This window comes from Thunnus albacares, chromosome 2 (assembly GCF_914725855.1).
Source record: "Thunnus albacares chromosome 2, fThuAlb1.1, whole genome shotgun sequence".
NCBI lineage: Eukaryota > Metazoa > Chordata > Actinopteri > Scombriformes > Scombridae > Thunnus > Thunnus albacares.
The window spans coordinates 34,305,516-34,823,999 of NC_058107.1; the positions used below are offsets into that span (position 1 = coordinate 34,305,516).

Here is a 518,484-nt window from a genome sequence, read left to right on the forward strand (position 1 = left end):
CCATCCACCTGCCCCTCCTCCTCCTATATAGAAAAGATCAACTCATATAGATCACATGTGAACTACGTCACTTTAGAAATGTTGATATGCTACGTATTTCACATGCTGAAATGTAGATATTCAACAGTGCCGACGTTTTATTCTGACAACCAGGCTGCTTTATAAAACAACATGTATCGACACTCTGTATCGACTGCTATTCTCTGCAACCTGCAAACTAAATTTCGGCTAATGGAAACTCCACTGACACTGACATAAGTGGCTGGATGCCAGTGATAGGTTTGAACAAGATCAGACATTCCTCCCAAGAAAAATGGCTGGAAAAAAAGGTAATGTCAGAATGACTAATGGAGTGGTGAAATACGGGCCACTGAGTCTGAATAGTAGGCTGCCAATGTACTACTGTAGGGCCCAATAAATCCTCCAAATTAAACGACCAAATACGTGGTTTGACCATGTGCACTCCAGAACGACACATTAGGAGTTTTTTTTTCCTAATCTGGCGCCTCTATCAGCAGTAATTGGCAGGACAACATTGTTTTTCTGTGCTTCTGAAAACCATTAAACATCACTGTTAAAAAATAATTATGTTGACAACGCTGCGGTTAAAGGTCTGGTTAGGTTTAGGCACATAAACCACATGGTTTAGGTTTAGGGGGGTTGGGGTTGATGCTTCCATCCACCCCTCCTCCTTCAAATAAGGAAATCTGTTGACACACACACACACACACACACACACGCACACATATATATATATATATATGTCATCTCAACTGCTCCGGGTCATAATAACTACGGCTGCTAGATGGCATCTGTCACTCAAATGTAATTATATGTCATTTCTGGGCGACTGACATTACAACCTATTGTGTTGTTTTTTCTTGCAAGGACAGTATCCTAGAGCAATGTCAGTTCCTTTGAGGTGAAAAATATTTTACTCTCTTTTGAACTTGTTTAAATATCTTATCAAAGCACTTACACAGATATACCAGCACAATGAAATGCTCCTCAGAGAGACACTTCTGTTTAAAACTTTCATTTAATCCACTAAACTAATCATTTTCTCCTCTTTTTTTGCAGGATAAATGAATACAAGTGTGACTTCAGCTCCTGGAGCCCAACCTGTGTTTTCAGAATTACCCAGAAGGCCTTCAGTATCTTTTAGCCAATCAGAGAGAAATAGAGGAGGTAATGAGCCTTCACATCAAAAACCTTTTTACCCAGGAGTCTTTGCCACGACGCAGCCCGACCACGCTTGGCTGCCGTACAGTCCGGTCAAATGGAGAATGAGAGCTGAGGATTTTTTTCCTCCCCTCTTTCCTCCCTCCCTTCATCCTGTTAGACCCTTTAAAAAAAAAACAACTCTTCTGAGAAAATGGAAGTGATTCATTTGGCAAGAAAATGAAGTTAATGAGATAAAATTTTCAGTATCCTAAGGAGACCGTTTTATGATCTGTGTAAGGCAGATTTAATGATTTTGGTCTCTGATGCATGAGAGAGAAAGAGAGAAGGACACAATCTACTGTACAGTATAATAACTGATGAGGGTAACAAATATACAGTTTGTTTATCCATTTATAGAAATATTTGTTTCACGACTTGCCTGAAGATCCAGTAAAAAAGTTTTTCTATGATTAATCCACTCAAACTCAACCATACTTTGCCGTATCAAGTCAAAGTTCTGTCATTTCACAGAATCTGATGCTTGAATGTTTTGAAAATCCAGTACACTGGCTTACTGGCTGTCTATGTGATTGGAGCTAAAGCTTTGTTTGCCCCAGATACAGTAGTCTATGTTTATCCAGGGTTGGACGATGCAGAATCTCTCTCTTCATGCATTTATTCTGATTTAATAAATGCAGATGATTCTATATTTGGAGCTATACAGTTGAAAAAAAAAAGGTGAAAAATTTAAATTTCCTTGAGGAGTGACGAACTTTTGTTTTGTGAATGCCATCTAACTTCAGTTTGGATGATTTGCTTCTGCTACTAAATTCCTCTATGAGTTGGCTGCTGAAATTTCATATTGTACATAATAATCATGCATATTTTCTCCACTTTGAGCATCTGACTGGAGCTAATGGTGAGCTAATGGGAAGTCACTTAGATCTATAGGTTCATATAGCGGATAGACTGTTGATGCTTGTGAGCTAAAAAGGTGGGGTGGATTGACCTGCATAATCCACACTCAAGGTCACACCGCTTCTATCTTTAGCTATTAGAACAACCATAAAGCCATTAGCGGTAGTCCGACGACATTCACCAGCACGGGCTGAGCTTTATTGCTCATCGAGGGGATAAAATGATTGTGACCATAGGCTGTGAAAGCCTATCATTAATATTTTGTGTGTGTGTGTGTGTGTGTGTATATGTGTGTCTATATTTACTGTGGCAACGTGCACAGATTAAACTTGATTTGTGACACTATGTGACAATAAGTGAAGTGCTCATAATCCCAGTGACGAACATGGATTTAATAACAGAAGTAATCAACTCATGTTTATTCTCTGAAAAGTTTTATGCATGCAGAGCAAACTGTATAAGCAAGTTTAGAAAGCAAGATTAGAGAAAGAACCTATTGCAGCACAAGAATTAATATTAAAAAAAAAACTAATCAGCCCTCTGAGAAAGTGTCAGATTGTTTGGCAACCTGATTTAATTTAATTTATTCATATAACATGTTTCTCAACAAATATATGCAAATACAATGTGCTTCATAAAATAAGAGAAAAACTATATAGAAGACAGATGCAAGTAATATGATTAAAAACATAAAGGATTAAAGAAGAGACTAATAAAAAGAGATTTATGAATGAATAAAATGAATAGTAAATAAAATGACAGTTAATTCTGTTGGTGAGATTAGTAACATAGTAAAAGTTTCTCGTACATGCAGTTTTGAAAAGATGAGTTGTGAGGCTCACATCCTCAACTCTTTACAGGGAGACCGTTCCAGAGTCTGGCGGCGAATTAATTTAATACATCACCATCCTGGACCATCATTAATGTTGAGAGAGTCAGCAGAACGCGGTGATCTGTTAGTAACATAAACTATGAGGAGGTCACTGATGTCGTCTGGAGCGAGGTCATGAAGTGGAAACGATGAGAAGCGCCATAAAGTCAATCCTATATATTTTGCAGACAGCCGGTGGAGAGATTGTGCTTCGTAAGACAAAATTGTATGGAAGTGACTGTCTTGTTTACTTAAAAGGATATGGCTGGTGAATTAATTAAAAAACACATCAATGAGCCACAACACTGCACTGGGTGACATATTCCTTCATCATTAAGATTATAGTCACGTTAGTTTGTTTAGAAACGGCTCCAAAGACTAATAACAGCGATCATGTTTTCAGTCTCCGGAGAGTAGTTCTTTGTAAGGCAGATGACCATGCACAGGAACGTTTATAGTGCTTCACTAACTTGTTGTACCACATATCACAACCTCTTGACTCTATACTAAAATCATTAATAATGTACAATGTAGTAAGTTAAGGGATCAAGAAAGTCAAGAGATTATGATACGCAGTGCGCAGTGACGTCTGTTGTACACAAAACTACTCTGGAGACTGAGAATGTGCTGTTATTAGTCTTTGAAGCTGTTTCTGAACAAACTGTTCGGGGTGAAGGAAGATATAGTATTTACATCATATTTTTTTCTACGGCACAGAGGAATAAGATATATCAGGCTTTGGATGCAACACACACACACACAATACTTGTTAGTAAGATCAATTCATTGTTAGTTTGTTGACAATAAGAAAAATATAGAAAATCACCAGCTTTTTCCTTTAATGACTGACGATAGATGAGAGCAGTTAAGTGAGTTTAATATAGATTCAAAAGAGCTCTGTGTGTGTTTTGTGTCAGATGTCAGGTTCTTGTTAATTTGTCTAAAAAGGACAACAGTTATTATTCCACCCTCAGATATGAAATACACATATGTTGGTGTTATCAAGTACTTTTCTTTTTACTGTCAAATCAAGTATGTGAACACCTGACATCATTGGTTGTATGATTTAAAATATTATAAAAGACAGAGATCAAAACACAAGATGATTACTCTTGTAAAAGTAGTGTCTGTTATTATTAAAAGAAAAAAGTTGCTTTAGGATACATTTATCCTGTCCTCCTTTCCTCTCTTGTACCTTCTCTCGGTCCTTCTTCTCATTCCCTCGGCCTTTTCTCTCCTCGTTTCCCTTCTCTCCATTCCTCCACTATCTTTGTTTTCTTCCCTTCCCACCATATTTAATCTTCTCCTCTCCTCTCTTTGTTTCCTCTCCTCTTTTCTCCTCTTTTGCGTTCCTCTTTCCTCGTTTCTCCACTCCCCTCTCCTTTCCTCTTCGTTTCCTCTCATCTCCTGTCTCCTCATCACCCATCTTCTCCTCTCCTGGTTTCCTCTTCCCATTTCTCTCCAAAAGTGGGTCACCATCACATTGACTCCAATTCCAATCTATCATCGGTGGAGTAGCTTGTAATTGCTCTTTAATCTCGACACCACTCAAGTAGCTGAGAAGCAGCTGTGGACTTCCATGTGTGTGTGTGTGTTTGTAGTATGTAAAAGGCCAAACCATTTGAGACAGGCACATTTAATGGAAGGTAAATCCCCGACAGACAATATCCAGGCCTTCCTCTCTTTCCTCTAGATAGATAAGACGTGATCATCCAGAGGGCGAGGGCCAGCCGGTGAACAGGCTGTAGAAAGGGCAACGACAGTAGGGTAAGACAGGATCAGCACAGAGGATGTTATCATTAAAGAGCATCAGGGGGGAAAGGGTTTTAGTGTCGTGCAGAGTGACTGTTTGTGGCGCTCTTGAAGTGCGAGAGGCTAAGCTAAGAGGATAGGCCTACATTTGATGTCTAGGTTTAGATATGATTACTGTTGCGAACGTGTTTTGTTTTGTTGTTGAGGAGAAGCAGACACTTTGCTTCACTTTTTCACAGTTTCATGAATCCCAGGAGCGTATACAAGTCAGATTATACATAACATTTCCGGCTTCATTGATCTGTTAAAGTGACTTTTGTTATTAAGACGCAGGTGTCCGTTTCATAAATGTTCCTTACAGCTTCATTCAGACATAACACATTTATACCGTCTGAAAGCACAAGTCAAACATTGGTTCTGACAAAGGCTTTGGGAAAATAATAACATTAAAGGGGACTTTCTGTGATTTTTCTGTTATTTTTATACTGTTATGATGTTGGATATCTGTGCTAAACATGGTCAAAGTTCCAAAACTTGAGGTTAATGTAGAAATGCTCCCTGCAAGTCAAAAGCCAGGGCTTCAACCTGCCCTTAACGCTTCTTTTGTGCCGTTTCTTTCTACCTTTCAGCACGAACATGTACGGATGTTTTTGTGACGTTTACATTTCGAGTAAAGGTTGTGAAAAAGTAGTGAAATCCTGCTACTTTAGTTTGTTGAAAGGCCTACGGAGCTGGTGGAAATCTCCTGAGGGGGAAACCTTAAAGAGAATGAACTGTTTCAGACAGAGCCTGTCAGTATGAGTTAAATAAGGAGTTTTTCAGTAAATCAGGGCAAAGATATTCCGGTAGGGTCCCAGATTTAAAATATAGACCTATAAGTGAGGTGCAACTGCAGTATCGGCAATTTGTCTACTTTTGCCTACAATCTGGATAGCATCAGGTGTGTCATTTTGAATATTCAAATTGAATTAAAAAGATGGCTTATGTGTTCATTTATGATTTGCAATGCCTTTCAGCTGCAAATATCTGCATGTATGGTAGGAATTCTCCTTTCATGCAGCTGTTTTCTGTGAGTCTATGAGCTGTTTGATGACAAGTAGTCTGTTGTCAAAACAGCCAATGACAGTCAACAAGAATCTTCTGAATCAGGTGAAATTAAATTGTCATTTTGAGACACAGCAGGTTCATAACTTTGCTCAAGTTCATTTCAGGTGACGGTTACGAACATAAAAAACAGTATGAATCACCTCCACTCTCCCCCAGACACCCCGGAGGAAGAACTGAGCTGTCAATTTAGGATAGAGTCTGGTTCTTGACGTCTCTGTTTTAATAGTCCCCTCTTTCAACTGGGGCTTCTGTCATATAAACCTGCCTAGTGTAGCTTTTAGGTAGATTGTACTGATTTAATGACCCTCGAGTCTTAAATCCTGAAACTGTTCTGACTCCCTGACATTGACGTGAAACTTGTTTAAAAGTGAGTGGACCCCCTGTAGGAAATAAACTCTCACAGAGTTCATAAGAGAAGCTGCTGGTTGATTTATTATCAACAGGATATAAACAGAGCGTGAGGTAGTGAGTGTCAAATAAGAGAGTTAATTGGCTGGCTGTCTTCAAAGTAGAACTGACAGCGTGAATGGAAAGGATATAAAAGTGATGAGAGAACGGACAGACAGCGCCAGGCAATCACTGGAGACTGAGAGGAGTGAATGTGTGCAGAGTCCAGAAACATAATGGAAATGTTTTTTTTTTTTCCAATATCTTCCATTAATACCCCTGTTTTAAAGTGTTTTTGAATCATGTACAGTATATTGGAAATATTCGTCTTCTCAGATGCTCTTGTGACCTCTGTTCTGAGATTCAACGGCCACGACTGACTTGTGTCATCCGCAGCGTTTTATTTGTTGTGTAGAAAAAAAAAAAAAAAAAAAAAAAAAAAATCACAGATGTGTCATGCCTCATGACGCCGGGCGGTCAAATGTGATTGAACTTCCTGTCGTTTTAAAAACTCCCTCCGGGGAGGACGGAACAAGATGAAGGCATGATGGGAAGTCATTATGCACGAGACAGCTCACTGCATCTTTATTTACCCTTTTCAATTAGATTCTGTCTCATTCTCTCTTTCATTCATTCACCTCAGGGTTCCTGTGTGTGTGTGTGTGTGTGTGTGTGTGTGTGTGTGTGTGTGTGTGTGTGTGTGTGTGTGTGTGTGTGTAACATGGTGATTGATAGTAGATTGGCAAATGAAGGTAATGAAGCTTAGAGGGAGATGAAGTGTAACAAATTGCTATGGATGGGAAAAGAGAAAGAAAGACTCATGAGATTTGTCCACTTGTAAATAATAAATCTAATAAGAACTGGTTACTTCACAATAAACAGTGTTGATTGTTTGATAACTTAAATGAGAAACAACTATGTTTTTTTTTTGTCACCACCTCTTTTTGTTATGCCCATAGTGGTCCTCTATCCCTTCTTAGACAACTTGTAACGAAAAGTGAGACAAAAAAAAAAAAGAAAGAAGAGACAGGATGGAAGGAGAGGAAGAAAACCAGCTGGTTTGTTTAATACAAAATAGAATGAAAATTAGATTTTCTGTAGCATAATATGACAATATTATATATTCATGAAATTACCATAAAAGGCAAAAATGCCACTGTAATTTTGGAAAAGTAATGAACGATGCAAAACAATAATATTACGAGAAGTAAATGCAAATTGTTTTTACAGCTGTCATATGAAATATTGTGAATGACTAACAAACAGCCTGTTCTGTTGTTTATGTACAAAGAATAGTTGTGTTTTTTAGTCCTACTTCTTAATATCACACATAATAAAATAATAAAACTTCATACTAGAGGATGAAGGGTGACCAGGGACAGGGGAGTTGGGGGTGTCAACGAACTATAAATCACATGAAAGTCAAAACTCAATGCTAAAATTTGTTATTTTTGTTCATGAAGTCAACTATCTGTCATTAGGAAACACAAAAAAAGAAACACAATGACTATGTGTTGTGTGTAAATCATTATCAGTTACATAAAAGTCATTTATTTTATACATTTCATCAGTGTGGTGCCTATCACATCTGTTTGCATGATGTATATGTCAGATCACTCGTTCTCCGTGGCTGCCTGCAGCTACACTTCCCCTGTGCTCTCGACTGCGACTTCTGCCATCTTCATCTACACTAGAAAACAAAAAAGGGGAAAAGAGCACAAACGTGTGTTACTTGTGAGTGGCTACAGCAATGCTTAGCCTGCCTCATAGTAAGATTGGATTGCAGAGGGCTGCTGGCATATTTGGCAGAGGATTTCACTGCTGCCAGGACTTTCTTCCTCAGCACTTTATAAAGCTTTTTATCTTATGTGTCGGTCAACTAATAAAAGTCGTTCCTCATACTACAAGTGTTCTCATCTCTCTAGACTTCTTTCCCTTCTCCGTGCACCTTGGAAGTAGGTGAAGTTGTGCCAGAGACCCTTACTCTGCATCTAGGACTTTCTTCTTTCCCCAGGCACCTTTCATGACGGAGAACACCCACACAGAGTAAGCATCGCTCACAGGAACGCTCAAGACAAAAGGACAGCAGCTTGACATACGGAGGGAAAGCAGACCTGCTCTTCAGGACTTGTGCCCAAAGCTCCCCTACAGAGTGATTGTGTGGCTCCAGGTGAGGTAAGACCTCTTTCAGAATACAGGTCTCATTGTAGAGCTCATCTATGTCAAGAGCGTCTTCCATTTGAAGGGTGGATACAACTGTGGTCATGTGCTGGTAGTTGATTTATTGGTTTTCCTTGAGGTTGAAATACTGGACATTGTACAGGTGTCGAGTTTCAGAGAAGCTGAACCATTTCCAAGGTACTGCTCTGCGGGAAGTCTTTCCAGAGCCCGTCGATGTTGAAAGCAGTGGAGGAGGAGGCGAAAACACATTTAACTTTTGCCCTGAAGAAAGCATCTGTTTTGTGCTGCTGGAGTTTGGGTCGATTGGCTGTTCAACAGTGAATACACTTGTGAGACTCTCACTCTCAAGACTGAACACAGCATCAGAGAACATCTTCAGAGTGTTTTGCAAGAAAAGGAGAGAGCGGCCTCCAGCTCGCTGCATTTCCCCTCTTCACCATGCTTGTTGCCTGTGAGCACATCTCAGATGACTCGGGCATAGAGATGTGCAAAGAGCCAAGTATTTGTATTTATATTTGTTGGAGCAGCAAAATTATTTATATATTTGTATTTGAATAAAAGTGGAAATAGGTGTGAAGTACAGGTTTTGTTTGTATTACGCTTTTAATTTTAGGGTATTAAAGTGTTTATGAATAAACTATCTTACGCAGGAGGTCCCAACTCCTACACACCGGGTCTCGAACTGGAGTCTCCCAGATCATAGACGACTGTGTGTCCCAAATGCACAGCCAGACCTCTACTTATATATACACACCCATAACACAGGCAGCACAGCATGTAACGTGTAGGGAAGAACTTCAAAGGTGATTCTTGCTTTGTACTTTTAATTTATTGCCTATTTTTAACAACCTAACTTTGTGGAAAGGAGAAGGGGAACAACAGGTTATGGAGAGCCCTCAAATGCACTTTGCTTGTGTCAGAAATTCAGCTTTATCTCTGGGGAACATCCCCAACTCCAGGAGTGATGTCCAAATAAGGAAATGTGCGTCATGCAGCAGGTGGATGTGACTCCCCTCGTTGAGATCTGCTGATAGACGTAACAGCGGAGCAGAGGAGAGACACTGAGATAGCGATGTAACCGACCTGCATGCTGGTATTTCATAAAAAATCCACAGTTTGTGCTTTGCCGAATAAGATATTTGTATTCGGGCACACCCCCTCGCGTCCCAGCGACAAGAAGTAGTTCCGCACAGCTGGCCAGATGATGACAAGTCTGTTTATCACAGGAAGTAGACCCAACCAACGTGTCGGAATGTGGTGCAACAAGGTAAGGTACTCCACGTCAACAGATTCAAACATTTCTTTGACGGTGGCAACTCTCTTGGCAGAACAATTGAAATGATTGAATGATTTGATCACCACAGTCTCCACATCCATTTCCAGTGCATTGCTGGCACGTTTTACTGCGTTGTGGATTATGTGGGCAGGATCTTGCTGTTGTGTTGATTTAGGTGTCGGTAAATAGAGTGCCTTTTGCCATAATTCACAGGCACATCGTCAGCCGAGAAGGCCGAGACATCATGAATGCTGAGTTAGCTTCTGCAAACAGGACAGGATTTGGGATTTGGGACAACTTCTCATAATTTGGGACTGTCCCAAAGTTTTCGGGACGTCCGATCACCCTATGAGGAGGGATTGATCTTAAACCTGCATTAACTGATTAACCTAATGAATGTACGTCCATTATTCACTCTTTTAGCTCTGTTTTTAACTCTCTACCAACTCCTGAGGGAAATATCTGGCTCTTTAGCTGCTTAATGCTCCACTATGTTCACCAGCTAGTCGCTAACTGATTCTGTTTGCCGTTTGGTGCTGAGCAGGTAGTGTACAGTAGGTTTTTTAGCTTTTTCTCTGAAAACAGCTGCCTGCTGCGTCCAAAAATGCCGCAATGAAAGCGCTGATAGTCAACCAAAGTGGTAAAGTTGCAGCTGGACAGCTAAACGACTCACTGAAACTCGCTATAAAGCTCTGTAAAGCCGAGAGGAGCTGCAGAGTTGATGATAATCCTCTGTAGGTTGATCATTACGAGCCACAACCAACACTACATATTGCCATTTGATACACTATATTATGAAAAATAGCCGCGTATTAATTTAAAACATATACTCACTGTTTGTTATATTGCATTCCTATTATTTAGTCATTCATCTACTAATTTATCTATTTAATTGATTTTATTCTGAATATTCCAGCATCAGGACATACTAATAATGATCCAGTGACTTGTTGGTTGAGGGATATTTGAGGTGTGTGTTGCAGTTGCACTAATTTCTATTGACTGTGTAAAATGCCAGAGATAGCCTAATACATGAAGAAAAAAAAACAAATTCTGCAGTGGCTACCTCCGTATCTGACATTTTCATTTCTCTGGAGATTTCCGTTTTGACGGGAGATAGCTGCGAGCGTAAATCTCACATCGGATGTGTGTGTCGGTAGATAAACCTTGTGTGTGTCTAATAATAGTTCTCTCGTATCCAGCAAAATATGATAACATTTGGTTTGACATATTTTATGTGTGTTTTATGTATTTTATGTGTGTGTGTGTGTGTCACTCAGCAGGCCAGCGGGGAACAGGATGGAGTGGAGGATCCATCTGGTTTCAGTCGATGCATGGAATGAATCAAAATTCACATCATTACCCGAAATATTGCCTGTATCTCACATACAGGGGACACCATCCCAGGATTGGAATTTTTAAATCAAGTCTCGAGCTCCCCTCGATGAAAATTTCATGGAAAGGGAAATTATGTATGTAGGTGTGTGTGTGTGTGTTGTAGAGTTTGTGAGCTTAACTGTCTCTTTGATGTTGGGAATGATTTCACCTCCCACAACACATCTGAGGTCTTGATCAGCCTTTCAGTCTTTTATTTTCTTCTCTTTTGTCACAAACAGATATCAAAAGATGTCACGTTGTACATGACATACAGTAACAACAAGAATCAAACGCGACAGCATCACAGACGGGGGGGCGGGGGGGCTTCCCTTCAGTACTCGGATGACAATTTCATACATTTTTAAGCAGAAGTAACTCCTTGTGGTGTGATCTCCTTCTGCTGTAAAGCTTGTTCTTCGCCACTTCCCTTGTCATTGTAAACCAGCATTTATGTCCTCTGTCTCTGAATAAATTAATTTGAACCAAACTCACCAATCGGTCCAGTAAGGCTGAGAATGTTATGCTGAATGTAACTGATGTTTTCTTTTAGTTGTGTTGTTTAATTTATGAATTACAATGTCCAGTGCATAGACTATATATAAAGATGGATGTAGCGATGTGTGATGTCACCCGCTGGTTGCACTGGTCCAGTGTCTCGTGCATGGATGTTGTGACAGGCTGTGTGGCTGTTTCACAGATCAAACATACAACCTGTCATATATTGCAGAGTTTCTCAACCTTTTTTGGTCCATAATTCTGTTTGGAGGTCCCTAAATTCTCATGAACTCAACCGTTAGAGAGCTGTCAGCTTGATAAGACCATAAAGGAGGCCCCAAAGCGATTATGTAGAGGTTGTGATGTATTTTAGATGTTGGTTTAAAATATATTGAACACATCATTATTTCAATCTTCAGAATGTCATAATTCTGACGGCAGATCAAGCCACCTGTAAGAAACTGAGTTATAGCAAAGTCTCTCCAGCTGCTTCATTTTGTCATTTTTGCTTTAGGAGAGCCTATGTTGGTTTACACTGGGATCATTCCTTAAGATCCTCAGATCAGGTTGAATGAAGATGCTCATGAGTGCCCTCAGTCTTTTTTTTTAACCCCAATTTAAGTGTGAATTATAATATTATAAACAAGACTGAAAGTGTGTCATTAGTAATGTGCTAAAATGTACACAAAATAGCATAAAATTAATTTAATCTAGGCAAGAATATTAATGATTTTTCTCCCAAAAACAATTAAAAAAAAAAAAAAATCACTCTCAGAAAATAAACTAACCTTGTAAATCCCAAACATCAGAGGACAGACTTCAGGGAAACTATATTTCTCTTACCTGCCTTCTGCCTTGAGTACATTATTAATAGTGAGAAGCTTCCAGCCACAAATCCTTCCTCATAAATAATTTACCAAACCGAATATATTTCTGCAGTTGCAAGGGGAAAAACATAACAGCAGTTTAGTGGTTTTGTTTTTTGGTTGAATATAAAAGTTAAATAATTTAAGCACTGAACTCTGGGCTTACGGTGCTTGTTCTAAACCCCAGTTTCCGAAAACACAACTGAGACCTTTTACAGTTGCAGAGTTTTCAACTGTTACAGTAAACTGTATGTAGATGGTGCATGTGTTTTGGGTTTCATGAATATTGATGCTGTTTTCCTTCTCCTGCAGCACTCTTTCACATTGCTAAGGTTATGGTTAATGTCTCTGGATGCGCCACACACAATAAAGAGAACAACACTCGCATGAAACTGTCCGCCATTGTTATTGTTTCTCTTCTTCCTCTTCCAGTGAAATGCCTCACTACTGTCACCATCTGTTAACTCACCAATCTATAAAGCTCCATTTTGTCCATACGCACGACAACGCCAAGCCGATTTACAGCCTGGAGGTTGTTTTGGAAAAGCTCCATTTACAGGAAAGAAAAACACAGTTTTAGTCTGGACGAAGGGCCAAAACATTGAGATGCGTTTGCAAATTTTGCCGGATTAGTGTGGACATGGTTGCCTTTCACTAGCAAGGACCACACCATCAACAAGATGCGTTTGGATGATTTATTAAGGAAAATGATAGATATGCATAGTTCTTCCGGTCACTGGCTGCGTTGCAGGGGAAGCTTACGGAGAATCTACCGAGGCACCCGGGCAACAGTGGACCCCCTCAGGACCCTACGAAGGAGAGGAGAATCATGAAGAAACAGGGAGAGAGAAATAGGGTGGGGGCGGAAGAAGAGGAGAGGGTTAGGTGGTATATATAGGAATGTCGGAAGTGGCGTGGTTGACGTGTGGTCCTGCTCCTGGACCTTTGCTGAATAGCTTCAATATGGGACATGTAGGATCAAGTGTTTGAGGTTGAACCACACTACGACTCATGGTTTCTGTTGCATTATGTTTGACCTTTTTCCTTTCTCAAATTTGTCTGTAATATCTGCCACAACTTTATGGAAGTACAATATTAAATGCTGTGCTCTCCAAGCTGCAGTCAGACCGAAATCCACCTGGTGAAATTTACTTCTGTGGTGTGGTCAAAAGCAGCGGGGACAGGAAATAGCGTGGGAAGGGTTGTAAACATAATCTGCAGGAGCTAGCATGGCTAGCAGGCTAACAACAGTCCACAAAGTTGTGAATGATACAGCTTTTAATACAACACTTTACTGTCATTAACCTCTCACTGTCCTCACACTCACTACAGACAACCAGCATCTCTTCTTCTTTGGTATTATTTCATCACACAGTTATAAAAACAAGAATATAAACAAACTATATTTCCTGAACGAGTGGTCAATCCCTCCTTTCTCTCAAACCAGCCGGACATCGGAGAGCCCCATGATTTTGCGAGTCAATAAGATTGAACTCTTCGTGAAACGAGAGGGGCACGTCAATTCGCGATTGGAGGTGAACATGTCCCATCCCTGTTGAACATAGACATAGTACCTGCACCCATTGTTTGATATCAACATATGCCACTGTCCTATTTACCTCGTCGTTTGGATCAACATTTCCCCACTACTGTACTCTGACAACTACTTCTGTCTGCATGGCACGTCTGGTATATGCTACAGGCGTAGCATTTGACACAAATCACATGACCTACACATGACCAGCTGGTGTTTTTGACACTTTATAATATATCCCTCAAATGCATATAGCAGCAGGAACTAAATGTATTTGTTGTTGTGACTTTTTGGGTCAGTTTTTGGATGAGCGTCCAGAATTTTAACTGAACAGTTTTTTCCCTCCAAAAAATACATTTTTGGAGGGAAATAATATAATAAGTGCTTCCAAGAAGATATTATTCATCTGGACTTTGTTTTTCTTCACAGTAAGTCTGCACAAAACAACTTCAGTAATAAGTGGTCACTTTTACACTTTGGTGTAAGATCATTTTAAAACAGCTAAGCTCTGGTGTGGTTTGTGGTGTGAATGCAGTATGGACCAGACACAGGACTGTAATTATGGATGTGTATTCATTTAAGAGTAACTAAAAAAAAAAAAGACTGCATTGTTGTGTTGATCACGGTGACCTTTTCGCCATCATATAGCACTAAAGGACACATTTTTTTCTGGTGTTTTTATCAATCCATCATTTTGACAGATTAACTTTAACTTCAGTCTTAATGTGACAAGAGGATGGCCGACCCGTTAACTGTAATAACTTACAGTGAACTGCAACGACTGTTCATTTTCTGCTCTAGTTCAGACTGAGGAAAGTGAACTACAGGTGTGAAAACAGCCTCAAAAGAGAAGCAGCTTCCTGAGCAGCATTGGCACTTGGCCCTGGGCTGTGAGTCAAGAACTAAGAGACTAGAGGAAGTGTGTTCTCTGCTGTCTCGGTGAATTAGGGCTCATTTGCTAATGGTGAAACCCGGTTTGCCCCCCCAGCCAACTGATGGATAAATCACAGTCTCCGTTGTGCTGCAGTGCAGAGAGACTGCAGCCGGTCACAGTGGCTGGTCTCTTCTGTCTCTTTTCTTTTCTTTTTTTTTTTTTTTTTTTAAATTTCCTCTCGTTCCTGATCATACTCTCTTCCTCTCTTGCACTCTCAGGAGCTGTGTGATGGTTTATAGGGTTCATGATGGAGCAGCAGGCTTGGCACGTGGCATTAACGCTGTGAAGATCCATCAGAGACACAGAGCGGGTGATGAAAAGGAAAAAAAAAAAAAAAAAAAAAAAAACCTCTCCATCACAGGCTTAGCTGTGAACGGCTGGGTCTTTGATGCAACATTAGGCAGCTGCTGCAGTGAACAGAGGGAGGGTTGTGTGAGAAAGTAACGGCAGTGTCAGTGTGTCAGGGTGTGTGTGTGGTAGGGTTATGTGATTGTTAGATCTATATTGTACTTTTATTAAAAGGAAAATTTACAACAAGATTATTTTTTTATTGCATTATTCCTACCTGCTAGACTGTATGATACTATTTCACACATTCAGTGCTTTGTAGAAACAGGGACATCGCATGATATAATTAAATAAAAAGGATTCAATCACAAATGATCAGTTTTTGGTTCGCCCCAATTATCTAAACCAACAAGATAAATGTGTATCCAAACCGTCCATTTTCATTGCCCAGTGCATTATAAAACTGCATGTGAATAGCTCCGCAGTGCGACAAACATTTACGATAGTCTGGGTAATAATTATAATGTTCAATTTAAATTTCACTCCTATTCTCTTTGGGTATCAGAGGTTCCTTTATCTTCAAAGGAGTAGTTTTGGAAGTACACTTATTCCCTTTCTGGCAGAGTTAGATATCATTAAAATATAAGTTTGTAGCTGGTTAGCTTAGCTTAGCTTGGCATTGAGCTAAGTTACTAAGCAGTAACTTGCTGGAATCACTGCTGGTTGCCTGGCAACTGTTAATAAATAGTCCGTTCAACGGCGAATTGTCGTTTTTATAATTTGATTTTTGTACGGCTTAAACAGACAAGGTACAATGTTTTAACTAGTGAGATTTAGAGGTGCTGATAAGCTAGGTAGGTGGATAGGTGTTAGGTGGCGTTCAGACTGTCTTGTGTTAAAGCAGTACAAGGGGCTGCGGTGGCGGGGAGGTGATGTTTAAGGTACCAGTGAGACGATGAAATACAGTCCAGACGGAGCTACAGATCAATGCATTTCAAGGTTCAGCAGCCAAAATACTGCACAATGGTTTGCAATACTCACAGGTAATACACAGACAGGATTTTACAACTCTGGAAAGGTATCAACTGTTCTATCTTTTGTTGCGACGATCGCCAGGTAAAACAGGCAAATACTCCGTTCACATTACAAAGTAATCCACCAGGAATGTGCGCTTGCATGTATGTAATCAGCTAACGCACTGCCCATATTCAAATGAATGGGAGGGATGTGTTTTTTCATGCAGAGCTGATGTTGGTCTGAACGCCTCCTTATGGTCGGGCAGAGGAGGTCTAGCTGTTTCCAATCTTCATGCTAAGCTAAGCCAACTTGCTGCTGGCTGCATGTTCATATTTAATGGACAGATATGAGATTGCTATGAATCCTCTCATCTAACTCTCCAACAGAGAGCGAATTCCCAAAATGTCAATTTCTTTTAAAGTCTGTAAAGCTCTGCAATCAAATTCTGTATTATTACAAACATGTTTTCATCTAACTGCACCATTGTGTTTTCTAAAAGAGCCGCTGAAATACTGAATTAAAAGGCACTTGGTATAAAATAAATCTGTTTAAAGATGTACCTACTGTACAAAAATACCACTGTTGGCATTAACCTTTGAAAAATCAGCACTGTTGGAGCGCTTCGCACAGCTTCATGTTCAAATTTGAGACATTGTTTTCATTAAAAGGTACATTTAGGAGCAATGAGTAAAATAAGCAACAAGCTTGGATACTAATATACATAAAAAATGCAAGACAATTTAATTGTAATTATAGAACAAACTGATAACCAGACAAAAAAGAAAATGGTTTTTGGGGGTTGGGAGGGCAGTTGAATGCACAATTTAATAAGTATACAGCATGTGAGATAAATGAGAGCTTTATTCTACTTTGTGTTTATCTGTAGAGTCGCATCAGGCTATAATGAGGAATCCTGTGTCTTTGTTCTTATTTGCACAGTGTGGCCACTGCAGGGCTGTAAAACCACACGCACAGCAGTATCAACACATTTCGCATGTAATTAACACACGTGAATATTAAGACACATCTCATACGAGAACACCGAGTTGTTTGGCTCAGCGGGCATTAAAAGAGAATGATTTCATGATTAGTGTTAACAGGGCAAATCTGATTCTGAAATAGCTCTGGTTATTTCCCCCCTGAGGAGTAGCAGCAAAGCTGGATTCACATTCACGTTTTATATATTATTGTATTTAAACAAGAATAAAAGTCTAAATGCATGCTAGCTTCCGTGTAAGGTGCATTACCACAAATCAAAAATGAAAAAAAAAAAAAAAAAACAACGGAGAAAATTACAGATTGTTACTACTAGTGGGGAAACATTTAGACTGAGGACGGCACCAGAGATGACAATCCTTTTGATGACATACATCGTTTTTATTGTTTGAGTTTTAGGTTTGATTTTCTAAAAAGTTTGCAAATGTCTGCTGTACCATACTAGCACATGAAGGAACCACACACACACACACACACACTCACTCAGAATCTTAAAGGGGATGTTATCATGCACATTTCTAGGTCTTTTATTTATATCTTTGCATGATTTCCTTATTTATCTGAAAGTGGCTCTGCAGCCCCTCAGTTCAGTTTCTGTATGAAACAGGCCGTTTCAGCTCCTGTTTCCTGACGAGCCCCCTTCTGCTCTGATTGGCCAGCTTGTGGAAGCTGCACCTCTGCAGACTTTCGGCTACATAAACATACAGTACAAACAGGATTTCACTTCTTTTTCCTCATTCTCTTCACTTCTCAAATACATCCGTACATGTTCGAGCCTGAAACTAATCTGAGTGGACAACACAAACAACTCCTTAGCAACAAAGGCTACAGAACAGATGGCCGTTTGTGGGCATGCTTGAACAATCTGATGTCATCATGAGGAGGAAGTAAAATGTAACTTTGCAAACTAAGCATTCAGAGCAGGTTGAAGCCCTGGATTTTGGCTTGCAGGGAGCATTTTTACGTGTGTTCACCTCAAGGTTTGGAACTTTGACTGTGTTTAACATAGATATCCAAAACTCTCTTTTTCCTGAACACTATTTAAATACTGTAGTTTGGTCCCTGCTTCTGGATCTGATGCGAGAGCACCAAAGACGGATAAAAGGAGAATTTTACTACACATTTTGTGCAATAAATCAGAACGATCATATGTAATAGAAACACTTGCTTTGAACTGTATTTTCCTTTTCAGCACAGATGCACCCACAAGCAAATAAAGGAGGAAAACAGTAGATGAACGCTCTAGAGGGCCATGTCTAGTGTATTGTCAGTCACACACACACACACACACACACACACACACACAAACATGTAAAGCCTAGCAGGGTGCCATGGTCTGAAGCTGTGTGGATCATGTAGACTCCCGGCACCCTACAGCTGCAACAACATATGGAGCCGCATTTGCCAGCCAACACGGAGAATGTCATTAAACAGCATTATTAAAACCACGTACAACAGCGGGGTGTCAATGAGAGCTTTGCTGGTGCTGGCTGATTGCTTCATTAATTATGTTTTTTATTATTTTTTTTTGTCAACAATTTGTTTCATGGGAAGTGCATGCTGTCAGTTTGCTGTTTTAGTACTGGGGGTTAGATGATAAATATGGTTTATTCATCTCAAAATTGACTAATTAGGTTTTGGGTTGTGGGTGGTTTTTGTATGTGTGTGTTTTTGTTTGGTAATGTGGTTTGATGGGGGCAGCAGGTGAAACAGCAGGCAGTCACATCAAAGTCATTTGTGTCACAGTAATACAAACATGCCAAACCTAGAGAGTGCTCTAATGGTTTGAGAGAATAATAGTAAGGTGAAAAGTTGCAGGTTTGATTTCACACAACAACTACAGGAAACTGTCCATCCATGTTGTCATAAGTACAGACAGACAGACTCACTCACTCTAGCTGTACACGTGTTTGTTACGATGAATAAAAAATGCTCCTTGAAAACAGAGAGAGCTTTTAAAAACCAGGATAGTTGAACATGGAAGCTGTGTTTGTCACGTGGAGCAGCAGGAATGGACACAAATGCAGAGACCGACATGCAGGGTTGACAAAAACCTTCTTTATTCTTGCGATAGTCAGGACAGAACAGGGCAAAACAGAACAAATGATCCAACAAGATTCAACTGAAAACCAGACCTTAAATACAAATTAAACTAATCAGACAATGAGGAACAGGTGACAAGACACAGAGGCAGGCTGGGAGCTGATAGACCGGGAAGACACCGAGAGCGGGGCAGGGCTGACGAGATTGATACAGGGCAGGTGTGAAGGTGACAGCAGACTGGGGAAGAACGCCGAGACAAGGGCAGGGCTAACGAGAATGAATGCAGGGCAGGTGCAAGGAGGAGTACATGAACACACAAGGGAAACACAGAGTAACAGAAAACCAGAACCCAGAAAACACAATACTCTAAATCACAACCCAGCATAAATCAAACCATCACAGATTTACATAAACTTAAGCACACAACACTACAAGCTAATTAATAATGCAGTCCTCTAAACCCACCACCCAAATCATAACAAGCAAAACCATATGACCTGAGGGGTGTACTACGAAGCTAGTTCAACATACCCAGGCTTTCTTTGTGTGAGCTGGGTCAACAAACCTTAAACTCGTGATCAGAGATAAGTGGTATCATGACGGTGGATATGAACTTTCTTTGTTAACTCAGGCTTTCTGCTTCAGAGTCTATGCGCATCCCCATGAAAGGACAACAGAAGTGTAGCACAGGAAACCCCAAAGAACACAAAAACAACACAAAGAGTGCAAAAAACAAACAGAAAGTCCAGGCAGGATGTGACAGTGTTTGTACCCAGGACTAAGCATGTTAGATCTCCAAGAAGAGGATGTGATATGAGTTATTTTTGATATGTTAATGTATAATCTTTGTACTTGTACTCTTTGAGATGTGTCTTTTTTAAAGTTTTGAATAATTGTTGTTTGATTTTTGGTGTTTATCACCCTGGGCGCGTTGGATGATAAACCACACCTGCCACCGTAGAGCCTGCCAGTCTATGGGGCTGTGTATATATCTGTGAGTACGGGATTCATTCTTAAAAACATTTTGACCTGATGAAGCGTGTATCATTGAAAGGCGTTGATCCTGATAAAACTGATGTATAATATGTAGGGACTCTGTCAACCCAGTTCCAAGAAATAATGCTGAGAAGATGAATAATGCTCCTAATGCCTCACACAGCGACATTAAGGGTAACAGGTAGAGAAAGAGTTTAAGAAAGGAAAAGGAACCAGAGAGGTGGGGAAAGAGGAAAGTAGTGGTTTACAGTTCAAGTGGTGAAGCAGGTCAGCTGTTATTTGTGAGGTTACTGGTTTTATCCCAGACTTACAGTATAAGTAAAATGGAAAGTTAGTGGTTTGGAAATGGATCCAAGATAAACATACTGGTATCGACTTCTTTGAAAGTCTCAGGATTAACATTAAATATTGCCTCTCTTGACTTTATTCAACGAAATGAACTGAGCCTTTCATGTAAGAAGAGTCCTTTTGTCTGAAAATAATGTATATGTTGCACAGATTAAACCAGGATAGAGTGAACCTGATAACCTGCACAGTACGTATGTGTAGAGTGGGTAATGATCTATGTTGAAATGTCTGTTGGAGTAATTTGGCTCAGCCTCCACAGTTCTTTAATGGGTGGAAGAGATTCCCTGTAGATACGTGTGATAGATGGAGGATATTACTGGTTCACCAATTACTACTGGCTTAGGCGGAAACACAATGCATAAGGTGTAAAGAAAGTAGGGATGAGGTGAGATAGAAATCGTGTTCACGGTCACTTCAATTGAACAAATGGTTACAAGAACTGAAATGCAATATTAGTCAAGTAAGACCTCGACACAGATGAAAATAGCAGGATCTCATTACTCTAAAAGGTGGTATTACATGAGAAACAAGTGGCCTTGCACACTGCACTGAGGAAGTATTTTACAATATGGAAAGAGTGGTTTAAGACTAGTTGTACTTGTATGGAATGATGCTAATAGGATAAAGCAGACACATGCGATAAATGAGAAATGGAGGACAGTTTACAGAAAGTAATGCTTTGTTTGATTATTAGTAGGAACTCAAGACTAATTTCTTGCAGGCAAAAAATTAAATAGCCGACACTGGCTCACAGAGAAGACGGAGCAGTCTTTGATAATATAATCCCTCAGTGTTTAGCCAAAAATCAGCGATGCAGACATTGTATGTCGCTCAGAGATTAGTTTTAATCTGGCAGTAGTGTGCGGAGAGTTGATGTCACTAGCAAGCTAGCTTTAGCATTAGCATTGGGCCTTGCATATCACTGAGAGATTGGTTTTAAACTGGCAGTGGTGTTCGGAGTGTTGATATCACTAGCAAGCTAGCTTTAGCATTAGCATTGGGCCTTGCATATTGCTCAGAGATTAGTTTAGATTTAGTTTTTTCCATTTTATATTTACACTTCAAATTTTTCTGTCCTAAATGTTACTCAACATAGAAACACAGGACTCCCCTGGACAACGTAACAACCTTATAGGTGTATATTATGGCCACTAAAAATATGACAATACTCCTTAGCCTCGTTTGTAGTTTTTATGGAGAGGCTAGTCAGAGGCTTGAATTGGAGTGGTGATGGGTCGTTGTTGCTGAATTCTCTAAAAAGTAACCTAGAAATGAAAAATCAGTTTTCCCAACATCGTAATCTTTAGCTTCCGCCTGCCATTAGCGGCACATGTGGCAGAATTTTAAGCTCTGGGATTGGATGTTTCTTGTTGAAATGTGCCTTGGGAGTCGTAGTTAACCTCTAACCCTAACGTTTTTATGTACACAATCTTGTACCCTTGACTTTTCATCAAATAACCAGATATTTTTTAAAGCAGTTGCTCATCTTCTGTACTGATGATAGATGGAAGAAGAGTTTCATGCTGATCCAAGCCACTGAAGCGTTCCAGCTGTTAGTTACATAACGTTCTTTGTGGGAAGAATGAATGGGATTTTGACTTTTCTGGAACCAGAAGCGCCTGAAAAAGCTCCAATCACTTTGCAACTTGCTCACAAAGTAATATTCCTTGATAGGAATTTACTTTTGCCGATACTTTCCTTCTCCAGACTTCATGACCACTCATCCAGCTCCTCCACCCTTTGTCAAAACAACTGCATTCACTGTCCTTTCTGGTGCAAGAACACAAGAGAGGTGACAGTGATTCATTCACTTACATCTATTCAGGTTGACAGCGTTGTGCAGCTTGACCTCTGACCTCTTTCCCTCCTAACAGGAAACATGTATGAATCCCACATCGCAGAGGAGACAAACTGATAATCCTTGACAGATATGAGAGAGAAAGAAGAAAGGGTGGTGGTGGTGGGTGGGGGTTAGAGGGAGTAAAGATGTTTGACAGAATAAGAGCATACCTAGGGAGTACAAGCAGCTTATGAACAGACGCCTGCTGAATTTTAGAGTTGGTGCTGCGTCCTGAAAGATGAGGAGTAAATCGCAAAAGCAGGTCAGAGGAGGTGATGGTTATGAGGAAGCAGAATTGAAATTTAACTTGATCTTTTGCTTTTTTTTTTTACCTAAATTTTGCACATCTTATCTTGAAATGAAAAAACTTCCTGTGGTCTTGTCTCATAAATCGTCTGAGTGGTTTTGGCACTTAATATCTGATTTTCTGTTTGTAGCCTCCTGACTTACCGCACTGCTCCTAACCTCTTGCTGAAGGCATAAACGTGAAAAATGTTACATTTTGAACCAAATAATATTCAGACTTTTAAATTAATTCTTGCAAGAATCATAGAAGCTGTAAATATTAATTTCAAAAAGGATGATTTTGCATTTAATGAACCCTAACAAAAATCCTCTCATCGACCTCCTCAGGGGTTTTGAGTCTGACCCTGGGACAAAAACTAAAGCTGTAAATGAATTATGAGTTTTTGATGAACATTTAAAAAAAAAAAAAAAGACTATAATTTAACAACACGAGACAAACATTTGCATCACTGACTATCATGATAAGTCTGATTATGAGAAATAACAATCAAATAAGATGCAAACAGGCAAAAGGAATATTAAAAACCCTCCTCATGCTCACAGCAGTACCTCCTGATCCTCCAGCCAGGTGTCCTGCGAGTCCATGAATATTCAATAAATACAACTCAACCCAGAAACCTCAAGTGACAGTTTAATTTGCTCACTGTTGATGCTGGATAGACTGCTTATGGCATTACAAGAGAAGCTGTGGAATTTAAAATAAAGGGTGTTAAAATATCCCCTCACTTGATAGATAAAAGACACAAAGAATTACACTCTTTCAGATGGTTTTTATTGTTTTTTCATGGTTAGATTAGCAGTATTCTGGTACAATGTGCAATACTAGTGCAGTATTATTTTACTGCTTTAATAAGCTGTGGTGGTTTTATCGCTTTCATTTGTCTTATTGTGTTATTTTTTCTGTATAAATGATGTAAGGTATAAGCCTGTACATGTAAAGTATGTATTTAAGTATGTTTGGAAAATGTTTTGTGATGCAACTATGCTGAGGTCAAGAAAAAAATTCCCTAAGGCGACAATAAAGTATAGCCTATCTTATCTTAATTAAATCCAAATGTCATGAACATGGCATTCCAAAATTATAGGCATTGATATGCTAATATAAATGGTAGGTCACACCAATTTATTTCAGCAGAAACACCATGATTAATTGATTTGCTCGCAGGGGTAAATCCATGAAAATCTTTATGTCAGTTCAACTTTGGTGAACTTTGACACATAAATTTGCAGTGTTGCCCATAATGGAGAGTCATATCGCCAGTTATAGCTGACCTTTGAGGGATCAGAGAGCCAAAATAGCAGAAGCTATCGTAGCTCATTAGTCATGTTGCACCACCCACTTTTATTTAACTCTCCTTTATCCACAATAGAGGAACGATTTGCAGACAGTTATGAGACAAGAGTTGATGGTACAAATACTCTATTTATCAATTCTTCTCCTGTGCAATGTGGGTTTCATATGTTTCCTATTGAAGGGGAAGAGGTCAGAGGTCATTCCAGTTCATCCCAAAGGTGTTAACATGGGGTTGAGGTCAGGACTTTGTGCAGGCCAGTCAAGTTCTTCCACACCAAACTGGAAAATCATTTTTTATATTGACCTGGTTTGTACATCAGGGCGTTGGCAAGGGCCTTCCCCAAATTGTTGCCACAATGCAAGAAGCACAACATGATTGCCTAAAATATCATTGTTAAGGTTTCCCTTCAACAGAACCAATAGGCCAAACCCAAACTATGAAAATTGGCCCCAGACTGAAAGAACACAAAACACATAATGTTGGTCATACATTGTATCAGCCAGTCATGTGGTTCAGATGGTGTTACTCACTGACCAGATATCAATAGTCAGTAAAATCTCTTTAAATTACCAAATTATTCTGTTATATATATATATATTTTTTTATGACAATACCATGTAGACTACATAATAGTTTTCCTCCCAGTTTTCCTACTGATGTTCCTAAACGTGTCGGACATTGTACAAACAATCAGGAAATAACATTTTGGTGGGGAAATATTAAAATATATGTTTATATTCAGCTATATAATATGTATATTTGGATATGTCAAACTTGAGGATATTGAGTGTAAAAATATTGGTTTCTAAAATTCATAAAACATGAATGATGTTTAATCATGAGTCCATGTACAAGTTTACCAGGAAATAAAACTTTGCTGGAGAATTTATATATCAATATTTATATATTTATATCTATGTATATCTATATCTATTTATATGATGGTCAAACTTAAAATTGAGTCTAAAATATTGGTCTCATTTTTCAAAAACCCACAGCTCAAATGAATTTGGATCCAGATCTCATCTCTGAACGGGGGGGGAAACTTGGTCGATGAAAACCACCTGATAGCTAGTTGGCCCGCCTACACCCCCTCAGCCCCGGCCCCTCCTGCTGACTCCACACCGCTGCTGATGGTGAGCCCATTCACCGACAGAGGATTTTGGAGGCGAGAGCCACAGGCTATAAGCTCCCTCATCCCTTCCAGCGGCTGACCTGCGCTGAACCCAGTGGCATCTTGCACCTCTCATCCAGCGGCACACCTCAGTCTCCGCTCCGGGGTTAATTTTTTTGGGCAGTCGGAGGGAAAAATAAGGGATGCGCGCAGGGTCCTTGAACGCCACAAAGAAGTTCACGAGGCTGACTGAAAGAAGAGGACTCTCCTCCTGTTGATTCAGCTCCTCTTTTCACATTTCAGGAATATTGCAGGAGCACACTTCTCACCTCTATATGGCAAAGTTCCTGGCTGAATTACTGGGATGCACACTTCCAGACAAGGGAACTCCTCCTTTGTTCGAGGTAAAGATGCTTTAAAATACACCGTAACAGATCTCCAATGTTTTACTGCATTAATATATGATCTGATGCTCTAATACAAACACTGAGTTTTTATTCATGGATAAAAAGTTGCAGTCTGCCTGTTCATCTCGTGAGTTCTCTATGGCAACAGGAGGCTGAGGCTTTGTTCATCAATATGATTGGCAGTCGCTGTGCTGAAAAGCACTTCATTGACAGTGATCCCTGCAGGTTCAGGGTTTTTTTTTTTAAAACGCTGCTGCTACGGTGCTCTGCCCTGCACACACTCACCGATGCATACAGTGACGAGATGTTTATCCAGCATATTGCTGCGGGCTGCAGATTATAATGCGCATTATTTGCGTCTTTACGCGCACGAAAAAGCACTGTAATAATCCTAAAATGTTCCCGCAGCAGCTCTGTGGTTTATCTCTTGACTCTGGTGCTCAGTAATGAGTTTGTTATGACCTCGTCACACTTTGTGGCGTTTTTGTATCTCCTTTCCTGCCACTGTTTTGTTGCCATAGCGGGGGATTTTCTGTGATTTGCACAGAATCCTTCCAAATTTTATTTTAGGGTGATTATAGACGCCCTGGTGATTTTCGCTGTAAGTCGTGCTGCGTGCGGCGCCAACATACGGTGTCTCAAGAAGAAACGTCTAAAGACTCAAATGCTGCTAGTATTTGGGTCAGTGTGCCACACACTGTGCCACACACTGTGCCACACGCTATGCCACACACACACACACACATATGTAGGTATAGCTATCTTACTGAGGACATTCATTGACATAATGCATTCCCTAAACCTAACCCTAACCTTAACCATCACAACTAAATGCCCACCCCAACCCCCCTAAACTAAACTCTAACATTGACCCTCAAACCAAGTCTGAACCCTTAAACAGCCGTTTGAAGGTGCGTCAGAAAGTGAAGACTTGCCAAAATGTCCTCACTTCCCAGGTCTAAAACTCACTTGGTTCTCACATTTATAGCCATTCAAACACACACACACACACACAAACACACACACACACACACACACACACACACACACACACAGACACACACACACACACACACCCTGCACCTGTACTTTCGTGGCTTCGCCTGAGGACTGTTCACTTTCAACTCTACTATGAATGATGGATAAATCTGAAGTGACGTAGCTGTTTTTTTTTTAGCTGAACTTTGTTGTTTCTCTGCCAGAGAGGTTCTGATCTTTGTTGGATTGTTGCTGTGTTTTATAATTGTACAGTGAAGAAGTGCTGCAGTGATCAGTCAACTAATTGATTAGTTAATTGACTGTGAATTAGTCAAAGTATTTTGATAGGTGATTATTCAGTGAGTCAAGGAAACATACAAAGCTCCTTTGGGGTTTTTTGACAGTTGATAAGTGCTGGATATTTGTCATTATTTTAGACCAAATTATTAACTGATTGATTAAACCAATCAATATATAGTTGATTCTGGAGATAATCCTTAATGACAGCCCCACAGAACCTTCATGAAAGCATAAAATATCCCTGTTGCACATCCTTAAATCCCATTTTCTTTCTTATTAATTAACGTGACCTTTCAGTCATTGTTGTGCTGTAATATAATGGTTTCCAATTTGGGGGTTAGGTCCCACCAAGGGGTCACAAGATAAAACCGAGCGGTCCCTGAGATGACATATCAAATAGGACAGGGGATTGCCAATTATTTTCTTTTTCTAATGAAATTATGAAGCACAGTCACCAAGTTTAGTGACCAGCTGCTGGCACGTTGGTCTGAACAGCAAGAAATGGAGTGTATTATTTTGAATATTGCAAATATTGCAACTCATGCTGTACCCTGAGTAACCACAAATGCATAGAAATTCATATTAAACACTTCCTTCATACACTATAGATTCAACACTAGACCTGGGCTGTGGGTTATGTTGAAACTGTGTAGATCCATTGTTAAAAAACTCAGAATACTGAGCTCTACAGTCATTTAGTCCCAAAACCAAAGGATCTGTTAAGTGTAGTGTCTTTTTTTAACATCTCTGGTGAGTTTTTTCATCATTTTCTATACATTATTAGCTCAACATCTCTCCGTCAAATCAAGGAAGGTATGTCTGAATATCAGTATGCTTCACAGTCATTTTTGTATGAATTTACAGGAAAGGAAAGTCACATGGATCAACGAGGAGGACAGGACACAGAAATAAACAGATTTGGTGTGCTGGATAATGTTGTGTAATAATGGTTTATGTCCAACTCCAGTGATGAAAATGTTCTCAAAAGGAAACACATTTTTTCATCTTTGCATCTGTAATTTCATCTTACGTTAGAATTGGACCTGACGGGCATTGTGCAACATCGGCCCTCTGAATGAAAAAAAAAAAAAACTGTTTCAGATTTATTTTCATCACATATGCAGACTCCACAACAACCACGGGATTGTTTAATCCACCGGGCATCATCTCAATCTGCCTAACACATAGCGTGTGTGAGTCAAGTATTAAAATCATCTCAGGAAATGTGTTAGAGAGGATCATCATAGTAACTTCTGGGAAAATGAAATGATGACCTGCTCCGCTCTGTCCGGCTTTACAGGGGACGAAGATTAGATTCACGGCAGCAGTTATATAAAGCTTTATGTCCCATTCCACCTTAAACTGTTGTATTGAGAAGGTACTGAAAGCACATAACAGACCTTTTTGATTTAGCAACAATGTCTGTTTATAACAGTGGCAGTTATATATCAATCAATCAATCAATCTTTATTTATATAGCGCCAAATCACAACAAAAAGTCATCTCAGGGTACTTTTCACATAGAGCAGGTCTAGACCGTACTCTTTAATTTACAGAGACCCAACAATTCCCCCCATGAGCAAGCACTTGGCGACAGCGGTAAGGAAAAACTCCCCTTTAACGGGTAGAAACCTCAAGCAGAACCAGGCTCTTGGTGGGCGGCCATCTGCCTTGACCGGTTGGGTTGAGAGAGAGAAAGAAAGAAGGGGGGAGGGAGAGGAGGGGGAGGAGGAGGAGGAGGAGGAGAGGGTGGGACAGAATAACAACAATCATAACAATAACAGCAGCAATAGCAATAGTTGTGAAGGCTCGGCCTGCAACTCAGGGTTTCCTGCGAGATGAGAAAGCATAAAAAAATCCGGGAGAAGAAGCCAAGTTAGTAACATGCATTAATGGTACCTGGTACATAGTGTTTTTTTGGTTATTAAGAGAGCTATAACTCATAATATTTGCTTCCTCCTTAAGCCCATTTGACTTTTTTATGGGTATTTAATCTTATTTAGCTCCACCCATCAAGGTTCAACCCAACTTTACCAGTTTATCAAGACCAACAGAAGTTACAGTCACTACAGCTTTACCCAAAAGGCTGAGATGAGATATGTCTATGAATACCACAAGCTCATAGAATTCAATCTGCACATTCAACAAAACAGTAGCAGTTTCACATGATGAATTATAAAATGACTGAAGCAAAGAATACTTTTTTGTAGGAGAGAAGATGAACCAGTGTTGAGGACGATCCAGTAGTTGGATTTTTAGGAGGCCTTGGAGTGTTTCAGTGCAGCAAAATGAGTAATATGTGAACTCACTTTTTGTTTAAAGGGGCGTGCAGATTTCTACATGAAGATGAGTTTATGGTTAGTTACTCCTCAGCCTGTGAAAGCGGTTTTATAGTTTCTCCTGTGGCTCTGGAAGATTTTTTAAAGTCTTAGAAAATAATCTTGTAGATGTCATGATGGTTATCTCAGATTGGATTTAAAAGTTGTAGGTTTTTTTATTCATTTATTGAGAACATAGAATTTGAAAGGAATTTATCAGGCAGCAGACGTCTAATGACAGACTATTGAGTTGCATTATAGGTGAAGTAGGATTGAGCGTTTTCTGGATATTGATTCCTACTAGCGACTAAAAGTCAGGATATCTCAGCCTCCGTTGCTTCGATTTTGACCATTCATTGTCTAATTTGTCTCTTTTGAGTTCCTGTAATATGAAAGTGAAATACTAAATCAATGGAGTACCCATTTAACTACATGTATATTTGAAGATCAAGACTTTTTTCTTTTTGTTTTCCATTTAGCCAGTTACATATCTGTTTATAAGGTTGTTGCAGTATTTTTGGGATTATAAAGATCTAAGATGCATAATTCTAAGTGCAGATGTTGCAAATAATGCAGGTATTTTCAAAGTAGGAGTTATAACTATACTGTCATCACTCATGTAAACGTGAGACAAATCTAACGGCAGTTAGAAGTGTTACATAGCTCATTTGTGTTTTACAGTATATCATACAAGTATCTTTTCCTTAACTTGCATCAAATTTCCATTTATGATAGTCAACACTTGTGAAATCATGTTTTTTTATTCACAAATTAGGTTCGACTTTAATTTGAACGACTACAGAATCAAGCTGCAGCTGTTACAGGATAAAGATGTGTTGTTTAAGATGACTTACTGTGCTGTTTTGCTGTTTAAATGCAAGAGCACAACAGCAAATGTGTCCCATGGGAAGCACCTTTTTCCTCCTCATCTCAGAAGGAGAACATCAGTAACAGTTTATTTGCATTTTCCTCTTATTTTATCAACAGAATCAAAGCTGTAACACCTTGGCTTATACATTTTTCTTATGACGACAACTCTCAACTGGAAGCTTTTTTCTTTAAATGCACAAAGTGTCTTGTATTATAAAAGTGAAGCTTCATCAAAGTATTTTTTCTTAAATTCCTTTTCTTTTTACCGACTTCGCCCGGCATCACTCTGCCTCTGCATTTCTTTGTCTTGTTCCTACTCTCATCCTTGCACTTTGCCACATTTCTTCTTTCTGTCTCTTTTACCAACTCGTCATTCACTCACGTACTGTCTGCTCCTGCTGCCAGGCCTCCTCTCGCTTTATTCTCTCTGTAGCCTTTAAGCGAGGCTTTATTCGTGGTCGGGAGCTTGTTTTTCAAGTGGTATGCTGTTTTCAATCACTGTACACTCATGGACTGTCTGTCGGTTTGAAAAGATTCTGAGAATCCCAAGGTTTTCAGAGGAAGAACATCTGAGAAAAAAAATATCTAAAATCTGAGGAGCTGGATTGTGACATCAGAGAATAAGTTATACTGCAAGAATGATGCACGCCTGCAGTATGCTCAGTGTGTTTTCATGGACAGGCAGCGTGTGTGTATATGATGTGTGACATCACCCGTCGGTGGTTTGCATTGGAGCTGGTTTGAAGCCCAGAGTTGCAGCTCTTGGTCGGCGCCATCTTTTCCGTTTGGAGACAGGACCTTCCAGATAAGCAGTGTGAGGTGTTGACTTTCACGCTCTGGAAACACGCCCCGCTATCTCAGGCTGAAGCTAACGCTAGCTTACTGGGAACACGGAGCACTGCACAGTTGAGCTAACTACTTTAGATGACTTGTGCTAACAGGACGGCTGTCTTAATCAACTAACATTAAAATTACTGAAATATTGTGACAATAGTCCGACTGAGTGTGAGTCCCGGAGTGTGAGTCAATCACAGCTGTCAATCAACGCCCAAACGGCAAACATCAAAGCTACTATAAGTCTTCAAATCTTATTAATGGAGCAATAATTTCCAAAATGACCACCAGCAAACTTATTACAGGGCCCGTATTTAATGATTCAGACTATAATGACTTGTTGCAGAAACTTATTGACTTCTAGAGAGACGTTTATGTTTTTTGAATGTGAGCCAGTTGGAACCAGCATCTAGTGGCCATTGGTGGAATTACACTTTAAGGTACTTTGTTGTCTTCATACACACAGCAGTTAAACACACAAAACACCCCTCCACAACAGATTACACACTTCTGTCATTCACCAACACTAAACTATGCAACACATAAAATCATATGCAAGATGATTTTTTTCTTAACTGTCTGTGTGGGTCCAGAGGGGGGATTTTTACTGTGTGTGTGTGTGTGTGTGTGTGTGTGTGTGTGTGTGTGTATGAACATGCATGTGTTAATATATGCAGAAGACAAGGACATCCAGTGCAACAGGGCATCATGTTCCCTATAATTAAATTCTAATGCTTCATCTGTTGAGAATAATTTGTGTGGATTTGTTTTATAATGTTTATGCCAATAAATGTGTTTTTGTAATTATTTGTGACAAGTCAAGGCTACAAACGCGTGCTCCTGAATATCAACCAAGTAGTTATGGGTAGAAAATAAGGGACAGATACTAGAATATCAATTGAACATTAAACAAAAGACTTTGTACCACAAATTTCATTAGTTGTTTTCGTTTCCTCATATTCTTAACGCGTGATCAGAATGATGAAGAACTTAAGAACTTCCATGTTGCCATGACGATAATCAATATTTTATGTATTGAAAGGAAACAAAACATATAAAACAGAACACTTTTTGTAATCCATTACATGACGCATATTCTGATTTGACTTTGCTGAAAGAAGACTTTGCTTGAACACAAGGTTAACTTGATCCATCATTTAAAACAAATTCAGATATTTTTTTCCAGTGAAAATTGGTAAAAACAACAAAAAAGCCTCACATATACACAATCACAGATGTTTGAGAGAACACATTCACACAAAAATAAAAAAAATCCTGAGAAATTGATGAAAACTGCAACATTACGAGACAGTAAAACGGCGTGTTGTTGGTTTAGAGGCAACATGTATGTGTCTGTGAAGCCAGTGATATCTCACTGCAGCACAAGTTCGTACATCGTACATCATCGGCTAGAGGAGACACGTTAGATTACAACAAATACTTTGGTGAATCAGCTCTTATGTTGCTGCAGCTCTTCCTGCTTCCCTTTGATTGCTGGTAATGTTGGTGAGCTGGTATTTAAACCTGTCTTCAGTAATAAACCTCAGTATAAAAACTGTTGTAATGTTGTTGTATTTGACTTCATTATAAAGTGGAGCTCCACTGATTTAACACATAAAAGTCTGATAACAGGTGTTGGGGAGCATTGTGAATATGATAAAAAAAACAACAACATATTTTTGGGTCCAGAGGGAGCTGTGTGAAATCTGATAAATTGCCTTAAGTGATGTCACTTGAGTCAGCGTTGGTCAGGGCTGAAGACAAGTTTACCACACCTCTGTAGCTCCTCATCTCTGCTCGAGGCTAGCAGCTCCAGGCTACATTAACCACTACTAGCATAACACACATCAATCTCTGACCGAACTGTGGACGGTCAAGTTGCATTGTGGGTAATGTAGGTGCCAAGTTTTGACAAGGAAGAAGAATAAAAGACACTTTATATCTCTGGTTCTGCTGCATCAATTTTGATACTTTTTTTTTTTACAATGTTAGAGAAGTGCAATGCTAAATTGGTGGAGTACTTTTTAAAATATTTTGTCCATCTCATTTACAGACAATATATGAAGCGCAAAATAGAATCTAATACAGCAACACCACAAACTGCAAGTTCAAGTTGTGACAAAATCTCTCTGATAAGGTATCAACAGTTACTAAAATTGATAAGAGTTTATACTATTGTATTGGATTGTTTACAGTGTGCAGAGATTTCTATTTTTGTGGTCACTTGGTGTAGTTTGTTCAATCATCTTCTTCTTTTGCCTGCCTTGTGAACACTGCATTGATGATTGAAGTTCAGCCTGAATGAGCTGCTAACTAGCTGGTTGAGAGACACGACGCCTTTTCTTGACAATATATTAGTTTACTTAAGGAGAGTCTACGGATGGCGAGTGGGATGCAATACTGTACAATCAGGCTTTTATGTGACTTAGGAGCCCAGCACATGTAGCATGGAACATGAAGGTTAAATTACAGTTGTGTTTGTGAGGAGGAGTGCTACACAAAGATGCTTTTCTGCCTTCTTTTTTTAAAAGATATTTTATGCCTTTGTTATGGAGACAGTGAAGAGATGACAGGAATTGAAGGTAGAGAGTGATGGGGGGGGGGGTGACAGGCAACAAAGGTTCACAGCTGGATGTGAACCACAGACGATGCAGTTACATGGTGTGCATCTTGATGAATGATACTCTATTGATCTCAGTGCCACTCGGCTTGATCATTAATATTTGTAATTTAGGAGTTAAACAGCTTGTAAAAATATCTTTTTTTCAATAAATTTTGCAGCTGCTTCTTGTGTTATGATTGTCATTAACTTGAATGCAGCTGTTCTTCTTCACATCTGCACAGTAATGAGAACTGCTTGTTTTGTTTCTTTTTTAAGCTTAAGTGAATCATCTAAGCTTAACATTGATCACAAACAAATGTAAATGGAAAAAGAAAAAGGTTGAAACCAGAAGTTCCTACTGTGTTTGTAATCTGGAAGAAACATATTGTCTCATGCCTGCTGACTGTGTACACAAGTCTGTGTAAGAGTGTGCACAGTATATGCTTTCATGATGAGATGGGAGCATACGTCTGAGGTTTGCACACTGACTCTGTGTGTGTGTGTGTCTGTGTAGAGACAGCATTCAACCTTCCTCTTATGTCAATTGTATTTGAGAAAAAAAAAAGGCCAAAACACTGCTATGTGCAAATCTTAGCAAGTATTCAAGTCATCAAGTTTTTAATCTCACTCGCAAGTCAAATTGTGTGTGCGCGTGTGATAGAGAAAGAAAGTATTTTCAAGCAGCAAAAGAAATCCAAAGAACAGCGAGAGCCAAGGTAATGCTGGATTTAAAAAGCCTCCGTCACTATGACAACCACTGAAATCACTGGATGAAGCAAAGACAAGCACAGCTTCCACTGAGTCCATGCTTTTTCATCAAATGAATGATTTTACATTTAAACTTCACAAATGTTAACCATTCAGCCGGAGCTTGTCTCCTTTTCGTACCTTGACCTGACCTGTACGCTGATAAAAGTTTCAGTAACCTTTTCTCAATTTGTCGTAATTTCATGGCCGAGATTAAGGTTTACAAGCACAACATGGACTCATGGAGCTTTTTATTTGTGCTGATTTCTCATTATATTCAAGAGGAGATTAAATAGATCTCTGTTTATTTGATCTTAGAAGTGGTAATTGAACTGAATGAGATGAAAACTGACAAAATATCTTCAGTTCCCGGTTCTAATAGAGCTTTTTTACTGTGTCACAATATCACATTTGTGGAAATGTCGTGCTCATTTTGATTCACGTTGAACTTTGCCTCCTCCTAAATGTCAGTGTCTCTATGAAATACAAACGCTGGGAAAGTGTCTCCATGTCCAAAAAGAAAGAAACCAAACCTGTGAATACCTGTCAAGTTTTACAGTTTGGATCAGATCATCTTACCTGAGGTGGGGTATTTTTTTTTTTCTTCGGTCCAATAAAAATCCTCAATATTCCCCTCAAGGACAAGGACATAGGTGGAGTTTTTGGACTGATAGATGATGATTGTGAGATGCTCAGCCATGTGATATTTTTATTTATATACTATAATAATCATTGTATGTTACGGTACAATGTCACCTTAAAATAGTAAAATCTGAATTACAATATACAACCAACAGCTGCAAATAGAAACGGGAAAAAAACAAAACAAGAACAACAAATAATCATGTGAAATGAAGAAATTTTACTGTAAAATGAGGCTGATCATCCTGTATAGACATCATGTGAAATAGTACACATCACTTCAGATGACACGTGTTGAATTGGTTGTATTTTCAAGTGCTACAGAGTAAAAAAAAAGAGTCACAGTTGTAAATCATCATCATGAACAGACGCTCCGGTACAAAGTGAAGCAGAGATCATGTTTTACTGCAGTGCTGTGTTACTGAGAGGGAGATGATCCCAGGAAGTCCGTCCATCACACTGACAGCTCCATACGTACAAAGACTCATAACTCATATATGTCATATTGACGGGAAGAGGAACACAACAGTGTGTGTTTGTTGTTGATATGGTGAGCAGCAAACAGTTGCTTATTTCCACATCCAGCAGTAACATTATCATTCATTGGAAGTTGTGTTTTTGTCCACCTGGTCAATTTAAGTCCAATATTCACTCTTTTAGCTCTGTTTTTGCTCTCTACTGACTCCTGAGGGAAATATCTGGCTCTTTAGCTGCTAAATGCTCCACTATGTTCGCCAGCTAGTCTACAGATAACTGTGTTTGTTTGCTGTTTGTTGCTGAGCAGGTAGTGTACAGTGGCTTTTTAGAGCTTGTTCTCAGAAAACAGCTGCCTGCAACGCTATGAGAGCGCTGAGAGTGAAGCAAAACAGTACAGCTGCAAAACAAAGTGATGCAAATAACGATCCCATAAATATATAAAAGTGAGCCCGTAGACACATTCACAAGGGCCGCTTTTGGACAAATTACACTGCTTTGAATGTAACAAGCTGCCTGCTTTTACTACATCAAATATGTAAATTTGCTGCATTTTTGATTGGCTGATTGATGATGCACCTTGTGTTGATGATATCAGACCATTCATATGCCCTCTCAGGTCCTGTTTGGTTCAAACTAAAGTTTGTGGAAACCCACTAACTCTTTAAGGAAGTTTTCACACTAGGGTTCATTTGTTTTAGTCTCGATCAGAGTTTGCTTCAATTGTAGATGCAGATGATGTTTAGAAATCTCGAATTAATCATGAGGTAGTCATCAGCTGCTGTGTACTCTGTGCTCCTTCCATTCTGACGTTTGTTAGGTGTTTTTCTTTTAAACTGTTACTTAAATCTTTCTACATATTTGACGGTTGAGGTGCTGTGCGTCATGAGTAACCACCTCCTCAAAATAACGTTGGAGGGAGTGAGAATGTCTGATTTTGTGAATAAAATTTCTTTGTCCATCGCTCACTCACATCCCCGCAGGAGGAGTTGAAAGGTGAGCAGCCACAATAGCCAAATGAAAAAGCACCCTATGTGTTCATTGTGTTCTGTGTTTAAATGTGAACATAAAAGTGTGTGTGTGTGTGTGTGTGAGAGAGAGAGAGAGAGACATGGTTCATGGTTCATTTTACAGCTGCACCTGTCTTGCTTGTCAGGAAACGTGTCAAAAGAAAAAGATGAGGCTGTGGGTTTTTGATCAGGAGATCTGAGTCAGAAAGAGAATCCAAAAGAGCCACCGTGTAATGACATATACAGACGTCCACACGCACACACATCAGAAATACACTCAGAATACACTGAAGGCACCCGCACGCATGAACTCTCAGAAAATATTTTAAAGGCACTAACAAGGGTTGTAGTATCTAAACGGATTTAGATTGTGACTGTATGGCTGCCAGTTTGAATCATCTGAGCAGAGAAAATCAATAAGAAACTGTCTGTTCTTGCTGAAAACTGATGTGACCACGAGCAAAGCGCAGCAGACCCTGGGTGTGGCATGAAGTGGAGTTGCTAAATCTAAAAAAAAAAAAGAGGAAAATGAGGGAACGGATAAAACACAATGTTTCTCATGAGTGTGCGTGACATATATTTCTGTGGTAGATGGCTTGTGTAACTCTATGTGTGTGTGTGTGTGAGCCTTGGTCTTTGCCATGCTAGTTACAGAGGAGAATTATTCAGCGGAAGGTCCCTTTAGATCGAGCCTGTCAGTCAAAACCTAACTGCTAATCTGGGAGGTTTTTTTTCCGGCCTGGCAGAGAAATGACTGTGTTGATGAACACTGTTATCAATGCATTTTCTGCCTTCATGACAAACAGCTGTGCTTCCTATAAATGTGCCAAACACAAGAGCGACCAGCTTTCCCATTATCCACAGCAGTTTGTCATCAAGTACCGACCACCATGGCTGAATGATGAAGCCCGCCCGGACGATGCAGCTCCTCTAATCGTTGCTACAAGCTCCAAGAACATGTATTGAGATCCATAAAACCCTAGAAGATCAATATCCCAGAAGAAGTGAATTTTCTCCAAACGCTAAGCTATTTGACCTCTTTACTTCTTTGAGTTAATTTGGAAAATTATTGTTCCATTAAAGAGCTGTTAAAGACTTAAAGGGAAATATATTTTGGGACATGTTTGCCTTGAATGACTCTCAGGCTGTCACATTCAGTTTTATTGCTGTATGTTGCCTAAAATTGTATTTTCAGGCTGAAAAAAGTGACAAAGGTGGTACAGTGTAGTTAACTCAAATCCAAATATGAAATAAACATCCCTTTAAACCTAAAGGTTTCATGTATGGAAGCCCATTTGGACCATTTGTAAAAAAAATAAAATAAAATAAACAAAACTGAACAGAAAGACCTCTTAATAATAATGTTTTTTTTTAATGATTATACTAGTTATTATTTTTCATTATCAAATAATTCACCATTCATTTTCTCAATTAATTGATTGATTGTTCTTTAAAATGTTTGGTAGTGAATAATAATAATAATAAATAGTGAAAAACGCCTGTTACAATTTTCTAAAGCCCAAGATAATGTCTTCAAATTGCTTGTTTTGCCCAGCCTACAATCCAAAGCCCAAAGACTTTCATTTTTCAATTACAGAAAAGTATTTTGAGGATTTCCAGCCTTAATCAAATCGCTCAAATGATTAATCAATTAGCAAAATTGTTCCTAATTAATGTCCCATCACTGTCAGCTCCAGATAAAACATGACGTGCGTATTCTGATGTACAAAAATAACCGAGGAGTCTTGAGTCTGTTACTTTCTATATCAGGATGCCTGTGAGTGTATTATCACATTCATACTACAGCCACTTACTGAAGATAAACAAGGTAGGTTGTGTTTAACTTGTGGTTAGATTCGTTTATGTGACAGATATCTTGCAACACAGCATCAAGCAGTGTTTTTACAACAATATGGCTTAAGAGTATTCTGAAGAAGAAGAATGGTTTAGCTGTAGACTAGATCTGTCTTTGAATTCTCCTTGTTATACAGTTTTAACAGACATCTAACAGTCAATAAGAGACAAGTATTTTCCATGGCATATAAGAGTTTCTCATGTCACTAAATCCATATTAAGTTTCTATTTCTTATAACTCAGTTTCTCATCATACAAGAAGTCAAAATTGATGTGACAGTTGAACCTGCATGCTGCTCTCATCATTTTGACATGTTATAATTATGGAAAAAAAAAAACCCCACAACTGACTGTATACATGCGTTTACCCTCTGGTGGTTGAACCACAAGGGGGTGATGTGTTACACATAACCAATTGCAGCTCACTGGTTGACTGACGTCAGCTTGTGGTCCAGAGAGAGAGAGAGAGAGAGAGAGAGAGAGAGAGAGAGAGGAGGGATGCTGACTCACAAAGGAAACAAACATTAAAACTACTATTGTATTACTTTATTATTGATCCTGCTCGGAAAACAGGAAAAGAAACAACCCCTCACACAGCAGGGGGAAAAAGAAGTGAATTGTTGTGCTGCAGCTTGTGACGGTAAAAATATTGAGTGAAAAGTTGTGAAGCTGGATCATCTGCTGCATGAAGGACAAAATGATTACTGTGAATGCTGAATTATACATTTATATGTCATATGTGTTACTGTATGTTTATACAGAAGGAAAAATATTAACTTTTTTGCCTTGTGACCCCTTAAAAAGAAGCAACATCTGCTCATACGTCTATACCAGTTCTGACCATTAATCCTGGTTTTATTTGAATACATTTTAGAGTCCTGAAGAAGGAAAATTATCCATTAATTTACAAGAACTTAGTAAAGATTAGAGAAAAAAATCGGTTTTATCTTGGGACCCCTTGAAAGTGTCTCGACCTCCAGGTTAGGAACCACTGCAGTGCACTTTCTCATTCAAGGGATTGGGAAGGTGTATCCAAACATTTTACTGGTACTATATATTAACGTAATGTATCCCAATATGACAACTGGTTATAACTTAAATATATGTAACACACAGTAGATAAAATAGACATGTGTAAGATTGTAATATTATATGTACCCTCTCGCTTTTCTTTGTTCCTATATTTAGAAAGTATACCTTTACTGGTAGTTATCTATCACGTGGTTATGAAAAGACAATGTGGTCCAACCAGGTCAGGACTATTCTGTAGTATGATTTAAATTATGTACAAACATATTAACATTATTTTTGCACTTGCAAACAATAAAAAACTTAGTAGTGTGTATGTTGCATGTTCTATTTTGTCCATAATATTATAATGTCTAAATATTATAAGTGACAAAATGATGATTTAGGATGATTTTAAGAACATCATAGTAACAACAGGCAGCTGTGTTGAAAAGTTATACTGTTCTGTTGAAGATTGTTCTGTTTGTATTCTGGATTTTGAAGTTGTTTTTTTTGAAGCCGCTCTTTGATTCAGTACTGTTGCTTTCAATATTTTATATCACTCTTTGAGCGAAATGTGTAAAAAATCCTCTGCATTGCTGGTTTAAACAGATATAGGTACATAACACACATAGTCAGCTCCCCTTGTAGAGCTTGCAAAAAAAAACAGAATTATCAGTGTGAACATGACAGGAGAGAGGATAAGGAGAGGAGGAAAGGAAGGGAAGGGCAGAGGGAAGGAAACACTGGGAGTCAAGTCTTCGCAGGGTGCTGCAGGGAACGGGATGACGAGGAGTTTCACACGGCGGTTTGTGGCGTCATTGACTGTCAGTCATTGTACGAGCGGTCTGTTACTGCTGCTGGTAACTGGTTAGCTGTGTTTAGGATCAGTGTCCCCATGCAGGACATCCTAAAAGAGGGAACACAGTGTTTAATTAATTTGACCTCTCTGACCTCTCTTACTGTTGGACTTTTATGTGTGAGAACTTTTGAGTTTTAGACATTAATATTTTTGGAGAATAAGGACATTTTAAGGTTACAGTATTTGTGGTAATTTTTTATGTATTTATTGTATCTTAGATATAGCAATATAAGGGTTGGGGGGGTAATGGGTGTTGATAAGTTAAAAATGTTTAAGAAATGTTTATCTCTGTTGTAATAAAATGCTTGATATATATAAAAAAAGGTTACAGTAAAGTTTTGGATTAGACATGTAGTTGTGATAGTTATAGTTAAGATGAGGGGCAAGAGGAAGCATTATGTCATCACACCCACTTTCCCATTTTCTCTTTCTGCAGCGCATTTATTAATCTCTTCAAGTGTAAACACTAACAACAGATACATTTGACCCTCAGGTGTACCATTTTAAGGCTATTCTACTTGAAATATAACAGCAATCCTCGACCAAAAAAAGGGAATTGGTGAATTCTAGTAATAAACAGTAGCATCTTTAGGTAAGTCAGGTATGTCTGTATTGCTAATTTATGAGTTGTATAACAGTAATACTTCACAGTATACCCAGATCACGAAAAGTTTTTACATTTTGTTATAATACACCTATAATATGAGTTAAAAATGCAACAAAATACTACTGTATTCTACTGGAACTAGCTAGTTAGCATTAGCAGTCATAGCTGCCAGGAACAGAAAACACACAAAGAGACAATAAGATCCAAGATCCACCTTTAAAAACGTTAACTTCACCAACTGACCTCTAAAAAGTGCAGTACAAAATCACTAAACTTTTCACCAGAATCAAAGAAAATGTATGATTACATTCACCAAGGAGCCAGTAGCTTGTTTTAGTGTCTGTCAAGAGAAACTTTTGAACAGATTTTCATGAACACCCTCACTAGTCAACTTTTTTTTTGTAAAAGCTGGACTTCAATCCATCAAAACTATTTTCTGAGTCTTTGAGAAGTTTTCAGAGTTGGTAGAAATATATGCTTCAAGTTAGCTTTGATGTTTTCAATCAATTCTGTAGCTCAAGTTTAATAGAGAAAAGGAAAGTTGGCGGAATGAAAAAGCCAGACAGATGAAGGGCTGCATGCTAAAAAAAATACTATTTAAAGATCGAGGGGACATTTCTCTACATTGTTCTTGTTACGCCGTAAACATGAGGTGACTTGATGGAGCGAGGCAGATTTCATTTTGGAGGAAACTATCTAAAGAAAATCTACTAGATTTCTGTTCCAGTACCGCATGCATTTGAACTCTGTGCAAATATGCTTTTGGGTGCTGTTTGATTCCAGGACAGTCATTCACATGAATAGCAATGAGATATTCTGGATGCGCTCTGAATTCAGGAAGAGGATACCCCCTGCCATTCATATGCACACAACAGTGTCTCAAACACACAGGCTCATTGACAGTCACACATACACAACCGTTTTCCCATAAAACTACTGCAAACATTATGCGCACATACATTTCTACAATAACAGAGGGGGGTCCCTTGTCAATATGTGCATGTTAATGAATGAATGAATGAATTTGATTTAAAAAAAAACACATATAACACTGCACTGCAGTCATTAAATACACAAAATCACAGAGGATGAAAACACAATAAAAGCCCAAAGGCCTATTTCCATTGCAGTCCTCTAGTAAAACACTTAACAAACCACAAGATAAAAGCAAAACAACAACAAGGCAGCAAGCAAAGACAATGCAATCACATATAAATAGCAGGCGGTGGGGTAGCTATGTCAACATGTTCATGTTTTCTTGGTTGTAAAAAATAGCAGCACAAGTCTCTGCAGACCATCAGGATATTTGCACACTGAATGTTGAGATTCAAGGCTGTGAAGAGTGCAAAACAACAAAACATATGTTTTCTTGTGGCCAAGCACTGTGGCACCAACTGTAACAGACCTTAACTCATACCTGTTGACATTCAGGAGTGTAGACAAAGTCTATTTCCTGATATTTACAAAAGCTCCCAGGTGTAGATGAGTTAGACTGTCTGAAGGAAAAAGAATATGGAGATCCATCAACTTTCCTGGAGTAAGAAAACCAGGGAACTTGCAGGGAACTTGTGGAGGAAGCAAGTTGTGGTACAGTTATTCCATGTGTGCTGGAGAACAGCTCACATATCTGTCTTAGATCATAGTGTATGGAAGATATGCAGCCACCTTATGCAATATTTACAAAAAGAAAAAAGAAGTCCATTCAGTAAAATAAACATTTCTCTGTGGCTCCAGAAAGAAAACAATTTATTTCACAGGGGGAAATTTCTCTGGAATATTCCACATTAGTAGTTTTTTCCCCCTCAATTATGGTTAGAAACCAATTTCAAGGGATAATTGTGGAGACAGTTGACATTTCCACAAAAGCCCACATTTCCCTGGCTCAAACATGCAATCAGGTGTAGTAAGTGTCCGTGTTGATGATTTAATTATTGTTTTTTTCGTACACCGTGTGTAATGATGCCTTTACTGAGAAAATGCATCTTCACCATTTATAGAGGTCGTGAAGTTCGTAAAAATGGACTTTTTCCCATTTATTTCGTCTGGAGATGTAAAGATTTGTTTAACAGTTTGACTTTAATAGTGGCTGATGTCACCTGTTGGTTTTCATTGGAGCTGCTTTTGGTTGGCGCCATCTTTTCCAATTTTTTTGGAAGCCAGCACCTTCCAAATAAGGAGTACAGGATGTTGCCTTTCATGCTTTGGAACACCGAGTGGTGCACACTTTAATGTTAGCTACTTTAGCTAAATTGTGCTAACAGGGCAGGTATCGCAATCACGTAACATTAAACCTACTAAAATACTGCGTGACAGCATCTTGTGAGGGTCTTGTTAGTGTAACTGCGTATCTGAAGAAAAATCACTGTTTATCCTTTAAACAGAAGCTCCAAAAGTCAGAAACAGTGCGAGTCGATCACTATCAATCACAGCTGTCAATCACATATCTTACTAATGGAGCAATAATTTACAAAATGACCCTCCAGCACACTTATTAGAGGGCCTGAATTTAGCGATTGAGACCATAATGACTCATTCAAAAGAAGTTGAGGCTTTTTGAATGGAGTCAAGTGGACCATCTAGTGGCTGTCAGTGGTATTGCACTTTAAGGTATTTCCACATTGGCCTCAGCCTCGAGCTGTTGTAGTTGCCACTGGGTTCACATACACAACAACACTTTGTCTAATTGTGTCCGTGAAGCCATGTGACTGAACCGCATCAGCGCTGACGTTAATGCTTTTAGTCAACACTGTTAAAAAGCCATGACTTGACCTTGACCTGTGAGAAAGGTGACTCCCCACACAGGACCGCCGTGACCCCGCTGACGCCTCACACCTCATTACTACAGGATGACTGATGCACTGAGGTCCCATGTGACCTTTATACACACGTACACACACTCACTTTCTCTCTCACACTCACGCATATCTACTTCTGACCTTCCACAGCAGACGAGCCCATTTCCTGATGAGTGTGGTTGACCCAATGAACCGGTTCACCTTCAGGGATCGGGGGTTCAGCACTGAGGGGTCACCGGGGTTGCTGCCTCCTGGGAAAAGAGTAACAGATTAGATTGGTTGATGCAAGATGATGGACACTAACTTCATTTTATCAATACTGTAGTTGTCCCAGGCAAACTGCTGAAGTGAACTAAATGTGTTTATTTTCCATTAGTCCAGTTAGATTTAATGGAACCAGTGCAGTAGTGCGTAGTCTTACCATATCTACACTGTAAGACACTTGGAAAAACAAAAATACATGACAGAAAACTGGAAACACAAAATGCAAAATTTCCATCCCCTCGTTTTCAAGCTATTTGACCTGCCAAACCACACTCAAAGGTTGAATTCATTAATCTAAAATAATCGTGGAAATTACTGTTCCCATTCTACAGTAATCAAACAATTTCAATAACCAAACACAAGATATAAATACCCCGAAGATAAAATAAATTAAGATATGAATATAAACTCAGAGAACATACAAATGTATTCCATTAAGTGATATAAACAAAAGACTAAAATAAAACTAAAATGAAAGTTTATGCAATCCTTAAAAATGTCTTGTGCTGTCCAATCCCCTGAGAGATAACATAGAGAGAGTACAAAGGAAAAAGGAAGATACAGTTTGCTTTCACCTTTGTCCATTGGTTGTTTGTCTGTGACTAACATATATCAAAAAAACTAAGGGCACATTCAAGCTCCCGTGAGAAAGAAACCAATTGATTAAAGTGACGCTGTGACCTTCACTCCACTCTTCACTTTTGTAATGAGTGTTCCTCCTGAGCCAATAGTCATAGAAACAAAACAAAACAAAACAAAAAAACCCGACGTGGACATTCACAGTCCAAAGAGAAAGAAAATTAATTGGTTTTGGTGACATTGTGAACTTTTCTCTAGCGTCACCATCAGGCCAAACTTGAGATTTATTGGGTTTGGCAGAGGTCTTTTCTCTGTGTGTCTGAGTGTTTGTGTTTTCTCAATACTGCAGTTTGCTTCAATATCAAATAGTCTCTGCTTCCCAGGAACATCATCGACTTTGTGCAGGCAATTATCGGATTGATTTTTGTATTTTTCTAAATCTCATACCCTAGACACGAGAGACGCAGTGCAATTTAAGGGTTTTATTTACCCCGATTTAATGTCCATGAGGAAAAAAAGCTATTTTTACCTGAATATGAACACATTTAATAGTTAAAGTAATGCAGCTTTATGAAAACTGTTCAAATGAGGTTCAAATCAGAAACTGAGCTACATGAGATGACTGATAAAAGGAGACATTTATACCTGTGTAGCCAACACAAAAAGGTAAAAGGGGGAACATACATTAAAATTTACTGTAGATATTTTCCAGTTTAATCCATGTTATTGCTTTTATTCTGCCACCAGTTGGTTTCAGTTGAATATTGTGTTGCTATAGCAACCTCTACTGGCACACAGCCTTGTTACTTCAACCATTTTGTCAGATCTGTGGAAAAGCAAATATTGTATTTTATCTACTCTACAAATTCCCTGTTTGAACATTATCTACACTTCTTATTGCAGCTGTATTATGACTATTAATGTGATTTAGCAGAATTTAGTTTTTCTATGGTTACATTACTGCTAACCAAACTTTAGGCTACTAGCTGTCTGGAGCTAATGTGTTGCTAACTGTTGAATTACTGTTGGGATGACTGTTATGTAAAGTTATTGAACACAACAGAGTAACAAGGAAACTGTGATCCGGTGCCTTTTTATTCTTTAGGCTCTTAAGAATCTCATTTTCTGATTTGTAATCACTCACTGAAATTGTTGTTCAATACTGTTCACAGTTTGCTAGTGGAAGTATGATTACGTGTAAAGTGTGGGTGGAAGAGCTCTGGATTATTTAAATAAAAAATGTATATAAAACACATTAAGTTACAGGTTATATTTTTGAACTCCCCCATATATTGATGAGTTGGTTTTGATCATTCAAGGCCTGGTCACACCAGAACCTTAATGAAATATGTGGTTAGCTTGATAAAGAGGACTACTCACAACTAGCGTTAGTTGGTAAAGTACTGTAGCGAGGCTAATACACCAACTACTATGTAGCATGGTCAGCTAAATGTTAACTAGCCAGTCGGGCGAGTGTTAGTGTTATACACAGTAGCTCTCCAAACATTTTTTTCTCCCCTTACATTTTGTTTTCAGGAGGAAACACTATTTCAGTCAATAAAGAATTATTGAAGGGGTAAAAAAAAGCTCTCTGAACTAGCAAACTTGCTAACTGTCAGTTAGGAAGCTCAGCTTGTTTGCTAACAGAACAATAAGTTCACATAATTTGTTTCTCTAACTGTCTGCAAACCGTGCCTTATCTTTTACTCACAACTAGTATTAGTTGGTACTTTAGCGAGGCTAATACACCAACTACTATGTAGCATGGTCAGCTAACCCTAAACTAGCCAGTCGGGCTAGTGTTAGTGTTATACACAGTAGCTCTCCAAGCATTTTTTCTCCCCTTACATTTTGTTTTCAGGAGGAAACACTATTTCAGTCGATAAAAAGTTAATGAAGGGGTAAAGAAAGCTCTCTGAACCAGCAAACTTGCTAACTGTCAGTTAGGAAGCTCAGCTCGTTTGCTAATGGAACAATAAGTTCACGCAATTTGTTTCTCTAACTGTCCACAAACCGTGCCTTATCTTTTGTTGGGCAGTTACACCACACAGAGGAGGTTTATATAAAAGTGGATGTTGCAAACACAGCTAAACTACTCTGTTGCTATCTGTTCCCTCAAAAGTCTGGAAAGCCAAGATGGTTTGCTATTTTTGTCAAAGTTGATGATGTTTTAAATGCTGGTGTAGGAGTATTTACTGCCAACAGAGTCAATGCCTGCTTTCCCAATTGTTCTGAAAGAATGTCATATCAGGACAGAAACTTGAGGCAGCTCAGGGACCTCAACTCTTAAAATAAAGCTAGTATGATATATGAAACAATGTATGACTGTAAAACTTATAAATTACTACTTAAAACATCACCTAATGACAAAATAGAGGCTAAATGAAAAGATTTATGAAGGCTGTAGGTTGTGGACCATATAATTTGTTATGATCTGGCTGTTTGTGATAAGCTTTTAAAACTGGATGTTTTTAATGTGTGTCTGTTTAGTGATACTTTTTCCATCTTTTTTTTTTTTGTTTGTGTGTGTATTGACGCAGTGAGATGTCAAGGCTATTTACCATCTTGTTTTACATGAATCTTCCAAAACCAACTGCTGTCAACAGATAACAAAAACCCAAATGGATGGATGAGATGTCTGAAACTAAAATGTCAGAAGCAAAATGTCCCGCTGTGCTTGTGATCAGATGGAGAAGGCGATTCTCTCTCTCCGTCTCATCCCCCAGTTCTCATTTTCCTCGCCCTTCCGTCTCCTCACCTCGTCTCTCTCCTCCTATCAAAGATACGTTCAATCATAGCAATTGTGACACTCTCCTCTCCGCCTTGTAATATTCCTCTAAAGGTCACAGCAATTGTCTGCTGGAGTAAAACAAAAAGAGAAAAAAAAAAAAAAACTGTCAGGCAGCTGAAAACCAAGGGTTGTTTCAGCTGCAGGACAAACTGATCGTGTCTGTCAGATGTGAAAACATCGACTTTTTGTCTGTTGCTCAAAAATGCAGATATCAAACTGGCTTGAAAGGATCATAGGTAAAATCAAGGTGTGGAATAGATCCAGGGTGCTTGGACTAATGGATGGATGTTTACTCTTTGTCAGAGCTTAAACAAGATAATTGAAAAAGCTAAAAGTCAATAGAGGTTAGAAAATTGAGTTTGCGATAGATAATAAACTTTCCTGGAAGAAAATTTATCGCTTATAGAGAATTTTAAATGAAAATTTCAAATATTGTCTTACTAAATTAAGACATACATAAGACATAAGCTGTCACTTCTTTCCTGCGGTTCTCTACTCTTTTGCTATTGTTTCTGTACATTATTGAAGAAGAGTCATACAACTCAGGATCAGCATTTTGAGCTTGAGCAGATGCATCTTTGTGCCAACTAGAGCAAATCTTCTCTGTTCTGTTTCTTTCCATTTACTTTTCCTGCATTTTTTTTTTTACAAACATTTTGTACACAAGTTTAATATCAACAAAAAGTTGGGAGAACATTTTGGTATTTGGGGTTGTAACGTGGCTCTAAAACAAAATCTAGGATCTTTAATGAGTAACTTAAAAAGGATATTGCTGCTCTTGAACCTCTGACCTCTGACACCTAGCTGTGATATTTCGTGGTACTATAGTGCTATGGTATTTCTGCACAGGGTGTTAAAAAAGCATGTTATCAACACTAGTTTACAGGGCAAGCTGGATTAGTAGACTGGGTGAAGTTACTCTTCATCACCAGGCTGAAAAGCAGTGTTTCTCTGTCCTTTATGGTTGAAGGTTTCAAGCCTGTTTGATTTCTGACTACAGCCAGCATCACTGACGGGTTTGGTTAGAAATGTGCTCTGTTGCACCTGTAACCACACCCAACAGTGATGTCATGGGGTCCTGTAGTGCACCTGTACATCACTATAGCAAGGTGAGAAGCAAAACAAAGATTTTCAAAAGGTGTTTAGTTTAATCTTTACAATTCAACTGAAATCATATAGCTTTTTGTCATCACTTGTCCTGTGTTCTCCTTTGAGAAACAAATCAGAAACCAAAAAGGAGAAATTTATATTTTAAATTATTTGGTTTCGTGATGGTGTCCCCCTTGCTTTGAATTCATTTGATGAAATACTGTTATCCATCTATGTAGCTGAAGTCCTTATTTTGATACAGCAAATCAAACCATGAATAAAGTGATCACATGTCATTCTATCATGGGCAGAGCAGACGGTCACACTGAGCCTGATAGCATCCTGCTACACAACACATCTAACTTACAGGAACACACATCTTGTGCTGCACCTTAGCTTGTTTTCCCCTTTCAACACTCACTGGGTAAAAGTGAGCCGCTAATGTCAGTTAGCAAGTTAGATGACTATATTATATATACTATAAATGTCATTTCGGACCATTATGTATGAAGAGAACTGGACACAGCGTTGGAGGGGCTCTGTCCATTCCTATGAAAGTTGCTCAGTGGTGCATGAAGCCAAAAAGCAACTTCCAGCTGTAATGAAATTACCCGGATGTTGGTCATGCTTCCTGATTGTTGGGCCCATAGAACATGTGCACCAAAGACTTCCGCTGGCTGAACCGGCTAACATCCGGTTTAGTCCTCTGCTAACTTGAATGGGGAGAAAATAATTTAATTGTGTGACTCTTCTAGACTTTCCAAATGTTATTGAACTGAATGGATCACATTCTGATTGTGAAACAAGTCGTTGCATGGGGGTTATGACACTCAACAAAATTTATTCACCATTATACAGCTGCTCCTTTTCCTATGATTGTGTGTGGGAAAAATGCTTTTTAGGCCCAAGGCAGACCCAGAAGTTGGAATTCCACGGTTGCCTCAAAGTCCGGCTTACTGGGGGCTCGCTCCGGACTCGTTAGATGCTGGTTTGGTCGTTGCTCTTTAAAATCCCTGTTAGCAACACTTGCAGCTACAGCAGTTTGCTTACTTTGTCTCTGTTCTGTACAGTTAATAATTCAGATCTATTACTAGTACATTAAAAAACATGTTGACATTTTTTTCTGCAAAGAGGGATGATTAAATATGATTTCAGTCGGACTTTAATGTCTTTAACGTCTTCAGTACTGAGGAGGTAGAGAGGATGATGAGATTTGATGTTATGTTATGTGGTGTACAGCAGGTGTGTGTGCCTGCATGAATGTGAATGTACGTAACTAATGTGTGTTAATGTCAGTGGGTTGAGTCCAGGCAGAGCATGAAGTCCAGGGTGTCTGTGTGTGTGTTGTATGTTTTGATCAGCTTGATCACCTGAAGTGTGTCTTATATGGTTCAACACAGACCTTCGCTCTCAGTAGATTAACTGCTTAACATGAGGGTTGACTCAGGATTCATCAGGGTGTAAATAGGTGTGTTTTATTTAACCATTATTCCCCTTTTTCAGTTATTTATTGCCTGATTGTCAGCCGAATTACACATTTTCATTATTTTACATAAAGAACAAAGTCATCATAAAGATAAAAAAGGGTGATAATAAACATGCTCCTGTCCACCGTCCCTGGGTGAGTCAATAATAAATGTGTCACCATTTCTATTTTTAACCATTATTTAATCAGACTAGTTTCATTTCTTCTTTTCTTTCTTTTTCTTCTTCTTTTTTTATAATCTCCCCTCATCGGTTTATTCATGAAAATGCAAAGTAGAAATGTATAGTTTCCCAACATTTCTGGTGAACAAACAAATATGAGAAACAATGCAATAAACTTGCATATATCAATAATTTACCAGATTTTTACTGGAGTGAAATTATGCATGTGTTGCAAAAATAAAAATTCCCCACAAACACGAACATGAAACTAAATATTTAACTACTCATGGGTGTCAGTGCTTCATTAATTGCATAAAATAGTACATCCTTCATTGAAAGAGTGAAAATTACACAGCAAAGAACAGTGTAATGATGATCTTTAAAACTTAACTCAAACCAATTACTTGTAGATCAACACTTTTTTAAAGATGAGAGAAACTTTAAATAAAACAACTGCAACTCTCACTATGCTTATAAAATACACATTTTGAAATCTTGTGTGAAAATGACAAGATGTTAAAATGTTTCTGTCCAGTATCCCCGAGAATATGTTTCAGCTTTTCATGAACAAAAATATCCCAGAAAAAATCCCCTGAGTAACAGAAGTCAATCAATCAATCAATCAATTTTTATTTATATAGCGCCATATCACAACAGAAGTCATCTCAAGGCACTTTTCACGTAGAGCAGGTCAAGACCGTACTCTTTAATTTACAGAGACCCAACAATTCCCCCCATGAGCAAGCACTTGGCGACAGCGGTAAAGAAAAACTCCCCTTTAACGGGTAGAAACCTCAAGCAGACCCCGGCTCTTGGTGGGCGGCCATCTGCTTTGACCGGTTGGGTTGAGAGAGAGAAAGAGAGAGGGAAAGGGGGAGGGAGGACAGAAGAAAAACAATCACAACAACAACAATAAGCACAAGCAGCAATAGCCAGGGAAGGATGCCATCAGGACTGTGAAGGACCGCGGAGGTTCGGCCCAGGACTCAGGTTTTCCTGTGAGATGAGAAAGCACAAAAAAAAAAAAAAAAAAAGTGAGTGAGTAGTGGCTCTCTGTATCACAGGTAAATGGATTTTTCTCCCAGTTTCCATCAGTCACTTAATAAATAAATCACCTCCATCCAGCTATCGACCGCTCAGCTGAAACTTGCTGTATCGGTGTACATTAGAAATGTGGGCAGCATATGATCACCTGCTAAACTGTCACCTTTTCCTCCGCCGTTATACCCTCCCTTACTCCAATCTCACACCTCTTCCTCCTCCACTTGGACCCCCCAAAAAATCCGCAGATGGTGCAGCTCATAAAATAAAAGCCTGCTTCCTTCTAAAAGGTTTTAAGGGTTTACAGCTGCTTCCTGGTCTTTTTCTTTTAAGAACAAATAATATCTTTGTTGCGGCGGAAGGTGTGTGTGAGTGTGTTTTTGTGGGTTGTGGGTGCGAAGGAAAAGGTCTTTACGTCAAATCATCTGTCAGAGGAAAATGTTGGAGTGTTAAGGGTGTGTTTTTGTGTGTGTGTGTGTAAGAAAAAAAAGCGCAAAATTACATCAAACAATATCTTTGCTACAAGGGAAGACGTGCCATGTGTGTTTGAATGTGTGCATGCACAGTATGTGGTTGTATGTGCGGGTCTGTATATATGTATGTGTGTGTGCTGCAAGTAAAATTCTCTATGATCAAATAATGTCTTTGTCAGTGTTCAAAGACTGTGTGTGTGTGTGTGTGTGTGTGTGTGCATGTGTGTGTGTGTGTTCCCCATGTGGGAATTCATTACCATTCTGCCGAGTTTTCTTCTTTGTAAATAACTCCTTTGGGAGCTTCACGTCGAGCCTTTTAAAGACTCATTAGGATTCGTTGTTCTGTCGTCTCCTCTGTGGAAAAAACGCTAACATGTTCGTCTTTAAATACCACTAATGGCTCCGTCTTAATGCCCGCAGTTTAAATGCAGCCATTTACATTTTGCATCTGCAGCATTTAGGTGACACTAATGCAACAGAATATCTTGCAACCAGGAGGGAATCAAGCTCAATTATCTAATGTTAAAGAAGAACTTGCAGGTTGACAACCCCAGTGAATTAATAGGGGTGGGGGTGGGGATTATGTATGAAATATAAAAAATATATAACTATATAAACACTACCAAGACATGGTAAGGACATTTTCATATTTGCCTCAAAACAAGATATTGGACATATGACATAAGGGAGAGCTGGGTCAAGGTTAACAATAAGAAATATAGACCCCGATACTAGTTTTGACACTGATGAGGTTGAAAATATACAATTATATCAACATGACGGTCCACAACCTTATAATGTTGAGCCTGCTAGGCATTCAAGGGATCAGGAACAGGCAAGGATTAGGAGAAATAATGACCAGTAATGGCCTTGGTGAGTGACTGGCGTTAGATAACAACACCTAGTAGTGATTGTCTGTTTCTTGCAAGATCCCTGTACTTACCCACAAGAGAAATGAAAGCACAAAGATCAACTTGTTAGATCAGTCGTATCTTGCATTGCCTGATATCCAAACTACGTTTACGGTAGATGAGTGAGATGGAGAAGAGAAGTTACCTGATTATCATTTTGTTTGATAGGTCCTCATGTGGGGAATGCCAGTCCATGGAGAACCTCACCTCTAGACCCGACATCACAGGCCATTGCCAACCATTGAGACTAAAATCACAAATTTCAAAACAGAATGATTATTTTTTGTTTTAAATACTCATAATCTATGTTCAAGCTTCATGTAAAAAAAAGATTTGTAAACTGTATTCTACAAGTGGGTTCACTGCATTCTTGTAAATGCTGTTAAATATTGTATTTAGGTGATATGAAATAAATATCTCTGATTACTTTTCTTGATATTCACTCAAATATTTTTGTCTCCCCTCCCTTCCTGTAGTGTCGGAGCCAACCTCATCTCAGACTGAGGCCTTCTTCTCAACAGCGGGTGGGTAAACACTCAAAACTCTTAAAACCTTAAATGACTTCTTGTTTCTGTTTTGAATCTCAGTGTCTTCTACACTGAAAGAACAGGACGTTCACACACACACACACACACACACAGACACACACACACAGCCGACTGTACAAAACATGCCGCAGAGTTGGCTCACTGTACATAAAACACTGCATGCTGATAGCTTGGCTCAAAACATCACATGATAACAACCATGAAGCAGACTGTCTGAGGGAGTCTGAGTGCTGTTGCAACATTTGAGAGGATTCACATGGCGCTAATGCTGTGTATTCAGATGTGATGTGATGCTTCATTATGTATGATAATGAAGACCTCTGTTCAGGTCAAAGTTAGATTGAAATCTGCTCAAACTAAACCCAATAAGAGTGATAAAGGTGTAATACTGTGTTTATTTCATATCAGAGTTACTGTAATTACTAGTTTCCAAATCGTAAATACAGTTTGTAAATACTCTGAGTCATTATTATGACTGGGAAAGAAACATCTGATATATCTGGCTTGGCATATATCCTAATCCTATATGGATGTGCCTGGAAACCTGAACAACTTGAATTTAATAGATATAATGTAATTTTGTCAATGCACAGTATTTCAATCTCTCATACAACCAACTCCTTTATCATACAACCTTCCTGAGTTGTCCGATGACGTGAACACTCGCAAGTCCTAAACACGGGAATCTTTCCAATCATTCCCGTTCATCCGACATAGCGTGAATGCAGCGTTTTTTTGTTCCACCAAATTGTTCCACCTTAACAGGTATTCAAGCACAGTCTAAACACACACACACACACATACACACAGAGTAGCTGTGTCCGAAATCATTTATTATTTAGTGTCCACCGTTTTATCTGAATGTCTGAATTCTGAGTATATAGGTTATGCAACAACACCTGTCAAAAATGTGTTACTATACTATTGATTAAACTATTGAATGTCAGTAATACTGGGAGTACTGAATGAGTGAATGACTCTTGAAAGAAAAGAGAAAAGTCTAATCAAGCAGCATAATTGAAAACACCTGGTTGGGGTGAACTAATGTTGCTTTGTAGATCAGTTAATTTGCTCAGCACCAAGTAAAAATAGTTAGTTCTGCTCCATTTCATGTTCATACTGACATGCAAACAAACAAAGAGTTGTAACTACCAGAGTTGTAATTGTGAAATCATATTGACACACGTGACTCATTTTTTTGTTGAGTGTCAGTCAATATGTCAATTACAATTTTAGTCACTGCCATTCTGCATCATCAACACTACATGGACCCACATATTTTTATTTATGTTCTATGGTGAATGCAACTGGACCTCATATGTCATAAATAATGAAAAAGGATAGCAAAAGGACAAAATAGAGGCATTTTGTATATTAATATTACTTAATATTACAGAAGGGTAGTTACTGTGTGGCTGCTATGTCTTACTAATAACTTTTTATTGCTGAACCAAAACCAAAACACACCACAAACTTTCTTCTCTTTCACACCGCAAACGAACCGCACCAGAGTCGTCTTGGAACTGGACAGAGGCCACTTGAACAGATTGTTGACTCTGCTGCTCAGGCTAACAGTCTAGTGTCACCAGGTGCTGAGCTAGCATTTTAGCATAAACTGTGATAGGATAGGTTCACAAATTTTCAAGTCTGTCTTTAAACAGTGGTTAAGTGCCTTTATGTACACCGAAACAGGTTTTGCTTCCTAAAATTTCTCCCCATGTTCATGCTGGCAATTAAAAAATTCCTTCCTAAAGCACTTACAGTGTAAGTGATGGAGGACAAATTCACAGTCTTTGTTTTGTGCAAAAAGATATTCAAACATTTATCTGAAGCTAATATGAGACTTAAGCCGTCCTAATTTGTCAAATAAAGTTGGTATCTTCTAAAGTTGCAGCCGTTCAGTACCAAATTCCTTCTTTTTGTTGATATCCTTCCACTGCAGCTTAACAAGGAAACACTGTCCAGGGGAACAAAAAGAGGGAACTTTACACTAAAAAGACTTAATTTTGACTAACTCAGACAGCTGAAGCCTCATATTAACTTAAGGAGGGCTGCAGATTTTGCCCTCCATTGCTTATATTGACAGTATGAACAGGAGGAATGATTAAAGCGAGCAAAAACTGTTTCAATGTTCATATGGGGTCCTGACTTGAAAACACCTATCCTTTAACACTTAGCATTTTAGCACTTTAGCATACAATGTTGAGTGATAATTTGAATCTGTAACTGAATACTACATATTACATAATAATGTGTACTAATACTATTCAATTTACACGAAAAATGCAGTGTGCACCACATACTTGATGCATGACTTTCTAGTGTGTAGTTACCATCTTTTAGTTAAAATACATTTTTGCTTATGTAGCATTTTAGCATGTGGCACTGGAGCTAAATATCTACCAGTGACAAATGATTTTGGTGTGTATTCGTCAGGTAAGTTTGCAGAATTTGCTGAAACTTGTTTAAAAAACCTTAAAAATCCATATTTTATGTTTGCATTTATTAAAGTTTTTCTTGTCAGACTGATACACAGCCCAAACCTGATCAAAACAGAAGAGTATCAGCAAAGACACACCTGATATGTACCACAAAGTCACCACAACAATCAGAAAGTGTGTGTCTATATGTGTGTGTGTGTGTGTAGGCTGCTAGTAAACTGCTGAGCGTCTTTGAAGATGGAATAACACACTTACACACACTTCTTCACTCAGGACTGAAGACTGGAGGCCACTGCTTTGATCTTGTCTGTCTGTATGACTGCCATCCTCTCCCCTATTTCTCTCTCTTCTTACCCTTTCTTGTTCAATGTCTTTGTCTTTCTTATTTAACCAAAGGGAAAAAAAAAAAAACTTCTATAGCACAAAAAGATAATCCTTGGACCAAAACAGTCAACAGATGATCTGTACAACCTGTAAATATTAACTATGCCACACTTGAGCATGTTAATTGGCTTATTCTCTTTCTTTTCCTCTGTTTCTCAGATAATCACAGGCTGTCTGAGAATGCAGCCAAACACATCTTTCATCTCACACTCTCTTCTAATTCCCTTTGTCAGTCTAGTGAGTGTTAAACAAACCTGAATGAGTCTGTAATCCGGTGGTTTGGGTTTCACCGAGCGGCTCTGTGAGGTGTGCTGGGCATTGAGAGTTTAGAGGTGTTCACTTGCACTTATCTCATCCAGGATCAAAGCAGGGGAAAGACACCCTGCATTGATCATTTGAGAAGCATGAGGTCAGTGCTGTTTTTTTTTTTCTTTTTCCTATCTGGCCAGGCCTGCAGAAACCCCAGGAGTGTTACTGACATAGGGAGGCAGGAGATGATTCTTTAATGTTGGTTTTCCTGTGCCAAGAAAACCTTGATTCTGATAGGGAAGCCTGGCCTGAACCTGCTCGTATGTAGCGCTGCTACTGTGCCAAACGCTTAAGGGAGAAGTCTGGTGATATTCTGTGTTTTTTCTTATTGTCAAGAATCCCACGAAAAGTCCAAAACTAAACATGAATTATTGTGCGTGTATCCAAATTCCTCTGCACTGTTGTCCAAAAACTATTAAAAATACATCAATGAGACACAATGTTGAGTGACATGTTCCCTCATTAACATGAACACACAAACTGTAGTTTATTTTGACTCAATCCCACACACACACCGTCCTGCTGCCAGAAATACTCACAATAGAACATCAAATGTGTATTAATCCTCCTCTGAAAATAGTCCCCAACAAATGCCTTAATTACTCCTGTTTGGATACTGTTTGATAAAAACTACAGTGACCAGTTGGTTTAGGAAATAATTTAGCCTTTTATTTAGCCTAGTAATCCAAAAACATGGCTCATTCGTATTTACTTATGGACTCTTCTACAACTCTAAAACGTCACAGGGGTCATTATTTTCAGGTTTTACTGATTTTCACAAATATTAGCTTGAGGAACAGTTCCATTTAAACTGATTTTGACATAGATTTTATGTGTCAATGCATCCAAAAGTTGTTCAAATCATTGCATCCTGTATGAAAAAGTTGTGTGGTCTTCTTTGTCTAAGAAATGTGATAGGTATATGTATTTATTTATCTACAAGTTATCTATCTGCTAGCTATATGCTAGATTGCTCCTCTGGACCACATCAGACTCGGTCTAATGACTGGTTTTCACTGTAAGTCCCTTGAGTTTGTGCTGAGCTTGGAAGATCTGCTTTTGGTTTCTATGCTCCGACCACCTGGAACTCTTTACGAAGCACCCTAAAAATGAATACTGTGGTAACCTTTGGTCAATTTAAATCTATGATCACAAAAAATTCAGATTCTTTTTGTACCTGTTTTAATTGATTTATTTTTTATTACGCCTGGATGAGATCATGTGATTGGTCATGTGTGTCCATGAATGTATCTGTCCGCAGCTATTCTCACATACTAATATACCCATCAGCCTAATATTTTTTGTGCATGTTTATAACTGTTTGCTGAAGGACCTCTCATGGTTGCAGTGATTCACAATTGTTGAAAAACCGCCATTGACTGCTGACTCCTCACTCCACTTAACTGGTTGGTAGGGGCCACAAGTGATCAACAACTGCAGCAAGAAGTATCTCCGGCAATCACATAAGCTAAAAACAAGTCTGTTGCAGGCCACATTTTGGCCTTTGTCATGGTTCAGAAACTGACATCCATAGAAAAGTTTGGTCTCATCTTGAACCGGAGCATTTGCAGATTAATTTCATACCCGATATGTTATGATCCACTAAAGTTAAGCACTCTTGTATCTTTTATTAACTTTACTTGTTTTAATTTATTGTTTTATGTTTCATCTTTTACAATTTTGTATCTTTTTAGGTCATTTTAAACTGTTACTCAACATCATTGTAAATGATGGCCAGCCTCAGAGTTCAAATAAAGGCAATAATAATAATAATAATAACAACAATAATTTACAATAAATTAGATTATACAAGATCTGATCAATGTAAATCACAAGAAATCTTGCAAGAAATGTGTTCGAACTTAAATAGAAGCACAGATCAAACAGCATCATCTTGTATGCATGAAATAGACTTTGCAGAGCTTAAATGTCTGCATTTGCATACTTTCAGTACATGTTCTACTTCAGGCCTTTAGTTCATAAGCCATACAACCGATAATTGAGCTGAAAGGAATGAGAACTTCAAAAGAGAAAAATACGAGCTCTAGAGATGATGCAAAGAAACCTGATGTGCTTCTCTGAAATCAAATCAGGAATAGTAAAAAAAATAAATGTAGGCCTACTGTACCAAATGATATCAAGTCAACAAGTATATCAGCAGAATGAGAAGTGAGAGCAGAGAAAGTTCCAGGAAAAGTAGATAATCAGAATATTCTGTAGATAATAAAAAAGATAGTTCAAGCAAAGGCCTTAGTGGTTTGATAGCATTTTTCTACATTATGACATCAGGACCTGGAAATCTTTGATACCTGCTTGAAATGGTTTCCAAAACTGTTTCAAATCATTAAAAAAATATGTACTGTATATATATTTTTACCTGCACAGATGTTACACTCAGTAATTCTCTGTTTGTAATTATTGCTAGAATACTCGCAGAAAATGTGTATTTGTAGCCGTCCCACATACAGAACTTACAGCAGGCAGCCAGAAAATACTACCTGGAAAAAGAATAAACAAAATCATCGTTTGGTCTCTCACTAGTTTGTGTGTTAGTGGGTCACAAGTGAATATCGTTTCATTTTTGGAGTTGGTGATCTAAAAAAATCGGCTGGATGGTGTGTGTGAGTTTGTTTTGGAGGAGAGGATAAACTAGAGTCCAGGTGTGACATTTCAACAGTTATGTAATGTTTAGAGCTCATCCTTTCCATGATAGACGGAGGCGATAGCAGTGGATACAGACCCGCTACTGTTCAGCTCTGCAGACTGATGGTTTCACGGCTGTTAGGAAATTCTCCAGGCGTTTAACAGGAACCTGCGGAGGAGGATGAACTGCTACGAACCCACAGACCTCAAGTCAGCAGAGACAGAAAATATTTCATGAGAATAGACCATTCTTCACACAAACATCCTGAGTTGATATCACAAGACACCTTCTCTGGTTCAGGCAGGAGTGTTTATCAGAAAGGGACACGTGTAAAAGAACATTAAAACATTTACAGTAATGGTTAGTGTTTCTCTTGTAGTAACTAATCTTTACTACATCATCCACAGAAACTATTTTATTCCTTTTCATATTTTATTATGACTGCTGGACAACATCTTTGGATTATATTGTAACTAAAAGACTCATTCCTTTCTGTTTTTGTAAAAAATCTCAATATAAAAAATGCATATGCTGCATAAATGTTCTGTAGTTTCTACATTTAGTGTTTTCTGTTTATTTGGTGGGACATATCTGCTCTCTAGATCACTTGTCCTGTGTTCTCCTTTGAGAAGAAATTCAGAAACCAAAAAGAAGATACATTTATATTTTAAATTTTTTGATTTCATGGTTGTGCCCCTAGTTTTACATTATTTTGATTTAATATGTTTCTGACATCCACTTATGTAGCCGGAGTCCTTACTTTGATACGGCAAATCAAATCTTGCGTGATAACAAGTGATAACATGGTGTTTTATCATCGGCGGAGCTGACGGTCACACTGAGCCTGATTGCATCCTGCTCCGCATCACAAGAGCCACAGAGTCTGAACAACAACCCACATTAGTTTCCCTGCTGAAGTCTCCTTCTTATCAAACTTACAAACATGAACACGTCTTGTCCTGCACCTTTGTTTGTTGAACGAGCCACCATATAAACATTCACGCTAGATAGCTAATTAGCTGCTCGACTGCGGCACATAAACAGCATGTAAACATACTGTCGCTTCAGACCCGTTAGATGCTGGTTTGATCGTTGCTCTTCAAAATCCCTGTTAGTGACACGCTGTCTGTCCATGACTTGTAGCTACAGCAGTTTGTTTACTTTGTCTCTGTTCTGTGTGGTGTAACACCAGTAGCCTGCCAGCTAATGTCAATCAAACACAGACGCAGACACACTCCCACGTCCACCGCCTCCTCACCCAGCCAGCTGAGACAAAAAGGAGCATTTCTGATTTCCCCAAAGACTTCTCATTCTAATAATACACTCAGCTATTAGCAATGCATTTTAGGACATCATGACATTATTTATTTACTGCAGAGAGGGATGATTAAATGTGATTTCAGGTGAACAAAAAAATGTCTTCACACATATAGTTACCTCCACACAGGTGTTTTCACTTATCCTGCCTGATTAAACCTCTTCTCAGGACCATGTAGCTGTATGCAGATTGTTCTTAGGACAAGTCCCCAGTTTTATTAACCTGCAAAATATCAGGAGACTCGCTGGCCAATCTGAAAGAGATGGTGGGACTGACCTGTCATTTAGGAGGTATTGATTGTTTAAGGAATGTTGCATGGCTGCAGTGATCACTGGAGCAAAATTATAAAATAACTTTTTACATGATCTCAAATGAAGAGATCATGTAGACTGTGATGATTGTGTTTTGCACTTGATGAGCAACATATTTTTTGCTACTATTTCAAGCTTTTGCATCCTTTTATTGTCTTCCAGCAGAGTTTTGTGTCTTGATGATAACGGCTGAGATGATTTATTTTAGTTTTTAATCATTATTTGTCATTTTTAATGTCTACTGTTTTATCTGTATTGATTTCCTCTTTCAGAGGCCACTAACATTTCTTTATCAGTAAAGCTGATTATTGTTTTAGAGACAATAGCCGTAGCTGACATGAAAGCATTTCAATAATATTGTTTTGATTACATGAAGAAATTATCTTAATCTGCTCATGTCTGAAAGATGGCGAGTGAGCTGTGAGGGGATTAAAGCTATTCCCCCCGCACATTTTGATGAATAATATTCCATCTTTTGATTCAGATTTACAACACTTGTCATTCAAAGCTGTTTCAATAATTAGAATAAAGTCTGAGAGCTAAAGATAAAAGGGGATTGAAACATATGGTAGTCAATCTCTTACCAATATCAAAATAACACAACCAGCTATAAATACACAATCACTCAGCTGCACTTTGCCCTGATTCACTCATGACCTCGTTCATGATGAATGACAGGCGGAGTCACATGCTCCACAAGTTATTTCAAACCGGGGCAGGGGCAGCTGTCCAGAAATTACATAAACTTTGACCAGGTTTTGTAACAACATCACATGTCAGCCTCTCAAGGCTTGTGGCCAACATATTGTACAGATGGGATGAGAGTTACAGGACATCTCAGTTTTTTTCATTCACTGTAGGAAATATTAGTCATAACAGGGTCAGTTAAAGTTCAGAGAAACTGTGAACTGAATTTACTTTGGGATAAAACGAGGATTGAGATGATTTCAGCGTATAAATAACAGATATAAAGATGGAGATTTTTTTTGCGGTGTGTACACTTGACCTAATCTCTTCTGGCAGAGGCTGCCCACTTCTTTTGGAGATGGTTGTTGTTACGTAAGTTCCTTTCTAGTGAAATGTCCTCCAGATAGCTGTCTACATCTGTTCTGAACTGGCTCTGCTCAACCTCCAAACGTTCTATACAACACCTGTCTGAGTGCGGCTGCTTTTCTTATTTTATGAAGCACAAAGCTGGATTCGGACAAGGTAGACAAGGTTCAGTTGGATAGACTGCTCAAACTGTAGGAGGTTGTGGGGGGGGCAATTAAATGGGAGTCAAAAAAACAAGAGCTTTTTAGTCTTATTACACTTAATTTTTTTCACTTTTTCCAGTGTGAACACACTATGAACATAATCAAAACCCACTTAGAATTAGTCCATAGTATTTATTTGGGAAAAGGGTGCAGTGATGCCAACTATTTTCAGTGGAAACCTCCTTGAAAAGTTGATCGATGACATCATGCGCTAATTTAAATATTTGTGATGACACAACTTAACCACACATACATGACTTTTAAAAAATGAAAGTAAAGAAAATGAAGGAGGAGAAGAAACTTTACTGACTAACTAGCTGTATCATATGCTACTGTATATCAGCCTGCATCATTTTTATGCAGACTGTTGTACAGACACAAAGTTAATGGAGGAGCTGTCTCTCTGTGGAGTTTAATTGGCAGTGAAAGCTAACACAGAAAAACAAAGATCACTAATTAGACAATGTGTATGTGCACAGCAAAATGCAACTTGACTTTTCAGAGATAATCGTTTATAGCAGGATGAAGAGGGGGAGTCAGACTGGTCAAAGAGCCCAGGTTTCCGTTGTTGTAAACACGGAACTTCACTGCGTTATCTCTAGTTCAGGCCAGCCTCTGTCATCATGATAATAACCCAGTTTTCCTCAGATGTCACAGGCCAGTAGTCTCCCTGTGGTCATCCTTTATCACCAGTGTTGCGGTTGTGGGATGTGACAGGTCAGAGGTCAAAGGTAGGAGCACTGCTTTGAGGTCCAAGTCCCCAAAGCAATTATCTTATGACTGGAGAGGAAAGTGCTGAGTGGCACAGCGGATGTTCTAATGTTCCCCAATAGACGTGTGCACGTTTATTGCTTTCTTCACCGTGCCATCCTTCCTTTGTTTCTCCTTCCTCTCTCTCTCTAAATCTTGGACACCTTTCATAGTGGACAGCAGGCATCAGTCATTTTAATGTTGAAACTTTATGTTTGCTCCATTGCAACTTTTACCAGTCCTGGTTATGATGTTTTTAGGCATTATACTAGTCACTAACTTTGTCTGCTGTTTGGTGCTGAGCAGGTAGCATCCAGTGAGTTTACCAACCTAATCTGCATTTACTAATTAAGTGCTGTTCTGAGATGGAGCATCAACAGTCTTTTGCAGGTGTTTAGCCTGTTTTACACTTTGAAATTTTTGTGCGAGCAAATTCTCCGTCATCTGCTGCGATGACCGGATTTGTGATGCAGCTGTAGATCTCAACCCCCTCAGAGTAGAATTCATTCAAACCAAGCACCTGCTTCACTGCTCAAATGTGTACAAAATACTGGGGGGAAAAAAGAAAAAAATTGTAACAAGGACACATCAACTGAGCTAATTTGTGCAGTTTAACGTGATGTTCTGAAGACAGACAGAGACGCTGTGTCCTCATTGGCACAGAAACTCAACACTTTTCTCTAAAACTGTGTTAATGGATTTGACATTCAAATAGGATTACTTCAAACTCAGACTGTTTGCAGAAGGCCTGCCAGTCGCTGCAGCCTGATTTAAAAAACAAAACAAACAAAAAAAAAACTCTTGTGGCTTTTCTTTTAATAGCTTTCACTGCTTCTCCCTCATAATTCCAAAAAAAAAAAAAGCAGACTGAGCGGACGACCTTTACCACAATCTGTTCTTTCTTTTCAATTAGTCTCTGCACTACCCCATAAATGATTCATACAACTTGGCCTGAGCCTGTATTAATAACTAATAAGGATAAGTGATATGAGGGAACAGAGCTAGCTTGCTGGCGCAGCAGAGGGGTCAAAAAGGTCTGAGATTACAACGGTCACACCGAAACAAAAATGTCCACTCCCGAAGCCGAGGGCCGTCTGATCGAGAGCAAAAGTCGACTAGTTCTGCTGGTATTATCCAAGCGGGTTGGAAATTATATTGGTTATTACTTGCGTTTTAGTTTTAGGAATTATTCATGCACGGGATGGTCTGCTGCAGCCCTATATAATGACTCTTGTAGCTGCAGTGAAAAGAGGTTGTATTTGGAAATATGAGTTGATCTCTTGATCCTCTGGCTAGATAATGTAAACTGCTTGCAACCTCCAGGATTTAATCGGTCAAATCCCTCTTTTCACTAATATGGCTTAAGAGGATTTCCTCTATACGTTATTATTGCATCAGACAGGGTCATTTCCTGAGAAGAGATCATTTCCGTTTTTTCATCCAAGCATCATATGTTTGACTATTCAGTTCAAAAATATCTTCAAGATTTCTTCCTTCCCCCCCATCGCTGACACATAAAGATACGCACACACCCACACTAAATCGAACACACGCCACCTCGACCGAAAGGAGAACAAATACAACAGCTAGCGTGGCGGCATCAAAGTGGCCTTTCCCATTGATTTCCTGTTTCTGTGTCAGAGAGAAACAGGTTGGCTAATAGGGCTGAGTTATGCAACAGCATGCAGCTGTAGGCTTTTACCCATAAATCCCTGCCAGTGCTCAACTTGAGGAGATTAAAGTTGAGTGAATGCCCACCCTGACAGCAGTACATGGAAGTGGGCGCTGCAGGGTCAGTTATTTTTCACTCCGCTTGATAAGAGAGAGGAGATTTTGAAAATTTACTTCTGAGTTTGGACTTTTTTCTTCAGATGCAGGGAGATACAGATACAAAATAATAGGAATAACCAATGGAAGAATGCACCTTTTCATTTCTCTGGCTGCAGTTTTGTCTGTGATTAATTTGTAAAAGAGTTGTGGATGCTAATCATGAGGGAGCCGAACCAACAGTCTGTAAAATCACTTTCGTTTGCTCTCCTAATTTCTCACAGCAAACAGAAAATAAATATGTTTATTGTTTCATCTCCATTCTCCATGAATGCCGCGACAAACACTGTTGATAATATGCTTTACTAGAGCTCTAATCTGGTTATTTCTCAGCATGTAGAGACTATATAACTGCATAGAGGAACACCCTGAGATCTGGCTCTTTGTTCAGCGTTGGGTCATCATCTGACTTGCAAAGGGAAGCACTTTATTCTGCTCCGTTGGCTCTTCTTGTATTCTGAGCTTCAACATTAATTAGCCCGTACGTGCCGCCAACATTCAGGTCCACATTAAATGCAGATGACTACCATTACTCTCAGCAAAGGCACCTGTCCCGCTGTAATAAATTTGGATTTTTTATTAGCGTCATTATTTTACCCCCGTGCAGCCAGTTTGCTCAAGCTTCAATGCCTTCGGCTCAGCAGGTTTGTGCTTGGCTGCTGCTTTGTGCTTAGAAGATTGATTTGTTTTACCTCGGTTGAATTGGTTGTGTCTGACAGACTAATGATCAGTATAGGGACAATAATTTTAGTTAGTTTGTAGAATTGAAATGGCCTCATCACAGGTCATTTAGTATTACCACAGTCAATCATACTTATCAAACTGAGCTGCAGCTAAATCTCAGGTGACGTGAAGATGAAGTCCAAATTCCTGCAGCCAAGTAAATCAAACCACCATAAACAAAATGTTTTTTGGCCTAAAATAGTTCAAAGACTATTTAAATTGCAACTTAAAGACATTAAGACTAACAAATATATTGAAATGAGGTAATGATAATAAAGAGGTGATACTGAGTTGTTATCAAAGAACCAGTAAAGACACAAATAAAAAGAGACTTGATAATTGATAAATTGCAAATAAATAGTTCTTAAATAGTAGATAAAAGTTATTTGAGAACAGACTTTGATAAACAATGTTAATAAAAAAGATTCCTCTCCTTCAAAAGTTACCGCTGGTGCACCCTTGAGCAAAGCATTCAGCCAGCTGTGGTTGAGAGTAAATGCAGAATTTGTTTTGTTGATTATGTTAAGCTTGGTTGACAGGTGTCTCAGGCTATCTGAGTAAGCCTGGGTGGTTGCTGATTTCCTTGTCGGCTTTTGGCTCCACCACATTCCACCTTGTTGCCTGAATTTAAATCTTCTTGCCCCCCCAAAAACCTAATAAGATCTGTCTGTTGAAGGGGGATATATCATGCTTTTTTGTGATTTTCTGTTTATTTTTATACCTTTATAATGTCAGATGTTAAACATGGTTGAAGTTCCAAAATTTGAGGTGAACATATATAAAAACGCTCCCTGCAAGCCAAAGGCCAGGGCTTCAACCTGCTCTGAATGCTTTGTTTGAAAAGTTACCTCTACTTCCTCCTCGTGATGACATCAGATTGTTCGCACATGCCCACAAACAGCCGTCTGTTGGTAGTCGGGATGTGCAGAGATCCCAGTATTTGTATTTGTATCTGTATTTGTTGAGGCAGCAAAATTCTTTGTATTTGTATTCAAATAAAAGTGGAAAGAGGCTTAAAAATCCTGTTTTTGTATTTATTACACTTTTAATTTTAGAAAATTAAAGTGTTACAATAAGTGTTCATGAATAAACTACCTTACGAAGGAGGTCCCCACACCAGGTCTTGAACAGGAGTCTCCCAGATCATAGACGACTGAGCTAAAACTTTACTCATCACCTCATTGCAGACAGACCTCTACCTATTTATACACCTATAATACAGAGACAGCACACCATGTAACATGTAGAAGAACTTCAAAGGTGATTATTGCTTTGCACTTTTCATATATTGCTTATTTTTTACAACCTAACTTTGTGGAAAGGAGAAGGGGAACAACAGGTTATGGAGAGTCCCTTGGGACTTACCCCTGATAGATGTAACAGTGGAGCAGAGAGACTGAGATAACAATGTAACCGACCTGTGAACTGGTATACTGGTATTTGATATGGGGTTTTTTTTTCCTCCCAAAAACAAAATAATTTTCAAAATATTTGTATGAAACAAATATTCGTATAAAACCTACTATTCGTGCTATTTCATGGTCTTTGTAGCAAAGGTTGTTCCACGGGTTGTTCATGTTGTCCGCTCATATTTCGGATCAGATTTGGGCTCGAACATGTACGCAAGTATTTGAGAAGTTTCAATTTTGAATAAAAGAAGTGAAATCTTACTGCTATTGTTTATTTAAGTAGTCTCCGGAGCCGGCCAATCAGAACAGAGTGGGATCTTCGGGGGGGGGGGCCCCCTTAAAGAGACAGGAACTGAAGCAGCCTGTTGTAGAGAGAGGCTGAACTGAGGGGCTATATAAAGAGCCAGTATAAGATAAATAAAGAGTTTTCTTGAACTTTAAATCATGCAAATATATTCCAGTAGAGCCCCGGAATAAAAACATAGACTTGGAAATGTGCTTGTGTCCCGTTTTAAGGTTCATAGTCATCCATATCAAGGTGTATCTGGTTTACATAATTCAAGGTGTACTTGGATTTGCTGTATTTTCCCTCTCAGTCACAAAGCCTCATTTCTTCTGTGGCGTGATGGGTATTTCCCAGGATGTAACCAGAAAGCTAAAAAAGTCCCTTCAGAAACCTTCAGTATGTGTTGTGTAACAGACCTCACGTCCAGGGTTTGTTACTGTTAATTGATTTGAGGCTGGTATTGACAAGGAAAAAGCATGCACAATCAACTTTCCCTTGAAAATAAATAACCATATAATTTTCCTTCCCAGTTACATAAAATGGGCCCAGTATAATCTAATCTAAACCTGCTGATCGAAACCAACGATTAATTATTTCTTACTATGTTTTGGTGTTTGCATGAAAGTTAACAAAACCTTTCTTTCCTCTCTTCAGCCAGCTATTTTTGGAACATTAAGCAATGACAGAGCGCCGTTTGACAACAGACTGGTGAGTCACCTCTATAAGAAACTTGTTATGACTTGATAATGATGCTTGCAAAGTCAGGACATTTGTGTTTTGGGGGCGTAAGGGTGAAGTTGTTTTTTTAATTGAAAAGCAGAACATTTTAATTAACCCAAAATTCCTGAGGATAAAAATTCACAAAAGCAGCAACAGATCTGTGTGTGTGTGTGTGTTTGTTTGTGTGTAATATTACTGTGAGTGTGTTTCTTATTGTTTTCAGAGCTGAGTCTACCCTCTAAATATGTTGGAGTTTTTTTCACATTAATACATTGTTTTAAATAATGTCCTCTTCCAGCACCATTCATACATTCTCCTGCATGACAGATGGCAAAAATCTTGTCTCTTTGTTGATGATGCCATGCTTTGATGGAACATAAAGAGTTCCTCGGTCTCTCTGTTGTTGTGAAATGCAAATGGTCGATGGCAGACGCCACAGAAAGCCAATTAACCAGCAACAAAGGAAATTATTAAGCTGCCCGGTTGTTTGCCTGGCTAGATCTATCGGAGGAGGGGAGTCTGTGGTGAGCCTGTGCCAACTGGCACATGACTTATTTAATTACTTAGCCCAGCAGCACTGAAAGAAACCAGCAGATTTATGGATTCATCCATTTCCCATTTATCAGAAAACAATAAAAGCTTCCCTTTATGCCTCATCTCCAAAGCACCCTTGGGCCCCGTGACCATTAAGCAGAATCTTCCTCTGCTTTTTCTCAGAGTCTAAGTAATAGACTGCAGCAGGTGGGTGGGCAGTCCAGTGTTGATTCACAGGTACAATACGTGTTGGAAGAGCCTAATCATTAAAGACTGTTTAAACCCTTTGAGACTGTGAAGAGTCAAACCTGGTCCAAAGCCAGACTGGATTATTGATGTTTGGTGGCATTAGTTTAGATGGAACTTGTCCAAGTTTTTCAGCTGTTCTGGGGAACAAAGTCTGGAACTTCAGTCTTCATTAAGGTTTGGATCGTTGATGTCGGGAAAGATGGAAAGCCTAAAACCTCTTTTATACAAGTTCATACAAAAAGAGTCCTTTTATCAGGTTAAACCAATATGTGAGACCTATAAGGGCTTTTTGATAGAAATCGTGTATTTGACTGTCAGTGTTACATCACCAAGGAGAGAATAAACAACAGTTAAAATATGGTTTAGATGGAAATCAGCATTTTGTGTGTTTCTCAACTGGTGGTAACTGAATATACAGCCGGTTTTAAACATAATGATGTAAACAAGCCTTGAACAGCAACAGAAAACATTACTAACTTCTATTCAGCTGTTGTCATGTATTAGTCCATGTTTTGAAAGACCTGTCAATCAATTTGTGAGTGATGGCAGGTTCAAGTCCTGTTTCACTGGAAAATACATCACGTTACGGAAGCTAAAGATGCTGTAACTGACATTTTAATGGGCCATTATCCGGTCGTTGTCTTGTGTAATTGAAGACTTGTCAATCAATGTTTGAGAGATAACAAGGTCCAGTGCTGTGTTTTGGGAACTGAAATGATTAAGCAGACTGTATGTAACTTCTGTGAGGAATGATTGTGCCCTTATGTTATCGTGCTCTTTTCTATCATGTAGAAAAAATCAGGAGGAATCAGTAAACTTGTATTTTGGAGCTAAATCCATTGTAAAAATTACATACTAAGACCTCAAAATATTGTTAAAAAAAAATCCTAAATATTGACTTCAATGCCATTGGTAATAATGATGTCTGAATCCCAATTTCCACTATACATATACAGTAGATTCCTATTTAACCTGGTTGTCAAGGACCAAAAACCAAGTGAACCCTAATAATTTAATAATTTACCTTGTGGGCACCAGTTTGTAGCTGTGTGAAAAGATTTTGCTATGATTTTTAAGAAGCCAGAAGGTTATTTATGAAGGGAAACAAATCAATTTATTTTTAACCTAATTCTTTGCAGTAAAAGGTGGCCTTTTTGTGAAGTGGTAAAAACAAATCTGAACAGATTCAAACTCATTAGATGAAAAAGCTTAAAATAAGCTATAAAATCTCTGTCACACATAACCTCACTGCAACCCATCAGCAGGTCACAAATCAAACTTTTTAGGGTTCATGATACCCGGCTTTCTTTCTAGCTAGTTTGCAGATAATCCACTCAAGGTTCATCTCCTTTTTCCTGGAGAACTGAGAGTCTAGGTGCATTTTTCTCTTCCTCTCTGACTGAAATCTCCTGGATTTCACCTCGGCCTCAGAAGTGTGAAGGCACAGGTGGAACGGGGGCAGGCACTGGCCCGAGGATTATGCTAACATTATGCATGCTGAACAATAGCGCTCTCAGTGGGACGGGCAGCCAGAGAAGACAGCCGCCATGGTATCACCACAGACAGCTTAACTCTCATGCATCGGAGGCTTTGTGGGATTAATCCAATAATAAAGCCAGAATTGTGACTAAATCCTAATTGATTTTTTTTCACCCTTATGGACATTGTACTCATCGTGGTATAGTGGATAAACCCAACATGCAGCTGCGTCTCACTCTGATCATGAACCTTTTCATATAAATGAACCAGGAAGTGAAACCAAAACTGTTGTTCTCTACGTTTTGTACAGCAGAGTGAAGGCAGATGAGACTGTATTGAGAATTTGTTTAATGATCATTAGAACATCTTTTTTCTTGGCGCAGTCATGTTAAGCATATCAGATTTTTTATCAAAAAGTATTATATACTTAATGTGTACAGTGCCTTTGTACTGGCTGTAATATTAAAGAAATAGTTTAACTTTCTGAGAAATACGCTCCTTCACTTTCTTTCCTAAAGTGTGATGAGAAGATCTCTCATGTCTGTGTTCAGCCCCTGTTATGCTAGAAAATAACTAGTTTGTACTACATGATATACTCGAAGGCGGAGTGAAAAACCTTTGAGAGTGTCAGTTTGTCTGTAAGAGGGGGGAAATGCGATCCTCGTAAAATATGAAGATGACGGTGCACATTTTCAGACAGGTCTCTCCTGGAAGACATTCATATTGTTGCACTTTATCTTCTCATCTGACTCTTGGAGCAAAAGTAAATAAGCAAATTTCCCAAAATACCCATTCCTTTATGATGAAAACAACTAAAAAACAAAAGCAGAAATGTTTCTTCTACAAAGTACACAGTAATTTTTGACATTTTATTCACCAAAAGTTGTTTAGATTTCTCTAAATCCATCTTTCCTTGCAGCCCAGGAAGCTATTTTCATAAAATCAACATTTATAATAACCATCTTCTCCGATTGGCTGGAGGTGTGGCCACTACCTTCACTCCCAGCCGACTGGAATACGACCTAATGAATAATGATATATTATATTCCTTAAACTGAGTAACAGACAGAAACAATGTTTACAAGTGCGCTTGTTTTAAAACTTCACCCGAAGATTGAAGATGGAAAAAGTAGAAAATCCAGCAGTGCATTGAGTCTCGTTAAGCAGACAGTCAGCTTGCAGACTTGCTGATAACAGAAGGCAAGTTTATTTGTATAACACATTTCAACAGTAAGGCAATTCAAAGTGCTTTACATAGAGCATAAAAGGCATCAAAACAGAATATAAAAGCAACACAAGTAAAAAGACATATAAAAACAATCAAAAAGTGTTAAATTTGGAAATAAAAAGAAGCTAAAAGGGAATAAGACAGATAAAACAAGAGAATAAAAGTAACAGTGAAGTGTAAAATATTAACCCTCAAATTTGGTTTAATCAAAGGCAAACAGAAAAGTCTTCAGCTGTGATTTAAAAGAACTGAGAGTTGCAGCAGATCTGCAGTTTTCTGGGAGTTTGTTCCAGATATGTGAAGCATAAAAACTGAACGCTGCTTCTCCATGTTTAGTTTTTACTCTGGAGACAGAAAGAAGACCTGATCCCAGACCACCTGAGAGGTCTGGATGGTTCATAATGTAGCAGCAGATCAGAAATGTATTTTGGTCCTAAACCATTCAGTACTTTATAAACCAACAGCAGTATTTTAAAATCAATTCTTTGACAGACAGGAAGCCAGTGTAAAGATCTGAGAACTGGAGTTATATGATCCACCTTCTTGGTCTTAGTGAGGACTCGAGCAGCAGCGTCTGAATCAGCTGCAGCTGTCTGATCGATTTTTAGGGAGACCTGTGAAGACAGCGTTACAGTAGTCAAGTCTACTGAAGATAAATGGATGGACAAGTTTTCCAAATCCTGCTGAGACAGAAGTCCTTTAATCCTTGATATATTCTTCAGGTGATAGTTGGCTGACTTTATAATTGTCTTAATGTGGATGATAGAAGGACGATGGTCTCCAAAAATGAATTCCAGCCATTCCTCACATAAATTTCCATCCTCTGGAAGGCTGTTAAGCCTTTTTAGCTGCTGAACAACTAGCAACACTTCCAGTGTCCTGCTTTGCTCATCATCTAGCTGCAATGCAAACTCCCGACTACAGAAGTTACGTACGCACTCAGCATAGCGGCATTGGGCTTATGCTAAAGCTTCCTGCAGAGTTAATTTAACTATCTGGTGTGATGTAGTAACGGGTTCCACTTCAACAACTCTTGAGCTGCAAATTTCAAAATTTCAAAGACAGAGGAGATAGAATTAATTTTACAGCACAGGATTGCTCCCACCACCATCACCCTAATCCATCCCAAAGCTCATTTTTCTTGTCTTCCAACAATACCAACCCTTTAAGATATTCAATTTACTGTCATATGACAAAGAAAATTAAAAAAAAATCACATTTGAGAAGCTAGAAACATCAAATACTGGGCATTTTTGCTATATACATGTCAAAATAGTTGCCAATTACGAATCAATTGACTAATCATTGCAGCTCTACAATATACAACATTGCCATTGAATCCAGCAACAATCAGTATGTATGGTACATCAAGACCTTACAACACGTAGCTGCAAAGTAGGAACCCAAATAGTGTTAAAAACCAGTCGGAAGATCTCAGACAAGTAAAGTTGCTTAAATGTCTGCATCAGCTGTATGTGGCACATGTGAGATGTACAGACAGCATTTTAGACTAACGAGGATATACAGACACAGCGGTTCTAGGCAGATTTAAATTTCTATTCAAAGCGAATCAAACTCAAACACCAAGATCAGAAGTGTCTTTACATGTCTGTTGCAACCAGCCTGCTGAATTTCATGTTATTGAGATTACAACCAGTGATTTTCTGAAAATTGTGTTGAATCTCAAGATGCACATAAAAGCCAAATCGATGGGAGCAACATCTGATATGCAGCCTGAGACGAATAAGCCTTTGATGCTGCTGCTATTAACTTGATGGCTGCTTTAATTTAATGACAGATAATTTACTGCAGTCATTTGTCAACAGTCATGTAGCTCTTTGATTTTAATTAAAGATGAATAAACAGATGAATAAAACAGCACCAAATGGCTTGTAATGGATCAGGAGCCTTTGACTGTTAATAGGGTTGGGTTTCCCATGGCAACGCAAGGCGGATGCTGACTGAGAAAGCAAATACTGTGAATCTAAATGAAGGCTGGGTCTTTGGTAGTGAGGAGAGTGGAATTGTGAATGTTCAGATTTATTTTTTTCTGAGTGTTTCAAAGGACTTCTTGTCCACATTTACTTAAAAGTTGAGATTGAAAGTTCATTCTTGACCTTGGAAACAGCAGATGATACAATGGAAAGCTCCAGAACAGCCACTAAATGGATCTTGTCGTGAAATTGTTTTGTCAATTACTGTTTTCAAGGTAAAAAAAAATAACTTTCAATCTCAAACAATTACTTGTTTGGTCTGTAGAATGTCAGAAAATGGAAACATACAGAGTTCACAGAGCCTCAGTGGCATTTTCAAATTGCGTATGTGTGCGTATTTTGTTCAATCAACAATCCAAATATACTCAATTTACAGTGATAACACAGGGACAAGTAGCAAATCCTCACATCTAAGAAGCTAGAAGTAGTGAATATTTGGCATCTTTGATAAAGAAATAAACTGACATGATTCGCTGAATTCCTGAGAGTTGAATGATACCACTCTCATGTTTCAGCATTAACGTACAAAGCTAGCATCAGGTAGCAATTAGACTAGCTTAGCATACAGACAAACATGCCTACCAGCACCTCTAAAGCTCACTTGTTAAAAATCAAATCTCATGTAGTTAATTAGTGAGCTTTAGAGGTGTTGACAGTCCTATTTCTTAACTTTTGAGAGAGCCAGGCTAGCTGTTTCCCTCTGTTTCAGGTCTTTATGCTAAGCTAAACTAGGCTAATCACCTCCTGGCTCAAGCTACCTATTTAATGCACGGACTTGACAGTTGTATTGATCTTCTCATCCAACTCTCAGACAGAAAGTGAATAAGTACATTTCCCAAAATGTGGGATGTGTCTGATCAACTCATCATTTCAGCACTAATAAGAATTGTTTATTGTTTGTGATTGTTTTCATTGAAATCCAGCCATTTAGCCGATTCTGTTGTTTAGCATTTTGCTGAAAGGCACTTGAACAGATACACAACAATGTCTGTTTAGAGGAAATGAACTTGTGTCTGACCATAAGGCCACTCTGCTGTCAAAATATACAATATGTTCTTACCCTCAGTTCATTTATGAATTTGGTCTCTTCACCCTTTTCTAAGGTCAAAGACCCAGAGCATCCATTACGTAACCATGCGGAGAAAGGTATGACCAGTATGTGGCACATGAACGATTTGTGTTTAACTCTAAAATCCAGGACGGTTGCATAAGCCTGATAGAAGAGCACCGGTTATGTAAACGTGTTTCTCAAAAGAAATCAGAGGCCGAAGTGCACTCTTCTAGATGCCTGATCCTCCTCCAACATCAGCAACCCGCTGCTGTGAAGGTGGACGTGGGCCAAAAACCGGAGCGCCGCAGCATTCTTCCTCCTCGTCCATTTGTGTCTGTGTAACAAAGTTGGCAGGCAGGAATCGACCGACAGCACTCAGCGAGCGTATTAAACAGCGGTAACTGCCAAATAAAGCGATGCACACAAGATACTGAACCTCCGCATCGGTCGAGAAGTCATGGTTACGACATGCAAACACACTTTGAAGTTACAAGCAACCTAATAAACCAGTAATTGGGTTAAGTGAAGGCTGATTCAAATGTCATGACTTCATATTAACTCCTTGGCAGGATTGGTGTTGTTAAACTGGATCCAGTCTGACTGAACGGTGTCTGAATTTCCCTTTATGGATGTTAATTTTACTATTGAACACCCTATTTAACTTCATTAAAAATTAATTTAAAGGGTCATACCTGCTTTCCTTGATATTTTTTCTGACCATTTTTGATGCTGTACTGTACAGTAAAATCAGTTAGCAGCTCAAAAACACTTCAAGCAGTTTAAAGGTGCATCAAATGATTTGTTTTTTGGCCACTTGAGGGCAATCTGCAGTGTTGGGTAATAATGCTCTGTGAGTGTGTCACTACAGATATGAATTAGACAGATATACTTAATCATTGTTATAATAAAAAATATACAATTTAGAGCAGTTTTAAGTGTCAATTCATTTGAAAAAAAGTCTAAACTGTGATATCACAGCAATGGACTCAAGAAAAATGAATAAAGACATGATGCATTACATAACTCAAACAACTTCATAACACAGAAAAAAAAGGAAACCAAGGATTTAATTTTCTAAATATGAGTATCCCTCCTGTTTATCTTTCTGTTTATCATCGTTCTCTTCTGTTGGACTGCCAAAGCTGACGAGCAGCTTGTTGGAAGGCAGCTGTCTGCACAATACTTTAGAGAATGAAAACTGTTGTCACTCCGCTGACATTTTAGTCAGGTCGGACGTGTAATCCTGTTAGAGCCCACATGTCATAAGCACCATTTGGAGGGACAGATTATTCCAAAAGCACCGTACAGTACCAACGACATTTTAACACGGGTGGCCCCCGGTGGGAATTAAACTCCTGACCCAGGCTGTGTTGGTGACGGGGCTCCGCTTGGCACTTAGCTTCCCTCTGTTGAATTAATAATATTAAAGGCAGATGTTCATAAAGTCAGTTGACGTCATTTATTATGCTCAAAATCTGAGTGCAGTTATCCCACAGTGCAGTGTGCAGACATGTTATTATTATCGCCCACTCTTGTCAATTAAAAAAAGAACCAAACCAGAACTTGTCCAAAGATAAATAATCTTTTACAGTGTACAGTGTTGCAAAAGTTCAATCAGAAACATCGTTACTGTAGAAGAAGAAAGCAGTAAATTCTAACATGTGATGGTTGTTTGTTAAAAAATGTTTGTGTTTTTGTGCAGCTGTTGTTTTGTACTTGCCTCCGTGCTCTTCTGATCTTTATTAATACTTTAATAAATTATCTGATTACTGGTGTGTTTTGGATGGAGGCGGAAGAGGAAGTGAATGATCGACTAATGAGGGAGCCGCATGACGGCTGCAAATATGAAAACGCAGAGGTTTGCATGCGGCTGAGCCTTTTGCTTGACAGACATACAAAGAGCCACATTCTTCCTCATGACTTTCGGCTTTTATCTGGTTTTATCTTGTTGTTCTGCTAAACAGCTGATGAGGAAATCCAAATAAATGAACATAAAGCTACAAAACAAATCTGTTCGGCTGATTTTAAATCTTCGCTGTACATATTTTTCTATTGCTTCTTATACTATTTGACTTTTCTTTTTGTCATTCAAACAGTTGATCCAGTGTTTATGTATTACACTAGGTGCAAACATCTCTGTATTTCACTTGATTGTCAAAAACACCACTGTGTTTTATTTCATCGTGGGTGATGATGCAACACAGGAAACGAAGATGTTATAATTTGCCAATCACGAGCAGAAACACGAGCTAAAGCAGCTAAGCTTTGCAAGGCAAAACTTTTACCCTGAACTTGTTTGATTTGAATTTCAATGTCAATGACAGTTGGCAGTTTTCAGTGCTTAGCTACAGATGTATAAGCACATTCAGTTATGCTGTGCATCATAGTTTCCTAGCTTATATACATGAAAGAGTCACGTTGTTAAAAATCAAGCTTGTTCTCTCGTCTCTTGCATGTTGACAGTGTCTTTAACATGATCAATGCCTCCATGTTTAAAAAAAAAAAGGTTAAAAAGATGGAAGTTCAGTCTTTATGAAAGCTTTGTGTTTTGTTTCTGTTTTCTGACAATCTGCCATCAATCAAATCAAGACTGAAAACAGACCAGTTGCACAACGTCCTCCTTCTGCTGCTGCTGCCCTGAGCCTCGTGTGTGTGTGTGATCTCTGCTAACCTTCTGTTGTCATCAGACCGGACAGTGTCTCACACACACGCACACACACACACACATGCGCACGCACATGCCTTCAGATGTTATGTAACCTTGTCATAGCGGGATGCTTGTCTCTTAACACGGACATACACACATAAATAAACACTGCGCCAGAGGGATGAAATTAGCTCGCTGGCTTAGCAGTGGGAATATCGTGTGGATGTGTTTGGATGTGTTTACATTGAGCGGTTAGCTACTTGTGAGCGTGTCTCAGGGCCTGCTGGTCTTGTGATTATTAGTCATGGCCTGGGCATTGGCCTTGAGCTCATCTTGTACTCTATTTGATGTGTGTGTGTGTGTGTGTGTGTGTGTGTGTGTGTGTGCGTGTGTTCCTGCTGTGCTCATTTAATACCTGGTATTCAATGATATGCTGTTTAATCCTCCACATGCCTGTGCTTTGAACTAAGAAAAGGAAGTGTATGTCCTACATTTTATGGACACAAATACACACACACACACATGCATGCAAGCGTGCTAACACACACACGCATACAGTACATGTGCATCTCTTAAGTACTGACTGTTCCCTCTCTAAAGGGAGTGATGACCTATTATGTCAAAATAGCATCGACTCTTCTCTTTGTCTTGCTGAATGTGGTGATTTATTTCTCCTGGAGGTTTTAATTCAGTTTGCTGGTGACACTATAGTTTTGTTATCAGTTAATGAGGAAAAAGAAAAATGCATGACAAAATGTCTCAGTTTGAAGTTATCTTCATAATCAGCAAATATAAGCTTTATCCACTAATTCCAGGTATAAGAATAAGAATCCATATTTCTTCTTCGTTGTTTATCTCGCTGCAGGTTTGTGGCCACAAAACTACAGGAAATTTCTTTAAAAAAACAAAACAGAACATCTTTAATAATCTGGTGTGTTGTGCATATTTGTATGTTGCACACCTTGCATGGAAAAAAAATGCACTAAAGTATGTCAGGGAAAAAGCTTAAGAGGTTAAAAAGTGACTTATCTCCCTCTTCTCTGATAAACAACATTCACTGCAGACCCGGTGTGAGCGCAGAGATCTTCCTCTGTAAATGTTTGTTTTGTGACCCGAAGTGTTGGTTCCTTTGATGAAAAGTTGAAGATGGATGTTTTGGCCTTGACACCTCTGCACCAAATCCTTCCACTGAACTTCCTGGTTTTTGGGACAACAAAGACCGAGTTACATTCTGACTCCTGACCTTTAGAGTCTTATCTTTGACCGAACATCTGCAGACGGCAAACCGTGACACCGATGAGGATGTACTCAAATGCAGAGGTTATAACGGGTGTTGATTAAAAATGGACTGACATCATTTATAGTGCAGCTATTACGTGATCTATATCTGGATGTGCACCCTCTCGTCACACCGTCACATGTATGCATCGTTGTTGACTCTAAATTCTGCCTGCAATATGATTCGCTTTTTGTATTGACGATGACAGTTTCATCCAGTGAGTGAACTTTCGAATTGTGGAACGATTACAAGCATCTAATCATGCAGATGTTTCCTCTCCTGTGTGTGACAGAGCGGCGATCAGAGGGGAGTCGTCCTCTCTGATCGCCGTTCTGCAGGATTTTTCCATAAAGGCTGAATGACACACCTCTCGCACTCGGCCAATAGTAATTTGTCTGCCTTTCTGTTGACTTCCTGCACAACAGAGGGTCCAAATTACTACCTTGGCTAATATTCTGATTTGCACCCCTCTGCCCGCCCCCCCTCCTTCTCTCCAAATCCAGTAATCCAAGAGGAAATGAAATTGGCTTAGTGACTCTCCGACCTGTCTGTGGAAGGAACGCCGCTCAGGACTGCACTGAACAGTTTAAGCAATTTAACCCCAATAAGAAGGGTTATCTTTATTAAAGCTTGACTTCAGGTTGGCTGTATGAATATGACTGAACATAGCAAGTTCATTATTAAATGTTAGCTCTAAAAAAGCTTATGTAACTTGTGTTTCAAGCTCAGGCCAAATCTAGAAACATCCAACATGATTTTTCAGCTTATATCAGTTATTTATACCGGCCAGCTGACAAAGAATTATTTCACACATCTGCATAAGCAAACAGCTGCCCGTGACACACTTTGTAGAAATGCAAATGTTTTAAAGTTGTATTAAGCATTAAAATTGTACTAAAAATGTAAAATTTACGCAGCTTTTTGTTGTAAGTCACAAAGTGGGCCTGCAGCAGAGAGTCCCTTCTGATTGAGACGCCACACACATCATAGTCTGGTATAGAGATGTCTTCACCAGTATGAGATAATACAGTGAATTTTTTAAAAGAAATGTGAAAAAAACGTGAAAGTTTCCTCGATTGTGAGTTCTGCATCAGTAGAAAGCTGGACTGCTCTGTCTCATGAAGCACGATCACAAAATTATCTTGATAAATTTGCTCAGTAGAAGCTAGAGCAGTGTTTTACCTCATTCAGTCCCAAATTTAAGGAGGTTCTACGTTTTTCTCCCCGACCAGACACTGGCAAAAGCAGTTTTGATGCTTGAATAGAGGGATGAACCTCATAGACCATCAGCAACATAAGGCTTGTGATATACTTGCTTTTCAATAATGTGTCTATGTAGATAAACAGCTTCCATGCTCGCAGCGTTGTTTTCATACGTGCTTGTGTAGTTTGTGTGCAGAATAACCAGAATATCTGTCAAATCTGCAGGTAGTGTAAAGTGGGTTTTTAGAGCTTTTTCTCTGAAAACAGGCTGCAAACTGCCTGCTGCGGCCAAAAACTAACCATGTCTGTTTGCTGTTTGGTGTTGAGCAGGTAGTGAAAACAAAACGAAAACGACGCTATGAGAGCGCTGAGAGTGAATCTAAACAGTAAAGTTGCAGCTGGACAGATAAACAACGAGCTGAAACTCATCATAAAGCTTTGTAAAGCCGAGAGGAGCTGCAGAGTCGCTGATAATGCTCTGCAGGTTCATCACTACGAGTCATGCCTCCCACATTACACATCGTCAATTGATACACTGATATATGAAAAATATAAATTGTAGCCACTTTAACTTAAATGTGGACATGTAGCATTAATTTGTGAGGAAACAACTAATGCTCTGGAGAAATGCAGGATATCATGGAACAGCGTAGATAAAAGCAAGCAGCACTGCTAATCTATGCTTTCCAAAAGTTAAAAAATAAAATAGTAAAATGTTATGAAAGTTGTATTTTGAGCATACAATACTACACTGTATGAGTTGCTGTGATACCACACTTTATGTACTTCGATCATGATGCCAGCATCAGACGTCTTTAATTACGAGCAGTCAGCAGTTAGTGTGGTGGGAACAGTGAAGGTAATGAGTTTAGGCAGTGATCCGTAAGCTCAAACTCAACATTAGTCAGCTGACATTATGAGAGGAACCACCAAGCTTCACCTCCTGGTTCGGATGGGAAAAAACAATCAAAACAATGCTGTGAAATGTGTGTGTTTTATCGGAATCCGCACCGTTTGTGATATTATGCAAAAGAAGAATTTCAAAAGCAGTTTTGTGGCTTTGAAACGGGGACTGTTTGTTCGCTGTATTTCTACAGTGCTTTTATGATGAAAGTCTGGCACAAGTGATGATAACACAGGAAGTGGGAGACAAAAGAAGTACAGAGTGTAACAGCAAAGAAAAAAGAAAGAAAGAGCCCTAAGAAATGTATTTATGAGCAAAAAACTATTGAGATTATTGTAGGTTTCTGCTGCCAATGTACCAAATTCTCTAATTTTAACAAGATCCTTGTTAAATCCTTTTATTATTATATTTTTTCTCATTTTTACCTGAGGCCAAATTAGAAAGAAATGTATTTTAAGTTTATCTTGTTATACCATGAAACTTTGTCATTATTACACAAAATAAACACATCTCTTACATAATTAACTTTTTTTTGTAATAACAAAAGTTGGTTTGTTGTTATAACATGAAACCTTCATATGTGGTTATAATGACAGAAAGATAGAATCATTTAATATGCAGTAATAATAAAAAATATCATCATCAATCAACACAAAATATAAAATATATTTTTATAATGTGAAAAGTAGTTAAAGGAGAAAAAATTCTCATTAAAACATTTTAACGTGAACATTTTAGGACATTTTTCGTTATAACTGAGCACATACAATTAAAGATATAAATGAAAAGAAAAGGAAACAAGAAGGAAAATGGTTCTAAAGCAGCAATGAAACATGAAAACATGATATTATATATTCAATAAGTCTGCTTCTCTACTGCGTTTGACCAGATTTGAGTTGTTAGGAGCTTTTAAATGGTGCCTGAAACTTGTGAGATAAACAAAACGCTTTCAGCCATAAAACATTTGAGTATTATGAGTATTGTTGTAATGGTGGCAAATAACATTTACTGTTAGAGGACGGTTGAGGACATGCAGACACATCACTTCACATATATGCAAAAATGCATTTTACTTTAGTTTGTGTTGTCTCGCGGCCCTGCAGTCAGCACGTCTTTATTTCTTTCTGTCCAAACTGTCCTTTAATATCAAAAGCTGTAAAAATCACATCTGAAGCCTCGAGGTGAGAAAAAAAAAAAAAATCTCTTATCACGTCCGAACACAAAGCCTCGTAAAATCTGTTTTAAATTTATGCATTTAAGATGCTCCGGGCTGCACGATGCATACATTAGTTATTTAATAAATGGGACTCCAGATCAAATAATAAGCAGCTGGTCTTTGTGTGCCGTTGTACTGTACGGAGACACAAATCATAAATGTTAGCCTCAAAGAGGGGGATTTTCTCTCTTAATATTTAGGGGGCGGAGGGTTTGACTCATGTTTTATTCATGATCAATTCTGGCCTGTGGCGAGCAAAAGGCTTTTTATTCAGTTAAGTGAGATTACATTTGTTAAGTCATTTGTTAAATTGTACAACAGGATAAGGTTGTGTAACTTCGCACGCACTGTCTGGCACAACTGGCTGTTGGCTCATTTGTCACATGACAGCAGCTGCAAATACCGGACGAAATGAGTGTTATATTCCTGTCGATATGTTTGTATGACATTAAACCACCAAACTACTGTTATTTTCAATCAAACTTTATTTGTATAGCATCTTTCGTACATGTTGGTGCAATCCAAAGTGCTTCACAGATGACTGACAAGCTGATAATAAGACAGAACGAACGCAAACAATAAAACAATTTTAGATTAATGAACTTGATTCTTACTCAGCCGTTTATATATTTAAGCACTGCACACATGTTTTATGTTTTTGTGTCATGTGACATGTTTTCTTCTTTTTTTTAAATTTCATTTATTTTCTTATTATTAATACTGGGACCTCAATATCTACATTATCTAAATAAATGATAGAAAATACATAAATAAATAAAATAAAAATGATAAAAAATGTAATGACGAAACCAATAAAATTGATTTAAAATACAATTAAATAAAAAATAGATAAAAGACATTGACATATAGGATAGATAAGAGGGAATAAAACATTTTAAAACATGAACACAGTAAAATTAATAACATTTTAATATTAAACAATGTATCTAACAGCTGGATCCTCCTCAGTAGACATACTGTATGTACATACATGATCTGAACCTCTCGAATGTTTTTCATCCCGTTTGCTTCAACAACGAATCATCTCACAGCTGCCAAATCGTTTCGCTCGGAGCTCCCGGAGGTGTGAGCTGTTTTTTTTTTTTTTCCTTGTTTTTTTTTTTTGGCAGCTCTGTAAAATGCCAAGCGCGCTGCTTTCATTGATTTCAAAAGGTCAAGTGTGCAGTTGTTTGCAGAGGCGTAATAAGAGCGACTGTTTTCACTTCTCTGATCCAGAGGGCCGTATTGTAAAGCTGCCAGATAATTAATGACTGTGTAATTAGCAGTTTCATTGTTTGTGTTCATCCATTATGTCACTGAAGGTTGACTGTTCCTTTTTCAGTGTGGTTTGATTGACAGGGCAGTTTTTTTTTTGTTTTATTACAGGGAGGTTGGATTATGTATGTGTGTGTGTGTGTGTGTGTGTGTGTGTATGTGTGTGTGTGTGTGGGTGGGTGTGTATGTGTGTGTGTGTGTGTGGGTCGGTGGGTGAGGGGCATCATTTGCAAACCAAATCCTCCAAACCTGCGAGACCTAATGAGAAGGGGTTGATACAGTTATTTGTGATGGTGTTAGACATGATCTGTGATTCAAATATTAAAAAAGGGTTTATAAACTATATCATTTTGGAGTCGTGACCTCAGGATTTCCTGCTACAGCAGCGCAGGGCAACATATGAGATAAAATGCCCCATATTTTGTGCCGGGCAGATGCTGTATTTTTTTTTTATTAATCTTGTACATTGTGTCAACTCACTACATGTTTTAAACACCCTTTTCTCAGCCAAAATGTACAATTTTTATGCTCATACTGTCTGGTTTGACTGGACGAGACCTGAGTGCTCACACTTGACGTAAGCATTTTTAAGTTCTCCAATACAAGCACAAAGGGAAAAAACATGCACAGATGTTTCTGCTATGCCTTCTTCAGTCTGTGCTTGTATTGGACAATTTAAACGATTAAATTGTTTAAAACAACAACAACAACAACAACGATGACCACAGCCTCAAAAATTTTGCAAAAAAAAGGAAAATGGTCGTGTTACTTCAATGGAAAGCAAGAAGAGAAAAATAATAAGCTGCAGGTGGCTCAGAAGATGTGACAACATCACAGCAGTTTCTATCACTACAGTTTCCACAACATGTAAAGTACTACGCTAATAATATTAAAACAAGCCCACTGTAGATTATTATTATTATGTCATTATTTATCATGACTGAAATTAATCGAGTGTCGTCAGCCCTCCTAAACTGAACATCCAACAACATCTGTCCAGTTGGGGGTCGAGGTTAAAATCAGGTTTATTGCGTATTATAATAATAGCGTCTGGCTGACATCATCCTGCATCGCTGGTTATTGATGCCACAGGGTCCTGCTACATTCAATACCTTCATGTCCAAGTACTTAGTTGAAGTCTTTAAAATGTGAACCTGTTGACTGATCACTACTTTATCACTAACTGATACAGAACTTTAGATATCAACTCTAATATTTGCCGTTAAAATAAATGAAGACAGTATTTTTTCAGTATTTTACATTTGATTCAGAGTTTAGACTCAACACAAGTGGAACAGCTCAAATACAAGTCACAGTCAGAATTTTTATTTATTTATTTGGTTTTATTGACTTTTCATAAACTTGTGCCCCAAATAGTCCTCTCAAGTGTCAAAGTCTTTGGTGTGTTTGGACTCCTTCCTCTTCCTCTTTCTCTTCCTCTTCTTCTTTGAATACAGTTTCTGAATTTGAAGATTATTTTGTTTTGTTTTGGAGCTTCTCCCCAGAGTTTCTTCTGGCAGCTCGACATTGTGAATACCGTGGAGGTTTTTTTCCCGGCTGTCCACCTCGTCCTTCCACTTCCGTTTGGATCTGGATCTCCTCTTCCATCCGTCCGAGCCAGGTGTCCTTCTCAGCCCTCGGCTGCTTTATGAGCTCTGGATCTTTTAACATTCTTTTAGCTTGAGACTGAACGTCTCTCTGGAGGATATCTGTCTTCTCTCTTTCAGCCTTGAGCTCGGTTTCATACTTTGGGCTGGTCTGATATAAAACTTTCAGTTGCTTGAGTTCTCGCTGCAGAGCCTTGTTTTTCTCTCTTTCAGCTCGGAGCTCTGCTGAGAACTTTTCTCGGCTGGTAACGTGTGCCACTTTAAGCTCCTCGAATTCTTTTTGAAGCACCTTCTTCTTTTTCTTCTTTATGTTATTTCCAATTTCAGCGGCGATCCTCACGGCGTCGATGGTCTCCTTGTCACTGAGCCTCTTCAGCCTCTCCAGCTCGTTGCGCGCTTCCTTCTCTTTTTTGATAAACATTTCTTTCAGGTACTTCTGATGAGCCAGCTGTTCCTTTGTCTCCTCCAGTTGTTTGCGGAGCTGCAGCCTTATCGTCTGCTCCTGCACCAACAGATGATTGAGCTCCATGTCTTGTATCATCTGATCTTCCAGTTTGGTGGCGAACTCCTCCATCTTCTCCACCTGTTTTTTCAAGAGCCTCCTTTTCCAGCTCACAGTCTCTCAAACCGTCGGGCCGGCCTGAACGTCTGCTGCATCTGCTCCGTTTTTAGATGATCCTCTAAATCTCCTTCTGTAGATGCAGTCTGTCTCTGATGAACAGCTTCTGTCTCTGGTCTCTTTTGAAATATTGTTTAGTTTTGATCGAAGAAGAATGTATGTGTAAAATTCCACGGTTACTGTTTGTTTCTGAATATTTGTTTGTTTTATACTCATTTGTCTCGAAGCATAACTACACACTCGAAATGCATGTGTATGTGTGTGTGTGATGTCGGGGGGGTTATCGGCGAGTCCATGTGTTGCGTTTACTGCCACATAAAAGGAATAAATCTCTCATTCATGTATGACGTCGTCTCTCCAGCTCCCCAGCAGCTGTATGTGAGAGAGTCTAAGGTTAATCTGCTATTTATACTCACTATTTATAAGCTAATTTGGAGCAGAAAAAGCATTTTTTTTACACACAATATGGATGTTGTTGGAAAAATCACCTGTATTAATATCATATGCTAACATATGTGATTAATTGTGCAGCGTTAAAGAAAAAGATTTTGTGTGTACTTACACTTTATAAAGGCCAACACAATAACATTTCCGTGGAATGATTAAAATCATGGCAATATAACTTATAATACAGCAGCAGTTGGAGTTGGAGGGAGCTCAGTATTAGTGCAGAAGCCAATCATATCATTATTATCCTCTTTAACCTGAGACAGACAATCTGTCCCATCAACAGTCGATGTCGGTTTCAATTAAGTATCATGTTTGTCTGTTAGAAACGGTTCTTCTCTTGGAGGCAAAAATACACAATACTCCAAAGATTAATATACCACAGATTTGTGGCAGTATATTAATATCTGTAATAATATTCTGAACTTCAACTAGTAGATTTTGTTGTTTAGGTAGAAGGTAGGAGGATTTGTTGGTCAATATTTTGTCCCGTATTTTAAAATGTGGCAGAAGAAACAGAGAGAATTTAGTATTTCCCTCAGAATTTTATATTTATTTTGTTTCATATTTATATATCATATAGGTTTTATATATAAACTGGAAGAAGTCCTGAAAAATTATGAAACTCTAAAAGTCTCAAGCCAGCTACATTGGCAATCAATAAAAAAGTGGTCTCACACACAGGGCCGCTGCTAACCATTTGGGGGCCCTAAGCATAATTGGTCATGGGGGCGGGGCTAAGGGGCATTGTGTCAATTGACTTCCAATTCAATTAACTGGAATTTTGTTGACTTGAGATCATATAAGGTGCCCAATATCTACAGTGACTATCCCCAAGTTTCAACTATTTGCAAAGACATGCATTATGAAATCTAGATTATGTAACTTAGAGCTACATCAAATCCAAATGCTCGGGTTGCTGACGTTAGCTATGAGCAATATCACTGAGTGTTAGCAAACCAATTAGACCTATTTCAGAATGATAAAACATGGACTTACCAGCAAGGGATGCACAGGCTTCATCTCTCAGTTTCGTCTTGTTCCGTTTTTCAGCACCAGATTCATGTTGTCTCTTACTTGCCATTATGCCTCATTCAAAAACAGCTTGTTAAAGCAGGCTGATATGGCAAACTTCAGGCGAGAGGCAGGTAGTAGGCTACAAGCGAACCGAAGCAAACTCCGAAGCGAACAGACGAGGGCTTTGAAGGTTGTACCATTTCGAGGAAGGGGCGGCTCTTTTTATATATTAGATAAGAACATCTAATTTGCCTGAACTGAGTGATAGGATACATACAATGAAAAAACCAACAGTGGGCCTGTCCATAACGAATTTATATATTTTTTCAATTTGTGTTAAAATGTAATAATGTGATAATTATCATGACATTTTTATCATGATGATAGTGAATGAAAGGCAAATATAAACTTCTGTGTACTTCTAACTCTTGTGATTGGACAGGTTCTTGTGATTGAAAGGCGTAAGAACTTAAAAAAAAGAGCTTAAAAGAGTCAAATTTGTATGTTTTGACCCAACAAACAAGTCGTTTTCTTCTTCAGTGTCAAAGAAGAAAAGACACTACTGTCTCTTGGGGTCGGGATACGTTTAACAGTAGCAGGAGATACGTGTATCCTGTATATCCTCTTTTACTGCACAAATATCATATTTATTCATACTGAGACCCATTAATGGTGATCCAGATGTTTTTTGCATCCGACTCCATCAATATTCATACGACCTCCAGTTGAACTGCTATTCGTTTTAAATATTGCAACTCAAGAAAAAGATATTTATTTGCGGTTTTTGGTGGGTAACTCTTCAACGACATTAAAGACAACTCCCTGTCGAACCGCAGGACGGTTCGACACCATGATGGGACTGATATATTTCTTCTCACTGCAATTACTCAAAGGAGCTTAATGTTTTTGGCAGAGACTTGAAAGGGTCGAAGCCACAGAGATGAAGCGAAGTCAAACCTGCGAAAGAAAGCAGCGGGAAAACACATTAAAGATGAACTTATGAACTTTTACATGATTCCCATATGAGTTCTATGATCTAAGAGGACGTATCAATGAAATCATTCATCAAAGGTATTTTTAAAAAAAACAAAACACATGACTAGCAGCTGTTTAAATGAAATATAAATAAATATGTTTAATTAAAGTGAATGATAATCACTAACAAGCTCCCTAGTTACTATAAAAAGTTGGCACTCCCAGTACTCCCAGTAATCTTACCACAGATGAAATGTGTTTTCAGCCACATCCAGGCAGGATGTGAAGCACCTGGGGACTCCCGGTTATTTAGAATAATTGATGTTATTTCGGGTGAAGAGGTCTACTGATAATACGACTCTCTCTCATTAGCGGTTTCGTTTCATTTTCATCTCGTAGAGACGCAATTTGTTTTAATTTGTTCATCGTGAAAAATAAATGTTCTGGTAGAATCTGCAGAAGGTTTTTAAATGCAGTTTTTTAGCACAACTAGCAAGTTTTTCTTGGCTAAAATGAGAAGAAATGAGTGGATGAATAATTATATAAGTAAAAGTCTTGAGTGCAGAGGATGAGATTTGGTATAAATTAAACATGTGAATAACATTTAATAACAAACTGGTTTCTAACCAACGACTTGATGTCATTTTGCATGACGGTAAACAATTAGTAAGAAAACTAATATAATGCATGTAGGGCTGCAAATGACATCACACTGAATATTTACCTTATTACACAATAGATTTTATCATCTTAACCAGTAAAAATCTTGTGATGTTTAAAGTCTGTTCATACATCTTTAATGTGGTAAAACTGGAAGCAACCACTTGATTTAGGGGGAGACCAGTGTGACAAGATCACTCCTTTTTCCTTTTTTTGTATTCTTATGCACCATATTACCGCCCTCAACACTATGCTTCCTTTTCTATTGAAACTATTATTTCAGTAAACTATTTATTTCTCAATTCAAACTAACTATTGTTAATAAATTTGACAATTAAGTTCAACAGGCTGCAGATTCATCATCAGTGAACAAGGCCGTTAACAGCAAGACATCACAGTTATAGTGCCTATAAACAATATTTCTTATTATTACAGTGTACAAAATGTAATGTAATGTGTGTAATGTGTTGGTTGTGGTTCATAGTGATGAACCTACATAGAATTATCAGCGACTCTGCAGCTCCTCTCAGCTTTACGGAGCTTAATAACGAGTTTCAGCTCACTGTTTTATCTGTCCAGCTGCAACTTTACTGTTTCGGTTCACTCTCAGCGCTCTCATAGCATTGTTTTCGGCCACAACTGGCAGCTGTTTTCAGAGAATAAGCTCTAAAAAGTCACTGTACACTACCTGCTCAGCACCAAACAGCAAACAGACACAGTTAGCAATTAGCTGGTGAACATAGTGGAGCATTTAGCAGCTAAAGAGCCAGATAGTTCCCTCAGGAGTTGGTAGAGAGCAAAAACAGAGCTAAAAGAGAGTGAATATTGATCAGGTGGACAGAAACATGACACCACGACTCCTGTCTTCCTGTTCAGTTCAGCACTAAACTAGGTAGTGTAGAGCACTATTTGTAAGGTTAACAGCTTAGCAGCCGCTTATTTGTGACAGTAATTATCACATTATGATCGTATCTGTGGGTTTTGCAGTCTTTTAATAAGCTTTTAATGAGGAAGTAACATACTGTGAATCATGGCTGAGCTGACAACTGATTTGTTTGAACATGTACCGAACGCCTCTAATTGGCACTAACTGGCACACTCGCATAACAATACATACAGCTAGCATCAGTCAGCACAGTCGGTACAAATAAACGCAAACTGCACAACAGTAGTCCAGTGTACAAATTTACGGAAATATGAAATGATACAGTTAACTTGTATGACACCGACAAATTCTCATGTTTTTAAATGATACTAAACCAATCTCAAACTTTTTTTTCCCTTGCTGTTGAGTGAACCTTGTTATTCTATAAACAGTAAATTGTCACTTTCCTCATTTAAATAGTGTGATAGTGGGAGGAAGGTGTGACATTATCGATGACCTGACAAAAAAAACGAAAACTTGGTTGATTGGAAGCTCGTCTTGTTTCTGTCTGATTATTCTGTAATTTTTTCACCTTTCTTGGATGAGCCCCAGGTGTTTACGGTTCTCTCTGCCACCTAATTGGTCAATTATCATTATTGTGTGGCGGGTTGCAGACACACACACACACACACACACACACACACACACATACACAAACCTCTCCATTATTCATTCTGCTGTGGAAGCAGACGGTGCACTTTTCTCGCCACAGCCCACCTAAGGGAGTTATTATGGGTTTGGGAAATGACTAAATCCCTTCCTGCTCTCTCTCTCTCTCTCTTTCTCTGTGTTTTGCTTTTCCTCTTTCTCTCACACTCATGCACAGAATATGAACATGACAACTTGATAAAATTGTGAACCTTCTCATTTTATCAACCAACCTCGGTGTTTAACAGCTGCGAGTGCATTCCAACGACTAACACTGAGCTTCAGTTATCTTTTAATTTGGGTTTTTACTGAGGACATTCTGGTAGTTGACGGGGTCAGGAATGTTATTTTTTTTTCTCTAAATATGACCGAGAACAAGACAAAACTCAAAGCAGCTGATGTTTACAGAAGAAAATACAGATATTTGCTGCTCCTTGAGAGGAAAATCTAATCTGATGTTCTTCACCGATGAAATATCTTTGTTGACACTCAGCGTCCTTCATCAGATGTAATTTCAGAGATATATATACAGATTATACTGATGCATGTCTGATGTGTGTGCGTGTGTGTTGCATAAGACTCCCCTTTCATGACCTTATTGTAGATAGAGTAAACAAGGATTATACACAACTGGAAAGTGACACACATTATATGTTTTGTACCCTTTAACCTACAAAATGATCACTGCTTGAAGGTGCAGCAGTGGACGCACTTGACTGAAAACTGTTCTGATAATGTTTGAGGCTAGTGTCTGCACATGTGTTCTCATTTAATGTGTTTCTATTGTGATGTTGTTGTCCCTTTATCCGAGACAGTTCTCTCCTGAGGGAGACAATAAAAGTGACCTTGAGTCACTTTTCGAGCAAAAACCGCCAAATGTTTGCTTGTGTCAGCTTCTGAAATGTGTTTATTATTTCTGTTTTATATCACTGGAAACTGAAGTTTTTTGGTTTTGGTCAGATGAAATAAGGTGTGAATATATCATCTTGTGCTCTGGGAAACTGTGATGAGCATTTCCCCCAATTTTCTGACATAATATAGAAAAAAAAAACAAGAAAATAATCATCAGAAACCATAATTTGAAGCCCTGCACTCTATGATGAACTTTTATGATGAACTTGTTTTTGACTTTAGGCTATCTTGCTTGATAATTTGTTCAAAGTTACTGTGAATATTTCTGAAGACTGAAAAAAAATGCTTTTATTCATTGTTTATTGAACAGATACAATAATGCATAATGCATCCACCACACACTCCACCAGATAACTTTCATCTATTTCCCTTGGCAGAGGCTGCAAGTATGAATCCAGGTTTATTTTGAGCCAATCACACATACACCATCCTGCTGCTGTACTAAATACTGACCAGCGAACTAAAATTAGTATAAATCCACGGCTGAAACTAGTGCTGAGAAGCAGTGTTTCTGTATATTTCCATGTACGGGACACAATGGCTTATATTACCTCACTCCACCTTTACTGATGGCACGTCAGAACAGAGTGGACTCGTTGCATAAAGGATTTAATCCTGAGGCCAAAGTGCAGCTATCAGTGGTATGTAAGCATCCGCTGGCACGTAAACTTCAGCTGCTGTCAAATGCTCTGCTGATGAAATACAGAGAAAGGATTTAGCAAGCGTCACGTCTGAAATAGTGATGATCGTCCATGCCAGAAATGTTCAGTTGTTTACAGATGTTGCGAATGTTGACGATTTGTCAGAGTACAATATGTCAGATGGAGTCCAAAATGGGATTTTTATTCAATTCATCAGTTCAGCGAGGGGTATGCAGACGCTCAATTGCAAAAAAAGAGCAAGTATTTAATTACGTAATTATATTTTAATGGAGCCATTAGGGGGACATTAGCATTTTTACCCAGTATCCGGTGCACACCACAAAATATAGTTTAGGGACTGTATTATCACGAGCCAGGAGCTGTTATCACACAGTATCTTTATGTTTAACACAATGAAACCTGCCGTCTTGAGACATTAGAAACTGTTTACAGCTTTGTGTTTTCATGATATTGTTGTCCGACATTCTTCCATTTGCTGGCAGACCCACCCTCTTTTTACATAAGGGCTTTCATCATCACATTTCATCACGTGACCTCATATTTGGCTCTTGCAACTCTTCAAATTGCAGGATATGTCGACACATGACCTTTACTTATTTTCAGCAGAAACAAGACGTGAACACAACACTGGCATATCATCAGCTTTCAAGTTGATATGTTGAACTTGTTAGCAAACTGTTGCTTATTTACACATCCAACGGTGACGGAGTGACATCATCATCCATTTGGAGTCGTATTTCTGTCCACATGATGAATGTAAGTCCAATATTCACTCTCTTTAATCTCTGTTTTTGCTCTCTATCAACTCCTGAGGGAAATATCTGGCTCTTTAGTTGCTAAACAGTCCATTATGTTCACCAGCTAGTTGCTAACTGTATTTGTTTGCCGTTTGGTGCTGAGCAGATAGCGTACAGTGACTGCAGTGACTTTTAACTAACTACACATTCAGTGACCTCAAATCTTAATTTACAAATCACAAACCACAGCCATCCTGACAAAATTACACCCTCTGGATTAGAGAGCTTGACTTTGTGATTGTCCAATCAGGATCTTTACGATGGCAGCCAGGAAGAGAGTGGGGTGGGGTTGGCTCAGCATCAGGACCACACATCTTACTCTGCACACATACAAAACACTGGGAAAGATTAGCCTCATGTGGTGGGCGCCAGCTGAGTCTGTAACATCTACGGTACAGTGAGACAGTCCTCATCAACTCATAAAGTCAAACATTTCTAAGTTTGTCACCAAAAAGGATTTTGACAATTAATCCCAGTATACTAGAGTTTACAGTAGTACACATGCTGAAGGGCTGGCGGTGTACCAATTTAAGGACAATTACACCCACTTATAACTACTAATAAGAGCGCACACCTGGATATCAATATTTACATCCAGTAATGGTTTTATAATTGGTTCAGATCATGTGATGCATGCAAAATACTGATGCAAAATATCTAGTAAATGTAACATTACCAAATGATTATGAATCGAAGAAAAGCAGCACTACACAACTGATGAGGCTACAATGGTTTACAGAGATGCTGAAGGCAGCATTTCTCAGGAGCATTTGGCAGAGCTGCTGAAATGAGATATGAGCCTGTTGTGACAAATCAGTTTCGAAATGTTGATGAGTTCATCATTTGGATGCAGCAGGTTTATTGGAAATGTGTTGTTATATTTCGATGGCCGAAGAGCAAAACCTCCTATCTGAAAAATGCACTTTTTTGTTGTTGTTTTCTTGCAGAATGCTTTTTGTTAAGGATACTTAATACATAACACACTGTTTTTGGACTATATTAGTATATTATGTGGTATTGTTTACAGTATGTTTGTATGGTTATTACAGTATTGTTAACACATAATATAGTAATATAGTCCAAACACAGGGTATTATATATTGGGTATCCTTAACAAATAGCATTCTGCAAGAAAACAACAACAAAAAAGTGCATTTTTCAGATAGAAGGTTTTGCTCTTCAGCCATCGATTTGACAGATATGAGTATTAACAATACTACTTGTGTTAAACAGTAGCCAACAATCATCTCAGTCATTTTGACATTTTAGAAAGAAACATTTCTTGCCTTTAGTGCATACGGAGTTCACTGTTGGCCACCGGAGCAGTTAATGATGAAATGCCTTGCTCAAAGGCACAAGCACAGCGATAGTTAATACCAGAGAAGGAGAATGTTTGTCGTTCACTTTCTCTCTCGCTGGTTTCAGCTGGTCAGGGATTTAAAGTGGTGACCTTCCATCCGTCAGTCATGAATAAAGCAAAACCTGTTTTCCAAAACCAGAATGTCTGTGGCACTTCTGCCTGAGTGTTTTTTATTAATAGTCTGGGGCAGGTACGGTATGCACTCCAGGCTGTGTGGTATTGTGTGTTTGTACATTTTTACCTCATTCTTCATACTTTTTGGCATATCTAGTACTTAAAGAAATGCACAAAACATAACATGTAATTTTCATTCTGAGTATCTGAGCAGCAAGAGGTCTATTGTAGTGCATCTGACATACAGATTGTATATTTTTCTATTGATAATATTTCTTTACAATCGTGACAAGAATGCATAATATAAAAAAGGATTAGATGTATAAATTGGAATTATAGAATCGGCCACAGCACATAATTCAGTTGTTAACACATTACATTTATATCTGAGTGTGATCCTGCAGCTTGGTAACATGTATCTGTGCTAGAATATCCTAAAGTTAAGATTCAAATCAAATCAAATTTATTTATAAAGCACATTTAAAAACAACCACAGTTGACCAAAATGCTGTACAATAAGATATCAGGAATAAATTAAAACAACACGACAGGGTAACAGCAAACAAGAAACAAGAACAAATAGAAAACAAATAATAGTGGAACACTGGGTTTTAATGACAGTCAAAGGCCCGAGCGAACAAGTGAGTCTTTAGTTTGGCCTTAAAAGTGTCTCGGGAAGGGGAACACTTAATTCCAAGAGGTAAGCTGTTCCAAAGTTTTGAGGCAGCAGCTCACCCCTCAGCCGCAATCGAGGGACAGTGAGCAACAGATGGCCAGAGGATCTAAGAGATCTGGTGTTGTGAAGGGGGCGGATGAGCTCCGAGATGTACTGGGTCGCCAGGCCATGTAGAGCCTTAAAAACAAATAAAAGTACATTAAACTCAGTCCTATACTTGACTGGTAACCAATGCAGGGAGGCCAGTATAGGTGTGATGCTGTCTCTCTTCCTTGTGCAAGTTATTAGCCGAGCAGCAGCGTTCTGCACTAGTTGCAAGCGAGACAGGGAAGACTGGCTAACACCCAAATAAAGGGCGTCGCAGTAGTCCAGACCGGAGGAAATCAGAGCGATTTTGACAGTCAAGTAGTTGAATGAGGAGGAGGTTTCAATTTGGCAATGTTTCGTAGGTGGAAATAACAACCTTTGACAACAGAATTAATTTGTTTATCAAATTAATTCACTTATCTTTCCACCATATCCTTCACAGATCATAACCAGCATATAAAGGGTTACAGACATATACGATCACATGGCAGAAGTTGCGTACTTGTGTTGTGTAATGACACTTGAGATTAAATGATTAAATGCCCTGGATAAAACTATTACATGAACATTTACTTTAGTGTGCTTTATAACAGATATGTAGTTCTTTTTGTTTCACATTGAAACAACCGAACTTAACAGAACTTTCTCAGAAGAGGATACAGACATCAGACGCCTTGGTTTGGAAGTTGGATGCCATCTGAGCTTAACTGGCATTCTTGTCACAAACTAAACAAACTAAACAAAAGTGGCAAAACAATCAGAATCTAAAAAAAAAAACAAACATCAAATATGTTCACAATAGTCAAGTTATCCATATAAATTTAATGCAAATTTTAAAGGAATTTCCAGAAAATCGGAGAATAAAAAGTGAATTAATACTGCACTTTTTTGTCTCTGCAGTGTATGTTTAAGTCACATGCGTCATGCGCGTCATCATAATTTGCTAAGTCTGTTTCTGCACTTTGTTGCATTTTGCTTTTATTGATAAACCACATTTTCCACCTCAGCCAAGCATAAAAACTTTCCTATGTATGGATGGGAAACTTTTGAAGGGCGTGTAAAGAAATATCATATCTATATTAGGCCTGTAAACAAATGGAAAAAACAAATCTAACAGGTCAGTAAAGTGTTTTGAAGACCAGGCTTGATCTGAACCTATACTCGGAAACAGTACTATACTCCTGTTCTATTGTAGAGCTAAACAGTGAGACAGATATCTGCCTGATGACCATCCATCATGCTGTGACCCACTGTGGAATGCAAACATGTCACCTAGATGCGAAGTCCCAATTCATAACTCTGGCCTGGAAAAAGGGTTACATAAGCAGTTCTGGGTCACACTGTGCAGGTTCAAGATATTTGGTTATGTAATATGCCTTTAATGGCAGCCATTGGTGACTGACAGCCTGAGGCACTTCCCCCCCCACCCGAGACCTTCATAACTCTGCTCCTCACATCTACAGATATAGTGTTTGATACAGGATGTGAAGATGTCAGATCATGTTTGATAGACATCAGTTATGCAACGAAAGGAGGATGAATAGAGGTCGTTGTATATGAGAAACAGAGCTGAACTTGTGTAAAATGTAACTGCTGTCAGACACTTTGAGTTTGTTGTAAGTGAGGCCCCGTCATGTACCGACTCTCCAAACCACATGAGGACACTTAGAGTAGATCCCACTAAGTGGTGACACTGAAAGAACATGGTGGTTACCTAACTGGTGATCTGCTCGCTCCATGATGCTGGTAATAGAGCCATTTAGACAAACTTTCCTTCCTCAGTCTGCCCTTTATAGACATATGTATGTTTTTAAAAATTCTGACATATTTTTTACTTTGTCTTTACTGGAAGTCAGACTGAAAGCAGTAAATAAAAATGCTGATACATAAAAAAATCTGTAAGAAATCATGTTATGTTTTATTTATTATAGATATTCTCCTTAAAGGACACTAGAATTGAGCATCTATTATGGATAATGCCATAACAACAGCACACAATGTCATAATAGCATTAGTGTATTAATAACTTTCTGAAACCAAACCAGTTGTCAGGTTGGGGAAGCATGAGTGGACCCAAACACGGAGGCCAGAATGCAGATTTGATGAAAAAAATCTCCTTTAATTGTGGATGTTCAAGAACAGGCAAACAGCGTTAAACAGAGCTGACCAGAACTAGCAGACGAAACAAAATGTATGATCCAACAAAGACTCAACTCAAAACCAGACCTTAAATACAGACTAAACTAATCAGGGAATGGGGAACAGGTGACGAGACACAAGGGCAGGCTGGGAGTGACTGGCTGAGGGAAACACAAGAAGCAGGGCAGGGCTGACGAGACTGATACAGGGCAGGTGTGGGGAAGACACAACGCAGAGCAGGGCTAACGAGGGTGAAGCAGGGCAGGTGAGGAGGAGTACATGAACACACACAAGGGAAACACAGTAACAAAACCAAAACCCAGAAAACACAATACTCTAAATGCAACCCACACCAACCTGTCCAAGAACCATCATGAACCTAAACTAAAGTATACAACACACCAGGCTAAACAACAAAAGGAGGTCCAAACCCAACACCCAAATATAACAAGAAAACCCATATGAACCGAAGGACTAAACAGAAGTGCAAACCAGGAGACCCCAAAGAACACAAGAACATAAAAAAACCAAAAAACACACAAAGTCCAGGCAGGGTGTGAAGCCAGTGCCTTGATTATGAGTCCAGGCAGAGGCTATCCAATCCAAAATGCTCTTAAACAAAGACTATAGCTGACAGTCAGCTGACCACTTACTGCAAACCCCTAAAAACAACTGTCTGTACGTTCAAGTGACGCCGCCCTCCACCCCGGCTCTCGTCTGTCAGGAGGGACGTCAGCTGAGGGAGGAGGTCGGGGTGGATGATCGAATCAAATTTCAGAAAAACGCTGAACATGAGATCAATGTTCATTTCCTTGACAGTCAACGTTAGTTTATTTTAAGCATGACCATGATCATGATCCCTAACCTTAAGTGGTTATTACTGTCACCATGACAACGAAGGTCCCCTAACCTTAAACTTGTCATTTTTAACCGAAACAATTTGCCGAAACCTAACCAAACCTGAACCCAAACATTTAGGCACTGACAAACAATGTCATAGTGTCAATAGTGGCATCAGAACGCTTATATGTTTAATTCTTAAGGGCATGGACAACTTTTTTTAATTTTTATTTGGAGGACTTTTTGGTTAAATAACTATCAGTTTGTATTTGTAAGCCAAAGAATATCACAGATAGAAAAAAACAAAACGAGTTAACCAACCATCTTCAAGCAATCACAACTGTGTACAATCTTGTTTCCATCTTTGACACAAAGCACTTATTTCCATGAGATGATGATACCTCTCTATCCTCTTGGAATAAAGTTTGGGTTTCTGCAAGTGTCTTTTCTCTTTAGTCCAAAAAACCAGCTGTTGCGCTTCTGCCAAAAATGTAAAATGTGTTATTAACGTCTACTGGAGCATAGAAAAATCCCAGCATTGCAAATGTTGGATTTCATCACGGTTGTGTTTTATCACTCAGCAATAAAGAGTAGCAAAACCGATCTTTATTCTTATGAAAGGAATGTGACTTTAAAAATTGTACTCATCCACAGAAGGTTGCTTGAGCATATCTGGCTTTCATGCACCATCCGTTCTCGTATTAAATGTTTCCTACTGAGCTCACAGCTGGAAACCGCTGAGTACAATTACTAAAGTCGCCGTAGGCCAATAGGGGATTTAGTACCTTGCTCAAGGGCAACGTAACAGCAGTGCTGAGGGAGGAGCGGGAATTTCATAATTTTCTCTACCCAGTTAGATTTGCCTGGCAGGTCTGGGACTCAGAGTGACAACCTTCCAGTCAACAGCCCGCCTCTCTGACTTTAGGCTACCATTGCCCCTTGCACAGCCAACCCCCCCTCCATCCTATTTTATTTTACCCACATTGGAAGTGGAGTACTTTTTTTATTACAAACTCACGGCTACATATTCATGCCTTACTGTGCAGCCTCAAAATGCCACGGTTCAGTGTGCCTGGGCCTTCGATGCCTGGAGGCGACGGTAGCCGTTTGATCTGTAAAGGCCACATTTGAACCTCCTGCTGTCGGCTTTAAGCACAATCATTCCACGATGCGGCTTTTGAAGAGTTGACCACAGCTGCTGCCCTGCCAGAGGATCAGCCCTCACTGTATGTGATGTTTAGTATGCATAAGATCCAGTCTGGTTCAGGGATGAAGGTGGAAATATTGATCCTGCAAAAGCTTCACTAGAATCATTCTTAATTCTTAACTTCTTGATGCTTTTCTAAGGTTAAAAATGTAATTAATATTACATTTTTGTAATATTACTATTGCAAGGACTAATATGGCGTCTATGCAGAGAGAAGAAGACAAACAATTTCTTTAAAATTTTAAATATGCAAACCAAATAGAGTCAGCAAAGGTTTTGGGGAGGTGCAAATGAGTAAAACCTATTTATATGTGAGGAGGAAAAAGCAAGCAACAGTCTCTTTGGTCTTAATAATCTGGCAGGAGTTTAAATAATATATTTTAGGAGATCTGCTGTATATTTCTCTGACCCAAATGGTGAGAAGATACATGCAGTAACCCCATTCTGTCTGTCTGTGGAAGTTTTCTCACTTGCTGAAAGCTGAAATTTTGAACTCTATGAAAATATATACAGTAAGTTGAATGACGGTTTATTTCATTTTAAACCATTAATAGCGCATGTATACATAAGGCCATAAAAATGAAATAAATAACTGATCAATGATGGGGAATTAGATAAGTTTATCAACTAAAGAAGAAGGATTCATGAGTGAGAGAACTGAATCTAAGCACCCTAATAGACTGTAATCGACCATGAACTGCAACATCCCAGATTCACATCTGTTCGGGGACCTTTGCTGCATGTTGTCGCTCATTTCCTGTCATCTCTCTACTGTCATCTGTCTGATAAAGACATGAGATGCCCAAAAATACCTCAACACAGTGTGATGAGTGTATGGGTGTATAGTAGAACCATAGACCGTATATCGATGGCCAAAGTGCAAAACCTCCTATCTGCAGAATTTTCTGGTTGGCGGATTTCACTTTGAATGATGAGAACCAGGAAGGCTGCTCATATTCAGTCTTTCTGCAAGATAATCCCGCCCTTCGTTGTGACAGAAAAGTTACACAACAAAACAAAAACACAATGCAGAGTCCTTGGGTGTGGAGAGAGGCTACAGCACGAGTGGGTTACACAATCACTGAACATTCATTTCCAGTGGACCAGGAAGCAAATACACTGAATTTAAGGAATTTCCCACTTAAGAAGTTCTGACCCTAGTATACTGCAATGTAGTAACTATTACATTTACTACATCTTTTTACCTGAAAACAAACTTAATTTTATTTTTAATTTAATTTTAATTATTAACTTAATTTAGAGCAGTGTTTTGTAGAAACGCTTCCAACTTGCACTAAGTGCAAAAGCTCTTATCTGCACTTTGCGAGGCATTAATATCTAGTCGATATTGTTAACACATAATATGATAATATAGTCCAAAAACAGTGTATTATGTATTGGGTATCCTTAACAAATAGCATTCTGCAAGAAAACAAGTTTTTTTAGTTTTCTCAAAAAAACGCATTTTTCAGATAGGAGGTTTTGCTCGTCAGCCATCGATATAAAGATGGACGTAGCGAGCAATCACAGCTGTCAATCAATGCCCACACGGCAGACATCAAAGCTACTATAAGTCTTCAAAACTTATCAACGGAGCAATGATTTCAAAAATGACCACCAGAACACTTCTTAGGGGAATTTAGCAATTGAGGAAAAAATGATTGACTTAGTATTTCTAGAAAGAAGTTGACACTTTTTAAATACTTTTTTTTCCGAGATGGCGCCCACTGTGGCAGACGTCTCTCTGTGTCTTGATGGTAGGGATTTACAGAGAGCCCAGTATTTGTATTTGTTGAGGCAGCAAAACTATCCTGTTTTTGTTTTTATGACACTTTTAATTTTAGAAAATTAAAGTGTTATAATAAGAATTCATGAATAAACTACCTTATGAAGGAGGTCCCCACATCGGGTCTTGAACTGGAGTCTCTCAGATCATAGGCGACTACGCTGACTACTGAGCTAAAACTTTATTCATCACCTCATTGCAGACAGACCTCTACCTATTTATACACCCATAACACAGAGACAGCACACCATGTAACATGTAGAAGAACCTCAAAGGTGATTCTTGCTTTGCACTTTTCATATATTGCCTATTTTTTACAACCTAACTTTGTGGAAAGGAGAAGGGGAACAACAGGTTATGGAGAGTCCCTTGGGACTTACCCCTGATAGATGTAACAGTGGAGCAGAGGAGAGACTGAGATAACAATGTAACCGACCTGTGAACTGGTATTTGACATGGGGTTTTTTTGTCTTCCCAAAAACAAATAATTTTTAAAATGTTTGTATGAAACAAATATTCGTTTGAAACCCACTATTTGTGCTTTGTCGAATAATCTATTTGTATTCAGGCACACCCCTACTTGATGGCATCAAGTAGAGACATAGCAAACTAAGAATTTCATTGCATTGATAACTTGTTTATTTCAAGCCTTTGAATCCTTTGAATCCTTGATGTCCATCGGAACCAGCATCTAGTGGCCGTCGGTGGCATTGCACTTTAAAGTACTTCCTCATTGGCTTCAGAGCCGTGTTAGTTGCCGCTTGAGTGGAACACAGAAATACATTTTTCATAATTTGAATATACACTGCATTGTCTGTATTTCCACACTCGTCATCCACCCAAACACATTGCTGGCGCCAACAGCAAATGTGACCTCAGTGCTGTTATTCCTATACGTGTAAACCTGAGATGAACCTTTATCCGCCTGGTTGCGTTTATTTAAAATAACACCCTGTCTTCACTGACCCTGAAACTGTCTTTTCCCTCAGATATCCGCCTGTGCTGACCGTCGGCTCGGTCCTCTGCACACATTTGTCTATTTCATCTTCTATCTATCCAGGTGATGTTGACTGCATGTTTGCACTTCTCAGCAACAGCCTGCTTCACATTCTTACATGAGGTGTTCAGTCTTCTACACCACTGAACAGCTCTTCAGTGGAAAAGTGCCACTGAGGAAAAGACCCGTACGAATATGTAAGGGTGTAACAATATATCAGAGAATGATGCTTTGTGATACAAAACATGATGATATACACATGTGAAACTGCTTTCAATGAGCATATGAGAGCAGAAAAGAAAAGATTTTAGGAGAAGAATGTGAAAATGTTCTTGCATGAGGCCCAGTGTTTGTGGATTATTTTTCTAAACATGTGAAATCTGCTCAAAGATCTTCCTAACCAGTATTTGAACAGTCAGTCCTGTCTGCTCTAACTTCCCAGCTACTTTCACAGTATGATTACTTCTAAGAACTGTTGGTTTTCTTTGAGGATGACATTGAGGAGGCTGGAAAACTGGGGCGCGGTGGCGTGTGACTCCCTCGCAGAACAAAAGCCGAACTCTTCGTTATGCAGGCGAGGCATGGATGAGTTTTCTAACAGAGGAACCCATTCACACTGAGGTAGAAAGTAGCTAATTTACACACATGGCCACAGGCATGAAAGAGGGTGTGAAGGAGACAGAGAACAGAAGAAGATAAGGCTAATTATTTTCCCCGCAGAGGGGCAGGAACATCCCCTGGCTTCCTACAGGGGGGCTTGTCAGGATATGATTCCCTGGTGAGCAAAGAAGAGACCCTGAGAAGATGAGGATCGAGAGAGGAGAGATATGACAAATAAAACAGAAACTAGAGTACAGATTCTCAGTTAGAGGCCTGTCATCGCACCTTTGGAGACTGGTATCCAGTGGTTATGAGTGGCATATGCCGCCATGTTGGAAGAGTGGCAGTAAAATGAAAAACTTTATTATATCTTCTTCTAAAACTAAAAGTAGTGCCTCACTATTACTGTCAAATGATGTTTTTCATCTTTAATATTGTTGTGGCGGGTTGTCTGCTAATTGGAAGATCAGCGGTTTGATTCCCGGCTCCTCCAGTCTGCATGTCAATGTGTCCTTGGGCAAGATACTTAACCCCATATTGCTCCTGATGGCTGTGCAATCACTGTGTGAATGATTAGATTTCCTCTAATGGGCAGGTTGGGACCTTGCATGGTAGCCCCTGTACCCATTCAGCGTATGAATGTGTGTGAATGGGTGAATGTGATTCGTTGTGTAAAAGCGCTTTGAGTGGTCAGAAGACAAGTACAGTCCATTTACCATTTGTGAGCAGCCTGCAACAACACAGACTTCACTTCATTTGTTTGTTCTTTCCTCTTTGTCAGAGATGAACAGCTGTGATCAGAGCTGTTTCTTCTCAAAGCTGTGTTGATACTGTTTATTTTATTTTGCGGTACACTGACAGTAAATTAAAATAAATCTTTCAGCTTTTTCAGTGCAAATGCCTAATAAGTAGATTTTGAATGCCTGTCTGTCACTGTGTAGACTGAAATTTATAGGTTTTTGCTTTAGTCTAACGTAAAGAGCTAACATGTTTTCACCTCATTTTGTGTCCATTTGTGTATTTCCGTTGGCCTGGTATGCAATGTCATATGTTATTATGTCATTGAAAATGGAGCCTCGTGATAGTTCAGGCAAGAACGGAGGTCAGTTTATAGTAACATGCTCCATACAGCCTCTAATCATGTATGTCCACGACCTACTTCTCTTAATAGCTTGTCTATATAATTCTTTGGCGTTCATTCAGTCTGCCTACAACAAAGCTGAGTTCTGCCTTCGCTGCTGCCTTCGCTGCTGCCTTTTTCTAGAGCATCACATGTGCAGAGCCGCACAAAATACAGGTTGTTACAATAAATGTTTAAAACCTTTACGTGACGTGAGCATCCTGACTGTTGACCCAGGCGGCCAATTTAGTCAGAACATCTGCGGCTGAGCGTTGGTCCACTAGACTTTATAAAGAGTCTGGTATGTTTTAGATGGATTTAGGTTGCAGTTTGGCAACCTGGGAAATGTTACAATGCTTGTTTTGTGGCGTGTCCGCTCTGATGATGATAATAAAGTACCTGCTGTCTGTTTCTGTAACAGCCTTTGTTCTTGCATCTGTATTTAAAGATAAGTTATAAAGCCTTTTAAAGTTAAATAGCGCAGTGCCTATTCAAAACGTGGCTGTTCATAACGGGCCGATTGCTTGGCCTAGTACTCTAATTGTAAATAAATGTTCTTTTGTCATTTAAAGTACAATGAGGGCTGCATCTTAAAATAAAATACATAACAGTGAGCTTCAGAAAAAATGTGCACCCTAAGAAGAAGTGGATCAATCATATTGGGCTCTTAGATTGTTTATTTTCTGTGGTTTCAGTTTGTCAGTCCAGTAACATCTGTGATTGGCTGCTAAACCAGTGCCATAAAGGCTAGAAAAGCTGCTCCTAAAAGTAATAATAAAGTAATAATTCTCATTAATTTATCAGTTATAATGAGTATAATGAGCTCACACTCTACACTGCACTTCCTCTGGTCCCCAGCAATACACCCACCAAGTGTGAAGTTAATGAGATGACAGACAGACAGAGGGAGATACAGAGAGTCCTTCCTTTATAGTTAGATATTCATACATCAAGGCTGGAAATACAATCCCCATGGTGGCTCTGTGTGCTGCCAGTCATCTAGAACGCACCAGTGAGATCCACGTTAGTCAAAGGGTCATTTGAAGGGCATCGACAGTCATATACAGTTGAGGTTCTTAACTCATCAGTGCTTTGGTGGAGCTGCTCAGTTTGAATCTCAGATGACTGTATTTTATTCTCTTTGAACCAATATCTAATAAAACCAGATACTTTTAAAGATTGTGTACATTAGAAGGGGACATCTTTGTCTTTTTAATCAGCAAATAACATCCAAATATCATCATTACTTTGTGTTCTATGTTAATTTGCTCAACAAATGTTAAACTTTTCTTCATGTCAGCTGAAAATTCGGGCTGATAAATTCATTATGAGACTTCAGCTTTTGCTCATTTTTCTTCAGGGCGCAGCTGGATCTCAGTTGGAAGTTTTTTGAAGAAAAAGAAGTGTCCTTACCAAATATAAGTGTACAAGGAGTTTATGTAACGTCCAACCAATCATGAATTCAATCATCTATGACAGAAAAAGATCTTTTTATGAAAGGAAAATGGCATCAAGTGGAGACTTCATAATGAATGTGAAGCCCTGAAGTTCTCTGCAACAACAATGCATCATCATGTCTGAGTAGCACCGAGCCGATTAAAAGACCAACAAGTGCGTCTCAATTGATGTGCACAACAGTCCCTCTCAGACTGTAAAGAAGCTTCTCTTTGTTTCCTTTCATGAGAAGTTTGTTCTCTTTGAGACGACTTCATACTAACTGTCTCCACAGGGCCCAAGTATCGACTGGGCTTTCTTGGATGTGTTAATAAGCCCGAGAGTTCACTCGGCTAAACGAGGTGAATGAATCTCTCAGTTAAGGATGCTTCCCTTTACAGCGCTTTGTAATTCAGGTTAAATCTCTTTACATTAAATCTCACACAGAGTTCTTTATGTGTGGTGGTCTTTGAGAGGGGAGTAATCCACATTGATCATCTTCACCGGTCTTTCTTTAAAGTGCTCCAGCTGATGGTTATATAACTTACCAGTGATTAACCTACTGCAGAGAACATCTCCTCATATTCATTGTGTCTTATATCAAGATCATGCTTGATGTGTCGAACACGTTTGTCCTTTAATGGAAGTTTATTTATTTCAATGACAGTTGTTCTTGATGCATGACTGCATTTTAATGTGACTAACATGTATAGATTAACAGAATCTTGGATGTTGCTACCATTTATGACAATGAGATTGTGTCCTTAGTATTTTCAGTGATAATTTGAGGTTTTACATAGAAAAGTGTCTGATAACGATCCACCAATATAAACAATGTGCTGTTGATTTATTATTGACCCACGAAAACAAGATAAAAACATTAATTATCCATAAAATCTGCAAGCAGACATCGCTGATTTAAGCTCTGTGAGTTTTATTATTCCAATTCATGCTTTTCTAATTTGATGATTAGGTTAATTGTTTTCAACTCCAGTTCATTTATTTCCCATCTGACTCAGCTGATCCAAAGCTACTTTATGAGGCTCAGTTCAGTGGTTTAAATACTTTTCTATTAACCTGTTTTATGAGCATTTTATATTTGTGCCTAAAAACCTGGAGAGGAAACACACAGAAATAAAAAAGACAATAAGAGGAAATATTAAAAAAGTCTTTGCACTGAGGTGGAAGAGTGACATATCCAAATGGAGAAGATGTGGTACCTGCTTCTGCTTCTTCTACTGTAGACAAAAAAAATTGATGTTACTCTACCACCCACCATTACAGACCTCCACCCCACCACGAAGACTAGAAAATAAAGACCACAATGTCCTTGGTTGATAAAAAAAAACAGTAACTGACACATGAATCAGAAGAAGACAAAATGTTTCAGTAAAACACATTTTAGGTGGGAAGCAGCACTGAAAATCTTCATGTATCAGAGTTACTGGTGCGTGATTATTTATGTGATCTTTCAGTGAACAGTGATCTTTATGTGAAGTTTCAGAAATTCGCTTAAAGTTTGCACATTTTAAATTAATAGTTTTTATATTTTGGGACATATTTTCATTTGATTGATAGCACTCTCATGTCTGTGTGTTCAATATAAAGGTACAGCCAACAACCGGTTAGCTTAGCCGGTTAGCTTAGCTTAGCACAAAGACTGGAAACAGCTAACCTGGCTCTGTCTGAAGTTTACAAAATTCATTTCTAATTAAGACGTTATATGTCTTTGTTTAATCAGTACAAGTTTATATGTGGGACTACAATATTTCTCCACTGGTTGCCTGGCAACCTCACAGTGACAAAAAGATTCCAGGAAGTGACTATTTACTGTATAACATGATTATTACATTGCATTAATCATCTCATCTAACTCTCAGGCAAGAAAGTGAATATGCAGATTTCTCAAATTGCAGAACTTTTCCTTTAATGAAAATATAACTGTTTGGCCTGAAAACTGGATTTTGATACAACCTTCCTGAGTGATTGTTCGCCCTCAAATTGCAATGACATCAATGTTATATTTCATCTTTAACAGTAATTCTGCAGGGGGAGGAGGTGGGGTGAATGCAAATTTTGACAGGGTAGCGTTGTCTCAAATCAAACACAGCCGTTGTGCACTTACCGGAAATGACAATCACAAATTAGCATTAGCTAGCGTTAGCATTCGCGCCATCAAATCATTACAGACTGCTAAATTAACCCAAAAAACATACTGATGACTTATATCCGACAACAGTATAGTGGTGCTTAGTGCTAAAAAACACATGTATAACTTAACTTTGTATAATGTGTCGATGTTCACCGTAGTTACAACGTACCTGGCCACCATTCCCAGTTTGAAAAGTGGTCCCTTCACTTCCGCTAGCCAAGATGGCGACCATTGAGGGCGAGAAGTGTCCATAGTTCCACACTCAACTTTTTGATCGTTTTGAGTGCACTCACAGTGCACTGCATTTTCCCATACTTCTCAGTGTGAACGCACTTATACACTCAAAATGTTAAGTGTAAGTACAGAAGTATGCGATTTGAGACACAGTGCAAGACTTCAGTATTTTATCTGTGCTTTTTGTGTGAGAATTATGCAAAGTTTTTTAAAATATATTTATCATCCAATCAGAGATTTTGCAGTAAAATAATAAGTTGCCGTACATTATCTCAGGTGTACAATTCTCTACCTAGTTTGAAGTAACATAATTTGATCCGGATTGTAATGTTTTGCTATCTGAAGGCAGTAGAGGTTTCCAGGAAGGTTTGTAGCTGAAATATGAGAAGGAAATACTTTAACTTCACAACTTACATTATCTTAAACAACCTCTTCACCTCCAATTCTCTGCTCCTATCAGTAAAGAAAATGTGTTTTTCTAAAATTGTCCACCAGCCCTGAAAATGATGCAAATTGTTTTTAACTCGTCTTTTGTGCTTTTTCATTCATGTTGATTTTTTTTTTTTTTAAACTGGTTGTCACAGCTTGCTGTTGCCTCCCACAGAGTCTTTTGTGCGGTGAAAACAACAACGGTACATCTGCGGCGAGCCTGTTTTAAAGTGGAACTTTAGGTTGGATGAGTGCCAGCGTGCAGAGTGGATATCAAGCCACGTGTGACGAGGTGTGTGTTTTTGTTATGAGCGAATAAAACACTAAACAGGCAGATTTCAGCGTGCAGTTTGGCATGAAAAGATTCTTCCCTACAAAGAGAAATAATAGAAGAACAAACAAAGTGTGAATTTGTTTTTCGCACAAAGCACAAATACCGGACGCCTGATGGTGTTTGCAGGTTTATGTGTTGATCTCTGGTGTTTTTTTCTTTGTGCAGGATTTAGTCTTTGTATGCAAGGTTTCAACGTAATGCGTCATGTCAATGAATCAAGCAGTAAATCACATCTTTCCACTAATAAGGAGCACATTTGCTTTTGGAATACTGATGCTTGCTTCAAACGTCAGCTCTCCTGACACCCTGACAGTCCACAGTGGTAATTACCTGCAAAAAATGTACAAACTTGAATAATCAGTCCATCATTTTGGTCAAAACGTATCAATTTTTCAAAGGTTGTTAATGTTTTTAATAACCTAAAGGTGTCCGATCCTCCTGAGATGGACACCTCACTCATAATATCCCTGCAGGTGCTCTTGGTCCAATTTCTTTACACACGTTATCAAGACGGTTTTAAGGGCTTAAAATAGCATTTCAAATATGTGAACCTTGCATCATAAGTGTCTGGTTATACTGTCCCATTATCCACATCTTCCAGCCAATCGGATCGAGAATTCTCAGTAGCCGCTGTATAATAGTATACAAATGTTATCTCTGGGGGACATAGCTGCACAGAGATGATCGCTGTATCCACCATCTCAACAATTGTTAAGTTAAAGAGGAAGTGTTATGCACATTTCCAGGTCTATTTTTATATTCTGGAGCTCTACTGGAATATCTTTGCATGATTTATAGTTAAAAAAAAACTCCTTATTTATCTTATACTGGCTTTTTATGCAGCAACTCAGTTCAGCCTCTGTCTGAAACAGGCTGTTTTGGATCCTGTCTCCGGGTGAGGCAATTCTGCTCTGATTCCGCCGATTCTGATTGATGAGTTCCCAGAGGCTTCCTCCGTCTCCAGAGGCTATGTAAAACAAACAGTAGGATTACTCTAAATGTCAACTTCTAAATGAATCCGTACGCGGTCAAGCCAAACTCTGATCCGAAACATGTGAGCGGATGACGCGAACAACACATGGAGTAACCTCGGCAACAAAGGCAACAGAACGCTGGCATTTTGTGGGCATACGCAAATAATCTGATGTCATCACGACGAGGAAGTAGAGGTAACGTTCAGATCAGGATGACGCCCCGGCTTTCGACTTTCAGGGAGCATTTTTGGAACTTTGACCATGTTTTAACTTAGACAAAAAGCATGATACGTCCCCTTTAGCTGTAGAATTATGGTTTTTACGTTTCAAGGTAGCTACAAAAGTTGAGCTAGGTGTAATGTTGTTGTTGGATTATCCTGCATCTTCAGCATATTCATATTTTGGCATAAAAATCGTCAAAACCAAATAAACTATGTATCTAAGTATCAGCTCTTGGTAGCTCATTTTATATATGTCCGAGTGGAGTATTAGGTTTGGCATTTAAGTACACAAAACCTATTGTGTGAGTGTGTGAATGTATATGTAATATACGTGTGTCCTTACTCTTGTCAGGCTTCCTTTTCACTCCACAACATGACCGACACACACTGGCTGAGAACAGTTACATTACAGATGGGTTTGCACACACACACACACACTCAAACACACACACGCAAACAGGGTTGAAACAGGATGCAGAGGAAGAGGAGGCAGCGCATAACAGTACGGTCGGGTACATTATGATACAGTACAGCATGTTCTTCTACTGAGACAGACTACACAACATTCCACCTTAAAACTCCCAGCAGCCTCCAGACTCCGTGCTGGAATGTGTCCTAGTTATGCCTCATCTGTGAGGAATACTACTGCAGCTTAATAATTTATGGCTTATTCAATGTGGTCTAGTTTCTGTACAAGCTCAAACCTCTCCAGAACACAGCTGCCAGAGAAGTGAGAGTGATGCCTTTTAAGATGTGCAAATCCGGAGCCGCTACTGTACGTGGGGAGAAAAAAAAAAACAGAAGAAATATATACTGTATAGAGCGATTTTGACTTTTTAAATCGGAGGGGTCGTTCCCAGTTCATCTTCCGTAGAGATGCTCCAGATTTGACACCTGATGATATCGCAGGTTGGATTCTTAGGAAAAGCAAGGAGTCATGCTTACACAATGTCTTTCCCAAAGTAAGGGTGGGAAATTTGGGAATCTTACGGTTCGATTCAGAATTATTCTCCACAGGATAAGTAGAAAAGTGCAGCGCTGTGTTTTGGCTTGTACTCGTGCACCAAATGGTTCACTTGTATCCTGTTACAGGTTCAAGCTAAATGGTCATGATTAAGGCCGCTAACAGAAAAAAAGTGTGGGAGTCTGCAGCTTTTTGATTTAGAAAACTGCATTAATTTGGAAACATCTTACAGTCTTCTGCCTGTATGAGAATAATTAAATGAATGTTTAATTTACTGACCAAAATCACTGGGTGAAAGTTGGCGTGTGTGTTTCTGGAGTAGAGAGAGAGAGGGGGGGGGCAACTATGTTCTCCAGCATGAAGAGCAGCCTCTCTACTGCATCAGTACCAGGGAAAGACATCATTATTAAGTTATTACATTAAAAATGTATCCAAACACTTGCCTTTTTTGAAGATGAACTACAAGATAACCGTGTGTGTGTGTGTGTGTGTGTGTGTGTGTGTTGTGCTGGCTGCACATCATCCAGGTGCTGGTACTGCGGTTGCTCGAGAAATCGACTTCCATGAATCCATGAATTGATTCGTGAAAAATGAGAATCATTAATCTTATATGAATTGATTTTTTTCACCCGCCCCTTCCTCAAATGTGCGTTTTCCACCTATGTGTTTAAAGGATAGATAGATTCGCATTTTTTCAATTCTATCTTAATAAAACAGTCACATACCCATAAACCTACAATGAAAGAGTTTTTGATCGCTGCAACTGGTCCTCGCTTAGTCTTAAAATGCTCGAGGTGTAAAACCTTTACTCACACATGTTCAGGTTCTTTCTCCTGCCACCCTTTACTGCATGCCCTCAGAATAGATATTTATTTGTAATTATACTTACTTAGATTACTATGGACAGTCTGCACCGATAGATGCTAATTGCAAGGGAATAGCTTATCTAAGAATAGAATAAGCTGCTCTATTTTTCCTCCCAGGGAATGTGAAGTAATTTGTGAATGGTCATTAGAGAGCAGCGGGTTTCCCTCCTCAAACAAAAGGAGCAAAGTAACCTTTAAGACATTGAGCTGTTTTTTCAAAGGTTGCGCAACGTTAAACGTCAACACTGGACAGATGTCCCTCACAGAGTCTTCCCTCGCAGAGGTATTTGGATGAAAAATGAGCCAATATTTTCTGCTGCGTGCTGTTATCATTTGAAATTCCTGCTGAAACCATAATATCCTCGCATTTCACGTTTGCCCTTGATACGCGAGCTCAAAGGTCGCCACAGGTGAAGTTCAAGGCTATTTGACTCTTTCCTGTGGGTTTTAAATTTAAGGACACTGAAGCTGGTATAAGACTTCTCTTGTCAAAAAATGGGGATTTCTTTCGAGTAATTTCCTGCTGAAGAAAATATTTTCTTCGCACTCCGTTCCCAATGAAGCCTTTATCCCCTCCGGACGCTGCCTCGATGGGTGATCTGTGAAATAACACTCAATCACTCACAGCCTTCGGACAATTATATTTCACAATAAGCATGAGACGGACTTGCTTTCATTTTCTCAAAGGAGTAATTTTCCCTCCTGCCCACGCTCTGTAAATGCTGCAGGCTTCTCAGGTTTGAACTGCAAGCAGCTATCAGAGGTCTTATCTGGGTGAAATGGAAATGAGCATCAAGGAAAGGGCAAGCGACACTTCTTCTGTTTCTGGAAATTAATTTGGACTTGCACATGCTCCTATATTTTTAATTAGTTTTATACACATACAGAGAAATTCTCCAGTATCTCCACAGAAACATTGTGGCGTTTACCAGCCCTAGGTGTCACACTGTGGGGCCTATGAAACATGCAACCCTCCGTCTACTACAGAATATGCTTATATAACATAATTGCTGCCTGGATAATATTCATTGTCAACATTTTTTCTAAACCAGGAAGTGTGTTTTTATATTGCGCAGAGTCATGGTGAATGTTTGGCTGCTACAATGCTTGGTTATAGGGAAAGATGGTGGTTTCGGTTAAAAAAGAGAAAAAGTCAGCACATCTTGTGTTATGCTTCAAGCCGGCAAAACCGTGATCTTTCTCTATTCTCAACCGAGTGCTGCTGCCAAAGTGTAAGATGCCAAAACATAACCATTAAAACCTTTTTAGCATGCTTTAGCTGCCAGGACTTGATATTAATGGAAAACAAACATGTCAACATTGACATTGTGTACATAGGTTAGATATGAACACTTTGTGTTGGGAGTAAACAGTTTGCCGACCTGATTCTGGCTATTCTAGGGTCCTTTTTGGACCAGAACTATCTTGAGGTATCTTTTGGACTGGGTCTCTTTTTTTTTCTTTTGAAAATGAGTTTATGCATGTTAGGTTTGGGCAGGTTTTCCGCGAGTCTGTTTCAGATCAGAGTCCTAATCTGGGCAGCATACCCTCCTTACATAATGTATTTTATTAATGCAGATTAGCCATATAATATGAACTGAGTCACAAAAATTAGCCTGAAATATGACAAACAACGAATCAGGACATCAAGAGTTTAGCTGATATATATATATATATATATATGAGTTCGATTCCACTCTGAAGCTGAGAGCATAGAGGCCATTTAAAGGTCCAGCTGGTAGATTTCTTTGAGTGCGAAACACAAAAGTGGGCAGATGGAAAGTTAGCATGATCAATTAGTTCATCTTGTTGCCTATTCACACTCTCACTTTTGTCTCTCTGTTTATTTGCACTTCTGTCTCTCTCGCTGTTTATTCGCCATCTATTCAAAGGCAAAAAATAAAACTGAGAGCCTGAGTCCATCTGGACCTGTTGTGGCATGCCATTTGGTACCCTGAACGCCGGCCTGCCCTGGGCCGCCATCTGTGCCACTCTTTGTCACAGAGGTACCGCTCTGGGGCATTGCCAGTGGCACACAATCCATCCGTCTATCCATCCGTCCACCCATCCATCCATCCGTCTTCTCCTAAAAGGAAATAGCGAGACTGTCAGACACAGAAAAGAGCCCTAAAAAGGCCTGTTCCAGCTGACTGACTCGCCCTTTCTGTTACATAAAGCCTCCAAATTATGTAATCTTGGACATCTTGTCCAGTCTTCTTTTTCCTTTGTGTGGGTGGTTCCATTTCTCCGGGCGGAATAGCGGGATGAAAAGAGGTGTAGAGAGTGTGTATCCATCCAAGCACAGAGTTTGGAGGCAGATTAGTGGGTGCTTGTTTTTCAGACAGTACAGTTCTTCTGCAGCTGGAGCTTTCAGTGGAAGCTTCAAGTCTCAATGTGGCACTTTACAGAAGAGCCTCGACCACAGGCTCCCCTCCAGATCAACAAATGAGCGCCAGTGGGTGATGAAGTGGCTCGGGTGACGGCATGTGTTTATGTGTGTGTGTGTATGTGTATGTATGTGTGAGAATTCAAGCATGCATGTTTGTGTGTTTGTTGGAGAGTGTGTTGGAATTGCAACCTGCTGGGTTTGACGCTCATTAATTGTGATGCCGATACTCGCCTGCTAGGCTGCACGCACACACACAGACTGGAGACGTGACCATGCTGAGAATCCCTGTGTCTGACTGTTTACCCATTGTTTCTCCTTGTGCGTCACCACATTAGTGATTCAAAGGCAAAGGATGTTCTACCAGGGAGGCGTCTGATAACTCTGTCATGCTTTTTAGTTTACATCATGATATTTATCAGTCTGGTGATGCAGCACACTGGATTTGAAAGTCTTTCTTACTTTTTCTGTTCTTTCTTTATGTATATAAAGAATGTGACCCACTTTATCCACATCTGGCCATCAGTAAATACTCACGAAATTACATGTACCATGTCCACCTTTTCACATAATGTTATGCATGGCTGCTGCGCCAAGAAATATAAACTGATTTCCCAAACAGTCCCTGGAGACCGTGGGTGTGGTTGCACTCTTACAACTTGATCACTAGTGTAACATTTTTAAAGGGCCATGCCAGAGGTTTAGTGTTGCACCTCTACCATCGATTTGGGGTACAAAAGACATAAAGTTAAAAGTCAGAAAATAAGTGCAAAACACATCAGCTGCATGATCTAGAGCTGCTATTTGGTTTCAACACAGTATTCGTAGGGAGGTCATCAGGGTGGACGGCGTACAAAGTGCAGGACTTTGGTACCGGAGACACCAGAGATGAGGACTGCATCAAATTCGTAGTGTATAAATCTCATTTCTAGGAGACAACTGGGAGGGCTCAGTGATGTGCAGATGCAGTGATAAAAGTGTTGCTTCTCTAGAGAGCTGATACACATCAGTGCTGGGAAACAGGACGGTGTTGTATCCTGACAAGTTCATGCGCTCACCAAGAATTTACCTAGAAAACAGTGGGCGCGGGTGTTACGACATGCGTCACACATGTCGTTTTTTTTTTTTTTGTCCCTTGTATGTAACTCTGTATCCTGCACTTTCCATAATGCAACTCAATAGCATCTTTTAATAACTAGGGATGTGCAGAGATCCCAGTATTTGTATTTGTATCTGTATTTGTTGAGGCAGCAAAACTATCCTGTTTTTGTTTTTATTATACTTTTAATTTTAGAAAATTAAAGTGTTATAATAAGAATTCATGAATAAACTACCTTACGAAGTTGGTCCCCACACCGGGTTTTGAACTGGAGTCTCCCAGATCATAGACGACTGCGCTGATTACTGAGCTAAAACTTTACTCATCGCCTTTCTGCAGGCAGACCTCTACCTATTTATACACCCATAACACAGTGACAGCACAGTGTGTAACGTGTAGGGGAGGAACTTCAAAGGCAATTATTGCTTTGCAATTTCATTTATTGCCTATTTTTTACAACCTAACTTTGTGGAAAGAGGAAGGGGAATAACAGGTTATGGAGAGTCCCTTTGGAGCACTTTGCATGTAGCTCAGCTTTATCTCTGGGGAACACCCCCAACAAATAACTTTTAAAATATTTGTATGAAACAAATATTTGTATAAAACTCACTGTTTGTGCTTTGCCGAATAAGGTATTTGTATTCCCTATTAATTACACCCTTTGCATGTCTTTCACACTCCATACTTCAGATACATACGTAAACCCAACCTTAAAGATATTAAACAATTTTTCTCAGAGGTTGAGTAGTACTACACATCAACAGCAAACTGAACTTGAGGTGTAAAATTGGAGTGTCACTTTAATTGATGGCTGTATCATGATAAAAAGTGCGAGCTTTCTCCTAAGATGTGTATCATCTACTGCATTTATGGTTAAATGCTGTATGAACGTCTGTTATATGTTATTACTCTCAGCTCAAATGTATAAAATCTGCTCATGAAAACAAATATTGGTAGACTTTATTGATCGGCTGTCCTTTCACTCAGAGGTCAGAGCGCCAGGTCGGATACATGACGGAGCCCTCTTGACGTTTGTTCCATCTCAGAGAAAAATGCAGCCTTCGAAAACTCTGATAAACTGGACGACTTCAGATTCATTTAACAAGAAAATTGGAAAAGCCATCCTTGTAATAGCAGTCAACTCTGATTGAAGGTCTGGGTAATGGAACAGAAGCACCCTCATCATCTATCATTTACCAAAAACACTTTTATCAAGAAAAACCTGCTGTCACCCTCTCCCACTAAAGATCACATCTTCTCACTCGCTGTATATTTTTCTTCTTCTTCTCGTTCTATTTTCTGTCATGTTTGTTTTGTCTCCGCTTCTCTCCTCTATGATCACTTTAGTGTCACAAGGTCACTGTGGCTCTGACTCTTGCACAACCTGCTCTAACCTATTAGACCACAGGTATCCAAAATGGGTTGAAACAACAGTGGCCGAAATCTGGCACACTGGGTCACCACACTACAATGCTAGACCCGACTGACTCTCTTGTTGCATTCGAGAAATGTCCAAAAACTCAGCTCTTCCATGACTTCCATCACTTTCTTGTTATTTATAGTATCTCTCATGCACTTATCTATTTCCAGTTGTTTCTTACTTTATAATAATAATTTTAAAAAATGCAAAACACACAAAACCAATTCTCATTGCATTTGTACCTGGTCAGCTGCTTGAGCGTCTGCCAAATGACAAAATGTAAATAAATGTAAATAAATGATGCACCAGAATCAGTACATTGGTCCACTTCTGGGAGCCAATGCTGGCCCGCAGCCGTCTGGTTTGCTGACAACTGTTTGAACAATTGTTAGTTTAAATTGACATAAATCCACGCTCCACAACAGAGCTAAATCTGGCAACACCTGTATATACTGTACATGGGTCAGAGGCCAGCTGATATTTGCTTCTGTGTTGCCAGAACACAGCGGAGTCTTGCCAACATTCAGCTGTAATCATCTTGACTCGGCTCACAGCTTTTGGCTTCTTGTGATGCTGGCAGCCTAAGAAAACAAAATACTGCAACATTTTCTAGGTACCCCAAATGATCTGGCCAAACAGCAGCCTAAACCTAGCGCACCTGCTTACTGGTCTCATGCCAGACTTGTGAGGGAAGGCATGAATTGGCACACCGGATCCCGATGTTGGCCCAACTAATGCTAATAGTGATTACAGAAGCAATCCAATCCCAAAAACCTGCCCAAGTCTGCCAGACATACTGTGTATGAGGCTCACATTTGGTCCTCTGGTGTCAAAACACTGGGAACCAAAAGTTGCCAGCAGAATCCGGCAACTTTTGGTGTCTTGTAACGCTATTAATCTTTCAAATATAACTTTTTCTGAGCTTGAGACTTTGGATAAAAAAAACATGAACTTTCTTCCTTTCTTTCTTTCTTTTGTAGGCGGCACTTGTGCTTGTATATTGTACACATAATGTTGTTAAAAACATCAAAAATGGCAGTTTTTAAGCATTAATGAATATATACTATGCTATATTGCATAATTTGTGTAATACACAACATTTATTTTCCATGGAAAAGACCTGACAGAGGTTTTAGATCAGAAAATGTAGCATAGGAGAGAAATCTCATACACAGATTTTACAGTAACCAGTCTATTTCCTTAGATCTCCCATTTCTCGTGTGCATGTACTGTAACTGACTCTTATTGATCCAGGGTGGGGCAACCTCTCACCCTGCTGTGCTGTCCTTGGAAGGGAGGAGGGCAACAGAGAAGTAAAGGAAAAGGGTGGAGGAGGGGTTTTGGGTGGGGCAATTTGTGTTGGCGGTGCCTCATTGTTTCCCTGGTTTCCGTAAGTCATTTCCCCTACTACGCAAACATATTAAATAAACAGCAAGAGACACAGACGGAGTCAGAGCATCCTTGAATCTCTGCAGAGCAAACTGAATGGAAAATAGTTTAACTGTTGTCTAGATAAGATGATATCAGAAGGATGATGTATTTTGTTGCAAATGTTTGTCATCTTAAAGTCTAGACTTCACATGTATACACCATCTTTTTCCATTAATATTGTAGTGGGAAATTATTGGGAAGAACATTCTGGCCACACTGCTGAGATGATATGAGAGTGAGCATCTCTTTCAAGTGTCTTTAAATCAATAAATGTATAATTCTGGGATATATTACTAACTGATAACTTTTTCTGAAATTTTCCTTGTAAAATATTAACTTTTTAATATTTAAGGGTGTGGTAGTTGAATCCTACAGGATGTAAAAAGCCTTTAACTTAACATAAGATCATTTAGAAAACAAAGAAAACACTACAAACAAAACAAGATGCACAGTGACAGTAAAATTGTAATTTATGAATCTACTGGCTTATTTTTCTGTAATTGTGGTAATGTGTTCATATTTGAATTGTAACAGGCATCAAAAGTAATATGATATTCTTCATAACAAAAGATAAATAATGACTTATTTCATTCTTCGGTGAATAATTCATTCATCACCTTCTGCTCTGACGTTGTATTGTATCGTTGTGTCAAACCAATAAAGCCCTCAGTGAATTAAATTGAACTCAGATGAGCTAAAATGATAAAAAGGGAGAGAACACACACACACACACATACACACACACACACACACACACACACACACACACACACCTCAGCCTCCCAGCTGCTCTGACTAATTACAAGCGTTCCCAGACCAGTAACCCCTCGGCCCTCCAGCAGAGCTCCTCTGTGTTTTTATGCAGTTAATGATATTATTATTTAGTGAAGCTGCTGGGTCTTCACCATTCCTCTTAATGTCACTGCACCTGCTTCCTCTAACACTGCTAACGGCGGATGAAAAAAAAAAAAAAAAGAGTCTGGCAATGATTTATTATTGGCAGAGCAATCAGGAGCAGAACTGAATGTTTTATTCTTGTTCAGACGAGGAGACGCAGGAGTTGTTTTACTGCGGGAACCTACGAATGTTTCTTTACTTACAAACAAACCACATGTGAAATTTATGAAATATGGAAATATCCTAAAACCACATGTGAGAAAGCTGAAACGATGAGCAACAACTGGCTGATGGTCAAAAATGATAAATTAGCATGTGTGGAACGATGACATTGTTTTGTTCAGATATTAAACTCTTAAAACACAATCTGAGTCTAATCTGTACAAACAAGTGTTTTCTGGGTGGGATAAATGTTGTTTATGACAGTTTAGAAAGACTGTCTGTGCACTTTGTGAGTCCAGACGGGAGCGAGGGCAGCTGGAGAAACACAGACAGGCCAGTTTGGGACCAGATTTGGTTCACAGACTGTCTCTTTCCCTTTGTTTTTGTAATCACTGTGAATGAAAACGATTTGCTCCCGTCGGTTTCATTGGCCATTAAAAACACAAAACTGTTGCATAAGAAAAAACTTTACATAATAATTTAAACGCTGACATCAGGAATTTATTTCATTTTGAGCTTGAATGTAAAGGAGTACATATAAGGAGAAGTACGTTTGCTGAAAGGCAGTGAAGTCACATATGACTCAACTGGTGACTGTGTGTCCATCTTGTCTGGCTCAGTTCCAGTTAAAACCTGCAGAGAATATCGTGTCAGTGCTGCAGACCTGCTGATGGTGATTCAGTGTAAAGGCACCAGAAGTGTACTCCGTCAGAAGTGCTTGTCGGATGGTAGAATAGCTTCGGAAACCTCCCTCCTCCCCACACCTTTCTGATGTATCACTAAACCAACCCTAAAGACACTTTACTAAAGAATCAGCTTTCTCTCAATAAGTAATTTTTGACTTTCTGTAAACACACTCGGAGGTTACGAGATATTTTCAAGTATGACTGATAAGACCGTATCCATGCTAGTAGCCCCGTCAAACAGCACAAAGCAAAGGCAGCATGGATTGATGCTAAGACGAGGAGTGTAAGCACTGAAACATTGTCAACTAAAGCGAAAAAACGTTACCTATCTTAGCTAGCTAGAGCTAACATCTGTGCGGTTGATGTATCAGTTGTTTTTGGTAAATAATAAATGGGCTTCAAAACACTCAAGCAGTTAAATTTGCGCAGGTAAAACGAGCCAAAAATGTGCTCTTCGTTCATTTTGAATGCACCTTTAGATTCCTTATCACTAGTGGTGCAGTAAATTGTAGTTTTATCCTGTGAGTGGCAGAAAGGAAAAGCCATGTAACCCTAAATCAAGGAGATGTATTCGCTGTATTGTCGGCTCTATTAGGACGTCTCAGACTCAGCTTCTCAGAATTGACTCCGCTTTCATCAGACTAAACTGAACTTTGCCAGCCTTTGTCTTAATCAGCCCAGTTGTTCTTTGAGAGACAGAGAGAGAAGCAGACTAACAAGTTGAGGGAGACGAGGGGAGTGATCGAGAACAATTGAAAGTCATGTTTGTTGTGGGTGTTATCTAACTGCACAGTTTTAGATAGATTTGTCTTCTCCAGGTCTGCTCTGATTTGACGTATGATAGGATTGTTTAAGAAAATTGAGAAACACGGGGGGAAGAGTAATCAGTTTTAACTCAGTGGTCCTGTGAGATAAAGTCTTGTTTGAACACTAGTTCAGGCTGCTGAAATCCAACTGCTTTGATAAAATATTCACAGTATGCCCTGTTCACAGAGACACATAAACTTAGATTCAAAGATAGCTGAAAAATGAACAAAGCCTTGGTAATTATATTGCAGAGATACACATGGTCTGATGCAACTGACTCTTGTGGTATTAAGCGCTAGAAACTCAGATTGGATGTGAGCTTATCGATGTTCCCTTTCCACAAAAATGTTATTGTTTTGGTCCAGTAACTCCTCCAAAAGGCTTAAGGGTATGTAGAATCATGGAATAACCCGATGTAACACTTGATCTTGAACCGTCTCGCCCAAATATGTATTTATTCTTCCATGATATTATTTAATTTCCTCTTTATCACATCTTTCAGCTCACTTACAGCGTTGAGTGACACATCAAAACAGAGGGTCAAGTGTTTGTGCAGGGCTCATCTCTTTCTGTGATGTTGGAAACGGCACTGAAGATGTGTCGCCGAGAGGTCAGTGACTCTCGGCCGAGGGGTTGAGACCCCCCTGGAGACCACAAGAATATTTGGGGGGGGCGCTGAGATAATTTATGGCGTTTAAACTTCAATGTACAAATATCTTATTTTTGAGTCTCAGGATAAAAGCTGCATCTTGTAAGAAAAAAATATGCATAAATATCATTATACTGTATGTGTACTGTTTATCATTTAGCTTGTTAATGTTGGCAGGGTTTTCAAAGGGCTGCAGATTGCAGAAGTTGAGGACTTTTACTTACTGCTTCATGTTACTTCATGCTTGGCCTTTCCTTGGTCTTTGATCTGTCTGCTTCTTATACGTTCAAAGCTATAGGAATACTACTCCCACAGCCATGGAAATGCCCTAGTTCTCTACTGTTATATAAGCACATTCTTGGTTCAATTGGAACCAGCAGTTCCTCCACGTGGTTTCGATCAGCTGTGTTGGGAGCATTAGGTGTTGATTGACGGTAGTAGGGGGTTCGATGCGGGGGAGAGGTGGCTGTAGAGGGAGGTGTTGGGGGAGGCTCCTCTTGTGTGGTCGGGATCAGTTTACCAGAAGAAATGTGGACACTTGTCTGCACACTGAGAAAACAGTCCGAGTAGTGAAACGCCGGGCATTCCTCGGCCACCCAAAAGGGGGTTGCCTTGGTGACTTAGGTGGGACGCATTCCTGGCAATCCCTGGGATCCCAAAACAACAGGAGGTGGTGGGGTCTGGTGTTGGAATCTACAGCACCGAATTCAAGAAGTTTGAGGTTCTCACAATAGAAAACCAACAGTAAGCACTCATTTGGAGGTTTGCAGGATTACATTCATTAACAAGATGCTTCTATCCAAAGCTTGCCTATGAGGGTCCAAGTGACAGAAATTTTGGCATCTACCCATGACCACGAAGACTGTACGTGCTGACAAACATGCGTGAAACCATCCATGTATGAAGACACCCGATGCAGTATAAACACAACTGCGTCCTCTGTCTTTGTCTGTTTTGGAGTATATCAGGTCCTTTATATTTTCCCCACACATACACACATGGAGAGTACATTAAGGTTCACTGTCTAGCTCAAAAACACTACATCAACTGACAACGAAATATCTCAATATGAAGCAGGTCCTGACTACTAATGTTGAAATATATTACCTGAACAGCTGTTAACAACGGTTACATGTACCTAGATATCAGAAAGTCTAAAAACCTTTTACTTTTCCAGTGTTGGAGGACGATTTCAGATCTTAAAGGTGTCAATACCACAATATAAAGATACATGATTACAAGTAAAAGGCATTCAAAATGTAAAAGTATTATTTGCAAAATGTACCTAAGTATCAGAAGTAAAAGCACTCATTATGCAGAACGACCCCTTTCAGAGTGTTATATTATTATAGTGCATATGTGTTATTACTGATGAATTAATGTCTAAGCAACATTTTTATCTTGTAGGTGGTTAAGCCTATCTATATATACTGTTAGATGGTTTAATTTATAACAACACATCATATTTAATCAGCAGATCATGTTTTATATGTCAAACATTATTTTGTAAAGTAACTTGTAACTACAGCTATCAAATACGTGTCACCTAGTGGCAAAAAAAAGTGCAATATTTCCTTCTGAAATGTTTCGGAGTAGAAGTTTAAAGTGGCATGAAAAGGTGACTCTCAGGTTAAGTAAGTGAAGTACATTAAAATTGTTTTTAAGTACAGTATCTGAGTAAATGTCCTTATTTATTTATTTGTCCACCACTGCATTTTTCAAGGTCATTTTTAATAGTTTAACCTCAGTATCTAGATGTCTTTTGACCTGCAAATTATCAAATTACTGCTAACTAGGTCATGGAAAATATCCAAGACATTCTTACACTCTCAGTCTTGCGGACAATGACCGGTTACATTGTGAAATGCAGGCCACAGTGAAGTGTTCCTGATTCCTAACAAGGACACTTCAAATATCATTAACCGCATTGGATGTTCCTTTTTCAGCCACAGACCACCATGGCAGGTCGACAGTGTAAAAGCACGACAAGGGAATCATTCATTCAGCTGTTTACTTATTCAGTTCTTTAGTGGGTCTCGTCTGCGCAGCACAGTGTCACGCCAACCAACCCTGTGATATAACCGGCGAGATCTCTCTCTCTCTCTCTCAGGCTTCTGGACAAACAGTGGACAGTTTCTCAGAGTGCTGACCGACATTTACCATATATGTAAACAATCACTGCCGTCCTCACATAAGAAATTTCCTACCTTTTTTGGTAAAAAAACAACCTTGTGGACTGTGACTTTTTGTCTACGAGGGCAAATATGTGCAACAACAAAGAGTGATATATTTAGGAGTCTTTTAATTCTTTGTTCCAGTTTTAGCTTCACAGTTCCTGTTTAAAGCTGCTGTTCATGCAAACAAAGGAAGAAGGAATTCAAGGTGGAAGTGCCTGTAGAGTTACACGGAATTGCAGATGACTGTGACTCAATTAAGACGTAGGGGAAGTTTTGGCTGTGTTGTCTGACTGAAGACATATTTAGCTTTACATGCTGGCAGTGGCGTCATGCCCATTCAACTTGAGGCTCCCTCAAATATTTGAGATTGGATGGTTTTAGAAATTGTAAAATTCTATTTTCACAATAAGTGTTTTTAAATAGCCTTAAAGTTGCAGTGTGTAGAAATTAGTGGTATCAAGCAGAACGGACTTGGCAGAAATGGAATATAATAATTCATATGTATGTTTTAATTAGTTTATAAGCACCTGAAAATCGTTACCTTAGTATGAGCGCTTTATGTCTATGTAGGGAGTACGTCTTCTTCCAGGGAGACCATCATTATGCATGTTCTATAATAGCCCAGAACAGACAAACCAAACATTTACTATAGAGGGGGCCTTTTGCATTTTTTGCACCATATATTTTCCTTCACGCTTGGAGGGGGATGCGGAGGGGGGGGGGGGGGGGGGGGTATTCAGTTGGTTGCAATCTGCTGCTTCACCACTAGATGCCACTAAATCCTACACACTGGTCCTTTAATAATATGGTATATAGATAAAAGTTGCTTTTCTGTATGTTTTATTCATATTCAAGTCTGCCTGGAACACACAGTACCCTGCTCTCTGTTTAGGCTACTTGCTTTCTTCCAGCTGGAAGCTAAAGCTAGTAGAGTCGCTCAGCTGTGTCATGTAAAATCGTTCCAAATTGTGGTTGTGTTTTTATGAATAATGAATCTCAGCTCACGCCATAAAAAAAGTTTGACTTGAATGAATTGGTAAACGACTTACAGCTTCAGAAGTGACTTTAACTATAACCCACAAGTAATTAACATTAACATTACCTTGTTGTCTTTTGCTATTAGAAGCTAAATTATTGTTTTTGTCAAAAATAATTTGCAGCTCTGAAATGTGGGGATGGACATAAGGAGATTTTTACAAAGAGTCAAGAGCTAAATAGTGCCAATAAAAAAAGCAGCTACATGTTTGTGAACTTTAACTTAGTGTTAAATAATTACCGGCGCTAATGAACTAAAGTTAGCCCTGAGTTTAAAGCCTTTTAGCTAAACATTTACTTGTTCAATATTGCTATCAAATGCAATTTAGTGTTAAAAGGTGTCATTCAATCATATTTCTAATAATAGGCAGGCAGTTTGATCATAAACATAGAATCCAAAACATAGAATAATTACTGGTAGGTGTAAACATTGATATATTGTGTTGTGTTATGAAACTGTGCCCCCTCAAAGACATTGACTGCATGACGTCCCTGCATGCTGGTGCATAGAAAGGTGCCCTGATGTCAAATGTAATTGAATAGGATCTTAACAGTGTAGCTCTGAGGAAATCACATGTGTTTCTCCCAAAGCCAAACCTTTACCACACACTGCCCCAGATGGTCTCTTGCAGTTCATCTCAAATTGATCTGTGTTGTTGAATACATTAGAGTCAATGTGATGTTTTTCTCATATAGGCATCTGGTGCTCATAGGAAATGTTTTGAAGCACAGATGCTCTGCCATAAGTTTGCTGTTGGTCAAAGTGGCCTCTGCAAATTGGTGGCTACTATAAAAATGCAAGCAAATTAGAGGGCGTCCAGGCATGGGACCAAGAGTTCTGTAATTCATTTGAGAGACCGGAGTGAAGCTTTTGAAAGAGGAGTTCACAACTCCACATCACAACAGCCCTGAAGCCCACTTTTATGGCTGATAAATGACCTACTGTGGTTCCTCCATGTGTGTTTTGAAATTCAGTGGTTTGTCATCCCACCCTGGTGCAGAGGCATATGCTCTGCAGCTGCAAATCACAGCTATAGGGGAACATTATCTGGATGAGTTGCTGTAATATCAACAAGCAATGATGAGTGTATGATTACCAACCGAAAACACATTCGCTTTCTGTAGAAAATGTCAGCAAATGAGAGCACATATAACATATATGGCTATCAACATGGACTGAACTGAACAGTAAAAGTCTCTGTTGGTGGGAGTGTGTTGCTACAGGTTCCAGTAAGAAGACGAAATACAACTGATAAAGCAGAGTTTAAGTAAACAAACATGGAAACACTTCACAGCAGTTTATAATACTATCAGACAGGATTGTACAAGTTTGGAAAGTTCAGTCTCCATCTCAACAATTGTGAGTTTTCACAATACAAAGAACTGTATTGTAATTATGGTGTGCTTACATGTACTGAATTGGCCAACAGGGATGGTATTGCAGCAAAATTATCCACAAATGTTTTTTTTCCCAAGGACTCTGAGCCTGGACCCCTACTGTGCCAAAGCAGTGGTCTCATTGAAATGAATGAGGAGGCTTTTTTTTTGCTGCAAATGTAGAATGTGGACATTGGGATTATTCTAATACATAATTAATTTTTAAAGAGAAAAATACAAGTGAAATAAATTTCATGGTTTACTGCAGAGTTTGACAGTCTGCAGGAACACTTGGAGCAATCACTTTGATTCTTAGGCGTCCAAAAGCTGAAAAAAATAATAAAAACGCAGATTCCATGAATTACTGCACTGCTCCCATGTTGAGTCTTTGTTTGTGTCTGGTGTGAAAGCTTGTGAACCGCTGATCTAAACAACACTGCCGCTACTGCTGCTGGTTGTCAGGAGACATGAAAGGGGGGGTAAATGGAGCCACGCCAAAGAGCAGCAGGCAGGAATCCTGAGCCTCCACAGTGGGATGCCTCAGTTCTCCTCCAGCCTCAGCTGACATAACCATCTCCAGCGTATGAGCCGTCTGTACCTCATCTTACCTCGCTGTGTGCTCGCTGACCTGGTTTTCTGCACTACAAATCACACTGGGAGAAGATCTACAACATATCTCTCCCCTTCGAGGACAGGAAATACGACAATCCAGAGGAGGAGACAGTTCAGGCTCTGCGGTTAGTTATTTATTGCGGCCATATATCAAAAGGCTGGCCCTTTCTTTTGGGTGTACAGGCTCCTTTGCAAATTGTCCATCCCCTAGAGTCCAACAGAACATAGACTAGTGACACATACAAGAAAGATCACAGGCTTTTACCTTGCAGCACCACATTTTTCCTGCAAAATTGATAGGACCACCAGGAGTACTCCCTTTATCATTTTCCTACCTGCACTTTGTAGGTTGCCAAGGGGTCAGCCAATGGTCTATGTTGTAAAAAAAAATATGCAAGAATCTAACATGTAATTCCCAGCCATGCTGTACCGCACACACGCCGTCTCTAAACGAGTATTCATTAAAAATATTCGTCCAGTTGCTGTTATTAGTGATGTAGCTCGGAAATATGCATTAAGCTCTTGACCCTGACAGTCCAGGTGGGTGTTGTGTGCGTGTGTTTCAGAGACTATTTGCATGTGTGTATGTGTGCGCGTGTGAATGCCTGCAAGCAACTTTGTGAGATGTTTCCAGCAGGCCAGCGGGGGAACAGCCTGGAGGCATGCGTGAGTAATGAGATGAATGTCCAGTCGACTGTCTCGGCTCCCCTCTTCCTCTGTAATTACCTATGCTGTGGCGGGCTCATCATTTGTGAGTGCTGCATGCTCATAAAGAACAACCCTTATCTCAAACTGCCTATAGCTCTATAGCTATTTCCTATATAGAGAACTGAAACTACAAAATTACACTTTTTCAGGCCCTTTGCACAAGAATTCCCTAACATATTGGTAGAGAGTGCATTGTTGATCAGTACTTGTACAGAGATGTCTAGTTTCAAAATCTTATCTATCTATCTATCTATCTAATCTTTTTGGCAATTTTTGGCCAAAAATTGCTCCAGGAAACAAGAAGCTTAAGGGGCTAAACTCAAGAACCAATTCAGAACCTTGAAAACCTCATTGTGCATTCTTATTCATGTTTCCAGGGTATCTAAAGAAACACTGGGTGAAGGAAAAGAGACCAATAGTGGATTACAAAGCTTTGTTTGAACCACAATTTTTGAATATGATGAGAAAATGGCAGAAAGTCATTGCATTAGTCTTTATGATTTACTGGAAGGGAGAGATGTGTAAAGAGAGACTTTAAAACGCCAGAGAAGCATTTTTTTTTTCCAAACTACTCCTGTACTACTGATTATTTTCCGGGTACTTTTCTGGTTTAGTATATGATGTAACTACAGGAGCTACATTGCTGCTTTAAATGTCAATATCATTAAAATAAATTTCCATGCCAAGGCATAACATTGCCCAATACAAACACCGCCCTGGTAGTTCCTGGAACACTGGAAAGTCCTGCCACAGAAGCGGGGACTTTCTATAGGCCAGAAACTATAACCCCAAAACCAAAACCGAAACTTGGTTCCTGTGGTTGAAACACTGGTAAAATTCCTACCTAAATGATTCCTGGAAAAAGTCTCTGCAGTGGAATCATCCATTGTGACAATTTGACACTTACAGGAAAAGTGTCTCCCCTAGGAGGACAAACAAAAACACGTCACCTTGCAAAATTTGACTCATCTATTGTCATTTAGGCTGTCTCTGTAAAATGGGACAGCAGGCAAGATTTGACACTGCATGCAAAGCTTAAATGTTAAAAGAATACTAATTGAGATCAATAGCAGTTCCAACCAGAGGGCAACAACAAGTTTTAAAGACACACCTATAATTACTCTTATTTACATGCTGCTGGTAAGCTAATAAGCTGGTCACCAATACATCCAACAGCTGGGCTTTGTTCAGAGTTACTACTGTGAACAAAGCCTGACTGTGAGGACAGCATCAACATCAACAACATAACATGTTAAACAGAAAGGTGGCACTTTTTGCTAATTGTTAATTACACACATTTAATGTGTGAATAAGACTTCTTTGGATTTGCTAGAAGCTACCTTTGACAGAGCTAGCAGAGGCTGCCACCAGAGAATAGCAGCAGTTTCCTCTTTGCTTATTACTCTTTGGGCTATATTAGTGCTAAATTAAGCTAAGTTAGGTTAAACACATCTCACAGATACTGGTGTATTAAACACACAATTTCATGTTATGCATTGCAGTATGATACAGAGATGTAAACTGATTATAGAAAGGTGAAAATGGTCTATAATACACCATAAAGGATCCTGGTATTCTCTTTTAAGATTACTGTTAAACTCATTCCAAGTCACTGTATAACACAACAAAGGCTGAAGGCTCCGAATGCTAATCTAACGGCAGGAGAGCAGACTGAATCTGCATTAGCAGCACTTAAGAATTCCTTCCTCCTAATTGTTGTGCATGTGGATGAAAGAGTAAGGAGCTGAACCAGTGAAATAGAAGGAGGGATGACAGAGCTTAATGCTCTCAGCAGACATCCAGGGAATGCACAAGACGACCCATTAACACCTCACAGCCTCTGTGTTTCCTCTGGATGGTTCCCTCTTGTTATTTAGATGAATCTGTGGTCCCTGGGGCTGTGTTCACACTCGAGGTGATCTGATTGCATGCGGACAGCTGTATATACAGGTGTGATTGCGCCTAATATGCACTGAGGAAGATTTAGGATTTGATTGCTTAGTCCACATCTAGAGGCTGTCTGGGTTACATTATCATATTAATGTAGGTTACTGTGTGTAGTGTCTGTACTGAAGGACTGACTGGTTAACTTGGTTTACTGAAAGCAGATGTACAGTATGTGGTCACTCTGTTGACGAGGTGTCTCGCTCTTCATGGCTTATATCTTTAGCACAGGTCTTGTTCTGTAGGAAGTTTGCATATTAAGACAGAAAATGATCATAAGTTGTCACTTGAGAGGTTTAAACTGTAGACTCTTAATTTGATGTAAATGTACATTTTGGACATACTATAACTGGATACAAGAGGGTGGCAGACAGAAAAAAGTGTTGAGGTACAGTACTCAGAATGTGCTGATCTGGGGCGCAATTGTGACCAAGTTGCTGCTTTTCTAATTTATTTCAATAAACCTGTTAAAACACCCAAACAGAAATTAACTGTAAGATTTAAATATGGACTGAATGGTGGTAAGATGAGCTTTTATCTCCTGTATCCTGTATCTATGTACCTGTATTTTGTAGTACAATATCCCTAATAGGAAAGCATCATGAGTCTATGCATTGTCCTCATTCTCTGCACATGGTATGCCAACTCTTGCTCATATGCTACTATAAATATATCATATACAGCAAACTCATCACATGATTCCTCCACACTATAGCCCTGTCAAGTGTTGCACATTATTGCCAAAACCTCATGGTGCACTTGTTTAAATGAATATTGTACAACACACAACATATGATATATTTGCACAGTATATTCAAACAGAGGGACCGTGTGATGTTCGACTCATTGTAACGTTCTTACACAATAACATAAAACTTTAATGATCCCAGAGGATATATGAAAAAATAACAGCATGTGTGAACATAAAATATAGGCCACATGGGAACACCAAACATATGAGCATTACATATATTAACAACTGAGAAAGATAATAAATTTTTATACAATTTTCGAATGGGACTTATGAAGAAAATATAGTTTAGAGCGTTGTTTTGCTGTGCAAAATAACAGCAGTAGGATTTACAGAGACAAACAAGAAGTTTATTTCAGGATCTATAGTTATTTGTCATAATTTTCACTATACATTTGTATTTCCTGTATTAATTTCACCTTTTTGAAATGCTGTAATCCAAAACTTGCCATAATCATTCCTCCTGTTCATACTGACCATTAGGAGATCCCTTCATAATGCACTTACAATGTAAGTGATGGGGAAAAAATGTATTTAAAAGTTCATCTGATGCTAATATGATGCTTCAGCGTCCAAATGAGTCAAATCATGTAGATATCTTTCAACGTTACAGTCTTTTTAGTGCCAAAGTCCCTCTTTTTGTTACTACCACCGCAGCTCAACAGGGAAACACTGTCTGAGGAAACACAAAGAGGGAATTTAATGCTAAAAAGACTGTAAATGTGTCAGATATCCACTTGATATGATTAACTCAGACTGATGAAGCCTCATATAAGCTTCAGCTTAAAGGTACAGTGTGGTGTTATATATATATATGTTGTTACGTTAGAATGAGCCCTTTATATCTACGTAGGGAGCGGGTCCTCTTCCACAGAGCCTGCGATTATGCACCACCATGTTTCTGCAGCAGCCTAGAACAGACAAACCAAACACTGGCTCTAGATAGGGCCATAGGTTCTCCTGCACGCTTGGAAGGGCAGTGGGAGGGAGCGAGGGGGGGTATTCAGTTGAGTGCAATCTGCATCCTCATTGCTAGATGCCACTTAATGCTATCCACTGCACTTTTAACTTTTAAATGCATTTTTGCACAAAGTGACTGTGTGGACACACTGTGGATTTTTGCCTCCATCACTTACATTGAAAGCACATTTGAAGAGGAACTTTTAATAGTCAGTATGAACAGGAGGAATGATTTCAGCGAGGAAAACCTCTTTCACTGTTCATATGGACACCTGACTGTTGTTTTAAGACACACTTGAATAAGAGTGAACCTATCCTTTAACAGTGACGTTCTCTTGCCTGCATCCGCGCTGTGACGTCACGCATTGAACTTTGTCACCCGGAAGAGAGGAGGGTCGATGTGTGGATTGTTTACATTTGCTGGAGCTCGTCAAAAATGAATCCTCCGATGATCAACTCGACCAACTCCGTTTCAACAACAAAAAGTAAGAGTCCCTGAAGCATGCGACATGTTTTATTGGTGCTGTATCAGTCAGCAGAGAGTCAGACAGTCAGTCATGTAGCTAGTGTCAGCTAGCCAGCTGTTAGCCGCTAACGTTGGCTGTGTTGATACTGAGAGCAGAAACAGCTTTCTAGTTTGGTTTCACGCTGTTTTTAAGCTGTTGAAACTCTCGTTGCTAATTGTCCTGCTTGCACAAAGTCACTCTGAACCTTCTTAATAAAAGTAAGTGTTATAAGGCTGTTATTACACTGTATGCATCTGAATTAGCTTGCTGGCTCAACTTTTCAGCTGGTAGCTGACTTGTAACATCCAGTGTTAGCTGTAACAACTTGTTATCTATCAAATAGCAAGGTTAGCAAGCAAGGTTAATGTGAGGACATAATTTATGTTAAAGGTGGACAATAATCTAAATTTCTGAACGTGAAATATGTTAATAAATGCAATTGGTAGTTTGTGTCACTGTTCTTAAAGAACTCACTACAACAGGACCTAGCCTAGTTATTAGTAATTAAATAGATTAGTTATCTTATAATTTACTGCTTGTTATCTGTCATGGAGAGTACTGAATATGCAATACTAAAGGTTGTAAATCACACTCTCCTCCTTAGACTGTACTGTGTAGGATGACCTCTATTGTCCTCTGTTATTTGGCACTGAGCCAAGATCTGCAGGTTTATGTGTCAGTCATTACACCAGCTGATTCTAGGCTGCAACTAATGATTATTTTCATTATAGATCAATCTGTTCATTGTTTTGATTAATCAATTAGTTGTACTGATATTTTGCTTGTTACTATCTTGTTTCTTTTATATGTAATACTTTTTATGTGAGGCACTTTGTAACTTTTGTTTTTAAAAAGTGCTATATAAATAAATCTTTAGTTAGTTATTTGCACTCAGTTGCCAGTTTATTACCCTAGTAAAGCATAATAATACAACATCCCTGCTATAAATCCTACCTTCATGAAGGTTAAAGTAGTGAGGTGCTGTTGTATAACACCAAACTGGAAGGTGTGTCTAATATTTGTCCACCATTTTTAGCCTTTCTACCTCCAAAATGACCATAAAGTTGAATCAGTGTTAGTTTTAATCTTGTGAAATAAATAAACTGACGACTAAATGTAGTTTTGTACCAGTGAAAAAGTAACACCTGCACACTTTTCCAAAATTTGTTAAATAGACAACAGTTTGATTCTGATTAGATTCATTTGGATTTGATTGAATTCATGGTTTGGAGTCAATTTTTCCACTAACCTTGAACCTTCATGTGATATGTTTATTTATTTAGCTCCCTGTTCTATACTTTTGTCGCTTCAACTTGCAGCTAGGACCTTTCTAAAATCAAATCAAGGATCAGTCGTCAAGTGCATTTCCAATAAATGATGCTTGTATGTTTCTGTATGTGCAGGGAAACGAGAGGCCGAGCGCTCCGTGAACTGGACGGTGGAGGAGACTCAGGTGCTGCTGTGCGCCTGGAGCGACGAACGCGTCCAGAAGAGTTTGGCAGAAAACCTCCGCAACCGCCATGTCTTCAAACACCTCTCGGCCCGGATGAGTGAAATGGGTTTCTCTCGGAGTCCGCACCAGTGCCGGCTCCGGGTCAAAACTCTGAAAGCTAACTACGTGAGAGCCAAGCTACAGAGGAGCGTTGACAGCTCACAGCCATGTAGTTTTAAATATTTTGCAGAGATGGATGCCGTGTTGGGCAGGAGGTCAGCAGGAGTGGAAGGAGGGCCCTATTTTGTTTCTCCAGAAAGGGTGGAAGGGCTTCACGTTGACTCCGTTGACAGGACAGGAAGTATCCCTCCGGATTTAAACTCTAACACGGAGATCGGTGGTCACAGTTTCGGTTCTTTGGGGAGAACCGGAAGAAGCTGCCAGTCGTGGCAGCTCAACTCTGAAGTCAAGTTGGAGAACAGAGAAGATTCAACGGATGAGTTTGAGTTCAGTGATGCAGGATTCACACAACATCCCACAGACAGACGACATGAAGTTTATTTAGAGTCATCCATCCATCCTGAACCTGCCGGTAAGTTAAACAGTAACCATAAGTCAGGTTCCTGTCATCTCCACACTGGCTATGAAGTTTTAGTTGTTTTACATTTTTAATCTTTACTTTGTTGCACCTGACAATCAGTTGCAAACCTTGTGTGCTACATAAGCATGTGAGCATAATTTAAATTAATGCACAGCACCTGATTCTTTACACAAAATAGCAAAAATAACATTCTATGAGATGAAAAATATTGTGTCTAGTATTTTCCTGGCAGGTATTTTATTTTAGCTTAGCTTTTAGCTAATGATGAATACATGACTTGACATGTACCAGTGTTCCCCACATATTTGTGTATGTGCATGTTTCATCCCTCAGTGATTAAATTGGCTGAGATGAGATGTTAATAATTAGGATTTTCTTAGGCTGAATAATTATTTTAATATGTTAATATAGTGTTGATGAAATAAACAACACTAGAGTACTGCTATATTTCTCTATTTTGTGAAAGGTGAATAGAAAAATAATTTTGGGACTCACACAGACACACGCAACACAGAATAATAATCAGCTTTGTTTTTATCTTGAAATTTCATTTATCAATGTCAACATTTACAATTACTTGTGCAGTGTGTTTTGTATGTACATACAAGCTCCTGACTTGACTCTGTATCACCTTTTGCACGTCAGAGTTCATGGTGACGTCTTTAAATTGCTTGTTTTGTCTGACCGGCTGTCAAGAACTTTAAGATATTGTGTTTACTGTCACATAAGGTGAAGAAAAGCAGCAAATCCTCATATTTTAGAACCTGGGGGACAGAGAATGTTTGGCATTTTTGGTTGAAAAGAGACTTAATTAATCATTTAATTAGTCAATTATCAACATAGCTGCAGTATGCATTCATTTTAATTTTCTCTTGGTTAAGTAATCCTCCAATGCCTTACTATTCTTTTGTATCCTGTATCGTAGGTACACCAGTAGAAAACAGCCTGAGCACTCCTTCCCCACATGTAGCACCACTTCCACCGGTTCCTCCTCCTCTTCCTCAGCCCGACGCCTCCCCTCTCCCTACACCGCCAGATCCCAGTCCCGGCCCCCTCCCCACCTCCGGCCACCAACACCCCGAGTCCTCCTGCCTGGAACCAGTCCTCAAACACCTGTCGGAGTGCTTCCAGCGGCTGGTGTCGGAGACCCGCGGCCTGCTGGTGCAGCTGGAGAGCCAGAGGCAGGAGCAGGCTCGCTGGCATCGGGACCTCCTCGCCGATTGGCTACAGAGGGAGGAGCGCCGGCAGAGGGAGACGGCTGAGAGGGAAGAGAGGAGGGAGAAAGCTCGCATGGAGCATGAGATCAGGGTGCTGGAGCTCCTTACTAGCCTAGCGAGAGAACAAGGGTGTCGGTGCGGAGGCGGCCAGACTGTAGCGGTGACACCGACCGGTCCAAATCACACCATCACCAAGGACGGACATTAGCATACGCTGCGAAGGATTTTCGCAAACTGGAACAAGCTCAGGTGGAACAAAATAACAGCAGTTATAATGCAAATAGCTGCGTTCAAGGAGGGCTTCGGTTTGGATTGCAGTGAGATTTATAATGAACCAAATACAGGAAAAGACTTGAAATCCAGGGATTTATAAGTAGAAGAATGTTGACAGCCATCGATTACTCGTTCTCAGAAAGCCTTGTAGAAGAAAATCAGTCTGGAATGATGCACATTGTTCATTTTTAATGTCTTTTATTAGAGAGAAGCACAATATAATCGCACACCGAGCTAAGCCGCTTGAGTCATCGTGTGAATTTTCTTTAGATTCTCTTTGTCACTTGTAATTAAGCATCGTGACCCTAAATTAAACAGATTTAAAAAAAAAAAAAAAAAAAAAGACTATCGTATTTCCACTCGGCTTCAGACCAAAGAAAACAAACAGTTGAGATGTTCTCTAAATAGATGCAGGCTTTGGAAGGAAGAGCAGTGGCCCCGATGAAGATGACCCAGCTGGATGTGTTCTTCCTCTCTCTTCTTCCTAACAACGCCTACAAGGAAATTTCTCAAGTGTGACTTGATTGTACCAGATGTAATGATATTGTTTTATGCACTTTTATATAAATTAAAGATCAGACATTTTCAACCAACCTTCCATGTTCCTTTGGGATCTTTTTTATCTGTGTGGCCTTTATCAGCACTAATGGAAAACGTGTTAATCTGTGTTGATACTTGGCAGTTAATGTCTCAATAAGCGGATGTGAGGAATTCTTCACTTCTGTTAAAGCGTCACTGACATCTCGGCTCTTCGCCTTCATAACCTTTGCTTTTTGATTTTGACATAATTCTTCCTGTTACAGCAACAGAATAGTCTCCAGCTTCCTTGCAGCTGCCCGACTAACAAAACTCACCATACAATTACAAATGATATCAGAAAAAATGTTTGATCATGTGCTTTATGTGTTATGAAAATCTGCTGACTTTCTGAAACCTTGAAACTAATTAAAACTGACTTCACTTGAAATGCACAGCTGTCAAGCTGAACACAAAATCTTTACTTTGTTCATATTCCTCACAGAACCTTCTGATACAACATTTTTTAATTTAATTCAAAATATATAATAAATGGGGGAACTATGAATCTTTTATATATATATTGTCATTTTCCCATAAGAATATATTGATTCATATGTTCAGATTTGGTAATGAAATTGAAAAGGTATTTCATTAACAAACATAATGCCAAGTTAGCACAAAAAACACGACTTTACACTTTCAAATTGCGTGCAGCGTGTACGCCAAAGTCCAATTTTGCATGCAGGTGATACACTAATCCTTCCCAGTGAAGTGAAGTCAATATAATGTGACTTTTATTTATTTTATAAGGTGATTTGTGGCTTATTAGGAGGAGGCAGGTTGAGTGGATGTCTAGATAATTTGTTGACAAAAAGTTGCAAAGGAGAGCAACGTCATCCCGGAGATTTTCAGCCTCACATCTGGACGTTGTTACCACCTTTTACAGTTTCAAACCCAAACCATGATCTTACTCCTAACTCCTAACTAAGTGTTTTATGTGCCTAAACTTAATTAATGGCGTTAAATGAAAGGCGAAAAGGTTCAAATGCGGCATTAAATTGGTGAATCACCTGCACGTGAAATTGGACTTTGGCATATGCACTGCACGCAGTTTGAAAGTGTGAAGTCGTGTTATTCATACGCAGATTGTGAGATGCATGAAATACAGTATAACAACAGCATGGAGAGCTGATCTGTCACAGTCATTACATGCACATGAAGTATAATATATATATACTGCATCTTGATTATAATATATGTATTTTGACTATAAGAAGTATTGCTTTGTCATCAGTGTAGATGCAGCTAGAAAATCTGGCCTTCAACCAGAGAGTTTGTTTTCCTTATCACTGTGTCTTGACATTGTCAAACAAGTGTCTGCGAGCGAGTCACTGGACCGTGACCGGGCTGCTACAAGGTTGCCACAAATGGGAGGGGGGACGAGGGGGAAATCTTACTGTAAATTCCTGATGCCTGACTTCCCTCGTCTATGCTGAAGCTCTGTGGAATGTATCACCGACATAAAGTCTGTGTTTATTTATTTCCCTGCAGGAACATTTCGGCTTAGATGTCACGCTCGCATATAAAAGAGCTTTTAACACAGTTCTTACACTCCAGTCAGGCTCTTCTTCCACGAGAGTAAACATCTGACGTCCTCAGTCACAGCTTGTTAATGAAGCTGTGGACATATTGTACCTTTTTTTCTTCTTTTTACAGTAAAGTACAGTACTGATCTGTGGTGTATTCTACACATTAGTGGAGGCCGTGAAAGCAGAAGTGGTGAGCTAAGAATATCCTGTAAAAGTTGGGACTTTTTTTTTTTCTTCCTGCAATGTCCTGCTTTACACTTACAGGAATCTCGTTCCATTAAACCCCCCCAGGCTCTAGCTTCCACATCCCGATTGTTACCTGAACAGACAAACTGGAAACTTTTCACTTGGCCGTTTACCACAAGCTTCCCTGAAGGCTCAGGGTGTGAACGAGCGCAAATCGGAAAGCCCCATTTCCTTTAGACATTGAAATGCTGATAGCAGATTGTAATCAACACCGCTAAAGCTGATATTCTGACACTGGAAAGGATACAGCTGGTGATATTCTATAGTTTTCTTATTGTCATTAAATCCAATGAGGAAATTGGACTCACCAGAGCATCAAATGTAATCCACCACTGCAAATAGTCCACAACAAATGTATTTCTTCCTCCTGTTTGAGTAATGTTTGATACAAGCTACAGTGCCAAGCTGGTTTATTGGTCTTTTAAAAGACGAAACTATCCATTTGTGAGACGTTTTTTAAAAGTTATGGACCAACTAGCTTGGACAGACAAGGAAAGGAAGACAGAAAGTATTGAGAGATGGACACATATTGTTGGTTTTGGTCTTTTAATGGGATTTGTTGACATTAAGAAGCATATAGACTAAAGCCTTGGTTGTGTTGTTTTTGTTCTAATATAGTTTCTTTTAATTCTGCTTTTCTGGGAATTGAAACCTTTTGTCACATTCACTGTTAGTTGATGTAATAACAATGAAAACCACAAAAGTTCCAAACTGAAATGAAACTGAAACACTTTCTAAATATAAAAAAAAACACTGTTTCTTGATCAGCTCTAATCCTAAATTTAAGATTTTCCTCATCATTTCTGTAGTAGTACACATAAAGCAAAGACGAACGGCTAAAGATTCTACTTCAAGTGTCCGCCTGGTTCAGATCTGACAGCTGTTTGTAGCGTCTGCAGGCGTATATATATTGTGTTTGTGTCCCATGATGCCCAATATAACAACCGCAATCCTCATCTTTGTGGTCAAACTATGTGAAGTCATTTAAGCGAGAGAAAAGCCGGATTAGTGCATATACGTAAATCTGCACTAATCCCAGATTACGTAATACCTCGGGATGTTGATGAGATTTAGGACGATTTGTTGTCATTTTACCATGGCTTATTACTCTTCTCGGAAATGTAGAGAAAGTCAGACAAGCACAAAAGATTCTGCAGCTAAACAAACATCCAGTGTAAGTCACGTTTACTGCTTGAAAAACACTGGACTACAATTAGATTTGGCTTAAAGAAGAAGGGAAAAAAATCTAGTGTTGCTCTGTTTTCTATTGTTGGAAGATAAAAGGAAAGGTCAAGGAAACTGTCAAGAAAACAAATTGGACTTTTGTGTCACAATATGACATTTTATTTCTTATTTCCCTTCATTTTGCCAGACTTTTGTTACACGATTTGTTCCCAATTGACCTGTCTGAATAAGAAAAAAAGAAAGCAAAATAAGTAACTACTAGTATTGTCACACAATAGCCCTGTATAACTCAGAAACTAGAGCACGGTGACAATGCCAAGATTAGGGTTTGCCAAAAAAACACTTGCATCAAGGGATTTAATACAGTTGTCATTTAAATACGATTATGGTTTACATGTTTATTTCATTTAAACCCTACACATTTCTTTTCTTTTTTAGAAATCCAATGATTCAGCCCCATTTCGGACCTTCATATAACGCCAGCCAACGTTTTTCATTTCTCTACAAAAGCCAGTTTCCTTTTTATGCGTCGCCCACTTAGAAACAGTTGTCCCCCCACTTTTTTTTTTTTTTTTTTTCTTGGACAAACAATGACCATCAAGGGCCGGTTGGAAGAACTAAACGGGAAATTTTTGTTGCGTTGGGAACAGAGAAAGAGACGGAGCTGCTCGGTTTTTATTTTATGCTGTTGCTTTTTTTACTGATGTAATGTGTATAATTCCAGTTTGTTTGTTTGTTTCTGTGGTCACAAAGGCTCCAATGAATTGACCTGACCTTAGAGAGCAAGAGAGAGTGGGGGAGGGACGGAAAAAAGGGAGAGAAAAGGAGAGAAGATGGGGGTGAAACGGGCGGAGAAAGCAAGAGAGTGAGGCAAAGGTGAACAGGATAAACTGATAATACTGATGGGTGGATGTGAAGCTGCCAAACATATATTTACTTTATTAATTACATGTATATCTGTAAATAATCACTTAAAACACAGTTGAAATATATAACACTGAATATAGATTCACCCTGTCTATCAGCTGGAACCAGTCTGGCCGTTCTCCTCTGACCTCGGCCACCAACGAGGCATTTTTTCCCAGAGAACCGCCGCTCACTGGATATTTTCTCTTTTTTGGACCATTCTCTGTAAAACCCTAAAGACGGTTGTGTGTGTGAAAATCCCAGTAGATCAGCAGTTCCCGAAATACTCAAACCAGCCCGTCTGGCACCAACAACCGTGCCACGTTCAAAGTCACTTAAATCACCTTTTTCTTCTCCATTCTGATGCTCGGTTTGAACTTCAGCAGAAAATCTTGACCATGTCTAGTTGCTGCCACATGATTGGCTGATTAGATATTTGCGTTAATGAGCAGTTGGACAGGTGTACCTAATTAAGTGGCCAGTGAGTGTACACAGTAGGACCCATTTACGGTTATGTATTTTGGCTGGGTTTGACGCACTAGCACCATTACACCAATGACGTCAATGTCTGAAATATCTCAACAACTACTGGATGGATTGCCATGAAATTTTGTACAAACATTCGTAATTCCCAGATGACGAATTTTAATGACTCTGGTGATCCACCATGACGTTGATGTTTGTGTTTCTGGGTGAAATATCTCAAACAACATTGGATGGATTCCCATGAAATTTGGCACACGCATTTGTCTCCCAATTCAATTAATTCAGTACTTAAAGGGGACATATCATGCACATTTCCAGGTCTATATTTCTATTCTGGGGCTCTACTGGAATTTCTTTGCATAATTTACACTTAGAAAATCTCCTTATTTATCTTTTTATGACCCTTTATGCAGCCCCTCAGTTCAGCCTCTGTCTGAAACAGGCTGTTTTAGCTCCTGCCTCTTTAAAGCCCCTCCTCCCAATAAGCCCACTCTGTTCTGATTGGTTGGCTTCCAGAAACTGACAGACTTCTGTCGCTCTGGAGGCTACGTTAAACAACAGAACAGAAACAGAAAATCACAAAATAAATTCATAAACAATTACCAGCAAAACTAATGTGTTTAGTGCTATTTAGCACTTGTTAGCATGCTAATACACTAAACTAAGATGGTGAACATCATACTAGCTAAACATAAGCATGTTAGCATGACATTAGCATTTGGCTCAAAGCATCATTGTGTCTGTTTACAGTCAGCCCATGTATTAGCTCTCTTTATATATCCATGAGTCAGCCTCACAACTGCTAGCATGGTCGTAGACTCAGTGTAACCAGTGGTATCTAGCGTTGTGTTGTGACGAAGAGGTTCAGACCAAGATATCTTTGGAGTCGATCTCCGTTTATTCTGACAACAGAAGTAAACAACAAAATCCTCCGGTCAACTGTGACATCTCACTTGAGCTCCTACACAAATTAAATGACATAAAAATGTGTTAGCATACTGCACAATATGTTTAAACTTACAAATAAACTTTACAACCATAATTTAACAGGAAGACCACAATGTCGCTTACCTCTCCCATGGAGTACAACAAAAAAAAGGGGAGCGGTAAAGGCGGGAGACATCATTTATAGGGGGGGGGACCCACAGAGGTAAACGTTGGGGTACAGAAACTGAGACTCAAACGTTCCACATATTGATCCTAGGGGAGTAGCATGTCAGCTTATAACTATTTACAGACTTTATGTAATTATAATACTACATATTACTGCTGTATAATTGACTCTGTTACATCTGGTCATAAATTCTAGAAAGGACGATATAGCTATAGGCTATAATATAGCTAATTTAACTAAAAGGAAACTCATTCTGTTTTACATTAAACACAACAACAATAACAAAAGCAAAAGAATACAATAAACAAAAAACACTCCACCAATGACTTTAAGCAACCCCACATCCTTCTCACAGACATAAATCACTTATATATCCTACATATAGATAAACAGTCATATAGAAACTATATCCGCCTGACAAAATAGAAAAGTTTTGCTAAATTGTGCTTCAAATGAACAAATTAAAAATGGTCACACGCTAAGTGTCACACGCTTCTATATTTTTAGGCTATTTTATTTTTTGCTTGGGAATTTCTGACCTGTGACATTCATTTCAAAGAATTGAAACATTTAAGAGGAAGGACGAGAGAAAACGTCATCGATGGAGAGTGAGAGAAAGGGAGAAAGGGAGAAGGGAAAAGAGAAATGAAAATGAAAACGAGAAAAGAGGGAGGGGATGATGAGAGAGGGAGAGAGGGAGGGAGGAGGGAGGGAGAGAGGACGGGGGGAGGGGGAGGCGCGGTGGAAGGAGTTCTGTCCTCTGATTGGCTGCTGAGTCCCCTCTCACAATAAAGTCTTGAGCCTGCTCGCAGCTCCGGAGCTCAAAACACAAGAGAAGGCGGCAGCGGAGCGACACAGCCGGAGCTCTCATTCATTCATGCGGATTCTTCGGCGAACTATCCCGCCGCTGCTGTTGTTGCTGCTGCTTCTGTGAAACGAGGAATACACGTTTACTCTTTTGCATTACGACTGAATAATGTTGCACTGAACTGACCGGAGCTGGAAGGGACTGCTCGGGTTTTCACCGTATCGGTTTATTCACATGTAAAAGGAGAAAGTCTCGGCTGTTTGAAGGGCTGTTTTCGCACATTTTGGGAAAGGATACGAGGGATTTCTCACCTGGATTACTTCTACTTGAGGTGAGCTATTAGGTTGTTGTTGTTTTTTTGCGGGAATCTTTGTATTTGAGCATCTTTTTGTTTATTGAATGTTATATTGTTTGTGCGTATTGGAGAGCCGGTGGAGCGTCTCCAAAATGCGCGCAGGTGGTGGAAAAAGCGCACTTTGTTTCCAGCCAAAGAGGACAGAGACAGCGTTTCTTAAATGAACTTAACTTTTCTCCAAATTTGACTGTAAAGACAAAGATTAAACCTTCAATTTCTAGTGTTTAAACCCTACTTTTACCGCAGTAGGAGTGCTGGCAGTGCGCCTGTATTGACTTTATCCACATCTTTATCCACCAGAATCAAAACAAACATGCGTAATGATATCTTAATTGGCTGGCAACAATAACAAGCCTTTTCAGTCTTGTTATTGTCCCTTAGTGATCCCCCAAATGTGCCCCAATAATGGGATTTTTTTCAAATCAGTATCAATAGACTATTTTTAACCCTCACTACCTTCTGGCTAAGAGGATTCCCCCCTCTCTCCCCGGCTCTCCTCTCCTGTAAGACAGTGAGGGATCAGAGAAGTTAATCCCACATCTCCTGAATAACTCCTGCTTGGCGTTCCGTGCCACTGCTCTGTATTACAAGCATGCATTCGGGTTTTTCTTAATGTGCTGACAAGTTAAATCCGTTTATTGGTGATTTGGCAGGACTCTGACTGGCAGACAATGTGGATGAGTTATTGTGGATTGCGGATTACATGATTGCTACTGTAGGTGGTGTGTAGCCTTGTAGTTGTGGTGGGATGTGTTTGTACAAATGCAGACAAACGGAGGCTTCAGGGAAACGGGAAGTTATGAATATTTGAAGTCACCGGATTATGATATAGAAGATTCTGCAGTGCTGTTCCCTCAGCTACCAGTCACCTAAGTTTGAACCCAATAAGCATTGATTTGGATGTTTAGAGGTCAGTTTATTGACTATATTTCAGTGTTGTGGTTACATGTCATTTAAAATATGTCAAGAAAGCACTTGTATACAACCCAGAAGTGCTACAAACCCAAACTTTTCAACCAAATGTTGCCCATTTTGAACTATGCCTACATATTTTTTTGCATGCAGAGAAATCTGTTATGGTCCTTCTCTAGAGGCATCTTGCATTCACTGGATCCCCTTTATCCACAAGCAGCCTTAAAACATGAGTTGATATGTGGCTGTTGGATGTTTCTAGTGAGCAATTGTCCTTGAATCTTGAGTCCTGTTTTGATTCAGGAGGCGAATCATAAGTCATAAAGGTGTTTTTCCTGCTGCGGTGTCCCTCTGTGCAGGATGTTTTGGTGCCTGCAGGAGGGATCCGTGTAGCTGTCAAGAACTGATGACGCCAGGTGACAGAATCCTATATGGGAGCTGTGACTTTTTACCACTCTGTGCAACAGCTGCAAACGTTCCCCCCCCCCCCAAGTCAAAACACTGCTGGCGCTGCAGCACTCATCACTGGTGTGGATGTATTGAGGAAGGGTGGAAGGAGCTGTGAGTGGCTGCATTTGATGTACTCATGTACTGTGGTTTTTTTGGCATCTTTGGGAACTTTGACTTGAATTTGAAATATGTGTGTCTGAATTAGAGTTGCAACGATTAGTCAATTAATCAATTTTGATAATCGTTTAAGTGAAATTTTAAAGGAAAAATGGCAAAAATTCACTGGTTCCAGCTTCCCAAATGGGAATATTTCCTGGTTTTCATACTGTTATGTAATAATAATGCAATAATAATGTTTTTGAACTATTTGATGATGGAAAAACAAAGAATCAATTGTTGCTGTCCTAGTTCTCTCTGTGAGTTTGTGCTGACTGACCCCACCAGCTATGTCTTTGGTGACATTCTTGTCGCTGGAGTCTTTACTGTAAATCTTGTGATTTGTCATTTCTCCCTAGATGTACTGATGCATAGTTCTTCTGTTATCCAGCCTCGCTTTATGATATCAAAACACTGACACCGGTGTATTTTTCACTTTAAAACTATTTAGCCTCGTTCAGTTTTAAGCACTTCTGACCACACACCAACTTGAAACAACACTTCCAACCGGCCGCCTTTATTTAGACTACTTCCACTATTCCGCTGTGGCCTCTTCGCCCTCCTGTGCAGCCACTCAGCTATCTCTCACCCTCATTTCCTCAAGCCATGGATGAGTGAGATTCCTCATGCCTTTCAGAGTGTTTACGCAGTGGAGGAGGAGGAGGAGGAGGAGGGGGGTCTGTTGATTTACTGCTGGTCCTTCCAAGTGTGTGACTGCCTGAATCACATTCCCCCCGTTGCCGTACTCTAGTCTTCCTTCACTAGTCTTGCTTAAAGAAACACCTTTTTTTTTATGAAGCTTTCATTTTTGTTGCTACTACTTATCAAGCGTGCTGCTGCTATACATGTTAGGACTGCAAATCATGTTTCATTGCATCACAAATCTCAGCGCTTTACTGCTTTGACCTGTTACTCCTCAGCGGTTGTGAGAATAGTTAGTGTGTCATTAGGATAAGAGCATCAGCTTAAACAGTAAACGCGGGTATCTGGCTGCTTGTGTATGTCTCTTGAACCATGGGAACGATTTCCTGTGTGTGTTGAGGCTTTTTTTTTCCTTTACAGCCTCTGAACTGCTGATGGCTGCTCATCATGAGCGGCCGTTAACACTGCGGGCAGGGCGGGAAGAGACTCCGTTGGCTCTTTGATAGCTCGCATTTTGAGCAAGACTCTGTCATTCTCCTTCTAGTGAAGCAGCCCCAACCACGCGTTTGGAGGCAAAATTACCTGCAAGCTTGTGTCATTGACAGCCCTGCAGCCTAAAGGTAATTTCACGAGAACAGCAGGGTTTTTTACTCCTAATATGACATTTGCTACAGGGAGGATTGGTGCTTTTAAAGCCGCTGCCCTCTTCTCTGTTTCAAATTTTCCCCACAGGGCAAAAAAAAAAGGGAAATATTTTGACATTTCTGTAACCTTTCAGTGAATCGTAGCCTGAAACAAAAAAACCCCTCTTCCCCTTCTCTATGTATATATCTCTACCACACATGACCACACCAGGGTCACAATGATATTTTGTCACATTAACATCAGTGCATTTTTGTATTAAGTACTTTTTATTGTAGAATATCTAATAAGTAAGAGTGCAAGTTAAATGCCTGAAGTGTAAAGCATAAAAATCCATAAGTTTCGTTTCTGAGTTGTTTGTTTCAGTGCTTCCTTGTGTAAACACTCATAAGGAGGAGAGAAAGTCCCAGACATTAAAACAACCACGAGACATCCCTGAACCAGGTCTCGAGCCAAGCAATCATAAGAGAAACTCCCCGTCATGTGATAAACAGCGAGCCGAGTCTCCAGCCAATAAAAGAAGCAGAGACAGCGTGCGCGTAGTTTGAATATCTAGAGAATATCATGCTTGAAAGACTGTGGCCAAGAAAACTATGTGACCGTCATCTGTTTATAACTGATTTAGAGGATAAGAATGTCTCAGTTGTTACAAATACGCTAAAGTTTTCCACCCAAAATCAGTTCACAGCTTTGATACAAAAACATCTTTAAACATCATGACAAAAACAGACAGAAATCTGAATATCATCTGTCTTTTTAAATCCAATTTAAGTCAGACTTCTTTTTACACACTGAGGCAGATGGCTACACACACACACAAGCAGCAAGGCTATAATTAAAACCACCCATCCTACCTAAACAAACCCCCCCCCCCCCCTTATAGTGGAGAGGCGAGCGCTGGCATTTTGTTTGTTTACCTTCAGCTGCCACCCAGCCAGCAGCCACGCTAAACCAACAGCAACTCGCTAAGAGTTTGCTTTTGTCAGGCCCGAGGACTCGACATGTGGTCCCCCCCCCCCCCCCCCCTCTCCACCACCACTACTACCACCACCACCACTACTACTACTACACACGACACCTGGGAGCCAAATGTAAATCAGTGTGTCTCAGATGTCGTCGCTTGTAGCATCCCGCGCTTTGTTTTTTAGGATTATGGTGAAGGCTGCAGCTGGTGTGGAGCAAAGAAGAATAGACAGAAAGAGACGATGGCAGAAGTACAAAACAGAGCTGCAACTATGTTGATAAGCGATTCGTCATTTTTGAGTCATTTTACAAGGAGAAATGCTAAAATTCTCTGGTTTTGGATTCTTAAATGTGGATATTTTCTGGTTTTCTTTGATGGTAAATTGAATATCTTTGGGTTGTGAACTGTTGGTCAGGACAAAACAACATTTTCTGACATTTTACAGATCAAACAACTAACTGATTAATCGAGAAAATACTCGTTTATTGCAGCCCTAACACAAAACTGAACTAATTTGCTTTTTTTGACCTAGTCTTAATTATTGCCAAGAGTGTTTGTCATAAGACAAATCAGTGTCTTAAAGAATGAATTGCATTTGCTGGTAGGCAGAAACGCTGCTCTGATAAGAGAGACAGTAGAGGACAAAGGGCAACATCTGATCTGATGGTGTCCTCTATCCAAAGATTTCTTTTGTATTAGAGACATGGCTTTTATCTTCAAAGAACCCCACCTGCCCCTTGGCAGCATGAGATTCCTCCAAATTGTTTGCCTTTTCAAAGACATCGGAGAAACAGAGTGATGTCACAATACTGAAGCTTCAATACGACTTTGAGGCTGTTTACGCCTGCTTTTAAAATGAGTTTCGGTGATCCGAACACAAGTGGACAGCCAAGACGCATCGCTTCACACCTGTGTGTCTATCATACGTCTGAAAGGTGTCCTGCTGACCACTTGTGTTCAGATTTCATAACTGCCTACGTCACTTCTGCTAGAAGGTCCAAGGGCCTAGACGTATATTCCTGTCACGTCCTTGTTGGGGACGCATCAGGATGCATTAGTGTTTACACTACTAAAGATATGCGGTCAAATGCGTCCCAGACTACCTCGGCAAGTGGTTTTAGTGATTGGATCACAATGCATCTTGGTGCATCTTGTATTTAGAGCTGTCCACTTGTGATTGAATTGCCCAAGACGCATTTTAAAACCAAGTGTAAACTTGTCTTTTTTGCAACTTTATGTTTTTAGAAACTTAATTCTGTCACTTTGTGTGTCCTGCAAGCTGAGGTTCATTTCAGTTTCACTTCAAAAAGGTGTGTATGTGTGAAAGTTGGTCTACAGATCCAACATGTCTTGAAATGAATCCCAGTTCAACCAGGCATCCAATCAGGGATGCACCAATCCGACCTCTTGTATCATTTTTATATTCAGTAACATGAGCTGTGGCCTGCTTTGACTTAATCAATATACATGATAGCAGAAATACTGAATTTTATAATGACTTTTACAAAGAAACTGTATTGAAAGTAGCGTTCGCACCTGGCTGATAGCTGGTCAGTTTTTTAGCTCCAGTGGATTGGTGCATCCTCTATCTGCAACTAATTATTTTCCTCATTATTGAGTAATGTCTGAAGTTTTTTTTTTTGCCATATCAATTAATTGTTTAGTCTACAAAATGTCAAAATAAGGAGGAATATCCATTGCAGTTTCCCACAGCCCAAGATGTCTTCTTTCAGTTTCTTATTTTGTCTGAACAACGGGTTTAAAAACCCAGCAGGGTTCAGTTTGCAATGCTATGAGATAGAGAAAGGCTGCAAATCCTCATGTTAGCGAAGCCGTGACCTACAAATCTCTGGCATTTTTCTTTGATTTTCTTAATGAAGTGAATCAAAGTCAAATTAAATAGTAAATTACTTAACGAAGGATTGTCTAAAATTTTCAGCGCTACATCCAATCAAAACAAACACCCCCTTGATGGTAAGAAAAGCGAGCGTGGGATCAGGGAGTTCCAGCTGGGAACAGTGAATGGGTCATGTTCTCAGCCACTGATCACCTGCTGCTGTTGATGTGCTCTAAATCTTAACAGTAGTGGTGTGTTTGGGTGTAGAACAGTAGGTCTGTATTTATACTAAACTAGTACAAAGTCTGCGGTTAAAAAACACAGCTAAGAGCACTAAAGGTCAGCAAAAAACCCTCAGTGGAGTAAACAGAAATCCCAATAACACTTGACTTTTATCAGGGTTTCCCTCCTCTCTCCCTCCATCAGACTCGTGAGCTCTCTCTCTCTCTCTCTCTCTGTCTCTGCGGGGAAGCCACATGGTGCAGCAGATGCTTGGGCCGCTGTGCTCTGACTCTTCGCACTCTCATTCTCATGGAAATGGCCATGGTTGTCTGGCTGAATAATAGCGATGGTCGGTGTGTGCACGCGTGCATTATGGGGCGGCATGCGTGTGAAAGTGGAAGGATGGGTGGTTTGCTCCGTGTGGGTGGAGGCTTTATGTGAACTCATGAATAAACAGGGTTTGTTTTGGTATCTATACCGAGCTGTTAGTCTCTGCAAAGGCAAACAGGGCTGTGTCTTGTGATTTTTTTAAAGGTTAAGCTCAAGACTTGTACCATGTTAGATCATGAAGTGCTTCTAAATATCCTTTAGTTCCCTCTTTTGGTCTGGTCTGAGTTGATGTTGTGGTTCTTTTTTACTGTTGTAGGCCTCCCATGAAACCCATATACACATCACAGGACAATGAAACCCCAAATTTATTTGAACTATTTGTGCCAGTGTGTGGGCAGATGCAGTGTATACCTCCTGGTATCCCTGTATCCGTCCCTGGCAGCACTACAGTGCATCAGCCTTTAAGGCTTCCTGACTCGGCAAGCAGCCATAGAGCGGCATATTGTCAGGTGGTGTGGGTGTGTAGAGGGTTGTGTGATGGTGTGGGATGGGGGTGTTGAACCCTGATTCAACTCCCCCCCCAGTGTGAAAAGGCCCTTTGTGTTTCCCCAACCATAAGTCTGCCTGGCATGGGATTCAACCAAAGTGCCAGGTTCAGAGGTCAGGAGGCTGGTAGACTGGCAGAGGAGTGTTTGTGAGCTTGTTGTTCTATTTTTGTGAGGACCAGTTTGGGTTTTACACTTGATGGCTGATCTTCATTTCTACAATGAGTTGTTTGTGGGTTAAAGTGAGACTATATAACGTTTTGAAAGAAGAAAAAACATGTATTTCCTATTAAGATTCTTATCTTAAGACTGGTATTAACTGACATTATTGAATCTGTTAGCCTGAAAGATGGCTGAAAAGCTAATAGCTCGCTCCATCACTGAGGACAGTTTTTCCATATAAGTACTGATATGATACCTGAGTTTCACTACTGACATCAAACACTAAATTACAGGAAATCTTACTTTGAAAAATATAACCTTTTTTCTACAAACCCCCTTTTTGTCTGAACTCAAGCAGGTTTGTTGATTAAAATATGGTCTAAAACTGGAAACTGTCTGATCAAAGAATACATAAACAGGATTATGAATCTATTGAGACATTGGAATATTCAGTACATGGCAATTTTTCAGTATTACCAAAAAATGTGTTTAGGTTGATACCCAACCCAACCCTGCTATCACCTCCTCATAGCTTCTAAGCAGCGTATAAGTGATTTATTGACAAAGCAATGATAGGTTGGAACATATGGATCAATAAAGGAGATGTTGATTGTGCTGCAGCAGTGGTGTACACAGGAGAGCACACGTGCTCCGCCACTAGTCATGTTGTACACGGCATGCTCATTTGTTCTCTGCCTCTTTGACAGACACACACTCCTCTTCGCTTTGCATCATGCACACACACACACACACACATTCCTGCAGTGGAAGTAAACAGGCAATGTTGAGCATACAGTGTGTTTTCAGCATAAAACAAGTGTCATGACATCCAGCAGTGTTACAGTTTGGCCTGCAGTGGTGGTTTGTGGTGTCTCTTCCATTTTTGTGTGTGTGTGTGGGTGTTAAAGCAAATATACAGAGCTTTCTTTATAATCTCTGTCACTAAATACCAACTTTTTGTGAGTTAGAAGACCCTTTGAATGAATCGATTGTCCCGCTAAAGATTTATAGCAACGTGTCTGAAATCTTAAACCCTCATCTGTCTTGTCTTATGAGAATTGGGTCATTTCCAGCAGTCAAAGGTTGCTGCATTTGGGGACATAAACACTATTGGCCTACAGTTATGTTTTGGCTATGTTGGATGTCATAGTTGTGTAGAGCAAGGGTTACACTGCGAGGGTTCAAATCCCTGTAAAACTCAGTGGGGTCAAAGCTGAACAAATCGCCTGCAAGCTGTCTATTCTAGTGTGTTTCCTTGTGATGGAGATGACTCATAGGACGCTTGCCTTTATCCTTTTTGTGCCTCAACCACAGTTTGTATTTTCAGTCATCACATTTGTACGTCCAAATAAACTTAAACCAAACCCAGAAACCTTAAAATGGACAGCAGGGATCCAGAGGAGGAAGGATGTTGACTGTGCCCAAACCATTTCCCAAGCAAACCTTTGACGTCTGTGTTTGTGTCTGAGAGCTATTCTGGATTTGTTTGGCCATCCTGCATCAGCGTCTGTGGTGGAATATCTATCAGGGAAGTAGTTACAGTCCCGACTGATTGCTGCTGTGTTTGTCATCTTTTTCTTTGTAGGACAACATGCCTCAGACACCACCGTTTTCAGGGCAGCTGGGCACCGGCAGCTACAACAAGAACCTGTACCAGACCAAGGAGGAAGGCTACCCCGGCCTCTATTATCATGACAACAACCTTGTGTCTGGCTCCTTGGAGGCCCTCATTCACCACTTGGTCCCAAATGTAGACTATTATCCAGATGTGAGTATGATTTTTTTTTACATTTTCCTTTTCTTTGTATCTCTGGTGGTTTCTTTTCCTTCGCAGTTTCATCTAGTTAGGAGGTAAAGCCTGTTGTAGGTATAATTTCCCCATACTGGTGTTTGATTTCAAGCTATTTTCTTGCCCAGTTTGCACTCTCATGATTATGGTTTTGCTTTTGTGGTAAACTTATTTTCTTTTCTCTCCACAGAGGACGTACATCTTCACCTTCCTGCTCAGCTCTCGACTCTTCATCCACCCGTACGAGCTCATGTCCAAGGTGTGTCACCTGTGCATGGAGCAACAGCGACTCAGCGATCCCCAAGCTGACAAGGTGGGAATAACAAACAAAGCTCTATCAAACTTTCTGTGATCATTTTAGGAATCAGAGAAATATCATGTTCTACTTTGGCTATACTCTTAAATGTAGTGAATCACCTACTAAATTTTATCTTGCATTTTCAGATGAGAGTTAGGAAGATTGCGCCAAAGATCCTCCAGCTATTGACAGAATGGACGGAAACCTTCCCATATGACTTCAGGGACGAGAGGATGATGCGTAGCCTGAAGGAGCTGACCCACCGGCTGGCCAGTGGAGACGAAGTCAGTCCTTTTCACTTTTTTATTACTTCATGCTGCCCACAGTATAACTTATTCATAATTGGTTAAGTGACAAAAGACTAGGCTGATAAGATAATGTTTAGTTTGGATGTTATCACCAACAGTAAAGTGCTGTTTTGTAGCCCGCACGTGCAGCAAAGCTACAGGCACAGGCAGATTTTTGCAGATAGCAGTGGAGGGAAGTGGAGGGGGGTATCTCTGGCAACAAAGCAGTTTTTGAGGCTGGCTGAGCTGAGAGAAAAGCCCCATTGTTCACGGGCTAGGTGGCTTTTTTGCTGCCTCTGGGGTGCTCCATACTAGGCAGCATTTGAATTGTTCCACCGCTGCAGAGTTGAATGTCACTGGCTTAGCGCGCTATTAGCCTCCGCAGCGCTGTTTGGATAAAAGTTTTTTTAGTAGGGTAGAACAGTTTTTGTCCAGTACCCTCTGTTATCTTTGGTGCACATGCAGACCCTCCACTGTTTGACATTTAGATATAGAAAAGTTTGTTTTGACAAGCAGTGACTCATGCTATGTACGCCATGAAAGGAAATGCTAACATAAGCTATTAGTGACTCTAAAAATAAAATGGACTGTGTGCATGTTTTTTTAATATAAAGGAATAGTTAAATATGTTGGTAAATACAATAAATCACATTCTTTATGAGACTTAGGTCAATTTCATGGCTCTAGAGCCGGAAGGCAAGCTGTTTTACCCTGCTTTCAGTCTTTATGCTAAGCTAACAGGATCATCTTCTGGCTCAAGCTACATATTTAATGAATCTTCTCATCTAACTCTCAGGATGAGCATATTTTCCCAAAATTTCAAGAAATTTTTAACTGGATGTTCTGTATGCCCTTCATCTTTTCTTGTCCTGTTTTTATATCAAACTATGTATTTTTTACACCACCCTCTTGGCTAGGATTCTTGAAAAAGATGTGAAATCTCAAACAATCTTACCTGGTTAAAAAAAATAAAAGTAAAATAAAAGTAAAAAAGAGAAAAATTACCCTTCAAACAGCCATCTTAGTTGGAGTTTTTCTTTTCAGTAGTATTCACAGGTTTCAGTCTTGACCTTTTCTTGCTCCAGTTGGGTTAGCATAGCAGTTTATATCAAATGTACTTTTCTCTCAATGATAACATTCCTACTTCAGTTTTCTCCAGTCTGAACAAATAATGTGGTTAGTCATCATGAATCAGGGTTCTTTCAGCGCATGTCCTGATGGTCTCACATGTGTTCCGATGTGCTCTATTTGCAAACCAGTTGCGTGTCCCAGTTTGTGTGTATTTTTGGGGGATTGGTGCTAACAATAAAGGCAGCAGGAGCTTGTTAGGAACAGACAGTGATGGAGGACATAAACTGTCCTGATGGAAGACATCCCTCCTTCATCACTCAACATGAGAAACAAAACAACCCACCCACCACTGTAGGTTTCACATGACTCATCAATAGTACAAGCACGAATATTGACCCAGATTTAATCTAGAAATCAATATGCGTCTCACATGACACATCCACAGCTCCCTTGCTCTCCTTGTGCAACCCCTGAACATAAAAACTCACTTGACATCATCTGAACACCAGTAACACACACTCGCTCAGTCACGCTTATAGACACGGAGGCTGTGTTTTGATGGTCATAAACATCTTTTGATTTCACAGTAGATTGGCTGCAGTTGGCATTAACACCATCCCTCCAAAGATATTTTTGATAGTTGAAATTGATTCTGGCCTGGAGGCAACAGAAAGCTATTTAACACACAATTCCCTGTTAGTTTCCTTTGAGGTGATATCATACTCAGTACATTTAACAAAATAAGAAAACACATTACTTGTGACTCATCTTTTAAGTGTAGCCAAATAATTGAAAGCCACGGACGTTGCTTTTTCTAGTGTATCAGTATCTACGTTAAAAGGTAATAGAGTAGCCTTGCCCTATTTTTAAAAAAACGTTTTTAATTTTAGCCACCATTTCCATTGAAGACAGCGTCAGACATTTCAACTACAGATGGGGAGAAAATTATAAGAAATAAGTGTCTTATGGTTGGCCAAACACCTTCCTAACACCAAAAGTGATCACTCAGAATAACTTAATTAGTTAATTTGCAGTACCTCCTCCCTCTAAGTGGACAATTGGATCCAAATTATGGCAGGAAAATGTCTCAGCAGCCTCAGCAATGAATCTAATTAGTGAAGATTTCTCCAAAACTCTTGAGTTTTCCTTTAAAATCATGGACTGGCCTGTAGAATCTATGTGGGCAAGCAGACTGAGCTAGATAGCGCCTTACTTGACTCTGTATCAACATCATTATGACATTTGAGATTAACAAAAAAAAAAAAAAGCCCTTACAGCAGATAGATAAAGGTTACGAACGCTAGATGTATGTACTTTATTGACAAAGCAACCTTTTACAATACTCTTAACACCCTGCAGATGTGCTGTGATAACATGTAGGCCATGGGCTCGTGTGCTCATGATTCTCACAGCGTGACAAAGAATGTTTTTTCAAATGAATGGAGAGCTTTGGTGCCTCGGGTTCACAAATCGCCACAAGCAAATGTTAAGGAAGTAATCCTGTGATACTGTTCATTCATTTATCCGCAGATGATAACCCATGATAATAAAACATGATTTGCCATGGGATATTTCTTAGAAAGGCCAGCTTGTAAAGTTTAAGGAAGTGGTTTGCTGACAAAAGCAGAGGTTTGATCAGATCTGATTTGCATTTATGTTTCTCACAGATTCTCCAAATCATGTTTTGAAAACAAACACAAATGTCTAACCATAAGCAGGTCTAGAGTTGAGAGTGAGATGCTGAATCTTCAGAGCGTCGACCGCAGCGCTCTGGGAAAGGGTTCGAGTCCAGAATAGATGTACCGAACATCTGGTCAATGTCGTGTCCAGACCACACTCCAAACATTCCAGGACCTTGATCTCCGTAGTAAGACTGTCATTATGGATGTGGTTGGATATATAGGGAAGCAACAGCCGAGGAGAAAACAAGCACTGTGATCTTCATCTGACCTCATTCGGTGGAACGGAGTTCTTGCCTTCCCTCAAAATGTGCAGTTATTTTTCACAAAGTGCTTTTTTTTTTTTTTGCTTTATTATGATGTTATGTTTGGTTGATTTAACGGATCCCACATTATATATATTCAGTTTGGATGTGTGTTAAATTTCATACAAGGCCGACTTACCTTTGAATGGCAGGTGTCACTACGTTATACACTCACTGGCCACTTTATTAGGAACACCTGTGCAATCTGATGCAATCCAATACAACAGCTCTGCCATACATTCTACATTTACAAAGCTTATACCCTTTCAGTTTTTGTTGACATGTTGCTAAATGCAATTGCATCTCAGGTACAGTAGGTGGTCGAGAGAGACATAGCAACACGGGTCTGTTTTTAGATAAAAATCCTGCTCGGGGCACCTTTTTTAACTATCTGTTCATTAGTGCTGCCTGGCTAACCTGCTAAAAATGGTCAGGCCTTTTTTGTGGTTCAGGTGGTGCTCCACAGGAAGTAACACCACTCAGCCAAGAAAAACAGGACCTCTAGTGATGTGATGGCGTGGACCGACCACGCCACTCAGCCGTGGGGACTTGTACTGAGCGTCCGTCTGCCACCTCAGGATCACTGCCAGGGTCGATAGCGTAGGCAACAGTGTGTGCCCCTGTTAGGATCCTCATTGGTAATGCCAATAGTTGTGATGAGCAAATGTGACTCCCTCTGCTTAAAAATGTCAGGCAAGCTGTTTTCTCCGAGATCTGTGACTATATTTATCCGACCCTGGCCCGTCCTCTGTTTGTAGTGGGGACAGAAGCTACAGCAGATGGTTGACTTTGAAGTGGCAACTGGAGCGATTTTCACTGGTGGCGTGTCTCACTGTTGTCCAACTGTGCAAGAGAGTGTGGTCAAGCATCAGCTTAATGCATACAGTGTTGACAATGATACTACAATGTCTGAATTAAGGTATATTATGTAGGGCGGCAATTAAATCTATTTTATTAATCTCATTGATTACATAATTGTCTGCAAAAAGCCAAAAGAAATACTATCGCAAGTTCTGAGAGTTGGAGTTACTTAAATGAATAATCAGTTATCAAATACCAAAACGTTAACTGATTACTTGATTAGTCTATTTTGCCCTGAAGTTGCCGCCTGTTGCGTCTAGCAGCTGAGTACCGAGACATTTAGTTGATTGTCAGAAAATAATCAGCAGCGATGCCAAAGATTGTTTAAGCTTCTCAAATGTGAGTTTGCTGTTTTTTTTCTGTTTTAAACTGAACATTTCTGGGCATATAAAACAAGCGTTTTTTTTGATTTGTCACATTTGGCACTTGTGATGGGTATTTTTCTCTCATTTTTGACATTTTAAAGACTAAACCGTCAATTGATTAAGTGGAAAAAATACAGAAATCGTTGTTAGTTGCAGCCCTAACAGGCTCGTCGGTGGCTGAGGAGCAGAGATCATATACAGTTTTCTCTCTAATCTCCAGTCCTCCAAAACTGTAATATCCAGAGAGCCACAGTTCATCGTCTGACATGTGAATATGTCTGTTCATGCCATCGCACCTATACAGCCATATCACCTGACAGATGCATTAGTCACGCTCTGGGAAACGAATTTCAGAAGAAAAGTTCTCTCCCTGGCTGTTTCCAGCAGAGCAATGAGAGTCCGTTCATTTTTTTCCCCCCAGTTTGCCTCTGTACCGCACCGACTCCTCACACTTGATTGCTGTCTAGGCACCGGGCCTCCACATCCATTATAAGGCGAGCTGTGTTCCTTCCCACACTGTTGAACTCGAGTCTTGTTTGTAGAACCCAGATTTTGGAGGCTGAATTGGCAGAAAGTCCAGGGAGGAGGGATGTGGTCGTGAGAAAAGGGGCCTCGTCACCCCAGATTTTTTTGGGTAGCTCATACCGGTGGTACGGAAAGAGGCCACAAACAGGATCCCAACGCACAGTCGGTCTCCTCCATATACACTAAATCAAACACACATGTCCTTCCTCCCCCTATAGACCCTCTTATGCAACTTCTGTGCTAAAGTGTGTCAGAGACGAGACGATTATCTAATCATGGCTTGTTTTGAGTCCAGGGGAAGGTTCAGAACAGGATGACCTCTCAACCCCTGAGGACATGGAGCCAAAAGTCCTCTGCTCTGCCCCTCCAGAGCTGAGAGGCCTTAATGAGCCCGGCAGGACAGAGCTTGCATAACGTTGTGAGTGACCCTCCCAGTGCGTGACCAAAAAGGGATGCTTTTCTGCAAAATAAATACTGGAGGCGTCACATTGTGAAGGGTCGTTTTGTGGGTTGGGCTGAGAACTGGCATCAGTTTGCAGTGAGTTCTGCTGACATACAGTCAACATGAGTGTTGTAAATTCCACTGAGGTTGTTATCATTCTCTGCCACAGAACAGCGGTAGGGGATTAACCCAAAACACCTACAGCTGAGTCAAACAAAGAGGGTGCATGCATGCTACTAGAGATTCTGGTCAAATTTAAATCACATTCAGCTCTCTTGTTTGTTTTTATCTCTGCTGTAGCGTCTCTTTCCTGTGCTCCGGGTAACCAGACATTGCGAAAAAGTGATGGATCTGTATTTAATAGCCGTGCCGCCATTGCATCTAGTACTGAACCGGAGAACAGGAAATCAAAGCCATAGCTCATGGTTAAGAGAGATCTAGGGTTCCTCAATGATCCAAAGAAAGTCTGTTATGTGAAAAAATGCTTATAAAAGGATTGTTAAAAGAACCTTTATGTCACCAAACCCTTCTGAAGGTGTTCATCGAGGAACTTTGTCAGATTCCCAAGTGATTGCAGACTAAAATAAATCTCTTTTTTTCCTCCATCCTTTCCACCAGGTTTACAGAAAGGCAGTCAGCCAGATGAGCCAGGGCCTGATCAGGAGGTTGACGGTGCTCAGTCAGTACGAGGAGGCGCTGATCAAGATCAACGCAACGGCGGCCGAACGGCTGACGGCTCTTAAAGCGAAGCCCCAGGCGGCCATCCAGAGAGACATGCTGTCCATCTGCAACGACCCCTTCACCGTCGCCCAGCAGCTCACGCACATAGAACTGGTGAGAACGAAATCCAGAGACTGTAACTTGTGAAACATGTGCCACATCTGTCACATGGGCTGCTCCCACTGCAAATATTTCTGTAAAATTTGGCTTCCAGACACCTTGAGGACGGCTCAACGTCATTTTTATTATTATTTTTTTATTTAGTGTCTATTTCTATCTTGCTTAATTTGTCAAGGACATTGCCCGTTGATAATCAGAAAACTGTAATTGAGCCAGACTCAGCCAGACCTTTTTAAAAATCAGTTTTAATCAATACTTTATATTCATCATTCGTTCTGAGACGTCAAACCTAATTAAGACGTAAACGTTATCTCCCAAAGAAACAATCAGAAAGCCTGCCAATGACTCACGCTCGTATTGGCACATGACCCCAAAGAGAGTAAGACCGAATCAATCCCGGAGTGGAGAACATGTGAGAGAGGGCAGAGCTGACACATATGATGGATTAGAAATCAGTGCGCCGGTTGAGGCGATCCGAAACACCGCGGCTCCTCCCACATCCAACCGACCGATGCATTGATTTTAAACAGTGGTGTTTTTCACTGCCACTTTGTATCCATTATATGTCAGTGTGTCATTGAAAAACAAATGAGTCACTTGAAAAACAGGGTTTAATCAAAGGTTCCTATGGTATCTGAAAAGGAGAGAATAACATCAGGGTTTTACCATATAAGTACCATCAGGCTTAAACTAAGTAACTTCAGGGCAACCCTCTGGCAGCCCTGAAGAACCTATAAAGATTTCTTAAAACTATTTTAAGACCCTGGGAGATGCAAACCAAAGATGGATTAATGATGGTGATTTTCCTTTTGCCCTCATCTTTCAGGAGAGACTTAGTTACATCGGACCTGAAGAATTCGTCCAAGCCTTTGTCCAGAAAGACCCACTGGACAACGATAAGGTAACGTCTGGATGCTTTTCTAAGAATAAATCACCAGATAAGAGCAAGTATATACAGTTGTTATGCAATCCTCCTGGCGGAAACCTTGTGCGCAGACCCGATTTGTCTCCGTCTGGTGCTGGTTTGAAGTGAGACGGCCTAGTTTCTTCCCCAGACGGATATTAAGTTTACACAACACAGTGACTGGCTGCCATACAGGTCAAAGCGAGGGCAGGTGGTGATATCCAGACTGTAGCGGCAGACCAAATATCCGCTCCTCACACACACACACACTCAGACACATACACTCAGACACACCTCACCGGCAATTTCCTCAAATCATCCAAGTGTCTGGATTAGATGGGCATGCATGCACCTCATCTCCTAGCAACCACAGCTGCCAGAGGTTTGTTTTAGGAAGGGGTGTGAGTGTGTGTGTGTGTGTGTGTGGCTGGCAGTGGGCTCTCTTGTCTGGCGTTCGGCTGCTAGGCAACAGGCTTTTTTGGATGCAAGGTGATGGGGGTGATGGGGGGGGGGGGGGGGGTTAAGGCTGCTTTTGTGCCTCAGGCTATCCCGCCTCGTACCCCCAACAAACCACTTGGAAAAGACGGGAATAACTCTGTGTGTGTGTGTGTGTGTGTGTGTGTGTGTGTGTGTGTGTGTATGTTAAAATGTGTCCACTGGTGGAAAACCTCCATGGGGGCGAGTGGCGTAAGGCCAAAGGAATGTGTGGAATTAGATCAAGAGGAATCCACACAAAGGACCAGCCTGCATAAAGTGAATAACATTGGCCACTATTGTGCATATAGAAGCAGAGTGAAGTTGAGCGTGATGCGCTACACAGGTCCACTTAGCCGAGGGTTTATTTTTTTTACGCTCAGCGATGCATCGACTGGAAGAGCAAGAAAAAAAGAAAAAAAAAAAGCAAATATCAGTTTTATTTTACTGGTTCAGCACTATTTTTGCAAAGCAATTAGCTTAAATGCTAATTGGAAGTCTGTTTTTGTTGTTGTTGCAGAGTTGCTTCAGTGATCACAAGAAGGCCAGCAATCTGGAAGCTTACGTTGAATGGTTCAACAGACTCAGTTATCTGGTGGCCACAGAGATCTGCATGGTGAGTAATGAACACGGAGCCAAGAAATCTCACTGCTCTGCTTAAAGAAAAAGGAAGATGTGGCTGCAGCTGCTGATTATTTAGATTATCAATTAATCTGACAGTTTTTTAAGTTGCTAGAGCCCAAGGTGATGTCTTCAAATTGCTTATCTTGTCCGACTAAAAGCCCTAAACCCGAAGATGTTAGAAAATCAGCAACTTGTCACATTTATGAACCTGGAACCAGAGAATGTTTTGTTTTTTTGCTTGATAAATGGCTTAAATTTACTAATCCGCTCACCAAAAGGAAATGAAAAGCAACAGTAAGCTCAGTGCTGTGTTCAGTCACATAGTGTCAAATAATATGTGGTTCAACAAGGCCTCAATATGTGGTAATCACCAAAATGAGCAAAACCAAAGTGACACATACAAAAAAAAAACAAAAGTTTCGCATAAAGTTTAAGTACTGAGCTACTTTCTACAAACTGCTTTTCTTCCTCGATAATGAAAAAGCTCCCTTTGAGCAAACAACTCGATTTCCAAACACATTTACCAGACAGTGCGGTTACTCCAGAAGGCTAATGCTGTTTTTAAAACGTTTCCCATTTTGTTAACAGCCTGTGAAGAAGAAGCATCGAGCAAGAGTCATCGAGTTCTTCATCGACGTGGCGCGAGAATGCTTCAACATCGGCAACTTTAACTCCCTCATGGCCATCATATGTGAGTCGGTGTTGTTTTTTCCTTCTCTTATTTTATTGTCAGCTACTTTTAATCTGAAGGGATTCTTTCCAAAACTCTGTATATTAATTTAAGGGGGATGAAGCTGTGATTCAGTCCCGTAAAATGCTGCTGATTTGAAAGCAAAGATAACGTTCAACAGCCAGCAGTTCATTTGCACAGATGAGTGTCACATTTTTAAAATTGCTGCTGTCTCATTTGGACTCTGCACTTGTTCCTGCACACAGAGCTTTTTTTATTTTTTTTTTTGCTCATCAGTAAATCCGATCAGCGTAGTAAATGCAATGTGTTGTTCAGTTTAGACTTTCGTGCCGTGATGTAATCTCTCCCCCTGTAGCTGTAACCTCTCATGACTTTGTCCCAGTTCGTTTCTAGCTTGCGTAATTTTATTTCAGTCTAATGATATCAGTGAGATTCAGCAGCAGCAGCAGCAGCGGAGAGGAAGCTCATGCAGATAATTGTCTCAAATTTTGTTCTTTGGTCAGAGGAGAGAAAAACACTTGGTGACAGTGTTTCTCGTGGCTCTCTGGCGTTTGGTGTTTGACATCTTGTATTTGTTGAAACATCTGTCACTGCAGAGCATCATTTCCTCCCTTAAAACTTACAGTAAAGATAAAGCGTCGCACTTCTTACTCCACAAACACTTGCATTGCATTCTGGTCTATTGAAGCTACTGCAAATGGACTTCTGAATGATTCCTCCCAACATGTTGGCTGAATATCAGTGCAAAGCAACGGCTGCAGAAAGAAACCCCTAACTCTTTGATTCTGAGGGAAACCTGAAGCACATTTTAGGCAACTGAACAATTTATATATCATAAAATTCATTGATGATTCATTGATGGTTTCTGGTTAAGTTTGGGAAGCAGAAAAAGGAGTTTTTCTCATTTCGCCAACATGCCTTTGGGTGAGCCGCTTAACCTCAAACCGGTCCTGTGGAGCTGCTCAACAGATTGTACTGTGAATGCACTGGGCAGCTTCCAGGTGTGAATGTGTTTAATGTGTTTGTGAAAAAAAAAAAAGAAGAAATGACTGCACTCTGAGCAAAACTACCCAGGCTGAATAAAGGATAGAAAGACACACATAGAGTCTCAAAGCAGCTCGAACATTTTAGAGACCTCGCTTTAGGTGTTGTAGAGGATGAGCCAATGGGCTCGGAGATGTCTAAGCGTTTAGAGGAGAGAGGGCATCTGGTCAGCCTCACAGGCCTGAGGGGGGGAGATGTAGGGGGACAGGATTTGTGTGTCCAGAGCAGAGAGAGCGGGGGAAGGCAGCTGGAAGAGGACACAGAATAAACCATCCAGGCAGATGGTCAGCACTGACCAGAGAGAGTGTGAGCACACAGGGGAGGAGGGAGGGAGAGAGGGAGGATGGGAGGATGAGGGGGTCGAGCAGAGTAGAGGATATTGGAGTGCCAGCTGTCCTCCGTCGTTCTCCCCTGAGAGAGAGAGAGAGAGAGAGAGAGAGAGGGAGCACCACAGGCAAATCTCGTCTCCACCAGCCTCCTCGTCTCCTGGGAACCACACAGTTTATTAGTGATGTGATTAAAGGGTTGATTCACCAACCAAATTACAAAGAAAAATATTTCCTCACTTACCTCTAGAGGTGTCAAGCCATGCAGATAGTACTGCTTTTGTTTGCTCAGGAGTCCATCTGAGATTTTTTGCCCATCCAAGTCAGACCTGATCCTAAAAGGGAGCTGAGGACAGTCCGAACTGGTGCGAATTGAACATCCGATCATAATTAGACTTGATAAGGACCGAAATAGAAAGAGAACACAACACTATCAAGCAGCGGACAACCAAAAGAGTAGCATTAAACATGATGAGAATGAACAATTCTCTCCAGCAAATCGCAGATAAATTTGGAAAGACCTGCAGAGTTCTCGAGATCCTGCACGGGTCACAAGTATGGAGTTTGTTTTTTAAAGTGAAACGAATCACGTGGAAGGCAAAAAACACTGTTGTTATCATAAAAGGGAGTGTTTGTCCCAACGGGGCCACTACCACAGTCAACACCTGTCCTTACACACACACACACACACACATACTGGCGTCTTTGTGAGTCGATGGAGTCGTTTCCTAGGCGAGACATGTCCTGACACACTGTGGTCGGACATTCATTCATTTTGGCCCTGCAGCACTAAAGTGTCACATAAAACCGAAACTGTTTCCCCCCGGCAAGTGAAGTGAGTTCAGGAAGTTTTATATTTCATCACGTATCTGAGCTCTTTTGTTTACTGAAGGGTTGTTTTGTGTTGTGCTCCGACGGTGACCCTCGGCGCCTGAACCTGCAGCGTTGCACACAAACACACAGAGGATTACCATATGGGAAGCAGAGTGCTGGGAGGGGAAACGAGGCGTGTGTTAACTCCATTGTTCCTGCAGCCTTTTGCCTCGCTGCATCAGAAGGAACAACAGTATAAAGAAAGAAAAAGGGAGGGAGGAGGTGGAGGAGGGGGGGATGTTAAAGGATGACTGCCATGTGGGGGGGGGGGGGGGTATGCGTCTGTCTGGCTGAATTGGGGGGGAAAATGCCATGTGTTAATGCAGGCATGTTTGGGTGTTTGCCTGGATGTGTGATATCTCTCTCATTTTTTTTTTTTGTTGTCCGTCTTGCAGCTGGGATGAACATGAGTCCCGTGTCTCGGTTGAAGAAGACCTGGAGCAAAGTCAAGACGGCCAAGTTTGACATCTTAGAAGTAAGTTCGCCCGAAGCTCGTCGTATCCTTGCTGAACGACGCTCCTGTGACATGAAATCAATTCAATGTGGGTGCAGTTTTTTTGACATCCAGTGAGAGAGCTGAGGTTTAAGAAATGTCCGGGGGGGGACAGACGGAGATCTGTCACTACTTAAAATCTGCAGTTGTGAACATTTTTTATTCCTTTTTATCTTCAGTTTTTATTGCCCTCTCCTATTCAGTTTTAATCGTCCGACTCCAGCGCTAAATTTGTGTTTTCCCACACACGTTAGCAGCTCTGTGCTTTTGTTGTGTCCTTCACTGATGACTAGCCTCGACGTGGGCGTGCGGGGGGGGGGGGGGGAGCTTTGTCTTATGAAAAAGATAAACACAGTCGTGCTTAAAGCTCCTATCAAAACGGATCTGAGTGGGAGAGCAGAGATTTTCTGTGACTCATGCAGTGTTTCTTTAGTGCAGCATAATTTAACATTAACAGACATTAAACATGTGGTCATACTGAAGCATTTTATAGGACGAAAACGCCAAAAAGTTTTTCCCAGTTTTGTTTGATTGCACAGTAAAACAAAATCACATTCCAACTGTTTTAAACTGATGTTATATGTATGATGTGCACAATAACATGTAGATAGTTGCCGGAGAAACAAAAAAAAACATCATCTCAACTCTTTTGTGATGAATATTTTCCTTTGTTTTCTCAACTTTTTCAAAGATGCCGCACACAAAAGCAAATTATCTCCCTTGTCCTGCCGCCATCGTCTATACATGCACATAGAAAAACTAGGTTAAAATATCTTCTCAGCTGTCGTTTTAACCTAAATATTCAGTATCTAGTCATTGCTAAAGGTTTGCTAGATTTAAATCTGGGGTATAAAGCTGGGGTTCAGATCACACAGCTCTGCCCCCCCTCCTCATGGAGCCTGTAGAAACCCCTGGATACAGCAGGGAGGAGGCTCACTGAGCCTCACAGGCCATCAGTGCACCGTTTGATAGAGGAGATCTGAGATGGAGATGAGTCGGGCTGGGACTTCAGTGTTCAGGGAGTCAGTTCTCTTCGTCTCTCTGGATCTCGTCTCCTTCTCTCTGTCAGTCACACGTCTCCTCGCCTTTTTATTCTGTTTCCTCTTTCTCATGATTTCCTTTTACCTTCCTGTTTTTTTTTTTCCCTTTGTGCCTTATTTTGTCTTTGACAAAGGATCACATGACTTTGACAAGCTAATGTCAAAACACTAAGAGTTTGAGTTGCTAAATGATGGTGTGATTAAAAGTATTGGTCCGTTTGTGTCGAGGATTTAATTATATATATGCTGTTGAACTGACACCTCAGATCCACCTCAGGCCTTTCCAGCTGCTCTCTCTAACCTTTTTTGCTTTTTCTTTTCACTCCGTAGCATCAAATGGATCCTTCGAGCAATTTCTACAACTACAGAACGGCGCTCAGAGGAGCCACGCAGAGGTCGATCACGGCCAACAGCAGCAGAGAGAAGGTGAGGCCTCAACACAAGCTGTAGCCGTGATACTTTCATTTCTCTCTGAGAGAGAGAGACTATACGACTCAGCTGTATGAATTTTTGCTTCTCAGTGCAGCATATGACTCTAAGCAGATCTTTTTCAAATTAGCAGTGCTGACATATAAAGTGCTGCTTGTTAAATTAAAGCAGTAATTTGACGAAAGAGGGTTTTTTCATTTAAAAATCAGACTGGTAACGTCAGTTCAGGTCGGCGATTCAGTCGAATCTGCCAAATAAGTGTCCGATCATTTACAGTGGCTGCTGGATGTGTGAGTGCAAAAATAAATTCTTAAAAGTTTAAACATCTGCACTCGATACTTGTGTTTACATTTCACTCATCCAGAGCCAGTTCCAGTGAATAACCGAGAGGTTTTTGGTGTCTTGCTAAAGACCACTTCACAGCTGCTGCAGGGATCAGAAGTGACCTTTCAGTTTGTGAATAAGCAGTCCGGGCCGACGGACTGCCCTCAACAAAGTGTTTAGTGACGCATGTTTTCAGCGGAGATGCAGTTATGTAAAAAGCTGAGATGGTTATCACGATGCCTTTATCTTCATGAACTGTGACATCAATCTTGAAGGAAATATTTGATGTGGAGGCAAAAAAAAAAAAAAAGAAAGAAAAAAGGCAGAAAAACAAACCAGGGTGCAGCTGCTCGTTACTCCTTGTTATCGTCTGGACTCTGCGTTCCCATCGTGTTTGTGCCATCGACAGCCACTTGAGCGGACTTGGACAGCGGACAGAGGTTGCATAACAGCGCAGCTCAGAGGGAACACACACAGGTCAAGTTATAAGTGGGCCACGATGTGAGGACGGTCTCGGTTTCCTCCTCATCAAACATGTTGTGCTCTCTCTTCAACAAGGAAAGGAAGAAAAAAAAAAAAAAAAAGAAAAAAGAAAGCATGGCCGCCTGCCAGATCACATAGTGTTCTCTGCTGCTTCTTGAGTTGCCCGCCCTGACCGAGTTTGAACCGCTGCAGTGCTTGTGCGTTGCCAGGCGTTAGTGGTTAGCCTCTCCTCACGTCATGACAAGTTTAAAAAAAAAAAGTGTTTTCTTTAAGGAGACAGAGTGTACTGTCAATATGTATCTGGCTCCCCGAGGTTCGTGAGGGATGTTTTTTTCGGAGCTCAAATATGCAAACAAACCCGGACAAGAGGTCAGGGTCATGAAATGGAAAGTTCCCGAGAAGTCTGGTATGTTCTTGCTCTTGTGACCTCTCCTTTTTAGGGAGGGGGTCGGAGGGGGGGGGGCTTGTTTATGATCTCCTGCAGGCATCCACAGCCCTGTTGAATTTGTCGGAGGATCAACAAAGCCACAATCATCATTTCGATATTGTTTTGCCGGAATTATGTTCTTTACTCCTGTTGCTGCGAGGACAGAAAGACTTAATAGATCCAACGTTTGTTGCTATGTTGATTTATTTGCTTGAAATAACATTTTAACTAAATGCCAGACAGCTGATCTGAAGCAGACTTGATGAATCACATGTTTTGGTTGTGAAGCAACAGCTCAGTAAGATATTTTACAAGAAGAATGCAGGAAATACTCCATCTTACATCAGGTCGGACCGCATGATCGGCTCCTGTTGCTTTTTATCAAAGCACTGCAAAGTCAGAGTGTCAAACAGAGATCTGAAATCTCTCTGAGACTCCGGAGCAGCAGGTAGCGTCTATGTTAACACATCATGACATCCAGAATCTTATTGTTCCTAAACAGTAGAAGAAGTTAATAGATGTCAGCAGCTTTTGATAGATATAGTACATCCTCTATAGCAGATCTCATTTTTCACCACAAATCCAGACTTGGCGCCCTCCTGGCTCCAGACCCTAAACATCCTCTGTGTGTCCAGCTGTGAAAATGACTTCCTCTCTGGTACCACTGGACCACTTTTATCACTCAACATAGAACATGTGTGTGCAGACGTGTGTGCGCGCACATGACAACAGTGTTCGGTGCATACAGATGAGTGTCAACATCCCTGTTCAGCACATCCTGCTCCTGCAGAGCCCTCGCTGTGTGTGCAGACTCTCCGACGTCCACTGTGAAGTAATCATGTTAGTTGCAAAACACTTTTTTTTTTTGGCGGGATTTCTTGTAAACAAGCTCACGACGAAAGCGAACGGAGTTGAAGAAGAACATATGAAATTAATCGACTAGTTTGGCAACAACAGTTTATTCAAGTGTGACCTCTGACACAGAATTATCTCAGCTAAATACTAAGCAACAAAAATCAATATTTGCTTTAAGGAAAAGTCAGATGTGAATATGCGGTGTTGGCGTTTCTCTGTAAAGTTCCTCTGTCATGGACGTTTGATGTTTTTTGGGTGGGGAATGTGTTAGGATGGTCAGGGAAGAAGTGACAGAGTTTTTTTCTATGTGCCAATGTGTGATATTGCAGCATCATCTCTCAACACTGAGCAACATAAGAGATATTTTGTGTTTATCAGCCATAGCAACTGATAAATACCAGATTGAATAAGCCAGCATTTTTACCAGTATTTGAACGGAGACTGGTGCACCTTCTCCATACTGCTCTCCATCAAGATCTATTAGTGCCCAGACACGCAGTGACCTGAATCATTGTATGGGGGTGGCGATGAATTATTCAGGGGACTTTGAAGGGGAATTTTTCTCTTTTTTTTTTCCTCTGAAAAACACACTTTCATCTTCAGTCTCACTTCTCAATTTTTTTGTTTTAAGGAATTCATCCTGGGAATTTTATAGGTTAACATACATGCTGCAACAAGCCTGTGGGTCTGTTTTCCCTACAAGTGTTGTAACAAATCCTCTTTTGTCAAGAGTGATCCTTTGATTGATGTTTATATAAAGCCAACATGCCCGTGAATCATATGGAAGTCCCCCCTCGCATCTTCTCAGTGAAATTAAATCCCTTTCTCTTTCTGTTGTCTTGCAGATTGTCATCCCTTTCTTCAGCCTGCTCATAAAAGACATCTACTTCCTCAACGAGGGCTGTGCCAACAGGCTGCAGAGCGGACACATCAACTTTGAGGTAAAAACGAATTTCAAATTCCCCCTGAGGGGAGTTTCCCCTGCGACAGACTACAGCAGGTTTTCTCCTTTTTTTCCCACAGCTGACTTCTCAGCTGACTTGTCGCAAAAACGTCACTGTATTTACTACACATGGCCACGGATTGGGCCGCTATTTATGTCGACTTCCCTACAGAGTGTTAGAGAATGAAGAAGTAAGAACTTGAGTGTGTAAAGTTCAGCTGTGTTTCCATGGAGCAATCACACTGACCACTGGCCGCAGACTCATCAGTGTTTCCACTGGTCTTCAGTCACAGTTAATCTGAATCAGACACTATTTTAAGGTTGAATTCTATCCTGGGAAACTGTGCTGAGTCCTTTTTGACATCCTGTCATGGGTACACAATCGCACCACAGAGCTGCCCACTGTAACCACAGTGTAGTGCTGTGCGTCACTGGGCAGAGCCATTGGATCCCTGGTTACATAATTGACTCAAATATCACAATATTAAAGAGATGAGAAGCAACAGCTTCATATGCACGCATTGCTGCATGTAGGCTCCTCAACATGTTGATACCTGTTAACTTCTATTCATCTTCTTTTTGTTTCATTTTTAGAAATTCTGGGAACTCGCCAAACAAGTTAGCGAGTTCATGACTTGGAAGAAGGTGGAGTGTCCCTTCGAGAAGGATCGGAAGATCCTGCAGTACCTGCTGACTGCTCCAGTGTTCACTGAAGATGGTGAGTTCACCAGAGCCTCATGAAGGAGTAGTTTGACATTTTGTAAAATATGCGTATACGCTTTCTCGCCAAGAGTTAGACGGGAAGGTCGATACCACTCATGCCCGTATGCTAAACATGAAGCAGCAGCTTAGCTTAGCTTAGCTTAGCATTCAGACTCCTCACAAAAGTTCAAAAATACGCCTATAAAAGTATGCACCCTAATGAACATATGTAAAAAAAAAACAAGTTATGTTTGGATCATGTATTTTTATTTACATTGAAAGCAACACAGCAGATACAGAGCTATTATCAAATGATGAAACATGATGTGATGAGTCCTCTGAGTCATCATCTTTGATAAAAATATAGTAGACCAGAGAAAAACATACTGTTTTTACCACTAAGACTCAAATCCACACACACACACCTTGTTATCACCTCTCCTACTCCAGCAGCGCCGATAGTTACGCTCTCCTTTAATCCACATCAAAGTCCTGTCATCTCACTGGCTCCGGCTCTTATCACCGTCTTATCAGAGAGAGACAGGAAAGTCTGTAAAATCCTCCTGACACTGAAGTGCTCTGCCTGAACTGACCAATCACCTGCGAGCGCTCCGTATCACCCCCTATACTCTTCTTCAGCCATATAGATAGACGACACTATCATCCATGGGTGACAGTGTCGGGTGATAGTAAACATCCTCCTGTCATCCACAGACAGTGACAGTAAATGTGAATAAAAGTGATGTTTTTCACTTTTTAGTGTGACTATGTAGATCAGCTGAACTACTCAGGCAACAGGAAGTAGTGGTAACAACATAAACAAACCCAGAGGACGACTCAGGGACACTCCATCCAGCTATTTTTAGACTCCAGATGAATTTTTGAACATCAGCTTTTTTTTTGTCCCTGCACTTTCGATACTTCTCACTGTAGATTACATGTGTTTCTAACAATCAGTATTGAAGGCACAATTCAGAAATTAACTGCAAACTACCCTCAAACTAGAGTTTTAATACCCCTTGGAGATTTAAAAACTTTACTATCTGATGTTTTTTTATGACTCTTGTAAGTGTTTTTATGAATTCTTTGTTGATTGTGACTGACTGGCCTCAGCTGTGTTGCTTCTGGCTAATAATATTTCTTTTTCTTGTGTCTCTGAGAGATTAAAGATTAAATAAAAGTGAGAATGCAGAGAATAAGACTGACTGTCCTGTTAGAAAAAAACAACTATAAGAGAACTAAAATAAATTCTACTGGAGCTTCTTTGTGTTTGACAGCTACATCATGTAAATCTTACGCTGCTAAACTGTAGCAACACACTATATATTCTGTTTTTCACATCTGCCACTGCTGAAACAAAGTGCAGAAACCAGTAACTCCATTTTAAAACGTTTACTGTAGCCTAGTGAGATCTATCATCTCTGTCAAAAAGCTCTCTCTTCATGGACTACCTGACATAACAAGTGCAATTGGCCGTTATGTCTTCAGCAGAGGTAACGGAGCATCTCAGTGACAGAAACATTATAACTAACATTAATGGAAGTAATAACAAATACTCATTACTACTAATATAAATACCTGTATCTGAATATTTTCTTTTTTATGAATTTTTTGTTTTTAACAAATTTTTATTGAAATTAACCAGATAAAAAAAGATAGTAGCAGTTTAAACTGATTTTTATCTGCATTTTTATGTCACCGCCCATCCAAATTGAGTTTTTCCTAAAGCAAAAAGACAGCGTGTACCACTGAAAATGCTTTTTGTGATAGAAAATCCAATGAAAAATGGGGATAAAATATAGGTCAGAGTCCTGAATATCATGAGTCCTGACTATAAGTCTAGCAAATCAGGGTAGACTATTAAAGTTACATGTCACACAGAGTTACACGCCACCCCAGGAATCAATCAATCAGAGTGAATGTCATGTTTTCCGATAATAATTTAAAAAGCTAATAATGTTTCTCTGTTTTGTTTTTTTTCTCTGCAGCTTTATATCTGGCGTCGTACGAGAGCGAAGGTCCTGAGAACAACATGGAGAAAGACAGATGGAAGTCTCTGAGGTGTGTATGATCCCCCCTCCACCCCCGCCCCTCCCCGTCCCCCTCCCCGTCCCCCTCCCACGTTACATCTCTCTCTTCACACACACACACACCCTCAGGGGTTTCGAGTCTTTCAATCACGGCTGTCACCCGCATCCCCTCCTGCCTCCCCACTGACCAGGCAGACCCAGAGGGATGTAGGTCACACACTGATGCTGACCTGCACGCTGTTCAATAAACGCATTAAACACACACACGCGCGCGAACGCTCATCATTCTTCTCGGTCACACCATCACTCGCGTACACGCATGCAAAAGGACATCCGTCATTTTCACACAATTACATCCTCTGCGCACACATAACATACCCTCTGATCACACAGGGCTCTGGATGTGTGTGTGTTTGTGTGTTTGTGTGTGTGTGAGAAGATGGATGAGAGAAAATCGTCTTTGTTCGGTCGGCTCTAACTGGTTGAAGAAAGCCCCAGAGAGCTGACAGAGGGATATTTCCTCTTGCTTCAGCATCACTGAAGTTTAATTGACACAAACTGAGTCGGGGATGTTTGGTTCCTCCGTAGAGACAAAGAGGCGTCGTTCAGCACTTCAGACATTTGTCGGGTGTCTCGCTGCCATTATAGTTTTTAGTTTTTTTTTAAACTTGAAGGAATAAAATGATTGAAAACCTGTTTAAAAGCCTTTAGAAATAGCAAATATGTGTAGAAGTGTGGGGTTACAGCCACATACAGTAGATGCAGACTTTAGACTTAAAAGATGATGACATAATGAGTAAACATATTTGGCTGATAAATAAAAACAGTAAAGTCTTTATTTGGATCTGCATGAACGTCAACGTAGTGACTTCCTGTTTTCCACAATTAGAACAAGAATATAGTTCAACTGAGTAATAACTTCCCACTTTCAAGACACTAAATGTGTTATTCTCCTCTTTATGATGCCATTAGATCAATTATAACAGTAATTTTACCAGTTAGTCAAGGCTTTTATTTTCTAAATCCTCTGTGTCTGGCAGCTCTTTCCTGTTGCGTTTTACATTTCTGATTTGTTTAGAAGAAATAGTTGTCAGAAACTCATATAATATTTAATATGTTGAAAAAGAAAAGAGAAACCTAGTAGCTAGAGAGCCAGATATTTTTCTTAGGCGCTGGTGGAGACCAAAACAGAGCTAAAAGAGTAAAATAATGGACTTAAGTTCATCAGGTGGACACAAAATAAGCAAAATAAATAAGAAAGTTTACTGTTATTTCAGACGTTACAACTTTAAAGGTCATGTCAGGGCTGTCAGCTTCCTATTCCTAAAGCAGCTTAAAACATATTTTTGAAAACATTAAAAACAGTAATGAAATATCTGCAACCTACTTCTGTAATAAACCTCCTAAAAGCAAAACTGCCAGTAAAAGTCACTCATCTAAACAGTTTCTTCATAGTTTTTACTTACACAACAGCTCTTGCACATATTTAGAAAAACACAAATCTTACAAAGAACAACAACAACAAAAAAAAGACACGAAACTTGAAATGTGACAATACATGAGGCAGACATGTAAAAATAAAGCCAGTATTTAAAGGACAGTGAGCACATGATTTAAAGCTGACAGTCATGCTGCAGGTTGCCAAAAATTGACCCCATACACACCCAACTATCCAAACGCAGATGTATGAATCAGATCTGCTGGCAAGGGTCAAAGGTGAGAGCAGGTTTTGGATCCAGAGCTCAGTGATTGTTGGGTTAAACCCAGTCAGGGTGGATCCAGTTGGCTGTGTGTGAGAGAGGTCACGTTTCCTGACTGCCTGCCAACCCTCCCTGCGTCCCTCCCAAGCTTTGCCTCCGCTGCGACACGATCTGTCACTTTATTCCAGCCGAGCCGCGTCAGCAGAACGTGCCGCTCGGCTGTTCAGGCCGTCTCTCCGCACACTTCATCACCTCCCTCCCTCCCTCCACCCACCCCCGAAATCTAACAAAGATAAGACGAACTGTTGCTGTGACTGAGAATTTGTAACTGTTTTGACCATTTTGAAGACAGGAGGGTTGTGTTTTTGTTTTTCTGTTTGTATGTTTGCTGGATATCTCAAAGCCTGAACAGATTTCAATTAAATTTGGTGGAAAATTAAACCGAAGGGCCAAAAACCACATGATTCGTTTTTGTTGGTTGTCCAACGTCAAGACGGCTCACTAAACGAGTTTCAAACCCAATTTAAGCAACAGTTTTGAGCAAAGCTTAGCCAACTTCAACTAACAGTTTGTGTTTCTTTCTCTTTTCTTCCACAGATCCACTCTGCTAAGCAGGGTCTAAACCTCTAAGCTAAAGATACCAGAATGAAGACAAACCCCCCCCCTACACCCCCCGACAAGTGAGCTGTTCTCAGTCAACGTCGCTGTTGTTGTCCAAACGAAGTATCCCCATGTTGGAAGGGAAACGACAATCTCTACTTTGGCTGGCGAGGACCCTTTTGTGTTCCCCCCCAGCTTCAGATTTCTATTAAGCTCGGCTTTTCCTTATCCTCTCGCTCTATGTGCTGTATATTTCAGGACAGCTGTTTTTTTCATCTCTTTGTATGACTTTGTAGTCTTTTTTTAAAAAAAAGAAACTCTACAAACCTTCACTGTAAAAGCCAAGGGATGTGCTTTTCTCTTGTCCGAAGCATTTTGCCCTGATAAACCTTCTGTGAGCGTTATACGGAGTCGTTGGGGTTGTTTGTTCCCCCCTCGGCAGTTTTCAACATGTTTTTTTCCACTGAAGCTACAAGTTAGCTGCTGGTTAGCTAACTCAACAGACACGCTACTCTATCTATCTCTCTCTCTCTGGTTCCATAAGCCAGCATTCTCTGTATGGAGAACTTCAAAAAAAAAAAAAAAAAAAACGTACCTGCAACACTGTTGTTTATCATGAAGCTAGCCATTATTTGTAGTTTTTCGTTATGTTCGTCTCCTTCCTTTTTGTACGATACCTGTGTATCTCTTCAGCTTCATGCTTCTAAAGGTTTTTGATGTGTAAGAGAAAAAAAAAATGCGCTGGCTGCATTTTAAAAGAAGATGTAATTGGTTTTGTTTTGTTTGTGTTGTATATCGTTTTGTGATTCGCTAAACCCAGAAAGCACCACTTCCTCGCGGTTTATCGATGGCACACTCAAGGTCACAGTACGCTTCAGTCACTAAGGGCTCGTCGGATGATCCAACAGCGTCTGAAAGCTCTTTTCCTCTTGGAATTGAGGTTTGAGACGATCTGACGCTCGCTTGGTTTGAAGCGTACTGAGGCCTTCTGCTCTGAGCTTAAATACAAGGTGTGATGATCGTATGTTTCCTCTTGTTCCTGATAATCAGTGTTAAAACAGCCCATCCTGCTGCGGAGATGGTGAACCAGGCTGTGTGTGGGCTGCTTTTTGGGTTAACATGCATCCATTCCCCCCTTTTTGTTTCTGTTCTAGTGTAGAAAATCAGTGTGGTTGTGCTGCCCCCTGGTGGTTTGGTCAGAAAAGTGAATGGATTTTGTGTGGTTGAATAATGTGAACTGAGGATTTCTGTTTTAAACCCCCCCCCCCCAAAACACACACACATGCTGAATAATATCCTTTTTTATTTTTCATATTATTAAAAGTAAAAGTTTCCTCCATATCTTTTTATTTATAAATCTATTTGTGTAGTCATTATGTCCTCATGCCAATATCTACTATTGTTTTTATTGTTATTTAATTTTGTACTCGGTACATAACATGCTTAAGTAGTCCTCAGATATTGGCTTAACTATTTTTTTTATACACGTTTGTATGAGACACTTATTTTTCAAGGTACTAGCTCAGAGTATGAAGTTAAATATTTTTTGACTGACGTCTGCTTTGCCTTGACAGCTTCTCCCTCAACACAGAGTGCTGTTGTGGTTTTATTGTGTACATACTGTATGTTTTGCTTTCCTTCCTGTGTTCATCCATTTGTATTTGGACTGTTAAAATGGAATAGAGGAACAGTTTATAAATGAGTTAGTTGTGTTTTAAAAGAGAAAGTTAATAAAAGAATGTTTAAAATGACTGGTTGACTGTGTATGTTTGTTAAAGAGTTTTCAATTTAACAGCAGAGAATCACATCAGGTAATACAGTGGAAATTACTTGTGCATAATAATTAGTTATGTACAATTATAATTCCAAGCACTTAACTTAAGCTTTTGTTTTGGGCTCATTTAGTTACCAACAAAGTATTACAGGTCTAAATTGTAAATGCTTCATTTTACGGATCAATCATTTCTGAATAATTTCCCAGGAAGTCCCCTGGAAAGAACCTGATCCAGTTATCAAGACAACAGAAACAGTGTTCAGATGAACACTTCCAATTAATGCAAGTAGTGTAACCATGACACAGAACACAGCAGGTCAGCTGAACATGCAAAAATGTGTCATTTGTCTGCAAACATGCAAACAATTTAACTTTCCAGAATTAAATTATGAATAAATATTAACTTGGGTTTAAACCATACTTGTCTTTCAAGGAAAAATCTCTTTGTCCTGTAAGAAGTAACCAATTATAAAATTATTTCCTTGAAACTTCCCGGGACATTACGGACCTGTAAAATCAAACTTTACCTAAAATACAAGATATGTTAAACATTGAAAGCAACTTAAATATTCTTTATATGATTAATTGTCAAAGATTTTCAGATTGTGCATGAAAAAAATTATCAAAAGCAACTTTTTAAATACAACTATGTTATTTTTCTATATATGGGTATGTTTAATGTCTGGGAAGAGGACTTGATGCAAACTACACAGTGCTCTAATATTGTTAAAGCTCCCAAAAATGATCAAATTTCACCATTGAAGTCTGAAAACTTAACATAGCTCACTAATATTAACACTGAGCAGGTGGATATTTTGGGATTTGGGGGCATAATTACAAAGGGATCAAACCTCAGATTCTCTCTGTGTTGACATTTTCATGGTCAAATATGAACTTATTGGTGTTTTAATTGAATCATTAGTGTTTTTAAGGCCCTTTAGTATTACCAGTTCTCTCCAGAGTGCTGCGATTATACAAAGTTTCCACCAGGAGCTTTAAGTGCCACTTTATAAATAATGTAAAATTCCTTAACAGAGACACTGTAGGTCTGTCCCGCCTGCCCACATGAGTTCTGGAGGCAGCTAAGGCCGATTCACCTTTATCAAGCGATGAATCAAAGAGTCAAGAGCAAAGAAATGAAGGAGCACTTCATGCAGAGGGAGGTGGACTCACCACACAGCGCTATGGTAGCTTGTTTTGCCTCACCAAAGCATCGTGGATTGGCTGGACTGTGGCTGTTTACAACATCTAGGAGCAAACTATGTGAAAAGAAAGAAAGAAAGAAGGATAAGTGTATTAAAATCTCCATGTAATCCTGTAATTATTCCCTGACATTAACAAGAAGCATGAACTAAAAGAAGAAAACCATCTTAAAAAAGGCTCTGCCCTCAACCTCCATCATCAAATCAGAACAAATCTTTAACAGAACAACCTCTGATGTGACATACAAACCTAATCAAGATGGATCAGGGGAAAATTCTAGTACATGAAACAGTTTTTCCTTTCTCTTGACTTTCTAATAAACGCCAAAAATATTGAAATACATCAATAAAAAGGCACTTTAAGCTTCTTTTTAATAAATTTGCTGCAGGATACCACCATGAAATGCTGTGTCAGACAAAATAAAAACTTTATGATCAATATTTGAGGGAGTTAGTGAGAAGAAACAGATATAACAGATATAATATGTTTTCTGAATGGACACAGAAAAACAAACACACATATTTGGCTCCACCAAGTGACCGAATTTAGTTAGTGCAGCTGATCAGTCTGCTGCTGAATTCATCTGATAAATACACAAAGATATCCTGCTAACATACCACATACTGTGGTTTTAAACTGACACCTGCATGACCTCCACATGTTGCTGTAAAATCATTTCAATATGAGTCACCGTAAATGTGAATATTTTTGTCTTCTTCTCTAGTGATGTGTGATCTCGGAGACAGAAATCAGCGTCCTACATTAACATTTATAATGCTTTTCTAAATTTGGCAGCTGCTCTAACTGCCGCCTCTGAAATGAATCACACATGTCAAACAATAAAGGAATAAAACAGATGATATTTTGGGAGGCAGTAAAAACATAAAGTGTTTTTGGTATGTGTCTTATGTCAATGATTAGACTGATCCAGATGCACCGTAATTTAAAACAGGTTAGATTTATTAATTAAAACATCATTTGAGACGATGTTATTAAAAGAAAGAAGCGGAGAAAAATGAGAATTATTAAGGAATATGAAATAAATTCACGTTACATTTGAGCAGTGTGTAGGTGATGAATTTGCAGGTACATCATAGAAAAAATGAAATGAAATGTTCATAATGTGACAATGTTAAATAGGGAGAGTGTGCATGTGTTCACTTGTGTGCATGATTATATTTTTATTTACTTGAGAGAATAAAAGTAGGATGATTGCTCAGAAATAGCGTGGGAGTATTTTTTTTTTTTTTTTGGTCTCTATCTTTTCTGTTGTTTGTTGAGTGTCTGGTTTTATTTGCTTTATGTGGAGCTTAAATGTGTTTAATTGTGCTTTTGGTTTTGTATCAAACACGAAAACAAACCATAAATTGTGTAAAATCCAGCACATAGAATGACATATTATACAAACAATAATATGACTGTACAGCATTAGAATGATGTTATATTCAATGGCATGTAAAATTTAATGTCCTGCTTCATGATGTTCAAAATGAATACACTATGTCTTGTAAAAATGTTGATATCATAAGATGAAGAGTGATGCAAACAACATATTGCATCCTGTTGTTTAAATGTCTCCACACTAATTCACAGGTCATGCTTGGTGTAGAAGTCAAACATATGATGCATCATGTAATACACTATAATTTACAACACTATGTTGTCCACACAGTGACACTGTGATGCTTTAATGTCATCATCCTACACTGGACAAGAAGAAATTTGGACATTTCTGACTTTGGCAACTGGATAATTTTGTATTTTCATATCTCTTAAAATCATTCAGATAAAACAGGCGAGGTCTTTGGTTGAACCTGTAGACATGTACAGCTGGTGACAGGAGGTCACTGACACTGCAGAGGTTGGCAGCCACTGCACTAAACTATTGAGCCAAAAAAGAAAAGTCAGACTTTCCGAGACCTTTAAAGGACGACAAGCAATAACATTTAGAGACGTTACAAATATGGAAACTGCAGCTACTGTCATCTATCTGGTCAGATAACAATCACTGTACAGCTGTAAACACACTAAACATCCAGATGAGCCCACACAGATAGACAGCATATATGTGTCAAGTGAGGGGTGACAGTGTTAAAAACTGAGCCACCATGCAGCCAAAACAATCAATGCTTCCAATCTGAACACGCGTTCTGCCAGAGTGCCCTTAAGCAAGTGACTGGCACCCTACTCAGACAACAAGAATAAAGAAAAGACATCTTCAGATCATGTGTCAGCCTCTCAGACTCCTCTCAGGTTCAGGTTGGGAGTCACTGAGCAGGGACCAGATGCATAAAACTGTGTGTAGATTCATGACTAAAGCTGTGTGCACGCACAAAGCCAGAAACATGCAAACACCAGATTTATAAAGCTGTGCGTACACATGGTTCTGTTTTTTTAAAAAAAAATAAATCTCAGTAATTGTAGAACTGTGGGCGCACGTGCAAGAGCCTCATTTCCACTCCCACAATTATAATGATGATCATATCAATCCGCCGCGTGCTCCACCAGTCTGGTCACCTGTCAATGAAACAAACGGGAAAGAAGAGGTGCTGCACCCGCGAGGTTCTCCAGCCAGAACAGCCATTACGCGCGACCATTACGCACGGCTGTGCGGCTCTTTATAGCGTGTGTATCATAAATCCATCACACGGATAGTAAACCATCAGCAGCAGTCATATCTCAGAAATGTAACCAATGTTTAGATTGTAACTCTTATATCTAAATAGACTTTACAATCTGTGCCATATGAAAGAGAGGAGAAGAATATTAACAGGAAAATAAAACGTTGTAAATACAAAGAAAGATAAACTGAATCACACAAAAACCATTCATCAATATTACGTGTGTGAAATGCGTCTTTGACCGGCATTTTACAAATCTGTGTCAACACAAAAAAAACCCCATCAAACAATCAGTGCAGCTGGTTGTCAACCAAAACAATGTTTTACTAAAAGATTCCGTCTCTCATCGTATATTTCATCTCCACCTCATCACATCACTTTAGAAGAACATGTGCAGGCCTGGTTTGAAGAATGCGTGAGGTGTTCACATTCTGTGTTTATGGGCCAAATAGCAGTTTATATGCGGAGAATGGCGTAAGCAGGGGTTTTTTGTGTGTACGCATCGTTTATGCATCTGGTCCCCTGGATTATTACTTTGTTGTGGTTCCGAGTCCTGCAGATGAATCAGCTTTGGCCACCTGCCATTATTGTTCTGTGTGCCTGTCGATGGAATCCGCTGCAGGCCAAGCTGCTCAGAACGGCGTCACTGGGAAAACCAATTAATCATTTCGGGATGCAAAGGACTGCAGCTTCGGGTAGACTTTCAGCTCAGTCAGAAAAAAAAAAGTGAAATGCATGATAAGAAACATGACATATGGTCACATGGAGTCAAAGAGAGGATTAATGAGATGAATTATCTGCTTAAAAGACATATTGGACTCTGCACTTTTTAATATTGTATTGATCTATCTCAGCTTTTAAACAATGTCTATCCTTTTTTATTCTCATGTTGGTACCACCTTGTGTTAATGGGGGTTTAATATGTTGCTAATAGCTTTATTAATGGTTTGTAGGTAATTTGCTTATGCTTTATAGATCACTTATAACCTATTACTAAAGCAACAGGTTGTGGAAAAGTCTCCTCCAGCAGGATTCTGGCTTATCTCTCAAATGAATCAGGACTGTTTGTTCACGTACTCCTGGAAAAGAGCTGCAGGACATCTCAACCCGAATCCATTTATTAGACAACGTATTAACATTTATATCAACTCCAGACTCAAGGGATTACTGCGAGAATAAACATTTATAATAGAAGACTTTCTAACTTTTCCTGCTGGCGTATTAGAGAGTGTGAAGCTCATCTTTATCACTTAATCAGTTCATAATGTTACTAGATGAATAATGGAGGGTTTATTAGAGAGTGAGAAACCCATTTGTTATGACTTACAACTTGTATCATTAATATATTCGGTGGTTGTTAGTTATGATCTCTCAAATCTGGAGATAATACAAATGTTTGGAAGTTGTTAATCAAAGATGTCCTGCAGCTCTTCTCCAAAAGTAAAGAAGCAAAGCAAGTGACCAGCTGGAGGAGGAATTTCAACAACCTGGCAACTCAAGTTGTTCTTATTAATGACTTATATCTGATCTATAAAACATTACAAATAACCAGTAATGTAGTAACAGATTATAGTCCCTTTATAAAGGGTGCTTTGTTAGAAAGTGGTGTCTATCTCTTATTTAGCTGTTTCTTTTTCTTTTTTTTAACTTTTTATTTCTTTAAAAAATGTGTCATGTATCATCCTAATTTGTATTTATTACAATGCATTTCCTGTATAATGCTTGTAATTGGCTTTGTATATGAAATGTGCCATAAAAGTACACTTGTCCAGTTCTTTCCTGCTGAAAAGAACAAATACATTCATTTATTTAATTATTTCTTTAATTATTGGACAAACCGATAATAAAACTACAGCCAAATATTTTACACAAGCAGAGAACTGAGAGGTGAAGCAAACATGCCTCATTTCTTTACAGAAATAGATTAATTACTGACATCTGTTAAACCTCTGGATTCATATAGCTTCATATATATATATATATAGCTATGTGCTATTTTTTCTCCTCTTACTGCTATTTTTAAGTTTTACTATTTTATTGTCTGTTTTATTTTTGTTTGTATGCTTGTCTTTATAGTTATATTTGGACCAACACTTATAATTTTGCTCATAATTTTGCTTTTGTGCCTCTTGATTCATGCAGTGTTGAAGCTTTTATCTCCCTGTAAGTTTGTGCAACTGTTTTGTGCCTATGTTGCAATAAAAATAAAGAAATATGCCTAAATTTAAAAAAAATAAAAATAAAACACACAGCCTACAAACCCTAATCTCAGTTTCTTCTCAACCAATAGAAAAATGTTTATCCTAAAAGTTTATTTGGACGTAAAGTGAAGAGTTTCTCAGTCGACGACTTTTCTTCTTCTTCTCCTTCTTTTTTTTTTTTTTTTGTAGATTAGGCTCCACGTCGTGTACACCTGACCTGGCAATCATACCCGGTTGCCGCGCACGCGAGCGAGAACGCGCTCAGCCGAGGAGGAGAGAGACCGAGAGCGCGCGACACAGGGAGAGAAAGAGAGAGAGACAGAGAGGGAGGAGAGGATGCGAGCAGTGCTGTAGATAGACCCCGTCTCTCTGTACTGATGCTAACACATCATTTCTGCTCTTAAACAGTCTTCAACGACCGTCTGAAGGCTCGGAGCTCTGATCAGGTGAGAACTGAAATCTGCTCCAAACTAGACTCATCTCAGGGGGGGAAGAATGACGAGGCATCGGGAAGTTACAGGTGCACGAGATGTAGTTGTTATTTTGTAAACGGAATTCATTTTCACAGCCTTCACGAGATATATGTTATGGGGGGGTATTAATACAGCTGGATATTATATATTACCTGTAAATCTTTTTTTATTTCAAAAGAGTTGAAGCATCAAAACAAAAGAAAAATATTTAAAGATCTTCCCAAAAAGATTCATAGATGATGGCAGAATAGTCCGAGCTTACATCCACTCACTATCCCAGCAGGAATGTGATGAATGAAGTCTACTGTATGTGTGAGTGGGAGACAGTCCCACACGACAAAAACAGGATTGTTCTCTGGCATTTTCCCCTCATGTACTCTCTCAGTATGTGGACAGAAACATGCTTTAAAGATGATTTTTTTTAGAATGTAATTACACTGTTAGAGTTGTATTTTTTTTTTTATTATGATAAGCTTCCCAAACAGCTTTTCCTTTCTCTGCTGCAATCTGAGCAGATAGGGAGTGACTGTTGATGTAATGTAATACTTCCTGCCTTCTGAATAATAAATGGGGGAGACACATTCATTGACCATTATATACTGATCCGCTCTCTCTCCAGTTTTCTATCCTCGCAGCGTCAGCTCTTTTGTTTGAAACCTCACTCCCAGCTTCTACAAACAGACCTTTTCCTGCTAAATGTCACAGTACTGTTGAAAAAACTCACTTCCCCTCGATATCTTTTCAATCATTTCAACAAATACTGACTTTGAATCTGTCTTGTCTCCTCAGGTGATAAGAAGATGGGGAACGGCTCGATGAAATCGAAGCGTTACAAACACACAGAGGGCTCCGGTGCTTCTTCTAATGGTCGATCTCACAAAGATGGCGGTGGGTTCAAAAACACGTCCATGGATTCCCTGAGGGCCCGAGTGGAGGAACTAGAGCGAGAAGGCAAGAGGAAGGATGAGGAGCTCTGTGCCAAAGATCAACAGATCAAAGTTCTCCAGGAACAGCTGGCCAAGCAGACGCGATCTCTCGCCGAGCTGAGCGAGGAGCTGCAGAACAAGTGCATCCAGCTCAACAAGCTGCAAGACGTGATGAGGAACCAGAGCGGAGCCTCGGCGGGTCTGGCATCACGGCAGCCTTCGATCAAAGCCAGCGGCAAGAGCAGCCCCAACCTCAGCGTCCGCATCAAGGAAAACCTCAACAGGAGGAAAGGGGCCAAAGCCGGGGTGTCAGCCGAACCCACATCCAGCAGCCTGCCGAAGTTCTCCTTCGACAAGGCCCGGGTACCGAAGGATGCGAGGTGAGATGTTTCTCTTCAGGAAGCTTTAAAACACAAAAGGAGTCCAGACAGGAGCCTTTTAAAGGTTCATGAAGGTACCCTCAGGCTCAGTCCATCTCAGCCTGGTAGGTGATTTTTAAAAATGCAAGCAGCAGAAGGAGTGGGTGGTAAGTGGAAGATGGGCAAGAGACAAAAAAATTTGAATGTGATGAGCAAAAAAACTCTGGTCAGTGACTGTAAACTAGGACTGACTGTGAAACAGAAGTATTTGACATAGAATACTGTCAATATGATGTCCAGGATTAATGCATTTCATTCAAAAAATGGCTTTAAAATGGATTAATAGCTCAAAAAAGTGACTGAAAGTGGTTTGATAAAATTTTGCAGGCCACAATATCCATTTTACAATACATGGATGAAAATGTGTCCAATATAGTTAATTATTTCAGTGATTTCCTACAAAATATGTGACTAGAAGAGAACAGAATAAGATATTTCTTTATAAGCAGGTATAAACAGGCATAAATCCAAATTTCCTCCAATGAAACAAAAGCTCCAACAACCGCCTGTCAAATAAAATTATCTTTCCTCTAACTGTTATTGATTTATAGTACCCGTCTGTGTTACAGTATGTCCCGCCCCGACAGGAAATATAACAAATTTAGGAAGTAAGTTGATCTCAAAATGCTGCCTCATGGAGACTTTAATAGTTCAAGCCGTAAGAGAGAGAGGATGTTCAGAACCTGAGATGATGATGAGAAAATCAAGACGGTGCAAAAAAAGCAACAAATAACAACCGAAGAGGCAGAGATCTGTCTTACTGAAGTGTTTGACAAGCGTTGACATGCGAATAGATGAAGACAGTAATTGATTTATTAATTTAGACATCACACAGTAAGTCTGCCCCCTACTGGCTGTTAGCAGGCACTGAAACATCTACAGATAACGCAATGCATCAGACCTTCCGCCTGTATTACTGTAACTTCTGTAGGTTGGCTGTTAAGACACATTGTGTGTCTTTGCTCAGACTATTATAGGACATCCAGCAGGTGACTTAAAGCTCCTGTTCTACTCTAAAAACCTTCTAACTTAAGCCCGTTGCACCAGTATACCTCGCTTTATTCCAAAAAGGTTTTCAGACAACTATTTTTCTTGCAATTCTTGCATGTATTCTTATAAACCTTTTGTTATTTATTAAGAGCAAGTACTGTAATTTATGATGGTTGTAATGTTGTTTTGTATGCCTTGTATTTATGGTGATTTATAAGTCACATGACTAATTGCTGACTGTCTTTATCATATAAAACTCAAGAAAAAAACGCAGGTGCTCTTGAAGAAAAGGGTCATCACATGGAAGGAAAATAAAACTTCAGGCACTCATGTGTGAAACAGGAACAAAAACACTCAGATTAAGTTAAAAAGACAATAAAAAACTGACCGGTTTTGACCTTAAGGGTCTTCATCAGGGTACAAAAAGGTGAACAAACATCAAGCAAACATTTTATAAAGACGAGACATCATAAACATGGCTTCTCATTGTGGTCTGTTGCTTTCACCCACCTGTATTCACTCATCAATCAGGAAGTTTATAGAATGTTTGATTGATGTTTGTTCACCGTTTTGTACCCTGATGAAGACCGTTAAGGTCAAAACTGAACCGGTCGGGTTTATATTGTGAGTAGCCATGTTTTGAATAAAGGCTTTTTGATTTAATCCTAGTGTTTTTGTTCCTGCTCCACGCATGAGTGCCTGAAGTCTTGTTTTTCCCCTCTATATATAGATATATTGGAAACAACTTCAGATTAAGGCGAGCCAGCTGAAAACGTTCACGGCATATCAGAACAACTTAAGTGTATTTGTGAGAAGTACTGAAACTCAGAGTTAGAAACTACTCTACAATAAACTCGCCTATGTTTTACTCATTTCTACTTTTCATATCAGCTTTTCGGAGCTTTCAACCGTTTTCATCCAGTGAGTTGAGAAAGATGAGAACTCCCACAACACTTGTAGTATGAGGAACAACTTTATTAGTTGACCGACGCGTTTCGGCTTGTGGCCTTCATCAGGGTCATCTCATCTCATCTTTCTAGACTTATTTCCCTTCTCCGTGCACCTTGGAAGTAGGTGCCAGAGACCCTCACTCTGCATCCAGTGAGTTGACTCAGGTTATCATGTGATGGTCACATGATAACAAGTGAATATATACGGTCATAAATGTTCAGAAAAGCTGAATATTCAGGTCTGACCATATTTAGAAGTAACAAACTCTGGACTTGCTGTTTGGTGTTGAAGATGTTTCAAGAAGTTTCAGTATAAGAACCTTTATCTCTTTAACTGTCAAGTCAGTTTTACAATATTTATATGCTCCAAATCACAAACTCGTCTTAAAGAGCTTTGCAATGTGCACAACATACAGCATCGACTATCCTTAGATCCTCCACCTCACAATGTGTCTAAAGATTAAAGGATTTTTGTCTTAGATCAGACTGATTTCAGCTTTCACTGAGACATTTTAGAAACCCGAAAATCTCCTCACCGGATCAGGGATGAGAGTTTGTGAAGAATCCAGGCAGATGGAAACAAACACAACATCATCATCATCATCATCATTATCATCACGGCTTTTTCATTTACATTGAACACTCCAATCAACACATGCTGCCCACATCTCCTCGACTATTGTCTCCTTTGATTTGGCGATTGAGTGCTTTGTTCCTTCAGCGTTGAGAGTTGAGTGTGTTTGTCATCTTTGCATTTTAACATGATGAATAAGATGTTTTACATTTGTTAAACAGAGTGTATAGAGAGATCCTTCTCCATCAAATCTAAGTAACAGATCTTGAATGTGTGGCTCCTCATGTCATGTCACATCATTCACTGTTTACACAACTACAAGCTTCACAACAAGGTTGTTTCATGAGAGCAGTAAGTCTTGTTAGATTTCCCAACATGAAAGCCAAATTGCCTTTTGTCACAGCAAGTGTTCATCAGATTATACAACATGAATACAGCCCAGGCAGTGAATAAGTCTCCCTGCTCCTCATGTTTAAAACATATGTCGCTAATAAGCCCAGAATGTATTATATAACCAAAACTAATGTAAATGAGGCTGTCTGGTACCCTCATGCAGACTGGCCCTTTGAAACTGAATACTCATCTTGAATGTGAATGACAGCGTAACACATTGCAGACTCTGGCGGAGTAATGACACAGCAAGGTGGGAGGAAAAGACGTGGGCTGAAAAATAAAGGACTGAATGTCATCTGCTCTCATTTTATGAAGCCCAAAGTGATAATTTATTACACACGATAAGGTGGATAAACAGACCACCCACCACCTGCACCGGTCACCTCCCCGAGCAGCGACCGGGTCTCATGATCTATAGTTTGCATTCAACCTCGGTTCTTAACCTTTTCGGTTTACAACTCCCCGAAGGAAGTGATGTCTTCTTCTTACGGCCCCTCACTCTGCAGCTGTTAAAATCCACAACGGTGAACTTTGACAGCTCATCATGATTTTATGTTTTCGCTGTTTTACTTGATTCATTGTCGGAATGAGCCCAGAGGCTGCAAATAGTCATCATTTCACAGGAGACAAAATATTTATCACGCAGACTAAAAAACGTGGTGAGTAATGTGGATGTGGGCGTCGCGGTGGCTCAGCGGGCTCAGGAACGTACCATAAACCTGCGATTAGTGGAGGGAGAAGTGCCTGAAGTATTTCATTTACAGAAAACAAGTGTCGAAACTACAATGAAAACATACTCCACCCGTAATGGTCCATTAGCGAATACTCCGCTTTAAAAGTTTGACCTCAATAAATGTGAAAAAAAATCGAAAAAGCAAAGTAAAAGTACACATAGTGAAGAGGACTGTTCTCCTGTTGTGTGAAAGAATGAGGGGAAGAAGAATAATAGGAAAGAAATAAGAGAAGAAGGAAGAAAAGATGGAAATAAAGAGATAAAGAGGGAATGACAGAGGGAAGCAAAGTAGTAAAAGGTAAAAAAGAAAGAAAGAGAAAGGTTTGAAGGAAAAAAGAAATAGCAGAATGAAGGAAGGAAGAAATTCAAAGAAAAAGAAAAGAAAGACAAACGGAAAAATAGAGGATGGAAGAGAAGAAAAAAGGAAAAAATGTAAAGATGTAAAGACTGAAAGAAGTCAGAAGGAAAAAAGGAAAGATAGATGGAAGAAACGAAAGAGAAAAAAGAAGGGACAGAAAGAAGTAAGGCCGCAAACTAAAGGTTATTTTCATTATTGATCAATTGGGTTATAAAATATCAGAAAATATTGAAAAATATCCATCAGTTGATGTGTTCAAACTGCTCGTTTTCCTCGATCATCAGTCCAAAACCCAAAGATTTCAATTCACTGTCATAAAAGAAAAAGAAAACCAGCAAATATTCACAAATGAAAAGCTGGAAGTAGAGACATTTCTGCTTTAACCCTCCTGTTGTCTTCCAGTCGACCATGCAACTTTTGTCCTCCCGGGTCAATTTTGACTCGAGAGGACAAAAGTCCACAGATGCTCTAAAATTTTAATAAAACACCCAAAATTCAATGAAAGTAGTGATCATTACTTTTACTTACAAAGTGTGTGGATTTTCAGGCAATTAGATGAAAGAAATCCATATTTCTGATATAAAAACATTTGAAAATGGGTCAAATTTGATCCGAGGACAACAGGAGGGTTAAAAAATTATAGAAACAAGAAATCGATTATCAAAATTATTGGACTTCATTAAATGTCCTGAGTTTGAATCTGCCCAAATATCTCTCTGCTCTCCTCACTGACAAAAACAAGCTAAAACCACAAAGATAAACCTACAAACATCTCCACTTCATAAAAAAAGGCACCCACTTCTTTCTGTGAATTTACATTTTCTAACTCTTCTCCTGTTTGTGACAGTGTGAAGAAACTGCTGGCTGATGCTCTGAACAAGAACCAGTACCTGAAGAGGCTGGAGCTGCAGCAGATCAAAGACATGGTGGAGTGCATGTATGAGCGCACCTATCAGCAGGGAGAGTACGTCATCGAGCAGGGAGAGCCTGGATACCATCTGTTCGTCCTGGCAGGTAGCAACAGTCCTGTTTGATCATCTTCTGCTTAGTCTGGAATTTAATTAGGAGAAGATCTGGAAATGAACTTTTTACATTGGCTGATAAACCTGAAGTCTCTGAAGATTAGTCTTGTTGCATAAGCAGTGTTCGGCATCGCATACTCAGTATGACGTCAATTTGAGTATGTAGTACTTTCCAACTGCATTGTATGTGGATTTTGTATATGTGAGAAATGCCCAGACGTATACTAGATTAGCAAGAATTTCTAAGTACCATACTCAACTGCCCCAAAATATGCCCCAGAATGGAGATTTTGAGTCAGGCTAAAAGGCTTTATTAAGTTTTAATACTTTGTTCAAGCAAGAAAGTAACCATTTAGATTTCCAATATGTGATTCATTTATCCAAATAACGCCTTTTTGGAAATTTGCTGCAATCAGTCATGTGCTACAGTCATGTGACTGCATCACATGACTGTCTTCCTTGAGTAAACTGCAGTGTGAACAGTCTTCTGGCAACAACATACTTAATTATTCATTTAGTAGGCAGTATGCAGTACTGATTGAGTATTTTATTATTTTGAACACAGCCATTTGACCATTTTGGTCAAACATGACGTGACGCTCAATAAGAAGCAGTAATGGCATGACGTTCTAGAGCACTGAGCAGGTTTTCACTCCATCCAGTCACCTCAGCACGTGATTTCACTGATCAGTTCCTCTAATCAATGGGAGGAGTCTTTGATTGGAATGAAAACCTGCAGATTATATCAGAGTTACCATTATTACAAGTTTCCAACCTCAAAATAGTGTTAATGTCAACCTCCAAGTTGTAATAATTACTGGGAAACTGGGATTTTTTCTGACAGATCTGATACATCCAACTTCTAATAATTTAGAAGTAAACAAGTAGCTCCGGGTCTGAAAAGTGAAGCCAATGCAGAAGTGCCTTAAACCTGCACTCTTTCTAATGACCATCAGGGGGCGACTCCACTGGTTCCAAAAAGAAGTCCGATTGTATAGAAGTCTATGAGAAAAGGACCCTACTTCTCACTTGATTTATTACCTCACTAAACAGTTTCCTAATGAGTTTATGGTCTCAGTCGCTTGTTTTAAGTCTTCTTCAATACAGCATGATGTTCATTTTGTAAATTATGGTCTTATTTAGAGTAGAATAGATGATAAAGCAGGGTTTGCGTTAGGGTGTGGCTACCTTGTGATTGACAAGTTGCTATCAACGTTGGCAACGTAACGACAACGTTGGTTATGTACGTTACAGTGTAGCTATAGCGTCACTATTTTAGTGTGTTCAGTTCACGAAAGTTAACCGTAACATTTTGGTTGCTTAAAAAAGTCTAGTTCAGCCTTCGGTTGTTCTGAAAGACTCAAGGAGTCAGCTGCTCAGTTTTTCTGGTAAGTACATTTTATCTTAAGCTAGTTTTTCTCTGGCCAAAACTAGCATTAGCATTACCATTATCACAGTTAACCATAGACGATAAACGTAAAATGCTGCCAAGCTAGCAGCTAGCATTAGGGTCAGCTCCACCCTCTTGTCCAAATATGGTCATTTCTGGCTCCAAAATCCAAGATGGCGACAGTCAAAATGTTTAATGATTGATTAAATGATTAAGTGCCTGAAAAACAAGCACACAATGTAAACAGGAAGTAACTACAGCATTACTGGCAGTAATTTAACTTCTGAAAAATACTTCAAACTATAGCTTTAGGGGTCAAACAATAATTAATTAATGTATTTTTAAATAAGTTTATTGTGATATGTCTATCAAGTTAAAACACTTTAAAGTTTGTATATATACTTTATTAAACAGCATTTTAATCAGGTGTATGGTCAGATGATTTGATCGTATTACCTCTTTAAAGGCCAGTTCAGATTAATGATTCACAACGAGACTGGATATAATTTGCAAAAAGAACCTCAAGACGCCTGATCGTATATTGTAATATTTACCATTATATATTTAGAGGTGTAGAGTGGAGAAGAAAACATTATGAAAAAATAATTTAATTAATAATAATTTAAATATAGCCTACAGTATATTTATTTGTTACATTAATCACAATACCTAGCACACCTTCCTAGGAGAGAACATCATTTAGTAACATTTTAATAACTAAATGACATTTAGACAGACTTTAATAAGCTCCGGATCTATATGCTTGTGCTCTTATTATTGGAGGTGTTCTGCCTTTGATATAAAATAAACACGTGCAAACAATATACTTACTTACCTGCAATTCCCACAATGTATATAGCAGTATGTGCATCGGTGTGCATACAACAGCCATTATAGCAAGATTTGTGTCAGCTTATTTTACAGCATCATAGAGGAGTAGAAACTTCTACCATAAACTAATGCTGCAAGTACTTTTCCACACACTCTCTGCGAGAAAATGTGTCCTTTCTTGGTAAACTTAACCTTAGAACCCTGAATAAATGGCTGCGGTCCATTCGGTTGCTGGCAAAACAAGAGAGCTTCAGAGGTGTTGCAGACCGGTTTGACATGTCAAAAGGAACCCTGCATTATGTTTTCTCAGACATTCGCAAGGTCCTGTGTGAATAGACGCGAGCCTGCCAACCTGGCAAATGGCTCTCAAGACAAAACTGGCTTCCCTGGAGTCATTGGAGCGATCGATGGTGCACACATTCCCATCCCAGCACCCGCACTCCATAGAAACAGTTAGATTAACAGGGAAAGACATGCAAGTATTCAACTCCAGGCAGTGTGTGCATTAGAGATGATGTTCCTTGATGTGTACACTGGTTGGCTGGGGTCTGTGCATGATGCCAGGGTGTTTTGGAAGTGCTCATTATATTGCCACCTCTAGGATGTAATGGGAAGTGACTACCACCTGTGCAGAGACTCTGCATACCCACTTAGCATGTCTCATCACACCAAAAAAGAGATAATGGACACTTATCTTAGAGGCAAATGAAATTCAACACACTCCACAGCTCAGTTGTGATTGAAAAGGATTGGAGGCATTTGAAGGGGAAATGGAGACAACTGAAATAAAAGGGCACCAAATGGAGGATTGTGAAGATGTGGATAGCAATGAATGTCAAGCAGTAGACCCTGAAAATACTATAGGTGAAAGAAAAAGATATGAACTTGCTTTACTTTGGGTTTAGGATGATTTAAGCTCTGTTTAACTACTTCTGTGTGCTTCATCTAAACGTTCAGAAGTTTTTGTTTCATAAAAGAATGGAAAGAAAACAAATCCTGAATAAAAAGACACCAAGGTAGATATATCATACCATTAAACAAACAAAATAGACCCAAAGCCATCAGCAGAACATGGTAATAACTTCCTATTATTTCGTTAAAGCAGTAACAAATTGTTTTAAGATGTCATTCCTTTCACTCGCCACTTCCATTGCTTGTTTTTGCAGGACCATTACTTCCAACATCTGCCTCCTCTGCTCAGTGACATGCTGCTCAAACCACTGGGGTGTTTCAGACTGTGGACTTTGTGTTTTCTCTTTTTGCCACGTTCTGCTGATGGCTTAGGTTGTGAACTGGGTCTGATGAAGATCCTGGTTGGAAAGAAAATCAAAATGGTAGTGATCAAGGCATCAAACATCACTTTCCTTCGACAAATACCTTTTGCTGTTTTCACATGGACTCAAACATGTCTGCATCTACTGTAAACAAGAGCCATGTACAAACAAAGCTACTTCAAACATCCAGTTAACCAAGCTTCTAGTTACCTGATCAAATAAAGCTGTTAGCAACACCACCAAGCTACCCAGTAAACGTAGATGGCAACATTGGAGCAGAGATCCAATATATAATATTATAAGATATATAAGATTTTAGAAATGCATGAAGGTAATATTCTATTTTTGATCAACAAACTGCACTCAACTCATCTGTTGTGCTAATTCATGTTGATGTGGCACTAAAAAAATTTCCACAATTAAAAATATCAAATGACATGGAAATGATTATCACCAGCAAATGATGACACAGTCTGGACCGGCTCCACACTGGGATCATCAGCCAGGAGGTCCTCTATTGAGGAGAAGAAGATCCAGCTGCTGGCGCCACTCCCAGTCTTCTTCTTGTTATTCACTATTGTTTTGTATCTAAGAATAGAAAACCAGACATAGCAAATATCCTCAAGTTGCCTCATTACCAAAAAAACTTCTGCTCCAAAGTCGTATCCAGCATTTCTACTGCTACCTTTTTTCCACACTTCTATTTTCTTTATAGATTGAAAGTCATTTGCTTCATTAGACGGATTAGAAGCAAGGTTGCTTCATGTGTCCATGGCTTTGTATCTGCATCATAATACAGTATATCAATGCTAAAATTGTATTAGGGAAGAGGAATCAACTTAAAATGTACCTTTATGCCTTTGTTGGTGGTTTGAGACTGGTGCAGATTCTGTCCAGAAATCTGCTGTATTTTACGTCCTTATGTTCTAAAACTGCACCTGGCGATATGACAAGGTCGGCCTTTTGAGACCTCAGGCAACGGTTTCAGACGCTCTGCAACTAACAAGTTCAGCGTGCTGCAATTTTCACTGCAACGCTCCAAAACCGTCCTGTTCTAAGGAGACAAAACAAGCAGATCATGTAGAAACCTTGGGAAATGATGAGTATCTATTCTTCTGTGCTGATTTCAACTTGAGGATTTATATTTGTCCTTTTATTTTCCTGTGTAGCTTAGATTTGGCAACATTTGATGAGTGATCAATGATGTAGGAGAGTTAATTATGAAGAGATTGTGGTACGAAGAGTGACTGCTGACTGTAGGTTTAACAGAAAAAATATGAATTTGGCAGAAAAGTCACACCCACCTGCCACACCGACCTGTAGTGTTTTGAGATGTCTATATTTGGTCCTTGTGTGCTCTCAAACTTTGCCTTACTGGCTACTTTACAACTGCTCTGACCAAGAGCCAATCAAATCAAAGAACTCCTGATTGGTTACACTCTTCAACACATATCAATACCATCCAAAAGTTTTTGTGAACCTTTGTACCTATTTCCCTGTTGTTTGGATGGTTAACTAGCTTAATGTTATTCTATGAAAAATGTAGATTATAATTATTTTGGCCTGTGAAAAGTATTCTTGGCAGGTGTATACAGAATACATTCCTCTGGTTTACCAGCTCTTGGCAGGAGAGTGAAGAAGTTAATTTTGGATACAAATGTATTCATCCAGGCACCCAGACACAGTGTACAAGCAACCGACCTAAAGGGCACCATAACCCTGCTCTGTATTACATATTTATTTATCAATTTATTCATTTTTGTACTTATTTAATTACTTACCTATTCATTTACACACTTATTTACTTGTTCTCTGTAGGAGGTACCTCCAAACCTCACCAGCAACTTTCTCAAAATTATAAGGCAACTAAATTTTTTTAGATGACCACATGGCTTCTAAACAATGGTGGGTCATAGGCCAGTGTGGCTGGTGGTGAAGTGAAATTTGACAATCACAGACAAAATGTCCCAGTATTTGTTCTGCTGTCTGGTGTTAAAGTGATGATTTCCCACCCTGCCTGGATGGGAAAATGTAACAGGTCAGAAATGTAGTGCCTCCAGTAGAGCGGTCACTTTGGACAGTCAGATGAGTCCGAATATGACTGAATACCTCCCTAAAGTATTAAAAAATATTTGTAAGATGTTTAAGGATGAATTTGTAAGATATATTTTTAAACAATACATTAAAAAAAGCAGGTAATTGTGATGTAAAACTGAGAAGGAGCAATGACTCTGTGATATTTTACCACTAAAACTGAATCCAACACAGCTTTTGCTTTTGTCATATGCGTATAGTTACTAAGGCATTAAAACCGCTCGTGATTATTATTCACAAATGAAACCCCTTGAAATAATCGCACAGACGTCAGGAGCCAACGATTGTAATCTCATTAATGAAGTCTTTGACTCATAATTTGTGCTGCAAATGATTTCATTTCAGGGTCATTGGCAGACCAAAAGCCTAAAAATACATGTCACATCTTGCATTACGCTAACAGTTGGAGGGTACAGATGGTAGGAGAGAGGGGAAAAGGAAGAAGGGAGAGGGATTTTATTTTTCATTTTCTTATGTAAAGGCTTAAGCATTTTAGTGGAGGTATTGTGTTCTGTTTTTTAAGCAGATAGCATACATTTTTGGCAGAGATGGCCCCAGGAGGAGTTATTATTTTTGTGATACCTTCCAGAATCAATACTGTAAAGAGGCTATTAAAACTATAAAACTGTCTGTTCTTATTTCTGTATCTGTCTTTGTAACAGGATCCATACGCCTGCTTGTTTGCAAGGAGGCATCTTGTATTTTACAAAAGTCTGACCATATCTACCAGCTGGTCCAATTTTGTGATGTACTAATCAAAGGATCTTTTCCTGTCTTAAATGAATAGAATGAAATTTAAATGTCATTAGATTGTGCCTGTAGCCAGTGTCTGTCTTTTCTCCTGTGTCCCAAATGTAAGTAGGTTTCAAAAAGCTATTGATTTTCCTTGCTTCATATTTACAGATGGGAAGCTGGATGTGTTTCAACATAACAAACTGCTCACATCGATCACGGTGTGGACCACGTTTGGAGAATTAGCCATTCTGTACAACTGCACACGGACTGCATCAGTTCGAGGTAAAAGACTTTTTCATCTGTGCACTGAAGGCAGAACTGAAGTTCTCCTTATCAGATTGTTCTTTTATATTTCAGGCATCAGGCTGGCGCTTTGATCCAGACTGACTGCACATGACTGAGTGGTCAGCATCAGTGGTCAGTGTGTCCATGTTGTTGGCTGACGATGGACACACTGACTGCTGCAGGGATTGAATCTGTGACCTTGTGGCAGAGATGATCACACGTCACGTAACACAAGTCTAATCCCGTGTCCCATTTCTTCTCCTCAGTGCGAATACACACAGATGCATCATGCTATTACCAAATTCAAAACTTTGCTCAATAAAGTTTGGCACCCTACACATGATCAGAAATTTAAAAAATGCAAAATATATAAATATATATATTTTTCCATTAGATACAAAAGAAGGCTCTGGCTATTATTCTCCTCCACAGAAGATGTCAGCCAAGAATTCAACATGAGACAAGAACCAGGAGCAGTGACTTCCTAGTGTCTTGTCACCTTTGAGGCCAGCTGCTTTCCCTTTTATCAGTATTTATGCTAAGCTAGGCTAAACACGTCCTGACTCTTGCTCCATATATTACCTAATGCACGGACATGAAAGTGGTGTAGATCTTTATATCTAACTCTCTCATATTTCTCAGAATGTTTGAGTTTGGACAAGGGTACGCCTAAAAGTAGATAACTGTCATCTCAATAAGTTTAATAAGATGACAGTTGTCTATTTTTCAGCATACACCTCCCCCTCAAAAAACTCATTTTTCACCACTCCTGTATTTGTGGGTTAGTCATAAACCCAAGCAAACAGCTCAAAGTAAGTAATGAAATATTTAACAGGCTGTCGATAGTTCGATTGATCGGAGGCTGCACTCCAACAAATGTGACATGATGTGTTTTCTAGTTGGGAAGCCAGTGAGGGTTTCTTGTCTTCGTTATTGCACTGGAGGCTTCTACTGGTGAGAAAACAAGGGCAGAGAAGGGCAAAATTTATATTTGTGTAGATGATGTGGATTACTTTGATTTCTCACAGCTGCATTTTCTAAACTTCATGTTAAGGTAAATTAAAAAGAGCTACCACCTACTGAATTTTGATTGTTCCCATTGGTAAAAGATACTAAAGTCATTTTTGTTTCCCACCCTCTCCAGTACTTAATAAACATATTCTTTTATATGCCCCCCCAAAACATTGTGGACTGAATGTAATCTGACACTTCTCTGACCTTCATCTTAGTTGTAGTGAATTCTCAAAAGCTGAGGAATCACCTGATAGTGAGAGACGGAGCATCAGATAAGTCATTAGACCGAAGTAAACAAGCTTTTGCATGGGTGTGTTGACAAAGGCTTTACATGATATCCACAGCTTTGCATTCTGATTGGTTTTCACCTCCTCGGCATTTGGAGAGCGCATACCATGTATGTGAGTGCTCTTTGTCCAGGTTTGTATATTTAACCAAGTAATTGACTGGTTGCCCTTTGGGGGGGAGGGACACCGAGTTGACCTCAATATTCAGGGTGAACTGGAAAAACTGATAGTTTGACAAGTTTCTCTTAGTGGGTTTTACATGATAACAGATGAAGTGGATAAAGGGAAACTCTCTTGTTAGCTGTTATCTGGCTTTGCTACCGCTTCATGTCAAACTTTCACAACCACTTCCTCCTTGTACCAACAAAGGCCTGTCTCCTAATTTCTGTCGATTTAATATGACTCACCACCAAGTTAGCAGACAGATTACATGTTTTTCTCGCCGTCTTTGTCCATCTGTCTAAACAGAAGGACGTTATTTCTTTGCAGTGATAAAGGGCTTGAGTTAAGATAGAAAACTGGGAGGAAGATTAGGGAGGGATAAGAGAAAATGTTCATCTGTTGTTTTGTCTCTGACACGGTAATCAGTCTACAAGTTTTTAGACATTCTGCTATTGAAAACATCTGTGGCCACTTTAGTATTTACTAATCAGGGGCACAGGTCAAGTAGTATTTCATTTAAAGGTCAGAACCTGTAGAAGTATTGATGGATGTCATGTTGTTTTTTCAGCGGTGAACAAAGTCCGGACGTGGGCTTTGGACCGTGAGGTGTTTCAGAACATCATGAGGAGGACTGCTGAGACGCGACACGAACAGTACCGCAACTTCCTCCGAAGGTTAGCCTCAAGCTGTAGCCAAGAAGCTAGCATAATCTTACTGCTATGATTCTTGTAAGCAACAATGCACCACAAGTTTTTTCCCCTGATATAAAAAAAGTAATGGGCGATATAAAGGCAAAGAATGACATGTGTGTTGTTGATGTTCTATTTTGGGACTTTGCCAATTAGGAACAAGTGTTTTTCTGAAGATATGGCAGAAATATGGTTACCAAACATCTACATCAAACTATGTCATGGTTATTGTGGGAAATGACCACCACCTGGCATCCAAAAGCTGGAAAATGGGACTCAATTCACAAGTTACTTTGGCAGTTCATCACTGTACAAATCTTGATACTGATAGAATATAGATAGTAGTAAAGGTCCAATTTCAGATTTAGCTATTTGGCCAAATAGTCCAAAAACAAAAAACTAGTCCAGATAATTAATATTTGGGGATGTTGTTGGGTAAAATAACAGAATTAAGGATCCTGTATAGTAATGTAGATTGTTAATTTTGTATTTAGTAATATTTAGTCAAACAAGGTCATTTTCTTGTGATATTTAAAGATGAGAGAAATTAGTCATTATAGCAAAATGACGATGATACTTACCTTTAATGCTGCATTAAGCAATGTTGGACCACTAAAGGGCGAAGAGATTTACAGATAAACTCACAGCAACAAGGCCATGATATTAGGGATGTGCAGAGATCCCATTATTTGTATTTGTATCTGTATTTGTTGAGGCAGCAAAATTATTTGTATTTGTATTCGAATGAAAGTTACTGATTACTGAGCTAAAACTTTACTCATCGCCTCATTGCAGACAGACCTCTTCCTATTTATACACCCATAACACAGAGACAGCACACTGTGTAACGAGTAGAAGGAACTTCAAAGGCAATTATTGCTTTGTATTTTTCATTTATTGCCTATTTTTTACAACCTAACTTTGTTAGGAGAAGGGGAACAACAGGTTATGGAGAGTCCCTTGGGAGCACTTTACTTGTGTCAGTAGCTCATTTTATCTCAACAAATAATTTTTAAAATATTTGTATGAAACAAATATTCGTATAAAACCCACTATTTGTGCTTTGCCGAATAATGTATTTGTATTCGGGCACACCCCGACATGATATACTATTGGTTTAGCAAGTTATTATCACTCCTGCTTCTTCAACCAACTGCTTATTTACACATCCAGCAGACGCAGAGCAACATTATCATCCCACTGGAGACATATTTGTATCCACCTGATGAATCTAAATCCATTATTTTCCCTCTTTTTAGCTCTTTTTTTAGTCTGGTTTGGATGATTTCCACCTCCTACAGTAGAAAGTCAAAAGTTTGGACACACAAGTGAATGGGAAGATGTGTCCAAACTTTTGACTGGTACTGTTTATATTTGGCTTTTAGCTGCTAAATATGTTCATTATTTGTGAGCTTGTTGGCTAAAAGAGGCTAAAAGTGGTACTGCCCAGACCTCTACTTGTAGATCTTAATAGTAGTAAATCTTTATTAATATGTTTACTGTCATAAAAAAGGCAATCCAAGTCCAGATCATACTGTATAACTACACCAAATGCACAATGTTTCAGTTACACTGTCTAAAGCCGGGGCATTACTTGATTACTGTGACACAGGAGATGTAGTTCTACATAAAAAGGCCTTGCCATCCAGTTTATAGTAATTTGTATTACAATGTATACTCAGAAATTAATGTTCATCATCTGTGTTTTGTCTTTCCTGTCAGTGTGTCACTCCTGGCTAATCTACCAGACGACAAGCTAAGCAAAATAGTGGACTGCCTCGAGGTGGTAAGTTATTCTGTCAAACTATCTTTTTTTTTCCTTACTTGGGGGGGTGGGGGGGACAATTTGACTTTTCATTGTATTGCCTCAGTATTGCACAACCCTCTGGAAGCTCATGGGAGCTCCAGCGTTGCAGATAGCTGCTGTCAAAATATCATTACCATTTGGCCATATACCATTACTGCATGTCAGCATATTCTTTCTACCTCCAGTCGGCAAGACCTCACAAATTACCTTGTTGATGAACAGAGCCGATATTATTCCTGTCATCGCCGGGCGCTGTATATTGTTACCATAATTATTTGACCAAGGCCCCAGAAAGTGTTTATTCAAATGGGGAACGAGTGATTTCTTAAAGATGTGCGAGTGACAGGCTTTTGGTGTGAGAACATACGAGTGTGTTAAAGTGTGTGTATGTTGAAACACGCTTGAGAATGCTTTACTACATCTCTCCTCCGTAAGCATTGTGTTTCAACGGAGAATAAGAGAAAACGGAGCGGTGCTTGTCGGCTTCGGGTGAAAAAAACAGCCCTCCTCAGCATCTCGTCACAATGGAAACTTCAAGGACGTTCCTCACACAATCGTTGGTCGTCCTGCTAGTTTCCAAATGAGAGAACATTCTTATTCAGTCATTTCTAATGGAGCTGATTCTGTTGCGTCTCAGGGGGGGCGGATGTAACCTAATAGCGGTGCAGATGTTCGTAGAGAATCCGCCAGATAATATTGAAGCTTCTTGTCAAACAGTGGGGAAATGGAATTTGGTTTGTTCTGGTGTGTGTGTGTGTGTGTGTTTCTTTCCTGTATAATATGTCTGTGTGTGTGTCTGTGTGTGTGTGTGTGTGTGTGTGTGTGTGTGTGAGAGAGAGAGAGAGAGAGAGAGAGAGAAAGAGAGAGTATGAGGGGATTCAAGTACCTTTTTTTTTTTTACGGTTCTCTGTCAGGTTTTCAGTCAGATAGGAATTTGAAGTGGAAAGTTTCAATGGCAAAGAAGGAGGAAGGAGGAAAATATAGATGGTTATAACTTCAGATTGTCATCACACAATCTAACAAGCAACAACCCAAGAGCTGCTGCCTACAATGAATAGTCTGTACTTGGAAGCTTAGCTAAGCTAACAACTATATAGTAGGGAGATTAGCTTGCTGCTTTGTGACTCCTCTTCTTTCATCTTTAACCATCTGCCTTTACTAGTTCAGAAAATTTAGATCCAGTAACCTGCTTCAGCTAAAAAAAAGATTTTTGTCTCATGAGTTAGAATAACTCAAAGTTAAAGGGGAACTGTTTATAGGTGTTGGGGAGCACTACTGCATATGTGAAAAAAAAAAAGTTTTATAAAGCTTTTTTTGGCAGCAGAGGACGCTGCGCAAAAGCTTTGTGCAACGAACCGTTAGACTTTTTGTGGCAGTAAAATATCACACTACTTCTACCTTTGCTACTTATCAAGGACAGTCATTATTTGCATGACTGCAGGTCGTTTTAAGAGTGTGTACAAATCATGAATGCTTTATTTTTCTGGTCTTAAATGTGCACAAAACGCAGACACTTAACTGGATCGTGGACCATGTAGATTACATGTTGTTGTATAAACATGTATAAAATAATAATAGTCCAAAATGTAAAAATTCAACTGAAAAAAATCACTTCTCTACAGGTTGGGGATGTCACTTGTCATATTTTAGCTCTTTTTAAATCATTCATACACGCTCATGTCATGACTCTCGATATTTCATCAGCTCCTCGAAGGCAGCATGATGCTTTCAAGGAGCCAGCCCACCTGGGGCTGCTGAAGACTGCTGGGGTTGTCTGTCACCTTATTTTTTTTTTTTTTTTTTTTAGTGTTTCTGCCACTAGTAGTAGAGAGACACATGTAGTTTGAGTATGTGCTGCGACTGGTCGATTGACAGTCGCCGAAAATAGGACAACTGCAGCCAAACTCAACACACACAGCGGTGCATAAGTGGCACTTTTCCAACACTGACATGAGCAGAGCAATCAGAGTAAACTGATGGTAGAGATAAGTCAGAAGGGGATGTATGTGATTGTTGGGGTCAGGGTACTTGAAGTATTTTATGGAGAGAGATGTGCTTTTTAAGCTTTTTTAATGAAAATGTCCCGTTTACTTCCCCTGAAAAGGTAAATGTTTGGCTCAGGTTCAGGATTCAACCTCATCGGCCGGGTATAACAAACCCGAGACACCATTCAAATGCTGTCGCTCCCCTGTATCATCCAGACAGTCTTTATAAACACAACCTTGGCATGTTGTCTCCGCTGTCACGGACGGGTGTTAAACTAGGCTCTCCTGAAGCGTAAACCGGGCGTAAACAAGCTCGGACGCTCAAGGAAAATGCCACTTGTGTCAAGAGTTTTGACAGTAAACACAGCAGGGATGTTTACGCGTGGTTGCTCTGATTTGTTTGTTCGCTTTCGCCAAGATCCTCTATAGTCAAATGGATTACAGCCGTGGACAGTTGTCTCAGCTGCGGGAATTAGGCATCTGTCCCAGAGAACATTTCATCCTGGTTAACTTCATTCTTTGCACTTTCCCCCGTCTTCGCCTAAAAGCTTTAAAATGGAAGGAGATCTGGCAAGCTCTGGCCACTTGGCTTTAGTGCTGTGGTTGGGATGGTGTGTTAGGTTTGGTATGGAGAGAGAGAGAGAGAGTGACTGACAGCATGAAGTAGAGGCATCTGTCTCTGAATGGCACTTCACCGGATAGAGAGAACATACTGTGCCTCAGTGTTTAATTCAGGAATATTTCAAAGTGTTGTTCAGGTTAATGTCAGCTGTCAGGCTGAACTAAACATTGAAAGAGACTTTCTTAACGGAGAAAGACTCTCTCGTTTCATTTCCGTAACTGGATTGTGTTGTGGTGTGCAAATGAGCAGCACCTCTACTTTCCCATAGAATATACTGGCTTCTTCTGATTGGCTGATAGGTGTCTGTTATAATCGCAGGAAACCTCAGCAGGTTTAACCACTGCTCTAAATCATTGCTCAGAGAATATTAAAGCTTCCCTCAACATGCCGAATGCATTTTTCACTTTCATTCTTCTTCACTGCCTTTGTAAGCACATGATGCTACGTTTGTTGGCTCATTACTACCACCAACCTTTGTTCAGTGGAATAACATAAAATCAACAGCAGGATGTGAATTGTGTTGTGTGCATTTGCATCCTTTTGCACATGCACAATACAAACAAAACAGGCAACCACTCCTAACAACATAGGTCCATGGTGCTACTAGTGGTAAAAACAAACACAATAGGGTACCTTTAAAGGACCAGTGTGTAGGATTTAGTGGCATCTAGAGGTGAGGTTGCAGATTGAAACCAACTGAATACCAGTTTATTAATTATTGATTAATAATAAACAAACAAACAAACAAAAAAAACGTGATAAAGGAAGTAATTATAGCAGCTCTGGTAGTTATAAAATGAATCCAAATGATGAAAAGTCCACATGACAAACTTTAAAAACATCATAAGTAGCACAAACTATTGACCTGTATTTCATGTTTGATTAAGCCCATTGACCCCTCATAATGCCCCCCACCCCCCCCGGGTCAGCAGTTTGAGAAGCTGTGAATGACAGAGCATCACTGATGTCTGAACTTCAGCTCTCATCCCGCAGGGGACCGGCTACCAGGAATCAGACCGGCAGGGTCGATGGTTAAATCAATGTAATGCTTCAATTCTGACTGTTGCCCCCTTCCCCCCCTTTCCCACCCTACTCCCTCTCCTCCTCCTCCTCCCTCTCCCCCTCTGCACATTAGGAATACTATGACAAAGGAGAGTACGTCATCCGGGAGGGAGAGGAGGGCAGCACCTTCTACATCATCGCACAGGGAAAGGTAACGTGTTTAACAAGTTCTAACAGGTAACATGAACAAGCTGCACAAACACACACACAAGCACATAATGTAACTCATGAGAGAAGTACTCAGATCCTTTAATTAAGTAAAAGTACCAATACAACAATGTAAAAGTCCTGCATGAAAAATCCTACCACAGTAAAAGTACATAAGTATTATGAGCTTGATGTAGTTAAAGTATTGCAGTAAAATTAGTGGTTTGGTCCCTCTGACTGATATATTATTATATATGACATCATTAGATTATTAATAGTGAAGCATCAGTGTTAGAGCAGCATGTAACTGTTGTAGCTGCTGGAGGTGGAGCTAGTTTCAACTACTTTATATACAGTTAGCTAGTTTAGTCCAGTGGTTCCCAACCTAGGGGTTGGGCCCCTCCAAAGGATCACTAAATAAATCTTAGGAGTGGTGAGATGATTAATGGGAGAGGAAAGAAGAAAAAACAAAGTTCTGATACACAAGTCTGTTTTCAATTTTTGGACTTTTTCTCTAATCTTTGATTTTTGGTAAAATATTGGATCATTTATTGAAATGAAAGCATGTGAGAAGTTTAGAGGGAAAAATCACTATTTGGTGGAGCTGTTAACAACTCATAGACATCTGAAATGTGACCCCGACTACACACTGCTTTTTGTAAGACGTCAAAAGCCAAAAAGGTTGGAAACCACTGGTTTCATCTTTAACAATGTGTTGTATTTTAAAAGCTTGTTATATTATCCATTGTGTCAAATCTTCATCTGAAAAGTCACTAAAGCTGTCAAATAAATGTAGTGGAGTAGAAAGTACAATATTTCCCTCTGAAATGCAGAAAGTAGCATCAAATGGAAATACTCAAGTAAAGTACAAGTACCTCAAAATTGTACTTAAGTACAGTACCTGAGTATCTTAGTTACTTTCCTCCACTGACTAATTCCAACTTCAATCCTAAACATAAAACCAGATTAAACAATGAAGAAGTGAGGATGAACCAAAAATGTCCTCACTCCTAAATTTTAGACTTAAATTTTTCATTTCTAAAACTTAATTTATCTCTTAACAAGAGATTGCAGTGTAGGCACAAAGTTTGACTAATATCCAATACTAAAATTGATAATTTAATTAATTTAAATAATATTTGGTGCTGATCACTGTTTTTTTTTACATTCAAAAATTAGTAAAAGTGTTAATAAAAACATTTAGACCATCATGGGACATTATAGTTAGCAGCTCTTGGTGGGAAGTGACCTCCATCAAGATATATAATTTCACTGCCTTAGAGAGGACTAATTTTTTAAAAAATGAATAAAAACAGCAGAGTAAAGTTTACATTACAGTCAACAACATTTCAACATTTCAACACTTAAAGGAAAATTCATTATTCTCATTGGTTATGATAACATGTTACACACAGGCTGCACTGCAGAGATTTCTTAGACGTTTTCAGGTTTTGTAACAATGACACTCATGAGGGTCAGATAACCTTAATCCCGTCCTTACAACAACAAAATAAATCCTCCGGTGCTTCGCTTAGACAATATTCTATAACGTCTCCATCGCACTAACGAGGATGCTGCTTCGGTCTTTTGGCTTTTCTCATCCGTCAGCGTGAGTGTTGAATGGCTGCAGGAATAACACTGGTCTCCCACAGTCTTGTAGGGAACACCACATGTTGCCTCTCCGCAAAACTTTAAAGAAAACCGGATACGACAGTGAACATAGCAGGTAGGTCGTCCTGCAAGTCAAGTAGGATGGAAAGTAGGAATTTCCTGGTGGTAACCCTGAACTGTTTCCACATATAAAAGTACTTTATATAATTTAGAGGTTTTTGTTTTCTTATATTTGAATCCCTAATGGATCTAGTTGTATACTTGACTGATGAACTACATTTCTGCCGTTCATTAGAAGGGTTCATAACCAATATGAGTGATACTTTCCTCCAAAATAAAAACAATATTTTCCCAGAATAAAAGCCCATTTTGGCCAATTCATCAGCAAAACAACATGTTGGTCAAACTGTATGTGAGTCTGGGAGGTGTGGGTCTATGACTCACCCGCCCGTCTGTCTGATAAGTCAGCAACCTGACACCGGGGAGCGAGGGGAGATGGAGAGGGGGGCCAAAGCTGTCCACAGGGGACTTTCAAAATGCCATTATGAGCCGACGTGCTCCTCGGTGCTAAGCTAACCAAACCAGAGAGAGAGAGACACATGTTGTTTGGGAGGAGTGGGGCTAATACAGGAAATGGCTTCACTACCCCCCCTCTTGCACCCCCCTGAGCAGGGAGAGAATAAACTCTGAGAGCGCCTGCCACCAGGAAAAACAAGGGAAGTGAAGGTCACAAGAGGTCGAACGGGACACTTAGCTAAAACACACGCTGGTCGTTACGGCTGTGATGTCACTGCGGCATGCATGATGGTTCCATGAGTGGGATGTTTGACCTCGACCGGGGTGGGCCACTGGTTTTTAAAGCCTCACAAATTATGGAGAAAGTTCCGCCTACGACGTCCAGGCTGCCGCTGTGTTTTTGTTGAAAACTGTTTGAGTAGCAGTTTGAGGAACAACAAAGCGGCACAAAAACGGAGGCGTGTGAATAAAACTGTCTCGCAATTAATGTGTCTATTTTGACAGCATGTCAAGAAAACATAAAGTGCATCAACGCCACTGAATCACTCATCCTGTTTCAATTACTATAATTGAATATGTCAATTATTTCAATTTCTTTCGAATTTGAACTTTTTTACAATGCATGTAAAAATATTTGGAGAAAATTGGAAGCACCTGTGAAAGCTGCGGCGGCGAAACCCGACACTCGACTGTGAACGGACGAAAAGTGCTTTTAAATGTTCAGCTAACTAACTGTGTTGTGCAGGTGAAGGTGACGCAGACCACCGAGGCCCACAAACAGCCCCAGATCATCAACACGCTGCAGAAGGGAGACTACTTTGGAGAGAAGGCGCTCGTAAGGTAAGGGCAAAGACCGAGTCGGACCACGGATTCTGGTTTCCACAGGGGCTGCTTAGACTTTATTCTAAGCTCCTGTTGTTACAAAAGGTACCTTCAAGTCAAATCTGAGAGGGCTACAACCAACTGAGTAACTTTCTGAAACCTACAAGCCGACAATCACAGCCACTTTTAATGCAGAAGCTCTCTTTTTTCATTCTTTACAAAACTATTCCCATCATTTTTCTTGTGTGTAAATTTGAGTGCAACATCATGAACGCCTCAGAGGAGAGGCTGTCCGAAAGTGAGCGCCGATATCTCCCATTTGTGCGCTTTTGAGTGCGGCCGTTTGCAACAGGTGTCCACAAAATTTGATTTCAGATGTGGTCGGACAACACTGTGTATGAACTAGTTTGTTTCAAGCTTACCCCAGCTTTAAGTCAAGTAAAACACCAGAATTAATGCTAAAGCCACAAGCATAACAAGATGGGGCTTCTGGTAAATATGACACTTTTCAAAATAAATGCATTTTAGACTTTTAAACTGTAATAATATAACTGCAGACTCATGTTATCTGTGACTCTCTGACCCTGTTAATCATGACTTTTTGAATGTTTGTGAATGCACTAACACAGTGGGACGAGTGGTTTGATGAGTATGATGTACTGCACGCCTCTCTGTCTCTTTCAGTGATGATGTCAGGTCCGCTAATATCATCGCTGATGAGAACGGGGTGGAGTGCCTCATCATTGACAGAGAGTGAGTATTTTTGAATTTGAAAGTATAGTTAGAGATTTATAGAGATTAATCCTAAACTCCCACAAAAAATATTGGGTTGGGTTTAGATGCTGCTGGAAGATGTTTTTAACCATGAAAAGTGCTCATGACAGACAAGTTTGTCCTGTATCTAGGAGAACATTAGATTTGCAGTTATTAGTACAACCAGAGCATTTTAGGAGGTGGACTTCACTGTTTCCTAAACTGATCCGCCCATCCTATGTTGTAATCGAATGAAGTTGTGACAGGAAATCTGATTTAAAAGAACGATGAAAATGTTTTTTTTTATCCTTTTTTAATTCCGTGAATCATCATACAAAACATTGTTGAATAAATGATCAGTATGAAACAAATACTGAGTGAGATTTCTTCCAGAATCACTTCTGAAAAATGTGCGAATGCCAGCTGAAAATGACATCTGCTGTGTGACCTCTTAATACCCTGCAGTCTGATGTGATTAACAAGAACTACACAACATGATGTGATCCTCCGTAGCAAACATACAAAGGTGTATTTTGGTGTCTATCTGCTGCTGTCAGAGTGTGAAAAATTTCCTTTTACCTGATTTTCTCCTGTTAAAAGTCATTCTTCATCTCAGTGTGACAAGTCAGTTAAATCAACGTTGAGGGTTTTGAAGACTATCAGCCAACATTCCAGCGGTTCCACTGCTGACGTGCAGTTGTTGTTTTTCTAGGACATTTGATCAGACAGTGGGCACCTTCAATGAGCTGCAGAGGTACCTCCAAGGCTACGTGGCAACACTCGATCGTGACGACAAGAAGAGACATGCCAGGTGCAGTGCTGCGTACTCGGGCCAAAAATATGAAGACGGCTGTGTTAAACTTCTGTTTGTCAGGAAAATGACTTAATGGGTCACATAACAAAATGATCTGTGGGAGCAGAGAGATACTGGGTGGTAGGGGTAGAATAAAGTAGACAAAAAAATAACAATAATCCTTATTAGGCATATTTTTGAGCATTTCTTGAATAATATATGTCTTGTGAAGCAGCTTTACTGGACACTTTTACGACCGGAGGGATAAAGGGACACGTGATGGTTTTATTGGTTGTAGTTTCAGTTAAAGCTTCTACTTTTTCTAGTAAAAAGTGAGAGTGAAAACTGAGGCATGACATTGCTTTGTTCTATTTGGAACTCAATCTTTCCATCATTGGTTGGATCCTCCCTCTGTCTGTATCTCCGTCCAGGAGGTCGGTGTCACGCCACCAGAGTCAGCCGCTGTCTCCAGACATCATTCAGCTGAAGGACATGGTGTCGGCGTTTTCTTCGTCCAGGCCCTTCGACCACCTGGAGATCATCTCAACTCTCGGGGTCGGTGGTTTTGGACGAGTAGAACTGGTAAGACCGAGTGACACTGCAGTTCACATCAGTCTACACCAGGGCTGCATCTACTCTAAATCCATTATATTCGGCTGTGAATGGTATGACTGGAATGTAGTCACATAAAATTCAATTTAACACCAGCAAATATTTTGAATAAATGTGTATAATCTGGCCAGAATATACAATATTAATCTGAAATAATAACATTTCTGAAATTTAGAACCAGATACTCTTTCTTCAAAGTTCTTCAAAGTCACCAATAGAAATGAATGCATGGATGACGTTGCTAAATGATACTTTGTGCCACTTTGTCATGGTCCTGGTTTGTTCTCAACCCTCTTTGGTTTTGACTATGACTCAAACTATACCATACAAATGATCTTAATCCATTTTTAGCACAGCATAAGAGAATTCAAATATGCACAAACTTATTTTGCAGTCACAGGAGATTCAGTGGGGAAAATGTAGGCTACGTCATTATGACCAACCACATATTTTCTGGTTATTCCCTTCATAAGTAGAAAAGCAGCAACTGGTTATTATATGAAACTTAGCACTCTTGTTAGTAACACATAAAATGGATTATAGCCATGTAATCTCATTAGCAAGTTAGCTTAGATGACCTCCTTGTTTAAGAAACCTCCCACAAAAAACACATTAGCATTAGTCTCACAATACCAGACAATTGGAGATCTCCGCCTACTGAAGTCTGGGGATTCCTAAATGCACTGTAGTTGTATAAATGGCAGCGAGAGCAGCTGTTAATAAACTTACGCCCCTTACATTTTGTAAAAGGAGAGGCCTCACTGGAAATGATGCTCTCGACCCATTCTCCTCCTTAACGAACTGCATGTCACTGTCCCGGTATGAAGGGCTGCCCTAAAGACTTTGGATTGGTTCTGGGTTTTTTTTAAACTAAATTGTTTCCACCCAGTGTTTACAATGAAACCTGGGAGATTGTCCTCAGTCTCTATGAGCGAAGCGTTTAGAGACTGATCTGTGAGTCTACATTAGCGTAGCCTAATGCTATCTAAGTAAGCTAGTTAGTTGCTCTGCAGGCTAACTAACTACTTTGCTTTTCTAGTTAGCAAATAAATGAATGCAAAAAAGTCTTATTTGCATTTATATTTCTTAAAATATTATATATATTATACCAATTATGTTTTTGTCATTCTAGTAAGCTAACTTAGTTTTAAAAAGGTCAGTTAGCTCTGTCTATTTACTTTACTTTATTGGTTTATTTGTCAGGGACGATGCAAAAAAAAGGTTAAAATAACATGAAACAGATGTATTGCATATAGGATTTCTAGCCAAGGCTAATTTGCGACCCCTGTCTCTGGTTAGGCTTTTCTACTTAAAATAATCATAACATATCACTACCAGAAAAACATTAATTAAATAAAGCTCATAATAAATAGTGACATTCTCAATAACAACAGTATTTACATCACATAACAATCATTTTACATGTGTTGCATATGTGTGCAGATGTGTATGTTCCCTAATTCATAGCAATGATGTATTTATGTACATAATATTTATCGGTGTATGTGTCCGTGTACATACATGCATAATCTGTATCAGTGCATGTATGTTTATCTGTATGTATCTGTTCGTCTATCTATGTGTACATGTCACAGGTTTATTAGTGTTTATGTTAGTGTTTAAGTTAGCTAAAGTTCAATTTCACAAGTTGTAGCGTTAAATACTAGCATCAGTATTTAATCTTAGCATTAAAATGGTCACTATGAATTGCAATTTTTTTATTTTTCTGAAAGCTCTGATATTTTGGACTTTGCAGTAAATAAAATGAAAAATGAAACAAGACAATGATGGAATATCTCATGTCAAATTAATGAATATGAATCTCAAAATTAGGACACTGTCTTTCCTACAACCATGCTTACATGCTAACTATTTGTTCACTACGAAAATTGCAATTGTTGTTATAACAACCTTGAGTTGCCCATTGAGGTGAAGGCAATTAATTGGCATTTATTTTGATAATTGATTAATTATGTATATAGCAAAAATATAATTCTTTGGTTCCAGCCTCTCAAACGTGAGAATTTTTTTGGTTTTATATAATTGTAAACTGAATATCTTTGGGTTTTGAACTGATGGTTAACCAAAATAAGACATGTGAAGACATCACACATATACCCATATATATTAATGAATAATGACAATAATCTAAATTTGCAGGCCTAGTAAGTCAAACAACTTACATTTCTTTCTGAGCAACTCTGACAAAACTCTCCAGTCCTGTGACATCACATCCTGTCGTTATTACCTGCAGGTAAGGGTGAAAGGCAAGGACATCACCTTTGCACTAAAGGTCATCAAGAAGAAGCACATTGTTGACAACAGGCAGGAAGAACACATCCACTCGGAGAGGAAGATCCTCGCTGAGGCTCGCTCATCTTTCGTTGTCAAGTCAGTCCTCCTGCTCAGCCTTTGAAGCCATTCCCATTTTTTTTATCCTCCATGATGAAGCTCTGCTCCATTACTCTGAGAAAACAGTGTGGCGCTTATTAGTTTTTGATGAGATCACAGTCGAGGCTGCAAACAGATTACATCTTCTCAGTGGGGGAGAATGGCAGGGGATATTGAGATGTCTGCTATGAAAATGTAGTTATTTATTATGAAATATTGCCGCTGCAGCTTTTCTTTGCCTTTTGTGAGATTACGATGATCCAATTTCGCCGTGCGCAGCAGAACAAGCTGAGATATTAAAGCCATTCTTCACCTTCTGAAACGCTCCTCCTGCTGACCTCCTCTTTATGCGCTCTTATGTATTTATTTCACCTTTTTTCACATGTTTAAACTATTATCTTTTCATGTTTCTGATCTGTTTTCAAGGTGATCTAATATTTAAGACTATGAAGTGACAGTGTGGCAGAGCAGTCAACATCCGCTCTGTAGTCTCAAGTGTCTTTGAGCATGATAAACTGTACATGTGCCTGGTTTTTATTCACTGTTTACTCTGTAAATATCACCGCCATCAGGTTCAATTAACACATTAGTTACACAATATAAGCTGTAATTTTCACAGTAATGTCTTTTAAATCAACTGCAGTAAAGTGTCATTACAAACAAAAATTATGATCTGTTTGCATCATTAGCACCCTCCCTGCTGCTTTGTTTTATATCTAGTCCATCAGTTTACTGTTTAATAGTAGGAAAGTTTGCTGGGAAATCAAGCCTGAGTAATGTTGTATTTTCCCAAATGAAAGCTAATGTGGATTATTTAGGCAACTAAGTCTACTAAGTGATCATTAAAGTAATAAGAAAATAATTGGAGACAAAAACCCTGCACAATAAATAAAATAAAAAAGTCTTATGTTAGATGAGACCGTACCAATTTTGGTTTTAATTGGAAAAAAAATAAAATAACAGTACAAATATATATTAATAACAGGACAAAGTGCAGTATTGCTATTGTTCTATTTACATGAAGGTTAACAAAAGAATAAAAAACAATCAAATATTACACTTATTGTAAGTCTTTTTGAACAAAAGCTTCAGACAAACTAATGTACGATATTGTAATGTACAAGATATGCAGACTGTGCATCGACTTAATTGTTTCATTAATCATCAGCTTGAATGTTAATGCAGACTGTTAATTCTTAATTCCTTTTCTATGATATTGATGCTTTCAGGGCCAGGGCTTTTACTTATAAAGTTGAACTTGTCTGTGCTTCTCTTTCTTCAGACTGTATCGCACGTTCAAGGATGACAAATACGTGTACATGCTGCTGGAGGCCTGTTTGGGTGGAGAAATTTGGAGTCTGCTCAGAGACAGGTAGGACTGATGCAACTGATGCCGTTTCATTTTTGAAAACTAGACATTTAACTCACTGTCACGGCTGCCTGTTAGTTGGTTCAGGTGCGTTTGTGCCATCCAACCAATTCTCTGGCTTCTCTTCCTCCTGAGCTGCGTTAACACCTGACCCTGCTTTCCACCAAAAAGTTTAAATTGGGCTTTCTTTACTTTAGGGGAAGTTTTGATGAGCACACTGCCAAATTCTGCGTGGGTTGTGTCACAGAAGCTTTTGATTACCTACATCGCAAAGGTGTCCTCTACAGAGACCTGAAGCCTGAGAATCTCATGCTGGATTCTGATGGATACATCAAACTAGTGAGTGTACTGCCAGAGATTAAACAAATTCATCTTTTGAAAACATGAAACGTCTGTGGAGGGAGGATGGAGGATGTTTTTCTAAAATGTATCTTTTACCTGTAAAACGCTCTTCCCTTTCCCAAAAAGGCCTTCAAAATGATGTGTCATGAATGGATATTTCATAAAAGTTGTGGACATTTCTCAACTAATTTGCCCTGCCAGGTTGACTTTGGCTTTGCCAAGAAGATCAAATGCGGCCAGAAGACCTGGACTTTCTGCGGGACACCAGAGTACGTAGCCCCAGAGATCATCCTCAACAAAGGCCACAACTTCAGTGTGGACTTCTGGTCGTTGGGCATCCTGGTGTTTGAGCTGCTTACTGGCAGGTTTGTACATCATTTGTTTCATAGATGTATAGCAGTTAACCTCGTCATCACTTTAGTGTTCTTGCCGAGTGATTTTCATGGAATATTGTTTGCTGACTTAAACAGAGTATTGCTGAAAAAGGTTTGCTTCGACAGGCAAAATGAAATTGCTGCCCTTTTTTCCATCTCCATCCCACAGTCCTCCGTTCTCAGGAAGTGACCAGATGATGACGTACACTTTCATCTTGAAAGGAATCGAGAAAATGGACTTCCCCAAGAAGATCACCAAGAGACCTGATGACCTCATACGCAAGCTATGCAGGTACAAAAATCACACAAGCAAAGCAACCGGCGTTTAGCAAATTCTAGTAGATAATAAAATCAACCACTTTAGAGACATTACTACCCACCAGATTTCTCAGATTGATCCTTGAAGAAAAAGTTAAGCCTTGTGAAACAGATCTGACGGGTCTGAGCAATGATAATGTGCTACAAAGTGTTTCAAATCAGAGTTTCATTGGATGTCAGATATGCAACAAAAAACGAAGGGCGGCTAGAGCTAAGCACTTGGAATTTACCTGAACAACAAAAATGGCAAACAGAAAAAATGACGTCCATTATTTGTATCATGCAGGCAAGATTACAGATCATCATCCCAAAACAAAATGTACTAGCTTTTTGTTTGTGTCTAGCAGTAATTTCCTATTACGTTGGTGAACTTTGCAGGCGAAATCCCTCAGAGCGACTGGGCAACCTCAAAAATGGAATAATTGACATCAAGAAGCACAGGTAAGAAGGAGCTGACTCATTTTGTTGCTGATCTCAATGAGGAGATTAGCCGTGCAAATTAGCACTGATTGAACATTATGAATGTGGGCCAGTAGTTTATGACCTCAGCAATTAGATAATTACTGAACACACTGTACGAGAGCAGTGGGATGTGAAACATATTCAATAAGCTTATTACATTATTAGATTTACCACAGTCTTTCTTCAAGTAATGTTATTTTCTTCACTTTGATTTTCGAAAGTAAGAGTCAAGTTTTCATATATATATAAAAGGAAACCTAGTAACATGAGGTCAGGGGGTTAAAAATTATGTTATTTCATGTTATTTTTAAATGTTTTGCTGGCCTCGGGTCATTGAAGTGATAAGGGCTCCTTCCTTTCATACTGGGTATCCTTTTAGCCAAGCATACTTCCAAGGAATAAGGGTTAAAGTTCAAGGAAAACACTGACAAAGGTTCCTTGTTACAGAATCAGTCACATTGTAACATCCAAGGGGCTACTTGGACTGGGAAAGTACCAGTATCAAGCTTTGAATTTGTCTTTTTGAAAAATAGAAAGAGATAGGGAATTACTTAAGGGTTTTTATGTGCTCTCTATAATGTGTATGAAGGTGGTTTAATGGCTTTAACTGGGAGGGACTGAAGGCGAGGACTTTACCATCTCCACTGAAAAGAGAAGTAAGTAAAGATATTTATCTACACCACTAAAATCTAATGATAGCAAAGCACATTTTAAATTCAGTTGCTCCAAAAATGTTCTTCTACTTCTATTGGATTCTGAGAAAGTAATTCAGGAGGCATCTTAAAAAATTTCTTTCCCCCTTTCTCGTCTTCTCTTCAACAACAGCTTTCAGGACCGACAGATCACAGCTACTTTGACAGTTATCCTCCAGATGAGGACAATCCTCCTGATGAGCTTTCTGGTTGGGACATGGACTTCTGAGACCTTCTTCTCCATCTTTTTTCCCATTTTCCCTCCATTATACACCATGACAACAAAAACTTACTGGGCAGGTGACCTCACATCACCTCTGGCAGGTGTGTTGGAGGTCCTCAGGTCCTGGGTAACAATAGCTGCAATGAAAAGCTAGTTACTTTATGATCGTCTGATTGGCGGTCTCAACACAAATTAACAGATATGAACACAATCCTCTTTTGAGTTTGGCTTTGAAGAGAGGTCAGCTTATTATATAACCATCACTATCTTTTCGTTTACAAACAAACACACATTAGCTAATGTATCCAGTAGAATGTTGTGCTAATAGTGGTAATTGTGTTATGTTAGCATTAAAACTAAAATCCTTAATGTTTCAAAAAGCGCATCAGCTGAGGTCGGACCTACAGAGACTGTCTACAGTCTGCTGCTGAGAAACTTTGCACCCAAGTGGTGCAGGGGATAGACACTAAATTAAATGCAGGTGACAGTGTTTGTGGGTGGGAAGCCAGTGAGGGATCAAGTCCTTGTTGCTGCATTACTGATCATTTCTGGTTGGTTGGGCCACCCCATGCGAAGTGAGTTGGGCATAGCAAAACAAAACATCTGTGTGTGTTACTCTGCTTTCAAACTGGTTCCAAAATAATAACAACCAGTAATTCAGTAAGAAACTTTTTTTCCAATTCCCAAAAACATGACCAGTTATTCATGCATCAGTGCACAAACTGTATGTAGAGTTTACAAAATGGTTCCCAAGATATTGTATAAAATGGTAAAAAGAGCACAGATTTACTGATCAATTAATGACCTGATACCGTACCAACAACAGCAGAGTGAATCAATTTCAAAAATTTGATGTCTAGTTATCTTTCTGTAGTTGACGACTACCAGCTCTGCTTTGCTAAATTAGCCTGCAGGCAAATTACTCAGAAAACGACAAACAACCATGTGTTCAGGATAACTAAGCTGACCTTTTTAGGCTACATCTCATATTATTTTGGGGCAGAAGGACTTAAAACAGGTCACAGTCTACAGTCTTAGTATTATGTTTTTACATTACTTATCTACATTCTATCTAATTATCGTCTTCAGATACCTCCAAAATATTCTTCCCCGAGTGTTCTTGATGGCTCCAGATGTGTTTGGTGGAGAAAGTGAAATTTTCTTCACATCTTAGGCAATCTGTGATTGTATATGCAGTTTGTTTACAGCTGTAGAGGAATGGAGGTGTGTGGAGACAAGATGATACCGCAAACAGCCAAGCAACTTGAGAACAAGCACACACTTGGGCGAAGGAATTCTACTTAACCGTTCAGATAGTAAAAGTATCTAACCACCATGTTCTAAACAAGTTTTAGGATGAAACATTTGTGCTAAGAAGCATCAAGAGTTCCTTGTTCCAACAGTGTTATCCTCACAGTCTCCCCACTGCCCAAACTAGGCAAACAAAAACACAAACACCTTCTCCACTTAAGTTATAGAGTGTGAGCATCCCCACGGCAGGGTGCCCGAACTGCAGAAATATTTACCTTTTTGAAGCTGAGTCAACTCTGCGGTTTTGAGCTTCTTAAGAAGAAAGGAAGTTCTGCTTGGTCTGAGGCGTTGATGATATGAGGAGAAACAGCCGAGAGGCCAAACTGAGCAGAAAACCTTCAGGGTTTACTATGAAGGAATTTTTAAACACCCGAGGTTCACAGTAGATCGACTGTGCACCAAGTGTGTATGTATATAGTGTACATTGTAAAGCACAAGCATTAAAAATACACAATTTGTATGATCTAAGCCACTTATTCCTTAATGTAAACTTAAAGGACCAGTGTGTAGGATCTTGTGGCACCTAGTGGTGAGGTTACAGATTGTAACTAACTGAAGACCCCTCTATCTCGCCTTCCAAGCATTTAGGACAACCTATTGTGGCCAATGTTTGGTTTGTCCGTTCTGGGCTACTGTAGAAACATGGCGGTCAAACATGGCATGCTCCATGGAAGAAGACCAGCCTCCTATGTAGATATAAAGAGCTCATTCTAAGGTAACGAAAACACAATGATTCTTATTTTCACGTGATTATACACTAATTAAAATACACTTTATTATATTCCATTTCTGCCAAGTCTGTTCCGCAAGATGCCACTAAATTCTACACACTGCACCTTTAAAAAAACTGGCCGAGGGAATTTTGTATATCACATGTATGTATACACTGACTGGTGAATGTGTGTGTGTACAGTATATGATAATGTCTATGTGAGAAAGCACCTAAAATTCTTGGAGAAGCTGTGGCCTTAACATAATGACGACTGAGTTCACGATACAGCTGTTTGTTAATATTTCAGTTAGAGATACATTTCTTCTTGTTTTTAATTCAATGGAACAGTCTTTGGCCTATTTAAATTTTGTTTTATACACCAATAGATTATTATTATCACTTCTAGTTTTAGCAATATGTGCAGACCTTTCTCACTGAGGATTTTGTGTTGTCCAACACAGGGGTATGTAATAACATTAATAATGGCTGCATTTTATTTAGTTGTTCCAGTGCCAGGCCTAGACCTAGACTAGCAGTTAATCTTTTCAATTATCATTTCATTGAACTTCATTCAGTCATCCTGACATCGGCTTCACGTCAGACAATTTCTGCTTGGGTTATGTCTTGTTTTGTTTCACCTGAACCAAACAGTCATGCGTGACATATCCATCCTGTCCATGTCATTTTCACTTTGGAGCTGTTAACTTAACAGCTTTCACAAAAATCTAAGAAATTCACCAATTTAAGAACTCAAATTACAACAACTTGCACAGCTGCATCAGTGTCGTCCACTCTTGTCACTATTTTTGCTAAATGTAGCTACCTAGCTAGCTCTGTTGAAAGATGAAGGCCATGGTTCTTAACCCTGCCAACAAAACTATGATTGACTGACTGTTTTTGCGATCAGTGAAACAGATGCCAATGAGCACAACCACTGAAGAAAACAGGGATGTGGGCAGTGATTCAGAGGTCTGGAATGAGGCTAACCATGGCCCTGTTATTCCACATACTGGCTTGTTGGGACACCAAATTAAAACATCCATCAGTAATGTCCTTAGTTACACTTGCTTTACCACTATGACAAGTCAAAATGTCTGTCACCAGAATGGCCTGTTGATCCATTTGTGTGGACTCATGGCCTTAAAATAAAGTTTTCAAAAAACAGAAATGTAACAAAAACTGTTCAAAGCTTCAGAATGTATTTACAGTCATTGTTCTAGTAAAGGTATCAAATGTCTCTAAGCCTATATTTTGGCACTGGGGTTAAAATCTAACAAACACTCACAAGAGATTAATAACATAATTTTAAAAGAGGGAAAACATTCATAAAATGCAGTAGATCCTATAATTTTATGTACAGATTTCACGTTCATACACACAAACTGTACCATCTACAACTGCCTCTGTCTAGTACAATCCTACAAACCATACTGTACCTGTATATAAAATGTAAATACTGACTTTTTTGGGCAGTAAATGAATGATACTGTACATAGATGTATGCTTCTAAGTTTTGCTATTGAATTCCAGAAATACTGATCTTGTATTTTATGCAAAATGGTACCAAGGGAGAGATGAAGGAAATAAATTTTGAATATTTTGCTTTGCTTGTGTGTTTTGTGCCACTATCCTCTCAAAACCTCTAAAACCCAAAAACCATTGATAGACCTGAGTCTTGCATACTTTTATTCATTTCTTTGAATGCTTTGTAAGGAGGGTCAGTGCTTGGAGGGGGGAGACCTTTAAACAGTTCACCACACTTTCACATCAGTAGAGACAAATGTCCATCACAGATATAAAGACCATCAACATGTCCAAGCTTCGGTCCCCCTTTCCCAGACCACACCTCTACAAGATATGCAACATAGAGAAAATAAATAGATGCATGTTAAAAGTCATTTCCATATACAAATATATTTTATGAAGCTTATTGTACAAGCATTTCTTTTTTACCTACAGCGTAACATTTACAAGATAGGATTGAACAGTGTAGTAGAGTAAGCTCTTATAAACCGCTGATATACTGTACTGTATATTTTACTTAAGTGTCTTTGATACTTGCACTCTGAAAGGTGTTAGTGAAGTTTAACAGTAAAGACCTGGGTCGAGTCTCAAATGCAGCAAAAGCAAAGTCCGCAAACACGACTTGCCAGCAGTCCTCACGTCTGCAGTGTTGTACTGGCACAAACAGAGGAGGCCACTCCGTTCTACAGCATGCACTGCTAAAATCTGTACTGGCACAAGATGAGGAAGCACATACTGGAAAAAAGTGTCAATACAAAATATATAAAGTTAAACAATCTGCCTTTAGCTATTGACACAAAATAAATGTCTCTGAAATATCAAAATAGTGAATTATTTGAAATACATTTTAGAATAAACTCCACTGGTGATCATACTTATCAAAAGAATATGCACTATGTTCACGCATTGTATACTGTACCATATAAAAACTATTCTCAGCTGCTTGCTTTTGACTTCAGCTTCATTGCAAACTGAGCTCAGTTCTGTGAACGACCAAGCCTTTCTGAACAGGTGATGAATCAAATCAAACTGTTTTAAAAAAACAGAAATCCACCCATTGAAAAGGCACTTCTATCCCAACGAGACATTAGAATGTCATCGACATATAGTGAGCTATATACAAAAACAATGTACAAGTGTATAGGGAAAGTTTGCTGCTATATTTCAGTCTATTTGCTCTGAATAAATATTTGGTTTTATGAGCTTTGACAAGAGAAAGCACAACCTGAGGCAACATTACGACATGTTAACTTCTCCTCCAGGTGTGCCTTTTGTTCCATGTTGACCTGACGCAAAGTACATGTGATCAAATAACATAATAACCCCATAATGATTCATGTAAAATCCATACAGTAATATTAAAGGGTTATGTGACCTAGGGAAAACAGATCAGTTCTCCCTGATCATTCAATATATTATATGTATTGCTCATCATTTTTGGTTTTTTAGTTTAAAATATGGGGATTTGTCTGTTAATTGAAATTGTAAGGTCTAGGTGAAAACTGGGTTTTTTAATTACTTTGAGGGATTTTTCTCAGCTGATCTCGCCACCAGAGGATCCCATTTACAGTAAACTACTTGTCACAGTTTTTTTTTTTCCTGGAGCTTTTAGCTTTTAGATGCATAAGGATATAAAATCCACGGGAACGTCAGATTTTCAACCCATCTCAACCTTTAAAAAAAATCCAAGTATCTTTTAATGAAAATTGTTAAAAACCAAAAATGATGAACTTAAATGATATGTAAAGCAAAACTGATTCCAGACCAGTAGTGTATATTGACATGATACTTATTACTTACTTTATATCTGAGTTGACAAAAACAGATTTCTAGAAGCATTCTGGCAGTTTATAATAGTTTTTCTTCATAAATGTCACTCTATGCTGTAAATAAGATACATAACTTTGAACATTATGTAATGGCACCATGTTCTGAACTTAATGCCAAAAACAAATAAGTTCAGCCTGATATCAGTCTCCACCGCAAGTATTAATCCTTGATGCCTGCCAAGTCCCAGAAGTTATTTGATTTCTTTCTGAGCTAATAAAGTCCAACAAGGGTTTCAAAATTCCACACAAGCATCAAATGGCTTTTAGAGTCCTGTGGTTTTACACAGCCCTTGTTCAATGTAGTAGTTTCTCCTTTTGATATGCTTTATCCCTTTATCTTTCAAAATGAAATCTCTGAGGTTAACTCGTACATCTTGAACATTTTCTTGGTGAAACACTGGTATAATGGGTCTCCTCAAAACTCCCTATTCCGACTGTTAATGAAGACCACAAATGAAAAGTAGCTTACTCTTTAGCATATAATATACTCTTAAAATGTGGGTTCTGTACAACAAAAGGAGCAGTGATCTAAACACAAATATGTAAGGCTATCTACTGTCTAAGTCACAATTCTGGCTTTGGAATCTAATATATATCTCTATAGCAGCCAAGCCAATAATTATACAATAACTTTTCATATAGTGAATAACACAGTGATAGTACAGACATAAATACATACACATAGTAACAAAAACCATGCAAGTGCGAGCAGAGGTGACTTTGTGGTAATGATCAAAGACAACTTTAAGCTATGAAGGAGAGAAAGATGAGAATGACCCCCCTCAGAGGCATCAGTTCAAACTGAGAGGAAAAGAAAGAGATCATTTTTTCCTGAAAAAAGAGTTTTTTCCTTCGGTTTTTTTTGTCTCTTTTATGCCTCAATCGGTATTTTGTATATCTAGAAAGTGAGTTTATGATTGTGTTCACCCTGCTACCGTCTAATGGATAACCGAGCAGCGATGATAAAGACGTGAAGATAAACAGTGGTGCTGGTGGTGAAGTTGGAGCATGGAGATTTGAATTTCCATTCCAGTTATCTTCCTTGAGGATAACCCGTATGATCCATTCCTTCCCATGAACAGACCAGTCTCCTCTTCACCTGGAACAACAGGCAGTTCTCTCCTCCAGTGCAAAGGGGGAAGTTGTGTTCAATTGGTGTTTTGTATGTGAATGAGTGTTTGACTGAAGAAACAGGAGGAGAGAGTATCTTCTTGGCTGCATGTGTTGAATTTTTTTTTTTCCATTTCTGTACAATATCAGGTGTGTGTGTGTATGTGTGTGTGTGTGAATGGGCATAGAAGGAAAAAAAAAACAAAACTATCTACAGGCGCAGGAATCTACAGTCATGTTGGGGTAGACTTTCAGCACCACGTTCTTGTCCTCGTCAAAGAAGAGGATGCTGAGGGAAGACATCTTCTCTGGGACGCAGCATGGCTCGGGGATTCCCGGGACGACGCCCACCGCCCGCACTATGCTCTGGATAGTGGCATGATTAGAGGGCTTCAGAGCCTACAGCAAAGGGACAAAATGGATTATTAAACAGCTGGAATTATCAAGGATTTACTTTTAAAAATGTGACCAAAAATGTATGTATATTGTTGCATAAGTTACTTTTTAGATATACTTAAAGGCAGGGACTTCTTTCATATTTTTTTGCAGTCCGTCCTCTTGGTAATAATCATTCAACAATCAAGCTTAAAAAAATTTTTTTTACCTAAAGCTCAACTTCGACCTACTGTACCTGCCATAGCTGTGCACGCATGAAATGAGGGATTATTACACACAAATGAAGATGGGCTCATTTTTAGTTTTACCTCAAATAAAGTGGTTTAAATAATCTGGATTAACTGTTGGCTTGTTTCCAACATGTTTGATTGTCTGATCATTTGTAATTCTTGCCCTGCTTGACTTTGTTGCAGTGATGTTTTCATCTGAGCAGTTATTTTGGTGAGTACAGTGTTATCATAACCAATAGAAATAATGGCAAAATCTATGAAAATAAAACCAAAGTTATAATACATCAGAATTTTCAAGTCCTGGAGAGCATCTTTTACTGAGCATTTTCCTACAACCTCTAGCTTTTGGATCACACAGAAACCAATTTTCATGGTTAATTCGTCAAGTTACCGTTAAGTCATAAAACGCACAACTAACTGAATCAAAGTCTGAAAGTGGTAGCTCTATCCTCAGCGGTTCACAAACATGCATCACCTGATCAGCTGCTTCATATCTTAACAGGATCCAACAAGTGACAGGACTCTTCTCACACATCACAATGAACTAGGCAGAGCACCTTTTAATAGTAGCTATTAAGCAGTTTCTAAAGCTTCAGCCTGACAAAGAAGAAGCAACATCACAGGATCACAGGCTTGTCTGACTAAGCAGCAAACCTGCAGGAGAGGGAGGGGGTTGCCTTAGGGCTCTAGTCCCTACTTCTGGGACTAATTACATCCGACTACAAAGGCCGGCGACTCCGAGGTAATGAATTAAGTGGATGAGACTCGTGCATTCCGGCCATGTTTAAAATACCTGTGATGTTATCTTGTCACTGGGGCCACAAGCTATGGACAGAGCTGATGTTTAACATCAGTTGAAGCGCAAGTTTTCTTTGTTTCTCTCACTTTTCTGTATGCGATCTATCAAATGTGTAAAACCATGCGATGTGTCGCCTGCATCCGGGGAGAAACTTTCACGAACGGCATGAATTACTCAAAGATGCTTCCCTCAACGTTCTTCATTGATTTTTGATGTTCAAGTCAGCCACCTGCTCTTCAGGAAGTTTATCTGAGCAGGACTTCTTATCACTTTTTTGTTAGAAAGCTATTTAGATTACATAATCTGCAGTTTGGCCACTTTTACTTAATGTTTAGTACAGCAGGACTTCACTTAAACCTATTTTTTTTATTAAAATACATAAAGCTAGCTCTGATGCTTATCTTCAAAGATGTAATGATTTTATTTCAGAAGATAAAAGCATGAAGGAGAACTTGTAGCGGCGCTGCCACTGTAAGTAGTTTATCCTGGCAGTTGAAGATTGAAGCAGATGGCATACATTTCTGTCAGTTTCTTTGGCATTACTGTATATAATATAAGACAGACAGGCTTCAGGGATCTCTGAAGTCAACATAGTTGACGTAAAACAAGTTAACATAAAACAAAACAGTAACAGTAAACAAGGGACTGAAATCTTAATGCCTAGATGCACTGATAGCTCACCATAGCCTGTTGTATTTACATAATGTGTACCACACTGTCAGAAAAAAACACTATGTTTGAATGTTGAACGTAGAGTAGAGACTGATGTGTAGTCTCTACAATATATTGTGCCAGAACATAAATGAGTTTTGGTGTCATATGATGTCTGTTAGTTCATCAGCTGTTAATGTGTCAATACCAGTGATTCTAAAACATATTTACTGGTATGAACATTAAATATAGTTTAAGACGCTGATAAAAAACTGAAATGTTGGATCACAAGATGGAACTGAGATTCAAATTAAAATCTGATCTTTTGGTCTCCACAACGTTGCCTAAAATTTGTAATTTATTGGTGGTGATGAAATAAAACCAGGTTACAAGAGGTGTGGGACCGAGGCCGTAAACATAACCCAGTAGCGCAGTGGTTCCCAACACTTCAGGCTCATGAAGCCTAAGAGCGAAGCGATGTTTTCTTGTAACAATGTTTTTTCACTGTCACAAGTTGCATATGTCTATTGGTTGTGACCAGGTCAACCTCTTTTATTTGAATAAGATGTATTATCCAATAATTCCCAAGAAAAAAAGCCACTATTGGAGGAACATCTGGAGAAATTAATCTAATTTTGTGTAGCATTAATGTTTTGTTGATTTCCTCTTATCTTGCTACTCCTAAGATCCCAAACACCAGGTTGGGAACCATTGCCATAGTGCACTACAAATCTCACCTTTGGCATGGGGAACTGGCAGGACCCTGAGCAGTAGTAGGCGTCAAAGGACTTAGGTGATATAATCCATTCGCTCCATCCAATGTCAGCAAAGTCCACTTTCAGGTACCTCCGTGCGCAGTTCCTGGGCTCGTTCCACTGCTTCTTTCGCGCTTTTTTGATCGTCTGCTCGTCGAACTGCAGCAGGGGCATCTTGTGCCTCTGATTCTTGCGTGTCTTTTTACGTGGCCGACGGGCCTGCTTGTTGTCAAAAGGTTCGTACGGACTTGTCTCATCCCAACCGGTCGTCTCGTACGGGTATTCAGGCCCAGGAAGTTCATTGTTTTGCAAAGGGAGCAGAACGTTCACCGAGCGCTTGTGCCTGGGCTGCTGTTGTTCTTGTTCAGTGTTGTTTCGTTCACGCTGTCCCAGTTTATGAATGCTGTGTGAAACGGAGTCCTCCCCTCCCACCGAGGGGTGTCTCTGGAGGGTGGCTACCACGCTTTCAGGTTCCGAAATGGCAGAGTCATTGGCGTAGACCAGGATGTAGGGTGAGCGGTCCGACAGGAGCTTCTTCCACGGCTGGGGCCCTTGCGAGGCCACATCAATCCCAATAAGTAGCTCGTCATGGTGTTTGGCCTGGTTCACCACGCGAGTTATGTCCTTCCACTGCCAAGATATGAAGTCCCTGTACAGAGTGGACACATTGATCCGAAATTGTCCTAGAGTCCTCATCTTGTTATCCACAGAGGCAAAACTCCAGATCACCATGTGGATGTGGCTGTGCCTGCGAGGCCCGTGGCGGCTGCAGCTTTTGGACCTGGAACAGCCCTGGGTGCTGTTCTGAAGGTCTCCGATGTAGTAATGAAGAGTGGCTGACAGCACGTCTTCTGACTTGGTGAGGGAGGTGAGGTTGAAAATCTGCAGCTGCTTCTTGTTTAGAGTACCTGTGTATATAATGAGTAGTATTATTTACAAAGAAAAGCAGTTGTCCAGTATTTCATATTCTAACCATGGCCTTCTCTGGATGAATTAAATACATAATAATATTAACAATAATAATATATATGTCTAGACTGATCCAACAGTTTCAATAACTAAAGGGTCAATCCACAAATTACAAAACAAAAATTATGAGGTGTCTGTCTCCAAGATTTCAGCCTCCACCCCAACACAGTGGAGGTGAATGTAATTTGGTCTGTGGTTCTAAGGGCATTTGGAAATTATGTTGAAAAAAAAATCAATAGAAACATCTCCTTCCAGAAACAGTGCCTCCATTACACTGGACAATCTACATATCACACTTTTAACAGTTTTAAAAGAGACTCTTCGGAGGAGCTAGATAGTAGTTTCTGGAAAGAGATGTTGCTTTAAATGTAATCTTTCAGTGCTTTAAGTAACACTCATCTCAGTCGTACTGGGGTGGAAGCAGAAGTCTCAAGATATCGCAAAACCTGAGCAAATACAACCAAAACCATCTGCATGGCTAGATACCATTGAGGGCAAGTGAGAAAATGTGTTTGTAATTTGGGTGAATTTACCTTTTATATATCTTATGACATACAACTACCAGACGATAGGAGGCAGTATAATCTAACAAACTTTGACCCTAAGTGGGAACTGGTTGTCTTTAATAGCACCCACGTTCAAGTGATAATAACATAAAGTTGCCAAGTTAGCAATTTAGAGTTTATGAGATTAAAGTTACTGCAACAGTTCCTGGTAAAACACTAATAAAAGCATCTTAAATGCAGAAGCTCTATGCATTGAAAACCTTCCAATCCTGCTTCAATACACGCAGGCTGGGCAGCTGCCAGATGCTGGCTTGAGGGAAAATCTTAAGACTATCTGACACTAAAATCTTAAGGTGTGAAAGCAATTGTGTCCTCAAACGACGTTGAGTTTCATACAGAGATCTGATGTGGAATCTCTGTTCCTGGCACTGGGAAGGGTAACAGGTTGATCACATTTCCAAGACTGGATCAACAGGTGTATTTCAGTTTCAGCTCCGCAAACCCAACATGAATGTCAGCAATTTTTACTAATTTTTGATTTTTTTTTGTTTTAAAGCCTGAAAAAGCAGATAAAAAACGCTTCTCTACTTAAAGATGATACGTCTAAATTGCGCACATATCCTGTGAACACAGCTCTGTACACTTTTAATGTGCGAATAATTCCAACTGACAAAGACAGAAGGAGACTTTACCAGATCCAGTTTACATTTCCAAAATTCATACGATAAGGCATGCATGTGTGGTCTTTCTAGACTGGTAGAAGTCAGTATTGTTAACATGCGTAAAACTTTGGATACATACCCCAGTGCGCTTTGAAACTGCGGACAGTGTTGCCATCCTTGAAGGGAAAACCAGCCCGGTTGTACTTCGCGTAAAGCATCTGCATGTGCTCCGTCATTGTATCCTGTAAAAGCAGATCCCGGTCTTCCTTCGTAGGTTGCTTTTTATCCACCGAATGCGTAAAATCCACCTTTCGTCCCGTGGGGAAATTGTCTGTTTTCAGCATCGCGCAGTATCCAACGCACAGATAACTCCATCCGTAAAGCAGTACGACCACAAACCGAGAGTAGAGAGCCATGCTTGAGCAAAAGCGAGGGTGCAAATAGAAAAAATAATAGTTTTGGAAAACCTAGCACGTTTCCAAAAGTTGTCCCTATCTCCAAAAGGACATACCATCACCTGAGGAGGAGTCCTCTGTAAGAAAATGATACCATCACCTTTGACACCAGTCACAGCAAGAGAAGAAGGAAGGAAGGAAAAATAAGAGCGTTATCCAAGTTGTCTGTCTGCTTTTGATAAGGTCTTAACGTGCTACAGTCAGTTAAAAAAAAAAGCAGAAGGTGTAATAAAGCAGATGCAGGAGAACTAAGCTACTAAAACACCGACGCTCTTGGTTTTGTATCCAAGTTCTGAGCTGATTTCAGGACCAGCAGTCAACCGTCCCCCCGTCTCAGCTTTCATTGAAGGTAAAGCATGTTGTGCTTGGTATTATAGGGCTTGTGGGACCAGCTGGGTATTCCTCACACACATACACACTCAGAGAGAGAGAGAGAGAGAGGGAGAGAGAGAGAGAGAGAGAGAGGGAGAGAGAGGGAGAGAGAGAGAGTTTCCTGTTCGAGATACTTTTACGCACATTCAGCCTGGGGACAAATTATCTCATGTTATCAAGAGCTGAAGGAGGCTGTTTTGTCAGTTGATTCGAGACGGATTTTTTTTTTTTTTTTTTTTTTATTTCACGAAAAGGACATTCCACCGATTTATTGAACTGATTTCAATACCTAAACTGCTGCCACAGAACAGCCCCTCCGTGCGTAATTTCTACTCCGCAGAGCTGTGCGTCTGGGCCGCGCTGCTGAATGAAGCGGCTTATTGTCGGCATTAAAGGCTCTCTCCCCTATTTAGTTTAGTTCAATGGAGTTAAGCACACACATCCTGTACCATCACGGTCCGATCCGGATGCTGTACTGTGCCCCCCCTCTTCCCGCCGTCCCCCCAAAACAGCCCATCCTGGCGGGGTTTAAACACCCCACCCAGCCGCCCTCCACCCCCCGCCACTGGGCTTCTCTTTCAGGGGCACTCGGGAGGAAATGATTAGGGCATTTCCCCGCCCTTGGACATCTGATGGCAATAATATTAGCATGCCATGTCCTTCATAGCAGTCAACGCACTGAACGCACATTTAACTCCTTCAACTAGGAGGAAGATGAGCATCAACATACACAGCAAAGTAGCAGCAGAGCGATGTCAGCTGGAAGCAGGAACCTGACTGGAACAACTCATAATAATCAATCAGTCAAGGCACTGTTAGTCAGGCCTGTGGCTCATAAGACATAAATAGAAGAGACAAAACATTATGTCCTTTTTTTGTATCAGCTGTAATATTTAAAATGAAGTATAAACTGCTTAAAATAATAGATCTATTATAATCTATTCACTCAAAAGTTGAACTGATAAAATGTACCGTACCATTTAAGGACAAACACAGCTCTTCTTTTTCAAAAAGATGAAGAAAAAGAATAGTTGTTAAACTGCGAAACATGAAAAAGTTTACACAGGTGGGGAATGCAACTGATGTCAAATTAGGTCAGACTTGTTATTGATTTAAGGGGGAAAAGGCACTAAGATTATGATCTGTTTTAGTTTAAAAAATGGGCTCAATTTATCAAACACAAAAGTGAAGCAGGTAAACATGTCTTCATAAATGTCAGTGTGCCAAAGAGTTTTAACATCAGGCCTGTTGAACATTTGGAAGTTCACATTTCTGGAAGTTTAGTGAATCATATTTGTTATTTCTAGGAAAAATGTTTTAAATCTGAATACTATTTAAAGTTGCTTATGATTGTAAAGGCAAACATGCACAATAGCATAATTCAAACTGGGACAGTTGATTTTTGTTCTACTGCTGTTGTAAACAAGAACTTGTATAAAACACTTTGCAATTCTTAACATACCAGTCTTTACATTTCATATGAAGTTTTATATGCCATAGTTTGATTCAGACTTTATCGCTGCATTGCCTGGACACGAGCCCTCATAAGTCAATATATGTTGCTGCCTGTTACACCTGTTGACTGCTTAAAATACTAATTTGGCCAACACTGTAATTTTTTATATGTAATTAATATGTTTTTATATGTATGAATTTTCTTGCCGTCCATTTAAGGCTCAAATGTTGCTGGTAAGGAAATGCAACAGTGTTAAAAAGGCAAAAACTACATGAAGAGACATCAAATTAAGGTGAAACTGTACTTGTTTCATAGAGAGGACAGAATAGTGCCTCTACTATCCGAGGCTCTGTATAGTCTGAATCCACCTCTTTACCTCATGTTGTGTATACTAGCGGCACGTCAGGCCTCAAACTAATAAAACCACGCTTCAGTTAAAACCCCAACAGCTTAAAAGCCCAATAAAAGAAATGAGGAGGGATATAACCATTGAAATTATACTTTATTGTAGATTCATTACTATTTACAGACACATTATCTGTCTGGGTGAGTTCCAGTGACCTATGTTTCTTTTCAGTTTCGGACCACCGAAGAGGTAAGGCACATTAAAAGTAGCCCGTGCGTTTTTTTATGAGTAATACATGCTTGTTTGTCAATCAACTGGTATTTTAAATTTCCTATTTTTCAAGTGCACATCTGCTGTTTTGATTGGAAGGCATCTGGAATGACTGATGCCACTTTCAAGGATGGAGAGCAGAGCAGGAAGCTCCATCACCACACACCACCGGGCCACATGAATGAGCTGTGGCCTGTGAATCTGAACAGCTGTAGAGTGTGAAATGTTCATTTGCCACCTGGCCAGTTTGAGTGCTGACTTCCAACACATACAAAAACTTATCAGGGAAAGATAGCGAGATAGTCAGGTGGAGGGATGGTCGGTCGGTCGGTCGGTCGGTCGGTTGCAACAACCCTCGCCCTGAGGTTAAATCTGGCTTCTACAAAGAGGTCAAAGAGGAAATGACATTGCCAACACAATCGTTCTGCCAAATTTAAATGCTCCTCTCGTTCTTGTTCATCCAGTTAGTTTTGTTAAGACAACAGCAAAGGAAAACCAGATTTGCAGAGCTGAAAACAGACAAAATATTTAAAGACATACAACAACAAAAACATATTTGCAAAACAGAAAATAAATTAATAGCTTAAAGCTTTTCACAAACTTTGTTCATCATCACCCCCAAAACAGTCCCAGAACCCGCATTTTTAAAAAAAAAAAAAGAAAAAAAAAAAGCGAAACCCACTGACTAAAAAAAACAGAATCCAGACCCCCAAACCCCTGTTTTTACAAAACCAGAACCCACATCCCTGTGTCACCACACATATTGTTTCAATGAGGCCAAGAGAGTCCAATTCAGTCAAAACAGACAAACAGATGCAGCCAGTGAAAGGCTGCTCTGATATCAAGCTGGCTGAGAGACATTAGAGGTTTGTTTTAGAATGAACTAATTTGTTTAAACCTTGTAACTTTCAAAAAAAAAGGTTTCAGCAGAACGGATTCAAGGGGGAAAACCGCTATATCGGTTTGAAGAATACATACATTTTCCATCCTTTTATCATCCTTAATATCATCACAACATGAGAGAGATGAAACCTGATTTTTATAACTTTATTTCCATGCAGGACTATGTTGATAACCTACATTTTATGGGGAGAAAAAGTTATCAGCCTGTAGATGATGAACATCTATTTAAAAGTGAATACTGTGCTTCTTGGTTAGAAGTGTACAAAAAGGCCTCCACAGACCTGTTTCCTGTGCAGGATGGTTGTTTGTGACTAAATGGAAAAAGTGCCCCAAACTATGTGTCTACAGAAAACAAATTCATGAACAAATAACACAGGCCTTGTAATTTGTTAGCTTATAGACCTAGATAACGTTACTTGTGGTGGGACTAATTCTTACCATGTGTTTCAATAACAAAACCCAAAAATTTGAAATCAACAAATTAGAAGGGAGCTGGTTGCAAAATATCTTCTGTACTTCCACAATAATTTCTAAAGCAGGTCGTTTGTCGAGTTATCTTGCATTAAAAATGTCACGGTGGATGACTAATATGTAAATGATAGAGCACTTTGATGTCCTGTAAAGTGTGCCTTGCATCTGGGAACATGCGGAATGCTTTAAGCCCATTACCCATTCTTCCAGTCCAATTGGAGCTACCGCAGCCTGGGGGAGGACATAAAAGCAACCCCCATCATCTTTCAAAGCTCTTACGCCTTTAATTTGTTTAGACAAACAGCCCAAAACATGCCAGGCCAAACGATGAGATGAGCCCGGGGTCTCCGAGCAGGTTTCTGTCCCTTTACTGAGACTGCTGACCGAAAAAAACTGAGCCGATCTGGGCCTTGGTTTTCAAATAAATGTAATAAAAAGAATTGCAAAACTAAAATAATATTTTTTGGTCAATTCACTGAAGGATTATGTAATAAAATCTGAACTGACATTTGAAATCTCAGGTTATTTGCAAGGAAACGCCTCCGAGTTGGCTCACTGGTCCGTCCACTTCTTCCTCTGGGAATCTTCAGTTTAAAAGCCATTTTATGCAGCACCCTCCACCCAGATGGCATGCATGATATGAGGGGAACAGTTTGTAAATGATTGGTGCCTCTACAGCAACTCTTTTTTTTTTTTTTCTCCAGTCAAATTAGAGGCTTCCAGTGCTCTCCCAATACGTGCCATATGTATGAACGTGTCAGCTGCAGCCTCTGACGCTTAGACTGTCCTGATGTTGTGGTCGTAGAAGACGACATGGATGTAGAGGTCCGACTGTAGGAACGTCCTTTTGGAGTCCTCGCCAGGACCGGACTGGAAACCAGCACAGAGTTAGAACAGTTAGTTTATAGTGCTTATAATTAATTAAATAGATATAAAAGAAAAAGAAAGTAATTCATGTACAGGTATGTTTAACAAGTTATTAATGCTATTTGTTTTGGACAGTGTTTTATCTTCAGTCTATTAAGGCAGTGATTCACATAGTGGGCTCCAGGGACCTTGAGGGGGTTCCAGGTGGTCCCCAGCAAAAAGGGGGATAATTTATTTTCACTATAATTCTATCCTTATTAACACAATAACAAAATATATAACTATTTCGGTCACAGGTTTCATACACTTTTTATAATAAAACATCTACAAGCAAAAATCTTATCAGATGGAGGTCTGTGGTCTAATTTGTGTCAGTTTAGGGGTCCTTGATGTGAAAATGTTTGAGAAACACTGTATTAAGGTGAATTTTACATACAAATGTGCTTCACTTTCAGTCAGGATTTTAAAGCTGCATTAAGCTAGATTTTTGACCACTAGTGGGCAGAATATTTCTAAACCAATTACCCTCCAGATATACCATCGCCTTCTGAAGTAGTTCAATATGTAAGCAAAGAACGTGCACACAGGTGGTTTAGAGATGATTATTTCTTTTATATTTGTTTATACAACTTGACTTAAGCTTGTGTTTTTTCTCTACTCTGTTTCGAACTTTTTGGACAGGAGTTGAATATCTTCAGAGAAGTGTAATTCCACCTTTAGCCACTAGGTGCTAGATATTCTACTTTCTAAACAAGCTAAGTTACTAACCTTTTCAGTCTGGTGGTGGGCAGGTAGCGAACAGTGTCTTTATCTGAGCTTGTTTACTGAAAACAGCTGCTTATGGTTTCATATGAGGGGTTAATGAGAGCCATGTGACTCAATCATACAGTTTATGTTCAACTGGAGGACCAAAACATTGAGCTAAAAGAAGCTAAATGGGTTTGGAATGAGCCCTTTTCTATTAAACAGTCATGAGATGATAAGATGTTAATACAAAACAGTTAATGCATGCAGGTGTAAAATGTGAAAACTGCCATAGAGTCAGTATGTTAGCAATTAAACAAAACCACAGATATCCAGAACACACTTTTTAATAAGAGGTATATTACAGGGGAGGCCAAGAGCAGCATAATTTGACAGTGACTGCAACTGTTCATTTTTCAAGATGTTTTGTGTTACTTTGAATGTCAAAAAAAACGATACGGCCCCTCCACTAAGATGTAAAGCCACTACCAGCTGGGAACATTTATTTAAGGCTAAGTGTGTCAAAAGCTTCTGGTGGGAGTGGATCCATAGCCAGCCATTACACTCAATTTACACTTTTACCTCAAACACACTTGTGGGTGTCCTAATAAGTGAGGCGGTCTTTCTTTGCAAGTTCAAAAGCCCGTCAATAAAAATAGACCAATAAAAAATGACTTCATAGACACATTAAGAGAAAATGGGAAATGTTGGTTGAACTAAATGATAAGCATCTATTTTTACGGAAACCAAAATGTGTCATTAACAAGTCATCTATGTAGTTCGCTCTGTTCCACAAACATCAGTTTCCAGAGTATTTCTTTTTTTTTCAAATCAAGCCATTGTCATAACTGAAATATGACAACTCCTCCACCCCCCAACCCACTTTTTTGGCTAGGACAGAAAAGTGGTCATGGTATGACAAAGGCAGAAAAATAAACAAACCACCCTAAATGAGTTGATGTGAGCCTTGATTTTGGAAGGTTCCCCTGCGGATCTGTGGCCACATGAGCAGCTAGTGAGCTCATGGTGGGTTAAAAGCCGGATGGTTAAGTGCTGCTCCATGCCGAGCCAATCTGGGCTGAGCTGAGCTGAGCTGGGTTCTGGGCACACGGGTGGTTTGCTGTGTCTGGCTTCCTGTGCCTTCTCTTGTGTTTTTAATAGACAGCCTGGTTGGGGCGGTGCTCGACCGCAGCTAGAACACTGTGCTGCCATTTTGGCGCTTGGCCTCAAAAACGCAGTCCCCACAGCTCTGTCTGCAATTTCAAAATAGTTCAGCCCCACCAACTACTTCCCTACCCCCCAGCAAAGAGGGAAACTGGAGAGAAAAAAACACCGTCTGTCAGTCGTTATTCTTCCAGGACCCCTGTCGGACTGTGAGCGTGGAGGAAGCACCTGTCTCGACCCCTTGATCCTCCATTTTTTCGTGCAGGTGGAAAGCAAATATCTCTCCCTCCCACCGATTTATTTCTCTTTTTCAGTCTGCTTCTCCTACAGTGTAGGCTCCCTCTGAAAATGACTTGTGTCTGATATCTGTGATTAATTAAGACACTCACTAAAAAGGTAAGGGCATGGGATCCAACACAGGTCTCAACCGTCATAAATAATCAGCAAGTTGTGGTAAATTAGACACTTGAGCCATCAGCACAACAAAATTTGTTTTAAAGAAGTGCTGGGTGCAGAAAAAGGATTTAAAGATGTTGTCTTTTTTGCTTTCTAGGGACATTTTTACTGCTGTGGAACAGGTGAACCGATCTAATTAGCAGGACCATTTGTCACCCTGGGGTTAAAAAAACAGAGCAGGACAACAACAACAACAAAAAACCTACCAAGGGGTCCACATTCAGGATCTTTTTGTCCCGCTTGTTCTTAAAGAGAAGGCCTTTAGGGTCGTCATAAATCACCTCGAAGTTAAGGCTCGGGTTGGACGTGGACACCTGTGTCTTCCAGTTGTAGTAACTGCAGGAAAGAAAAAAAGGTAAAAGTAATTGTTAGATGACTGAGATGAAGCCATTTTTGAAGCTTTAAGGTGCTTTCAAACCACCTGGCAATACTGATGATCAATACCAACCCCGACAGGCTGCTGTTAACCACCTAGTTTGATCTCATCAGAGCATGTTGTAGGGAAAATGGTTATTAAAATTACAATTATTAATACACTAACTAACATTATAAACATTATTTATGGTCCCAGAGTGTCTAAACACACTCTGAAGCTGATGAATGTTTCTCCTCATTAATGTTTGTTCACTACTGGTGAGGAAGTGTGTAATTCAGGAGGGAAACTCAGATATCAGTTAAATTAGCTGTATCGTTTCCCTCGCTTGTAGTTTCTGCGGTCGCCATGGTCACCCAGCGAGCTGCGTCGGCAAGATGAAAAATTTCAACCATCATCAGCTCCGTCCGCTGCAGCCGCCCTCTCTCTCTCTCTCTCTCTCTCTTTCCGTGTCGCACAGCTGCAGTTGTGTTTAAATTGGAAACTACGGAGGCAACCGCTCGCTGTCTGAAAGTGCCTTTAGTGATAACACTCTTGGGTACAAAGTTCTGTGGGAAGAATTGTTCAGAAAGATTACATTTTGCTCTTTTTAAAACTGCTGGAATGAAGTACGGTTTAATGCACGGTGCAGTAGTTTTGTATTGTGCTGCCAGGCCGTTTGGTTTGTTTTTGCTTTTTTAGGCCCGCAAAGACATATTACTTCAGAGAAAAATATTCAAAACCAATGTATTTCAATGAAAGGATGCAACCCGTAGCGTTCAGGCGGGGGTTGGGGGGACCGCTGCGACATTGTTATATTTTCTAAAAATGAAAATGAAATGAAAATAGTTCAGCATTAAAGGAGTCCCGCTTACTTTCTGTTGTGGTCTGTCTTTCTCTTGTTCTCTGTTGTAACGCGTCTAGGGGTCTTCAGAGCGCCTCGGAGGAATGTAGAATGAGTGTTTGGCTGAAACACTGCACACACACACACATACACACACACACAGCAACTCAACATGCTCAACAGTTACTGAATTTCACTTGAGTTTCAAAAACAGTAAGTAGTTTTGTTTCAGGTTGGACTGTGATTGGTTTAGTTGCATCACTGCAACATAATGAAAGATGGGACTCTACAGTATTTTGTAGCCACAAGTAGGAATGCAAATCAAAGTGGCAAGGCAAGCATGTTTCTTTGGATTTCAAACAGGAGTTGATGGTTGACACTTGGTCTGCAGTGAGTTTCAGCTGCAAATGTTTGCACATAAGCGTTGTTTTACACGACTATGTATGATTTTTTAAAGGAAGAAGACCGCTGCTCAGAGTTGGTTGCGTGTGCTACCTGACCATTTGGTATTCTGCTTTTTTTGGAACATTTTTCCTTTACAGGCTTCCACAGCAGGAGGCTTTAAAACGACACATGAGCACCATATTGAGGTCATGACTTAGCATGTTTCACAGAGGAAAGAAAACTTCATGGATTACAGAGCGTTACGCAGCCGTCGTTATCATATCAATATTCAACAGCAGGTTATAGAGGAACTTTGCAGGTTGCTTTCCTTTCTTTTCTGCAAAGCACAGTAATGTATCTTTTGTAAGAGAGGGAGAAGGTAAAAGGTCTGTTTCCAATTTGATCTTGAGGGCGCTGTGTTGGAGTTCGCCAAGGCAGGCATTAAAGTAAAGCTGTGGCTAATAAGCTATTGAAACCAAAGAAAGGGTTGAATTCCAAAATAAATGACCGATTAATTTACAGCATCCGATTGGATCCTGCTCTGCTTTTAGGTTTTCTGTTATTTTTGATACAGCATAGCGATAGTGTGCGACTCTGTGACAGAGTCAAAGGGACAAAAATGTTCGGACCTTCAAGCTAAATGAATACGTTTAACATGTGCATTGTTTTTTTGTTTATATATATATATTTCAGTTTGATATATTATGCATGTTGGTATCATTTCTCTCAGTCAAATCATTAATTTGTCCTTAAGAAGTTTATTGTAGGCAAGCCGGGCATATCAGTTTGACATTGCCTAACCATAAAATTGGCAGATCTTCTCTTTTTGTTGATGTGAATTACAATGAGGCTGGTTGGGAACTGAGAACATCTCATTATGGTAGTGCTGAATACTACATTGTTCCAATGTTAAATTTGGATCGGAGCACAGCATTCAGCTGAGGAGAGACAGATGTGGACATGAGAAAAACTAAAGACATTAGTCTCAAAATTAGTTTGATGTTAAAAAAAAAAATGCCATAAATGTCTGTTCTTAAATAATTTGGGACATCTTTATTTATCAAACCACTGTTTCTTTGTATTGCCCAAATTATTATTGTTCATTTTGTCTATGAAGTACTTGGTAACTTTGTTTTTATTACAGCATGTTTTAAAGTTTGAAATGTTAAAAAAATTCGAATTCAAGAAGAGTTCGTACAATGAAAACTTCCTCCAAGTTAACATCACCACTGCATGAACTGAGTTGAACAACTGACAACTATGTGGCCTGAACAGCGATAGTTAAATCTTGGCATTGAAAACAAAACCTAAACTGAAAAAGGAAACATTGGCACTGAAACACTTGTATTGGCACTGAAAACAGTTCTACTGATCTGTTCGTTTTATTACATTTATATTTACTGAAATGTGGTGATATCTGTACATCTAGAGCCCCAGAGGCAGCGTTGTTGTTCAGTCCAGTAAAAACATGAAGCTTCACTTTACATTCAAACTAATGTTGCAGCTACAATTGTTAGATTTCATCTGTAAGACCGACATTTATCTTCCAAAAGGAATTATATCAGATCAAATCATTGGATTATTTTCTCCCCGGGTTGATGACGGACGCTGACCGGCCGATCATCTCAGCGGTCGAGCTGCTAGCAGCTGAGATGACCTGGCCAGCGGCTCTGAAACATCTCCAAATATGCTGCAGCAGATTTACAAACAGCTGTTATTTGGATAAACTGAGCACATATTGGGAATTTAAATAGCTACTTTCTCGCCTGAAAAAATATTAAATCTTAATAAAGTGACATATTAACAGTCCAACAGCGGTCTGGCTCAAAATCTTCGCCATGATGCCATTTCCCTCAGATATCTTCATCGAACCACAAGGCACACTGGGTAATGTAGGCCCAGCAAAGGCCCTCCTCTCTACGTCAACACACTGACAGACAGTTGAAACTGAAAACCAGTTACACTGAAAAAAAAAACCTTGACAGCATTTTAAAAAAAAATGAAAAAAGACAGACATGAAGAAAAAATCTGAAGATTGAAAAACACATCATAACGCAAAAAAATACCAAAATAAAATAAGATTGTAATTTTTTTAATGCCCGTGTTTTATTTTTGAGTGGAATTTTTTTGCAGTGCCAACGCAACTTTTTCCAACACAAATGTTTCAATGCCAATGTTTCCTTTTTCAGTTTTTTTTTTCAATGCCAAATTTTGTTCTGGCCCCATAGACAACAGCCTCAATTACACAACAGTGACCTCTTTCAGCGGTTCTCATCAATAGTTGTTCTCATCACTAGTAACATAACTCCACATGTCACACTCTGAGGTGCTGATGCAGGCCTCAGCTATTCCCCAGCAGCAGCAGCAGTTTGTGGTCCAAGAACAAAAAATGGACCTCAAGGAGGAGACTCAGTGTAAATCTGGGAAGCGGTTCGTTGTGTTTGGGGGTCAAGTGGGCTGCAGCGGCGAAGTTGTAAATACAGGACCGTAACGTAATGGAGCGGTGCCAGAAAGCTGCAGGTTATATTTCACTTGCTCTAATGCTTTACTGGAGCCAATTTATCCTGTACAGCAGATATAAAGTATTAATGACCCACATTGTGTAAAATACATCTCAAAATGTTTACATTAACATTGTAAGACCTCTGCAGTCTTTGAAATATCTTGGCTGGTGTAAAAATGTTTTCTCCAGGATCCGTTTCAGAGGTAATAATCCCTAGTGGCACATAAAACCTGTTTGCAAACACCCATTTGCATTTGTGCTGAAAAATATTTTCTGACTGCAACATATTAAGCGTGCTTGCTACAAATTACAAGCAAACATACAGTATAAGCAATATAAAAACTTACCCATGTGGCCTTTCCAAAACCCACAGACCCCCACCAATTTTTGGGTAATGTAAATACATATTTGCGCAGAATGGCCTGTTTTGAATAGTCATAAAAAATGGGCAAGGTATTCCAGCCATTACTGAGAGAGCGATTGACTTGAGCCTGGCCACATGGTTTTCCATGGATTGGGTGCTTGTTGTATTCCCCAAAGACAGTCACTCGGAATAAGGGGAAAGGAATGATCTTCACATCAGCCTTTATCTTGAGGCTCAATTCCTGGGAGTGGAAGTCAGTGAGTGTATTTACAAAGAACAAATGTTGACAGAAATAAGTTGGGAATAAAGGCAAGTTTTGACCTGGCTTAATAGTGCAACAATAAAAAATAAATAAGACAGCATCGGTATTGTATTGTATTGGATTGGTCTCAGCTAAAAACACCATAAACACACTGTGGAAGGTGAAATGTTTAAAAAGAGTTTCATTTTAATAGTTTTTAGACATGAATGACAATGATTTTACCTTAACTTTAACTGGTCAACTAGATCACTGACTTGGACTTGTCAAAATTGATTTTTGATATTTTATTTTTGCTTATTTTTTATTTCCAATCTAATACTTTTGAATTGTATTTAAGTGTCTCTTTATATCGCCTTGTGTTGCTTTTATATTCTGTCTTGATGCGTTGGAGACTTAAGACTTTAACAGCTCTGGGATTTAAAAGTCGCGATGGACAGGGAAGAGCTGACGGTGTTACACAGTCTGGGGGGCAGCAATGAAAAATCCGCGATCACCTTTGGACTTGGACTGGGATTGGGCAGAACTACCTTTTCAAGCGGTTTTGTTAAAGTTGACAGCATTTACACCAGTTCAAATGAACCAAACAATACTGGTAAATGCTCCGGAGTTTGTTTAAATCGGACCAAACAGGTGAAAGCACCATTATAAATGAATATAAGAATCTTAAAATCAAATTATGTAAATTTACTGTATATATACTGCTATTGTAATAGAAAAATGCTGTGGATGAAGATTTTATCCATATTGTTCACTTCTACTTGGCTGTTCTATACTATGATACTACTATAAGATACAATGAATTTCAACCGATGTCTCAGATGTCAGATATCCATTTCCTGTCAGCGTTCAGAGAAATTTTCCCCTCCAGGAAGCACATGTACCGAACGCCTCTGAACAGCCAAAATTGTGTGGAGAAATACATTGATGCATAAAATTATAAGGTATGATAGTGTAGGACGAGAGGTTTGGCATTTTTAATTCAAGCTGCCAACAGAGCTGAGTAAAGCAGCTTCAGAATAGACTGCTGCAATGCCCCAATTACGAAATACAAATTGAGGTTTTTCCCTTTGAACTGAGAAGAAAATTATATTCTCTGAGACTCGCTCACAGACATATGCATACTTCTTCTCTTTGTAAATTAGATCTGACAGTGTTTCAGTGACTATTTATACTGAAATGCCATACAACAATTAACATTTTTTTGGTCGACCACTTTTATTCCATGGTGAACCGCTTACTTTTGCTAGAAAAATGGGACAGATGTGAGATATTTTAACACAGAATATGAAAAAGTTGGTTAAAAAAAAACGTAAAAAAAAAAAAGAAAAAAATAATTTTTTAAAGCAATGCTGAGAATTTTGTTCATACATTATTTGAATGTATATTGGCCCCACCTCCCTCACTGTCCCATATGACCTGTCACCAGGGCAACTAACTGCAAGGTTGGTGCACATTTGGTCACAAAGAAAGCTCCAGCAGCTGGATGGCACCACACCCAGACTCATGGACCAGTAAAAGTGTGAGAACCTGGATTTGGTGGAAACAATGATGGTGTTCTCAGCACCGGTTCCTGGGTCCCTATGCATTTACCATGGCTGTTTGACACGTGCACTGTGTCCTTTCACTTTCCATAGTTACTGTGCTTAGCTCTATTGTTATCTCCAGACGGTCATTTTCCAGGGTAATGTCAACAGTCTCATTACAGGGCTCAGAGGAGCTGGACTCTCGGCGGTGGATGATATATCATAAAACAGCAAATACCTAGCATGTGTATTCGTTCAGTTTTTTTTTCTGTAGTGGATTAAGAATACAAGTCGAGTAACTGTTTCTGAAGTTAATGTTTCCAGTGTAAATCACAAAAGGCCTCTTCGGTTTTGAGAGGTAGTGTGTAAGGAGTTGAAATTACTGTTAAGCCTTCTGGGGGAGTCGTGGGTCTAATACAACAACAAATCAGAGATGGGCTGAGTCCAGCTGACAGCCCCATTAACTGCCCCCCCCCCCCCTCCCCTCCCACCTCTAACCACACACCTACTCAAATTTTTGATTTCTCTCTTTATATTTGGATTTTAAAAATAATGCAAACACTGGTTTAACCTTTTCTTTTTTTACTTAGAGGGCCTCTAGAGTATAATCATGACCATTAATGTGTTTTTGCCCCATTTTCTCTTTACTATTGATTCCAGGAAGCCTTTTCTAAGCTGTTAACATCAGAGCTGAATCAGTCAACAGAAAATAAATTGGCAAAAATCAATTAATTAAGTGGCTCTTTGGTTTAATCGTGCAACATTCTCTGTTTCCAGCTAATTAAATGTAAGAACGTCCTTCTTTGTCTATTTTATATCATTATAAACTGAATATCGTTGGGTTTAAGACTGTTGATCGAACAAACAAGTCATCTAAAGACTTCACCTTGGCCTCGTGATCAGGCATATATCTGTTTAAAAAGCTATGCTACTGTAAAAACTATGGGTATTTTTGGTGAAAATGGGTACAAGACACAAAGAATGACCATTACATGTACTGTGGACGGTGACTCTAATTACCAAAATGGATAGTTACGGTAAATACAGTGTATTGTTATGCATTAAGGCCAATATGGGTAAGGATTTTCATTTCTCTGTCAAATCAAAATAACACTATTCTCAATAGTCGAAAAGGTTTCAGAGCTACACTTGCACAAACACACACACACACACACATAGGCCAGAGCCATGACAGAACTGGGTTTTATCCAATATTCCATTTGACTGGAGCTCAAGAGGCTAATCGCTCCTTGTCTGAGAGAGGTCAGGGGTCAACGTTTGTTTGTAAAAAAAAGGGCCTAAAAAATACAGGCGATCAGCCCAGTATCTTCACTCATATTCAAAGAATGCTCACTAATGACAATCATTCTGGCATGATAACATGTTAACGAGAAAGATTTACGGTGCCTGATAAGAGTCTATCATTTTACAGTCCTACTTTAAATATGAGACATCCATTTATCATTTCAGATATTAATTACACACCTGACACGGACAGAACGGCCTATCAAACCTGGCAGGTCTCTGATGATCTTACTGCAGGTGGAACACTGAGTTAATCTATCAAATTTAGTCCAAACAGTATCAGCACTGAGAATAAACAGTCCGATTGGATTTAACTCCGAGGATCCAGCCAATAAAGTATATGCATGCCATGTGTGAAGATCAACACACATGACATGGGAATGTTCCGGCTTACCAGCAAATATTTATCAAGCTGGCAAACTCTACTGCGATAGAATATCCCACCCAACCCCTCATTAAAGCTCGGACACAATGCTTCAGTCCGTGCCGCTAAATCACCTACAGAGCTGGAACAGTTTCTCTTTTGTATTAAAAGTTAATAAAATACGACAGCAGTGCAAATATTTTCACAGCAGAAAACGAAGCCAGACACACAGGTGCATTGCAGAGGCCGAGTGTGGAGGCAATATGGTTTTGGCTTCGGAGGAGGCATGCGCTGTGTTTTCGACCGTGCGGATCCTTCAAGTTCGATGTTTCGAGCGTTGCAGGAAAAGCTTGATATGATCCAGCGTTTCAAAAAGCAGTTTGAATTTGAAAAGATTCAGGGAATAAAAAAAAAAAAGGTATGGTACTGCTTACTTCAGATGAGAAACAGGATATTTGTATTATGTAGCTGAGAGGTTACAGAAAGGGAAAAAATCTACTCTGATGACTATTGTTTGTTTGAGAATGGGAACAGTTTTAAGCAAAACACAAAGTAACGATATAAAGAGGAGAAAGAAATCGATTAAGATGACCATACGTATATGTGATATGTGGACAGCATCTCCAAGTCTTTCTTAAAAACAGAGGGACTGAGAGAAAGAGAGAGAAAGAGAGAGAGAGAGAGAGGAAGGAGAGGGGAACAGCCAGAGTGCATAAACAGATGGTCACTTTGCTGGGGAACATTAAATAGACATCAGAGATGCTGTAGGCACATCTGGAGTGGCAGGAAGCTGGGTGCATGGAGCTGCAGATCTGTGGGATAATTAGATGAGGGTCAGGACTAGAGTGTGTGCGTTTATGTGTGTGTGTGTGTGTGTGCCTGCGTTGAAAGCTTATGGTACAAAAAAAAAGCAATGGAGACATAAACGTAATGCAGATTTAGCCTTTGAACATATCATATTGTATATTTTGAATATGTTTTTTCCCCTTACATGTGCAGTATCAGTGTCAGGTTTTGGTTTCACTTCTTAACCTGCATCTAAAAGGTGCTGACTCTCACAGGCTAACAAAGCTACATTCACTCAGTTATTCCTCATTATCAACATGTACAATAGCTTGTCGAGAAAAGTGCCATTTTTATCAATATATTGTGTTGTTATTAACCGCTTCTTTACATGTAAACTCTCTACAGATGCAACAAGGAAAATGCTGCGCTTGATTTACTTTAACCAGGTTTCCCAGGAGGTCAGAGGCTTACAACATATGCCTTTACAAATGATGTTTATATGACCCACCCACCCAGTGTGCCTGCTAAAATAAACCAAGTCCAGCGTTCCACTGATTTTTGTTCCTCACTGCTCCTATAGCATGAATGCAAATGCAGAAATCCTGAAGGTGACAGAGGAAAACGCTGAAATTATATGTATAAGTTAATATCAGACTATGCCTGACTAACATCTCGGCGTGAGAATTATTTGGTCGTTTCTTATGGTTTTCTTATTGATGAACAAACACAGAAACGAAAACAAATTGTGCTTTCAAAATTGTACTGATATTTCATTGATTCCATAATTTGGTGTTTCTGATTTGGTGTTTCTAATTTGGTGGAGGGACTGTTCAAAAGTGTTAAAAGAGTTGAAAAATATTTTACACATAATCCAGATTTGTAACTTTAAAAAAATGAATAAATTGAAAGATTAATTTCAGAAGAGAAAGGTGGTGATGTCCAGTGTTAAGCATCCAGTTTGTGAGTGTTTTTGACACATTTCATTACTTTGCAAAGAGCTATATGACCCATTAAACAAAGATGGAGGGTAAAAATTTCATTTATTTTGTTATTCCACTGTTGTTTTACTGGAGCAGAAACATGCTTTGATATTTTCTTTAAAAACTTCCAACTAATTCATTTTTATTCTTTTAAATTCGGACACACACTGCTCCAGGGAGATACTCTCCTACTGCTCTTTTTTTTTTTCCCCTCGAGACATTGCAGACTGTGTACGTGAACCTATCCACCCTTCCTTGCTGGAGGTGGGAGGTGGAGGCCAGAGCTGGCGCTGGTGTCGCTGCTCTGTGTTCTTTGTGGCTGTGGAGGAGGAGGAGGGACAGGATTCAGAGTCCTGCGGTGGGAGGTTTAGTGCACTGAGTGGGCAGCAGCTCCAGCATCTGCTCCCTCTTAGCGGCAACCACACTGGGTGTTATTGTTCCCGACAGAGATGAAAAAAAAGGGGGGGGGGAGGGAGGGAGTGGTGGAGGATGACATAGGAGGGGAGAGAAGGGGAGAGGTAGCAGAGCATGGAACGCAAGGTTAGAAGGGTTGAAAATAAAGACAGAGAGATGTGTAAATATGATAAAGTAGAGTTTTAATGGGTAAAAAAAAGAGACAGAAAGGGGGAGTGTGAAATCAGATGTCAGAAGGAGGGAGGGCAGGGAGACCCATGGAGGAGGGGGGGGGGGGGGGTGAAAGCCTCATAAAAGCATCATTAGGGAGTAGGCTGTACCTCCAGGCATGCTCGCTCAATGACTCACACCTACAGCTTGTTAGGGCTTCCACTCGCCATAGAGGAGGCCAAGTTCAAGGCCACGATCGGGGTTGTGTGTCAGAACACATGGTGAGAAATGGATAAATAAAACAACAAAGTGTTGCATGTCTGACACTTTGGTTTCAAAGAGGGGGAAAACCACTTCCAAAAATAAAACACAGGCTGTCACTCTTGTTGTCATGTAGCTCCTGCAGCAACAATGTATTCCTACAGAGGAAAAAAATATATTGTACTTTGAATACCAACAACCACGTTGCCCTTACATGACTAAAGATTTCAATGATCTCAACATTTTTGCGATAAGTTGTGAAATACGGATGTTTTTAAGGGAGGCTCTGCAACATTGACTTTGTATGTGTATCATTATTTAAGAACATTAATAATGACGGTATGCTTGGTTCTGTGATTGAGTAAGTAAGAGTTAGGTCATTCTTGACCTTGTAAATAGTAGTTACAAAAAAAAAGCAGAATTTAACGTCCACTCACTAGCTTTTTTCTGGACTACATCTAATGGTCTTCATCAGTGGATGAGTTAGGATTCTTTTTAAAGGGAAAATTCTGCTTTTGTTTGTTTGTTTCACAACCTTTGTGTTACTTTTCTAGTTTTGGTCATTGTTTCAATAATAGTGAGTCGTTGACAGGCACAGGCAGTTTGCACATAAATCGTCAGTTTAACCATTTCATCTAAACCACTTATTTGGAAGTGAAAACAAAGCTAAAAGTTAGAAATTACTGGGTAAACTGATTTAAATACCCATTTGGTTTGTTGGAGCTTCTACTTAACCGCTGTCTCAACCCAATCGCCAGAACAAAAGGTTGGCATTGTACATTTCTGCAAACCACGGATATGTTAAATGTCTGTCTCAATGTTGGCCATTATCAGTTGAATGATGATGTTTTATGATGTGACAACGCTGTGGTCTGGTTAGGTTTAGGCACAAAAACCACTTGGTTAAGGTTAAAGAAAGATCATGGTTTTGGTTAAAATAAAAAAATAAAATAAAAACAGTTGCAAATGTAGGGTTAGGGTTAGGGTTAGGATTAGAGTCTCGCTAAAAACACACGATTTTGTCAATTGAAAAGGTCAGTGGGCATTGGTTTCGAGGTGGTCTCGATCCATGCTCTCTGCTGATTTCTGACTTTCATCCAACTTTTGTCCAACAAACTTCCTAACCATCAACCGACCCCTCCTCCTCTTAATAAGAAAGTCAGGTCATATAGATCTCATGTGAACTATGTCACTTTAGAACTGTTGATAGGATATGTATTGTTGAAATGTTCAAATGTAGATATTCAACATTTCTGTGATTTGCAGAAATGTACAATGCCAACGTTTTATTCTGGTGACCAGGCTGACTGTCTTTCTTGGTCTAACTTTGACCTACTTGTAGTTATTGTAGACAGTTTTACAATGCAAATAAAACATGATATTGGTGGTTTCAGGTATCCTCTGTATCATTTTCATCTCCAAATACTTGAGTAAATTGGTTAATCTGGGGATTTGTTTACAACCTTTGTGATCGTCACGCTAACCCCAATGGCCTCTGTTGTAAAGTGTGCCAAGTCAGTCACTGTTGCCAGATTTCATGCAATACATTTATAAGTAAAAGCTCAAGTTACACCCGATAGGACAGAAGGCCAAAACTAGGACCCAGATCTTTAGAAAAAAGCATAATTTACCTTTAAAATGTGTCCTCATCAGGCCATTTGAGAACATGTTCTGTCCAGTGTCACTGAGGTTATACAGTCTGCATGTCGTTTGGCTGAACTCTGAACATAACCATGTAACACACACTCTCATTCTCCCACCTGTCCAGTTGTGTTTGTCCTCATGGGATTTCTAGCACGTATCTGAAATGTTGGTAATATGTTACTATGCACGAGCATGTGGAATGTGGGAATGGTTTTGGCTCCGGTAATTTGCTGACTGCTCTCTATGTACACAGCTCTCCTGATGGACAAAAAATTATTAAGATGTTAACTGAACCACTGAGGGATTTTAGCTTACACCTGTCAGGTCAGCAGTTCACTTGTGGCTTATCCTGGAATTGTTGAATGCTGAATGCTGATGCATGCGGTTCAACGTACAGTTCATGATGTATCTCGGATAAATACAACAGATTTTAAGCACCTTAACAGTTGATGTCAAAAATTAAAGCAGCTATGTGTAGATTTAAGAGATTACATTATCTTTCAAATTATTCTGATTGTTTTGTGTCTTCTTAAGATACTACCAGGGTCAAGAGATTTCAAATACTGTAGTAGCTTTAAGCTGCTCTCATCACTATTTTTTAAATGTATCAATAGATCAAATGACTACATGTAATGCGAAAGGTGAACCCACGGAGAATTAGCTCTACGGAGTGTTTTTTAGCTACTTTCAGCTCATTGTTTTGGTTCATTCTCACTGTCTTAATCAACCTAATTTCCAGCAGCTGCTATAAAACAGCACACAGCTATTTTATAGCAAACAATCTCTGATAAACCCACTGTACACTGCCTGCCCATGCACCAAATGGCAGACAAACTAAACAACTAGCTGGTGAACATAATGGAGCATTTAGCAACTAAAGATCCAGATATTTCCCTCAGGATCCGGTGGAAACCAAAACAGAGCTAAAAAGAAAATGAATATTGCACAAGGTTGCCTTAAACATGACTCCAAATGAATGCTAATGTTGCTCTGTGTCTGCTGGATGTGTAAATAGGCAACTGTTCCAACATGTCCGCAATACGCCCCCGCCCCCAGGAGCACTGTCTTCAAATCTTCCCGTGCAAAGAAGGGAGAGCCCTTTTGTCTCTGGGTGCTACGAAGACATTACAGCCAGCGGTAAATCACCAAAGAGCTGCACAGATCAGTTCATTGGATCATGTTTTCCGCAGGATGGCGATGTACGTTACATCTCAGGAGTTGGGCTGCTAGTGGCCGAGATGACCAGCTGGTCGTAGGTGTTATTTGGATAAACTGACCACATATTGGGAATCTAAATGGTTACTTTCTCTCCTGAAATAATATTAAAACTTAATAAAGTGACAGATTAACAGTCCTATGGTGAAAATTACAGCTTTTAGCCTTTTGTGACAGATTTACAGGGGAAATTACGCCATGTTCGGCATCTCCACCCATCCTGACCGGTGCTTGGCGCTGGAGTATCTTCATCATGCAAAGAGGGGAAACCAATCATTACTGGTTTGACGTAAAACACATCACTAGTGGTGCGCCAACATGGTAATGTCATACCAGACACCAGATTTAAAAGGTCTGTATACTGTGCAATACAGAGAGATTTATCTGGCGGTGATAGGCTTAATCAGCATTGTGTGAACTGGTTTGGCAGGGCTTGAATGTAACAGACATTCATTTATATGTTAAAGTTCTGCACTCAGGCTTTAAGTGATATGAAGACTTCTTTTTCCAAAGGAGTCCACTTCAAACCAGTGAGAAGAGCACAGACAAAAACACAAATTCACAATTTTCTGATGTGAAAAATCACGAGTATGAATCTAACTTCGGCACATTATAATGTGTTCGACTCCTAAAATACACCAGACGTTGGTTAAGAAAATGCATTAAAAATAGAAAAGTTGTCAGTTGCATTTAAAGATAAATCAATCACTTTGCTGATCTATCAATGTAACCAACCTTAAGGCCTCCCTCTTGCAAAAACATCTAAAACATTTATTTGTGATGACAAATTTACCGCACATTGAAAGAAGATCAAAATCTCACGGTTTAAACCCACTTCAATCCTGACTCTAATCACGTCAGTCTTGTCCAGACAGGTTCAGCACTTTGGCAGCTGTGCTCAGATTTACTTTAGGAGTGTATATTTATTCCACATCTATGCTGAGACCACAGTGGCCGGTGCTGTACATACCAACTATACTGGCCCTTTTATAGAGCTCCTTCCAAGCCTATATTGGTCTCTCACGTCAACCTGAATCTTTAATCCTGGATAATAAGATTTCCTTACCCTTCAAATCTTGTCAAATCCCACTCAAGTCAAGGTCCCCCCCCCCAACCAACATGGACATGTTACAATGGAAGTAGACTTACCATAAATCTGAGCGTCCTGGCATGAGCCTCTTCTTTCCGCTGAAATATGGTTCAAAATCTTGGGTCTTGAGTCTGTGGGCGTAGTCTATATAGCCAGATACTTCCTGTCCAAGAGTATTATGATCCCTTATGAAAATGACCGACTGTAAAAAGAGAGAAAAAGAAGGAAACCCTCTGTGTAAATAATCACGACCATCGAGCCTCTCCTCAGTAAAAGCCACAGAGGCCAATGTCACTTGTTAAAGCGGACAGATAGAGGGGATCTGTTACAAATACCCCATACTTTGAAATACAAAAGGCTCATGTTATACTTTGAATCGGGTTCAAATCAGAAAACGACTCAGACTTAAGTCGTCCCGCGATGGCCCGAGTTTATCGAGGTGGGCTGACTACAGAATATCATGCTCAGATAAATGCGTGGGACTCGCTGAATCCTCCGACTTACAGTAACTAGAGTTTCAGTTTCAGTTCCGTTCCAACACACCTACAGTCGAGGTGGGAATGTTGCTTGAAATGACATGAAATGTGGAGTTATACTGTAAGGTTAGGTGAATAGTTGAGGACTTTTTAGTAAAAAAAATGAATAAATAAAAAGACAAAAAGGGGGCTAAAAAGGTCTTTATAAAAGGGATAAAAACTATATTCATAAGATTTACAGTAGAGCGATAGATGCATCTACTTTTAGAGTGTCACAGTGAAAGTTTTAGCCGAAATGAAATCATAACTTCCCCACAAATTCCCTATATAACATTTCTGTCTTTAGCAGTTTGTCGTAAAGCTCACACCTTTAGTCTGGACACAATCAGGCTTGATATTGTCATTTTGTTCTTCCAAATCGTAACCCTACTACTGCTACTTTTGTCTACCCAGTATATACGACACCTCTGTTCTGGGTGGTGCAGAGCATTGTGTAGCTCTGTGTCCTGACAGTAGGAAGGTTTCTAAAGTTTGAAACCTGCTGGCTGGGGCCCTTCTCTGTGTTGAGTTTGCATGTTCTCCCTGTGCCTGCATGGGTTTTCTCCAAGCACTCCCGTTTCCTCCCACAGTTCAAAGACATGCAGGTTAGGTTAGACTCTGAATTGCCTGTAGGTGTGAATGTGACTGTGAATGGTTGTCTGTCTCTGTGTGTCAGCTCTGTGATAAACTGGCAACCTGCCCAGGGTGCACCCCGCCTCTTGCTCAATGTCAGCAGGCATCAGCTCCAACCCTTTACAGGAAATGTAGATAAAGGATAAACAGACTTGACTAAAATAAGAAAAAATAGAGACATAATAGGGTATTTTATTTTTCAAAATGCATCAGTTTATTACATGTAATATTAATTGGTTTGTTTTAATAAACACTATTTCCCACAAATTCACTGCAAATTAATTATTACCAGTTTTACAGACAAATCAACATCTGACAATAACCTATTACCTAAGACCTATTTTCCTTATTTCAAAATAAACCTAAATGGATAAAACCATATGACGACCAGTGTCTTCAGACCCGATTTGAAATGGACCTATAGAAAACATGCTTGAATCCAAACAGGACCTAAAGACAGGCAGACCTGAGGATAATTACAACACTGGCAGCAGCGTGTTGCTCCAACAATTAATGAGCAGCTACGGTTGAAAAGAGCAGAAATACATGTCAGTTCTCCTGTACTTCACAGTTAACACCTCATGAAAAACACACTTCTCTCCTTCGATGTTACAAAGCCAACTTTGGTCCTGGGTTGCGTCTCATTTAGAATCCTATATAAGCTCTTCGGACATGTGCTTTCTGTATGCTGCAAATGCTACAATGCTACTTTTTTATGGGCAAAATACAGAGGTGGATGCCTGTTTAGCTTGTACTAACAAAATAGCTCAAAATCATCTTCAACTTCTGACCATTTCAGAAAGGGTTGAAAAATAACTCTACTGGATAAGAGAACATTTTGGCTCTGTGATTTATGAATAGCGCATGATGAGTAAGAACAAAAAAAAAGGTCTGGATTCTTCAGGGTAAACAACACACACATATCTACAGTAAAGACTGATTCCCACTTGCTCATCAGAGACCTGGTCTTTGAAGTGAGCTCAAACCAGACAAAACCTGGAGGAAAAAAAAAGGATGACAAATGGTTTTGTCACCGGATTCAGACAAAGCAAATGATAGGCAAGTTGTCCAAATCCCCTCGGGTGACAACAGAACATGAAATGATCTTTTCATGTTGATTTGATGGTTAAGATAACGCACGATGACAATGGACGGGAAGAACTCCAAACAGAGGACACACTCAGGTGTGAAAAGGTTGTTATGTCTGCCTTCACATAGATAAAAAGCAGCTTTTCTTTCTTTCTTTTCTGCCTCGTATCGAGAGAGGAGGACTCTTTTTGTGTCTGGCTTGTCTTGTTTACTCTGAGCATCAATGAATCCCACTTGTTGGCCTACAGTAACGCAGTACGAGGATCCAAGCAGAATACCTCGGCTAGCGATATCACATTTGTCAGGACACGGGCCATCTGTGGATCCCTTTACTAAAAAGGCGTGAGATAACTAGCACTCCAGAGCTCAGAAGAAAAGAGGGCTCCTTTCTCTCTGTCTTTCAAACATTTAAAACAGATGCTATCAGGTTCACAGCTGGCTGGGGGCCTGGGCCAGATACCCTATCTACTGGCTTCTGTCCTCCTGTAGCCAGCCTTGAAAAGACATCATCAGGTGGACCCGGTAAAAGCAAAAGGAGGTAAGAAACATTTGTGTAGTGGCCAAAAAACTATGTACCAGTTTCACTCTAAGAGATAAATATCTTAGTTCAGTGCAGTCTTTGGTCCTTGTCTTTCAAATTCTGATTGTCTACAACTGTGAGTCAATTATACCAAGATAAATAATGGCTTCACATAAAACAGGCTCGTGATTGGCTGCCCGTTATGTTTACTCTACATAAAATGCAGCATCAAAACTTTTTGTTCTCTGCAGCCAACCTCATTATCTAACCCCACATTTGGTGAAAATTAAGATTATACTTATACAGCAATTTGTAGCAGCTGTGAACTAAAAAAAAAAAACAAAGATGAGAACACAAGTTAAAAATGAGTGTATTAAATGTTTAGAGCTCATTGTTTATGGTTTGCATTATTCAAAGAAGTTGGATTGTTTATTTTGAATATTAAAAATCTGGGCAAAATTAGAATAAATCAAATAAATAATGCAAAAATGTGCTAAAGTTGGCTTACAAAAGATCATCTGCGGCGTATGCATGTTAAAGATAACATCTGTTTATTACATCTTAGGGTTTTATTTTCATAGCTGTGGCAATCATCTCCGTCTGTTATGATAAGACTGAACTTGCATATATAATGAGATGTGGGAACACAGCGTCGTCGCTAAAACAACTGCAAGAAACACGGGTGGTCGGATGATTACACAAGACAACACTTTAGCCAGATTATCTAAACTGCTTTCTCTAGAAACCTGAAATATTGGTAATAATCTCTTTTTGAAGAGGAAAAATGTGCATGCAAAAATACAGCAAATACAGTATGTAAACAAAATCTGTGATTGATGTTTCCAACTGTTCTTGTTATCCTCTTCCAAATAAGTTTGGCTAGCCTAGATGATTGTTTACATCATGATATCAATATTAGTATTTGGGATATAGTAAATTGTCTGGAAATTCAATTGACTTTTAATACTGTATCATATAAACAGAAAAGAATGTTAATAATCATATAAAAATCCAATATTGCTATGAAGCAGTCCTGCTGAGTAATTTGCAACATTGCATCACATCCAGCTCTATAAAAGGGAGAGCTACCACAGTAGAAATGGTAAGACAAAAGTCACTGATTGTGAAATGTATATTATGTAATGGTAAATATTTATTATATATATCCTAAATGATAACCAAATGACCACCGACCTTACAAAAGGTGAGACCAAAGCAGAATTATGTGTTAACTATGTTTTCTTTCAATTTTTCCTTTCAGTTTTTGGAGTGTTTGTCATGAAAAACAGCAACTTTTGGTGTTATGTGTTGGGGCTTAAAATCAGGGTTGAAAAATCTCTGGTCCTTTAAAAAAAATCCATGTATGGTTCTGTGAAAATGAAAATGATAACGCACACAAAACAGCACTACAAAGTGCTTACCTGTCAAAACTTTTTGTTTTGACAGGTAAGCAAAAGTTCCCTCACAGTGAATCGGGCGAGCGCAAACATCGACTCAGACTTGGTTATTTGCTGCAAACAACCGACTAGCCTCAGTGTTGGAGGGAGCGGGGGGGGGGGACGACTCCTCCACCTTACGCTATGGAAAACAAGTGGAGGCCTTACGTCACCTGCCAGCAATTACCAAGAACAGGTGCTGTGACCTCACAGGGCAGCGAGAGGCCCCCCGCTTTATGGCAAACATCAGTCTGGTTAGTGCCTGAGAAGCTGAGCGCTGCACAGGTCCCAGGTAGAGATCCTGTGATACTCAATATTCAGTTTGATCCTCTTTGAAACTTTTTTTTTTTTTTTTTAATGTGTACACAGTTGAAATTTAAGCCGGCTAAAAGGAAAACACCAGTGACCTTAAGATGAAGGTTACGTAAACCGGTAAAGAACAAATTTCCACATTGCACATGCGGACAATAAAGATTATTATTATTCCTTTAAATCCGTGATCCGTGCAGTTAATAAACACAGCAAAGCATTTCAAAGCAACAAAGCATTTTTTGAGGGCGGCGTACTCACTGCCCTCAAAAAAAAAAAAAAAAAAAAAAAATCCACTCTGAACATGTTTATGTGCTCAGAAACAAACAGTGAAACTTGAACAGTGTTGACAATTGTAATTATTGAGGTCTGTGAAAACTGTGGAGGGATCCCCGGCCTCTTGACAATAAGGGAAAACCTACACAGATGTGAATTACTCCACAAACCTTTGGCTAATCTTTCAAAGCCCCACGGCTAAAAGAGAGGGATTTACAAATTCAAGTCAAACAGAAGCTGACAGCAGCCTGACACGTACTGCATGTGCCCCCTCCTTTGTGCTTTGACAATGTCCTACAGGTGGGGACACAATGGCCCGGACCACCTGACATCCTGTGGCATAAGGAATCTATGTCTGAATGTGTGTGTGTGACTGTAGGTGTTTGTGACAGAAAAAAAAGGGAAATGGCTAAAGAGAGCGAACTAAAGCTAAATCTCAATACTTTTTGGGGACTAAATCACATGTTTATCACAGAATCTATAGTAAATGACAGTCATTAAAGCTGGGATAGCGTGTCCTGTTCACTTATTATTTGATCAGAATTCAATTTTGGTGTCTTCTGTTTAAAAAAAGGGTGCATAGAAGAACTTAACAACACATTTATCAGAGTTAGACATTGAAATAAAGAATTGTTTTAGTATCTATACCAAAACTCAGGTGTCATTTCAGTTCCAGTATCAAAAGATTTTAAATAATACTCCACTCTAGCCACTATTTTAAAGTTGGCTAAATGATTAATTACTGTCAGTACTGATTATTGTTTCATATTTTTTCTAATGATGCATTGGTAATGTTTATAAAATGTGACAAAAAGAGGGAAAAGTGCTTACTACCAAGTGACATGTTAAAATTGCTTGTTTTGCCTGAACAAAGACCCAAAGCTCTTAAATGACAGTAACATACGATCATAAAATCCTCACATTTAAAAGTGGCACCAGCCACTGATGATCCAATGAATGAAAATGAATCGTTTCAGCACTATATTTACTTTTAAAAGCTAAAACCTAATTCTTCAAATGGTACAATACATCAAATGGCAACATTTCAAGTCCATCTATCATATGTTACAGAGTAAGAAAGTGAAGGGGAAGCAGCAGAGAGACATGTCCGCTGTCCTGACTTTATTACAGAATAGGTTTAATCACACCAAGCTGGTTTGACAGCAGGGTTTTCCATTGTCACACATGAAACTACTGTGTCAGTGAGTCGACACTGATTGCTTTTAGTTAAACTGCCCCCCATACACAGACACACACACAACTTGTCCACCAGCCCCCATACCCCACTCTACCCCCATTCTCCAGCCCACCTCAGCCCACATCAGCCCCCCACCCTCCCCAGTCCCTGGGAACAATCCTGCAGTGTCAGGGAGCTGTGCAGGTGTCTTGCGGTGTCAGCTGCCATACTGTTTATTATTGGTGGGCTCCGCTTTAGGAGGAATCCCGGGCCATCACTAACAACTGTGTAAATTTGTTGGGGTAAGGAAAACATGGCCTGTACTACAGGAATGTTTTTAGGTGGGAGCCCTTTTTTCTGGCAGGCTTTACCCTTGTCCCCTTTCTGGATATTCCTTGAGGGGCATGTGTGTGTGTGTGTGTGTGTGTGTGTGTGTGTGTTTCAGGCGCTTAGGAGGGGGTTCAGGGGTAGGATGAGTAGGGGTCATTGCTTATTTGACTTGGAAGTGACTTCACACAGCCGGCTTGTGTAATAGATGCAACTGTGGAAACCATATGTGCTGAAGTGTGTTGCATCTACCTGAACTACACATCCTGCAGGATATGTGATCCAGAGGCAGAACTCACTCACTTAAGAGTTTGGAGGCACTGAACCTTGTCATCGCAGTCACTAATCTACATTAGCCTGTTCTCTTGATATGTTAATGTTTTTAGCAATCAGATCAAAAAGCTTCAGAAACCAAAGCTGAAATTCTTTCCATTAAATTCTCATTGTTTCAGGGGATACACATTTATCATAATTCCATTGATCTATTGATTCACTTGCAACAAATCATTCATTATTGTTGACGTAAAGCCTGTGACAACACACCGATAGCCTTGTGAGTAATGAAAGAGTTAATACTCCGAGTTTCAAGAGCAGGTTGTCATCCAGTATTTATAGTATTTTAAAATATGGCTGTTAAATATAGAGGATTTCACTTATCAGAACAATTATTTAAACAGTATACAGAGTCCAGGAGATATAATTTATGTGTGGTGTTTTTAATTTTAATCAAAGTTGTAAAAAACGATGCACTCAAGTCACCAAAACAATGAAATTCACAAGATGGAAAAACAGTAAGTAAGTGTTGAGGAAAATGATTTTAAAAAGAAACTTCATGAAAATGGCATTTCAGCAGAGCCAAAAGCTGGACAAATGCACTGGGATATGATTAATATGAGTTAAATATGGTGGGACTGGTGGGACTAAATATATATCTCCTGGTCAAACATCTCCACCTGATAGCCAATTTAAATTACACAGTAATGTTAACAATGCTACCTGGAAACATTTTTTCATATACAAAAATAATAGTATGTCAGATTTTCATGCTGGAGACTGGTGTTCACGTCCCGTCACAGACATGTTATTAACATTTCCAAATGTTTTAGTTGCCCATCCCTACCCATACCTTCACACAGTTTATTTGCCTTAAACACAATCTTTCACCAACCTTAACCACGTCATAGTTTCCAAGTGTATATATATATTGCAGAAAGTGAGAATTTTAAAAGGGATGGTTCCACATTTTGAGAGCTACGCTTTACTCTCGTATCTGATAGTTAAATATGAAGCTACAGCCAGCAGCTGCTTAGCTTAGCTTAGCTTAGCTTAGCTTGGCACAAAGACTGGAAACAGAGGCAAACAGCTAGCCTGGCTCTGTCCAACTGTAACAACATCTGCTTACCAGCACCTCTAAATCTCACAAATTAACATGTTAAATATCGTTTGCTTCATCTGAGCAAAATGTTTTTGTGCCAGACTTAATTGGCTACTAGCTGTTAGACAACTAGCAGTGACTCAAGGAAGTACTGCCTTGTGGCCATATTGGATTTACAAGAGTTTTGCATCCATTAATACCTTGTGATATTCAATTAATTGGGGCCAAAAAGAGACATTTTACCTTTATTTCATCTATGAACAGCTTCTGAATTGAGTTTCCAAACTGCAGCTGAATCTAATTCATATCAAAACATTTAAGAGAGACCGGGAGTAATGGACTATACATAGATGCCACACACGAACGCGTTTATTGTATGCACTCGCTCTTTGAGAAATGTGTTGTAGTGTGCCTTTTAGATACAAGCGCAGGGCTGTGAGTTGTTTGTACAGTGCTGTGACTCACCATAATCTGTTTGAGCACCCTTTAACATACCCTCTCATCACAAACCTCCACATGGGCTGCTGATAGACTGCAGCCACCCTTCCCAGACTTTCCTGCAGCCTCTCCTGGCAAATATGCTGCTTTTCCATCCACTAAAAGTCTAAATCCAAGTTTAATTTTAAAACAGGTCTATATCTACAAAAATAAATAAAAGACTAGGGCTTTGATTGTTTCCGCCCTGGAAAGAGATGAACACATCTCAGCTTTGCCCCACAGATTCAGTGGCCACTATGACTTCAAATATTTGAGTGTTCATAATGCAAACACAGTATAGTATTTTAAACCTTGTCATTTCTGTCACACAGTCTAGGATTCCACTTTGCCATCATGTCACTGAGATACCTCACCATGCACGATGTAGAGGAAAAGAAGAAGAAGAAGAAAAAAAAAGAAGTATTTTCAATTTCTACAGCGTCATTTCTTGTTGTAATTGTTATTGCAGGCCTAAAATGTGTGTGCATGCAATAAGGATGGAAATAATCAAAAGACATTTTTTTTCCTTTCGTTTATAATTACAGGGTGTGTCACTAGACAGATGTCTTGGCACCGGATACAAAAATGCACAACTTAACTGTTGAAAAGGACTTCTTGCTCTACACTGTGGTTTTAATGTTATATCTGTAAGTCCTGCACAAAAGGCTGTGAAGATTACAGGTTGTGCAGAGAAATAATTTTAATTCTATGAATTATAATTAATTATAGGAAACTTTATTTTGTTATATTAATTTTTTTGGCTTAACCCACAAGCTTTATTTGCCTTTATAGCTCACCTCTGTTGATTCCTTCTCAAATATTTCAATTTATTCCATTTAAGTTTGTTAATGATCTACTACAGATGTCAGCCAAATTTAGCTTTATGTTACTTGCCTTCCTCCTCAGTTATAGCAGTGTGTGTGTGTGAGTGTGTGCGGTTTTGTCCACATAAAATGAAGGCCATGTCAGTGCACATACTATGCAAGATGTTTTCTGTTGTTCATGTGTTTGTCTTTTCATGTCCTTCAAGACCACAAGAATTTCCCCAATTTGGAAAATTCTGGGAAATTCTTATAGTACAGTACGCAAAGGACAGAATGCCAAGTAGTGCTTGCAGGATGTTTGACCTTAAGGCCTGATTAGATAATAACGCAACATATACTGTACAGTATGTTTGGTGAAATTTCTACATTTGCGAGTGATGTACGGCAAATAAGGATGTTAGAATATGTTGTGTTTGGTTGTTGTTTAGACGTCAGTTTAGCAAAAAGGAGATATGCGCATTTGTTTACCCCATGTGCTCTCCATCTGCATCCATAAACAGACTACATGGGTGTTTGTGCAAGAGACGGAATAAATAAATCCAGAAGCAGGTGTCCTCCTATTGGGCTTTCTAAACACCCAATGGTAGACAGCTACGCCCAGTGAGGTTAGCCATGAAGGCAGAACAACTGTGGCCAGATACCAAAGGGGAAGCGGCTCGGTCAATCAGTAAGGAAGGCAAGGCAGCTAGCTCAACCCTCGGCTGCGTTGGCCTCTGTCTTTTTGGAGAACTCGCCAGTAAAGCCATCACCACAAAATAAGTGGCTTGAACCCACACACTTCAAATTACAGGGCACTCGGAATCAGAAAATGCTATACTGCTTTTCGCAATTGGTGTTTTAGAAATTCTATTAAAACCTCCTTAGTTTGGCCTACGATGCAGCTTTGCTGTTTTTCTCCGACTGCATCGGTTCACGTCGGCTGGAAGAATTGTGCTTTGTTTGGAGAATTTTCATTGTTTTCACAAATGGTGCATTGCAACAACTGGCCAACATACTGTAGAGTACACATGGCTGCATGAAAACATTGTAGTGTGACATAAAAAGCAGCAGCATGGTTTGTGATCTGGAAGTTATCCAGATCCTATGGTTGTCTTTGGAAGACATGTTGGACGTGCCTATTTAAGTGTAGAGCTCACTGGGAAAGAGTAACAGAGTCACACCATGCTGTTACTGTAGTAATGCCAAAGCAGCTTCCTGCTGGAGCATAAAGCAGTGATGGGAACATGAAAACATGACCTGGACTGGTTTCCTAAAACCAACACTTCAAGTAGCTTAACAGCAACCTAATCTTTGTACAACCAGTTTTAATGTTGATTTTAGTCACAAGGAGTCTGAAAAAAGTCAAATAGTCCTTTACATACTATCTAATTCTATTTTTTCAGTCAACTAAAGTAAAGTATTACACTACACTACAACATACAAGATAGAAGAGCAGGAGGAAAAGTCCATGTGCAATAAATGTAGGCCCTTGACGACAGAACCGGCAGGGTTCTTTTACAAGATTTGCATCAGTAGACCATCTGCTGTGCAGTTCAACACAACTGTAAGGAGTTAATTTGGAAAAAAAAAGACACTTCACCCGCTTCACCTGCTTGCTTCAAATGCCACAACCACTGACTGACTAAAATGTGCTGCTAAATAAACAGAAAAAAAAAAAGATAAAGTGAACATTAAACTAATGGAGTCACTCTGAAGTATGCAACCTTTTGAGAGATTTAAAGGTTTGAAATCCTTGGCAGGTGGGAGACATTTTCCTGGTCCCCACAACTGCAGCTGATAAAGGCCTTCCACATACTGAGAATAAGCTGTCAGCCTGACAGGTGTCATCACTTACAGCGCTTGGTGCAGAGCCCTGTAACAGAAAAAGGGGTAAAGTTTCTGCTCCCTGGAAGAAGAAAAAAAAAAACTGCCCCTACAGTAAATTAGTCGCATGCCTGAATTCAGGGAGGAATTACAGGTTGAGAATAGCAGGCGGGTCTGGCACATGTGGTCAAAACACAAATCAGTCAAACGCCATCTCAGCTACGGATTTCAGACACTAAAGTGACCAAGCAAGGCATATCTTTTCCCTCCCCTCCACTCCTACAATCATTTTCCACATTCCACTGGCTTTTAAATTACCAGTGGGAAGAAGAATACAAGTTTAGCCTAAAATACATGTGAAGCAGGGCAATGAAGTAGCCTGTCCACTGTTGAGTTTGCAAAAGCTTGTCCAATGAAATGAAAAAACGGGGATTATGGTGACATTAACTTTGCGGGCACTTTAATCCATTCTGTTGCGTTTCCTGTCTTGTTTAGGGACCAAATGTTTTATTTTATGTGCAAGTCTGTCTGAGGGCTAAATTTAGTTTGACTTTGCAGTAACTGTCCACATGTATGGGCTTCTTGGAAATATCACCAAGTTTACTTCTGTGTTAAAAAAAATGATACTGCAAGATGAAGATATAAAGAACTATTTTGAGCATTCCTATCTAAAAAAATAGCATTTGACAGATATATGTGTTATACAGTGTGATTGACAGCATACATGTTCCCTTAATGCCTTTGTTCTGCATGTGTGTCACATTAGTAGTGCATGTAGGTTCTGCTTCAACATTGAGAGTGCAAAATCTAACAAAAATCTTTGCTTTCTTCAAACCAATAGTTACTGCCTCGGGATAAAAACCAAACCAAAATGTCTTGCAGTACAAAGCAGGACTACAGTTTGCTCACACATTGGCCGTATAGTGTAATGATTTTGATGTCTTTACAGTCTAACTGAAGGGCTCCAACCTACAATAAGACATGAAGAATAACATTAGTTTAGGCTGACTTTCTCTATCATCCTCCACTGCAGCAGCATGGCTTACTGGATGTTAAATATACCATTTGTCTGTTTAGCCTTTACTGTCAATACTGCGTGAAGAGAAGTTCCTTCAAGTTGGCACGTTGATCCTCTAATACTGGAGGAATTTACTGTTTTCACCAAGTTTGGCTGCCAATATTAAAATGAAATCTTTAGATTCCATGAGTCATCTTGTCATAATGAGCTTGATAACATTTTTTTTTTTCCATGTCATCTTTTTTTTCAGGTCAATTCAGGCCCTCGACTCCAACATAACTCCAAATGTCCTTTTTATGGGCAGATTTTCCAGAAAGTCCTTCAGTATTGCATAAACCAAAAGACATTTTGCAAACTTAAGTCTTTTCTGTACTTTTGGCTAACCCAGGAAAACATTATCATTCTGAAACTCTCCCTTATTAAAACAAGACCTTTATCACCTGTACAAAAGCCTGAAGGGCACAAACATTGTGGTATACCACCGCTAACACAACACTTATGACGTTCAGACTTGATATGCTCCAGAAATTGAAAGTGAGACCCAACAGCACTGTAGACACATAATAACAGCAATAATGTTGTTTTATAAGAACCTAGATATGGTTTTCTAGAAATAACCTAATTAAAGTTGAGTATCTGCTGAGTGAAGCTGACTCCGGAGCTACCTCTCAATCCATGTTGTCTATCTTTTATTTATCCTAAATGTTCTTGTTTAAGTCTAACAGGACAAGTGGAGCTGGATGATAAGCATATGAAAAGTGCATTTTCTTGACTGCAGTATTTGCCTTTCAAGGTACAAAATGAAGAAACAGAAACATAAACTGCTTCCACTCAGACATCTGCTTGTGCAGGTGCATGACACTGGTGACGGCTTCGTGTGATTTGTAAAGCAAGTGTTTATCAAGATCTGAGTCCCTGAGAACTCGTCCATGAACGCCCGAGGTTTTCTTGTCTTTGTTTTTCAGTGGGGAGCTGCTCAGAATATAAGCTGCTGTGTTTTCTTGGGGGAACAAAGGCAAGACCTTCAGGTAACCATAGTTGTGTTAAGGATTTTATTTCTCATACATCTGTGTGAAAAGGGGGCATGCAAACAATGTTACCATCTGTGGTAGACGCCATATCATCTGTGACAACTGATTCAACACTGTGGAAGAACAACGTTGTTTTTACTGAAACTGATATGTTACAAAATTAACAAAATAAGTGTTAAAACTGTCAATCATCACCTTCTGGGTTGTCTGGAATAATAATTCCCAACGTAGTTCTTGGTTTTTTTTACAAATGGAATAACCGCAGACCAGCTTTAGAATTTAAAACATGGTTGACCTAAAGATTACTCTTTACATATGGACTTATCTATTGTAGGAGTCCTTTATGCATTTGTCCTGCATCTACTGCATCCTGCATTGGTAGTAGTTTTTTTTAAACATTTTATCAAAACCACAATCTCTCACTAATCCAATCACCAATTAGCCCAAAAACTGATAACGTCGAACACAGGATGTGGTCCCCCAAGTCTTCAGTGTCAAGTTCTTCGTATGCTCAACCATTCCCTCCAACCTGACTCCTATAACTTCTGTGATGTGTAAGAACGCCACACAAATTAATAGTAAAGAAATGTACAGTATGTTGAAGGAGACAGGACTGCTTTTACTACTTAAAAAAAGACTTTTCTTCTTGGGAATCAGATTAAAGTGCAGCACTAGTTCATCATGTGCTGCACAATATACTAATTTTCATAACATAGTGGTTTTGTAGTGAGTATATATATCATGGTATGATTTTGGAGTGCCGCTACCATTTAAACTTAATAAATAAAAGATGAATGTTTTACCAAAACCTTTATAGTTTTTAAGATTGTTATTCAAGGAGTTTCACAATTTATTTAAACCTTTGTAGCTGTGATTTTTCCATCTCCTCTGCACAATGCATCGAGGGACAATAGTGTCTATCTACAGAAACCTCTGAACTCAATCTGAATATTCTTCTTTTTTATCACTTTTTTCATCGTGAGGACTACATACTCAAATCTGCTTAGAATTATTACCTAGTATGAAACTGGGTCACAGTTACAGTGTATATATATATATATATATATATATATATATATATATCCAGAATGGAACTTCAGTGGCTGCATCTGTTTGACTGCACTAATACAAAGATGACATGCCGACGCTGAACTGCACATTACAAACATCCTTCAGATCGTTCAACTGGAAACAGAAACAAATTCATCTTGGTGGGTCTGAATACTTGTCATTGTCACCTTGGAGACAAATCATTGTAATGTGGTTCAAATTATCGTACAGACTTACCCACAGCGCAGCTATGCAACAATTACACAGTGCCCTTAGTTCTAAAGTGGGCACGAACAAGGCTGCCACAAACAACTTTATTTTTGAGTGCACTCCCTTCCTGTTATTGGAGACGGATGTTTTAACAGATTTTTGAGTGGAGGCAAATACATGTTAGATTGTTCAGCTGCGATGGCTGCTCAACAGATACAGCTCACAAAGTTACTACTTTGAGCGCTCGTGATGGCTTCAGTAACCACATGACGATGATTGGGCAGTAGTAAACACATACCAATCTTTCACTGCAACACTTACTTCAATTTAAAGACTAAACCAGGCACCTTCCATACGGATGACTGGGAACTGAGGATCTACTGCTTGCAGGATTCAATGCTTGCCATATGGAGGAAGTCTAATCTGAGTCACACATTATGAACTCTGGAATACAAAGTGATGGTTCAGGATCAATATTTTTAGTCTTCCGGGAAAACTCTTTGTTGAGGGTATTGTTAGTAATTGTCATGGTGCAGACAATTCCAAAATTAAGACTTGAATCTTAAATATACTCAAAACACTCACTTATATAATTCAATATTATTAAAGTCTTATATATATTATTATAAGTCTTCAGAGGAGTTAAAATGGAGAAGTCACAGCTTGTTAGCTTATGTTAGCTTAATTTGACAGCAACACCTCTCTAAGATCAGATAGATAATACAATTTAAATATTATGTGTGATGCTTTTGAGGGACGTGAAAAAATGGACTTTGTTTAAAACACTTTTAATGTCATCAAACATTTCAGTTCAGACTACAACAATTTTAGCAGAATCATACCAATAGGAAGATATAAAAATTTGAGTTGAAGTTAGCAGCTAACGCTACATGCTCTGATAAAAGCTGAGAAAGTGAAAAGTCAATTCATCTAATCAAACAGCATCTCACCACCTGCAGTGCTGAATGGCTTAAGGGTTTAATTACTCCAGTGATCCATCAACTGACAGTTTCAAATACACCGTAATAACATTTTCAAGAACTGTGCAGGTCTAGCACCTGTTCAAGACCCTTCCCTGGTCCTTTATTCTGTGACGCAAATCCACTCGAGCTTCACAAATCAAAAGCAAAGACTTCACTGATGCAAAACAAACACGCATATCTTTTTGATCTGTGGCACTGAAACCATGCAGATGCCTTGCCAGCTTTGCCATTTGGTCTGACTCCCTCAGAACAGGAGGTAATGTCCTATCAAAGTTTGTAACCTCCCAACATTTTCACGAGGAAGTGTCAAAAAAGTTGTTTCATAAGAAATACATTTGTATGAAATCCAAGTGACTTTGGTGCACTCGGAAGTCAACACTGGCGTAAATTTACACTTCAGGTGTGGATTTCCGAAAGCAGCAGAGAATAAAAAAACAAGGATGTTGAGAGGGAGTTGTCCTCTGAATTACCTCTGTGAAAACACACTCGCCAGAAAGCCCCTGAGACATAATTATTTTCCTTCCTTCTTTGTCTTGGACAAAGTTTGGTTGTGCTTTTGTTAGATGAAGTGAGACCAAGGGGTTTAGTGTCTTTATTTCCCACGTTTTTTACTGACTACATGTCTGTGTCTGGATCCAACAGCGGTGCGGATGTAAAAGGACTGCCTCTCTCTGATGTACGTACTGAGTACAAATACGTTAGTTGGGTTGTAGAAGAGGCCATTTGTGGAAACATGCATCATGCATCATACAGTACATACCACTGACTGGTTATTCTTTAATATATTAAAACTATTTAGCTACCAGATTGTTCCTGTTGCCTGCTGACAGCTGAAAGGAGCCATTTTTTTTGTTTTTGTGTAGTGAAAGACTTTAAAAATGGTCCTAACTATAAGATTTTTAGTTTTTATGAGCTGACTGGGTAGTGTAAACATGATATATATGTAAAACAAGTAAAAAATATATTTCCAAGCCTTATTATATGGCTCTATGACCAACTAAATGTAGTGAATTTTATCTCTCCGCTAGCCATTGTGCCCTTTTATCCGAATGCTGCTGGTACAAGATGTCGAAAGGCCACATTACTCAAAACCATGACCAACCACATAAAGCTGTAAAAATTACTGAATCTCAAAGTCATTTCCTCAACATCTTGCATCCTCTGATACAGGAAGCCACATAGTAAATGCTTAGAAAGGTCCATCGTGATACTGTTTACCGCAATCCAAACACCAAGCATTAATTCAGAATCATGTGTGAGGCTAAAATTCTGTAGAAAAACATCAATTATTTGAAACAAAGTAGATCCATGTGACTGTTCGCTCTCTCCAGGCTGAGAAAGGGAGTCAACAGCAATATGAACTGTGGTACTGGAGAACTGACCTTACAGTTAGTTTGGTTAACTTAAGTTAAAAGTCTGACTACATAGACGAGTTGAGTATTGTTAAAGCACAGTGGTTCTGATGTTTGAGCTTCGCCACAGTTTGCTTCTAATTTTATACAGTGTAACCATTTTAATTAAGTCCTTCCACACCATAAAATCTTATTAACAGCTGCATAGGTGCTAAAACTCTTGACTAAGAAAAACCCCACACACGCCTGATGACTTGTTCTCACCTTGTTAAGAGTGTTTAATTTGTTAGTCATTTAGTCTTACATGACTTTTATCCGATACGTACATGTTTAACTCTCCTGCTGTCCTCGGGTCAAATTTGACCCATTTTCAAATGTTTTTGTGTCAGAAATAGAGATTTCTTTCATTTAATTGCCTGAAAATCCAAACACTTTGCAAGTAAAAGTAATGATCACTACTTTCATTGAATTTTGGTTGTTTTATTAAAATTTATAGCGTCCTCCCGGGTCAATTTTGACCCGGGAGGACAAAAGTTGCATGGTTGACGGGAAGACGACAGGAGGGTTAAGGACCAACACATTATGAATAAAAGGGGGTGCAACTGACTGACAGTGTGCAGGGTTCTTTGATGCCTTCTCAGTCAAATGTTCAAGAGTGGACGTAAGTTTAATTTATTCAAACTGTTGCCTTTGCTTATTGCCACAGTATAATTTTAATGTTAGTCATCTCTGCATTGAAGTTCCTTATAGAAGTGTCAGTTTAGAGGCTGAAATGTAAAAATGTACAATATAACTTTTTCAACTTTATGTAGAAATAGTTGATTTAGACTTAGTTCCCTGCATGCATGTGTCAATACAAATCTGATAATGTTCCATATTCCTCACAAATCTAGTGTATACTGTATTACATGCACTCTGTGCTTTGTGATCTATAATATTTGTCATTTGCCAGAACTGCACTGAAGATAAGTTGTTGCAGAAATTTCAAGCATTTGAGGTCTTATGCAAAGTGACTGAAGTGTAAGAAAGTGTAAGAATTGGCTCAAGTTCAACTCTTAGAAAATTGTAAGCAATCAGTGTTAGTGCGTGCAAAGGTTACAGCCACTGTGCACTGACAACATGGATCTAACGGAAGTATTGTTTGTTCTGAGGATGATTATGAATACTTTCACATGGAGTAGATGATTTTGCTTCAGCACACACATCCTCCTTCCTTGAACTCTACTCACTTCTAGTTCCCGCTTTTCATGTTTTAGCCTAAACTGTCAATCCTTTGACAAAAAACAGACTTCAAAGTCACTGGGTGGGACACAATTTCCTCCTAAAATGTTTGGAGATTAGTCTGATCTTAGCAAGTCTACCAAAACGTAATTTGCAAACATGAAACAATTACCTTCCTGTTCAAAGCAAGTATGCCATGCATTATTACAAATCTTCTTCCGAGACGTTTCGACATTTTTTTACGTCTCTGGGATCTCCATTTGAAATGTTAACATTTGTGGTGTGTCCTGTCATAGCAGGCTTCTCTTTGAGGGTTTGATGTGAACAAGCACTTTTCTAATTGTCAGCTCTTGCTCCCACTGCACATTAATCTGGGCAGTGCAGCCAGGGATTAGCTCCAAACAGAGGGGAAGTCCCTGCCTGTTGATCTCACATGAACCGCAAATACACACATGCAGACGCACACAAAAGAATGTGCCTATACATGTGCATGCTAGCACACACGCAAACAAGAACACGTACAGTATATGCATGTGCGAGTACAAACACACACACACACACACACACACACACACACAAAGACCCACATAATATTGATTCCAGCCCATAAGCTAATGAGAACCAGCTTTTCTAACCACTCACTGCATGTGACATGATGGAGTTCCACTGTATTAAGTCTGTTAACATTTAAGAATATAACTGAGTCGAGCCAGGAACCACCGGTGTGCTAAAGGCGGCAGGGTGGCCTCGTGGTTACAGCAACCACCTTGTAACTAAAAGGTCACAGGCGTGATCCCTGCAATGGCCCATATGTCCATCAAATTAAATTGAAGCCAAACCCTTTCATTCACTGTAAAAAGACTCTTGCGAGTGTCAGCTGAACGCCAAATGTGCAAATGATACGCTCCGGCATCTTTAGAATATAAAAGAAGCTATAAAATTCATTGCTCAGTGAATTCAAGTTCATATGAGATTGATTGTGAGTCAAGCTAGGTTTATTTTAAAACTATACCTTTCAGAAGTCTGCAACACATTATTGCATGCATTTCACATGTTCAGTTCAGATTTTGGGCCTTTACTACCATTAAAGCAGCTATAATCAATATTTTATTTTAGCAATAACTCCCATAAGTACTTGTGGGTGGTTGTGTAGTGACAAACTCACAGAGAACTGTCAGCTGACTCTACATTTCCCTACACTCAACGTAGCTTCACGGTGTCAGCTAATTGTTTTTGACTCCCAGCACTCTCATAACCAGAGATGATACCTCGTCAACAAACACAAACCGAGAGCACAGATCAGTGTGCAGAACTATTTTCAGTCTGTCCTTCTCGTAGATGCGACCGTTAGCCGTTAGCCACTAGCCACCCGGGGTCACAACAGTCCCATAAACTGCAGCAGTTTAAGGGACTGTTGTGACTCAAAGAGGCTAACGTAGCAGCTATCATCTACTTTACTTTCTGACTGAAAAGAAACTTTTTTTTGCATATTGTAATAACTTGATTTTCATGATAGAGACATTTTCAACATTGTGCAAAAACAAAAATTAATTCATTACATCACCCAGCCCTAGTGAACAGTGTAACAAAGTCTGTGTGTATAAGAGAGTTCTGATGTTAAAATGTTGTTTTTGGGCTTTGGACCTCGTGTGGACCAAAATATCTGTATCTCTAATATCTGTCTTTCTCAGGCTCTGCTCAGAGTGAATCGTGTTGGGTTGTGCTCAGGTTTGAGTGAATCGTGCTGGGTCACACTCAGGTTGGAAGGAATCTGGCTTGAGCTTGGAATGAATTGGGCTGGGTTGAAAATTTCATGCATTAAGTACTCCTCTAATCTTTTGCTTTGTATTGATTTAGGCTGCTGCAGAGTTAGAGAAAATATCTCCAGGACAAAATGATTACTAATTAGTTGAGAACCTAAACGCCGCATTAGAATGTGAGCAAACCGCACACAGCTCACTCATATTTACTTGAACAGTCTGTAATATTTATATCGCTGTAGGGAAAAGAAAGATCTTACATTGTTAATTCCCGCTTTCTCTGAATGAGGAGTATGCACTTCCTGAGTTTTACTGTATCACTTTTTGGCTGGAGAAATGTAGATATCCAACACTAGCAATAAATTTAACAAACAGGTTGTATGTATTGCATCTCAGTTAGTGGGAGTGCTGCAGTGATTTAGGATGATTACACAGGTGTATTTCTACATAAAAACACACTGAGGAAGGTTGATTGAGACATAAGTGACTTTGCTCTTTGCCCCTCTTTATAAAAGATCACTATAATTTTTGTCTGTTTTGAAAGTTGAAAGCCGGTATAGTCATTAATATTAAAAAAAAAAACCTACCTACTTCAAATGGAAACAGTTTTTTGAGTGTTTGCAGCTGTACAAAGAATTATGTGCTTATGTACTGAAACTAACACTCGCATAACTGCTCTAATAGCCCTGCTCTGGGCATAATGATGAGTTGTTACGTGATTATTGTTTTCCCTGGTTAAAATAGCTTATAAAACAGGTGCAGCGTTATCACTGCCTTACATTTGTGGACACATTCCCAAGCAGACAAAGCCACAGGTGTAAGGCTTTGAAAGGGAAAGTGTACATAGCACAATCAGTTCTTTAGACAGACAAATGACTGCTGGGGCATGGGCTGGGCAGAGCTGAAGAAAAATGCTTGGACTGAATTCAATTACTTTTGTTCGTGGAGTCAGTATTGAAAGTGTTTGTTAAAGGCAGATTCCTACAAAGCCTTATTAAGCTGACTATAAGAGCAATGCAAAACGTATATATTCACTGTGAAGTAACATTCGAGGGGCAGGGTCAGTTTTCTTACGGCTCGCAACAGGAAAGGAAATTTTCTATTTGCAAACTTCAAATAGACAGATTTGCAGACATGCCTTGTAATTAAGGCTTATTTCTTTTTAGACAAACTATTTGAAGAAGCAAACGAAGTGACAATATGACCAAACTGTCATATTTTTCTGTCAAGAGGGACAGTCCTCCCAAATATATCTACACGTTTTCTCTGAAAAAAAAATTTATTGGTGGCAAAATGCAGATAATAGTTTAAGTGGTCAAACACTAACAAATGAAAGACCTGCAGGAGATTGATTTTCAGTTTGGTAATTAAAGGTTAAGCAGACAGAAATAAACACAGCAGTGAAAGGTTATGATTAGACCTTTGAAGATGCAGATAGGCTTCAGGATAGAAGAAACTATGTTTAGAAATCTGCATGTGGTAATATAAGAGATATTCCTATAGAGTCACTACATCAAAGTTTAAACCTCTATACAATATGAGTGACTGAGCTGCAAACATAGTCCTCTAATGTTCAGATTAGACAAGAGAATGACACAGCAGGTTCACAGGGAATCTGTGTTTTTTCTTACCTTCCAAAATGAGCCACATTAGCATTTCTGAACAAAGCCAATGCAAATAACTGTTACAAAAATGATTCATATGACTGTTTCTTTATCTATCATCTTGATGGCTAGGTTTAGAACAACAACAACAACCTGGTTAAGATTATGGTTTGGGTTAAAAATAAAAAGAAACTACTTGGTTAAGGATTAGAGAACAATCTTGGCGATGAATAAAAGGCAACAGTAAAGGTTAGGGAAAGATCATCATGGTTAAAAGAAACCAACATTGATTGCTAGTAGGAGATGGGATGCAAAAAGTGGCGTCCAATGTCAAAGCCCATCCATCCTCCTCCCAAAGACGTTTTGCGGTGATATATAACAAGGTCGGTTTGGTCGGTCACGGTCGGCTTGCAGCTTTGCCTTGCACTTTCACATGCATTGCTGCCTGCAGAAACCGTGTCCAATATTTTTATTCGGTGTTATTCAGCGATGCAGCTAATTAATATCGACTTACACTGAAAATTTTTTTTTAAAAAGACTTGAAATTCTGTGATGGTTGGTGTTTCAGCCACAAATGTCTGCATGTAGGCAGTAAGTTGGGATGGATGGTCAGGAGTACAAAGAGTGTGACTTCAACACAGGAGACCGCAATTTGCGTGCTGTCTTCAATTAACAGTCAGTGTTGGTTTCTTTTAACAATGACCATAATCTTTTCTTAACCTAAAGTGGTTTTAGTTGTCTAAACTTAACTTAACCTTAACCATAGATGTGACAGATCAGAAAACATCGGAACAGTCATACAGGCCGTTGTGTTTAGGACTGAGGACTAACCTTCTTTTAATTTTTTCCTCTTCACAAGACACATTTCTACACTTTTTGGTGTTTATTCCTCACATACATACATAAAATTGTAATAGAATCAAAACTTAGCATATGTAACAATGCATAAGTTATGAAATATCCCTACGCCATTTCTGTGACCTGTCCCTTTACCATAGCCACATTAAGACACCAAGCACAACATCAATAAGCTAACAAGGCAAACATGTGTCCTGGTAGTGAAACCACAATACCCCAAAGCCTCAGTTTCAGCTAATCTGAAAGTATGCTGAGTGTCCTCATGTGGGGAACAATGAGGGTGTGTGGTGGGAAGAAGAGGAAATCTTACACATACCAAGCAGGCCGCGCAAAATTAACTGAAGTGTGTTTTTAAGAGTGGGAGGGACCCAAAATAAATCTTGAAAGACCTGACTATCATGTTCCTTGTCTGACTCTTATCCAAGTTTAGCCATGCACACAACTAGAGGTTAATTCTTTTGACCTGAGACAAACTCTTTCTAGGTTATTAGGCATTTCTGCCGTTGACAGAAGCTTTCAAAGCCTGTTCGTTACAGACCAAACATGTCAGAGAAAGTACCAAGAATGCCAACCATCTCAATGAGGCAGCAGCCTCCTGTTTGGTGGTCGAGATGAGTGAACTGTTCACGGGACTGTGAGTAACAATCAGAAGCAATAACTCTGTTTGTTTTAACTTGTGCTCTAGAGTTGCAATCAACCATACCAACCACACGGTTTGGCCTAATGTCACAACTCCCACAGAAAAACATGCATATTTCGATTGATTTTTGGTAATGTTTTGGTATTTTTACAGTAATATTTAAGTTTTCCAAGACATAAATTCATATCTTTTCTCATAATTAACTCCCCGCTTTACACTAGGGATGAGCAACACTGAAAAAAATCAAATATTAACTGCTTATTGATCATGATTTTACCAAATACTTGCATAGAATTTGTTTTGATTTGGCCCAAACCTTTAGATTTATCATTTCTGTGTTATTTGTAATTTCAAAACTCAATGTGACATGCAGTTATATGCCTAAACATAAGCATTTACTGGCTGACTGGCCTAGTATCTGTTTATTGGAAGTACCCCAACACACAATGTGAGCTTTAACAGAGTTGTTTTTTTACTTTTAAGAATGATGAATGTGTTTTGTTTTACACACCGCTGAGTGTAACCTGCGTGAAGTTAACCATGACAAAAATACATGCAAATGAAATAATGCAACAATATTTTGGGTGTGACTATTTATGCTTTTAAAGATCTTTATGTGCAAAAAAAAAGTAAGAATTGTGTCTTTTAAGTAAGTAAAAAAAACTACATTACAACAACTGAAAACCTAAATATCACACACTATGACATACTTAATTCGGCTAAATTTCTTGTCCATTCATTCTAGAAATCATCAGCCACTGAAAGCTGCCCAGCACAGCCCAACCTTACACTGGGGTTCCACTGGAGCAGCTGGAGTTAAGCACCTTGCTCAAGGGCACCTTGGTACTAATTAAAAGGTGCCCTTGAGCATTTGTCATTTACTCTCCCCACACAGATCTTTCTTTTTCCAGCCTTTTCCAGGACATTAACCGCTGATGTTCTTGGTCACAAGCTCACAAGCTAACCTTTAGGCTACTGCTGTAGTTCTTCCTCAGCACCTTTTTATGCAACAGTCTGTGTTTATTTAGAGAAGCTCTTATTAGCTGTGTTTACTCTGGGCGAAGGTTAAAACGTTACATGCCTGGATGAACTCACTCTTAACACCGGCTTAAGTTCCACCGAAAAACATTTCCGCAACATTGTCAAGCTCTCAGAACTTAAACCAATCAGTGTTTAGAAATTCGGATGACTTGTTTATCTTGATGGTAAACACCGAGGTGAAAGCTGTAGATGTAAACATTCAATGCATATGATACCTAACAGCTGAAGTTTTAAAAACAGACTTCAATTTAAATAGAAGAGTATTTTTCAAAAACCGTAATTGCTACATTTTTTTGATGATCAAGTTTCCAAAAAAGGTACATTTTAGTTTCCCTCACCTTGAGATGACACATGCATACACTTACAAAACATGAAATAACACAGTTCGCATCACAAGTTGACTTTACATTTTGTTTGTGCAACTTTTTTCTTACATCAATAACCAATATGTGTCTTTAAGTCTCATCCAAAGTATTTATTTAGACTCATTTAAAAAAAGAAATGATTAAGACGTACCAGTATTTTCTCAAGCTATGCCATTTGTAAACTTTTTTACTTATTCAATTTGTTTTACAGTTCTTAAAAACTGATTTGCACCATAATTCCACTTTTTCTTAAGATTCAACTTTATACAGTTACTACTAATGTATTAAACAATGTGTTTTAGATAGACAGGGGGATACATTTTTAGCAATTATGGCATTTGTGGAGCACTGTCACAGTACACTGTTCACAAGCACATTTCAAACACCCATGTCATATTATCAATTTAAAAAGTTCAGACAAATGTCTTACAGTTGCCTATTTATACCACCAGCAGACCTGGAAAAACTAAATAAAATATTCAGTCTCATTTTAACTCTGTTTTGGTCTCCATCATCTCCCGAGATTTCTTTAAAAGCTCAAATATTGATATTGGCCTCTAAAATCAGTCGAGCTCTATACTTTCAAAACAGTTGTCCAGACAAACATGCAAATAACAAACATTTATTAGAAGTTTTATTCTGTCGAAAATATGACATGCTTCTCTATCTCATATTGTGCACGATTCTCAGATTGTTGAAAAAATGATAAATTGCTAAATAAACTTGAGTGTGAATGTGAAAAAACCTATCAGTCATTAATAAGCTATTACAGGTGTAATTCTTCCCAATTTGGCTGACAAATGTTCAGTGATAACAGGGTCAAGTGCCACATTGCTCTTTACCAAACAGCTCACACCTGCGGACTTTAAAAGATGGCTGCACTTCACTGACCACGGCGGTGTGACAGAAAACAGAGCACCTCCACTCCTTGTAATTTGAAAGTTATTTTACAAACCATTATCGTAAATTTCTCTTTGCGAGCTCTTTGTTTAGTATCAGTTTATGATCCGTCAGTTGGGCCTGAGGGGGAAGGAAAAGGAGGTGGGCTGAACTTGCTCCGTGCGGGCTAAGTGGCAGCTCAATGTGTCATGGGAAAGAAAACATGCCCCCTGTGGCTGGCCAGTTTAAGGTATCCTTTCAAAAGGTTACCGTCTCACTTTAATGCCAACATCACAGGCTGGTCTGGCCCCCGAGCTAGACGCAAACAGGAAGTCTCTGCTAATCCTGGTCTTCCCTAATGACGCAGAGGAATTCTCAATATTCCCATTGTCTTCCTGGCTGCACTTCCTCTAAGTCTTCGACTACATTGTTCGGCTCAGATTCTTTTCAAGAACTATGAACTGAGCCAATTAGAATATCTTAAATCCATATTCACTATTATATGAAGCTGAAATAATGATGAAATTCATCCAATTTTGTCATTTGGATCCCCTCTTCAACTAAAAGTAGTCATTGCCGCTGTGTATTTACACTTCAAAGTTGACCTTGCTATCACACAACATCGGCAGAACTGTGTTGCATTTTTCCTTGGGTTTTCCACTAATAAAGTTATTTTTTCTGTGTACGTAGGGCTCTTTTTTCAGCTTTCCAGCTATTGTGGCTTTTTCTGCTCATGCTAAGTCACCAGTTCTTCTGTTTATTCCAAACAAACCGCTTCTGCTGTCACTAAAACATCATTTCCAGTACACGAGAGGTTTTTATTTTCTGACACTGGATGTTCAGAGCAGCAACTGTAAGCTCTCAGGAGCTAGGTGTAGGTTGAAATTATCATTGTTTTAAATCAGTCAGTCGGTTTATTGATGGAAATTTAAGTGTGCGATAACTTGAGTCGTTTGCGGAAGAAGTGTTGTGCCACTGCCTGGTGCGCTCTGAATGCTGATGCACAGATTAAAGCCGAGCCTGTCGTGGGTATAGTCCAGTCCAGCTCAGCTCCTATCAGCATTATTCCAAAGCACTCAGGCATGACATCTGCCAAGAGGCCTGCTGCAGGGTTTGGCCTCATCACCAGGAACACGTCCAAGTCAAATATTGTTGCCCTCGCACATTGAGGGGCAGCACCCTGTCACAGCTCCTCTTTAACCAGAAGGTGATGTTTATGACAGCGCTCGGAAAATTAATGGCACTGTTTCCATACGGAGGGGGGAAAAAAACGTGGGAGGTACTACATACCACACACACTCATGCACTTCGGATGTGGTGTTGAGGGGGGGAGATGGGGTCAGAGTTCTTGGGTTTTTTTTTTTCTTTTTCTACATCACAACTTGACCAGTGTGTTATCGGCACAGGAGATATGTCCTGACACCGTGCTCCAAAAAAAGTAGGATCAAAGTGGATGACATAAGCCAGCACAGCCTTCAGAGGAATAAGATAAATGTACAGAGCAGAGTCTTTATCAAAGGCTTGCCTGTTTTAAGATCCTGATTAAAGCTTGCGGTGCTCCCCATCCCCCCCCCCCCCCCCCACCCTCCCCCCCTCCATCCCAGTGGATATAGGTGTTCAAACATGATTCTGTTTTAGTTGGCCTGCAGCTCTGCTGAGAAGCTCCCCCTTTAGGCTTGCCATGAGACTCCTGCAATCGCCAGCTGTCACACTGCAGCACAAGGAATTCACAGTGTTTTTACTGTGTTTTTCAAACCATGAAATGCACTTCAGTTCAGTCCTGCAAGAGGAAAAGAATAATAGAGACTGTGATTTTGTTTGATCTCTGCTTTCTGTGGCTCTGAAATAACTGAAAAGGGGGGCTTGTGGTTTAAGACAACACAAACATTGTCCAACGCAATAAGAGCAATGCAACATGTCTGGTAGTGCAAACATGTTTATCTTTTTCACCCTCTTCCTGGTCTCCGCTGGCTGATATCAGACTATTCTCTGCTAAGACAAGATGTGAAGATTTTGTTTTGTTTTTTTGTCATAGGGGATAAGATAAATGAGGGGGATTTCCATATTACCATCAGGCCACCGCTGTGATATCAGCTGAGCCAGATGGTGGCTGGAAATACGTAGCTGATAAATAAAGTCTAGTTGGAAGTACTGTAAGGGCACACAGTGAAAAAGACCACGAGGGCAGGATGGGAAGTAAATACCAGCCCTTAGCTAAATACTGGGGAATCATGGCTGTGGTTTGGAGGTTTATCTACTGTACCAGCCACTTTGGTAGGTAACTAAAGAAAATAGTTAAAGCAGAAGGTGAGTTCTGGCCAGCCACTGCGGCCACTGCGGCCAAATGTTAGTTTGGATTTGTGTGTGTGTGATTTAGAGTGAAACAAAAATGTGCTGTGGTAGGCTCCTGTTATAAACAGTATTATTCAGTAATATGTGAGATCCAGTGCCTTCTGCGCTGGGCATTAAAGAGATTTGGAAATCAGAGGTGAGCATCGGTGTAACATGTTCTTCCTTGGTTTTTTGATGATGTGTTCTTTTTTTTCATTTATTCAGTCTCATGCTAATGAACAAGTTCATCCGGTATTCACTCCAACCAATCCAATGTTACTGCAGCCAGAAAATGCAGGACCTCTTGTTTGAAGATTCCTCCCAGGAAAGACTTTTCTGACAGTGTTTAGAACAACATGTAAACATAATGCAAAAGCATCTGGCCATGTGTTCTCGACACGGCTCACTGAAACGGTCAGTGTGAGAGAAATTAGACAACGGTTCATGAATTACATTCTGTGCTGACCTAAATTTGAGACCTGAACCTGTCCTGTACTCATGTGTGGCTGAATTTTAATTTTCTTTATTTCATCCATTGATGACTGTTAGCTCTCCAAGCTAATGCAAAGCATTGGCAACAGCTTGTCTCTTTCCGTCTTTCCACTGGGCATCGTATATCTATGTTCAACACATGACACACAAGGACACAAAAGACTGGCACTGCCAGAGAGAGGAAATGAAATTTCTTAATAAAGTACATTTGAAAATAACCAAACCAGGGTATCCTGGTAGCCTAGTGGTTGTGACGCATACCACATAATTGCAACATCATCATCCTCTCTCTCTCTCTCCATGACGTCTGTTTGTCTGTCTCTACTGTTCCGTTCAATGTCGGCTAAAATGCAAAAATATACTCATTTAAAAAGAAGAAAATAACCAAACCCAGACCTGGACCCAGGCCAAGGACAGCGGAACTAGGCCACAGAACTCGAAGTCAAGATGAAATGATTATAACCTTTATTAATGGTCTAAAGAGGTCAAAACTCCAGCAACACTTGAAGTATATAGAACAAATTTATTGTTAGACCAACGTGTTTCAGCTGGTGGCCTTCATCAGGGTCATCATGAAACACAGTACATTTAAATAGGATAGGTATGATGAAAAAAAAAAGTAAAAAAATATATAAAAGACAGCCAATCATATACATCCACACACATATCAGCCAATGGGGCACCTACAAAGATTAGTTGGGTATATGGTCATGTGGCTTCAGTCCACTCATAGACTGGCAGAGAGGCAAGGGGAGTGTGCAGTAAAGGACATGGGTGACACCATCTTTGGTCCATAAACCAAACTGCAAACTGAGAACTGCAATGAAGGGGTGGTACTTGATGTGCCTATTTGATAGGACTGGTTACATCATTCCTCTTCATGGAGCTCCTATGTTCAGTGATATGCTCTTTAAGGGAACGAGATGTCTAACATACTCTTTTTAGTCTAGTGAGTTGACAGGTAGACTTTTCTCACAGTTTTTCTTGATTGCCAAGACACATTTCTTGAAATTATGCTCGATTTCCCATAACACAAATATTTAACTGCACACTCATCATCACAAACTTTCATGTCAAAACCAAACTCTCAGCTCAAAACTATGTAATCTTACATCTAAACCAAACTTTGCTGTCAGACATCACACAAAACCCATCAAATACACAAACACTACAAAATAGCCTGGTGAGATCAATTCAAAACACTACTCTAAAAAACAGTTATTGCAATGAATAATGGTGCTCATGGTTTTCCTCTAGAATGACCTCTTTACATGATGAACACAATTTAAAGACACAACACACGTATACATTTTCAAAGTTTTAAATTCCTCAGTCTACTGTAGTAAAATAAACTGAAATTGAGTGAAAAAGTAAATGTACTGTAAAAAATATGCAACTGATACAGTAAAGAGTGTAGAATACAGTAAAATATTTTCTATGTAAATCAATAAAAAGACAGTTTCTACATAAAGAAATAAACCACATTTATTCTAGGTCTTTGTGGATCTATTGCTCCAAAACAAGTGTTCTGATCCATGGCCCTTATCTATCTAACCTGAGGTTCTGATTGGTGTGTGAACAATTGTGAGTCTTAGTGTTTCCACCTGGGGAATTGCGTGTTAATTGGGTTCCATCTGTGCTGACTTTAGTTAATGATATTGAATGCCAGAGCTTTCTAAATGAGCACATGAGTGAAAACAGGGGAATACTGTTTATAGTTTTGGGAAATGGGTCTGTCTTTTTTGGTAGATGGCGTCATGGTTTGGGATGTTTAGTTAATAGGCCCAGTTGAAGTGTGTAAGCAATCGAGAAAAACTGCAAGAGGGGTGGGATGAAAGCTTTCAGCATGAATAAGAATTCTGATCTGTAGGTTTGGTGTAAAGAGAGGAAGAAAGGACATCATCTTTTTTTGTTACATTTATATCGAGAAAATTAATTTCTTCAAGGCTATAGTTAAGTGTGAATCTCAGGCCTGCATGCAAAGTTACCATTTAGAAAATGTAAAAACTGTAATAGAGTGGGGACTGGTCCTTTCCAAAGTAAAAACACATCATCAATATAATGCTTCCAAGAAATACAGTGGAAATCGCTTATAGTGATCACTTCCGTCCGGGTCAAATTGATCACTATAAGCGGATGATTATTACAACAGATTTTTTTTTTCTTTTTCTTAATTTCTCATGCATATTACCATCTAATTGATATTTGTATATTCATTACATGAATATAAAGTAATGAAACGGGCAGCTTCGCTATTTACTGAATTTTATTGACTTTCAAAATACAAAACAGCTGTTTCAAACGCTTGTTGTTTCGCTGCTGCATATCATTGGCTTGTTTTTGGCAGTTTGTCATAAGCTTCAAGGAGACTACGTTTTTCAGTGAGAGAAAATTACTTTTTTACTTTTCTTTTTCCCGTCACCAGCCTCAGGTCACCAGCTGGCAGCAGACGGGTTGTGCATTGTGCGGGGGTGGGGGCCGCAGGGGCAGAAAGTTGAACCAGAATCAACTTTTGGAGAAGCGCAATTTGTAACGCTATACAACCCTGCCACGAGGGAAGACGAAAACATTACTAGGAAGAGGGGAGGACATTTCTCTTCATTTGATAATGTTAAGAGTAAAGTTAGACTTGCTGACGGCTTCCCGATTCCCGATTCATTTTAAAAAAGAAGAGAGAAAAAGAGAGAGAGAGAGAGAAAAGCAGTGGTCAAGCGAGCTAGAGCGTGGATGAGGAGAGTGAGCAGTGGTAGCGAGAAAGCCAGTGAATGAGAGGAATAAAACATTATTCTCTGATTGTTCCACAGTGGTTACAAATAAACATGTCCACAACTGCACCCCGCACCTCCACACAAACCTGCAGAGGTGTGCTGCAATGCCTGATAATGGTGCCGCAGCTGCTAAATACACATTATACGTGTACTATGGGAGTAAGGTAAGAAGAAAATACAATTGCCGTAGTTTAAAATGTTTTTTTTCCCATATGTTTTCATCATTCAACAAATTGTTAACACCTTTGGAGAAATATCATCATCAAGAAAACCCTCTTCAATTAATATTCGCAGCTCCTTAAGGTATTCCTTGGTTGGGTTGTATTTCAGCTTTTGGTAAAAGGATATATTTTCAAGTTGTCTGAGAACTTCATTGTCATAATTGCACTTGTCCATAATGACAATGTTGACCTGTTACGGCCTAAATACACCAAGCACAGATATGGCGCGACACATGCGCTGCAGCAGAATGCGTCCATTATACTGACCACGGAAGCTGTGCGCACCCACAAGGGCAACGCTCTGCTCATCTCTACTTTTACGCGGCTGGTCCATTTTTTTTTCTCTACATACTGCTCTGCGGCCCTCCAACAGGTAAAAACTACAGAGAACTGTGTAAAAAATGAGTACAACCTGTTTAAAAATGATTAAAATAAATCTCTCTTGTACCAGAGGCAATGCGATACAGCAGTGCAACCTTGTGAGATTTTTTTTCCATTGCACATTAAAACAAATCAATCAAATCAATGTGTATCCATGATCCTGTAGTCATAACGATCTAATTAATTAATTCAGTACCAGTTAATACAGCCTACACTTCCAAAACCTCATTAATTATAATTTGGTGTTTTGCAACTTCAAACTTGGCAATGCTCAGTCAAATTGTTTACATAACGGTAATAGGCAATATTAATAGGATCATGCACAGCCGAAAGCACATATGGAAAAATGATTTTCGAATTCCAGTTCTACAAGTCTACACTACTGAATGATTTCTATTCACCCAAGAATAGAAAGTTGTTCTATATACTACAAGTCTTGCTGGAGTTTTGACCTCTTTAGACCTTTTTCTCTTCTCCATGCACCTTGGAAGTAGGTGAAAATGTGCCAGAAACTCTACTTCAACCTTTATTAATAGCTCAGAAAATTCAAAGCACAGTGTTTTTCCCCACATGTTTAGCGAATTTGAGTCTAAACTGAAAAATTATAGGTGCAAAAAGGAAAATCCTTAAAATGCAAATGCAAAATCAATGCATTTAAGAAAAAAAAAACATGCCACAAAACTATAAAGTCACATAACTATCCTCAAGCATTCAAAACACATCAAAAACAGGTCTTCTGAGCTCACTATCTGACATAAGATAAATAGGTTACATATTGCTTTTCAAACAAATACGGGCGTGCACATTTCACTCTTGTTTGCCTTCCAGCAAAGCTCATTAAAGCAAATAACTTTATCAGTTTCAACACCTATATTTAAAGTGCAGCCCTAATACCGAACATGATACATAGGTTTTGCTCCATTTTACATCAGCCGCACTAATTAGTGTTTATTGTTTCTTGTTTTACCACATCTCTTTGGGTAAGGAACTTGGGTAATTAATGTGGGTGGCTTTTATTTCCATTTCTTCTTCCACGTTATATAAATAACACCAAACTATGTCAGCTGTATCGTTTTCATTATCTTGTTTGTTTTTGTGTTCTTGTGCGCTTTTCTACTTTTTCAAACTGACACTTCTCTGCCAAAATTTGGTGCGCCTGAGGTCTTAAGTGTCTAATAAAATGTGTGTTTTACCATTAGGTGTAGATGACGTACATTAATAAGTTAACTTAGTGGAAAAAAGACAACAAAATTAAATATGTATCCTTTGTTTATTATCATCAGGTAGCTCAAATATAATCCCTTGTATTTGTTAATGGACTCAAACCATCTGCATTGCTCCCTGGCAAGAACCTCATGCATGTGTTAATATGCATTACAATGACATGAAAATATGCTGAGAATTTGGCCTGTCTAGATTTTAGAAGCTTGAAAGTTAAACTATGAGCTCAAATCTTTGGCATTTCAGCGGAACTGTGTGTAGCAAACAGAGAGACACGCTGACATTGACAAGATGAGAAACTGTCCATCAGTAGCAGCTGGTCTCTCAAGACTCAAATCAAAAACACAAACTCCTGGACTTGCTCTTCGATGAAAGGGAGGGACGAGACTGTTATTTGATCGAAGACAAGGAGAGATGAGGTACAGGGGCTGAGGCCTGCGCTGGACGCCTCTGGACGACATGTGCACTGCTCTAAGTAGGAGAGATGCCGTGCAGTATTTACTCAGGTGGAATAATACACAGCCAAAGCAGTCCAGTGTGTGGTGATAAAACAAAGAAGATTCTGAAGAATGTGCTCCATATGTTGCTAAGAGCGGATAAGGACTAGCTGGATTCCCAGATTGGGTATCAATGTTTTGACCATAAATGGATTCCTTCGTCACTCATGGGGCTACATTGTTAGCCAAAACGATTACATATAGTGAACCTTGGTGGTACTTTCAGAATATACCATAGCTACTGTATAGCTAAGTGTAAAAGAGTTTGCACACAGAGGCTGGATCTGAGTCCCTTGAGAAAAAAAAGGGGAACTGCAGGGAGCATTTAACAGGCTGATAACTGGGGCTGCAGATTCACAACTTTAGGATGTTAGAAGCCCAGTTTGATACATTCCTATAAATGCTGGAAGTTCACATCAACAAGAACCTGAGCAATTACTGTGATCCAGAATACAGAGCCTTTTCTCTCATGTGAAAAAACTCAGAATATGAAGACTGTCCCAAAACTGTTTATGACAGATGATGATATGAGGTCTGAAAATATCTGAAAACAGTTCTTGCATGTCACCCCTCAGTGACACTTGCCAGCAGTTGAATTAAGATTTCCTTGATTTGAAGCATGAGAAAAGATTAATAGACTTGATGGGGATGACAAAAGTAGTCAACACAACTGCTAAATTTACTCCATCAAGGACTCTGGATCAGTTGAGGATTTATGTTCTCTCTTCCTTTAGATCACTTGATGCTATGTACTCTCTCATTTAAAATAGATAGTTGCAACTTCCTTAAAACATAAACCTCACACGCACACCGCACCTGTAGCCTCACAGACGACAGGAGTCTTACAAAATGAGTTCATGAATGTGTGAGTAACCCTTGGCTTTCCTCCCTAATAGGAGGCCAGAAAGAGGATGGTCCAGAAACAAACTGGAATGGTCTAATCACTGTTTTGGAGGCAAATCCAATGGGATGATGTAAGAAAGATGGGACGCAGAAGACATGTAAACAAAGGTAATGTAGCATGGCTACGTTGGCTGCGGCAATAAAACTTGTGTTATTTCAAAATGTGAGGCTGTGAATGCAAAAATGAACAGACTGAAGGTATTTATTTTCATCTAAAATGTTTTTTGTGCTCTTCCATCCATTCTGTTGATTTAAAAGTACTTATATATCAGAGTGTAGCAGGTTTATTATAGGAACTGTTACATAAAGTGTTTATTTCGAGCCTAAAGAGTCTAAAAATCATCGCCTGCACATGACATGGTGTACATTCCTCCAGGGACAAGCCAGAAACCTTCAGATAGTATTTAACAAAGATGTTAAATCCTCCCTTACATACAACAGGCACATGCCCTTTGTGTCCTCCACTACATGGATGGGAGCTAGAGTAAAAACAGGCCATGGTTCACGAGTCCGTGAAAAGTGCAAATGAAAGGAATGCAAAAGATAATATGGGTATAAATAATGATTGATTAGAGCAATGGATGATTTTAACCTCACAGCACCGGATTATAACAAATATCTCCAACAGGGAGCCTGTGACCTTGTTATGTCAAAGAAAAATATTCAGGCCACAATATGGCCAAACGGTGCTACAATAAAGTTTACATTAAAGCTGCACTGTAGACTACTCCTGTATTATCAGGTCTACTGGCCGTGTGTTCAGACAGAACGTGAGGTGAATTTTAGAGGCAGTGTCACTGTACAGAAAGCCAATGGAAAGACACGAGTGGGTGTGAATTTGCACAGGACAGCAAAAATTGAGGCAAACATACACCAGTGCAAGTTTAAAAACGGATTGGAGACATAACTATAAAAACTACAGTTAAGTAATGTCCACATAGATGTGAAAATAAATCAATGACAATATCATCACCTCCTCTTACACTGCTGTCCAATCCAAAACGTCTTACTCCAATCGTCTACCAAACAGCACATATAGAAATGACAGTCAGTCCTGATTTTGCCTTTATAATGATGTGTATCCACCATTGGTAAAATGCACTGGAAAAACTGGTTTCTTCAAAATTTGCAGCAGTGGAAAAGAACTACAAAGACGTAAGCTTCGGTGTATCCACAGTCTTTATCGCCAGTGATTTAGGAGATATTAACACAAGATAAAGCACAAGAGGCTGCATTAATACCAAAAGAAATGATAGGAATCCTTTCAGTAATCTGCATCCCAATCAATCTTCAACTGTGTCTAGTATGAGAGCTTTTAAAGACTGGTGACAAAGAGCAATCCTAGTTTATCCAGACTCCCAGATGGCCTCTACCTGCTGCAAAGTAGAAAACCTTAATATGATTCTCCATCTTCCCAGTGGCAAATCAAGTTGATGGATGTTTTGATGGTGATGGTCCACAGCCCAAATGTGTTCCCAGTGTATCTGAAAAATCCACTAAATGCGTTGAGAGAGAGAAAAAAAAAGGCCCAGAGAGATTAGATTAAGTGTATCCGTTTTCATTTGCTCTGAAAATGGTCCAGGGGCCACATTTTTGGGGCAATGTCTTTGGACAATAGCAGCTGTTCAAAGAAGGGAGGGGTGCAGAAGAAATCATTAGCGTGAGGCTCATCCAGGCTTTCAGTGGCAAAACAGTGAGGCGAGTAGTGCCACTTGCATTCTGGGATAGGTCTGATATATTATGTGACGTTTGATTTCATGGGTAAACAAACCTTTCATCCACCCTGGAACAGGTTCCAAATGGCCCACGGCATGTTCTCACTGGATTTGGTTTTTGTAACTTAACCAACTAATTATGCTTTCATTCAAGAAAATATTGCATGTCAAAGCTCTTCCATTGATAGCAGCTGTATCTCTCAAGGAAAACTGTCTAAATAATTCAAGTATGCATGATTCAGATTAATCACAGTCTATTATTATCTTTCATTTGCCATTTATTAAGAGCGCTAAAGCACAATTGTATATAACTTGATGGTGGTTTAATCTTTCTTTTCCTCATTCCTTTCCAAATCCCTCAGTGGCAGATATGGTGCATTGAGAGACGGGGCACAGCTGCCATGTTGGCTGTGCGGACTAACATAACACATAATGCATTGGCTATCCATTTTCTTTTTATAGACTAAGACACTAGCCATGAAATCCATGTCTTGTAATCAGCCAAGAGTAATATTTCACAGTTAAATGTTATGGTTTTCCTCAAGAACTGCAACTGTGAGAAAGTGCAGCCCAAGTGTTGCAGTTCAAAGCTCAGAAGAAAAAAGTGGTTACGTAAATTTAGACCTGTTAGAAAAACCTACATGATATACACTCAGTGATAAAACAAACCCTGTTGTTGTATGTGTGTATCAGGTGAAATCAATTCTTAGAACTAAAAAAAGACAATACATGCTGATTAGGTGATTCTCAAATATCACAATGGTTGCTTCTCCAGACAGAAAGCCCTTTTTGTCTACTTGATAGATGGTTGCAAACTGTTGGGGCCTTATCCCCACCTCTCCACAACTCTGTGACACCATTCAAGTCAAGGTTATATGATAGCCCTGCAGGACTCTTTCCTTTCTAAAGGCTGTCCACCTTGGTCCTGCTGCTTTGAAATCAAACTTGCCATTGTTATTTTTACTGCTCATGACAAGGACAAAGGGACTGGGCAGCGGGGACACACACACGGCTTGTAATGCAATAGGGCTGGGAATTCCTCTTTAATTTCAATGCTATACTTGATCTCTGGGCTGCATGACTGACCACCTTATTATCTATAGCGACAGGAGCTTATCAATACAGAACGCGCTGGGTCCACAGACCAAAGACAAACACTTCCTTTATGCAGGATGTCCCCTCTGGGCATGAGACACGTAGCGCAGGCCAACCAGCGAAATTCCACAACTGAAAGGGTGGGAGACTGAAAATCATTTCACTCAAAATAGTCAAACAGAATTTAAAATGTCTACATTGGTCTACCATTGTCCCTTGAAGGACCCGAATTATTGAATATTCATTCTTGGCCAAGTACTATGAATTATGAATCAAAACTTCTGAGCATGTACTTTCATGTAATGATGCACGTGTGGGGAAAAAAATGCAAAATTGCACAAACAGATGGCAATAGAGCAAGATAAGCTCTAGAGACATAACAACGAACAAAGATCTTCGTTTTGGTCCAAAATAACCTCATCCATTGTTATAAGGTGTCAAAATGTGTACCTGAGATGGCATTTACCTGCATGCTTCATTGTAAAATACAAGTCAAGAACAGTTCTTTAATAAAATAAGGATGAGGGAATCCTGACACATCAACTCAGAGTTCAAACCGGTGACTCAACAGATGGGCAAACAACTATTTAACATTTCAACACTTTGATGAAGGTATGCTTTATGTCGAAATGCTAGCTGCTGCACCTTAGCAACATTAGTTGTTGTGATGTAATTTGACGGTACATTTTCAAAATGAGATGAACAAAGAGCTCCCAACATTTATAGGTCATGTAACATACCTGATGTCATATCTCAACATCAAACTGTCACACACAGTAGAGAACTAACCTTTTATTCCATTAGTAACTGTAGCTGCTAAATCTCAAATTTCACTTCAGTAGACTGAACTAACTTAACCCTTTATTACAAGCTTTTTCACCCATGAGATAAACACATGTATTGATTAATTAGACCCATCTTTCCTGTTATCGTGGTCAATTTGAAAAATAATCCAGGAACAATGCCAGGCAGAGTATACAGCTGATACTGGATGTTAAAGCCAGATAGTATTTCAGTGTCGTAATTCCAAATTGGCACAAATTTTACCACCATTCCTCTTCCACTTTACTCACAGTTCAACTTTTCAGTAATCATGATCTGAGCATTAAGTCTTGCTTGCAATAAAATCTCTGGAGATAGGTAAAGAATTTAATTTTTTATGAATTTCTTCTTGTTCACCAGGTTTGACAGCTTCAATGTTTCTCCCCTCAGCTTGTCCTTTACTAGTGAGACAACAAACTAACTTCTGTTACAGCCCTGCTGATTGGGAATGAGCTGAGAGCAAACATACTCACTCACTCTTCATGGCAAGGCACTTAGTCAGGTGCATTGTTATAATGAAGTCACCACTTGTTGCTGAGTGAGTGATGACTTTGTGATAAAATAAGAACTATATTTATTTGCTTCTTGAGGGCAGTGAATATTCACTTCAAAGGTACATTATATGTTATTTGGTCATTTGAAAAAATGATTTGTAATTACATAAAAGTGATTCAGCAACATTTGATGACGGTGAAATACATTTATCATAATCTGTAATCATGTCTGTCATGTCATTTCTTTGTAATACTTGTTATTCACTGTGGATAAAATCGTTTAAAATGTACTATACAACTATGACATACAGTATGTTAAATTAATGTGGTTTGGTTGATGAAACATTTTCAAATAATTTAACCCATAAGAACCTGGACCCATTTCTCCTTAAAGGAAAATAATGGGGAATATAAAACAGACCAAATGGACCACAAGGAACACATTTCTGATTTTTTTTTTTAATTCTACCTTCAGTGTCAAAGATCTGTAATGTAACATATATGTCATAACGATATTTCCCTAACTTGTTTTATATCAATTTGTTCAAGAAATGTGGTCAGAACAGGTTAAATGTAATACAGGACGTCTTATTAAAGCATCAGAATTGTTAAATGGGTTGAAACCTACCTTTAGTAACAAAAAACAAGCTTTCACACATTGTCACATGACTGCACCAGGATGTTCAGTAGATGTCACTTAGGGACTTCATGAGTTAAAATCAAGGATAAAGCCAGAACATTTCCAGAACATTGAAAGGGTTGGTGACACCTGTGTCACCATGGGTTCTTGTGGGTTAAAGAAAAACTTGGGTCCATCATTTTGTTTCTTGTCGTCATGCCTGATGATGCTTTACTCACACAGGGACACAGCTAGACACAACTTCAATGACTTACTGGGATCATTGAACAAAAGTCACAAACAGGTTTTAATCAAAGTCCATTCGATTCAAATTGGAAGTAAACATGAGGTGACAGTTATCTGAATTCCCACTATACTTGTCCTTTGCAATACAGACTGACATGATGTTGTGTAAAACCTAAATTTTCTTCTTCAGAATAAGTTCTTATAATCTGTAAAAAATGTCATGGTAGTGGCACCAAGTGTATGAGGGCTGAGTCCAGTTGTGATAGATTAAATTGACAGATTTATCTTACATTCAAGTAATGACAAAACTAATCACATTCAGTTATTCAATAATCACCTCTGACAATAACTTTTCAGTCAAATTCATCTGTTAGTAGGATATCTCAACAACTGGTTCTGGGATTTTAATGTAATTTGGTGAAAAGGTTAGGCCATGGACTAAGGAACAAGGTGATTAGTTTTTGGTGCAGATTCAGACATAGATTTGGATGCAGGAATTTTCAAATTGATTTTTTTGCCACAGCAAGACATGCAGGCCATTTTTTCCACAAACTACGGCACTTAAAGTCAAAAACATCTGGCACATGTATCCCATAATAGGCTGCCATTATGTGTTATTTTAAAACAGACCTGAATCAGATTTCTTTTAATCTAAATTCTTCATTTTTTCTATTTAATCCACGTAAATCCTATTAGTGTAAGTAAGTAATCGACATGATCTCTGAGCGTATATCAGTTTTGGCTAAATAACCCTTTAATGCCAGTAAATTGAACTTAAAAGTTTAGCGTAACACACTGATTTATGTATGAATGCTTTTCTCTGTGCCAATTCATTAGTTTAACAAGAGTTTGATATGTTGCAATTCCACACTGACACCTTCAGAGCCTCTCAACAAACACCTGAAAACAAACAGGGAGCAGGGTGGGTGGTGGCAGCACACCTTCAATTTCAGATGTGAACCTCCCAACAATGGACACCCTCAGGCATCCTGTGCAGGTGTGACCTGGATTTGATAAAAAACTTAACTTCTTACCCAGTGCAAATAAAGCCAAAGCTGCCCAGGTGCAGCTTTTGTTTGTGAGTGACTTTTGGCAGCGAAGCAGCTTTCACAACAGGGCTGGGGAAGTAAAAACGCAATGACGGAAAGGCACTGAAGGCATTATAAGTTCAGCTGATCAGAAAAAAAAATACTGAAGGGCTCCTCCTACAGACTAAATGCTGAGTGCTTATGAGAAAAGTAGAGAGGAAAAAAAAATGTATCAAAGTCAAAATTTTGCATGCAAAATAGGCTCCACTTGCTTAATTCCCTTTGCTTCTAGGGAGAGGGAAACAGGAGGGGGGCAGGGACCGCACACAAAGGGAAGATGAGCTCTGTTCATTAAGAGTCATGTCTGCTATCAATCTTTTGTAACGTCTTTCGGGGCAGGAGGATAGTAGAGACTGCCCCAAAGAGAAGAAAATGACCTGACAAGCGTATTAACTGACAGGTGTAATTTCAACCTGACTTGAAAGGCTGAGCATGACATGAAAGGAAGACAAAAGAGTGACCCCTCCACTGATGAAGGTGACAATGAATATGTCATCCATTCAAAGGAAAGCCAATAACTCCGCTTTAAGTATTTTCTTTTCCTCTTCTTTTGTGCACCTAAATGGAAGATTTTCTATGTCCTTACAGTCATTCACAACAATGATAAAACACTTCATGATAAATTAAGTCGGTGATACTTGAGAGTGTCAGGAAGGCTTGGTTGAGTTTACAACAAAGAGAGTAAAGGTTTACAATCAAATTATACTAATAGGACAATTTGTATTTGCTTTAGATTTTGATTCTGTCTTTGATGGGAAATATAAGACTGTTGAATGAAATTTTTAGGAGTTAAAAAGAGTTAAAAATGCAGATTTGACAATGAAGAATATAAAGCTAGTGGGTCTGTTAAAACATACCAGATAGAATTAATTAAATTCCTAAAATAACATAATGATGTGAAAACATAAAAAATGGATTAAATAATGGAAAAAGTGAATAACATGTGTAGGACAAGGACTGCTTTGCATTAGAGTGCAGTAAAAATGTGCAGAGTTGAGGACCTGGAATCTGTTAGTGGGACTGATCTCCAGGTTTGAGGAGCGTGGCAGATAGGAGCTTGAGTCATGTGTTTCAATAAGGCTTTAAGAAAGCCCTCGTTGAACAGTGTGAAAGATACCTTACGAAGCTGGGTGGTCTTATTATTGAACCATATCGAAGATTAACATGGGTAATTTGACACTTTCATAAAGAGGATTATAGGTGCAACGGAGAGCAGAGGGAAGAAAATCGAACCGTGTCCAACTTCTTCAGACTGCATTACTTTTTGCAATTTTCAGCAGATGTTAGTATGAAAAATACAGCATGTGTAACATATGTATCAAGACCACATGGATCAATGCATACCAGGAAATTACAATTAAAATATGAATACACTATCAATGTACCGTATGCATGAAAGGTACAACATGTTTTATACTGTATGTCTACACATGGGCAAATGTTGTCTGGAATACATCTGGGTAATGTAAACATACCAATGAGGTCAAGCCTCGTCAAACTGTATTAAGATTACCTGTTACTTAAACAGTTTCAAAGGGAAGAGGTATTAAGCGCACAAATGTGGGTTCAATTTTAAACAGAGAGGGGCTCAAAGGAAAATAAACATCTTCCTGATCCAATTTTTCAGCAAAGGAAGCTCTTAAGAGATGAAAAATAAGAGGAGATGGGAAAATATCATGTCAGCAAAACAATGTTAGTGATACAGAACATCGTATTTTGCCTGTTTTTGTACTGTCTCTTTTCTATATACAGGAAGAGATATTTTAAATCAGTTAGTTTCTCATTGGGGGGGGGGGGGGGGGGGGTCCTCGAAAGGAAAACGCTGTAGTAGCTGTAGTGTAGTAATATCTCCCAACTGGCTTAGGTTATGAAGGGCTGAAAGAAAGAGAGAGGGCTTTTGCAAGGCAATGTTTACACAGTGAACATCCAGTGGGAAAACTTCTGGTGTTACTACTTCTACTCCCCGCCATGCACTTCATGTGATCTCATAATTGCAAATCCCACAGGGGTAGGTAAATAGAGGTCAAACAAAACTCCTTTTTTGTACTCCAGAAGCTTGAAAGTGAGTCATTTGAAGTCAATCAACACTAACAATGCCGAGCACTATTCTTCAAATGTTACACATTCCATTCAGCACACCGCATAAAGGTTTTCAGAATCGGGACAGAGAGTGATGTTAAATCAATGTTAGTAATAAAAGTCAACCTAATGGTCAAAAGGTTAAAGTAGTTCTCTGGTGCATCCAAGTTTAATTAAGCGTGCAGGATTGGCCCGTGATTTCAGAAAATCTCACTTTAGCTCTCTGGGCTCACTTAACAGCTACGCTTGACTTCAGGCAATTTGGATCTTACTTGCTTACTGAAGGGTAAGCAATTAAGATCCAAATAGCAAGGAACCCCACTAACGCACAATATTTTTAGATCTGTTTTACTACTTTCCAGTCCTTCTATCTTCATAATCATATCAGCTGTAGGTCGCAGAGGCAGCAGACGAAGCAAGGTATCCTAAAAGTCCATCTTCTGAGCTCTTCCTCGAGAATCCCGAGGTATTTCCAGGCCAGACTAAATATGTGCTCCCTCCAACCATTACAGGTCTGCCCTTGGGTCTCCTCCCAATTGGACCTGTCCAGAACATCCTGATAAGATGCCCAAACCACCTCAACTGTTTCCTTTCACTGTGAAGCAGCATCAGTTCCACTCCAAGGTTCCACCAGATGTCTGAGCTCCTCTCCCAGTTCATCTTGTGAAGAATATCAATTTAGGCAGCTTGTATTTACAATCTAATTTTTTTCGATAATAAAGTGAGGGTTGGAGCATGGATAGACTGGTAAGCTGAGAGTTCAGCATGGAGGCAAAGGTGATCTAGTACAATGCCTGCATCATCACCAATGCCACACCTATTTTCCTTTCGATATCTCACTTTACTTTACCCTTTAACGAGACCCAAAGGTACTTGTACTCCCATGGGGCACCCAAAAGAGGCATTTTCTGACCATTTCCTGGCACAGCACTGCAGCCTCAGACCTGGAAGTACAGACTTTCATTCCAACCGTTTCACACACTGTTGCAAACTGCCTCAGTGTGCCCTGGAGGTCACAGTCTCTCCACTCACCAGCTGCATCTGAAGATTATGTCCATGAAAATAACAAAAAGAATCTGTGACTAGGCACGGCCTTTGCTGAGCACAACTGCAACTCTGCAAATGCCCAATTGTGGAGAATATGGACACAGCTCTTACTGGAGATATACATGGGCTGCTACAGCTAGTAGCAATGGCCCTAGCACCCCATTTGCCCAATGTAACCCCCACAAGAAACTCCTACATTGTCATAAGACTTCTCCAAGCCTGCAGAGCAAATGTAGAGTCAATGGGCAAACTCCCATCTTCCAGTTCTGTCCAACACCTCCAGGCAACATTAGAGAGGCAGGCCAACCAAGACAGTCCAACAGAATCCAGAGCCTTCAGCATCTCAGAGCGAATCTCATACACTCCTGGAACCTTGCCACTGCAAAGCTTTTAGACTACCGCCGTGATATCAGCCAGAGGGCGAAAGAATCCTTATCTCTCAGCACTCCATCAGGCATGTACTTGGCACCTCTCACCCTCAGCAACTTTGGAAGATGCTGTGTGTAAGGAGTGAGACCAACCACATCCAGTTGGTACTGCTCTTCCTCCCACCAGCTACAGCTCATTTGCCACCAGTGAGGTGATATTCCACATCCCACACAAAGCCAGTTTTTGTAGCCAAGGATGAATTAATCAAGACTCCCTTACACTTAACAACTTGCAAGTATAAGCACTAATCTTATTTAGCCACATGGTTTGTATTCATATTAAAGAATGACAAGATGTTTAAATGCAAGACAATCATGCATTTATTCAGTTTTAATATGTATGTATTATGAAACTATACAGAACAAGTCCTTGTGCGTAGTAACTAGATATTCAAGTTTCAATTGTTGTATAAATATGGGTGATATTTATACCAAAATTACCAATACTGTTTATGGTGTGAAAATGCATTTGTTTTTATGCAAAGCTAAATAACCTACATGTGGTGGAATACTGTGTTATGAATGCTCCACAAGTTGTTAATACCGCCCGTGCTTATACTCTAGCCCCTCAGATGATCAGACTTAGTAATGAGGTGAGGCCCCTAGAAATGATCTGGGTGGTTCAATCTGAAAAGCACACCTAGGACAAGGTATTTGGAGTTTGGTAACAGGGTTATGGATGGGAGAAGGGCGGGCAGCTGGCTCTCATGGTATTTGGAGAGGGAGGGGGGGGCGGCATTTCCACTCAACTTGACACAGTATGGATTTTGTTTCCATCCTAATGGAATTGCAGAAATATTTGAGGGGAATCCCATTACGTAGCAATTGGAGTGCTGTAATAATGTACTCACAGTCATTTTCCCACTGCGGTTGGCCTCCTCTCGCTCTGCCAGGGCTTTCAGGAAGTTATCTTTGAGTTCTTTTCCTGCACTTGCCAGTGTCCTGGAAAAGACAACACTCAAACGGTTTGAAATGTTTCTCTTAACCTGAAAAAAGTCACATAAAGTCTTAAAGGTTCTTTATGGAAGCTTTTCACCATTAAACATACTGTAGCTTCAGGGTACTTTGTCCTTTCTTTGCTTTATAAAAACAATTAAGTAAACAATATTCTTTGCTCAAGTGCAAAATCATGCTATATTTTTTCCCTTCTAGCTGTTTTGACACTGTAGAAGCGAGGTGCTTCCTTTCCATGAATTTCTATTAGTTTCCATTTCAACTGTTTGCGAGCATACTACTATATTTTCCCAGATTTGAATCGGAAAGTATGATACATAAAATGAGTACAACTAATTAATAAGCATGCAAGATGAAAGATAAGATGGAAGCCAGAAAGAGCATGACATGCAATCAAAGTCATGAGGTAGACTCAAGCCAGCATCTAGTCAGCACTTCGCCAAAGCTGCCAAGTTCCAAGGACACGCCTGAATACTCCAAATACCATTTCCTAACAGAAATGTTGCTGGATACTGTTGATGAATTGTTTTTTTTTTTTATTTTGAAATAAATCTGAAAATTGCAAAAAATCATCATGCCAAACGGCAGATGTCACAGCTGTATTTTCTAACTTCAGTATGCAGTGCAATATTAATCATATCAGAGTTAAATGACTTTATATGATACTGTGGCAGCTTTTGACACTCAGGCTGGCCTGTTTCCATGGAAACATGGTTTTGGCACACACTGATGTATCCACACCTGAAAAAACATTGGCACTAATATTTGAACAGTTAACACTGCTGTACGAACAACAGAACTTTGGCATGTATCCAGGATTGACTGTGCAAAACATTCATCAGATCCACACTAAGTTAACATTCTTAAAGGCAGTAAACAGGTCATTGGTAACCTCTCAGTTGTGGTTGGGAATGCAGAAGGAGAAAGAAAGTATAGAAAATGGTAAGAAGTATGAAATCAAAGTTACAGTGGAGTGGAAAAAACAAAACACCACTGTTTCTATTAACTTCAGCTATCTGAAAGGTTCATCCGTATTAATAATTTTTTTTATTTTACATTTAGTCCATGTGTGTGCCGTGAATTTCTGCTTTTGTACATTTAAGTATTTCAACCCCAAAGATGATCTGAGCTCTGTAAACTACCTTTATTTTCAACTAATTTCAGTTATTCAATTTTATATTCAATTGGTTTCGACCAATTTTATCCAATTAAACATTGGCATGATAGCAGTTAGCTCTTTTCCTAGCAGCACAGGTCCACTTTGGGACTGACCAACCAAATTGCTTGAGATAACTAACCTAATTTAGATAAATATATTGGTTTATTTAATTATCAAAGTTATCAGCACATGGCAACTGAGAACTTCAACCAACAAAGGGGGGGTATCACTTGAAATTTTTCAACAGCATCTAGTGCGAATACAATACCTGAGACTCAGTGCTGATGTCAGATTTATACTTTTTAGATACCTTAACTTTGAAAAATATAAACATATTTTTTCTACCAAACTGTCAAATGTTAAATTAACACAGACAGCCTTACAGAAACTTTGCCTAAATAAAATACAGTCTAGTCTCTTAGTAAAATTATGATTTAAATCAGGAAATATCTCATTAAAGAAAAGATTAACAAAATTATGACTGTGACCACACATTTGATGCAAGCTTTCACTACTTGAGGGTTTTCGGTAGGGCCTACTTGGTGTTTCAGACACATTTTGGTCTTTTGCAAAAATTGTATTTAAGTTAAATATTTAAACCTAAACAGAAATTTTAATAGTAAGTAATAATCACAAACTTCCTTGCAAACACTGAGTTTTAACCAGCAATCCCCTACTTATATATCTGTTTCCTTCATCTTTATGGTACTGTTGAATATTCACATTTACTGAATCCAGTTCTGTCTGCTGCACTGAGAATTTCAGTGATTCTACATTAAGGGCTCCTAAAATCCACTTTCCATTTCCAAAGGATTTTGAAAAGCCACAACAGCCACGACAAGCATGGACAAACAACCAATTTCTGCTCTTAGTTTATCTTAGCATTAAAGAGTCCAACAGTAAAAGAGAACAGGATCTGAATGTCTAAATTTTCTAGAATTTGGAAATGGATTGTAATTTATACTCGTCGTTTGGACCGTGCCCCATAATGAAAGTCTTAAAGGAATCACACAGTGGTAAAAGTGCAGGGACAGCACATATTTGGAGGCTGGAACCTCACTCCATCTTCTGAGTGAGTGAAGGATTGCTGCTGGGTCATGGGGGCCGCGGCCCCAAAGTAAACACAGGTGTTGAGGAGGCAAGTGACTGGGGTTACCCCATCCAGTAGCTAAAGCAACACACACAGTCACGGAGAGTGAATAATACTTCAGCAAAACATGTGGACTGCTTCAAGTTTCAGTTTCCCGTCAATTAACAAATTTCTTATCAAGCCTCATTTAGAAGGGATAACAAGAATTTTGCTATTAAATGATGGTTATTAGAGGCTAATGACTAGGTATTAAGCTAGCTGTGATCCAGCCCTGTGTTTTAAGTGTCTTGTTTTTGGATTGTGGTCAAGGCAGGTGGGCCCTGAAATTAGTAAAAAAGAGGTGAGGGAGGGATGTGAACAGTCACCATCTGGCTTGTTGAAACAGGGCTAGGTCAAAACCTAGTATATGGCCGGACGGTGTGTGAAACGCTATAGAGGGCTTTTAATTGGAAACGGATACAGGAAGTGGTGGCATTCAGCTGACTGATGGTGTAACTTCATGGTAAATACTAGGTTGGATCAGCTGGAGGAACGAACTCTCGTGAGGTTAGGGTTAAGGTTAGGGTTAGGGTTATGTTAAGGTTAAGGTTAGGGTTAAAATCTCGCAAGAGTTTCGTCCCTCCAGCTGGTTCAATCTAGCACCAACCTAACATCACGCGGCATTCGGCCGACCAGTGGTGTAACTTAATCAGTCAGTCACTCAGTCATTTAGTCAGTCAGTGACAGACTTTTGCGTTTATAGGGCTGGCCACGCTGTTGCAGATATGAAATTACTTTTACCAAGTATATGTAATGTTGTGCAAAAAGTTGAGAGAAGAAAACAATAACAAAACCACATAAATCTAATTTTGAAGCTCCATGAGTCTGGGTTTCAAGATTTTTTTTAAAGATCATTCTCACCACAAATATGAAAGCTATAGGTGTTTGTACAAAGAGTATAACCTAGTATATTTAAGTTTCCCTGACAAGCGACCTCTAGCCGGCATGGGACCAAAAAATAACAGCAGCATTAGGCTTTTATTGAAATGATATACGTCGAAGTAGTATGACAAATGAAAAAGAGGAGGTCGGCATGGATGGTTGGGTGTATAAAGTGTGTGCAACTTGTGCAATTTGCATCCTGTCTAGAAACAACGATATTGATTTCTTTTAACCATCACCATGATCTCTCGCTAACCTTAACCAAGTAGTCTTAGTTGCCTAACATAAACTAAACCTTAATCATGCAGGCAGCAGATCAGTAAATGTTCATATGAGTAATTTATGAAACATCAAATGGGTTGTTTTGGAAGGGATTCACATACAAATTTTTGTCATTTGGGTTGAAGCATTTTTGGGTTTTTTAAAATCAAAACTGACAAAGTAGTTTTTGAAATTAAATCAATAGGGAGGGACTAAAATGGTGTGCATAAAATGATAAAATAACTGGAAACCCTAAAATATAAAGCAAGAGTATCAGGTATTAACATGTCTCAAAATAAATGCCAGAGAACCATCAGTAAATGAGCCAATACCTTGTTACGCTAACAGTAAGTCATAACAATTGGACTTAACAGATGTTACATTACAGTCAGTTAAGGTCAGTGAAAGTTGTGGCAACACTTTTGATCAACTTCATGTCGCAGATTATACAACTATAAATAATTATAACTATGGCGTGAAAAAGTCCTGTCATGCTTTATGTAACACTTTGTCCACCTCTGCTGTGGGTGAACAGATGTTCCGGCACTGTGACTGTCCTCTAAGTGTGTTTATGCACATATAAACACAGCGTAATGTACTCAGCCTTATCCAGAGCTGAGGGGCCTTCTTCCTGGGCCGTGAGCCTCCTAAACTGTTGTTTTAAACCAGCATTTCCTCAGTAATATCTACACTCTGTAGCCCTATCAGATGTTCTGGATATGATGTCTTTGCATTTTGATTGTTTTTCAGCTTAGATGGTTCTGTTGTATAGATTTAGTCACCATTACAGTTTTTAACATATAGTTGAAATTGTAAAATTGAACCTGCTTGTTCAACAAGTCAACTGCTTAAACAAAATGGTTTGTTTTTTTTAATCCTCCATATGGGCATTTATAAAAGGTTAGTATGAAGATTAGAGACAAATCATCAGAATTGTATGATACATAATGCACACTAGAATCTGATTTTGTACAGATTATTCTATCTCAAATTGACTTTTCCAATGAAACTTGCAATCTTTGTTGTTATTCTGCAAAAAAAAAAAAATGCAGTGATATTTCAAAACTTTGTTGTTTCACATGTGTAACTGGCAAGGTAGAATGTGTACTGTACCATAGCAGGACTAAAGTTTGCTTTCAGGAATAAATAAGCAAATTCAAAACTCAAATTTGCACAACTGCCTTGTTCTTTTAAACTTGGAAACTGGTTCCAGTTCAAAACTAGCCTTGTCCTAGATCACTGCTCACCTACTGATGGCTGTTTCCACTGGTTTGTTTTGTTTGATCAATAAAATTTTAGGTTATCTGCTCCTTGCAACCGCCAAAACTGCAGTTTCCATGACAACTGTAAGTACCGTTGATGAGATGGAATCATGACTCGCTAATGATCTCATGTGCACTTCATGGTTTTGTTACATGCTGTTACATGATCTTTTTGTGAGGGGATGTAATATATATAATAATATATACAGTAGTTTCAATCCACAGCATTACATTTGCATTTGAGGTTGTGCTAATTTGACAAAGTTAATGTGATTATAGATATAAAAACTTTGTCTGCATTCTTGCTTACACTTTCCCCTTTCAGAGGCCTCTGCACTTCATGTGTTTACTACTGAATATACTCACATCCTTCACTTTTGAATTTGTGTTCACCCCTAATGACCTACAATCTGAGGAATGATGCATCTCCCTTCTGATCTCATCAGACAATTTCCTTTTAGTGTTTGCACAGCTGAGGAAAAACTATACTTATTGCAGGGAATGATAAAGAAATTCAATATACTGTACTGTAGCAATTTCATCACCCATGCCAAACAAATTTGATCTGCACAAACTTGTGTCCTCTTTCACAAGTGCAAAAATTTGCAACAGCAAATAATTCCCAGCATAATTAATGGAATGTCATTAAAAAGTTCTTTGCAGAATGGGAGGCTAGCATTCCTCCTTAATTTGTAGGGTTCGTTTTGCAAATAAATATTCAGCGACTGGACAAATAGTGTTTTCCGAGAGATTTTCGTTTCATGACGGGTAACAGATGTTGTGCTTTGAAATAATTTCTTCTTTTATTCTTGAGATAGATTAACAGATTGAAGCTTTCATTAGCTTGCAGCTTTCAACAGTATGGCAGATGGGAACTTTCAATAATACAGTGATTTCTTATGAAACAACACATACTGTACCAGAATATTTTTCCTCAGAGTGCTTGGGAAAATGAATCTTATGGAAAATATTATTTTGGGCTGGTGGACGTCAAGGGAAATTCCACACAGCATGACAATTTACTTTATTTTGGGCTTTTTCTAAAATCCTCTGTCACCTCTGATTACAATGAACTGAATGTATCAGTTACACATGTGCTACGCATGATATTCTACCTGAGCCTTCTTTGTGTATTGTGGCCACCTTAGCTTTTGGGGGGTTGGGGGAAGGTTGCACATTGCGCATTGCCTGCCTGAGAAGTGTGTATTTTTGAATGTGGATCAAAGGAATCATTGTCATCTTTTACACAATGAGTTCTTATTGAGGAAAACTGGATGTATTCTATTTGGAGACACAACATGGAGTAGAGATCTGTTGTATTCAGTGATTGAGAGGCCAAACACAGAGTGAAAGAGCTGTAATGATTCAGGTTCATGTTTTGAAGTCGACTCTGGTGTGTAGATTTGGACAGAGCTACAGGAAACTTCAAAGTTTTAGAAAAAAAAAAAATCTACTCCAATGTAAGTCCTAAATTAAGAGCAAGCTATCATCCCTGAATGCCTGCTTCGCACATGTTAACAGTGTGGTTTCCTCCTCATCAGTTTATTAGCTTACAATTGAATGAAAAGCAACACTTATGAAATCATTTAAAAGTAGTTTCAACTGCTGATTACTAAAGAATTTCCTTAGCAACCAAATTCTTACAAGTTTTTTTTTTTTTTTAATTAGTGGTTATATACTGCTGCAACTATTCACAAGCTGGAGCTGAACTTTCTTATACAAAACTATAGAGTCATGCTTACACTCTAAAATCAATTTTAAAAAAAAGTGGTGGCAGTAAACACCAGGTTTCAGCAAGAGAGGCCTCTGCCTGAAGGAGAACCTTACAGTCTGATTAATCCATCACGCTCATCCTCAATCTACAGCACTTAGAAGTACAAAGGAGAAGATGACAGTGCAGTCTGATAGCCTGATGTTAAGAGCTATATGATGTGGAAACCACTTCCTCCCCTTCATCAAGGGCACTGAGCTACAGGGTACTGCGTGTGGGTAAAGGCCAGACGGTTTCCATGACATATGATTTAACATCAGAAACCGACTGAGTCTGAGGTTGAAGGATGTGAGAGGTAAAAGTGAGAATCCTCAATAAGTCACTTAGTGTTGCAGAAGCTCATTATAAATGACAGTCACCAGGTCTATATGATGTAAAATAGCATAAATTACTATAAATCAAGAGTAAACCGATTTGGATTAAACTTTTAATCTGTTTTTTATAAACCCATCTGTCCTGAGAGAAGTGATTAATTCTAAATATTTCAAAAGCCAAAAGTCTCGAGTGTAAAATTTCTGCTAGAATGTTGTATGTACAACTGTATAGACCGGTAAAAACAAAACAACTTCCCTAATTGGAATTTGGCTGATAAAGTATTTTCCTTGATGTTCTTACAAAACTGTGACTCAAATTTTTAACCGATTCTCAATTCCCAACTCTCCTTACCTTACATCTGTGTGTTACGGGGTAGCTTGCGGATTAAAATGTTTATCATTAACATATGAAAGAAAAAAAATTATGCAAGATGTAAATGCACACAAAATGTATTTCAACCAATCAGATCAGTCAGACCACATCTAAACAAAATCTTATTGTCTTGCAATTGATGCGATTGAAAGCCCTGGAACAAGCTAGTCACGTGGAGTTCAGATTATTTTGTCGAGATAAATCATATTTTTTTGTTGTCTCACATATCAAATGTAGCCGATGAGTGAGGGCAGATGCTTCATTAAATCGAGTCATTACTATGAAATATGCAATGACTTCTAATACGTGGAAACATCCAGGTCAAAGGACAGCTTGTTATTTATTAACTGCTGCACCAGCTGGTCCCGAAGTGGCGTATATGTTGATCTATGTGCTGCGTGGTGGGATGTGGTGGCGAGCTTAAGCCTGGCAGGATGTGTGTCTCTGGACAGAGCTTGCAGGGGAGAGCTCCAAAGTTACACACCCGTCCAAAATCACAGAGTGCAAGGAAGGCAATTGGCTTGACAGCACATGTAATAGAGACTGCAAAACCTCGTCGCCTGAGGGCCCTCGCCAGAGTAGCAGTCGTGGAGAGTGGCGGGGGTTTGGCTCGCTAAAAACGAGGCTGGGATCAGCTTTGTGAGGCTTCTCATGTCAGTCACATCCACAATCTTATTTTTGCTAAGCATCTGGAGGTTGGATCCGCAGTGAAATGTATTCACTGTGCGTGTTCGTGGCACTGGTTTTACTTGGCACAGCAAGTGATAGCTCACTTTTAATATAGAGTAGAGAGTTAGAGAGCGGAGAATTCTTGAGGCAGACTGTAAAAACGTAGCAGCACAATGGACAATGAGCATGGCTGTGGTTTGGACTGTGGGGAGATCGCGGGGAGCCTGATGGAAACCTCGCAGGGCTGCCGTGAGCACGCGAGGTCAGGACATATGCTGACATGGACTTCTGGGCCCGAGCCAGAGCCGGAGCTGAGAGGAAGCAGAGGCCTCACGTCTGCTCAGCAGTGCTCCCCTGCTCCCTTTGTTTGTCTCTTACTTTATATCAAATGTTATGCTTCAGCAAGATAAAAACTTGAGACTATCAGGACTTATAATATGGATGTGACACTTTTTTTTTTTTGTTTGTGCTGAACAGAACACATTTTCCAATTTCCATCTGAAAGGTTGAGAGGTTTAAGTGGTGAAGAATATATGATAGCAGGAGAAAGGTCCTGCTAAAGTCAAAACAAGTATTTATGATAAGATATGACACTACGCCTTTGAGACAAATGGACACACAAGCCTGATTGGTTATGTCACTTCAAGAACAAAACACTATTAAATCAGAATCCAGTACTGACTCCACTTGTCAGATTTCTTTAGGTTTAGTTTTCAAAAAAATGTGAGTAGCTAAGTAATAACATTACATTAGTAATCTGTTTATAATAATTTAGCAGCTGTGGTAGCAGCTCTGACACCATCATAGTTTGTTAATTAGCATTGAACACTAAGTATAGCTGAGACTTATGTGAATATCACTAGTTTTGCAGATATTTAGCCCAAACTATATTAATAATAAAATCAAATTTGAAATGATGATTATGTGAGAGGGAAAGCTAACAGATCACAAAGGTTATTACAATTCACCGTGAGGAAAAAAATAAACATCTGTACCAAATTTCATAACAATCTCTCTAGTAGTTGTTGAGACATTCCACTCAAAACCACAAACGTCAACATCAAGGTGGCACTAAAGCAACATTATTCATTAAAGTCATTAAGATTTGGTCACCTGGGGACCATGAATGATTTCACAAAATTTGATGGAAATCCATGCAATAGTTGTTGAGACATCTCAGTCTGGACTACAGTGACACTGACATCCATAGAGCCGTAAGAATCAAAACTTGATTATCAAAGAACTAAAACTCGAGTTTTGTCTGATAGATTACATTTGCTGTTTACCTGAGTGCTTTATACATTGTTCTTTACTAATTAAAAAAAAGATGAAATAGATAAAAGACTCAGCTTAACAATTCTGCATATTTTACCAACTTGGGATCAGATCCAAAATTGAAGCTGACTATCACAACCCAACCCTGTTCTTGTGCAACTGTTGATCCTGACTTTACCCATTTGGCTTCCCCCAAACCAAACAACTGCACAACTGACTAAGCATCCCATTCATTCAAGTTTCCTTTTTCAATCACGTATTGAATTTCACTTAGGTCTGATGAGAGCACCAGGTCTTTTGTTTGGTCTTTTTTTGTGATGTGCTGGCAAAGCCCCCCTTTCACAGCCAAGCTGTCAGGAGGAGTATGTTGTCCTTAAGAATGAGACTAGGGCAACAACAGGGCAACATCTGATTAGCATTCACGGCACTATCTCCACTCCCCTGGTATTTTATTACCACAGGTGCAGGGGCATTCATTGATCAGATGCACGCTACAGGCGAGGTTAGCCCATAATTGAAAACAGCTCTATTTATACACCTGCAGGCACTAAAGGTCTCCAAGAGAGCACAGGGAGGTTGAAAAGAAGAGAAAGGAAGGGGAAAAAAACACAGAGTAGTGACAGAACAGTGAAAAAAGACATGCCTTGGGAGACATAGGTTAAGGCCTACAGAGAAGGCAAAAGGCATTCCCAAAACAGCATGGCTACCCAGTGCCATGAGTGGATAAGTATGCAGGTGCAAAACTCTTTAGGGGAAATACAAGGTTCTGAAAAGCAGATTACCATGTGTTGAAAAGGGGCACAAATAAATGCAAATCCAAATGCATGTTTATTCTATAACATCACTTCTGTAATTTGGATTTTTTTTTGCTAGCTGAAGAAGAACTACATTTAGTTTGTTTACCGCACAGCTGCCAGTTTTTGTGACCACACTAATTTTTCAGAACACTGTACTGATTGTGCTTAGCCCCTTCGCAGGTGGTACATTGCATCCCAGGGCCCCGTGTTTTCACAATGTGACCATAACAGGAGGTCATGGGGTCAGTTTGGTGGAAGTCCAATCAGAAAACCACAAAGGAAATAGCAATCTGCATTTTAACAGAGAAGGTGACACAGCTCAAACTTGCCACTTTTGATGGAAAGGGCCTGCAAAAGCTGTGCATTTTTTTTCTGTCTTGTCAAGGGTTTTCGCAAAAAATTTCAAATACCCAAGTGTGGGAAAGCAATGAAAGCTGTTAATTAGTTCAAAAGCCATACTTTAAAAAAAAATATGTCAGCCTATATTCGCCTACAGGTTGTTGGCATTGAAGCAATAATCCAAACAGCAGGTGAAATGTACTAAATTTCTTTACCCACACTTCAGTCTCAGGTCACATAATGTGAGAGAAAAGTGTGAGAAACTCTAAAGACAGCAGATGTATCAGATGATTATTTAAAGGTTAAATTTAATATAAAAAATTAACATTAATTTGCTGAAAGCTATCACTTACCTAGAACAGGATCACATCCAATGTAAAGTGTTTTCCTTTTGAAATAACATAACACTGCTGGTTAATTACCTTGGAGAGGATTCAAAAACCACTCGCTGCAGTCCAGCCAGCTCAGAACAACAGACTGTAAAACGGTTATGAGTGATGCTTTTCCCAGCAACGTCCGATTATTAACGGAGCATTTTCTTCTGTCTACTGAAGAGCACTGATGAAAACGCAAGCTACTCCTTAATTAATAATGATAAAAAAAAATCACATAAAAGTAGAACCAGAAGGGACTATTTTCTATTTGAAAATATTTAATTTCTAGAAACAGGTGCTTTAGTATTCAAAATAAAATGGATGGAAGGCTGATGGAAAGCAGCTAGTGATAAAATCCGTCTTCCCATTGTTTCTAATGAATATGTTCTATATATGTCAAAATTTAATATGAAAAAGGCCAAATGGAAACTACTCTGCACCCTTATTACACTTGTGGTGTTGACATTCATTGAACATGTGCCTGGTTAAGACAAAGTTCCTTTAATTTTGGACTCAAACGTTTCAATGTAACTTTGTAATGGTTGAGGTAAATTTATAAAGGAATACTTAACTGAAAATCCATCTTTTGAGTATCAAAGTATTCACCACTGGTGTGCTTGACAAATGGCTCTCAGAGTAGAGTTTGAGTTGAAATTGATTCATCAATGATTCATCATTTAAAGTCACTTTTCAAGCAAAAATGCCAAAGATTTTTTCATTCCAGCTTCTCAGTTGTGAGGATTTGCATGTTTCCTTTGTCTTATGTGATAGTAAGTTAAAATAAAATGTTAAATGAATAATTATGGTAGGGTTAATACTCCCCCGTCAGTGCCCCTGATCACTGGCACTGGCAAAAAGAACTGGAGTTGGTCCCCGGCTCCTATAGGTCAAATGCAGAGGACAAATTTTCTTTCAATGTATGTGAGTGCTGAGAGATGACAATAAAGGAATGTTAATGTAAATCTTAAAATCTTTCAGTTTTGGACTGTGTGGCCTCACCTTGGGCTTTAAGAAATTGTGATCTTTGATTCACAACGGTTATAACAGATTCCAATGGCAACCAAAGAAAAAACATATCAAAAAACATAAAAACTTATGTAATTTATGCTATAGAAACTTCTTAAACCACCCCAACATAATCCATTTCTCCACTAGAGCTGGCTGGGTATTGTTTGAATTTTTTTGTTACTAGTGCAGATACTTGGTTTTGGTACAGACACCCGTGATACCCAACTTGAGAAATATGAACATGTTTTACTATGAAACCTTTTTAACAAGAGAAATCAAGGTTTTCTTTTGTAAAATGTCTTATATAAAGCAGCAATACAAGATATATAATAGAAAATGGCAGAATTCTGATTCAAATTAGAAACTACAGTATCTGAACAATGGATGAGTAGACAACAAGATTTCAAATCTGACCAGACACTTGATGCAAACTGTTGACACATTTCAGTAACTGACAAAAAAATATCGCCAAGCCCCGCTCTGCTATTGATTTTATGTTCAAAACATAGCCAGATATTCTGTGTTGTTCTATCATCTCCTTGTATCCTCTAATCAACAGCGGAGAAAATGGATTATGCAGCAGCAGTTTGAGAAGTTGGACAGCTAGATGCTTTTTTTCAGACATTGCAGAATCACTTTTCAAGGCCACAGGGTGCAAATGTTTGATATTCATAACACGGGTTCTCGGTGGAGGATTTCTTCAAAAGCAATCTGACTAGATGTTGTCAAAGTGAAGTATCTGATCCTCTATTCCAATCAAATTTGTGACCTTTACACCACACATTTCAGGATCACAGACTTCACAACAACCTCGACACGGATGTAGATCTTGGAAACGGAACAAACTGCTGTGTATATAACATCCCAGTGTTCCCGTACAACATTTCCCTGGATCCTGTTGGGACAAGATGAAAGGCTTTGTGGCCTAATATCACTGTAACTGCAGGTGTGGAGGCTCCCATTTCACCAGTGTCACTGATGTTCACAGACGTTTGGAGGAGGCGGTGGGGTAGGGGGGGGAGGGGGGGACAGCGGCGAGACATCTGCACGTTTGGATAAGCATCTGAGGGTTCAATCAAATTCAACACCTAGCAGGTAAATGTTTGGATACCTCTAAAACCCCTTAGTGTATGAGTATGTAGTGAGTGTGTGTGTGTGTGTGGTGAATGGTCTTATCTGGAGTCTGTTCTGGCTTGTCATCAAAGGTGATACCACAACCACATGGCTTTATCAAGAATGAGAACAATATCTGTGTGATGACTTTCCTCAGGAGGGGCAGTTTATAAAGGACTCTAGTTTGTACTTTTTGTCATTCGGCTTGTTTATATTAACGTTTTTGATCTGAATTTAAGACAGATGTTCAAATAACAGCCACATTCATACCAGGACATGTTCTTGATGAATTACTCGCATTTATCCTGTCTTTTATTATAGATGAAATCACAAAAGATTAACTGAGCTGCTCAAATCGCTACTGTACCAGATACAACTATAAAAGATCCTCGTAATTAATCGACCACATAGGTTGATTGTACCATGCACTCCAGAACGACCCATAGGAGAGTTTTTGAATATGCCATAAACAAATCACTGTTTTATGGTGTGATGACACTGTGGTTAAGGTCTGGTTAGGTTTAAGCACAGAACCACTTGGTTAGGGTTAAGGAAAGATCATGGATTGGGTTAGGGTTAGGGTTAGGGTTAGGGTTAGGGTTAGGGAAAGATCATGGATTGGGTTAGGAAGGGTTAGGGTTAGGGAAAGATCATGGATTGGGACCTTCATCGTCATGTCAACAGTAAGCACCATGACCAATGTAGTTACAGTTTTTAAAAAACTGTCCAGACTCACGGTTGGAAACATGACACTGGCAGCTGGAAGCAGGAAGCGAACAGTCTCCTGCAGGTAAGTCCACCTTTTTGCCACCCGCCACCTCCGAATATGGAAATCTGTCACATTATAACAGACGTCATCTGAACTGCCACGGCCGCTTGATGGTGTCTGTTGCTCACATGTAACTATAGGTTGTTTTTTGGCGACTGAATTTACGACCTATACTGTGGTTTTTCTTGGGATGACGGGCTGAAGATTCTGATTTTATGACCTGTCGATCTTTGATTAGCAGTCAAATGTAAAATGCATTTTACATTTTCTTCCACAGATTCTACGGCGACAGCTCATTGTAAGAAGAATTTAATGTCTAAAGAACAAAGAAAGAAAGAAAAATACATTGTGAATTAAAGTCTATATCTTAAAACTTCACTCAAACTTTGACTTAGCAACTAACACCCAATAAGAGGGATGTGGTTAACAGGCTTTGATATTTTGATATGCTTGATTCTCTACCAAAGTCCCAGTAGGAACGGATAAGCTGCATAACTCCTCCGACCTTCTCTATAGTGTAATTGGTCCTTCAGATTGTTCGGCTGTTCTCTACAGTGTAATTGGTCATTCAGCTGACAAGTGTTATGTATGTGTGTGTATTTGGTGTCAAAGTCCTATTAGTTGAACTTTGGTGGAAATCAGGAAAGTGTGTGTGCCGCTATTGCTTGCGCAGCTACCCGAGAGAACACATCCACATCTAAAATAGTGTTCTGGCTAAGTGCAGTGGTGAACTTGTGTGTCTAATGGGAAACCACTAATGTTTTCAGATTGACAATAGGACAGCATCAAAACACAACCCGCTCATTCATTCATTTCAATGAGATCACTGCATTGATGCAGCAAAAGTATCCATGCAGACGGGCCCTGGTAAAAACATGCTGGACCGTCCGGCAAAAAAGTTTGACCTAGTTTGACCTAACTTTAATCACAGCACAATGTGACATCATTCAGCGTCATTGGCCAATCAAATATGCATGTAAGTGCAATGTAACATAAACAGAATGTGTCTACTGTTTAGTGAGGTGAACAGTCATCAAGACAAATCAAGACGAAGGACAAAATAATTTTCCACAGCTGTGAAATGTCCCATCGTTACACATGAGGGTCAAAGACCTTTGACCCTCCCAGTCAAGAGAAACAGGAGGGTCAAAGGTCAGAATGAGCTACAGAACAACAGTCCTAAAGCTGCTAGTCAGTGTCTTGCTTTGACCCTGTGTCTAAAATATAAATAATAGTTTTTTTCTGACATTTTAAAAATGTGCAAAACACCTTGACAGTGAAGAAAGTCTTATTTAAATTTAAAAAATATGGATAATTCATATCTGGTTTGCAGGTAAATCTGGCTGAACAATAGTACAGAAACTGATACACAAGGAGCTCCCAGCTTCCAGCACAATAAACGCATTCTAGGGAGAAGACTGAGGACCACTCGCCTGAAATATTCTTCTTTCACACTGTTGAGAAGTCAATAAACCACAGAACACTAACACAGACAGGCAGAGAGGAGGACAGTAACTTCCAGACTTTTAACAGCCAAATTGAATTTTCAGAATATAACTGAGCTTCCTGATATCAAGCATTTTGTATGGTGGTTGGGTGTGAAGTTATCTTTCCTGTTAGTCATGCAGACAGCACCTCAGAGGGCGCGGTGAGAAGTTAACTCACATTGGCCGACTCCTGTTATAGGAAGCGTTGGTCTTCACAGCCTCTGCAGCCTGAGCAGCTGCTTTCCTCTCTTCAAATTCCTCCCTGCTCAGGACCGTGCCCTTGTGGCCGTGCTCCACCAGCTTGCGGGCCAACTCCCTGCTCTGCAAGAGAAAAGAATAGGAGAGGAGTCAGTCAAGGAGAGGTGACACGGGCCTGCAGTCAAGACTGGAGATTCTCAACGTTTGTGAGATTTCTGAATTTGGCAGCGGTCTATGCTGTGAGATAACTTACAAGACGGCAACTAACAGTTATTTTCATTACTGATTGATCTGTGGATTACTCTCAATTAATCATTTACTCTATAAAATGTGAAAATAGTGAATGTGACGTCTTTAATTGGCTTCATTTGTCTGAACCACAGTCAGACAATAATACTGTAATACTAATAATACTATAAAACAGAGGAAGACAGTAAATCTTCATATTTGAGAAGCTAAAACCAGTTTCTCCAACACCCTGGTTTTGAGTGAGCGAGGGAATTCACCCACCACCACTAAGTACAGACAAATAAAGTTTAATATTTTGTCAGTAAATACGATTCAGGATTTACTCACCATTCTGCTCTGTACATAAAAATGTGTTTTCACTGCACCGCCTAGAATATGGAATTTGTTCTGCAACACCACAAGCTTCATATGGGTTTAATGTGATTTCATGCTTATGCACAGGTGCATTCATTTTCTTCGTGAGTGTGTGTGCGAGCATGTACGTGTCAGTGCCTCAGCAGGGATTGTTAACTGCATTATTCCAATCACTGTTTGCAGACCCAGCATCATTAAAGCCAAACCATAAAGTCATCATCTAAAAACCCAATCTTGCTGTCAAATCCTGTGGCTTGTCAGATCAAAGCTCCTGCCACATGTCCTACTACCCAAAAATCCCAGCAGCCAGGCCTGTAGTGTCCGCACCAGCGTGGAAAAGTTATATTTTCCTTCAACTTTGATGTGGCTCACTAGAAATGAGTCTCAGACATGTGCCGTTCCTAAAATTGGCTTGAAAATCATTGTCTTTATTTTCAAGGCTCATTGAATAAGTCTAGTTGAATGAGCTGCTTCTTACAGTCGACACACCAGGACCTGGACTAATACTCCAGAACATCTATCCTGGCAAAGGAGGTAGTGACTTTGTAATGCAACCTCTTTGACTACTTCAGGGTTCTGAGTACACAGTCATAGTTTGTGAAAAGTCTGAAACAACATCATCCAGGAAAAATTGGTTTATAATTAGCGGATTTATCAGAACTTAGGCCTTATCAGCATGACTGCACAGGTTAGATGACCTGTGATGACTGTGTTGTGTCACAACACGGGGGTGAATGAGTTTGATAGTGATTGACTGCAGCTGATTATCAGGTCAGATATGAGTTGTTCTCTTCTCTGTGTGGACACAGGTGTTCAAACAAAGTGGCCACTACGGTGGCTATATATCATTAGCAAGTATGCCATCTGCTGGGCGAAAAGCAGCTTAACCACTTCTGACAATCTCATTCCACTATTAAATATATATATATATGTATACATATATATATATGTGTGTGTGTGTGTGTGTGTGTGTAGGTATAATATCTCTTAGGTATCTTAGGTATACTTTTATTTTACTATGTATACTATGTATACTGGCAGAAAAAAATCCCTCAAGATGAATCAAGTTATATTTTATCTAATCTTAACTCCAGATGATCTTAAACATTTTAGGCTGATTTAAAAGCCTATTTAGAAAAACAAAACAAAAAAACAACATGTTTTTATCTTTTTAAATAAATCACTGCTTTTAAAGACAGAATGAGGTCAACATGTTTTAGTAATAATGGTGGATACATTGCAGCTTCTGAAAAATTGATAATTAGACTACTTAATTTACGGTCTCAATGTCGCACCAGAAGTCTGAGAATTGCTGTCAATACCAGAGTAATGCTGGAGACCACACTGTCAAAATGTCTAAACAGTAATTTACTAAACATGAATATCACACACACTAACATTAGACCAAGAACTCACTAAGACTTCAAGAAACATCTGTGGTGTCTTTTGGTCTGAGACAGAGAGTGTGGAGTGATAAAAATATTAATTTATCTACATTCTCTAATTAGGCAGTCTTCATCTGACTGTGGTGAGCCAAACCTCTAGGACTATACCTGTGTTTTACTGCCACCTAGCGTATGACTAAAACAACTACACCGACAACAAACTTACCTACATGGCAAAGACTTCCACCAGATCCATTGTATTAATGTAGAAAAGGTTTATGAATGCTACGGAAAATTGTCAAGAAAACAACGAGAATTTAGAAAACGCTTACATGTGTACATAATGTAGTAAAGTTGCCCCTAAATATGTCGTTTAGAGTATAAAGAGGATCCTACGCCAGATTCCATTCATAATTTTGACAAATTTTGTTAACTTGCTCAACGGCGGTCAGAGACATACTTTGTAAAACATATATTAAACAATTTCACAATCTTAAGGAAGCAATGTTCAATACGGCTACTACTAAACTGTTTAAACTGCATGTAACTTAGTGAAAAAACAACTTTCACTAACGATTATCCTGCTCCACGTCGTCTTCCGCCACAATAACGTTAGCTATCAGCACAGACGTCTCCACAGCAACGGACCTGAAGAAAGTGATTTAGTTTATTGTTAATCAGATCGTAATGTAGGATTTAATATATGCCGAATTCAAAAGGGTGTCTTGGTAAGTTAGAAAAAAATCAAAAAAAGTGTTTTAACCCTGCGTACTGTTGGAGATACCTTAAATGTGTCTTCATCTCTCAGTTTAGTGAATGCGGTTTTGACTTGGCGTACAAACGTTGGGGGAGAGGTTATCTATAACATTAGAGCTTACGTCAAATATTTGTAACAGTGTAAAACTCACCTCTAAGTAAAATAAATCCATTGGTGTGACTTTGGAGTCGAGATAATCCTCGTAGACCTTAAACTTCATTGCAGAATCGAAGAAACGACCGGCTGTGTTGTAATCCATCTTCCCGCTGTCTGTGTTGTTAAACGGTTGCTACGGCAACCGCCTTACCTGTATACCGAGCAAACAAGCAAACATGAACTTTTGCAGAACCCATTCAAATCAATTTAAATGCTCATAAAAAGGTTATAATGACAATGCTGGAGAGTAATGGTGATGATGCTATCACTTTTCTGGTCTTCTTAAAAAAGATCCCCTCTAGAATTGTATCATTAAAAACCTAAAAATTTCCATTTATTCCTTATTGAAATTGAATTGACGAATATGCAAATATTGTTCATTTCAAAAGTTTAACTGCTGGACAAAAGAGGTCCCTCCTTCACTGAAAAGTCTATTGTCAGTGTAAGTGTGCAGTGAAGGCTTCACGTTCCCACGTCACACTTGTGTGAGTTGCATACTGGACCATGATTAACCTTTAAGCTTGTTGTGAGTCACAAATCATGCTCACAGAGAAACTCTTCAGCAGGTTAATGTGAAAACAGCCCTCTAGTGTGACACTCTGCACATACATCATTCTGCACAGTGAGGCTCAAATATCCAAGTGAAGTGACAATAAAGAAAACACATTTTTCAGCGGACGGGGATTTTACAGCTGCACCAATCAGTATTTTTCATATTAACAATGGATCAAATGGCTTTTGTAATATGAAACCTTAAGCTTGTAGTAATGAACCCTGCCCAGTGATAAATATCATCCAATTCTACTATTCAATTTAGCCTATTTTAGCTCATTGTTTTGGTTTTCCAGCCAGCAGTCTACTCTTACCAGCCTCATTTCTATCAGGGGCAGGCAGCTCTTATAATTGAAAAAGCTCTAAAAAAAAATCCACTGTATGCTACCTAAACAACAGACAGGCAAAGTTAGCAACTAGCTGGTGAAGAAAATAGAGCATTTAGCAGCTAAAGAGACAGATACACTTTCTGAGGAGTTGCTGGACACCCACCCGACGCTAATATGAGTGTGAATATTACAATTAGATTTATTGGATGGCCAGAAACACAACATAAATGAATGATAATGTTGGTCTTTTTCTGCTGGACGTGTGAATAGGCGATCATTTGCTAAGACATTAGCAAAAAAAACAACTTCAGACTGTGATAATATGTTGTTTGTCGACAAAAGTTTTGTTTTCTGCTGCCAAGTGGCCATAAAACTGGCTATGCAGGTTTAAATGAGGAGTCTACATCTGTACTGGTATGAGTGACTTAGCCTATTTGTTGTGGAGTGCTTTATAATTTAGTTTAGGATTAAATAACCATATTACCACAGGTGGGAAGCATAGCCTATCAATATTTTGTAAGTGAAATGTCTCTAGGCTGTGGTTTATCTGATTAAATTCATTCATAACACTTCATGTTGGGCCCAAACTTGGAATAATCTACCAGATGACAAAGTTATCCAGTCGAATGATGTCAGTCCCTAAATCCTGGCAAATCCACACTATTTGGCACCTTTTCTGACTGTAAAATACAGAATAAAATGTTCAGTAGGAATGTTCTCCGCTCCATTTATAGAAATACCGTGACTCTTGGCTGTCATTATCAAATTTTTATTATCATTTTGTTTAATTTTCTCAGGCAGCATGACTTTTAATGGTTCTGCAATGACGTTCACGGAAAGTGAGGTAATGATAAAAAAAATATTGTTATGAATATGCTCTCATGCGGTAGCCATGTAACTTTCAGTGTGGTCATGCGACCAATATGAGCATATGCAGACAGACAAATAGGACAAAAGGAAGTGAAGGCAGTTGGTTGGGCAGAAGTTGGTTAACGAGGGAACCTGCTCCTTTGAGATCAACTTGAAATAAAGATTGTCACGCAACCTTTGTCTCATTTCTGAGGTCACCAAGGGTTTTCTTACCTAGAAATAAAGACCCACTGCATTATTTAATACAGTTATCAATTATGAAAATATAACTCTGTGACAACAACAGAGGTTTATGGCACAGAGCAATAAGAAATATCAGGCTTTGGATGCACACACTATAAGTAGATCAATTCATTGTTGGTTTAGCTCTGAACACGAGATTTGTTGACAATAAGAAAAATATAGCAAATTGCCAAAGAAAAAGCTGCTAACTTACAACACAAAACGTAAGCTGAGCTCACCATTTCCCCATTTTTATCTCACTAATTTATCTCCGCTACATGTTTTGTCAGTTCTCTTAATTTTGTTTTCTTTATTAATGGAAGTAATTCAACTTTCAAAAGGTTTTGAACTTTTCATCATTTAAAAAAATGTGTGTCCACAACATTTAATCTGAGATTTGTACTCAATTCATGTAACATTTTGAGACTCTGTTCCTCTTCAGTTCAAACTTGACTATATCATATTTGTAAAATACATATCACATGCAGTATACAAAATACCTCTGAAGGCTGGAATATTATTAACCACCTTTGAATAACAGCATATGCTCCCACTATTCTCACAATATATTCGCCTGGCTTACCGAGCAAGTCAAATGCTAATATGTAACATACATTTTTGTGCCACACTACAGCGAAATCAGATCATGTAATAAGCTTCGATGTTGCTCCTGTGAGCAGAGCAATGTTAAACATGGTTACAGTAGTGAGTGAGCAGGAGGCAGCAGTGGATTAAACATTTATACGTCTGTATTAGCTTCACTTCAGTGATCAGGTTCACTGTTGCTGCTGTGTTAAATTAGACTGAGTGAGATGCTCACACAGAGTCTAAATCTACGTACATTGTGGTAAACTTGGCAGTTAGTTTATCATATTGTGACCACATGTTGAAGAGACTTTGGAAAGATGTGGCTGAGTGAACGCAGGTTACTAAACCCTGCTGCTGTGGCCTGTTGATTGGGCTTACCTTAAATCAAACAATAATTCTTTTGGGGGTTAATCTTGAGTTGATCTGATTAGGCAAATAAATGAGAACCATTCCTCTTTCAATATTCAAATTACCACAGTGCCATTGAACTCATACCCCATCAGTATCTGTGTGTGGAGCAGCTAACTAGGCAACAGCCTGATAGTATAAGAAATTTCAATTCTGATAAATAACGTAAATAAAGCTTCTCACACAAAAAATAAACTCTGCTGTAAATACTTTCATCCAACAGTTAAGGGACCTAAAAAAAGAAAAAAAGGTGAAATGCTTTGTTATGATTTTGTTCACTAATTTTGGCCATATTCTGTGCTGTTGTAAAGAATAATGCTCATACAGTCTTTATGTAGATCAAACTTGTCTTTAATATTGCACCTCTCTGTGAGACCATATTTCAATATGTCATATATTCGACAAATAGATTCCTCTTACTCTTTTTATCAGTATTTTTTTAATTTGAGCAAACTATTCATCTTTCTTGGGATATTTTGTTGTGATTATTTTGCTGCAAAAGTAAAAAAAAACAAGAGACAGTAAGTAACGGCAGCCATGCTGAGTGATGAAATATAGTGTACATCAACAGGATGGTATAACTGGCATAGTGAGGACGGAGACTTCAGCTGACTTCTACGTATGAAATTATTCACTGTGCTAAAGCCTCCTTTACAGTCAACTCTACGTCAATGAAGTAAGTTTTGTACCAAAGGAACAAACGTTTCATGAAGTTAAATGTCAAATCATCACTGTCACAGGAGGAGAAATCCCACTCATGCTCATATTATCTAAAAGAAGGTGAATAATGTTGGTCAGTCATCAGCACTCAGGTAGACTTAAGTTAAAACTGTCATGACCTCGGAGAGTTTGAGAACATCAGAAAACACAATCCTGTGAATACTGGGACACACACACACCTTCTTCTTTATTAGTTTGACTCTGCACTCTTTCTGTGACTGAATCCTCCTTATTTAAATGTTTTAGGATTAGGATAAATGACATATATGATATCCATATATTTCAGAACAATTTCTAATGCTTAGAATCTGCAAACTAATTAAATCTTCATCAGTGGAAATAAAACCCATTCAACATTTAAATAGACTGAAGTGGAACTAGAGAGATTTGTCATCATATATGTATAACCACTTGCTGAATTTTACCTACACTGTAAAAAAAGTTATTTCAAAGAAATTTACAATTTCATTTTACAGTTTTTTTCTACATTAAGTGTAAATGCCATAAAAACACAGTAAATTATTTTTATTAAAAGTATTCACCATAAAATAAAAGCGGTAATCTATAAATTAATATAATTGAATATTATAGGTTTTTTTTAACAGGGTTATTCAATTATTTAATGGTCTTGAATGTTAAATTACATTAAATTCTATGTAAAAATACAAAAAATACACACCCTATTACTGAATGTACAATTAAGGCAACTTTCTGTTTTTTTACAGCAAAACTTGAAAAAAAAAAAAAATAGTAAAAAAAAAAAAAATGGTAAAAAGAGGTGCTTTCTTTCTTTGACCTGTGCCCTTGCTTTTTTTTTATTCAAAAAAAAAATTCTATTACAATTTCCTTTTTCTAATTTACTGATCTGTCTCTGGTAAAGCATACAGTAACGGACTATATGTAAGTATACTCTGTATCCCACATAAATCAAATTATTTAGGAAACAAAAAACTATTGTATGTCAAAGATTTACACTTGCATTATGATGGATTTTTGCAATTCAATTCAAAAGAAACAAACAAACAAAAATATTAAACAAGGCTACATAACCTAAACGATTCATTGTCGCTAAGCAGTTTGTTACCATGGAAATATATAATTTAACTTATAATTAAACTGTTCATTTTAATTTAGAAATGAAGAGGTATTTTTCATTTCTTCATTTCACATTTCACACAAGACTTGATGATGTTGAAATTTGCTTTTCAACCTGTCACAAAACATCTTAAGATCTATGATTGCATCTGAAATAGTCAAGAGCTTAAAAACAGAATTGTGAAAGGATGAAAAGTTTGACGACATTGAGTTACACAAATCAATCAGAAAATTAAAAGACCAAAATATGGCTCAGTCTATACAGGCCGACACACTCCTAAGTAGAGGTCTAATCAAGCAAAATAGGCAACACCGCTGTGGGTCTATCATTAAGGGCCTTTAAACTGGGAGAAGCAGAAGAATTTAAAAATATATGAATGAATGAAATTTTTATTATTGTGTCATGTATACAACTATATGCCCAGCCCGCATGGGCTTACAAGACACCATGAATTCCAACAAGCCAGGACCAGAGTACAACGTATATATTGTAAAAAGAAAATCTTTCATCTTCAGATCTAGAGACCATCATTAAATAGTACAAACATTCTGAATTACAGTTGGAAGTTTGCCATATATTACTAAAAAGTCTAAGTAAACACTAATTAAACAATCTATGTTGCCTTCTTTTCCAGGCTTTTGAGATAAAGTTAGCAAACTTAAATACATCAAAATTAAACAGCCATTCCAGTTTGTGCTCATCTGAGCACCAAATATTTCAGGGTTTAGTCAAACAATTTCATGAAACAGTAACTCTCTTAAATCATCATAATTTGTACAGTACAATAGAAAATGGGATTCACTTTCCACTTCACCCAAATCACAATTTTCCTCTGGAATATTTTTGAATCGACCGATCTCAATGGCTAGAGGAAGAATACCAACTCTCAACTGTGCAATCAAAGATCTTTGGCCTCTAGATAAACCAGATGTTACATATAATTCAGGGCCAAAATTCTGTTTGATATGCATATATGTTCTTAATTTTGGCTTTAACAGAACATTTTCAAACCATTTTTCTTCAAATTTCAATACAAGCTTGTTTTTTAATAAAGTTAACATTACAGCACAGGTTATTCCTATAGATATACAGCATATCCACCTCCTCAAAGATTGAGTGAAGCTCTTTTGCCCATGGAGAACTATATAATTTACTCCACATAAATACTTTCTTATTTATTCTGTCCTCTGCCATTTTGATTAGACGGTTCCACAATCGGATCATTTCACATTTTCGTTGTATAGACCCTGGTACCCTGTTATGACCTGGCCTAGGAGAAACCCTGGCGCAACATGAAAATGACACTCCCTCTTCCCAGCTCCTAAGAAACAGCAGCAACAAGGGATTTTGCAGCCCTTTAAATGTTAATTCATAGTTGTGGTTTCAGGGTGAGTTAACAGCAAAACAACAAACAAAAGGGAACTAAAGCTAATCAACCTAAAATTACCTATTTAAACATAAAGAAACAAAAATACAAATCACTGACATAACTCCTAACTTAAGAGAAACAGGGGGAAAGATATTAAACAAAAATGCTATCCAACCCTACAGAAACCGGGCTGTTAAATATATTTGCACAGTTATTTACAATACTGTACACAGAAACATGTTGGCTGGTTGGCAGTGGAGAGAGAACTCAAAAGACTCCTCGCGCTGATACACCAGAAGGCTAAGAAGGGCCTGAGAGCATCTCATGTTCATGAACATTTTGTTCCTAGACTGAAAATGAAAAAGTAATCATTGTTACACAAATAATTATACATCACACAAACATCGAGCACAAAACAGTGTAACAGTTCTACTAATGTAGTTTCTAAAAAAAGAATATAATTATGATGGTTCTATTTTTTTTTTAAACAACCATAGTTGCCCAAGCCAGTGTTTGAGAATTATATATATAAAAATGTTTGCGGTCATGTTTCCAGACTTTACAAACTTGCTAGTTGCTTGTAAAATAGTGATTTGCAGTGTTATAAAGTGCTATGCAGTGTTTTGGCATCTGAATAATCACAAAACGCATGGATCTATCCCTCGAACTGGACTTCTTGTGTCATATTTCATCATCTCACTGCTACCTGAAGCAACATGCCAACACTAATCTACTTCTGCTTCAAAACTCTCACCTTACTCAAAGGCACAACCTGGTGGCAGAATGTCAGAAGTCATACAACATATCCATAAACATTAATACTGCATAAAATACAAAATTATGAACACTAGATCCTGGAAAACATGTTAGATCAGATTATTTATTTTTGTTTACTTAGTTAATTAATGTGAAGTTAATTTATAAAGTTAATCAACCTGCATAATGTTCTTTAGTTTTATGTTGACATTCCAAATTGTAGTTGATTTAATCCAACCTCAACCAACCTCAGTCTATTGATAATTTATCCATCAACCCCTAATCAATAGTGGTTATTATGAATCCTAACCATAGACATCCCTAGTTGTAGAGACTAACTAACGTGCAGTTTTCTCATGTCATGGCGTGCCATTGTACCCCTTTCTCTCGTGTTTTAAGAGCCTCTTTCATGGTGACTGACTTGTTACTTTACTGACTTTTCTTGCTTGATGTTCAGCAGTGACTTGACTTGGCTCACTTGAGTCTAAGTCACAGTGAGAGTCTCAGTGACTTAGGACTTGCTTGAGCCTTTAAGGTTGACTTGAGACTTGCTTGTGACTTGCACATGTGTAACTTACTAACTAATTTTGTAGTAATTTTTTAATACCCAGATAAGCTTTATTCTATAGTAACCTTTCATATCTGAAACAGAAAATGTACCTGTATACTAGGCTTGGGTGATGTCTAAGAATTGGCATATGACGATGTCCACAGTGAAACATCGCGATGGACGATGATATTGTGTGGGATAAATTACTGCTTTTTGCTGTCGTTTATGGTTCTGCTAAGTTTCTCTCCCCTCCTCTGTTTCAGTGCAGGGCTGATCTGTCTGTGCATGTGTGAGTGTGTGCCTTCTGAGTGGGGTAGAGGAGAGACAGTGAATCATGTGAAGTACTCAAGTTGACGACAACTACAGTCGTTGCGTTACTGTAAGTGCAATAAAAGCTCCGTGAGTAAAAAGCCAAGAGTAATTTAATCCATGAAAAAGATGGACAGACGGGGGGGGGGGGGGGGCCTTAAAATCACAATGTGCTGATGGTAGAGGCTCAATGGTTGATGACTGTCAGCCATTGGCTAGGGACGATGGCATTGCCCATCGGCCCAACCCTACCATATACTCAGAACATCCCCCTGGGTGTATCATCTATAACATCTTTCTCAATTCACTGTTTTTGGAAAAGCTCCAGACATTATCAGATGACATCACAAATTTGAATTTTAGCTAAATCATTTTTGGATTTGGGAGACATTTGACATTTGTTCACTAACATTTTGAACCATCTTAGAGTATGGGATGGTATGGGACATTGTACTGACACAATGTACAAAACTGTTTTGCTTCCATTGATGTCTGTTGAAGTAATCTGAATGAGGAAAAAAAAAACATACTAGTAAAGTATTCTGTTTGCGCTCTTATTGGATTGATCAACTTCAGACCCACATTATAATTCAATATGGCTGTTTATTGGTTTACTAATTCTGAAACTTTAAGGATAACACTGTGAAAATAGTGAATTACTTTGTAAAGCAAGCAGTAAAAGGTAATTTTATGATACATTCTGGTTATTAAACATCTTGAAATCTCATACATCTCAAATGGGGATCTGCATTGAATGGATTGCACAATATTGTAAAATGTCAGTAGAAAAATGTATATATTTATTCAGTGTAAAAGAAATTGATATAAAGGTACTTTTACATAGGTTTTGGTACATTCAGAACCGCATACATTAATGTGAAATGTCTGTAAATATATTGGAGAGTTGCTTGTAATTACTGTCAAATAATGGTTATATAAAGTAATGATCATTAAAATTATGTTTTTGTAAACTATTATCACATGATCTTATTTTTTTACAGTATAAAACCAACATATACCAGGGATTTACTGTAAACAGACTGGATAATCACATAAAATAAAAGCCTAAAGCTCTCAAGATACCGTTAATGGGTGTTAAAGGAGGGTAATTTGAATGTAATTTTTCATAATTTTTCTATGTTTTATATCCAGAAATCTGTACTTTGATGGGGAGCTCTTGTGGATGGATTGGATAATCCTATGAATTTACCAAAGATTACTGTATGAAAACAAGAGTCTTCATTTAAATTAGGTAATTTTAAGGTAGTTCTGCAATCTTTTTCATTTTTTGTGCAGATTTATACATTTGTTTAACATTGTAGCAATGTTTTATAATGAGATTTTCTTTTTATTTTACAATGGTTAAAATGTAAAAATGCAGACAATTTCCAAAGTAAATATCTGTATTTTTAAAATAAATCTTTATAGAATAACTAAATGTTTTTTACTGTTATTTGATGGTAAGTGTCTGGCAACTTTTGCTGCCAGACTTTTTGCCATTTTTTTACAGTGTACTGTAACATACAACATGAAACATATTAATATCAATTGATATATTTATTTATAATATTCATATTACATAAAAACTCTTATTCATACATAAGTTTTTATAAAAACAATTTGGTACAAAAAATATTTCTTTGGGATGTGTATGAGGACCGCACAACATAATGACAACACAGAAAATCATGAAAAACAAACAGCATCAAGATATCTACAGTTTATAAGGGCAAAGAAATACAGCGTGAAAGATGGTTCATTAGTTTGCTACAGTACATGTTTTGGCTGAACACTGTATGTCTACATAAAGACTAAAACACTGAGCAACACTTGGCCACAGTGACTCTATTCCGCTGTATTAACCTGAGTATTAACCTTATCATGAAAACATTTCACACTTTCAAGTTATTACTTATTTCACTTTGTAGTAGTGTTTGTTTGTTTGTTGTGTGGTTATTTTTTTTGTTCAGTTACCTGTTTGATAGTTTACATAATACATCAAAAACTTCTTAAAGGGGGCATATTATGCACATTTCCAGGTTCAAATTTTTATTTTGAGGGCTGATGAGAAAATGTTTACATGCGTTAATGTTCAAAAAATGTATAATTTCTCTGATACTGTCCATTGCTAAAATTAAAAATTGGTAGAAAATTATACCATGGGCAAAGGGAGATGTGATTAGATAAACATCCATACATTTTTTAATTGTTTTTAGCTTTGTAAGAAAAGAAATTTGAACATTTTCTCATTAAATACAGACCTTGTAGCAAAAAACATGGAGCTTATATCTCATTATTGTCCATCTCTTTGTATATTTATAGGCAGATTTGGTTCCAGATGAAGATTAAGCATTTTTGAATCTATTAAAATATGTTTTCACCGTAACATATTTAGATTTAGCAGCATTGGTGTCGAGTGATTTCTGGTTGCTTGTTTTATTCATGACTTTGTACTATTTGCAAACCATATTCCTAACAATTTAATGGGAATACAGTGTGTACAGATGTTTTTGTACTTGCACTTTGTTGTTTTATGCTTATTAATATGACACGAATATTTGAGATGGTCATCTCAGTTGTCAGAATATATAGAACATACATTGTGACATAATGTATTTGGAGCATTTTAAATTGGTTAATATTCAGGTTCTGACAGAGGAATAAGGCCAAAGTAAAGTTGTGGCACAATGTCGATCGTTCATTTGATTTTTCCCTGTACGGTTTTGCAAAATGTACCCCAAGCTCAAGTATTTCAAACCATTAAATTAAAGACAGCATTGAATTTATAGTTCAGGCTCTTGGGTAAGTCAAGCTGTGTTCTTCACAGCCAAACCCTGCCTTCCTCCCCAGAGATCTCTGTATTTTCCTACACGGCCATTCCACGGCTGTTTGCCATCTGATACACCTACAGCTTGAACCTTCCCCAAAACACGGGTCCGCTCTTTCTTGGCATCTTTATCCCTGCGGTGACGGCGGTGTGCGCTCCTCCTGGGTGGAATGCTGTGAGGTCGTGACTCTGGATTTTTCGGGGGGACAGCCGGTGGCTAAAATGATAGTTTTGATGGACAGTTTTCTCCTTGATCCCTCACAGCTGTCTGGGAGGAGGAGGGGGGGGGGGGTCTCTCTCCAGAGAGCCAGTCCTCGTTTTCATGTTGATTATCACAAATCTGGTGTTAGGGAAAGGGACAGTTGGTCGGTTCTTATGTTTAGGCAGGAGACATGTTTAAAGCAATTTCCAAGCAGCCAGGTTTGAGTGTCTCCAAAGTGGCTGTGAAATATGTCTCACAGTCAAATTTATCACATCATTTATAGTTTAAACATCAGGGAGAGCAGACATGTTATAACAGTTATATTTTACTGTTGGAAGCTGAAATCCACAACTTTTTTTTTGGTTCAATATCCTATTTTTTTTACCACCTATATGGTACATGGTGGAGTGTACTGCTGATGTGTTGTCCTGAACCCCATTGCTCTGAGTTCAAACTCACTAAAATTAAAGTTTGCGATAATTATTTTTCATTTTTAACTTCCCTCCTCATTTTAGATGTATCAAATAAATGTATTGTAGCTATTGTTTAAATCATCTCATTCAGCTTTAAACTTGTTTATTGGTTGTTTGCTATAAAACACATTTTGAAATAAAATCTATTAATAAATTCTGTTCAAATTAGAGTTGTACCATACAACAAAACAAACTCTGAAATAACTTTTGTATGTTAAAATCTGCCCCGTTCTGTTCTATCTGGTGTGTCACTTTAGGGATTGTACAAAAGGTACTGGGGTGGGGAGGGAGGGGGGGTTGGAACTGCTAAATCTAAAGAACAAGTGGGATCCATTGTTAGTAAAGAAAATATCCATTCTTTGCTAGAAATAATGTTCAATGAATAATAATTATAAAGATCTGCTGGTCCTGTGTTAGCTATTAGTAGATAGTGATGAGGAGCATAAAGCTGCGATACAGAGATTGTTGTTTTGTGCTTATGAGAAAACACATTATGTTTTTTTTGTTCTTTTTTTTAACAATAAATCTCAGTGTGGAAACAAACTTTAAATCTAGGGTAAAAGAAAGACTCCCCTGCTCACCAAAAAATTCAGACTACCTTAAAATATAATATAAATACTTAACTCTCACTTTTTCTGGACCCCCTAATAATGTTGGTACAGTCTCTTAGCAAACAAACAAAAAAAAAATAGAGGATGTTACCTGGTTGATTGAGGACATTTTCAGTCAGCTAGCTGGATAGCAAAACATGGATAACTCTTCTACTGTATCGTTGTTGTATAATCAAAAACTCTTTTCAGTATCTGACCGACAACATGCAGGAAGTTATGGATTTCAGCTTTAACAGCATCTCATTATAGCATACATACAGCATCTCAGAGATTTTTTAATCAAACTGGGTCTCTGCTGAAGTTCACCATGTACATGGATGACAACATAAAATGAAGCATCATCAGTTCAAGTGGAAAAGACAACTTCTAACCATGATCATAGCTTCAACAAAGAAAAGCTCCGTAGTTGGGTCTGGCAGCCCTTTGAGGTTTTTCACAAAAGTCATAGATACCCGGAATGCTTTGAAGGTGATAAATGACCTGTCTGTTCTTTGGGCAGGTCAGTTACTTATATGTGCAACGTCTATGAACCACGTATCCCCCACATAGAGCCAAACTCTGTGACATCTACCCAAACCGGTACTTGGGCCAGTACTTGACTTGTGTACGTCTCGGCACTGTGCCCGCATGGACGTTAGCTTTCACCAGGGGAGGTTTGGGAGGCGGCGGCGGCGGGGTTTTCCGCCTCTCTTTGCTCCTGTCTGTGATGGTGAAGCCGCGCTCACCCTTGTCGTGCAGGCTGACCCTGGGCAAAAAGTGGGTGGAGACATGCTGAGATTTGACCCGCGGGCTGGAGCCCATCTTAGCTTTCCCTCTCTTGTTGAGGGCCACGAACCACTCGCGACCAGTCCTGTGGTTCCTGTGGATTACTGAGGCGTAGGTGTTGTAGCTGTTCTCCTGGAAACGCTCCCTGAACTTACAGTCATCTGTAAACAATTCCTAGAAAAGAAGGAAGGAAAGTGTTACTTCTTGCCTGTTTTTCACTTGCCAATTAATCTGATGGTACTTAACTAGAAAACTGTGGTTCATTGTAGTTCAAGACTATTTTTGATTAATTTTGATTAATTACTGCATTGTCTAATCTGGTTGAATCGAACTGGTTCTTTTCCCCCCTGGTTCTGGTTTGTGTGCTTTGCATGCTGGGATGCAGAAATCAGCTAGCAGCTAACTAGAGAATTAATCAAAGTCAGACTCGGACTAGCAACGAAGTATGTTGCCTTCATGATATTTGGGAAGATTTCTTCAAGACTTTCTTCCTGTATTTATGTTCTCGCTCCAGCTCACCCACTGATTCAGACCAGAGCAAATGAACTGTAGGTATAAAAATGCACAAAGTAATGAGTTCTTAGTACATGATAGTGGATCTGTCCACATGTAAACAACGCTTGGCATTGCGAACATGTGGGAAGTCTGTTTGCATGCAACCATGTAACCTAACCCTGTGTTTCTCTTGTTAGCTGCTCCTTAGATAATTGCCATCAAGTCATGGAAAGAAAAAGTAATGGTCCTTATTCCTTTACAAGGAAGCGCTCATCAACAAGCATCTGGAACCTGACCTCCGCCAGAGTCTCCCCACTGATGCAATTTTATTTTCTTGTTAAGACTGATCTGACATGAGTGCACACACGTTCATTGCTACTGTGAGAAACTTTCTGTGATGTTACAGTAGGTCTGCTGTTTTTACGCACAGATCACCGAGGGATCAGTTTGTCATTTGTTTCTCTTTAAACCTGTCCACTAGTTTTCAACAGAAAAAAGTTGTGAACTCAACATGACATACCATCACCTTTTAAGTTGGTATGTTGAGCTTGTTAGCAAACAGTTGTGTATTTCCACATCCAGCAGTTATGGAGCAACATTATCATTCAGCGGGAGCTGTGTTTCTGTCCATGTGGTGAATGCAAGTCCAATATTTGCTCTGTTTTTGCTCTCTACCGACTCCTGAGGGAAATATCTGGCTCTTTAGCTGCTAAATGCTTCACTATGTTCACCAGTTAGTCTACAGCTAACTGTGTCTGTTTGCCATTTGGTGCTGAGCAGGTAGTGTACAGTGGCTTTTTAGAGTTTTTTCTCTGAAAAACAGCTGCCTGCATGGATGAAAACAACACTATGAGAGAACTGAGAGTGAACCAAGACAGTAGAGTTGCAGCCGGACAGTTAAACAATGAGCTGAAACTTGCTATAAAGCTCCGTTAAGCCGAGGGGAGCTGCAGAGGCACTGATTATTCTCTGCAGGTTGATCCCTACAGACATTACACACTGTCGTTTCATACATTATGAGAACAAAATGAGAACTGATATTAGACCTATTGTGTAATCTATAAGATTGAAGCAGAAAACATAAATTTAAAAAAAAAAATTAATTTCCAATGACACAGGGCTGAATCATACTTGTGTGTAATACCACCATTACAACGGCATTCAGAGTGGGGAAAATGTTGAATGCTTGCCCCTATCAACCTGTAATTGCTTGCTGCACAGCTCCTTTGCAGTTTGCAGAACAAAATATCTGATTGGGTTAGCTCTTGTAAAACTGAGATATCTCCAAAATGACTGAGGAGACTTAACTTTCATCTTGTGGTCAGGTTTCAAAGTCATCTAAATGACTTTTCTTATCCCAGTGATGCTTTGACTGAAAGCAGCAGCGCCTCCTTTGTACTGGCTCAAACCTCATTATGGCCGATGTATTAACTTCATCAAGAACTACTGCCTGAATCACCCAGGCTGTTGTTCCTCAGATCAATTTATTTCTTACAACATATCTGCATTTCACAGAATTGTGCATCAGTTGCTGTCAGTAAAGACAGTTCATTGAACATATGTGACATGTTCAATAGATCTACTTCAGATGTTTTGAGATATTTATCACACATGTGTTGCTATCAAAATGATTTAGCATATTTGATGTTTCTATTTCCAGAGTCATGACATCATGTTAGATGACTTGGGTTGAACAGTGTTGACAGTTTTCCCACTACTCCTTGGCCAATGCTGCTATAATTTACTGAGAAACCAAAAATATCTCAAACAGGAGATGATATCGAAGGCTTTTTCTGGCTTCTCATGTGCGGAGGCAATGCCAATTGTGCAAGCTATATGAGCAGTAAGAACATGTCTTCAAGTAGTCTGTTTAAAGTACAATTTTGAGATTCTTCAACTTTATGTAAGTATTTCCATTTTACAACACTTAACTTCTTCACATACTTCACATACTTCTGCTCTATTAGTATTTACTAGATGTATTTGACATCTGTAGAGACTAATTACTTTGCATTAGGTTTTAGATAAAAAATATGATCATCTTATAGAACATTTTGTTATAGTTTAAACAAAGAGCGTATGAAGTAGTTAGAATGACCTCCACTTTGACCTGCTTCAATATTAAACTGCTGCTTCTATTCTAATCCATCAATTACAGTAATCTGAAGGATCTGAATACTTCCTCCACCGCTGCTGGTCTAACATGACTGTAATTGTTTGACAAGCAGACAACACCTGAAATGCTGCCAAAAACTTTCTGGGTGGAACTTCTGAGTTTTTGTTAAAACAAACTGTAATTAGACAGTATTAGACTGTAATTACTCGATTGTTAAACTGAAACAAAGTCGCATACCAAACCAAAAATCATGCAGAAAACATTGTTGTTCTTTGCACCATTACACCCTTACTTACACTGTAAAGGTAATATTTCCCTATAACTCACATTCTGCTTCACCATATCTAATGGTCAGAATCTGGGATATTCATTGAATGTTCCCCTGTTTTGTACCTAAAAATATCTGGGGTGGGAAACTCTGACATGTACCCAGGGATGCCTGCTTTCTTGCTGCAGTAGGACTTCCTTGTATAACCGCCTGCCATTCTGAAATAAAACAAACTGTTCTGCTTTGCTGAGGAGTGCAGCATAGCAGAAAATGATGTCATTACAGCGTTTGGTAAACATGCCAGTCACAAGAGAGCACGCCGCGGCCGCAGCAGAACATTTAAGTTATTCAAAGTGACCGACAGTTCCTTTTGGCTGTTGTCTTTAAAGATGATTAGAAAATTGTACAGAACACCAGAGTTACTGCTATGGGTGGATTGCAATTATTTAACAGAACGCTACATTTAAGCAACATACCAGCTCTGGTACCAGTCAGGGAATTACACATTTGGAAACAAATCCATTGGAGCATGTATGAATGTGCTCTCACAAACAGGGACATATGCACACACACACACACAAGCATGCATACCAGGAAGAAGCTTTAGCCCCTGCAGTGTTTCATAGGATTTAATGGTTGCAGCCAGATTCCAGAGATCTTATTGTTAAAATCATAATGCTTGTACAGCTGTTTAACCTGGCTCTTGCCCTGCTGGATTGGTCACACTCTTTTAAAAGGACCTTTCCCATGATCCTCAGGGTATTGAGGGCAGAGGTGGAAAGTTACTGATGACTAACTTTTACTTTTCCTCTACCCAAATAATATTTCTTCACAAATGTCTCCTGTTGGTTCTCACCACCATACAGACCCAGTGCTTTATTAATTCAAATTCTCATTAAATCTGAGATTAAAAACTGAACTAAGACTACACTCTGACTCCACTCTAATATGAAACAAGCTTTAGGGACAAGGTTTGTAACTGACTAAAAAGACTTGACACCAAGTAATGACATTTAATCCTAATGCAGTTAGTCAGTCAGTTTTTATATTCACTTTTCTCAACAATCAGGTAGCTCTTTCCAGGGAAACACTCTCTGAATGCAAAATGATGCTTCTTATTTTGAACAGCCATGCTAACAGCTGTGTGAGCCTGTACTTACAGGCACAGTGGGCCCAGTATTTTTATTTGTATCTGTATTTATTGAGGCAGCAAAATTATTTGTATTTGTATTCGAATTAAAGTGGAAAGAGGCCTAAAAATACAGTTTTTTTGTTTTTATTACGCCTTTAATTTTAGAAAATTAAAGTGTCTGGTGCTCCAGGAGTGATGTTCATATTAGGAAATGTGCGTCATGCAGCAGGTAGATGTGACTCCCCTCGTTGAGACCTGCTGATAGACGTAACAGTGCAGAGGAGAGAGACTGAGATAGAGATGTAGCCGACCTGCATGCTGGTATTTGACTTTTTTTTTTTTCTTCCCAAAAACAAATAATTTTTAAAATATTTGTATGAAGCAAATATTCATAAGAAACCCACTATTTGTGCTTTGCCGAATAACATGTTTGTATTCGGGCAAACCCCTAGTATGTTCATGTTCATACACTGTAACAGTCAAAAGCTTTGGACACAATTTCTCATTCAAGGGAATGGGAAGGTGTGTCAAAGCTTTTGATTTTACCATAATCACCATCTTAGTTTAGCATCTTGTCATGCTATCATTTGCTAATTAGCACTAAAAACAAGGTGCAGATGAGGCTGAGGGGTGCAGATGAGGCTGAGGGGAATATCTAGTTTTGCAAGTATTTGGTCATAAACCAAAGCTTTTGACAAATAAAAAGTTTGACCTGATGATAGCACTAGATGGAAAGTCAGGGATCACCAAAGTTATTAAAATTCATCCTGTGTGGGACACAAATGTCTAAAGTACTAAAGTTCACTGCAAACTATCCAGCATTTGTAGAGACATATCACTCAAAATCAAAAGAGTCAACCTGCTGATGGCACTATAGGAAAAGTCACACATTGTCATACATATGCAATACACATACAATGTCTGCACATAACTTTGTGCCAGTCCATCTAATAGATGATGAGATATTCAACTGCATATTTAAAGAGGAAACTTTGACCTACCGGTGGCATTAGGGTTAGGTAGTTGGGAAACACTTGATCTGACATAAATAAGTGTTTTCAGTGGCTGAGACAGAATTCAAAAAATGTCAGAAATCAAAAACATGAAGTTATTCATGTTTTGTACATTTTTCTAATAAAATACTTAATGGTATATCAGCATTTTTGGCAGAAATATGCTCTTGTTTTAGTTCTCTTCCATGTATTTCTGCCTTTCTCTCTCTCTCCCTCTCCCTTGATCGCTCACTGTTTGCTCTACAAATGCAGATGACCCTTTCACCTCTCAAAAGATTATGTTTGTGATGGCTTGCAGAGAAGGTCATGTGGCGTAATGTGCATCTGTCTCCTCGCTTATTATTCAGCCAATAAATTGCCTCTGTGAAAACATCTAAATATTAAATATGACAGACGATGCAACAAGATAAGGTTCAGGGTGTCACCTGACACCATGACATGAGGCCCGAGTCTGTCTGTGGCCCCCCAGGTTTACATCCACCCCAAATCATCAAGGCAGTTAAATAGCTCAGTGCAGCTGTAGCCACAGATTGGAGTTTTACTTATACAAATATTTCTGAGGCAGAGCTGCTGCAGAAAAATAAGCTCCAACTGCAACAGTTGGAGCCAGAGAACAAGCACCCGATTTGACTGTTATCGTCCTATTGAATAGGCGTTATCATCACACATCTGCTCCAAATATATGGGCTATTAGGGGCCTACTAAACCTGATAGTAGGTTCAGGAGGCTGTTATCACCCATTTATTTCAATAAGCCAATGTTGGTGGAGCCCAGCAGGCGCAGAGGGCCTCTTATCAGGCATGTGCTGTCACATGACAAACAAAAAAAATGTCTGTTTTATTCTCAATGGAAAATGCAGTATTTTAAGACAGTTTCGGCATTCAGCTGTTTGATGTTCTTTCAATAAAAGAACATGCCCCAGGGATGAACTGAATTTGAAATCCAGAATTTGAAGCTTTGTGATTGGCTGACTGGAGGACCTGCCAGTAAAGTATTTTCCTAACTGTCACTGTGTTAACTCAACAATACAATACGGTTAATGTTAACTCCATCAGAACATCATCAAACAGTTACATAAAATAACATAAACAACATCGCAGCTCAGATACACAATAAATCAACATGCAACTACATGGTTTCAGCTATATCAGTGTCCATAGTCACCACCATAGCAATGATAAAATCCTCGTACTAACTGACAAACTAAACATTGCATATATTCACTTAACAAAGATTATGAAAATAAAAAAAATGCACATTTCTCGCTAGAAATGTTATCAAAACACATTTTAATGCAGAAACTATCTCAAAATATTGCATTTTCCATTGAGAAAAATTTTGTTTTCACAGACAGAAACTTGAAATAAATGGGTGATAACGGCCTCCTGAACCTACTAGTAGGTTGTAGGCCCCTTCTAGCCTGTATATTTGGGACAGATGTGTGATGATAACACCTATTCAATAGGCTGATAAAAGTCAAATCAGGTGCACCAAGTCTCTCAGAGTGCAGGGGTTAGTATTCAGGGAAAGATGTTCTTCCTATCGGGACCATGAATGTACATTATATTTTGATGTTTTGATTTTATTTCATATGTAAAAATTTCGGCCTGATGTCGATGCTAAAAGGGAAAACATCATGATTCATCCGCCGGGGACAGTGGTGCATAATAACAACAAATTCCATGGAAATCTGTCTATTAGTTTAGAGATTCTTTGTCATGGGGCAAAGTGCTCATCCAAGGGGAAAGGTCAGGCAGTAACCAAAATCATTAGGAACTCTTTTATCTGGGGGCCAGGTATATCTATGAGAAGTTTAATCACAATTCAGCCAGGAGTTGTGACAACATCTTGCTTTGGAGCAACGTTGTCAAGCCACATTTAATGGATCTGGTATTTAAATCTTAACTGTGCAATAATACAACCGTCTCCCATCTCTACCATCCATCCCATTTGACGTGAACACGACATTCACTTACTAAATCAGAGAAACTGTTTGACCTTTTACTCAAGCAGTGAGATTTTTTTTCTGCCTCTAGAACAGCTCTGCCATATTTTGATAGTTTGGAACAGGAGATGGCGGCAGATGAGACTGGATTGCAGACATGTTGGACCACAAGAACGAAAGTCCCACTGAGTCAGACCATGGCTATGCATGACAAACTTCCAGCAGAACAAAAAATGATCAGGTCTTTATTTTGTGGCGGTACCCTGCAGAGTGTTGTTTTGCTCCATGCCTGCGCTGTTTCACTTCATATTTAAATCTTGTTTGGAACGTGCTTTGACCCCGAGGAAGTCTGTAATTTTCTTATAAGCTGGAATGACAACTGAATATATATATATATATCTGCTGGTAGAGAGCTCAGAGTTCACATTAGTGCATTTCTAACAAGCAGTGGCTAAGAATGCACTTTGATAGAAGATGCCACACCACTCCCCGCTGACAGGGTTTCATGAAACAATACTAGGAGCTGAGGGGGCATAAATCGCTGTCGCTCAGCAGGCACACCAGCAGCAGCTCACAGCCTCACAGACGCTCCGGCTCTCTGATTGTTGCTTGCCTGACTGATTGTTTACTCAACATATTGATTTTCACTTTGTGGCTCACTCTTCTGTATATTATCAGCCATCCCAGACAGGACTTAGTCTGCTCTTCCCATTAACACATGCTAATAGGGAGCTGCTTCTATCTCTACGCCTGCCAAGGCTCCCACAGATGACTTGTCAGTGGGGTTGGCTGCTGGCTGGCCGGCCGGCCCGCTGACGGCAGCAAGGCCAAGCTGCTGTGGGAAGATTTGGGCTTACTGTGTGTTTGGGGGGATTTGAAAGTCTTCAAAACTGTGGCTAAAGATTACAGAAGTATGCCATGACATGCTGATGTCAGATTTAGGGATTTTGTCATGCAGCACAGATGCAAAGCTGTTCAAACTAATAAATAAAACAAATATAGCCACACTAGGCAAGGTTTTAATGGAGAAATACACTTGTTTCATGAGTTCAAATTGAGTTGGGCTGCAGCAGAGGAGAGAATAATAAGAAGCGGATTCACAGATTTTGGCCAAATTTAATTCAGGCGACGGGTATGAACCCTGGCTGGAAGTCTGCTCAGAAAGCAGTAAATGATATAAAACTTTGAGCTTGGAAGTTTATTGCTGACCCTATGTGCAATATAACCATGAAAAGCAGTTGAAAGCTCAGAACAGCTAGGAGATTAAATTAAACACAACAAGAAACTCTCTTCTGAACAGAGCAAACAAGCAAGTGTGTGGTGCGGAACACCTTTATCACCTTATTTCCACCACACAAAACCACAAAACAAACCTACTGAAAATGATTACCCAACTCAGCATCTCTGCAGAGATTGTTAGCCTCTTGTAGTTCATAATTTTGACTTTATGGTTCAGTCTTAGTGCTCTCATCAACCTCAATTCCAGCAGCAGCAGGCAGCTGTTTGCATCAAACAGGCACTGATAAACTCACTGTACACTACCTACCCAACACGAAACGACAGACAAAGTTAGACTAGCTTGCATCTAGCAGCTCATTTTTTTCAGGAGTTGGTGGAGACCAAACTAGAGCTAAAAAGAAAGTGAATATTGGACACAAACACAATCTTAGTGGGATGATAATGTGTGAGGAGGCAGTTGTTGCTAACATGTTAGCCATAACATGTTCATAAGGTGAAAATATGTCAGAATATGTGACCATCAGAGTTCTTCTGTCCTCAAATAGCCCCCCCCCAAAAAAATTAATGAATGCAACTATATCATAAATAACTAAAACCTGTGCTTCCAATTAGAAACATGCACAGTCGGACCCTCAACCTCAATTTCACTATGAGAGTGTAAACATTAGCAAGGTGCCAAGGTCCTTTTTATAGATCCAAACCCATCAGAGCTAGTTTAACATTTTAAGCTGTAAGAGTCGACAAACAACACTCAAATTAACACTTGTTCTATGCAAATAAATGTCCCCCTCAAGATAACATTCAGTAGCACTGCACAGATTGCTGTATGGATGTGTTCAGAGTGAATATAAAGAGTGCATAGCAACGTACAGAAACAGTTTGTGGAGCTCCAGGAGAAGCATGCGCATGTGGGATACTTACGGTGGCGTGGAGCCGTCCTCTTTTATTCATGGCCAGGAATCTGTTACTGTAGACCCCTTTGATGCCTATGACCCCCTGAGAAACCGCAAAGAGCTCCAGGACACCTGGGAGGACAAACAACATGCTCTGATGATTGATGGGCGACAGCATGTATTTTTACTCCCCTTGTCATTTTCTGTATCTCGTCGCTCCTCCGCCATCTGGGTAACAGAGGTGACATGACCTGTTCTTCTGCTGTCATGTCAACTCCACTTCAGCTGCACCTTTTTCCACAGTTTTATGTTTATTTTGTCCATTAATTTGTTTTCTTTTTCAGGTGAGTTTTAATTAAAGAATCAATGAGGAAATATAAATATCTTTATCAACCTCTACTGGCGACCAGAGGGAATTTCAACAATGAGAGACGGTGAGCATATTAGGAAAGACCAAATAGATACACACAGAACTAATAATAACTCTGCTATGTCTTTTGTATTTGTTTTTGTAGCTTCTCGGCTGAAATGATACTCTTAGCAACACCATCCGCCGTTAAGAATCTAAGTATGGTGGTTTCCTACTGTGTAGATTTTGTATTTTATCACATTTATCACTGTCACAATAAATGAAACTTACTGTAATTATGCTGTTATATATTTTGGGTGAAAACACAAATAATGCTGCAAGACTTGCTGGTCTGTATGGCATTGAAGAATAAGAAATGTATCTCCCACTGTCAGCAACTACAACCATTTTGCTCTTTAGCAAGGCACCTAAACAACAGACAACATAAGAAAGACTATTTAGTGACCAAATATGGAGGACTGCTTCACCAGTACAACCGAATCTCCTGCAAATTTAATTCATATGCAAATAATTTGCAATAGAGATTTACATCATAAATGGCCAAAGCAGGAAGTTGTGTGAGGTTCAGTGGAAACAGGAAAAAGTTGGAACAATAAAAGTGTGGGGTTGTTGCAGTGGAATGGCATATAAAATGTTTGAGTTCAACACCAGAGGCCTAATTTTGCATCTTTTTTCAAGTCACTGTTAAAGTTTTTTAAGATTTAATCAAATCCACAAACTTTCCGCAACCTTAAAATACCATTTAATCACCTAAACTATATTTCTTTGATCACACTTTAGTTGTGAGAAGCCAGTATTGTTGATACAGTATAACAGTGAAAACCATTGACAGCAATCATTTTGTATAAACATTGCATCTCTTATGTTGATAAAAGGGTGGTCTTGGTAGCAGTTCCTTTTTTTTTTTACCAAAACCTATTTTTCTTCAGATGCATATCAATGTAACTCTTAAGAGAAAATATTGTACATGGAGTAAAGCCTAAAATTAGATTAAACTTTAACTCTAAACTCTGTAGTACAGAATAATGGATCATACCACTGCGGGTTCTTCTGGATTCTCACGGAACAAAGAAACTGCCTACTGAAACCAGTGACACCACACTAGTTCATACAAGAAACTCAGGCATATTTTAGACTATTAAACAAATAATTAAATATGATAAAACCATAATTGAGCAATAAAATAAACAAAAGAAATGTACACAGAAAGTAAAGCTCCATCCAGACATTTTCCTGGTTGCAATACCTTCATCTGTCAAATAAATCCAAAACTGCAATAAGAGAACATTGTGAGTTTAACATGGTGTATTTATGAAACTGTAGACAGGAAGGAAGTTCTGAACAGATATCGCTTACGATTAATAAAATACTGATATTCACACAGTATTGGTAAATCAGTGTGACTGCTGTACAGCACCAAGGTCAGTCATATTTCCCAGAATGAATGAAAGTTTTAAAAAAAAAGAAATGCAACTTAAATAGAGGATCATTGTCTCTGCAGTTCCTGAACAGTGTTTTTACTATCTAAGATTATCTCCAGAGCAGTGATATGACATCTAACTTGTATCTAATGCAGTCTGATGGTAAAAAAAAAAAAAAAAAATCTTCATATTACAAATCTAAGAAATTCCAGTCTGCTGGTCGTCTCCAGTGCTGTCATGCAGGAGCCAAAGCCACATGGCTGTCGCCTTGAAATCCATGTAACCTGACAACTCTTCTAAAGGGGACCATGAAATGGAGGCACAAGTGCACTTTCACGGTGAGCTTCGACCGTTTCGTCAGCGGATGAGCGATGAGGGATCTGATGGTGCAGTAAAAAAACTAAAAATCTGATTTATGACTTTAGTCTTCTGGGGTAGATGACACATGACAAACCTCTGAATGCTGAACGATGGTGATGTCGCTTTGAGCATTTGAAATATAGAAAAATAGATGTTTTTTTAATAAAAAAGTTGACGGCAAAACTCCTGTTACTGGACTTACTTTGTTGTGTTTCTGTATGCAGCTGCAAACTGATAATAATCTAATATCATCTGAGCATGTGAAGCACTTAAGTGTTAATTTCTTATTTTTAAATAAATACATTTTCAAAGGGAGAAAAATAAATTTCAGTGAAATCTTGATCTTAGTCATCTGACTAATTTTAAGACATTGTCACATGTATAAAAATCTTAAAACTGATGTATTTGGATTTGATGCAAGTGCCCTAATGGCATTTTTCAGTCTTTCTTGTTAAGATATATTTGAATATCTCCACTTTTTTACTAGAGATAGACTGGTAAACTGGCTGATAAGAGGACAATATATTGCCCTGTGTTATCCAGTCACAGATATATTGTATCAGCTGATAAGTTACAAGAAACTGTAAAACAGAAATACAGTTTGAGGTCATTTAGAAATAATGTCTCCAAGTTTGTCCATCAGAAAGAGCTGCAACATGTCTACATATCACATTTTAAACATCCAAATTTAAGGGATTCCTATAAATATTTGTTTATGTGATGTGTTTAAGTTCAAAAAAATGAATATCATAATTTTAAAAACATTCAAATATTGATGTCAGCCTTAAAAATATCTGTCCGGCTTTAGTTCTTACATTAGTAGATCCTTGAGAAATACATAGTACAGCAGAAATCTGAGCTGATGTTTTTTAATTCCAGACATCATATATTTATTAAATCAACTGAAACAAGATTTATATATGAAAAACGAATGATTCCCCATGTAAATATGTTTATTTCGAGAATTATCTTGACTAGTTTCTCAATTTCCTCTTTATTTATTTAAGTGTGATGTCTTTCATTAAAAAAATAAGTTGATTTGTCATAGAAAACAATATTTCCACTAGTTTTGAGGCAAAGACAATTTGAAGATTCAATAACAGACTTTATAATCGTGGAAGTGTTTTTTTTATGGTGGATATTTTTTGCAGTGTTTGGAGTAGCGGTGTTGTGATGACAATCGTGCTGATTGGCAATCCAACACATCCTGGTGTCTCACTGCTGCACCTGTTACTTCCACAAATAGTCTACCTGCCAACATCCCGGAGAGGCACAAACAAGACTCGTCAACCAGATGGCCGCTGCTAAGATATTTCACAGGGTCAGCTAGCCTAAGTTTAGGTGCGCGGTCCTCACACTCTTCCTGTGTAAATGATTATTGTTATAACTTCCAGCGATGTCATTCAAAATAGATACAAGTGCAAACAGAAGGGATTCAATTTGGACAAATCCAAGTGCGCATTCTCAACGGGACGCACCGGATCCGTTCTGCGCGTCAGACGTGTATAATTTAGTAGTTGTGCTGCTCCATGTACCGTGAAACCGGAGTGAATGACTTACTCAGCTGGTTGGGCTCATGGCTGCCGTTGACTCTGCCGTCGGGATGAATCTGGAGATGGAAACCGATGCCAACCCTACAGTAGAGCCTGCAAGTCCTGCGTCCCGAACTGATCCCTTCCTCCAGAAGTTGGCGCTCCAAAGAGACGTGCTGTGCTCCGGCGGCGGCGAGAATCAAGTGAGCGAAGGTCAGAAGGTAAAGAGGAACATTCATTCTTCCACAAAGGAGACACTCGCTAGGCCACTTCTAGCATTTTGGTGTCGCTCCTGAGGTCTGGGCACCAGAAACCGTGCGCACACACGTGTGGAGTCCCTACATGCAGCGCTCCTGGGCATTACCCCGGCTGCAGTAGCTGGAGTTGTTCTGCTGGCACGGGGATATTTATAACGCCAATGATCTCACTACTCGATGCATGCCTGAGCTCTAAAGGACGCTCTTTCATCCAGATTTTGTCGCCGAGATGCCACTCCTGCTCAGCACCGATCCACAGCAGCGGGGCGTGAAGGAAACGCGACTGACACCGCACATTTTCCAAGGAAACGTCCGCGCCAGGACGCACTAAGCGCGGCATTTTACGCACAGAAAGACATTGTATTAACAGATCGAGGACGCGATTGATTCATCCACGACAGATCGTGAAAATGAGTCTTCTGATAGTGCTGATCTCCACATAAGAACAGTCGAAGGCAGGAGGAAGGACGGTGGCAGAGATCCTCAGGTGGCGCAGCGGAGTTTAAACTCACCGGACACTCAGACAGCCGTATTTATAGGCTTTAGTCCACCTTATCATCTGATACGTTCACTTGCTTACAGGAGAAACGTCTGTCAAGCTGCTTAATGTGTTCTGAGCTGTGAACAACAGCAGGGGGGGGGACAATGACCAGACTGCGAATTGATGCAGAAATCTATAGTAGAAGCAAATATATTCTCCACATATTTATTCCCACTTTCATTTTATTTTTTTCGAATTATCATTGCTCCCATAAAACTCTACCTCAGGCTTCCTGATGAGTTAACATATCCCCTAAAACCATCGAAATAACTATTAAGATGGCAGTTTTTGCAGGAGATGTATCAGCAACAGTCATGTGACCTGCCAAAGTGTCCTTGAGCAAGACACCAACGCACTCTAGTAGAAGTTCACCTGAACAGTAACACAAAGATGTCATTTAAAGGCAGGTTAACTGTTTAGTCCAGTCCTGATTCATGTCATTCAGTAGTTTAATGTTCGACATTATGTTGTGTATGTGTGTGTGAAGGATCAACTCTGACTCGGTGATGAAAATGTTTTTAAAAAATACTGATGTATTCTGCTAAAACTTCTCCCACAGCAGGTGAGAGGAGTGAGAAAGAAGAAAAATGTCATCACAGAGACCCAACAAAGACTTTCAAGTGGAGGGAAAAAGAAAGCACATTGCTCTGAATTGAGCAACTGCAGACAAATGAAAACAAGCAAACAAAAACATTAATGTAGTATGTCATTCTGGCAATATAAATACTACCATACAGCCAACCATAACTTGTGTGATGGTTGAACAGTGTTTGAACCCCCTCCCTCCCACACACACACACACACACACACACACACACACACACACACACACACACACACACATCCTTCCAGTGTGGGAATTGGGGGGCTGCTTTTGGCAGTTTCTGTGACTTTTTAAATCCGACAAACATGCCCACTTTATGCAACGATTTGCCAGATGTGTGGAGCAAGATTTGCATGGATTTGAATTTCTCTCTACAGCTCTCTTTTGTCAGTTTTCACACCACAATTTCCATCATAATTTCATGTGTACAACAGAGCGCACACTAAGAATGCATTCGAGGAGAGTCTCTCTGAAAATGTGTTGAATGATTACTGCTTTCCATAACTGCAGGGCTTTGAGTGTGACTGTTCAAAGCAGCCGAACAACGTGTGTGTGTGTAGAAACTAGTTTCAAGCACCGACTGACACCTTAAACAGAACACTGGTAGTGAAACGTCAAATTTTAATGTTTCATCTGAAGCAGTGTAATGACAAAATAAAAATAAAAAAATAGAAGTAAAGGAACAGTAAATTGAGAGATGTTTGTGTTTTTTTTTTCACTGGAAACTTGATCATTAAAAACAACAAAAAAGACAGTTAAGCATGATAAAGAATAAAATAATTCAGTACTTTGAGTATTTTCATTATTTCTAACTTTCATCTATTTTTTCTTCACCTGGCAGAAATGGGCTTCCATACGAAATGGATCAATCAACAAAAGAGAACATCATACTGTCTTAAGATTGATTTTTACCGTTATGTATGAATGTTTAACAAACAGTAAGGTCTGCCAGACCTTCGTCCATCGTCTCATCTTTTAGATGCCTTTTGGATAGTTTAACATACGTTTTGTTAATTTCTCTGTAAGACAAAAGACGATCTTCAATTCCTCAGAGTGATAATAACTTACCTTTTTCCTACTGTGAGCTAACATTCACCGCCACCGATGACCGTTGTTTGTTTTTAACTATAGTAACACACCAAACTAACCCATCAGGAGTTGGAAAGTGATGAGATCCAAATTAGAACTGGGAGTTTTATTAGCTGTTTTAGCCGATTAAGCTTATCTACTGTATATCGAAAGACACACAATAAACATCAGTTGCAAATATATGCATTCTGCATGTATACAGTTACAGTATTGCCTTCTACAGATGCTCTATCATCATTTTGAAGGCCTAAAAATAAAAATAATGAACATTTTGAAAACATTTTTACCTATTCCTTACCTATAAAATCTTTCCATATTCTCAAGTAATCTCTAATAATTTCACATAAACACAAAACATCCATCTGAAGCTGTAGGTTTTGAATCTTGATCACTGTAGCACATGTTGAGGGTTAAGCTTATTAATTTTCTATCTTCACATGCATTCATTGTAATCCCGTCCCTCATTGTTTTCAGGGGCCCAGCTATGTTTGAATTTGATTACCTCGCGCCCGGCAGTGGATTACGGCCTGTATAGGGGCCTAATTGTCTCTGGCACACAGAGCCGAAGCCGGGCCCACATTACCTTTTATGTAAACAGCGGGACAGTGTTTAGTCCGACTGTTCTAATGGCCAGTCATTCCTGTGAGGCCATTCCAGTAACAGTGAGGTAATCCTCCTGAGTCTTATAAACACGGATGATCCTGATTGATTCTCCCGCCCGATTGATCCCAGCTTTTAGCAGCTTTTTAGTCTAAGCAAACAGCAGACAGCAGGTTCTGCCGCGGCCCCGAACCGTCTGAGCCCAGTGACGGTGATCAATCTGAGGGTCGAGGGCACGGTTTGGGAGCCTCCGACCGGCTATGGCCTAAATCATCAACATAATTACAATACTCCTCTGGTGTCCAGTGATGATTATAAATAGTCATTGTAGAAGAAGTCTTTTCTGTATAATACTCTGGCACTTTTCAAATGTTTAAGAGAACCACATTAGTACAATTATTTTCAGAGATGCTGATGTATTTTCAATAAGAGTCTATCCTTAGTCTAAATGTATCTTTGCCGGAGACTCTGTGTACAAATCTGTACTCAAATGTACAATTTTTTTTACCCTTTCGTGTCTCATTTAACACCGTTGGTTAGGCAAAAAACGCCATTGGTTAGGTTTAGGTACAAAAACCACTTGGTTAGGGTTAGGGAAAGATCATGATTTGGGTTAAAACACTAAAATGCGGAAAAATGTCAAAGAAAATGCCAAACATTACGGTAAAAATGTCTGGTTGGTGGTCTTGAACAGTGCTCTCTGCCAGCTGATTATTTAGCCATTCACCCAACTGCCTCCTCCTAATAAGCCAAAAATCACCTTATAAAATGAAAGAAAGTTGCATTATATGACGTCACTTCTCTGGGAAGGACTGGCATATCACCTGTACGCAAAATTGGACTTTGGTGTAGGCACTGCACTATTTGTATGCAGACTGAAGAGACCAGGCTGTTCCTAAGATACTTCTGGTACAGCTGGTATTTGATGTATAAAAATCGTATTTCAGAGGCTTCTTTAGTCTAACAAAAACATTCTGGTGGAAATAATTGAGCTGAAAGCATTTTTGACATAAAAACAGGTCGAGTTCAAGTAAAAAGATTGTCAGAAGAAATTAACAGCTTTACTACAAACTTAGGTTTACGTCCAACTATATAGCATTTCTAAGCATTTATTATTATTATGCCTTATATCTGCTTAAAAATGCATTATAGTGCGTTATAAACCATTTATTAAATGAAACTTGTTTTCAAAAAGCTGAACACTGTTCCTTCTTGCTGCAGTCCCCAGGCAACGTCTTGAAAATACCTGCACACACAAGCTCGTTTTGGACGGTGTGCAGGTTTTCCAGTTTCATACCTACACTGATGTTGACAAATGAATCGGTTCCAGCATTTGCTTGTCCTGCATGTATGTCAGAATTAATGAGCTGTGTCTCAGATTGTTGTATATTATTTTGCTCTCTGAGCCCAATCGTGGGACTCAAATTTCTCCAGCGCGCTCAGTTTGTGTGTACATATTCTTCGACCACTTAATATTTTAAGCTGGCTCGTCAGGCTTTTCTGTGGTGGCTTGGCCGAGACCGCTGCTGAAGAGGTCAGCCAAGTTCCCTTCATGTTCATTAACCCCATTCATATATGATTTACAGTGTTTATACTAATGCCTTGTACAAGAATGAAGACATGACCTGCAGTGTGAAGAGGCCGTTTTCATCCACACAAACAAATTACTGCTAACTGATTGTGGAGCATTAGGTCAAAAGTGTCACTGAATCCACAAACATGTTGTGGGTCGTCCCACCATCAGCGTTTCCCACCATCAGCGGCCCCTCTGGAGCCCCGCTGATATGTTGTCTTGCAGGGTTCAACATTTGCCCGGACCTGTTGTTCCCACTCTGCTGATGACCTCTTTAAGTTACAGCAGAGCCAAAATTTCCCCCGAACCTTCCTTCTTTTGAAGCTCAAAGCCTGCTCTGAAAGACCGCTCTGAGAAAAGAGAAGAAGAGTTTGAGAGAAGGGAAAGTAGCAGGAGGAAATGAGAAATATCTGCATTTTAACTGCAAAGCCTGAGCTCAGCAGCTGAATGTTTTAACTAAACTTCAGACTATAAGATGATCAACAAAGTGCTCAGTAATTAGCAGGACAGGGGCGCTTCTGGTTGTTTGTTGTTGGGGGGGTTTTTTTCAGCTTGCTGTCTCTTGACAGAGCCACAAAGCGACACCTGTTCACTTGTCCACCTGTCAGTGTGTGTGTGTGTGTGTGTGTGTGTGTTGACAAGCTCCACTGTGACTGGAGGGCTATGAAAGAAAACCTGGACCTCTAGGACTAATTATTTAATTTGCCAAGTATTCATGAGTTAATTTGGAGAGGACACATGGCTTTACTGAAAATATAAAGATCACAGACAAATTAATGATGAAAAAAAACCACATTAAGCTAGTAAAGTCTTGCAAACAAATAGGAATGAGGCCAGAGTGTGAAATGAATAAGCATACTTGTTTTAAGCTTGATGGTGATACATTTTTTGTATATAGCAAAAGGTTCTGAGTGAACTTTTTAAGAGATGTTTTAACCCTCCTGTTGTCCTCGGGTCAATTTTGACCCGGGAGGAAAACAGGTGTCATTATGTACTGTCATCAAAAAAATTGAAATAGTTTTAAAACAGTATCCTGACTAAACTTTTACACATACCAGTCTGCCATAATCCATCTGATCTCAACTATAGTTAAATAATTTCTTAGTCAGGATATTGTTTTGGGTCAAAATTGACCCGAGGACAACAGGAGGGTTAAGAGGTACATTACGGTAGGTGAATTTGCCAAACTTTTACAGGAGCATGTTATCCATGATCTCCTTTGAAAATGGAAAAATCACCAAATGTAAAAAAAATCACAACTTCCTACTGATTACATCTAGATCTGTGAGACTAGTTTGTAGAATTGGTGAGGTATCAGTTTTGCTTGACTAGAACAATTTGAGTATTTGACATTTGCACAAAGACTGAAGATTGAGAAATAAGAATGTAACTCAGTCATGGTTCACAGTAGGAAAAAGTAAGGAATTCTCCTGTTCCTCAGCTCTTTTCCAAGAAAATTTATTTTGACTTTCTAACTCTTCTTAAATAATTGAAAAAATACAGTACATGTCTGCACACCTGAAGGAGCGATAAGTATGTCACAGGGCAGCAAAACTTGAGCAAAAGTAAAAAATCCTTTTTCCTCGCTTTCAGCTGGTACATTTATTTACGACTTTTTGGTCTACACCACCTACATCAGGTATATGGACGAGCTTCACACGTCAATATTTGTTATAAATCAGAATTTCATCATACCTAAATAGAACAATATAACAAAAAACTCTTCATACCCAAAATGAGCACTACAACAACCCCAGACTATCCCAAAGTCAAGGAATCAGAAAAAAAACCCATTAGGTCAATGAGGACAAAGGACCATAATGATCTTACAACACCATTTTATCATTAAATTCTGCTGGAATAATCTAAGGAGAGCAGTTTGAAGCTGTAGCTCATTTACTCACAGCAAGTGAGTCCTATGCTGTGTCTCAAATCGCATACTTCTGTCTTCTTACATTTAACATTTTGAGCGCATTAGTGCGCTCACACTGAGAAGTATGGAAAAATGCAGTGCACTGTGAGTACCCGGATGGTGCGCTCAAAACGGTCAAAAAGTTGAGTGTGAAACTTCACTTCTCGCCCTCAATGGTCGCCATCTTGGCTACGTAGCAGAAGGGGAGGGACCACTTTTCAAACTGGAAATGGCGGCCGAGTACAAATGTAAGTTATACATGTGTTCTTTTCAGCACTAAGCACCACTATACTGTTGTCGGATATATACCATCAGTATGTTTTTTGGGTTAATTTAGCAGCCTGTAATGATTTGGTAGCGCGAATGATAACACGAGTGCTAACGCTAGCTAATGCTTATTTGCGATCGTCATTTCCGGTAAGTACACAACGGCCGTGTTTGATTTGAGACGACACTACCCTGTAGAAATTCGCGCACTACGCCAGTAAGTACATAGTGTACACAGTGTACTACATGAAAGTGTACTAACAGAAGTATGTGATTTGAGACACAGCTCTAGTTACAGTTTTTCTCGATTGCTTACACACTACAACTGGGCCTATTAACCAAACATCCCAGACCATAACACCATCTACCAAAAAGACAGACCCATTTCCCAAAACTATAAACAGTATTCCCCTGTTTTCACCCATGTGCTCATTTAGAAAGCTCTGGCATTCAATATCATTAACTAAAGTCAGCACAGCACATGGAAATTATTTTACATTCTTTATCATTTGTGTATTTTTACAGTATGTTTACTTTTTATTCAATTACAGTTTATTTTACTACAGTACATTGAGAAATTTAAAATTTTTGAAAATGTGTTTTTATATTGTTTTTATCATGTAAAGAGGTTGTTCTAGAGGAAAACCATAAGCACCATTATTCATTGCAGTAATTGCTGGTTTTTACTGTAGTGTTTTGAATTGATCTCACCAGTGTGTAACGGCTATTTTATAGTGTTTGTGTATTTGATGGGTTTTGTGTGATGTCTGACAGCAAAGTTTGGTTTAGATGTAAGATTACATAGTTTTGAGCTGAGAGTTTGGTTTTAACTTGGAAGTTTGTGATGATGAGTGTGCAGTTAAACATTTGTGTTTAGAGTTTTTAGGAAATGGAGCATAATTTCAAGAAATGTGTCTTGACAATCGAGAAAAAATTGTGACGTAAGAATTGACTTTATGCAATCTGAAGTCTTTACAGTAGATCTAAAGAAAGACCAGTATCTATCACAGTGGAATCAGCCCTGGGACTTCAGTGCAGACACATAATAGAGAGTAGAGTTATTAATCCAGCAGTGTTCACCCTGGACTTGGTTCTGGTTCCTGCGGAGTCATGGTCCAAATCCTGAGGCTCAGATGGAGACTTGTGATGGCTGGACTTCAGGTGATGAAAAGATCCCTGTGGAGACTTTATTGGAGGTCTTCAGCTCCTTGTGAAAACAGCTGAGAGCAGCTGATCGCAATCCTAAACTTGGAGCTCATCCAGCAGAGAGGAATGGAGCGGAAGCTCGTTTGTATGTTAGTGTGCTTCTGCTGGAATTTGACTTTGTGACATTTGTGCAGCAGAATGTTTAAAATACTTGACATACCATTGTTTGCAGGTTAAAATAGCAATATGAAAAACACTTAACAAAAACTCCTTGTCTTAACCGTCCGATCAACTGGAATATAAATAAAGTAATGACCCGTCACTTCATAATGTCCCATTACATCCTCTGGAAATGTGCAAGTTAAAGTAAACAAGAAGCTTTCTCTAGTACGCTAGTAGGCTAATTTATGTGTTTAATATGTGAACAGCCAACTCAGTCTCGTAATAGTAGTAGTGATGAACACAGCAACAGCCAGACATATAGAAAAATCCCCACATTGCCTTCACAGTCAGCCTGGTCGCCAGAATAAAACGTTGGCATTGTACGTTTCTGCAAACCACAGAAACGTTGAATATCTACATTTCAACACGTGAAATATGTAGCCTATTAACATTTCAACAAAATGTATCATCTCAACATTTCTAAAGTGACGTAGTTCACATGTGATCTTCATGAGTTGATCTTTCCTATATAGGAGGAGGAGGGGCAGGTGAATGGTTTGTAAGTTTCTTGGCAGCAAGTTGGAAATCAGCAGAGAACACGGTTCGAGACCACCTCGAAACCGAAACCAATGTCCCACTTTCCTGTTTTTAGCGAGACGTCAGGACATTTGCAGCCGTTTTTCTGGCGAGAAAACTGTCTTCTTTTAGTGATACATTGGCCGTTTTTATTTTTATTTTAACCCAAACCATGATCTTTCCCTAACCCTAACCAAGTGGTCTTTGTGCCTAAACCTAACCAGACCTTAACCACAGCGTTGTCACACCATAAAGCACCATAAAGCATCATTATTCAACGGGTAGAAATGTTAATATGCTACGTTTGTAAAAATGTTGATATGATACGTAATTCACGTGTTGAAACATATATATTCAATGTTTCTGTGGTTTACAAAAACGTTCAATGCCAACGTTTTGTTCTGACGATTGGGTTGTCACAATACAAGTATAAAATGTGTGAGTTTAAACGTATTAACATCTTGCCTTTCTACTTTTTCTTTTCAGATCATTTACTTTAAAGAGACAAGAGATACAGGTCTTCTTACCTTGCGAGGCAGCTGGATTCACAAGATCACGTGAGAATCCATCTTGTCAGGCTTCAAATTTTGCGCTTGTGTCCGAACCATCGGTGGTCCAGACCAGTCAGCGTCCTATGAGGATTTTCACGTGATCTCATGAATCCAGCTGCCTCGCAAGGTAATAGACAGATGGTTCATCCAATCACCTGCCAAGTAGTTTTTGAAAGTGTCTGCCCTTTTCCAAACAGTTTGCAATGATGACTTCTGTGTAACAAACCATCTGGTGTGTCAGGTCCTTCTCCCATACCTTCAGATTTAGTCATTTTCTTCTTTTATCTGCAATTGAAGAATTTAAAGGCCCTGCAAAGCCGCAACTCTTCTCAAGCTGCAGTCAGACCGTGATCCACCTGGTGAAATTTACTCACCGTTGTCATTAACCTCGTCACTGTCCTTACACTCACTACAGTCAAACAGCACCTCCTCTTCTCTGCTGGTGGTATTTCTTTGCTGTGCAGTTCAAAAACAAGAATATAACCTAATAATATTTCCTGAATGAGAGGTCAGTCCTTCCCCTCTCTCGAACCGGCTGGACTTTGAAGAACATTGGGATGTCACGAGTCAATGTTCAGATCAGATTGAAAGGGCGGGTCAATTCGTGACCGGAGGCGAATGTGTCTCAACCAGATAGACATCGAACAAGACGCGGTCTGACTACACACTATCAACCTTGTTAGTGCCTAACATTGTACCTCATAATTCTGTGTAATTCCAACTGAGGTCTAATCAGCCAAAATAACTGAAAACACCTGTGAGAGTGTGCAGCGTCTCTGAGTGATTCTCCTCCTGAAATGTGACTAAAAAACTGGAGTTTTGAGTGTTTCATACTTTCAAATCTCATTGGAGACTCTAAGATACATGGTCAGCAATGTGATGATGTTTTAATTTCTAAAATATTTAGATGAACCTGTTGGAGACATAAGTATAAAAAAGGATGTATTTAGAGTTTATGTACATATAGAACATTTCCAGCACTTCCCAATATTTCCTGATGTTTCCCGGTCGCTCCTTGCGTCTAAAGATTTACTTTTAGAGGAATTACGTTTCCAGACTGCCACAGAGCCAAAGTGAAACAGGAGTTTTGAACGGATGCGAGGAAAGACATCTACAAAAACTTCTGTGTAGATTTGATCATTTTTCACTCCTCTAACAGATCTACAGGTCACAGGTTTACAAAGACTCCTCTTTGTTCTGTTCCTGTAGTGGTACATCCATTTTTCCCCTCCGAAAATCCCTTCTGAAGATATTTACACATCAGAGTTAGATCTTTTCTCTTTAAGTGGTCCCTGGGTGGCCGGGGGACGGAGGACAGAAGATAAATCTGGTCTGTTTTTACTCACAGGAAGCAGCCAGACTGAGCGACACTGATCTTCACTAATCCATTATCCACCTCTGCATCTGGCCCACCCCTGGGCCTCCATACATCTTCATTTGGACCTTTCACTGGGTCTGATCTTGAACTCCCAGCATGTTTGTAACACACATACACACACAAAAGAAAGACTTGACTGTCTAAGATTAAAGCACATGTCCTTACAGTTTCTTTAATCTTGATTTATTTCTGATTTTGACAAGAAGCAAACATACTTTTTCATTGTTGAGTACGTACTTAAAAATATAACTTTTCAGCGCATTCCTGCTTCACCTAGTTTTACTTAGAGCTGTCCAGTACAATCAGTTATTTTCTGTCAGAAACTGGAGCAGTTAGAAAGAGAAGAATTTAGAGGAATTCGAACAATTTAAAGTTAAATGACAATAAAGTGTTTGTCTGCTTATTTCCTGTCCTGCCTTCATTTTGCTACTTGGTTTCCTCTGCTGCCTTATTTGAACGGCAAGCTAACGTTACTGTAAGGCAGTTGTGATTTACAAAGTCAGCAAATAGACAGACATAAATTTTAAGGATTGCTTCCTGCTGGAGTACAAGGCACACCCTGCTGATTACTGATTGGATTTTCATGTTCGAACACTAGTTTGAATTTCAGGGAAACGGTCTGGACTTCACCTCCGGGTTTAGCTGCTGTTCCACTAGCTTCTGTAACTCAATGCGATCTCTGCTGGAGTGTTTCTTTCATCTGTATTTCGGAAAGAGTGAAACATGTTCCTGTGGTTTACATATTTTAAGATAAAATCTACTTAAGCACTTGTGATTTTAACAAAGTTAAATTACAGACAGATTTATTTCCATCCAAAAAACTACAGCTCCCCTGAAATATGTTCAGCATTTTTCCAGCACTGTACAAACTAAAAGTCATGAGGACCATTTCTTCCTCGTCCCTCCTCAGTACTGCCTGATATATGACAGCAAACTTAACCACACAGGTATCGTTAGCTAACAATAGTCACTCACATAAAACCTGCCCGCTGGTTCTTCTCACAAACCTACCTCGTTTTTTTTTTTTGCCAGTGGCTGGTTTTTCTTCTCATTCTTACCTAGCAGGCTCAAAATTAGAGCTGTGGTCCGTCATGTGTACATGAATGTATGTTTTCAACTCTCTGTCAAAACTAGTATTGAGATCCTTATTAATTATTGAACTTGGCCCAATTTGGCTGCTCTTCATTTCAAGGTGGCTATAAAAACTATATATATATATACAGTATGCAACTTCACATAAAATTTGAGGGAACTTTTTCTCTATTTCAGTATTTCAATCTAATGCTACTGAAATATTGTACCTTTTAATTCACTACATGTGTTAATAAATATTGTACTTTTATGGGCTTAGTGAGATCACTACCACCGCTACCATTTTTCTGATGATGATTCTGCACTTTTACTACAAAAAAAATTGAATGCAAGACTTTTATAATGCTGAATTTTTATAAAGTTGTACTTGAAAAGGATCTGAGTACTTCACCCACCGCCTGCCTTTGCCTCTCTTAGCAGGAGTGTAATTAAACAAGGTTTTAAATGACATGCACACTTCAGCTGTAGAAATAACCACTTCCGTCTAGTTTTACTCTGCATTTCCTCTGCGGTCTCTGAAGAGATGGGGGGTGTTTTTGTACGTATGTGTATACTGTATGTGTGGGTCGGCTTGTTGTGAGCTTAAAGCGGACGGCTGTCGGTTGTAAATAAGTTAAATGTCCTCTGCCGTTTTAGCTGTCGGTCTGGAAACACGGGCTCACAGTGGGCCAAATCACAACTTGAGCCCTGCCAGGCGAAGAGTCGTCCAGCGCTCCGGTCATTACTGTGAATGATAAAGTTGGGTTGACTTTCATAACATGAAGAGGGGGAGAGAAGTCGAGGGGAGGGGGGGGGGGGGGCAACATGCCTGCCTCGCCTCCAAGAAAACTGTATGCCATAGCTGTTATGGAGATGTACTTCAAAAGTAGAGAGGAGGGGGCTCAGCAGTGGAATGTGTAACAAAGTAATTTGACCACATTCAAAGTCATCAGCTCCTGCTGCGTGAAGCTCAGTCACTACATCATGGATGTCAAACTGTGACTGAGATATCCAACATGTGCAAAAAAAAAAAAAAAAAAAAAGTGCAAAAAAAAAAAAATTTACAAAACAAATTAAAACACAAAATTAGAAAAATATATATGAGCATGAAAGTTCATTCTGCACCTTGGGAACTATAATGCTATAAACTGTATAAATTTAAAGATAAAATACACTGTATTTTAGTATTTTATGGATTTAATGGACTCTGTGTTACTGAATTGTTATATAACATATATAACAATTCATATATATCACAAGTTACAGACTTATCTCTATGAAATGTATATGACTTTGTAATAAAGCTCTTAAAATGCAACTCAACTTTGAAAAATAATCAAAATATTTGAAGCTAAAGTGAAATCACGACTTATGATTGTTTAAATTTTTACATACGAATTAGGCTCAATTTTTATTATTAAATAAAACATTATTTTTTACTATGTTACCTGCTGTTTATACATGTACATACAGACCTGTATTCATTTCGCAAATAAGGTTTTAATTATTTGCTGATCATTACAAAACAATTCTTACTGTATTGTGCTTGTGTTTAACAAAATTTTGTATGGGTGCATCTGTGAAGTAGTTTTTGTTAATTTTTTTTTACAAAGTTTAATAAAATTTAACAAAAAGTGCTTCATGTGCTATAAATTAATTCAGAAATTCTTTCTTTTATATCTATAAAACTGAATAATATGGGTTGTAACTTAATTTATAATTGAATACTTTATCAATAACTCAACTTATAAAGACTTACATTTCTGTTACCCACTGGCTTTACTTAAATTAAAAAAAAATAAATGAAAGAAAGAAATTAATTCTGTATAAGTTTGACAAACACTTGATTGCCAGTTTATTAGTTACACCAAACTAAAACTAACGCAGTCTTAAGTTTAAGAACATGCTGATCCTGGCTGCACATATCGAGGGTTGTTTAAAGACATTTATGTGGCATTTTCTTTTAAACTTGTGCGGATGTTGAGTTTACTGCTCGTGTGTTGGATCGGTTTGATTTGGGAGGTTTGCGGGTCATTATCTCTGCAGGCGTCTGGGACCTGCGTACACCTGCAGAGAGGTTTAAGTGTATTTTCGGAGGACAGTAATTCCAGCCATATACAACAGCCCTGCAATAAATCTTATATTGCATTACATTATAACCCCATGAAGGTAGAATATATATATATATATATATATATACACATAGAAGAGAGACATTGAAACACTCAGGAGAATTTGGCAGCAGAAGTGACACTAAATCTTATAAACAGTAAAGAAAAAAAGGCAGACAGAAGGGCATTACTATAAGTTCATATCACCATGAATGTACTGCATTGGTTTACAAAAAAGCTATAATACATTTGTCCTTTAATTTTCAGTGAACCCGCGCTGCATCTGTTCGACATCTACGCTCTTCTCCACAAGGCAGAAAAGTATACGAGGCTGAGAGACAGGTGTAACCTAAATATCTAACCAGCAGAGTCTTCGCCTTCACCACAATGTGAAGAATCCAAGACTGAGACGTGTGCCGAAGACAGGTAGGACTCCCAGAGGGAGAGGCACTCCGTGACAGGCATGTGGACGCACAGGGATCATCTCAGAGGGGACATGATGTGTAAATTTGTCCCTGTCAGCGGACCTGTAGATTGAGTGCATTGTGGGTCAGAAATAGTGCAAGTGCACAGGGGACGATGCTGTTTGTGTATATTTAGACCTTCAAAAAATAATGATGTGACAGCGATATCCTAATCAGACAGCAGCAGAAGGAGCTGGCCCTGTGTAAACCCTTGATTATGACTTTAAAACAGATTGCGAGTTGTGCGAGCAGGGCTGCAGGCCAAGACTCTGTCGCTGTGTGAAATCGATACTTTTGATCTAAACTTTTCTTTCACAGCCTTGTTAACTCACTGTCTCAACCCTCTGTCTGCACAGGGCACCTCTGTTTGGAGCTCACAGCACTGAACAGATGCTTTAGTCACAACTTAAGGTCGGTGGCTCGTACTGTGTTGAAACACCATTTTTGAAAAGTTCCACTTGTACTTGGCAGCGTAAATGTTGAAAACATGTTAAAACATCAACAGAACGTCTACTGAGAGTAAAGCTGGATTTATACTTGAATTTGGAGTATACAGAATTGGGGAAGCAGTGTCTCTCTCAAACTCTCTTTTTCCCATTTTTCATCACTTCTTGTGTGTGAAATTAAACATATATAGCAGAGATAACTCGCTTAATTTTTAGGACATGGAGAAACTACTTACAGTAATTGTAGGCAGCGATGAAATGCCTCCAAGAACATCCTGAAGTATTAAATCAAACATGTTGCTTTCTCTTTAACTTTAAAGTCCACCTCTGCTCAAAAATGTGTTTTGTTTTATTGTTACTTCAGTTTGATGTTTGAGCTTCGCTGTGAAGAATCTGCTGAAAGTGGAAAGTTTCTCTGTGTTCAACTTAAATCTGATGTTGAAGACGTGTACCCATGAGCATGATTTGTGACCTCGCAACTAGTTTGTGGTCCAGTATTTAATTAACACGAGTGTGATGTGGAAACTTGACGCCACCAGCGCACCAACACTGAGAATAGACTTCAAGTCGGTCCTAAAACAACAGTCAGGAGCCCAAATTAACACTTAATCTTTCTTCCTGTTCATACTGACATCATTAAGAGATCCTGTCCTAATGTGCTTCCGATATAAATACAGCATGGTTCTGCTCTATATGAAAAATGTCATGAGATAACTTGACACAACATCCTTCAGTGCAAAAATGTATTTAAAAGTTTATCTGAAGTTAATATGAAACCTCAGCTGTCCAAATGAGTCAAATAAAGCGGATATCTTTAAGTCTCTTTAGTGCCAAATTCCCAGTTTTTGTTGCCATCCTTCCACTGCAGCTCAACAGGGAAACAGTGTCAAAGGAAACGCAAAGAGTGTTTAACAGAATGTTATTCTAAAAAGAAAATAATCTGGTTTAACCTGGCTTTAGGCACCTGATTATTATTTTAGGACAGCAACCTATCCTTTAAAACATGTCTGTGGGGGATCTTTAAGTTTCACATTAGCAGCAGCTTTGCAAAGTTGCAATTTGACTGACGTCCTCCTGCACATACGGTATCTTCTATCATTTCCTGTCCTAGTATCTCGGGTTGGTGTAGGGATTCTTGAGCCTACCCCAAAAAAACGTCACTGGTTTAAATCCGGCGACCACAATACATCCTGTCAAAGTATACTTTAGTAAGACACTGAATCCCTCTGAAATCCCTCTACCTGCTTGCTCACTTCCCTGCTAGCCAGGCCCGGATGACAAGCGTCAGCTAAATGCCTGAAATGTAAAAATGTAGTGTGACTGGGGTGGAGGGCCAAATGGAAGTGCCAGCTTAGCGGAGATATAAACTGTCCCACGCCGCTCCGTGCTGAGTGATGCAGTGACAAATGTGTTGGCGGTGGGGGTGGTGGGAGGGGTTGGGGCACAAGAGGGACGATGACACAAGCAGCAAAGCATGAGGGCACTAAATATCACTGGTTTGTGTGTGTGTGTGTGTGTGTGTGTGTGTGTGTGTGTGGGGAGAGAAGGGCGATAGTTAGCGATGCCTCCCTCTCCCGTCGATCACATGCCTTCGTGGTGAGATTGACCTGTTTGGATTGCTGACATGGGAGGCGTGTGTTGATGTGAGATGAGATGTAATGTGTGGACATGTGCACCGGTGCTGTAATTTATCATCATGTGAGCGTCACGCCGTCACACCGCAACTGTTGATGTTCAGCTCTCCTCTCAACCTCGACCTCTTTATGTGGTTTTTTTATCTCCTGCTAGCAAGTCTCGCCACATTCACACTGCAGCTCGGTGTGCTCCTGATTAAAATTAAAGGGTCAGTTCATCAGCTGTCAAGCCAGTCTGAGGGGAAAATAAAATTTACCTCAAATCCAAGTGTGTACTTATTTAAACTGTTGATTATTTGATCAGGTTTCAGAAAGCTTAAGAGTCTGTAGGCTTAGCTCACTGTTAGTTGACTTGAAGTTTTTTATGTACACAGGCTTGTACCTTTGACTTGTTATCAAAATAACTGGACACTTGCTCATCTTTTTGGTACTGATGATTCAACTGAGAGAGTTTCATGTACATCCAGAACTTATAGAAGCTCCATCTGTCAGTCACCTCACGTTGGACTAGTTATTTCTGGAGACCTGCACAACTGAAATAACTCCCACGTTGCTACTCTATACAATGAAGGTGAATCTGTAAAACACATTTAAAATAACATGAACAGCAATGCATCGTTTGGTCTTTAACAACACAGTTAGTGGAAAATACTGCATTAGGATAAAGACGTTGTTTGTGCATGAAAAATTGGTTGAACTGACCCTTTAAATTCACTCATTCACTTTGGCAGAGCAAATAAAATAATCTGAGGAGAAACTGTTGTTGAATTTTTGAGTTTTTGGATGTGCAGCTTTAACTATCCTTTTGAAATATACTGAAGGAACTACGGCTGTGACCTTTGACCTTAATATTGGTTGCTGTTAATGTTGTATCTTATGTTTAAGGGAGTCGATCCGTATTGTTAAAATATGAATAATAAATATCCGCTGCATGTGAGACATCATCATTCAGTCCTCACAGGTCAAGGTAATATTGCTTATACGATAGTACTATAATGATGCATATATTGTCTGTGGTGTTTATAGTGACGTCATCACACAACGTATTATTTTAAATCGTCCTAGCTCTTCTTTAATTATATATATATTTATATATATCAGTAATGTTCACACAGGAGCTTGGGGTTATTTATTTATTTATGTATCAGTATTTATCATAATTAAGTGTATTTCTTCTTTAAAAAGAGTGTCACATGTTGATTCTGACATTTATCTGTTGTATTATATCCTGTATTTCACTCATATCCTTGTCAGATTTATTATAAGGAAACCATATTGTTTTTTTCTCTCATTGCACAACATTGTTTTGAAATATAAAACTTGAGCATATTGGTCTCAGTAAAAAAAGAGTCACCTGATAATGAACTCAGTGTCTTCGCTCAATAACGTCTTGAGTCATGTAGTTTACATTTCGACCACTTGATGGCGCTGTTGAACCATTTTCCACATTTGCTTTTTGGTTTCTGTCCTGAAATGTTCTCCAGTTCTTTTTTTTTTCTTTTTTTTTTTTTTAAAAGAAACCTTTAATCATGTCATTATATCATTAGCAGTAAATGGTGATTATTGATCCGCAGACTTGTATCAGTCTGTGTTGTTTATAGAAAATATTTGAACATGTTTGCATTTCATTTGAGAGCTTTAACAAATGAAGCTCACAGAGGTCTGCTAGATTATTGATCTTTATATTTCTTACGGGCTGTGCAGATCTATAGGTTTATATTTACTCTCTACAGGTTGGAGGAGTTTGTGAACCGGAAAGATAAATATGACAAATCAATTGATTTCTTAGAAGGTGATGTATTATATTTAGTGTACCGCTTTCTTTAATTTTATGACTTTTTATGTTGCATGTGCTTTTTTTTTTTTTTTTTTTTTTTACAAAGACAAAATACTCAAATATACTCAGAAATGAATCTCAAATGCAGACGTACGTATGTATTTTATTCCGTAAGGAATTAAGCTTCATACAGTCTCCCTGATTATCCGACACATTTATTTCTGTATTTTATTCTTTGCCACAGAAACTGGAGATCTGAGCGACATCAGAAATAATTCTCTCGTCTTTTTTTAAAGCTTTTTTCATGAGAAACAGATGTCCGTATCGTGTATTTTAAACAAGAAACTGTGGAATTGAATGGGAATGTTTTTTTTTTCCTTAATAAATTAAAATGAAACGACCTCTCAGGGGAAAACTTCAATAATGATATTTATGCATTTTTTATGCAATGGCCATTTATGCGGTCGACGTTTAATAAAGACGTCCCTCAGTAATAATACTACTTAATAATATTACCACTACTACTACTACTACTACTACTACTAATACTAATAATAATTACAATAATAATTATAATAATAATAATAATTATGACCAGTGATATTCAGTGTTCCTGGACATATTTTCTATCGTAAAAAGATGAATCATAATAACCATAAATTCACTTTACAAGCTACTACATGATTTATTTGTATTAAACTATATATATGTGTGTCTGCAATATATAATAATTGTATTTTATTAAGACTGAAGACTGACACTGAAAAAAGCTAATATAAAATCTGAAAAAATGTAAAAAAAAAAAAAAATATATATATATATGTATATATATATATATATATATATATATATAGTGTATATTTGTATATATTATTTTATTTTAATGAAATGTAATGCATATTTTGTTTCATAAATGTAAAATGTAGACAGATACATTTACATTTATGTATAGATATAATGAATCAAGGAATTATATTTTTGAGTTGTAGTAAAAAAAACAAAAAAACAAGAAGGACACAGTTGAAAATAAAGCTATTTTATTGTCAATGCATTCAACATGATTAGATAAACTATCAAGTAGTAAATTTCCGCAAAAGGAAGAAACACTGAAACTATTCCCCACTGACACAAAATATTACACTTTGTATTTCAAATAAAACAAATTATTTACATTGTAATGTATAGACTGCATCTTAAATCAATATTATTTAATATTACATGCACTCTGAAATATAGTCTGACATAATTTCCCCAATTTGTGTCCATATTCATTATAGACAGGAAAAAAAAAACTTGCTGCGTTGTAAACCATGATGTGTGACTACATTGGTATTTCTTCTCTATATTTGTATTTATATGATATAAAATACAACTTACTGTACATTTACACATATTTAAATCATCCCTTATTCTCAAACTTTTAAGTGCTTCTTAAATAGATTCATTTTTGAAGTCAAAACGCATTTGCATACACCCAAAACATGACATTTTGTACAGGGCAGAAAAAGTAAACAGACCAAAAAAAGGAATTCAAAGATTATAGTCCAAAGTGAAAACAAGTGCAAGGGGTGTTTTTGTATTTTTAAGTGGCCGATCTCCAGTCGGAGTGCTTAAATCCAGGCAGGGTCACAATCCCTCCTTGTTCAACAAAAAGTTCCTCCCTTGTCTGTCTTTAAAAGTCAGTTATGGGAGGTCATGTGACGTGACAGGTGATGCCGCTCCCGGAAGGACTCGTTGCAAATGGGGCACTTGAGTTTCTCCTCGCGTCGCCGCTTGACCAGAGGCTCCATGGCGTACTCCTTTTTGTGGTGGGATCGCATGTGGTAAACCAAGTCCGATGTCATGCGGAAAGAGGCGTTGCACTTGGCGCACCAGTTCTGCGCTGGCAGGCAGAGGGAGGTGAAGGAAGGTGGAAGGAGGGTGAGCGCCGAGGGCATCTGAAGCTGGATAGGCCCAGAGTTCTTGGGCCAGAAGGCAGTGGCGTATACGAAGGGGTTCTGCTTAGCCATGCCGCCCGGCACAGGACAGTTGGCGCCCAGTTCCGCGCCTTGCAGCTTAGCGGCAAGATGGTCAGCCTGGTAGAGTCTGTTGGAGGAGATGGTATCGCCCACTGCTGGGTGGCAGTCCAGCAGCTTGGGTGGCATCACCAGCGGTGAGATCTGGGAGAAGGAGGAGCGAGATGGCTGGCTGAAGGCGCTCTTCCTGTCTCCACTGCCGCCGCTGCCCTGCTGCCCCACGGAGGTGAAAGCACTACCCACGGGCGAGGTTTGGGGTGGCTGAGTCTCCGACAGCACCTGCCTGATGTTGAGGTGCTTCTCTGAAGGATTGCTGCTGGGACGACCACCGTCTTTGTTTTCAGAGTTGGAGCTCTGAGTTTTGTTGCAGCCGTGGTGTTTGAGGCTCTGGGACGACTTCTTGACTTCAGTGAAGGCGCTGCGCTTGGTTTCACCGAGTTCTGTGGAGCCCGAAGAGGAGAAAGACCTGTGGTTGTCATCCAGGCCATACACTCCTCTGTAGTTCTGCGCAGACGTTGCTAGCTCATCTTTAGACTTGGACTGTGGAAGGCTGGGCCCTCGGCACTCCCTGTCCTCTATTTCCGAGAACTTCCTCTTCCCCGAGGTCTCGCTGCAGATCTCAGCCTCCTTGTCGCTCGGCGGGCTGGTCCGGTTGTTCTCTAGATCCCTAGCCAGGTTGTGAAAGTCTGTGGAGGGTTTGCTGCTGTCCTGAGGGCTGCTGAAGCCCTCGGAGCGGCCCAGCTTCGGGCTGGTCCTGGTAGGGGTTGTGTTTGGTCGCTCTGTGCTGCTCTCCTTGCTGGACTCCTCGTCGGCCCCCGTGATGCTCTGCAGTCTTTTGGTGCAACGGAACCGGAGATGGGCCAAGAATGGAAACTCAAACTGGAACCGCTGGCTGCAGTCCGGACAGGAGTGGTGGGACGAACCTTTGAAGAAGAGAAACAAAATTTAGTCCTCATAAAAAGAGACTCTGCAAAACTATCCTTCTTAAGTGTGGTGTCTAATATTTCAAGGAAAAATGGCTTCGTACTGTACTTTACACTTAATATGAAGTCAGAAATTAATGAAATTTCTCCTTGTAGTATCATTGTACTTAGATATTCAATAATGCAGAAATTACATCCCAAATTTAGCAATAAAGAAAACAATTCCAGAGCAAGAACACATTTCCAAAGAAGTTGCAGAGCTAAAACTCTACTGTCCAGTGAGGATTTGATTTCAGTTGACTCACCTTTGCTTTTGGCGGGCGCTCTGCTGGAGCTGAGCAGCAGCAGGTCGATGAGGTCTTTGCCGTACCAGACCAGCAGCTCCTCGTCCTTCTCGATCCGGCGGAGCGAGCGGTAGAAGAGCTGGCCGTTCTTCACGTACGCCTCCAGGTTCTGTTCTTCTTTGTCCCGGGCGGACTGGACCAGCCGCAGCCACATCAAGCCCTCTGAGGTGCTGTTGGCTGCTGAGGTGTCCACCTGTACAACACATACACACATCCAGAGTTATTACTTCATTTCATATTGTCATGCACAGTAGAAAATCTGCATTTGAGGCTCATATTCTGCTTCAAAACCTGATAATTTACTATAGTGAAATGTTGCCAGTTTAGAAAGACTTAATTGAGAGAGATAATCTCACTCAGCTGCTTCAATTTCAGACCAAATATTCATTTCTAGAAACAAATGTCGAGAAAATGATCTTGAAACAAGGTAGTGAGACATTTCACTGTAATTTACAATAACAATTTACAATGTAATTTTTTTTTTTTAAGTACATTTTCAGTAGAAAAATAGCAGATTTCTTCCCCTTTTGAAGAAATTAACAGAATAATTTTCATAACTCAATATAGTTGAGTTGTTAAAATGGGACATTGTTGCAGTCCTATGCAGTGAAAATCCATATTTCTTTCTTTTTTTTCAATTTTATGGAAGACTGAAAAAACATGGCATATTTGTATAATGCTTTTCATGGTGGGGAATATTTTAAAAATCCCAAAAAAGGGTCTTTTGTTATACAATTTTTGGAGCTGCACAGCCAGAAAAACATACAAATGTTTAACTTATATCTGAGGATTCAAAGAATGGGTAAAACTACAGGGCTAATTAAAAAAGATGCTGGCGTCTGTATTAAAAAGAAAATGTTTTGTATTGATACATAAATGAATAAACTGTGCTTACCCTGAAGATGTAAGGTGCTGTGCGTTTGTCGGTGGATTTCAGAGCTATGAAGGCGATGCTGTCGTACAGCGACGTGTGGCTCAACACACAAGGCCCGAAAATGGCGTTTTCTGGGATGTCACATGTGGTGTAGACGCTGGTGAAAATGTCCGTGAGACACTGCTGGACCGCTTTGGCGTCCCCATCCCACACCAACTTCTGAGAGCTGGACTCCTCCATTTCACACTGCGGAGACACGGAGAGACATCAGAGATCAGCTGATGAATAAAACTACCACAAAAATACAATAAATCACTTATTTTACATTAAAATAATAAATGTTGCCTTTGTGTCCCAATACATTATTCACTTTATATTTTTATAAAGCGAAAATACACTATAAATTTCAACGCAAACCCGTGTAAATTGGTTGTTTGGTGGTTTTATCCTCCGCTGTCCCTGCTGATAAGAAATAAATCTCTTCCTAGACAGATTGGACAAACCAGCTGTCAAGGGCGTCGTTTTGGGGCCCGTTTTTTTTTTTTTTTTTTTTTTTTTGCCAGCCTTTCTAATTAATTCAAACCTCGTATTAAGTTCATGATGACGGCATCACCTTCAGCCATTGATCCATTGATTATACGGTTTCCCAATGTTGTCAATTATATAAGAATATTTTTCTAAAAAAAAGAGCTAAAAATCATAACTGACTAAACATAATAGACAAATAATAATACAAAACACATTATTATTGTTATTATTATCCTATTTTTATCATTATTATTATTATTATTATTATTATTATTATTATTATTAATAGTAGTAGTAGTAGTCGTAGTAGTAATGGTAGTAATAGTAGTAGTATTAACAATAATAATAGTAGTAGTAGTAGCAGTAATATTAATAACTACAATAACAATAATATCTAGGCTCTCATCACACATTTTATAAAATGTTCTTTCTTTTTTAATTATTTTTTGATTGACAAATGATTGATATAATATAAATTGTCTGTCTGTCTTAATTATTAATGTAAGTATTAGCGTTAGTATTAATAGTAGTATTAATGGGCCTCTATATGGATTCCTTAAACCCTGTAAATTTAAGTGTATTTGATATGAAAAAAAACGAGAAATTCCTATAGTATTCGTTTGATATTTTTAAACTCTGTAGTCCTCAAGAGCGCGAGTATTTAATAGTATTTTATAGTATTTTTATTATCTATTCTGTAAATGTAATATTCCTTTAATATTACGGGTTTATGGGTTTGGTGTGACATGTTTATTTGTCTAAAGTCGTATTTTAAAATCACTACAGGATGTTTAATCTTTGAGGAAAAAAAGGGAATTGGGGGAAAGAAAAAAAAAACCTCCCAGTAGGAGCTGCTGAGGTCCGTCCATGTCCAATGGAGAGAGCATGTCCAATGGGTTTCAAGTGGACTGTCAAAGTCAGTGATTTCATGTCAGCCAACCTTTCTCTCCTTTCTACAAGCGGCAGCGTATGTCGCCTCATTACCATAATCCACCACTTTCCCCTCTGAGACTGTAATTAAAGCAGCACGACCAGTTAATTATTTCTTTTCTCCCTTTTCTAACCTCTGAATGTGTGTTTAGACGGCTGCGGCTCCCCCTCACTCCTTCCCCTCCTCCCTCATCCTTCGCCGTTAAACACAAACCTGCACCTCATACACACACTTGTTCAGCCGTAAACTGGACTCACTCGGCTGCCCAAAAAAACATGGAAAAATAACGGAATAATATATAAAAAAAAATCAAATAGAAAACACACAAAGCCTTCAGAAAGCTCTGCTCTCATCAGGAAAATTACGCATTTCCTAAAAAGTGTTTCCTAGAATATCAAAATGATCATAATTAAGATTTATTGTTGCAAAAACTATTTTCGACATTTGACAAAACAAAGATTTATTTCTCTTCACTGGTGCTTTCCAGTATTAACAGCCAGTAGGCCTGTTATTATGGCCAACTGATCTTAACATTTAATTCTTCTCTGAACTATTTATAACACGTAATAAATCGCTACGAACCACTGAAACTAGTTATGTCATGACACGTGTAGTGCAACAAAAACTAAGATATTTATTAGAATTATACAATTAAAGACTAAAGAAATCCACAGTTGGGAAAAAAAAGTTTTTCTTCTTCAAAATCCTGAAAGTAACGTGGCTTTCGCTCATCTCAGCGAACAAATTCAAACAGGCTGATATTAATAACTGCACTAATAAGAATGATGAGTAACTGGAACAGATGAGTTATCGTCTTTTCATCCTCAATATCGGCTGCTTTTTGTAGCTGCACTCGCTGAAAAACATTGGCTCTCTTTTGGGTTCTGGCTTTAATTTTACCTTTCTGATTTGTGAAATAAAAAGGGGAAAAAAACAGCTTAAATAACTCGTAATTATTCTTAATAAATGTCTTTTTTTTTAATCCTGCTGATTGGGAGCATTTCATATCTTCCTAAAAGGCTCAACAGCAGCAGGGAGGTTGTGTGTTTGCGCACGGTGCCTCTCCAAAGCGGCTCTCAGCGCTGCGCTACGAACCTAAAGAATTTCCGGTACCATACAGACCGTCTTTGTGTTCAGAGCATCAGAAAGGGTCGCTTCACGAGGAAGAAACGCACACAAATATATCCAGTGAAGGGTATGTATCATGCAGGCTCAAACAAGAAAAAAAAGAGAGATAAAAGCGGAATGTTTGCACATCCACAAACTGGAGGAAAGCTGCAGCCACCCTCCCGTGCAAACCCCACTGCGGGTGGGGTGGTGGTGGGGGGGTGAGCAGAAATGAGGGGGGGAGTAGGGGGGGTGTTTAACCCATCTGCTAAAGCCGTGCCAGGCTGAAAACTGTCCTAAATCAGCGCTGTGACTGAATTGCGGGTTTTGTTCGCGGTGCTGAAACATCTGCGGTTTGGGAATCTTTTTTTTTTTTCTTTCTGCGCCGCTTTCAGCGCCTGCAGGATGTGTGGCTACATGTGCCGCTCAAAACAAACCCAGAAAACCAGCCCCGTCTTCCTCTAAAACTACCCAAACCACACCAGCTTTGCATTTCACAAAACCTACCTTTCCGTGGAGAAGAAGAAACAATAATCCACAAACGAATTGCGAGCGATGCTGCGAAGCAAAAACCCCGGAAAAAAAAGAGAGAAGCCCCGAAAACAAGCAAGGGGGGATGCGGTGGCGGTGATGGAGGTGATGGAGATGGTGATGCGCTCCCGGTCTGGTCCGTAGTGTCAGTACATATCCCCCCCGGTGTGGTGAAAGTGACAGTGCTGCTGCTGCTGCTGCTGCTGCAGATACTCGCCGACACTGGGAGTGACCGAGCAGGGTAGAGAGAGCTGGAAGGATAAAGGGAGACAGAAAGAGAGAGAGAGGCGTGCAGATGGGGCCCGATGCTCTGGCTGACTGGCACACCGACACACACTTTTTGTTTGCGGCACATAATCTACCCAATGAGGCGTGTCACTCTCCGTCTCCTCCCTTTAACTCTTCACTGGCCGACTGTCATTTGATGCGATTTATGGACGTGCAGAGGGATAAAGACCCCCCCTCCTCCACCACCACCACTACCACCACCACCACCACCACCACCACACCCCCCCATTATTATTGTAATTCTAATCACAATAGTTGGTGGTCGTATTAGAATAAAGTGACATTTTTAAGTGGTCGGATGTTGGAAAAAGTGAGAAATTAAAGTGCAATTTCAGCTGGATGGGATTCAAAACCAAAATATTTTTCATTTCATATTATTATTATTATTATTATTATCATTATTATTATTATTAGGTCAATTATAGTAGTCATAAAGTCTAACTTTAAACCCGAAATGAACCTTGTTCCTAGCTGCCTTTACGCACAGTGACAGTCGAGATGTATTTAAATGTGTGCTGAGTAAACGGGCTTCCTTTGTGGTTTTGTCTCAAGTACTTATTGGTCTTGCACACCCCGATCAGGCAGCACTGGGGTACCATGAGCTCCCGCCGGCTCCCCCGCCGTGACAGCCGGCTCTACATGCGGCCGGAGCGGCTGAGCATCCCGGGTAGTTACACGGCAGGACCGCTGCTGCTGCTGCTGCTGCCGCTTCCGCTACTGCTGTCTGTCTGTACTGTGTTCAGGCTCATTTAGGGGGCGCCAGTGTATAATTTGCACATTTGGTTGAACGTCTGATATTGTTTGAAGGAAAGAAAAGAGAGCTTCAGGTCAGGTGCAGCTCAGTACAGATGTAGGATAAACTACGTTTATCTTTACAAGCAGGCATCTCTGCACACTGCAGTGCTTTGAGTTCATGACTTATAACGAGTTTTAAAGATGTTAATAAGTATTCACACACACAAAAAAAAAAAACTGAGGATATTAAACAGAATAAGAAACACGTTTAGCTCACTAATGGATCTGACAACTGCCCACAAATGTTTTTTTTTAATCAAGTAAGAATAATTAAAGATTTCTGGCTTGTTATGTGTTTATAGAGGCCTTTTCTCTCATAATAAATCCAACAATGTGCAAATAAATCTGACAATTTTATATTAGAAAAAAAAGCAATGCTACCCAGTCACTAATCTTCTTATTGGTAAAAGTTCATAAACATCAGAGTCAAACTTCCTTCTAGCTGTTAATTTCTGAAAATTGTAAAATTTGAGAAATATAAACTGCACTAAAACCATAATGCAGAATTACTACATGAATCAATTTGTGTATTTAACTAAAAATATTTGCAAACATCTTTGTTCGCCTGAATGAACTTATTGTCTGAGTTTGATAAATGTTGATACAATAAGTAAGAATTGTGCAGTTTAGAGAGTACAGAGGACAACTTTTTATGAAAAATATATATTGAAAAACAAATTGGCAAGAAGCAAAGGCCAAGAGGAGAACTGGCTTTTATGTTTCTGCATTCATTTTAATATAATACACGTCCAGACAGGTCAAAGGTCACAGTCAGATACAAAACAGCAGGGATACAGTGATGCTCACAGACCAACAAACAGATCAAGTCCTCCTTTCTTCTTCTTCTTCTGTTGAAAGAAAAAAGAAGCTGAATGGTGACACCAGCCAATATGTTTTCATCTAAAACAAAAAAAAGATAAAAAAATTTAAAATAATGTGTGTATTATATTCAGGTTCAGGTCCAAATAGGCAGATTCAGTTAGAGCTGTCGTTGTATTGCCTTTTCTGTTTGATTCAGCATTTCTTTAATGGTGTAAGTTGCTTGTCTTGATACTTTTGCATCACCTTCAGTGAGATACTACATCTTCAGACAGAGAGACTTAACCTCACATATTGTCTTTTGAAAATTCCAGAAAAATATGGCAGTCGCTTTTGAAATCGCAGCATGTGACAACAATCCGTATACTGTTCATAAAAACTTCCTGCCTCCAGAGATGACACAAGTAAATCTGAGGGGAAGCGCAGATCAGCTGACGTGGACGGGACGGTCAGTGTTGTGCATCCAACATTTTGGAAGAGGAGGAATAAATTCACACAAAACACACTCGCAGTACAAACTCATGAAGGATAAAACACAGTCGTCACAGTTTGTGGAGAGCTGCTAGTCTCACGCTGTGTTTGTCAAAGATGTTACATGTTTATGGTTTTCATTTAATTTCGTGAATATTTTTTGCTAAAAAAAAACCATAAAATTTTTGTTCTTGTTTTCCCTTTCAAGGCATTTTCCTTAAACACTTAATGGGAGAATCCCAGGAGCCTAATTTCATTATAGGAGTCATGCAATGTAAAGCATGAAAAAGTGATCAATAGAAATGTATTTTTGATCCAGAGAGTGAGAGTTTTATTTATTTATTTTGTTTTTTTTTTTTAATACTAATTTATGTTTTTCTGATTTTGTCATTGAACTCAGATTTTCTGTTTTAGTTTAGTTTTGGCACTGATATCTTGAGGAGAAAAAAAAAGGAAGAGAACAAATACAAGCGGTGCAGTTTCAACAAACATGTAAAAAATGTCTTTGATGCAAGAAATGCAAGAACGAAGATGAGAGGAAAGATCTGTGCGAGTGAGAGGGGAGTGTGTGATGTCGCTGGGAGAGTTTGTTTATGTGTGTATTTAAAGACAAACAACTCAGGGAGCAGAGTATCTGTCTATCATCTGGATAATTTGAGAGCTGCATCATTTCCTGAACAACGCTTCCTTCAATCCACATTCATATTCAAGGCAGATTTCAGGCTTTCAGGATGCCAAATTTATGTAGTTAATACTCCCATTCAGTACTGATGGTACTGTATTGATGGGATAGGGACAATAGCGACTATTCATAATAAAAAACAAGGTTTTAGGTCTGAAACAAAAAGAATATATATTTTATTTACCAAAATTTGAGTTGAAATGCCTTCACATTGGATAATCATTGTGATGATTAGCATCTGAAGAGCAGTTAAGAAATGTAGAGTATCAAAATAAGGTTTTGGCCACATGGAAGTGGCACAGATACTGAAAGATATGACACCTGCAACAATGCAAAATTATTGATAGTAACTTAGAGTTTATTGTTTTTATGGTGGCCATTTTAGGACATGTCGGCTAAATTAGCTAAATGTAAATGTTAGCATGCCCCTTTTTGAATGTTAGCATGTTGATTTACTAATTTCTGGATATTAATATGAGGATATTTAGAATGTAGTGTTTAGCATATTAGCAGGAACATGTAGTAAAAAACATTACCTTGTTAACATGTTAACATGTAGTATATTAGCATGACATGCTAACATTTAGCATGATGGATGCATGGCATTATGCATGGAAAAAGATGAGAAGTCGGTCTTTAACTTGAATAATTTGACCTGCCGATGACACTATAAAGTCAGCAGGTCAGCAAAGTTAATGGGATTTGTCTTTTGGGGACCACAGATATGTGCACCAGATACTGATCCCCATGGGGATATTGATCCTCTGCATTATACACAAACACTGCAAGTAGTGGGCAGCCACAGTGCAGCATCCAGGGACCACCTCCAGTTCTTTTTCCAGTGCCCTGGTCAGGGGCATTGACAGGAGTATTAACATACATGTTTTTGATGGTGGGAGGAAACTGGAGTGCCCGGCGGAAACCAACACAAACACAAGGAGAACATGCAAGCTCCATACAGAGAGCACCTGAGACAGCCAAGGTTTGGACCCAGGACCTTCTTGCTATGAGGCAACAGTGCTAAACACTGAACCACCCTATTTCCAGGCAAAACATCAAACATTGTTGAAATTTTTTACTCTGGGCCAAAACGTTGGATTGACAGTTATCACCATTGTCTTATTTGCTAACATGGTTCCCAAAACCTGTTTTATTTCATGATGTTTTAACCCTCCAGTATCACAGTATCAGCTACCTGGTGAAACATCTTAAATCAAAATGTCTTGAATCGAGCACCGCTACAGCTATATTTTAGCCTGGTTTGAAACCTCTGAATCGCTGCCCACATTCATTCATTCAAATAGGTCTGGTGTTGTCTTCATTGATATTTGTTTCCCTGGTTAGAAAAAACAATAAACCACTCACAGCTTTGTAGGCAGGATTAAGAATCATCTTTCCGTGCAACCCTGCCACCAACCAAAAGCGTGATATTGGATGAAACCCTGGATTGCGTCTGATGACAAATTTGTTTATGTCCAATGCTGACATTTTAGATTGTGGTTACAGCACAGTTAGGCAACTAAAACATCTATTTGAGGTTAAGGAAAGATCATGGTTATGTTACAAAAAAGGCAAGCGTGAATTTCAGGTCGGGGCACAAACTCTGAAAGTCAAACAAAACGCTCGTCTCTCCACCACCAACCTCCACACCCTTACTTTTCTTGCTACATGAAGGACACGTTAAACTTTGGCCCTGGAGATAAATCTCGAAGGAATTGAAATCATCCAATATGGCTGTAAAGTGGCGAAAATTTGGCCAGAAAATAGCAACAAGCCTGGATGAGATCAGTGCAGCTATACAGTTGTTGTAAGTCCACCTTAAATTGTCATATTTCTTCAATTGACATGACAAACACTAAGTTAACTGCACCTAGCAACCACTTTGTGTCGAATGAAAATAAGTAAATGTGTTCAAAAACCAACAGGAAAGAAGAAGTCCAACTTGCACAATTAGCATGATACATGAGGAATGAAAAGTTTTTGACATTTTCCTGCGTCGTCTGTCCAACTGAGTTCCAGTCAGGTCAAATTACCTGGTGAATAAATACTGTATGAGGAAAGCAGGTTGATTGTCCACAACATGATTAATTCACCATCATCATGCAACATCTTGTGGGAACAATCTTGTGTTTATAAATGCCCAACCATTAATTATAAAAAAGACTTCCTGACAGAATCATATTTTTTTATCATGGATCAACAGGCGTTCTTTAATAATTCCTTACAAAGAAACCTGGGCAACTTTTTTAAAGTAAACTTTGTCTTTAATCTTCTCCTTGTAATGCAAAATTCTGTGGCGATGATGAGTGAATCCCCCCCCCTCCCTTTCATTCGGCGTATCAACGAGAATGACAACAGAAGCTTTTGCAAATGGATTTCAGCAGACAGACACTCTGCAGCGCTGCGTCCCGGATGTAATGCCTTCCTGTCACCGCGTCTCATCAAATATTAGGCATGTTTTGTGTTACGGGAGGAAGAAAAAAAAAAAAAAGGCCGCTCGGGAGACTAATGCATTGATCTTCGATGGACAAACACATCACAAGAAAACAGAGTTATTCACCCGGACGTCCTCAGCTACGGACATGTTGACAGTTATTGTTTCCAACAAAGCTGTTTAATAAAGCTCTCTGCACATTGATATGAGGAGTTTTTTTTTCCAATGGTCCAACACACACACACACACACACACACATAAATAAAATAAAAAGGGAAAGTGCTATGGGACACATTGTTCTTTTATAAAACAGCTTAAATACTTCATATCTAAGTTCTATCTGAAAAGTTCCAAAGTCAAATATCTTCCTGACCTACTATTGCTGATGTGCCTTTCAGCAAGGCATTCAACCCCCAGCTGATTCGATAAATGTCTGTAGTCATACCAGGCTGCTTCCAGTGTCAATATGTGTATCTCTATTAAACAAAACCTGCGTAAATAAAGTATAAACAAAATTCAAATGAAATAATTGTCTATTGTCTGATACTTTTGTCAGAATATTGTCCTCAGTTATTGTCTTTCATATGATGTAGGAATTCCACACTTAATGTTAAATGTGATATCATGTAATATTTTGTTTATGTTGAAGTTTTGTTGTCAATATTTTATTCTTTTCAGAGAATTCATTGATGTATTTGTCTTTAGTGTTACTGTACATACAGATGGTTTGCATCTCTCTCTTTTTGTGTTACACAGTAAATTCTTTAATTGCAGAGTCAATGTAAGAATGTGTTGGATAGACAAGCTAGAAGCTGGTGAGATGTAGAAAAAAAAATGGGGATGGGGAGACATTAAAAAGTATAATAATCTCTTGCAAATTTTGTCTAAACGTGTCTACATCAAATACCTTTTATTTAGACCGTTGTCCTTCAATTCAAAGCATTCCTCTGTCACATGTGATTGCTGGAACAAGCTGATACTGCAGCTGTGAGACTTGTTGTGTAGTTCTTTCAACATTGTCTGTTTGTAATATTGTTACCACAGGAATTTCAGCTCATGTTTTATTACAATTTTTTACTTGTTGCTCTTAAATCGTGGAAGGAAAAACACATCAGGGTGTAAATTTGATACCAAGCTGTGGCCAAAATCACTGTGTTTAATTATATTTGAATGTCTGAATACTAAATGTAAAATATTTGCACTATAATTTAGTCTCAATATGAAAAATGACCACAAATGGTACAAAAAAATGCAGTGTCCACAACATTTACAGTACTTTTAAAAAAATATCTAATGTGTAAATTGTCAAAGCCACTGGTGCCCAACCTGAGGGAGGTCAGATGATGAATCGAAGATCACAAATTACATATTTTTCCTACTTTTCTCACTTTACCTCTTCAAATCTCTAAAAATTACTCAAATGAAAACAGTCCAAGAAGGAAAAATCACCTGTGATCATTGTTGTAAAGGGTCATGAAGGTTGAGAACCACTGGAGTAAACTATCAATGTTTATTTTGTGGTGACTTGAAGTGAACAGGAAAAGTGATTTGAGATGCAGCCCCTGTATGTCCTGATTGTCTATTAGGAGCATCATCATCGTTCAAATCAGTCAAGCCTGCCCGGCTGTGAGTTGGCTGTTGTAAACACAGCCCAGATGCAATGGAGGAGTGTAACAGAACAAGAAACAAAAACAAAAACAAAAAAAAAATCCAAATCACTAACTGATGTGGTCATGGACGAGCAGCAACACAAAGACAGGACTGTGCATAATATGCAAGTCTGTGTGGACTTTCCATTCTCTTTCCAATGGAGGGCAGAAGAGGAGAAGGAAGAGAGAGGCAGCGACTCTGAGGCAAAAAGCATGTGTGTGTGTGTGTGTGTGTGCATTTTTGTTACCTCTTGGGGACCTTTCTGGTATAAACACCGACCTTGTTGGGACCAGTAGTCCTCATGGGGATCAAAACCTGGTCCTAATAAGGAAAAACATTGTTTCTAGGGTCCTGGTAAAGGTTAAGGTTAGGGTTTCGGTTAGGCTGTTCGCAATTAATGGAAGTCAATGCAATGTCGTAACAAGGATAGCTGCGCAAACTTGTGTGTGTATGTGTGTGTGTGTGTGTGTGTTTGTGTGTGTGTGTGAAAGAAAGTCAGAAAGACACATGTTGAGGAGACAATTCCTGTGATAGAGGAAGAGGAATGTGAAAGCTGTTCATGTGACGGAGGAGGAGGGACGGGCAGCGGTGAAAGGCCTCTCTGTAGCCAAGAGGTTTTGGCTCGTTTAATCACAATTTCTTATAAATAAATGCAACTCAGCCTCAATGATATAACACAACAGTGACTCAACCTTCAGCCAGTTCATGATGGAACCTAAATGAATTGTTTAAAATCCTCCTCCGTCACACAGGAAGTGATATGTCTTTCATTTTTTTGGCTCTTGTGGACTAAACTGAAGATCGGGTGGTCAGTAAGAGCAAAATCAAGAGAAAATAAAATACTAGAATCTGACAAAGCTGCATTTTAAAGGATAAGTATGGTGAAATTTTCTTTCTTTTTCTTGTCAACAAATCCCATTAAAAGACCAAAACCAACAATGATGTACTAACAAGTATTGGGTGTGTATCCAAAGCCTGATATATTGTATTCCTCTGTGCCGTAGAGCTCCATTGTTGTCCAGAAACTATTAAAACAAGGTCAATGAGCCACACCGCTGCACCGGGTGACATGTTGCTTCATCACCATGAACACACAGTGTAGTTTATTTTGACTCAGTCCCACACACACACAGTCCAGTTGCCAGAAATACTTATTAGAGTCCAAACTGTGTATCAATCCGCAGCTGAAAATAGACCCCCAATAAATGCACTATTTCCACCCATTTGAGAAACGTTAGCTAAAAACCACAGTGCCCAGCTATTTTAGGAAGTTATGGAGCCTTTTTTTAAAAAATGTTTGTCTCCAGTTGGAACCATTGGGCTTGGGGCTGAGTGCTACAGACAGGGTAGGAAGGTCTTTTAATTGAATTTGTCAACAATAAAGAAAATATAGAATAATGGCAGGCTCAATTTTTTCACAGTTTGGGCCCATAATTTCCTAAAAAATCCTATGAGTTTCCTGGAAAACCCAAGGCAAACAGTAGTTTCCTTTATAGAAATGCTCAATTTAAACCCTAGTAGTTATTCTCCTTATATCTTGGTAGTCTGTAGACAAAGTGCATTTTTGCATATTATGTGCTATGATTAAAATACTCTCTAGGTTACTCCGGATCCAAAGTAGAATTGATTGCAAGTGTACTAATTGAACATTTTATTTTATCCCAATATTAAGTACAAAGTTGCATGGTTATTTCCAGAAAACATCTTGGAAATTTTAGGAAATATTGTTGAAAGTACGGACTTACAAAGTTGAGTATTGTAATCAGTGCTGCATGCTGGTTTCACCCAGAGGATGAATTATTTGGGGAAAAAATATTCAAATATGTTTTCTTTCCAACCAGAGGTCACAAGCATTGGGTTGTTGTTACAATAAACCAATTTAGTTGTGATGTAAAGCATTTAAAACCTAATTTGTACTATAGTAGTGGAGAATACAAACAAGATTAATGCATGAAGATGGACTTCTGCACTGGCAATAATCCCCACATTTAGCTTTGAATTAACCAAACGCTTTAATCCCCACACTGCGCATTAAATTAAGTTGTCATTCCTGTCCACACAGACATCAAATGGATCTGGAAAAAAATGAAGGAAAATGAGAAAATAGGAGAAAAAACTCAGAGGGGAACTGAAAACGCGAAAAAAAAACTGGGAAGGAATGAATTAATAATGAGCCACTTTTATACCGGATCCAGCGATTATACAAATGGGGGAAATGGCCAAAAAATATTCTGTATGGCATATGGCACTTCAGCTGCCATATGTGCCAGTTTTCACAAAAATTGGCAATGACGTTCATGATGGTCAGTAGTAACTGCCAAAAACACAGCAAGGCCTGAACAGAGGGGGAGAGAGAGAGAGAGAGAGAGAGAGAGAGAGAGAAAGAGAGAGAAAGATAGAGAGAGAGAGAGAGAGAGAGAGAGATGGGGGGTGGAGGGTTGGGGGGGTTGGTTGGAGTAATGCTTCAATAGCTTTGATGGCTGGCTTGGATTCTTCTCTCCACAGCTTCTGGTGCTCTAACTACAAAGAGAAAACGACAGAGAAAATAGAAGGAGAGAAGAAGAGAAGGCAGAGGAAGACAAAAGAGAAACTAAGGCTTCATTTGCATCAAGCAGCATTTCCTGCCTTCATTTGTTTTGTTTGGTCAAATGTGAGCAATACCACCTGTACTCAGGTAGCACAAAAAAATGACACACAGGTGCTTCAAGAATGTCTCCAATTGTTCCTTTTGGCATTTGAAAATAACATCAGTGAATTTCAAATCCATTGTTATCTTTTATTACTGTAAGGAAGAGAAAATAATGTGTGGAGACCCATCAGAGATGCTCCATTAGCCTCCAAGCCTCTGACTTTGTGGGCTAGTGTAAATGTTTGAATGTTGATTGACAGCTGGGTGGGCAGTTCCAGGTCACAAGAACTAAATCAGGAACTTATTGTAAATCCTTGAGTACCTTTCTCTTTGCATTTCCACCAACCCTAAACCTAACCCTATCTGTAGAACGACAGCAATGTTTAAGGCACAATTTTCATATGAGGAAACAATAATCTTCCTGTTGCAGAACTCTCATGTTTGAATGTTGCATTTAATGGACATTTAGAGGTGTAAAAGGAGACTGAAAATGCAAAAAAAACAATGACCTATTATTGATACTAATAGTGATACTAGTGGCAACTGGTATGCTGCAAAACATGACTGAGTTCAAAGACTCAATCTTATTATTTTAACACTATGTATATATTTTGCTACATGTGGTCCGTGCTCCATGAAAATTGCATGATTTTCACGTCCATAGGTCAATGCTGTCATAGGTCTGTGCTCCATGAAAATTGTACAATTTTGAAGGCAAACTTGGTGGAAGCTTAGGTTCTAAAAAAAAAGGAAGAACCAATTCAGCCGATTTCTGTTAATGCAGGGTTAAGCTTTGAACAACAAAGAGCTGCTATTGTTGCATTTGGAGCATAATAAACTGAAATAACAAAAATAAATTGAAATGCAACTGGAATTAGAAAAAACGGGGCAGACCAAATTGGAATTGGAGCAGTACAAATTGCACCTGATTAAGGAAGGTAAGCTGTCTGAAGGTTCGGGTAGGGAAAGTGTGTTTTCCAAAGGACTTCAGTCTTGGGTTGACATAGCTACAAACCTAAGGTTATTGCCAAAATTCAGTGAGAAAGAACCGGGTACGTTTTTCTCATTGTTTGAATGAGTGGCAGAATAAATGTAATTGGCCGGACACTGAGTGCACTCTGATGCTTCAATGCATTTTTACAGGTAAAGCTCAGGAAATGTATTCTGCATTAAGCGCAGCAGATAGTAAAGAATATGCCAAAGTGAAAGCAGCTGTGTTAAAAGCCTATGAGCTGGTGCCTGAAGCCTATTGTCAGCATTTTCAGCACTGAAATAAAACCAGTTGTCAAACCTGTGTTCAGTTTGTGCATGGTCTAATCTTTCTAATCCAGAGCAACCGAAAAAGTTGCTTGCCTGATTCCATTACTTTACAATTATGCAAGTTAAAAGTCCCAGTCAAGCAGCTGTTTTAGGGTGAGTTTGTTTTGACACAAAAACTAGGAAATACGTTGACAAGAGTTTTAAGATGAGTGCAACTTCTGAGTTCTAAGGCAGATCTGGTGGTGGGATATGACCCCCACAAAACCTGTAACTATTATCGACGTAAAGAACATTGGAAAATCAAGTCTAAAATCTAAAGTAAAGTCTTATGTCAATAGTGTGCAAATAAAGTCTGTTGCATTAGCGGCTCCTGTTTGTTCAGTTGTCATATCTTTGCCACAAGTACCCATGGAAAATTCCAGTTCGGAGGACAGTGATGCGTATGCAGCGTTCAGTTCGCAGGGTTTGGTTTCACTTATTGGTAGCAGTAAGAAAATTACTGTGAAAATTTTGGGGGACACAGGAGCGTTAGACTGTTTCATATGACAACCCCTTTTGTAATTCTCTCCCAGGTCTGACATTAGGGAAACTATTGTTGTCAGGGAAATGGGATTAACATTTTGTCCATACCCCTGCACCCCTGAGTCCAGTTTGTCTCTGATTTGGTTGAAGGGGAGGTCTGTATGGGTTTTTGTACTTAACTGCCTGTGAATGAGCTGGACATTATCTTAGGCAATGACCTGACTGGGGACCGGGTCTGTGCTGATGGAAAGCTGCCAAAGGCTGTAACCAAGTTGTTGTCTGTCTTGCAGGAAGCTGTAGTTGTTCCAGAGTGTGTTATGTCGACACACATGCTGTTGTCCCATTCGATATGAGGCCACTCTGTGCAGGGGAGAAGGAGTTAGCACTTGACAATACCATTTTTCAAGTTTGTCAAGAAAATTCTGAAGTGGCGCTTGTTCTGTTGAAGGCTTTCACCAAATTCAGTTTGTCTGAAACTGTGCTCATGCTTTTGAAAATGTAAAAACTGTTTGGTGTGCCAAGCCATTGCCTGCTGCACATTGTTTTGATCACCCTTTCCAGCTCTTTGGTAATGTCAGTATGAATGGGCCTGGAGCTATATGGGTCCAGACAAATGATCAGTGGGTTGATCCAACCGTCAGACACTTCTTTAAGAAGTTCATCTTGTACCAACTTAGCTGTCTACTCATTTAGAAGTGTGGTCCCATTGCGTGACAATATTTTATAGCTTTATAAATGGGTCCCCTCCCATTGGCCATTAGTTGTGTCGCTCTTTGATGTGCCCTGGTCATCCTATTTATTTTGTATTCTTTCCTACTCTTAAGTGCACCTAGGACCCAATCCAAGTTGCTGAAGGGAGAAGCTGATACTAACACCAGGAGTGTTAAGGTAGACTGAGTAGTGGTTTTGTATGCTATAGGCAATTACTATTGCCTTAGGTGAGACTGTGAATTTTAACAATTAATAACTTTGTTCTGTTATTGGGTACTGGACGGGACCCGGTTCTTAAAATGGGGGGCTGTCCTTGTATTTTTCCCTTTTGCAGGTTGCCTGCAGGTTGAGATGGGTGGAGCCATTTAACCTGATGTAGATCACCTGGGTAATATTGGGTCTAGGTTATTAGGCTGGCTCCTCTCTCTCTCTCTCTCTCCCTCTCTCTGTCTCATCATCATCATCATCATCATCATCACACCTATGCTTTTGGTTTGCTTTCTTTGTTTTTCCATCATACCTCCAGTCAACACTGAATATGCCACTAACTTGCAGAATACAGATTCATGTATTAAGTTACTTTTGCCTTAGTTTTGAATAATATATAATAATTAAAAAAACTCTAAATTGTCATTTCTTAGTAGTGATACATTTTGTTCATATAATCAGGAAATGAATCTTTCACAATTTTAGTGTGAGAATAAACATTCTCCTATTTCATCTGCTACTATGTGGGATGCAGTTAAAGGTACTTTACATGGCTACCTTATTTCTTATGCCTCCTTACACAAAAGAACTTGGTTAGTAAGAGGAAAACTCTCTTTGTTCTTCTCACTCTTTATACTCTTTATTATTCCGCTACTTCTTATTATTCCACATTCCATGCTTTTTTTTGGACCTTTTCAACTGCTGCATACTTTGTGCTAGAAACACCAAATGTCAAAATGTAGAGCTCATTCAGCAGATGTGTGCTATTAATTTTCTGTTTTCTAGCATAGTTACAGCGATTTTATATGAATTTTTAAACATCAAAGTCTATAATGGCAGTCTATGGGAGAATTGGATCCAACTCAGTTTGAGAATTTGTCACTTTGAAACTTAACTGCTCGGATATCCCTTATCATACAGACCCCATTCTAACTTTAAAACATTCACAAAATGTTGAATAAACAAGTGTTTAAAGCCATGCTAACAGCTTTTTGAGGCTGTGTTGAGGCACACTGGTGCTTTGAGCTTAATGCTAATGCCACTATGCTAATATGCTCACAGTAACAATGCTAACATGCTGCTGCTTAGGAAATTCTAGCAGGTATAATGTATAATATGCTAAAAATTTGCCAATTAACACCTAACACAAAGTTAAGTTGAGACTGATGGGAATGTCACTAGGGTTTTTTTAATATTGAGTCATAAACCAAAGTGTTGGACAAAGTGAGATTTGGTGCTAGATGAAAAGTTAAGGGATTGCAAGATATTACAATTAATCCTGAGCAGGAAACAACTGTTTGTACCAAATTTCATGGCAATCTGTCCAATAGTTGAGATATTCCAGCCTTGACCAAAGTGGTGGACTAACCGACTGACTGACATTGCCATCTATAACAAATCTTGGATCTGGACTCAGTAGACAACTGGGTTAACACCCTAAGACAGACTGGCCAGTAAGCTGCAGATAATGAAGCTGGACATCAGTGTTCTGATCCTCTTTCTTTCTAAATTAGACTTTTATCACAATTAACAATTTCTTTGTTCTAATTGTGTCCCAGTAAGTCATGACAGTGTGACAGTGAGCCAGCATGCACAACATCAGGACCCTGAAACCCTAAAAGTAGCTAAACGGAATTCAGTCATTATTCATTTTATTATTTACTTCTGACATTTTCTTACTGTGACTTGTCAAAAATGAGATTTTCTCCTCAAATCTGTTTCTCCTGTTTGCACAAAGTGACAATTCTTTCAAAGTTACTGATGTGAGTTTTAGCAGAAACTAATTCACAGAGGCTTCTTTCTCATCAATTCTGCTGATTCGGTAATCAAATGCGACTTTCAAACAAACAGCTCCAGTTTGTACTGACCATGAAGCTTGTAATCACAGCACCGATAGCTTCCTTTTGAAGATGTTCTATCATGTAATCCTGTTTGTTTGTTGCTTCCCAGTAGCCAAGAACAACCTGGCATCTGCTCCAAAGGTGATTATTTTGGGACATTTTCAAAGGGTCTGTGACACTTTCTGTTTGTGTCATAAAGAAAGTCCAGCTGCTGAACACAACATGGTAATTTGCATTCATCATCCAAAATGATTTGATTCTTGCTGCTTTCTGTTCTGGATAAACATGGTCAAACAAAGGCCACACAGGCCAAGTTTCCCCTCTGCGGCGTACGTGAATAAAAAAATAATGCGACAACATTTCCACTGGACAGAGAGTTGGTTGTACGTCCCAGAGGAGTGAGGAAGAGCAAGCTGAGGGGCCTTTTCCAAACCTGTGCCACCCTGCTGCCACCTCCACCCCAGGCAAGCTGCCAGAGCAGCTCAAGGCTCAGAGCTGCGCTGAGCCGCCATGGCAAGGCTTAATGTTCCAGGTTCCTCTACCCTCAGGGCGTCCTCCTATACACAACCCAACACACAAAAACACACTTTTGGGAGAGAGCTGCACGTCTGCCTCTGTCAGGGTAGGGCAATATCCTCCAAACTCTTCAAATGCCCCACTTGGCTTTGCCCTCCTTGTCTCACATGACTGGGATTATTCTGACTGAATATCCCAATTTAAAAATACACCAGACACTAATTTGATCCTTTTCAGATGTGATGTGTGTGTAAAACCATAAAAAAAATTAATATATATTTGACTTCACAGTCACATTTTGCTAAAAGTAAATACAAATATTACTTTAAACTGTGCATGTACAAAAAACAAATAGAAAGTAAGTGCAATAAAAAGCATCATGAGTATGTATTGTTACCAAAGTCCTACTGTAGTTACACAGGACTATTACACATGGAGGTCCATAGATTTAAGTTGTTGCTTTCAGTCATGATCATGGTCATATCAGTTATTTTTAAAAGTAAAAGAAAAAAATTACTAAAAAGTACTAAATCTAGAACAATTTTCCTTCTGTATTCTCATGCAAACAGATAGTGACGTGCAAATATAGATGAGTAATATTGAGTCATTTGAGAATAAGATTATAAAAGATGTTTTGCTGCAAAGTTGAGAAATTGTATGATATATATGATACAGGTTAAAAAATATAAGGAAATAATTCTCCTTTGTATTGTACATACTATGATGTTTTAAGATTTTTCTTAATTTTTAAGATTCAATTTTCCATAAAATAACTGACAAACTGCACAGAGGCTGAAAAATATTTTTTAATTTTAACTTGTTGAAAATTTGACTTAATTTTACAGACAGTTTACATTTTACAGATGTCCCTTGATGATAGGAATTTAAACCTCATTTCATTTTGTGCTTCTTGAGTGGACAGGATTTCTGTCCTACTCCTGGTTGGATAATTAGAGGCAGTAGTGGAAACAACTGAAAAACTATAAAACATGAGGTTACAAACTGTTTACTAATGTTTACTGTACACTACACAAATTTCAGGCCCAGAGATTTCAGTGAATGTCATGCACGAACATGACACAGAGACTTTGGTAGTTGACGCATGAATTGCATGAGGTCTCTGAATCATTCTAGCCTTGTGTAGAGAAAGCTCATGTAACTAGTTTTAATTCTGAACCTTCGTTTGAAACATTTTTGGAAGGGGTTGGACGGGGCTGTTTTGATATAACAGAGAGCAAAAAAAAGAAAAAAAAAAACGTGTGGGATGAAGATGACAAATGATGTGGAATGCCTTGAGGAAGGGCTGTCAGCGCCACCCCCACCATCTCCCCCAACACACCACCCCATCCGAACCCACGGTGGCCCGGGACGGCTGCAGGACCTCTGCACAAAACAGCAAATCAAAGCCAGCAGCAGCAAACACACAGCCGGCTCCCGACGGGCAGCGGCAAGCGTACGCCGGCAGCTAGGAGAGTAGTGTGTATGTGTGTGTGTGTGTGTGTGTGTGTGTGTGTGTGTGTGCGGAGGGGGGCCTTCGTTTAAAGCAAACAGTGGGACACAGCTGCTGAGTGGAGGGCATTCGAGGTGCGTGTAGATTTGTGTGTGTTTGGCGGTGTGTGGCCCCTCTCAGACTCCCTGTGCAGGGAGAGCTCTGCGTTCCATAAGTGCATCAAAGTTTTATCTCAAAGAGAGATAAACACACAGAGACAGAAGAGAGAATGATAATTCAGGGGGTGGTGGGTGCGGGGTGGGGAGTTTGGGATTGGCTGACAGACAAGGAAAAAATCACAATATAAACCACGCAGGCTCTGAAGACATTTTTAGGATTTTTAGGAACCTGTCCAGTGAGAAATGTTCAAAAGGTGAAATTCGAAAAATGCCTGTTTCCCCAAGCTAATGAGTTGTTTTGACAGTGAAATGAAAGAGGCCTCAGTGAGGACCTCCATCATGGACATTCATGAGCAGCAACTGCAAAAAATCGCCAGTGAAAATCCATTTGGCTATAGAGATGTGCAGCACAGATGCAGCTGTGGAGGAAGTGACACATTTATGCCACATTGCTGCTTTGGCTCCAGTCCTAACAGAGACTCATGTAGGATTGACTGTCATCAGCCTATTGAATAGGCATTATCATCACACATCTGTCCCAAATATATGGACTAGTAGGGGCCTGCTTTACCTACTAGTAGGCTGTTATCACCCATTTATTTCCAAGTATATCCAGCTGAACATGCAGTATCTACACAACACACCCACATGGTTAGGTATGGACATGATGGTTAGGGTTAGGGTTAGGGGTTGGAGGGTTGTGTCATGTAACATGCCGTTAGGGTGACAACATTGGGGGGAACGGGGTCGTGTAGTAAAGTGGGTGTGTCGTGTAGGGTAAGGGTAAGTCTGCAAGACTGTAGTGAGACCCTTGTGTCATATTTTCACATTTTAATGCTGAACCTATCTTAAAATATTGCATTTTCTACTGAGGATAAAAGGAACGTCAGCCATTTTGTTTGTTTTTGCAGAATGAAACTTGACAGTCACGTGCATATGTCTGATGATAGGCCTTCTGCACCTACTGGGCTCCACCAACATTGGCTTACTGAAATAAATGGGTGATAACAGCCTCCTAAAGCTACTAGTAGGTTTAGTAGGTCCCTGCTAGTCCATATATCTGGGACAGATGTGTGATAATAAGGCCTATTCAATAGGCTGATAGCAGTCAAATCAAGTGAATTTGGAATTCTAAATTGGAAAAAAAAAAAGTTTTTCTCATTTTACAGCTGCTGGAAGCTAACAGAAACTGGTTGATGATATATTATTAGACCATGAGTTTTGTATAGCTATTTTACTCCATATGTGTTTCAATTTACTTGTCTCTGGGATAATTGCAGCAAACACAGGTGCTATTTACATTGCGTTGACACACCCCAAAAATCTGGATTATGTGATAACAATACTTTTAACAAAATGAGAGTTTCAGCCCAGTTACCCTGAGATAACATGATTGTGTGCTCTGCTGCAGCTGTAAAAAAACTTTCTTTTTTTTTTGCTTGTTTGTTTTCTTTTGGAGCGATTTCACTTCAAGCGTAAATGTCAAAAATATGTTTTATCACACAATAAAAAGACTTTTATTGCTATATTTGAGCATAATATTTTATGTAAGTATTTTTTTCCTGTCTTATATTTCATTTTATGGCACGGGAGCATACAAATTGTTTTAGTACAACATGGCTTGCTGGATTTTTCTGGTGGTATTAATGAAAAAGAAAATAAATCCCTCTGGACTTCCAGTGATGCGTCACAGGGAGCTAAAGGGGGGGACACCATCCCTGGACATGCAGTCACCAGGGATCCTTTAACTTCTGACCCTGGTCGACATGGATAACCATGTCTGATCATAATCGCTTTGAAGCCCCCCTCTCCTAGAAGACATTTAAGCCGAGGGAAGGATCCCAGCCTTAATGAGTGACCCCTGGTTTTAACGAAGCACTGCCATTGCCTTCGGCACCTTATTCCCTGGACTTACTCAGGGCACATGCACCCGACCTCATTCTTGTCACATCAGGGCTGAGCAGACGGCATTGTCCTGCACACTTTCTGTACGGGGGAGATTTCACAGCAGATTTACCTCATAACCACCATCATCCTCCCCTCTGTTATCTGGGGAATCCCTTAATTCCCACTGTGATCTCCTATGTCTTTGTTGTTGCACGTCTGAGCCCTGTACGCAGCCAGAGCCACCAGTCCATGTTTGTCTTATGTGGTTTTGGGAAACGGGGGGGAGAGAGCGCAAGCCTTTCTGGTGCAAAGAATGTGCAACGTGTTACCAGGATGCCTGCCAGGAGAGGGGACGGTTGTAGGACCTGCTCTGAGTTTTAATTGGTCTCATATTCTTGGCCTCAAGTGTGTAGACACTGAAAGAGAATAGATGAGAAAGAAAGAGAAGGCATCAGAGTGTGGAGGGGGATGTGACAACTCGGTTCAGATTCTAATTGTTTTATAAGACAAATTTGGTTGGCAGAAAGAAATTTTGAATAAAACCCAACAGATTATCAAATAAAAAGTAAAAAGATAAAAAGTACAAGATGCAGGCAAATGTCAAAATCAGAGATGGAGCTGCTCCATGCAGGGGGGGAAAAAAGTCCTGCAGAATAGTTGTTGCACAAGCACAAGAGGCTTCCTAATTTCATGTGCAAATTAAGCAATCTGTTGTAATTGCAGCAGGGATGAATGAGTCCCTGGTTATTTAACTCCAGAGTTTATAAAAACTGAAGCGGCACTCAGGTGTATCCATTCAAACTGTCTGAGGAAGTTGGAGTGAAAGACTTTGGAAAGCAGCAAATGTTTCATTGCTAAGCCAAGTATGTGACCCATTGAATTGTTTGGCTCCTCAGCTTCTAATGGAGCATAACATACACATATACACACACACACACCTCCCCACCCCCTTGTACTTGAGTGGCGTTTGGTGTTAAACTAACATGACTTGAGGCTCAGGCACTGCAGCTCAACGTCCAGCTAAATATTGCTGAGATTGGCCCCAGTTTACTGGTATTGTAAGTGCGTCCATTTAATCCCGCAGCCTCGGACCACATATCCGCAGCGCTCATTACTGTCACAGTCCTTTAATATTAGATTAGTGACCCTTTGGAAATTAGAGGATGACCAGAGAAGGAGGCCGGAGTGATTGCCAGGAGGGATGTGTGGGGGTATTTGCCCACCATCCATCCAAACCTCTTATGTTCGCTTTGGGAAAACGGACGCCATGGCCTGGACTCGTGTCATCCTATGTGGCCGGTAATCGCATTAAAAGTTCACACAGTAGTCCAAGATGAAAAAACTGTGCTGTGGCTGTCCTCAAAGGGATCCCATGTGAAGGAAAATGATGCGGCTCTCTGGTGTACATTACAGGGACATAGCTCCAGGCTGAAAGGGAGCTTGTTAGCTGATGGTCCTATAGATGCACACAGAGTGATGTAAAGACACTGAGGGGACTTTAACAGAAGATACAGCTGCCCGTTGAACTGAAAATTTATCTGACAGCATCAAACTTTGAAAATAGGGTTCACTTTTTCAGGGGTGGTTTTTGAACTAATATAATATTATTAATATTGTTAATATTATTACAGATAAACCAAAGTTTGCCTCCTTTGGCATGATCCCTGGTATTAAAACTTCAAGTCAAATACAAATCCTAAATTGGCCCAAGCTCATAAGAGTCAATACAATATGAAAACTTGAGTTTCACTTATCATATCTGCTCTTTTCAGCACTTTTCACCTGTCTGAATTTGCTCTATCTCAAGAAAAATGGGCAAGCGTAAGGATCTGAGTGATCTCCAAAATGGCAGGTCTTGTGGGGTATTCTTGGTGTGCAGTGGTCAGTACCTACCAAAAGTGGTCCAAGGAAGGACAACCGGTGAACTGGTGAACTGATGAACTGGTGAACTGGTGAACTGATGAACTGGTGAACTGGTGAACTGATGAACTGATGAACTGGTGAACTGGTGAACCGGCAACAGGGTCATGGATGCCAAAGGCTCATTGATGCACATGGGGAGTGAAGGCTAGCCCATCTGGTCCAATCCCACAGAAGAGCTACTGTAGCACAAATTGCTGAAAAAGTTCATGCTGGCTGTGATAGACAAGTGTCAGAACACTCAGTATATCACTAGTTGCGTATGGGGCTGCGTAGCCGCAGACAGAGTGCCTGGTCTAATGAATCACATTTTCTTTTACATCATGTGGATAGATGGGTGCATATGCATCATTTACCTGGGGAAGAGATGGCACCAGGATGCACTATGGGAAGAAGACAAGCCAGCGGAGGCAATGTGATGCTCTGGGTGATGTTCTGCTGGGAAACCTTGGATACTGGAGAAATACAATTTACTGAGCTTTGAGAATTTTGGATTATTCTCAAATTTGTGCCTAGTTTATAACATTTTAAATGGTTTGGCCCCTCTTCCACTATGTGACTTTGTGTATATTTGCTCAGTAAGTTCTATTAGATCCTCCAGAATATCCTTAATACAAGATTGTACCATACCATTTCATCGCACTGCATTTGGGCAATCAGCTTTCTCTGTGAAAGCCACAACTCAGCTGAACGTCCTACCTGATGATATGAAGAGCTGCAGTTCCATCAGTACGTTCAAAACCAAATCTAAAATATCTGCTAAAAACTACTCAGCTCTGTAATCACTGACTCTAAATTTCATCTCATGGTCTTCTCATGAACGCAAATAATCTTGCTTTTAATCTGATAAGCTTACATTAGTCATTTCTAGTTGATGTATGTGATGTGGATGTTACTTTGACACGTACCACCTACCTAAACATTGTTGCAGACCAAATACACCCCTTCATGGCAACAGTATTCCCTGACAGCAGTGGCCTCTTTCAGCAGGATATTGCACCCTGCTACACTGCAGAAACTGTTCAGGAATGGTTTGAGGAACATAACAAAGAGTTCAAGGTGTTGCCTTGGCCTCCAAATTCCCCAGATGTCAATCCAATCCAGCATCTGTTGGATGTGCTGGACAAACAAGTCCGGGTTGTAGAGTTAGAAATAAGTGAGGCTACCAGATCTCTGTAGCTCGTTTCTCATCTCTGCTTAAGGATAGCAGTGCAACAATACATTAGCTGCTATTAGCACAACACAGGAGGCTCAGATAAAACTGTCTGCAGTCAAGTGGCTTTGTGGGCAACGTAGGTGGCAGATTTTTACAAGGAAAAAGAATGCATGTAATAAAAAAGACAATATCTGTGGTTCTGCTGCATTGATTGACAATGCTTTAGAAGTCCCATGTGGAAATGGTGGAATAGTCTTTCAGTTCTGATGGCTATGAGTGGAAATGAAGGCATGACACATTTGTCACTCCTGTGTCTGTGAGTTAAGTATGGAGCTAGAACTGAGAGGTGGTTAGACTAACAGAACACAAGGCCTGGAAGTAGGGGGGAAACTGCTGGTCTAGTCATGTTGCACACCTGGAGAATTTTGTTATGTTGCAGACATATTTTGTTGCGCAATGTGATTGGGTAGTGTTACTGATGTCACCATGGAGATTGTAGTTTTCACCGAACTTCCTTATTGATAATTTGGTCTGTAACTTTAGATAACTTGTAACATCCTTGTTTAATTAAGTTAGACCCAGTCAGGATGATATAATGTAATTAAACAACCCGGCTGGGCATAGCGTCTGGTTACCATGGAGACGACTGAAGCATCAATTGAAAATGTTGCACGACTATTTAATTTCTGTTGAGCGACACTTATCCACAGTGTTGAGTGACCTACCATAAATCAGCTGTTAGCTTCACAGTGAGGTTGCTAGGCAACCAGCTTAGACGCTGCAAAGAAACTGTTTTTTGCCAATAAATGTTACACCATATAACTCTCTCAAGAGCTTCATGCTGTCACTTTTGCATAACTGAGAGCAGCTTTTTCCCCTCTGCTTCTAGTCTGTGCGCAATGCTGATTACTTCCAGCTCCAGCTCCGTACGTCATGCACAGACATAAAAGTTGTATCAATTTTCACATCTTTTTTTTTTAAAAAAACCAGATGAAGTGTTACTCTACAATTTTGGTGAGCCACAACTTTATCTAAAGCACCACAGAATTTCCACTTGACCATCAATTTTGGCAAAGAGAAGGTATCTTTAAAAATATTGTTGCTTGATATATTGATATTGTGGATATACATGGTCCCCTGAACATGAACATTAACTTTATTTCACCAGGATAATCCATACAGTATCAATACTGCTTAACAATAAATCAACAAGACAACTCTAATGTTTTTGTGGTGTCATCATCATGTCAAAATGAAAAAACTTACACACACCGAATAAATCAAGGAAAACAGATGAAAAAAGAATTTCAGCAGCCAAAACATTATTTACAAGAGAAACCCAATAAACTGTGAAAATCGTCTCAGTATGGAGCCGTTTCCTGACAATAAAGGGAATCTGAGGTGAAACACAAAGTAGGATAACAATGCCATGCCATGGTGGTTGAAATAAAACAAAACATTCCTGAAAGAAACAAACAAAATAATTCCCGTCACGCTGCCTTCTCCTCGACAAAAAAAAAAAAACCCTGGTGAGGGAAGATACAGTATGTCACAGTGTTTTCTGTTTGTTTTGCTGCTTTCTAGGTTACAGGAGTTGACGTTTGACAAATCTTTGTGTTCTCTGTCCTCCAAACAATACGTTCCCTAAACAACGGCTGAATTCACTTAAGCTGCCTGGCCAGGATGATTATGAATGCTCTGATACTTCTACAATACCTAACATGTGTTTTCTCTCACTCAGGCTTGGCGAGGAGGGAATGTGCTGAGGTTATTGATTATACTTCTGAGAACTGCCGGAGCAGAGATTCACTTGTGTCTCAGCCAGTGTATCTTAGCTCATATGAGTAGTGACTCTTCTAATCTACGCTGTCAGTTTGTCACAGCAGGGGAATTTTCTGTTCTCAATTCTTGGCTCGGTCATCGTCGAAATTAGTGGAACAAATAGATATTTCCTTTCGAAGCTGCATGTTTCCAGTATATTTGTCAATTAGACACATTGACACAGACACAGTTGCATCACTACTTCATCCATGTGACTGCATACTGTACCAGCCAGGGTAATACCACGGAATATATAAAACTAACAATCTCAATGTGGAAGCACTAAAAAATATATAAAAGATATTAGATATTGGATTGAATGTTCATTCTTGACCTTGGACACCAGTTTCACCACCACCAGGTCCCTTTAGTAGCTGTAATCGTTTCCGGGCTTGATCTTCCTCAGATAGATGGAGATTTCTTGTGAAATAAATATACACATTTTTGTTTCTCAGATCATGTCAAGAACTTCTCCTCTTTCAATCTCAACTGTTGAACCAACATGTGTGAGAAGTCCTTAAAGCGCTCTGAAAAGTGGAAATTTAAATTTCGACAATTCCACAGGCTCAACTCAGCAAACGCCATTTGCTAAAAAAAAAAAGTTTATGTTGATGCAATCAAAAGCCACTAAACTATGGACTTTGTGGCGGTCGTGTTTGGACGAACACCCGCAAATGTTTGTCTAAATCAAAATACTCTTTTACTGATCCTCCATGGGTAGTTTTGCCGTGTTCTAGTTTACTTTATGGGAAAAAGTATAAGAAAAATACAACTTCTATCCTTCACTCTATAAACATGTTAAAGAGATTCTGTTTACTCAATAAACCTCTCATTAGGTTCAGGGTAAGGACGTCCTTAGGCCCAACATCAACATAAACTGGCCCAAATAGGTCACATTAATGTAATACAGCATGGTGAAAGAAAAGAAAAAGAAAACCCTTCGAAAAAGAAGATGGCAAGACAGGCATTGACTGTCTGTTACATTTCAGTGTTGTATTCACGCTGCTTTTTCTCCGTTGGTGCACAACTGTCATGTCAACATCTATTCAGCATCAGGCGGAACATCCTCTCCACCTCAGCCTCATTTCTGCACAAAGTTCAGGATTCTTTTCATTACATTTCTCCATCTTCTCCAGCTATCACTCAGGCTCGGGCGGAGGCCTCGGGTGTCCCTCACGCCCTCGTTGCTAATCTCGGGCGACACTGCGCCAACTCCCTCCGCTGTCGCCAGTCTGCGCTCTAGAAACCTGAGCAGGAAAAGGCGGCGAAGAAAGCAAAGTTGATGGGGACTTGGCGGTCGGCTGGCAACGAGGGCGAAGCACGGTACTGAAAATGGCAGCTGTCAAGAGATGTGACGCTGAGGGAAAGCAGGCGAGGTCCCCCCCCCCCCACTCCCACCCATCCTCCTTCCACCTCCCTGGTCTGTCTGAGCACTTTGTCACATGCGTTAGATACTCCTGGTCATCAGAGTAAATGCGGACAGGCAAGCTTGTCAAGTTGAGTGAGGAGGTATGTCCGTGCATGAACTCAAGTGTGACTGTTTAGGTAAATCCATTAAAGCACTCAGAGCAGGGAGGTTTCTTCATTGATTCAGCCAAAGCTTTGAGAGCAGATGATATGTACAGTATTATTCATCGCACTGCATCCCAGAGTTTGGAGAGTGTGCAATTGCAAACATGTCCACAATATAAATGAATACTTAACAGGAACAGTTGTAGACTTGGCAAGAGTTGCATTATTTAAACAGCCACCTCTGGTAGAGCCAAATTATATGTGGAAGGAACTAGAATAAACAATTTAGGAAGGGGGGAGGTAGCTGAGGAACACCAAAGTAGCATCAGAAACTGTTTGACAGTTGGAAAATAAAAAAAGTGAAAATAATCATTTCTGGTTCAAACAGCCAAAAACAAGAGGCGCAAAATGAGATAATAAAGTGTGGTACAGTCATGGATGAAAAGAGAGCACATACAGTACCTCCACCAAGGCTACAAAGTCCTATAAATATATATTATATTAATAATTACATGTTGTATAGTCAATCCAGATCTGCATCAAAATATACACAATAATGTGAATAACGTGTCTGGTGTCGTGTGAAATCTTCAGATGGTCCAGAAGTCTTCAGGTCACAACTCAGAAATGATTTTACCACTTATTATGAAAAAGACTCAAATGAATACACTGGAAGCTGATAGAGTTCGATGTGAATAGGTTTAATCTGCATAAAGAGCAATACAAAGCAAACCGAGGCTTTGACCTAATAATAACCTAATAAAAAATCATAAAACATTAAATTATATACCTCTCATAACCCCTCCTAACATGGAGCTTAATTGCTAAACCCCAACTCGCTTGATCTTTACACTTTGGTAATAATCCAAACATGACTCATGTACAGAAAACAAAGGTGGCAGTTAGATTTCCACATTTCTCCCAATACACATGGCCTAGCAGCCTTCGCTCATCACACACAGAAGATTAGAATATGACATTGCTGATTCCCCCCTTCTGTATTCCCTTGGAAACTATCTTAATGTTTTCTTTGCACAATTACTGGCCTGTTCATGGAGGGACAGTTTTTCACCATACTGGTGTTGTGTATATGTGGCAGTACATGTGAAAATAGCAAAAATGTATCTCAAAATGTTACGAAGTCCCTAAAAATATTCTTTGGTTTGCACCAAAAATCAAAACACTTGTTTCTTTTTGATTAAACAGGTCACCATAAGCCATAACCATTTAGTAGTTCCTGATGCTTTCAGTTGATGTTTCTATTTTTCTGATCATTTTAAGGGCTTCTCATCCATATTGACACTTCTTCTTGGCCTATGACCTAAAGTTCATTTATTTTAAATAAGAAAATACCAAGATTTTACGACATCTGGATGACAATTGTACTTTTCTACATCAACAATGATATAAAGAAAACAAAAAAAAACAAAAAGTCCAAAGGAATCTTTAGAACATTTGAGTCACATCTGCATTAAAATACATTTTGAAACAATTATTGGATATATGTTTTTAAATCCAATTAAGTGCAGTGGGTCAGGAGACAAAAAAGAAAAAACTTCAAAAAAGGATCTGATCACTTTCTTCTTGACAAATGGGTTAACATTCAATCATATTCAATAATAGAGCAATGTTATCTCATATCCTGCTGCCAAACAAATGAATGGAGCAGAAAATATGTATAATAATATCTTTGCATAAGGTAAAAATGGATGATCTTCTTACATTTCTGGCTCAGCAAGAATGCAAACAACCCAAAGAAAAAGGATCATGGCTGTCAGATACAATATGGCACAAAATAAACTTAAAAACACAAGAGAAACTAGTGTGGCGAGGATAATTCTTTGCGGTCACCGATAGGTTATGCATGATCAAAAGGCCTACAGTATATCCATACTTCATCCATGCATGTGATCCTTACTATACATACATTTAACTAATGTTAAAGTTTAATGCAGCCCATCATACAGCGTGCTCTGCTGCGATAGTCATCGGTGCACCTGTTCCCCTGCGAGGTCATGTGAGGTCAAACCCTCTCCTGAGCCATGAGAAAACAACAATGTGCCAGCAAGTTTTCTTCTAACGCCGGGAAAAGTGCAAAGACTCCCATGACAGGCTAGAAAAAACATCGGCAAGATGAACTGTGAACACGGCAATTGTTCTTTGCTATGCACCCTCCGAGTGCCCGCGGCAGTTTGAACCGGGGCTGGTGGTCACGAGGTTGGACGGATTATTTGCTGCCAACTTAAGCGACAGCAAGGATCGTGGACTTCCTTCTTCTTTAAAAAGTGTTTTTCCCCCGGAGGGACAGGGTGCTGTGGGACAATCATTAAGCTGTAAAGAGATGGCCCTCACCAATCAGCCCCCGTCAGTGTTCAGCAGCGCCGCATCCTGACATGTGAAGCAACAGCTACTCGAGAGCCTCGTCCACTTTGGTTTCACATCAGCGGCTGCGCTCTTGCTGTTCGTTCTCTTTGTCTTCCTGCGTTCCACTCACTGTTTCTCCGTCTCTTATGTGCTCATTCAGTCAAACACACCCTTGGATACTTGTGAAGTAACTGTAACCCTAATTTTTCATTGACTATGTTCATTTCTGACCCAAATTTCAACTCCCAAACACTCATTCTTAACAAATTCTCAATTCAATCGAGACTTTGAATCAAAACCCTAAAGATGCAGTACAGCAAGACTTTTGTTACCCTAAAGCAAAAAAAAAAAAAACAAACAGCTTGACATATCTATGTGTGGGTTATTTTGTCCACCATGTGCTCAGATTTCAGGCTTTCAGTCTAGATTTTCCAGCTCTCTCTCCTTTGGAACAAAAAACCCTTTATTACACATATGAAGATCCTGCCAAGGGAGGTGTCTGAGGACTTGTATCAGAAAATCAGGTCTCTCAGGGCCGTTGCAATTGCTGCTGGTTGCCAATAGAGGTTGATAAAGGTTGTAGATTAATACACATCCATACACTGACAAACAAACCAAAGTGGTACCAATATGAATGATGTCACACCAAATGATCCTGAAAAATAGAGGAACTTAAATTGCAAGGAACTACAAAATTAAGGAACCACAAACATTCCTGAGTGCATTTGTGTTTGTTTTCCCACAATTCAAGAACTGTGAAGAATGTGCCATTAGTGCATCATTGTGGTAATAATTGTCTTATGATCCTGTTTCTCACTTTTGAGGTTAATGACTTCATGCCCTGACGTTAGGAAGAAATGTTTCGAAAGACCTCTGAGCTTCCAATTTCTCATCAGGTCATCTGTCTGTCAACTATCTATATTTTCATTATTTAACTGTTTTCTTCCTCTTTCTCCTGCTCATTGTTTCATCCATCTGGTTGCCTGTACTTAAAACTGACAGATGTGCTCTCATTTGACCAGTCAGGGATGTTCAGCAATGCTAACTCCACATGTTTACGGTCGACATAAACAAGTACTACCTTGATCACTAAGACATTTTTTGGAGTAGGAATTTGGTAAAAATCCCTGAGTTCTTGAAAAAGAAGCCTTTGCTTTAGAGATTTTTTTTTCTGCATGAGCTTGTGTGTGACATAGCACAAGACAATGTGCCTGAGGAAATGTAAGGAGAGTATGTGTCAACACATAGAGGACATGTGTTTCCGTGCAATGTCCTCAACCACCGGTACCAATATTCTTGCAACTTAAAGTAAAAGCATCCTTTGTCTTTTCTACTTTTCTCAACTCTTATTTCAGTTTCAGGAGGTTTTTTTTTTAATTTTATTGCCAAGACACTTTGGCTAGGGTCTTATTGAGGTATGAAGATGATGAGATGGATATATACTCTCAGATATATGAGCTTTGGCTGGAATTTTATCTCTGATTTATTACTTTGTATACATCCTTATTAGAGTTTTTTCAAAAAAGCTAAAACATTTTACATAAAAACCTTCTTTAAAATGGCTTAAATTCTTTTTGACAATGTTACAGAGACCGGCCAATCCCTGCAACAACACCCAATTAAATCAGAGACAAGGAACAAACAATTTATTGCAAATGGTTGATTCAGTTCAATTTAGCAGAAAAGGCTCTGCCCTTTGACGGAGCTCTCAAAGAATCAGAGAGAAGCAGCAACAGGGAGTCACCCATAATAAACACATAAATGACCATTAAATCTGAGTTCAACAATATCTAAAACTTGGCCATGTTATTTCCTGTTTTAGTGGCTGGAGAAATGAGTAAATCTCTCTTCATGGGCTCTTCAATCTCTTTACTGGAGTCAAGTTCTGCCCGGCAGCTCAGAGGAAGTTGTGGTGGTGGACTGAGTTGCGCCATTGCTCCATTCCTTATAAGTCCCTTAATGTCCATTAAATGCCACTTCCAAAATATAATTAATTAACTATATGACTAATGAAATGATGCAATTCAGCAAATAAGTTTGATGTCAGAGGCGGTCTTGTACCTAGACGTTCACACAATCAACCTTGCAATAATAAGCAGTGTGTCAATCAACGGTCATATGTTAGGAAATGTCCTTGAGTAAGACTCTGAAGTCCCGAGTTACACGTTCATGCAAAAAACATCAACTAAAATACTCCTCCAAAAATGTGGTTGACATAATGCGATGATGAAATTAAGTGACTTTTCCCCAGATGATCGTGCCACAGGACTGACCTGATGTTTGCACAGGCGGCCCGTCAACTCGGAAGACATTTCATCAGAGTGGAAAAAAACGAAAAGACAGGGAGAGCGAAACAATGCTGACACTCATCCGCAGCGCTCTGGACAGGAAGGTGAGCAAACAATCACCAGGAGCAGGTGCCTTTTGATGGACAAAACTGCCAGCGTGAAAGGCTGCATGTCAGTAAATCAGTAAATAAAACACGGAAAGGGGGGGAGGGTGGTTAGTGGGAGTGTAAGACAGAGGAACAAGATGGATGCAAACTGATGGTTGTGTTTTTACACACCAGCGGCGGTGTCTGAACTGAGAGAAGAAGCAGGTATTTGCTGTTTGTCAGTTTTGGGGAAAAAGGGTTTGAAATCAAGGTGTTCTGTGTAACATCTGCTCTGATTAACAACTCAGCCTGGTCGCCAGAATAAAACGTTGACACTGTACGTTTCTGCAAACCACAGAAATGTTGAATATCTACGTTTCAACACGTAAAATACGTAGCATATTAACATTTCAACAAAACATATCATATGAAAATGTCAACAGTATTATGTCAACATTTCCAAAATACGCATCATCTCAACATTTCTAAAGTGACGTAGTTCACATGTGATCTATATGAGTTGATATAGGAGGAGGAGGGGCAGGTGGATGGTTAGTAAGTTTCTTAGCAGCAAGTTGGACATCAGCAGAGAGCACGGTTCGAGACCGACTCGAAACCGAAACCAATGTCCGCTTCCCGTTTCAACCGACAAAAGCCATTTATTTAGCGAGACGTCAGGACATTTGCAGCTGTTTTTCTGGCGAGAAAACTGGCTTTTTTTAGTGAGACATTGGCTTTTTTATTTTATTTTTTATTTTTATTTTAACCCAAACCATAACCAAGTGGTTTTTGTGCCTAAACCTAACTAGCGTTTCTTTGTGCCTAAATCTAACTAGCGTTTCTGCACAGTTTGCAGAAATGTTCAATGCCAATGTTTTCTTCTGGCGACTGGGTTGAACAACTGCACTGTGAAGGCCACCACTTAAAACTGAAAGAGTCACATTAAATAGTTACAATTAAGTCAGAATTTTTAAAAAATAAATAAGAACTTTTTTCACTTTGTTAACTAAATATCCACTTCACAGAACTATTTTAGTCATGATCCTCCATATGCGCAAAGCTAGCAGTTTGCTAGCAGTTTGCGAGGTCTGGCAGCTCTCACCTCCATTCTGTGATTAGTGAAATAAAAAGTTAGACAAAAAGCTCTTTATGACTCTTTTAAAAAGGAATATTTTACAGAAAACAAAAACACTCACTTAATGTAGACTTGAGTAATAGCCATGAAATACTGCACATTTGACACAGTTTCCACTTAGTTGCTAAATCAGTTAGCTTTGTCGTAAGCTATCCACAGCTACACTAGGTTAGATGGTTGTGAGTAACAAACGTAAAAAGCTAACAGCACTAATGATAAATTGAAGCTATATATTTCAGCATTTTGTTGTTTTTTTGACATTTTCATATGATGACATTTTGTAGAAATGCTGGTATGATACGTTTTGTTGAAATGCTAATATGCTACATATTTCACGCGTTGAAACATAGATATTCAACGTTTCTGTGGTTTGCAGAAATATACAGTGCCAACGTTTTATTCTGGCGACCAGGCTGTTATATGACAACACCTTAAAGGAAATGAACAGTTTATTACAATATGGGTTTTACTTTTGTTGCCCCTTCCATCACTTCTATTGATTATGATAACAATAAACTCATGACTCTGAAATGTGTCTGATGTCTTTGGTCTGGCTCTTACCACAAATTCAGAGAGTTTTCCCAGATAAACGTTGGAAATGCTTTGTGGAAATCTGCTGCCCAACTCTTGTGTTTTATGAGTCTTCTGAGAAAACAACTCATGGCCAGTGTATAAATGTTTTTGCCACAAGAATCAGTCTACAATAAATATTGAATTTATGTTTGACTCTTTGTTTCAAGTTTGTTTCAAGAGAGAGACAAGACCAGAGATTTGATTGTTGCTCCATATTGTCTTTGTTAAAGAGATGAAAATAAAAGCCACAGGTTGTCATTACTCACTGTGACAACATAAACAAAATGGTTGTTGGCATGAATATAAAACCATCCGTCTATATTGAATTTGCATTTGTTTATTTTCCTGGTTTATCTCAAACAAACATCAATATTAATGGTCAAAGTGCTAAAACAGTTGCTAAATGGGAACCTTTTTGATGATACAATGACATGTATTTTGAGAGCTTGAGGCATGAAAAACAAAAGCGGTTTTAAAAAAAGTAATTCATAGCTTTGGAGTGATAATTGTAATGTTGGAATAACTATAGTGTAAAGTATCTAGTAGTTAAATCCTACTTTTTTCAACTATTTTTTTAACTCTTACATACTGTTCAGGTCAAATTTGACCCATTTTTACATTTGAAAGCAGTAAAAACACATTCTTTTAGCCTGAGGTTACAACAATTACTCAATTTTGTACATACAAGGTGTTCCAGGTTTAATTGGACCCATATTTATTCAAAAAATTCTGATGACTGTCATGTTTATCTGTTTTACCTGAACATGGTACCGTAATATAGTGTGATTATAACTGTTTTTTTCTGCATAAAATGAGAATGTAAAACCGAAGGAATACACTCTCTCTGCTCTCTGAAAGCCTCATTAAGAATTAATTGCCTGTTCATTAATGACTGATTAGGTATTTATAAATAAAAATAGATTTGTAGTTCAGAAGTTTTGGTATAGAGACATATGAACAGTATGTAATGGTTAAATACAGTAAAGATAAGGTCAAACCCAATTTAAAGCTGTTATATCATTTCAACTTCAGTATATATATTAAAACTTTTAGTGTCTCATAAAGATTTAAATGTTCTTTCAGAGGTGTCTACACTGAGAAGAATACATTTATGAAAACAAGATAACAACCATGCTAGTGGCTCTATGAGGTAGTGCTTTGAGCTAAATGGTAACATCATCATGGAAGAGTCTTCACAATGACAATACTGACATGCTGATGTTTAATAATGTTTATCATCTTCACCATCTTAGCTTAGCATTTAGCATTAGCATTTTCTAACTAGTATAAACAACAAAGGACAGTTGTGGCTGATGTTAATGTCATTAGTTTTGACGGTATTTGGTTATAAACCAAAGTTAGTTTTGGACAAATTGATTTTTTGACCATCAATGGTACTAGATGAAAAGTTAAGGGATCACCAAAGTGATTACAATCCATCCTGAAGGGAATGTAAATGTTGGCACCAAATTTCATGGTAATCCATCCAATGGTTTTTGAGATGTTTCACTCCAAACCACAAATGTCAACCTTGTGGTGAGCTATAAAGGAAAAGTCAGAGGTTTACCAAAGTTATGGGGATTCGCTCTCTGGAGAACATGAATGTCTGTATCAAATTTCACAGCAATCCATCCAGTAGATGCTGGGATGTACGAGGACCAACCCACTGACTGACTGACTGAGCCACAAAGCCACATCTCTAGAAACACAGAATCCTGCTCACATTTCAATATGAATGGTCAGAATTGAAAGATATTGATCAACAGCGTAAAATCAACTGCAAAATATCCCATCATGTTCGGTCTCGAACCAACTAAACTAGAGAATTAAATAGAACTGTGCACGGCTTCATCTACACTGCTTGAACATCAGGCAATCGCTGAATGTTCCTACTTTGACATTAATCGGTTCAGCCTAATGTTTCCCTAAATTAATCCATACGCCCTCACACAGGCTTTCACTTCCTCCCATGATACCCGACGCCAAAGAAATCCTTGACATCTTTAACAGCGTTGTGAAAGAAGTTGAAAAGGTAATTCTAAAATGACTTCATCACCTGTTTTTCCCCTCATCCAGCCCTCCCTGACGCCCCGTCTGAGAGTGTATTAATCCCGACTTCCCTCTAATCCAATTAAACATGGGAGCAGAGGTGCTGTCACTGCCAAACATGTTTCTGCAGGAGTGAACTGAAAAAAAGCCTTGAGACAGATTAAGGCAAAGAAGATCCTTAATTTGTTAATCACTGAACTCTGCTGTCACTGATAGGGGGAACGAGCACGTCTTCATACACGGGCCCTGATGTGAGTGGGGAGTCAAGCGTGAAACACAAAGGGGGAATCAAGAACAATTACCAAGAGACGACGAGAGGATCAAACGTGGATTCATTTCATTATCTGGACGATGCCTCGCTGCCTGTCCTTCTCTAAATGCTAACGTCTGCCTCTGAGGACCATGGAGTCAGTGCAGATGTGTGCTTTAACTGAGGCCCGTGCAGGAACGTAGTGGAGGTAACCTGCATGAAATCACTTCAAACATTACACATCTTCTATATGTGAATTTACAGTTTGACATGGTCTTGTAAGGTGAATAAATGTTATTTTATTGCTACATTTGGTGATATTTTTATATAAAACTGAACACGTTGGGCACCTTGTCACTTACCATGTACCTGTGAAGTATTATTAATTTATTAGTATTCATGCTCACAGTTAACAACAGAATAGAAGCAGAATTTACATGAATAAAAACATGAATATATCTATTCATGATTGTATATCATAAAAATATAGTATAGAAAACGATACATATATCTACTAGGGATGTGCAGAGAGCCCAGTATTTGTATTTGTATCTGTATTTGTTGAGGCAGCAAAATTATTTGTATTTGTATTCAAATAAAAGTGGACAGAGGCTTAAAAATCCTGTTTTTGTTTTTATTACGCTTTTAATTTTAGAAAATTAAAAAAGTGTTAAAAGTGTTACAATAAGTGTTCATGAAGCGTGTGTCAGTAGTTCAAGCTTTATCTCTGGGGAACACTCCCAACTCTAAGAGTGATGTCCAAATTAGGAAATGTGCATCATGTAGCAGGTGGATGTGACTCCCCTCACTGAGACCTACTGACAGACGTAACAGCAGAGCAGAGGAGAGACACTGAAATAGCGATGTAACCGACCTGCACTCTGGTATTTGACATGGTTTATTTTTCTTCCTGAAAACAAATAATTTTTTAAATATTTGTATGAAACAAATATTCGTAAAAACAAAAAAAAAAACAAAAAAAAAACTCTATTTGTGCTTTGCCGAATAATATATTTGTATTTATACACCCCTAATATCTACATATACATCTACACCCATACATTCATACTTATACATATACATTTACAAATACAACGATACACTTGCATACAACTGTGCATATATTTTAAAATGCCATTAAAACAACAATATAAAACATGAACAAACAAACAAAAACAGATCCCAAAGACCTCAACTGTCCATCTTTTGTTCCATTCAGTTCTGTATTGTACAGTCTGACTGCTTTAGGCGGTTGCTGTTTTCAGCTGATTTGTTCTGTACTGGACGTGTTTAAAATTGTTGCTGTTCTGTAGCAGTCTGTTTTTATTGTCTGCTCCTGTCTGGGGGAGCAAGTCATGGAGTGGATGTTGTGCGTGCGTCATGTCTTTGGCCAGCTGAATGGCTTTCTGTTCCCTCCTGCTCTGGAGAGATGGGAGTTGTGATAGTGGGTGGTTTATGTTTTTATACTTGCTTTATTCTTATTGTCTTATTTTATCCTTGTTTATTCTAAATCAGAGAAGCAGGAGAGTTTGACACAGTGAAATCCTGGCACAATTTGGTAAGGCCTTGCATGGCCACACAAATTGAATATGTAATTATACCTGTGAATAGAGATGACTTGGTCCCATCTCATGAATTATTATAGTGTAAAAACACTTTAAACACAGCACTGAAGGTTAGTTAGATAGGTTAGAAAGAAAAAGTTAGAAAGGCTTGGAGTCTATCCAAAAAGAGTACTCCACCTATTTAGCCTAGCATAACATTATTGGACTCACAATGGACACATTAAAAGAGATAATCAAAACAACACAGCAGAAACATTGAATAGTTATTCTCTGCATTCTTCTTCCTCATCAAAATTTGGCACCTACAGCACATTACGCACAGTGTAACTCTATCATTGACAGCTCATTCGGAAATTCGGGTGTGTCATCCTAGTAGTAATTAATGTAGCCTTAAGAAGCTATTCTCAAGAGACGAGGAGTGGGCTACAGAGGTCTGGTAACCTCATTTCTTCCAAACTACACACCCCCAGTTTTGTAGACTTCAGCCCTAACCGACTCTCACTAAAGTGACATCATTTGAAGTAATTTATCAGATTTTCAACAGCTCCTTCTGGAGCCAGAAAAGGCTTTGTACTATTTTTTTCACATACACAGCAGTACTCCCCAACATTTGTAAACAGATTTTGATGTGTAAAATCGGTGTAATACTCACTGCCATATGTAGGTTGAAAGAGATGCATAAAGTGATCCCTTCATAGTGCAACTATGAGGGGGGGATATGAAGGGATCTATCACCATGGGTCACAGCCAACCTTTAAAGTCACCATGTACAACTTTAATTCTTTTTTGAAAATACAACTGGTCATAATGGGTTTTGCTTATTTTATGATGGTCTTGGAGTTCATTGTTTTGCTGCTTAATTATTTAACACTACACTAGAACGTCGTGATTGGACAAACCAACATGCTGAAAGAAAAACAAATCTAATCCTGTATATAGCACACTTTGAACACATTATAACTACATTATCTTCCAATATGGCAGCGAGTCTTCTGTGACACCAGTAAGTGATGAAGTTGATGTGGAGCAGCTGATGAGTTTGCATGTTGCTATCAAATGAAAGATGGATTGATAAAAACAACACAAGGTGGTCACTGTGTGTATAATTACCATTTACACATACCAGGCAGGTGTAGGAGCTGTCTAACTCACACACACTACACTCATTAACACACACATTCACACACACACACACACACTTTTGGCTTTTGTGTGTTTTGACACTTGGCCTCAAGTCATGATTGATAGATGCTGTTTACTTCTGGGCAAGGCACTCAATTTCAACTTAAGATGCCATTAGTGACAAACAATGCTTTCTCAAAAGAGGACAAACAAGCTAAAATAACAGTTATTACGGTAATTATGAGTTATAGATGCTATTAGGACTCAATGGATCTTTGTTATTGTGACTAATATTTCTTTGGTTGGTTTTCTTGAGGTGGCTTGATTTTCTGACGCCTCTCCAATTATCGATAACGAGGTTTTTCTCTTGATGAAGCATCATAAACACGCTGCTGTTCTGAACTTCAAGGACCTTCAGAGGACAGGCTGTATATTTTCTATACTGCACACTACCACAACACTGACTCATAAAGAGCAGGAAACCGATTCGGTAATGCCCTCGATGGGTTGCAACCTTCAATCATTTTGCACCTGCCAAACACTGATGTCACATCAAGGGTTTTTAATCAGCTGTTGAAGAAAACATCAACCGTGATGACACTGATTTGGGTGTAGCTAAAAGTTCGATGTGCTTGAAAGAGTAGTGCCATTGCAGTTTTTTTTCCCCCCTCTGAGTCAGGGTGGATTTAGTCTTTAAAGCACAGTTGAACAGATTTTCCATAAACATCGGATGACACAACCATCAACCGTAATGAGAACTTGTCAGCATTAAATCATAGCTGAAATGCACATAAGAAAGGCAATCCAAGTGTTTTAATGTATTATAACAGTGGAGTTGCTGCAGCATATTTACAGAGGTTTTGTCAAAGGGAGGAAAGAAAATCGGCAAAAAATGAGAGGAAAAGGGTAGAAGGAAAAAAAACAATTCTGTAGGTGGAGCTGCCTACATATTCGGTAGATCATCTAACTACAGGAAACATCAATTAATAAATCATTTATCTTTCAGAGATTCTATTTGCCTTTATAGTTAAATATCAGTAAACAAACATCACTAACCATTAAGGGGGGAAAAAAGAGTCTTGTTGAAAAGAGCTCAGAAATGAACTCATCTGGTCCTCTCTCCTCCACCTCTGCCATACTTGGCAGGAAGGCCTTCATAAAGGAATCTGGATTGCGGTTTCTGGGTCTTAATCGGCAGATGATCAAGTGGAGCAGATACAGTAGAGGGAAAAACTCTGATTCAATAGAGATGTTTTGGGGGTGAAAAAAACAAAAACAAATCTCTGTTTTAAAAGCGGTATCTTAAAATGTGTGTGTGTGTGTGTGTGTGTGTGTGTGTGTGCTAGCAATACCCCACAAGCATTCATATTTAAACTTTAAGATAATGTGCAGGAGTCCTTAATAGTCTGACATTTTGCTGAGCTACACTGAGCTAGTCTAACTTATAATGCAACACTGGAGGCAGGGAGAAACAGCTAGCTTCTGTCAAAAAAAGAGGAAAAATACACCTTCCAACATCTCCTAAATTGTCTTCTTTACATGTTTTATCTTGAAACTTAACAAGCTATAGTCACAAATAGTACATCCAAGAATCACCTGAAAGTGTGCAAACTGGGCAACTTCACAGTGAAGACAGAACTTCTGAGTTACTGCAATGGGTCACTGGGCTTGATTAGCAGAGAGAAACATTTTACGAAAGAAAATAACGTCAATTCCTTCAGAAGAGTGATGATGAGAATTGGTCCTTAATGTTTCATGTTTGGTTTTCTGTTTCCTAATTTATCAAATATGTAAATACCACTTGTAGGCCTAAGTGTGATAGTTCTAAAGTTGTTGGGAAGCACTTAGGAAACGGAGCTCGGCAAGTAGTTTACTCCTGCTTTCAGTAATGAGACAAATTTCCCTGTAAAATGACAGTAAACTGCTGGCAGCTGTAGTTGCCAGCATTTTACTGTTTTTTTTAACAGTTAATTACTGTAAAAAATTATCACAGCATTCGGCTGTAGGATGTGGGGTTTACAGTTTGGTACCGTAGCTAGGCCTGTAGTAATATACTGTATTTTTACAGTGTTGCTATTGTAATTTACATGAACAGATTCTTACTGTAAATGTTACAGTAAACAACTGAAAAGTTTCCTTCTTATTCATATTAACAATAACAACTATAAATTGCAGACATATACTGTAATTAATAATGTGTCTTCAATATTAATGGTCCAGTAATGAGATCAGCTCAGTTTTACATTTAAAAATGCGTAACCCTTAACATCTAGAACTTCTGAGATACTGCGATGGGTCGCTGAGCTTGAATGGCAGAGAGAAACATTTTACACAAGAAGAACACTTAACTTCCCTTGAAGTGACATCAAGTTCTTCAGAAGAGTGATGATGAGAATTGGTCGTTAATGTTTCTTGTCAGGTTTTCTATTTCTTAACTTATCAAATATGTAAATACCACTTGTAGGCCTAAGTGTGATAGCTTTAAAGTTGTTGGAAAACACTTAGGAAACGGAGCTAGGCAAGTAGTTTACTCCTGCTTTCAGTGATGAGCTACTGTTCACTGTAACAAATTGCCCTGTAAAATGACAGTAAACTGCTAGCAGCTGTAGTTGCCAGAATTTTACTGTTTTTTTTAACAGTTAATTACTGTAAAAAATTATCACAGTATTCGGCTGTAGGATGTGAGGTTTACAGTTTGGTACTGTAGCTAGGCCTGTAGTAATATACTGTATTTTCACAGTGTTGCTATTGTAATCTACATGAACAGATTCTTACTGTAAATGTTACAGTAAACAACTGAAAAGTTTCCATCTTATTCATATTAATAATAACAACTATAAATTGCAGACATATACTGTAAATAATAAGGTGTCTTCAATATTAATGGTCTTGTAATGAGATCAGCTCAGTTTTACATTTAAAAACATGTAACCCTTAACATCTAGCGTGAAAGAGGATGAGACAAGTAACATCTTTATGGAACTGAGCATTTATTCAAAGGCTTTCAAATATGTTTAGTATATTCAAGTATGTGTTGGAAAAATAATTCTCAAGGTTCATGCCCTTTCAAAGAGGGTCAATGTAAATCTATTAATTATAATATCCCGAGCTGCCAGCAAAACTTTGTCATGAGTCTAAACAGCAATTGCTGTGCAAACTACTGTTTAAAAAAACATAAAAGTGCAAGGATACACAATTTGTAGTTTCTTAAAATGTCCTCTGTTATAACTGGCAGAAGGTTGGCATCCAGGCTTCCAGGCTCACCGAGTGAGAAAGTCAATCGCCAAGTGAGAAAAAGGGAAATTAAACTCTTGAAAAATAATGTTTTTTTTTTTGTTTTTTTTTTACAAATATTTGTTTCATACAAATATATTTTTAAAAATATTTGTTAGTTAGAGGTCTGTCTGCAATGAGGCAATGAGTAAAGTTTTAGCTCAGTAGTCAGCGCAGTCGTCTATGATCTGGGACACTCCAATTCAAGACCTCCTTCATAAGGTAGTTTATTTATGAACACTTATTGTAACACTTTAATTTTCTAAAATTAAAAACATAATAAAAACAAAAACAGGATTTTTAAGCCTCTTTCCACTTTCATTCGAATTCAAATACAAATAATTTTGCCGCCTCAACAAATATAAATACAAATACAAATACTGGGCTTTCTGCACATCCCTTGTATAGACAAGGCCGGACTAACATTCACTGCATTCACTGATATGTAGTTCAAGAGAAAACAGTCATCCAAATATAATCTTTAAACTAGACTTGCAAGCAGCAGTGAAAATAATGTTTAAATACCAGTAATTCAAACTTCTACCTGCTGACGACACTACTTGAGAGAGCTCTCTTGTTCCTGCCGGGTTAAAATTAAACATAGTCACTAATTGGGTAACCAGATGCACAACTGTAGTTCTATTTCCTCAGTAAGATATTACTGAGCTTTTGGTTTTATTCCTCCAAGGAGGATGAACGATGATTATATGATGTTGATGGTTGCATGTCACTTCTGTCCTTCCATTGCTGCAGTGGCGAAAATGAAAAACTGCATTTTACTGTCAAATCTTACAGTAGCCTACTGTTAATGTGCGTTCTTGGTTCTGTCTCCAAAAAGCATCAAAATTAATAGTATTTTACCATATTTAGAATTTACAGTACCTTACTGTTAGAATTTGCTATATTTTTACAGCAATTCATTAGTGTACAGGCTAAGGACTTCCTCTACCTATAGTATGTCCTACAGAGAGGAAGCTGAAATCAAAGTTTTCCTGAGACTGACACTCTCTACAACAAGTAAATATATAATATAATATATCTGTTTTTCAATTTTTGGTCTATATGTCACAGAAAAGTGTACCAACACCTATGGATCTCTTTTTAGGGAAGCATTTGGGATATTTTCCGCCATGGTGTTCCTTGTCTGTCTATGGATCTCTTTAAAAACATCCCAACAATCCATCACATTTTAGGGTAGAAATGTTGCTAGGTTTCTTTCTTAACTGTTAGAAATACTTGTTTGTTTTCTCACTTTTGCATTTTGTCATGGGTTTATCTCTCGATGAGCTTCAACACCTCACTGCTTCCATAAATTAGTGTTGTTGTTTTAACTGTCACTTTTGATTTCCTCTCCAGTTTAAAAGCCCCATGACAAATTGATGCACTACAACTATTTTCTCAAGCCACTGGATTCTCATACACACATACATTTACCACATAATGGGAAATACATGCTTGTTGGTTTTTTTTTTTTTTTTGTTCTCTTTGTTTTATGGAGCCCTGCTCAGGATACACCAAGTTAGGTAGCATATACTGAAACCAAATGGCGTGCAAAAGAATTAACATTCTAATTAAAATCTAATTAGACTTTGATTTGCCAGATAATTATACTCGTGTGTTGGTGTTCTCTGGACTATTCAGATTTGATGAGGTGTGTTAGTGGTAATTACCTCGCTGATATGGAGTTGTGTGACAGCGCAGTTTTCACACTCAGGCAAAACAAAGGAAAATAGATTTAGTTGCCTCGGATAATCCATGTTTTAGTAGAAGCTGTGGTGTGAGTAATTGGTTCTTATAATTAAGGAGGTCAGTGAATTTCCCTCAGAGAAGAGCAAAATAAAAACTTAAATTAATCAGGATGTAAATAAAATGCAATTCAAAGGCAGATGTGGACATCAGAGTGTTTGTATTAATGTTGTCTGTAGCCAGAATTCAACGTTTTCACATTTTTACCCTTTCACGACACAATCTTGCAGGTAATATGTTTACTAAAACCTCTTTCTACAGCAGTATTCAGGCCATAAATACTTAACAGAAACTAACTAACCCATTCTATCAAGGCATTAAAACTCAGCAAAATATTAAATAGAGAAAAAGATACTCAGAAACATTTGTTGATCATTTACATTAACTGTAGTCAGGGGGGAATCTTGATCATATCTAAAACCGACATCAGTGTCTAGCTGAGTCTCAGATCAGTATTTAATAATAGCCAAATAACGCAACATTAGCCAGACATGTCCTCTTTATTGTGATATTCAGAGTATGTACACATTCTTTTATTTTTGTTTGTGATAATGCCTACAGCTATTAGTGCAATGCTACTCCAGCCTAGTGGCACAATGTAAAGTGAACTGGAAACTCAAACAGCAAAAATCTTCTTGAGACCATTTTTGGTTCACATCTGTCAGACAAAGAAACACTTCAGTCTGTACTGATAGGAACATGTTTTTAGGAACGTGCTGACGGAGGCCAAGACTGTGGTCAAAGCAGGCAAGTGTGGACTTGAGTTACATCAGTTGAGTAACTTTGGACTTTTGGTCTTTTTACTTGGAATATTTAAGATTGTGTTGTAAAATGTGAGCAGCAAATAAACTCATAAACTCTAATTTTTCTGACATCTTGTACACTTTGAATCTATCCAATAGCCTCCCGTCACATTGTGCAAGCAGAAGGGAAAGGTCTTTTGCAGTGCAGATAACAGAAAGACAAATGATGATACCTTGGATTTTGATGTAAAGACTTTACTGTGCTCAAGAGAAATTGAACAACAACCCATGCAAAATATTGAGCTAAAATTTTGTATGTAAATGGGGCATTAAATTTGCTAAAGGGTGCAAAAGTACAAAAACAGTACAAAGTTTAAGGCATGGACTTGACTTGAGACTTGCGAAATGTAATCTGTTTAACTGATTTTTTTAAAAATTTGGTATTGATTTCTTCAGAAATTGCAGGAAGCAGCTCTGAATCAATATGGCTCCAAACTTCTACTTTGCTGCTAGATTTACATGGATTTCAACGCTGGTGCCGGCTGTTATATCACCATCCTATTTCCTGGATGTGGACAGATAACATACCTTAATTATCAAACCAGAAAACAAGCATGCTTACATAAATTACCTAAATGGCAATAAATATATAAAACCCTTTAACTCCACCTTTATTGAGAACAACATTTACAGGTAAACCAGGTAAAGCTCAGCAGCAGCTGTGGCATTTTCACTTTGAGCGTTAGTCAGTGTTCTTACCTAATTCCATAGCCTGGAGTCAAATCTTCTGACAGCTACACCTACCTACGCCTTGTGCAAACAAGACGCATGAGTGAGTCAATAAGTCCAAACCTGGAGTTTCGTTTTTGTCCAGGAAAATACCATCTGAGGAAAGGTATCATTATCGTTTATTGTAACCTGAGGGGAAGGCAGTCAGATTTTGCAGGAATTACAAAATGTAATTACTCATCCAGGGTCAACACAACGGTGAGAGCATTTGCATCTTGGTATTCCCTTGAAGACGTCTGGTTTTGGAATGCTACTTGGCCACATGTTCGTATTGCATTGAGTTAGATGGTGTTGTGTGGCTCAGTAGGTGGAGCATGGCAGCAAGAAGAAGAGGAAAGCTCCAGTTTTAGGCATACAGATGCATGGTGCACTGCCAGGTTTAGGGCTTCAGTTCCCTGTGTACATCAATGAGTAGAGCAATGCACCCAGTCTGCCAGGTTCGGGGATTTAAACCACACAATGAACCATTCATGCTGAAGATGGAGTCACCTGTGGTTTGGTAATGTGGTTTGAATAAAATAGCAAATTTAATTAAGTGTTAAATGGAAAATGCACTGCACTCTTGCGCTGATACATATCATATCTGTGATGCTTAATGCATTCAAGGACTTCTTTTTTGTTGCCATACTGAAAATAAGTCATTCTGATTGGCTGGCAGGTCCCCTTTGAAAAGCCTATCTTAGTACTAAGTAGGGGTGTGCCCGAATACAAATATGATATTCGGCAAAGCACAAATAGTGGGTTTTTCTCACCAATATTTGTTTCATACAAATATTTTTGAAAATATTTGTTAGTTAGAGGTCTGTCTGCAAAGAGGTGAAGAGTGAAGTTTTAGCTCAGTAATCAGCACAGTCTTCTATGATCTGGGAGACTCCAGTTTGAGACCCAGTTTGGGGACTTCCTTCGTAAGGTAGTTTATTCATAAACACTTATTGTAACACTTTAATTTTCTAAAATTAAAAGCGTAATAAAAGCAAAAACAGGATTTGTAAGCCTCTTTCCACTTTTATTCGAATACAAATACAAAGACAAATAATTTTGCTGCCTCAACAAATACAGATACAAATACAAATACTGGACTCTTTGCACATCCCCAGTACTGAGCAGGGGGAAAAGGCTAGTCTGCATCTAGCTAAGTATGAGGAGAGCTAAATACAGCGCTGCCACTCAGCCTTTATGCTACATTTTCGTGGTGGCCACTTGCAGCACTGACACAGAATAATCCCCTTCGGCCCAAAAAGCATTATCCCCATAGACCACCATTATAAAAGAGATATCTGTTAAACAGGACACTTCCAACTTCAAAAAAGATAAATTATGGCTCTTTCTATTAGGATTTTTTAATGTTTAAGATTTTATATTTATAAAAGTTTACCAGAGCCAAAAAAAACTATTTTAAAGCATGTGGTTTGCAGAGCCAGACCAATGTATTGATCTTTTTACAAGTATTGTGTCATCCAAAGCCTGATTTATCTTATTCCTCTGTGCCAAAGACCTCCGTAGTCCAAAAACTATTAAAAACCCTTCAATGAGCCAAACAGCTGCACTGGGTGACACATTTGTTTGTTTATGAACAGCTCCAAAGACTAATAACATCGACTGCATTTTCAGTCTCTGGAGAGTAGTTCCATGTAAGGCAGACATTTACAGAGCTTGTTGTGACTTTGTGCTCAAGTTGTTTGAGAAATTTACAATGTAGTACAAAGTAGTGTAGGAGGAAAAACACTACTGCACATATTCAGTGGGCCGCACAATGCAGAAGCACACTGGGAAGTGAGGAAACGCCAGGTGAGCATTTTCATTCCAGTGAATGGGCGCCATCTTTGAGTCGTGACTATAACATTCCCATGCTCTGTCCAAAGCTAAAAAAATACACATACCAACACCTCTAAAGTGCACTAATCAACAGTTCATTGTATCTCATTTGTTTCACCAGTACATGAACAGAAAGTCTTGTCACACGGTTTTGGTACCACTGTGTCTGATCAAAGAAAACCAAAACCAGAAGAAAAGGCTCCAACATGTATCTCCCTCTTGTCATTTTATCATCATCACATTGCTCATCCTAACTGTGATTTTTATGTATCAGGACACCTTGTTGTGATTTATCCCATATGGGACTGTTTTATTCAGTAAACATCAAAATGAACATGGACAATTTAAGATCATTTTCTCGCCTTTAAACACTTTCATTGTTTTTAAGGTTGGAACGTTTGTCCTACTGAATTAGCTGCAGGCCAAAGTTATTCTTGGGAACGAATGAACACACTCTCCGCACATGTGAGTTACAAAAGCTAAAAAAGGAACAAAGAAATAAACTAGACAAAGAAACAATAAGGCTCATAAAAACACCTCACAGCCCACCAATAAAAGAGCAGGGGAGAGATTTCTTAGGAACATTAGTCCTTATACAACATGTTTTCTTCAGAAAAATCTTTGATTTCACACATCTGCCGCCTCTTCCTGTTCTCATTTTGCCAACAGGCTTTTCTGTTTCATTTGAAGTCACTGATCTCTCTGTATCATAGGAAAAGAGTTTTGGATGCCTGCTTTATTTGCCACGTGTTCATACTGTTTTAAACACAGTGTGTCACAGAAATAACGCAGGCCAAACTGATATCTAGTTCAACAAGAAGCAGTCAACCGTCTCAAGAGGATACGGGGGAATTGTGAAATTATGAGTAAAGGAGATGATACATATTCTCATGCCTTTACAGCGTCTGGGGTTTATCCAGAATTGAATCAATTACAATAGTTTGGATATGGGTAATGGAAATCACGTTTTAATGTCAATGACTGCCTTTCTGTGTTAAACTCTACAACAGGAAATTTTGTATTTTTCAGGCCAAACATTGAAGTGAGCCATGTGGGTTTAAGAGATTTTATACAGGAGCAGTTGTTTAAAATGTTTCAGTTGCCACAAGCAAGACATTATCTTTTTCAGACTAAATTTGTAAGAAATATATTACATTTTTTTTGTCTATACAAGGTATTGTGGAACAGTTTTTAAAATACTAGTTACATAAATTGATTGAATAAAGCATGCAACAGCAAGCAGATTTCAAGATTTGTGGGGCCATTGGGTATCAATCTCCCAACCCTGGTAGTGCTGGTGCTTTTCTCTTGAACTTCACACTCTGTGCAGCGTGAAGAATAAAAAACTAATATCACAAATATCCAACTAAAATGAGATTATTAAGTAGCCTTGCGTAAAAGAGGATACAGATGTTGTTGGGTGTGTGCACTGGGACCTCCAGCTCTGCATAAGTGCAACAGCTGGTTCCATGGCGGGCATGCGCAATGGACTGGAGACTAATGAGGCCTTTGAGTGCTGTAGGAAACAGTGACTTCAAAAGTTGGGCAAACATAAACAAAGCAACTATTTGGGAATTTGGGTCACTGCTTTGGAGAGATGTTTAAAGACGTGTGTTTAGGGCAGAGACTAGAACTGATGAGCTCGGAGGCAGCGTGATGGGCCGAGTGAGTGTTGAACTCATCAGATGCAACACTGTAGTTTTCCAGGTACATTATCATTGGTCATGAAATAGTGCCTGCTTTGCTGCAATAGGTGGCAGACCTGATGACAGTTTCTCCCTTAGAGGCTTGTAGGTGATTCATATCATACATATACATTGAAAAGCCACCCTTATTTATTATCTATGTAATATTTTCATTCATGTGTGTACAATGTGTTCATGTGCTTTGTGTTTTTATCCTGTGTTACGCTGCTGCACAACCAATTGCCCTTTGGTGACACATAAAGTAATGATTAAGTAAGTATTTAAGTAATAAACGAGTAGAACTGAATAAAAATAAGGGTGGAAATAATTATCCTCAAATACACTCTTTGTTACTTTTTTGTATTCAGTAAAGGTTTAGCCTGTATTGAAGTACTTCTGACTTCTGACTGACTCATTTTGTAACCAAACCATTAAGCAAGTATTTAAGTAATAAATGAGTAGAATTGAATAAAAATAAGGGTGAAAATAAGTACTTTTTGGCATTTAATTACATGCAATATAAACATACTGGACTTTTACTCCTATACATTTATCTGATGTCAATTATGTTATGTTTGGTTGAAATTCCATATTTAAACAAAATATGATGCATTTATAAAGATTAAACTACCTTGAATTACATACAAGACAGCAGTTAGATTTAGACTTCACTAGACCAGCCTTAACAATAAGATGCTGCTTTCATAATATGCATCAGTGATTCAACACTGTTCACAATGAGTAATACTTTTATCCTCAAGTACACTCTTTGTTACTTTTTTTGTACTCAGTAAAAGTTTAGCCTGTAATGAAGTACTTCAGCTTGCAATCTGCTGCAAAACTTCTATTAAAAATAGTCATCTTTATACTTTTCCATCACTTATTTAAAGTCCAGTGGCATGCTTAGTAAGCATTTCTCCTCTCCAGTCTACTGTTAAATGCAGCATAATTTCACCCTGCATGTATTAAAAACAAAACACAGGCCACCAACGTGTTATGACTCATTTTGTAACTACTTCACATTCATTCCCATCAACGGTAAAAGAGTTACGCCTGTAGCGCTCAGAAATACGAGTTTTTTGAGGAGGACTTGAAGGCAGCTTAACTTCTTCTCCGAAGTGAACTTGTGAACAGTAAAGTTCACTACTAGAAGTGGGTTAACGTTACAGTTTATCATCTAAACAGAGTCGAGGTGATCTGAAGAGCCGGGTTTGGTCTTACTGAGGATGTGAGTGAGTGAACACTGAGTCAGGAAGATGAAGAAACAACGATGACGTCGCAGCGGTTATTTCCCTGATTTCACAGTCAATCTGTTAACTTGGTTGTTTTGGAGGAACTTTGCCATGTAGCTCTTCACACCGTGGGATGTGCAAGTCGTATTCTATCGTCTCTATCTAAAGACTCGGATACTTACTGCTTTTTTTTTTCTTCGCAAGACGTCTCACTGACTTTTTTTTTTTTTGCAAAAATGTTGGATAAGTTGTCACATCATTTTACCGCCGAGGATGAACTTTTCCATGGAAAGAGTCGGTGGAGTTCAGCGGCGGTTGTTGTGATTCTCTTGGGTTTGTTTGCTTCGTCCTGCTGGGCAGAGGAGGCATCCTGTAAAGGAGCCTACGACCTCTACTTTGTTTTAGACAAGTAAGTAACACAAAGAGCCTGCTTGTGTTTCCGACTTTTCTCCGCGCTTTTTGAAGCCAGAAAGTTGAAACAAAGTTGCTGTTGCACTCTGCAGGAGAAGATAACGTCTCCAAATGTTATAATGTTATAATATTGTAAATTATTATGTTATAAACTGTTTTGTTTCCTGTGGAGGAAGAGGAGAAGTGATGTGGTACTTCGCTTTGTCGCAGGTGTGACACAGTTTTCTTTGACCTAATTATTGTGCTACTGGTTTTACAAGATATGCTCTTTTTTGATAGCTGTTACCAAAGTTGGTAACAGCACAGCAGCTTGTTTATACTTGGGAACTAATTTGGCCATAAGTACGTCGACATGCTCATATGGCAACCATGTGGTCTGGGTGTCCACATACTTTTTAATAAAGGGAGGACTTGATGGCACCGGATGAAAGGGCATTTGAGACAATAATGGCAAGAGTTTGGGGAAGGCCCTTTCCTGTTGCAACATGGCAAAGTGCCTGTGCAGAAAGCCAAGTTCATAAAGGAATTATTTTCCAATTTCTTTCTGGTGTGCAAGAACTTGGCTGGCCTGCTCAGAGCCCTGACCTCAATCCCATCCACCACCTTGATTGTGTGTTAGGACTTATCTGTTATCTATTGCTGTTATGGTTGTTGGAAGGGTTTTGGAGTGACAGGTTCAGTAAGTCCATATACAGATGGGTGATGAAGGGAAAAACTGGTACAGGTTTGAATGCTTGACCCCTACAGTGAAGGGATCTGGTGGCTCTGTTATGCTTTGGGGCACGTTTTGCTGGCATGGTTTGGGTCCAGTTGTCCTCTTAGAGGGAAGGGTCACTGCAAATCAATGGAGGGATCTCTTCCAGGATGACAATGCCCCCCATTCATAGGGCACGAGGGGGTCACTGGATGGTTTGATGAAAATGATGTGAATCATATGCTATGGCCTTCGCAGACACCAGATGTTAACCCAACAGTAGTTCAACTGGAAGTCAAGTTGAACTACTGTTCAACAGTAGAGGTGATAACACCTCATCTGCCCAAATTTGGTCAACACATCAGTCTTTCAATGGTAGCCATTAGAGCCCGACTGATATATAGGTCAGCTGATATTATCAGCCAATATTGGCCCATCACAGATAGGTCAGTATTGGCGTATATGTTGTCTGATATGCGCTGATATATATTTTTTTATTTTTTAAAGTTATATAGGCAGCATTTTACTATTTTTACTGTTTCAGTGCGCTGATGTCATTATAAATATCTTTATCACAAGTGTTTGATAACCACATTTGAGAGATCATTGCAAAACATGTGTGTTCATGTATGTATTCTGTGTTTATATAAGATAATCAGTCGATATATTGATATTGGAATCATTTTACTCCCTAATATCTGTATCGGCATCAGCCCCAAAAATCCAGCATAGGTAGGGCCCTATTAGTTATTGCTAATATGCTTATGAGAAGGGCAGCTGATAGCTACACCGGCTTCTTTGGAGCTGCTCGGTAGCCATCAGCGCTCTGGTTACTGAAAGGACCACAGAGTTTTGTTTAGTCAAGTTCCATACCGATTTTATCTGTCAAACAGTATAAACACAACACACTTGCATAAAATTTAAGTAGCACAAAACACAATCAATAAGATTTGCCAGTAAATTAAGCATGGCACGGAATAAAAACAATAAAACTTATTTCCAAATTGGTCCAGGCAGTGTTTTAGATTTTAGAGGAATGCAATGATTAGCTTCATTTATTTCAGTTCAGTATGAAAATCATCAGTGCAGAGATATGAAACTTTCTAAAGTCTGTCAGTACTTTCCATTAAATGTAATCCCTGCTTTTTTATTGATTGTCAGAGTGATGTTTTCATTGCACAGCACAGTTAAGACCTTTCAAATCAGTGTGTAGCTTTGGCAACTTGGCAAAAATAAAAGCAGACACAATGTTCTCTGCATTACCAAACTCACCAGAAGTCTCAAAAAAAAGTTCAAATGAATTGATACAGTGCAAGCTTGGAAATAATAATAATATCACAATAAAAAAAATCTAAAAACAATACAGCACACTTATCTACTGTATGTTCATCCCTTATCTGGAAATTTCTGAGTGATCATGTTGGACCTAGTTGGATCTGGTCCAGAACTAACAGATAACTGAGGCCTCTCCCTGTTTGGCTCAGTGCTCAGTTGATACAAAGGAAGAAGAGAATACTCAGATAAACCTCATGCAGTATCACAAGTCAAACCATAACCATGACTTCCCCTTACTTAACCAAGTAGTTTACCTTGCAAATTAAGTCTGGAGGGTTTAAACCTCTTCCTCCCCCACAATAACCAAGAAAATACTTCCTACTACTTTGAAATATATTTTAAAATCAGTCATCTGTCTTGACAGTGAAGTTCTCACAGTTTTTTTTAAAATTCCTTGTAAGTTTATAGATCTAAGAAACATTTCAAGTCTAAAGTGTTGCATTCTAGGTTTTCAATCCTCTCTGTCCTGTAGGATCAACTTGCAGGAATTTTACCACTGTCCTATAATACCTTAATATGTCTGTTATCTAGAATATCACCAAAAACAACATCTTCCAAGGTCACAGAGAGGTCTTTTGAATGCTGTGTGTGAATCATACAAACCAGCAAGACAGAAATGCATTACTTGTTAAGAAGAGACTTTGCCAACGTACTACTTCCTTTTCTGCAGAGACACAGGAAGTGCTTTGAACATCACTACAATACTTCACAGCCAGATTCAGTCAGTGTGCAAAATCTTTGCAGAGCTGCAGTAGCATCATGCAAAAAGTCTTTCAATATATATTACAGAGAGTTTACAGCCTCGACAGCAAATATTTATTATCTTGTCCTCCTCCAGCTTGGAAACGTGCCATCGCTCAGGGCCCTTGAGTTGAAACACTGTTCCCCTGACCTGTTTTCATGCACCCCACCCTTATCTAAATTGCCAAATTACAGGATGATAATGGAGATTGTTGGCACAAGTTTGACCAAGTAAATCATTTAGTCTGCATTTTATTACATTTGTGAGCTGTTGGGTCTGTTTAATTTACATATGCAAGTGATGCAAAGGGATTTGTGAAAATACTATAAAAGTCAAGTCTGTGGTGATTTCTTCATCATCAGCTTGGCAGTATCCGAGATGTTATTACACATCTCTTTGCAGGAAGTTTACTTTGTCCCCACTGATAAGTAGCTCTACTGTTTTTGTATTTCCTGCTTTTACTGATTAGAGAACCCAAGAATCTAATGTCAGCACTTTTGCGGCTCTAGATTCTTTGCAGCAGTGATTCTGGACAAAGAAAATGTTCAGTTTGGTTTTCTGACACTGAGTAATGATGTTTCAACCTGCAGCCAGTTCATAAACACTCAACTTTTTTAAACACTCAAGTAGCTCTTTCCAGTGGAAACGTCCTCTGATGAATGTGAAGTGACATTTATTATGTCACTGATGGTTGTGGGTGGTACAGTACATGTCCTAAAAATTCACTGTCGTTATACAAAACAACCAGATGGGAATTAGCACAAGGGAACACTGACAAACTGAAATATTGTGTTGAGATTGAAAGTTCATTCTTGACTTTGGAAGCTGTCTCATCACAAGGTATATTTATAAGCTGTTCTGGAGCTTTTGATTATATCACATGGTATTCCTAGTTGTCATCTTATATGTTTAAATCTTCCATTTTTTATAGCTCTTTTAATGAAGTTTATTCTATACCTTGGAAACAGTAGTTGACAATGTTTGAAAGGCTCATAAAAATGAAAATTTGAACATGTGATCTTCCATAACAACTGGGCAAAATTTCATCTGGTTATGTGATATAATGTGAGGACCTCTAATTGGTGCTTTAGGAAACATTTTGAAAGCAGTATGTTTTGGGAAAATGATCACCAAACAAGTGCAATAACCGTGTTGTGAAAAAGACAAGGTATATCTCAAAATTATGGCAACTGAATCCCAGATTATATTGAATCTTAGATGACAGTATTAATATTATATTGCATAATTGACCAGCTTTAGAAGCTGGTGTACTTGGAATCAGCAGCTGAACATCTGGAAACTAATCATGAGCAGTGATAGCAGTAGTAAATGGTAAATGGACTGCATTTATATTTCACCTTTCTAGTCTTATCGACCACTCAAAGAGCTCTACAATCCATTGGCAACGTTCATACACTGATGGCAGAGGCTGCTATGCAATCATCAGGAGCGATTCAGTGCTTCCTGTCCACACCGATGGAGCAATTTGGGGTTCAGTATCTTGCCCAAGGAAACTTCAACATGCGGACTGGAGGAGCTGGGATCAAACCACCAACCTTCACATTAATGGACAACCCACTCTATTATTATTCCAGCGTTATGGGAATATGCTGTAAGAGTTGGGAAGAGACTGTTATTCCAGCATTATGGGAGTAGGGCTGCAACTAACAATTGTTGCAATTATCTTAACCCTCTTGTTGTCCTCCTGGGTCAAAATTGACCCGAAGTGTCATTATGTGTTGTCATCCACAAAAATTGAAATGGTTTTAAAACAGTATCCTGACTAAACTTTTACATAAACCAGTCTGCCATAATCCATCAACATATTTTCCTCTGATCTCAACTATAGTTAAAATAATTCATAATTTCGTAGTCAGTCCTCAATTTTGTCCTCCCGGGTCAAAATTGACCTGAGGACAACAGGAGGGTTATAATCCTCCAATCATTTTCAATTAATCAGTTAATCATTTGGACAGACAATAGTGGAAAATGGCAAATCACAACCTTTTAAAGCCCAAAGTGATGTCTTAACCCTCCCGTTGTCCTCGGGTCAATTTTGACCCAAAACAGTATCCTGACTAAGCAATTATGAATTGTTTTTACTATAGTTGATCAAAATTGACCCGAGGACAACAGGAGGGTTAAAATAGTTTGTTTTGTCCAACCAACAGTCAGAGCCCAAAGATATTTGGTTTTCTATCAAATAAGACAGAAAAAATCCTCAAATTGAGAGGATTGGACGAAGGAGTGTTTGGTATTTTTGCTTGAAAATTACTTTAATGATTAATATCGAAGTAGTTGCTGATTAATTTTCTGTCTAACAACTGATAATAATTGTTTCAGCTATAGAAAGGAAGTTGTGGAAATGCAGGTTACAGATTGCAAAAGTGAGATTTGACACCACTGAGCAGATGAGTAACACCATGAAATCCGTACAGATGTGTTCCACAGCAGTAAAAATAGAACATGTTACCACACTGCCATCATCAACCACAATTAACCCCACTAATTACCTTCCAATATTGTCAAAGTGCAGTGGAACTTTCCTTCACCCCCGCCGTCGTCTCTTTCCCTCCGCCGTGTGACCTTGTCTTTGGGCAGCGGGGAGGAGATAGAGGTGGCATGAAAGATGAGCCTCCTAATGGTCAAACTCTTCTGTTTTATGTTCGCCGCACATACTGTACATTGAATTGTAATTATTGGTTTAATTACCTCTTTGTCGTTACATCAAGGGCACTTTTTACACACTGTGTTCATTGTGGTCAGATTGACTTATGGAGGGGTGAACAGGGCCAAGGGCTACAGGTTGACACCCACCTAACATTGGTTTGTCCTTGAACACAATGAGAAATTTATGCATCGTTTTGAACAATTACCAAGTCTTAATTAGTTTTAATGAGACAAAGACAGTAAAGGAAGAAGTACGGGGGGAGGGGGGGTGGGGGGGGGGTTATTCAAGTAAAAGTAGCAATACCCCTTAAAGGTAAAATACTATATTTAAATCAAGAAAAATAACTGTTTTCTTCTTCTTCTGGGTTAAAGTGTGCATCATCAATCATCATAAAATCAACTCAAGTTAAAGAGTAATCCAGAGAAAAATAGAAACTATTTAACATACAAATTAAGCAGCAGCAGCATTTTTGTGAAAAAATACAATAGAAGTATTGACAATAAAATGTACCCAAGAAGAATAGTAGAATTTACTTTTGCTGTATGTAAAATCTTCAGTTTTTGGGGATTTTCATGCTTTCACACTAGCTGAAGTTAAGACAGGAAGGAAAGAGGGAACTGAGGAAGAACATATTGAAGAAAAGTGAGGAAAGACAGGGACAAAAGGAAAGAAGCTATTACAATAAGGGAGGAGAAAAGGAAGAAGGAAACAAGGAAAACAAATGGAGGAAAAGTGCAGTAATAGTCTTATAGTAGCACGGTCTTTGTATTCACTAATGGATTAATTTTAGAATAGAATAGAAAGCATTTATCGTCATTTCGCCACAGTACAACGAGGCTGGAGGTGCAACTTCCTGAATATATAAGAAGAGGATATGTAAATATAACTACAAGAATAAACACTTGTGAATATATATATATCATATGTGCACCTCAGATAGACATTGTGCATCCATCCATCCAGTCTTGTGTACTTCCTCTACATGCCCACGTTTATGTATATACGCACTTACTAACTGTTTTTAAACAGACTTTCTTCTTATAGGACTTTGGAAAGTCCTGTGTAGGATTTACTACATGGGTAGTGAACATATTTAAATGTGAATTATTGCTGTTTTTTCTTGCCTTAAAGAGTTTGTTGGGATCAGAAGCCGTCGTGATGTTGGCCTATAAGCTTTTTGGGACATTGAATATGTGACTGGACTGTACAAATACAACTTCAAAATTGTATTTAAGTACAGTAACCTCCACTTCTGCTTAATGACTTCCTGTTCATGAGTATTAGTTACTCTTGTACCACTTTTTCTACTCGTATACTGAGAAATCAACGCTATCTGTACTGTTATATCTCCACCAGCCAACTAGATTTGTTTGAATTGCAGAGCTTGTGTGAACAGTCGACTGTTCTAACAGCTGAAGTGGCTGCTGTAGTAGACAGACTTATCAGCACAATTATCCAGCATGTGGCTGGTGTTAATGTCCAACTGTGGTTGTGGTACAAAGCACAAATACTCTACAGTATTTTACTCCACAGCACACAATCTGCTGCCGCCGACGAGCTGCGAGCTGACTGTTGTTATCTTGTTTCAGGTCTGGAAGTGTCGCTGGTGACTGGGTCGAGATTTACTCGTTTGTGAAGAACCTCACCGACAGATTTGTGAGGTGAGTATGAGGTCACCGGCGCCAACATCATACATTGTTATTAGAGATGAAAAATAATGTTTTTGTGTGTGTGGTTTGTTGTCACTGACTTAAAAAGGGTTTCATAAAGCCAATATTTTAAAATAAGAACAATAATGAAGTGAAAACAATTTAAACTTGCACATATTGCATGGAACAAACACATGCAATGATTTGATGTTGAGAGCAGCGTGTATTAATATCAAGATGCACACAATAAAGCACAAATATGCAGTAAATATAAGATGAATTTCCTACCAAAAAAGCCATTCCCCATCTTCAGAAAGTGACATTTGCACTGAGAAGAATGAGGTGAATGGTTGGAAAAATAGTCTTTTGTCTGTGAATCCCTTTATTTTACATATATTTGATATCCGGATGGTTGGAATTATAGATATTTATCCCATAAGACACAACCCACAACATAAGGTGCTGCCTGCGGCACAGATTTAAACTACTTCCCACCTGTTTTTATAAACTACGAAATTGCAAAATCCACTACATCCTTTTTTTTTTTTTTTACACATAATTCATTAAGAAGACAAAACCGGAGAAGCCGCTTTTAAAACGTTCAGCTTGCATAACGTTTGAGTCAAACGGCGCCTGCCAGCACAGTACAGACGGTAGCGACCCAGCCAGAATGAAGTGGTTGGTTGAAGAAAATAGCAAAGGCACCAGGTGGGAGTGGGTGGCAGAGAGGAGCAGTCTTCTGGGCTGTGAGAATGGCCATTTGCACCGGGGAGGGGAGGGGGGGAGGGGGGGGTCCGGCTCTCCACACTTATCCCCTTGCTTCCACCACAGAACGGCTGACAGGCAGACAATGTACAGTAAAGCAAAAGAACACTGGAAGGCGACGAGGACAATCTGCTAAACAATACTCGCTCACCAAGATCACTTCTGTTCCGCCATGTGGAGCAAACTGGTCTACTTCATCAACCACCCCCCCCCCCTCCCCACCCAATCCCCCCCATGAAGAAAAAAAAAATCCCACCACCACCACCACCCTCTGATTTGTCCTTGGCATCGCTGCTTCTTTATCTCGACTCTTTCTTAGAAATAGAAAATATCTCATTGCTGCTGAAGAGGTAACAGACAATCATAAGCTCTTCTGAAACTTTGTTGTGAAGCCGCCGCCCAAAAATGTCTCATTTATGACTTGAGTGGTGGCTTTTTAGCCCGCATTACTGTATAGCTCTGACACTTGCGGACAGGATGCTACAGCCGCACCCTGCCAAATCTGGCCGTGTGGTTTAAAGATTGCACTATTTTTCTGGGGGAGGAATCGCGACTGGGGCCATGTGTCATGTGGGTGAGAAATATCAGCACCTCTCCTTATGCTCCGAAAGGCTTCTCAAAGGATCTCTGAAGGAAACACTTGTCAGCTTCATTATCCAAAGTTAAAGTCGCTCTGTCGTCTGTGCTTGTAACAAAGGTGGGAAGTAACTGTGTTCATCTACTCGACTTCTGCACTTAAGCACTTTACATGGTAATCAAGTATCTGTTTCGCAGAGACTTCCTACTTGTCCTCCATCTTTTCGTCTTCCACATTTATGTCCGGCAGAAGTTACTTGTTACTTATAGCATTTAAAGATTTTATAAAGAGACAATTCTCGTTTTTTCAGTTTTTTATTTAAAATCTGATTGGATCATTCTTCTATATGTGAGGTGACATGAGGCTGTAGACTGGACTCAGTGATTATATTGCTCTACAAGGTTATAAAGTCATGCACTGCAACAACAGTAACAGTGACTAAGAAACAGTATTTGGTCACTTATGTCCGAGAGCAGATCAGTTTTAAACGTGTGGGCGTTCACTGCAAAAGAAAGTTGTTTCACAATTTTTAAACACAAAACTATGAAGTTTTTCAAGCACGTTTTTAGTGAAAGGAGTTTCCTTATTTCTCTTTTGTTTTCACTAATCTCAGCTGGATATTTACTCAGGAACCAGCTGTGTTTGCAAATAAAACTAGTTTATATGAATAAGCTGAGGAGTCCGAACGCTCCGATATGACCCAGATACCGAATGTAAACAGTTCTGCCTTCACAGACTGAAAGAGTCGGTCTGATGCCGGACTCTGCGGACACATCAGAGCGTCCGTCCGGTGTCTGTTCACAACCTTAAAGTCGCAGGTACAAAGTATTTGTGCAACAGGATGTATGTGTGCATGTGTGTGTTTACTCGTGACTCATCATCACAACATGTTCCGTGTCTGTGAATTGATGAATCACTTCCTTCGGTTTGACAGAAGCCGCTTTAAGTCATACACTAATATTAGTTGACATTAAGAGATCCCCTTCTGTTTGCTTCATTATTTATGCCATATTAATGCTCCTTAACTTGAATGATGCTGAGTGGGTGGTTGTTTGATAAGGCGGATGAAGGATGGAGGTAATTTATCACTATATTATATTGTTTTAGCTGAATCTAACGAGATATTACGAGTAAATGAAGCATTTCTGCCTCCTAATTTTTTTTTTATTTGTTGTTTTTTCTCTTCAGCCCCAACTTGAGAGTCTCCTTCATTGTTTTCTCAGCCCAAGCTACAGTCCTGCTGCCTCTGACTGGAGACAGGTAACTGACCTCTGACCTCTCTGGAATACCTTTCTGACACTGTTGTTACATCATATTATCATCTCGTGCTTTATACATCATACATATGCTTCCATGTTTACTGTACTTTAACATGAAATGCCTCAAAGTATGTCTTAAGATGTTTTTAGGGAAGCAAAGCATAAACAGGAAGTACATTTATTTTTATATCCTACAACAATAATGGCCACTGACTAGTGTTGGACAATATGATGATATACAGTAAACTGTGTGTTTATACAGTTATATCTCTGTGTGTATTAGGCTGTTGTGGACAAGGTCACAAGTCAATTTTGCTCATTGTTGTGGTAAATTAACTTAATTTGTCAGGTATTTAACTTGCTAAATTAACATTGTCTCTACTGATTTTTCCAGAAACTTTCTCATATCATAATATATAACAAGATAAAGACAAAGAAAGTATTTCTGTTTCTTCTTTAACTATCTTTGCTTTTCCATGTAGGGGGTATTAGTGTTATTTTTTCTTCCATATTCCCTTCACTTACTTTTAGAAACTACATATTTCTTGTCATTCTCTCTAAGAAATCCAAGACTGGCACAAAAAACAGTAAAATAATGTCATTTTAAGTAGTAAAACAACAGTAAACTGATGCAGTTTTGCTTAATAGATAAAAGTGCATGAATGATAATAAAGTGCAGGCTCACATAAAGGGTATGCATCACTTTTAATATAACAAACAAAATATATAATATAGCAGCGTAGAGGCTTATATGCACCGTCTTGAAGTGTACAGTTTGTAAATACTGACTTAACATAGTGCACAGCTGTAATTCACATCAATGTAACACTGATTCTGGAGCAGTTATACAGTATGTGATGTATATTTTACTCTGTTGTAGTCATACAGCATGAAAATCTTCACTCAGGTTACCATAAACTTCTTGCAGGCTGAGTTAAGATGAAATGTTTGTGTGGTGAGAATAGTTTCAATTCTCACTGGTTCACCAAATGCCAAAAAAAAAAAGACTTTGAGACACTCTAGATAAACATGTTCACCGTATGGCGCTTGGAATAGCTTCTCTTTTCATATTTATTACAAGAACAAACTGTCTCTTTTATTGGAACCATTAACACAAAATTTGCTATACAAATAGATCTGAATGAAGGGATATTGACATGCATGTTTTTTCCAGTGGTAATACAGAAACCAACAATGTTAAAGAATAAGCACACAGGAAGGAAAATCATTTATTTGATGTGTTTTTTTTTTAAGATACAAGATCGATGAAGGGTTGAAGCGCCTGCGAGCCGTGTCTCCAGCGGGTGAAACGTACATGCACGAGGGAATAAAAGAGGTCAGTTTACCCTCTCGAATAACTTACAGTAATACTCAATACAGGTAAATTGTTAAGCTGGGATCTGATGAAGTGTTTTGTCGTTGGTTCGAACCTAAAGGCCGCAGCTCAGATAAAATCACAGACGTCTAAATCCTCCAGCATCATCCTGGCTTTGACGGACGGGAAACTGGAAGTGTACGTTCATGAGCTCACAGTGAAAGCGGTGAGGTTCATATTGTCGATTTATTTTTAAAATTTTACTTGTTTACTTATTTACATTACTACCATATAGAATGAGTTCTGTTTCATAGTGTGTTTTCCTTCTTTTTCTTGTATTCAACTTGTTGAACTCTCACATCATTTACACGTTTATCTGATCCGCAGGCTGAACAGGCGAGGACATACGGCGCTCGCGTCTACTGTGTGGGTATCAAGGACTTTGATGAGCAGCAGGTAAGAGAGCTGGAGTCTTAATCTGCGGCAGCCGAACACGGTGAAGTCTGTCTCTGACTGTATGCTGAGTGATTACCGTTTGTAGCAAACAACATGCTGTCATGTTTGAAGAGTGGCAAGAAGGGTAAACACTAGTAAGATCAGAGCTGTTACCTGTGTGGAAACTTCATGTCTTATTATCTTCTCTGTATCGTTCACCTGCCTCCTGTTGGCTTGAAAGGTAACTCTAAAAAGTTTCAGCTGTGATCTGCTTGAATTATTTTCTATTAAAATGGATTCTAATAGCAGCAAAAAGAAACTTCTCAACCGTCTCTTGCAGCGTACTCCACTTCTCTGATATGTTCAAAATTGTCACCAAAGTAAAGTGCTCCTTATGAAGGTTTAGAGCTTGATGGATGTTGAAGTCTACAACAGGCATTTTTCACCAGAAAATGGTGAAAAATGCCTGTTGTAATGTCTAAAATCCCCTTTTTTGTCTGATCAACCATCAAAAACCTAAAGATATTCAGTTTACTATCATGAACAACACAGAAAAGCTGAAAAACTTCCAATTTGAGAAGCTACAACCAGTGAATAAATGGTACTTTTCCTTAAGAAATGACTAAAACAATTATTCAGCAGCTTTACATACAGTATACACCAGGTTGGAACCCGCTGGCTGAATGATAACAGGGTTATTACAACACAACAACCATCTACAAGTAGTCAAATAATGGAAACTACATGCAAAATGCAGAGATATTAGACATCTGTTTATCAGAAACACAGATGCTGAGATGGTTTGCTTAATCATTGAACTCTGTTAAAGTACAGTAGAAGTGTTATAGGAAGTCTTTTTTGGGAAGTTCTTTGCAAGCAGTAAGCGAGTTATCGTTCTTCCTGTCAAGACTGACACATATTCAATCTCTGAATTGTGCCAAAACACTTCTTGCACAACATAAGATCTTGGTGACAGGTGTGTAGGATCAAAAGACTCTTGACTTACATACAATTTACACAATTGCATTGTATGACTGTACAGACTGTCTGCACAGAAGTCAGACGTTTTCCTTCTCATGTCAGGTCGATGTGTAGTTTTACTGTCTTTCTTCCAACATGGCGGCCTGTACCTCGTAACCATCGGTAACCATCCAGTGATGAGCGCCTATTAAGTCAAAAACAAAGGCGATATTGCTCCCAGTTTGTGCTGCAATGGGTTTTTTTTTTTCTTTTTTTTTTTATGGTTGAGCAAAGTGTTTGCCACAGTCATGCCATCTGCTATGTCTGCTCTTGCCCATGATATGAAAGGAAAGACAGTGCTCAGTCATAAAGAGGAAAACAGAAAAAGAAGAAAGCACGATTAAATCGGCCGTACTTCTCGTTTACTCCGCTCTCTCTCTCTCTCTCTGTGGTGATACCGACAGCTCGCTGACATCGCCGACACCAAGGACCAAGTGTTTCCTGTCAAAGATGGCTTCCACGCACTCAAAGGCATCGTCAATTCTGTAAGTTTGCCTACTTTCTGCTTGTGTGTGTGTTGTTGTTGTTGTTGTTTCAGTCAACTCAGGTCATCTTTTACACATTATATCCTGATTTAAGAAACATTTGAAGATGCTAACAGTGCAGATTGTTTGGTAAATTTGGAGTCAGGTGGGTTAAAAAAAAAAAAAAAAAACAGTTGCCTTGGTTTCATTGACGTTTGTCACAAATTAAAGCAGAACCTCTGTGAACTTCCTGCAACGCTGCATGGAAAATGTCTGGAAATAACTGCTTGATGTGTCCTCAGTTTGTAGACGGAGAAGGAAACGTCTAAACTGTTCTGTAGCAAATTACACACAGGAATTGGAGCAGCTTGACAGTTAGTCACTGTCCATATGACATCCTCCTCACAGTGTGTTTTTTTTTTTATTGTGTTTGAGTGTCAACACAATAAAACTCTTCAGTGCTGCAGCAGAGCTTCAATACAATTCATTTTATTTTGATTTAATAAAAATCAGAATAACGCGTCAGATGCATCTCTTGCTGTAATCGATGTATAGCTGTCAGAGAATAAGAGTCCCCTCAAACAGTTTAAAGTATGTAAGTTTCCCATGCAGCCTCCTCCTCGTCCTCTGCCAGCCAATTAGTGATACTTTCCATTTGCTGCAGCTTTTTTAGCCTAAGTGCTGTCAGCCAAGGCGGGGGTTTGTATGGCAACATTTTTGTACATGAGTCTGAGTCTGGAGTCCTGCGGAGTACACTGACCTGAGCCTGGACCCGCATCTGTGTCAGAGCCAACAAGGCCGGCAGTGTTTTAGAACTAGACGGAGCTGTCAGAGACGTGCAGCTGGAAGGACGCACGGAGCCAAACGGTGCGACTTTTATCCTGTTGTGTGATGCAAAGTAAAAAACAGATGTTGCTTTTAAAAGGACTGTTAAGTAAAGAAAGGTTTAAATCTGTTTCTCTGTTTTGTTTAATAAACTGTGTAAGTGGAACGATGGAGATCTGTGATGCTAAATGTGCATTTCAATCCTGTTTACTTATGTAATTTTTGTATTTATTGCAGAGATTAAAACACGATCATACATTTATGTGTTCAATTTCACAATCAAAACAGAGTCTGCAAAATCAAAAAGTGATAAAAAAAAAAAGATAAAGTCACGATTAATTGAAAACAGATCCTTTACTTGTATCATCATAAAGTTAAACAAAACAATGACAAAACACAGTGAAACAGGAAAAAGGAAAAGATGACACATTACTTATCTAACCCAGAATATTTTGATGTGAAGAGCATGAGGAGCCATCTTGTAATAATTAACATTAAAATGTGCTTACAACCTCTAAAAAGGGGGTGGATTTGATTATCGAAAAATCAGATGAAAACACGCTCCTAATCAGTTTGTGCTGAGCTAAGAGGAAGAACTCGATACACAGTCTTGTTCTCAAGGTCGTCGTGTTCCCATTAAAGCCTTGTATGCATTTTTCTATAGTTTCAAGGCACAACAACACTTTTCCCCCCTCAAACTGTTCTAAAGCCTGTACAACAATGTCCAGCACAACAACAACAACAACAACAAAAAAGAAAAAGCTCATCCCTTCAAGTCCTCAGAGGCTCCGAGCACAGTAGTGACGCTTCCAGCATCCAAATGAAGGAGCATTCTTCACTGATTGGTAATACTGGATTCCTGAATACTTGGCCTCCTCGCTCCTCTGTTGGATTTCGAGGATTTGAGATCATCTGTGCAGCCTTTTGCTGCAGGATCCACGCTGCCTCTGTGACCAGCATGACAAAACTCACAGAAAGAGCTCAGCAGCAAAGTTCTGCACCCTGTTAGGCTATTTCTTTTTTGTGTGTGTCTGTAATACACTAGCTCTTTATTGTCTGAGCTGTGGGCCTTATGGGAAAACCCCAAATTACAATCTAGCCACATCGTTATTGTTAACTTCCCGTAGCTACCGAACACGTCTAGTCGAGTTTAGCGACCCGTGCCGCATCGCTGACTTTATAACTCGTGCGATCTTGTGACGATATATATTTAGAAGTAATGTAGGGGCAGGAAATGTGCTTCTGAACCTTTCCGTCTAATTATTCCCACAAAATGACTCCACAGAAGCAAATCCTCTCAGAAAACCCACCAGTTACAGCACTGGCTGAGATATTTGGATGACTCTGGATATTTGGATGGCTGCCTCCTTTCCCCCTGCAGCCTGTAAATAATGTTTGTCAGTAGATCCCAGAGAAATGAATAGCTGCTGTTTGAGTTTAACCAACTGAGACCTCTAATCTCTGCATTCAAAGCTTATATTTTAATATCCTTAAAACACTAAGGGTTTGGTTTGTGACCCTCTCAGCCTTAATAAATGTCTTAATTTACCTGTATTTCTTTAAAAAAGTACTTTTATATGCTATATTTAAGAGCAGGTGCTTCTTTTTTAAATGGCAAATTTGGCATTTTGGAGCAGAACTGTTCAGATTTCTACACTTCATGGGAAAATGATGACATTTCTTGGGTCCTCCGTCGTTTCAAGCTTAGGCAGACAAACAGTCAATTTTGTTTTTTTTTCTTTTTTTTTCTTTTTTTTTTCTCAGGCACTGCCAAGGAAGTAATTAGACAGGGAAAATAATGGCACAGAGGAACAGCAGCAGATCCTTTTCCTCCCAGCTGTCATCTACAACCCTCTCCCCTTTTAACGATTCCATATCAAACCATCATATTTAATAAGGCCGCTGTAAACACTTCCCCTTCCACTCCTTCAGATTGAAGTTTCGCCCAACATCAAATGAAAGGTTCAAGTGTCCTATATTGCAGTTAATATGCTTCTTTTTACCGACTGTGTACTGAGATTTGCATAGTTTGTCCTCTGTTGATTTATTGAATCATAGCGGATAGCGCGGCTCTATGACAGTGGGCTCGCACAGGCCTCTTTATATGATAATGCAGGATCCCGGAGGTTTTTTAATAGAACTGAGGAATGTAATAGTCTTGCATAATTTTCCCATAAAGGCTGACACAGCTGCTGTTTCTCTCTCCCGTCCTCCTCGCCGCTGATGTTCAGCGCTCTCCACTTTAGTCGCCAGGCCCCCCGATCAGGTGCAAGACATTTCTCAGGTGTTGCGCCTTAATCTGTTTTTCTAAACTTGACAGAGCCGATAACGGCCGGGATTTGATGTATTTACTCTCGGCCCTCAAGCGATAATGTACCCATTTCATTTTTTTTTATCTCATCCCTGCAGATATTAAAGCGATCGTGCATAGAGATCCTGGATTTGGGTCCCTCCAGTGTCTGTGTGAACGGTGAGTGGATCGTCCTGCTACAGTCAATCCCCGGAGCTCTGCATTGATAGATTTATCTTCTGCAGGAATCCCTATTTTTACTGCATGCTTACTGAACTTCAGACATCTTCCCAAGAGGAATTCTAACCGGTGGTGGTAGCCAGGCTGCTAAGAGACAAGGAGTTGAAAATCATCAGACAGTACTTAAACTGTCATGAGAAAACTCTCCACTGAACTTCAGAAATATTTGATTATTATATCGTTTTGCAGCTCTGAAACACTTTTATTTCCTCACCCTTCTTTTAGGGTAGTTCATCTAAATCAGTGGTTCATTCGGCTTGTGACCGCTTGAAATGAAGCATTGTGGTCTGCTCAAAACGTGTGATGTGTTTTTTTTCTTTTTTTTTCTTATTTCTTCTGGGTGGAGGCACATTTTATGCCTTTATTATGGGGACAGTGTAGATATGACAGGAAATGAAGGCAGACAGAGATGGGAGGGTGTGCAACAAAGGTCTGCTGCCAGATTCAAACTGCGGATGTTGCGGTTATGTGGCATGCCTCTTAACTAGTTGGCTATGGGGAGCACTGCTTGAAATGTGTTAGTTTTAGAGCCCCCAGACAGGTAAAGGTATCCAGTATTTGTTAAGGAAAAAAATGAAAGAAAACTTAAAGAAAATACACATCATTTTGTGTTACAGAAACATATTTTTCCTTTCTTATCCAGATTAATCTTGGGACCATATGTTGGGACCCTGACCCCCATGTTGGGAACCACTGGCTTAAATATCATGCTCAAATAAATCAGCTTAAAAATCTGTCAGAGCTACATTCATGGCTGTGGTATAATTTGAGAAGGGACGCAGTTTTGCTCTTGTTAAAAAGCTTTAGGAAGCAATAAACATGTCTCAGTGCAGGCCAGCCATCTGAAAACATGGATATCGCTTTGCCATCATGTCAAATACCACAGAACCAAATTGACTTGAAAATGACCACAATGATGCAAGACAAGTAAACCAAGTAGAGTCTAATCTATCAATATATATATCACATAATATGCTATATATATATGCTAGTGTCCCTAAAAAATAAGATATGAAGAGAAAATAATCATTTCAACTTTTACAGACTGCATTTATTTAGTTGTCAGAGGGGAAAGAAGAGGAACCTCTAACATATCAGTAAATGAAAACACGCCTGTCTGATAGTATCAGAATACTGTCTATCTGCAGATGTTATTCCAAACAAATTCCAGATAAATGCTAGAATCTTGACTATATATTGGTCCCTAAAACCTCCTCCCAGTCTTATCTCTTGTTTGTTTACATTCCACAGAGACCTTCGACATCGTCGTCACAGGGAACGGCTTCAAGCTCGGCAAGACTGATGAAGGGGTCATCTGCAACCTTAAAGTCGGCCAGCAAACCCTCAGTAAGTGGTGGAAACTCGCATCCAGTTGGACATAGTAGGTTTTCAGTCAGTAGAGAGCAGAAACAGAGCCAAAAGGGAGTGAATATTGGACTTATACTCACCAGGTGGACAGAAACACGACTCCAAATGGATGATAATGTTGCTCCGTAGCAGCTGGATGTTGAAATAAGCAACTGTTTGCTAACAGGTTCAACATTTCAGCTTAAACGGTGATGACATGTCAGTGTAGAGTGCACAAATTGTTTTCGCTGCCTGTGGGTGGCCAAAAAAAATCAGATGTTGCAGGTTTGAACGCAACACAAGCAGTTGTGAGACCAGCTGAATGCACACCGCAAAGACAATAACGAAGGAACTGGTGCAAAAGCTATTTCTGAGATAATGATGTGAAGCTTCAGTGTTCAGTTTGTTGTACATCACATTCTGTTATAGACGCCCTCTCGCTGACTTGCAGACCTTCCATCCTCTTTCCCTGCTGCTCCGATCTCCGAATTCGTCTTGCATGTTCATTTATATTTTGGAACTGTGAAGATTTATTGTGATTTTAATGGATTTTATGTCCATATCCTGCACAGATTTTATAACTCAGCACATATTTTTATCCGACTTGCTCTAATATGAACTGGATTGCACATAGTGGGCGTTCTTTGGAAGGGCATGGCTAAACAAACCCCAGTTTGGATATGTCCCTTATCTCGTAGCTGCTCCTTATCTTTATGATCTGAATTCCCAAGAAGAAAAGAGGCTATGTAGGTCACTGTGCTCCTTATTTTGAGCTTGCAGTCTGTTCAGTTGAGAAATCCTTTTTTTCAGGAAGCTAACAGGATTTGGCACCAAAAGCCAATCATTTCAAGCACTCATTTGGCCGTGGGATCTGTGGGATCGACGACTGCCAATGACAACACTTCCCTCCTTGACAAGTTATTTTTGATTTTCAACATTTCAACTTGACTAAAATACTTGAGCATATTTTTTTTTTTTCCTTTTTAAAAAAGAAATCCATCCGAATTAGAAAGTGGCCATTAGCAGATGTCTTCCTGTTAGTCCTTTCTCAGTTTAGGCTGTCTTACATTCGCCCACTTGGGGCTATTTATTCCCTTATTGGCTTTTGCATGTGTTCAGCCCAGACCTTTTTAACAAGGGGGCACCTTATAATTATGGACAGGCATCATGGCAACTATGGAACACACACCACATATGTGGAACAGATGCTACTGTCTTCTCCATCACCAAACCAGTTGGAGCTCTGAGCAGACAAGCAGAAAAAAAAATATAATATCAATAATCTGAACGACCTCCATGTTTGAAGATGGTTCAAGCCTCTGCGAACCTGATGAACACACACACACACACACAGACTCAGATCATAAATCAGTCTCTTTCTCTTCCTTAAAAAACATTATTTCCTCATGCAATGCTGAGGGGCCAAAGAGGGTAAAAAGATCAAGTGAGGTTTGTTGGCTCGTTGTTTTTCTCTTCTAAGATTTGACAAAATGTGTTGATAGTGATCCTCAAACACCACTCATAGTTACATAAATGTCTTATGTTTCATATAAAAGGATGTTAAGTGGTGAAATTACCACTTGTGACCACACTGGCCACTGTTCAGCAAAAGCTACATACAGTAGTCTCATTTCATGTAAAAGCTAATTAACTAGAGACAAACTCAGGTACAGTAGAAGCACATTTAACCCTTTAACATCCACCCTTTTTATAGAATTTTTCACCTATTTGGCATACCCAAATGGAAAAGCTTTTAGTATTAGGCTTCATTTGATAAGTGATATCTTCTAGTTTCTGGAAATGTGTTTGTTTAGCATGTGGCTAAAACACAAACAAAACTACATTAGTTCAAATAAGGCTCAAAAAAGGTGTTTTTGGTCCTTGTTTATAATGAGTCATATTTGAATAACAATAATTAGGACATGCTTTATGCCACAACTATGCAGAACACCTTATACCTTCTACATCTTGTCAACCTGTATAAAATTCCAGACCTCTAGGACTAACCTTAGGGGAGCTTGGGAGTTTTTAGTTTGTGGTGTCACTGGTGTCCCTGAACCTCTCCAATCATCTCCAATTGGCCAAATTGTGCCAATTGCTTTGACTCATTACTGCGTGATGCTACCGCTTACAACTGGCTTAAGCGGGTCGCCGTTGAACCGGTGTATGTTAAAAGGTTAAGAGATTTGCAGTAATAACAACAAGAGTAAATATAATCTGTTTTATTCACCATGTTAAGCATTTTGGGGACGAGTTTGCACCCAAGTTTTTATTTGATTCATCCAAGGAGTGGTTTTAATGTTGTCTTTTGTCTTGTTTTTTTTTTTTTTTTTTGCAGTTCAAAGGCCGACTACGGTGCTTAATGATTATCTGCTGTGTCCTGCACAACCGCTCTATGAAGTCGGACAGTAAGTACATGAGATGAGATTTATGTTTAAAGGAGGTGATGAGGGAGTGCCAGTGATTAATACTTAAACAAAATATCAATATATCAGTATATTGGCCAATCATGTGGTCCATTGGATAGATTTTGAGGATTCACAATGGAATTTGTGACTTATATTTTATAAATGATCTGCTGTTTTCTATTACTTCTGTTACCAAATTGGAAGTCACTTCATTTTGAATTTATTGATCCTGATGGTAAGGATGGAAAAAAAACAAAAACAAAGGTAAAAAATCATATAAAACACTGTTAAGCTGCTGATCATTAGATATTAATAATGATAAACGTGTCAATAAAAGCTCTAAAGATTTTCCTTTTTCTAAGCTCACATAAAAATCTGCATTTTTAACTTGAAATATAAAGGTAAAGAAAACCGTTTTGCACTTTTTTGCATTTTCATTTTTTGCATTTTCATCTGTGAAAACACAGTTTTGAGTAATTACACACTCAGCGAGCATGAAATATGTACATATTAAGCAATGAACATATTGTAATATTCTAAGGAAGCAAGTTTCTCCTGAATAACTGATAGTTACTGTATCTTTTATGAGGTCAGTGTTTCTGTAGATGTATTTAAGTTTTGATCTTGGCACATGGATAACAGGAAATTTTGATGAACCTTTTCATAAATCCAGCATCTATAAATACCACCAATCTAATAGATTTAATGAATAGTGACGTTGCCAGAAAAAGTGAAGAAAATAAAAAGGAATATTGCGTTTGTTTGGCAGCTTAGTGTTCTTTTAATTAAGACTTGATATCTTAATTCAAGCTTATTTCTCTAGAAATTTGCAAAGTGAATCATGTCCTCTGTAAAACCGCACACACACACTCCTACAGACACTTCCTCTCTCTAGCACGCTTCCACTTCCAACATCAGGACTCTTTCGAAACTATTTGTTTGCCCTTTTTAATCTGGACATCATGTTGTTTTTGTGCTGCTCTCGTTTTATTTCCATCACCTGCACATCTATTGTATTTCCTTCAATCCTCTTGGTTTCTCTTTGTCGTACAAGGATGTTTTTTTATTTTTCTGCTCCTTTTCTGTTTTTTTTTAGATGTTTTCTCTGCAAACAACCGCCTCCTAAATCTATAAATCGGCTGTATGTAAAAACAGTAGATGAAGGGATGAAGAGTTTGGTGTAGTATAAAGTAAACATTGTAGACGGAGCCTGACAGGAAAAACACCCCCATCCATACAACCCACTAAGATTTAAGTGAAAACAGAGTAAATATGCGTTTATTCCCTGCTGCGTAGCTATTGTTTGATTTTTAACGTCATCTCTTATAATCCCAAACCATAACAGATGATCGCTAAGGCATTTTAGATGGAACAACAGATTTTAATGTCCTCGCTGACTGCAATCCAATCAAAAATGTATGATTATGAGTGCCGCTGGCTCCTGAAGGTCTTTCAGCTCTAAACCAGATTATGTATCATATGATGACAGTGATGCTGTAACTACTCCGTATCAGCTTGAACCTCACCTCAGATAATCCTCTCGTTTTTAAAGTCCAAACTGCTCATGATAACATGTTTTTCTGATAGGGGGTGAAGGTGGAAGATGGATTTTTTGAAGGGATATAAGAAGTGAAGTTAGTTGCATTCATTTTTCATTCTTATGTAGATGGTAGTTAGTTTTAAAGGACAGTGTGTAGGATTTAGTGGCATCCAGCTGTGACTGCAACCAATTGGAAACCCCCCTCCCCTCCCCAAAAATAAAATAGGGCTGCATTTGAAAATAAGAGAAAATAAATAAAATGTTCAAATAAAGTGCTTAACTTCAGAAAAAATAAAACAAAGGGAGGAAAAGCTTGAATTTCCCCTTTTCTGTTTCACATCTTGACTTTCTTTCCCTTTTTCCGTCTACCGTAAAGACTGCAAAAGCTGCGTCAGTTAAAAACAGAAGTGCCCTGTCAGGTTTTAAATCATAACCTTCTGTCTTGGCTGTAGGTCCGGGTCCGTATGGGACAGCTTCTAGGTCCGGACCCGGACCGCGGTCCGCCAGTTAGTGACCTCAGGTGTAGGGGAACCTTTAGTGGCTGCAAAACTCACAAAAAATCCAAAAGGCCCTCTCTAGAGCCAGGGTTTGGTTTGTCTGTTCTGGGCTACTGTAGAGACATGGTGGTGCAACATGGCAGGCTCTCCATGTAGATATAAAGGGCTCCTTCTAAGGTAATGAAAACACAACAACTCTTTTTTTCAGATGATTATACACTAATTAAAACAGACTGGTTTTCCTCACTTATTGATGTGAAGCAAACTCAAAATGTTAATTACAGCAGCAGCTACTGCAGGAGTTTTCAGAATTTTCAGAAGGGCAAATCAGAAGCTGATGTCCTCCAACCTGCTTTCTAAAGATGTAGTAAAAGATTTACTCGAGCGACTGCATTTGTAAACCACAGGCCTACAGTGCCTGCAACGCCCTGATAGGACCTGAGCTGATGGTGATGCTGATGCTTCGTGCCTGCCATTTGCAAAAGGCCTGCTTAATTAACTCTTGGCTGCCGATGGTGACCCATTAAGTAGTTAGCTGGTACGGGCGGTGAGTAAACACATCTGCTGGAGGGGCTTTAAAAGGATGTGCGACAGATGCAGCCATTCCCTTTTCCACGCTCCCCGTTTAAATAATTCACCATGCTCTGACAATCCCTGCACCCCCGGACCACCTGCATGGAACGCTGGAGCCCAGAAACTTCCGTCTCCGTCCATCTGTCTGCTTCTGCTCCATCACCGCTACCGGTGCTCAGGGTGCTCAGTTAACACGGCTCAACTCAGCCGAAGAAGAAGCGTCTTTTCCTCGTGCATTCCTTTTCCTCGTTTTTACCCGTGTTTTGTTGCACATGAGGCCTTCCCCTCAGTGAACGCCGCTTGAATTACTGTGTTTTGACCTCGCACGCGGGGATTGCTGGGGAACATATTTCAGATGCAGCAGTCACTTGAACTGAGGTGCTCAGCTGCATCTTTTTGTCCCACAGGGGACTAGAAGCAGGCGGCTCCACATCCAGCTTCAATGTCCAGGAATCACAGTGTCCTCAGTTGGTCATTGAGCAGTGTAGGAGCACTCACGGCGGAGGCATCATCTGTGCTGACAGCTGCGGCATCAGGCTTTTGAAACACTGGCATCTGCTGACTCCCTTCCTTCCCTCTCCTCCTCCTCCCCCATCCTCCCCCCTCTGTGTATCCCCATTAGGAGACCCAGCATGCCCTGCTGGGGTGCCGATCGAGAGGTTAAGTGGCTGCACTCTTGCAGCAGCATGTCCTCACCTGGTGTTTTCACAATAACGGTGGAGGGCAAAAAATAACTGAGGGGATAGTCAACACCTGCTTTACAAAGCAGGTACAGTAGCTAATGCTAATGCTCATCAATAATTAAACAGGCTGTCCCATGGCAGATGCTAGCAGCGGCAACACTCCATCTGCTCCAGCGGGGGTATGAAGATGTTTATGATAGAAATGTCCTGTTTGATTGTCCTCCATGTTGTCGCAGAGACACCTCAGATATGCGTTGATATGTTGGAACCAGACCTCGTTGGATGCAAAGAGCAGCAGATGATTCAAGCTCCTCTGGATGTAGAAGACACCAAAAAAACACCACTAAGTGAAGCAAACACTTTCAGTTGATCACCTGAATCATTTTTGGTGGATCCAGTCTAGTAAAGTGTTATCCGTGTGTTACTTAAAGAACTTGATAGGCCGTACCAGTGGTGTTCCATGTTTTAGCCAGTTTACTGTGTGATCCCACATCACAGATTGTGTCCTTAGTGTAGACAGGAGTTATAAGCAGTTCATCTGAAGGATTCTTAGAGGCCTGAAAAGGTATTTCCATTACTACACAAGATGAAAGTCAGAAAAAAAAGTCAACAATAGTACAGCATGCATTTTGAAGAAAAGGTTAGCAAAAACTGTTGCTAGCATTTGTAGCTAAGGTAATAACATGGAAAGACTTCTCTTTGGTCTTTTAAGTTGCTGCAGTGCAAGATAGCATTCATTTATTATAATTTGCAGCAGAGTGCATGTCAGTCTTTCCAAACGGCAGGTGTGTCATTCAGGAACACAACTTCTCATCAGGTCCCCGGGCTTCATGAGGCGATCCCTCTCGTTAAGTTTCATCCCCTCCATCAGAACTTCTGCCACACAAACTACTGCAGAGTGATGACTCCTGGATGCTGAGTGACAGCCGTTGCATATGCTCGGCTGTGAATTATTCAGCCTCCTCAATTTTCACATCTTTAAGGGAAGTTTGAAAGCCATTAGTGTCACCATTGTCAGCCGGTCCAGCTGTATCACATCACCAAAGCTTAATGTCACGACTGGCCTACTCTCTGACAGATTATAGTGAGCCCGGGGACGAAGTTTATCCAACATGGAGCCAGCAATCTGCAGTGAGAAGAGGCCTTCTGCACTTCAACCGGTGTCCCCGGGAGCCCGTTTCCTCTTTCTATCCCAATTTTGACTGATCCCTCGGCCCCCCGTGACAATCTGCCCTCTCATCTCTCATTTATTCAAACATAACCATCGACTCGCCAAGCAGCTGCAGCTCTCTCCTCGGTGTCACTCACTAGCTTTAACTGTGGAAAAGTTAAGTGACAGCGAACGTTGTTTTAAATCATTCATGACTCCTTGTTGAAGTCATTCAGTTGCTTGTTTTAAAATCTTTTTAACCCTTTTTTTTCCTCCACTTTATTTCGTGTTTTGTTGTTTCCTGTGCAACACACAAGTTTTGGTGCACCATCACCAGATATGCACAGGTTTGTTTATAGGTCTTTACAAAATACTGCAACTAACAGTTTTATTTTCAATCATTTTGTCTATAAAATGCCTGTAAATGGTGAAGAAGTCAAAGGCGATGTCTTCAAATGAACTGTTGTTCATACAGTACATTTTAACATGAAAGATGACTTTACCAATTACTTAATGATTGACTCATATTTCCGGTACTGATTGTAATGCAGAATAGCCATTTTAGCAGCTGTTGTCACCCGTTTACCAATCGTTCCTATCCCAGGAAATAAAAGGGTGGAGAAAGAAGGAGGATGTATGACTTATGCCTCTGTGCTGGAGCAGATTCTGCCTACTCAACAGTAACTCTGTAAATTAGCAGTCAGTGTCTCAGGGAGGAAGAAAAAAACTGACTATGGTTGGGTTGCGGAGCGTTAAGGATGTCCAGTGATGTCAGTGGAAGGGTGGAGGAGGGTTGGAGGGGGGTTGGGGGGGGGGCGTTCGTCAGTGTAACTCGCTTGGGAGCTTTCCTCCTTCACATGCAGCGGTCCACACCTCCAGCTTGATTAACAACCTGCCCACCATTATCATGGATTGAGGGTGTCAGCTAAATTAGCCTCTCCCTTCACCCATTCAGCACGAGCACTTAGTTAACATGCAAGAACCTGGAGCTGCAGAGATTTCAGTAATCTACGTCGGACACAAAGAGATGTTTTCTTATAGAAGCAAATCTTCTTATAAGAGGTGTAGTTACTTATTTAAGATGCAGAAGAGTAACGAGTGCAAAAATGACCTTCTTCACTGCACAGGCTCAGGGATTATCACCGTCCAACTACCTCTTTTAAACATGTTTGACCTCAGATCAGGTTCATACAACTCAAGATTCATAGTTCTTTGTAACCGATGACAATTTCAACACTTGGGTGAACTTCCTTGTTGAAATATGTCATTATATTATCAGACAAAGCTCTACTACCAAAGCTACTCTCATCTTTCTCAGTTAAATCTTGCAACTATAGTACAAAATTTCCATAATCGTATAACCATAGATATCACATATGCGTGCGCTAATCTTGACAGGACCGGATTCAGATGCTATACACTGGTTTGAAATGGAACCAACTGCAAATAGCTCTCAAGCTAGATTCTTTTGGTAGATTTCAAAGGTTTATTATGTGATATTTTTTGACTGCTGGTCCACTAACTTAACATTTGTGTTGTCGTCTTGTATTCACGTTGTACTACGTTTTCTGTTTTGTTCTTTTTGGTGTCAGTGTTACTTCTCATGAAACCCTTAAACCTCTCTGTAACTTCAAGACCATTCAGAATAGTCATCCTGCCTTATATATATTACAGAATAAATGAAAGAGAGACTTTAGCTCACCTTAAACTATCTGATTCAAAAAAGTTACTCATAATATAGGAGATCAACACATGTTAAATGAAAAAAGATTAAAAAAAAATGATGGAGCACAATAGAATAGAATGATACATAAATTAAAATTATATTTATTAAAAGGAAAAAAAAGACAAGTAGAGGCATCAACAAGTTGAGCTGAAGTGTCAAAGAGCATCCGGGTTTGAAGTTCCCTGAATTGTGTGTTAAATATTTAGCGCGGGTAAATAAGGAAAGGTGCAAAGGAGTCAGTTTAGAATATTTAGAATACACAGCATAGTAACGGACACATGGTCTGGTTGCTCATCTGTTCTGAACCACAGGAGAATTGGTGGCCCAAGGCGCAGCCTCAGGCTAAATCCAAAGCAAAGAGAGCTTTCTTGTTATTATTCCGCAGCACCGGTTTTTATGCAGGCCTCCCCTGTACGCTACCACACACTCACAGCTGGCCCCTCACACACAATACCACTGTGCGTAGTTCTTTCTCTCCTCTTTCTTCTTCTTTTTTTTTTTTATGTCGGAGGGGAGGATTTCAGGCGTTTCACTCGTTCCATATCCTGAATTCTCATTAAACCTGCAGTAATTGGATCGGGCGTAATAGACATATGGAAATTGCGGTGCCGTTCATCATTAGGGGTTTTAATTGCGCCCATTTTGGCCTCCGCCGCATTTTTCCCCTCTAAATAAGTCATAGGAGTTCACAAGCCTTGTTACCAGGTTACTTTCTACACACACACACGCTGACGGCTGTGATAATGAGAGGATTTCCTCCCTCTTTGGTTGACCGTTTAGTTCGCACCCGTCGTGCTCTGTACCGAGCGTCGTGCTATGCGAGCGCTCGACTTGTTACTTCTTATTAAAGAGGACAAATTAGCTCTTTTCTTTTGTCAGTGGAAGTCACGAGGGAGGTTTTGTAAAGCCCCAACGATTTGTAATTTTTGAGGCTGATACCAAGATTGAAAAAATCTGATGCTGAGATATTATCGCCAAGCTGATATTCCTGGTTTCTTTTTTTTTTTGACTCATAAATACTCATAAATATTTTTTGGTAATTATCCTTCAGATTTGGTCATTAAAAAGTTGTGACATCATTGAAACAGTACTGCAATTTTCTGTGTTCATATCTGCCATATCTGATGTGAGACACCTGCAGGAGAAGCACATGAGATGAGACTTTAAAATGTTAAAGCCTTGTGTGTGTGTGTGATTAAACATTTTACTGTGACACTAATTAAACTGTTGGTTTATTCTTCACAGGACTATGGAAGTTCTTGTCAGCTTAAACAACGGAAAATCCTTCATCTCCACCCCCTACATCATCACTGCTTCCACATGTGTGAGTCTCAGATATCACCATCTCTGACACATCTGGAATGATACCAAGTTCTGATTTCTTTTTCTGTACTTTTGATATAAACAACATACCATCTCTATTTTAACCTGAAGCTACATTTCCTGTTTTAGTGTTTTAGTAAATGTTGCTCATGTTGTGGTTTGAGTAAATATAACTGCAACTGTCACAGTTTTCCTGTCTTGTGTAAGCAGAACTAATCTTCTCATCTATGTTCATCATGTGACAAGTTCATCCAGAAAAGACTTATTTTGTCTATTTATTGCAGGTGTGCAACAAGGAGCAAAACCTGCAATAAAATAATTTAAATACTTCATCAATAATCATTTATATGTTTTATCTCATGCAAACGATTATAAAACCTAGCGAAAGAATCGATCATCGTTTCCGGTCATTGTTACCCGCCTGCACGTGCACATCAGGTTGCATTTTCTCTTTGGAACAAAACAGAAAATCATCAGCGGAACATGTAAGTGGACCGAATCTACATCTGTGTTGTTCTGTTGTCTTGCAGTCAGACGGTTTGGCGGTGGCGATAGTCTTCCTGGTCCTGCTGATCCTCGTGGCTTTGGCCCTCATGTGGTGGTTCTGGCCTCTTTGCTGCACAGTGGTGAGTCTCATAATCAACTATAGGCACCAAAGAGCTGATTATTCATATAATCTATATTTGCATGCAGATAACAGCAGGTTCTGTGCACAAAAAAAAAAAAAACATGCAAAACTTGTATTTTGCCTGTAAATGATAACATGTCAAAGAGCATAAAAACTTCTTCTCCTCTTGATGTTTTTTTTTGTTACTCTTACTGTAAATTCTGACATCCTTTTGCTGCAACAGCAATACGTCTTAAGAAATCCTCCTGTATTTGGGGAAGCAGTCCAGAGGCATGTGACGTTTATGCCTACTTAGAGCCCAAAGCTGTGACCATAAACCAGCAATAACCAGCGGGTCACTGGGAGGTTCAGCTGTGACCACTGGGCCACCGATACGCAACAACATGCTCAGCATTGTTTACCATCCGGCGCTGAAGGGAAGTGGTGTTGAACATCTGTTTGACTCCGTCACCTCCCGTTTACCTTGTTCACTCCCCCCCACACCAGTGGCATAGCAACACCACAACCTCAAACGGGAAGTGATGAGCCTACATCCTGCCAATCAGCCAGCTGAAGACTGCTTGTTTTATCACGCGCTAGTTCTGAGCAGAGATGAAGTGTTTTTTTTTTTTTTTTTTATGTGAACAGACTGTGTTAAAAAACAAAACAAGAGATAGATTAGCGAGAGAAGGATGTGAGTGACAGATTGCACAAAAGTTAACAAAATCTCTGTTTGTGCAGGACTAATGTTATGTCTACCTGGGGACTGAAGTGATTAATAAAATAATCACAGAGATAGTTTGTGGTTTTAGTCAGATTTGAATCTGTCATGTCCGCGCTCCAGCTTAAAATACTTACTGTGTTTTTGGTAAACACAGGATTCTTCTTTCACTGATGCTAATCTCGTCAATCAGAGAGCTTTAAATTTCAGGCGTACTTTGTTTTTGGTCTTTAATCTTTTCTCTTACTCATCTAGTTGTTATTATTTTCCTTGCTTGCCCCTTTCATCGAGAAGCTAAATCCGTTGAGGAAATGCGGACTACATGTTTTGCTTTGCTAAATCAGGAGCGGACCAATAACAATTTCAACAAAGTTCTTGCACACAATGAAGTCTTATTGACAGGTGTGTACAGTAGGATCAAAAACAGATAAATAGATTACACTCAGTCTGTTTTTCTCACTTTATTATCAATGTTTCTGTCCATAAACCTACATCAGATCAGATTTCGTCACACAGCATCAGCACCATATACATAAAAATCATCACACCAACTCTTCCAATTGTAAACAGACATAATACTGAGCTCTTACAGTGAGTTCATATTATGCTGTAGAAAAATTTGACAACAACGTGTTGCTAAAATCTATACAAAGGTACAAATCAGCCACCAAATTGATGACATCATGACAAAAGTTTACTATATAGGTATAAAAAGACAGTGAAAACAGACTGAATATGCCTAAAAATCTCAGTGTACAGCTGACTGACCTTGATTTGTATGAATGCAGAACTCTTCGATGGCCGAAGAGCAAAACCTCCTGAAAAATGTACTTTTTTGTTGTTGTTTTCTTGCAGAATGCTATTTGTTAAGGATACCTGATACATAACACATGTTATGTGTTATTGTTTACAGTATGTTTGTATGGTTATTACGGTATTGTTAACACATAATATAGTAATATAGTCCAAACACAGTGTGTTATATATTGGGTATCCTTAACAAATAGCATTCTGCAGAAAAACAACAACAAAAAAGTGCATTTTTCAGATGGGAGGTTTCGCTCTTCAGCCATCGATGTGTTGTTCAATTCAATTAATTTTACCACATGTGTAAGAATGAGTACCAAAGACCAGTCCTCAACTGGTATTGGTTTGTCATTGATCAGAATACCTCTACTATCAGTATTTAAGCCTTGGTCATTCAGCCATTGGGCATTTTGAGTTTTTCTTACATCTAGGCCTGTATAGATGATGTTCACTAGCGTCACTCAACTACTTCCTGGTTGTGTTTACATCCTGTGAACTGGAGTTCTAGTAGATAGGTTCAAATGCTCTGCAGAGTGTGGTGTAAATCATCAGTAAGAGTTCAGATAAGTATTGACATTGATAAACGGTACTAGCATTGTTATCTGTATCAATAAAACCCTAACGATAGCTATCCCTACACGGCTGTCTACGCCGACTGATCGAAAGTAAGACGGATTCTATGAAGGAACAAATATCAGATCTTAACCTCATGCAATTAAAGATAATTTCATTAATATATGTGTGTCCCTAAATGCAGAGGTTGGAAGGTTATTCATTAATTCCACAGATGTTACTGGTCCTGTGTGAACAGCTCTGAAGAGAAGAGGATGTTTGTTAAGGTGGAACTTGAGGCTACGTTTAATGAACCGGTCTCGAGTCTGCAATTAAATTCTAAACTCTTCTTTATTATGTAGCTTTCGATAACTAAGATCTTTTTGTACTTTTCCTTTTAAATCCATCCTAAAGTTTTGTTTAGTCCTAGAATTTCATGAAAACTACTATTCTCATCATCCTCCTGCCCGTCCTCACCCCCTCACCCACTTAACCACTTACAAAAATCCACAACAGATTATCGTTTGGGGCTATGAGAGAGGGGATACAGATGGTGCACCCCGGTCTTTTTCTGTGTCCCGGCTTATACTGAGATCTGATAAAGGCAAATTTTTACCCTCCACCGCTGCCATCCCCCCCCCCCCCCCTTGCTCCCCCGATGCACTCCGTTCCCGCTCGCCCGCGCCGCCCCCTTAAATGATAAACGTCACCTGGCTTTGTGGACCTGAAGGGAGCCCATCCAGGATGAGATGGAAGCATATTTTGGAAAACCAACAAAGGCATTAAAATGTAAACCCCCTGCAGCATGTCTGGCCGCGGATGTGTTTGTCTTGGTGGAGAGAGCTGCTGTTGCCTTCCATCGAGGGACGCGGCAGAAGAGGAGGGCCATGTGTGGCTTGTTAATATTTAAACCCCCAGTCTGCCAGGTTTCAACAGTCAGGATGAGGCCACGCACGCACACACACACACACACACACACACACACACACACGCCCAACCTCTTTCCCAGAATCCCTCTCTTTCTGTCTCTCTCTCTCTCTCTCTCTCTCTCTCTCTCTCCCACATGGATTGATGCCAGCACAGAGGTCATACAAGCTGTGGAGTGGTAATTTCTTTGTTTATGATTTGTTTGGAAATTAAACTCAAAATGGCGTAGCCTTTAGTTCAAATCAAAGGATTCAGGGGTTTGGAGATGCAGTTTTGAAATACATCAGTTAGTTTATCCAAATGACAAATGATTCACTGATAAATTGGATTCACTTTTGGACACATTTTCAACTCGGTTGGTATTTAATATGTTAATAATCTCTGATTATTTCATGTTAGAAGTTGTCAGCGTTTCTCTCCGATGCAGAACTTTTGTCTTCATCTGTTCCTCTTCCCCTCAGAATCATTATTATTATCTACAAACCAGTTAATTTATCCACAGTTAAAAGCGAAAATCATTTAAAATGTCCAAATATGCCACCTGCCACCGATCCGTCACAATAAGCCTCCTGAAACAGCTTGACACACACACAAGGTTCGAGTTTGAGGTTGGAGAACGAACGGATTATCGTGTTCCGGTCGCACAGTTACGGGGACAGCCATATGGGGGGGAACGATGCCCCGAGTGCCTCCGATTGGTCCGATTTCCCCCACGGTGTCGTGGCTGCGGTGGCGAGCTGCCGGGGCTGATGGCTTAAGTCTCCTGCTAAGTCATGTGAACGCCGCTCTTCACATCTGTCCGTCAGGTAGCTGGGAAAGAGAAGCACGGCCCTGTCATTTGTATAATGCTTTATTTATCCCACAATATGTCCAGGAAATCTGCTGCATAATTACTTAATAAAAGGAGATAATCCTGTCAGCGTAAGGTGTGGCTGAAATGATGTTAATCAGCGTATGGAGAGGCTACCAGTAGACCTTTGCTGGATTTGCTTACAGCCAGTTGTGTGTCAAAGAGCAATTAATTAACCCTAATTGATTATTTTTCATTATTCTAATGACAACAGTATGTGGAGAGTGTGATGGTATCCCTGCGCTTAACACTGAATGAAACAGCTGTTAGGATCTATGATATGCCATAATGACATTGCTCTTTTTTTTTTTCTTTTTTTTTTTTCCTCCAAAACCAATTTAGCAAATGCATAAGCAGCGATGACAGTGTAGTATCTGTCTTTGGTGACTAATGGACAAAGGTCTGCCTTCCACTTTGCCGCACACCTCAAGTTGAGATATGATCCTCACTGTAATTATATGTACAGTATTTATAGGCCAGCCACTGTGTGTTAGTGCTACCAGCCAATATTGTGTAAGAGGGGTGGGGGTGGGGGGATTTTTAGGAGGCCCTTATCTCAGGCCAAGCCTAGGAGAAGAAGGGAGGAGGAGGAGTGAGCAGGAAACACACTCTACTTTCTTAACAACCTCTGCTGATGAGCCTTTGAGAAAAGTACTGAACCTCATTTTCATTTTAGTTTAATATCTTGATTATTTTCTCTGATGATTAGCTAGCTTAATAGCTTCATTAATAGCTAGCTTTGTCCAGCAAACAGTCCCGAAACCCAAAGATATTCAGTTCTCCAGGAACAGGAAACAGAAAATTCTCACATTTGTGAAACTGGAATCAGATAACGTTGTTTAGAATGATTTTGATAAATGATGCACATGATTAATTGATTATCTGAATAGCTTTTTGTAAAGTAACTTAAGCATGGGACACTTAGCAAACACATCAACCATGGACCGCTATGTCCCCGGTTCAAGGGGGCCAGCTGGGGACCTGTGTTGCATGTTGATTCCATGTCAAATTGTCTTCACAAACACACTTTTATACAAGTTGTTTTCATTCAATCAAGTTATCAGTAACATTTTATTGAAATGTAATTATACCTTTAAAGCACAGAATGTCCCAGAGTTCCCTATTAGCTTAAAAGCTGTTTCAGTTCCTTTCTCCAGGAAAACGAAACATCTGGTGGGGAAGTACTGAATCCTTTTAACTCGGTCTACAAATACTCACATGCAAAGATACTGAGTCTAGAAAAATGTTCATATCGGCCTCTAAAAAAGAACCATATACGTACCTTTTTGGTACCTTCTATCCTGCTTTCTGTAATGACGATTTACCAGACATTTCCTTACAACTAAAGCCTGTTTTCAGACCTTTAAGTTTCATATTTCACATAGAATGAATGAAATAAAACAAAAACTCATATCAGTCCGATTACCAGGTAGTTACAACCCCCCCTTGAAGCTTTAAAAAACAACAAGAGAACGTCCGTCTTTACCGTGCGATGCCTCTCGGCGACAGCAAATATGCAACGGTGTCTTCAGCAAACCTGCAGTAAAAAAAAAAAAAGTTGGACATCTGTAAGTGAAGCGTCTGACTGACACCTGACAAATGTCACCGTCAGGCCGCTCTTTGCTTTGCGATGCACATCTGAAAAACACAGTCCAGGCATCTTGTCCTTGAGTGGAATCACATTGTGGACAACCTGCTCCTCAGATGCCATGTCATTCAGTGTTGTCATGAACAATGCCGCTGGGCTGGTCACTCTGCTGTTGGAGAGGTGTGTCGTGGTTACGTGTGTGTGTTCTTTTTCTTTTCTGTGTGTGTGTGTGTGTGTGTGTATGCCACCGCTCGTCTTCCACCCAGGCAGGGCTTGGAGCTGAGCCCGAGCCTCCTCCTCTGTATCTCATTGGAGCTAATTAACTCCTTAGGACTTTATGATTAGGGGGATTGCTTGGGAGCGCTGAACCCCATCCAATTAATTAAGAGCTAAACGGGCAGCGGCGCTCGCCCCAAAGACTCCCCTGTCAACAAGTTGATTTTCAGCTTTTCTTTATTTTGCACGGGGGGCCCCCGATGTTGGTTTACAAGCAGAATCCTTGTAATCAGTAGTCAGCGGGGCGACGGGGGGTGCCAGTCGCAGTTTACAAAGCAAAGCCCTGGCAGCGGTGGCGTCTCTTGCCGTGCGGCGAGCTCAGGGACGTCTCTCTCTTTGACTCAGTCACCTGTCACGAATCACCTCCGTCAGCCTCGTCTGTGCTGTGTGTCCTGACGAGGTTTGAGTGTGTGTGTGTGTGTGTGTGTGTGTGTGTGTGTGTGTGTCTGTATACGTCCCCTGATGGACTTTGTGCTGACGCTCTTTTGCTTTTTCTGTTTATCCAGGTCATCAAAGACCCGCCGCCGCCTCCTCCACCTTCCCGTCCTCCACCACCTGTGAGTACATCGCTATAGTGTTGTCACAGAATACCTGTATATTCATATCGATGCCAAAAAGGCTGATTGCATTAAAATTTGTACTGGTACAGTAGTTCTGCAGCACAGAAGACATCAAGCAACAAGTAACAAAAACACCTTGAAAATAAACTTAAAGAATATTATTAGCAAAAATTGAATTAGGATTTATAAGTTGAGTCACTTCTGTTGAACCACTAAGAAATTTGAGCTGATAAGTTGATTTTTTATGACCTTGTCATGCTGATTGAGACATTTTTTTATCAGTCATTACTGAAAAATTCATCATCATATCATAATTTGACTCGTATCTCTGTCACCACAATATACACAGACAGACAACTGTAGATTTAAAGAAGTCTTTATGCAGGGCTGGATTCATCTGCAGAGGATTATACTGAAGTGAATCATTTCTGGAAATCAACTAATTAATTGTTGGCTTTTGGCTTTTTGTCATGCTGAGTAGAGAATATCTTGAACCAGGAAGAGAGAATGAATGGCTGTGACGGAAATGAGGACAGAAGTGTCTCTCCCTTCCTGACAGGATGACGTAATGTAGTCTTTCCTGTTGAGAGGAAGGGCCTTCATATCTTACATGATAAATTGAATTGTAAGAAAATAGAACAATGGCAAGCATAATCCTGCTTCAGCTTCCTTTATGTCAAGAGTGGACAGATGTTTTTAAGGATATAGGCTTCATACTCTGTAGCTCCATTCATGATGCATGTTCATATCTGTTCAAAAGTGTTAGTTTCCTACATAATTTCCCTCCCCTATCTTTTTAAGGAGCCGGAGCCACTGCCCAAGAAGAAGTGGCCAACTGTGGACGCCTCCTACTATGGAGGAAGAGGAGCTGGAGGGATCAAACGCATGGAGGTCAGAGCTCATACATCATCCCCCCCCAGCATATTGCTTTCAGTAACATGAAACACTTTCATCACAGTCACAAAGTCACGTCTCTTCTATTAGGTTTGACATATGAATATCCTTGATGTGGTTGTCTAGATGTGAAACAGCACTTGAGCAGCAAATTTTTTAAAAACATTCGGTTCATTCTTTTGCACCTTCTATTCATGGCGAAGCGAATTTAACCAGCGGGGGAAAAAAAAAAGATAAAAAATCCGGATGAAATATCAGACAGCAGGAAGTGATGCGTTTTTGACAGCTGTTGTCTTGTAAACCTGCATCATGTTCAAGGAAAACTGCAGACGTTCGGTCTTTTTCTCCGGAGCTAGAAGTTTGTCGAGTTCACAGGCAGCAGGCGGAGGGAACAACCGGCCGGGCCGGCTGGGCCGCTGTCCTCGTCAGTCCGCTGACGACTCTGACATGACAGGCCCTGCCATCTCGTCCTTGGCCGTCCGGGCCTGATTGGATCAAGTCATTGCCAGGATGAAGGATTGAGTGTTGCTGTCAACTTGACATATCCACCTCACCCCCCACCCTACCTCTCCTCTCCACCTCCCCTCCCCGCCCCATCAACTCCCAAACCTTGGCAGCCTTTGTTATCTATCTCCTCCGAGGGGAATCCAGGTTTAAAGGCGAGTTCCCCTCCTCCTCCGTCCTCTGTCGTACCCCCTACTGCTTCTCAGCCTCGAGGAAGTCGGTGGCATTGCAGGGATTTCCCAGCATCCTCAGGGAGCTCCTACCTCTTCATTTTTTTTCCCCCCACGAGTGTTTTGGGGGGAGGCTATCCCGTCTCTCTTCTTCCCGTAGCAGGTTGATTCTCGCCGACAGGCTCGTCTCCACTTCTGAAGGTCCCCCCCCCCCCCCCCCCCCCCCTGCGGATGGAGAACGAGGTGCGAGGCGCTTGTTAAGATCAACCTGTCCTCTCCTCTGCGTCCGCATTTAAGACGTCACGCGGCGAAAAAAAACCCCACCTCCACCTCCACCACGTTGCCGCTGCCAATATTTCAAACGCGTATCGAGCCGGGGCCGAGGTGACAACGTATCTTTTATTCATCGCAGCCCTTCTCTTTTCTTGATGATGCGGCAGGCCGGAGATGTATCCCGGAGATGATTCTGAAAAGCTGTTCTATATTGTCACGGCTTAACCTACAGCTTGAAAACTGTGTCGCTAATTAATCACCTCTCCCCATTCATGTGACGGTGTTTTTTTTTTTTTTTTTATCTCCTCTTTGCAACAGATGTGATGAATTCAATTAAAAAGCAGGACAGCTTAACTAACACACAGGCCTGCATTCACACGCTCACACACACACACACACACACAATAACACATTATACCATATGTATATTAATATTGCGTTATACCATATGTACATTAATATGCTTATTAATAAAATAAAAAACTGTTTTTCCAGATCATTTCATTTTCTTATGGATATATAGAGATAGCACTTGTTCATGTCTCCTGTACTGGTTTGAAGAAGAAGAAATCCCCTTTTTTGGTTAAATGTTTGGCTTATAAAATGTCACACATCAGTGAAAAATGCCCACCCCAATTTACCCAAACTCCAAGCTGACATCCTGGTGTTTTTTTTCCCCAGCCAACAGTCCAAAACTTAAGATTTTACAAAATTATAACCATGAAAACCATCAACCAAGCAAAAGTTGGCTCTGAATGTCCGGTCATGATTTGTTTAATCAGATAGTTCCTTACAATGTCAGCAAACACTAACATTGTAAAAGCTTCGTAAATGAGTTTATGACAGTTGTTGTGATGGATTGCGTTAGATAGAGCAGGCTTTCCTGATAAAGTCCTTGGTGTGTGTATATTTGCACTAAACAAACATTAATGAAGAGAATGCTGCCTCTGTATCTGGTTTGACGTGTTATCCAGGTGCGCTGGGGGGAGAAAGGCTCGACTGAAGAGGGGGCCCGACTGGAGAAGGCGAAGAATGCTGTAGTGTCCATACCGGAGGACGTGGAGGAGCCGATGATCAAACGTCCCAAACCGAAGCCTGCTCCCACCTACAATCGAGCCGAGAACAAATGGTACACTCCCATCAAGGTGAGCACTCCCGCCGTGTAGCTACCGCCAACCTGACCGAATGCAGTAAATGGATATAAAGGGTTTTTGTCTTTCAGTTCTCTTCCTTCTTAATGATACTTTTGTTGGTTTATATCTTATGTATCTACATATTCTAAGCTTAAAAGTTTACTTATTACCTCTGAGCTTTCAACCACAAGTTTGAAGAACAGTTACGCCAAAAACCATCCTTGAACAAAGAGGTCACATAATGACACCTGAGCCTGCTCCATTCAAGACCAGCTAAATGAGATCTGGTTAAAAGCTCAGAAAAGCTAATCAGTGGAACTTTGAGCTTCAATTACTTAGCAGTATAAACTGTTCAAAAGGTCAAGAATGAACTTACAGTGACAAAGATTCATATTTGGATTGTTGCTTTGTCATTAGACATCTGCCTGCACACTCTGCAAATGTTTTTTTTTTTATTTAATTCATGCAAATCAGTTGATCTAACATAACTAACATGCAGTCACAACATCGATGTCCTGTTGCAGAACTAAAAGACATTTTTCTCGTTTATCAGGGTCGTCTCGATGCTTTGTGGGCTTTGCTGCGGCGGCAGTACGATCGAGTCTCCATCATGCGTCCCACCACTGCAGACAAGGTATGTCACAGTGTCATAGTTGTGTTGGAGTTTTAGTTGCACAAATTCAAAGCCTGAAGAGAGTGAGTCAAATTCTTATCAGCCGTCGGTGCTGTTAATTATTCTCTGGGATATAAATAGAAAATCTAATGCACCAGTCAGCTGCTTGGATGATCTTCCTCATTTTTAGCTCCTGTAACATTTTATAAAAGCCAAAATCTCCAGCATGAGTATTCTTATGCATCAAAATCTTCTTCTGATTAGACTGATATTTATTGCTGTATTGTATTGCAGCTGTGTAGGTACAATAATCTGCACTGCCTCTTAGCAAAGGAAGCTTCTGGCAAGAGTTTTGCATTGTGTTGTTGTTACCTCACTGATCCAATGTGAGCTGCAGCTGCAAAGACTCATACAAGGAAGCATGACAGGGACAACCTAATATGGTCAAACTCTGGACGTTTCTCAACCTCCGTCAGTGAAGAGGAAACATATCAGCCTCACGAACTAACACACTGAAACCTGACGCCCCGCAGGCGGTTAAGGGAGCACGCCGCTCAAAAACCGCCACCGAGTCAAAGTTAACCAGATGTTTTAATATGTGTTTAGCTTTCTAAGGCAGCAATTAATCCAACAACAAACCACACCATCTGCTTCAGACTCCCAGCTATATGCCTAACCTCAGAACGAATAGCATAGATTTGAAAGGGATTGCAGATGAGCATTTAGACTTTTATTTTCTTGACCAGAAACACTTGCAGCCACCATTTGAGGTTTTCATTGGCCGCTTCATACGATGTCACCCTTACAAACTTTATGCAACAGTAGTCAGTGGAGAATCCCCGCCTCCCTCTGACCCACATTAATGCTGCATACAGCCCTTTCATTGAATGCTACTAAGTAGAACCACATTGGCATGTATCCTTCAAATCAAATATGAAGCTAAAAGGGAAACAACAACTGACTCTTCCAAACTCTTCCCCTCTGTGAATGAAGTAAAACATTGTTGGAGCTGGAAAGACAAATGGGGAGGGGGGGGGGGGGACAGACATTATGAGTTTACTGCCTTATACTTTACATGTGGAAGGCACTTCTGATCATCTTCATCTTCCCAGAGGTCTGAGAACAGGAACCAGAAGAGGAGGTTTTTTAATGGTTCACAGAATGATGTCAGACTGAAAATGTCTCAAGTGGAATAACTTTTGCTGCTGTGAAGAACATGGAAAAAACTGAGCCAGTTGGCCAGCTGTGAGCCTGCCAGTTACTACTCAGGGCATCACTACTCAGTGCTGTTCAGCAGAAAGAATGCCAGAAGATGCACTGTTAAAAATAAGCATCATCAGAACTCGGTTTACTTCTTTTTTTAGCAGTGATTTGGTGGTTTTCAGGACGTCCAGATATCTACACTGAACAAGGCTAAATTTGGTTAAAAAGTTTTTTTAGCTGTCTAGCTTACGTATAACAAATAACATATAATGTTAATATTTCTATATGCCGTTTGGACTTGTTTCACATTGAATATACTAACTTAGACGGTTATATGTAAGCTAGACAACTAAAAACATTCACTTTTTCTCAGTTTTATCTTACAGATTGGTGGCAAATTAAAGGAAAATCCTGAATTGTGCAAAAACATTACAGATGCAGATGCTTCCATACAGAGCAGGAGGGCTTCCTGAATGGTTTAATGACTATGAAAATGATGTGAATCACAGATCTCAACCCATTTGTAATGCGACGTTTTAGATGATGATCTAATACTGTTTAATATCTAACTGTAGTGGAGTTCCAGACACTTGGAGAATCTATGTGAATGAGCATCGGAGCTGTTATGGAGGTTTGTGGTAGAACAAAACCTTATCAACACATATTATTCTGGCTTTTCCTTTAATTTGTTATCCATCTGTAGATGTTTTTTGACCTCCAAAACACCAATTATTTCCTCTGTAATACTGGGGCAGACTAGTCATATTACCACCCTAAACAGAAGCATGTACTGTCAAAGTGTTAGTGCAGAAAAAGTAATTGCCGTAAGGATGTGAAAGGGTAAAATATAATTTGCATTGGTTTCACTGCCATGCTGAATTGTTAACAATTTGTCAAACGGGCTGATGCAGTTTGTGTTGTGTCATGAGGCTTCATGATGAGGCCAGGGGTTTCATTAGATGTCCAAACCCGCGTTACACTCTTTGGCAAAGCCTCTGTTTTCATGTTGAAATGACAACAATTCCCCTGCCCAATAATCATCCAACTGTCTGGGTTTTAAGGAGGAAAAAAAAGGCAGAGTGTGGAAGCATAATGGTGGCAGCTCCCGCCGTGCAAAAAAGCGATAGATGTTCCCACACATGAGGTCACCTCAGTCGCTCCGAGCAAAACCGTTTGGAAGCGTGGAAAACAGAGAGTGAAGCCCACTAGTGAGCAAACCAGTTGTGTCAAAGCACATAGACACAAGAGCGAGAGGAGGACGTGGAGGAGCAGGCTGCCAGTGGAGTCCCCTGCACCGCTGGCTCACTTCATTCACATGCCGATCAATGCGCCAAACTCTGCATTCCAGTCTGTAATCAAGATCAGCACACAGTGAACGCAGAAGAGAATCAGAAAGGAGGCAGCGAAGGGTTTGCTGGTTTGAAGTGAGATCTTAACTGAGCTTGGAAATGTTGCTGCAGTTGGCGAAGACGGAACACATTCGCAAATGGAATATTTGTGAAATCGTTTAGTTTTTAGGTCAGATATGATGTTAAGTCCCCCAGGGGCTTACAGTTTAATAGCGATACAGAGATTTCAGTGTTAAAAGGCAGAGTTGACTCTAAATAATGACTCAATCCAACCGTAAAACAAAGAGCTCAAGTTTTTTTTTACAAAGTTTGACAGTCAAAACTGAATCTTGGACAGTAGTCGATGTCGATCAAACCATTTCAAATAGATATAATTTGCTTTTTTCAACTTTAAAATCAAGGTCAAGGTAGAAATTATTGTCATTCACAGGGGAAAGAAAATATGTTCATTCAGTGCAACAATGTATACAATAAAACACAGTAAAATACAGTAAAATGACACATAAAGACAGGAAAAAAGTCTTGCACCATAACAGAAATGACCACATACAGAATTTACCCTCACGTTTGGAGCCCGAAGTACCCGCAGTATCCTTGCGCGCCGCTGCCGCGTTAAATTCTATGTAAAAATCACAGCTTTTTAATCAATGATGTTCAGGTTTCATCTTCTAAGATGCAGTGAGGCAGTGAAAATCAGAACTGTCTGATGATTTACTGCCACCTTTACCAAGACAGATAAGAAACTGTGTCAGCACATTTCCCTCTTTTTAGTGCAGTGACTTACAGGATGTGGACACCTGCTAGTGATATCATATATTTGAATCTAGGCTTTCTTTTAGACACTTTCCACTGGATTCATTTTTAGCTGTTTCCGTTCCTTGTGTTCATTTTTTATTAGACTTTTAATATTGGATTGACAACATCAGTTGACTATTCTTTGATCTTTTCAAACTGTTACAACTTACTTTTTTATTTTGTTCTTTGTCTTCTCAGAGAGGTTTGGCTTTTGTTTTTGGCTTTCTCTAGCCTAGCCCACAATGACACATTTATGAGATTCAAGCCTTTACGAGTAAACTTGACTTTATCTAAGTATGAGGACTCTGAACTGTCCAGTTGCAGGTGAGTGTAGATGGCAGAAGCGGGCAGCGGTGGCGTAGAGAAGAGAGAGGAACAGCAGAGGGGAGGGGGAGGCAGTAGGGGGAGGGAGGACAGCGGTCTTTGATGGCGGACAGGAAACCTCCAGGGTCATGAATTTTTCAGCGGGCTTCATCCGCGGGGATACAAGGACTCGTACAGGTGTAAGGAAGCAGGTTGTCGCAGACATCTGTTCAGCACGGGGACCCGGGTGTCCGTGCCACCCTCTCCCCCCCTCTCTCCTCCCTTTAATAAGCTTCCATCCCTCCCTCAGCAGTCTTCTTTCCTAACCCCCCCCCTCCCCTTCCCCTCCCTCCCTCAGTGCTGCTGCCCGGAGCCAGACTGCTGGATTGTCAGCAGATGCAGAAGAGAGACAGAGAGACAGAAAATGAGAGTGAAACAGTTTTTTTTTCTCTCTTTTTTTTTTTTTTTTTGTGGTCTCACATTTAGCGCCCGAGGGCCTTCAACACCAAAGGTAGAGTGGGGGTGGACACAGCTGCAGTGCCGAACTTGCCCCAGGCACAAATAAAGAGATCTAATGTGGTTTGACTGTGTTGTCGGTAAGACCGGGGAGCCGGGGAGGCACTTCAGAGCCAACTTAGCACAGCAACATCTGCCACCAAGTTTTGCTGGGGATCGACTGGGGACAGCAGGTAGTGGAAGGTGGCAGGGAGAGAGAGGGAGGTTGGCCTTATTCTGGTGCTCGTGCCCCGTGTTGTGTATGCATGTGTGCTTTTTTTTTTTTTTTTTTTTCCAGAAATCTCTGTTTTTCCATTCACCGCCCCCCTACCTTCACACTCTAGGTATTGTTTTCTAAAAGCAGCTGTCCACAAAATGTCCAAACAAGGTGGGCAATGAATGATGCATCACCATACATTAAACCCTCTCTGTGTCCTCCTACAGAAAAAAAAAACACACGAGTAGGCGAGCCAAGACAGAGAACAGGCGTTAGAGTTTCTTCTGAATCTGTGTGGATTTCCAGTTGGATTTCCATTTGTTCCTCTCGCTCTCATCTGTTCCTCACCAGGGGGACGTGTGGGCTGAGTGTGCTGATGTACTCGGAGGTTAATGGTATTATCTGATGGACTTGTAGGCTATTGCTAAAGCATATTTGCTGCTGAGTTTATGAAATCCAATTTTAGCTTCTTTTTTTTTTTGTGGTGAGGAAAGAAATCTTTCTTGCCTTCTTGAATCTTGAAATTTTAGATTAGAAATACTAATCAGGCGATAGTTACTGATCCTCAAGGGTGGAACGAGGACACAAGAGATGCATTATGTCTCTTCCTACGAGCATCTTGGATGTTGCTCAAGATCTCAGACGTCACTTTAGCACCACCACAGCAAACATTCAACCTCATCTAAAGATTTCTTTTATTAAAACCTCTCTCTGTAGCTCTTATTTCTCTTTTCCTAGACTCTCTCTATCACATGTGACATCACGCTATCAGCTTTTTTTAAATCAAAGAGTGTCAACTAAGTGCCTGAAATGTAAAAAATAAAGTTCATCAAGGACATGTTTACATGTACATGACGCACTTGTGCAAAGAAACAGTAGAAAGAATGTAAATCTCCAGACTGCCAGTGCTGTAAACAACCAGTAGTGGAGAGTACAGGATTTAAAGCTGCAGCACTCATGATATAGCTGATTTATTGGTTAGTTGATGCACATTTTTTAATATAATCAATAAGCAATTTTTCGAGCACAAACAGTCACTGTTTCCAGCTCCTCAAACATGAGGATTTGCTGCTTTTCTCTTTGTATATGTTTGTAAATTGCATTCTTGTTGGTATTGGGCTGTTTATAGACATCACTTAGGGTTCTAGCAGCTTGTGATAGGGATTTTCATAATTTTGCGACATTTTACAGACTAAATTATCAACAGATATATCAAAAAAACAACAGCAGATTAATTAATAAAGAAAATAATGAGCCTTTGTGGCTCTAATACTCTGATATTAGAGCCAGAGAAAGGATGGGAAGACTTTTGTTTTAGATAAATCTGAAAGGCAGACTCGATTCAGGAGTAAGACGGTGTAGATTTAACCTCCAAATTCTTCTTAAAAAGGAAAAGGAAAAAGGCAGTCGACGGCAGTTGGAGAGGCTGTTTCCCACCTCCCTGTTTCTCTTCTTCCTCCTTTCTCTTTCCGCGACTGGTTTGTCTTTCCTTCACCCTGCCAGCGCTCGGCGCCACGGCTGTGACAGCGTCTTAATTTAACAGCCGTCGGTCACGTTGTAGACGGTGCTGTGGGAGCGTTTAATTAAGTGACTGTGAGCAGAGGGACTCCACGGACCTGCTCTGGAAGAGTCCCGTCAGACTGAGGGAGGAGAGAGAGAGAAATGGATGGGAGGTGTTACAAAAAAAAAAAAAAAAAAAAAAAAGAGGACAGGGCTGGCATAAGCCGAGGGCCACCGAGGGTAGAGGTGACAGTCTGCTTGCCTGGTGTAGCCTGGCATGGCACGGCATGGCGTGGCAGAGCTGTCCTTGGAGGTCACAGAAATACATGCTTGGGTTTATTATTTCTTTCCTCAGCAGCTCGCTGTAGTGCCTGCCGGTTTCTCAGGGCTCAATTAGGATGCTGTGAGGAGCTGTGAGGTGATTTTTTGCATGGAAATAGAACCAAGTGAAACATTAGACTGGAAAATTGTTGGAGGATATTTGCTTTTCAGTTTTAATATTTGACCAGCATGAAGGTGTATGTGCATGTAGCATTTTAACATCAGTAAGTTATCAGTAATTAATTTTGAGACATAAGTATAATTACCACAAACAAACAAGACCGTGGCTGAGAGGATTGGCAGCCTTTCTCTGCCCTCTACACTGCATTTTTACATTGTCAGCCACCGGGTCACATTTTGTGGGAAATGTTCTTCCAGCGCAAATGGAGCTCAAGTTTCTCTCAGAGTTTCTCTCAATGGCAGATGGTGGAGGGAGTGAACGGCTGATGGGGGGGGACAAAATGCCAATATGTTTATCATCTTCAGAAAAGCTTTGACCAAAACATCATTTTCATAAGAAGAAGTGAGGGGGAACATGAGAGATGAAATCTTAAAGGAGCAGTACCGCTAGTGTTGTTGGGAAAAGGAAAAAAAAAGGAAGAAAAATAGTAATAATGATAAAAAATAATGAAAAAGAAATAATTAAATTAGACACAAATATATGAAATGAAATAAAATAAAAGAATAAATGAATAAAAACAGAATAAATAAGATATTAAAATAAATATAACATTTTTAAAAGAGAATATTAAGAAAACAAAAGGTGTGAGAATTGTGTGAGATAAAACATGGTGTCATCTGTAAACGGTAATCTTGCCAAGTTCGCCCAGTTTGTATGGTAGTGATATATTGTTGTTTTAAACCCCAGTCCCTGATGACCCTGATGAAGGCCACAAGCCGAAACGCGTCGGTCAACTAACAAAGTTGTTCTTCATACTACAAGTGTTGCTGGAGTTCTCATCTCTTTAAACCACAGTCCACACACCTCATATTCAGAATGAATGGGCTGAAAGTAACACGTTGAATTTCACAGAGATTTTCTAATTACTCTGCAAGCATCACAATAATTTAAGAATAAATCCACCTATAGAGGCTTAGGAAATGCTACTGTTGGTCGATTAAAAACCAGTGTATCACTGGTCTATCAGCATACGTAGAAATAGACCGAATGATAAATTACAGTCTCACTAATAGACAACATAAAGCCAACTTCCACTGAATCGGATTTAGATACAGATTTAAATATTGGACTGTAGCCATGCCATAGGATCAGAAATAAACTAGCTGCCGTACTGGCTGTACTGGTGTATCACTGTGCACTGGGCAGCTTGGTTACATGGAAATCATCCAAAAGAGGAAATAGCAGCCTCAAAGGAAATCAGGCAGGCTGATTATGTCCCGAGATCTGCACAGTGACCCATTTAGACTCTCAAAGAGGTGAAAAAGCTGTGATGGCCTCAAAATCAATACAGTCAGTGAGAAAGATATTGAAAATTTTGTTTTGTGCTCAGCAGTGAAATTCTTTCAACAGACTGTTTATTCTGAATTAAACGTAAAGAATTTATTTAGCAGCTTCCTTGTTTACATCTTTTGTCAGCTTGAGCTCGGTATGTAAAGTGGAGCAAATATTTGCTTAAAAAAAAAATGTAAACAGATGCACACATACTCATCCTTTCACGCTTCCCGTTTGTTGCCTTTATCTTACTGCATTACAACGCCGCGCAGAATATGGTGAAAACATCTTTCTTGAAACTAATAAAAGCCGTCACACTGTATTGTTCAGTGATAAAATAAATGCTTGGAAAGAGCCAAAAAGTGACACATTCTTGAAGGTTTTCGGCATTATAGAAGGCCCACGTTTTACTCTCTCCACAGCTGTTGGAAGGGATAATTAGGTCTCTAAATGTCTGATAAGAAAATATGCTAATATGGTGCTAATATATGCCTAAAGAAAGAGTTGACGGCAGCACTAATGCAGAATAAACAGGGTAATTCATGCAGGAGGACTTCTATATGTTGACATCAGTCAGGATGTTTACCAGACACACACACACACACACACACACACAAATACCCTGTTGAAACAAATGTAACACTTAATTTCACAATAAAAGGCTTTAATGGAAAGTAAACAACCTGGCAAATGACATTAAGTAGAAACGAACCCCTAGATCAGAGAGCATGAGATTTCCTAATTAACAGGGGTAATTGGAATTAAACCAGAGCGTCACAAATAATGAAGCGTTGGGAGAGGAGATGAGGCTTCATTGGAAAAGGCTGGAGTTTGACTCGTAAAAACAAAAGCTCCAAATAATAATCAGACGTTGCTCATGCTTGATATTTAACCCTCAACCGACCACCATCACATTTAATCTTTCCGTTTTGAAAGGGCAGACATTTATCTAGTGGCTTTTTGCTCGCTGAGAAAAGAGCACAGCTGCCTCTTTTGTTGCACTCGTTATATTGTGTGGGTTTCACTCAATAAAGACATGGACAACAGGGTTAATAACTGGCAACACTGACGCCGCTGTTTTTACTTACTTATGAATTTGTAAACCTAAGAATAGGAGTGTTAATTTGCCAAAAAAGATACCTTAAGAATAGCTTTTGCCTTCCCACAGATAACTGTATATGTGACGTCTTTGTCGTGGGTCTTTCTGTTGACGACGTTTTAATGATCTGTAGGTTTCTGATTTGTTGTCGCTGGTCCTGGTAGGGGTCTCAACAAATCTCCACTGCTGCTGCTAATAAAATCAAATACATCTGTGTCTGTGCACCAAAATAGTTTTTTACTTCATAAGACTTAACCAATACTAGGAATTTAGAACCATGAAAACAGAAAAAATAAATAAATAAAAATAATGATGTTCAGGCTTTCTGCAAATCATTTTGGAACTTGGTTGTAAAGACGTGAAAATGATGCTGATAATTTGCTGAAAAGATAATGAACATAATCCCAAAAATGAACATGCATCCAGGCTATAAGAATAGAAAAAAGTAACTACAAACACTCACTAGAAAATGTCCCACACATGAAATTGATACAGTATCAAAAAAGCCAAAAATACAGATTTTTTTAATAAAATGATTTCTTACATATAAAGGTTCATAGCACTTAAGAAAATCCATGTGTTTCTGATGTTTCAAACCCCCGTGAAATCATCAGTGCTGTGCTTTTCTCAAGTACAAAACAATATTTGTCTGCTTCATGTTTTTTGGCTTTTTTGATGCCGTTCAAAGTCATGTGTTGCAGATTTTCTACAGTCTACTTGTAAAAGAAAATGCACAACAAAACATCTTTTTCCTTACTTATTTAGTCTGCAGTAGTTTTGATATGGCAATCTTATTTTTCTTAAAACTAGCCAAAGTCTTCAGTAGGATGACATTATTCACCCGGTTTAAGTAGAAATAAAAAACCAGGTGTAGTTTTCTTGATGCTGATACTAGAAGTAATTTACTGAAAATTCCCGAAACAAGGAAAACTGCACAAGGAACAAGTTCACAAAGGAGGGTTTTTTTTCTTTTTGACATGAGACTAATTAACTTGATGTATGTTTTTGCTGTGCCTTTAAGTTTTTTCTTTTATTCCTCCCCAATAATAAAGATCGCTCTGTGTTCCTGGAGCTCTTTATACATAAATATAAAGCACAGAATGGAGCAGCGGCGGCGGTGCTGGTGGTGGTGGTGGTGGTGGTGGTGGTGGTGGTGGCGGTGGGTTGTGCGGGGAAGCAGCGAGCCCTGGGCCTCATTAGTCCTATCAGTGGACGGCCTTGTTAGCCCTAACAAGTAGCCATCTGACAGCTCCATTCAGCCGCCGCTCCCCCACAAGAGAAGTGACAGCTTTAACTATGGCGGAGAGCGCCGCCGATTTACAAGCCGCGCCCGTGCTCTCTTAACCAGATTAGTTCTTTTTACATTAACCGAGGAAAAGTAGGGCAGATGTCTGTATGACTGGTTGTAAATTTGATAATGACCACCATTTTAATCCCCCCCCCCAACCCTCCTCCCCTCCCCTCCCCTCCCCTCCCCTCCCCTATGCGTCCACGTCCCCGCTCAGCAAGTCCAGGCTGGGACCTGGCTGGTAACAGGATTACCAATGAGGGGACCCTCCCCGTGCGTTTATGTGTGTGTTTCTTGGACCAGGAGAAAGGAAGCTAATTGTTGTTGGTGGCGGCTGGTTGGAAGAGTGAAAAGTAGCTTAATGTGAGAAAGGGAGAAATGAGAATATGATGAGTGAGATGTCAGGACAAAATCTTTTCTATTTCTTTTCAATTTTCTCTGAATGTAAAAGTGTTGAAGGTTTTTTTTTACCCTGAAAAACTTCCTTTAACCACGATTTTAAACATCATTTTCTTTTAATATATATTTAAATGTATGTATCTTTTATATTCAAGAGCAGCAAGAATTTTCTTTTTTTCAAAATGCTCTTAAAGATTTGTTGAACACATGTACGTACATTATGCTGCTAATATATATCCATATACATATATATATGTGTAGAAAAGACAGAGAAAATATGACACAATTCTTATCTTTCTAAGGTTTTGGTTTTTTTTTAGAGATGGAAAAAAACAAGAAACTGTTTCTCAAACAACATGTCACTCAAAAAAGAAAAAAAAAAAAACACACAGAGCACAACAAGCTGTTTAATATGTATCCAGATTTAATGTCATTTATCTGCATGTGAAGATTGTGACTCTGATCTCATCTCGGTCAGTTTTGGATTAATTCCTTGTTTTTCTCCTTTAAATCTCATCCTGCAGTAAAATCCCTTTTTGAACACAGTTTTCTACACTCTGGAAAATACTTCTGTAGCTTTTGGTCTTGTGTCTTGTTGTTTTTTTTTTTTTTTTTTGGGACCGTCCTGCGTTGGAGGTCCCCTGTCCTGTCCCTCGTCTTTTCCTCTCCATTAGCTGATCGGTGTTGTTGTATTTGGGTGGCCGGGGCTGGTACCTGCACCCGGAGCAGGGGGACTTTTTTGGTGACCCCCCTGCCGCCGCCAAACCCCCCCCCCCCCCCCCCCCCTCCTTCTCTGCCTGATACGATCTAAACTGATGTTCTGCCGGTGCCTTTTTTCCCAGAACCCCTCAGTCTGGTTGGAGCGGTGGCGGTGTCGCTGAGCGCCGAGCCTTTTCTTCATCACCTATTAAAATCAAAAGCCCCGTCGTTTGGCGAGGACCGCTGGGATCTTGGCTTTAATTAAATTACATTATTGTTAACGTCAGCTTTGCCGAGGCCGGCTCTGTCGCGTGCACTTTGCTCTCCTCCTCCTCCTCCTCCTCCTCCTCCTCCTCAGCTCACCTCCTGACAGACATATAGAGGAGGAAGGGAGGGAGGGAGGGAGGAGGGCGAGGACGGGGAGGGGGGGGGATCACATGCAGTAATGTATTCTAATGCTCCCCTCCTCTCCTCCCATCGATTTGAATTTTTAAAAAGATGAAAGCGGGGAGTCATGTTATGCAGGGAATATGTTCACAGTGAATATTCAATTAGCCTGCTCGTATTTTGTATACATAAATGTAACGGTGTGACGGCGCCCGCTAATATGTAGTGAAGGGCCCTCGCATGAAGCTACATGTAAGACGATCCGCTCTAAAATGTTTGCGTTTGATAACAGACGTGCGTTATGAATAAACATGCCGGCATAAACATGTGCCGCTGAACCTCAGATGATAATTCTGAAACCGAACGTACAACATGACAAGTTAAATCCTCAAGCTTTTCCGTCACCGATAACTGTCGTTGTTGCCTTGTAATTCTCTAAACAGTTATCGTCTCTTTTGAAAATTGGATGTTCATCAGCAGAATCGGTAACAGTGTTGTTCCTGCTTATTATTATGATGCTTATTTTTTATTCGAATACACTGAACCGCTTCATAAAAACACCCTCCGAGCCTCTCTCGGCCATTGTGAATAGAGCAGTGAAGTGTCACTAATGTGGCTCTATTCATTGGTTTCCAGGCCAGAGTCTTGTCCCAAATGAACGTCACACCATGCACCTCCTCCTCCTCCTCCTCCTCCTCCTCCTCCTCCTCCTCCTCTTCCTCTTTTCTCCTCTCTCTGCTGTTGTCCTGTTGCTCCACTCAAGCTGTTAGATTAAAAACTCCTACAGGTCACTCACCTTTTTAAACACTGATACCAGCATAACAGTTTCTTCAGATTGCAGAAGGCCTACGTGGCTGCTTCAGTGTCTTAATAATAAATTGAATATTTTAGCCTTATTGATAAATCAAAATACAGCAGATATATGAAAAATCAGTCATAAGGTTTACGTAAGGCAAAGCTGTAACTACAAATTCAAAACAATATTCCACCAAACTGGAAGTCAATAAGCGATGATGTTCAGTTTGAGGAAACTTAATGTGTCTCATTGACATTATCGTAACATATGTATGTAATGTAATGTATCAGGTCCATGTAGCTAAAAGTAATGTAGCCTAAAAAAGCAGTTCTGCAGAAGTCCTCCTTTCATAAGATAATGTAGCCTAAAAAAGCAGTACTGCAGAAGTCCTCCTTTCATAAGATGTGTTTAATGTTTTGTCCACTCCATCTACATCACTGTGGTTAGTAGCAATATAATTAAACAGTCTCCACATTAGCATTTTGTGGTTAAATCAACACCTCTCTAAAACTGTTGTATTATACTGTGTTAGTTTTAACTGGACGGACCTAATCGACTGTCTCTTGAGTGTAAACATTAACTGTGTTCTTACCAACACATTTTTTTTCCAAGTGTCTACATCACTGATGAGGACTGCAAATATAAACTGAAATGAAGGAAACGTGGCATTTATTGGCAATAGGTAGGTTAGCTTCGATAGCTTTGCTGTAAGATCTGTCTGTGAAGGAGAACTAAAGTTAAATATAGCCTTCTGAATCGTCTCAGAATAGATGAATCACATATTAACAGAAATGGTTTGTCATGGCTAAAAATATTTAAATGCTCACTCAGTAAGCCACATAATGCTGAAAATAGCTGAACTCAACTCACATGTCTTTTAAAGGCTTTTTTACCAAATGTTGGAAGCCGATCCTGGAAACCTTCCCCGTCAGATGTAAATCTAGTTTGTTAAAAGGGGATAGCAATGAAAAAAGGTTTAGATACTGACTTATATGTATGCAGAATTGACTAATAACTCAACAGAAATGACCTGTTAAGGCTAATATGAATGAAAAATACACATGACATCAGGGAAGCTTTGATATCCTTCCTGCTAACGCCGAGCTGACAGCGTGTCATGTCACACTCTCGTCCTCACACATGTGGTCATTGTTTTTCCGGTAAGATGCTAATTGTATATGTTGGATGTAAACTATCGGCCTCCAGTGACCATTTAAGTGAATTAGCGGCGTCCCCGTCAGCGGCTGTGAAAGGGTCAGTCCTCGTCCAATTACAGGCTCCACCTCGTTAACTCCTTCACCGCTAGGGCCTCTGCCATTTCTTAAACATGAGCTTAATTATGCTAATGAGCTTAAGCAAATGTAAATGCTCTTTCATCCTAAACTGTAGGCTCAACAGCTATTTAAAAGACATTTTTATTTGTGTTTGACGCTAATTAATTTTTTCGCTGCTTGTGTGTTAAGTGACCCCAAATGAGAAGAGGAGGGGTTTTTTTTTTCTCAGCACATGATTGTTAGCAGGAGTGAATATGTTTACTTGTGTATAAGGAATAAGCTGAAAAAAAGAGACTCGATTCTTGAACTTCTGGACAATTTTGCAGGTGTTAAAAATGCATCAGTAGCTCTGCAGTCAGACAGTGAAAAGGGGGTTTTATTTACTGCAAACAATCTCTGTGAGACTCCTCACTGTTTGTCTTGTGATTTAAACAGATGTCTTCTTTTAAGGATGCTGCTGAAAGCTTTTTTTTTTTTTTTTTTTTTTCTGTGTCGGTCTGGGGGTTGAATTCTTCATAGATTCTCACAACTAGATGCCTGAGCATCCCATGAATAAATTACAGTGTTTCATAATTGATTGAGAGAAAAGATGCAGATGTGATAATAGTTGGCAAAACAGCACAGTGGCTAATTGAAAACATTCTGGAAGTACTTCCAGATGTAGATCTTTTTTTGTTTTACCTCATAAAATATCCTCATTTACGTTATTTTTTTGGGGGGGGGAGTTCTTCTACTGTAAAGTATTAATCTCTAAGACTTAAGTCTCTCCGTCTCATTTGTCTCACCTCATCCACGTCACTGGACACCATCTTGGGAGAAGACGCAAATTTTACCGCCTATTTTATCAATATGTCATTTATCATTATAATAGATGTATCTGACGTTAATGACGATAGTTTATAAAACAGCTTATTAACCTTAATGACAATGTGATCTTTTACAATTGATAGGTTGTCTCACCTTCAATTATACTGAGTAATGATGATACAGATTTAATTAATGCTTAAGTGCTCTAATGGCTTTTTTTCCATGATAGTACAGCACCTCGCCACTACAGCTACAGCTACAGCTTTTTGTTCCTTTCTGTTGTTTGTTGTTTACTTATTGTATATTCCTGTTTTGGTTTCGCCACAGTAGCAGATAGTCACCCAAGAAATATGGCGCTTATTGTAGCTTATAGTAGATTTACTGTACGGTACAAAATTGAGATGCAAAAAGCCAAATAAAAGACAGAAAAACTGATTTAGGTGAATTAAACCAGAACATACTGTAATGATAAACTTTCATGAGATAAACTCTTTGATTTATCTTGAAGCTGATGGACTCACAAAAGGATAAAGCTGTCATAGAAGTGTAGAAAGAAAAAAAAAAAAAAAACAAAAAGAATCTGTGTTCCAGAGTTGTCCCTTTTGCTTCTCGGCGGTCCGTCTGTCTATGTATCTGTGTCTCAGAGTGAATGCCTCGAAAGCGTCGTTCAATCCCACTGTTTGGGAGCACAGATGCACATTCAGTCCTGTGTTCTCTGCAGTCTTAATAGTGTTAACCCGTCAGCTGTCCCCCAAACTGAGGACACAAGCGTCTCCAGTGTTTTTTTGCCGCTAAGCCGGATTTTCACTCTTTTTCTCGCCGCAGAGAGTAGCCAACACATCTTCCACTGACAATCATCCTCCTTCCCCCCCCCTTTTTCTTTCTCTCTCGGTATGCTCCTTATGAATGCTGCCGTCTTACACAAAACATTTATTGTTTCAAAAATCAGTTTTTTTTTTTCTCGGAAAAGCAACTGTTTTTCTTAGACTCTTACACAGACAAAAGGAAAAAGTTAAAAATTATTAGTTAGTCTGGCATAACGATTAAAAACACAGCACCTAAAGGCTTCTGGACTCGCTGCATATGAAACTTATCAAGCACTTGGCCTCTGAATTCCTTTTGTGGCTTTTTTTTTTCTGTGGTTCATTTGTTTTTGCTTTTTTTTTTTTTTTTTTGTGGAACATTTACACCTCATAACTCATGACTGCGTATCCAACATCAGTACTTTAGTATCAACCGCAGTGTGTCCATTACACCCAGTATCAAACTGTAGAGAAACGGAAAGCTGGCATCAAATATGCGCTCAGATTCGTGGTTTTGTTTGCTCATTGTTGGATCAGATTAAATCACAATATTGCCAGTTTTAAAGTATTTAATTTAGGCAAAGTTTTCCTATAACTACTTATTTAGACTCAAAATTTAATATTTTTTACTTTTTTTTTTAATGAAAAAAAAAAAGATTTGTAGAAAAACATGTTTATACTGTGATGCCCGTCCCTTCGTATAAATAAATACTTCTCTTTATTTATATATTTTATTAGATTGAGAGTTTTTTTCTGCATCATCCTTGTGTACGTCACTTTCTAATCACTATAACCTGAGCGTGTTATCGTCTGCTATGCTTGATGAAACTTTGCTTCACGCAAAATTCTTCACCTCCTTTCTCTCTCCTCTCTTTTTTTATCGCACTTCCTCACAACTTCCACTCTTCACCCTCTAAACCCCCCCCCCCCCCCCTCCTCCTCCTCTCCCTGCCTGCTCCTCTTTTTCTCCTCCACCGTACATCTTTTCCTTCCTTCCTTCTCTCTCTCTCTCGCCGCCTTTGTCTGCTGCCTTCGTGTCTGACTTTGTCCTCCTCTCTCCGTCTTTCACACTCCCTCTCCGTCTCCAATCCCTCTCTGTCCGTTCACATCGGGACGAGGGACGCTGGGCGCCTCTGACAGTGCTCCTAATTAAGACGTAAAACTGTGGGCAGCAGGTTTCTGAAGGTTACACTGTCTATACCGCAGGAAGTGATAAAGAATGGAGTCACTGATGACATGTGACGTTTTCACCGGGGATGATGCAAACCGCCGCTAATGAAGCCGAGACTATGGAGGAGAAAGCGAAGGGGACAGGGGGCCTCTGTGTGTGTGTGTGTGTGTGTGTGTGTGTGTGTGTGTGTATGTGTGCAGGTTTTGCTTCAGAGGCCTTTGGGATTTCAGGGCAGAATATTTGAGTCAATTAGACAGATCGAGTACGTGAGAGTTGCTGCCACACACTTAGACTGATAAGTCAATTTTCTAATAGTCCTGCTGTCCACTGCTTATATGATGTAGGATCATCCCGATGGCTGAGTGATAATTCAGTGTTATCATTTATCGGCTTTCAGTGGAATCGTATCTCGATGATGTGATCATATTTTATCTACAACTCATGAATTCTAAGTAGAAGCGAACAAAATCAGTTACAAGTCGTTATTGTCGCTATATGTTTTACATGTGTGAAGAGTTTAGTCTTAAACATTGCAATGAATATTAGACTGTATTGTGTTGTTGTGTACATAGTGTAAAATATATTGATATTGGAAAAAATGCTTTGGTAATATTGTGATTAGGGCTCTGTGTTGAACCTCAATACTAAATTAAAGTATCAAATAAGAAATACTAAAATCTAAAAAAAAGTATTCAAAGTCAGTCAGATTTTCTTTTAGGCTTGTTTACTGAATGTTTTATCTTGTAGTTCCTGGTTAAATCAGGAAGTGTTTTATAACTTTTAACTATATGTTTGTTTAGGATAATCTGCATATTGTGTTAAATATGTGTAAAATATATATATATATATATATGTTAAAAAAACACACATTTAGAACATATACAGGTTCCCAAAACATCAAAAAAGTAGTGTATGGTGAAGTTTTTCAATACTGGTGTCAATACCATACCCAAGTTTCTGTACATATATATTTTTGATAACTTACTTTGAGTAATAAAACTCATTTTTTTCGTTCATTTAACAAAATAAGTCAAACTTTCCAAATGCAGTAGTGTTTGATGCACCTACACAAAAACTTTTGTTTTGTAGTTTTTATGAGTATATACTGTATATTTGCTGATTTTAAGTCATGACTTTGATTGATTGATTGATATCTGACACAAGAATATATGAAGAACATAAGACAAAGCATTTGATACCAGCTTTCTGTAATTTGTGAGTTTTTGATGCTTGGTTTTACAGACATATTTTAGTAGGGAGTATTGAGGCTTAATACCCAGCCCTAGAAAAAAGTACTATTTTGGTATTTGTACTATATATCTGTACTATAACAATGTCAATTCATAATTCTGATATTCATTTAAATTTAACTGTCCAGTACTATTCATCACTAACCCTAACCATAACCCTAATTTTTGGTTCTAAAAGACAAAACATTGGCTGCAAAAATATTTGTATCATCAGTCTTAATTCGTCCTTTGAGCATAGAAAGCTCAACCTGTCCAGGTATTATTCTACATAACAATAATATCTATGAATCTGGAAAGTTCACCATGTCAATATATCAATATGTTGGTGCTCTGTAAGTGTGTGCTTTGTCAGAACCGATCAGAGAGACTTTGTGCTTAAAACATTTTGTCACTGATTCAGTTTTACTCTCGCAAACAGCAGACAGCCCTTCAGACTGTGGACACACCTGCTGTCATTCTGTATCTCGTTTCTATCTTGTTTTTGTGTGTTCAAATTATTGAATTATTAAGTGACTGAGAAAAGGATTTGCTCTTAACCCATTCAGGGTAAAAAAAAAAAACAAGAGAACTATTTAGTTATAATCGTTATGACAATATAAAGATGAAATTAAGCTGTACCCAAACACATTCCCGTCCAGATGCTACATTGGTGTCATATTCCATCACCGCTGTTTGGAGTGTATTCTGTTGGCACGCAATCAAGGCCTAAGCATCTGCAGTGAATGTATGAAACCTGTACGCTGTAAAATATAGAAGCTGAAGCACAAGTCAAGCTGTATTTTCCAACAGCGACGTGAAAGAGAAACTGAACTGAAAAGTGAATGCATAAAACATGACAGCTGGCGTTTTTTCCTCCAAACAAAGTAATCTTGACACAGTGTGTTGAAAAGCGCATAATAAAAGACTACAGGATGAGCCGTCCCTGATTAGCATGCATGTCGCCCTAACAGTACAGCTTGACTCCCCAAAAAACTTGGAAAATTTGCAACAAAATGCTCTCGGCCAATTAATTTAATATCATATGTGGGTCCTCCTGGTGAAATATCCTCTGAGACTTGCAGTATGCACATAGTAATGATTTACATGGCCACCAACCTCGCCATTAGGAAAACAGCATTGATATTAGCGTTTTTAATGCCGTGTAACAGAGAACGGAGGCTGCTCCACACTGTTGAATAATTACACTTAATGCTGAGTGTTTGCGATGAGTCTTCAGGCAACTGTGAATGTCTGTAGTTCCCAACATATGCAAATAAATTAACATAATGCAGATTGCACTCAGATTTTGTGCTCATGGCAGCAGCAGAAGTTGAACCGAGTGTTGACCCACTGCAGAGCCTGAAAACCTGCTTAATTAAACAGTGTAATCAGTGTTACTGCCGGGTTTTACTTCATGAAAAGAGCAGTGACAGAAACTTCTAATTCACATGTGGAAGTTGACATTTTTACATACAAAATAGAGACCTACTGCTATATTTTCAGGCCCATATTATCATCTGATATTGGCTTATTGTAGACATATATTGGCAGAAATAGCAGCAGGAAAAGCGAAACTAGCACCAATATGATATTCAAGTCTCTGTACTGATACCAAAAGGTTATATTTTCTACCCCTTTCTTTGACAAATATAGATGTTTTTCTACAAAACCCATATCGTTCATTCAACAAAAGAAGTCAAATATTTGTTCTAACGTCTTAAACAGCAACACAAAGACTACACTACACTCTCAAATTGGAAAAATAACTTGATTTAAATCTGAAAATATCTGATCAGAGAGTAAGTTAACAAGATTACAAGATTGACAGTTTTTGCTACTCAGTGCTACAGGCACATTTTCGGTCGGTACCAAAAAGATATTGAGATTCGGTACCCGGCCCTCGTCCCATGAAGCCAATGCGAATAGGCCAGCATGCGTAATACCAAGACCTGGGAACTCTCTACAACATCACTCTCTTGTTCTTTACCAGGCTCTACTGGAAGCTTGTAGAAAGTTAGACACTTTGGGAAGTGGGAATGGATTGATTTGCATTTGGTTGAATCAAAACTAGAAAGACAAGCATGAGTTGAGAAAGACTCCATCGCCTGAGAGGACATAAGGGTGTTGATACTTTGAGTTGACTGACCACAGTTTGATTTGTGACTGACAGGGAGACCAGCAACTAGGATCATTTATATAAGTGGTTAATAAAAATGTGGGTGAAGTATGACCTCTTGAAACATTATGCAAGGAAGTATAAACGAAATTGGAAACACAATAGGAACAAAATGCTTCAGTCCTTCCTATTTTCCTTTTAAACCATGCTGATTCTGTATAAATGCGCTCATAGTTAAAAGAATTAGTTTAAAACTTTTCTAATTGCACTGATTTTAAAAACAGGCAGTCCACTCTTATTACAACAAAAGATTCAACCATGGTACAAACACACTCTGCTCTACTAATCAAGGATAAGATGTATGAAAAATGCATGAAGTTGGACTCTAACTGTGGATGTCACAGTTCATACAGTACAGTTTTCTACCCAACGCTTCTAAGCTGGTAAATCTCACCCTCAAACACGACCAGAGTGCTGCAGCTCGACAATCCTCGCATGAGTTCATTGGTGTGAGCATCTGAGCCCAATGTGAACTCTAGCCCAAATGTGACACACTGGCTCTGGCCATATGCAAGCTTTTCACCCCTCCTCCCTCCACTCATACTGGTGTTGTGAGTACACGAGTCATGACTGTTGGCTGTGGCAACACTCTGACTCACATAACCCCCTCAAAGGATCGGGCCAAGCTCCTTCAGCCCAGGCCAAGCCAGGCCGTCTCTGCCTAAGACTCTAATTGATTTGATAGACTTGTACGCCGTTCACACCCCTTCTCCAAACAAACAGTCCGCCCAAGATTTGTCCCCATTGAGACAAAGAGGTAGTGCCCGCCCTCCTCTTGCAAAAGCAGCGCTCAGCAAGCGCCTGAGAAGGCAACGCCGGCCTGCCAAACTTGTTAATTTCACTGTTGGGCCTCGGGGAAGGTTTGAGCATGCTGTGTGCCGATTCATCATACTGCAAATCAAGGCTCCCATCCCCATTCTTCTACCAACTCCCAGGTCAACCGGAGTTGACTCAAGGTCACAGTCTTTTTTTTTTTTTTTCAAAATCATAGCCAAGAGCCTTAACTAAGGACAGTCATGAGAGCAGCAGTGCAGCTTAAGAGGGTGGTCCCTTTAAAAAAGCAGATGTACCACAGAGGAGCACAGCAGTTGTTTTTCTGGGTCGATGTAGGTGTAGCACACACCAGACCTCTGCCAAGTATGTGACACCCTAAGGGCTCTTGAATATACGCCCCCCTTGATTTTGTTACAACTCGACACAAAACTACTCAAAACATCAGTTCACTTGGAGGAAATTTGAGGAATTTGAAGCATTGTTGGACACTATAAAAACATCAGGGAGTATGGTGGGCCTTTGTTACCAAACAACTCCAGAAACTAGGGAGCACCAGGATCCAAACCCAAGAACTGAATCTGCAACTTACAGTCCCTTTTGCAAGTTTCTGTTTGTGGTTCCAGCACATCTGAATAAGTGTAACAAATAGGCAAGGAAGACTAATGTTTGCACGCACATTGCACCTTGGGACGACAGCTGTAATTAGGATCCTGTGGACGAAGTATAGGCTTGTTCTTGAGCTCCTAAAAAGGGTTCTTGGGTTCCAAGAAAGGTTTATGTTGTAGAAAAGTCCCGTCTGCACAAAAGGAAATGACACATGTAGAGATAGACGGGGAAATGGAAAGTTTCTGAGTTCCCAGAAAGGTTCCTGCAAAAGTTCTTGTCGTCATACAAGGTCATATCTGTCACCTTGTGTATGTATTTGAACACAGAGCATGGAGGAATGATTGGACTTAACCGATGATTAGCTTGAAAATGTACTGCAAAAATAATCACACACAAAAAGTCTCAAGTATAGAGCCAGATGTTTTTGTTGATTAACACCTGTGGATCTTAACTGTTAAGAAGGAGTTTCTGAGAAACTCACAAAAGAAGACGATTCTTCACAAAGAGTATCCACTTGCCACTTTCAATTCGCTGCTGATCTCCTCGTGCCATTGTTTGCGCTCATGCCTCGAGGATATAAAAGGTGATAACATGAGAAAGGTCACAGGCCAGCTCTCTCACCCCCAAATGCAGTGAGGTGACTCAGCAGCTGAAGTGAGAAAGGCTCCATAAGCTGAGAAGATGGGAGGTTAGTGTGTCAGGATAGTAGACATGCTGAGCAGTAAACGATGAGTCAAAGAGCCTTTACTGGTGACAGAAGAGAGGAAGACGGGGTTATTTTAATCAAAACTAAAATACTCTAGTCTGTTCATTTGTTTTCTGTTCTGTAATTCTGTTGTTTTGAAGATGATCTCAGCAAAAAAAAACCTGGGAGGAAGACAGTATGATGAAAACACAAGGAGTGGGAAAGTTTCAGGGGGGATTTTATCAACACATGTGGTTAAAGAAACAGATCATATTCACTTCCCTGGTAATCTGTAATAACCGCTGCTAGTGCCAAACCCACTGAGAATCAACATTAGCTCTGCTGCTCTATGCAGCCTTTAGCCTCTTTTAGCTTGTTTTGTTTCAGTCCATCAGGCTCCCAACAACCGAGCAGCAAACAGCAGACGGACAGGTTAGAGCATCTAGCAGCTAAAGCACCAGATATTTTTATCAGGTAGTTAGTGGAAGCCAAAATAAGAGTTAAAAGGAGAATATTGGACTTAACATGCATCAGGTGGACACAAACACATTTTCAATAGGATGGTGATGTTGCTCCATGTCTGCTGCTTGTGGAAATAGGCAGCAGTTTGATCATTTGTTTGGAAATACATCTGATGAATCTTATTTGATGTATCTATTAATACTTAAAATTACATCCAAATTCACATTTAACATACTTGGGTATCTAGAGTTTGTAGGACACATGCATTAGGGCTTGGTGATATGGTCAAAACCAATATCACAATATTATTAAGGATATTTTCTGATATTAATTAATATCACAATATGGATAATGTCTGCAAATTCACATATAAAATAAGCAAACTTATTCTTAAAGCAGTTAATTGAGTTCTACTGTATCTTTGTCATTAATTCGGACAAAAGAACTTTATAAAACAATAACGTGGTAACACCAATTATCATCACAAAATGTTTCTGCTGAAATCAGTAAATGATAATATTGAATTAATGTTCAGTTCTAGCATACACTTATCTTAAAGTTAGTCATTTTTGCTGCACTTTTACCTGAAACGAGCGCAAACTCTGCCGCCGTGGTTCAGCAGACGTCCAGTAAAAACTTTTGACTTAAAAATCTGTTTCTAGTTTGCCTTGTGCAATAATTCAATCATGTAATATTGATTTTTATTCATGTTTCTTGCCTTTACACAGCTGCGTGAGGTTTTCACCAGCACTGTATGCGTGTATGAGTGTGTGTCGGTCCATCCAGTGTGTGTGTTGCTGCTCATGTCTTCCCTGCTCAGGTCACATTAACCCAGTTCTCACAGTTTGTAGCCCATGTTCAAAGGAGGAAAAAAAACAACAACACCTCCCTGTAGTCAGCGTGGCTTCAGGCTCCTTCACGCTGTTATATTTCCAGCATCGCTGGCCGATGATCACATTATTTACTGCTTGTATTAACATGCGGCTTGATAAGCATATTTTCCTCAGTAGAGCTAACAAGATGCTTTATCACAGAGCCTTTCCACCCGGCGTAGCAGGCCGCCGTCGCTCGCTCGTATTTCCACCTTGTTAGTTTACAGCCTCGTAAATAACAACTTTTCTGCTGTTGAGATTTAAAGCTGGAGTTTTTGCTGTAAAATCAGATTTAACTTTGAACATGAAGACGTATTTTGGCTGTGAATTATAAACCCAGAAATCTTTGGTGTAAATCAACTCTGAGCTCTGCTAAATAAGCAGAACACTTTTGTGATATATAGCTGAACACAAATGCATGGTAAGAGTATACAAAATGATTAAAAAGAATATCATCAAGTATCTGGCATCAAGTCATTTTATATATATACGTGTTTAAAACTTTTAATTATTTGTTAGGTTAAAGTATGAAAATATCGTCTCATTTATAGGTCAAAATACTTACATATAGCTTATAAATAAGGAATTGTGCAAATTAAACATATTTTTTACAGATGATGTATTAAATGTCAGATGTATTAAATCTCCGGAAACATCAGTTAATTGTAGAAGAAGAATAAACAGGTGTTATCATGTTTGATAATCAGAAGACTGAACCACAGATACAAGAGAAGAAGTTATAACACTCCAAATGACGACAATTAATTGATTAATAATATTTAAAAAATGTCTCGATGTGTTCGAGAAGTAACTTTTCTGTCTGTCAGAGCTGAACACTAATAAGGCAGCTACAGATGTTCACGTAGCGGCAAAGATAACAAATTCATCAAGCCGCATCGCAATTATCTCCTTTGTGCCTTTTGATTAGATGCGATTTCCCATTAATGCTTTTACCTTTTATGTAATTGTAGTTAATCATGTCGACTGCAGGAAAAGCGTTGCACGTTTTTTTGGCAGTTTCACGTCGGCACGTCGTTTAGCTGCAAATCTGCATCTTTAATTTGTTGATTAACTCTTAAAACAGAAGCAAGACTGTGATCTTCTTCTCTCTCGCTAATTATGTCTGAAGGATCAATGACTGAGTAATGATACAAATATGAGAATATGAATATGAGATGCTTTATATATAAAGATATATATTTGTGTGTGTGTGTGTGTGTGTGTAATAATCTATGAATATTCATTGCAAATCCAGCAAAACAATTAAAAAGAGAGAAACATCCTCATCTTTTTTTTTTTTTTTTTTTTTTTTTTTTAAATACACATGCTCCAGATTCAGTTCAGGTCAGGGTCGCCTCAGACCAGCCTTCGCTTTCACCTCTCGACTGGGCGTGACGCCAAAACCATTTCCTCCTGCATTAGTCTCATCAGGGACTTTTAATATGTGCCACCCTGTAGGAGGGGAGCCGTCCTGGCACGTGCACAACACACACACACACACACACACACACACAAACACACCGCCCCGTCTTGACAGCTCACTCCAATTACTGGCCCTCCCTGTCGCATGGCCTGCATCTCCGCTCAGAGCAGATCGCATGTGACCCCGTCCAGCATGCCGCTGGTGGAGGGGGGAAGATGGGGGAACCATGCAGGGAACCAGGAGTACTAACACACACACACACACACATTTACACACACACACACTGAAGGAACACTTTCCAAAAATCGAGGCCAATCAAAGAGTTTTTCATTCCAAAATAAGATCCTCAACAAAAATATTCTAATATATATCCGCCGACAAAAACACGACTGGCATGGAAGTAAAGCACATTGCTGGAAACGAGTCCTCTTAAGACCTTTGTTTACAAATGGGTTTGTGAAGATTAAATCATCTGTGTTTTTTAAAATATTGACAGATTCATTTAAAGCAACAAAGTTTTTTAGCCCAAAATGGATATTCAGCATATTTATTTTTTCATTCAAATAGAAAATAAAGAAATATGTTATTGGCTGTCTGACAGTAGAGGCTGCTGTTATAGAAGGTTCTGCAACAAAACACTGTATTAATAATGTATAATAATGTATTAACGACGTGTTAATGGCTCAGATAATTGAATTAAATCCTCATTCTCAGAAAGAACGCTGCAGTTATGAGTGAAAGAATATTTTACTGATCATTTATGATCAGTTTTGTAGAGATAAAATGTTTTTGCTACTTGTTGTGAGATCAGAATAAATGAAAAACATTTAATAGTTAACTGTCCTTGTAGATGGATACACGCTACACCTCATCACATTAGTGCCTGCTAATGAATATCATAGTTGTTTTTTTCTGTCATGTTGAATTTTTATCCCCTTTTTATTCTTATATGTCTGTAGACTGTAGGGATTTAAAAAAGCCTCTATTTCACTGTGAGTGTGCAACAGAAATAAAATTATTCAACCTAAATATTAAAAATGTATCTTAGGATTTCCTGTATGTAACTTACAAACTGCACCAGTTGATCCCTGCATATTATTGTCACTGCTGCGTGTAGTTCAGGTGCTTCTTCTTCACATCTGTTAATATCTGCAGAAACTGAAACGTTTGCTACAAGTTACTTTTTTGCCAAAAATGTCCTCGAGCAAAGACACTGAAAGGGATGCTGTTTAATCCATATTTTATCATCAGTGTGTCTAAAAAAAAAACAACCCCTGAGGTTTAACAACTGAGAGGTTCATTCCATTTAGCATAAAACATACAGATTTTATGGTGAGGTATCAACACAGTGCAGTAAAAACACACTTGTTTAACTAAAAACAAGAGTTGTGTGTGTTGATAAGGCCGTGTAGCCCGGAGACATGATGTGAGCTTATGTTTTTAGTGCAAGTTGGAGTGTTTTTGTAGCTTCTCTCCTGGCCTCTCTGGGAGGACAGTTGTGGTGGTGACATGTAATTTAAAAGTACAGATGAGCCCAGTGGCTCTGTGTGGACGATGATACACGGTGGCACACAGAAGAAAAATTAACTAATGGCCTCTCTCTTTGGTTTTTGGTTTGTGTTGGGGAGTCCTTGTTTACAAGGGTTTCACGTGTTATTTGAGCATGTTGTGCTGCAGATCTGAGCTTTTGGGACGTTGAACATCTTTGTGTCTGTTGAAGTGACTTTTTTTTAGGGGTTTGCTATAATATAGTATCTCGCTTTAACATTCAAGGCGTTGCAGAAAGCCTTCTCCTGCATTTTCTGTTGCCAACTAGCACCTGTAATGTAAATCTATACAATGCTGTTTTGACGGTTTGCAAAATCTTAAAAATGTCACACCACGACATTCCAATTCCTCCAATCTGCCCACCTTACTGGATCTGCTTTTTCCTCTCATCTCTGAACGCCGCTCGCATTTTTAGAAACAACACAGAAGGCTGAAAAAGCCTCAGACTTAAGGTGTCGTGACCCTTTTTTTTAGAAGTACTTTTATCCAAAGAACACGGAGCTCTCCAAACAGGTTTTCGTTAGCCATCTTAGCGCCACAAAAAAAGCTGTGACTAGTTCTACCTACGAGAATCTGTTTAGCACTACTAGCTTAAAAAGAGACTGGTGGAGTGGTTTTGTGAATGCATTACACAACGAATGTTAAAAAATCTGCAAGCGTGTGGGCATCACGTGGGAAACGGAGAGAGAGAGAGAGAGAGATTTGGGTGACAAAAAAAAAAAAGTCTAAATGTAAGTCTGTCGCCTCACAGGTCATAAAACAGGCTATCAGCTGGCTTGCACGTCGCACAAAAAGTACCATTGTACCAGGAGAAGGTGCGGTCTATAAACTGGCTCTTCCTTGACAGACAGAGTGTCTCAGTCAGTCCATTAGCAGCAAACCCAGTTGTACGACTGGAGTGGGTTGACTTGGACGAGGCCCCCGTCTAACTCACTATAGCAGCCCAAGAACAATCTCTCCTTTTGTCTGATCCTCCTGGCACGGCTCCACGCCGATCCTCCCACGATCTCCCTCTCTCTCTCTTATGATTATTTTATCATTTTAAATTCTTTATGCCGCATCGCCGTGGCATCGGCCCCGCTAGAGCAGAGCGGCGCGTTGGCCATACAGTACATTCACACTACAGTTATTTGGACGGCGCTCCGGTGTGGCTCTGTCCCGGTCCCTCGGTTGGATTCTGCTCGTCCATTAGTGCCATCTGTGCCTTCCTGCGCCGTCTGTGAGGGCCCCGTCGACGCCAAAACGATTGGCATTTCTCTGGAACAACCAGAGGGACGGTGCCCAGAGCTTTTAGCTGCCAATGATGTGCACTTACTCTGACAAAACCAGAGAGGGGTGAGGGGATGGGGGGGGGAGGGTGAGGGTGGGGGGGGGGGGGGGGGGGGGGGGGGTGGAAGCAAGCATGAGGCCCGAGCAGGAAACAGCTGCACCTACACTACTACTGCGGCGTCCATGTTCGAGCTTCAGGAGATACCACTTATCCCTGCAACGACACACAGCTGATACAGAGTCGAGAGCTGTTTCATGGTTTTAGACATTTAGCTGGCGGGGTGACTGGGGGCGTGAGCCACCATCATCATCATCATCATCATCTGGAGGAAGACATTTAAACATATAGTCCTATCAGTTAGCCCATGCATGGTAGTCTGTAGTTTAAATAAAAAAGGAGGGCAGCAGAGTGGTGTTGTGAGTAGAGAGGCCTTCAGTTCAAAGACTTCCATGTTGGCAAGCGTCTGACCTGCGGACATGTCTTCAAGCAACACAATTAGGCCTTAAAAAACGTCTATTTTTTTGTAGATGAACTTAATCTTTCAGGAGGAGGATCTGTTGCCGGGGGGTAAGGTGCTACAATGTTTCTGCCCAAAGGAAGAAGTCAGGCTGTTTATTAGTCAGAACCATAAAAAGGCCTTTCTGACAACCTGATGATGATGATGAAGTGTTTTAAGTTGTTAAACAAGTCCCTGAAATCATCTGGGCCTTTGGATCTCCTTTAACTCTTCTATGAAAATCTTGCTGTCATGATCAGGCCTAAAACAGATACATATCATACATACAAAACTCTGATCAACAATCTTTCCAGATTGCATACAAGTTCAGACATTTGCATGATGTTTTGGACCAAAGAACTTCACCTTTTTTCTTCACCATCAGTTTTCTTTTTTTTTTCTCCTGTCTGCAGAAATGAGAGCCAGTGATGCTCTGACAGTCTGCAGACCATATGCTGCTGCCTGCAAGCGTAACTTTTTTTACCGCAAGCTGTCGCTCACTCCTTCTCTGCTCCCAGGGTCAGTCAAGTAGCCATCAGAGCCCGATCGCCCATCATCTAGCACTTTACTCACACCGAGGCTCTCTCCGATGGGAGTCTGTGTTGCTGTTTGAAATGCCTGAGATGTAAATATGGTGTCAGAGGTGAAGTTTTAATATCAGCTTACATGTTGATGGAAGACAAAGCATCTGAATTATGAGAGTTAGCAGGAGGATGTAGCATCAAGCTAACTGGTACTGAACAGCTGAAAGGTGCAGTTGACTATACAGGGTTAAATAGAAAGCTTGTTTTTTGGTTCCACCCATAACTAACAGTGGCACAAATAATAATAGTGATAATATTAATAATAATAATAAATCAAATGTATATCATGTTTTCAGTGTAGAGAGCAAAATAACATGTTCACATCTAGTGCTAATATGCGTAGCTTTGCATCAAACTATCAATTACTCAGAGTTCTTAGTCTTGTTTACTTGTTCACTGATCACATGCTTACTCAATTCCTGTTACTTATGTAAAATTTCTCAAAGATAATAGTACTTTAATCTGAGTATTATGAGATACTGAGAACTCATCATAAAGACAACATCACTCAACTGCTGTAGTTTTAGCATTAATTCTGAGCTTTGCATACTTTAGGTTTGGACAAAGTCTCTTATTTTCTAGGAGAGAATTCTTATTATTACAAAATAAAATGATATTTCAGACAATAGTGTGCACGGAGCAACCTCCGTAAAGAAATAGTTTTACCCAGTTTGATGTGAAAGACCTTGACCGGTCTGCAGTCCTGACCTCGATGCCATCCGACACCCTTTGGGATGAACCGAAAACGCCGACTTGTGGCTGAACGGAAGCAAATCCCTGCAGCAGCCGCATGCAAACATTGTGGAAAGTCTGAAACCAGAAGAGTGGGAGAGGCTGTTACAGCAGCAGATCAATGCTCGTGGTTTTAGTCAGATGTTTAACAATCACATAAGGTCAAGCGTCCGAATATCTTTTACTCAGTGCATGTTTTGTTTTGGTAACTATATCAAAGTTCGTTTGCATCACAGCCCACTGCAGTAGCGTCTACACTGTATATATATATAAACGTGGATGCGTTTATAAGATGAATATTAAGTATAGATGGAAAATTTGGAACGAGATACCTTCCAAGATATCTGTTAAACTTCACAGTAGTGAGCGGAGTAACTGTTTTTCATGTACCTTATGTGCTTGTATAATCTTTATTCATCTCTTTACAATGAGAAGAAATGCCTGAGTTGTCAGCGAGCATCATGCATTTGGCCGAGTCTCAGGTGGCTCTGATTTCCCAGCAGGCCAGATGGCAGCGCTGTGTGGGCAGTGTGTGTGTGTGTGTGTGTGTGTGTGTGTGTGTGTGTGTGTGTGTGTGTGGACGAGGGGCTGTGAGAAGAGGGCCAGCAGCCTCGTGGAGGGAGGATTGCTCACATTCTGGCTCTCCCCTCTGTCCCCGTGCAGCTGTGCTTCTCCCTCCAACTTGAACTTTTAATTTGTTCAATATGTGGCAGAGGACACGGAGTAAAACAGAACACATGTCTGGTGGCTGAGGCTCGACAGGCAGGGACTCGAAGAGGATGACGATGATGACACTGGTGGAAGCAGCAGACTTCATCAAGTAAAAAAAAAAAAAGAAAAACACCTCCAGAGATGAAGGCTGTTAATTTGATAAAGGATCAGTTCACACTTTTCTCTGCTAAAGTTGATACTTGCACTAACCATTGATAAATTTAGATAAAAAACCTGGATGACTAAAACTCGGCTGTATATCACAAACTATTTCTTTAACCAGACGGTTTGTTTGAGTTGATCCATGCACATTTCTCCTCCGATCTAGTGGAATTTTCCTTAGTAAGAATGAAAGCTTGACTTCAACTAGCGTCTTGCATGTTTGACAGTAACTCCAACATCCTGTTGACAGCTAGTTTTGAAGTTAAACCGCCTCAGCTGTCATTGTTGAGTTACAAGCAGGTCAGAGTTTAAATGTTTGGAGCAACAGAACTCGTAGATGAAGAGCCAGATGTGTTGTCCGACCACATCAGATGGCAAAAGTGTTTATAGTTGTGCAAAACATCCACACACGCGGGGGCGGATGTCTAGAGAGAGAGACAGAGAGAGAGAGAGGGGAGGGGGGAGGGGGGAGGGGGGACATGATAATTGTTTGAGTATGGTGATAATGACACACACGTTCGGTCTCTTCTTGAAGACATTCATAGCGTCACACAACAAAAAATAGTAGATAGAAATAGTCCAGAAAGTTACAGGAATTGTCAGACACAGCCCGCCCTTTGTGATGAAGTATACTGGCGCCAGAAGATTGGACAGGTGTAAACTAAACTTTAAAGATTTGAAATGAAGCTTGATTAGTTTAAAACTAAGAATTGTTCAGATTAACGTCGGTCTAAAGCTGGTCGAAAGGATCCCGGTTCATGCAACCGACTGTTAGAGGCTTTAACACACCAATAAACAAGAAGCAGCATTGACACAAGGTGTAGGATCCGTGTTATTGATGGTGTACGAATGCAAAATTTTGATTTCATATTGGAAATGAACATTGTTTTCTGTGTGATACTTGGTATCGGCCGATATTGTGAGTATTTAAATACTGTGTTTGGGGCGAAAAATGGGATCTTTGCATCCCTGAAGATATTATGGACCAACTAACAAGTGAGTCCTTCTCTGGTTCAGATTCAGGATTGTTTTCTTAAGATATTATTTTCAATTCTCACATAAACAGCAGTACATATGTGAAAAATCTTGCATCCCTTCCTTTTGATTGATGATTTCTACTTGTTGAACACTGAAGTGGAGAAGCATTGCATCTGTACTTAATGGAGTAAAAAGTGGAACATCTACAGCAGCTATATATCTATAAGCAGTATGAATTAACAGTTGAACACATTAACATTTTGTCAGAACAACAAACAAACCAGTGTTGGAATATTGCGATGACTGTTGCAGTCGTCCTGTTGCTATTGGATTAAGTAAACCCTAGATTAACTAAGCTACTGTATAGGCTGCAAAGCTCTAATGTGAGAAAAAAAAAAGTCTCTGTTCTGGTAATAAAATCTTTCAAAGCCTGTAGCTTATCACTGCAAAATAAGCATCTTGCAACTGGATTACAACTCTGATGCTTGCAAGTGTTTTCACACTACAGTCCAGATGGGAGATTCATTCTGTAACCTAAACGGGATGCTTCGTTCGTGCATCTTTTTTTTTTTTTTTTTTTTTTTTTTTTTGTCTTTGATATTGTAAATGTGACAAACTATACAGTCGATTAATACGGCAAGCCAATACAAACATTTGGAAGGGAACTAACTCGCCATCCGCTGTGTTTATTTCCTGTTATTTGTCTCCCAAAAAAATTGTGGTGAGGACTTCAAAGTAGTTCTGAGCAGGCGTCATGAAGAGACAAACACATGGCAACTTCATTTTCTATTTAACTTATAAACCACTAAAGATATCTATATTATTATGTAAATTATAGAAAGAAAGGCAAGAGAACATGAACATTTTATAAAACCTCCAGGGTCTGACTCACCGTCTGGATCTTACCAGCTAACCAAATGACCCACAACTTTTATTTGTATGTTGATTTTATGATTTTTAGGTGAATTGACAGTTTTGGCATGTGAACCTCTGTACTAAAAACCTTTCAGATTCATAACCTGCACACAATGAACCAATTCAGCTGTGAATATAAAAAAAAAAAAATATGACTCATTTTTATTTTTCTTTGGCGAGATGGAAGAGTTGCAACCTTCAGCTGTGTTAGGTCACTAAAGCGAAAGCTTTTCATGCATCATCAAAGATGTCAAAAAAAAACAACTCAAACACTTTCAATGTCTTCTTCAGCTGTGTCCGTGTCAACGACTGAGCTAGCCAGCTTTTCTTGTATGACATCTTTTGAAAAGTTTACACAACCTTTCAGCCTTTGTTGACTCAAGTGTTCTTATTCCAAGTCAAATATGCTCAGAATATGAAATCAGGAAATAGGAAAATTGACCTACGTACCTTAGATGTCTCACTTTTTTCAGACATTGGAAAATGAGCCCAGACTTGCCCTCTACCAGAAATTGAAAAATAGTGTGATATACCTGTCAGGAGCCAAATTGTAATCAGTTGTTCAGTTGTAGTTGGCAACACTTGTTTTGCATGTTTGACTCAAATACTGCAGCTACTATGAAGAAAAATATCCCTAAGTGCCTTTATGATCTTTTCCCAGAAACTCTCCCAAATAATACTTTTAAAAGACTGTGATGATTATCGTTAATAGTTTGCAAGAAAACGCACATTAAATTGAGTTCGGCGCAGTCTGAGCTTTAATTTGCTGCCGTCTACGTCCTGGATCTTCACCGTCTCATGCAGCTCAGAGGGTTTGCAGCTCTGGGGGGGGGGGACTCGAGCTGCTGATGGTGCAAACAGCAAGACATGAGATGCAAAAATCTCACACACACACACACATACATATCACTTCTGGAGCTTTGCCTCAAGTTACAAGCCAACAGTCCAAGTGACAAACATGTTGTCTGAGGACTGGGCAAATGTGGACCTCTGCAGCTCCTGTCAACACGCAGCGAGGGTCCACAAACACGACTTTAACTCCGGAGGCCAAAACTCAAGTCAGTTAGGCGAAGTATCCGACAAAACATGCAGAGTTGAGACACCGGAGCGTCGTTTAAGACGCTGAGACCAACGTTCCTTAAATGGACATTATTGACAATTAAGGATTTCCAATAAGTTTGCAGAATCAGGACATTTCTGGCAGGTTTTAGCTCAAAAACTGTCAATTAACTGATGGACAATTTATCAAAAACTTAAATAATCTATTGATAACTGTAAGTAGTTTATCAAAAACATTTATAAGGACAATTGGAAGAGAAATTCTTGGCCTCTGGAAACATACAACTGGCATTTGTCCTTATTTCCCAACTCTTTCTTGACTTAAAATAAATTAGTTAGTCTAAAAATGAATCAATAGATTAATTGATCATGTAAATTGTCATTAGCTGCAGCTCTAACTTTCCAATCAGGTGTATCAACAGTGGATGCTGTTGGGTTTGATGTCACCAGTCAGCATATTTCCATTTATTTCAATAGAAAGCCAGTGGAGAGTCTGTAATGAACCTTATTAATCACAGTCTTCATTTGGAAGGCTCTCTCTGACCCCCCCCCCACCACCCCTCACCCCACCCCGCCCCCCTCCCCTTGTCTCTTCACCTATCCATCTCTCCACCTGACTCATCCACCCGTCTATCCGCAGTCACGCTCCCGTCCGTCTGATGAGATTTCACTGACATTCCATGCTGACATATTCAGACTATTGTTCTCCCGCTCTGGGTGGCACAGGTGGGCCGCCATCTCTCCAACATGGCCCAGTTACAAGGCAACGCTCCCTGCCAAGTCAGGCCCTGCTCATCCGGGAACAGGGGAGCTGGAATGGGTTTGACCGTATTGTGCCGCACCTGCTTCGCCCTCGTACCAGATCCCCCTGCTTCGCCTGCCATTCTGCCGCCGCAGAGAGAGGACTTCTTTCCTCGACGAGCCCCCCGTGCCGTAAAACCCCGTAAAATCCACTGAACTTAGCCGCTCTGATGGCCGTGGCCAAAACAGCATCTGATGTGCCTTATTTGTTGACTGTGTGAGATTAGTTGCAGAGGGTACACGTCGAGGGGCTTACCATGCAGAGATGGAGCGAAGCCCCCCCTCCCCCCCCCCCCACCCCCCCCCCCCCCCCCCCACCCCCACCCCTCCATCAAACACCCACCAGCCCTGCCAAATAATGAGAAATGGAAGATTCTCCAGCTTGTCTAAAGCCCTCGTCACAGTCGGTCCGTGCACACTTCTGCTCCCGAGCCAGACTGTAGTGCAGATACTGTAAGAGCTCCCACACCAGACGAACTGGCTGCTGCATTCAGCAGGCGGCTCAGGAGCCAAGATTCTTGGTCATTTCTGTCCGTAATACCTCAATGGAAGCTTCCACCTGGACTGTGTGAGGCCTCGCATGTGCAAGAATGTGCTTTTGTGCTCTCAGAAAGAGAAGGAAGAGGAAGTGCAGCTCATATACAGCTCAAATATCCAGTCACACCTCTTAAACTGAAGGTAAAATTCAAAATTTAAGATTTGTGCTCCCGTCAGTACAACTGCAACTCGGGATGTGATCAGTTAAAGAAACAGGACAACTAACTGACTGAAACAACCAAGACCATTATCACTGATTAGTAGTGGAGTTGACTGACAGGCCCTGAATGCAACATATTTGAAGTCACCTGTTGGGACAAGAGAGGCAGAAAATCAGCGGTTCCAAACCCCCTTTTTACATTTTTAACCATCATACACTCGGCCATAAAGATTTGCACATAATTAAATTTATTGGTCTTCTTCATAGACATGAATTAAATGTTAAGGCATATATTAAAAGTAAAAATAAATTCATACACTGCTTAAAATCAAGAAGGCCTCCTCGAGAAGCTTCGGCGACCCTTAGTAGGGGTCGGGAACCGGTGCTTTAAAGGCTTTGTCGTGTTTGCTGTGATGACACATAAGAAGCCGCAGTAAAAAACCTCCACGTTCCAATGTTTTTGTTACCGGCGCCAAGACACACCGGACGGGAAAAACGTCTGCATCGTTACCGTGACAACCAAAGTAGTGCCCTCAGCGAAATGATCATCCTTTTTTTTTTTTTACAAACACACACACAGAACACGTGCGGTCATTCGAAGTAGACTCAACAAAAAAGAAAGAAAGTACAAACAGTTGAGACGATCTTTGCTTTTCACTGTAGTATTTATAACTGAAGGTCGGAATAAACGGTGAATAGTGAAGTAAAAAGAGTCGAGAGAAACTTCCAGTATTTTCACAATAAGATGCACAAGAAACCCAGAGGTCACCGGGTCAAGCAAGACATCAGAAAACATGTTTATGTTGGGAATTCTCCACCTTAAACTCACCAGAAGCTTGTTTAAACCAACTTATTCAGACTGATTTGTTTCAGTGGATCAAATTATTTTGGATAGAGAGATGAACCGCTGTTACTCAGATACCGGTCTGTTGTAAACCTGGTGAAGAGTCTCCTGATGCTGAACCCTGCATGGTGGCTCCGCAGCCACAAAGTTCTGGGTTCAAAGCCGCCTATCGTTGTAGAGTCGGTGTTCGTTTCCGTGTTTGTGTGGACATGCGTGTTTGCTACTAAAGGGTCAGTCACAAAAAAATGTTCTCAACTACCTACGAGTGGTATCCAACTGAGAAAACAGTTGATTAATAATTGAAAACTGTCCACAATGTGTAACTATGACACTGTTGAGTTTTTCAGATGTAATTTTCACAGCTTTTAGCAGCACAAATACAATTCTTTTCATTTCTGTTGCAGCAGAAATACTTGACAGGAAGTATCAACTCTTGCACATAAAACCCGACTTATCTGCATGGCTGGTTTACTGCTGGGGGTCAGAAAGAAAAGAAAAGATGTTTTATTGCGTTTTGAGTGAGCTGAGCCTTTACTGTCATCAGATCTGGAGTCAGTTCCTGTTTGCTGCACACTGCTCCCAAATATTTAGCATGACTCAAAGTATGCAGAGAACAAACTTCCCGATAAGCAGGTAACAGTAAGCACAGGTAGATACAGAGACAGAGAGGCAGAGCTGTGTGTGTGTGTGTGTGTGTGTGTGTGTGTGTGTGTGCGAGTGTGTGTGTGTGTGTGTGTGTGTGTGAGGTTGGAGGCCTGCTGGCTGCTGCTGGGATTCGCTGTGCGAGAGCTCCCTCTTGGTGCCAGTCAGCCCACTGTTAGAGAACAAGCTGCTGCTGCACTGAGAGGCTCAGACAGCTGCCTGGACATACACACACACACACACACACACACACACACACACACACACACACACACACAAACACACACAGATGCACATGTCGGGTGAGAAACTGAGATGTCTTTTTTTGTCTTTAGGTGTAGTGTGATGCTGCAGGTTCACCAGTTGATTCTTCATCTGATCGTAGCTGAGATCAGTTTTCAGATTTATAAATAATAATTCATCTATGAATTTATCTGTGAATTGTGTGTTGTTTTCTATTTCTTTCTGTTATTTCTGAGTGACTATGCATTATGTATGTTGTGTTCAATGAATATTATCTCCTTCTGTTTCTTATCTGGGGTTTTTTTAATTTGTTTTGGGATGGAAGACATTAGTATATACATAAATATCTATTAATTTTTGCTACCTATTATTATAAACATATTTTATATTATTAAAACAGAATATTTAAATAATATAATATTAGTCATCAAGGATTCAAATATCAAATCTTTTCCATTTTTCTATGAAATTAGATTATAGGAAAATACTTTCAGTGCTATGCTGTTATTATATTAGCAGATATGTCTTAAATACGAGGCGGATCCTTATTGTACATGTATTAAATCTCTCTCTCTCTCTCTCTCTCTCTCTCTCTCTCTCTCTGTGTTATTTTCAGGGTCGTTGTATGAATTTCAACCGCGTGCAGCGTCAGTAGAAGAAGAAGACTCGTGTGTGTGAAAGCCGACATGTGCTGATCGCTGTGGACAAGAGAAGAATTTCAGGTTTTTTTTTTTTTTTTGAAGATTGGTAACCATGCAGCTAAAACCACTATCTGTTCACTCCGCTTCACTTCCTGCACAAAGTTTCCTTTCTTCTTCTTCTTCTTCTCTGCCCTTTAGATCTTAAAAGCACACAGGGTGTAATGTTAATATTAACTCTTATTCATTAAGTTATTGTTTTTTTTTTATTATTCCCAAATTTTTTACTTTAATTAAAAAAAAAAAACATCAGAGCTGAAGCTCAGGACGCCCCAGAACTCAGAGTTTGTTAGCTTTTCGTGCGCTCCAAAGGCTTAACATATTCTGACCATATTGTGCCTTCTCTGAAAAATCTAATTTCATGGACACAGACGGAAGCTATCTAAAAAAAAAAAAAAAAAAAAAAAAGAAGGAAAAACACAGAGGAAGGGGCTGTTTGCCTTTGGCGTGGAAGTCGGAATAATCCCAGTGGGCCTCACAAGTGCAGAAGTCCGTTGCCTTTTGGCAATGTCTCATCACGAATCCTCTCCAACTTCAGCAGTGCTGGATGCCCGGCGGCCGCCCTTTGACTGGCTTATCTTGTCATTTTAACACTGAGAAGTGCACACGCATGACAAATTGTAGACAGGATGCCCCAAGGTATTGGAAGGCATCAAGACTTTGCCCTTTCGTTTTTTTTTTTTTTTTTTTTTTTTTTTTTGAAGACACCTTCCCTTCATTATGCACTCGGGACAAGGAAATTAATAGAGCGTTATTAGACCGCAGGACAGCCTCCTGACCAGGATGATCTCCAGCAAGGTTTGAGGGATTGATGCCTTTAAGACCTTGACATGGAGCTTGGTGTTTTTTTTTTTTTTTTTTGCCCCTGTTTTCAGCGCAGTCTGCTCTCTGCTCAGCAAGGCGTAGCACATCACAGCCCATAAACAGGCCTATCAGTTAAGACTTTTTAAGATATAGATACAGCCGCCTCGACACTTCTCTTGCCCCGCCGTCTCGATATCCTCCGAGGGTTCCCCCGGCCGCGTCGCAACTCACTAGTTCCTCTCAGCGCCGGAATATCAAAGTTTAATTAAAATAATTAAAGGCAACAGCAAGCAGCAGCCTGTGAAGAGTTGGCTTGTCTCTTTTTTATGCCTTTTGACATTGAATGACCTATAAGAGAGGGGAAAAAAAAGAGGACACCACGCCACGGTGACGGTGCGCCACGTCCAAAACGCAAACCCAAACTAACAGATGCGACGGACGGATAAGTATTGTTCATTTCCAGAAATTATGTCCCCCCCCCCCCCCCCCTCCCCTCCACCCTCAAATCCACCCAAAAAGCAGGGTATATATATTTATATGTATTGTGGATTTTTCAAGCACGCTGTCATGACGCCAATCCCAAATGATGTTAGTGTGAGCGGAAACACTGTGGGGGAGGAAAGGGGGCAGCAGCTGAAGAAAAAGGCTCGAATGATCCAGTCACTTCGGATACCGTACTTCAGATGCAAAATGGATATTCGAGTCGAAACCTGACAAAGCGCGCCGGCTTTGACATGAAGCGGTATAGACAATGACCAGTGGCTGGGTCAGTGGGATGTCTCTGTGCAAGCAGGGAAGCTTATCAAATGACACTAAAAATAAGTTCAACAACCATCAAGTTTGAGGGGGGAAACGGGTGAGCGGCTCACATTCGGCGTGCGAGGAGGGCGGCGCGCATCACGCCGAGGTCTAATTATTCCTTTGTTTTCTCTTCCTGACGATTGTAAGGCAGGGGGGGGGGCGCGTAAATAATTCCAAATCAAATCCTCAGGGTCCGCTGGTATTTATGTCCGACTTAAACACTTTTAGCCTCTTGCGTAATTTTCGGGGGGAAGGCTGACATTTAATAGGCTCGTCAGCCTCTTTCTGGACGGACGGTGGACGAGGAAATTTTAGCACTTAGATCTTGTCTTTTTTTTTTTTTTTTTTTTAATGTTACAACCAAGAGCACAGGAATGTTATTAACCCGAACTAATGAGATATTTACATAGTAGTCACAACACGACTGGCCTCACTAATAACACGTCACACGTCCCCTTCCGTGTCCTCTTTCTACACATATTACAGACTATGGTATTAATTTTTTAACACCTATTATTTGTTGTAGATTAAAAAAAAAGATATTCTGTGTGCTTTTTTTTTTTTTTTTTGTAAATTGATAGAAAAAAAAAGTATTTTTGTATTTCTGCACTTGTTAAATGAAGTTGTTTTAATGTCATTTAATCAGCAAAAGTGGAAAAAAAAATTAAATGATGACATTTATTTTAATGCATTTATTCACTTCAGTTAAGTTGATCTTCATTTAATTTTTATCAACATGTCAAATTTTTGATTTGCATGCTCTACTTTCTGCTTAGTGCGTTACTATCAGCTCATTTTAGGTGCAAAAATGTGTAATTTATCATTTTATTATTTGAAAGATTGTACAGTTTTTATCCTTCATTCTGTCTTTTTTTTTTTTATAGTCACGTAGCACCTTTTTTTTAAGGACAGGTTCAAGTCACACAAGTTGCACATGTGTGTGAGTTCAAACCAATAAATACACAAAAAATGTCTTCTTTGCAAAGCTTTTTTTATAGGTTTTACACTGTTTTTTTTTTATTTTTAATCAAAAGTTATTTGTGTTATTGTTTTACACTGCAGATTTTGTCAAATATACGTTTGATGAAAAGCAAACAGTGTTATGTGTGTTTTTTTTCTCTCTTCTTTTTTAACACGTGTGTGTGCTGGTAGGGGTGGACACGCTAAAGGCGATCTTTAATTGGGCCCTTACAGATTTATAGGGCCCGACAGGGAACGTGATTATACGGAGTGTGTGTGGACAGAGGAGTGGACAGTGTGCAGCCTCTCCCCCTGTGAAGTCAGTCACCGGAGGCACAACACACACACACATACATACATACATTATACACACACACACACACACACACACAGAATCCCTCCAAGGTCTTCAGCGCCCCAAAAATGAGGTCTTGCATTTAGTAAAAATATGCGCTCGTACACCTTCTGCTTTATCCACATTTGCATGCTGTGACAAGATGCCAGCTGAGGTGTGTGTGTGTGTGTGTGTGTGTGTGTGTGTGCGGGTCATTGTGCGTTTACATGCAATAACCCCTCCTCCATGTCGGACGTGGAAAAAGGAAAGCGATCTGTCTTTGTTTGAGGTTTATATGTCAGAAACACTTTTTTTTTTATTGTCTAAACTCTTCTGTTTGACACAATAAGGTTTTAATTTCATTTCTTTCAGCGAAAGTCTCAGAGAAGTGATCTTGTGTTAAATATAATCATTCAAAGCTGTAACTGAAGCTATAATGATCAGGCCTGCCTATGTTTTTAACTAGAATATTTTTCTATACTTTGTTTTGCTTCACATAAATAAGTTTTTCTACTACAAACCTGACAAGACAAATAAAAGCCAAGTGCTCAATCATTCTCACATGTGCTGAGAACCAGATAACCTTAAGATGCATCTACAGATGAAAACACTGATCACACACAGGAAATAAAAAGTTGCTCACAAGGAAAAGAGGTTTATAGTAAATAAAAGGACAGTATTTTCAGTCAGGTGCTTGTCGGTCGCAGGTCAACATAATAAGGTGAAAATCAAAATTAACCACCGCACACTGTAATGACTTTACTGTGACTTTATTAAGAGCGAACAACGCGTTTCGCCTGTAGCTTCTTCAGGTTCGTGAGTACTCACAGGTGTGATAAATACATCTGAGTCACATGACTAATTGTCACAGTCTTCATTTTACAAAGGGCACGACAATGAGAATATACATATTACAAAAAACATGACGTGATTAATGTTGCACAAAGTTACAAGAATTACATCATTTAATATAATTCAACTTCATTACATCCCGTAAACAACTGACTGAACAGGACAAGCAGAAAGGTTTACAGTAAACTTTGATTTAATCAAACAGGTTTGTTACTTATTGATGTTAATATCACCTGGTTTCACATATTTACAGTCCAACATGTCACATGAGGAAATAACTACATTGTTACATCATCATACAGATCAAATAATTCAGCCTCATCACTATTTTCTGTTCAAATTTAGATGAGTTTCTATTATAAATCATCAAAACAACAAGTATTCAACTGCGACAACTTCTCTCAAACTGAAACCACCTTTAATGGTCTAAATATGTGATCCTGATGTACACAATGACTTTCCTTAATAATCCAGTCATTGTAAATTGTCATCTAAACACAAACAACCATACGTTTAAATGACTTTGAAAATGAGTATAGAGTAAATTATCTCATTAAAGCAAGAATAAACAAGACTGAAATGGGATTTCTGCAACTAATAAACCATTTAAAGTCATATATTACTGTCAATTAAAACAACCGTAGCTTCCATCCTCTCCTGTATGATGACCGCTAACTTTTCTCCGCCTTGTATCATCATTTTAAACAAAGTCCTGTTGAGTTTTGAAGATCATATAAACTCTACTCCTCCATAAATGCACTGAGGTTTATTACCCAGCTGCAGTGGTGATGACCAGGGAATAAATACAGAATGAAGAAGAGTCATCAAATCGTTAATTCCTGTTAGTTTACTCGCGTCTTGATCACAAACATTTCCCTGAAAAACAGCTGCAGGAAACAACACATGCCTTATAAAGCCAATGAATCACGCTGTATATTTAAACTTCAATAAGCTCAAACTGCTGTGTCATTCAGATCTGCAGACTCAACGGCTCCATGCAAACTAAACCGTCATCACCGTAAGCTGATTACCGCTCTTATCTGACCCGTTCACACACACACACACACACACACACCAAGACCAGCTACTGGAGACGTTAAGAGCCGTATTTTCATTAAGTGTTTAAAAATCAGAGTTTCATAAACTGCTTTATTAAAAAAAATATATCCGCTTATCTGCTGTGTTTACTGTTCTGCTTGTGATCAGCAGCAGCACCCTGTGTTTAGGAAACACTTGTGTTAATCTAAGGTCGGTATTCATCCTGCAAAATCTGCCAATTTCAGACTTCAGTCTGGTTTACAGCGATGTAGGAAACTGCCTGAGCCTCAAAACCAAGACGGGCCCTGAATAGCTTTACATTTATTATGATGTTAAGTTTTAGGCACTAAAAGTAAAGTGAGAATGCTTACAAAAATATTGTTATAAATTGTTTTAATTTATTAATTAATTTCTTACAAAGTTGAGTGAACAGCAGAAACCTAAATGAAATCAGTATTTGCTGTGAGCAGCTTCTCCTCAGTTCACTTTAACACAGTTTTTCATGGTAACTTGCAGGTAGATTGTCGTAACCATCCTGGAGAAAGCATCTTCTTCTGTGGATTATTTAGGCCATCTCAGGTGCTTCTTCATGTTAATCCCAGATTGACTCCATGATGTTGAGATCAAGGCTCTGTGGGGGCCAAACCAAACCATCTGTTGCAGGAAAATAGATCTTTATGACTCTAGCTGTATGCATAGGGTCGTTGTCATGTTATGAATACATTTGGGACTGATCAGACACCTCCCTGATGGTATTGCATAATGGATAAGAAAACTAAAACGTTTGCACTGTACTGTATATTTTACTATTCTAACTTGTGTATATACCCTGCAATAACTGTGACTGCAACAACTTGTTGCTAAGGACGCTGCATCTCCAGTGTTAAAGCTTTGATGTAGCATTCATTGTAAAACTACCCTGACACCATCCCCTCGACCCCTGACCCTCATGAAAATTATGACAAAGATGGTCATTATCTTTGTATCTATTTATTTGATAATACACTGTGAGCACGTTTCACACACATTTCAGAAAACAGGGGTCAGAATGTCTATATAGTTTTGTTTTTATTTTTATATACATTTTCAGTCTGATCTTTTTCTCTCTTGCTGTTTGTGATGGAAAAATACGGCGATGTAAAGAAGAGACACAGAATATCTAACACGCATAAGATGAATGTGTTCACACAGAGGGACAAATAAAAATCAAATGAAACAAAGTCGCTAAACTAATCAATCTACTGGAGAAAGAACCTCATACATCCTCAAAAATCACTCAAATGCAACCTCGAAGAAGAACATTTAGAATACAAAACACTAAATATACTGTTTTCGACTCCAAACACGCTTCTTGGCAAAACGTCATTCTGTTCTTTGACGAGGTGCCGTTACTTGACATTGGAGCGTGTTCGTATACCATGCTGCCATTTAAGCTTATAGATCATGCAGTACGTAAACAGACTCGGTACAAAGTAACATACTGCCATACTTCAATAAACAGAATAGTCTGGAGATGAAAAGACATGTGAAAGGAGAATAAAGCAGCCGAATTACCCAAAAGATGTCGCGTGTTTAAAGAAGCTCAGACGCTGCAGATATCCGTTATTTAAGTAAGAGAAAAAATGAGATACAAAAGAGAAACATGATCATCATTTTGTCGAGTATGAATACATTTAAGAGAAATATTTCTGATGACTTGATAAACTTCAATGTTCTTCACACGTCAGGCATCACTGTGTTCGTTTGTTTGGTTTAAACAAGGTTTTCTTTTGATTTTAGAAGAATATTAATGCATTATCGTACGGTATTTGGTTGATCCACCAGTCGCCAACACACTGATTGGAATAAAAGTGGCACATAAGGACAGCAGCATCCGAAGGTCTTTGCATTCTTCTATTTTTATATTAATGCTCACAGCCAAGAAAACACAGAGCAAACTCCTAAATCCATCCTGAGCTGTGCCACAAGGTTCTGTTTTCGCAATTTGATGGAGGGGGGCTTAGCTGCCATAAAATTTCAACCTCAGCTTCCCCCTGATAAAGTTTCTCTGGCAGGCAGTGAACGCTTTTAAGCAGCTGTTGCCCCCCCCCCCCCCCCCCCCACCTCCTGAAAGCCCGTCTGGCTTCCCAGGTTATCCCGATTTTGCACAGTTGTCTCTGAAATTTGGGTAACTGTGGGATCAAATGCTGCGACTCTGTACGGACACTAACCTTTCAAAGCTTGAGCCCGGACCCTGTCAGATCCAGAGTGGTGGGGTGGGGGGGGGGGTTGGGGGGGGCAGCCCATCCGCCCTAAGAACAGCTTGTTAGAGTTGACACTTGATTTTATGCATTGTATTTCTGAGAGCATTACAACTAAATCCCCTTCTCAGGCGATATGCAGGGCTGCTGTTCAGCGACGGCTGTGGAAAATGCAGGTGGGGGGGGGGGGATTAGGAAAGCTCGACAGTTCGGGATTTCAGAGCTTTATCTTGATGCTCTTTTCTGTGAGCTCGCTGTGAATTTTTAAAGCCCAATATACTATATATGCTGATAAAGATTTAGGACTCCTGTAAGATGATTAGACTGTGTATCGGTAGTGGTGTACTGTTATTTCTAGGAAGCGGAAACTCACGTATGTATATGACATATAAGTCAAATCACATTACACGCATGATTTAGGTGAATGTGTGCACTACAGTAAAACATAATCATAATGTACCGTGAGACTGTATAATTTGTTGTTTCTCAAAAGCTTTAAGCCTACTTAGAAAACAGACCTGGGTAACTAAGTACATTTACTCAAGTATTGTACAATTTTGAAGTTCTTGTACTTAGCTTGATTATTTCCATTTAGCTACTATATGTTACTACTACACTACGTTTAAGAGGAGAAAAAATATAAAAATGGTAGTGGTGCAAATTCTACATCTGCTAATTTAGCAGATTAAAATTTTACATACAATTCATGTCGCCTGCCCCTAAAATACCGTGAATTGTTATAGAATAAACTACCCAACAATGGTGCTGGTTTTGAACCTCGGTACTTTTTTTGATACCAACCAAAATGTGTCTGAAGCACTGAATAAAAGTTAAGTTGCCATCAGATGTCTGAATAAAAATGTTGGTTTTAGGTGAAGTGTTTTGTATGACTGCTCAACACATTTAAAAATGTTGATTTCTTTTATTAAATGATAAAAAATATTTTTTAGATGAAAAGTTTATTTTATTAAAGTAAGGTATTGAAAAAATATTGTATTACTCTATTGTATTTATTGTATTGTTAAGGTATTAGTATCAAAACTCAGTGTCTCATTAGCATTAATGCCCAACAGTCTATTAAGTGGTTCAAAGTGCTCCAACAGCTACAACAGTATTGAATTGTATGATGAGTACTTTTCATTATAGCAATTTTTATGCTAATATATATATATATATATATATATATATATATATATATATATATATATATATATATATATATATATATATATATATATATACAGTGTATACTACTACACTACACTTAAGGTGAGAAAAAATATAAAAATGTAATATATATATGGATCATCTCTGAGTACTCACAGCTGTTGAGTACTCAGCAGTTGTACTGAGCGAACCTGAAGAAGCTACAGGCGAAACGCGTTGTTCGCTCTTAATAAAGTCACAGTAAAGTCATTACAGTGTGCGGTGGTTAATTTTGATTTTCACCTTATATGTTCCTGTGACCGACCGGCACCTGACTGAAAATACTGACTGTGCATGGGGAGTTCTGTCCTTTTATGTAATATATATATATTATATATATACATATATGTAGTAGGGATGTACAGAGATCCCTGTATTTGTATTTGTATCTGTATTTGTATTCGAATAAAAGTGGAAAGAGGCTTAAAAATCCTGTTTTTGTTTTTATGACACTTTAAATTTTAGAAAAAAGTGTTCAACAATAAGTGTTCATGAATAAACTACTTTACGAAGGAGGTCCCCACATCAGGTCTTGAACCGGAGTCTTCCAGATCATAGACGACTGCGCTGACTACTGAGCTAAAACTTTACTCATCACCTCATAGCAGACAGACCATTTAATGTGTAGGGAGGAATTTCAAAGGCAGTTATTGCTTTGCACTTTTTATTTATTGCCTATTTTTTACAACCTAACTTTGTGGAAAGGAGAAGGGGAACAACAGGTTATGGAGAGTCCAGCAAATAATTTAAATATTTGTATGAAACAAATATTTGTATAAAACCCACTATTTGTGCTTTGCCGAATAATGTATTTGTATTCAGGCACACCCCTAATATGTATATTAGGAGCACTCTCACATTGCATTATTGCTGTTTTAACTTAATTTATATGGCACATTTCCTTTTGGGGGGAGATGCAAAGTGCTACATGCATACCAAACAAACAAAACAATCACACACAGAAATCTAAATATGAACAATGTTAATGTGAGGGCATATCTACTGCTAAGTATTTCTGGGAGCTACTGTCAGACCATAAAAACCAGAATCTGCATCTTCAACTTTTGATTTAGGCCTTGCAACAACTAGACAGCACTTCTCCAGGTGACGTAAGAGGTCTGATAGGCTCATATTTGATAGGAAAGTTGGAGAGTTACTGTGGAGTAAGGCCATGTAGGGCTTTATAGACGAGAAATAACATTTTTGAATCGTTTCAGTAACTAACTGGAGCCCAGTGCGGAGATCAGAGAAGAGGTGTGATGACACTGAATTTTGTTCTTTCTTTTTAGGACGGTGACAGCAGCGAATGGAATGAAACGAACAGATGCTCAACACACGTAAAAGGTTGCAGATGCCGTTTTTATTCATCTATCTCACCTATTGGTACACACATGCAAAAAAAAAAAAAAAAATCTTTTCACAGCAACCTGCTTTTGCACCTAAATCTGGGCTGTGCTCAGAAATGCTCCTGCTAGGTATGAAATAATGATGGCACAATATGTGTGTTGAAGCTCCGCGGGGGCATATGTTGAGTCAGACGGTCGAGCGAGATCACCTGTCCAGCCGGAGGGTCTGCGGGCCGTCTGGAGCCTGCTAATGATAAACCTCCAACATACTGACTGTCAGCTCATGGCAGGCCTTCTCCGAGCTGCAGATCCATGCAGGCAGCCCCCGGTCACTTCTGCTCCGCGTCTGAACCCATATTGACCCGGCACGGCAGCTGACGGACAGCCCTCTGAGCCAATAGCGTTGGGCTGTTTGCGTCCGGGCCGACCCGGTGGGGGTGGAGCCATGGCAGAGCTGGGTCGAGTCACCTTGCCAGCAGCGCTCTGCATCGCGCTTTAATGAAGGCAGAGGGGAACTTTGGCTGGAGGTGTTTGTATGTAATCATGTCACATTTCCAAAGAGTCACGGGCAGAAAAGGCAGCAGATAGCTTCTGACTTCTCCAGCAGATGTTTGGAAATGGTGCTAATGTAGTGGATTATGTCTGTGGGTGAACAAGCAGCGAGAAGCTTTGATACGTATGAGAACTGAGTTAGCTTTGGTGAAATGTGCTTTTAAAATAAAAACAAAAACCGGAAATATATGTATAAAATATGTCTTATAAACAATGTTGTGGTTGTTACTTTTCCCAGTAACACATTCACTGATTTCCACTTCATTTACATTACACTTACTGGCCTAATCAATATATTATTTATTTCATTATACAAAAAATTTCAGCAGCTTACTGCTCGTTCAATGAAAAATATGAAGTCTCCATTTTGGTCAGTAAGTGAGTAGTTGGATATCATTCCTCATTAAGTACTGAGGAAAGTAATCTCATTACGCTTACTGGAAGGGTGATCCTATTCAGACAGACATTAGTGCTGCATTATGACTCATTCATTTCAATGAAAACATTGCGTTGACACAGTGGCGGTGTTCATGCAGAGGGCTCTGGTAACAGTTGGCTTAACCTTTGTCGAAAGGTGCCATGTTGACCACTCAAATACATTCAAGTGCATGAAGTCCATTCCTTTTGTTTTTTGTCACCATGATAACTTTTCAGGGTTGTAAAATCTTGTATAATACTATTATAAACCACTGTGCAGTGTTTTGACATCTGATAAGTGTCAGACTCTTGGATCTGTTACTCAAACTTGGATTTTTTGGACTGTATTTCATCTTCTCACTGGTTGGCCCATCTGTAACACTGCTGTTTTTGTTCTGATCTTACTGATACTTGATGATCAGCAAAAGGTTTCCGAAAATGGTTTTGTACTTGTTTGTCACAAATGCACAATGTCTTTCAAAAAATCTCTATAAACATTGTCTCTTATCTAACTGACTGTAATGTCCATCTTAACGCGGATGACACTATTCTGTATTGTTTTGCTGACTCTGTACAACTTGCTGTTGAGAACCTACAACTTTCTTTTAATGTTCATTCATGATGCACTTGTCGATTTTAAACTAGACTCTAGAGCAAGAGATATTGATTTTAACAGTCTACACCTATCCACACTGAATGGTAGCAACACTGAGAGTCACGGAGTATAAATATGTAGGTGTTTGGCTTAATGAAACATTTACATTTAAACATCATATTGAAAATCTTGTCATCAAACTGCGGCAGACACTCGGATTTTTATACAGAAACAGATTCAGCTTCCCTCTGAATAGTAGAAAGAGTATAGTTGAGTCTTTCTATCAGTTCATCATTCTGCTCTCATTCATTACTGGACATTCCTATGACACTCACCGTTTCTGTATGACAAAGTTAGTCGGACCTCTCTGGCTCAGATGTGTGATGAACACTTGTATCTTTTCATCCGTAAAGCTCTTATTGGACATTGGATTGGACCACAGGACCCTACCAAACTTGCTCTGCTGTCTTATGCTTCAAGTCCTGTGGGTTTATTCTGAACTTGAATGATCTGTCTTTAGTTTTTATACACTTTTAACACATTGAATTATCTTCAAAACATCCTCGAGATCCGACACTCTTGCTTCCCCTGGACAATTCAAGACTATGACCTCAAACCACTTCACTTGAGTGTGCAGTTGTTTTCACTAAGTATTGTCCACTTTCGATCTATTTAACTCTGTATCATGACATCATTGCAAATGAGGAACACCTCAATGATTTTCAAGGCTTAAATAAAGATTTGAATGGATGAATGAATTATATGCTGATGGGCTGTTTCTATTAAATTAATACATTATAAGCCTGAAACATTTTTCATTTATCATTCTCAAACTATGGGGCGAAATTGTCACATCGCTACTGAAACACTGGTGTTTTGAGACAAATTCAGGCCTCTTCTCCTGCCTGCTCTCTTCCTGTCTCTCCATCTCCTCATCTCTGTGGAGACCGGTCCTCCTCAAAGCGTCCACTTCCAGCGCCAATCCCTAATCCGGCCCAGAACGCAGGAAGGACGACAGATCCGAAACGTTGTTTACAACCTCAGCTGCTGCGCTCGCTGGGCTGAACAAACACAGCCCTCCCACACGCCCGGTGCCACTTCTCTCCATGGTTGGCATCGTTTAACATTACGATATTTTCCCGGTGTTTGCCCACGGATGATGAGGCTCTCATTGCTATGCATGTGCCAGATGAATCATAAACCTATACCATATGCCATCGCAATTTGCTGATGGGCCCAAGCTGTTTTGGTGGATATAAAATCCAGGGATTATGGAGGCTTGATCCTCAGTGAATGAAGGGAGAGAAGGACAGAGAGACCGAGTGAGTGTGAGGGGAAAGGTGGAGGGTGATGCTCCCTCTCTCTCTCTCTCTCTCTGCTTTTCTATTGGTCAGTGACCGTAGGAAGGTAGAAGGCAGGGCTGTTGATTGACACCTCCCAAATTATCTAATCTAACAGAGGCTGTGAGGTATTAACTAAACCTGGTGGTTTGTGAAGGCAAACAAATAATTTCATGTGCACACAGACAACAACATGTTTGTCACCTTGTCCCCAGTGTCATATGGTGGTAATTGAAGTAGCTGTCAAAAACAAAGGGACAAAAGCCGTCAGGGAATTACTGTCGTTGTTAGTCCCCTCTCAAAAATCGAGAGCATCACATATGAGCCAATCATCATTCGTGTTAGTGCTAAAGCTCTTATTTTAGATAAAAACGTGTTTATTGACAAAAGGTGAGGAATTCCACCATGCAGGGATATGATTTTGATTGTTAACTAAGAACAGGATTTAAAAAGCTTAGTTAAAGCTTAGTTTGCATTAGTGAGAGTGAATGTTTTTTGTTTTTCATTGCACAATACCTGAAATCTGTCTCAAACATTAGTTATGTTAAAATTTAGAGACTTTAATGTTTTTTTGGTAGGAATCTGTCCTCGTAACTGAAGATTAATTGAGATGAAACCGTATTTTTTTCCTCTCAGAAGCTGAATAAATATGCAGGTATTCAGTGAATCTGCAGCAAAAAGTGAGATTTAAATAGTGAAAACTTATGATTTTATCCTTTTATCCTTAATTACTTTAAATAAAAGTAACAGTGTTGCAGATTTAAATACATTTCAATGATCAAATTAAATCTTTTTAAACTTCTTCCATCTGTGAAACAGTAATTGCAACCATGAATTTGTGTTACATGCAGTATATGTGTCAAAATGTATTTTAAAAAATGTATTCAGCAAGTTGCTGCGTTTCAACTTGGATCCACTTTATTCACCTGATTTTTACAGGTAATCCGGTGATTTACAAGAAAACTTGTTACAGGAGGCCAGATATATAAATCTGACTTTGATTTGTCAACTCACAGGTGGACATGAAACATGTAGGGAGTAGTGTCATGGCAGGAAGTGAGAGGGAAAATTACATTAAAGTGACTTTTTTTTTCTTGAGTATGATGTCACTCCCATCTTGTAGATTTTATTTCAGAGATACAGCATATTCAGCATCAGTATATACTTCTTTCTTTTAAATGAACACACACACAAAATGTTTCTTTTCGTAATTGTCTAAATTACATTTTGTTTCTTGAATTTTGGTGGCAAGGCAGAAGGTAAGGGGGTGACGATTAGGGTGTTTGTTTTTTTGTTTGTTTATTTGAACCTTAGCCACTGTCTTTCCCTAACCTAACCTTAGTGTTTTGGTTGCCTAAACATAACCAGATATTGTAGAAAACATCATTATACTTGGATGTTACAACCTTGTGACCAGCAACATATAAAGAAGATGCTAAACCTGAGGATTAGTTTTCAAGCAACATGATTTTATTGCCATAAGTTAATCAATACTATGGTTGTCTGGAGGCCTGAACAAACAGAACAAAAAGATGTGGGAAGTCTGGGCCAATCACACCGTGGGCTTTCAGACTCAGAGCTTCTAAACTACCAAAACAGCTAAACTAAGACACAAAGCCACGAAAGCTGGGCTTCCATCCTCAAAAGAGATAAACTCAAAATAAGGAGCAAAAGAAACAAAACACAAAGACGGTAAGAAGACTGATCAGGAGCACCTGAGAGAGAGAGAAGAGAAGAGAGAGGAGAGAGGGGGAAGAACACAAGAGGCATCACAGATTATCCCTTTAAATCAAGTTTTACCATGAACTGTCTCTGTTAAAACCTTGATATCTTCAGTATTTACATAATACATACGGAAACAAAACGTTGAAGAAGCCAGCGGGCAACAATAGGCCTACTGTTTACACCGGATACTAATCCTAGTGTGAAAGGTCAAAAACAAACCGATAAACAAGTAAAGAAGCTTAATTCATTTTCAGGTTTTGATTAATATCAACCTTTGGCTTAAGGACTGAGAATATATGTCACGCTAGCGACAGTGGTTGGAGGCTTAAGGATTATGGTTCACAGCAGTGCTGAGCAGTTTTTAATAGAAAAAAAAAAAAAAAACCTTCGAGTCCAACTTTCTATTTAACTTTACTGCACTTTTTAAAGGTCACTTGAACTTAAACCTTTGATACTTTCAAAGGTTTAATGTATAATTTCTTAAGTAATTGCACAATAGACTTAGGAGCACCGGTGGCGAGAGACTGTGCTAACCACCATAACTCAATCTAACAGCATGTATAAGCGATTACCTCGTACTTTTTAATTGAGTGGGTTCAGAGAAGCTCTAACTTCCGAGTTTTACGAGTCGGGGTCTTTTAACGGCTCGGCCACAGTAATTCGATAATCATTTTCATTTGGTAGAATGCTGGCGATCAATCTGATGGATGACTTCATCAATCCTTATAACGCAGTCGTATAGGCTTAGGAGTCTTAGTGTAAGTTGAGAGGCCATGAATCGTCCCTTTATGAATCACAGTCCAACTAAAACTTGATTAGTGAACTATCGCAGCAGGGAAATACAGCCGCACTTGATATTCATTAAGATAAGGTGTTACTGCCGGCGTTACATGGTTTGTGACAATAAATTTTCCATTTGCATGAAAATGGGCTCAGAAATTTAAATGGCAAAAAATACAGTCTAGCTCATTGTCGCACAGTTTGGCAGCAGCGAGTGAAAATAATTTATTCATGAGGCTGGCAGGATGTTGGGTGCTACCATCTGAAGTGTGTGGTGAGGAGTGCGGATACTTCTTTGATCTTTCATGAGTGAATTTCACTCTGTTTTGTTGTATGTTTTATGTATTTAGCATCTATAAGAAGAATCCGTGTAAATTTATGTTTACATCAACATTTCAGGCGTTTCACTGATCCTAAAATCCACCTCGAATCAAACATGTCAAGGTCGAATTTCTTAATTAACGACATAACAAGCAATAGAGTGCGATTTTCAAAACAAGACACACTGTTAATCCCTGATCGATCATGAACAACACACACATGATAATTCCCTCACTGCCTCCTCCTCTGACCTCGCCGGCCTGCCTTTGTTTTGCTTCAGCTCTCTGATGTGTTCAAACAATCAGCCAGTGAATCATATTTGTACCATCCTATTAATAATTGAGATTATCCTGATTATCCTGTTTTGCCCAAAAAAGCTTCCAGAACAACAGATAATGAGGAAATAGTTACAGAGGATTCAAGTATACTCATAAACATGAAGGTAAATATTTTTTAAAAACACTAAAAATACAGATCAGAATCCATGTTTGTTGTTTATTTATTTATTAAACAGAATGGAATAAGCATTTTGACATATAGATGTTAAGTAAGAAAAAGAGTCATCAAATTTAAAAAGGAGGAAGAAAGTAAAGGGGAAAAAATAAAGTAAAACATAAATGTATGATATGCAAATCATCTGCTCCACCTGTTATCGCTTTACAAATAAGTGAAAAACTGATATTTACATAATTAATTTCATTTACATATACTGTAGGTCTTAATTAAATTAGCAGCTCTTTTAACAGCAGCTATTTCTTCTTCATTAGAGGAAGGAGGAACAGCCTCCACTGACCCCTGGTTGACTTTGTCTCCTTCACAAAAACAGTACAAAAAAAAAACAGAACACAACAATAGGAAATATTTGACTTTGGTTTTATTGGCATAACTCTGGTCATCGGTTTTATGAGTTATGATGACATTGTTCTTACAAAAAAAAAGGGTGCAGTCAAACATGAGCAGTCAGATGATCAGACAGGTTGTTAACCAGAGCAGCTGCCACTTTGTTTGGAGGTAAAACTGAGAGTGAGCGCACTTGTGATGTCACTAATCATCCCTAATTACACGGGAAAATCATGAAAATCATCATGTGCACAACTACTGTGCGTACAGTGAGTCAAATTTGAAACAAGAAGTCGGTCTGTGAACTATGATGAATGTTTCCTAAGATTTCAATTTATTCTTTTTTTCTATTTATTAAATTAATTTCTTTAAAATAAGTTTGGTTTGTTTACTACTATGATCGTCTTACTGCTGGAGTTTCTTGCAATGTTGGACATGTTTTTAGCATGTTAGTACAGTTTTATTATAAGCGATGGACTAAATGGCAAGCGCTTCAAAATAAGACCCAAGTAAACCATAGTTTTCCTATAAGGGGATTTAAGGATCAAGGCAACATTTCTAAAGATGAAGAATACTGTGAAAACAAGAAACAGTGTTTATTATAAAGACTGTGTGATGATTTCCATCTTAAAATCAGAATTTGCAAGGATGTAAAGCTGTTTCCCAAATCCATACAATTCAACTGGAAATGTGACCGTTAACTATACTCAAAACAGTTTATATGCAGACTAAAAAGCCCTTGATTTTTGAGTGTGCTGTTGATGGAAATTATTCTCCCACAATGCAATGCACAATTTCCAGTTACTCAGCTACTACTACTACTACTGCCACTACTAGTAGTAGTAGTAGTAATAGTAGTAGTAGTTATGGTGGTGAAACAGCTGCAGGAACACCTCAGAATATAGATGATAGTTGTGTTTCTGTTTGTTTTATTAATTCTGAATTCACAGTCTTCTTGTATACTCACTGCAAAAAAACAGTATAGTATGAAGGTTACTGTATAATATATAGCGTATACAGCCTAAAGTTGGGGAAGAAACATATGTAATTCCTGCTGAAACAAGACTTTTTTTAATCTAAATGAGGATTTTTCTTTTATTTGTCTTTCATACTTGACTATTCATGATGACCAAAATCTGTAAAAGAAAGACCAAGTGTGTTTTTTTTGCTGTAAAGCCATCAGTAGAAAAAATGCTACAATATATATTTAAGTGTAGAAGTCCCTGGAACATCCGAATGTCACAGTCATATTTTTCTCTGGCTGTATATTACAGTATATCCCTCCTCCTCATTGACTCGCTCTTCTATCAAATCCTTTTCGGACAATTGACCGGGACAGCCTCAATCATCTCACCCGCCTGGACGGATGAAAGAGAATGACATTAAGATAAAGTGAGAGCAGCCCCTGAGGGCCCGTATGGCTCGGTGGTGAAGAAATCCATCTCCAGCTCAAGATTCCCCTGACGTCTTCTCACCTGAGGAAGCCCCTGGGCCAAGGTTGACCCCATCCACTTCCCCCCACGCCACTCGTTTCAGTACCAAACCTTCACTCCCTCAACACTGCTGGAGAGAAACACAGTTACTGATATCAAGCCTTCACTACAGCGTTGGGTAAACGCCTGTCAGGATCTGACACCAGGAGTATCACTGTCTCCTTTATTCATTCTCCAGGAGTTAAAACAGATATCAGTAAAAAATGAAAGAAAAACCATAATTTTTCCAATATTTTTCTCTCAAATGCAGAGGTCATCAAGTGGAAATGGCATTTGTTAGCTTGCCTTGTCTAACGTTCAGTATCAATAATTCATTATCATATCAAGGTCTAAGTTTAATCATGTAGGGGTTTATAATGATATGACAACTACCACAGCTTGAGGCTGTATTACAACTAGGTTAAAGTGCCACCAACGGACGCTAGCTGCTGGTTCCAAATGACTTCCGTTCAAAAAGCATCAACTTCTCTCAAGAAATACTAAGTCAATCATTTTTTTTGAGTCATTATGGTTTCAATCTCTAAATTCAGTCCCTGTAATAAGTGTGCTGGTGGTCATTTTATAAATTATTGCTCCATTAATATGATTTGAAGACTCATAGCTCATAGTAGCTTTGATGTCTGCTGTGTGGGCGTTGATTGACAGCTGTGATTGACAGGTGACTCACCTGCTGCTCTCCCTGGCTCTGGGAGTCGGACTGTTTAATGTCATTTTATTATGATGCCTGCCCTGTTAGCAAGCTAAAGTAGCTAACATTAGCCCAAGTGTGCAGTGTTCGGTGTTCACAGTAAGCTAGCATTAGCTTTAGCCTGAGTTAGCAGGGCATGTTTCCAGAGTGTGAAAGTCAACATCCTCTTTATTTGGAAGGTCCTGGCTCTAAATGGAAAAACGGCACCGACCATAAGCTGCAACTCTGGGCTTCAAACCAGCTCTATGTTTACAATACAGTAATATGATAGTTATACTTCTCTAGAGATGGCATCAGTCACCACAATAATTGTATCTTACATCTTGATGATTCCAAGTGTGGCAGATTAGTTCTTCTACTTTCTTCCAACCCACTCAATTGTAACCGGGCCAGATTGAATGATTCATCAGCACCCTAAGTACTGGGCGGCGCCATTCAGCTCTATATCTAGGCGAGTGACTGTTACTCGGATGGACGTTTCCTACCTCTTCCTGGAACCTGGCTTCCATGCTGGTTGGCATGTCCACAGTTTGGCGTGACTAGCATGTCCGCCGTGTCTCTTCACAATCTGGTTTCTCAGCAATTGTACGGTATGTGGACACCCGAACATTACACCCACATGATTGTTGGACATCTTATTCCAACATCATGGGCTTTAATCTGCTGCTACAACAGCCTCCACTCTTCTGGTTTCTTGCTTTACAGCAGATGTTGAAACCTTGCTGCAGGGATTTTGCTTCCATTCAGCTACACCAGCATCAGTGAAGTCCAACAATGATGTTGGGTGATAACGCCTGGCCAGCAGTCGGCGTTCCAGTTCATCCCAAAGGTGGAGGCCAGTCAAGTTCTTCCACACGGCTGGGAAAAACCCTTTCTTTATGGACCTGGCTTTGTGCATGTGGGGAATTCTTATGATGAAACAGGAAAGGAAAGGGCCAAACACAAACTATTGCCACAAAGTTGGAAGCACATTATCAGCCCCACATTCAGTACTGTACCATGTCAGGAACTTTAAGCGTCTGGTTCCAAGTACCATTTGCAACAGTGTTGTGCATTTGCTGAATTTGCAGCAAACATATATTCAGCCTAAAGGGATTTTTTCGCCAATAGGATCAGTGAAAAACCCACAGTCTTGATTGCATTAAGAAGCTGTCTGCCCCCTCAGAGGGTTCAGCCAATGCTGTATAGAGATCAGAGGTATGTCTCCTGGGGGTATTATCCAACAACAACATACACTATGTACTGAGAACACATATGCATTTTCATTTGCAGTATATGCCCTCCATAATCCTGTATATTTTATTTGTCTGCAGATATTGTTGTAATCTCCAATAGCGTGACCAAACTTGTATGACCTCCAAACTTAGACCGGAGGATCAATGGCTATCAGGTCATTGATGTTGTCATGAGGCCCAAATGAAAATCTGTTGGGGAATCTGGTGACATATTACACAGCTTAACTCTTGCAGTTCTTAAGGCAGGGAGTGGTGATCGGAAGTCACGCAAGGGAAGCTCTGCTGCTTATCCTGTTTCCAGTATATTCTTAATACACTAATGCCTGGAAAACATACATCAAAAATCTTCCTTGGACTGAAAATGAGATGAGATTAAAATATTTAGAGCACGTCTTTTTCTATGTGAAACTGTAGAGGAGTAATTCACCAGTTGCAGGCACATGCTGCATTTGTAAATGAGTAAAATAGTCTGATAATTCATATATGTGGACCCAGGAAGACTAGCTGTGCTTTAGGGCACAGCTAATGGGAATCCTAACAAATAAACAAATAAAAATGTCAGGGTAAAATACATAGGATATGTATTCATATTTGGAGATCTTGTAGAACATGGTTGTGATTTCTGATTTCAGGTATTCATCTAATCAAATGATTTGAATTTAAGTTTGTCAGTTGTGTATGTGTGTATGTTATTCTTAATTAGCATCCCATACATTTAGGGCCAAGTGTCACATGGTCTTAAAATACAGTATTTGTATGCCCCAAGTTTCAATTTATTTGTATAAATTGTATAATTGGGTAAATAAATTCACTGAATACTATTTTAGTATTATATTGGCACCACATGGTTTACCTTTGCTTAATGTGCAATTGAGTCAAATATTCAGAAAACATAAATTTGCTTGTTGATGTCATTTTCTTGTTTTGTTTCATTTAGAAAACATACCATCCCTTAGCCAATTTTTTCTAGCACCATGCAGGGATGCATCACTCCATCTGATCCAGAGTGAAATATCTCAACAACTATTGGATGGATTGTCATTAAATTTTGTACAGACATTCATGGTCCCCAGAGGATGTGTCCTAATGACTTTTATGATCCTCTGATCTTTCCTCTAGCACCACGGTGAGGTTGACATTTGTGGTTTTGGGTGAAATTTGAACGGATTGCCATGAAATTTCGTACAGACATTCATGTTCCCCTCAGGATGAATTGCAGTAACTTTTCATAGCATCATCACCAGATCAAAATCTAATTTTGTCTAATACTTTAGTTTATGACCAAATACCTGCAAAAATTAAAAATGTTCCCATAAACATTTTATCTGCTTAACATTATCATGTTAGCATTGCCATTGTGAGGATGCTGCCTTGCTAGCATTAGCATTTAGCTCAAAACATTGCAGTGCCTTGTTGATGTTTAAGTTGTCGACTGCAATTTACAAACATAATACGTCTTTTTAAAATAAAGTGCTGTCAATATTCATCTTATAATCATTAAAGTATATTATTGAAAATGTATTGCATGTATTGTAATGACTGAATAAATCCTCTCAAGCTGAAAAACAACCACTAAGTTGTTTCGGCTGTGGGTTAGAAAACAATGACATATTTACATATCCACAAGATACAAAGCAACATTTGCATTCATTTGAGGTTGTTTGTTTGTCGTTGTCGTTTTGTTTGTCGTTTGTATCCATCTGATAAATGTAAGGGTGACCAATACTCACTTTTCTTTAAGCTCTGGTTTTGGCTCAACTGACTCCTACAAAATATATCCGACTAGCTGCTAGATGCTCCACTGTCTTCACCAGATAGCTGCTAACTTTATCTGCTATTTAGCATTGGTTTAACAGTTGGGTTTATCAGTGTTTGATCAAATTCTCAGTTGGTTCATCACTATGGGTGACTTTTTTCACATTATTCTGTGATTTGATGAGTTGCTTAATATAAGAAATGTTGATTAGCGGAGCTTTAAGTAGCTTATACGTTAGCTCCAATTGTCACGTTTGGCCTGTGAGTGGTTGCAGATGACAGAAGCAGCTAAAAATCTAAAGGCAGCTCATTATAATGTACATATATCGACGCTGTTGGCTAAAACATGCAATAAAGTATTGAACATTAAAAGCATGTCTTGATGTCAGTGTATTAGGGAGATTTCACTTGTACACACATTTATAGAGCGCCTCAGGGAAAGATCAAATTTAATTCTCTCTATCAATTGAACGCTGTGACTAACTTGTTATATTTCAACAAAAAAAATCATTCAGAAATACTATTAAATTATCTGTCAATGCTAACTTTTGTGGGAAAAGACATCTGCCACAATCTCATTTATTTGCATATGTGCTGCTTGAATACACAGTATAAAAACTAGAAAAAAAAATAGTACAAGATAATTAAAATATAAACTGAAGCACCTCGAGCTCCTATCAGATGATTCCTCAGTCGTCTTGTGACTTTAAGGCTGAGCAAGTTAATTACAAATCTCACTCAGAGGCTTCTTTAACACACACCCAGTATTAACACAGCCATGTCATTAATAAGGGAGGGAGAGTGACATGTGAAGGTCTCACATTGTGACTAATTGAAAAGACATCAATCATCTCGAGCCATTTTACTTGCCTCAGCACCTGCCACTGTATGGAGGAGGTCACACTTTGAACAGGATCAAGACAACTTAATCTAGATAAATTAACACCGCGAACTGTGCCAGGAGGATGTCTGCCATGTCCCTGATCTCATCCTGCTCTTTCATAGAGAGAGTTTTATCTACAGAATCTGGTCCATCTTGTTTCAAATCTCATTTATAAGAACAGAGAGTGGGGGTTTTTGCCTCCATTTTTACCTTGTTGGAATTACACAAAACATATTCACAGCTGGGAATTTTTCCAAAGGTACAGTGTTGAAAGTCAGATAGAGTCTTATTTTCTCCTGTAAATATACCGCACCATGGTCATTATCCATAGAGTGGTGAAGTGGGAAGGGTTATATCCAGCATTCAGAGGTTTTTAGAAGTCACTGGCTATAATCCCAATCCCCTTATTTGATCATTCCTTATTCTTCACTCCCCGTGTGACGAGGACGTCTATTCCGCTCATTCTTTCCATGATAATGTTATGACTGGCAATTTCAGACTTTATTTATTTTCCATGAAATGCTCAAATCATCCTTACAAGCAATTGGAAACTACATTGAAAGGATTCTGGAAAAAATTCATGCAATAAAACATATTTGAAAGGATTCTGGTTCATAGAAAAAAAAAAAAAATTAAAGTTAAAATCCAGAACTTAGGATTCAGTAACCTATACGCTGCTAATGACAGGGAGAATCTAGAGGCTGAGCTTTGTAGGATGCAAGTAAGAGGACAGTGGCTTAAACACAGTCACTTTTGGATTCATTTAGAATCTAATCAATAACTATAATGTGGTATTTTGTTGGTGATTATAACATAAAGCTCTGTCTGGTGTCCTCACAATAGCAAGAGCTCATTTGCTGACTGATGTGAAGCAATTTGTAACCTGGTTTTTGAGAAGTTCTCCATAAATAAAGATTATTGTAATTATATTATATTATAAAGTCTCATGTTCTTTAAGTATTTAGTGAAATCTGCCCAAACTATCAGAAAGGATCTAAAGGGAAATTACCTCAACAAAACTAATGTCCAGAGTTTTGTTGTTATTGTGTATTATGAGTCATCAGTAGCTCAACACTATGTCTATGTGGACACAGAAGGTTGGTAATAAGTCAATTTTTCCAATTTTCCTATCCAAGTGGCAATGCCTTTCCTCTTTTGAGCATATTCCAAAAAATATGAAAAGGTCGCACATCTCAAATTTCCAAGTCAAGGAGGACAAAATACTAACATTTGATTTGTTTATGTGGCTCACATCACAATAGATAAAACACTTACGTATTTCAGCACAGAGCCTTCTTCAGAGCGTTTGCTTTTCCTCTTTTCTTGTGTAAATTGTAAACAATGCATATCGACATGCTGTGTGTACATTGTATAACAGATTAGAACACAACTAATATTGTCCACCAGAGTGGAAAAATTGCCTTTGGCTCACAAAAACACAAAGCAAGAACATGCAACATACAGAACACAACAAGAAACATATAGAACGAATGCATCAACAAGACACCATCTAAACAAAAGAAAAACTAGCAGGATTATAAAGCAAATAAGTACACAGGTTAAAAAAAAACATAAAAAAACAAAAGCACAAAACAGTATTATATAAAATACCATGCAGCAAGGCCTCCACTTCAGCTTTGAGTTTAAAATGTTGATTGCATGTAGAATAAAAGACTTATTAAATACATTTTTGGTAGTCAAAGCTACCCTGCAGCTCCTCTCAGAGTTCAGAGTCTCAAACTGGGAAAATAAAGGATGAGGACTTAATGCTGACGGTACACAGTTCACTCAGCATCATCTCCCAGTTATTTTACTGGTAATACCAACTAGTCAGCCTGCTCCTAAACCTGCAGCTCAGGTGACAAAACCATGATGTTAAAAACCAGTCTCACTCCTAACCAGGGATTTATAAACAACAGAGCTCTGACAAACTAACAAACATACATTTAAAATATTAATAATAGACCACTACACCTGTTTCAAACGTGAGGAAACTAGAAATTTCCAGCAGTTCAGTCTTTACTTGTTTCCTCTATTGTTCTTGTGTTTTTTCTGCTTTGTCTCCTCTGCTGCTTTATAGTTGCTCGAATAATATGTTAAATATGCTGCTTGTTTTCAAAGAAATCATTGTGTTAATTATCAATTTCCCTCTTCAGAAGCCAATAGTTGGTTATTTCTTAGACTACCAAAATAAATTGAATTTACATTTCATCTCAAGCAATGTACAAGAACTGGAATTTAATTCATATTCCAGCATTACATGCAGCCAAATACTAAAACATAATCAGAAATGTATGTAAGACCCTCTGACCCTGGAACGATCATGTAATATGAAAAAGTTCTGAGAAACAAAATAAGACAGATTGCAGCTTAAGAGACAGGATGGAAGGTCATCAATAACCCACCGCCTTGCACTCAGTCGTGTGTTTATTTTTCTATACTCGCCATGTATATTTCATCCCGGTGTCCCAGCGGTTTAGGCTAGGTCACTTTTTTGAGCAGCACTCCTCAAAGGCTGCGGCGGCTAAACAGATGTTTGGAATGGCAGATGAACACAACTTAGGCCCCACATATGCTGCACAATCAAGAGTTGGAAGTGATTTATTCATACGGGGTGAAAAATTGTAAACACACTTTTTTTAGTGAGCGGGGTCTGGTTTGGGTGTGCGCGACTCGGTTCAGCTCACGACAAACTGATGTTCATGTCAGAGGAAATATCAGTCACTTTTCACTGCGGGGTTAACAGTGTGTTACTATCCCTCTGCTGTAGCTCAGCAAGCAAACACAAAGGAGGAAATGTCATACTAGAGACTGTTACTTTGGAAGATTTGGAGGACTCAGACTGTCAAAACCTTATAGTATTATCTTTAGATTAATATATATATATATATATATATATATATATATATATATATATATATATATATATAGTTTCAGAATTAATAAAATCTTACTCTCTTAATGATAGGTTCACAATTTTTCAAGTCTGTCTTAAAATAATGGTTACATGCCCCTATAATAATAATAAATAATAATAAACTTTATTTATATAGCACCTTTCATAACATAAAGCAGCTCAAAGTGCTTTACAGAAGGTAAAAACAAGCAAACAGGCAAAAAAAATATATAAACTACAATAAAAAACTACAGTGATAAAAAAGAGGATAAAAGGAGGTAAAATCATGAGATAAAAAAAGATAAAACAGGTAGTAAATAAGCTGATGACAGTAAAAGGCAAATAAAAGGTTGAGTTTATTAAAAGTAAGACCATAAAAATAAGTTTTGAGCTGCTTGTCTAATATGTGGTAGGAGTTTGTTCCAGATCTTTGGTGCGTGGCTGCAAAAAGCTGCCTCACCATAACTTTTTGCATTTTCTTTGTGTTCACATTTAACAAGCCAGCGTTAAGAGACCTGAGCGAACGGTTTGGAACATATTCTGACAAGCAATCTGAGAGGTATGAAGGTGCTCCACCAAGACTTTTAAAATCTATCATTTATCTATCCTTATGAACAGCACAAAGAGGAAATTTCTTCTATAAAGACGTAATAATTTGGACAGTTGAAGCCTCCATCTATACTATCTTCAGATAAAGTTTTGAATACATTTTTGCAAAAAAAAACCAGGACTGCAGATTTTGTCCTCCATCACTTATGATGTAAGACCATTAGGAAGGGATCTCCTAATAACCAGTATGAACAGCAGGAATGATTACAGAGAGCAAAACCTCTTTCACTGTTCATATGGGCACCAGACTATTGTTTCAGACAGACTTTTGTGAATTGTGAAACTGTCCTTCAGTCTGACTCACAGACAAATGTTTTGAATGATTCATGTAAAAATCATGTTTATTTGGAAAAACTGCTCACACAGCTTCCCCTGAATCAGCCCGTCGGTTTGTGGGAGTTCTCATTTCCCTGAATGTCTATAACTGAACTGGTGAGTGTAAAGTTATTATGACCCCTAGAGCCACACTGGCCACATTTATGGGAAATACGCCAGGTTGAAATATGCCAACATTATCCTTTAAAGTGTGAAAAATAAAAGTACTCATTATGCAAAATGGTCCAATTTAGAGTGTTATATTTACCATATATACACCTATATACACATATATATAGTACCAGTTAAAGTTTGGACACACTTTCTCATTTAAGTGAATGGGAAGATGTGTCCAAACTTGACTGGTACTGAATATATTAACATGTCGCAGTAGAGCTAATTTTAAGGACTTATTCTATTGGCTTGTCTAATCTATAACAAAGCATATTTTATAAGATGATCATATGTTTTAAGTTTAAAATATTTAGTCTATAGTTAACTAGTATCTATGGCTGTAAAATAAATGTAGTGGAGTGAAAAGTACAATATTTCCCTCTGAAATGCTGTCAAGTAGAAATACAAAGTAGCATAAAATGGAAATACAAGTAAAGTTTTATGCTACTTTGTACTTTTAGTCAGATCTTTTTGATTATTTTTATCTATTTATTTATTTTGTGTCTATCTTGACAATTGTGTTTTTGTCTTTAAGTTTGTATTGTCTACCTCAGAGTTGTTTTACTTATTTTCATATCTCTATATTTGGCTTGTTTAGCTTTCTCCTGTTTTATTGATCATTTTGATTTTGTTTGTTTTATTGTTGCTGTTGTTGTGTGGACAACAGAAAGACTAGCGGCCACTTTGTAGAAGGTAATGGGGATCCAAGTAAAGGATAAAAGACGAATACCTCAAACCTGTAGGGGAGACCGGGCTGATTGTAACAATTTCTCCAATCAGGAACAAGTTACAAATCACCTGATTCACTCTGCACATGCTCAATTGAGTCCTTGTTCCACATTTGAGGAAGTAACACCAATTCACAGCCAATTTTAGAAAGAAAAAAACAATTTTGAGGAGGGAAGGTATTTTTTTTTGTGATAGCATTGCCTACTTTGAAGATGAACTCATCAAACTTAAATCATGTTAATTATGTGTCTGTGTAGACTTCTTTCATGCAAGTGGTTAGTGCTAATGTTTTAGTTGTTAGCTGTAAGTTAAGCTAGTTCATGGCTACAAGAGTCTGGGTTAGTTGTAACAACAATGTAACAACCTACCCCGGTCTCCCCTACTTAAATAAGTACAGTACTGTGCTTGAATAAATGTATTTAGCTACTTTCCACCAGTGCCTGCCATCTAACAGACTGAGAATAGTAGTGACGACACTATCAGAGGTGAAAACAGGACACCCATGGTAAGGTAAGAGTTTGTGTAACTGTGGTCAGTCTGTGCTTTATGAGGATTACCAAACTGACTGGTTAAAACTGCCTGTTTCACAAGACGGTGTATATATACCATAGAATAGGAGATAAATTATCTGCCCCCCCCCCCCCTCCTCGTCTAGTGAAGAAGATTGTTATGGTGAATGGTGAATTAGATATCTAAAATGACCAAATGATTGTAATGACAGCTCTCTGTAAGAATCATTTCATCTGTCTACATTACTTTGGAAGACATGATTAATGAAGCGCAGCGTCCTTCACATTTCTCCACCGCTCTACCTTCTCATTCGCAGATATACTGATCCGCTGACATTTACTTAAGTTTGGGCTAATGTATTAATTCCAAAGATAATTATTCAATATACTTTTGTCACTGTTGATATAGCTCAGCGTCACCCCCGCCTGCTCGGCTCTGAGAGGCTCTATATGACTTTGCCAGATGGGAAACTGACTCCAGCAGAGATCTTGTTCTTTGAGGAAGGCCATATGTGAGAAGTAGCATGGAGCGATAACCAGACGTGAGACAAATGGCTTTCTAGGACAGATATACAGCGCACGAAGCGAATACTGGGCATTTGATGGAGATTGTGGATCAATCACGGTTTAATATCAGACTTTCTTTGACAGAAATTTAGCAGTTATATCAAAAATCTGAACAAGTTTGAGAGTGTGTTGTGGGAATTTTAGGATACCTGACCTATATTTTGTGATATTTACAACAAAAAAATACAAAACTAAGAAGAGTTTTTAAGAGTTTTTAAGCCATTAAAGTCTCCTTGAAACCTTCTTGAGAAGGTTCATTTTGTAGAAATGCCTTCAATGCAACTCTCAGTGACTCTAATTTGCATCACTGAGCAGTTCCACTAGTTAGCATTGAAGCTACAGTACAGTAGGGCAGCCACATTGACACGTATTAGCATACAATCAAACACAGAATGGTATCTGTATGATTTTTAGGGTTAGAATTAACAGTGTCATTTCTAAAACTAGTTGTAGCAAAGTTAGAAGGAAACTACAATGAACTACAAGTTTAAATCCCTGCTAGTTCCAGACAGATTTCTGATATAAACAAATGTAGAAGTGGAGAGTCTCCTAACATCATTTATTTAAAAGTTTTTTTGTATAAATGTTAATATATGCAGCTATTTGATTATAACATGCAATTAACACTAATAAAATTATGAATGCTAGATCAGTTAAAGTTAGAAATACTGATGTTAACGTAACCTGCATTGCTAGCTGAATTACTAGCTTGATATGTGTTGTCTCGACTTCACTGTTTACTGTCTCAGTTTATAAAAGTTGCATGACTAAAAGACTAAAAGGCAACAGTGTGGACCACTGTCTGAAGAAGAAGCACGACCATGTGTATCTTTGTCCAATATTTACTCTCTTTTAGCTCTGTTTTTACTCTCTACCAACTCCTGGGGGAAACATCTGTCTCTTTAGCTGCTAAATGCTCCACTATGTTCACCAGCTAGTCTACAGCTAACTGTGTCTGTTTGCCGTTTGGTGCTGAGCAGGTAGTGTAACAGCTGCATGTTGTCGCCAAAAAATGCTATGAGCCTGCTGAGAGTGAACCAAAACAGTAAAGTTGCAGCCGGACGGATAAACAATAAGCTGAAACTCACTATAAAGCTCCGTTAAAGCCAAGAGGAGCTGCAGAGTCACTGATAATCCTCTGTAGGTTCATCACTACGAGCCACAACCAACACATTACACACTGACAGCTCATACATTGTTATTATAAAAACAAATTTATAGTAAAATATAGTAGACTCTAGCTGCTACTAATTGTTTTCTACTCTAAAGCATTAAAGAACCTGCAGGATAGACACTTTGATGCTGCATAAAGGGCAGCCAGAGTGAAAACCTTTAACATTATTTCTCAGAAGAGAAGGTAGAAGTGAGGTTTTTTATATGTGGAAAACCATATTAGAGCCCCCTTTTTTTTTTTTGTCCATTAAAGATGTTGGCTTACTTGCACCAAGGGGTCATCTGTCAAATAACACACTCCACCTTTTAGTGCGTTGGATTGACTAAACATCTGGTTGAGCTCAGCGAAAACGCAGGCGTATCTGCTCAAATAGGATCCATATGCCGTTAACTTTTTTTTTGTCTTGTGATTGTCAGCAGTATGGCACATCCCCCCCCCCCCCCCCCCCCCCCCCCCCCCACCCCCCCAACCACCCCACGAGGAGCTAGAAGGCAACAGGTGTGAGGGTATATGGGGCGTCTATGAGAAAATAACTTGGCAGAGGTTTCCATTTCCCTTCAAAGTGTGATAAGATGCTATTATGAAAGCTGAAAGACTCCAGGAACCTAAAACTCCCACTGAGAATTCGACAGCCAATGAGGTAAAAAAAAAAAAAAAAGACAACCTCGAGTGTTTCCAGAAGAAATATGATCTTTGTTATATCTGGTCTGTGATACAGTATAGTACAATGGAACATGAATCATTAACTGACAGTCACCAGATGTTTGGTGATATATTCTCTCTATTTTTTTGTTATTATTCTCATTCCTGTGGGGTCATAATTTCATCAACCAGATAAGCAGTGTATCATTAAAGGAACCCTGTGGAGTTTTCATTGTAATCAAATATGGATTTGTTTACTTTTAGTGTGTCTCAACAAATCATATTTCGTGTTGCGGGAAAAGCAAACGTATTCATATGAATCCTACATAAATCCTACATAACCATAAAAAAATATTTCGTAACCTGAATTTTTTTTTATATCAGCTTTTACACTTTACTACCTTTTACAGAGCTTTAATGGCACTATTGTATATATATGTGTGAGGTCAAATAAAACTGAAGGCTGTCAAAGTGATATTCACGTCTTTCATTTGACAGTCGTGATGTTTTTTTTTAAGTAAACATGTTTTATTTTTAACATATAGAGCAATTTGACACACAGGCTCAGCTACAAACTAAAGAGATGTTTCCATCTGAGGGAAGAATATCCTAAAGATTTAATATAACAACATTTTTCCCTTTTTATTATTTATCTTTCTTACTCAAAACTTAACAAAGCAACTAATAATTGCTTATCAGTCAGCAGGAATCAACCATATCTGCTACTTTCCACATAGAAAATGTGCAAAGCCAGCATACATCTTAAATATCAAGACAAAAATCCTCTACCCAGCCTCAGACCCGGACTATTGATTATGTGTAAGTAATCTATTGTTCCTCCTAAACTATATTAACGAATGAGTTAATTAATAGTAGTAAGTAAAAACATGTCTTACCAAATGTCTTAGTTATTTGCCAGCTTATCAAGTAAATAACTTCCAGCTTTATCCCACTTTTTTAAGTTTAATCATGTTGTTATTGATTATAACAACCTAATGCTACCTAAATTAGCCATATTAGCACAATAGAGCAAACATACTAACAAAATGTGTAATAAAAGCTACTAACAAGGATGCTAAAACTATGGCTACTGCTCAGTAAATTCTCAAGACAGATCTTTTAATCTGACTGCTTTTATCCTGTGTGAATGTAAGTATTTTATATTTATATTATATTTTGTGACGATGAATGAATGACAAAAGAATTACAGGTATTTTTTTTAAATAATGATTTGAAATATTCAGAAGAAATTGTTATGGATTTAAACCTGCAACATTTAGTGAATTCATTCAGTGACACTTTTAGTAGGAGTACTGTTCAGTGAGTGTGATGCTACAACATTAAATTTTGAGATTTATTATTACTGCAGTAAATGTAATGACTTCCTGATTATCCAAATCCACAACAGTCAGATATGAAGTTTGATTTAGTAGCCCAGCAGGTAAAAGTTGTATTTGACAAGCAGTTTCTAATTTTTGTGGCATTCTAGGCAGATTTTATACCAATTATTCCCGTGTATTCGTTTTCTATCTACTAAAGATGGACGCCGTTTTTGTCAGACCCCGTCTCTGACCATCTGCTTTTCGCTGCACACCTTGCGGTCAAGATTTACCTCAAGGATTTGAAAGAGTCGCATGCAGACTCAAGATGTAAACACGAATGAACTGCAGTGACATCTTCAGGAGGTCTAGGATACCGTCAGAGGCGCTAACAAACAGGCAGAAGAGGGACGTCATGGTAGCTGAGAGACCTTTGTTGCATGTCATCCTCTCTCTCCCTGCATTTCCTGTCTGTATCTTGACCGTCACTTTCAAATAATAAAGGTGCCAAAAAAATATCTAAAAAGATCGAATTCAGAGTGACCGTTGAAGGCCTGCGTCATGCTCGGATTTAACAAAGACGCAGCATCAGAAATGCCTCTTTCTGCTTCAAACAAAGCCTCTGACCATCATTTCCTGTTTGCGTGTCAGTCCGCTCAAAAAAGGAAACAGCAGGAGTGGGATGAAGCCCGGAGAAGAGCACATCACAGCGGAGCGCTCATCATCCACCCAGCGAAGACGACATCACAGCAGTGCACACATCAGTGGGGTTGTGTGTCCGAGGCCATCTTGCAGATGTCTTTGTTGTGTCCTCTCTCTCTCCAGGCTGAGCTGGTCGCAGTGTGTGTGTGATAGATACTGGGAGACACGGGGGGGCTCGCCTGTGATATTTCAGCAGCTGTTTCCTTTATGCAGCTGCATCGCTGTAGACAGGACACTTCAAATCATGCTCATCGCTGCCACCACTGTGTGTGTGGCAGTCCAAAGGGATCCCTGCTCAACGTCGCAGTGAGACACAACAGAGAGTCGAGAGGAACTCTACATCTATCACTATGGATGTTATCAGCACAGAGAAAACAGAGGTCCACTGTGGCGTACAGGTCATGTGTATGTCTATGGGAAGAGTATATAACTAGCTGTGTTTATGTGGAGGCATTTATTCCACTTGTATCCCAAATAAAAGGTATAAAACTGTAATAATCTATTCAAATGATGTAAATACTCTTATGGTTCCCTTTCAGCCTTCATCAATATCCTTCTTACACAAACGTACACATCTGAGTCTTGTGACAGTTGCTTGTTTACAAGAGATCATGAATCTCCTTTAATATTTTATTCAAACAGCACAAGGGTAAACATTTCACAGACTGTCATCAGAAAACTAAAGCATTGGTTATTTGCTCAAACACTTAAAACAACTATATGTTCAGTACAAATCTCTGACAAGAACGTCTTGTGCAAACAATGACTGAAGACGGAAGTAGCGTGTTTCAGTGCTGCAAAACCTCTAAGGGAGGAAATCAGGAGGAGATCAGGGTGGATGGATGTTTCAGCAAAGTAGTTCTTCTGTTCACCATGATCACAATCTTTCCCTAACCATAACCAAGTAGTTCATCCTTTAACCTGAGCTAGCATCACCTAACCAGACCTTAACCATGGAGATGACAGGGGTTTGCATCTGGTGCAGCGTTGGTTTCTTCTCAAAGGGCGTTTTCACATCTTAGTTAGTTTGCTCTCGTCTGAATCAGTTGACGAGTTGCTACTTTGTTGGATTTTTCCTTTCGGTTCGGTTTGGTTTCACATGGCAAAATTTCAAGCGAACCAAAATGTATTAACAAAAGCCATGTGGGAGCTGTCACTCTGTTCATTCGGTCAGAATATCTCGTGGGGTTGGCGGGCAGAGAAAGGACATTTTGTTTTTTCTTCTGGGATAGCTATCAAAAATAGATCAACAGATCAGAACTGGCATTTCTTCAAAATTGCGGTCATTGTTTGAGCCGTATAACGAGCCAAAATATGCGAGCAGAAGGGCGCATTTGAACGTACTTCAAGGAAACGTCTAGAGAACAATGTGTCGCTTCTCGTTACGTGAAGAAGACTGAAGACTCAGTCAGCTGAAGAGGAGAAGGGAGCATAATGCACAGCACAGCTGGCTACGGGAGCTGGCTTAATCCAAAAAAATGCACAATGCTTCCTGCATTTGAGTCAGATCCAGGTTGGATCTCATTCATACCACAGATGAACCGTACCAGAGTTTGTTTGTAACCAGACCGAAACCACCTCTTCAACAAGGTGTTGGTCCAGTTGTCTTGGTCCGTACCCGAGTGCGATTGCTGTGTTCACATCTGCCCAGACGAACTGCTCCGAGGAGATAAACCAACCAGAGATCAATTCCACCAAACTAAACAAAGCAGGTGTGAAACTATACTTGCAAAAGAGTATTTCTGGTGTGTTTTCATCCTACTGATTGGTGCCGACAGATCGGCAAACAGCATCATATTGGAATATAAAAATACAAAAAGCCTATCTTGCTGTTAAGATATGAGCACTGAGCACAGCTACTGTATGTAACATCAGTAAGGTCAGAAATTAAACTGGTTTTTTCCCTTATTCATACTATTCATGCATTCAGCTCCTCAGAATATAGATGGAAAAATTATTAAATAAATAAAGCATCCAAGTTTCCTTCCTTAAACAGCTGCAAACACTAAAAGTATTTCATCAGTGTCTTTAATTCCATGTGATGGTCTAAATGCATTCTGAGTAGCTTGTCTACAATCTTTGCATTAGAGGAGTGAAACATGATGAGTTTAGTCAAAATTTGAAGTCCCGCTATGTCTAGCTTAAGAGTGAAGCATTAGTTTCAGTGATAGCCTTCAAAAAACACATACCAGAGGAATCCCAATGTCAACACAGAGTTCTCCTGGCTACAACTAGACAAACATCTTTTATTTCCTCATTTATTTTTCATTTAAAGCTGAAACCACATCGGCATGCCCATGAAAAATACAGATTTCACCCTTGTCCGGTTGGGGGAAAAAGATCCAATGAGGCAGAAAGACACATCAACAGGGAAGAGAGGGCGAGAGAGGAGAGAGAGAGGGGGGGTGGAGGAGAGGGGGGTGGGACGACACAGTGTGTCCATTGAGCCGGTGTCACCCTGCTGGGCGGAGTTTGACATTCAGACCATGCGACACGGCTCGACCCAGGGTGGACAGCCCCCCTGCAATATTAACTCTCATTTGGAGAGCAGCTGTGGCTATGAGCATGAAACATTGAAGGAAACAGCTGCCATGGATCCAGTGCCATCGCACCACCTCTCGCACTGTCTATTAAAGGGCCCTCCCCACTGTTCCCTTAAGCCTGCATGGAACAGCACACAAACTGGCTCTTATTCCTCATGTAATTTCCCTTCTGACCGCGGTCTCTCGGCGACTTAGACTGTCTGTGTGTGTGAGGCTTGAATGGCTGGGGAGATGTCACCAACATCTGGACGAGGAAAAGTGCTTTCAAGGCCTCTCTGTCTTTGGCAGTTCACTACTTTGTCTGTTTTAATGCAATGAAGGAAATGACACAGAAAGCATCATTTAAGGAGTAGATAAAGAGAGAGAGAGAGCGTGTGGGGGCAGCGATGTGTTTTTGTAACATCCACCGTGCTGAAATTTTAAACAGTAAACCGACTGTAAAATATTGAAATCTAACTAGTAGCTGCTGAGTTATTTCTTCAAGGTGAGGGACGGACAGTTAAGGTGTCGGGTGTCATTTTTATGGTTTTATTATGAAACAAACAATGAATTTAATAGACTAACAACTGTCGTCTGTGTAGCCGAAGCATTAGAGAGTGTGTCTAATGATTGTGAATAAACCATCTTATTATGATCCTGTGTATATGTAACCTGTTCTCAAGTCTCTCTGGCAAAAAGATTTTGATGTCAATTAGATATCCTGAATAAAAAAAAGCTTAATAATAATAATAATAATAATAATGAAAGAGCCATAACAAAAACATTGTAAACAGAGAACTGCAGGTGAGTATTGTATAGTTAGTCTGATAATTACAGGGTTGTTGGTATTGTTGATATTGAAGAAGTCTATAAAGCCCCGGATTATGTCCAGTTCCAACATATATATTTCTTTATACACTTATTGGCAGTGTATTTTAAATTCTTGCTTATATATCTGCACTTAATAACTATGGCATTGTTACTTTGTGAAAAAAATTGTGGTTACAGTTGATTAAAAGGCGAATTATTGCAATATAGACTTAATTTCTAGTGATACTGGGCTGCTGTATTACTTTGGATAAAAGTGAGTGCATATAATGTAATTTATTTCACTTTTATTCATTATTTATTTCACAGAAAGTTCCTCTCATGTGGAAGGTATCTATTGTGATGCCAGTGGCAAAGGTTAAGTCTCCTAAGGCACTGAATGATTATCACCCTGTGGCCCTTTACGTCCCATGATGTGCAAACATTTGCACATATTGTCAAATCTGAAGTTTTACACACAGTGGATGACATGTTGGACCCCTTACAGTTTGCCTACAGGGCAAGGAGGCTACTCTGTTAAATCTTGCACCTGGAGGGAAATAAGAACCATGCACATTTGTTTTTTATTGACTTTTCCTCTGCTTTTACTTGTATTCAGCCACATGTCCTTGCACACAGGCTCATATCTAATTTTAATATGGTTTTCAGTCCAGTATGTCGGCTCACTGACTTCTTAACGAACAGATCTCAGAGGGTCAGGGTTAATGGAGCCTTGTCCAGTAAACTCTCATCTTCCGCTGGATCCCCTCAGGGCTGTGTGCTTTCACCACTTTTATTCATTTTATATACAAATGAGTGTCAGAGCAATCATGTAACAAGATTTGTCCTTAAGTATAATGATGACTCAGTGATTGTGAGTCGTCTGCAGGGTGTGGAGCAAGATCATGGCCAAGTCCTTGATGGATTTGTGAACTGGTGTGACTAGTTCTTTCCTCCAAATAAATGTGGCTAAGCACAAAGAAATGTGAAAAATGATTTTTAGAGGAGAACCCTTCCCCTTTCCCCTGCATTGTGTGTGATTAAGGGTGAACCAGTGGCAACAGTGCAGCAATATAAGTATTTGGGCACTGTCCTAGACGAGAAGCTTGATGCAAATACAGATGCTATATGTAAGGAAGTTGCAAAGTGATGAAAATGTTTTATTCTTCTTTTATTGAGTCTGTCCTTTTGTTTTCTATGATTTGCTGGTTTTTCTGTTTTAGTCTGTGCCATAAGATTATTTGTGCTACCCTTAACCTTTTAACATGCACCAGCATCACACAGTAATGAGTCAAAGCAATCGGCACAATTTGGCTAAGTGGAGATGATTGGAGAGGTTCGGGGACATCAGTGACACCACAAACTAAAAACTCCCAAGCTCCCATAAGGTTAGGCCTAGAGGTCTGGAATTTTATACAGGTTGACAAGACGTAGAAGGTGTTCTGCATAGTTCTGGCATAAAGCATGTCCTAATTATCGTTATTCAAATATGACTCATTATAGACGAGGACCAAAAACACCTTTTTTTGAGCCTTATTTGAACTGATGTAGTTTTGTTTGTGTTTTAGCCACATGCTAAACAAACACATTTCCAGAAACTAGAAGATGTCACTTGCCAAATGAAGCCTAATACATTCACATCATGGCCTTACAGTTCTTCTGCTATAAGCTTTTCCATTTGGGTATGCCAAATAGGCGAAAACTCTATAAAAAAGGTGGATGTTAAGGGGTTAATGACCCTCAGCACCTGTATGAAGTGAGGGTCATCTCAAAGGCATAAACTATTGTTCTGGACTCTCAACATCCTCTACATGTTGAATTCCAGATGTTTCCATCAGGGTGTAGTTCTAGTCTCCCCAAAGGTAGAAATAATAGATACAGATGGTCCTTTGTTCCATCTGGTATTGGTTTCTTAAACAAACTGTAACCACAGATGTCATCACATCTTTCTTTCTTTTTCTCGTGATTCATGGTGACAGTGTAGGAGATATGGATCTTGTGCTGTGTCGTGTAAGATGCATTGTATTTGTTTTTGTTGGACTACTGTCTGTAAAGCAAATTGACCATTTGGGACATCAAAGTTTCAGGCATCAAGTTCAGCCAGAAAGGCAGTACACCGCTGTCCAGAGCACAAACATAGACTGAAAGTCCAACCAGAAAGTCTCACATCAGATTTCTCTCAGCTACATGTGATATGAAATTATGAACAAATATTTTACAGAATTTACCAATTTCAGGTTCATGCCATGATGGAAATACTATGATCTACCCAGATTTTGTTTGTTTTAGTCCAATTCTTGTTCTGTGTCAATGAAATAAACAATGCATGCATCACTTCCTGTGCAGCAAAATATCACAAATTGACAGCAAATGTAAAAATTTAACTGGCTGTTGGTTTAATCACTATTGTCTTATAGCAACTGTTGTGAGTGAGGAACTAAAATTTATTGAATTATTTTTTCAAGACTAATAATATTCAGTATAAACACACAGTGTCATTTCTACTACACAGATATATAGTGATATATGAGGTGTTTCTTGTTGATGATGCATTCAGGTGCCTCCTGCTCTTAACCTGTCATGATCCTCTACCCTGCAGTGTTGTAGCTATCACCGCCCGACTGCCTGTTCCTCCTGAATCACTTTGAATGCTACAGCGACTCTACTTCCATTTTACAATCACACATTGGTAAGACATGCTGTATTTTAAAAGACCCTCGCCTTGTAAAGGAGCCCCTCAGAGACACATGCTAATTTACTTTAGCTTCGGAAGGGATGGTGAGGGGCAAGGGGGAAGAGGGGAGGAGGGGGGGGGGCATTAAAGGTCGTCAGTGATTCCGAGTGACAGGCTGAAAGTAAGTGTGCAGGCATCTGAACCTAAAGCTCCGCTGGGGCCCGGACCCCCTGGTGTTCTCCTAGTAGCTGTACAAGCTCCTGTCGTCCATGCAGTGTGTCAGGGACTGATTCAAAGGCAAATGGCTTTGAATAATTGATCAGTCAGGTCACCGTGGCTGTGGATTATAACCATGTGAACACTCTCCATTTGTGTGTTTAGCCGTAATACAAAAAAAAAA

The 518,484-nt window shown here is 39.2% G+C and overlaps 8 protein-coding genes and 3 long non-coding RNA genes across 19 annotated transcripts; 5 read left to right on the forward strand and 6 right to left on the reverse strand.

The window, feature by feature from the left end:
- Nucleotides 1-25,156: 25,156 nt before the first annotated feature.
- Nucleotides 25,157-172,371, forward strand: rasgef1ba (RasGEF domain family, member 1Ba). Of its 2 annotated transcripts, XM_044332179.1 has the most exons (16): nt 25,157-25,509; nt 52,685-52,732; nt 67,069-67,122; nt 148,782-148,964; nt 149,176-149,298; nt 149,430-149,567; nt 155,437-155,652; nt 156,485-156,559; nt 157,557-157,652; nt 158,249-158,351; nt 160,990-161,069; nt 162,458-162,553; nt 165,491-165,586; nt 166,183-166,306; nt 168,279-168,351; nt 170,618-172,371. In XM_044332179.1, exons 1-16 carry the CDS (start codon nt 25,441-25,443, stop codon nt 170,640-170,642), a joined length of 1,599 nt encoding a protein of 532 aa, XP_044188114.1. In that variant the 5' UTR covers nt 25,157-25,440; the 3' UTR covers nt 170,643-172,371. The 2 variants fall into 2 exon arrangements, with proteins under 2 accessions (XP_044188114.1, XP_044188123.1); XM_044332188.1 differs by lacking the exons at nt 25,157-25,509; nt 52,685-52,732; nt 67,069-67,122 and adding an exon at nt 139,980-140,310.
- LOC122967510 lies at nt 129,439-133,719 on the forward strand. Its single transcript, XM_044332199.1, has 3 exons — nt 129,439-129,582; nt 131,007-131,627; nt 132,562-133,719. The coding sequence occupies exons 1-3, from the start codon at nt 129,534-129,536 to the stop codon at nt 133,059-133,061; spliced, it is 1,170 nt and encodes a 389-aa protein (XP_044188134.1). The 5' UTR covers nt 129,439-129,533; the 3' UTR covers nt 133,062-133,719.
- Nucleotides 172,372-178,655: 6,284 nt separating the features above from the next.
- On the forward strand, nt 178,656-212,991 carry prkg2 (protein kinase cGMP-dependent 2). 2 transcript variants are annotated; one of them, XR_006398624.1, is made up of 20 exons: nt 178,656-178,865; nt 179,682-180,198; nt 185,083-185,249; nt 191,750-191,863; nt 193,898-194,003; nt 195,741-195,804; nt 199,568-199,645; nt 202,514-202,608; nt 203,275-203,343; nt 204,056-204,154; nt 204,568-204,718; nt 207,003-207,139; nt 208,422-208,511; nt 208,706-208,847; nt 209,052-209,215; nt 209,394-209,516; nt 209,921-209,983; nt 210,594-210,660; nt 210,830-211,020; nt 212,812-212,991. XR_006398624.1 is itself a non-coding variant. In XM_044332211.1 (19 exons), exons 2-19 carry the CDS (start codon nt 179,693-179,695, stop codon nt 210,923-210,925), a joined length of 2,331 nt encoding a protein of 776 aa, XP_044188146.1. In that variant the 5' UTR covers nt 178,656-178,865; nt 179,682-179,692; the 3' UTR covers nt 210,926-212,991. The 2 variants fall into 2 exon arrangements, 1 of the variants encoding a protein (XP_044188146.1); XM_044332211.1 differs by having other exon boundaries at nt 210,830-212,991.
- A 2-nt stretch (nt 212,992-212,993) lies between these two features.
- bmp3 (bone morphogenetic protein 3) lies at nt 212,994-223,622 on the reverse strand. Of its 3 annotated transcripts, none has more exons than XR_006398629.1 (4): nt 222,513-223,622; nt 220,219-221,144; nt 215,386-217,804; nt 212,994-215,171 (listed from the first exon to the last, which is right to left on the reverse strand). XR_006398629.1 is itself a non-coding variant. In XM_044332224.1 (3 exons), exons 1-3 carry the CDS (start codon nt 222,787-222,789, stop codon nt 217,613-217,615), a joined length of 1,395 nt encoding a protein of 464 aa, XP_044188159.1. In that variant the 5' UTR covers nt 222,790-223,622; the 3' UTR covers nt 212,994-217,612. The 3 variants fall into 3 exon arrangements, 1 of the variants encoding a protein (XP_044188159.1); XR_006398630.1 differs by having other exon boundaries at nt 212,994-214,790; nt 215,042-217,804; XM_044332224.1 differs by having other exon boundaries at nt 212,994-217,804.
- Nucleotides 223,623-226,305: 2,683 nt separating this feature from the next.
- On the reverse strand, nt 226,306-306,804 carry cfap299 (cilia and flagella associated protein 299). 2 transcript variants are annotated; one of them, XM_044332251.1, is made up of 6 exons: nt 306,569-306,776; nt 303,653-303,795; nt 288,390-288,480; nt 244,378-244,520; nt 230,084-230,213; nt 226,306-227,516 (listed from the first exon to the last, which is right to left on the reverse strand). In XM_044332251.1, the coding sequence occupies exons 1-6, from the start codon at nt 306,674-306,676 to the stop codon at nt 227,424-227,426; spliced, it is 708 nt and encodes a 235-aa protein (XP_044188186.1). In that variant the 5' UTR covers nt 306,677-306,776; the 3' UTR covers nt 226,306-227,423. The 2 variants fall into 2 exon arrangements, with proteins under 2 accessions (XP_044188186.1, XP_044188195.1); XM_044332260.1 differs by lacking the exons at nt 226,306-227,516; nt 230,084-230,213 and adding an exon at nt 239,608-239,863 and having other exon boundaries at nt 306,569-306,804.
- Nucleotides 263,649-275,775, forward strand: LOC122967564. The gene is made up of 3 exons (XR_006398636.1): nt 263,649-263,661; nt 271,229-271,232; nt 275,691-275,775. It is a non-coding gene; the product is annotated as an uncharacterized LOC122967564 (long non-coding RNA).
- A 9,624-nt stretch (nt 306,805-316,428) lies between the features above and the next one.
- Nucleotides 316,429-334,095, reverse strand: fgf5 (fibroblast growth factor 5). The gene is made up of 3 exons (XM_044332278.1): nt 332,033-334,095; nt 328,350-328,453; nt 316,429-319,394 (listed from the first exon to the last, which is right to left on the reverse strand). Exons 1-3 carry the CDS (start codon nt 332,241-332,243, stop codon nt 319,023-319,025), a joined length of 687 nt encoding a protein of 228 aa, XP_044188213.1. The 5' UTR covers nt 332,244-334,095; the 3' UTR covers nt 316,429-319,022.
- A 2,042-nt stretch (nt 334,096-336,137) lies between these two features.
- LOC122967577 lies at nt 336,138-341,442 on the reverse strand. Of its 2 annotated transcripts, none has more exons than XR_006398639.1 (2): nt 341,259-341,442; nt 336,138-337,018 (listed from the first exon to the last, which is right to left on the reverse strand). It is a non-coding gene; the product is annotated as an uncharacterized LOC122967577 (long non-coding RNA). The 2 variants fall into 2 exon arrangements; XR_006398638.1 differs by lacking the exon at nt 341,259-341,442 and adding an exon at nt 339,928-340,572.
- Nucleotides 341,443-351,750: 10,308 nt separating this feature from the next.
- On the reverse strand, nt 351,751-357,753 carry prdm8b (PR domain containing 8b). Its single transcript, XM_044332301.1, has 4 exons — nt 357,393-357,753; nt 354,341-354,565; nt 353,407-353,638; nt 351,751-353,101 (listed from the first exon to the last, which is right to left on the reverse strand). Exons 2-4 carry the CDS (start codon nt 354,557-354,559, stop codon nt 351,843-351,845), a joined length of 1,710 nt encoding a protein of 569 aa, XP_044188236.1. The 5' UTR covers nt 354,560-354,565; nt 357,393-357,753; the 3' UTR covers nt 351,751-351,842.
- Nucleotides 357,754-404,698: 46,945 nt separating this feature from the next.
- On the forward strand, nt 404,699-481,556 carry antxr2a (ANTXR cell adhesion molecule 2a). The gene is made up of 17 exons (XM_044332314.1): nt 404,699-405,269; nt 412,303-412,374; nt 414,893-414,964; nt 416,218-416,299; nt 416,400-416,504; nt 416,666-416,734; nt 418,138-418,218; nt 421,432-421,492; nt 422,804-422,899; nt 425,238-425,307; nt 432,722-432,800; nt 433,330-433,425; nt 439,634-439,684; nt 440,489-440,578; nt 442,503-442,673; nt 443,215-443,295; nt 480,159-481,556. Exons 1-17 carry the CDS (start codon nt 405,097-405,099, stop codon nt 480,195-480,197), a joined length of 1,488 nt encoding a protein of 495 aa, XP_044188249.1. The 5' UTR covers nt 404,699-405,096; the 3' UTR covers nt 480,198-481,556.
- A 15,747-nt stretch (nt 481,557-497,303) lies between these two features.
- Nucleotides 497,304-499,279, reverse strand: LOC122971220. Of its 3 annotated transcripts, none has more exons than XR_006399430.1 (3): nt 499,058-499,279; nt 497,867-497,951; nt 497,304-497,749 (listed from the first exon to the last, which is right to left on the reverse strand). It is a non-coding gene; the product is annotated as an uncharacterized LOC122971220 (long non-coding RNA). The 3 variants fall into 3 exon arrangements; XR_006399431.1 differs by having other exon boundaries at nt 497,867-497,954; nt 499,058-499,146; XR_006399429.1 differs by lacking the exon at nt 499,058-499,279 and having other exon boundaries at nt 497,867-498,343.
- Between the last annotated feature and the right edge of the window lie 19,205 nt (nt 499,280-518,484).

Coding starts and splice junctions, on each gene's coding strand:
- rasgef1ba (XM_044332179.1), top strand. CDS start 25,441: ATGGCAAAGTTCCTGGCTGAATTACTGGGATGCACACTTCCAGACAAG. Junction 149,299..149,429: donor GCGATCCCCAAGCTGACAAG/GTGGGAATAACA, acceptor TTGCATTTTCAG/ATGAGAGTTAGGAAGATTGC. Junction 165,587..166,182: donor GCGGACACATCAACTTTGAG/GTAAAAACGAAT, acceptor TTTCATTTTTAG/AAATTCTGGGAACTCGCCAA.
- LOC122967510 (XM_044332199.1), top strand. CDS start 129,534: ATGAATCCTCCGATGATCAACTCGACCAACTCCGTTTCAACAACAAAA. Junction 129,583..131,006: donor CTCCGTTTCAACAACAAAAA/GTAAGAGTCCCT, acceptor CTGTATGTGCAG/GGAAACGAGAGGCCGAGCGC. Junction 131,628..132,561: donor CATCCATCCTGAACCTGCCG/GTAAGTTAAACA, acceptor CCTGTATCGTAG/GTACACCAGTAGAAAACAGC.
- prkg2 (XM_044332211.1), top strand. CDS start 179,693: ATGGGGAACGGCTCGATGAAATCGAAGCGTTACAAACACACAGAGGGC. Junction 185,250..191,749: donor CCATCTGTTCGTCCTGGCAG/GTAGCAACAGTC, acceptor TCATATTTACAG/ATGGGAAGCTGGATGTGTTT. Junction 204,719..207,002: donor GTTTTGGACGAGTAGAACTG/GTAAGACCGAGT, acceptor TATTACCTGCAG/GTAAGGGTGAAAGGCAAGGA.
- bmp3 (XM_044332224.1), bottom strand. CDS start 222,789: ATGGCTCTCTACTCTCGGTTTGTGGTCGTACTGCTTTACGGATGGAGT. Junction 221,145..222,512: donor CAGTTTCAAAGCGCACTGGG/GTATGTATCCAA, acceptor TTATATACACAG/GTACTCTAAACAAGAAGCAG. Junction 217,805..220,218: donor GCCAGTTCCCCATGCCAAAG/GTGAGATTTGTA, acceptor CCTTTGCTGTAG/GCTCTGAAGCCCTCTAATCA.
- cfap299 (XM_044332251.1), bottom strand. CDS start 306,676: ATGGATTACAACACAGCCGGTCGTTTCTTCGATTCTGCAATGAAGTTT. Junction 303,796..306,568: donor TGGATTTATTTTACTTAGAG/GTGAGTTTTACA, acceptor TTTCTCTTGCAG/AGCAGGGAGTTGGCCCGCAA. Junction 227,517..230,083: donor TCCTGAATGTGGACCCCTTG/GTAGGTTTTTTG, acceptor GCTGGTTTCCAG/TCCGGTCCTGGCGAGGACTC.
- fgf5 (XM_044332278.1), bottom strand. CDS start 332,243: ATGAATGTTCCTCTTTACCTTCTGACCTTCGCTCACTTGATTCTCGCC. Junction 328,454..332,032: donor CCATGAGCCCAACCAGCTGA/GTAAGTCATTCA, acceptor TTGTCCTCCCAG/GTGTCCTGGAGCTCTTTGCG. Junction 319,395..328,349: donor GAGGACGGCTCCACGCCACC/GTAAGTATCCCA, acceptor CTTCTTTTCTAG/GAATTGTTTACAGATGACTG.
- prdm8b (XM_044332301.1), bottom strand. CDS start 354,559: ATGGAGGAGTCCAGCTCTCAGAAGTTGGTGTGGGATGGGGACGCCAAA. Junction 353,639..354,340: donor CAGCACCTTACATCTTCAGG/GTAAGCACAGTT, acceptor TGTGTTGTACAG/GTGGACACCTCAGCAGCCAA. Junction 353,102..353,406: donor AGCGCCCGCCAAAAGCAAAG/GTGAGTCAACTG, acceptor TCTTCTTCAAAG/GTTCGTCCCACCACTCCTGT.
- antxr2a (XM_044332314.1), top strand. CDS start 405,097: ATGTTGGATAAGTTGTCACATCATTTTACCGCCGAGGATGAACTTTTC. Junction 433,426..439,633: donor GGCCTCTTTGCTGCACAGTG/GTGAGTCTCATA, acceptor CTGTTTATCCAG/GTCATCAAAGACCCGCCGCC. Junction 442,674..443,214: donor AATGGTACACTCCCATCAAG/GTGAGCACTCCC, acceptor CTCGTTTATCAG/GGTCGTCTCGATGCTTTGTG.